Consider the following 573,199-nt stretch of genomic DNA (forward strand, 5'->3'; position numbering starts at 1 on the left):
ATCAGCAGCATGCTGGTTTAAATAAATATATAAATCAGCATGCTATGTTGCAGGTGTTCAATAACTACTTGGAGAATGGATACTCGAATTGGATCTAACCTTGGTAGGAGGCAAATATGCCAGCATTATGTTATCAACCAAAAGAGCGTTTTAAGGCTTCTCAATGATGGCGGAGGTCCAAAACTTTGAGTTGAAACAGACTGAATGGGAAGCCTGAAGAATCATGGGAGTTCTGTAATTCCAGAAACCTCACAAAGGTTTCAAGGCTAATCAGCAATCGATCACAGTTCGTCCCTTGACCTACTTTTTGCCGAAATCCTTCCTGAGACCATCTAACAATTATTGGATTAATAGACAAAGGATTAATGGGGCCTCTGGTTCAAATGGTTTGAAAAGCTGATGTAAGGCATTCATATTCTCTTAGTCTGTCCCTTGAAAGATTATCTTTTTTTTCTGTCCTTAAATTATTTGCTGTAACTCCTGTATATAACTGGAAAGATGATCACCTATTGATTTTTATTTTTCTTTCAGTATAGTTAAAAAACAGATGTGAGGTCTCTAGGTGAATCAAGAGGTGAGTGGAGAGAAGTACAAACTGGTATGATTAGGGAATGGAACTATGCATGATTTCAGAAAAGTTAAGTATATGGTTAGAGCTCCTAAAAATAACACTGAAGAAAATTAAAATAATTTTCTGCCATGGTTGTGCAAACGGCAAACAGGAGCACAGTGAAAAGTTTTATACAACATTCTCAGTCTCTCTTCTCAGAAGAAGGCTCTGTTAAGCTTAGACTATCCAACTTTTATTAAATCTAGGAAAAGCAAATAAGCTTCATGTAAAAGAATAAAACATATATGAATGCGGGGAAGTTTAACTATAAGAGGGAAGGAAGAGGAAAGTTATTCTTTGTGTGCAAAGCAAAAACCAAATTCTTTCCCTGAAGTGTGAAACCATTATATCTCCAAAAGTGCTTGGTAGAACTGAAGCCAAAAATGTGCATATGACTCAGCAATTCCACTCCCAGGATATAACCAATAGAAAGGCATACACATATTCACCAAAAAAACATGCACTTGAATGTATATAGAAACACTATTTATAATAGCCTCAAACTGGAAACTACCCAAATGTCCAACAAAAATAGAAAGGAAAAATAAATTGTGATATATTCACACAATGGAATACTATCTTGCCATGGAGAATTAAGATCTAAAACTGAACACAACAATATGAATAAACTTCACAAATGTAGCATTGAGCAAAAGAAAACAGTCACAAAGAATATATATGATATGATTCAAATGATATAAAATATGAATACAGGCAAATCTCTGCTATTAGAAAATAGGACAGCAGTAACCTTTGAAGAGGAAAGTAAGGACTAGAAGGGGCCTTGGGGTTTAGGGTTTCTGGAATGCTGCTAATATTCTGTTTCTTGATCAGAGTATTGGTTAAATGGCTGTATTCAATTTGTGAAAATTAATCAAGCTATATGCTTATCACATATGCATTTTTCTATAGGTATACATTACATATTAATTTTTAAAAAGATAGTTCTCCTTTGGGGCTAAGGATTTTTTTCTCCCCAACTATCAAATAGTTACACTTTCCCCCCTGCTTTCATCCTTTTTGGTTGGCATCTTGAAACTTTAAAAGAGGAACAAGAAGCAGTGATTTTTTTTTTAACATCTTTATTGGAGTATAATTGCTTTAAAATGGTGTGTTAGTTTCTGTCTTATAACAAAGTGAATCAGTTATACATATACATATGTTCCCATATCTCTTCCCTCTTGCATCTCCCTCCCAGAAGCAGTGATTTAAATGGCTAAGCCCAAGTGAAAGGAATGATAATCAGAGAAAGCTTTTTTAAAAAGGAGAAGGAAAGAAAGCAAGATTAAAAAAAGAAAGAAAAGCAATCCCATCACCTAGTGTCAGCCCTTATCACTCCCTTTTTGTGACTGGGCTACTAGATCTCCCTTAAACAGCTGCTATCTTCCCTCTCCATCACAGAGAAGCCAAGTCCTACACAGACTGGGGGCTTTGTCAGGAAGACATGGCTAATGGAGAAAGGAGAAAGAAAAAAAGGGGAGGAAAGGATAGAAAGAAAAGGAGTCACCATCTTCAGTGAGGCTCTTTATAAATCACTACCTGCACAATGTTTTGAAAATTTTACTTATTTTCTTGTCATTTAACTATCCAATGGACACTTTGGAAAATACACTCAATAAAAAACATTAGATTGTGGTTTTCAAATCAAACACATTTAAGCTAGATACAAATTCTCCACTTATTCCTAAATATAACAAAAATACAAAACTTACTTCTCCTTTCAATACCATAATCCAATTTTATTTTTTATCTATTTCAAACCATATTTCTGGAAGTAAATTGCTTTCATTCTCAAAAATTTCAATGGCCTACAGGAGATAAAACTAAAAATTACTTTCTGACAAGATCCTTTTGAGTGACTAAAACTTGATCTGGCTGAGGCTGAGTTAAGGAACAGAGTAAAAAGACAAGAGTCAGTTTGATCCCAGATATCACTGATGTATAGGGTGATTTGTGATGGCTCTTACCTGTTCCTGCATTGTTTACATATTAACTTCTATATGAAAAAGCCCAGTTGGCTCTTTTGTCTTCACAATACCGAAACTTCAGGAACATCTCAATGATCTCTTTTCCATCCAGAAATAAAACATTAACATAAACATTGTTACTGTTCTCCAATAAACTGGAAAACAAACTCTCAGAAGTCAAAAGAAGCTCCATGGCCTGTAGTCCTAGGTAAAGAAACTCCAGTGATTACCAGGTGCCAATTCCTCATTTTTATAGATGAGGAGGCAGAGGTGAAATAGCTCACTTAAGGTTAGACAGGAGTTGGTAACTGGAACCCAGGCCAATCCAGTCGTGGCGTCCCTGGATAATATGTGATGCATGCTATCATATATTGTTTTTCAGAATCTGGTTTCACTTCAGGGCACAGGAGAGAATTAAACTACTTTCAGTTTTTAAACTTTAGATACAATTATCATGGAACTAGGAGTATAGATTACAGAATAAATGCCCCCCGAAAACTTCTTCTTTAAAAAAATGTGTTCCTACAAGGATATTTTCTCTGTGTGTCATCTTTTCTTCCATAATATTTTTTCTGCCCTTTTCCCATATCACTCAGTCTTGCATTATCTGTTTTTATTCATTCATTCTTCTCATTTCTGGGTTCAACTGGGAGATGATTTAAAAATAAATATATGGATGAAATGTTTATGTATAGACCTTTCACTAATTTAAAGGGCCTACTTATAAGAATATTGAAGTAGAAATAAAAGTTTATCTTACATAAACTCTTACTCAAATTCTATTTCTTTTTGAAAAATATTTTGATACAGAACATCATTCTGAATTTTTTAAAATAAATTATTTTCTCCTCCTTAATCTAGAATAATTGTGGAAATTTAAAGAATATTAGGTAATAAATAAATACTTTGTTATGTAAGTAAGTTTTTTACAAAGGCTTTAAAAGAAGAAAGCATTTATTTTTCTCCTTTGGGGAAAAAAAGTTTAAAAGAGTTGTCTTAGACACTAGGGTATCATGAGATGAGGATGTAATCTTTTACAGTTTACAGAGTATTTTAACACATATTAAACTTGCTTGATCCTTGTTAAAGTATGAGAAATAAGCAAGAGAAACATTATTATTCCCGTTTCACAGATGAGGAAACTAAGACCAAGAGAAGTGAAGAGATTTTTGCACAGTCAACTAGCAATTTAGTGGCAAGAAACAACTTGAAACTAGATTTTTGATCTCTTAAGTTCTGTGTTCTGTGATACATGGCTGCTGCCCCTTTTCTCCCTCACCTCCCCCGTACCCCTCCACCTTGTCAACTGCCCTTCCCATAGTGCTTATAAGGTGGCCTGTTCAGAGAATATACTCAGGAAGATATATTGAATTAAGAATTCTGGCTGTACAAGCCTCCACCCTCCTACCCAAGTGAAAAAATTCTGGAAGGCCATCTGTTTAGTCAAGCATGTGCCTGATGGCTGTGGGAGGATCGACAACTGTACCACCATGGATTCAGGCCCCAGAGAGTAAATATTGAAACATGTGTTTGTTTCTGTACATGTGTCTCAGGGCTCAGTGATGGGCACATTTCAAAGATCTAAATAATAATAGTGATGGTGATGCTTCCAGCCCCAGTACTATTGCAGTACCTGAGTTTCACTTGAAGAAGAGCTGTGGCCATTTTGCTGATTACACAGTCTCTCTCCCTTTCATGCTATGTCTCCAAAAATCCCTGCTGTTCCCATACCTGCCTTGGTTCTCTTCTTCCTACTCTCACAGCCATATTTTCTCTTTTGAAGGGGCCACTGTGTATTCCCAAGGGTTCTTGACAATTGATTTCTTCCAAGGAGATGCCTAAATTCCCATTTTTTCTCCTCTATAGTTGGGCTACCTCACTCCATGTATCAGTTAGAATCAAATAACACATCATCAGGATTTTATGAGTATGGTATGTATCAGGTGTCATGGGAGTATGCAAAACAAATGGAAAGCTGTATCTGCCCTCATTACAACTGGTTTAGAAAGTAAAGGATGAGATCACCTAAGAAAAGCAACATTTAAATGGGTGCCAAGTGTTATATGTGATGGCACATGTAGGAGAATCAAGGGAATTCTGAGTAAAGGTATCAGGTGGGGTTACACAGGGGTAGTTTTAAGGAAGAAGAGAAAAGAGTGTCAAGTAGTGATTTAAGTGTGCTTAGACCCAATAATTTCCATGAGCACTCATTCCCAAACTACCCCAAATAAACATACTATCCAAGCTAAGAAAAGCAATTTTCCTATCCAATTTCAGCAGTAAAATAAGACCCCTAGCGACTCCCCTCAGATCAGGTTACCATATAACCTGAGTTCCTCAAATTTAAAAGTCCTGGAGGTACACTGAGAAGAAATGAGTTTCAAAGAAAATGATGCATGTAGAATTTTATTTATTTATTTATTATTTATTTAAGCAGCAAAAGGTAGTTTATTAAATTATGTAACTGAAAAGTCCAGGGGATGTTGTTGTTGTGTGTTTGTTTTTTTGTTTTTTGTTTTGATGCATGTAGAATTTTAGAAAAAAGGTTAAGGAAGATTTTTCCATTTGGAGATAGAGGTTTGTACAAAGCCAGTAACAAGCATGGAGAAAGGAGATATGGCTAAAGCAAAAAGAAAGCCATGTCAGGTTGTAGGGAGAAAAAAAAAATGGAGATTGGAAAAGAAGGGCAAACTGATGGAGGTTCCTGAAGGCCAGATAAATGATAACAAAGGCTAACACTTCTCAAGCCTCAGTTATATGCTGGGCTCCATGTTACGTATCACAATAAGATAGGGTACTATCTTAGTTCTACAACAATCCTACTGTTTTGCCGAAAGATTTATGTTCTGCTGAAAGACTTACTTTCGGTTTTAGGTTTAGAGGATTTACCGGCAAAATAACCACTCCACACTGCAATAAGCAAGAAATAAGGAAATTTATTATACTAGTAGTAGGTTACAGTATAAGGACAAGCAATATATATATATATACATACATACATCATCGATTTGGGAGCACTTACATCGCCACGTACGCTACTAGTTTGAGAGAACTTTCATCACCAAATTGAGAGAACAAGCATCATCATCAACCTGGGAGAATTTGCATCACCAGGTTGGGAGAACAAGCAATATATAAAGAGACAGAAGCGCATACATCAGCAATTTGGGAGAACTTCATCCAGATCCAAGCAATTCTGGGAAGTCCCTGGAATAGCAATCTGAAGTCCCAGTTGGGAAGGTCCTGGGCGGTGCATCCACCCAAAGGGTGAGACTTCAGAGTGTCGTCCAAAGGAATCCTGCTTTTATCACCAATCTGCAAACTGATAATCATCAGCTTACATGCAAATGTGTAGCTCTGGCTATTATGTTAAATGTTTGTATTTCTAATCATAAGTCTCAGAATGTTCAGTGATCCCCAGGAACTGGCCAGATTCCCAGGGCCCAGGAAGCTTTGTGACTTACTCCCTTTGCTGGTTCTCAAGACCTGCCGGACTTACTCCCTTCCCTATCTGTTGGTTCTCAAGACCTACTTTCGTGGCTTCTGCTGGTCAGCAGTTTGGCATGTAACTCTTTTAAGGTCTCTGTTCAGTCAAAGGCCTATTATTGCCTATGAAGCCTGAACAAGACTACTTTTATTAACTTCCCTTACACCTACCAGAAAGTATTATGAATCCTGTTTTAGATGATGCAATAAAAGGGTTAAAAAGGTTGACCAAAGTCACACAGCTAAAAAGTGACACATCTGTCTGAATCTGCAGTTCATGTTCTTTCCCCTTTTCAAAATTTGAGTGACAAGTAGTTTAGATTGACTATGCTAGGAAGCTGGGGATATTTACAGGTTTTATTTTTCAATTCAATTTTATTTTTGTCAGAATCATATGTGCAAATAGTTTTGAAAGTCAAATATAAGACATAACAAAATGTACCTGTTCCCTGTCCACTTCTCCCTCCCTACCTCTGGTACTGCTCCTCAAAGGCAACCATGCCCATTTCTTTTAGTTTTTTTTCATTCTATTCTGTTTCCTATATTTCAAAATGAAATACTTGACTGCTGTTTATTGTTTCATCATTTTAAAACATTATCTATTGATATCTTGTTTTTGTAGATGAGGATTTATCTTTTATATACCTCTACCTCTTCTTCCTCTGTCTACTCCATCCTCTCAACAATCATATAATTTGGGAGAGGTAAATTAATACTTAACGTTTACATTATGATGATGATATAAATAATGTTTACTGCTTAGCTAGGTATTGTACCCTGATTATGTTCCCTTCTTGTATACCTCTTTGCATTTTTTTTTTGAGTAAGAAATTTCCTTGGTTTTTTAATGACTTTGTTTCTTATCCACTTACTGCTAATTCTTTCTAAATGAACCATAGATTTTTAGAAACATCTCACAATACTATTTCTGTATGGTCAATTTCATCAGATAACCTAACAGTTCCCCCCGCCCTTTTTTGTGGTCTTTGAGAACCTTCTTTCTGCCCCTATCTCCTGCTCAAATCTGGACTTGTTACCCTACTGTCATCTTTCACTACTCTCCTGTGTTAGAGTTCATGTTTCCTGAATTATGTAACTCTTCATTTCTCAATTTACTCTGTTGCTTTTAGTGGTGCACATCTCCCAGAAGCATCCTAAGAAAGGGTACATGGAAGGTCCAGTTTTGAGTCCTTGAATGCCTAAAAACATCATTAGTCTGTTCTTATAATTGATTGATAATTTAATTTAGCATAGAATTAAGGTTAAAATTTCCCTTAGACTTCTGAAGGTATTTCTCCAGTATCTTACAGCTTTTGGTGTTGATGTTGAAAAGTCCAGTCATTTCCAATCCTTTTTTTGTGATTTGTTTTTTTCATCACAATTTTCTCTTTATCTCTTATGCTATCATTTTCTATGAGCCTTGGTACTTGGGTCTTTTCTTTTTAATCTTTTCCCTTCTATTATTCATCTCTTTGTCATTTATTCTATATTTGAGAGCTTTCCACATCTTTGTCTTCCAAGCCTTTTATTGCATTTTTATTTTTATCATATTTTTGTTTACCAAAAGTTCTTAGCCTCTAATTGTTCTTCCCCTCTAATTGTTCTTCCCTTCCCATTTTTGCTTCATAGATGCAATAACTTTTCCTTTTTTACCACAGATATTAAATTATGAGTATTTTGTTCTTGGAAATTGTTTTCTTTTCCCTGCATTTTCTTCTATGCTCTTTTTTTCCCTGTTTGTTTTGGTCTATTTTTCATGTTGAAGGCTTTCTTTACATGTCTGGTCACCCTAGCCTGACCATTCATATTTAAGAATGACATACTATAAAACTGGAAACTCCATGTGTGGGGGCAATGTAGGGTGATAGAGCAGTCAGATAGCTTCTTCATTGAGGACCTTCAAATGCCAGTATTGAGTAATTATGTCTTTTCTGAAGTTATTCAGTTTCTACAGAGAAAAATCCCCAATCTATTTTTTGGGGTCAACACTCCATCCTTTGTGAAGAGAACTTATAGGAGGAACCAGAGGGGAGGGGAGCAGTCTTCCTATTCAACATTCAGACTTTCATTTATTTCCAATATTTTCAGCTCCAAACCTCACTCCTCCTGTAGTGATCCTAGGATTCACAAATTCAGAGTCTCCCTACTCCATTTTTTCTAGGAAATAAATCTCTAGTCATAAGCAAAGATAAAAGAAGAAGCCTAGGAGCTGTAAGCATTTGGCATATTGATTTCAATCAGTCCCCTCTTATCAACTTCGTTTTTGCATCTACATCCTGTCCTTCCAAGTCCTGAAACTTTCAGAGGTCTTCTGGAAGAAATCGTCCACCTTCTCATTGGTATCCCACTCTACAAGCATTTTTATTGCTTCCTCTTTTCTGCTAAGACAACTGTTACCCCTTCATAGACAGAGTTTCTTTTCTTTTCACCTGAGTTAAAAACAAGACCAATATTACTTTACCTTCATTTTAATGGAGTTTCTGAGATATAGAATACATATGTGTATGCCTAATCTGCCATGTTTAACATAGTCACAGTTTGGTTTCCCTGGAAACAGATGCTGAGTTAGTTTGAGGTTCAAGGTTAGAGATCAATACGTGTGAAAGGAAAGAGGAGGAAGCAGGATTGAGCAGAGGGAGAAGTCAAACAATGATGCAGGTCTGACAAAGCCTCAGTCAACCCAGCAAGGAGCTCTGTAGTGAGCACTGCTAGTCAGAACTGTTCTTGATCCAGTGGAAATAGCTGGGTCTTTATACTCTTGCCTTACTGGAATGTGGGTTGTCCTGGGAAGGGTGTGACCTTGGATGTAAAGGAAAAACTCAGTTTTCCACCTGTGCTTTTCTCCTGTGAGTCTCCTTTACTACTCACACAGAACACTTCACTTGTGACACTTCTGGTCACCGAATGTGTGGAAGTTTACTCCCACAGCAAGCAAGTCTCTGCAACACCAGCTGGGCGTCCCACAATTTAACTCAATTATGACACTGTCTACCGAAGATAGTGCCAGATCCCACAGGATAAGGGCTCAGACCCACCACCTCCTACCCTACTTTAGATGCCTACTCACAGGGAGTAGGCCCCCAGGTTACCCACAGCTTCTGTCCAATTTGGCTACAAATCAGAAGTTCCCACGACCCCCTCCTCTGCTTCAATTAATTTGCTAGAGTGGCTTGCAGAACTCAGGGAAACATTTATATTTACCAGTTTATTAAAGGATATGATAAAGAACACAGATGTACAGCCAGATGAAGAGATATATAGGGTGAGGTCTGGGAAGGTCTGCAGCACAGGAGCTGTGGTCTCCATGGAGGTGGGGTGTGTCACCCTCTTAGTAGGTGGATGTGTTCACCAACCTGGAAGCTCTCCAAACCCGGTGCTATTGGGATTTTTATGGAGGTTTCCTCATGTACTCATGGTCAATTACTAACTCCATTTCCAGCCTTTCTCCTCTCTCTGGAGAAAGGGAGCAGAGGGGATGGGGCTGATAATTTCAAGCTTCTAATCGTGGCTTAGTTTTTCCGGTTACCAGCCCCCATCCAGGAGCCACCCAGAGTCACCTCATTAGAACAAAATATACTCCTAGCGCTCTAAGAACAAGAGGCACTCCAAGTGTTCTTATCACTTAAAAAATTACAAGGGTTTTAGGAGCTTTGTGCCAGGAACCAGGGGCAGAGACCAATGTATATATTTTCTATCATCTCACATTGGGCAAGGCAGCTCCCTAAATCTGAGGGTAACCCTGAAGGACCTGACAGCTGTAGGCTCTCTGCTGACTATGCCCCTCACAGCTGGGCAGCAAGTCCTTCCTTGAAGGGGGATGTGGGTAGTGTATCTCCACGTCTACGATAAACAGGAAGCCCACAATAGGTTTTCTTTTAAAACAGCTTTATAGAGGTATAATCCACATAACAAGTGATTCACCTAGGTAAAGTATACAATTCAATGGCTTTTAGTATATTCACAGAGTTGTGCATCCATTACCATAATTTTAGAACATTCTCTTTACTACAAAAAGAAACACTGCTCCCCTTATCTGTTACCCTTCAGTCCTCCCGTCATCTCCAGCCCTAGGCAACCACTAACCTACTTTCAATTTCTGTACATCTGCCTATACTGGACATTTCATATAAATGGAATCATACAATATGTAGTTCTTTGTGACTGGCTTCTTTCACACAACATAATGTTTTCAAGGTTCATCAATGTTGTAGCATACATCAGTTCTTCAGTTCTTTTTATTGCTGAAGAACATTCCATTGTATGGATATTATTTATCCATTTATCAGTTGATGGACATTTCACTTATTTTCACTTTTTGGCTATTGTGAATAATGCTGCTATAAATATTCATGTACAATTTTTGGTGTGGACATATGTTTTCATTTCTCTTAGATATATACCTAGGAGTAGAATTGCTGGATCATATGGTAACTCTATGTTTAACCGTTTGGGGACCTGCCAAACTGTTTTCCAAAGTGGCTACACCATTTTCATTCCCACCAGCAGTTTATGAGCGTTCCAACTTCTCTATATCATTGCTAACATTTGTTATTGTCTATCTTTTTAAAATTATAGTCATTCTAGCGGTGTGAAGTGGTATCTCCTTGTGGTTTTGTTTGGCATTTCCTTGATGGCTAATAATGTTGAGCTTCTTTTCATGTGCTTATGCGCCATTTATACAACTCTAGAGAAATGTCTATTCAAAATCTTTGCCCATTTTAAATTGAATTATTTGTCCTCCTGTTATTGAGTTGTAGTAGTTCTTTATAGACTCTAGATACAAGTCCTTTGTCAGATATATGACTAGCAAATATTTTCTCTCATTCCATAGTTGTCTTTTCATTTCCTTTATGATGTCCACTGAAGTACAAATGTTTTAAAATTTTGGTGATGTCCAGTTTAATGTATTTTTTCTTTTGTTGTTCATGCTTTTGGTGTCATATATAAGAAACCATTCTGTAATCCAAGGTCATGAACATTTACATCTTTGTTTTCTTCTATGAGTTTTATAGTTTTAGCTCTCACATGCAGGCCTTTGACCCATTTTGAGTAATTTTTGTATATTGTGTGAGATAGGGGGGCCAAATGTAGATATCTACTTGTCCCAACCACCATAAATGTTAAAGCTTGAGAATGGTATGATTAATAAAAAAAAAAGTTAAGAAAATAGCTATTGAACACCTGTTCTGTATGTAGCACTATAACAGGCATTATGAGATATAGGACCACAATCCTCTTTCTGGTTATAAGTTTCTGATTCTTATGCACTAGACCACTTGCCTTTAAAATTTTACTTGTTGATTGCTAGTATGAGAGTGTTGAAAAGGATAATGGTCATGTACAGGGCATTTAAAACATGTCACTTAATAATTCTGCTGTGGTTGACCTCTATCTGTTAAAAAGTTCATTTTGAGTAGACTTGTTTAAGTGCCTATGAATTCAGGAAAAATGGATTGGGTACTTAGTATTTGTCAAGCATTGAATTAAGTACCAGTGATACAAAGACATATGAAATATGTTCTATTCTGTCATTGCGCTCACAGTATAGTGGGAGAGAGTGACACATTCTGAAGAAACTTCAACCCACTCTAAACCATCATCTTATCTCACACCAAATCATCTTGTCCATGACAGTCTAAAAGACTTACTGAAATCATAATTTGTCTTCAGAATTTCTTTTATTTAGCAAACCTCTAACCTTAATGAAAGAAAATAATTTTTCTTTTTAAGATCCCATACTGGGTCCTGATGGTCACCACTTCTTTATCTATGTGCTTATTCACCATTGTAAATAAATCTGTTTGTAATTTTATACTTGTTTGTCCATAGTTCCAAGACATAGAAAAAGTTACTCTCTTTTACCTTGCCACTTTTGTTAATTAGGCAAAGTTATCTTTTTCTAATCTCTAGGCTTCTTTACTATTTTCTATGATTACTAAACATTAATCTGTAATGGTTCTGTAAAATTGACTTTTCCTGCGAATTTAGTTAGGAAAAAATTTCAACCTTACATATGACTTTTTACATAAGAGTCTTCTTTTCCATTTTAGTAAATGCAGTCACTTCGTAGTGGACCAAGTAGGGCAGGGAGATATAGTGCAAAATCAAGAGCTATAATGAACAAGAATTTACATTATATGAGGTAGGAAAAACAATTTAAAAAAATAATGGATGACGGTGACTCTGCAATTTAATGGAATGGAAAAATAAATAAGAATGAGTATAAAGACATTTACAATGTTCTAATTTTTAAAGCACAGCATATATTTTTGGTGCTAAGGATCTTAGTAAAGGTAGCAAAAAATTATCTGAGCCTCAAATCTCCTTATCCTAAAATAAACATACTTTGGTCTGAAGACATGGCGCAAATTCATTAGTGTCTTTCCTACCATTTCTCTCAAATTCCGGCCTCGCCTTGGCTATATGGATTCTGGGGGTCTGATTATATTCTGTTTCATAGGAACTGGGCTAACTGGCTTTCTCAATCCCTCTCAGAGCAAATTTCTTTTCTTCTGGCTCAAAAGTCCCAGAATTGTTTGAGTTCTTGCATTTAACTTGGATTTCTCATCCGAGAGATGTGCTTTATTTACAGGCATGGCAAAAGTAATTGACATGAGTTCCCCTCTTGAGCTCAGGTTATTGATTCTCACAACTCTGGGTAATTTGAAGACATGGAATTACCAGAGAACGTAATGTTTCTTCAAAGTTTGAGGATTTGGTAGAATGAGTGAATCTTCCTGACTGTCTGTCACCTATTATTGCAGATGATGTACCTAGCAGAGGTTTATAAGATTGCATCGATTCATTATGGACTTCCGAACATGCTTTAAAGTTAGTCTTATTAAAAAATTAAACCCATGATGTCTAATTTTTTCTTGTACTTGGTCTCCTTCTAAAAATATAAAGCTATAGAAAATATCTGCAAGTGAACTCAGTCTCAGTAGCTGGGTTCCTATTAACAAAGATTTTACTATAAGAAAACTCATGAAGTAGAAAATGTTATTTTTTTAAAAAAGTGATTATAAGCCAAACTCTACCAGTGCTCCCAACTCATGATCAGAAGTGAAATATCTTGTCTTTCCCCTGATTTTTACATGCAAACAAAGAATTGTATAAGCAGTATTTTCTGTTTATCCTTTTTATTATAATTTCACTGTCTATGCTGCACCATGTTGAGAGGAGCATTATATGTGAAATCACTATGAATTATTGTGGCAGAAAGAAGAACAGCCAGAATAAATGATTATAAAGAGAATGAGGCAAGGGTCTGGTGGAGATAGGGTGCAGTGCTGCAGCTGCTAGCTCAGCATGAGAACAGAGACCTGTTATGCACGTGGTGGGGAACACATGGTCTGCTTCCATCCTTGCAGAGCTCCTATTTCCGCTGAGTTCTCTGCTGGCTCTAGTTCTCAGTCCAGAAGGAACTGGCACAATGTTTACTGCCTGGAGGGATCAGAAATAAAGACCAAGGCCCCCATGGTGCCTCTGAATAAGTAAGCTTAGAAAGCCACAGAAGGGTGGACAGATTGCTAATAGCAGTGGGAGGTGGGTGTGCCTTCTCTAATATGGTCCTAAGTGAGTGCTATCTATGGGCAACCAGAAAGAAGAGTCAGATCTCTGCTAGAAAAAAAAATTTCATTGCCTGGGTAGGGACCGATCAGAGACACTGGCCCTCTGTATATATACTGTTGAGAGGACTGCTTAAGAAGAATGAGTACACATAAGCAGCCATTCCCCTGTTGGAAATTGCCTCTTGGCATGGTGAGCTCCCATTTTTCACATATAACATGCTGGCACCTAGACACAAAGCTCCTTGGAAATTCTCCAAGTGCACTTTCTGGGACATGCCAGGTTCATGGCAGTCACTTGGGATCACAGAATCTTAGAATTTAAAAGCCAGAAGGGACCTTAGAGGTCATCCAATTAGCTGTGTATGCCCAACAGACACGGAGTGAATCATGAGTTTTCATCAGGTTTGGCATCTGCTTGTGAATTTACATGATGTCACTTCAATGCTGACAAAAGAACAGCCCGGCTAGAGCCAACACTTGTGTGGGATGCTTCATCCACAGACGTTAGCTGGTTAATTTGATGAGAAATCAGTTCTTTTTGACTCAGTGGACTGCAGCATCAGGCTCTTGCCTGGTCTGGGCTTCATTTTCCTGTCACTGTCACCGTGATTGCTGGGGCTCTGATCCTATCCTTTCCCCACTCTCCTGCTGACTTTCTGGTGGGCTAGCTAATTGGCTCGCTCTTCTCTCCTCTGTCCAGCCCCCCTTGCACTCTGTATTATCAAATTTCTCCTCTCAAATCAGGGAGAAAGAGGGGCATAGATCAGGCCTCCTGTCTCAGGACGAAGGTTGATTGTCCATCTTCCCTCAACGTGAAGTTCCTCCCTTCTCTTCCCCTCATCCTCTCCGTCATCAGCACACTGGGAGGATTAGGCAATGGGAACACCTGCACTGATCCTGATTTCAGCCTGTGGGTCAGGGCCTGAGACCAGGCCAGACATGGAGAGGGAACTGCAGAGATTTAGTTCCAAAGAAGACCTTTGAGTTGGGTAAAGACACAGGAGTCTGCAACCTTAAATTAAGGGGACCTCCAGCTATAGCAGCAATGAACCAGAGGTGGGATAGGCTGCAGACCTTTCTTTTAAAACCACTTGGCCAAAACCTGTCTCCTCACCTGAGGCCATGAGCCTGAGAGAAAGATACATACACATCAGAGAGATGAACATTAAGGTCAACCAGAGAGACAATGTGACTGAGATAAACCAAAACAGGGAGACAAATTTTACCTTGGGGATGAATAAAAGCAATGTTTGTCCATTCCATTTCTAAACGAATAAGTAATCCTAATCTTGTTGGAGAAGCTTGAGAGTTATGATAGTTAAACATCTGTACTAAGGGGGAAAATCCCCATAAATTCTGAATCTGTGATTTTCAACCTTGGCTGCACATTGGAATCATCTGGGGAGCTTTAAAAATACTGATGCCTGGGTCCTATTCTCAGAAATTCTGATTTATTTGGTCTGGGGTGCTGCCTGGGCCTTGGAATCTTTAAAATCTGCCTAGGTAAATCTAACTTAACAGTCAGGGATGAGAATCAATGTTCTGAAAAGGAATGATAATAAGTAGCAGGGAAACTTTCCAGAGATTAAGTTTCTTTTTCTTTATTCTAGGAAGAGAGGTACCATGAAGCATCTTAGAAATTACTTCAGGACCCTCTTTTAGAAGGTAAATTACCTTGGAATCTGAAGTTGGTTCCTTTCAGACAGGCAGGTGTATAGGAGCCCTGGAGTCTGAACTCAGCAGTCACTGTCTAGAGAAAAGGGGATATGATATTAGATGCTTTAGGTTTTGAAAGTTCAAAAGAAAAGTCTATTCAATCCTTAGTTTCAGATCCTCAGAGAAAAGAGATAGTGGTTCAGGGTCGACTGATGTCCTGGCAGGTGTCTGTATATGATTTGCTTTTGCTGCTCTGTGCCTGAAATTCCATTCTCTCTCTTATCAAGTTCCCAGCTCAAATATCAACTCTCCTCCCTGTAGTTTTCCCTGACCACCTCAGGTAAAATTAATCTACCTTGCATTCCTAGAGTACCATATGCATATTTCTATTCACGTACTTGTCACATTGTATTACAGTTATTTGTTTACCTGCCTGTCCTCTTTCCCAGCTAGACTGTGAACTTCCTAAACTCAGTGACCTTTTCATCTTTATGTAATAAATGTTGAGAGTACCTAACATATGGTAGGTGCCTCACAAATATTTTAGAAACCAATCAGAACAGCAGATTAGGTTCCTAGACTAGTTCAAAATCCTGTTTCACTTACAATGTAATTGAAATAGATATACATTAACAATAGAATGGTAGAAAGCAATCATATGAAATCATCTCCATATTTAAAGTACTATGACATTGGTTTAAATACACAGAATAAATAAGAACATAAAATATAGAATATATAAATTTCTCAGCAGGTTACCAGTCAGTGGTCCAAGCATCATGTGGAGTGGCTGGAGGTGAGGCTGGGAAGACTGACTGCAGCTTACTGTGAGAAGCTGTGTGTGCTGTAGGAAGCGTTTGGACTTTACACCAAAGTGTTAAGGAGCCAGAGAAGTCCTCCAGGCAGGAAATAACAAAATCAGATTAGTAATTTAGAAAAGGATCAATGAGTTTAGAAAAGGGTCAGTCTCGTGGCTTTCTGACAGATTTAAAATAGTGCAGCAAAGTGTGATATCAGGTAGGAGGCTACTCTCCAAGTGAGAGATGGCAAAACGTGTCCTCTATTCTTAGTTCCAAATAATAGACTTACCAGTTGTTATGGGCTGAATTGTGTACACCCCAAAATTCATATGTTGAAGTCCTAACCACCCTCCTCTACTACTTCAGCATGTGATTACGTTAGGAGATAGTGTCTTCAAAGTGGTACCTAAATAAAAATGAGGTTATTAGGTTAGGCCTTAACCGTTGTGACTGGTGTCCTTATAAGAAGAGGACATAAAGACACAGACACACACTCAGAGGGAAGACCATGTGAAAATACAGGGAGAAAACAGCCATCTGCAGCCAAGGAGAAAGGCCATAAGAAACCAATTCTCATGATAGCTTGATCTCAGACTTCTAGCCTCTAAAATTGTGAGAAAATAAATTTCTGTAGTTTAAGCCCCCCAGTCTATGTTATGTGTTATGGCAGCCCTAGAAAACTAATATACCAATAAACTCTTAGGACATGACCTATTGGTAAGTTGTATACTGCTGTTATGTATTATTTTTCATGACTGGATGCTCTAGGGCTTGGTATAGTTTAGGGGCTGGAGAACAGATATTTTAACATACAGTGTGTGACTAAATTGTAAAATAAGGACATCCTAGAAACCTAGGGTTTGAAAGCACAATATGAACCTTTCAAAATCCTTGAATAAAGATATTTTTCATCCATTTTAGCTTTCCCTCAATGAATATATTAGAAATTGATATTTTTCACTTTCTCTCCCCCTCCCCTCCCATTCAACTTCAAACATGAACTCACATCCACTTAAATGTATAACCTATTGAAAGGATCTGCAGTATGGCTCTGCTGGTAGCAAGTAACCCTGTCCCACCGTGGCTACAGTGACCACAGGAGAAGTAGTCATCTGACTCAAAGAGAGCTAATGTATAGGTCGGGCTGACCAATCAGCCTCTCTGTCTCTCTCTGTCTCTCTCTCTCTCACACACACATGCATTAAGAACCAAGAAGCCTAGAAGTTGAGGGCATTGGCAGCTGAATACTGTTTATGGTGGAATCCTAGACTGAAAACTGAGAATGACTGTTGCTGAGGTTGATTTGACTTTTCTGAGGCGTCTAGGTTTGTAGGAGATCTGTATCATTATAATAAACTCCACATCCCCCCTATTTTTTTTAATTTAAGTATAGTTGATTTCTAACGTTTTGGGTGTACAGCAAAGTGATTCAGTAAGAATATATATATATATATATTCTTTTTCAGATTCTTTTCCATTATAGGTTATTACAAAATATTGAGTATAGTTCCCTGTGCTATACAGTAGGTCCTTGTTGTTTACCTGTTTTATATATAGTAGTGTGTATCTGTTAATCCCAAATTCCCGATTTATCCCTCCCCTCCCTTTCCCCTTTGGTAACCGTAAGTTTATTTTCTATGTCTGTGAGTCTATTTCTGTTTTGTAAATAAGTTCATTTGTATCATTTTTTTCAGATTCCACATATAAGTGATATCATATGATATTTGTCTTTCTCTGACTTACTTCATTTCATATGATAATCTCTATGTCCATCCATGTTACTGCAAATGGCATTATTTCATTCTTTTTATAGCTGAATAATATTCCACTGTGTGTGTGTTTGTGTATGTGTGTACATATACCTTATCTTCTTTATCCATTCATCTGTCAGTGGACATTTAGGTTGCTTCCATGTCTTGACTATTGTAAACAGTGCTGCTATGAATTGGGGTGCATGTACCTTTTCAAATTAGAGTTTTCGGCTTTTCCAGCTATATGCTCAGAAGTTTACTTGTTATTTTAAGTAGACTTCTCTTCCCTGAAACCAGATGTGTCCTAATACAAAGGATAAAATTACTTCTATGGATGAGATTAAGCTTTAGAGACTAAAACCATGAATAACTATTGATATATGCCAAAATGTGTGTAATTCCACATATCCTTTTATTCTTTAGAATAGAGGACAAAGTTCATACCATATAGAGGGGGCAGAGTAGAGAAAGAAAAACAAAGGTGGTTAAATAGCTGCTTCCATGATTCATGTAAACTTTCTTTTGAATCTTTTAAAAATAGTATTTCCATTTATACATGAAAGAGCACATATGTATGCATATATGCATATGCCAAATTTACCAGAATACTGGATAGAGTGTTACTTAGAAAAGAAAGAAGGCAGAAGATATGGAATTGAAGCATGAAGTTCCATGATATATATAGAAAGCAAACAATTTAAAATCTATTTCTATAAATACTAAAAAGTACATGTGAAACATGAACATAGTCTAAATTTTTTTTCAAGAAACTCTAAATAGATGCCTGAAGTTTTCATTTTCTTCAGCAATTTTAAGTATTATGACTAACCAATTGAATTGCTTTATCTAAACCCATGTATTTTTTTAATCAAGGAAAATTTAGTAGATTTCCAAATTATAATTGAATTCCTGTACATGAGTATTTAAGTCATCCTTAATTCTCTGAAAATACCTGGTGGGATGATTCTGGAGTGTGATTCATTTTCCTCTTCTCTCTGACTCAGTTCCGCCACAGGAGCATTGCTTTCTATGGGCATTGCCATAGATTCCGACTAATGGCCCAGCTTCCTTTTCCTTCTAAGAGGGTTTGGGGAACCTTTCTGGACTTAGTGGAACATTTCTGGCAGGGTTTTGCATTCAAGGTTAGGATCTGAAAATGGGATTCTAAGCTGATGAGGTGTGGCCCTCCAGGAAGAGGCCTGGGTGCTTCATCCCTCACTGACCCAGGACCCGCTGCCCCTCAGGGTGGCCCTCCAACTGGCTCTCATTATGAGCAGAGAGAAGCCAAGCGAGGTGAATCTGACCTTTCCTTCTCAGCGTCTGTGACAGAGGAAATAATTGGAAATCAAAGATTAAGTGATCAGTCCAGGGTCAGAAACATGGAGGCCAGGCTGGCTCAGAGAACAGAAGCAGCAAAGCAAATGTCCATGTAAGGACAAGATAGGATGGTCTAGCAGTTAAGTGCACAGATACTGAAATCAGGCTACTGAGGCTCGCACTCCAGCCTGCCATTTATTTACTGAGTCTCTTGACCTCCCCAAGTCCTAATGCCCCCATCTGAATAGACATATGGTAATCATAGAACCTACCTCATAATGTTACTTTGAGGACTAAATGTGATAATATATGTAAAATGAGTTGAGTCTATCTCATGTGTGACAAATGTTTTATGCTAGTAATATAAAGCTCACCAACTTGGAGGAGAGACACACAGTGAGGGGGAAGGGCCAGGGGCCGTAGCACAGAGGGGATACAGGATAGGTATAGGCTGCAGGTCATACCACCTTGCTCTCTACCTGTCATAGGTGTAACCTGTGCTCTTCTTGTCTGGGCAGCTGCACCAACACAGAATAAAATGAGATGTGTAAACTCAGAAAGGAAAGAACAGCTGTGATTTTCTCCTCAACTCAGCTTATTTTTGTTCCCATGAAGGCCATTATAGCTACTGAGATTAAAAACGACCCCCCTCCCCACAAAAAAGCCTCTCTCCAGTGAACCAAGAGATTTAAGTGGCAGTACCAATGACAGAATATTTGGCTGTCTGGTTCCTGTGCGCTGGCACCTCTCCACCCCACCCATCTTCATCCTAGTTTTGGCTTCCTTAGTCAGACTTCTCTGCATAGCAGCAGAGGGTGTGCGCAGCAGCTCTGCCCAATGACTGACGGACCTGCTGCAGCCCCCGCTGGGGAGGCCAGGCTGTGATTCAGACTTCAGAGCACATTTGGAGGGTATTGCTTCTCAGCTGCCAGTAACAGTATTAGATTTTGTGTTCTGTTTGTGATGGGCACTCTGTGGTCATTTTTCTTTTCTTTTCTTTTTTTAATATTTATTTATTTATTTTTGGCTGCGTTGGGTCTTCATTGCTGCATGCGGGCTTTTCTCTAGTTGCGGTGAGCGGGGGCTACTCTTTGCTGTGGTGCATGGGCTTCTCATTGTGGTGGCTTCTCTTGTTGTGGAGCACGGGCTCTAGGCACATGGGCTTCAGTAGTTGCGGCACACGGGCTCTAGAGTGCAGGCTCAGTAGTTGCCGTGCACGGGATTAGCTGCTCCATGGCATGTGGGATCTTCCGGGACCAGGGCTTGAACCTGTGTCCTCTGCATTGGCAGGTGGATTCTTAACCACCAGGGAAGCCCTGTGGTCATTTTTCTGATTAATCAGTTCTCTTGTCTACTTAACCCTCTTCCCAATGACCCTGTATCTTTACCCCTGTCTCCCCTCTCTTGCACCTCCTTATTTGTCCTTGTGAATAACTACGCATTTCAGTGTATTTGGATATAAAGTCCTCTCTCTAATCTGATGGACAATGAAACTTAAATGTGAATCACTTTGGAAGGGTTCTACTTAAAGACAAATGAGGCTACTCAAAAGAAGCCCCTTAGCCTACAAACCCAAAGCCTGTCCAGGGGTATATGAGTGTCTTCAGCTGGAGGACCTATAGACATTTCATTCAGCCCTCAGGTTCCCAGATTCATGGGCCCCTCAGAATGATCATGTGTGTAATCAGACTATTCTTTTCAGAGCCTGGGACCCTGAACCTTCAGAGACATGTGTGGTGCCCCTCATTGTCCTATGGTAAGTCCAAGTTATCTTATTCACATGCATATTGTATTTTTGCAAAGCACACAGACCTGTTGTTTATTGTGACTAAGATATTTATAACATAAGGAGTAGACCAGAGCACTGGGGTTTGACAAGGTGCCCTAGAGATTGCTGTGGTCACAATGAGCAAGATTAGAGAGAGGCAAGCTGGCAGACTCTGAACCACACCCCAACCCCCCCCCTCCAATTCAACAAGAGTAGCTCTGCTTTATGAGTTTTGCATATTTGGTTTTGCACTGGATATTCTCTGTTTGCCTGTTTAAATCCATTCTCTGCCCTTCTCCATCTTGCTCTTTGCCCCCAAGAAGCTGACTTCCATGGATTGCATCATCTGGGCTTCCTTGCCCTCTAGCTGGGTTCAGCCAATGGGAGGAGCAGTAGGAGACTGTAGGGCAGAGGAGAGAGAATCAGGGGTGTTTATTTCCCTGACTCCTTCCCTTCTAGGTTGTGGTTTGGCAATGGCTACATTCCTCTATAAAAGTCCACAGCTCCTATCTGCTGGTGCCTTCCTATAGCTACAGTTCTTGCCAGATTCTGGTAACCATTCTGTCTCCTCCTTTGCCCCTTCAAGCCTAGGGGTGGCCATTGCATCCCACTGTGGTTAGTCCTGTGTTATTTTTACCATCCCTTGCTGGTTTCTCTTTACCCTACCCAGTCTTTTGTGAATAGTCCATTCATTAAACCCTTTTCAGTCACCCTTTTTGAGTTTTCCATCTGTGTTTGAATTTACCATGCTAGGACTATGACTGATTCAGTCTTCTATTGTAAGATTTTGTTTAGTAGAGGATTCTACTGCCAAATAAAACCACAAAATTCTGCTGCAAAATAAAACCACATGGAGAACCACAACACTGGATCAATCAGAAGCATTGTAAGAACAAATGTCGTATTCTTTGTGAGTGTGAATTACCCAAGATGGCTGGAGCAATGTCTTCAAAAAACTGTTGAATTAGATAATCTTTACCATACATTTTAAAGTTTCTATTGAAGAATACATTTAATTCAGTACTAAACTTAGTTACTAAATAGAGGCTAAAATGACTCTGGAGTCAGACAGATTTGAATCCTGACTCTGGCACTTATCATCTGTGTGATTTTGAGTCAGTTATTTAACCTCGCTAAGCCTCCGCTTTCTCATCTTTAAAATGGAAGTAATAACATTCTCTATCTCATGGAATTGTTGTGAGAATTAAGCTAGATACTATATATACAGTGCTCAATACTAAGCTTGATACTTAGCTTGATACTCAATAAACTTTAACTCTTGCTACTATTATTTATAATAATAAAATGCAAAAGAATATATCAAACTAGTATAAGTTGACAGTTTGAAGAAACAATAGTTTGAAAATCTAAAAGTCTGGACGGGGAAGCAACAAGTGCTTCACTCACACAAACGCCAGACCTGTTTCTTCCTGGAGCTTGTAGGAGTTTAAATCAGTCTTCCTGTTCAAAGACCCATGGTGAACCAACATGCATTCTGGGCCAGCAGAGATTCACTGGTGCCATCAGTAAATTCAGCCAGGCGTACAAAAGGCAGTGAAAATAGAAGTTACCTGAGGAAGTTACCAGTGTTGGAGATCCTTCTTCAAATCTTCGCTCAAATGTTGCCAGTCTGTTTATTTATTACATTTTTGGCTTATTGTCTGTCTCTTCCAGTTGGAATATAAACTGTGTAAAGGCAGGGGGTTTTTTGTCGTATACACTGATGTTTGCCAGCTTGGTACTCGGTAAATATTTGTTGAATGTTGTTGAGTCATCTCTGCATTACACTGTGTGTGAGATTTGGCTAACGCAGTATGCTAAATGATAACCTCTGGGTAATTATTTAATTGTATTCAATAGATGTTTACACCAGTTTAACAGGTCAGTTGTCATTTATCATTTACGTCTGGCCTGTACTTGAACTGTTTCTGTTTAGCCATCTCACACAAAGTAGACACTCAGGCGTGTTAGTCCCCTTGTGTGTTTAACTTTTTGTTGGATATAGCTTTTTTTTTTTTAAAGATTATTCTTTGTGTACATGTATCATTGCACGTGGGTATACCTCAAGGCGCATCTGTGCTTGAGAGCAGTGTTAAAAGTCCTCAGCTATCTATTTGCAGCTTATCAGAGAGAAGACATTAACTACTTCTTTAGTATTCCCTCTAACTTTGAGTGTTCCCCCTCATTTCCTTCTTCCCCACAAGAGTGACACATTTAGTTTTCTAAGTTTTAACCATTTAGTTTTTTTTCCACATTGAATGCTTGATAGGACAGAAGCAAGCAAAGTCCAGCATAACTTTTCTTTGTCAGTCTGGGGACTGTTTGTACTGTCCCACCCCCTGTTAGAAAACCCTGTGGTTCCTGTCCAAATTATCTTCTAAGGGAAGAAGATACCCCTTCACTGCTTTCTTCTGATCAAAGGTGAGATTGGAAATTAACTTGATAGTTCACAGTATTCAGTCCAAAGGCATAGTACAAAAAGCTGGATCTAAGTCCAAGACAAAGGACATGTGATAGAGAATACATGATACTGATAGAAGCATCTTGGAAGGAGAAACCAGAAGTTTTGTGAATCAAAGGGAGGAGAGCTTTTATAGGATACCTGTAATATGAACTGTTAAGGGTTCTCATCTGCTCTGGAGAGCAGTTACCTGTTTTCTGAAGACCCATGGAGATAAGGTATCCTAACAAGTGATAGCAAATAGGGTCCATCTTAGGGCCAACTGTGTTCAGTTATGGTAGTAACTGACTGAAGTAGTGTTTCTCACAGTGTGGCCCACCAACCAATAACATTAGCATCACCTGGCAACTTGTTAGATATGCAAATACTTGGTCCTTACCCCAGACCTACTGCCTCAGAAACTCTGAGGTAATCTCTATTTTAATGTCATCCAGATGATTCTGATGCACATCAGTGTTTGAGAACAACTGGTCTGGAGTAGTGTGTTGAGCTCAGGGGAGAAAAAAATGCAGTAATCCACTGGTGATGTTACCATGAACATGGGTGGGAGGGGTGACAGTGAGTAGGCCATGTAATTTGTGATCTCACTTCTAGACAGAGTTTATAAATATAATGCAAATGAGTGATCTAAACAAGCCACCAAACTTTGGCTACCCAAACGTTCTGAAGAACTAAAAGAACAATTGGTCAAAGTAAATAACAAATGCAGATGGAATGGTGGCAGTGGACCGAAGGAGAGTCACATGACTCCTCATCTATGAACGTCTATAAACAGGTAAGAGAAGATGGTTATTGGAAGGATAACATAATAGGCCAGAAAGCGAAAGGAGTAAGAACCAGAATGGGCTGGTTTGGGGAAAAGATTTATTCTGAGTTTTTAAAGCAGTTTGGAGATAGAATTGAGGGAGGTGAAAAGTACATATAGAGAGAGATGGAGAGAGAAAACAAAGAAATTTTGCTATGCGTTAGGATAAAATTGATATTTTTGAGAGACCTCTGTAAAGATTTAAATTGTTTTTTAATTATCATTATCACAATAATTTCTATTTTGGTTGTTGAACTGTTGTTTCTTTCTGAGTGATGCCATACTAAAACTGAGCTTTATTGGATTAAGTATTTGTATATTTATTTGTTTCTTTGTTTTTCCTCTGTCTTCCTCTAAAAATACTTTATTTAAGGTGGCTCGCAGACAACAGTAGTGCTAATAACTTGCATTTGCTTAAAGTTTTGTAATTATAAAACTTTATCATCTTTTATTATCTTTTTTGTAGAACATTATGATGAGGCAGGTGGTGAGGGGACATTATTATCCCCATTCTCCAGATGAGGACACTGAAACTTAGTGAAGTTATGTACCTTGTTCTGAGTGAAACAACTAATAAATGATGGATTTGGGATTCAAACTTGGGTCTCCTAGCTCCAAATTTGGCATTCTGTTTATTACCTCAGATAGTAACAAAGAGTAGTGTAAAGAAACGTCTCCTGTTGGGAAGGGTGATTTGTTTTAAACTTTAAATTTACACCATGTCTTATAAAATATGGTTCTACTTTTAAAGCTTTTTTTTTTTTTTTTTTGGCCATGTCATTCGGCTTGTGGGATCTTAGTTCTCTGACCAGGGATCAAACCGGGGCCCTCGGCAGTGAAAGCATGGAGCCCTAATCACTGGACCGCCAGGGGATTCCCTTGGTTATACTTTTAGTCACACCTTGTAAGGAATTAGGATCTCATTTGAAAGGTGAGATTACTGCAGGTTTTTGTAATGGGAACAAGGAAAGTTTTTCATTACTAGAACTGGAGCAATGACAGTTTGAAAGCAGAAGGCACTCAGTCTAGCTTAGTCTAGTTTACAGAGGATTAAAATGACCTCTTGGTGAGAGTTATTAAGAGAGGGCTTTGAGGCTCAGTATATGTCTTAATAGAGAGGGTACAGATGGAATAGGATAGAAAGCGAGCTGGCTACAAGACTGTCAGAAACTGCTGCATTGTTTTGATCCTTTTGTACTCTGCTTATTTTCTTTTTCTTCTTCTCTTCCTATTTAATAGAGTTGTGTTGAAGGTTCCATCCTGCCTAGCCAAGCCAAAGGGAACCAAGGAAAGGGATTTGGTCTTATTGGGTTGGAGCTTTACCTGTAGACCTCTGAGAATTCAAAATGGTGGTGTGGATGGAAAGGTGAATTTCTAGGATTTAGATTTGGGGTGATGTGGTCAGTTGGCTCTTCTTACATATAGATACCCCTTCCTTGGATAAAATGTTGGAGGAATGTGGTCTTTTAATTTGTATTTGTTATTTCCCCCTTAAGAGAGAGAGAATCTTCACATGATTTGATGAGAATTGAAGCAGGGTAAAGGAGTGGGTGGGAGGAAAAATTAATAATTATCTTATAAACCCAGGAATTTTAAAAATGTCCTTTTAAAAGAAAACTGACACTAAAACTGTTTTAAAAAATGAATGTTTAGAATGAGGCTTTTTTCTATTGATGTCTGGTCTTTGTGCGTTCCAAATTCAAAAGGAATTTTTAAAAAATGTAAACCTCTGTACAGTGTCAGGTGACAAGCAACACAGCACAGCTCTCAAAAGCAAAAGTACAATAAATTTCAGAATATCTTTCTATTTTTCCAAGCTGAAGAGAACAAAGAATTAAGGGCTTTCTTTGCTTATAGACTTCTAATTTAAAAGTTGGGGAGTTTTCCTATTCTGCTGATTAGGCCTTGAAGTCTAGAGTGAAACAGTGATTACAACAAACATCTACCCGCTTAGAGACTGGAATCAAGAAGCATATTGCCCTAATTCTTCAAACACTATTGAGGAAGAGAGAAAGTGAAAAAGAGAGAGAGAGAGGGAGAGAGAGAAAGAAAGAGAGAAAGAGAGGAAGGAGAATAAATAAATCTAAAGATATAGTAATTGGAATATGGCTTTTCCTGATCCACCAAGGAGCTGAAAGATCACCACTGGCAAATAAGAGTTCAAATATACATGAATGGGAATACTAGACTATATTTTAACAACATTAGCATATTTTCCTAGCCTTATAAATTGTCATTGAAGTTCTGTTTACCAAGTGTTATTGCATAATCACCTGCTCAAGCTTGGCAGTGAAATGAAGCCTGTAGGACTAGAAATTTGTTTACATTTAACTTTGTGGGGACCCATCCCTATATTGGCACATGCTGTAGGTTGGCATTTACATGCAAATTAGCCAATTATTTATATATTTTTTTGTTACCCCCACAGCAGAATGGTGAAACCAATTCCTTGGATGTATAATTCTAAGAAGAAATGTAATTCTAATGAAAAAAAATTCACAAATGCTGTCCAATAAAATGTACAATTCCAATGCTACCAGGATGACCAAGCACATTTTTATATGTAGGAAGTGTACTGCAGTTTGTTTGTTTGGTTTTTTTTAAAGGAATCCTTCATGGATATAGGAGAGAAAGAGTCATAAAGAAGAGAGACAAGTTGCTTTGCCACCATTCTATCACCACATGTTCTGCTGCTACTTTTGCAAAATGAATAGAGAGGTACCCAATTAACTTCCTTGAGTAACCAAATATTTAAAACAAGTGAATACACAAAAACCTTTCAGTGACCTTCATTTGTAGGCAAGGTAACCACAGAGAATCAATAAATATATTGACCAAACACTTGTAAGAAGAATGAATTTGTCACAGAGCAGTGTTGTTTACTGACAGTACACCTGACTTTCTTCCTGTCCCCAGATTCCCCTCACCTAAATCTACCTGGAGGCTTTGCTTCCTCTCAGATCTTGGAATGAGTTTATCCAACTCATTGATTTGAGATCAAGTCAGGTTTGTTGATGGCCCCTCTCTAACCCTAGTGTCTGTTCTAACTGTTCTGGGTTGGGTTCATTTCCTATTTCCTAATTACACAAGTGACTGAGCTTCTTGTCAATTTCTCCATATCTCATGTTTTTCTGTTCTCTGAAGCTTATATATTAGTTTGCTAGGGCTGCTGTAACAAAGTACCACCGACTAGGTGGCTTAAACAACAGAAATTTATTCTCTCACAGTTTTCTGGAAGATAGAAGTCCAAGATCAAAGTGTCAGCAGGATTGGTTTCTTCTGAGGGCTGTGAGAGAGAATGTTCCATGCCTCCTAGCTTCTGGTGGGTTGTTAGAAATCTTTGGTGGTCCTTGGCTTGTGGAGACATCACCCCAATCTCTGCCTTTATGTTCACATGGTGTTCTCCTTGTGTGTGTATGTCTATCTCTTCATATGGCATTCTTTTTATAGGGACAACAGTCTTATTGGATTAGGGGCCCAACCTACTTCAGTATGACCTCATCTTAACTAGTTGTATCTGCTGTATCTTTCTGGGCTTCAACTACCTTTCCCTTATCTACAAAAGTGAGGTAAAAAGGCATACCTCTTACTATGAGGATTAGTAATAATATCTGTAAATGCAACTAACACAATGAATTGTACATTCACTGTACATTAGGTACTCAGATGTGGTAGTTATTATTATAGCATTTTAAATTCTGAAGACCACTCTTTCATTTTTCTACTGCATGCTATATTTAATCAAGGCTCATCTTAGAGTCAGAATATAAACAGGTCATGGGATCTTGAAAGGAAGAATCAGTGAGAAATTGTATCTTCTATGAATCCTAGCCTTTGAGAGTTTTAAAAATCTTCAAAAAATAGCAATAGTTATTAATAATCTTACTGTACTCATAAAAACAGGGGCAAATCACCTAAGGCAGTATTTTGAGTTTAACTACAAAATTTAGCTACGAACTACAGAATATTTTAAAACCATGGTATTTAGTAATCATTGCCTCTGAATCAAGTAGCAGTTTTAGGTACTTGTCAACTAAGTTATGGGTAAAGTCAACTTAAAATATATTTGAGATTCAAAATGTGTTTCTAATTTTAAGAAACAAAGAACATAAATAATAGACTTTTATTAAGAAACAGGAGTAATTGTTGTTAGTTAATTCCTGCTGCTGCAAGTTTCTTAAATCCCAAATTCAAAAAAGAAATATGGAGCCAGCTCTACGATCACATTTTACAAGACTAGAAAGCAAGTGGTATCACTCTTGGAGGAACAGATGGGATCCAATGGGTAATTCCAGTTGCAGAGAGCAACCGCGATGACTGGAGTGAAGCCAGAATAACAGTTGTAAGAAAGAGGCTCTCCAGAATTTAGGGGAAGCTCCAGGATGGAAGTGGAGTACCTGGAAGAAGTACACACCTTCCTCCTGGGGAGGAGCCAGATGCCCTGTTCAGACAGGTTGAAGATCAAAGTATGACACCAGAACGTGTGTAATGCACAAGGAAGTAAGTGGGATTTATGAGGAAGTAGGAAGGTGCTGGGTGTGTCTAGAGGAGAGAGGACTGAAGAAACAGAGTCAGGAACAGCATGACATCACTCAGGATCACTGATCAAGAGCAAAGTAGGGGATACACAAGGGGACTTCAGAATCCAGCAGGCAGTTACTTCTAACTATGAGCTTGTAGGCATGGCTTAATTTCCACACTGTCAACCAGGACCTTCTGCCCACTATTCTCAATTCTTAAAGTGGTCAGGCCTGGCCAGGTAGACAACAGTGTGAGTCTTGGCAAGCAGCATCCTTATGATTTGATATTGCAAAGACAGAATATCTTCAGATGGTAGGTCCCAGAACACAGGCTAGGATTCTGCTAAACCAATATGTCCTGAAATATGCTGAGAAGGCCTTTGCGCAGCAAGGCTACTGGCATCTCCTGCTTCTTGTCTGACTAAGATGTCCCTGACTTCTTCAGCCAGTGAAAAAATTAAATGTTCACTCCAAACCAAGCTATAACCTGACTTGCTATGAAGCAGAAAATTGTTTCAATTTGAGCAATCCTGTAATTTTTAGAAGTCTATAAAATGAGAAAAATGAGACATCAGATGACCAGAGTCAATTGGAAGCTTCCTAATTCATCTCAGTTATTGATTTATGTAATGATTTCAGGCAATTGGCCTTGCACGAGAAGTAAAGTCCTCAACTGCATTTATAATTCTAAATGTAACATATTGGTGTGATATCTTGCTCTTTGAGTTGGGAATACCCCAACCTCATTCCAGGGTTGATAAATGGTTGTGATATGAACTAGGAGTGTTTTCTCTATCTTACCTAGATGAATAAGTAAGTATACCTAGATAAAATACAGAAAAATATCTGAAACGTTGCAGGTTGATGCTACATGCAACCCACATTTAACTAGAAACCATATTATTTCAATTCTGCCTCCTAAATATCTCCCAAAACAATCCATATTTTTTCAAGGCCTTTAGTCACATTATCCTAGTTTAGAGTCCATCATCTGGATTATTGAAACAGCTTCTTAATTGGCCTCCAGTCTTGCTCTCTCTCATTTGTTCCAATTCTTTTCACACTATGGGAATTATGGTTTTTCTAAATATTTGATCTAGTCATTTCACTTCCTTGGGTAACACATTTAATGGAGCTTCACTTTTCTTGGGATAAAATATTCTTTTCTCCTATATTTCTTAAAGTGGTCTGCAAAGATGTTCATGACCTGCCCATCATTCACTTCACCAATTTGAATTCCATAATCCAGCCCTAATGGACAACTTTCAAGTCCCACATGCTATGCTCTCTCACCTCTGTGTTCTCTATTTTATGTTCTCTCATCCTGTAATGTGTTTCATTACCTCTCTCCCAGTCCTCTTCCCCTTCAACTTTCACAGCTACTGCTACTCTCCCTTCAGGTGTGGTAGGCACTACCTGTGCTCACCAGCATCGACCTTTCCCTCTTCATCCTTGGTTCATGGCTACACTACAATCCTAGCCTCCGTTGCAGTTAAGTGTGACCATGTAACTTAATAAAATGTGGTGGAAGTGATGTGCCACTGTCAGGACTGGTCCATAAAACCCTGCCACAAGCAAACCTTGTTCTATTTTGCCATCCACCATCTGACTGAAAAGGATTCAGAGAACTTGGAAGAGGACAGAGGCCAAAGATGAAGGTGCCTGGGACTTTCATTTGGCTGTAACATGAACAAGAGTAAATCACTAGTGTATTAAATTGCCCAGAAATTGGGGTTTGTTTCAGCAGCTGGCATTACTTAACTAAGCAATACAAGGTTTTAGCTTAGTTTTAAATTTCCTTGATAAACCTTCTTTGACTGACAATGTCTGTTTCTCCACTCTACTGTAAGCTCAGTAAGAGTAAGGGCAGAGTCCATTATTTTATTCACTATTGTAGCTTCAGTTCTTATTACAGTGTCTGTATATAATGCATGAACAAACAAAAATATCTGTTGAACGTTTAACGAATTGGCTTTATATTGAAGCTTAGAAAATACAAATTTGAGTTTTCAGAGGTTAAACATGTACGATTAAATTTGGAAAACTACATTTAATTTCTTTACAGAACAAAGAGAAAACTATGAAAAACTGGAAAATTCTTACATACTTGCAAACAAATAACTTAAAAGACCAAATCAGCATGTTGGGGACAAGAACTTTAATACAAAGTGCCTCACTTTGCCACTCTAGCTTGTCTGATTTTTTATTTTACTTAGAAGAGAAAACCATGATAAGGATATCTGTCACCTAGAGTGTAAGAAGCTTTTGAAAAGCTGAAATAAGCTCTGATTTTTATTATCAGTTTTTAGAGCTCCAGGCATTTCAAACCTGTTCAAACTGGCAGTTGACATGTCTGATAATGGTTGGAGCACTTTATTACAAGACCACAAAGTAATAGTCATCTACTTATGAGAAAAATGTTGCCAAGAGAAAGAAACTTGTTTTCTCTATAGCATTAATATGAAGCAATTTCTACTTGGACAAACCAAATCTCTAAATTTGGCCAAGATTTTTTTTGTGTGTTAAGTGATTGTTAGGCTCTCTCTTAATTAGGGTGTGCTGGGCTTAACAGTGGCATATAGAAAAGATTCTGGAATGACAGTGTGAATGATTTTCAGAGAGGAAAGAGAAGAGAGAGAGAGAGAGAGAACATACTAGAATATTCTCTGTGTGACTAGAAAGCCTAAGGTTTTCATGCTTCCTAGAACTCCTTCAGCTAATAGAAGTTATACAATTGAGCGTCAAGGGACATATGGCCAAGATGGCAGAGTAAGAAGACCCTGTGCTCACCTCCACCCACCGGCACACCAAAGTTACAACTATTTGCAGAGCAGCTACCTATGAGAACAACCTGAAGACTAACGGAAAAGTTTTTCCACAATTAAAGATGTAAGGAAGGAACCAAAAGATGGGTAGGAGGGGTGGAGATGCAGTACAGTAAAAACCACACCCTTAGCTAGATGACCTACAAACAGGAGGATAATCACAACTGCAGAGGTTCTCCCCAAGGAGTGAAGGGTTTGAGCCCCACATCGGGTTCCCCAGCCTGGGGGTCTTGCATTGGGAAGACAAGCCCCAGAACACCAGGCTTTGAAGGACAATGGAGCTTGTGTACAGGAGGACTGCAGGGCTGTTAGAAACAGAGATTCCACTCTTAAAGGGTTTGCACAAAATCTCACGTGCTCTGAGTATCAGCACAGAATTAGTAATTTGAAAGGAGACTGGGTCAGACCTACTTGCTGATTTTGGAGAGCCGCCTGGAGAGACAAGAGGCAACTGAGATCCACCTGGGGACATAAATGTTGGTGACAGCCATTTTGGGGAGCTTCTTCTACCAGGACACTGATGCTGGAAAGCACCTTTTAAAAAAAAAAGACTTTTATTTATTTAATTAATTTATTTATACATTTAATTAATTAATTAATTAATAATTAAAATAGTTTATTTACAATATTATATTAGTCTCAGGTGTACAACATAGTGATTCAATATTTTTATAGATTATACTCCATTTAAAGTTATAAAATATTGGCTATATTCCCTGTGTTGTACAATATATCTTTCTATCTTATTTATTTTATGCATAATAGTTTGTACCACTTAAACCCATACCCCTATCCTGCCCCTCCCCCATTCCTTTTCCCACTGGTAATCACTAGTTTGTTCTCTTTATATGTGGGTCTGTTTCTGTTTTGTTATATTAACTTGTTTTATTTTTTTAGATTCCACTCATAAGTGACAACACATGGTATTTATCTTTCTCTGTCTCACTTATTTTGCTAATTATAATGCCCTCCAGGACCATCATGTTGCTGCAAATGGCAAAATTTTGTTCATTTTTATGGCTGAGTAATATTCCATTGTGTATATATACCCCATCTCCTTTATCCATTCATCTGCTGATGGACGTTAATGTTGCTTCCATACCTTCACTATTGTAAATAATGCTGCTATAAACATTGGTGTGCATATATTTTTTCAAATCAGTGTTTTCATTTTCCTGGGATTTATTCCCAGAAATGGAATTGCTGGATCATATGGTAGTTCTATTTTTAGTTTTTTTGAGGAAACTCTGTACTGTTTTCCCTAAGGGCTGCACTAGTTTACATTCCCACCAACCGTGCACTAGTGTTCCCTTTTCTCCACATCTTTATCAACATTTGTTATTTGTGGTCTTTTTGACAATAGCCATTCTGACCAGTGTGAGGAGATATCACATTGTTGTTTTGATTTGTATTTCCCTGATGATTAGTGATGTTGAGCATCTTTTAATGTGCCTGTTGGCCAACTGTATGTCTTCTTTGGAAAAATATCTATTCAGGTTTTCTGCCCCTTGTTTAATTGGGTTGTTTGTTTTTTTAATATTGAGTGATACTGAGTTGTATGAGCTGTTTATGTATTTTGGATATTAACCCCTTGTCCATCATATCATTTCCAAATATTGATTTATTAGTTCTAATAATTTTTTGATGGTGACTTTAGGGTTTTCTATATATAGTATTATGTCATCTGCAGTTAGTGAGAGTTTTACTTCTTCCCTTTCAATTTTAATTCCTTTCATTTCTTTTTCTTGTCTGATTGGTGTAGGTAGGACTTCCAATACTATGTTAAATAGAAGTGATGAGAGTGGGCAACCTTGTTTTGTTCCTGATATTAGAGAAAAGCTTTCAGTTTCTCACCATTGAGTATGATGTTAACAGTAGGTTTGTCATAAATGGGCTTTATTATGTTGAGATGTGTTCCCTCTATACAAACTTTGATGAGAGTTTTTACCATGAATGGATGTTGAATTTTGTCAAATGCTTTTTCTGCATCTATGAGATAATCATTGATTTTTATCCTTCTTTTTGTTAATGTGGTGTATCACATTATTGATTTGAGGATATTGAACCATCCTTTCATTCCTGGAATAAAATACCAAGATACATTATAATTAAAAATGATAAAATTTAAAGATAGAGAATCTTAAAAGCAACAGGAGAAAAGTAACTGGTTACATACAAAGGAACTCCTATATGTATCTCTTCCGACTTTTCAGCAGAAATTTGCAAGATAGAAGGGAGTGGCAGGATATATTCAAAGTGATGAAAGGAAAAAACTTACAACCAAGAGTGTGCTACCCAGCTAGGCTATCATTCATATTTGAAGAAGAGAAAATCAAAAGCTAAGAGTTGGGCTTCCCTGGTGGCGCAGTGGTTGAGAGTCTGCCTGCCAATGCAGGGGACATGGGTTCGGGCCCTGCTCTGGGAAGATCCCACATGCCGCGGAGCGACTGGGCCTGTGAGCCACAACTGCTGAGCCTGCGCGTCTGGAGCCTGTGCTCCGCAGCAAGAGAGGCCACAATGGTGAGAGGCCCGTGCACCGCAATGAAGAGTGGCCCCCGCTTGCCGCAACTGGAGAAGGCCCTCGCACAGAAACGAAGACCCAACACATCCATAAATAAATAAATAAATAAGTAATTATTAGGGAAAAAAAAATCCACACTGCTAAATTAAAAAAAAAAAAAAAAAAAAAGCTAAGAGTTGGCAACACTAAACCAGCTTTACAAGAAGTCCCTTTAGGGACTTCTCTAAGAAGAAAAGATCACAACTAGAAATATGAAAATTATGAAAGGAAAAATCTCATTGGTGAAGGCAAACACACAGTAAAAGTGGTAGATTGTACAAAGAACTCATACAACTCAACATCAAAAAAACAAACAACCTGATTTTAAAAATGGGTAGAGGACCTGAACAGACATTTTTCTAAAGGAGACATACAGATGGTAAACAGACACATGAAAAGACGCTCAACATCATTAATCATCAGGGTAATGCAAATCAAAATCACAATGAGATATCACCTTACACTTGTTAGAATGACTTTTATAAAAAAGACCAAGAGATAAAAAATGTTGTCAAGGATGTAGAGAAAAGGGAACTTTTATACACTGTTGGTAGAAAAGTAAATTGGTATAGCCATTAAGGAAAACAGTATGGAGGCTATTCAAAAACTTAAAAATAGAACTGCCATATAATTCAGCAATTCTACTTCTGGGTATTTACCCAAAGATATCAAAAACACTATTTTGAAAAGAGATATGTACTTCAATGTTCATTGCAGCATTATTTACAATAGCCAAGATATAGAAGCAACATAAGTGTCTACTGGTAGATAAATGGATAAAGAGTATGTGGTATAAATATACAATGGAATATTGCTTAGCCATAAAAAAGAAAAAGCAAAAATAAATGAGTAGGAGTACATAAAATTAAAAAGCTTCTGTATAGCAAAAGAAATAATCAGCAAATTGAGAAAGCAACCTATGCAATGGGAGAAAATACTTGCAAATTGTCTATCTGATAAGGGGTTAATAACCAAAATATATAAGAAACTCATACAACTCAATAGCAAGAAAACAAACAATCTGATCAAAAAATGGGCAGAGGACTTGAATAGACTTTTTTCTATAGAAGACATACAAAGTGCCAACAGGTACATGAAAAGATGCTCAACATCAAGAAAATGCAAATCAAAACTACACTGAGATATCACCCCACACTTGTTAAAATGACTGTCATTAAGAAGATAAGAGATAACAATTGCTGGTGAGTATGTGGAGAAAAGGGAATACTTGTGCACTATTGGTGAGAATGTAAACTGGACAACAGTATAGAGGTTCCTCAAAAGATTAAAAATAGAACTACATATAATCCAGCAATACCACTTCTGGGTATTGATCTGGAGAAATTAAAATCACTATCTTGAAGAGATATCTGCACCCCTATGTTCATTGCAGGATTATTTACAATAGCCAAGGTATAGAAATAACCTAATTATACATTGATAAATCAATGAATAAAGAAGTTATGGTATATATATGGTATATGTATATTATATATATATGGCATATATATGATATATATATATATCATATATATATATGGTGGAATATTATTGAGTCATGAGAAAGAAGAGAATCCTGCCATTTGTGACAACATGGATGCACCTTGAGGGCGTTATGCTAAGTGAATAAGTCAGACAAAGACAGATACTCTATGTTCTCATTTATATGTGGAATCTGAAAATGCCAAACTCGTAGAAATAGAGGGTAGAATGGTGTTTGTCATGGGCTGGCGATTGGGGGTAATGGGGAGATGTTGGTCAAAGGGTACAAACTTCCAGCTATAAGATGAATAAGTCCTGGGGATATAATGTACAGCATGATGACTGTAATTCACAACACTGTATTATATACTTTAAAGTTGTTAAAAGAGTAGATCCTAAATGTTCTAACCACACACAAAAATAATGTGAGAGGATAGAAGTTATAACCTTATTGTGGTAATCATTTCACAACATATTCACATATCGAATCATCATGTTGTACACCTTAAACTTATATATGTTATATGTCAATAGTATCTCAAAAAACTACAAAACACGCACTCTCTCCCTCAGCGAGGAGGAGCAGGTACATACCTCCTCAAGCTGCTAGTGATGCTCCTCATCACACCAGAAGCATCTTTTTTTTTTTTTAATTTATTTATTTTATTTATTTATTTTTGGCAGCATTGGGTCTTCGTTGCTGCGCGGGGGCTTTCTCTAATTGCGGTGAGTGGGGGCTACTCTTTGTTGCAGTGTGCGGGCTTCTCATTGCGGTGGCTTCTCTTGTTGCGGAGCAGGGGCTCTAGGTGCGTGGGCTTCAGTGGTTGTGGCATGCAGGCTCAGTAGTTGTGGCTCGCGGGCTCCAGAGTGCATGCTCAGTAGTTGTGGCACACGGGCCTAGTTGCTCCGCGGCATGTGGGATCCTCCAGGAGCAGGGATTGAACCCGTGTCCCCTGCATTGGCAGGCAGACTCTTAACCACTGAGCCGCCAGGGAAGCCCCACACCAGAAGCATCTTAATGAGGATTCACTGAGGAACCCCTGCTAGTCAGGAACATGTCAAGGTTGCCCCCTGTTACCACTACTAGTTAATGTTTCACCGGAGGTATTACTCATTTCAACTATATGAGAGAAAAAAACTAGTGATGTAAAATCTGGAAAGAATATGTAAAATTATGACTATTTACAGAGGATATCATTGTATGATTGTAAAATACATGAGAATCAAATGACAAAAACCACTACAAATAAGAAGGTAAGTATGTTGCTGGGATATAGAATTAAAACATAAAAATAAATAATTTGTAAGAAAAACAAGTCTTATAGTTACAAGAACATGGGCACCGTATTAGATGGGACTAGCAGTCAGACAGATAATACTAGAATGGTGAGATATTATTCTCACATGTAAGATTTTTTTTTTAATTACCCATGATAAGAACAGGACTGGTCATCAAGTCTGGGGCATGGCCAAACCTTTGGTCCAAGCCAGGAAGGTAGACTCTAATTGTGGCATTAGGGAAAATGAGTCACTGGTAGATAATTGTGTAGAAAGAGTTTTGATAAAGTTATGGCTATAGATCTCTATTAACCTATTACGGGGATTAGAGATGTTTGATTAATTATGTTTTGAGGGTTGGAATCTCAGGACCTCCTTATCAAATACCTCTCAGTATTAGAAGTTGGGTGAGCTCAACCGTTCAGCTGACCCAGAGCATAGTAAGAAAAAATAAATGTTTGGAATCAGAAAACCTGGATTTGAGTTCAGTGTTCTGACACTGAATAGCTCATTGACCTTGGAAAAATTACTCTGTTACTCAGTTTTCTCCATGAATATAATACTCCTTTTCCTCAGTTCCTTCCAGCGTTTTTGCTAGGCTCAGATAAGATAATGTACATAAGATCTTTTTGTATACTTTTAAATGCTACATGAATGTTGCTTGTCATGATGATGGTGATGATGATAGCAATTCATATGCCCACTGTGGTGCCTGGATATTACTCAGGAATTACTAATCTCAATTACCTCCTTGTAAAAACCACAGCAGGCTCTTCAGCACTGTCATTCATAAACATCTCTGTCTGGATTCAGAGAACAAACAGATATCTAGGGTCTAATTGCTGGAGGCATGGCTGTGCTATCAGCTAGCACATTTCTGGTAAACTCTCAATGGTACTGCCAACCTGAGGTGTGTTTTTCAGCTCACAGACTCCTGTCATCTGTCAGAGGCTGAGAGATTTTTAGTGAGGGAAGAAAAGTCTAAGACCCATTTGCCTTCTTGCCCTTGAAAAGAAAATATAATGGTTTGGTAGAAAAACCATTCAGAGGTCTGACAAAGGCCTAACATTCTTTTAAAATGTGCTTATTATGAAATAGTTCAGACATATAGAAATTCATACCAATTTATAGTGGACATTCACATACTTACTGCCCATTTTAAGAAATAAAACACCAGCGATACAATTAAAGCCCTCTGGTACCCCTCTCAGATTGCATCTCAGGTAACTAGTATCTTGAATTATTTTGTTGTTTATCATACAGGGCATTTCTCTATATTTTTGCTACTAACCAACCTCAATTCTTTATAAGCACAGCTCTTACTAGATTTATCACAGTTCTATATCCCAGTATTCTTCTTTATCTTCTTTATCTCAAGAACTCAGTTTGGTGGACTATATATATTTTGGTAAAAAGTAAAGCATCAATACTTATTATCTTTATACATTGCAGAATGTCTCCCCCACTCACCCCCTCTTCCTGAACCTCTTCCCCCTTCTTTATTTGCATTGGCATGTGCACTTCTTGTTCCCACCAAATGAGTCAGTCAAGATAGAACGGATGTCAACGTCTCCTGAAAAAAAGATGCCATACTGTCTTGTAAAGTCACAAAAAAGCGTTAGTTTGAGCCAACACTGAAAACAATTGGGAGAGCTCACACAAAAGTCTGGATTTCTGGCTTCTTTTGAAAACTCGAAAAGACTGATAACATAGTGCCCATGTTCCTAAGTGGCAGTAATCCACCTGAACCAAATAGCAGCTGCCTCTTTTAGATGGGGTCCTCTTCATTTTGCCATATTCCTGTCACTCCCTTTTTATCCCTGAGACCAAGACCAATAACATTTGACATTTATTGTCCTACTTGGACTGCTGATGATCCACATGGTAGAGAAAAAATTTTTTCTTTACCCATATCAGTACTATCAAAAGTGGTGAAACAAAAAAATCTATCAAAAAGGCCACCTCTACTCTCACTCTACCCTCAAATAAACACAGGTGCCTAGAAAAAACAGTGTGTTCCTTTCACAATCACAATGTTAAGAGAAGTCCCCTTATCACTCAGATTGATGCCTCTAAGGTCCTCTGCTGTAAAAATGTACTCTGGTCATCCCCTTCCCCTGCCCTGCCCCTGCACGCACAATCACCAGCCTCTTCTCTTGTCTAGATTCATATATAGTTTTCATAGACTTGAGGCAATGGGTATGGAAAATGAGGCAAGAGAAATATAAGAAGAAGATAAATGTCAAAACACTCCCAATGTAAGCTAGAGCTTTAAATTTAGGAGTGAGACACAGGAGTCAACACTTGGTAGATAGCACTCTTTGCAAAACAATTTCACAGGGGAGACCCACTTTAAATATCATTTATAAAGTGTTGCTGGTGAGACTAAGGTGTCTGCTCTCCTAACATCTCATCAGGAAGCCAGTCTAAAATGTGATGATGAAGGCTAAGCTCTAACCTTGGAAATTATATTGAGAGGTAAGGCTGTAATGACTGAAGCACTTTGTGGACTAATAGGGAATATTAAAAAGGAAGAGAAGGAAAGTGAAAAAAAAAATGACGAGTCTTCAGCTAGTTGTGTCCAAGGGAAAAAAGCACTGTCTGTCTGGCAGGTAGACATAAGAATTCTAGTCTCGGGCTTCCTTGGTGGCACAGTTGTTGAGAATCTGCCCGCTAATGCGGGGGACACGGGTTCGAGCCCTGGTCTGGGAAGATCCCACATGCCGCGGAGCAACTAGGCCCGTGAGCCACAACTACTGAGCCTGCGCGTGTGGAGCCTGCGCTCCGCAACAAGAGAGGCCGCGATAGTGAGAGGCCCGCGCACCGCGATGAAGAGTGGCCCCCGCTTGCCGCAACTAGAGAAAGCCCTCACACAGAAACGAAGACCCAACACAGCCATAAATAAATAAATAAATAAATAAATAATTTTAAAAAAATCTTTAAAGAATTCTAGTCTCTAGCAAGGTTTTCTCTGGACAGAGCAGGTATAAATCTTTTGGCTTTTGCATAAATTATTCAGATACCTTCTCTCTGCCTTCAGGTTTAAGAAAAATCTTCTAATTATTATTTTGGGAAGAATATGTCTTAACTAATAGATATGAGGTCAAGTACTCCCAGATCTGAGAACATCTGATTTACAAACAACTGGAACCTTTGGGATATTTTCTCAATATTACTCACAACCCTGTTTCATATACCATTCTTCCCATCTGTGATACCCCTGCTATTTGTTCTCCTATTGCAGAGCACATGAGAAATGAGGTGTAGAGGTGGGAAATTAAATGTTATGTGTGTCTAGAAGTATCAACCTAGCATCGGGTGACTGCTCCTATGTCACTTCTCCTCTTTCCACTTCTTCCCTAGGTCCCTGTACCATCTCTGTCATGGGAGGGGGAGTGTCACGGGAAAGCTGCTGTCACAGGATAAATGTATTCTTGGTGTCTTTATGTAGAATTCAGAATGTCTTTTTGTCTATAAATAATATTATAAACTGTGGCTAAGTGTAGTCAAAATAATACGGAAAGCACCATACTCAAGCATGTTTTGGGGTGGATCAATCTTTTAAAATTAGCCTGGGACTTCAAGTATGATTGAAAAACATATCCCACACTTAAAAAAAATAGATCTATGTACACATGAGATTTGGGGAAAACCAGTTTCGGAATTTGGGAAATGTCTTTGCTCTATCACTATTATAAATTACTGCTCATCATTAATTTATAATAACCCTGTTTTCATTATTTTTGATTTTTTAAACAAATGAATGTAATTAGGAGACCTGACATCCTCCAGGAGTTAGGGAAGACTAAGGAAGGCTAATTGGGGGCCTGAAAGATGTGAGGAGTTAGCCACTTAACCAAATGGAGAACAAGTATCCCCATTAAAGGAGCAAGTATATGCAAAGAATCTGAGGTGAGGAGGAGCTTGAGGTACTGGAAGGACTGAAAGGAGGCCAGTGTGGCTAAAGCATATTTCATGAGCTAAGGCTGGAAGGTAGGCAAGGACTAGATCAGACAGGATGTTGCAGGCCTCGTCACAGATTTTAGACTTCACTCTAAGATCCATGGAAAATCACTGGAGTATGTTAGTCAGGAGAATGACACGACGACATGATTAGATTTAGGTTTAGATCCAGTATCAGGTCTACAGTGACCCCACGAAGGTTTAGCTGTCCTCCTAATTTAGCCTGTAGCAAATAGCTGCCTCAGTCCACTATACTGTGACCAGTAGCATTCTGTATAATGCATTTCTATAGTGTAACCAGTAGCATTGTATATAATGCATTTCTTAGTCCATTCTTGGAGTAAGTCCTTAAAATTTAAGATCACTGTGCCGCACATTGCCTCCTAGAAAAATTGACTTTAACTTCTTGGCCTAAGGCATGAATGCAGGGACTAATGTTTTCTTTATTTCATCTTTAGTCTTTTAAAATCTAAATAATTTATCATTTTTTTCCTACTAACCTCTAAGTTCCTTTCCGAGAAGTCTGACAGGGTTTAGAATCAATGGCAACTCTTTTAGGCCACTAGGAATTCATTTAGGGAACTGAAGAGGCAATTTATTAGCAAACTGGCCGGGAAGCCCGTTTCTTTACTTTGTATTTGTTTCTGCATTTGGGCCATTCTGCAAAGTAGCAGTTACTTAAGGTCTGAGACAGCACGTGCAGCAACCAGATTGCTTAATTTATGACTAGTGAGATATTCTACTGGGAGAATTTGGTTCATTATAAAATGCTTTATAAGCATATCTAGAGACTCTTTGGCATCAGTCTCCTTAAAAAAATTAAATAAATAAAAGTAACTAAATATAATACAAACCCACCCCAGACTTGTGCTATTGTCTTTTTCTCACATGTGCAGAACTATCTCTGATTATGCAGAGAGCTCAGCCTGCAGAAGCAGTGTTGGGGGGAGGCCGGGTGGACAGAATGAAGTCTTGGCCCTCCATTGCAAACTGCTGCCTTTCCAAATGATGCACACATGCTTGGTCCATCTGTCTTCAAGGACTCGGCAGAGTAGTCAGTAAAACTTTCTATTTAGTGTTTGAAGCTGCATTGCCAAATATTAATAACTCATTTTATTTATAACTGAGTCTCGAGAGTAGGAAAAACAGGTGGTACTCATGGAAAACTCAATAGTAGCCAAATTTCAAAGGTCAGATGCTGCAAGTGTGGAAATGATAGAAAGAATTTTGTGTTCATTCTCTTCCGGTAAAAATGTTTCCTGTGGTTCTTTTTCCCAGTCATAAAACTTGTACTTGAGACTGCCCAGGACCTCTCTCTAGAATTGCCCCCCACCCCCAAATCATCATTCTCAAGAAGTTTCCCAGAATGCAGACTTTTAAAAATGTCCCCATCGTCCTTCATTTCCTTCCCACATGGTCTTGCTCTGAAAAATTATGGCCATCTAATCTCACAAATTTATCCATAAATTGTTTTAGTGATGATTGATGTTAAACCCCTCCTGGAGATGATGACTGCACAACAAAATGTCTATAGTGGTGAAAGATTTCAGCTATATGGCATGTCAGTAGGAAAGATAATTGTGGGCAGACAGGATCTTTCTCTTAGTCTCCCATCCTATGACCATGAGAATATCAATAAACTTCTGAGGGATCAAGAATTGAAGGGATGCCAGGAGACAGCATAATGAAGTTCAGATTTTCAACAGGGAAAAAAGGTTACTTTTTGGCTTTCCAGTGTCCCTCTATCCTTCTTTTCATAAAAACACTGATACTTCTTTTGAGAAATTACCTCTTTCCCCACTGACATGGGATATTAGGGGTACTTGATGTCCCCTAGCCATGGGGTGGGCATGTAACTGATTATAACCAAGCTATTCCCAACTCCTGGATGAGCATCAAAGACACTGAATTTGTGTGGATTTCATTCGCCCTAATAGGGACACCTTGAAGAGGCCGTTGATTTATTTTTACTACTGAGACACCCAGAATGGCTCTGATTTTTTATCTTTCTGAACCTGGTTATTTAATCTTCTCTTTTTAGTCCTTCCTGTGAATTCCTTTTTGTTGCTTAAGATAGCTAGAGTCAATTTCTGTTGTTTGCAACTAAAGAACTCTGACACAAATGTTAATTCTAAACTGGTGAATATGGTATTCATCCTGTAAGACTCTAGGGATATGGACAGTCATTAGTATTATCTTTCCAATTCCCCTGCTACTTACTTGGTAGGACTGGCCTTCCTAGTCTCCTTAGAAGGAACAGTCATGTGACTTTTTTTTTCATTTTGGCCAACGAAACGTGATTGGAAACGATATGGAGCATTTCCAGGTGGAAATTTTAAAGAGCCTGTGTGCAATTTGCCACTGTTCTGGTGATCAGGGAAGCTCCTGTCCAGATGAAGTCTATTAGCTTGGGTGTCTGAGTGACTATGATGAGGAGAGCTTCTCTCCTGATCTACATGAGACTTGTAGTATGAGGTACATAGAAACTTTTATTATGTTAAGCTATTGAGATTAAGGAGTGGGGAGTGTTACTGACAGTACTATAAGAGTGACTTTATGGGACGTAGAAAAGTGGATAGTTTTCTGGTTGCCAGCATGGGGTCATAAAGGACATCTCTCTCACTTTTTTTTTTTTTTTTTTTTTTTTTTTTTTTTTTTAAACATCTTTATTGAAGTATAATTGCTTTACAATGGTGTGCTAGCTTCTGCTTTACAACAAAGTGAATCAGTTACACATATACATATGTTGCCATATCTCTTCCCTCTTGCATCTCCCTCCCTCCCACCCTCCCTATCCCACCCCTCTAGGTGGTCACAAAGCACCGAGCTGATCTCCCTGTGCTATGCGGCTGCTTCCCACTAGTTATCTATTTTACATTTGGTAGTGTATATATGTCCATGACACTCTCTCACCCTGTCACATCTCACCCCTCCCCCTCCCCATATCCTCAAGTCCATTCTCTAGTAGGTCTGTGTCTTTATTCCCATCTTGCCACTAGGTTCTTCATGACCTCTTTTTTTTTTTTTTTTTCCCTTAGATTCCATATATATGTGTTAGCATACTGTATTTGTTTTTCTCTTTCTGACTTACTTCACTCTGTATGACAGACTCTAACTCCATCCACCTCATTACAAACACCTCCATTTCATTTCTTTTTATGGCTGAGTAATATTCCATTGTATATATGTGCCACATCTTCTTTATCCATTCATCCGATGATGGACACCTAGGTTGCTTCCATGTCCTGGCTATTGTAAACAGAGCTGCAATGAATATTTTGGTACATGACTCTTTCTGAATTATGGTTTTCTCAGGGTATATGCCCAGTAGTGGGATTGCTGGGTCATATGGTAGTTCTATTTTTAGTTTTTTAAGGAACCTCCATACTGTTCTCCATAGTGGCTGTATCAATTTACATTCCCACCAACAGTGCAAGAGTGTTCCCTTTTCTCCACACCCTCTCCAGCATTTATTGTTTCTAGATTTTTTGATGATGGCCATTCTGACCGGTGTGAGATGATACCTCATTGTAGTTTTGATTTGCATTTCTCTAATGATTAGTGATGTTGAGCATTCTTTCATGTGTCTGTTGGCAATCTGTATCTCTTCTTTGGAGAAATGTCTATTTAGGTCTTCTGCCCATTTTTGGATTGGGTTGTTTGTTTTTTTGTTATTGAGCTGCATGAGCTGCTTGTAAATCTTGGAGATTAATCCTTTGTCAGTTGCTTCATTTGCAAATATTTTCTCCCATTCTGAGGGTTGTCTTTTGGTCTTGTTTATGGTTTCCTTTGCTGTGCAAAAGCTTTTAAGTTTCATTAGGTCCCATTTGTTTATTTGTGTTTTTATTTCCATTTCTCTAGGACCTGGGTCAAAAAGGATCTTGCTGTGACTTATGTCATACAGTGTTCTGCCTATGTTTTCCTCTAAGAGTTTGATAGTGTCTGGCCTTACACTTAGGTCTTTAATCCATTTTGAGTTTATTTTTGTGTATGGTGTTAGGGAGTGTTCTAATTTCATACTTTTACATGTACCTGTCCAATTTTCCCAGCACCACTTATTGAAGAGGCTGTCTTTTCTCCACTGTATATGCTTGCCTCCTTTATCAAAGATAAGGTGACCATATGTGCGTGGGCTTATCTCTGGGCTTTCTATCCTGTTCCATTGATCTATATTTCTGTTTTTGTGCCAGTACCAAACTGTCTTGATTACTGTAGCTTTGTAATATAGTCTGAAGTCAGGGAGCCTGATTCCTCCAGCTCCATTTTTCGTTCTCAAGATTGCTTTGGCTATTCGGGGTCTTTTGTGTTTCCATACAAATTGTGAAATTTTTTGTTCTAGTTCTGTGAAAAATGCCAGTGGTAGTTTGATAGGGATTGCATTGAATCTGTAGATTGCTTTGGGTAGCAGAGTCATTTTCACAATGTTGATTCTTCCAATCCAAGAACATGGTATATCTCTCCATCTGTTTGTATCATCTTTAATTTCTTTCATCAGTGTCCTATAATTTTCTGCATACAGGTCTTTTGTCTCCTTAGGTAGGTTTATTCCTAGGTATTTTATTCTTTTTGTTGCAATGGTAAACGGGAGTGTTTTCTTAATTTCACTTTCAGATTTTTCATCATTAGTATACAGGAATGCAAGAGATTTCTGTGCATTAATTTTGTATCCTGCTACTTTACCAAATTCATTGATTAGCTCTAGTAGTTTTCTGGTAGCATCTTTTGGATTCTCTATGTATAGTATCATGTCATCTGCAAACAGTGACAGCTTTACTTCTTCTTTTCCGATTTGGATTCCTTTTATTTCTTTTTCGTCTCTGATTGCTGTGGCTAACACTTCCAAAACTATGTTGAATAATAGTGGTGAGAGTGGGCAACCTTGTCTTGTTCCTGATCTTAGTGGAAATGGTTTCAGTTTTTCACCATTGAGGACAATGTTGGCTGTGGGTTTGTCATATACGGCCTTTATTATGTTGAGGAAAGTTCCCTCTATGCCTACTTTCTGCAGGACTTTTATCATAAATGGGTGTTGAATTTTGTCGAAAGCTTTCTCTGCATCTATTGAGATGATCATATGGTTTTTCTCCTTCAATTTGTTAATATGATGTATCACGTTGATTGATTTGCGTATATTGAAGAATCCTTGCATTCCTGGAATAAACCCCACTTGATCATGGTGTATGATCCTTTTAATGTGCTGTTGGATTCTGTTTGCTAGTATTTTGTTGAGGATTTTTGCATCTATGTTCATCAGTGATATTGGCCTGTAGTTTTCTTTCTTTGTGACATCTTTGCCTGGTTTTGGTATCAGGGTGATGGTGGCCTCGTAGAATGAGTTGGGGAGTGTTCCTCCCTCTGCAATATTTTGGAAGAGTTTGAGAAGGATAGGTGTTAGCTCTTCTCTAAATGTTTGATAGAATTCGCCTGTGAAGCCATCTGGTCCTGGGCTTTTGTGTGTTGGAAGATTTTTAATCACAGTTTCAATTTCAGTGCTTGTGATTGGTCTGTTCATATTTTCTATTTCTTCCTGGTTCAGTCTCGGCAGGTTGTGCATTTCTAAGAATCTGTCCATTTCTTCCAGGTTGTCCATTTTATTAGCATAGAGTTGCTTGTAGTAATCTCTTATGATCGTTTGTATTTCTGCAGTGTCAGTGGTTACTTCTCCTTTTTCATTTCTAATTCTATTAATTTGAGTCTTCTCCTTTTTTCTCTTGATGAGTTTGGCTAATGGTTTATCAATTTTGTTTATCTTCTCAAAGAACCAGCTTTTAGTTTCATTGATTTTTGCTATTGTTTCCTTCATTTCTTTTTCATTTATTTCTGATCTGATCTTTATGATTTCTTTCCTTCTGCTAGCTTTGGGGTTTTTTTGTTCTTCTTTCTCTAATTGCTTTAGGTGCAAGGTTAGGTTGTTTATTCGAGATGTTTCCTGTTTCTTGATGTAGGCTTGTATTGCTATAAACTTCCCTCTTAGAACTGCTTTTGCTGCATCCCATAGGTTTTGGATCGTTGTGTCTCCATTGTCATTTGTTTCTAGGTATTTTTTGATTTCCCCTTTGATTTCTTCAGTGATCACTTCGTTATTAAGTAGTGTATTGTGTAGCCTCCATGTGTTTGTATTTTTTACAGATCTTTTCCTGTAATTGATATCTAGTCTCATAGCGTTGTGGTCGGAAAAGATACTTGATACGATTTCAATTTTTTTAAATTTACCAAGGCTTGATTTGTGACCCAAGATATGATCTATCCTGGAGAATGTTCCATGAGCACTTGAGAAAAATGTGTATTCTGTTGTTTTTGGGTGGAATGTCCTATAAATATCAATTAAGTCCATCTTGTTTAATGTATCATTTAAAGCTTGTGTTTCCTTATTTATTTTCATTTTGGATGATCTGTCCATTGGTGAAAGTGGGGTGTTAAAGTCCCCTACTATGATTGTGTTACTGTCGATTTCCCCTTTTATGGCTGTTAGTATTTGCCTTATGTATTGAGGTGCTCCTATGTTGGGTGCATAAATATTTACAATTGTTATACCTTCCTCTTGGATCGATCCCTTGATCATTATATAGTGTCCGTCTTTGTCTCTTGTAATTGTCTTTATTTTAAAGTCTATTTTGTCTGATATGAGAATTGCTACTCCAGCTTTCTTTTGATTTCCATTTGCATGGAATATCTTTTTCCATCCCCTCACTTTCAGTCTGTATGTGTCTCTAGGTCTGAAGTGGGTCTCTTGTAGACAGCATATATATGGGTCTTGTTTTTGTATCCATTCAGCCAGTCTATGTCTTTTGGTGGGAGCATTTAATCCATTTACATTTAAGGTAATTATCGATATGTATGTTCCTATTCCCATTTTCTTAAATGTTTTGGGTTTGTTATTGTAGGTGTTTTCCTTCTCTTGTGTTTCTTGCCTAGAGAAGTTCCTTTAGCATTTGTTGTAAAGCTGGTTTGGTGGTGCTGAACTCTCTCAGCTTTTGCTTGTCTGTAAAGGTTTTAATTTCTCCATCAAATCTGAATGAGATCCTTGCTGGGTAGAGTAATCTTGGTTGTAGGTTTTTCTCCTTCATCACTTTAAGTATATCCTGCCACTCCCTTCTGGCTTGCAGCGTTTCTGCTGAAAGATCAGCTGTTAACCTTATGGGGATGCCCTTGTGTGTTATCTGTTGTTTTTCCCTTGCTGCTTTTAATATGTTTTCTTTATATTTAATTTTTGATAGTTTGATTAATATGTGTCTTGGTGTGTTTCTCCTTGGATTTATCCTGTATGGGACTCTCTGTGCTTCCAGGACTTGATTAACTATTTCCTTTCCCATATTAGGGAAGTTTTCAACTATAATCTCTTCAAATATTTTCTCAGTCCCTTTCTTTTTCTCTTCTTCTTCTGGGACCCCTATAATTCGAATGTTGGTGCGTTTAATGTTGTCCCAGAGGTCTCTGAGACTGTCCTCAGTTCTTTTCATTCTTTTTTCTTTATTCTGGTCTGCAGTAGTTATTTCCACCATTTTATCTTCCAGGTCACTTATCCGTTCTTCTGCCTCAGTTATTCTGCTATTGATCCCATCTAGAGTATTTTTAATTTCATTTATTGTGCTTGTCATCGTTTCTTGGTTCCTCTTTAGTTCTTCTACGTCCTTGTTAAATGTTTCTTGCATTTTGTCTATTCTATTTCCAAGACTTTGGATCATCCTTACTATCATTATTCTGAATTCTTTTTCAGGTAGACTACCTATTTCCTCTTCATTTGTTAGGTCTGGTGTGTTTTGACCCTGCTCCTTCATCTGCTGTGTGTTTTTCTGTCTTCTCATTTTGCTTATCTTACTGTGTTTGGGGTCTCCTTTTCACAGGCTGCAGGTTCGTAGTTCCCGTTGTTTTTGGTATCTGTCCCCAGTGGCTAAGGTTGGTTCAGTGGGTTGTGTAGGTTTCCTGGTGGAGGGAACTAGTGCCTGTGTTCTGGTGGATGAGGCTGGATGTTGTCTTTCTGGTGGGTTCGTCCACGTCTGGTGGTGTGTTTTGGGGTGTCTGTGGCCTTATTATGATTTTAGGCAGCCTCTCTGTTAATGGATGGGGCTGTGTTCCTCTCTTGCTAGTTGTTTGGCATAGGGTGTCCAGCACTGTAGCTTGCTGGTCGTTGAGTGAAGCTGGGTCTTGATGTTGAGATGGAGATCTGTGAGAGATTTTCGCCGTTTGGTATTACGTGGAGCTGGGAGGTCTCTTGTGGACCAGTGTCCTGAAGTTGGCTCTCCCACCTCAGAGGCACAGCCCTGATGCCTGGCTGGAGCACCAAGAGCCTTTCATCCACACGGCTCAGAATAAAAGGGAGAAAAAATGGAAAGAAAGAAAAAAAGAGGATAAAATAAAATAAAATAAAGCAATTATAATAAAAAATAAGAAAAAAAATTATTAAGAGTAAATTTATTAAGAAAAAAATTTTTTTTAATTTTTAAAAATAGATTTATTAATTTTTTATACTAAAAATAAGAAAAAAATTATTTAGAAAAAATTTATTAAGAAAAAATTTTTTTTAATTTTTTAAAATAAAAAATATGAAAAAACTTATTAAAAAATTTTTTAAAAATAGAAAATAAGGAAAAAATTATTAAGAAAACATTTATTAGGGAAAAAAAATTTTTAAGCCAAAAAAAAAAAAAAAAAAAAACGGACGGACCTAACCCTAGGACTAAGGGTGAGAGCAAAGCTATACAGACAAAATCTCACCCAGAAGCATACACATCTACACTCACAAAAAAAAGGAAAAGGGGAAAAGTTAATATATCCTGCTCCCAAAGTCCATCTCCTAAATTTGGGATGATTCGTTGTCTATTCAGGTATTCAACAGATGCAGGCACATCAAGTTGTTTGTGGAGCTTTCATCCGCTGCTTCTGAGGCTGCTGGGAGAGATTTCCCTTTCTCTTCTTTGTTCGTACAGCTCCCGGGGTTCAGCTTTGGATTTGGACCCGCCTCTGCATGTAGGTCCCCTGAGGGCGTCTGTTCCCCGCCCAGACAGAACGGGGTTAAAGGAGCAGCTGATTCGGGGGCTCTGGCTCAGTCAGGCCGGGGGGAGGGAGCGGTACGGAGGAGGCGGGGCGAGCCTGCGGCGGCAGAAGCCGGCGTGACGTTGCAGCAGCCTGAGGCGCGCCGTGCGCTCTCCCGGGGAAGTTGTCCCCGGATTACGGGAGCCTGGCCGTGGCGGGCTGCACAGGCTCCCGGGAGGGGCGGTGTGGAGAATGACCTGTGCTCGCCCACAGGCTGTTTGGTGGCGGCAGCAGCAGCCTTAGCGTCTCATGCCCGTCTCTGGGGTCCGCGCTGATAGCCGCGGCTCGCGCCCGTCTCTGGAGTTCGTTTAAGTGGCGCTCTGAATCCCCTCTCCTTGCACGCCGCGAAACAAAGAGGCAAGAAAAAGTCTCCTGCCTCTTCGGCAGCTGCAGACTTTTTCTCGTGCACCCTCCCGGCTAGTTGTGGTGCGCTAGACCCTTCAGGCTGTGTTCACGCAGCCAACCCCAGTCCTCTCCCTGGGATCCGACCGAAGCCCGCGCCTCAGCTCCCAGCCCCCGCCCGCCCCGGCGGGTGAGCAGACAAGCCTCTCGGGCTGGTGAGTGCTGCTCGGCGCCGAGCCTCTGTGCGGGAATCTCTCCGTTTTTCCCTCTGCGTCCCTGTTGCTGTGGGATCCGCGCTGATAGCCGCGGCTCGCGCCCGTCTCTGGAGCTCGTTTAGGCGGCGCTCTGAATCCCCTCTCCTTGCGCGCCGCGAAACAAAGAGGCAAGAAAAATTCTCTTGCCTCTTTGGCAGCTGCAGTCTTTTTCCCGGACTCCCTCCCGGCTAGCACCGAAGCCCGAGCCCCAGCTCCCAGGCCCCGCCCGCCCCGGCGGCTGAGCAGACAAGCCTCTCGGGCTGGTGAGTGCTGGTCGGCACCGCTCCTCTGTGCGGGAATCTCCGCTTTGCCCTCCGCACCAATGTGGGTGCGCTCTCCTCCGTGGCTCCGAAGCTTCCCCCCTCTGCTACCCGCAGTCTCTGCCCACGAAGGGGCTTCCTAGTGTGTGGAAACCTTTCCTCCTTCACAGCTCCCTCCCACTGGTGCAGGTCCCGTCCCTATTCTTTTGTCTCTGTTATTTCTTTTTTCTTTTGCCCTACCCAAGTACGTGGGGATTTTCTTGCCTTTTGGGAGGTCTGACGTCTTCTGCCAGCGTTCAGTGGGTGTTCTGTAGGAGCAGTTCCACGTGTAGATGTATTTCTCATGTATCTGTGGGGAGGAAGGTGATCTCCGCGTCTTACTCTTCCGCCATCTTGCCCCTCCCTCTCTCTCACTTTTTAAAATCAGAGTCATTAGACTAGAAATATAAGGAAAATGGAAAAGACTGGGTGTTTCACCAACTTTAGTAATAATTAAATCTAAATTATTTTTATTTTAATGATAATCAAATATAGATAAGACTATATACCAAGATCATCCAATATGAATCTAATAAAGCTACAAAACCAGAATTATTTAAATTCATCTCATTAATTTCATGTGACAGTTGGTATTGTTTAGATGAGCTAAAATCACTGTTTAGCAATGTGAATGTGGTACTAACTTCCATGGGTTTGATCTTCCAATCCTACCACATGCCATGTGATGATTCAGGTCACCCACGTCTTTTCTTTATTTGAAACACTGCAGAATCATCACTTACAGAGGACACAATGATGTCATTTGGCCTGCTTTTTGTGTGCATGCATCATTTAAGTATTAAGGCATCCTCTGTGTTTTTTTTTTTAAACTAACAATTAAAGTAGTACTTCTTGGTATCAATGTGAGGATAAATGCAGACCCAGAAACAGAAGTGTAGCAGTCTTAGCTTATAAAGATGTCATCCAAATTATATTGAATATGTCTATATTAATTTAAAAAATTTAAATAAAAGAACACTAGAATAGTTCTCATATGGAACTTGAGGACCTCTGAGGATGTATCTGTGGACTACTAGGGGCAGCATATGCTAAGCTGAGAAACACTGAACTTGATATAAAATATCAAAATTTCAATAAGGCATGACTTGTCTCACAATACTGGACATCCTTATGGATGCACAAGATAATTATATTATTAAACCAAAGCAATAATTAGTTGGATGTTTATTAATGGGTCAGTATCAACCTGGAGGGAGGTTTCTAGTGGCATGGTTTGGAGCTCTATCCTTAGATTTATTTTGTTCTATCATTTCATCTAAGTCACAAATAAAAATGTAGAATATGTGTTAAACAAATATCAATGATAATCTGGAGATGAAAACAAGTATGTTGCATACAGAAATATCCAAAACAACCTCTAAACCATCTCCTCTTAAGATTTGATTTTTATGTCATCAGATGTCTAGTCCACCCACTACCCCACCTGTTTGCAGTCATGTACTGACCCCCAGTAGATCACTCCTCCTCATTTTTGTCACTCTCTCCAGTAACACTGCTGTCTTGATTCTTCGTAATTTCTTTATATACATAGATGATCCTTCCAGTTGCCTGATTTTTCAGTTTCTCAACTTCCTCTCTTACAATGACCTTGTCTTTCACCTTACCTCACTCACCCTATAGGTCATAACTTAAACCTTGTGCTTTTCAATAACTGAAACCCCTGCATGATTTCAATGTCAAGCTTTACACACTGACTACCTCTTTCTCTAACCTTTCTAGTTCATTTCTTTTAGTACCTCAATTCCAACAATCCCTTGAACCCACCAAGAGCAATAAAGTATCTATCCTGTTTCCTTTTCACTATCTCATCATTTATGTCTTCACTTCCTTAGTTATTCAGCTTGAATTCTATAGTCAATCACTATACTAACTCCTTGCTTATACTCTCAGCCTCTTTCTACTTTCTCACTAAGTTGTTCTCACTTGTCTTCAATCCTAGTTAAAACCAATTTTATGCTTCTTGCATGCCTGTACTTGTTTAGTTGATATGACTAAAGAAAAACACACAACTAAGCTGGCTGTTCTCCATTTATATTCATTATCATTCATCTTAAATGGGCCCTTAATGCTGCCTAGCAATTATACTCCCACTCTGTTAGACTTAGATAATTATTTCATACCTTCTTTCTTGTTAAACCTCCAACACTTCTTCCTTCATCCTCACTTTTAGTTTATGATCTTTCTTCCTCTTTTCCTGAGAAAATAGAAGCAATAATTAAAGAACTTTCAAAAGCAACACCACCTTTTCTATCTACCCTAATGCGTCTGTAACGATATACTCTGCTTTCTCCCCTGTTATTATGGATAAATTCTATGTACTTCTAGATAAGATCAGGCCCTCAACCTGTGTTCTCAATGTTTTCCCTTCTCTCCCACTCAATGATATTCTCCAACTATTCTCCCCACTTTTCATGCATCATTGATTTCCTCCTCTCTAATGGATTTTTCCTAATGGTAAACAAACATGCTGTTTTTATTCTATCTCAAAAAAAATCACTCTTCTCTCGATCTCAGTTTCTTCCAGCTCCATGCTACTTCTCTTCTTCTTTTTGCAGAAAACCCAAAGAAAAAGTATTTATACACTTGATCTCCAATTCCTCTATTCCCATTCTTTGTTGAATCTGCTCTAAATAAGCTTTTGCTCTTGGCACTCCATCACAACCACCCTTGTCAATGTCATCCATGACCTCAAGTCTTCATCTTATAGACTTTCAGCAGTATTTGACATAGTTGAGCACACTGGCATGCAGAACACACTCTATCAGTTTTTCAACTATGTCACTGCTCATTTTCATTCTTGTTTCCTGGTTATTACTTACTCCTTTATGTCAGAATGCCCTAGGGCTCAGTCTTTGCGCCTCTTCTCTTTTCTATCTATACTCATTCCCTTAGTGGTCTCATCCAAAATCGTGTCTTGAAATACCATCTAAACACTGGTGACTCACAAATTTATATCTTTCTACTATTCATAGCTCAGACCTCTTCCTTGAATACCTGACTTAAATATCCAACTACTAACTAACAGGGACCAAAATAGTAACAGGTCCAAAATTAAGTCCTGATCTGCCCTTCCTTCAAAACTTTCTCCTTCCTAAGTTTTTCCTTGACTAGTTAATGGCAATTCTATTCTTTTAATTGTTTAGGCCTGAGACTACAGCCTTTCATTCATAGTGTACCATTATATACTAGAGGAGTATCACTTATTTAATGGTTCTTCATATTACTAAATTTTTTAAATTGTTGATCAACTACTTATCTTAATATTTTAAGTAAGATGACCTTTATTTTATGGTATCTAGGATCAAGAAGATAATCTTCATATTTCTGGGAACAATAATTTAAGAGGGCTACAGGTATTTGGAAAGTAATAGGAGTAAAATGACCAAGATATTGAAGGAAAGTAACATGTTTTATGAGGAATAGTTGAAGAATTTGAGGGTATATTTAACCTAGAAAAGAAATTGAATAAGAAGTGGTGTCTATTATTAAATATTTCTAGAGTCCTTCATGTGAAAAGGTGATTACCATACTTGGACTGTCCATTTTGGTTCACTTAGATCATTAAAGATGCGACATTTCTTTCTTCTTCTGAGAATGGATGGACTTGATGATCAGGAGAACACAATACTGTAAGACTTAGGTCATTTAGTTCCCAAGATATCTTTTATATATTTATAACAAAAAAGGAAGTAAACAACATCTTGAGATGTTTTACAGTCTTAATATCTTGCTGTATGTTCTAAGGATTTTTGTATGGTTGTTACTTTGCAATATCTCTGCTAGGTATAGAGGAAGCCCATCATTTGGTGTCCTAAAAGAAAATGTTTACTTGGATGTTATCACATCTCACATGAGAAAGAGATGGGCAGGCATCTCATGGGTAGAGAAGCAGTGACAGGATCATGTCCATAGACCCAGACTCTACATGAAACTTTTTCTGTCTAATCCTCTTTAGACAGGGGCTTCTCTTCCACTCAAATATGCAAAAGTTTAAGGAGATATTTCCTTCAAGGGCTAAAAACAAATGGGTGTCAATGTGATATCTTCACTTACAGTTTTGAAACTTTCACTCATGCTTATAAATGTAACCTATTATTTAATTTTTGATCTGACAAGGAGATGAGAGTCTTTCCCTGCACTTCAGCTGAGAATTCCCAAGAAGGCTGCTTTTAGGACTAATAGGGGAAAGTTGCAGCGTGACCAACTTTGGCTTCCAGTAAAAATCTTACCATTTTCAGGATGTATTGCCTCTAGAGAGGTGATTCTCAACCTTGGCTGCATTTGGAATCACTTGGGAAGTATTTAAAAATTCTGGGGCTTCCCTGGTGGCGCAGTGGTTGAGAATCTGCCTGCTAATGCAGGGGACACGGGTTCGCGCCCTGGTCTGGGAAGATCCCACATGCCACGGAGCAACTAGGCCCGTGAGCCACAACTACTGAGCCTGCGCGTCTGGAGCCTGTGCTCCGCAGCAAGAGAGGCCACTATAGTGAGAGGCCCGTGCACCACGATGAAGAGGGGCCCCCGCTTGCCGCAACTAGAGAAAGCCCTAGCACAGAAACGAAGACCCAACATAGCAATCAATCAATCAATAAATCTTTAAAAAAAAAAAATTCTGATTTCTGGGTCCCATCCCCAGAGGTTGATTTAGTTTACCTGGTCTGTAGCCTCAGTGTGGAGATTTTTAAAAGCTCCCATGGATGTTCCATTGTGCAGCCAAGGTTGGAAACCTCTTCTCTAGACGTGTTTTACTCCTTCTTGCTGTTGCAGGGGATAGGTAAGGGTAGGATATTGGGAAGAGGAGGGTAACGTTTCAGATACCTGCTGGAAGACAACTTGGAGCAAATATTGTTGAGATAGTTTAAATAATAAACAGTTGATTGCAGTAGATGACCTTTTATATCTTTCCCAACCTTGAGATTCTATTGTTTTATATCAACCCACCACAATGCATGTGTATGAAATCAAAGAATTATACACAAGGACACAAATTCCACTGAGCTATATTAATGAGGATGATTTTGCTAGTATAGCTGTGTTCCTAGTTGCTGCCTCTTTGGGTGGGTGAACTATTCTTTTATTCTGGCTGCTTTTCAGTGTACATGACACAGTTTTATTAGATTAGGTTATGCACAGCATCACTGAGTCAAATAGATGCTATTAGCGTGCTAGAAGAAGCTTCTTAACCATCTGTGAGGGCTTGTTAATATGCATTATGATGTTAATAGTGCACATGAATATATGTGAGTAGGTGGTAGGGGACAGAAATTTAAACCAAATTAAAAATGTGAGAGACTGCAGCACATGGGAAATAAACGCTCATTGCCATGAGTCTCAATTATTTTTCATTATTTTCAAGGTCAAGTTGGCAATTTTTCACAACTTCTACCCGCAAATGCCCTTCCCGATTGATTGACTCTTACAGCTAGAAGCTCTCCTTACACCCAGGAGGCAAGCCTGCTTTTTTATCGTATTAAAAGAATCTAAATGCCGAAGCAAAAAGAATACTGGGCTTCTGTTTATTTTTATCTGAATATCAAAACACCATGCAAATTCTAAAGCAATTAATTTAGTATTAATCTGGGATTTTAAAAAAAGTTTCAATGATTTAAAAAATAATATGCTGAGGAAATTGTTATTCTTACTGGGAAGCCGAATAAAGCCTATTATAATCCTCCTAGGTAGGAATCTTCTAAATCTTCCTTCCCACCTGATAAAGCATGCTCCCTGGCATGGCAAAAGAAAATCTTTCCTTCACCATTACTTCACCATTTCTATTGTAGAATGAAGAAATATCTTATGTTCACTTATAACTGTGTAGGACTTTTTCTCATGAATATTTTTGTCCTAAAAATCAACCATAACTTGGAGAATTAGGGTAAATGATCATACTTTTGCATGTAGAGAAGGTGAGAGGTTCCCAGGGATTCTTAATTGTCATACTGATAAACAAAGAGAAAGACATGTGTGAAGCTTGGTGGAAGCAGGAGAGTGTAGTTAAATGTGAGAAGGAGGGAATAAGGTGGGAGGTAGGGGCTGTTAGTAGGAGAGTTCCTTCTTCAATTACCAAAGGGGTGGGGTGAGAGTGCGAAGGCACAGAGGGTGCTGATGTTATTATCTATTATTGCCTTGAAGATGATGGTAGGAGGATGAGAATATTCTCATTTAATGGCTTCCATTTTCTCTATTAAGGGCAAAACCATCTCCTAGGGTTGTAATGAGAGGGGAGAAGTTGGAGGGTTGGGGAAAGTACAAAGATTATGAAATTGTTGTTATGGACTACCACCTTGTTTCATTGGTTATCTTATTTTACTCTTGAATCTTTAATATTTTTCTTTCTGGTTTTACCTCTCTGTCCAAGAATATTCTTCATTTCTATCCCCTCCAGCCCCTCTCTTTTCACTTTTAAATTTTCTCTACTTTCTTCTTTTCCTTTACTACCAAACTTCTTGAAATAGTAATTTATGATAACTACCAATTCTTGCTCATATTCCATTTGCTCCTTAAATCCTTAGGGGTTGGGAAAAGATGACTCAGTGAAGGAGGTGAAAAACACCTCAAAGAAGTAGAAGGAAAATCAACATAGACCTGTGTTGAGGAAGCTAAGTATACAGAAAGATTCAGGGAGAGCTAAAACCAACCTTCTCAATTCTTTCAGCTCTTCTTCACTGAGGCACCTGTAAGAAATAATTGTTTATTCTTTCAATGCAATCACAGGGCCCTGCTTATACCATTCACATTACTCTCAAAATTCTGTTTATAAGTAATTGTTTGCATGTCTGTCACTTTCCATACTCAATTATTATAGGTCTTTTGAGTCAGTATTACTCTTTCTCTTTCTCTTTCTTTTGTGCCCTATAACATCCAGCATTCTACCTAGCGCAAAATAGGCATGCGATACATACTTGTTAAATAACTGAAGCCTTTTATCTAATTTGTGGCTTAATTACATTTTCAAAAAATTCAGGCCTGAAATTCTTGCATGGAGCATGAATATCATACACTAGTATTCATTTGTTCAGCAAATCTGAACACCTACCACGTGCCAGACACTACTGTAAGTGCCAAGGATATAACCATGAACAAAATAGACAAAAATTGATGTTTGTAAGCCATTTTACAGATTATAAAACTGACATATCTATTCTTGGTATTTTTCCTCTTTTCTCATCCTGTACTATAAAAGGCTAAGGCCTTCAGTAGGCCTGGTATATATAATGGGAATTAAGCTCCTTCCTCATTCTCTGCTTTGCTTCTCACATCCTTTGGAACATATGCTTTTGTAGCTACCACCCTTGATTCCTTTAGCTTCTTCCTTTCTTGGATTGTGGAAATCTCTGTAAGAGGTGATGAATTATAAATATGGTAACCACATTTTAAGATTTATAAATCAGGGCATATATTCTTACAGAAGGTTTATTTTTTCTTATTTGTAAACAAATTGACATCAAAAGTCTTACAGTGGCATAAGTCTTTAAATCACATTAGATTATACATATAATGTATACATAAATGTATATATAAAAAGTATATAATTACGTGAAGAGAAATTTAAAAATTCAGCCAAGAGATATATTAGTTAATACTATATTTGCATTGTCAGTTTCATCATCTGCTGTTGAAATGATGGCACATTATTCTCCGCATACTTGTTTAAGGAACTCGGTTTGCTTAATAATTATTTATTCTTTCCAGTTTTTTTCCAGCATTTCTTGGCAAGTCTCTGAGTACTTCATGTGGATTATCAGGAAAGAGTTTATAATACCCAGTGGCTGCCAATGGTTATTCCAATTTCCAAAAGTTGTTAATGAGGAAAAAAAGACAAAACACAAAACAACAACAAAGAGTAAGCAAGTAAACAATAACAGCAACAACTTTTCTCCATCCGGAGTTTGGACAAAGAGAGACTGAGTTTATACATTTTCTTTCTGTTTGGAGGAACAATGTTTCCTTGTTGAAAACCTTTAAACATATTCAACCATCTTTGATCTATAGATACATTTTCCTTTGCCGTATTTCACTAGCAAGTTCTCATTAAGATATGACTTAAGGATACAGTGTTCATTAAAAAGATAATATGACTAAGTTAATTGTCTATTTTCCAAGATTTACCATTCTGGGCCTCCCCAACTGAACCCAGCCAAGCTTATAGTTTCTACGAAGATTTCCTTTCCAAAGTGCTAGTTAATTATTAACCTACAAATACCCAGCTGCCTACTTCCCAAGGTCCTAATCACAACAAACAGCATTTTAGTAGTTTTCATGTTAAGATATTTTACTTTAGCAGTAGAATTAAGTTTTTTTCTTACAATTCTTTTATGATCACCAATGTTCATATGAGACTTCTGGTGCTGAAAAAATAATAACTAACAGGTATAGAGGGTTTCCTATGTGCCAGGCAGTGTGCTGAGTGCCAGCATGAATTCTCTCACTTAATCTTTACAACCATCCTATGAGGTTGGTAATTTTATCTTCCTTTTATAGATAAGAAAATTGAAACACAGAAAAGATAAATAACTTGTCCAAGGTCTCATGCTGAATAAGTAGCAGACCTGATTTCAGGTCTGTCTGAAATCAGAGTTTCTGCTCTTAAAAATATATTATTGTGTATCCTCCTTCTCCATAGGTTTTGCCAAATTTTAAAATGGCATCATGGAAAACAGTGGTATTTGTTGAGTAGCTGGAAAGTTTTTTGAAGTGGTTTTAATGGTTTGTGAGAAGAGTGGCACAGAATATTTTAAATAGAAACTGTTCCAGAAAATCCAAGAAATTTAGTCTCCATAATTAAAGAACATTAGATAGACATAGACATGCTTGAAAAACTATGCAAAACCAAGTAATATTTGCATTAAATAAAGGATTATGGCTGAAGACAATAGAGAGTGTGATAATGGGGAGGAAGGAGTGACGCAGAGAAATAAAATTTGTTTTTCTAACTGAGGAGATCTAGAAGAAGCCATAAATCACTCTGGATGTTACTGAAAAAATACTTGTAAGGTTCTTCTACTTTGCAAAAGTTAAGAGAACAACAATGTTTTGTCAGCCCGAGCTAGCCAAGGAGCTGATTGAAAGGGAAAGCTTATCCTGCAGGGCCCGAGAGGACACATTTACAGGGTTTTCTCTTGTCTTAGAGTCTGTAACTGGGCAGACAAGAAGTCACTCATCCTTCTACTCTCCTCTCTTTGGGAACTTTTGTTTATGGGAAAGCAAAGTCATGCCGGCACCCTGGCTTATACTCTAAAATTATAGGGTGCCAATTTTTGCAGAGCTAATAACTAATATGGACATTTTATTGTCCATATTACAAAAACCTTATCTTAACCCTTTGTTAGCCGTTGTAAAAAATTAAGTAATGGCATTATTAAATTTTGTGATTGCCATCACAAAAACAAATGCATATTCCTACTTAAATTGGTCCAAGTATCACTAGTCATGGTGAATCAAAGCTTCAGGAAACAAGAGGCTGGTCATAAAAGAAACTGTTTCCACTTATCTCCATATTCCAAACCCAGGAAAGGCTGTCAATACTTTATAGTTGTTATCATCTACATTAGGGTCAGAGCATCTATGGTGTGTGGTCTGAATCTTTTTCTCCTGTTCAATTTGTATAACCAATTCCAAGAGTTCGCATCTCTGTTTAGTCTATAGTGGCAAAAATCCAAACTATTTTTAAAAGCCTTAAATATTCTTTTAAGATTTGGTTGTTTTCCTGTGAAATGATTCTGTAGGTCTATCTGTATTTCTTTTTTATCCTTTAAGCTCTCCCTGTGCTCATTTTCTCATTTTCCTCCTCAAATAACAATAGCATATGACAAAATTATAATTTTAATTTGTTGATATAATTGAATGGAGGTTTGTGGTATTTCTTTTTTTAAAGAAATTAATTAATTAATTAATTTTTGGCTGCATCGGGTCTTCACTGCTGCGTGCGGGCTTTCTTTAGTTGCGGCGAGCAGGGGCTACTTTTCATTGCGGTGCATGGGCTTCTCATTGCTGTGGCTTCTCTTGTTGCAGAGCATGGGCTCTAGGCGTGCAGGCTTCAGTAGTTGTGGTGCGTGGGTTGCAGTAGTTGTGGTACGTGGGTTGCAGTAGTTGTGGCTCAAGGGCTCTAGAGCGCAGGCTCGGTAGTTGTGGTGCGCAGGCTTAGTTGCTCCCCGGCATGTGGGATCTTCCCAGACCAGGGCTCGAACCTGTGTCCCGTGCATTGGCAAGTGGATTATTAACCACTGTGCCACCAGGGAAGCCCCTGTGTTATTATTTCTTAAATTTCAAAATCAAACATGTGAATTACTGTTTCTTTCTAAGCTTACAGTTCTATGAAAACTTTTATATTTTCTTCCTCCAAACTGAAATTACAAGCATTACTGAAATTATATGTTTTACCTTGTCATGTTTTTCTGCTCTGTTTAGTTGATTATGCTTACCAATTCTTATAATTTTAAAACCTTCTGAATTTTTTTCAACATCTAAACAAAAATGTCAATGTATGGGATATCACTTTACAAAAAGGTTTATTGTAACATGAGTTCTCCACAGGAACATAAGCTCATAATGAGGGTATAATGAGGGTGCAACCTTTTAAAAATAAAATGTAGAAATAAGTATGAAGACATATTATTTTGACACAGTAATGTCCCCTAAAAAAATCTGATTGAAGAGTTCCTGTCTGAGGAATTAATATCATGCAAAAATTTAATATACAAGGCACATTTATGAAACAAAGATCTGAAACTTTGCCAAAGATCTAGTATAAAAGTCTTCTCTCCATTATCATTTATAATAGTATAAAATTAGAAATAAATGAAATATCCAAGAATGTGTAAATGATTAAATACATTGTGTAAATATCTGTATGACTGAATATATACTGACATTCAAAACAGTATTTCTGAAGAATATTTAATGAAATGTGGAACACAAAATTTTGAGTTCACAACAAAATGTTCAGTTAAAAAAAAACAAAAATCAAAGTGGTATATACTGGACACTTCCAATTTGTTCAAAAATGTCCTGAAATGGACTAGAAATAAATGCTTAAATTTTCTAAAGTTTCTATAACAAGCACACCTTACTTTTATAATCAGATATATATGACATTCATATAAATAGAAATATTAATAAAAAATGTGATCTCCAAGTATGTCTAACTGGTAGACAGAAGGTTTTTAGGATTCCTGTGTTTTTTTGCCTACTGTAGGCTGCAGTTCAACTCTGTTGGCCTGTACCTAAATGGATATCTTTTTAATTACTTTTTCAATGATGCTTTATAGTATTTAGGAAGAGAATGCAGTGAACCTTGACTAAATAAATTATATAAAGACAGAATTCTGGATTGGAAAGAACCTCAAAGATCATCTAGTCCAAACCTCTCCTTCAATTTCAGCAACAGTAAATCCAGAGACGCAAGCATCTTTTATATTAATAATAATGGGAAAATAAATTCAACTCTAAAGTAAGTTCCTATAAACTGTTTCACTAAAGCAAAAGAATAATGAAAATAATAACAATATATTTGTATAGTGGTTTGCATTCTACAAATTCATACATAATCCCATTTTTTTCTTAAAATAACCTACATATATAAAGGAAAAACTGAGGGTAGGAGGCTGAAAGGACTTGTTAGTGCTTTAGTTAGAAAACTTAGTCCTGTCTCAAGACTAAATCCCTTTCTCCTACCACATCCCAACATGATGGATGGATATGTGAAAACCTATTTTTAAATATGCACGAAGAGCTGACTTTAATTACATGTTTAATGGCAAATATTTGCATTTTGCCCTAGAAGGCCTGAGTTCTGTTTGCAATTCTGTCATTGATTGTGTGCTGAGCCATACTTTGTATGTTTTGGGTCTATCCTAATGACACTTGCCTGTTTATCTAAAACCCATGAGGGCTATGACATTATTTAATTAACCCTGTGGTTTCTACCTTTGTGGGCTTGGAGTAGGCTGAATAAGGGATTTTAATGCTGGTTGCTATTTCCTGCCATATGACAGAAAGCTGACAATTACCAATCAGTACCCCTCCTGAAGGATGTATAATAAAGTCAGAAAAAAAGTCAGACGAAGATTTAGGAAGGAAATATAATTCCTAATCCTTTTGAAAGTTTTGCCAGAAAGGCTATAGGTGGAACCTGTTTTTCAACTGTGTTCTCTTAATGAAATTCTAATTCCTAGACTGGCAAATACTAAAGGATGGTGCTATAACTTGACTGAGGAGTCAGAAACGAGTGATAAGTTAGGTTGCTCAGTCCAAAAGCCAGTATCTCTAGTAAGCAGATTGGAAACGTTCACACTTGCTAATGTAAATAATTCCCAGCCTGGCCTTATGGTAAGTCTTGCGTCATCATCCAGCTGTTATGATATTTCTGAGACTACAGCCTCTCTGAGCAATGTCTAATTAGTTACGGAATAACTGATTTTCTTCTGTTTTGGTGGGAATACTCCCCTGGGACTCTTAATATACTTCAAATTATACTGAGATTTATTGTGAGATAAGACTTCCTATTATCTTGCCATCCCAAATGTTCTCTGCTGCTAGTTCTCACTCTCCCAACTCTCAAATGTCTTTTTAGGTCTAGTATCCAAACTCCTTAGCATATATTTTTCCTTTCATTTATCTCTTCTGTCTGTTTTATCCTAATATTTATATTCTATAATAATTTCCTTTTCTGATATCAAATATCTATATAATGGGATTTCTTTTTTTTCTCTAAAGAAAGCTAACAGCATGAGGAAAGAGCTTTGAGGTATGATTTATAGGAGTCCAAATTCCTATTTCACAACTTACTAAGTGTATGATATTGGGCATACTACTTAACCCTTCTTTGCTTCCATTTTCTCACCTGTAAAATAGAGTTATCAATAGTTACCATACATGACTGTTGTGAGAATTAAATAAGAAATGAAATGTAAAATTGTTTACACAGTCCCAGGTCATAATAGATGTCCTCCTCAAAGAACCTTAAATTTGATTGTCACATTATTATGGGCTGAATTGTGTCCCTCCTACCCCAAATTCTTATTTGAAGCCCTAACACCCAGTACCTCAGAATGTGACTGTATTTGGAGATAGGGCCTTTAAGAGAGTAAGTTAAAATGAGGCCATTAGGGTGGGCCTTAATCCAATCTGAATGGTGTCCTTATAGAAGAAAATTTGGACACACAGAGACACCAGTGATGCACACCACAGAAGAAAGACCATGTGAGGATACAGTAAGAAGGAAGTAATATACAAGCCAAGGACAGAGGCCTCAGAAGAAACCAACCCTGCTGACACTTTGATCTTGGACTTCTAGCCTCCAGAACTGTGAGATACTTAGTTTCTGTTCTTTAAGCCACTCAGTCTGTAGTATTTTGTTATGGCAGCCCTAGCAAACTAATACACATATATTCACTATTTCAGAGGAATTGACCCCTACACTTCTCCTGTTCCTGTTTCTATTTAATCCTCTACTTAGTGATAGGGCAGTGATTAAGAGCATAATCTTAGAAGTTAGCCTTGAATTTGAAGACTGGGTTATATACATAAGTGAACTTAGGTGAACTTCTCAAATGTTTTTGAGTCGCAAATTTCTTCACATGTGAAATGGGGATAATACCTACCTCATAGAGTTATAGTCAGGATGAAATTTAAAAAGATGCTTATAAATTTCATAGTATACTGTCTGGCATACAGGTGCTAAATAAGTGGTAGAATTTATCATCTTTATGTATGATGGACCATTTACCTGCGTTTTGTCAATTTGGCTTAGTTTTCTCCAAGCCTAGTCAGTTTAGTAAATCTTCTCTGTGTGAAGTGCCACACACATACATACTTTCTACAATTATTTGATTATTTTTGGGGTGTGGAAAAGCAGCATCTGTTAGCTTCATTGTTGGCTTGAAGCCAAGATCACAAACCCATAAATTGAGTTGTAATATATTTTAAACATATATCTGAAAATCCCTTCTAATGTATTAGATTTGTTTAAATGATCTGATAACTTTTCTCCAAGGACCAAGTTAGGCTATTTTTCTTTCTTGAAGTTCTTCAAACTTTTCATTTTAGGAAAACATCATGGCTTATCAGAAACTCCACTCCATGAGGTAGTCTAGTTTGCAGTAGAAAGAACAAAGTTCTACAATTTTAGTATCTGACTCAATTCTAAAGTTCTCTATATTATTTATAAGGTATATTTCATAGTCTGGTCTCATTCCCTTTACCAGATGGTTTATAGAATAACATCTTATTTCTCTTTAATTAATTAAGAATGGAATTTGCTTCCATAGATATTTCACTATGCTTCTCTTACCTAGTAAGATTTTTAGGCTATAAATGTTTATGCTTTCTCCTCATGTACATAATTCACCCTATCTCTTGCTCATTTCTATCTTTTGCTCACAGTTTGTAAACTGGGATCATAATATCCTTTGTCCCCAGTGTCTCTCTCTCTCTCTGTGAGACTGCAATTATGTGAAGATTTTTACTTGCTATAATTTATTCAAATTAATATTTACTGAGCACTTACTATGTATAAGACACTGTGCTACGTATCTACTGTGGAGGAAGAAGAATATTTAGAATAGCCTCAAAGAGTCCACAGTCTCATCATTCTAATCATATTTTTTTAGGCTTCCAATATTTGTTTGAAAACATTTATATATTCTGATGACTTTTCTTCCACTTCCCATTCCTATTTGTTGTCCCATCTGAAGAGATATCTACCCTGTCACCTCTTTTTAACTTAAGAAAGCCAATGAATTCCCTCCAGGTGCTCAAGCAGAGTCTTTGTCAATCTGTTTTGTGTGCTTTTTCATTCTCAGTTCTCTCATAATTTTTAGAATAAAACCATCACTTAGTTTGCTAAGATAGTATAGTGTTAGTGATTAGCGGCTTAGGGGGTTTTCTTGCAAACATTACCTCTCACTTTGCTGAATTAGGATATCTTCTTTCTTCATTCTCATCAAAAGACCAAACGATCACTTGCTATAGGTTTGTTTCCCTTTATTTGAAAATTAAGAAGTTGCCAATAGACTTTCTGATGAAGGAAAGGAGGGCATCTAAATCCATTATTTTAGACCACAATGCCTACTTCTCAAAGAGTTGAAGCAATTCCCCTCTCCCCTTTTTAAAAGAAAAGCAAGACATAAAAAAGAGGAAAGCAAACTCTTCAGCCTCAATGGGCACCCATGCTTAGAGGTGAAATGGGCCAGGAAGAAGAGAAGAAAAAGAAGAAAAAGAGAGTAAGGACAGATACACATTGCTAGGAATCCAATGTAAAATTTGGAACCCTACTAAAATGGGTTTACATCAGACATGGCATTTGCTTCATCCTTATTTTTACCCCTCCAAAACCAGACATAATTGGGTGCCATCTCATAAATCTTTTACTAATAACTGTCAATAACCCAATTGTTCAAAACCCTTTAAGTACCTCTTATGTGTGAAACATTGTGTCAGGTGCTGAGTAAGATAGGAGAAATATACAATACCATGTCTGACTACAAGAGCGTTACTTTCTAGCTGTGGCAATAAGAGACTACTAGGCAGTATTGGAGGGGTCCTTGGGAGGTCTCCAAAGGAGTAAAATAGTACTAAAAAAACAAAAAAGAGAACATGAGCATTGAGCTGAGGATCCAAAAAAACTGGGCTCTATTCCATCTCTGCCATTTCCTTGCTATGTGACCTTGGGCAACTCATTTCTCTTTCAGGTCTCCCCTTTCATCCCTCATCCCTTCCATTCCCTTCCTCCAAAGGAAAAAAAAAAGAGAGAAAAGAAAAGAAAGAAAAAGAAGAGGTTATCCTAGAAGATCTCTAAAATGTAAGAATATATGGGATGATTACTAATAAGCTCTGTTGCATTGCCCAGATTGTAGTCTACAGCTGGCTATGGTCCCCTGAGCTGCCCTTCATTTTCGGAGATGAAGAAATCGAGGTCCAAAATTCCCCAAATTCAGTAGCAAGTTAGGACTCAGAACCACATCTTCTCATGAATCTTTCAAAATGATTATTGTGACTCATAGAAAAAGCTTAAAAAATATTTTTGACATGGCTTACTAAGTGAGAGAGATGTTTCTTAAAATTTTTTTTTGCATATATGAAAATGGGGGGAAGGGACAAGTCTACGTATTGGAACAAGGTGAGCGATTCATTCCTCAGGATCTGAAAGGCTGTATATTCCAAAACTCTATTGCAATAACATTCCATTTGGCAGATGTGACCTGTTAAACAATTATACAAGTAGCACGGCAGTGAGGGGAGCCCATAGATGCACCTGGAGAGCGGGAAGAGGCTCAGAGGTGGTAAACTGCAAAATACTTGCCCAAATCACAATATTGTCCAGAGTCAGACCTAGGGAAACCCTTCCTGTAGCCTTGAAGGCGCCCAAGTTCTCACGCTTCCTGGCATTCTATTGATTCACACTTGCGTCCTTCAACAGGTAGCGCCAATTACAGCCCCCAAAGCACGGCCCCCCAGCATAGTGGCCAATACCGCTGTCAATCAAATACTTCACCTGCCTGTCTAAATTTTCCCCTCCCCCTTTCATTGGCTCTTCTTTCGACCTATCCACAAATTTCTTCCGCGCCTCGCACCGCGGAACTTGGCTCTTTGGAGCCTAGGATTGGAGCCGAGTCTACTCCCGCCCTTTGACGTACCGGAGCTCTCCGCCCCTTTCGCGGGCCCCTAGCAGCCAGGGGAGAAGGGGAGGGCGAGCGAGGGGTGGTTCGGAGGCGGGGCTTGCCTCCCACGGCGGGAGGGCGGAGCCTGCGGTGGAGACTGCCTGCTCCGGTAGGACCTCGGAGAGCGCCGGGCGCCGCTACCAGAGGGACTGGAGAATCTGCCGGAGCCGGGCCGGACAGACGCCTGCGAGCCCGCCTCCTTCCGCACCCTCAGCTTTCCGGGCTGGCAGGCGGATAGTGGCGGCTGGGGAAGGTGCCTAAGTCGGGAGTCAGTCATCCCTCTGGGACGCCGACGCCGCCGTCCAACCGCGGCTCCCTCACACCTGTGTGTGTGTCTGTGCGCGTGAGCGCCGGCGCGCGTATGTCTGCGTGAGGGTGTTTCCGTGTGCTCCGGCTGGGCGCGCGAATGTCTGTGTGAGGGTGTTTGCGTGTTAGCGCGCCCGCGAGCGAGAGCCCCGCGCCTAGGCGCTCGGCCCGGGGAGGGACCGCGGGAGCGGCGGCTCTCCTTGCCCAGCGGGCTGTGGCGGGACTCGGGCCGCAACCGTCGTCACCACTGCCTCATGTCCCCCAAGAGCCACCGCCGTGCTGCGGGGGGAGTGGACGGGCGGGCTAGCGAGGCGGCGGCTGCGGGCAGAGCGGGGCGGGGGTGGTGGTGGTGGTGGTGGTGGTGTGGAGGGTGAGAGCAGGGGGGTGGGGGCAGAGACGCGGGGAGGGAAGGGGGAGACGGAGGGAGAAGCGGAGGCAGTCGGCGCCGCTGCTGGCCCCTCCCGTCGGCTGTTGCTGTGGGTCACCTGCAGGTGTTTTGGGGTCCGGGCTGTTCCGGGTGGGAAATAGAAAAAGGCCCCCTCACCACCCCGCGTTTCCTGTTGAGAAAAAGGGAGCGTTGAAGATGATGAGGGAGAGCCCAGAAGGTGGTGGCAGAATAAATACGAGCTCTCCCCCACCACCATTTTTCTGAAAATAAAATACTCTGAGCTCAACCTTTAGGAGGAAAGCCCGCCTTTAAGAAAGAGAGTCTTGGTCTGATGGACTCTGGTTTGATTGTATAATAATGATGATATAATGCTAATGACGATGATGACACTGCCTTTTATTTTTACCCCGGTGCTGATAAAGCGTAGCTACAGCTGGGGATAAAGCCCTTGAAAATTTGGTGTCTGAGGAGGGAATACTGGTGCTTTTGGAGTTGTGTTTTCTTTTTCTTTTTGAAGGATATGCTTTTTAGAATTAAAATTTGACCAAGGGTTGATTTTTTTCCTTTTTTTTACTCATTTAAAGCCAATGCTCGTAAAATGGGGACTGGCTACTGCCATGCCTGATGAAAAGCTAAACACTTTTACCCACGTATAATTCCATGTGTTAAGTCACCCTTTCCTTTGAATTTCTCAACAGTTTTTAAAATGAAGAAGTTTAATTTCCGAAAAGTTTTGGATGGCTTAACTGCCTCTTACCCTGGCAGTAGTAGCAGCAGTGGCAGTAACAGTGGTGGTGGGGCTGGAAGTGGTTCCATGCATCCAGGAGGGACTGCAGGGATCCTCAGAGAGGAGATTCACGAAACCTTGACTTCAGACTATTTCCAGATTTGTAAGGTAAGTTTTGAATTGGCTTAAAGCTTATTATTTCTTTATTTTACTGCTGTGAGGAAAGAATGAAAACACACACTCTAGGGACTGGAAATTGTTGAGATGCCAGTATCAGAGAGTCTGGTGCAGATAATTTTGTGGGTAGGTCAGTTTGAATTAAGATATTCCAGGCATCAACTTAAAAAGCAATGATAGTTTAAGAGGGAAATAAGCAAACATAAAAAGTAGACTATGCAAGATAATATTAAGGCCCATTAATGGACTACTTTTTTAATTTAATATTTATGTATAAATAGTTAATCCCATGCTGTTATTCAGAGAAACTAATTTTATTTCACTGTTCAGTATAAAATGATTAAAGCTATTAAGATGTTGCTAGAATTAAGTAGATAAGAGCTAGATGAATATGTCCATTTTAAAAGATCTAATGGCAGTGTTTAAAATTCTGAATAAAAACACACCCAGCTTCTTAAATTCTTAATAAACAAACAAACAAATGCTATGGGCTTAATACTTGTAAGAACTCAAAAATAGCCTGTGTTCTGGTTTAGTGAGGAAGCATTTTCGGTAATTATACTTTAATATTGAACTTCTAATAAATAAGCAAAAGAAAGAGTTTCTGATGGGGAGAGATGAGAATTTACAAAACAAGGATTGTTTTAATATATAGAGATAATTGTTTTATTTTCTGACATCAAGTGATTTATAATTTTTATTGTCCCTTTTTGGGGGGTAGCCTAAGAATGTGCTTTTGACCTGTCATGTGCAGTAAGAAAGTTACCAAGTCATTCATATGATGCAGATGAATATAGTTTTATAAATGTGTTTGAATACATGAGAAGAAGTAGTAAATTTTTGAAATTAAGTATTAAATTTTTCAGTAATTCAACACAAATTTTTTTGAAATTATTAAAATTATTTTTGTAGTAAACATATTATGTGTAATGGGATAAGTTTCAATTATTCCCTTAATCTCTGACCCCAGTAGGGTCATTATAAAAACAAATTTATAATTATTAAAATATTATAAATTGGATTACATAAAAGCAAGTTTATTTAGAATTAGGTTAGATAAACAGATTTAATTCTAATCTACCCTGTGAAATTTGTATACAGTACAGTTTTGTATACAAAGTTGTATACAATTTTGTCCTCACTTTGAAATAATAGATATTTTGTCAGATTAGGGAGGAGCTTAATAGTGGTCATGAGGCAAATATGTGAAAGGGTCCTAAAGGCCAAATTTGAACTGCTAAGCAGGGGACTTAGGCCCTGATTCTCTAATCTTTGATGTATTACTATTACCATTCCAAGAATCTTAAAAAATTTCCAAAGTCTCTCAGTTCATTAATGTGATAGTAATGCAGGATAGTTTTAGTAGAGGTAAACTTGATATAGAAAAGATAAATTTCTGAAACAGAATGGCATTGGACTGTTGATGGTATAAACTGGTAGAGAAGGTTTTAAGTAAAACATTTCAGGGGAAATGGGTGAATGCAAGAGAGGAAAATGGGATAGATAATCACCTTCCTATTTATTTAGGCAAGACAGTCATGCAAAGCGACAGAAATTAAATATGTATTACTTCAGAAACATATAGGATGGTAGGAAGAGCACTGGCCTAGGAATCAGAAAGTTTATATTTTATTTAAAGCTCTGCCACTTGTCAGCCACATATTCTTTGGAAAGCCATTTATCTGCCTTGTGACTTGATTTTCTCATCTGTAGTATGGTAATAAGTATTTCTGCTCTTCTTACCTAAGAGGGTAGTTGGGAAGATCAAACAAGACAATTAGGTGAAGGCAATGTATAAGTTGGAAAAGGCAATGAAACGCATATTTATATGATTGTTAAAGTTTTAAAATTACCTTGTTCTTGGTGGAATGACTATAACCAGTGGGTTATAAAATATTAGGTAACAATATTCAAAGAAATTATAAGGATAGAAAGCTATGTGAGCTGAACACTAATAGTATTGAAATCTCACTAAATGGCAAAAGTTCTGTGACATCTTTAGATAGGAATATAGTTAATTTTAAAAAGTGGTTATATGACTTTAGGTTACCTGGACTGTAATAAAATATGTAAAGATGCATTAAGGAAACTCCAAAATTAAAACTGTTACTAAAATGGGGAATTAATTTGGACTCACTGATTAGATGTACAAAGAACATTCTATTCTGAGTACTAAGCAGTTGGTACCTTCTGAGTACTTCTACCTTTTCAATATGGCCAAAATTAAAGTACAAATCAAGAATCTGCTCTTTTGAAAACCATCTTCCTCTCTATTATTTGATTGGTTGTCAAATTCTATCCTATTTCCTTAGTATTTTTACAATTTATTCCCTTCTCACCATCTCCAGTACTTGTTCATTCCACCATATTTTCTTGCCTGGTCTCTTCCTTTTTTTGTGTGTGTGTGTAAAATTTATTTTGGATCTATAACATGTTTACTGATTTGAATAAGGCTTATTTCATTAACATGTAATTTTCCCCCTGTAACTGTTACTAACAGTGCACTCTGTTGAATCTCTCTCTGGTATCAGGTTCTCTTTAACAATTCAGTCCAGTTTCATAACCGTAAAAAACACCTTTATTGTGAAAAGGAGGGACAAAAAGTGTTTAAAAAGCTTCTCTGACTGTACCTTGTTTTATAGTTTTGATTTTGGAACCATGTGAACATTTCATATAATTAAAAAACTTGGATCAAAAAGGAAAAAACTCCTACAAATCTGAAACAAATGGATACAAATGAACCTAGGAGTATATAAAATTGATAGTATAAACCACACAGAAAAAAAAAATTATTTCAAATGACATTAAAACTCAGACTTTTAATGGACCTCCATGGTGAGGTATATCCTAAAGAGCAAAAAGAACCACAATGAAATATTCAGTTGCAATTCATAGTTCCTTTTATTTTTTGATCACACAGCTTGTGCAAGAGAAAGCACGCAAGTGAAAGCTTGGAGTCCTAACCACTGGACCACCAGGGAAGTCCCACAATTGATAGTTCTATTGTTAGTAGTAATACTAGTATTGTAGCTTTGAAACTATTTTATGCATAATATACATTATGTATATATATGTTATGTATATGCATAAGCAAATATGCAATCATGTTAATGTCATTAAAACCAAGATTTTCAGTGTGAAAGCAAAAGGATACAAATATAATAATTGCTGATTTAATTTTTCACTTAAATTGGAAATATCCATATGAATGCATGATTTAGTTTTCTTTCTGAAATTCACATATTTCCTAGCTTTATTTACTGAGAGGGCATAGAAATAATGACAGTCTGGTAGAAGTGAGCATCCCCAGTGCTGATCATAGTCTCTGAAAGCCATTTCCCAACAAAAGGAAGAAGGGCTCCTTGAAAAGAATGGCTGATTCTAGGTCTGGGGCAGGAAATGTACCAGATGAGCTTGATACCTCTTGCTATGCCAGAAAGCAGGAATGCTATCAATACCACTGGGATTGTGTGGATACAGGGGTCAACTTCAAGGAGTTCACATTGACCAAATTTGGGACAATTTGAGCCTTGAATACTGCAATGTATAAAGCATAACGTATACAGGCATAGCTCATTTTATTGTGCTTTGCTTAATTGCGCTTTGCAGATACTGTGCTTTTTACAAATTGAAGGTTTGTGGCAACCCTGCGTCAAGTAATTCTATTGGAACAATTTTTCCAACAGCATTTGCTCATTCCATGTCTCTGTGTCACGTTTAGGTAATTCTCACAATAATTCAAACTTCTTCATTATTATTATATTTGTTGTGATCTGTGATCCGTGATCTTTGATGTTACTATTGTAATTGTTTTGGGGCACCACGAACCTGTGCCCATTTTTTTTTTTTTTAACATCTTTATTGGAGTATAATTGCTTAATGGTGTGTTAGTTTCTGCTGTATAACAAAGTGAATCAGCTGTACATATACATATATCCCCATATCTCTTCCCTCTTGCGTCTCCCTCCCTCCCACCCTCCTTATCCCATCCCTCTAGGTGGTCACAAAGCACAGAGCTGATCTCCCTGTGCTATGCGACTGCTTCCCACTAGCTATCGATTTTACATTTGGTAGTGTATATATGTCCATGCCACTCTCTCGTTTTGTCCCAGCTTACCCTTCCCCCTCCCCGTGTCCTCAAGTCCATTCTCTAGTAGGTCTGCGTCTTTATTTCCGTCCTGCCTCTAGGTTCTTCAGGACCATTTTTTTTTTTGTTTTTAGAGTCCATATATATGTGTTAGCATATGGTATTTGTTTTTCTCTTTCTGACTTACTTCACTCTGTATGACAGACTCTAGGTCCATCCACCTCACTACAAATAACTCAGTTTCATTTCTTTTTATGGCTGAGTAATATTCCATTGTATATATGTGCCACATCTTTTTTATCCATTCATCTGTCAATGGACACTTAGGTTGCTTCCATGTCCTGGCTATTGTAAATAGAGCTGCAATGAACATTGTGGTACATGACTCTTTTTGAATTATGGTTTTCTCAGGGTATATGCCCAGTAGTGGGATTGCTGGGTCGTATGGTAGTTCTATTTTTAGTTTTTTAAGGAACCTCCATACTGTTCTCCATAGTGGCTGTATCAATTTACATTCCCACCAACAGTGCAAGAGGGTTCCCTTTTCTCCACACTCTCTCCAGCATTTATTGTTTGTAAATTTTTTGATGATGGCCATTCTGACCGGTGTGAGCTGATACCTCATTGTAGTTTTTATTTGCATTTTTCTAATTAATGATGTTGAGTATTCTTTCATGTGTTTGTTTTGCCTGGTCTCTTGAAATCACTTCCTAACTGATTTTCTCACCTCTTGTTTTACCCTATTCCAATTCATTTTGTTATAATAATGGTTATTTCTGAATTATAATGTTAATTATGTCATTCTTCCTGCTAAAAATTCTATGTTGGTTTCCCTAGAGCAGTGGTGATCTAGAAACAAAAGTCTTATGTAAAATCCCAGCAAAATAACACCTATTAAAACAAATAAATATGGTACTTTATTGGTGTACATTTAAAAAAATAAATTATAATAAATTATTCAGCCAAAAAACTTTTTTTTATATTTGGTTTTGTTGTATGATATTATCCATAGACAGGTCGTAGGACATTTGCTAACCTTAAAAAAGTAAAAGTACAACCTTTATAATCAGTGACACATCTATATGAAGTTCAAAAAGAGAAATGGTAGAAGAAATTTTTGTTCAAGGTCAGCAAAAAATAGGTTAATGGCATCGGTTTACTGCAATCTATTTTAAGTTCAGTATGTATGCATTTGAATGCCCATGTTGTTCAGATGTTTGTGCAATAATGAACTGCCTTTTCCAAACTTGAATTCCGTGAACACAATTTGAAACCACTGCTCTATACACTAAACTCCAAGCTGTTTAATTGATCTTTATATAGTTCCTTTCAGAAGGGGCTCGTGTTTACCTTTCCATCCTCATTTCCTTGATACCCTAAATATATTGTATTCCCTGAAAGCACCATATTTCCTCATATCTCAATGCCTTTTCTTAGCTTATTGCTACGGATTAGAATATCTCTTCCAGCTTTAATATAATTAGAGAATTCCAGTACTTTTCATTACTTTATAGTTGAAACACCATCTGTATGAAACCAGCTCTGACCACTGCCTTCCTCATCTACCCACCCCAGGCAGAGTTAGGGTTTTTTTCCCCCTCTTCTCTGTTTGCTTATAGCATCTGCTATAGTGTGAATTTAGCAACTTATTGTGGTTAAAAAATATGTTTTTGTCACTACTATTATACTCTGAACTCTGGGAGACAATTATATTTTATTTTCTTATTATTGTTAGGGTGCTCACTACCTATCAGGCCACTGGTTCTTAACTGTGTCTAAAAGAAAGATTTCTAACTCCACCCCAGTCTTAGAAAATTAGAGTTTCTAGGAATGGGGCCTAGGCACTTGCATTTTTAAAAAAGACCCCACAGGAGATTATGATGCACAGTCAATATTGAGAACCAGTATAGCAGGCACTTGATATACTTTATGAATGAAGTAGCATATACATGGTTGGTTGATTAATTGAAAAGTGATTAAAGCATAAAGTCATTAATAACGATATATGTCTTAAACATTTTATTTTAAATGAAAACATTTAAATATGCATCAATTTACAAATCACTTGGTAAATGACCAAGATTTTTTTGTTGCACACTGGTTCTCTGATTAGAGTTCTGTGTGAACTTCTCATCTATAAACCATCCCAAATTCATTACGTGCAATTTTCAGTTTTTGTTTGTTTAAAGTAGAATAAGGAGGAAACTTCAGTGTCAGATGAGATATATATTTCAACAAGCAAATAAATTCTATATATATATATACATATATATATCAGCTGACAGTTTATACACATGGGTGTATAATCTAGATGAATATATATATATATATATATATATATATATATATATACACACACACACACAGACCTATATACAGAGTGTAGATGAACATACATATGTGTGTGTGTGTGTATATATATATTTTTTTTTTCTGGATTTATTTTGCGTTCATCCCTATAGCTACCTGGCCCACACCTAGTTAGTCTGGGAGCAGGAGAGTGTGAGTATTCTAGCTACAAGTTTACTAGTTTCAAGCATTTAATGAACCATTAGTATCAATCTGTGTTTTACAAAGAGAATGGAGAGTTTTTGTTAATCTAGTAATTTGCTTAAGTTAAAATTAGAAAGCTTCATCTGTAAAATATCCCATTTGACCTTCGTAACAGTCCTATAAAGCAGTCAAGGATAGTGTTAATATTTTCCTTTTACTGAGAAGATATCTGAGACCAGAGAATTTAAGTGGTATCCTTACATCTCCAAGTTGGTAAGAGACATAGATAAGTTTAATGCTCTGGTTTTTGATTCTCAAATCCAGTACTTTTTCTGCTTCATTTTTCTTATTAGAAAAGGCAACATGATTAATTCCTTAGGAAACATAGAGACTTTGAGAAGATAAAGACTATTCTGTTGCCTCTTCCTTAAAAATACATCTCAAATCTGACCATGTCTCTTCCACCACATGTCTTGCCTGGGCTACTATTTTATGGCCTTTTTGGGTTTCCCCTGCTTTCACTCAGTCCTCACCACAGTCTCATCTCATAATAGGTAGAAGAATCCTTTTAAAATTTAAATCATATCATGTCATTCCTGCTCAAAATTCTTCAATGGCTTTTCATTTCTCTTAAAAATAAAATCAAAAGTCCTGTTGTGTCTTATAAAGCTCTAAATGATCTGGCCCCTGACAAGACATGATTTTCAACTGTTTTCTGTTACTTATCCTTCACCAGCTACACTTGCTTTCTTACTGTTTCTCAGACATGATTCCTGCCTCAGGGCTTTTTGCATTTGCTGTTTCCTTTACATGGAACATTTCCCCCCCAAATAATTATATTACTTGTTCCATTTACATCATTTAGTTCTTAGTTCAACTGTTAACTTCTCCGAGAGATCTTCATTGACCACTGCTCATCCTCTTTACTCTCTACCCTTATCCTGATATTTTTTCTTGATAACACTTATAACTACCTATTATTAAATTATATATTTATTTGCTTGGTTTTTTGCTTCTCCTATTATAATGTAACTCCATGAGGACAGGGCTTTATTTTGTTCACAACTATCTCTAATTCCTAGAGCAGAGCCTGCCACATAGAAGGCAGTCAAATATTTGCTGAATGAATAAATGAGAGCAAGGAATCTGATAGAGTGATGTATTAAGAGCAAACTAGATATATTTTGAACAATTTTTTGGAAAAGGCTTTTATTAAATACATTTTATATTACATAAACACAAGGAAACCGTTGAGCAAAAGCGTGACACCACTTTAGGAACATGGTATATATTTTTTAGAAAGATATGGAAAAGAAGATTGTAGAAAGATTCAGTTAAATTTATTTCAGTTTTTATTTTTGTTTCCAAATGATCTTTTTAGGGGAACAATTCAGAAATATTAGACTGACAGTGACAAACACACAGGATGTTCTAGACCTAATTAACAAAATAGACAAAATAAATACATCACTAGAACCAGATGGCATAATACCTAAAGTTTGAATAAACTCTTAAATTAGCCAACTCACTATTCATCAACATTTATAAGTTGAATTTATAAATGGTCATGGTGTCAGAGACAACATGTAGATAACTAGTGTAACTTCTTACATGGAAATGGATTTGTAATCATGATATTCATACCAAACATAATATCAGATCTTCCCAGATAAACTGGTGTAAGCTCAGAAACATAGTCGTGGATTATGGAGAGTTGGGCTTTCCAGGACCCTGGAAAGCTGAAAGGAGATTAATTGCCTAGATATCCCTTCTTCAGGTTTTTCATTGTCCCATATTCTTCCAATTTCGTATCATTTTACTTGGGAGATTCTGTACCTGAGATTGGCACAAGACCATGATCATAGTTCCACATTTCTGCAGTTTTCATTCATTAAAAGAACTATACAAGATTCCCTGAGATGTGTGGACTTGTCTCATTCTATACTTATAAATGGGTTGAATAAAACATAGTACAGTTGACACTGCAGGATAACTTATTATGGATAAAGCATCTGACAAAGACTTCATGCTCCCGTCACTAGAATGTACAGTAGCGAATAGACATCTTTACGAATAGTAATGGAGGCAAACCAGAAGAATTAAGCTCTCTTGTTAGGATTGAGGTGTTAACAAATTTAAGAACCAAAATGAATTAAAATAAAAATTTTTTAAGAGCTAGAAAAACCAAAGCCAAGTTATTCAGTACTCCAGGCTCTCTACTTTGCCTATCCTGAGAGCATAAGGGTGCAGGGGCAGGCTTGAGTAAGGGATTATAGATTTGTGGGAAGTATGATTACAAATTTTTTAGGTTACCATAGAGAACAATTATGTTTTCTCACAAAAGGTCCTTTGGTGCTAGTATATTGTCAGCAAATTGGGCTGTTGGTCTCAGTATGGCAGTTCTTATGTTCTTAAAAACAAACGGTGTCATGCTTTGTGTATGTCTCAATATAGAACTAATTTAAAATCTTACGTGATTTCTGACTTTGGTTATCTGTAGGATTATCAGTAATGTTAGAGTAGATTCCTATCTCTTGAAGTTTAGTGCATTTCTGTAGACCCCTTCCGACTTTACTTGAAGATGTGCCTGTGAAAAATCATAGTTAAGTTTCATAGTTTACTTGTAATGATAGAATGATTATATTGATTTCCTACATTATGGTTCCATGAACCATTTACATATTAGTTTAATAGCAATAACTTTGACTGTATCCATTAAAGGTTTCAAGTACAATAGAAGTCCTGTTTTAAGCTTTTAAATTGAGTTTTTCATCAGAGAAAATTGAGTTTTTGTTCCTACTTAATTGTCAAAATAATCATCTTTATAAAAGATCTTAGTTACAGCAAGAGTTCTTTTCTTTTTTAATTTAAAAAAGAAGATAACTTTTCTTACTTCTTTTTAATATTTGAAGGCTAATCTTTTGATATGTGTTAAACACAAGTGTTTTTATTTAAAAAAATATATTAAGCATACCGGGGAATCATTTCTACTTATCTAAGTAAAGCTAAAAGTTATTTATAAGGACTGGTAGAAAACCAGTGATTAAGTTTTAGAAAGAAAAAAATAGAAATTGTATTTAAAAGATTTATAGAAGGTAGTTGTAAACAATAGAATGTAAGACTTCCAAAAAGTGCATAATAGGCCTACTGTGATACATGTAGAGAGGCTTGGTTAAATGGAGCATTCATAGTCACTGAAGGAATACAAGAAGAAGATATTTTGACAAGTTTATTATTCAAAAAATATTTATTATACAGAGTTAAAAATGATTAGGACATAAACCATTCTCAGCCAACTGACTCTAATGAGTGAAATAATGTGTTTTGGTTGATTTATCAGAGAAATCACTTATGGTACTTTCTGGACTTATGTAAGATATTAGAAAGAAGAGTATGATTTTAGTTCTATTGGAGGCCCCAAATTACCAATTGTTGTCGATGGTGTAGAGAATGACTTTGAATATATTATGTAATGATGATACATAATCAATATAATGAATTTTAATTAAAATATATAATATTTAATGTATTAATTTTAGTTGTGTCTTATAATTGGATTATATATATACAGTAAGTATCTCTTGAATTGAAAATAGCATAAAAGCAACAAATAATGGTGGTTTTAGATGTAGGTTTAATACCTGGATTTAAAAGGTAGGGTAGCTAGAGAAAACTGTTATGTTTCTTCAGTTTTTCTCCTCTGTTAATCACCTATAGATTTCAGTCACATTAGAAATCTAGTACTTTACCTAAATGAACACAGTAAAGTTAGACTGTCATGAAAATTTATTGGATGGCTTAATGTTCAGTCTAATTTGTTCATTATAAATTGACTAAAGACCTGTCTATAAGTCTGCAAACCAAAAAAGTTTGAAAATAAATAGTACAGTAAATTGAGAAGTTAGGTTGAGTCTGGGGGAAATGCTTAGTTTGTCAACATTTGAGTAGATGGAAAATATAAAGCTAGCAAAGGAGACATAGGAGAACTGAGCAGAATGATATGAGGAAAACTCAAAAGTAGAAGCAGATAATCTGAAGCTTTCTTAAGAAAGATTATTAAGAGACAAATTCAAGAGTATCTCGGCATTGTAAAGAGATCAAGGATGGTGAAAACAAAACAAATGAAAAACAAGCAAACAAACCAGAACTACCAAGAGACAGCTGAATTAGACCAAGAGGAAGTTGATTAGGGTAAAAATATTTATGGTAAAATGATGGACAGAATTAAGGTCACACTATAATAGAGAGTAGAATTGATAGGATTAGTACTTTTAAGAGTAAGTGTGTAAGTTGATTTTAAATAAGAGAAAAGTGTTGGGAAAGTAGCAGAGATGGTAGATTCTGATAGCATTTTGGTATATTGTAGGGGGGTAATGCAGTCTATCCACAGAAGAGAAATTGAGGCTACCAGAAAAGGAAGAGTAGGGTGGGAAATAGAGGTATGATTTGCCCTTTAAAATAGTAAGGGTATCTTCCTAACAGAGTTTACTGTTGTTTAGAAATTTGCAAGGGCTTCTTTTCCACAAATGCCACCAGCAGATTATACTTTTGTCAACAATGCTCTGTTTTCTCCTTTTAGTACCACCAGACTTAGACCTGCATCATTCATGGTATAAATTTTACTCTTGCAAGATAATTCCCATCTCTCTCTTAAGACAAGACCAGGTTAGCATGATATAAAAGCTTTGTTATTTTGTTTTTCAAGACAAAGGCAAGCTTCCCTAATTGAATTTATAGTTATTAAAAAAGAAAACAAAAACAAACAAAATAAGACACAAGAAAAAGAAATATCCTGAGCAGTAAAAGATTATTTTAAACGGAAAAAAAAAAAAAAAAGTAAGGGTATCTGATTTGGAAATTTTTCTTTACTTGAGGAGAAAACATATTTCATTTGAATTCTCAGTAAACTCTGTGCTTTATCTCCTCCATATAAAAATACATGGTTCTACTAGAAGATTGTATTAGTTTCTATTTCTGCTGCAACAAATTACCAAAAACTTAGTGGCTTAAAACAACACAAATTTATTATCTTATAGTTCAGGAGGTAAGAAGTTTGAAATGGGCATCACTGGGCTAAAATCCAGGCATTGGTAGGACTGCATTCCTTTCTGGAGGGTCTAGGAGAGAGTGTTTTCCTTCCTTTTCCAGCTTTTATAGGCTGCTCACAATTCCTTGACTGGTGGCCCCCTTCTATCGTCAAAGCCAACAGTGGCCAGTTGAATCTTTCTCACTTTGCATCACTTTAACTCTCCTGCTTTCCTCTTCCTCATTTAAAGACACTCGTGATTACATTGGGCCCACCAGGATAATCCAGATTAATTTCCCCATCTCAAGGTCCATTGATTAGCAGTCTTCATTCCATCTGCAACCCTTAACTCCCCTTTGCCATATAACCTAACATATTCACAGGTTCTTTGGGGAGCCATTATTCTGCCTTTCACAAAGATGCTCATTACTTTCACCTGTCTTTTGTTTTTCAGTTACTTTATGGAAAACAAAATAATAACAGAGACAATAATATAATAAACTCTCAGCTTCAACGATTATCAACTTTGTAAATCTTCATCTCCCATTTCATTATTTTAATGCAAACCCCAGACATTATACCATTTCATCTGTAAAAACTTCAGAGATCAGATACGGACTCCCTCTCTCTTTTAAAAGCTATGAACCCCAAACCATTGTCACATCTAAAAACATTAACAAAATTTCTTTATATAATCTAATATGCAGTTAATGTTTAAATTTCCTAAATTGTTCCATAGTATCATTTTATAATTGAATTGTTTGGATTGGGATCCAAACAACGTCCACATTTCATTTTCATCTGACTTGAACTTATCTTTAGTTCAATTTGTGTGCTGTTACAGAGTCTGTTGGTTTGTTTTGAGATCAGCTATCCTGTGCTTTTGTGTGTGTTGTTGAGAACAAAGCTCTCTGATTCATTTCTGAACTGGACGAAAGTGGGTGGGCTGTGCAGTGTACCACAAGATGAAAAGTAGACTTAAAAGTTATTTTCTAGAGATGGTCACATCTTTTAAGGAATTGGAAAATAATATTTTAAGTCAGCCTGAGCTATTCCTACTTTTTGTTGCTACTGTGGGGTATATTTCCCTGAGAATATTAGAAAAGAGGAAAATATAAAAGACATAGGATATATCAAAGTGAATAACAGTGGAGTAGATTTTTTAGGTTGCACTCAACAGTATTAATTTTTATCTATGAAATAACTTACTGGAGGGATAGGATGGGATCCCATTGCACGTCTCTTTTTTTAAGTGAATATTTAAAAGACAGGTGAAAAAAGAAAACATTTGCAAGGACTCACGCTACTTAGAATTATATAGCAAGAAGCTGAAAGTGGATTGGTCAAGTCTATTAACATAGATTTCTTCTACATTATAGGATATCAGATTAATAGACTAAATATACTTGAAGAACTGAATTAGAGTGCATTAAGAGGAGGAGCAGAATACTGATGAGGAACGTACTTTGATTTATTGAGAAATCCATTTATAAATAATTTGTACACTATTTTTATTGGTTACTTATATAACTCAAAAGCCTCCTGGTAGTTTATTATTGGATCTTTCTTTGCTTTTTCCAGTTCTATCTTAACCAAAATTCCATTGCTATTTGAGGTAATATTCAATACTCTTTTTTTTTAAATTCTGGTTTTAATGAGATATAATTGACATACAGCACTGTATAAGTTTAAAGTGTACAACATAATGATGCGATTTACATCTATCATTGATTAGCACAATAAGTTTAGTGAATATCCATCGTCTCATATAGGTTCAAAATTAAAGAAATAAAAAATTTTTTCTTGTGATGACAACTTTTAGGATTTACTCTTAACAACTTTCACATATAATTAGCAGTGTTAATTATATTTATCACTTTGTACATTACATCACTGGTACTTAGTTATTTTATAACCAGAAGTTTGTACCTTTTGACTGCCTTCATCCAACGTTCACCCCCCACGCCACCTCTGGTAGCCACAAATCTGATCTCTTTTTCTATGAGTTTGTTTGTTGGTCTGTTTGTTTTTGAAGTATAACTGACCTACAACACTATGTTAGTTCCTGTTACACAACATAGTGATTCAATATTTCTCTACATTTCAAACTGATCAATATTCAGTACTCTTTTGTTCTGACACAGGTATTAGTATTAGCCTAGGCATTAGGTGAATCATTTACTTATTATGTATATTACTTATTATGTACTTGTTTATTAAAGACCTATATTATGTATAACTCTATATTAGGCACTTTTTAACTAGGCCATCATTTTTTTTTTTTTTTTAGATTGATTGATTGCTGTGTTGGGTCTTCGTTTCTGTGCTAGGGCTTTCTCTAGTTGCGGCAAGCGGGGGCCACTCTTCATCGCGGTGCGTGGGCCTCTCACTGTTGTGGCCTCTCTTGTTGCGGAGCACAGGCTCCAGACGCGCAGGCTCAGTAGTTGTGGCTCATGGGCCTAGTTGCTCCGCGGCATGTGGGATCTTCCCAGACCAGGGCGCGAACCCATGTCCCCTGCATTAGCAGGCAGATTCTCAACCACTGCGCCACCAGAGAAGCCCTAGGCCATCATTTTTTTGGAATGAGTTTGCAAGGCCAGCACACACTATATGAACCATTTATATTTTTATGGGATTAATGATTTGCATCATGTGTACTTCATTTTTTTGGCAACTTTTATGAAACTTCCTCTTTTATTTTTTTTAATGAAATTTTTTTTAAATGGCTTAAATTCTTTGCTTCTTCCCTCTTTATTTGTACTTCTGCTATTTTTGCGTCATTTTTAACGTGTTTATTGTCTTTCTCTTTCTATTTCTATTCTCTTGGCTAAAAGCTCTTTTATTCTAAACTGAAAGAACCTGGAAAATGTTTAAAACATATTTCTTTTGCCACAATTTTCATTCTCCTAACAAGTCTAATAGTTTTATTGGGACTATTAATATACCAAAATAGCTGTTTAAGTCACAGATTCTCTTTTATTTATCAGTATTCTCTTTAAAGGATTGAAAGGTGTTTAAACTTGGTATGCTCAGTGTAATCCTCAAAGAATTATCTTCAAATCATGCTATTTGATAACTAACCTAATTTCTGTCTTGATACAAAGCAGGATTATACATTTATGATAAAAAATTTTATTTAATTTAAACATTTTTCACATGCCCGTGTATTTTATTCTGAGGAGAGCTATAGGTTTAAGACGCTTGGAGTAAAAGATGAATATCGAGAGGATTGGATACTAGGAGCAGAACACTCGAGAGCTGACAGCTGAAAGCAACATAGGAAAGAGCAGGGAAGGAATAATTTGAGGTGTAATTTACACATCATAAAATTAACAGATTTTAAGTGCTCAATTCAATGAGTTTTCAGGTATAAACACTATGTAACCATCAGTCAAAATATGATATAGCATATCTTAAATTTTTAAAAAGTTTCTTCCTGCCCCTTTCCAGTCAGTTTCCACTTCCACCACTTTCCAGAGGCAATGAATTCTTAACTTTTATCACCATAGCTTAGTTTTGCCTGTTTTTGGACTTCATATAAATAGAATCACACAGTATGTATTGTGTGTATGTGTCTATGTGTGTGTGTATATCTTCTTTCATGCAACATAATGTTTTTGATATATGTCTGTGTTGTTGAATCTATCAGCAATTTGTCTCTTTTTTATTGCTGAGTAATAGTCCATCAGATATTTTTATTGAAAAATTACATTTCTATTACAAATATAAACATGCTCATAACAGAAAATACAACAGGTAGAGAGAAAAACACTCCTAAATTATTCAAATTTGTACTTTGAATACTCAGATACAGATAATGATTAGTGATTTTTTTGAGGTACATTTTATATCAGAATTTTTTGTTTAGTTTTTTGTTATGTGGAAATAAATGACCACCCAAATGAGAACAGATGCTGTTTTTTCAAAGCTTGCTATAGCAAGGGAGTCAGTGACCATTACTTGCTTTTGGCAAAGACTCAAAGACCAACAAAGGAGTGGGGAAAACTTTATAGTGAAAAAAAGGGTAGGCTTCAGGTATGCTCTTTTTTTTTTTTTAAATTGAAGTACAGTTGATTTACCACGTTGTGTTAGTTTCAGGTATACAACAAAGTGATTCAGTTATATATATATATATATATGTATATATATGTTCTTTTTTCAGATTCTTTTCCATTATAGGTTATTACAAGATACTGAGTATAGTTCCCTATGCTATACTTGTTTATATTATACATAGTGGTATGTATCTGTTGATCCCAAACTCCTAATTTATCCCTCCCCCCCTTCCCATTTGGTAAGCATAAGTTTGCTTTCTATGTCTGTGAGTCTATTTCTGATTTGTAAATATGTTCATTTGAATCATTTTTTTAGATTCCACATATAAGTGATATCATATGATATTTGTCTGTCTCTGTTTGAGCTACTTCACTTAGTATGATAACCTCTAGGTCCATCCGTGTTGCTGCAAATGGCATTATTTCACTCTTTTTTATGGCTGAGTAAGGTCTGCTCTTATTGGAGGTTGTTGGCATGAGAAGCTGGAGGCAGACTAACTATAAGTAGGGCATCCTATATGATTGGTTTGGGAATCATATTTGGCTTTCTTATTAGCACTGAGTTTGAAGTGTTGTGGAGGAGGGGTCTGCAAAAATTAGGGAGCCCAGCATCATTGACCAAATCTTAATGTTCTGGGCTGATAGCTGCAGAGGTTGTGGTTTGGCTTCCTGGAATGATTGCTGCAGGGATTGTGGTTTGGTTTTCTGAGCTTACTTGCTGCTGCAGAGTTTGTGGGCCAGAGTTCTGTTGTCATACCTGGTCCAGCATTATATATTGTATTGTATGTTCAGTCTCTCAGTTGTATTTTGGTTTGTGTTGTGGATCCTATATAGAATTCTACATTCTAGGACTTTTTTGCTTATTATTAAACATTAATGTTTTTTTCATGTTGTTAAGATTTTTTTTCTTCACATAAGTTTAATGGCTTTATAACAGTCCATCCTAGTGGATGCACTCTTCCTTTATTATTGGAAATTCAGGTTGTTTCAGTTTTCCATTCTTTTAATAATGCTGTTATGAATGTCTGTGAGCATTAAACCTTCAGCATATTTATTATTATTTCCTCAGACTAGATTCCTAGAGGTAAAATAGTTGGGTTATATAGACATATATATATATATATATATATGAGTTGGGTTATATATCTTGCTGAATTACTTTCCAAAAGGATTCACCAATTTAAACTCACTTTAGTAATATATAACTGCCAGTTAAATAATAGTCACCAGCTTTAGATATTTAAAAATATTTTTTCTAATTCAGTAGATGAAAAATAGAATTTATTTTAATTTGTATTTTTTGATTATTAGTGACCTTGATTATTTTTCCATATATTTATTAACCAGTTGAGTTTCTTCAACTGGTTGAAGAAATGAATTATTTTTTCATATCCTTTACCCTCTTATCTATTTGTTCTTAGTAATTTTCTATTAGTTTGTATAACATTTTTATATATTAAACGTATTAATCCGTTGTCTATTATATTTTTGTGAAAATATTCCCTAGTTCATGATTTTCATTTATATAAATGCATATATATATATTTACATTTATTTATTGATTTTTTTTTTGTATGGTTAAATCTATTGGTTCCTTTTTTTTTTTTAATCTCCTAAGCAAGGAAGTGCCTCTGAAATTCAGAGTTTTGGTTAAATACCTATTTCTATTTTTTTTCTGGTGCTTTGATATTCTATATTTTAACGTTTTTATCCAAACAGAATTTGGTTGCATAGTGTGACTCTAAAATGATTTTTCCTCCAAATAGACAATCAGTTTTAACATACCATTTATTAACTGATTCTTCCTTTTTCTACTGTTTGTGATACTCCTTTGTCATATATTAACATTTTTTTTTAAATTTATTAATTAATTAATTTATTTTTGGCTGTATTGGGTCTTCGTTTCTGTGCGAGGGCTTTCTCTAGTTGTGGCAAGTGGGGGCCATTCTTCATCGCGGTGCGCAGGCCTCTCACTATCGTGGCCTCTCTTGTTGCGGAGCACAGGCTCCAGATGCGCAGGCTCAGTAGTTGTGGCTCACGGGCCTAGTTGCTCCGCGGCATATGGGATCTTCCCAAACCAGGGCTCGAACCCGTGTCCCCTGCATTGGCAGGCAGATTCTCAACCACTGCGCCACCAGGGAAGCCCATATATTAACATTTGATATGTATTAGGATTTGTATCTGCGATTACAATGTTTTTACATCTTTCTGCCTGTTCTTATACCAATACCATACTGACAATTTTCAGGCTAAAGACTGGTCAAAATAATGTGTAGGCTGCGTTTTGGAATATTTGACAGGAAATGCAGTGTCTGTGCCCATCAACCAAAGACTGTATAAATATGGTCAAACAAATCTGGGTTTATTACAACAAAGGAGATTGCATACCATAGGGAACCATGAGACATCCCAGTAAGAGGATGTTAGGAAGGGCTTGTTATAGGATACGGGCTTGGGTTAGGTGATTTTAGCAAAGTTCAAAGAAGCATGAATTGAGTGTTGTTAGAAAGTTGGGGACATTTCTGTCATTTGGTATCCTAAGAATTTTTATCCAGGAAGCAAGAGGAATGGCATAAAACTATAATTGCTAAAGAGCAGCAGTTGCTTATGTTAGCTAGATGAGGGGAACGTTTAATCATTAGTGTGGTTTGCGCAATGTTCTTATATTTATCTGACCTAGACATGGTTCTGTAGTGGTCTTGTTTTTATCTTGCTTCATAGAGTGGCCTTGTTTGATATCTGTGTTCTGTGAAATTGTTCATGTTCAACAGAAGAACACCATGGCCTGCCTAGCTGTTAGTGCCAGGCAAGCTCCAGCTGACAGCTGTTAGAGGCTGCTTTTTTTCTCTTTTAGCAATTTATTACTTTTAAAGTAGCTTTTGTCGCTAAAGTTCCTACAATATGTTGTTAAGCAGGCCTGGTTCAATACTTAGACAAGAGAAATTTTTCTTATTGACAACCAATAATCCATGTTGGTTGATTTGAATTTGTTATATAATTGTTGGACAACAGCTATTGTTTAGTATAATTATATAGTTGAAATAGTGTACTTGAAAACAACTATCCTAAATAAGTATAATTTCTTGTTTTCATTTGCACTATTTCTCCATTTATTCACATTTTCTTTTCCTCTCCATTTTGAGAAAATAATGCAGATTTTATTTCCTCTGTAAAATACTCCCTGGCAGGCAGCCAGGTAACTCTCTTTTTAGGTTTTTAAAAATAATTAATTAATTAATTTATTTTTGGCTGTGTTGGGTCTTCGTTGCTGTGCATGGGCTTTCTCTAGTTGTGGTGAGCGGGGGCTACTCTTCATTGAGGTAGCTTCTCTAGTTGCAGAGCGCAGACTCTAGGCATGCGGGCTCCAGTAGTTGTGGCTTGCAGGCTCTAGAGCACAGGCTCAGTAGTTGTGGCGCACGGGCTTAGTTGATCTGTGGCATTTGGAATCTTCCCGGACCAGGGATTGAACCCATGTCCCCTGCATTGGCAGGTGATTCTTAACCACTGCGCCACCAGGGAAGTCCTCTTTTTAGTTTTTTAAGGAACTTCTATACTGTTCTCCATGGTGGCTGTACCAATTTACATTCCCACCAACAGTGTAGGAGGGTTCCTTTTTTTCCACACCCTCTTCGGCATTTATTATTTGTAGACTTTTTGATGATGGCCGTCCTGACCAGAGTGAGGTGGTACCACATTGTAGTTTTGATTTGCATTTCTCTAATAATTAGCGATGTTGAGCATTTTTTCATGTGCCTTTTGACCATCTGTATGTCTTCCTTGGAGAAATGTCTATGTAGGTCTTCTGCCCATTTTTTGATTGGATTGTTTGTTTTTTTGTTATTGAGTTGTATGGGCTGTTTGTATATTTTGGAGATTAAACCTCATTTGCAAATATTTTCTCCCATTTTAAGGGTTGTCTTTTCATCTTGTTTATGGTTTCCTTTGCTGTGCAAAGCTTTTGAGTTTAATTAGGTCCCATTTGTTTATTTTTGTTTTTATTTTCATTACTCTAGGAGATGGATCCAAAAAGATATTCCTGTGATTTATATAAAAGAGTGTTCTGCCTTTGTTTTCTTTTAGGACTTTTATAGTATCTGGTCTTACATTTAGGTCTTTAATCCATTTTGAGTTTATTTTGGTGTATGGTGTTGGAGAATGTTCTAATTTCATTCTTTTACATGTAGCTGTTCAGTTTTCCCAGCACCACTTATTGAAGAGACTGTCTTTTCTCCATTGTATATTCTTGCCTCCTTTGTCACAGATTAATTGACCATAGGTGCATGGGTTTATTTCTGGGCTTTCTGTCCTGTTCCATTGATCTCTAATTCTGTTTTTGTGCCAGTACCATAGTGTTTTGATGACTGTAGCTTTGTAGTGTAGTCTGAAGCTAGGGAGCCTGATTCCTCCAGCTCCATTTTTCTTTCTCAAGATTGCTTTGGCTATTCGGGGTCTTTGTGTTTCCATACGAATTAAATTTTTTTTGTTCTAGTTTTATGAAAAATGCCATTGATAATTTGATAGGGATTGCATTGAATCTGTAGATTGCCTTGGCTAGTATAGTCACTTTAACAATATTGATTCTTCCAATCCGAGAACACAGTATTTCTTTCCATCTGTTTGTGTCATTTTCAGTTTCTTTCATCAGTGTCTTATAGTTTTCCGAGTACAGGTCTTTTGCCTCCTTAGGTAGATTTATTCCTAGGTATTTTATTCTTTTTGATGTGATGGTTACTAGGATTATTTCCTTAATTTCTCTTTCTGATTTTTCATTGTTAGTGTTTATAAATGCGACACATTTCTGTGTATTAATTTTATATCCTGCAACTTTACCAGATTCACTGATGAGCTCTAGTAGTTTTCTGGTAGCATCTTTAGGATTTTCTATGTGGAGTATCATGTCATCTGCAGATAGTGGCAGTTTTACTTCTTTTCCAACTTGGGTTCCTTTTATTTCTTTTTCTTCTTACTAGCACTTCCAAAACTATGTTGAATAAAAACGGTAAGAATGGGCATCCTTGTCTTAGTTCTGATCTTAGAGGAAATGCTTTCAGCTTTCACTGTTGAATATGATATTAGCTGTATGTTTGTCATATATGGCTTTTATTATGTTGAGGTATGTTCCCTCTATGCCCAATTTCTGGAGAGTTTTTATCATAAATGGATGTTGAATTTTATCAAAAGCTTTTTCTGCATCTATTGAGATGCAGCCATTTTTAAATTCCAGCAGGTAAAAAGAAGATTTGAAGTAACTCTTGCTTTTCTGAGAGTTCAACCCAGCAAATTAATTTAGTATTTTTGTATAGCTGGGTGGATATACAAAATTCCATTTACTGTGGAAATAAAACTGATTTTTCAGAAATAAACTATTTATAGAAATAAAACTAATTTTTGAAAATCCTTTGGGAAGCTCTGTTGTGTATGAGTGAAGTAAGCTGTCTGTAATACTCTGATTTTTCTTCTGAACTCTGTGACATCAGCTAAACCAGTTATTTTAACTAAGTTCCAGAGAGAAATTATTATCTGTCCTACATCACTGCAAACATTTTACAATGCTGAAACAGTCTCTCTTCTATTTTTCGAGCCCTTTCTTTTTAGTCACTCCTATATTGGCAAACATAGATTATCTGATAAAAGAAAATTATGTGAGGTAAAATAATATCCTTAGCAATTATGTATTTTGAGGATAGAATTGTATTTGGGAACAGGATGGCCAGGCTGTTGAATGAATCATACTCAAAAACTTAACTTACTGAGTCTGGTGGAGATGCAGGCAAGGAAGTGCATAGGGCGTAGTCACAGAAAGCAATTAATTTGTCTAAAGATTGTATTTGCTTGCTTTAGTCTGATCATATATAGTTAGAGATTAAGATTCAAGATGAAGGCTTGGAGGGAAGAGTGATGCAGGAGAACTGTGATATCACTTGGTACCTTTCTCCATTCATTTATTTTTAATTGATCTGTGTCTTTACAAATAAAGTAGGTTTCTTGTGGAAAAAGTATAGTTGAGGTCTTATTTTTTTTTATCCACTTTGACAGTCTCTGTCTTTTAATTGGTGTATTTAGTCTATTGCTATTTAAAATTGTTATTAATGTAGTTGGATTAACATATATTGTACTTGTTACCATTTTCTATTTGTTGCTCTTGTTCTTTGGTCATTTTTTTTTTTTTTTTTGTCTTAGACTTTTTTCCTACCTTTCCTGGTTTTAACTGAGCATTTTGTATGATTCAATTTTCTCTCCTTAACTTATCAATTATACTTCTTTTTATGCTTCTGTAGTGATTGTCCTTGAGTTTGCAGTATACATTTACAACTAATCCAAGTCCACTTTTAAATAACACTCTGATTATTATTATAATAATCACCACTATTAATTATTTTGAACAAACTATCATCTGTTAGATTGATTAAGAATAAGAAAAATAAAAATTTTTTTCACCTCTATTTATTCCTTCTCTTACACATTACTTTTCTTTATGTAGATTTAAGTTTCTGACCTATATCATTTTCCTTCTTTCTGAAGAAATTCTTTTAACATTTCTTGTAAGGTGACAAATTCACTCAATTTTTGTTTGTCTGAGAAAATTTTTATTTCTCATTCACTTTTGAAGAATAATTTCACAGGATACAGAATTCCAGACTGGTGGTTTTTTTCTTTAAACACTTTAAATATTTTACTCCACTATCTTATTGCTTACATGGTTTCTGATGAGAAGTCTGATATAGTTTTTATCCTTGATTCTTTACAGGTAAGGTTTTGTTTCTCTGGCTTCTTTTAAGATTTTTCTCCTGGTCTTTGATTTTCCACAGTTTTAATATGATATGCCTATGTGTAGATTTTTTGGTATTTATCCTGCTTAGAATTCTCTAAGTTTCCTGGAACTATGATTTGGTGTCTGTCATTAATTTTTGGAAATTCTCAGTCATTGTTGTTTCAAGTATTTGTTCTGTTTCTTTCTCTCTTCTCTTTCTCATATTCTCATTACATGTATTACACCTTCTGTAATTGTTCCATAGTTCTTGGATATTCTATTCTGATTTCTTCATTCCTTTTTCTCTTTGCATTTCAGCTTTGGAAGTTTCTGTTGACATTTCTTCAAGCTCACTTATTCATTTCTCAGCTGTGTCCAGTTTATTGATGAACCCACAAAAAGTGTTCTTCCTTTCCATTTTATAGTGTGCTTTATTTCTAGCATTTTTTTTTTTATTCTTAGAGTTTCCATCGTTATACTTACATTACCCACCTATTCTTGTGTATTATCCACTTTTTCTTTTAGAGCCCTTAGCATATTATCATAGTTGTTTTACATTCCTGGACTGATAGTTACAAAATTTCTGCCATATCTGAAGCTGGTTCTGATGTTTGTTGTCTCTTCAAACTGTGTTTTTTTTGGTTTTTAAGTATGTCTTATAATTTTTTGTTAAGGGCCAGACATGATATACAGTGTATTTTTCCCATGATTAGGTAACCTCCTTATACAATACATTATGGAATATATGAATACACAGATTGAATTCAGGACTATTTTACTTGGCTCATGCAACTGGGATGCAGATTGAAGACTTCCAAATCTTGGGGAAACCATTGAATCCCTTGGAGATAATTTGAAATCATCACAAGATTTTAGACATGGAAGAGAATTTAGAGATAATAAAGTTGAATGTATGCCTTTTACAAGTGCAGAAATCAAGTTCAAAGATATTAAGATTACATTAAAGTAACATTAAGGTTAGACAGTGTTGACTATTGTTATATTTTTGCCAAGTTTTTTGCAAAGGAAAATAACCCATTCTGTGCTCTTGAACTAGAGATATAGTTCGAACTCTATTTAATGTTTTATTCAGTATAACAAATCTATTCCCATATTCCATTAATGTCTTTTTATTAATGTTAATCTCTTGAATGCCAGTTCTTATTCAAATAATGCTTTCATATGTCTCTTTGCCTTTAACAAGCTGTTCAATAAAGCTGTACTTTTATTATGCCATTTTTGTACTCAGCAACTTTATTTTGGAATAACTTTTTATTTTATTTTAGTTTTTAAAATAAACTGTGACATGTTTTTCAAAATTCTGTTGAAAGTATAAATAATTTTTTCATTTAAAATTATAGGATGGTGTGATGGGGTACTTATTATCTCATCACTTTGATAAAATGTCTGCTCCATACATATATGTCATTGTTTAGAGTAGAAGATATCAGATTTCACAGGAGAAAATTTTTTATTTGGAAAACTTAACTAGACGCTTAGTTTTTGACAGTTTGTATCAAATGCGCTGTTTGCTTTTGGTGGGTGGTTCAGGTAAATGGCACTTGAAATGCCTTTTGAGATATCTGAAGTTAAGTGAAAAGAGGAAAAATAAGTCAAAAGTTATCACAAGGTTTACTGTGAAAAGGTAAATCAGTTCAGTTTTCCTTTCTCTGCTGCCTACCTTAATTTTCGTAGTAAATTAGCAACGGATAACTACTTTGCAAACAACTCAATGTTTACTTCATTTTTATATTTGAAATTTGTTCTGAAAGGAAAACTAGATAGCCTCCTTAGTCTCCTTAACAAAAGAAATAAAAAGAATTTAAGTCTTAGGAATTAAGATTCTGTGCATATTTGGTGAATGAACTCCACCGCTTTTTATGAGATGGAAATAGTAAGAGAACTTTATGGGCAAACCCAGCCAGCCTACAAGGACTATGGGTGAGGAATTGGGTAACCTAAAGTTATATTTTGGGGAAATACAGATGTTTTTGAGCTCTTGATGTCAATTTTATTTTTGTTTTCTTTGAATTGTTCCTCATTGTCTCTGTGATAAAAGTGGTGCTCAAGAATATGAGCGGGTCTCTGTTTTGGATGAAGGGGACCTTGGTTACTATAGCACTGTTTGCTAATAGGAAACACTATAGATACATAATGTGGTAATTTACAAAGTGATTTGGGTGAGTTTTAGTTGTTTTTTATCTTGCTAAACCCACAATTGCTACCTTAAAGCTGGCCAATGCCACCTTCAGTTTTAGCTTTTGTTGGCATTGAGTTAAAACAATTTCTAAAAGCAAAATACCCTATATTAAACCGTAAGACATTGATTAAATAGTGTTGTGAAAAGTACGCAGGGGGGAATACACCCCTGCTGTAGGAACACCCCTTTCTACAATATCCTTCTTACCCCTACTTATTTGAAGATATGTGGTATATTTGATGTTTTCCTTATGGAAACCAATACTAATAAGAAGCATATGAATCTATTCTACATAGTATAGCACTGGACAACTATTTTTAGTGAGACTTTTGAAGTTTCTTTGAATTCTTAAAAGGTATTTCAATTTTTTTCAGATTTCTCTAAAGGACAGTACTAATCTGACTGGTTGAATAGTATATATGCCCAGGATCCTTGAGACAGATAAAGAAATTGAAAGACAAGGAAAGCTTATTTACCCTCTGATCTATCTCTTTGGCCAGCTGAGCATTCTTTAACAAAAATATTATAGGGAAGAATTTTAATATAGACAAAAATAGAAGAATATAAAAAACTATATGTATCCCTCACTCAGTTTCAATAGTTATCACATTTTGCTGTTATTATTTTGTCTATTACCCTTTCCTCAAACACACAACTTTTTTATTGGAATATTTTATTTTATTAAATTTCATTTAAGTATAATTTCAGATATACAGAAAGATTACAAAAGTAGTACAAAGAATTCCATATATCTTCACCCAGATTCCACAAATATTATTTTATCACATTTGAGTTACTATTCTTTCTCATTTTCTGTACTGTTTGAAAGTATGTTACAGACATGATACCCCTTTGTCCCTAAATACATAAGCTTTTATTTTCTTGAAATAAAGACTTAAAAAAAAAACACAGTACAATTATCAAAATCAGAACATCTACATTGGTATAATGTTACTATCTAATCTATAGACTTTATCCAAATTTTGCCAGTTGTCTCACTATTGTCTTTTATGGCAAGATAAAAATAAATTTATTTCTGAGCCAGGATCTAATCCAAGATCATATGTTATATTTAGCTGTCATGTCTTTTTAGTTTCCTTTAAAATGGGGCAATTACTCAGTCTTTCTTTGACTTCTCTCATCTTGATATTTTTGAAGAGATCAGGTCAGTTATTTTGTAGAATGTAGAAAAAATTTACTGGAGTTATTGGTTTACTGGAGTAATTTAAAACAAATCCTAGAGCCTTTGTGGAGCATCTGCCCTGCTCCTTCCCCATCTTCAGCAGTCAGAGCTCCCCACCCTTCACCCCTAGCAGCCTCCCAGAGAGAGGACTACAGAGGCAGAAGCCCTTCTGCATGTTTTTAGCCCCTGCCTTTCCCCTGGAATCTGAGGAGTCCTTTTGTTTTTACTTTTATAGGTCAGCATTGTATTCAAGAGAGAAGCTGTGACTGACTGTCAATGCCAAGGAAAGGGGTTTCCTGTGTGTCCCTGGGGTTTTGGGCTCTTCCCAGAGAGGGAGGCGTTCAGTGTCCCCCACTGTCACTGTCACACCCCACACAGCTCATGAGATGTGTGACCTGTGCTGGATGTTCAGTGTTTGGTAGCAAAGAGGTGGGGGATGGTGGCAAGCAGCTGGCACCCTCTTGGGAAGCCAGGCAGTGTCCCCTGTGGGTAACACCATGAGTCTGCCAGAGAAGCCCACCACGCTGGCATGTCGTATTTCTCATTGAAAGCTGTTTCTCAGGCATTCTTTCTAGCCCTTTTCCCCTTCAGTGTGCCTCAACTGTCTCCTTCACAGAGTGAGAGGGCTGTGACCCTCCCTCTACTGGACTAATTAAAGAAAGACACTTGTGTTCCCAAGTGGTGGTTTTATTTTTTTTAGTTCTTATGTTTGTATGGGAAATTGTGGATAAAGTGAAAGAATTGTAAATAAATAATGTATTTCCTCCTCCAAAAAGTAAAAATAAACCAAGTCCTAGATATTTATTATTTCACCCAATAATACTTAAGTATATATTACTAACATGTAAGGATTTAAAAGAAGCAACCATAGTGATACTATCTTAGCAAAATTAATTATAATTCCTTAATATTATTTAATATCTAATACTTGTTCAGTTTTTCCTGATTGTCTCAAAAATGTCTTTTTATAATAGATTTGTTAGTAACATGATACAAAGGCCATGCATCCTGTTTCTTTGCGTATGTCCCTTAAGATTATTTTAATTTATAATAGTTCCCCTTCCTTTTCTTCCGTGCTATTGATAGTTGAAGAAACTAGGTCATTTGTCTTAGAATTTCCCACATTCTGTATTTGGCTGGTTGCTCAACTGAGTGCTCTTAACCTCAGACTTTTTATAAAGGTGGGCAGTGGCTTAAGAAGGAAATATTGGTGCAAACCACTTCCCCTTGGTCTGCTCTCTTGGTTCCAGAGCATGTTGTTTTCATGGTGGAGGCATTCTTCTTTATAATTGTTATAATGTTGTTGATGACTCTTGAATCATGATTTGGCTCTGCTCTTCAGTGTCTGTCTAAAGTGCTCTTTTTAGAGTCAGGCATAGGGATCAAGTCCAGTCCAAAAGTATCAACTGAACTAGCACGATGGTCACTGTAACAATTTTAGTATATGATCAGGGCTTATTTTGTCTCATAATTCTGTTCCACTCCATCTAATACAAATATGACTTGCTTTGTTCCTAGTCCTAAAATTGTTACAACAAAAATGAAGGCTTATTTTTCATTAGCTTGTTCTACTTCTGAGACTAATTTATTTAGAAGCAGGGGCCTAATTCTTATCGACTCATCTGCTTTATCTTGCCTAGGGAAAGACAGTTGAATAAAGTAGAACATAAACTATTTTTGCCAGTACTGATCAGTTCAAGCTAATGCCTTTCTGCCACTCCATAGGATTTAGGTAACTTGGCATTTAAATATTTTTTCATCATTTTTTTTCATGTTTCATCACACACACACACATAAATATACCCACATTTTCCACTAACTAGACTAAATCATCAGCCTGTCAGGAGGAGAAGGTAACAGTAAATTGAGAGATGCTAAACATAGAGTAAGTGGATTTTAAGGACCTGACAAAGCCAAGGATAGTCAAAATGAATATCTGGTATCATTTTTTACATTAAATTTAAATTATAAAAGAAGGCAATGATAATAGTTAAAATTTATTCAGTGCCTACTTCTGGTCATGCACCAGAAATACAATAAGTATGCAGAAAGTATGAAGCACTTTGGAGGGATTACGTCTTTTGATTGTCATCATAACAACCCTATGAAGTAAAAACTGTTCTTATTCTCATGAATCAGATAAGAAAATTGAAGCTTAGAGAGGTTATATGAATTGTCTAAAGTCACATGACTAATAAGTGTAGGGCTATGATTCAAAATCCAGTCTGTTTAACCTGAGAGTTACACTCTAAGCCAGGTCAAATTTGCCAGTTTTTATGACTTGTTTCACTATTGCCAAGTCATTTATCACTAGTAGTTCTCTTAATTTCTGCTTATTTATCTGAAAATAACCTCCAACCACTTAAATACTTGAATACTATCTTGGGTCTTTTCAGACAGACCTGCCTAGTAACAAAGGCAGTCCTGTCTGTAAAATAGGCAGGTCTATCTACAAAATCTTGTTACTGCCAATCCAAAGGCTTTGTTTCCTTTTTTCTTTTCCTTTTCTGGCTTTACAAATGATCATTTATTTTGCTTATGATTCTGTGAGTTAGCTGGGCAGGTTTTCTGCTGTGGACCCACCAGCTAACCACAGACACAGGCTCAGCTCTCTCCCATGTTTGGGATCAGCTGTTGGGTTGGCTGGTGGATTAATGATCTAGCATGGCCTCACTCACATGTCTGGAGTTTGTGCTGGCTGTCAGCTATGATTGGTTTTCCTCCCTGTGGCTGCTCATTCTCCATTAAGCTAGCTTGGGCTGGATCACATGATGATCTTGAGGTTCTAAGATCAGCAAAAGACTAGTCCCCAGTGCACAACACTTTTCAAATGTTGAGTCATGTGTACTATTGTCCTATTGGTCAAAGCAAATCACATGACTAAGATAGAGAGGATGGGAGGATATAGGTTCTACTCGTTGATTGGAGGGAAAGAACTTTTGGTCATTTTTCCATCTATCAAAGAACTCCAGGGTGAGAAATACAGTGGCACTTTTGAAACATTTTAGCCAAGACTTAGAGTTCAATCAAACATCAAGACTTTGTGTGGTATGATGGAGAACCTAAAATTATTTTTCTGAGTAGTTATTTAATTTCCTGAATTCCAATTACTGAATAATTAATTCCTTTCCTAGTAATTCTTGATGTTTTCTTTATCATATGTTAAATTCAACCAAAAATCATGGTCTGCTTCTGAGATATCAATTCTATTTCATTCATTGGTATCTAGTCCTACCCTAGTAGCATACTGATTTAATCATTACACATTTAGAACATGTTTTATTAAGTGGTAGACCTAGTTTTTTCTTACTACATTTTTTAAAAGTATATATATTTCTTGCTAAACTTAAGAATCTTAATCTACCTCCTCCAGTACACGTAAAATGCATTGAGATTTTGATTTTAAAAATATATTAAATCCGTAAGTTAATTTGAGAGATAAGTAGTACCTTAATATTTTTCCTGTCCATGCAGGTATGTGGATCTCTTTCTGCATTTGTTCAAATCTTTTATCTTGGTCTTTTTATCCCATATATTTCTTGTTATAATGAATCCTGATTCCGATATCATGCATTGTTAGTTTTTGCTACTATGAATAAGCATATTTATCCTGAATCCAGATCCTTTAATGAAATTGATGAGTAGATTTTAAAATTTTCTTTCTTTCTTTCTTTTTGAAAAATAAAAATTGTATATAAGGTATACAGCATGATGTTTTGATATATGTATGCATTATGAAATGATTACTACAAACAAACTAATTCATCACTTCCCAAAGTTGCCATTTTGTATGTGAGTGTGGTGAGAATCCTTGAGATTTACTCCCTTAGCAAATTTCAGAGATACATATATTATCATTAGTTATAGTCACCATGCTGTACATTAGGTCTCCAGACCTTATTTGTCTTATAATTGAAAGTTTGTACCCTTTAATATCTCCCCTTTTTCCCCACCCCACCAGCCTCCTGTAACCACTGTTCTACTCTCTGTTTCTATGGGTTCGACTTCTGTTTTTTAGATTCCACATATACGTAAGATCATGTAATATTTGTCTTCTGTGTTTGGTTTATGTCACTTAGTATAATGTCCTCCAGGTTCATCCATGTTGTCACATATGGCAGAATTTCCTTCCTCTTAAAGGCCAAATAATATTCCACTGTGTGTGTGCACATGTGTGTGTGTGTACACAGTATTTTCTTTATCCATTCATCCATCAACAGACACTTAGGTTGCTTCTGTATCTCATGAATAATGCTGCAGTGAATATGGGAGTGTATATAACTCTTTGAGAGAATGTTTTTATTTTCTTTGGATGTATACCCAGAAGTATGATTGCTGAGTCATATCATAGTTCTATTTTTAATTTCTTGAGGAAGTTCCATACTGTTTCCTATAGAGGCTGCACCAATTTATAATTCCACCATTTGTATGTCTTCTTTGGAAAAAAATGTCTGTTCAGGTCCTTAGCCCATTTTTTAAGCTGGGTTATTTGTTTTGTTTTGTTTTTTGCTCTTGAGTTATATGAATTCCTTATATATTTTGGATATTAACCCCTTATCAGATAGATGGTTTGCAAATATTTTCTCCCATTTTGTAGATTGCCGGTCGATGGCTTTCTTTGCAGTGCAGAGGCTTTTTAGTTTGATATAGTCCCACTTGTTTATTTTTGTTTTTGTTGCCTGTGCTTTTGGTGTCAATTCCAAACAATTGTTGCCAAGTCTAATGTCAAGGAGCTTTTCCTGTATCTTTTCTTTTAGGAGTTTTATGGTTTCAGGTCTTACGTTTAAGCCTTTAATCCATTTTGAGTTGATTTTTGTGTATGGTATGAGATAAAGGTCTAGTTTCATACTTTTGCATGTGACTATCCAGTTTTCCCAATACCATTTATTGAAGAGACTATTCTTTCCCTATTGCACATTCTTGGCACCTATGTTGAAAATTGATTATATATGCATGGGTTTATTTTTGGACTCTCTAATCTGTTCCATTGGTCTATGTGTCTGTTTTTATGCCTGTACCATACTGTTTTGATTACTACAGACTTGTAATATAGTTTGAAATCAGGAATTGTGATACCTCCCACTTTGTTCTTCTCTCTCAAGATTGCTTTGGCTATTTGGAGTCTTTTGTGATTCCATATAAATTTTAGGATTTTTTTTTATTTTTGTGGAAAATGCAATTGGAATTTTGATGGGCAATTGACTTGAATCTGTAGATCATTTTGTGAAGAATGGACATTTTAACAATATTAATTATTCCAATCCATGAACACAGGATATCTTTCCATTTATTTGTGTCTTCTTTGATTTCTTTCACCAGTGTTTTAAGAGAATTATAAGCCAATATCCCTGATGAACATAGATGCAAAAATTCTCAACATAATAGAATCAAACAGAATTCAACAGTACGTTAAAAGGATTATATACCATGGTCAAGTCAGATGATAAATCCCTAGTAAGCAAAGATGCTCAACATACACAAAGCAATAAATGTGATACATCACATTAACAAAATGAAGGATATAAATCATATGTTCATTTCAATAGATGCAGAAAAAGCATTTGACAACATTTAATATACTCTCATGATAAAAACTCTCAACAAATTAGGTATAGAAGAATGTACCTCAGTGTAATAAAAGCCATATATGACAAGCCCACAGCTAACATTGTACTCAATGGTGAAAAGCTAAAATCTTTTCGTCTAAGATTAGAACAAGGCAAGGGTGCCCACTCCCACCTCTTCTCTTCAACATAATACTGGAAGTCCTGACCAGACTAATTAGGAAAGAAAAAGAAAGAAAAGGCATTCAAGTTGGAAAGGAGGAAGTAAAATTGTCTCTGTTTGTAGATGACATGATCTTATATATAGAAAACCCTGAAGACTCTACTAAAAATCCTGTTCAAACTAATAAATTCAGTGAAGTTGCAGCATAAAAAAAAAACAGCATATAAAAATCAGTTGCATTTCTATATGCTAACAATGAACTATCTGAAAAAGACATTAAGAAAACAATCCTGTTTAGAATAGCAAGACAAAGAATAAAATACTTAGGAATGAATTTGACCAAGGAAGTGAAAGATCTGTACACCAAAGGTGTTCATTCTTAAGGTTTCTTTTTCTTCATCTTTCTACTGCTACTACCCAAGGATCAGGGATTATAAATCTTTAAGTATTACCTTTGGGATTAATGTATTTCAACATGAAAAATACCTTCATTCATAGCTTCTATTTCAGTAGATGAGGTTGGTATTCAGCTTCCAGTCTTCTCTTTCTTAACTTTTTCCCTACTATTATCTTGACACCCCTCCCACACTTCAGGAGTAAAAACACTGCTATCATTATGATAGTCCCATTGTGAAAAGGTGTTTAGTCAATGTGTTGTTTTATAAATTGTGTCTCCCAGGTGTTGTCTTTACTAGGTATTTGTTTTTTGAGTTTTTGTTGCTGTGGTATTAAAAAATGTGTTGACCTTCTGAAAGTTGTATTTTGGGCAGCGGACTAAATTAATGGAAATTATGGGGGTATATGGAGCCAAAAAAGATTTACACTGCTTCTGAAATTCTGCTTTGGTGGGTAGAACTCTTAGAGTCAGCATAAATAGCTCACATTTTGCCCTCTCAAGCATCCACCTGTTTCTCAGTTTTTACCTAATGGACTGACTGTGCCACCTATAGTTGAGGCCTATTACCAGCAGCAACTTGAGGTGGAGGTTTGACAGAGTGCAGGGTCACTGGCCTATAGTTTTTCCCTTTGGTGATCTCTGCCAGCCTTTTTCTTTCCCCTTTGAGCGTGGACCTTGTTCTCCTATTCCTTCTTTTTTTTTCACCATTTTAAAAAAAATTTAAGTATAATTAATGTACAATGTTTTGTTAGTTTCAGGTGTACAGCAAAGTGATTCAATTATACATATACATATATATCTGTTTTTTCACATTCTTTTCCATTAGAGGTTATTGCAAGATATTGAATAGAGTTCCCTGTGCTATACAGTAGGTCCTTGTTGTTTATTTCATATATAGTAGTGTGTATATATTAATCCCAAACTCCTAATTTGTCTCTCCCCCTCTGCCCCTGCTATCCCTTTTTGTTCTCCCATTCTTAATTATAAATTTCTGAGTTCTTGTATCCATTTTTACTGTACCCTGAACCACCACACTTTTGCTATCACCCATGCTCTTGTTTTTTTCTGCCCTATTTTTTGCAAAATGAACTGTTTTTACACATTCCAGGAAAATTAATAAGCTAACACTTTAGATTTTTATAAGTACCTTGAGGTATAAAGCCATAAGAACTGTAAAGGTTGGCATGGATCAGTTTCTTCTTAACCTAACATGAAAGAGCTTATTCCAGAATGGCCCTGAGTAGTAGGAGATAAAAAAAGCATTTTTAGCATTTTGGGGACTTCCCTGGTGGCGCAGTGGTTAAGAATCCACCTGCCAATGCAGGGGACACGGGTTCTAGCCCTGGTCCGGGAAGATCCCACATGTCAGGGAGCAACTAAGCCCGTGCACCGCAACTACTGAGCCTGCGCTCTAGAGCTCGTGAGCCACAACTACTGAGCCCATGTGCCACAATTACTGAAGCCCAGACGCCTAGAGCCTGTGCTCCGCAACAAGAGAAGCATCACGCACCACAACAAAGAGTAGCCCCTGCTCGCTGCAACTAGAGAAAGCCCACGCGCAGCAACAAAGACGAAAACTAAATAACTAAATAAAAAGGGGGAAAAAAAGCATTTTGCTGGTTTGTAATGCCCCTTTTTCCATACCCTATGACTCAAAGATCAGGGATGACCACAGCTCCTCCTTTTTTTGATACAATCTTACTATTTTCTTGATTGAAGCATGAAGCATCCTTCACTTGATCTTATTTACACAACTTAGTGAAGTTAGGAGCAGAAGTGTTTGGTTATTGTCTTTGTGGTTTCCTTAATTCAATGGCTGATACTGATTCTACCCCAAGTGGAAGCTCTGATATTCCTTATGATCCTTTTGAAAGGCATTTCTTGTTCTGATTTTAAATTCTTATCATTCAAATCAGAAGGTTACATTCTTTCATCCTGAGACAAGATTAGAGTACCAAAAAGCTACATGGCTCTCATTTCCAACGCTATCAATCGAACTGTTTATCCATTAGCTTGGTGACTTTGGATAAGTTGATTAACTTTACTAAGCCTCAGTTTCTTCCTCTGTAATGACACCACCTACCTCATGGGGCTACAGAAATAAATGCAAATTAAATGAGATAAACCATGTAAAGTGTTCTTCACTGTACCCTGTACATAGTAAACAAATGGTGGTGACAGCGACCTTGGGGGCAAGGACTGTATGCATATAGTCTTCATTGTCTATTTCTAATGTAGCAAGAGGAAAATTTTCATTTTCACGTTCTTTGCAATTGACAGTAACTAGGCTGAGGAAAGAAAGACATCAGCTCTGCATTACTTCTTTGGTAGGGAGCAAAAAGCTGTTTCTGCAAGTAGATTGTAAATTTAGATCTTATTTTATTTGTAATGGAGGCTCAAAATGTCTACCCTTCCTATTATTGGAAATTTAAGAAGGTGCCATCTGAGGAAGAGAGGTGGCCCTCAAATACTTAAAGACTGTTTATACTAATAGAAATAACAATAGTATCAGCTATCTCAGTGGACTGTTTGAAATCCAAGTATGTAGCTCACAAGGGAATCAAACTAAATAAACAGCGAATCATTTTTAATAGTCTAACATGGTAACTAAGTAGGTAATTAGTCCTTTTGAATCATCAGGGAATATACCATTAAATATAAGCCCATTGTTTGTTTCTTTTAAGGAATACATTCTTTGTGAGAAATATCTATTGGTCTATCATGTGTCTCTAAGTCTGCCATTGTTTCTAGTACAAGTATTTGTATTAGGAGTATAGTATGGAATTGGAAAACACCTTGAAATAACTTAGCTCATTCTCTTTATTTTATAGATGAAGAAACTGAGAACTTAAGTAATGTGTCCAGGTTAGATAGTCAGGGACAGAGTTAGGACCTGGACTAGCTCTCCTAACTCCTAGTGCAATATTCTTCCACATCATCCTACCTGTAATTTTGCTTCACAAGATTTTTATTTTCTTTTCTTTTAAAAGTGATTTTTATTTTACCCCTAGTCTAGATTATTTTTCTATGACTACTGCTTTCCATTTTTCTTATTTATCAATGGGAAAAGATCTTTAAGTTCCCAGAAATTTGTTTGATAGCTATATAGACATATAAAATAGATTCAAAAAAGATGTATATATTTCTTTCAAGCATGATACAGAATTAAGTTGAAATGTTAAATAAGTTGGGAATAGACACTAGTGTAGCCAGAAAGAAAATAAGGGTATCAAATAAGTAGGAGGGTTTAAGTGGAAATACTAGGATAGTAAGAAAGATGGAATGGAAGTGATGACAGGAAAGGTACTGTGAGTGAATATAGAGAATGCCAAATCTGGGTTCTTGAAAGAGGTCTGGAAGTGTATGATGATGAGTCTGTGTTCATTTGAGGCTGGTGATATTAATTGTGATGCTCAGTTGAATTGAAAGGGAAGGAAGAATGATGTAGTCAAGGTGTATGATAGATTGAAGCAAGGATACTGAAGACATAAGGCTGTTAATAGGGCTCAGAGTAGAGAGAAAATATATAAGCCAGATGGTAAAATCATCTAGAAGATAAAAATGAGTCCTGTGGATGGAAAAAACAAAACAAAATACAAACAGTGGAAGTACTTTGGAGAGAACAATCTGGCCACATTGAAGACGTTCTATCCTTCAGTTGTGTCCTTTATTAAACAGTAAAGATGATAGAATTGGATACCTTTGGGTATACCCATGGTTACTTGTTATTAGTGTGCTCATATTCATATTACTTATGTCAATACATATTTGTATATATATCTCTATACGTTTCTGTAGTGAGAATTAGGCCTGTTCATATGTTACTTGGTGTGTTTTTTGAAGGTATGTTTTAGCATACCTACGTGATATTATGAGAGAACATGATAATATGAGAGATAATGAGATAGTATTAGAGAAGATAAATTCATTTAATTTGAACTTGATTCCCTCATGTTTTGAAAGGACACCTTTCTATTAAGTTTAAGTACTGTAAACATATATTTACATAGTATGCTCAATTTATAAAGCACATTTACATGCATTATCTCATTTATGAGTCAGATTTTTTTGGTAAGATTAACAGTGTGAACTGTAGAGTCTAAGTTGCTCACTATATGTGTTAAACTGTTGTAATAAAAATCAGTAGTTTTTTGAATGCCCGTAAGGCTCTTAAGCTTGAAACAACAGAATCTCTAACCTCAAGTAGTTTGTAATATAATGTGGTAGGAAGAAACACAATTAGGTAGTAAAGAATAGCCTACTTTTACATTAGATTTAATGATACATTAGTATCTATAACATATTCCCAATTAGATAACTGTATATATTAAATGTATTATCCAAGTGTGGGTTCTTTTTCTATTCTAACACCTTAGCATTATGTAATTGCATGTGGTTACAATAATTCACGAAGGTGCTCAGAGGGAAAAGGGTGAGAATGATAACTATTGAACATTTAAAATAAAATCTCAAGTATGCTTTCATTACTATGGAAAGTTGAGACAATAGCTCCAGATACAGAGATATTCTAGATAAAGAGTTTATTTCAATACTTATAAAATATTTGGTTGCAATTATTCATCTTTCTTAAAAATATAAGAGAATAGTTTTTGAAAGAACTACTGCTTACATGGACAAATCATATTGATGAACTTTAAAACACCTAACTATTTAATCATAGCACTAAGCTTAGTGAAGGGGACACCATTAAAGGCATGGTCCCTGCTCACAAAGGAGTTTAGAACTTATTTGGGGAGACCAAAGGGCAATAATCATTCTTCAATAATTTTGAATAAGTGCTACACTGTGGTGTTGGTTTAGAATTTTAGTAAATATTTCATGTAGGAGTGAGACCTTGACTTGGAATTTGAGAGATAAGTAGGTAAATATTTTATTTTTGAAAAACACTAATAATTAGGACCTCATTTGTTTATTACTATGTATAAATAAAATTTCCAGTTTTTCCTATGTGTAAATATGTTTTCCTACAGAAAACTAGGTTTTTGTAGATACTTTGGAAAGAGATGCTTTTAGCAGCTTAAATCACACAACAATAATGAAAAAGTTTTTGAAGTATATAAACAAATAATTGCTTCTTGAATACTAAATTCTGATGGGATTTTGTTGTCCTAGCTACAACAGAAACTACATCAGCTCTGCATTTCTAATAGAATTTTAACAGTTGTGTTGTAACTTCTGTAGTATTAAATGAACATTGGTACATATGAATATAATTCTATTATTAATCACTAAGTTCTAGTCTAGTGAAAAATATTTTGTCTCCCTAACCATTTTATATATTAGAAAATATATTATTCAATGCTACTGAATAAAACATTTTTGGACTTTTTAAAAATTTGACAGACTTCAAATTAACAACCAAAAATAAAAATGAGTATTTCCCCCCAGTTTTATTGGTAATTGATTACTTTTAGTGGAGGGAAAAGTTGCTGATTTTTGTCTGCTTACCTTGTATCTAGACGACTTACCAGATTCTTTTTCTTCCAAAAAATTTTAGTAATTTGTTTTTTACTTTCCTATATTTATGTATTTATTATTTCAATTTCTTATCTTACTAAATTAGCTTGAATCTCTAAAACAAAGCTGAACAATAATGGGAATAATGAGCATGTATTTCTTCTTCCTGACTTTAATGGGAATACTATACCTTTCTGCTGTTCAGTATTATATTTGTTATTTTTGTTATTGTTAATATTTATCATATATAAGTAGTTTTCCCCTAATCCTATTTTACATAAGATGTTTACTTGGATTGACTGCTGAATTTTATCAAATGTCTTTCCAGAACTTACTGATATAATCATGAGGTTTTATCTTTTTATTTGTTGATTTAATGAATGTCAGTACATATCCTGATATTGAGCTGTCTTTGTGTTAATTTAAATGAGATTAGGCAACCAAACTCTATCTAAACCCAACAGAGACATACTTTAAAATTTTATTTTCTCTTCCATCCTTATGAAAGAAAAAGTACTAATGATCTTCTTCTGGCTTTATAAAGAAAACTCACATGTATTTATATTTTTCTGAAAATGCTATGTCAATTTAAATATTATTGTCAGGGGAACACATTAATAAATAAAACAACCAATCAGAATTAGAGACTGCTTAAAAACTAAAGATTGTATTCACAAGAGGTAGCATCAATCTGTAAGGTATAGGCTCCTTTTTAGAAATGGCATTTGCAAAGACATTTATATGATGAAGAATATTATTTGCTTTTCTGTGTCTGTATCTTGTCAAGGTTTATTTTGTAAGCAGAAGTGCCCCCAGTTTCAAGGCTAAGGCCTCAAAAACTTAAAATTTAAATTAAGGAAAAGAAAAGGATGAAATATGTTAGTAACAAATGAAATATGAGGTATATGTACATACTTAAATTTTTGGGATAAACAATAATTTGGTCTTGGTTTATCATTGTTAGTATACATTACTGGATTGGATTTACTAGTATCTTGTTTAGTATTTTGTACCTATATTCATAATTATTTACTTTATAATGCTTAAAACAATCTGAAATTATGTATACTGTACTATGTGATGTGTTTCCTGTGAAATCACTAGGACAAACATTTTCATCACTTGTGGCCTTTGCAGCAGCCCATCCCTCTTTCTGTTCCTGGACCCAGGCAACAGCTGATTTGCTTTTAAGTCATTAAGGATTGTTTGAATTTTATGTAAATAGTCTGTCCCTTTCTCTCTCTTTCCCTCTCTGTCTCTTTCTCCTTCCTCTCTCTGAATCTATATACCTGTTGTGTTTAACATATTGAAAGATAATGTGGGCAATTGGGGAAAAGTTTGGGGTTGAATTAGTGACAAAAGCACATAAAAACTTAGCAAATGCAACTTAAAAAAATGTAACCTCAGGGAATAAAACATTTGTGAGGCAAAATAAGAGAGCAGTATTAATAGAGTGTTAACACTAACTGCTATGATTTATTGAGAAGATAGGGATATGGCAAGTGTGCTTGTATGTGTAATGAGGAGGTGGGAGAAAAAAGAGAATTTTTTGAAAAGTCAGTAAATAGCAATATAAAAATGTTATTTTCAGACACATTAGGTAAATGTCAAAACAAATAGCAACAAGATCCTCTAGAAAGCAGGAAATGGGCAAGGGAAGGGGACAGATTATTTCTAATTTTCGTGACATGTCCTATAGAATTATCTGACCTTTTAAATTATGTGGCATGATTGAGTTTGATAAAAATAAAACTAAAATGAAAAAAGAAAATAGGATATAAAATTTTTAAATATTAATCATAAAATCACATTTCTGTTATATCTACTTCCAAATATCTTATAAAATGGGGGTATATTTGGGCATTATTCTAATTTAATTTTTTGGCCACGCCACGCAGCATGTGGGATCTCAGTTCCCCAACCAGGGATAGAACCCGCGCCCCCTGCATTGGAAGGGCGGAGTCTTAACCACTGTACTGCCAGGGAAGTCCCTCTCCTTTAATTTTAATATCAACTGCCTTTTAGATCTTTGAGCATGGTGGTTTTCTCATTCTTTCAAGAGATTTAAAAGTCTTAATGAGAAACTGGTACTAATACATCAATCGCCAGTGGCATTTGCATGAGAAGGTATTTTGCCATACTTGTGCATATAGAACAATCTTACCTTTCTATCGCAAAGTGATGGGGTTTCATAGGGACTTGTTATTTTTGTTACCATTATGCCATTCCATGGTGTCATATGCCTATCATAGTTCTCTTAGTCTTATTCTTCATCCAAGGGAGCAGGAAATCATTCAGCAATATTTTCAGGGATCTAAGATGACATCACATCTAGAGAAGAGCTATGGACATACACACATATCCCTAAAAACCCTCAAAGTTCAAGTAATTTGGCTGTTATTGGAAACAAATATCATTGAAATTGAGGGAATTTTCCCATCAATGGGAGTTGCTCCACAGTTACAGTAATAATTGGTTTTTGCTTACCAAAATATGTGGGTCCATGTGAATGTTCTTTTCTGTAGTAGAATAGCCCAGATATTTTCTCTCAGATTATATGACTTTATGACTTACTGAACAAATTTTGAGACTGTGGTTAATTTCCAGTTTCTGGATCCAAGATCAGGAATGATTTACCCCACTCTACCCTTTCCCCAGAGTGTAACATTTGTAGACCTAACCAGGCAAGTGAACTTATATCAGAAAATGTACATATTATGTAATCATAAATATTTAGAGGCAAATCGTCTATCTAGAGGAATTTTAAATAGAATAAATTTATTTCATAATTGTAATATCCTATCTTCTGTAATCTATAGGTAGTTTTATTTTCTATATCTGGTAGTTTTCAATTGTTGCATTCATGTTATTAGATGAAAACTGGTATATGATATTAGGAGTTCTATGCTCAGATTATAGAAATGATAGCTTTGGCACATCAATAGTATAGAGATATGGTAAATATAAGCATGAATCACCAATACGGTAGCAAGTTGGAATCCTAGTAGTATAGAATCAAAAGCCATATTTGTATCTTTTTTAAAATTAATTAATTAATTTATTTTTGGCTGCATTGGGTCTTTATTGCTGTGCGCAGGCTTTCTCTAGTTGCGGCGAGCGGGGACTACTCTTTGTTGTGGTGCACGGGCTTCTCATTGAGGTGGCTTCTCTTGTTGCAGAGCACCGGCTCTAGGTGTAAGGGCTTCAGTAGTTGTGACACGTGGGCTCAGTAGTTGTGGCTCGCAAGCTCTAGAGCACAGGTTCAGTAGTTGTGGCACACGGGCTTAGTTGCTCCCTGGCATGTGGGATCTTCCCGGACCAGGGCTTGAACCCATGTCCCCTGCATTGGCAGGTGGATTCTTAACTACTGGGCCACCAGGGAAGTCCCATATTTGCTTCTTTCATTTTTCAGACTAATGAGCAATACTAGGGAACATTCCCCATAAACTAACTTGGTGGTCTAAATATTTACTTCTTTTTAGGAATGAATGGTTGGTATGGGTGTTAGGATGACAGTTAAGATGTTTTAACAAGCCATAATAACTGCAGCTTAAACAATGTAGAAGTTTATTTCTCTTTCATGAAATCTGTCTAAGATTAAGCAACCAAGGACTGATTCAATGGCTTTATGGTATCTGGAACCCAACAAGGTCTTTCTATCTTGGTGCTCTACTGTCCTTGATATATGGCTTTCATCTCATGTTCTAAGATGGCTGATCCAATTCCTGCCATTGAATCCATTTTCCAATTAGTAGAAAGGTGAGAAAAATAAGTTGTATTTGCCCTTATGTTTATGGGTTTATATCATTTCTGCTCTCATTCCTTTGTTTAGAATCTAATCTCAGCAGTGGAGGCTGGGAAATATAGTGTGAACTGGATTGCCATGTGCTGAACTCAAAATTTTAGTACTATAGAAAAAGGGGAGAAGAAGATAGTGGGGAGCAACAGACAGTCTCTGTCATAGGTGGTTTTGAGGCTGTTTTGAAATATTATGATAATATTAAGCCCAGTCAGCCAGGCCTAATATGAGTTCTTCTTTGTCCCATACTGCCCTTGTTTAAGCTATCCAGTATTTTGTTATAGCAGCCTGAGCAGACGAATACAGAGAGTAAAACAAAGCAAGAGAAACAAAATAATATTAGGAAAAATTAGATATTTAAGAACCTCATTTTATTTGTTGGTGATCAGCTTTGCTTATTTCACCAACTGAACATAAACTATAGTATTTCAACAACCCTTTCTGACTCTTGTCTAAAATTGAGAATATTTGACCTTGACAAGTTGTCTTCAGACTCAGTTGTCCAACATTTTTCTCTGCTTCAATTTTTTTTTTTTTACTGCATCTATGTCATTCCAGTTGATAGCCTTGATTCTTTTGAAATCAGCCAGGTATCCTAACTTCTTATTGTATACATTGTCTGATGATGCAATATCAGAATATTTGATATTCTTGAGGAGAACAGTATTTTTTCTTTCAAATTAAAATAAAATTCACCCAGTTAAAGCATACATTTCACTAGTTTTTAGTATAGTCACAGTTATGTAACAACCACCATAATCAGTTTTAGAACATTTCATCACCCCCAAAGCAACTCTGTACTCATTAGCAGTAAATGCCCATTATCCAGAGCCCCTCTCCCCCATTCCTAGGCAACCAGTAATATATTGGGTTGGCCAAAAAGTGCCTTCAGTTTTTAAGTAAAAATAAAAGGCACATTTTCATTTTCAACAAGTACTTTATTGAACAACGTATTCACCCTTTTGTTCCCCTACCTTCTGCCATTTTTCAGGCAACTTCATAATTCCATCTTCCCAAAACTTTTTATCTTTTTGAGCAAAGAACTTTTCCAGGTGCCTTTTACAGTCTTCCAGGGAATTGAAATTTCTTCCATTAAGAGAATTTTGTAAAGACCTAAATAAATAGAAATCTGAAGGTGCAATGTCTGGTGAATATGGTGGATGAATCAGAACTTCCCAGCCAAGCTGTAACATTTTTTGCCTAGTCGTCAAAGAAACATGCAGCCTTGCATTATCCTGATGAAAGATTGTGTGTTTTCTGTTGACTAATTCTGGATGCTTTTCATCAAGTGCTGCTTTCAGTTGGTCTAACTGGGAGCAGTACTTGTTGGAATTAATTGTTTCGTTTTCCAGAAGGAGCTCATAATAGAGGACTCCTTTCCAATCCCACCATATAAACAACATCACCTTCTTTGGATGAAGACTGGCCTTTGGTGTGGTTGGTGGTGGTTCATTTCATTTGCCCCAGGATCTGTTCCATTCCACATTATTGTACAGTATCCACTTTTCATCACCCGTCATAATTTGTTTTAAAAACGGAACGTTTTCATTACGTTTAAGTAGAGAATTGCATGCGGAAATATGGTCAAGAAGTTTTTTTTCACTTAACTTATGTGGAACCCAAACATCAAAGCAATTAACGTAACCAAGCTGGTGCAAATGATTTTCAACGCTTGATTTGGATATTTTGAGTATGTCGGCTATCTCCCGAGTGGTATAACGTTGATTGTTCTCAATTAATGTCTCGATTTGATTGCTGTCAACTTCAACTGGTCTGCCTGACCGTGGAGCATCGACCAGCAAGACATCTCCAGCATAAAACTTCGCAAACCACTTTTGACATGTTTGATCAGTCACAGCACCTTCTCCATACACTGCACAAATCTTTTTTGCGTTTCAGTTGCGTTTTTACCTTTCTTGAAATAATACAGCATAATATGCTGAAAATGTTGCTTTCTTTCTTCCATCTTCAATTTTAAAATGGCTACACAAAAATTCACCAATTTTGATGGCTTTTTTTAAATATACGCTGATATGACAGCTGTCACATACAAGCTAACAAAATTGTTTTGAATGGAGTTAAAGATGACTAAGAGCTACTAGAGCCATCTTACAGAAAAAACTGAATGAACCTTTTGGCCAACCCAATAATTTCTCTCTCTGTAGACTTTTCTATTCTGTACATTCCATATAAATGGAATTATACAATATATGACTGGCTTCTTTCATTTTCAAGGTACATCCCTGTTGTAGCATGTATCATACTTCAGTCTCTTTTACTGATGAATAATATTCCATTGTACGGACATACCAAATTTCATCTATCCATTCATCAGTTGATGAACGTTTGAGTTGTTTCTACTTTTTGAATATTTTGAGTCATGTTGCTATGAATATTTGTATAAAAGTTTTATATGGATTTCTTTTTTATTTTCCTTGGTTATATACCCAGGAGTGGAATCCCTGGGTTATAGGGTAACTCTATTTCACATTTTGAGGAAATGCCAAACTATTTTCCAAAGAAACTACATGATTTTACATTTCTACCAGCTGTATTAGGGCTCCAGTTTCTCTACATCTTAGTCAACCTGTATTAATACCTTTTTTTGTAGCCATCCTAGTGAGTATGCAGTTATAGCTCATTGTGGATATGATTTGCAGTTCCCTAATGGCTAATGATGTTGAGCATCTTACCATGTGCTTATTGGTCATTTATATATATATTTTTGGATAAGTGTCTATTAAGATCCTTTGCCCATTTTTTAAATTGAGTTATTTGTCTTTTTATTATTGAGTTGTAAGAGTTCTTTATTCTGGATATAAATTCCTTATCAGATATATGATTTGCAAATATTTTCTCCCATTCTGTGGGTTGTCTTTTTACTTTCTTGATAGTATCCTCTACAGCACAAAAGTTTTTAATTCTCACAACATTCAATTTATCTATTTTTAATTTTATTGCTTGTGCTTTTGGGGTCATATGTAAGAAACCATTGCCTAATCCTAAGTCACTAAGATTTAAGCATATGTTTTCTTCTAAAATTTTTATAGTTTTGGCCCTTACATTTAGGTCTATGATCCATTTTGAGTTAGTTTGTATATATAAGAGTCCAACTTGATTCTTTTGCATGTTGATATCCAGTTGTTGCAGTATCATTTGTTAAAAGACTGTTCATTTCTCATTGAATTGTCTTAGCACCCTTGACAGTAATCAACTGACTGAAAATGTGAACGTTTGTTTCTGGAATCTCAATGCTGTTCCATTGATCTAAACATTTATCCTATGCCAGTGCCTCATTGTCTTGATTACTGTAGATTTGTCTAAATTTTAAAAATGTGAGTGCTCCAATTTTGTTCTTCCTTTTCAAGATCATTTTGGTATTCTGGGCCTCTTGAATACCCATATGAATCTTAGGGTCGACTTGTCAATTTCTGCAAAAAAAAGCCAGCTGGGGTTTTGTTAGGGATTGCATTGATTCTGAAGATCAATCTGTGGAGTATTGTCACCTTAACAATAGTAAGTATTTTAATCCATGGGTATGAGAAGCATTTCCTTTTATTTAGGTTGTCTTAAATTTTTTTCAAAAGTGTTTTGTAGTTTTTAGCATGTAAGTTTTGTACTTCTTTTGTTCATTTTATTACTGAATATTTTATTCCTTTGGTTGCTATTGTAAATGAAATTTTTCTCTTAATTTCATTTTTGGATAGTGCATTGCTAGTATATAGAAATATAATTGATTTGTACATTAATTTTGTAATCTTGCTTAACTTCTTTATTAGTTCTAATAATTTTTCAGTGTATTTCTTAGGCTTATATACACAAGATCATGTCATCTGCATATAGTTTTAGTTCCTTTTTCAAAAAAATCTGATGTCTTTCTTTTTTTCTTGCCTAATTGCCCTGGATAGGATGTAGAAGTGGCAAGAGCGGACATACATGTTTCATTCCTGATCTTAGAGGGAAAGCATTTATTCTTTCACTAATTAGTATGATGTTAGCTGTAGGTTTTTTGTACATGCCATTTATCAGATTGAGGAAGCTCTCTACAGTTCTATTTATTCAGTGCTTTTTAACATGAATGGGTGTTGGATTTTCCGAAATAATTTTTCTGCATCTATTGAGGTGACCATGTGATTTTTGTCCTATGTTCTATTGAGATAGGATATTACATTAATTTTTTGATGTTAAACCAACCTTGCATTCCTGGGATAAATTCTCCCAAGTCATATTGTATTTCCTTTTTATATGTTGCTGGAATTGGTTTGCTAATATTTTATTGGGGATTTTTATACCTATGTTAATTAAGAATTAGTGATATTTAGTTTTCTTTTCTTGTGATGACTTTGTTTCTGGGATCAGGGTAATACTGGCCATAAAATGAGTTGGGAAGTGTTCCCACCTGTTCTAATTTTTTTTGAGAGAAACTATATTCTGATTATTGTTATCCACATTGATCTGCATGAAGATTATGAATATCTTCCTGTTGACAATTCTGTTTATAAGTCAAAATAAGAAGGACAGTTCAGAATCAAAAGGGAAACACCTCAGTTAAGGATCATGAATAGAAAATGTGTTTTCTTAGTAATAATTTTTTAACCAACTTAGTTGAGAATTCTTTAGAGGTTATAGAACAGTAGTTGGTTGGTTAAAGACATTGTGGTATATTCATACTATAATAAATTCTGCACCCTTTAAATAGGTTGAAGCATTATACATCTAAACATATTTTTTTGTGGAAATATTTCTATGATATACTGCTAAGTGAGAAAACCAGATTACAGATCTGGCTATATATTAGTTAATATGCATATGCATATATGTTTCTATATGCTTTAAAAGAAAATGAGGAGTTTATGCAATGAACTCCTTACTGTGTTTTCTCTGGGGAATGAGTTTTAGATAAACTACATGCTATAGTTAATCTTTTCATCTTCAAATATTTACAAAAGCCATATTTTATTATAAAGATATTTCCATTAAAAATAGTTTTTAGAGCACTAAATATGTGTCTGAACAAGATATAGAATCCCTTTTATCCTGACCTATGTGAGTCCTCTATTTTTTTTGAAAAGTTATAGCACATTTCACATTGAAATTAATTCCTGTCTAATATTGCATATTCCTTTTTTACATGTTAGTCTTATCTCTTTTGTGATATTATGAACTCTTTATATTTTTCTTTCCTTTCTTTCCCGCTGTGTTACTATGAAAGCTTTCAAACATACAGAGGAGTTGAAAGAATTATACTGGAACACTCATATATGTATTTATATGTTAAGTCACAAATTTTATTGTAATGTTTGATGAGTTTTGACTAAAGTATACACATGTGTAATTCAAACCTTGTCAAAATATAGAATATTACCTTCACTCAATAAAGTTCCTTCATACCCCTTCCAGTCAGTTCTCCTCAAGTCAACCACTGTTCTGATTTTTTTCACCATAGGTTAGTTTTACTTGTTTAGAATTTAATATAAATGTAATCATACTATATGTACTCTTTGTGTATTGCTTCTTTTACTTAGCATAATATATTTGAGAATCATCCATGTTTTTGCTTCTGTCATTAGTTTTTATCTTTTAATTGTTGAGTAGTATTCTACTGTATGCGTATACCACAGTTTTTGTTTTTTTTTTTTTTTAAAGTTTAATTTTTATTTATTTATTTTTGGCTATGTTGGGTTTTCGTTCCTGTGCGAGGGCCTTCTCCAGTTGTGGCAAGTGGGGGCCGCTCTTCATCGCGGTGCGCGGGCCTCTCACTATCGCGGCCTCTCTTGTTGTGGAGCACAGGCTCCAGAGGCGCAGGCTCAGTAATTGTGGCTCACGGGCCCAGCCGGTCCGCGGCATGTGGGATCCTCCCAGACCAGGACTCGAACCCATGTCCCCTGCATTGGCAGGGGAAGCCACCAGGGAAGCCCCACAGTTTTGTTTTTGAATTCTCTTGTTGATTGTCACCTGGGCTGTTTGTAGGTTGTTATGTATAAAGCTGTTAGGGGCATACTTATACAAATTATTATGTGGGCATATGCTCTTCATTTCCTTGGGTACATACATAGGAGTGGAATTTCTAGGTCATAGGACAGGTATATGTTTAGTTTTTAAAGAACTACAGCACATTTTTCTAAAGTGGTTGTGTCATTTTACACTCCTACCAACAATACTTGGTAGTAATTTTTTAAAAATTAAATAAATAATTATTTTAGTCATTCTGGTGGTTGGATAGTGGTATCTTGTTGTGATTATAATTTTTATTTCCCTGATGACTATTTTCACTGTTTTCTGTCTTTCAGACAGTTCGGCATGGTTTTCCTTATCAGCCCACAGCATTAGCCTTTGATCCAGTCCAGAAAATCTTGGCTATTGGGACGAGAACTGGTGCTATACGAATGTATCCTTAATTTTTGGTTCGTTATTTGCTATACTAATACCAATTACATTTCCTTAAATATTTAGGTAAGTGAAATATTTATGACCAAATAAAGTTTATTGTTTCTTTAGAAATGAGTAACCCACATCATCAAATTTATTGGCATATATTTAATGTCTGTGAGATAAGTATTGATGCTCCTTTTAAAATCCCTGATATTGGTGATTTGTGTCTTCTACTTTTTCCTGATTAGTCTGGCTAGAAGCTTATCAGCTGCACTGATTTTCATAAGAACCAACTTTTGGTTTCATTGCTTTTCTGTATTGTTTTCCTATATTTTATTTCATTGATTCCTGGTTTGATTTTTTTAATTTCCCTTCTTCTGATTAATCTTGGGTTTCATTTTATCTTTTTCTAGTGTTTTAAGGTGGAAACTGAGGACACAGATTTGAGAACTTTCTTCTTTTCTAATATATGCCTGTAGGGCTGTGAATTTCCTCCCAAATTTTGTTTTAGTGTCATCCCGTTTCTGTAAATGTTTTCCTCTAAGAGTTTTATAGTGTCTGGCCTTACATTTAGGTCTTTAATACATTTTGAGTTTATTTTGGTGTATGGTGTTAGGAAGTGTTCTAATTTCATTCTTTTACATGTAGCTGTCCAGTTTTCCCAGCACCACTTATTGAAGAGGCTGTCTTTTCTCCATTGTATATTCTTGCCTCCTTTATCAAAGATAAGGTGACCCTATGTGCATGGGTTTATCTCTGGGCTTTCTATCCTGTTCCATTGATCAATATTTCTGTTTTTGTGCCAGTACCATACTGTCTTGATTACTGTAGCTTTGTAGTATAGTCTGAAGTCCGGGAGCCTGATTCCTCCAGCTCCATTTTTCTTTCTCAAGATTGCTTTGGCTATTCGGAGTCTTTTGTGTTTCTATACAAATTGTGAAATTTTTTGTTCTAGTTCTGTGAAAAATGCCATTGGTAGTTTGATAGGGATTGCATTGAATCTGTAGATTGCTTTGGGTAGTATAGTCATTTTCACAATGTTGATTCTTACAATCCAAGAACATGGTATATCTCTCCATCTATTGGTATCATCTTTAATTTCTTTCATCAGTGTCTTATAGTTTTCTGCATACAGGTCTTTTGTCTCCTTAGGTAGGTTAATTCCTAGGTATTTTATTCTTTTTGTTGCAGTGGTAAGTGGGAGTGTTTCCTTAATTTCTCTTTCAGATTTTTCATCATTAGTGTATAGGAATGCAAGAGATTTCTGTGCATTAATTTTGTATCCTGCTACTTTACTAAATTCATTGATTAGCTCTAGTAGTTTTCTGGTAGCATCTTTAGGATTCTCTATGTATAGTATCATATCATCTGCAAACAGTGACAGTTTTACTTCTTCTTTTCCAATTTGTATTCCTTTTATTTCTTTTTCTTCTCTGATTACTGTGGCTAAAACTTCCAAAACTATGTTGAATAATAGTGGTGACAGTGGACATCCTTGTCTTGTTCCTGATTTTAGAGGAAATGGTTTCTGTTTTTCACCATTGAGAACGATGTTGGCTGTGGGTTTGTCATATATGGCCTTTATTATGTTGAGGTAAGTTCCCTCTATGCCTACTTTCTGGAGAGTTTTTATCATAAATGGGTGTTGAATTTTGTCGAAAGCTTTTTCTGCACCTATTGAGATAATCATATGGCTTTTATCCTTCAGTTTGTTATTATGGTGTATCACATTGATTGAATTGCGTATACTGAAGAATGCTTGCATTCCTGAGATAAACCCCACTTGATCATGGTGTATGATCCTTTTAATGTGCTGTTGGATTCTGTTTGCTAGTATTTTGTTGAGGATTTTTGCATCTATGTTCATTAGTGATATTGGTCTGTAGTTTTCTTTTTTTGTGACATCTTTGTCTGGTTTTGGTATCAGGGTGGTGCCCTCGTAGAATGAGTTTGGGAGTGTTCCTCCCTCTACTATTTTTTGGAAGAGTTTGAGAAGGATAGGTGTTAGCTCTTCTCTACATGTTTGATAGAATTTGCCTGTGAAGCCATCTGGTCCTGGGCTTTTGTTTGAAGATTTTTAATCACAGTTTCAATTGCAGTGCTTGTGATTGGTCTGTTTATATTTTCTATTTCTTCCTGGTTCAGTTTCGGAAGGGTGTGCTTTTCTACGAATTTGTCCATTTCTTCCAGGTTGTCCATTTTATTTGCATATAGTTGCTTGTAGTAATCTCTCATGATTCTATGTATTTCTTTTTTTTTTTAACATCATTATTGGAGTATAATTGCTCTACAATGGTGTGTTAGTTTCTGCTTTATAACAAAGTGAATCGGCCATACATATACATGTATCCCCATATCCCCTCCCTCTTGCATCTCCCTCCCACCCTCCCTATCCCACCCCTCTAGGTGGTCACAAACCTCTGTGTATTTCTGCAGTGTCAGTTTTTACTTCTTTTTCATTTCTAATTCTGTTGATTTGAGTCTTCTCCCTTTTTTCTTGATGAGTCTGGCTAATGGTTTATCAATTTTGTTTATCTTCTCAAAGAACCAGCTTTTGTCTTCTTGATCTTTGCTATTGTTTCCTTCATTTATTTTTTATTTTTTTCTGCTCTCATCTTTATGATTTCTTTCCTTCTGCCAACTTTGGGTTTTTTTTCATTCTTCTCTACTTGCTTTAGGAATAAGGTTAGGTTGTTTATTTGAGATTCCTCTTGTTTCTTGAGGTAGGATTGTATTGCTATAAACTTCCCTCTTAGAACTGCTTTTGCTGCATCCCATAGGTTTTGGGTCATCTTGTTTTCATTGTCATTTGTTTCTAGGTATTTTTTGATTTCCTCTTTGATTTCTTCAGTGATCTCTTGGTTATTTAGTAGCGTATTGTTTAGCCTCCATGTGTTTGTATTTTTTACAGTTTTTTTCCTGTAATTGATATCTAGTCTCATAGCATTGTGGTCAGGAAAGATACTTGATATGATACCAATTTTCTTAAATTTACAAATGCTTAATTTGTGACCCAAGATATGGTCTATCCTGGAGAATCTTCCATAAGCACTTGAGAAGAAAGTGTGTTCTGTTGTTTTTGGATGGAATGTCCTATAAATATCAATTAAGTCCATCTTCTTTAATGTGTCATTTAAAGCTTGTGTGTCCTTATTTATTTTTATTTTGGATGATCTGTCCATTGGTGAAAGTGGGGTGTTAAAGTCCCCTACTATGATTGTGTTACTGTCGATTTCCCCTTTTCTGGCAGTTAGCATTTGCCTTATGTACTGAGGTGCTCCTGTGTTGGGTGCATAAATATTTGCAATTGTTATATCTTCTTCTTTGATTGATCCCTTGATCATTATATAGTGTCCTTCTTTGTTTCTTGTAATAGTCTTTATTTTAAAGTCTATTTTGTCTGATATGAGAATTGCTACTCCAGCTTTCTTTTGATTTCCATTTGCATGGAATATCTTTTTCCATCCCCTCACTTTCAGTCTGTATGTGTCCCTAGGTCTGAAGTGGGTCCCTTGTAGACAACATATATACGGGTCTTGTTTTTGTATCCATTCAGCCTGTCTATGTCTTTTGGTTGGAGCATTTAATCCATTTACATTTTAGGTAATTATTGATATGTATGTTCCTATTACCAGTTTCTTAATTGTTTTGGCTTTGTTTTTGTAGGTCTTTTCCTTCTCTTGTGTTTCCTGCCTAGAGAAGTTCCTTTAGCATTTGTTGTAAAGCTGGTTTGGTGGTGCTGAATTCCCTTAACTTTTGCTTATTTGTGAAGGTTTTAATTTCTCCATCGGATCTGAATGACATCCTTGCTGGGTAGAGTAATCTTTGTTGTAGGTTTTTCCCTTTCATCACTTTAAATATCTCCTGCCACTTCCTCTGGCTTGCAGAGTTTCTGCTGAAAGATCAGCTGTTAACCTTATGGGGATTCCCTTGTATGTTATTTGTTGTTTTTCCCTTGCTGCTTTTAATATTCTTTCTTTGTATTTAATTTTGATAGTTTGATTAATATATGTCCTGGTGTGTTTCTCCTTGGATTTATCCTGTATGAGACTCTCTGTGCTTTCTGGACTTTATTGACTATTTCCTTTCCCATGTTAAGGAAATTTTCAACTATAATCTCTTCAAATATTTTCTCAGTCCCTTTCTTTTTCTCTTCTTCTTCTGGGACCCCTATAATTCAAATGTTGGTGCACTTAATGTTGTCCCAGAGGTCTTTGAGACTGTCCTCAATTCTTTTCCTTCTTTTTTCTTTATTCTGCTCTGCGGTAGTTATTTCCACTATTTTATCTTCCAGATTACTTATCCGTTCTTCTGCCTCAGTTATTCTGCTATTGATTCCTTCTAGAGAATTTTAAATTTCATTTATTGTGTTGTTCATCATTGTTTGTTTGCTCTTTAGTTCTTCTAGGTCCTTGTTAAACATTTCTTGTATTTTCTCCATTCTGTTTCCAAGATTTTGGATTACCTTTACTCTCATTACTCTGAATTCTTTTTCAGGTAGACTGCCTATTTCCTCTTCATTTGTTTGGTCTGGTTGGTTTTTACCTTGCTCCTTCATCTGCTGCATATTTGTCTGTCTTCTCATTTTGCTTAACTTACTGTGTTTGGGGTCTCCTTTTCACAGACTGCAGATTTGTAGTTCCTGTTGTTTTTGGTGTCTGCCCCCAGTGGCTAAGGTTGGTTCAGTGGCTTGTGTAGGCTTCCTCGTGGAGGAGACTGGTGACCGTGTCCTGGTGGCTGGGGCTGGATATTGTCTTTCTGGTGGGCAGGGCTGCATCCAGTGGTGTGTTTTGGGGTGTCTGTGAACTTAGTATTATTTTAGGCATCCTCTCTGCTAATGGGTGGGGTTGTGTTCCTGTCTTGCTAGTTGTTTGCCATGGGGCGTCCAGCACTGGAGCTTGCTCGCCATTGGGTGCAGCTGGGTCTTAGTGCTGAGATGGCGATCTCTGGGAGAGCTCTCGCCAGTTGATGTTATGTGGGGCTCGAGGTCTTTGGTGGTCTAATGTCCCGAACACGGCTCTCCCACCTCAGAGGCTCAGGCCTGACACCAGGCTGGAGTACCAAGATCCTGTCAGCCACACGGCTCAGAAGAAAAAAAGAAAAAAATAATAATTAAAAATAAATAAATAAAAGTAAATAATTAAAATTAAAAACTATTAAAATAAAAAAGTAAAAAAGTAATAAAAAAAAAAGAAGAGAGCAACCAAACCAATAAAAAAAATCCACCAATGGTAATAAGTGCTTAAAACTGTACTAAGATAAACATAAAAATCAGAAACAAGTCAGTCGCAGACAGCAAACCCCAAGTCTACAGTTGCTCCCAAAGTCCACTGTCTCAATTTTGGGTTGATTTGTTGTCTATTCAGGTATTCCACAGATACAGGGTACCTCAAGTTGACTGTGGAGATTTAATCTGCTGCTTCTGAGGCTGCATGGAGAAATTTCCCTTTCTCTTCTTTGTTCCCACAGCTCCTGGGGTTCAGCTTTGGTTTTGGCCCCACCTCTGCGTATAGGTTGCCCTCAGGTTTCTGTTCCCACCCAGACAGGACGGGGTTAAGGCACCAGCTGATTAGGGGGCTCTGACTCACTCATGCAGTGTGGAGGGAGGGGTACGGTCATTATAATTGGAATGCAGGGTGAGCCTGCGGCAGTAGAGGCCACTGTGACACTTCAACAGCCAGAGGCGTGCCGTGTGTTCTCCTGGGAAAGTTGTCCCTAGATCATGGGACCCTGGCAGTGGCAGGCTGCACAGGCTCCCGTGGAGTGGGTTGGGGGGAGGGTGTGTGGATAGTGATATGTGCTTGCACACAGGATTCGTGGTGGCTGCAGCAGCAGCGTTAGCGTTTCATGCCAGTCTCTGGTGTCTGAGCTGATAGCCACAGCTCGTGCCCATCTCTGGAGCTTGTTTAGGTGGTGCTCTGCCTTCTGTGGGCAGACAGGGAAGGAATCCCGTCTCCTCGCACACCCCGAAACAATGGTCTCTTGCCTCTTAGGCCGGCCCAGAGTTTTTCCTGGACTCCCTCCCGGCTAGCTGTGGTGCACTAGCCCCCTTCAGGCTGTGTTCACGCAGCCAACCCCAGTCCTATTCCTGGGGTCTGACTTCCAAAGCCCGAGCCTCAGCTCGCAGCCCCCACCCACCCCGGCGGGTGAGCAAAGCCTCTCAGGGTGGTGAGTGCTGGCCGGCACTGATCCTCTGTGTTGGAATCTCTCCGCTTCGCCCTCTGCACCCCTGTTGCTGTGCACTCCTCCGTGGCTCCGAAGCTTCCCCCGCCCACCCCCTGTCTCTGCCAGTGAAGGGGTTTCCTATTCAGTGGAAACTTTTCCTCCTTCACAGCTCCCTCCCAGAGGTGCAGGTCCCATCCCTATTCTTTTGTCTCTGTTACTTCTTTTTTTCTTTTGCCCTACCCAGGTACGTGGGGATTTTCTTGCCTTTTGGGAAGTCTGAGGTCTTCTGCCAGCGTTCAGTAGGTGTTCTACAGGAGTTGTTCCACATGTAGATATATTTCTGATATATTTGTGGGTAGGAAGGTGATCTTCACTTCTTACTCCTCCGCCATCTTGAAGGTCCCCTGTTTATCTATTTTATATATAGTAGTTTGTATCTGCTAATCCCAAACTCCTAATTTATCCCTCCCCCTCTTTTCCCCTTTGGTAACCATGTTTGTTTTCTATGTCTGTGAGTCTGTTTCTGTTTTGTAAATAAATTCATTTGTATCATATTTTAGATTCCACATATAAGTGGTATAATATGATATTTGTCTTCTTCCAGTCTTTAACTTGTCTTTTCACCTCTTAACAGGGCCTTTCAGAGTCCAGTTTATCAGTTTTTCCTTTATAGGTGCTGGGAGCTGAGGCTCGGGCTTCGGAGGTCAGACCCCAGGGAGAAGACTGGGGTTGGCTGCGTGAACACAGCCTGAACGGGGCTAGTGCACTACAGCTAGCTGGGAGGGAGTCCAGGAAAAACTCTGGACCTGCCTAAGAGGCAAGAGACCATTGTTTCAGGGTACGTGAGGAGAGGGGATTCCTTCCCTGTCTGCCCACAGAAGGCAGAGCACCGCCTAAATGAGCTCCAGAGATGGGTGTGAGCCACGGCTATCAGCTCGGACACCAGAGACTGGCATGTGCTCTTTTGGTATCACCTTTTAAAACTCTTTGTCTAACCTTGGATCTTAATTATTTTCTTTCATTTTTTTCTAAACATTTTATAGTTATACATTTTATATTTAAATACAGGTTCCATTTTGAGTTAACTTTTTATTTGTATTGTCTTTATCTGCTTTCGGTATTAGGGTAATACTGGGTTCATAAAATGAATTGAGAAGTGTTCCCTCTGCTTCTGTTTTCTGTAATAGTTTGTATAAAATTGGTATTAATTCTTTAAATGTTTGGAAGAATTTTCTAATGAGAGTACCTGGGCCTAGAGATTATGAGATTTTTTATTACAGATTCACTTTTAAAAATTAGTTTTAGGACTATTTTAGCTTTCTATTTTATCTTGTTAAATTTGCATAGTTTGTAGTCTTACTAGTGGTTTATAAATTTTACTGATTTTTTGTTTTTGAGCTAGCTTTTTGTTTAATTGATTTTCTCTGTTTTATTCTTTTCAATTTTTTTCTGAATTATCTTTATTATTTCCTTTCTTTACTTTTCTTTAGCTTATTTTGCTCTTTTTTCCTAGTTTTTTGCTCTTTTTTCCTACGTTATTGATTTGATTCCCTTTCTCTTTTCTAAGGTATACATTTAGTGTTATTAATTCTCCTCTCAGCATGGCTTTAACTGGATTCCACAAATTTTGATATGTGCATTTGAATTTTCATTCAATCATATGTAGTTTTAAAAATTGCCTTTGAGACTTCATTGAACCATCAGTTACTTAGAAGTATTTTAATTAATTGGCAACTGTTTGGAAGTTTTCTTGTTATTGATTTCTAGTTTTGATACCATTATGGTCAGAAAACACACTCTTTATGATTTCAGTTCTTTTAAATTTGTTAAGATTTGGTTTGTGGCCTAGGATATGATCTGTCTTGGTGGATACTCTATGGACTATGGAAAAACATGTGCATTCTTTTCTTGTTGAGTGGAATGTTTTATATTTGTCAACTAGATATTGTTGGTTGATTGTGTTGTTGAGTTCCATATTCTTGCTAATTTTTTGTCTGAAAATTCTTGTCAAATCCTGAAAGTAGAGTGAATTAGGTTCTCCAAACTCTAATTTTGGATATATTTATCTCTTTCTAACTTCATTAGTTTTTGCTTTCTGTATTTTGAGACTCTGTGGTTTGGTGTGCACACATTTAGGATTGTTATATCTTCCATGGATTGATCCCTTTACCATTATGTAATGTCTTTACTTATCTCCAGTAATTTTCTTTGCTCTATAATTGACTTTATGTGATCTTAGTATAACCACTCCTACTTTTTTAAAACAAATTAATGTTTACATGTTATATCTATTTCCATCCTTTTACTGTAAACTTACTTATGTCATTGTATTTGAAGTGAGTTTATTGTATACAGCATATTGTTGGATCATTTTTTCTTTTTTTATTGAGGTGTAATTGACATATAACATTATCTTAAGTGTGTACAACATAATGATTCAGTATCTGTATATATTGTGAAATGATCACCACAATAAGTCTAGTTAACATGCGTCACCACACATAGTTACAAAAATTTTTTTCTTCGGATGAGAACTTTAAAGATCTACTCTCTTAGTAACTTTCAAATATACAATAGAGTATTATTAACTATAATCACCAGGCTATGCATTACATCCTCAGATCTTATTTGTTTTATAATGGAAGTTTGACCTTTTGAGCACCTTCATTGATTCTGCCCACCCCACACCTCCCACCTTTGGCAACCACCCATCTGTTCTCTATGTCTATGTGTTCAGTATTTCTGTTTGTTTTTTAGATTCCACTACAAATGAGATTGTACAGTATTTGTCTTTCTCTGTCTGACTTATTTCAGTCAGCATATGCCTTTAGTGTCCATCCATGTTGTCACAAATGGCTAGATTTCATTCTTTTAATATGGCTGAATAACATTCTGTTCTCTCTCTATGTATACCACATTTCTTTGTCTATTCATCCATCATTGGACACTTAGGCTGTTTCCATATATTGGCTATTGTAAATAATGCTGCAATGAATATGGGAGTATAGATATCTTTTTAAGTTAGGTTTTCATTTCCTTCTGATAAATACCCAAAAGTGGAATTGCTGGATTGTATGGTAGTTCTATTTTATTGTATTCTTTAAAAAAATTATTTTATTTTATATTGGAGTATAGTTGATTAACAATGATGTGTTAGTTTCAGGTGTACAGCACAGTGATTCAGTTATACACATACAAGTATCCATTCTTTTTCAAATTCTTTTCCCATTTTGATTATTAAAGAATACTGAGCCAAGTTCGCTGTGCTATACAGTAGGTCCTTGTTGGTTAACTATTTTAAATATAGTAGTGTTTACATGTCAATCGCAAACTTCCATACTGTTTTTCATAGTGCCTGCACCAATTTACAGTCCCACTAACAATGCACAAGGGTTCCCTTTTCTCTACATCCTTGCTAACACTTGTTATTCCTTGTCTTTCTGGTAATAGCCATTTTAACAGGTGTGAGCTGGTTTCCCATTGTGGTTTTAAGTTGCGTTTCCCTGATGATTAGTGATGTTGAATACCTTTTCATGTACCTCTTGGCCATCTGTATATCTTCTTTGGAAAAATGTCCATTCAGCTCCTCTGCCAATTTTTTAATTGAATTATTTGGGTTTTTTTGCTATTGAGTCATATGAGTTCTTTATATATTTTGGATATTAATCCCTTATCAGACATGATTTGCAAATATTTTCTCCCATATGATAGGTTACTTTTTCATTTTGTTGACAGTTTCCTTTGCTGTACAGGAGCTTTTTAGTTTGATGTAGTCCCACTTAGTTTTGTATTTTGTTGTTGTTTTTTTGCTTTTGGTGTCAAGTCTAAAAAATCATTGCCAAGAATGATTTCCAGGAGCTTACTGCTTATATTTTCTTCTAGGAGTTTTATGGTTTCAGGTCTTTTGTTCAAGTTCTTAATCCATTTTGAGTTAGTTTTTGTGTATAGTGTAAGATAATGGTCCAGCTTCATTCTTTTGCATATGGCTGTCCAGTTTTCCCAGCATCATTTATTGAAGAGACTGTCTTTTCCCCATTAAGTATTCTTGGCTTCCTTGTCAAATATTAGTTGACCATATATGCATGGGTGTATTTCTGATATCTTGATTCTGTTCCATTGGTTTATGTGTCTGCTTTTATGCCAGTATCATATTGTTTTGATTACTTATAGCTTTGTAATATAGTCTAAAACCAGGGAGCATGACACCTCCAGCTTTGCTCTTCTTTCTCAAGATTGCTTTCACTGTTTGAGGTCTTTTGTGGTTCCGCACAAATTTTAGGATTATTTGTTCTAGTTCTGTGAAAAATGCCATGGGTATTTTGATAGGGATTGCATTGAATCTTTAGATTGCTTTGGATAGTATGGACATTTTAGCAGTATTAATTCTTCCACCCATGAGTACAGTATATCTATCCATTTATTTGTGTTTTCAGTTTCTTCCATCAATGTCTTATAGTTTCCAGTATATAAGTGTTTTACCTCCTTGGATAAATTTATTCCTAGGTCTTTTATTCTTTTTGATGCAATTGCAAATGAGATTGTCTTCTTAATTTCTCTTTCTGGTAGTGTATAGAGATGTAACAGATTTCTGTATATTAATTTTGTATCCTGCAACTTTACTGAATTTATTTATTAGTTCTAGTAGTTTTCTGATAGAGACTTTAGGATTTTCTATATATAGTATCATGTCATCTGCAAATAGTGACAGTTTTACTTCTTCATTTGCAGTTTGAGTGCCAGGTGGGTGTGCATGTTCAGTTTCTTGGTGAGCCCTGTCAACATACCCCCCAGAAAAAGAGGATAGTGACTGACACTGCCTCACTTCAAATGGATGGGGTGGAAGTTCATCTTCCCACTGTGCTCCAGTGACATCAGGAGATATAGGAAGCATAGTATCAATCACTTCTCCCTGCACCACCTTGTTTTGCCTCATCAATGTGACTAGAGGTTCAGCTCCTACTAGGATTCTGTGATACAGTGTGGTTGCTGACTAGCCCTGCTTCATCCACCTTGTTCAGTCTTGTTGCTGTCAGGTGGAAGTGAGGATTCTGGTTCCGAAAGACCACCTTGCTGACTTGGAGTGCTAGGAGGGTGTGAGTGAAGGCTAATGATGACTAGTCCCACCTTATACTACCTCATTCAATCTTGTTGCCCTTGGACTCCACTAAGGCTACCTTGGTGGGGGAATTAGAACAACTCTTCCTTATGCTTGTAAGGGGATGGAAGCTCAACTGCTAATTTAGACTCACTAATACTACTGCATCAGGATTGGATTGCTGCCACCTGCCTCCGCTTGTATGGAGATGGGTGATCAGCATCCTGCTGAGTGCACTGATACAACCTGGCAGTGGAACAAAGTGCTACCTGCTTCTTCCAGGCAGGGGATGGGTGATTAGCAACCTGCTTGTGCCCTTATATACTACCTGCTGGGGGAGTTGAAGTGTGCTCTCTGCAGGGTGGGAGTGAGATGAGGTAGAAGATCAGCTCTGCAGTCAGCTCTGTTGAACTCCCATGGAGTGGGAAGGAGGAGAGTATGGTTTTCTCATTGTTGTTTGGCTAGAGTATGGTTTTCTCATTGTTGTTTGGCTAGAATTGTGGGTAATGTCACAATTTGCTTTTAGCCTACCCTATTCTCTGTCCTTTGACTGGGAGAACAGCCTTTTCTTGGATTGTTTTTTGTTTTTGTCTTTATTTTTTGCTTGTGCTAGTTGGTGGTCCTGGGTTGGAAACTTCTGCAGTGTCCTGTCCAGGATATATGGGACACAATAAGGAAACTCAAGGAACTCACTGCTGTGTCACTCCCCATTTCCTGAGATGCCTGGGCATTTCTCCTTTCTACCTCAGAGTTCCCTTTCGCTTGTTTATAATGTTATCTCCAGGGCAGGGTTTTTGTTTTTGTTTTTGTTTTTGTTTTTGTTTTCAGTTGTGAAAGACAGAAACTGGGAGGAATAGGGCTCTTTCATCTTGGCAGAATTGTAATTCTCCATCCCCAAATTTTAACATGTTGTTTTTTCCTTCCATTTAGCTTAAAATATTTTCTAATTTCTGCTTGATTTCTTTTCTTTATGTGTAGGTTATTTATAAGTGTTTTATTTAGTTTCTAAACATTAGAGATTTTTCCAGAGATCTTTCTGTTATTGATTTCTAATTTAATTCAATTGTGGTCAGACAATATACTTTATATGACCTGAATCCTTTTAAATTAATTGAAGCTTGTTTTATGGCCCTGTCTGTGGTCTATTGTGATAAATGTTAAATATGCATTTGAAATGAATGTGTATTCTGCTATTGTTGGGTGGATTTATCTGTAAGTATTAATCAGGTAAAATTGATAGTGTTATTCAAATCTATATTTGTGCTGATTTTTTTATCTACTTCTATCTATTACTGAGACAGAGGTACTGAAATCTCCCACTATCATTTTAGAATGATCTATTTATCATTGAAGTTCTATCAGTTTTGTTTTGTTTTATTTCATGTATTTTGAAGCTCTGTTTTTAGCTGTATGAACAGTTAGGAGTATTAAGTTATTTTGTTGAGTTAACTCTTTTAACATTATGAAATGACCTTCTTTGTCTCTGGTAATATTCTTTGATCTGCAATTTACTTTGTCTGATATGGATATAGCCACTAAAGCTTTCTTTTGATTATTCTTAGCATGGTGCATCTTTTTCCATCTCTTTTACTTTAACCTATTTGTGTCTTCATATTTAGTGTGTTCTTGTAGGCAGCATATAGTTGGGTATTGCTTTTTTGCCTAATTTGACAATCTCTGTCCTTTATAATTTTTTGATTCATTTTTATATTAAAGATAGATTTATGTTTTAACATAATAGTTATTTTTAAGAGATGTTACTTTTCTTGTTAGAGAATACATTAATCAATTTAAATTTTATCTTTCAATATTATCATATAGTAAATTTGACTATTTTATTTTAATAATATACAGTTCTATGAATTAAATACAGGTATACCTCATTTTATTTTGCTTTGCAGATATTCATTTTTTATAAATTGAAGGTTGAAGACACAGTGGCAACCCTGTGTCTTCAGGTCTATCAGCACCATTTTTCCAACAGCATTTGCTCACTTAATGTCTCTGTGTCACTTTTTGGTAATTTTCGCAATATTTCAAGTCCTCCACCAGCAAAAAGAGTGCGACTCACTGAAGGGCTCAGATGATGGTTAGCACTTCTTAGCAATAAAGTATTTTTAATTAAGGTATGTACATTTTTTTTTAAGACATAATGCTATTGCACACTTAATAGACTATAGTATAGTGTAAACAACATTTATACACACTGGGAAATCAGAAAATTCGTGTGACTCCCTTTACTGTGACTGTTTTCCTCTATTAGTTTTATAGTTTTAGCTTTTTAATTTAAGCTGTGATTCATTTTGAGTTAATTTTTGTATATGGTGTTAGGATGGGATCTACATCCTTTTGCATGTGGATATTCAGTTGTTGTAGCACTATTTCCTAAAAAAAAAATCTATCTCCATAAAATTGTCTTGATATCCTTCTTGAGAATCAGTTGACTAAGTATGTGAGGGTTTATTTCTAGAATCTCAGTTCTGTTCCAATTAGCTATATGTCTACCCTATTCCAGTACCTCATTGTTTTGATTACTGTAGCTTTCTATACAATTTAAAGTTAGAATCTTCCAACTTTATTCTTGTTTTTTAAGATTATTTTTATATTCTGTGTCTCTTAAATATCCATATGAATCTTTGGATCATCTTGTCTATTGCTGCAAAAACGCAGCTGGAATTTTGATAGAGATTTTGATAGGGATTGAATTGATTCTGAATTTGGGGAGTATTACCACCTTAATATTGTCTTTTGATCTATGGGTATGAGATGTCTTTCCATTTATTAGGTCTTTAATTTTTTTCATCAATGTTTATAGTTTTTAGAATACAAGTTTTATACTTTTGTTCAATTTATTCCTATTTTATTACTTTGGATGCTACTGTAAATGGTATTATTTTCTTAATTTAATTTTTGGATAGTGCTTTGCTAGTATATAGAGAAACATAATTGATTTTTGTACATTGATTTTGTTACCTGCAGCCTTAGTGAACTCCTTTATTAGTTGTAATAATTTTTCAATATATTTCTTAGGATTGTGTACAGACATACCTTGGAGATATTGTGGGTTCAGTTCCAGACCATTGCAATAAAGCAAATATTGCAATAAAGTGTCACATGAATTTTTTGGTTTCCCAATGGATATAGAAGTTATGTTTACACTCTACTATTGCCTATGAAGTATGCAATAGCATTATGTCTAAAAAAATAATGTATATGCCTTAATTGAAAAACATGTGTACATGCCTTTATTGCTAAAAAGGCTAATCATCATCTGACAATGCAGGGTTGCCATAAACCTTACATTTGTTAAAAAACTCAGTATCTGAGAAGTGCAATAAAGCAAAGCACAATAAAAGAAGGTATTCCTGTGTGTACAAGATCATGTTACCTACAAGTAGTTTTAGTTCTTCCTTTCTAATCTGGGTGTCCTTTATTTCTCTTGTTTAATTACCCTTGATAAAACCTTTAGTACATATTTGTCTCATTTCTGATCTTAGAAGGAAAGCATTCATTGTTTCACTAGTATGGCGTTAGCTAGCAGTGGGTTTTTTGTACATGCCCTTTATCAGATTGAAGAAATTTCTTTCTATTGTTAATTCATTGAGAGTTTTTTATCATGAAGGTGTACAAAATTTTCTCAAATACTTTTTCTGCACCTACTGAGATGACCAAGTGACTTTTGTTCTTTATTCTATTGATATGGTATATTACATTAATTGATTTTTAAATGTTAAACCAGTGTTGCAATCCTGGAATAAATCTCACTGGGTCATGATAAATGACTCTTTTTAGATGTTGCTGTATTCAGTTTGCTTATATTTTGCTGAGAATTTTTGTGTCTATATTAATAAATTATTGGTCTTTAGTTTTCTTTCTTTGTAATATCTTTGTCTGTTTCTGATATCAGGGTAGTCTGGCCTAATAGAATAAGTTGGAAAGTTCTCTTCTGATTTTTAAGAGAGTTAATGGAGAATAGGTATTAATCTTAACTTTTGGGTAGAATTCACCAATGAAGCCATCTGGGCTTTTCATCCTGAGAAGTTATTTGATTACTAAATCAATCGCTTTAAAGGTCTATTCAGATTTTTAAATTTCTTTTCTAATCAATTTCAGTAGCTTATGTCTTTCTAGGAATTTTTTCATTTTATCTATATTATCTAATTTGTTGGCATATAATTGTTTATAGTATCCCCTTATAATCTTTATTTTTGTAAGATTTGTAGTCTGTCCCATTTTTTACTTCCTGATTTTAATTATTTGTGTGTTCTCTTTATGGTTGATCTAGCTGAATGTTTGTAAATTTTGATGTTTTTTTTTCTTTAAAGAACCAACTTTTGGTTTCATTGATTTTCTTTATTTTTGTTTTATACTCCATTTTAGTAATATCAACTCATCTTTTTCATTTCCTTTCTTCTGATTGCTTGGGTTTAGTTTACTCTGCTTTTGTTGTTTCTTATGGTACAATTTTAGGTTATTAAATTGAGATCTTTTTTTGTATAGATGCTTACAGCTCTTAATTTCCATCTAAGAACTTCTTTAGCTGTATCCCCTAAGTTTTATTATGTTGTGTTTTCATTTTTATTCATCTAAAATTATTTTAAAGTTTCCCTTGTGACTCCTTTGACCTGTTGGTTATTTAGGGATATGCTCTTTAATTTCCACATATTTGTGAATTTCCCAAATTTCTTTCTGTTACTGATTTCTAACTTCACTCCACTGTGGCCAGAGAACATAATTTGTATGATTTCAATCCTTTTAAATGTATTAAGGCTTGTTTTATGGCCTATCTGGTTTCAACTTCTACATGTGAAGAGCTTGGAAGTTGTCAAATGAAATAAAATGAAATAAAAATGTTGGTCAAACCTAAAATCAACAACTTTTCCTGAACCTATTAGAGAAATAAGGTTGCAGGGCATACTTCCACCCCAAAATCTGAAGAGAACAGCAAATCTAGAGAGTCACAGATATTTTAGAAGCCGCTGGAACCATAAGCTGGTAGGAACGCTCAAATAGTAATTTTTTTTTCAAATTGTTAGATGCTGAATGTGCGATTAGCATGAAAACATGAAACTCCTGGGGGCCGAATTGTTAGGGGAGCCCCCATACTTTCATGTCTGACTTTCAACAAAAAATTGTAGGCCATTCCAAAAACAATAAGACATGCCATCTAAACAGCAATAAGAAATGCAATCTAAATAGATAAAGCAAGCATCATAACCAGACTCAACTATGACACAGATTATGGAATTATTAGATAAGAAATTTAAAATAACTATGATTAATATGCTAAGAGCTCTAATGTAAACATTAGACAATATGTCTAAAAGTTAACCACATGTAAGATGGGTAATCTAAGCAGAGAGATGGAAACTCTAAGAAATAGTCCAAAGGAAATGCCAGAAATCAAAAACACTGTACAGAAATGAAGAATACCTTTGATGAACTTATCAATAGACAAGACTCAGGCAAGGAAAGAATCATTGAGTTTGAAGGTGGGTCAATAGAAATTAAAGAGTAAAGAGAGAAAATAATTGGAGAAAAAGCACAGTAGAATATCCAAGAGCTGTGTGACAATTTCAAAAGGTGTAAAGTAAATGTTCTTGGACTACCAGAAAGAGAAGAAAGAGTGAGAAGAACAGAAGAACTATATTTGAAGTAAACTATGGCTGAGAACTTTTCAGAATTAATAACATACACCAAATCACAGATCAAGGAATCTCAGGGAACAACAAACAGGATAAATACAAAAAAGAAAACTGCATGAGGCATGTAATATTCACTGTAGATAAGCAAATACAGAAAATCTTGAAGGAAGCCAGAGGAAGGAAACTGCCTTACTAGTAGAGGAACAAGGATAAGAGTGAAATATATAAAGTGTTGAAAGGAAAAGCCAACAACATATAATTCTGTATCTAGGAAATTATATTTCACAAGTGAAGTGGAAACCCTGAAAATTAAAAAGAAATGTTAGAACTAATAAATCCAGCAGAGCTTCAAGATACAAAATCAACACCAAAAAATCAGTTGTTTCTATATACTAACAATGAATAATCTGAAAAGGAAATTAAGAAAACAATTCCAATTACAGTAGCATCAAAAAGAATAAAATATTTGGGAATAAATTTAACCAAGGAGACAAAAGACTTGTACACAAAAAACTACAAAATGTTTCTGAAATAAGTTTAAGAAGACCTAAATAAATGGAAAGAAATCCTGTGTTCTTGGGTTAGAAGGCTTAATATTGTTAAGATGTCAGTACTACCCAAAGTGATCTACAGATTCAGTGTAATCCCTATCAACTCAATATGTTTTTCAGAAAGAGAAAAATTCATCCTAAATTTCATATGGAATTTCCAGGGACTCCAAATAGCTAAAACAATCTTGAAAGAGGACAAAGTTGGAGGTCTCAAACTTCCTGATTTTGAAACTTATTACGAAGCTATGGTCATCAAAGCAGTGTGGTAATAGCGCAAAGACAGACATATAGGCCAATGGAATAGAATAGAGAGCCCACAAATAAACCCTTGAATACATGGTCAAATGATTTTTGATAAGAGTGCCAATACCATTCAATTGGAAAAGGACAGTCCTCTCAACAAGTGGTTCTGGGAAAACTGGATATCCACATGCAAATAATAGAGTTGGAATCTTACCTTAAACCATATACAAAAATTAAGTCAATATGGATCAAAGACCTAAAAGCTAAACCTATAAAACTCTTAGAAAAAAATAAAGGAAAAGTTCATGACATTCGATTTAGCAATGATTTTTGCATATGGTGTCCAAAGCATAGGCAACCAAAGAAAAAAATAGATGTATTAGACTTCTTCAATATTAAAAACTTTTGTACATCAAAGGACACTATTAAGAGAGTGAAAAGGCAACCCATGGAATGGGAGAAAATATTGGCAAATCATATATTTGATAAGGGATTGATGTCAGAATATTGTAAAGAACTCTTACAACTTAACAGCAAGAAACCAAACCCAGCTAAAAATGGGCAAAGGACTGGAATAGACATTTCTCCAAAGAAGATACACAAATGGCCATTAAACATGAAAACATGCTCAATATTAGGGAAATGCAAATCAAAACCACAATGAAATACTTCACATTCACTAAGAAAGATATTATTTAAAAAAATTTAAAACGTGGATAGATGAACAGAAAGTAGTACATTACATGGTGGAATATTATTCAACCTTGAAAAGAAAGGAAATTTTGTTACATGCTACAACATGAATGGACCTTAAAGACATTATGTTAAGTGAAAGAAGCCAGTCACAAAAGGACATGTATTGTCATTATATGAAGTTCTTCGAGTAATGAAATTCATAAAGACAGAAACTAGAATGGTAACTTCCAAGGCTGGGAATGGAGAGCGTAATGGGGAGTTACTGTTTAATAGGTACAGAGTTTCAGTTGGGGAAGAACAAAAAAGTTCTGGAGATGGATGGTGGTAGTGGTTCCCAACAATGTGATTGTACTTAATGCCACAGAACTGTGTACTTGATAATGGTTAAAATGGTAAATTTTATGTTATATATATTTTATCACAATGAAAAAATAAAATAAGAAAATAATTAAAATTTTTCAAAAAGAAATAAAATTTGGGGAAAAAAGTAAGTAGAAATAAAGAGTTCCTCAGACAAACAAAAAATTAGAGAATTCACTGCCAGCAGAGCTGCACCTAAAAATGTTAAAAAGAAGTGTTTTAGGGAGAAAGAAAATGATATGTCAGAAATGTAAATCTGTGTAAAAAAAGAGTGTTGGGGAAGGAATAAATGAAGGTAAAGCAGAATCTCTTATTTTTTCTCTTGTTTTTTTATTGAGATATAATCAGCATATAACATTGTATAAATTTAAGGTATACAGTGTGTTTGATACATTTACATATTGTAATATGATTACAATGTAGTATTAGGTATTGTTCCCAACCTCAGGAGCTCCCCAGGTGAAATTCAAAACTGGGCTCCATACACGGAGGGCAAGGAGAGGCCAAAGAAAGAGGCAGACCAGTCCAGATTGGTAGGTGGCAGTTTTAATCAGCAAGGCAATTTGCATACAAGGCTTGTCTTGGAAGACTCAAGATGAATAGATGACCACTCTGGCCCACCAGAATCCCGAAAGTTTATATAGAGGCCTTAACTGGATTCAGCCATGTATTCAATCTGGATGGTCTCAATAATACATTACTCTCTCAAAGCTGCATCTTTGAAATGGCTACTAGTATGAGAATAGTAGGTGGATGGACCTTACATTCCAAGGACAAGGGAGGGTGTATGGAGCCTCTAATTGCCTGGATAGACCGGTGGTTTTATCTTCTTGATGACCTCCTCTAACATACCTTCATCATATCCCATAATTATCTTTTTATTTTTGTGATCTAGTTTCTTTATAACTTTGTAAAGAGTTTCTTTACAACTTTGAAGTATATAATGCAGTATTTTTAACTATAATGACAATGTTATACATTAGATCTCCAGAACTTATTCATCTTCTAACTGCAAGTTTGTACCTCTTGATCAACATCTCCCCAATTCCTCCACCTCCCCAGACCCTGGTAACGACCATTCTACTCTTAGTTTCTACAAGTTCAAGTTTATTAGAGTCTACATATAAGTGATAATATACAGTAGTTTTCTTTCTCTGTCTGACTTATTTCACTTAGCATAATGCCAACAAAGTCCATTCATGTTGTTGCAAATGGCAGGATTTCCTTCTTTCTCGTGGCTGAATGATATTCTATTGTGGTGTGTGTGTGTATGTGTATACATGCATTACATATATATACATATATATGTATATATGTACATATATTTATACACACACATATATAAAAAATGTTTTCTTTATCCATTCATCTGTTGATGGACACATAGTTTGTTTCCATGTCTTGGCTGTTGTGAATAATGCTGCAGAGCATGGGGATACAGATATCATTTTGAGAGAGTGATTTCATTTCCTTAGTATATGTACACCCAGAAGTGGAATTGCTGGATCATATGGTATCTCTATTTTTATCTTTTGAGGAACCTCCATACTGTTTTCCATAATAGCTGTACCAATTTACATTTCCAGCAACAGTGCACAAGGGTTCCCTTTTCTCCACATCCTCACCAATGCTTTTTATCTCTTGTCTTTTTGATGACAGTCATTCTGACAGATGTGAGATGATAGCTCATTGTGGTTTAGATTTGCATTTCCTTGATGATTAGTGATGTTGAGCATGTTTTCATGTACCTATTGGCCATTTGTATGTCTTTTTTGGAAAAATGTCTATTCAGGTCCTTTGCCCCTCCCCTCCTCTTGTGGCTATTGATTTCTATGAATATTTTGGTACATTTTGGATATTAACCTCTTACCTGATATATGGTTTGCAAGTATGTTCTCTAGCTCTGTAGGTTGCTTCTTCATTCTGTTAATTATATCTTTTGCTGTACAAAAGCTTTTTAGTTTGCTGTAGTGCCACTTGTTTTTTTTTTTGCTTTTGTTGCTTGTGCTTTTGGTGGCATATCCAAAAAATCATTGCCAAAACCAATGTCAAGGAGATTTTTGTGTATATTTTCTTCCAGGAGTTTTATAGTTCCAGGCCTTACGTTGAAATCATTAATTCATTTCAAGTTACTTTCTGTGAGTGATATAAGATAGGGGTCCATTTCATTCTTTTGCATCAGAATATTTATTTCTATGTATAGAAAACACCCAATGTCATTTTTTGAAAATACTATCCTTTCTTCATGGTGTATTCTAGGCTCCCTTGTCAAATATTAGTTGACTGTATATGTGTGGGCTTATTTCTAGGCTCTTGATTCTGTTTCGTTGGTCTCTGTGTCTGTTTCTGCACCAGTATCATACTGTTTTGGTTACTGTAGCTTTGTAATATAGTTTGAAATCAAGACGTGTGGTGGCTCCAGCTTTGTTCTTTTTTTTAGGGGGTTTGAAAAATGTAATAGTTAAAATAAAAATCTTTTTTTAATACATCTTTATTGGAGTGTAATTGCTTCACAGTGCTGTGCTGGTTTCTGTTGTACAACAAAGTGAATCAGCCATATGCATACATATATCCCCATATCCCCTCCCTCTTGAGCCTCCCTCCCACCCACCCTATCCCACCCCTCTAGGTTGTCGCAAAGCACTGAGCTGATCTCCCTGTACTCTGCTGCTTTCCACTAGCTATCTATTTTACATTTGGTAGTGTATATATGTTGATGCTTCTCTCACTTTGCCCCAGCTTCCCCCTCCCCACCATGTCCTCAAGTCCATTCTCTATATCTGCGTCTTTATTCCTGCTCTGCCACTAGGTTCATCGGTACCATTTTTTTAAGATTCCATTTATATGCATTAGCATACGGTATTTGTTCTCTCTTTCTGACTTACTTCACTCTATGACAGACTCTAGGTCCTTCCACCTCATTACAAATTACTCAATTTTGTTTCTTTTTATGGCTGAGTAATATTCCATTGTATATATGTACCACATCTTCTTTCTCCATTCATCTGTCGATAGACATTTTGATTGCTTCCATGTCCTGGCTATTGTAAATAGTGCTGCAGTGAACATTGTGGTGCATGTCCCTTTTTGAATTATGGTTTTCTCAGGGTATATGCCAAGTAGTGGGATTGCTGGGTCATATGGTAGTTCTATTTTGAGTTTTTTAAGGAACCTCCGTACTGTTCTCCATAGTGGTTGTATCACTTTACATTCCCACCAACAGTGCAGGAGGGTTCCCTTTTCACACACCCTCTCCAGCATTTATTGTTTCTAGATTTTTTGATAATGGCCTTTTTGACCAGTGTGAGGTGATACCTCATTGTAGTTTTGATATGCATTGCTCTAATAATTAGTGATGTTGAGCATCTGTTCATGTGCCTCTTGGCCATCTGTATGTCTTCTTTGGTGAAGTGTCTATTTAGGTCTTCTGCCCATTTTTTAATTGGGTTGTTTGTTTTTTTTGAGGTTGAGCTCCATGAGCTGTTTGTATATTTTGGAGGTTAATCCTTTGTCCGTTGGAGATTAATCCTTAGTCCGTTGTTTCATTTGCAAATATTTTCTCCCATTCTGAGGGTTTTCTTTTCGTCTTGTTTATGGTTTCCTTTGCTGTGCAAAAGCTTTTAAGTTTAATTAGGTCCCATTTGTTTATTTTTGTTTTTATTTTCATTACTCTAGGAGGTGGGTCAAAAAAGATCTTGCTGTGGTTTTATGTCAGAGTGTTTTTCCTATGTTTTCCTCTACGAGTTTTTTAGTGTCCAGTCTTACATTTAGGTCCTTAATCCATTTTGAGTTTATTTTTGTGTATGGTTTTAGGTAGTGTTCTAATTTCATTCTTGTACATGTAGCTGTCCAGTTTTCCCAGCACCACTTATTGAAGAGGCTGTCTTTTCTCCATTTTATGTTCTTGCTTCCTTTGTTGTAAATTAGGTGACCATATGTGCGTGGGTTTATCTCTGGGCTTTCTATCCTATACCATTGATCTATATTCCTGTTTTTGTGCCAGTACCATACTGTCTTGATTACTGTAGCTTTGTAGTATAGTCTGAAGTCAGGGAGCCTGATTCCTCTGGCTCCATTTTTCTTTCACAAGATTGCTTTGCCTATTCAGGGTCTTTTGTGTTTCCATACAAATTGTAAAATTTTTTGTTCTGATTCTGTGAAGAATGCCATTTTCTCCACATCCTTGCCAACACATTATTTGTGGTCTTTTTGAAGATAGCTATTCTGACAGGTGTGAGGTGATATCTCATTGTGGTTTTAATTTGCATTTCCCTGATGATTAGCAATGTTGAGCATCTTTTTATGTGCCTGTTGGCCATCTGTGTGTCCTCTTTGGAAAAATGTCTATTCAGGTCTTCTGCCATTTTTAATTGAGTTGTTTGTTCTTTTGATATTGAATTGTGTGAGCTTTTTATATATTTTGGATATTAACCCTTATTGGTCATATCATTTTTAATTTTTTCTCCCATTAAGTAGGTTGTCATTTCCTTTTGCCAATGGTTCCCTTTGCTATGCAAAAGCTCTGAAGTTTAATTAGGTCCCATTTGTTATTTTTCCTTTGTTTCCTTTGCCTGAGGAGATTGATCCAAAAAAATATTGCTATGACGTATGTCAAAGAATGTCCTGCCTGTCTTTTATACTAGGAATTTTATGGTTTCTGGTCTTATATTTATATATTTAATCCATTTTGAGTTTATTTTTGTATAAGGTGTGAGAAAATGTTCTGATTTATTTCTTTTACATGTAGCTATCCAGTTTTCCCAGCACCACTTATTGAAGGGACATTTTTCCTATTGCATATTTTTGCCATATTTGTCATAGATTAATTGATCATATGTGCATGGGTTTATTTCTGGGCTCTCTCTTCTGTTCCATTGATCTGTGCGCCTGTTTTTGTGCCAGTGCCATATTGTTTTGATGATTGTAGTTTTGTAGTGAGTCTAAAGTTAGGGGGTCTGATACCTCTAGCTTTGTTTTCTTTTTTTTTCCCTCAAGACTGCTTTAGCTATTTGGGGTCTTTAGTGGTTCCATATAAATTTTAAGATGATTTATTGTAGATCTGTGAAAAACTTCATGGGTATTTTGATAGGGATTGCATTAAATCTGTAGATTACTTTGAGTAGTATGGATACTTTATCAATATCAATTATTCCAGCCCATGAACACAGGATATCTTTCATTTTCTTTGTATCAGCTTCAACTTGCTTCGTGTTTTATAATTTTCAGAGTATAGGTCTTTTACCTCCTTGGTTAAGTTTATTCTAAGGTATTTTGTTTTTCTTGATATGATTTCAAATGGGATTGTTTTCTTACTTTCACTTTCTGTTATTTCATTCTTAGTGTATAGAAAAGCAACAGATTTCTGTATGTTAATCTTGTATTCTACAACTTAACTGAATTAATCTGTAAGTTCTAATAGTTCTTTTTTTTTTTTTTGGTGGGAGACACTTTAGGGTTTTCTTTATATCGTCTCATGTTTTCTGCAAATAGTGACAGTTTTGTTTCTTCGCTTCCAATTTGGATGCCTTTTTATTTCCTTTTTTTTTTTTTGTTTGATTGCTGTTGCTAAGAATTCCAATACTATGTTAAATAGAAGTGGTGAGAGTGCGCATCCTTGTCTTGTTCCTGATTTTAGAGGAAAAGCTTTCAGCTTTTCAACATTGAGTATGATGTTAGCTGTGGGTTTGTCATAAATGGACTTTATTATGTGGATATATCTTCCCTCCATACCAACTTTGAAGAGAGTTTTTATCATGAATGGATGTTGCATTTTGTCAAATGCTTTTCTGCACCTATTGAGATGATTATGTGATTTTTATTCTTTATTTTGTTAACATGATGTATTACATTGATTGATTTGTGGATATTGTAACCTTCCTTGCATCCCTGGAATAAATCCTATTGATCATAGTATATTGTCCTTTTTATATATTAAGTTTGGTTTGTTAATATTTTTGAGGATTTTTATATACACATTCATCAGAGATATTGGCCTATAATTTTCTTTTTTTATTTTATTTTAGAGTATACTTCTTTAACAATGTTGTGTTAGTTTTAGGTGTACGATGAACTGAAAGTGATTTAGTTATACACATACAAGTATCCATTCTTTTTCAAATTCTTTTCCCATTTAGGTTATTACAGAATATTGAGCCAAGTTCCCTGTGCTATACAGTAGGTCCTTGTTGGTTAACTATTTTAAATATAGTAGTGTGTACATGTCAATCCCAAACTACCAATCTATCCCTGCCACCACCACCTGTTCCCCCTGGTAACCATAAGTTCATTCTCTAAGTCTGTGAGTATTTCTGTTTCATAAATTAGTTCATTTGTATCATTTTTCTTATATTCCACATACAAGCAATATCATATGATACTTGTCTTTCTCTGTCTGACTTACTTCACTTAGTATGATAATCTCCAGGTCCATCCATGTTGCTGCAAATGGCAGTATTTCATTCTTTTTAATGGCTTAATCATATTCCATTGTATATATGTACCACATCTTCTTTATCCATTTTTCTGTCAGTGGACATTTAGGTCGCTTCCATGTCTTGGCTATTGTAAACAGTGCTGCAGTGAACATTGGGGTGCATGTATCCTTTCGAACCATGTTTTTCTCCAGGTATATGCCCAGGAGTGGGATTGCTGAATCATATGGTAGCTCTATTTGTAGTTTTTGGAGGAACCTTCATACTGTTCTCCATAGTGGCTGTACCAATTTACATTCCCAATGGTGTAGGAGGGTTCCTTTTTTCCCACACTCTCTCCAGCATTCATTGTTTGTAGACTTTTTGATGATGGCCATTCTGAGTGGAGTGAGCTGGTACCTCATTGTAGTTCTGATTTGCATTTCTCTAATAATTAGTGATGTTGAGCATCTTTTCATGTGCTTCTTGGCCATCTGTACGTCTTCTTTAGAGAAATGTCTATTTAGATCTTCTGCCCATTTTTTGATTGGGTTGTTTTTTTTTTTTTAATATATTGAGTTCATGAGCTGTTTGTAGATTTTGGAGATTAATTCCTTGTTGGTTGCATCGTTTGCAAATATTTTCTCCCATCCTGTGGGTTGTCTTTTTGTTTCGTTTATGGTTTCCTTTGCTGTGCAAAGGCTTTTGAGCTTAATTAGTCCCATTTGTTTATTTTTGTTTTTATTTCCATTACTCTAGGAGATGACTTGAAAAAGATATTGCTGTGATTTATGTCAAAGAGTGTTCTGCCTATGTTTTCCTCTAAGAGTTGTATAGTATCCGGTCTTACAATTAGGGCTTTAATCCATTTTATTTTTGTGTATCATCTTAAAGAATGTTCTAATTTCATTCTTTTACATGTAGCTGTCCAGTTTTCCCTGCACAATTTGTCGTAGAGACTGTCTTTTCTGCTTGTGTACTCTTGCGTCCTTTGTTGTGGATTAATTGACCATAGGTGCATGGGTTTATTTCTAGGCTTTCTATCCTGTTCTATTGATCTATATTTCAGTTTTGTGCCAGTACCATACTGTTGTGATGACTGTAGCTTTGTAGTGTAGTCTGAAGTCAGGGGAGCTGATTCCTCCAGCTCCGTTTTTCTTTCTCAAGTTTGCTTTGGTTATTTGGGCTCTTTTGTGTTTCCATACAAATTTTAAGATTTTTTGTTTCAGTTCTGTAAAAAATGTAACTGGTAATTAGATAGGGATTGCATTGATCTGTACATTGCCTTGGGTAGTGTAGTCATTTTCACAATGTTGATTCTTCCAATCCAAGAACATGGATATCTTTCCATCTGTTTGTGTCATCTTCGATTTCTTTCATCAGCATCTTATAGTTTTCAGTGTACAGGTCTTTTGCCTCCTTAGGTAAGTTTATTCCTAAGTATTTTATTCTTTTTTATGCAGTGGTAAATGGGAGTGTTTCTTTAATTTCTCTATCTGATCTTTTATTGTTAGTGTATAAAAATGCAACAGATTTCTGTGTATTAATTTTGTATCCTGCAACTTTACAGAATTCATTGATGATCTCTTAGTTTTCTGGTAGCTACTTTGGGATTTTCTATGTATAGGATCATGTCATCTGCAAACAGTGACAGTTTTACTTCTTCTTTTCCAATTTGTATTCCTTTTATTTCTTTTTCTTCTCTGATTGCCATGGCTAGGACTTCTAAAACTATGTTGAATAAAGGTGGCAAGAGTGGACATCCTTCTCTTGTTCCTGAACTTAGGTAAAATGCTTTTAGCTTTTTGCCTTTGACTGTCATGTTAGCTGTAGGTTTGTCGTATATGGCCTTTATTATGTTGAGATATGTTCCTCAGTGCCCACTTTCTGGAGAGTTTTTTATCATAAATGGGTGTTGGATTTTGTTAAAATCTTTTTCTGCATCTACTGAGATGATCATATGGTTTTTATTCTTTAATTTGTTGATGTGGTGTATCACACTAATGGCTTTGCAGATATTGAAAAACCCTTGTATCTCTGGGATAAATCCCACTTGATCATGGCGTATGATCCTTTTAATGTATTGTTAGATTGTTTGCTAGTATTTTGTTGAGGATTTTTGCATGTATGTTCATCAGTGATATTGGCCTATAGTTTTCTTTTTTTGTGACATCTTTGTCTGGTTTTGGTATCAGGCTGATGGTGACCTCATAGAATGAGTTTGGGAGTGTTCCTTCCTCTGCATTTTTTGGAAGAGTTTCAGAAGGATAGGTGTTAACTCTTCTCTAAATGTTTGATAGAATTCACCTGTGAAGTCATATGGTCCTGATCTTTTGTTTGCTAGGAGTTTTTAAATCACAGTTTCAATTTCAGTACTTGTGATTGGTCTGTTCATATTTTCTATTTCTTCCTGGTTCAGTCTTGGAAGGTTGTGGCTTTCTAAGAATTTGTCCATTTCTTCTAGGTTGTCCATTTTGTTGGCATATAGTTGCTTGTAGTAGTCTCTTAGGATGCTTTGTATTTCTGTGGTGTCCACTTTAACTTCTTTTTCATTTCTCATTTTATTGATTTGAGCCCTATCCCTTTTTATGTTCATGAGTCTGGCTAAAGGTTTATCAATTTTGTTTATCTTCTCGAAGAACCAGCTTTTAGTTTCATTGATCTTTTCTATTGTTTTCTTTGTCTCTATTTCATTTATTTCTCCTCTGATCCTTATGATTTCTTTCCTTGTACTAACTTTGGGTTTTGTTTGTTCTTCTTTCTCTAGTTGCTTCAGGTGTAAGGTTAGGTTGTTCATTTGAGATTTTCCTTGTTTCCTTAGGTAAGATTGTATTGCTATAAACTTCCCTCTTAGAACTGCTTTTGCTGTGTCCCTTAGGTGTTGGATCATCATGCTTTCATTTTCATTTGTCTCTAGGTATTTTTTGATTTCCTCTTTGATTTCTTCAGTGATCCATTGGTTTTTTAGTAGCATATTGTTCAGCCTCCAAGTGTTTTGTTTTTTACAATTTTTTTTATTGTAGTTGATATTTAATCTCATAGCATTGTGGTCAGTAAAAATGCCTGGTATGATTTCAATTTTCTTAAATTTTCCAAGGCTTGCTTTGTGGCCCAGCATGTGATCTATCCTGAACAACGTTCCATGTGCATTTGAAAAGAATGTGTATTCTGCTGCTTTTGGATGGAATGCTCTATAACTATCAGTTAAGTCCATCTGGTCTAACGTGTCATTTAAGGCCTGTGTTTCCTTATTGGTTTTCTTTCTGGATGATCTGTCCATTGATGAAAGTGGGGTGTTAAAGTCCCCCACTGTTATTGTGTTACTGTTGATTTCTCCTTTTATGACTGTTAGCATTTGCCTTATATATTGAGGTGCTCCTATGTTGGGTGCATATATATTTTCCACTGTTATATCTTCTTCTTGGATTGATCCCTTGTCCTTCTTTGTCTCTTGTTTCAGTCTTTATTTTAATGTCTTTTTGTCTTATATGAGTATTGCTACTCTGGCTTTCTTTTGATTTCCATTCTTATGGAATACCTTTCCATCCCCTCACTTTCAGTCTGTATGTGTCCCTAGATCTGAAGTTTGTCTCTTGTAGACAGCATATATACGGGTCTTGTTTTTGTATCCATTCAGCAAGTATATGTCTTTTGATTGGGGCATTTAATCCATTTACGTTTAAGGTAATTACTGATATGTATGTTCTTATTGCCATTTAGTTAATTGTTTAAGATTTGTTTTTGTAAGTCTTTTTTTTCCCCTTTCTCTTTTGTTCTCTTCTTTTGTGATTTGATGACTAACTTTAACATTGTATTTGGATTTCTTTTTCTTTTTTGCATGTGTCTCTATTGTAGATTTTTTGGTTTGGGGTTACCATGAGGTTTTTTTTTTTTTTTTTTTACCATGAGGTTTTGATATCAGTCTATATAGAAACAATATTGTTTTACGTTGCTGGTCTTTTGATTTCAAATGCATTTTCAATATCCTGCATTTGTGCTCTCCTCTTCTCACGAATGCTGGTTTTGATATCATATTTGTTTGTGGATGATTTCCTACCTTTACTGTGTGTTTTTCTTTACCAGAGAGGTTTTCCATTCGTAATTTTTTTGTGTCTAGTTTTGGTCTCTTCTTTTCCCTATAGAGAAGTTCCTTAAGCATCTGTTGCAGAGCTGTTCTGGTGATGCTGAGTTCTCTTAGCTTTTGCTTTTCTGTAAAGCTTTCATTTCACTGTCAAATCTGAATGAGAGCCTTGCTGGGTAGAGTATTCTTGGTTGTAGGTTCTTTCCTTTCATCACTTTAAATATATCATGGCACTCCCTTCTGGCCTGCAGAGCTTCTCCTGAGAAACAGCTGATAACCTTGTGGGGATTCCTTGTAAGTTATTTGTTTCTTTTCCCTTGTTGCTTTTAATATTTTTTCTTTGTCTTTTTTTTTTTTTTTTTTTGTCTTTAATTTTTGTAATTTGATTACTGTGTGTCTCGGCATGTTCCTCCTTGGGTTTATCCTGCCTGTGACTCACTGAGCTTCTTGGGCTTGGGTGACTGTTTCCTTTCCCATGTCAGGGAAGTTTTCATCTGTTATCTCTTTAAATATTTTCTGAGGGCCTTTTTCTCTCTCTTCTCCCTCTGGGACCCCTATCATGCAAATGTTGGTGCATTTTATGTTGTCCCAGAAGTCTCTTAGGTTGTCCTTGTTTCTTTTCATTCTTTTTTCTTTATTCTGTTCTGCAGCAGTGATTTCCACCACTCTGTCTTCCAGTTCACTTATCTTTTCTGCCTCAGTTATTCTGTTATTGATTCCTTCTAGTGTATTTTTCATTTCAGTTATCGTGTTGTTCATCTCTGTTTGTTTGTTCTTTAGTTCTTCTAGATCTTTTTTAAACATTTCTTGTGTCTTCTCGATCTGTGCCTCCACTGTTTCTGAGATCTTGGATCATCTTTACTGTTATTATTGTGAATTCTTTTTTGGGTAGATTGCCTATCTCCACCTTGCTTAGTTGTTGTTCTGGGGTTTTATCTTGTTCCTTCATCTGGGACTTATTCCTCTGCCATATATCATTTTGTCTAACTTTCTGTGATTGCGGTTTCCTTTACATTGGCTGCAGGGCTGTAGTTTTTCTTGCTTCTGCTGTCTGCTCCCTAGTGGATGAGGCTAAGAGGCTTGTGCAGGACACTGGTTCTTGCCCACTGGTGGGTGGAGCTGTGTCTTGTCCCTCTGGTGGGTAGGGCTGTGCCAAGGGGTGTGTCTAGAGGGCTGTGGGTTCAGGAAGACTTTATACACCCTGTCTGCTGATGGATGGAGCTGTTTTCCCATCTTGTTGGTTGTTTGGCCTGAGGCATCCCAGCACTGGAGCCTGCAGGCTGTAAGGTGGGGCCAGGTGTTAAGAAAATGACAGTCTCCAGGAGGGCTTACACCAATGAGTACTCTCAAGAACTGCCACCGTCAGTGTCTTTGTCCCTGTAATGAGCACAGCCTTCTCCCACCTCCACAGGAGACCCTACAATACCAGCAGATAGGTCTGGCGCAGTCTTTTATGAGATCACTGCTTTTTCCATGCGTTCTGATGCACACGAGACCTTGCGTGCCCCCTCCAAGAGTGGTGTTTGTGTTTCCCCTAGTTCTGGAATTCCTGTAATCAAACCCTGGTGGCCTTCAAAGCCAGATTCTCTGGGGGATCCTCCTCCCATTGCCACCATTGCCAGACCCCCAGGCTGGGGAGCCTGATGTGGGGCTCAGAACTTTCACTTCTGTGGTATAATTATTTTCCAGTTTGTGGGTTGCCCACCTGGTGGGTATGGGATTTGATTTTATAGCAGTTGCACCACTCTTACTGTCTCACTGTGGCTTCTTCTTTGTCTTTGGGTATAGGGGATTTTTTTAGTAGGTTCCAGCTTTTTTTGTTTATTTTGTTTTGTTTTTTGTCGATAGTTGTTTAGCAGTTAGTTGTGATTTTGGTGTTTTCATAAGAGCAGTGAGCTCACGTCCCTCTACTCCACCATCTTGTCTCTGTCCTTTGTAATTTTCTTTCTTTCTTTTTTTCTTTTTTTTTTTGCAGTGTCTTTGGTTTAGGTATTAGGATAACAATGGCCTCATAGAGTGAATTTGGAAGTGTTCCCTCTTCTTGACTATTTTGGAATAGTTTGTGAAGGACAGGTATTGATATTAGTTCTTCTTTTTATGTTTGGTAGAATTTCCTGGTGAAGCGGTTTGGTCGTGGACTCTTGTTTACTGGGAGCTTTTTAAAATTATAAATTCAGTTTCACTACTAGTGATAGTTTGTTCAGATTGTCTGTCTCTTCCTGAACCAGTCTTGGAAGAATATGGTTCTAAGAATTTGTTTATTTTATCTAGGTTGTTCAATCTATTGGCATATAACTGTTTGTAGTATTCTCTTATGATTTTTTTGTACCTTTGTGATATCGATTATAAATTCTCCTATTTCTTATGTTGTTAATTTGGATCTTGTCTTTTTTTTTCTTGATGAGCCTAGCTATAAACTTATCAATTTTGTTTATCTTTTCGAAAATTCAGTTCTTGGTTTTATTGATTTTTCTGGTTTTTTTGTGGGGGGTCACTATTTTATTTATTTCCTTTCTGATCTTTATTATTTCCTTCCTTCTCCTGACTTTGGGCTTTGTTTCTTCTTCTTCTTTTTTTTTTTTTAATTCTTTCAGATGGTAGGTTAGGTTGTTCATTTGAGATTTTTCTTATTTCTTGATGAAGGCCTATATCACTGTAAACTTCCCTCTTAAAACGGCTTTTTTTGTGTGTGTCCCATAGATTTTGGAAAGTTGCATTTTTAGTTTTATTTGTCTTGAGGTATTTTACGATTTCTTCATTGATCTATTGGCTTTTTAGTTGCATGTTGTTTAGTTCTCCATTTTTTTTTTTTTTTTACCCATTTTTCTGTCTGTGATTGATTTCTAGTTTTGTATTAGTTTCTAGTTTTTTTTTTTTCAGAAAAAATGCTTGATGTCTTTTTATCCTTTTAAATTTGTTTAAACATGTTTCGTGGCATAGCATGTAATATGTCCTGGAGAACATTCCATGCACCCTTGAAGAGAATGTGTAGTCTGCTATTTGGTGACATAAAGTCCTTTAGATACCTATTAAGTCCAGTTGGTCTAATGTATCATTTAAGACTACTGTTTCTTAATTTTTTTTCTGGATAATCTGTTTACTGATGTAAGAGGATGTTAAAGTACCCTACTATTATTGTATTATTGTCAATTTCTCCCTTTACGTCTGTTAATATTTGCTTCATTTACTTATGTGCTCCTATATTAGCTGTATATATGTTAACGAGTGTTATATCCTCTACTTGTATTGATCCCTTTATCATTATATAATGCCCTTCTTTTTCTTTTGTGGTTGATTTTGTCAGATGAGAGTATTGCTACTCCCATCTTTCCTGTCGTTTGCATTTGCATGAAATATCGTTTTCTATTCCCTCGCTTTTAGTCTGGGTGCCTTTAGCTTTGAAGTGAGTCTCTTATAGCCAGGATATAGGTGTGTCCTGGTTTTTTTGTAATATAATCAGCACCTTATATCTTTTGATTTGAGCATTTAATCCATTGACATATAAAGAGAGCATTGATTGGTATGTACTTATTTCCATTTTGTTACTTGTTTTTTGTTACTTGTTTGTTGTTGTTTTTGTTCTTCTCTGTTCTTTTCTTCTTATTTTAATTTCTTCCCCTGTGGTTTGATAGTTTTGTGTGTGTGTGTGTGTGTGTGTGTGTGTGTGTGTGTGGTATGCTTGTGTTCCTCTCTCTCTAGTTTTTGTGTACCTATTGCCTATTGTATGGTTTTGATTTGTGGTTAACATGGAGTTTATATATGTTGACCTATAACTATGTCTACTTCTTCCAAAGCAGTAGTCATTTAAGTTTAAACACATTCTAAAAGATCTACATTTTTTACTCCCCTCCCCCATGTTTTCTGTTTTTGATGTCATATTTTACATCTTCATATTTACCCCTTAACTGTTTATTGTAGTTATAGTTGATTTTACAATTTTTGTCTTTTAATCTTCACACTAGCTTATTTAAGTGGTTGATCCACAGTCTTTACTATATATTTGCCTTTACTAGCGGGGTTTTTCCTTTCCTATAAATTCTTACTTCTTGTTGTAGCCATTTCTTTTCCATTTAGGGAAGACGCTTTAACATTTCTTTTAGGGTCAATTTAGTTAGTATTGATGAACTCTTTTAGTTTTTGCTTGTCTGAGAAATTTTTTTCTCTCCTTCATTTATGAATGATAATCTTGTGGGACAGAGTATCCCAGGTTGTAGGTTTCCCCTTTCAGCACTTTAAATATATCATGCCACTCCCTTCTGGCCTGCAAAATCTGTAGAATAATCAGCTGATAGCCTTATGGACATTCCCTTGTATGTGACTCTTTGTTTTTCATTTGCTGCCTTTAGAATTCTCTCTTTATCTTTAACTTTTTCCATTTTAATTATGATATCTCTTGGTGTGGGTCTCTTCAGTTCATTTTGTTTGGGACCCTCTGTGCTTCCTATACCTGGATGTCTGTTTCCTTCTTCAGGCTTGAAAATTTTTTAGCCATAATTTCATCAAACACATTTTCAACCCCTTTCTCTATCGCTCCTTCTTGAACCCCTATAATGCAAATGTTAGTATGCTTGATGTTGCCCCAGTGATCCCTTAAACTATCCTTACCTTTTAAAATTTATTTTTCTTTTTGCTGTTATGATTGGGTGATTTCCATTATTCTATCTTACAGATTGCCTATGCATTCTTCTGCATCACCTAGTCTGCTGTTAAATCCTTCTAGTATGTTTTTCATTCCAGTTATTATATTCTTTTTCTCTGACTGGTTCTTTTTTATATTTTCTAGTTCCTTGTTAGAATTCTCACTGTGTTCATCTATTCTCTTTCCAAGTTCAGTTAGCATTCTTATTACTAATGCTTTGAACTCTTTATCTGGCAATTTATCTCTGTTTCATTAGTTGTTTTTTCAGGGCTTTGTTTCTTGTTCTTTTGCTTGAAACAAATTCCTTTGTCTTCTCATTTTGCTTAACTTTCTTTGTCTTTACAAAATTAGGTGAAACAGTTACCTATTTCAGTCTTGCAGGGGTGTCCTGTGTGACAGCATCCCCATGCAGTCTTCACATGCTCAGTGGCTTTCTTGGGATTGCTAATCTGAAGTGAGCACAGGTCACATCTTCCCTTTGGGTGTGCTAGCAGCTACCACCTTGCTGGGAGGCAGGGGTGGAGGTGGAGGGGCTAGAGCCAGAGCCAGGTGTGAGCCTGGTTTTCTTCTATGCTCAGTGACTATCACCACCCTATGGGAGTGGGTTTGGGGCCCAAGATGCTGGAGCTGAAGTCCCATGTGTCGATTGGAGCTGGTTCCATTCCCTCTAAGTGTGCACTCTCCCCTGCCCCTGGTGTTGGCATCTCCACCCCAGTGGAAGGGAACATAAGAGGAAAAGGGGCTTGAGCAGCCCCCAGTGGGGCTGGGGTATGCCCTGGTATGGTCCCAGCAAGCCAGTCAGAGCCCCAGGCCATTTCTGATCCGCTGCCTTCATGTGCTCACCAGAAACATCCTCCCTTGCCCTGTTTAGAAGCAGGGCCTGGCCCTAGCTGGCTCTGCTTCCTCCAAGTGTGTGTACCTTCACCCTAGCGGAGAGCAGTTCTGGAGCAAGAGGAGCTGGAGCAACTGCCTGCCGTGGGCCAGGGTGCCTACTGGGTTGGTTCCCATACAGGAGTCAGAGCCCCAGGCTGCTCCCAAACTGCTTCCTCCCCACACACCAGCAGTGGCCGCCCTCACCCTGTTCAGATTCAGGGCTGGTTGCACACCAGCTCCATCACCTCCAAGTATGTTATTCCTTAGCAGTGGCAGCCTTTGCCCTAGTGGAGAGATGTGCTGGAGCAAGAGGGGCTGCAGCAGTCTCCAGGTGCAGGCTGGGGTGCACTGGGGCAGTAGTGGGAAACTGGCCAGAGCCCTGGGGCGTTTTCAGCCTACTTTCTCCACCTTGTTCCTGGGAGTAAGCAAGCATGCGTGAGTGGAGTCTCAGTTTCTTCCAACTCTGGTATATCCCACTGGTTTTTAAACCTGCTCAGGGGACTCATCTACCTGATGTCCAACCCAATGGCTGGGGTGCCCAATATGTAGTTCAAACCCCTCAGTCCCCAGGGAGGATCTCCCAACCTGTGATAGCCCCTTCCTCTTCTCTGTTTCCTGCTACAAGAACTGGTCCCAGCCTGATCCCCTCTCCTCCCTTCTTACCCGACTCCATGTGGGTCTTTCTTTATAGCCTTGGTTGTAAAAGAGCCTTTCTGCCAGTCTCTAGTTTGTTTTCAGCTAGAGTTGCCCACGTGTAGATCTGTTTTTGATTCATTCATTGGGGGAGGTGAGCCCAATGTCCTTCTACTCCACCATCTTGATCTCTCTCCATTTCTTTATTAAATGCATTTTGTTCATAAATTGTTTTCCTGATTTTGCTCAGTTGTATATCTGTGTTTTCTTGCATTTCATACAGTTTAAGATGATTATTTTACATTCTTTGTCAGGGAAATCATAAATTTCTATTTCTTTGGGGTCAGTTGCTGGAGCTCTATTCCTTTCCTTTGGTGGTGTCATACTTGCATAATTCTTTGTTGTCTATGTAGACTTACATTGGTGTCTGTGCATTTGTGAAGCAAACACCTCTTCCAGTCTTTACAGACTGGTTGCAGAAGATAAAGACCTTCTGTTTGTTTCCGAAGCTGATATGATTACTTCCATAATTGCAGTTGTGCTGCATTGGAGCCAGTTTTGAGGCTTTTGCTGGGTCTGCAGTAGCATCTATGATTTGTGGGCTTGATACTGGGTCTTATGCTGGTGTGGATCCCTTCCAGTCCCCGGGTAGATGTGACTACCTGCAGTACCTTGTTCAGTAGGGTGGGACTGGGACAAGGGTCTGCTTTAGGGTCCATGTATGGGTCCCCAGATAGCAAGCCTATTACCAGGTAAATGGTGGGTGTGGCTCCTGCCAGATCTTGGGTGGACTGCTGCCTGGTCACTGGATGGGTCCCTGGATGGACAGGACTGACCCTGGACTGTGGCTGAGAGGTGCTGAAACTGAGCCTCAATGCTGTTTCAGATTCCACAGCCAAGATTTGCTCTGCAGTCATGGATGGGTATGTCTCCCTCCAGATCACTGGATGGGCTGAATTGGTCCCTGACTGTGGCCTGAGGTGCTGGAGTTGAGTGTAGGGCCCTTTCAGGATCTCTTGGAGTGCAGTTATGTCTTCTGACAGGTCCCTGTGCCAGGACTGCTTGTGGATTGTGGTTGGGAGTATTAGGCCCTTTCAGGATCTCTGGGAGTGCAGACAGGAGTGTGTCCTGTTGGGTACCTGTGGCAACAGAACTGTTCACAGCCTGCAGTTGGGAGGGGCTAGGACTCAGTGTAGGGCCCTTTCAGATCTCCAAGGTTGCAGCCAGGGGTGTTTCCTACTGAGACCTTGGACCCTCAGGACTGCCGTAGACTGGCAGACTGTAGTTATGAGGAAGCTGGAGTCACATACAGGGCCTTTTCAGGAACTCCAGGGGGCAGAGACAGGAGTGTCTCCTGCCTGGTCTTTGTGCAAGCAGAAATTCTAGAAGACTGTGGCAGTGAGGGGGCTTGAGCTGAGTATAAACCCCTTTTAGGATCTTAGAGGGTACAGACAAGCGTGTTTCCTATAGGGTTCCTTTGCCAGCATGATTGTTTCTAGACTGTGGCTGGGACTTGCTGGAGCTCTGTTACAGGCCGTTTCAGAATCCACAGTCTGACGGACTGTACCTTACTTCCAGGGGCTTACCTTCAGGGGTTCCCACACCGCAGCCTAGTGAGGCTGGAGCTGGTTCAAAGGTCACTTCCTGTTCTACAGCCAGGAACAAGTTCTTTAAGTTCTTTATTATGCCTATTACCTATACATGAATGAGTGTGACTCCTTTGGGTCCCTTGACATGTGGCATATGCTGGTGACAGACCCAGAGCCAAATGGAGCTGTAGCTAAGTTCTCAGGGGTACAGAGCTATTTCTGTTTCTATAGCTGAGACCACAGTCAGTGAGTCACCTGCCTAAGTGCAAGCCTGTCTCCTCAAAATGGCTCTCTTCATTCTTGGACTGCACCAGGGTTTCACAATCTCCAACCTGGATCCTGAAGCTCCTGTGAAGGCACTTTTGTCTGTGAGTGTAGATGCAAAATTATTGTTGTTGAGGAGGGTTGGTTATGTACGAGGGACATTTTATCCAGCCATTTTGCTGACAAACAATGCTATATAATGTAATTTCCATCAACTAAGACCAAGATTTTTCAACTCTTTATTTACAAAAATAAAGATAACTAGTAAGCCAAATATCAGTTGCTAAGTAAGTTAGTTTTTTCTTTACACATTAATATTAATGCTAATTAAAATGTTAGAATCCTTGACTTTAATTATTTTAGACTTGGGAGACCTGGCGTTGATTGTTATTGTCAACATGAAAGTGGTGCAGCTGTTCTGCAGCTCCAATTCTTGATCAATGAGGTAAGGATTTTCTTAGATATTTCTATCTCACACACACAAACACACACACATTGTGTAATCTTTTTAATATTATTTTTCTACATGCTTAAAGATTATACGTATGCAATATTGTTCATGGTTACATTTTTCATAGAAGACTGTACTCTTGTATTTGTCAGTTTATTAAATTTTAAAGGAAAAATTTTGTATGTACCAGAAGATCCTGTTATTGTGATTGCGTAGTATAATTTATAGATTAATTGTTTAAATGGTTTTTAAAAAATTACTAAAATCCTTTGATTGCTAGACTGACCATTAAACTCTCCCTCTACACACTCTCCTCCCACCAATTTGTTTTCTAATCCAGCGTTAATTTTCATGTTTTGTCTTTATCTTCCATTAAGTAATCTTTTCAGTTATTTACTTTGGGCTTCTTTGTCTGTATATATCTCCATATTCATTTGTTGGTATACATATGCATAGCTTTATAACAATTGGCTGCCTACCCTACTTCTATTTTTATAGACCTATGGTGATGAGGAACTCCCTAAAGACAAAGTTTGTAAAGCTCAGAAAGTTTGTAGGTCTTCCAGTAGTTGAAGGCTACTTAAGGCCTTCTTGACTCATATTTTTACAATGGATCCTTGAGTCTTTTGAACTCTTTTATGTTAAGTGATCCAGTCAATGCAAAAATGTTTTAAGAGTTTATGACATACCAAATTTGGGCACTTAGGAGATTGAACTCAGTGTGTCGAAAGAAAAAAAAAAGAGGTATCACTGGTTGTTTCTTGTGGCATGAATGATGATCTTTTATTCAGTATCTCTATATATTTGCATATATATATTCTAAGAATTTTTATTCATAAACATGGGTGAAATGTTTCATATAACTTTATACTAGAGATACCTGAGGCATGAAAAATTTGTGATATTGGGAAATGTCCACTTTTTACTTCTCTTAGCTCAAAAATCTTTCTCAGAAGGCTGTGAGATTCTCCTTGTTGACAAGCCTAGCATATTTCATGTTGTAGGCATACTTGCTGTGGGGTACCAAAACGAGAGAGGGAAATAAGGAAGAGCAGGGGAAACATTAAAAAAATGTTTTATCGTAATAACTAGTCTTTAGTATCTAGACTGACAACCTTTTTGAAGTCTCAGTGTTACTCTATAGCTCCTAGTTGAGAGATCTCAGCCTTTTGCCTTCTGCATGGATGTTTACTGGCAGGCATAAATTGTTTCCAGGTGATTTTCTCTGTGTCCTGTCCTCTGAGAATTGTCTTCAAGGCTGTAAGTTTGCCTCTGTGCTGTTACATAACTAAGAAGAGATAAAGGCAAGCCTTCAACGTCTTTCCAGTGTTTACATTGTCTATCCTAAACTGCTCACCTTGATCTGCCTTATACTCAACTTCTGTACCTTTTTCCAAACTTCCCAGCTTCTGACCTCTTGACCTGTGTTTTCATTCAGTTTTTAATCTTTTCACAGATCTTCATTATTAGTGCTTCTTATGGATTTGCTTTTGTAAATGAGCCCTAGACACCCTGCCGATGTGCTTACTTTCATGTGTCTTATATTTCTGTTGGCGCTGTTCAGTGGTTCTGTTCACTTCCCTCAAATGCTAAGTTATCTCCTAGTTCTATCATAGGATTATTAATACTGACTTCCTTCCTAGATTTATTCAGCTATTACACTGAGATATTATTGAACATCTGATTTATTTTACTTTCATTGCCTTTGGCATATTATATCTTTTGTATAACACATAACTATTTACTATAGAGAATGTTTTATTAATTTCATATATCATAGTCTATCTTCACCCTATCCCAAATGAGTTTCCACTTTCCTGAGACATGAGATCACTATTCTATATCTCAAAAAAAAATTGTAGTTCATCAAGTACTTCCAAGCAGTCCTAATAATTTTCTAATTTGAATATGTAGAACACTTGAGAACAGTTTACAAAAAAAGCAGACAAACACAAAAATTCTCAAGGCACGTGTAGGATACATTTTATTGCATGAATGTAATTATCTATGAGTTCATTTTAAAATGTATATATCAATGTATACCTCTTTGAATATGTGTATTTACATATTTATATACAAATATGCAAATTGTACACATTTTTAAACATTTTAATGGTTATACTCTCTGATTATGATTATTGTTTTAAAAGTTATTTTTCTTTGAGACTAAAATCATAGGTATATAATATCAAGAGAACCATCATAGGCTACATGAGCATATGTTTGTCATAGGAATTGTTATGGAAGGGCATTTAGATTCCTATATTCTTCTCTCCTCTAATTCCTAAAGAAGAAGTAAATTCTAGGAATTTCAATATAGTTCTTCCTAACATCTACATGGTTGATCATTTTTATATCTGTGATTGATTTAATAAACTGTGAAAGGTTACTTGTAACCGAGTACTTTGTAAAGTATGAAAAGAATTTTAGGTATCTCAGGACTACCATAATTGTGCAAGATCACTTTTACAGAACACATTCAATACTCTAGAGTAGCTTCAGGCTCTGACATAGGGCAAGCATTGATGTTTTTTTGCCGGGAAACTCATAATGGCAAAAGTTCTGACATAGTTTAAGATGATCTTACTTAACTCAGTAAAATAAATAGTTTAAAATATGTATATGAAGTCATACATGGCAGCTAATTTTCTGCCATATGGTGTCTGCCATACTAATAGGTAGAACCCATCCTATTGTATTTGAAGTAGGATTCATTTTTATTTGGAGGCTTTGTATAAAAAGGATCTTAGTATTATTTTTGTAGTTATACTGAATTCTAGTTGGAGAAATATTTTCTTTTATTACAGATGTTTTCTTTTGTCATAGATGAAGCTTCTTGAAGTAAGAAAACAAATTAAATTATATCAAATATACTATATAGGAAGACTATATACTTCTTAACTATATAGAAAATTTTTAGGAAGACTATATACTTCTAGGAAGACTATATACTTCTTAACTATACAGAAAATTTTTACAAACAGTGTATTTATATATGACCAGATTGCAATTTAAAACTGGGTTGGATATTTGCTTTTCTGTAGAGCTACATGGTATATGTGTAAATAGTAAAAACAACAAAAAAATTAAACTTAGTTTTTCCCAAAGAAAATATAAGAAATCTTTAATAGTCACAATGATTCTTATAATAATCCCTCTATTGATAAATGCATATTCCTTGAACTAATCATTCTCACCAATCCATATACAGTAGTTTACCTGCTTCTTCTACTGTTAGCATTCTTAGGCTTCCTGACTGAAGTATGTGCATTGTCCTTCCTTGTATTTCTACATTATATAAATACAAATAACATTAAAAGCAGTGAAAAATTCAGTAAATTAGCTTGTTTTTGCTTCACAAAAAAAAAACATAAATTAAGTAAATCACTCACTTTGTCTTCATTTTGTTCCAGGGTGCTTTGGTCAGTGCAGGTTCAGATGATACACTTCATTTGTGGAACCTTAGACAAAAAAGGCCAGCTATTCTTCATTCTCTTAAATTTAACAGAGAACGGTAAGAATGTAAGAGTTAAACAATTTCTTAATGTGTAAGAAAATTATTTCCCGAGCAAGTTTCAGGTTAATTTTTGAAAGAATTTAAAAAATAATATTAATAGCTAGAAATAATATTTATGCTTACTTTTATAATAGTTTATTTTCATAGAAAATTCATAATTGATATAGATTCAGTCCTTTTCTAATGGGGAACTCCTAGCATTCTTGTTCTCCTTGCTATAAACTAGGACTTCACCAATGATGTGTTCTTTTCCTTAGGTCAAGGTGCTGAAAACCCAGACCTAAAATTTAAAAGTCAAGTAAATACTAAATGTATTTCTACACCTTTTGATCATGGAAGTTACCTCCTACACTTTCAACCTTTTGCTTAAATATTTTTTACCTTAAAAAAATATGAGACAGAGGTTTTAGACATCCAAAAATATTGGTACTAAGTGTTGCGCAACATTGCACATCTAAGATTAATATTTTCAAAGATGGTGAATTGATCAGAATTCAAATTCTCTCATTTTAGAATGAAATAATAATTGGAAAAAGAAAATTTTATGAATGGATGTGGAAAATGTTATTAGATTTTATTTGTAACAAATTGTCCCAAATTGTAATGTTTCTAGTGTTGGTTTCAACCAGAGCTAGAATATAACAGACATCTACTTAGCTGATAATCCACCTTGAGATGAAGTAAAATTTGTATTTTATTATCTGTATCTGTTATTTAACTATTAAATAATCTGATATTTGTTTATTATTTGGGAAACAGTCAAACTTTTTGGTGTGATTGAGAAGGGCTATCACAGGAAAAATTGATATTAATGAAAGGAAAAGAAACCTCTGAGAAGTAAATTTACACAGATTAGCAAGTACTAGTCAAAACTGAGTTAGGTAGATAATAGAGACAGGCAGCCACTGCTGAGAGCTCAAGAAAGTGCTTATTTTATTTTGTTGAATGGTGGTAGTTCATAAGGAATCATCACTGTATGGGCAGAGCTTAATGAAGTAAACCTGTTTTTATAGGTTTGATGAGAAAAAAGGATGGCAGCTATACAGACATTCTTCCTTTTTCTATCTGGAGCTTTTTCTTTTTCTTCTTGTATGCATACTGTAATATTTGAATCATTAACCTTCAATATTCTGAGTAGTATTCATGAGTATTATGTCCACAGTATTTTGGGATTCAGCATCAATGGAAGTTTTTATTAATCCAGTATTTTTTTGAGAGGAGGAAATTTATATTTTAGCTATTTGCTAAAACTAGATAGGACTTCTTTCTTTATATTAGATCTAATTTTGGTTATTTTATTTTAAATTTTAAAATAAGTAATGTAGCAAACATTTCAGGATATGAAAAATTGAAAGGTCAGTCAAGAGTTGTTATACTGTTCCTTGTACCTTTACCACTGAAAATATTACCTACTCAGATATTGCCATATTGATTTTATCTCTTTCTCTGCTTGTAAGATTTTTTGTTTGTCAGTGTTTTGAGTAGATCTGGCCCTACCCTTTTGTGTAGATAGGCAGAGTGAGTTTTTTTCCCCTCACAATTGGAATGTTGAAGGAAATGTTCTGGCCTCTTTTATAGCCATTTTGGGGAGAAGAAATGATTGATGGTGATGATTTCCAATTATAATTTTATTAACTCATTTGAGGTATATTTAACTGGTAGGAACATAAAAGACCAAGCTCACAGATTTGGGACAAGTTTAAATCTTAGGAACTTTGCAGGCACTGCCTATTTTTTTAAATTAATTTTTATTGGAGTACAGTTGCTTTACAATGTTTTGTTAGTTTCTGCTGTACAGGAAAGTGAATCAGTTATACGTATACATATATCCCCTCTTTTTTAGATTTCTTTCCCATTTAGGTCACCACAGAGCATTGAGTAGAGTTCCCTGTGCTATACAGTAGGTTCTCATTAGTTATCTATTTTATACATAGTAGTGTATATATATCAATCCCAATCTCCTACTTAATCCCACCCACTCCCCTTGGTATCCATAAGTTTGTTCTCTACATCTGTGTCTCTATTTCTGCTTTGCAAATAAGTTCATCTATAACATTTTTCTAGACTCCACATATAAGTGATATTATACGATATTTGTTTTTCTCCTTCTGACTTATTTCACTTGTATGACAGTCTCTGGGTCTGTCCACGTCTCTGCAAATGGCACTATTTCGTTCCTTTTATGGCTGAGTAATATTCCACTGTATATATGTAACACATCTTCTTTATTCATTCTTCTGTTGATGGACATTTAGGTTGCTTTCATGTCCTGGCTATTGTAAATAGTGCTGTAATGAATATTGGGGTGCATGTATCTTTCTGAATTATGGTTTTCTCCGGGTATATGCCCAGGAGTGGGATTACTGAGTCATATGGTAGTTCCATTTTTAGTTTTTTGAGGAATCTCCATACTGTTCTCCATGGTGGTTGTGCCAATTTGCATTCCCACCAACAGTGTAGGAGGGTTACCTTTTCTCTACACACTCTCCAGCATTTATCGTTTGTAGGTTTTTTTGATGATGGCCATTCTGACCAGTGTGAGGTGATACCTCATTGTAGTTTTGATTTGCATTTTTCTAACAATTAGTGATGTTGAGCATCTTTTCATGTGCCTCTTGGCCATCTGTATGTCTTCTTTGGAGAAGTGTCTATCTAGGTCTTCCGCCCATTTTTTCTTTGGGCTGTTTGTTTTTTTGATATTGAGCTGAATGAGCTGTTTGTAGACTTTGGAGATTAACCCCTTGTCAGTTGCTTCGTTTGCAAATATTTTCTCCCATTCTGAGGGTTGTCTTTTCATTTTTTTTATGGTTTCCTTTGCTGTGCAAAAGCTTTTAAGTTTAGTTAGGTCCCATTTGTTTATTTTTTGTTTTATTTTCATTACTCTAGGAGGTGAGTCAAAAAAGATCTTGCTCTGATTTATATCAAAGAGTGTTCTGCCTATGTTTTCCTCTAAGAGTTTTATAGTGTCTGGTCTTACATTTAGGTCTTTAATCCATTTGGAGTCTATTTTTGTGTATGGTGTTAGGGAGTGTTCTATCTTCATTCTTTTACATGAAATTAAAAGACAATGCTGTCTGACATTACCTATTTTAATGCTTACAAAAATGTGATATTTATCTTTTTGTGAAAGATAAATTAATTATCTTGAACTTGAGAATAATCATTAATATCACAATTTATTGTGGAGGGGAAAATATCTTTAAATGTATCGTGAATGCAGGGCTTAAGTCAATGAAGGAGAATTTAACCAAGCATCTTTGGGAACTCTAAGCCCTCTTAAATCAGCCATTTAACTGTATACATTTCTATATACTTATAAACTGAAAGAAAGACACACAATATGAGAGTTGTGAGTGAAGTTTTATTGAGGGTCTTACTGAGGACTGTAGCTGGGAGATAGCCTCTCAGCTCTGAGGAACTGCTCCAAAACCATAGGGGAGGAGCCAGTATATATATTAATTTTTTGGCTGGGAAATACATGTAGTCAAGCATAAAAGATTACTGCTAATCACAAAGAACAGACATCTCAAGTTAATGATTTAAGTGCTTTTCTATGTATGGGAAGATGCAAGAATCTGGGGTCATTGAAATTCTTCCTTAGATATGAATCTTAACTGTCTAGGGACCATATATCTAAAACACAGAATGCTCCATCCTGTTTTTCTCTGTCCTGAATTCCCCTCTGGGGGCACTGTCAGTGGGTGATTGCAGTGGGTTGCAACTTAATCCTTGTAGAACTGGAATGTTGGGCAGTATTCTTTATGTATCTTTATGCTTATGCCATGTACATATATACATATTTAGTTTATATAGTTCGTAAATTTTAGTTTTTTTTAAATTAGGGCAACTTCAGTCTTTGGTTTTATAGTCTTTGAAGGTAGCAACCAGGCTTAGATTGTTGAGAAATAGGTTTAGATATTCCAGCTGCTTCTGGTGGATGATCTTTGGGTTCCTCTCATATCTGAGTTTATCAACCTAAATATGGAAGAAAAACTTTTGATTTCTGTGATGCATGATCTGAAAAATGAATAAAATCAAACATTTACATTTCAGGCATATTAACAGTCCTTGCTATCACTGATAATAAATCATGTAACGTTGGGGAAAGCCTAGAATTGTTTTATATGGTTTTCAAGTAAAATTCAACAGATAGGCTATAATATACAGATTATAAAGTATTTGTACTGATTATATCAGAGTTTATTTTTTCTATCTGTGGTGTTCTGCTAATTAATATTGTCAGAATACTTCTAAGGAATATTAGCTAAACCGCCAGGAAGGAATATGTTATTAAGAACCTTATTTCTGAAATCTCTAGCAAACTTGACCCATCAAAGTTGGCTTTTGGGGACACTATTTATAACCCCAATTTAAAATATTTTATTGCTTTGTAAAGATAATCTGAATTACTTTTCTTTTAAAATTTTCTTAAGTAATTAACATATTTGCCTGGTTTGACAGTCAAAAGATAAAAGTTGTATGTACAGTGAAGGATCTTTCTTCCACTCCTGTCCCCTGGACACTCAGTGTCTATCCGCAGAGCCAAGCAGTGCTATTAATTTCTTGTGTCTTTCTAGAGATTCATTCTGTACACATATAAGCAAATATTATATGTAACATAATTTTCTTCTTTATGTATTTATAGACAAATATGAAAGTATCATATATTTCTGTTACACAAGTTGTAGCACATTATACAGTTTTGTACCTTGTTTTTTTTCTCTTTATATGTTCTCAAGATCATTCCTTATCAGTACATAAAAAGTTTCCTTATTCTTTTTTTGGTGTGTGTGCAAATGTTACCGAACTATCAAGAAACTGTGTAAATATTAAGTGTATGCCTTGAAATAATTTTACATCCATGTAACAAATGTACAATTCAAGAAACAGAAAATTGCTAAAGCCACAGAAATCCCTCTGTGTTACCTTCTAATCACTACCTAACCCCCAAGTGTAGCACTATTCTGATTTGAAACATTATAGATTAGTTTTGCCTGTTGTTTTTGACAGTTATAGGAATGGAATTGTACATATCTGCTTGCTTGTATTTGGCTTCTTTTTTAAAAAAATTAATTAAATTAATTAATTAATTAATTTGGCTGCGTTGGGTCTTCGTTGCTGTGCACGGGCTTTCTCTAGTTGTGGCGAGTGGGGGCTACTCTTCATTGCTGTGTGTAGGCTTCTCATTGCAGTGGCTTCTCTTGTTGCGGAGCATGGGCTCTAGGCATGTGGGCTTCAGTAGTTGTGGCTCGTGGGCTCTAGAGCACAGGCTCAGTAGTTGTGGCGCATGGGCTTAGTTGCTCCATGGCATGTGGGATCTTCCCGGACCAGGGCTCGAACCTGTGTCCCCTGCATTGGCAGGTGGATTCTTAACCACTGTGCCATAAGGGAAGTCCCTATTTGGCTTCTTTTGCTCAACATTATATTTGTAAGTTTCATCCATGTTGCATGTAGCAGTAGTTTGTTATTTTCATTGTTATGTAGTATTCAATTTAATGGATATTCTTTAATTTGATTCTTTAATTTTAATTTTTTAAATTTAATTCTTTAATTTTAAAACTTTTAACATCGTGTAAATTTTAGAAATAGCTTGTCAAATTCCACAAACATATCTGCTGAGATTTTGATTAGAAATATCTTGAATCTGTAGATCAATTTGGGGAGAACTGACATTCCCCATGATGATGGGGAATGGCAATATCGATTGATTGTCATTAACAATGATGACATATTGATTCATTGTCTGAATCACACACAGTCAGGGAATCAAACATGGTATATATCCCACCACTTACTTAGGTATTCTTTGATTTCTCTAAATGACATTTATAGATTTCTCTGTAGAGGTCTTCTACATTTTTGTTATGTTTAGTCATAAATATTTGATAATTTTAAATGCTATTGAAAATTGTACATAATGATAAAAGGATAATATATTGTAAATTGTACATAATGATAATTAAATTATAATATATTATTTTTCATATTATTTTTGTTGGAATATGAAAATATAATTTATTTTTATATGTTGACTTTGTGTCCAATGACTTTACTTAAATTCAATTAATAATTCAAATTGTTTATCTATTGTAGATTTTCCTATGTACACAGTCATGCCGTCTTCAAATAATGACAGTTTTATTTCCTTCTTCAGTTATATATGTATTTATATTTATTTCTTTTTATTATTGCACTGGGGTTAGGACCTTGTATTAGTTTTTTTTTTTTCCACTGTTGGAGTACTGAAGCATTTATTTATTTATTTATTATTATTAATTATTTTTTTACATCTTTATTGGAGTATAATTGCTTTACAGTGTTGTTAGTTGCTGCTGTACAACAAAGTGAGTCAGCTACATGTATACATATATCCCCATATCCCCTCCCTCTTGTGCCTCCCTCCCACCCTCCCTATCCCACCTCTCTAGGTCGTCACAAAGCATTGAGCTCATCTCCCTGTGCTATGCAGCAGCTTCCCGCTAGCCTTCCATTTTACATTTGGTAGTGTATATATGGCAATGCTACTCTCTCACTTCGTCCCAGCTTCCCCTTCCCCCCCCGCTGTATTAGTTAGTTATTGCTGTGTGACAAAATTACACAAACTTAGTGGCTTAAAACAACATGCATTTCTTATCTCAGAGTTTGTAGGTCAGGAAACCAGGCGTGGCTTAGATGAGTTTCTGTTTCAGGATCTCACAAACTACAGTTAAGGTGACTGCCAGGGCTGTGACCTCATCTGAGGCTTGATTGGGAAGGGATCCATTTTCAAAACTTATTTGGTTGTTGGCAGCATTCTGTTCCCTAGCAAGTTGATGCATCGAGAGCCTTAGTTTTTACTGGCTGTTGACCAGAGACCACTGTCAGTTGCTTGCCATATGCCTTTCTCCATAGGCCATCTGACAACCTAGCAGCTTCCTTCTTCAGATCCAGTAAGGGAGAGAGTCTCCTCACAAGATGAATGTTACAATCACATGTAATTTAGTAATGAAAGTGGCATCTCATGACCCTTGCCATATTCCGTTGGTTATAAGCAAATCACAGGTCCTGTGCACACTGAAGGGGAAGGGGATTATGCAAGGGCAAGGATATCAAGAGGTGGTGATTGTGGGGACTACCTTGGAATCTGTCCATCATAGACTTCCAGTACAATATTGAATAAAAAGTTCAAGGACAGTGCTTTTCTTGTCTACTTACTGATCTTAGGGAAAATATTTTTATTATTTCACCTTTAAGTGTATGTTTGCTGCAGGTTTTTAAATAGATATTCTTTATTAGTTTAAGGAAGTTTCTTGTGCTCCTAATTTGTTATAAGCATATATATTTTAAAATCATGAATGGTGTTAAATTTTATTACATAGTTCTTATGCATCTTTTGTGATGATCATATTATTTTTTTCTTTTTTATCTATTAATGTGGTAAATGACATCACTTGATTTTTGCATGTTAAATGACCCTTGTATTCCCAGAATAAATACAACTTTTGTGATGTATTAACATTAATATATGTGCTGGATTTGCTAATATTTTGCTAATAAGTTGGTTAAGAGTTTTATATCTATGTTAATAAGAGCTTTGCATGTAAGTTTCCTTTCTTTTGAATTCTCTGCTAGGTTCTCATGCCATAGTTATTTTGACCTTATAAAATGAATGGGGGAATGTTTCCTCTTTTCTATACAAATACTTGTGAACGATTGGTGTTATTTCTTTCTTAAAATTTGAAAAAAAATTCACCACTAAAGCAATTTGGGCCTGGGTTTTTCTCTGTGGGAAGATTTTAAATGGCATATTCATTTCTTTAGTAGGTTTAGGAATTTTCAGATATTCTTTTTTTTCCTTGAGTCAGTTTTGGTAAGTTATGTTTTGGTAGAAATTTATCCTGTTCATCAAAATTTTTAAATTTATTGGCCTTAACAGTAGTGTCTGTAGTAATTTCCTGTTTTTCATTCTTTTTTTCTCTCTCTCTTTTATTTTTTTTTTAAACATCTTTATTGGAGTATAATTGCTTTACAATGGTGTGTTAGTTTCTGCTTTATAACAAAGTGAATCAGTTATACATATACATATGTTCCCATATCTCTTCCCTCTTGCATCTCCCTCCCTCCCACCCTCCCTATCCCACCCCTCTAGGTGGTCACAAAGCACCGAGCTGATCTCCCTGTGCTATGCGGCTGCTTCCCACTAGCTATCTATTTTACATTTGGTAGTGTATATATGTCCATGCCACTCTCTCACCCTGTCACATCTTACCCCTCCCCCTCCCCATATCCTCAAGTCCATTCTCTAGTAGGTCTGTGTCTTTATTCCCGTCTTGCCACTAGGTTCTTCATGACCTTTTTTTTTTTCCCCTTAGATTTCATATGTATGTGTTAGCATACTGTATTTGTTTTTCTCTTTATGACTTACTTCACTCTGTATGACAGACTCTAACTCCATCCACCTCACTACAAATACCTCCATTTCATTTCTTTTTATGGCTGAGTAATATTCCATTCTATATATGTGCCACATCTTCTTTATCCATTCATCCGATGATGGACACTTAGGTTGCTTCCATGTCCTGGCTATTGTAAATAGAGCTGCAATGAACATTTTGGTACATGACTTTTTGAATTATGGTTTTCTCAGGGTATATGCCCAGTAGTGGGATTGCTGGGTCGTATGGTAGTTCTATTTTTAGTTTTTTAAGGAACTTCCATACTGTTCTCCATAGTGGCTGTATCAATTTACATTCCCACCAACAGTGCAAGAGTGTTCCCTTTTCTCCACACCCTCTCCAGCATTTATTGTTTCTAGATTTTTTGATGATGGCCATTCTGACTGGTGTGAGATGATATCTCATTGTAGTTTTGATTTGCATTTCTCTAATGATTAATGATGTTGAGCATTCTTTCATGTGTCTGTTGGCAATCTGTATATCTTCTTTGGAGAAATGTCTATTTAGGTCTTCTGCCCATTTTTGGATTGGGTTGTTTGTTTTTTTGTTATTGAGCTGCATGAGCTGCTTGTAAATCTTGGAGATTAATCCTTTGTCAGTTGCTTCATTTGCAAATATTTTCTCCCATTCTGAGGGTTGTCTTTTGGTCTTGTTTATGGTTTCCTTTGCTGTGCAAAAGCTTTTAAGTTTCATTAGGTCCCATTTGTTTATTTGTGTTTTTATTTCCATTTCTCTAGGAGGTGGGTCAAAAAGGATCTTGCTGTGATTTATGTCATAGAGTGTTCTGCCTATGTTTTCCTCTAAGAGTTTGATAGTGTCTGGCCTTACACTTAGGTCTTTAATCCATTTTGAGTTTATTTTTGTGTATGGTGTCAGGGAGTGTTCTAATTTCATACTTTTACATGTACCTGTCCAATTTTCCCAGCACCACTTATTGAAGAGGCTGTCTTATCTCCACTGTATATGCTTGACTCCTTTATCAAACATAAGGTGACCATATGTGCGTGGGTTTATCTCTGGGCTTTCTATCCTGTTCCATTGATCTGTATTTCTGTTTTTGTGCCAGTACCAAACTGTCTTGATTACTGTAGCTTTGTAATATAGTCTGAAGTCAGGGAGCCTGATTCCTCCAGCTCCATTTTTCATTCTCAAGATTCCTTTGGCTGTTCGGGGTCTTTTGTGTTTCCATACAAATGGTGAAATTTTTTGTTCTAGTTCTGTGAAAAATGCCAGTGGTAGTTTGATAGGGATTGCATTGAATCTGTAGATTGCTTTGGGTAGTAGAGTCATTTTCACAGTGTTGCTTCTTCCAATCCAAGAACATGGTATATCTCTCCATCTATTTGTATCATCTTTAATTTCTTTCATCAGTGTCCTATAATTTTCTGCATACAGGTCTTTTGTCTCCTTAGGTAGGTTTATTCCTAGATATTTTATTCTTTTTGTTGCAATGGTAAACAGGAGTGTTTTCTTAATTTCACTTTCAGATTTTTCATCATTAGTATATAGGAATGCAAGAGATTTCTGAGCATTAATTTTGTATCCTGCTACTTTACCAGCTCTACTAGTAGTAGCTCTACTAGAGCTACTTTAGCTCTAGTAGTTTTCTGGTAGCATCTTTAGGATTCTCTATGTATAGTATCATATCATCTGCAAACAGTGACAGCTTTACTTCTTCTTTTCCAATTTGGATTCCTTTTATTTCTTTTTCTTCTCTGATTGCTGTGGCTAACACTTCCAAAACTATGTTGAATAATAGTGGTGAGAGTGGGCAACCTTGTCTTATTCCTGATCTTACTGGAAATGGTTTCAGTTTTTCACCATTGAGGACAATGTTGGCTGTGGGTTTGTCATATATGGCCTTTATTATGTTGAGGAAAGTTCCCTCTATGCCTACTTTCTGCAGGGCTTTTATCATAAATGGATGTTGAATTTTGTCGAAAGCTTTCTCTGCATCTATTGAGATGATCATATGGTTTTTCTCCTTCAATTTGTTAATATGATGTATCACATTGATTGATTTGCATATATTGAAGAATCCTTGCATTCCTGGAATAAACCCCACTTGATCATGGTGTATGATCCTTTTAATGTGCTGTTGGATTCTGTTTGCTAGTATTTTGTTGAGGATTTTTGCATCTGTGTTCATCAGTGATATTGGCCTGTAGTTTTCTTTCTTTGTGACATCTGTGTCTGGTTTTGGTATCAGGGTGATGGTGGCCTCGTAGAATGAGTTGAGGAGTGTTCCTCCCTCTGCAATATTTTGGAAGAGTTTGAGAAGGATAGGTGTTAGCTCTTCTCTAAATGTTTGATAGAATTCGCCTGTGAAGCCATCTGGTCCTAGGCTTTTGTTTGTTGGAAGATTTTTAATCACAGTTTCAATTTCAGTGCTTGTGATTGGTCTGTTCATATTTTCTATTTCTTCCTGGTTCAGTCTCGGCAGGTTGTGCATTTCTAAGAATCTGTCCATTTCTTCCAGGTTGTCCATTTTATTGGCATAGAGTTGCTTGTAGTAATCTCTCATGATCCTTTGTATTTCTGCAGTGTCAGTGGTTACTTCTCCTTTTTCATTTCTAATTCTATTGATTTGAGTCTTCTCCCTTTTTCTCTTGATGAGTCTGGCTAATGGTTTATCAATTTTGTTTATCTTCTCAAAGAACCAGCTTTTAGTTTCATTGATCTTTGCTATTGTTTCCTTCGTTTCTTTTTCATTTATTTCTTATCTGATCTTCATGATTTCTTTCCTTCTGCTAGCTTTGGGGTTTTTTTGTTCTTCTTTCTCTAATTGCTGTAGGTGCAAGGTTGGGTTGTTTATTCGAGATGTTTCCTGTTTCTTGATGTAGGCTTGTATTGCTATAAACTTCCCTCTTAGAACTGCTTTTGCTGCATCCCATAGGTTTTGGGTCGTCATGTCTCCATTGTCATTTGTTTCTAGGTATTTTTTGATTTCCCCTTTGATTTCTTCAGTGATCACTTCGTTATTAAGGAGTGTATTGTGTAGCCTCCATGTGTTTGTATTTTTTACAGATCTTTTCCTGTAATTGATATCTAGTCTCATAGCGTTATGGTCGGAAAAGATACTTGATATGATTTCAATTTTCTTAAATTTACCAAGGCTTGATTTGTGACCCAAGATATGATCTATCCTGGAGAATGTTCCATGAGCACTTGAGAAAAATGTGTATTCTGTTGTTTTTGGGCGGAATGTCCTATAAATATCAATTAAGTCCATCTTGTTTAATGTATCATTTAAAGCTTGTGTTTCCTTATTTATTTTCATTTTGGATGATCTGTTCATTGGTGAAAGTGCGGTGTTAAAGTCCCCTACTATGATTGTGTTACTGTCGATTTCCCCTTTTCTGGCTGTTAGTATTTGCCTTATGTATTGAGGTGCTCCTATGTTGGGTGCATAAATATTTACAATTGTTATATCTTCCTCTTGGATTGATCCCTTGATCATTATATAGTGTCCTTCTTTGTTTCTTGTAATAGTCTTTATTTTAAAGTCTATTTTGTCTGATATGAGAATTGCTACTCCAGCTTTCTTTTGATTTCCATTTGCATGGAATATCTTTTTCCATCCCCTCACTTTCAGTCTGTATGTGTCTCTAGGTCTGAAGTGGGTCTCTTGTAGACAGCATATATATGGGTCTTGTTTTTGTATCCATTCAGCCAGTCTGTGTCTTTTGGTGGGAGCATTTAATCCATTTACATTTAAGGTAATTATCGATATGTATGTTCCTATTCCCATTCTCTTAAATGTTTTGGGTTTGTTATTGTAGGTATTTTCCTCCTCTTGTGTTTCTTGCCTAGAGAAGTTCCTTTAGCATTTGTTGTAAAGCTGGTTTGGTGGTGCTGAACTCTCTCAGCTTTTGCTTGTCTGTAAAGTTTTTAATTTCTCCATCAAATCTGAATGAGATCCTTGCTGGGTAGAGTAATCTTGGTTGTAGGTTTTTCTCCTTCATCACTGTAAGTATATCCTGCCACTCCCTTCTGGCTTGCAGAGTTTCTGCTGAAAGATCAGCTATTAACCTTATGGGGATTCCCTTGTGTGTTATTTGTTGATTTTCCCTTGCTGCTTTTAATATGTTTTCTTTATATTTAATTTTTGATAGTTTGATTAATATGTGTCTTGTCATGTTTCTCCTTGGATTTATCCTGTATGGGACTCTCTGTGCTTCCAGGACTTGATTAACTATTTCCTTTCCCATATTAGGGAAGTTTTCAACTATAATCTCTTCAAATATTTTCTCAGTCCCTTTCTTTTTCTCTTCTTCTTCTGGGACCCCTATAATTCGAATGTTGGTGCGTTTAATGTTGTCCGAGAGGTCTCTGAGACTGTCCTCAGTTCTTTTCATTCTTTTTTCTTTATTCTGCTCTGCAGTAGTTATTTCCATCATTTTATCTTCCAGGTCACTCATCCGTTCTTCTGCCTCAGTTATTCTGCTATTGATCCCATCTAGAGTATTTTTAATTTCATTTATTGTGTTTTTCATCGTTGCTTGGTTCCTGTTTAGTTCTTCTACGTCCTTGTTAAATGTTTCTTGCATTTTGTCTATTCTATTTCCAAGATTTTGGATCATCTTTACTATCATTATTCTGAATTCTTTTTCAGGTAGACTGCCTATTTCCTCTTCATTTGTTAGGTCTGGTGTGTTTTGACCCTGCTCCTTCATCTGCTGTGTGTTTTTTTGTCTTCTCATTTTGCTTATCTTACTGTGTTTGGGGTTTCCTTTTCACAGGCTGCAGGTTCGTGGTTCCCGTTGCTTTTGGTATCTGTTCCCAGTGGCTAAGGTTGGTTCAGTGGGTTGTGTAGGCTTCCTGGTGGAGGGGACCAGTGCCTGTGTTCTGGTGGATGAGGCTGGATCTTGTCTTTCTGGTGGGCACATCCATGTCTGGTGGTGTATTTTGGGGTGTCTGTGGCCTTATTATGATTTTAGGCAGCCTCTCTGCTAATGGATGGGGCTGTGTTCCTGTCTTGCTAGTTGTTTGGCATAGGGTGTCCAGCACTGTAGCTTGCTGGTCGTTGAGTGAAGCTGGGTCTTGATGTTGAGATGGAGATCTCTGAGAGATTTTCGCCGTTTGGTATTACGTGGAGCTGGGAGGTCTCTTGTGGACCAGTGTCCTGAAGTTGGCTCTCCCACCTCAGAGGCACAGCCCTGATGCCTGGCTGGAGCACCAAGAGCCTTTCATCCACATGGCTCAGAATAGAAGGGAGAAAAAATAGAAAGAAAGAAAGAGGATAAAATAAAATAAAATAAAGCTATTATAATAAAAAATAAGAAAAAAATTATTAAGAAAAAAATTTTTTAATTAAAAAATAGATTTATTAGTTTTTTATAATAAAAAATAAGAAAAAAATTATTAAGAAAAAATTTATTAAGAAAAAAAATTTTTTTAAATAAATATGAAAAAACTTATTAAGAAAAAAATTTTTTTTAATTTTTAAAAATAGAAAATAAGGAAAAAATTATTAAGAAAACATTTATTAAGAAAAAAAAATTTTTTAAGTAAAAAAAAAAACAGACGTACCGAACCCTAGGACTAATAGTGAAAGCAAAGCTATACAGACAATATCTCACCCAGAAGCATACACATATACACTCACAAAAAAATGAAAAGGGGAAAAATTAATATATCCTGCTCCCAAAGTCCACCTCCTGAATTTGGGATGATTCGTTGTCTATTCAGGTATTCAACAGGTGCAAGCACATCAAGTTGTTTGTGGAGCTTTAATCCGCTGCTTCTGAGGCTGCTGGGAGATATTTCCCTTTCTCTTCTTTGTTCGCACAGCTCCTGGGGTTCAGCTTTGGATTTGGACCCGCCTCTGCGTGTAGGTCGCCTGAGGGCGTCTGTTCCCCACCCAGACAGAACGGGGTTAAAGGAGCAGCTGCTTCGGGGGCTCTGGCTCACTCAGGTCGGGGGGAGGGAGGGGTACGGATGCGGGGCGAGCCTGCGGCGGCAGAGGCTGGCGGGAAGTTGCAGCAGCCTGAGGCGCGCCCTGCGTTCTCCCGGGAAAGTTGTCCCTGGATCACGGGACCCTGGCAGTGGCGGGCTGCACAGGCTCCCGGGAGGGGCGATGTGGATAGTGACCTGTGCTCGCACACAGGCTTTTTGGTGGCAGCAGCAGCAGCCTTAGCGTCTCATGCCCGTCTCTGGGGTCTGCACTGATAGCCGTGGCTTGCTCCCCTCTCTGGAGTTCGTTTAGGCGGTGCTGTGAATCCCCTCTTCTCGCGCAGCAGGAAACAAAGAGGCAAGAAAAAGTCTCTTGCCTCTTCGGCAGCTGCAGACATTTCCCCGGACTCCCTCCCGGCTAGCTGTGGTGCGCTAACCCCTTCAGGCTGTGTTCTCGCCGCCAGCCCCAGTCCTCTCCCTGGGATCCAACTGAAGCCCGAGCCTCAGCTCCCAGCCCCCGCCCGCCCAGGCGGGTGAGCAGACAAGCCTCTTGGGCTGGTGAGTGCTGCTCGGCACCGAGCCTCCGTGCGGGAATCTCTCCGCTTTGCCCTCCGCACCCCTGTGGCTGCACTCTCCTCCGTGGCTCTGAAGCTTCCCCCCTCTGCCACCCCCAGTCTCCGCCTGCGAAGGGGGTTCCTAGTGTGTGGAAACCTTTCCTCCTTCACGGCTCCCTCCCACTGGTGCAGGTCCCGTCCCTATTCTTTTGTCTCTGTTATTTCTTTTTTCTTTTGCCCTACCCAAGTACGTGGGGAGTTTCTTGCCTTTTGGGAGGTCTGACGTCTTCTGCCAGCGTTCAGTGGGTGTTCTGTAGGAGCAGTTCCACGTGTAGATGTATTTCTAATGTATCTGTGGGAAGGAAGGTGATCTCCGCGTCTTACTCTTCCGCCATCTTGCCCAGACCCCCCCTCTCTCTCTTTTAAATTGAGGTATAGCTGATTTACAATATTGTGTTAGTTTCAGGTGTAAAGCAAAGTGATTCAGTTATATATATATATTTCAGATTATTTTCCATTATAGGTTATTATAAGATATTGAATATTGTTCCCTGAGTTATACAGTAAATTCTTATTGCTTATCTGTTTTATATATATCTTATAGTGTATATTCGTTAATCCCATACTCCTAATTTATCCCTCCCCTCTTCCCTTTCCCCTTTGGTAACCCATAAATTTGTTTTCTAAGTCTGTGAGTCTGTTTCTGTTTTGTAAATAAGTTCATTTATATCATTTTTTTTAGATTCCACATATAAGTGGTATCATATGATATTTTTCTTTCTCTGTCTGACCCACTTCACGTAGTATGATAATCTCCAGTCCATCCATGTTGCTGCAAATGGCATTATTTTATTCTTTTTAATTCCATTGTATATATGTACCACATCTTCTTTTTCCATTCCTGTCGATGGACATTTAGGTTGCTTCCATGTCTTGGCTATTGTAAACAGTGCTGCAGTGAACATTGGGGGTGCATGTATCCTTTCGAACTATGGTTTTCACTTTTCTCCACACCCTCTACAGCATTTATTGTTTGTAGACTTTTTGATGATGGCCATTCCGACCAGTGTGAGGTGATATCTCGTGGTTTTGATTTGAATTTCTCTGATAATTAGTGATGTTGAGCATCTTTTCATGTGCCTCTTGGTCATCTGTATGTCTTCTTTGGAGAAATGTCTATTTAGGTTTTCTGCCCATTTTTGCATTGGGTTGTTTGTGTTTTTTTTGATATTGAACTGCATGAGCTGTTTGTAGATTTTGGAGATTAATCCCTTGTCAGTTGCTTCATTTGCAAATATTTTCTCCCATTCTGTGGGTTGTCTTTTCATTTTGTTTATGATTTCCTTTGCTGTGCCAAAGTTTTTGAGTTTAATTAGGTCCCATTTGTTTACTTTTGCTTTTATTTCCATTACTCTAGGAGGTGGATCGAAAAAGATATTGATGATTTATGTAAAAGGGTGTTCTCCTTCTGTTTTCCTCTGAGAGTTTTATAGTATAAGGTCTTACATTAGGTCTTTAATCCATTTTTAGTTTATTTTTGTGTATGGTGTTAAAGAATGTTCTAATTTCATTCTTTTTTATGGCTGAGTAATATCCCATTGTATATATATATACACCACATGTTCTTTATAGATGGCCAACAGGCACATGAAAAGATGCTCAACATCGCTAATTATTAGAGAAAAGCAAGTCAAAACCACAATGAGGTATCACCTCACACTGGTCAGAATGCCATCATCAAAAAGTCTACAAATAATAAATGCTGCAGAGGGTATGGAGAAAAGCGAACCCTCCTATACTGTTGGTGGGACTGTAAATTGGTGCAGCCACTATGAAAAAACAGTATGGAGGTTCCTTAAAAAACTAAAAATAGAGCTACCATATGATCCAGCAATTCCACTCCTGGGCATATACCCAGAAAAGATGAAAACTTGATTCAAAAAGATACATGCACCCCAATGTTCATAGCAGCACTATTTACAATAGCAAAGACATGAAAACAACCTAAGTGTCCATCAACTGATGAATGGATAGAGAAGATCTGTTCTTCATTCTTGATATTGGTGATTTTTGAGTTATCATTTTTCATGATCAATCTGCATATTTATCATTTTTGTGATTTTGATAGATTTATCATTTTGATGGATTTGTTGACTTCCTCAGTTGAACAACATATGTCGCTCTAGTTCATTGATTACTACTCTTTGCAACTTTTGTTCTGTCTGATTAACTTTCTTTTAACTAGATTCTTGAGATGGAATCTCATGTAATTAATTTAATATTTCTTCATTATAACAGATGAATTTAAGGCTAAAATTTTTCCTGTAAATTATAGTGTTTTAGCTGTATTTGGAGATTGTAGGTATGTCTTATCCTTATTAAGGTGAAGCTAAAATCTTTTATAATTTCTCCATGATTTCTTGTGTTATTTATAAATGACTTAATTTCCAAGCAGTTGGAGGTTTTCTATTTATCTTTTTATTGTTAGTAAACAATGAAATACTACTGTGGAGAGATTATAGTCTATATGATTTTAGTTCTTTTTGCATTTGTTAAGACTTGTTTTATGATTCCAAATATGGACAATTTTGGTAAATGTGCACAAAAACTGAATTTTTACTCATCTGTTATTGGGTGCATGTTATATATGTAAATTAGACCAGGTTTGTTAATTGTGTTGTTTGGATTTTTAAATTATTACTGACTTCTATTTGTATTTGTTCTATGTAGTATTGAGGAGTGTTAAAATATCCCACTATGATTATAGATCTGACTACCTCTCTTTCTCTCTCTCTTTTTTATTGGGGTATGGTTGTTTACAATGTTGTTAGTTTCTGCTGCACAGCGAAGTGAAGTAGAGGGATACTTCTCTTTTTAATGCTAACAGTTTATATGTTTTGAAGCTAAATTGTTGGATGCATACAGATTTGGAATTGTTATATATATTTATTCATTCCTTTATCAGTATGAAATATCCCCTTTCTCTTTAGTAATGTATCTTGTTTTAAAATATACATTGTTGATATTTATATAGCTATACCAGCTTTCTTTGGTTAGTGTTTGCATGGTGTGTATTTTTCTATTGTTTTACTGTCAATTTCTCTATGTTCTTTTTTGTAAACATATACTTTAAAAAATTAGTCTGACAATCTTGGTCTTGTACTTGGTATATTTACATTTAATATAGTTTACTGATATATCTGGGTTTATATCTACTGTCTTAATGTTTTTTATTTCACTCTAATTTTTATGTTTCTTTTTAATTTTCCTTTCTTTTGATTTAAACTTTTGATTATCCTATTTTCTCTATGTGAAGTTAATATGTATTTTTCCCCTTTTGTTTGAGGGTTTAACTTAGAGATTTCAACATAGAAGCTTCACTTATTTCAGTCTAAAACAGTATTTCTTTTGTCACTTCTTTGGTAATGACAGTAACTTAACGTTTATCTCCATTTACCATCCCTCTTGCCTTTTGTATAATTGATACCATGTGTTTCATTTCTAGATTCACTTTAAACTCCATAATGTATTGCTAATATAGTTTATAATCTCAATATTCAGTTTATATTAATATATTTTTACCATTATATATTTATTCTTTCTTCTGATCCTTATCTCTTCCTGTAATTCTGTTTGGATTCATTTTCTTCTTCCTAAAGAATATTCTTTATTCTTTATTTTACTGTAGGTTTATTAGATGAATTCTCTCAGGCTTTGTTTGTTGTTATTTCACGTTTTAGAAAACTTCTTATTTTGAAATAATTTTATATTTGCAGGAAGTTGCAAAAATAGTACAGAGAGGTTCTGTGTTCCCTTCACCCAGTTTTCTCCAATTATAATATCTTATATAACTATAGTATAATATTAACCAAGAGATCAACATTGTACTATTCACAGTTTCAGATTTCACTAACTTTACATGTACTCATTTGTGTGTGTGTGTTTGTAGTTGAGTCTGCATAAATAATGCAATTTTATCATATGTGGACACTCATGTAAACACCACTACAATCAAAATAAGAAACTGTTCTATTATTACAGAGATCTTTTTTGTGCTGCACCTTTATAGTTACACTCACTCTCCTCCCTCCCTGTCCCATTACTAACCCATGGAAGTTTTCTGCATATAGATCTTGTACATATGTTGTTAGAATTATATCCATGCATCTCATTTTTTGGTGCTATTATAGATGGTATTGTGTTTTTAAATTTAAATTCCTATTGTTTATTTCTGGTACATAGTAAAGCAATTGACAGCAATTGTCCTGTATCCTGAAACCTTACTAAAATTGCTTATTAGTTTTAGGAGGTTGTTTTTGTCAGTTCTTTGGAATTTCCTACATAGACAATCATGTCTTCTATGAACATAGACATTTTTATTTCTTTTTTTCCCAATCTATATATCATTTATTTCTTTTTAATTTTCATATTGCATTAGCTAGGTCGTCTAATACAATGTTGAATAGGAGTGATGAGAGGGGACATCATTCCCTTGTTTCTGATCTTAGGGGACAAGCATCTATTCTCGCCATTAAGTGTGATGTTGTTGAAGCATTTTTGTAGCCATTCTTTATCAAGTTGAAGAAGTTCCTCTTTATTCCTAGTTTACTGAGAGTTTTTGTTATTGAGCAAGGGCTCGTGTGCTCATGGCACAGAAAGCCAAACTCTGACAGTGGTTGTTTGAAGCCAAGTTAGGGCTTATTTGTAGGGCGGCAGCAAGGGAGTGGGAGACGTGTCTCAGATTTACTCCAACTTGGTCTTTGAATTAGCGTTTTTTTATAAGGGGGAAGAACATAGAGGCTGGATTAATCATCATCTCGTGACATTCCTTAATCATTGTTTCGGGAGTCAGGATGTCTCTGGTTTATGATTCTCAGGCCAGGTGGTCCATGGCTCAGGGGTCTGTTAGCTCATCTTGCCCTGGAGAAACAACCTGAGTTTGTACGTTAATGATGATATCTATAGTAGCAATTTTAGTACATTAATGATGTCATCAACAGTAGCAATTTTAGTCATTTGACTCTGGTTGATTAGTTTTCAGTTAGCACAGAATTGACGTCAGACGGGACAAGAAAGGAAATAAAGTTTTTTATGGAGAGATTAATCATAAACTCAGTAAGGGAACTTGGATTTAACAGGAGTTGGTTTCATTTTTGTTATGAATGAGCGCTGGATTTTTTCAAATGTTTTTCCTGCATCTATTGACAATGATCCTTCTTCTTTAGACTGGTGATATAATTCATTACGTTAATTGATTTTCAAATACTGAACTAGCCTTGCATACCTAGAATAAATCACATTGAGTTGTAGTGTAGAATTATTTTTATACATTTAAAAAATTTGATTTGTTAATATTTTGTTGAAGATTTTTGCGGTTATGTTCATGAGAATCATTGGTCTATTGTTTTCCTTTCTTGTGATGTCTTTGTCTGGTTTTGGTATTAGGCTAATGTTAGCCTCATATCGTGAGTTAGAAAGTGTTGCCTATGCTTCTATTTTCTGGAAGAGATATGGATAATTGGTATTTTCTTTTCCTTAAATGTTTAGTGGAGTTCACTAATGAACCCATCTGGGCCTGTTGCTTTATTTCTTTTATTTTTTTTTAAAGGTTATTAATTCATTCAGTTTCTTTAATAGGTGTAGTCCTACCATGTGACTGAACCACACTGACTCCATTTTGTTAGGTCCATCTTAGGCCTGAAGTCCTAATCCCTCCTCTTTCTGTGGGACTGAGCTTTAGCCTACTCACAAGGAATATGCCCAAACCAGATAAGTCCCCAATCAACTTCTACCCTTGCCCTCATCTGTTATGAAAACTAGAAGAATGCCTTTTGCTGATACAGATGCTTAATGGTCATGAGACCCCTGGGGTGGGGGGAAACCCTTGTTCCTGTTGGTACGGACATGCTTCTCACTTGGTAGGCAGATTCTATTTTTACCTTTGGCCCTTTTTTTTTTTTTTTTATAAATTTATTTATTTATTTATTTTTGCTGTGTTGGGTCTTCGTTTCTGTGCGAGGGCTTTCTCTAGTTGCGGCGAGTGGGGGCCACTCTTCATCGCGGTGCGCGGGCCTCTCACTATCGTGGCCTCTGTTGTTGCGGAGCACAGGCTCCAGACGCGCAGGCTCAGTAGTTGTGGCTCACGGGCCCAGCTGCTCCGCGGCATGTGGGATCTTCCCAGCCAGGGCTTGAACCCGTGTCCCCTGCATTGGCAGGCAGATTCTCAACCACTGCGCCACCAGGGAAGCCCATGGCCCTTTTATATCTCTCTGCACCCCTTTCATCCTCTTGGAGTGTAGCTGCAAATGCCTCTGAATCATTGTCCACCCAGTCCTGCCTTTGTGTAAGATAACTACAGTAAACTTCATAATTGCACTTTATGGAGATGCCTGCTTCATTTTTTGATCTTAAAGTTCCCTCTCAATTCAAAGGATATTATTCAATATCTCCACCTCCCAACACCTATTCAGATTATCTACTTTTCTTTGTGTGAGTTTTAGTAGTTTGTGTCTTTCAAGGACTCAGACCATTTCTTACACGTTATCAAACTTATGGACATAGAATTTTTCATAGTATTCCTTAATGATCCTTTTAATGTCCATGAAATTAGCATGATGATCCTCCTTTGTTTCTGACATTGGCAATTTGTGTTTTCTCTCTTTTGCTCTTGATTAGCCTGGCTAGAGGTTTATCAATTTTATTAATCTTTTTAAAGAACAAGATTTTGGTTTTGTTGATTTTCTCTATTGTTTTTTTTTTTTTTTTACTTTTGCTCTAATTTTTTACTATTTCCTTTATTCTTCTTGATTTAGTATTAAATTGCTCTTCTTTCTCTAGTTTCCCAAGGTGTAATATTAGATTATTGGTTTTAAAACTCTTTTTTTTTAAGTTTTATTTTAAATTGAGGTATAGTTGATTTACAGCATATTATGTTGTGTTAGTTTCAGGTGTACAGCAAAGTGGTTCAGTTATATATATATACACATATATTCATCCTTTTTCAGATTCTTTTCCCATATACGTTATTACACAATATTGAGTATAGTTCCTTGTGCTATACAGTAGGTCCTTGTTGATTATCTATTTTGTATATAGTAGTGTGTATATGTTAATCCCAAATTCTTAATTTATCCCCCCCACCACCACCTTTCCCCTTTGGTAACCATGTGTTTGTTTTATTTTCTCAAATATTCACTTTGGTGCTATAAATTTTCCTCTTAGCCCTGCTTTCACTGTGTCCTGTAAATTTTGAGTAGTTCTGCTTTCGTTTAGTTAAAATATATAAAAATTTTTCTTGAGATGTCTTCTTTGAACCATGCTTTATTTAGATATGTATCTCTAAATGTGTGGGAATTTTCCAGCTATCTTTCTGTTTGATTTCTAGTTCAGTTCCATCATATTTTGAAAACACACTTTATGTAATTCCTACTTTTAGAATTTGTTAAGGTGTGTTTTATTTCAGAATGTGTTTGTCTTAGTGAATATTTCATGTCAGCCTAAACAGAATATAATTTTGCTGTTTTTATTTGGAGTAATCTATAAATGTCAATTACATCAAGTTGATTGATGCTGCTATTCTGGTCACCTGTATTCTGACTTTCTGCCTGGGTGTTAGAGTCTCCAGCTATATTAATAAATTCTTCTCTTCATACTTGCATTTCTATCAGTTTTTTTTCATGTATTTTAATGTCTGTTGTTACGTGCATATACATTAAGATGTTACATCTTCTTGAAGAATTGACCTTTTTATCATTATTTTATGCCCATCCTTATCCCTGATAATATTTATTGTTCTGATGTCTGCTTTGTCTAAAGTTACTATAGCTACTTTAGCTTTCTTTCGATTAGTGTTAGCATCATATGTATATCTTTCTCCTTTCACATATAAGTGAAAACATGCAGTATTTGTCTTTCTCTGTCTGACTTACTTCACTAAATATAGTACCCTCCAGGTCCATCCATGTTGTCACAAATGACAAAATTTCATTCTTTCTATGGCTGAGTAATATTCCATTGTATATATCTCCCACATCTTCTTTATTCACTCATCTGTTGTTGGACACTTAGGTTGCTTCCGTATCTTGGCGGTTGTAAGTAATGTTGCTATGAACCTTGAGGTGCATATATTTTTTGAATTAGTGTTTTCATTTTCTTTGGATAAATACCACAGAGTGGAACACTGTCAGTATTTTTAAGAGTTTTTGTTTCAATAACACATAGCTATTTTTCTTATCTACTTTGAAAATCTCTATCTTTTAATTTGTCAACAAAGACATTTACATGTAATTATTGAATAGTTGAATTAATATCTACCGTATTTGTAACTGTTTTCTAAACATTGCACTTATTCTTTAAATCTTTTCTTCCCCCTTTTCTACCTTCTCTGGTTTTAACTGGGCATTTTATATGATTTTGTTTTCTCTCTTCTCCTAGCATATCAGTTATACTTCTTTAGAAAGTTTGTAGTGGTTTTTCAATATGCATTTACAATGAATGTAAGTCTACTTTCCAATACCATACACTAAGGACACTAACAGGTTGTAAGTGAAGGGATGGAAAAAGATATGTCAAGAAAATGGAAACCAAAAAAGAGCAAGGGTAGCTATACCTGTATCAGCAAAATATACTTTAAGTCCAACACTAACAAAAGGCAAATAGTTCATTATATAATGATAAAGGGGTCAATTCATCAAGAGGATATAACAGTTATAAACATATACATATCGAATATTGGAGCAGTTAAGTATATTAAGCAATTGTTAACAGATATGAAGGGGAAAATAGCAATTCAATAATAGTAGGGGACTTCAATACCTACTTTTAGCAATGAGTAAATCATCCAGACAGAAAATCATTGCACAAATAATGGACCTGAATGACAGTTTAGACTAAATGGATCTAACAGACATACACAGAACATTCCACCCAACAGGAGCAGAATATACATTCTTCTCAAGTGCACATGGAACATACATACTTTAGGAGAGATGACATGATATGTCACAAAACATGTCTTAGCATTTAAGAAGATTGAAATCATGCCAAATATCTCCTGACCACAACAGTATGAAACTAAAAATCAATAACAGGAGGAAAGCTGGAAAATTCACAAATATGTGGAGATTAAACAACATGATCTTGAACAGCCAATGGGTTGAAGAAGAAATCAATAGAGAAATCAAGAAATATCTTGAAACAAATAAAATTAGAAACATATCAAAACCTATGAAAGTCTGCAAAAGCAGTTCTAAGAGGGAAGTTTGTAGTGATAAATGCCTACATTACAAAATGAGACAGACCTTAATAATTTCACTTTACACTTCAACGAACTAGAAATAGAAGAACAAACTAAGCCCAAAGTTAGCAGAAGGAAGGAAATAACAAAGAGAAGAGAAGAAATAAATGAAATAGAGACCAGAAAAACAATAGATAAGATCAATGAAACTAAGAGCTGGTTCTTTGAAAAGATAAACAAAATAGATAAATATTTAGCTAGATTAACTAAGATAAGAAGAGAGAGGACTCAAATAAAATCAGTATTGAAAGAGAAAACATTATAACTGATACCTCAGAAATAAAAAGGGTTATGAGAGACTACTACCAACAAGTATGTGCCAACAAACTGGATAATCTAGAAGAAATGGATATATTCCTCCAAACATGTGATCTACCAAGACCAAAAAATGAAGAAATAGAAAATATAAACAGATGAGTAAGGATACTGAATCAGTAATCAAAAACCTCCCAACACAGAAAAGACCAGATGGTTTAACTAGTGAATTCTACCAAACATTTAAATAATTAACACCAGTCCTCCTCAAACTCTTCCAAAAAAATTGAAGAGGGGGGAAATACCCCTAAACTCATTTTATGAGGCAGGCATTACTCTGATACAAAAGCCTATTAAAGACACTACAAGAAAAGAAAATTACAGACCAATATCCTTGTTGAATATAGATGGAAAAGTTCTCAACGTAATATTAGCAAACTGAATTCAACAGTACATTAAAAGGATCATTCACCATGATCAAGTGGGATTTATCCCCGGAATGCAAGAATGGTTCACCATACCCAAATCAATTCTGTGATACACCATAGAATGAAAGATAAAAAATTATAGAATTGTCTCAATAGCTACAGAAATGCGTTCAAGAAAATACAACATCCTTCCATGAGAAAAACACTTGACAAATTGGGTATAGAAGGAATGTTCCTCAGCATAAAAAAGGTCATATATGACAAGCCAACAGGTAGGTAACATCATACTCAATGGTGAAGTTAAAATCCTTTCCTATAAGATCAGGAAGAAGACAGGGATACCCACTCTTGCCATGTCTGTTCAACATAATTCTGGAAGTCCTAGCCAGAGAATTTAAACAAGAAAAAGAAATAAAAGGCATACATATTAGAAAGGAAGAAGTAAAATTATCTCTGTTAGCAGATGACATGATCTTATGCACAGAAAACCTTAAGACCCCACTAAAAATTTTTTAGAACTCATAAGTGAATTCAATAAAGTTGCAGAATACAAAATCAGCATACAGAAACCTTTTGTATTTCTATACATAAACAGTTATCTGAAAGAGAAATTAAGAAAGCAACCCCATTTATAGTAATATAATATTTAGAAATAAATTTAACCATGGTGCTGAAAAACCTGTACATCAAAAACTATAAAACATTGATTAAAAAGACTGAAGAAGACAAAAATAAATGGAAAGATATCCCGTGTTCTTGGATTGGAATAATTAATATTGTTTAAATGGCCATACTACCCAAAGCAATCTACAGAGTCAATGTAGTTCCAATCAAAATTCCAATGACTTTTTCTACCAAAATAGAAAAAACTATCAAATTTGTTTGGAACCACAAAAGACCCTGAATAGCCAAAACAATCCTGAGAAAGAAGAACAAAGCTGGAGGCATCACAATACCTGATTTCAAGCATTATTTCAGAGCTATATAAATCAAAACAGTATGGTACTGGCCTAAAAATAAGCATATAGATGTAACAGAATAAAGAGTTCAGACATAAACCCCAACAACTAATTTTTAACAAGGTCAACAAGAACACTCAATGAGGAAATGACACTCTCTTCAATAAATGGTGTTTGGAAAACTGGTATCCACATGCAAAAGAATGAAATTGGACCCCTGTCTTATTCCACTCACAATAATTAACTTGAAATGGATCAAAGATTTAAATGCAAGACCAAAAACTGTAAAACTGCTAGAAGAAAACATAAGGAAAAAGATCCTCGACAATGTAGAATAAACAAGTGGGGCTATATTAAATTAAGGAGCTTCTGCACAGCAAAGGAAATAGTAAATTGAAAAGGCAACCTAGGGAATGGGAGAAAATATCCACAAACCATATATCTGAAAAGGGACTAATATCCAAAATATATAAAGAATGTATACAACTCAATAGCAAAAAAAAGCAAATAATCCAATTTAAAAATGAGGAAAGAACATGAATAGACATTTTTTCAAAGAGGACATGCAAATGGCCAACAGATACATGAAAAGATGTTCAACATTACTAATCATCAGGGAAATGCAAATCAAAACCACAATGAGATATTACCTTACACCCGTTTTTATAAAAGGGACCAAGAGATAAAAAATGTTGTTTGGGATATGGATAAAAAGGAACATTTAAATACTGTTGGTGGGGAAGTAAATTGATATAGCCATTATGGAAAAGAGTATCGAGGCTTCTCAAAAAATTAAAAATTGAACTACCATATGATCCAGCAATCCCACTTTTGAGTATATATTTAAAGAATTGAAATCACTATCTCAAAGAGATATCTGTACACCCATGTTCATTGCAGCATTATTCACAGTAGCCAAGATATCAAAACAATCTGAGTCCATCCGTGGATAAAGAGGATGTAGTTTATATGTACAAAGAAATATTTCAGCCATAAGAAAGAAGGAAATCCTGCCATTTGCAAAAACATGGATGGACCTTGAGGGCATTATGCTAAGTGAGACGAGTGAGGCAGAGGAAGACAAATACTGTATGATATCCCTTATATGTGGAATCTTACCTGAACTTGTAAAAACAGAGTAAAATGGTGTTATGAGGAGCTAGGGTATGGGGGAATTGGGGAGACGTTTTTTATGGGTACAAACTTGAAACTAGTAGATAAATAAGTTCTGGAGATCTAATGCACATCGTAATGATTATAGTCAACAATACTGTATTATGAACTTCAAAGGTGCTAAGAGACTAGATCTTAACTATTCTCCACACAAAAAAGAAATGATAATTATGTGAAGTGATAAATTTGTTAGCTAACATTACTGTAGTAATCATATTATACTATATAAATGTATCAAACCAACACCTTGTACACCTCAATCTTACACAATGTTATATGTCAATTATGTCTCAAAAAAAATTTTAAAATAACATATATTACTTCAAATATAGCTTATAAGGGAATATTCCCAAATTTTTCTTCCTGTCCCTTATGACATTGTTGCCACTTAATTTATCTATTTACAATAATTACACAGTGCATTGTTACTATTACTACTTTGAATAGACATTTATCTTTTAGATCAATTAAGAAAAAGAAAATATGTTATTTTACCTTCATTTATTCCTTCTCCCAAGTTCTTCTTTTTTTTAATGTAGATTCCATCTCCCTGAAAAATTTTCAACATTTTCTTTTGCCATGCAGCTCTACTAGCAAAAAAATTCTTAATTTAAAAATTTTTTCTGAGAGTGTTTTTTTAAATTATAGTTGCTTTACGATATTATATTAGTTTCAGGTCTACAGTATAATGATTCAGTATTTTTTATAGATTATACTCCATCAAAAGTCCTTGCAAGATAATGGCTATAATTCCCTGTTCTATACAGTATATCCTTGTTGCTTATCTATTTTATACATAGTAATTTGTATCTCTTAATCCCATACCCCTAACTTGTCCCTCCCACGTTCCCTATCCCATCTGGTAATCACTAGTTTGTTTTCTATATCTGTGGGTCTGTTTCTGTTTTGCTGTATACATTAATTTGTATTATTTTTTAGATTCCATATATAAGTGATATCATACAGTATTTGTCTTTCTCTATCTGACTTACTTCACTTAGTATGATAATCTCTAGGTCCATCCACATTGCTGCAAACGGCAGAATTACATTCTTTTTATAGCTGAGTAATATTCCATTGTGTGTGTGTGTGTGTTTGTGTTTGTATCACATCTTCTTTATCCATTCATCTGTTGATGCATACTTGGGTTGCTTCCATTATCTTGGCTATTGTAAATAGTGCTGCTATGAAGATTGGGGTGTGTATGTATTTCCAAATTAGTGGTTTGGTTTTTGGTGTTTTTTTTTTGATTTATACCCAGGAGTGGAATTGCTGGGTCATATAGTAGTTCTATTCTTAATTTTTTGAGGAATCTATACTGTTTTCCATAGTGGCTGCACCACTGTGCTCACTCTGACAGTGTTTTTATTTCTTCACTCTTGGAGCATAATTTCTTTGGATATACAAATCTAGGTTGGTGAGGGTATTTTCCTCTCAGCACTTTGATTATTTCACTCCACTCTTATTCTTTCTTGCATGGTTTATGATGAGAAGTCCATCATAAACCTTATCCTTTTTTTCTCTATGGGTATTGTAGGTAAGGGGGCTTCCCCTCTACCCCTGGATTTATTCAAGATTTTCTCTTTGTTGTTGGTTTTCTGCAGTTTGAGTATGATAAAGCTAGGTGTCGATTTTGTATATTTCCCCCTCCTAGGTGTCTCTGAGCTTCCTGGATCTGTGGTTTGGTGTCTGTCATTAATTTTGGGAAGTTTTTAGCCATTATTGCTTCAAATACTTCTATTCAGTTCTCTCTTCTGGCATTCCACTTATAAGTATGTTACACCTTTTGAAACTATCCCACAGTCCTTGGATATTCTCCCCTGCCTCTTTTTTTTCTCGTTGTATGTAAGTTTGGCAAGTTTCTAGTAACTTATGTCCACGTTCGTTGATTGTTTACTTGGCCATATTGACTCTTGATGAACACATCAAATGCATTCTTCATTTTGTTTACAATGGTTTTAATATCTAACATTTCCATTTGAATCATTGTTAGTGTTTTCATCTCTTTGCTTACATTACCCATCTTGCATGTTGTTTACTATTTTCATTAGTGCACTTAAAATATTAATCATAGTTATTTAAAATTTCTTGTCTAATAAGCATATTATTTTTGTCACATCTGAGTCTGGTTCTAATGTTACTTTGTCTCTTCAGACGTTTTCCCTTGCTTTTTAGCATGCCTTATAAATTTTTTGTTGAAAGCTAGACATGTGTATGGGGTAATAGTACTTGAGGTAGATAGGACTTTAACATGAGGTTTTATGTTGATACAATAAGGAGTTAGGCTGTATCGACGTTTGCTGTGGCTGTAGGCACCAGAGGCTTCAAATTTTTGTAGTGTCCTTGATTTTGTCTCCCTTGCTTTTTGGATTCCCTAAGAACTTCTTATATAGAAATTTTGGAGTTGTAGTTCATTCCAAGATTTCAGTTCTCTTCTGGGTCCAATAGAGTAATTGATTTTCCATTTGTTAGCACTTTCTCATGTATTTTTTTTTTTTACCATTCAGTTTTGAGCATTTAAAAATTTATTCTAAAAACTAGTCCTTTGTTGGATATGTGGTTTGTAAATATTTTCTCCCAGTCTATAGCTTGTATTTCCATGCTTGAAAGAGAGTCTTTCATGTAGAAAATGGGTTATATTTTGATGAAGCACAATTTATTAGTTCTGTGATTACGGATCATACTTCTAAATTAAATCTAAGAACGTACTGCTTAGTCCCAGATCCCAAGGATTTTCTCCTTTTTTTGGTAAAGTTTTATATTTTACATGTAAATATAAATGTGTGATCTGTTTTGAGTTAGTTTTTGTATAAGGTTTGAAGTTTAGGTAAAGATTCAATATTGTCTCAGTAGATATCCAGTTCTCTAGTACTATTTGTTGACCTTCTTTCATTGAATTGCCTTACAAATTTGTCAAAAGTCAGTTGGACATATTAAAGGGTTTATTTTTCTGTGTTCTCTATTCTATTGCATTGATCTATATTTCCATCCCTCTGCAAATACCACATAGTCTTTACTATAGATATATATGGTCTTGAAATTGGGTAGGCTGGTTCCTCCCACTTCATTCTTCTTTTTCACAATTGCTTTAGCTATAAATCTACAAAAATATTTTGCCAGAGTTTTATAAAAAAGTGAATTGACATTTTTACAATGTTGGGTATTAAAATTCATGAACACAGGATGTCTGTTTACTTAGATCTTTTATTTCTTTCATCTGGATTTTGTAGTTTTTAGCATTCAAGTTCTATAATTGTTTTTTATATTTATACCTCAGTATATCATATTTTGAGTGATTTTAAATGGTGTTGCATTTTCAGCTTCCACATGCTCATTGCTACTGTGTAGAAATACAACTGAGTTTTGTATGCTTATCTTATATGCTGCAACATTACTGAACTTATTTATTAGTTCTGTGACTTTCTTTGCAGATTCCTTGGGATTTTCTATGTGGACCATCATGTTATCTGCAAACAAGGAAGTTTTATTTCTTCCTTTCTGATCTACATGCCTTTATTTCTTTTTCTTGCTTTTTTTGAACTGGCTGGAACTTCCAAAACTATGTTCATGAAGAGGGATGAGAGCAGCCATGCTTGCCTTGTTCTTGATCTTAGAGGGAAAGCATTCATTCTTTCACCATTAAGTATAATGTTCCTTGTAGGCTTTTTGTAGCTGATCTTTATGAAGTTGAGAGAATACTCTCTAATACTACTTTTGATAGCTTTTATCATGAGTGCATGTTGAATTTTGTCAAATGCTATTTCTGCATCAATTGATATGATCATGTTTTCTGTTTTAGCCTGTTACTATGGTGAATTACATTGACTGATTTCCAAATATTGAGCTAGCCTTGCATTCCTGGAATAAGCCTCTCTTGGTCTTTTATATATTGCTGAATTCTATTTGCTAATCTTTTGTTAAGGATTTTTACATCAATATTCATGAGGAGTATTGGTGCATACTTTTCTCTCCCTCCCAGCTTTATTAAGTTAAAATGACAAGTAAAAGTTATATATTTTTAAGGTATACACTTTGTGGGTTTCTTTATTGTATTGTCTTTATCTGATTTCGCTCTCAGGTAATCCTATCTTTATAGAATGAATTGGGAAGTTTTCCCTCTTGTATTTTCTGGAAGAGATTGTTAGAACTGGTGATAATTTTTCTTTAAATATTTGATAGAATTCTCTTGTGAAACCATATGGGCCTGAAGATTTCTTTTCTGGAAATTTTTAAATTACTAATTAAATTTTCTTAGTAGTTATAGGACTATTCAATCTACTTCAGATTTGGGGAATTGCTCTAATTTGTACTTTTTGAGGAATTAGTTCATTTCATAAGTTGTCAGAAATACTTGTGTAAAATTGTTACTGTCATATTTAAGTTTGCATGATCTGTAGTGATATTCCTTTTTAATTCCTAATATTGCTAAATTGTCTTTCCTGTCTTTTTTTTTTGTCAGTTTTGCTGGAGATTTTTCAGTTTTATTGAACTTTTCAAGGAACCTGCTTTTTGTTTCATTGATTATTTCCATTGCTTTACTGTTTTCAATTTCATTAATTTCTGCTCTTTATTATTATTATTATTTTGTCTACTTGGTTTGGATTTATTTTGCTCTTATTTTTCTAGTTTCTTGAGGGTGGGAACTTAGACATTGATTCGAAACTTTTCCTTTTTTCTAATGTAAGTATTTAGTACTATAAATTCCCTTTTGGCATTGCTTTAGGAAAAGTTTCAAATCAATGTCTAAGCTCCCACATATTTTGATTTATTGTATTTCCAGTGTCATTCAGTTCAGTGTATTTTTTGAATTCCCTTGTGATGACTTCTTAGGCCCATGGATTAGAAGTGTGTTGATTAATTCTAAGTATTTGGAGATTTTTTTCCTATTATCTTTCTTTTATTGATTTCTAGTTTGATTCCATTGTGTTTAGAGAACACATTGTATATGATCTGAATTATTTTAAATTTACTGAGGTTTGTTTTTTAGCCCAGGATGTCATCTATCTTAGTATATGTTTTATGGCTGCTAGGAAAGAATGTCTATTTTGTTGTTGTTTAGCAGGTTATTCTATAAATGTTGATTAGTTTCTGTTGGCTGATGGTTGTGTTGAGTTCTTCTGTATCCTTACTGATTTGCTAGAGACAGGTGTTGAAATCTACTAGCATCATGGAGTCTCTCTTTTTTTCTTTTCAGTTTTATCAGTTTTTGCTTCATGTATTTTGCAACCTGTTGTTTGGTGCATGCACATTTGGGATTGCTCTGTCTTCTTGGTGGACTGACCTTTTATCTTTACATAATGTCCTTCTCTGTCTCTGGTTATCTGAACTCTTTTTTATCTGAACTCTTTTTTATCTGATATTAATATAACCTCTTCTGCTTTCTTTTGATTAATGTTTGCATGATATATCTAGCCCTTCTTGTTACTTTCAGCTTTTCCACGTCAATATAATTGAAGTAAGTTTCTTGTAGACAGTGTATAGTTTGCTTATGTTTTTTAAATTCACTCTGTCAATCTGTGTATTTTAATTGGTGTTTACATTTTCTGTAATTATTGATATCTCAGGGCTTAAGATCTTATTTTATTTTTTGTTGTCTGCTTGATCTCTCTGTTCTTCACCTACTTGGTATTTTTTTTCTTGCCATCCTGTTTTTAATTGAACATTTTTTTAGAATTTCATTTTGATTTATCTTTATTTTTTAGTGTCTTTTTGTGTCACTTCACTTCTTTAGAGGTTGCTGTAGACATTTCATTATATATAAACAATTTACCACAGTCTTTTGCTATTGCATTTTCCCAGTTTGAATGAAGTATAAAGACCTTTTCTTTTTTATTTCCCTCATTTATAATACATTTTCCTCTCTCTATATTTAGAACCAAATCAGACTGTGTTATAATTTTTCCTTCAACTGTCAAACATAATTTAGGAAATTATGAGAAGGAAAATATATTGTATTTACCCATAGTTTTACTTTTTGTTGTTTTTTATTCACTCTTGATATTCAAATTTTCCTTTTTTTAAAAAAAATTATTCCTTTTTGTTTAGTAAACACCCTTTAACCATTCTCTTAGAGTTGACCTTTTAGTGACAAATTCTTGGTTTTCCTTCATCTAATAAAAGCAGAAATATATTTGGCATGTATAGAATTCTGGGTTGACAGTTCTTTTCTTTAAGCCGTTGAGTAATGTTCTACTTCCTTTTGGCCCCCTGTTTTCTGATGAGAAATCTGCTATCATCGGAATTTTTCTCCTGTAGTTAAAGTGTTGTTGCTCTCTTGCCACCTTCAAGATTTTTTTCTTTTCATTTTTAGTTTTCAGATATTTGGTTGTGATCTGTCTTGGTTTTATTTCTTTGGGTTTATCCTTTTGGTTTTTTTCAGCTTCTTGAATCCTTTGTTTTGCCTTTTACCAATTTTGGGAAGTTTTTAGACATTATTTTTTTGACTCCTTTTTCAGTCCCATCCTTTTCCTTCTGGGACCCTGATAACATGATTGTTATCAGATCTTTTGTTTTTGTCCCACAGGTTTCTGAGTCTCTGATTTTTTTTTTTTACATGTATTTTCTGTCTGTTTTACAGATTGGGTAATTTATATTGCTTTATATTTGAGTTCACTGACTCTTCTGTTTCCTCCATTATGCTATTCAGTTTATCCTTAGGTTTTAAAATTTTCTTTATTGTACTTTTCAGTAGTAAAATTTGCATTTGATTCTTCTTTTTATCTCCTGTTTCTTTGCTGAGACTTTCTGGTTTTTTTTTTTCATTTTATTCATAATTGCTTGTTCCATTTTATGATAGCTTCTTTCAAATATTTTTCAGTAAATTCTAACATCTGTATCATCTTGATATTGGTATCTATTTTTTTATTCATTCAAATTGTGATTTTTCTGTTTCTTGGTATGAGTGATTTTTTAATACAAACTGAACACTTTCAGTATAATGTTATGACACCCTAGGTCTTATTTAAACCTTCTGTTTTGGGTGGGTTGTTTTGACATTGTTCTGGCAACAGAAGGGCAGATGACCTCTTGTTGCTAACTGGTGGGAATAGAAGTTCAGGTTCCCTAGTTGGCCTTCAACTAACACCTGAGGTTGGGAGAGGCATCTTACTGGGGTGGGTTTATGGCTCCCCATCATACTTCTACTTTTATCACCCTGACCAGAAGACCTGTGACTCATTCCTGCTCCCCACGTGGCCTCCACTAATTCAGTTCTCCCGTTCAGAAATTGAAATATTCTATGAATTTAAATGATGATAGAAAATGTTATTTCTTTCACTGTAGGAGAATGAAAATAAGCTTCTCAGAATTGCATTTGCCAAAAATCATTATGTTATTCCCTATGCAAATGCAGATTTGACTTATTTTTCAAATTTGACTTACATTTGTTAGTTTTTCAACTAATTATGGACAATAAAATTCAGTGAATTTTTTACTGTCTGGTTAATTAAAGCCCATTAAGACAATGAATGAAATTTAACTAAAATTTCACTACCTATTTAATTTTATCTCTTGTATTATAATTCAGCTAGGTATAGGTTGTCTAAAATTATCAGATTCTTTTTCTTAAAGAAAATTTAATTCCTTATTTTTTCTTTTTATATGATTTGAGTTTTTCCACTAAAACTCCTAAATATCAGCCTTTGACTTAAGATGCTGAGGGAATCTTAGGGTAGCTATCTGTCCCTTTCCCTAGCTGTTGTTGTGCTTCACCTTATCATCATTATTATAACCATCATTAGCTGTTTGGGGGGTACTACATAGCATTATCCCTACTATTAACTTAGTAATTTAGGTTCTTATCCTAAAACTTGAAGAGTAAGTAAGCAGCAGTCATTCAGCCACAGAACTACATTTCTTAAAATGTAGTTCATGAATTATCTGTATCAGAATCACCTAGAGAAGTGCTTCCTAAACTTCCATGTGTGTGTGACTCACCTGGGGGTTCTTCATGTAATTCAATTTCTAATTCTGGGATTGGGCCTGAGATTCTGAATTTCTACTAAGCTTCCAGGTAACATCCATGCTGCTGGTCTATGGACTTCATTTTGAATAGCAAAATATTTGTTAAAATATCAGTCATATAATCCATCCCAAGTCCAAGGAGTCACAGTTTGTGTGACTAGAATCTGGGATATGCATTTTAATGAGATATTTATCTATACCAAAAATTTAAGGTTATTGTTATAATTTAGTAGTTCTTAACTGTGGTTGTGTATCAAAACCACTCAGAAAGAGTTTTAAAACAGTATTCCTAGATATTACTCCAGAACTACTGAATCGTCATCTCTGGTTTGTATTTTTAATATGCAGAATCATACACCTGATTCTGAGTATAACCAGGTTGTAAAGAATGATTATAAATATTATAGAAGGGACTGGAGCCAGAGTCATCATGCCCGGTACTAGAGGTTTCACCTGGAATCCAGACAAAAAATAAGATTAAAATTGAACTATGTTAGAACTTAGCGGTGGGGAAAGTTTCAAAACTGAAATCTTCCACTAAATTTTATACAGCATAATTTTTGTAATTTTAAGTCATTTTCCTTTTTACAGTATATTTTTGGCTTGTGTATTGACAGTGTTTCTCAAAATAGGATTTATGGGCATAGTCTTGGGGTTGTGAATTATCCACAGTAATTTATAGTCAGACTAATGGAAATATTCTGAATGATTTGAATAAACCCTCTTATGCAAAAATACTGCCATACAATTTCAATATGTGAAGTTATATATGCATTTATGGTTGTGTTGGCGCCAAGTAGTATTATTTTAATTGTTATGGGTTAATAAAAAATAGAAGTGGATTATGCACATGTATTATGTATTCATGCCAAATGATTATAAAATTATTTGATGGTATACTATGGAGCAGAATTCAAAGGTATTCAAGTAGAGGCAAGTGGTGAAAGAGAGACACAGAGTAAGTATAGACATAAAAGAACCTGTGGGGGCTTCCCTGGTGGCGCAGTGGTTGAGAGTCTGCCTGCCAATGCAGGGGACACGGGTTCGAGCCCTGGTCTGGGAAGATCCCACGTGCCGCGGAGCAACTGGGCCCGTGGGCCACAACTACTGAGCCTGTGCTTCTGGAGCCTGTGCTCCGCAACGGGAGAGGCCACGATAGTGAGAGGCCCGCGCACTGCGATGAAGAGTGGCCCCCACTTGCCGCAACTGGAGAGGGCCCTCGCACAGAGGCGAAGACCCAACACAGCCAAAAATATAAATAAATAAATAAATAAATTCAAAAGAAGAGGTCAATTCCAATATTTAATGCTCATCAATTAACACATTAAAAATTAGTTTAAAAAAAAAAAAAAAAAGAACCTGTGGAGTCAGAATCATATTCATATTGTGAGATTGTTTTATTTTTGTAAAAAAATTCATATGTCATGTAAATTAATTGTCATTTGAATTCTAGTTTTAGTTTTATTTAATTTTTTTTGTTTGTTTTATGTATATATGAGCCATAAGTATGAGGAATTTCTTATTTTTATGCATAAGTTAAAGAAGTTATAAAAGTAAGTCAAAGTGAGGATCAGCAAAACTTTTTTTAAAGATCTGTATATTATTCAAGCTTGAGAAACATGTATTTTGTTTATTTAATATGCCTATATAACAAATATATCAAATTACAGAGTCCTTTGGCCCAATTCAAATACTGTACAGTTTTCTACCTTAGCTTTCCTTGATTTCCCTTACTTGAATTAATCCCTCCCTCCTTTGAACTCTTTATAGCAATTAACACATTTTACTTTTATTTTTCTTACTTGTCAACTTGTCTTATCTCTCCTGTTAGATGTTATATTTTTTTAAGGAAAAAGATTAGGTATGTTGTAATCAAGGACAGTACTCTTTATAAAGAATTACTCAGTGAAGCTTGAATAAATGGATGAATGGAAGGAAGACTGACAATGTCTTAGATGATTTACTATGAAAGAATGATAGTGAATATGGATATAGGAACAATATTATTTTTCCAAGGCCCACATATAATAGAAAATCCTTCATCTTGCAGGTGGTGGTGGTAGAAATACATTATAAGTGAAAGTGTAGCTATTAAGTACAATAAATTAAGTTCTATAAGGATACTGATTAGTCACTTATTATGGTTATCAAACACACAGCACAAGTTTAATCATGCCCTCTCCTTCACCTATGTCAATCATCTTAAGTAAATCACATTACTTTTTTTTTTAATTTTAAGAGTTAATTTGAGCAAAAATCAATTTGAATTGGGCAGTGCCAACAGAAGTGGTTAAGAGTGCTCCACAGATAGCTAGGGGCAAGACTTTTATAGATAAGACATGAAAGCAAAGCAAAGAACTATTGGATTGGCTATAGCTTAAGTAGTTGCTTTATTTACGAAAGCATAGCTGGCTTTTTGCGAGTGGTTGTCCTTAGGTTTCAATTTCTTTTTTTTCCTTGCAGTTTTACTGAGATAAAATGGACATATGGCACTGTATAACTTTAAGGTATAGAGCGTAATGATTTGACTTACATCATGAAATGATTATGACAATAAGAAGACTGAACATCCATAATTTCGTATAGATCCTAAATAGAAGAAAAAGTATAATTGACCTACAACCCTATGTTAGTTCCAGGTGTACAACATAGTGATTTGATATTTCTATATATAATGATCGCCACAATAAGTTTAGGTATCATGTGTCACCATACAGAGATATTACATTGTTGATTATATTTCCTATGCTATACATTTCATCCCTATGACTCATTTGTTTTGTAACTAGAAGTTTGTACCTCTTAATTTTCTTCACCTATTTCACACATCCTCCCATCTCCCTCCCCTCTGGCAACCACCTGTTTGTTCTCTGTATCTATAACTCTGTTTCTGTTTTTTTATGTTCATTTGTTTTGTTTTTTAGATACCACATATAAGTGAAATCATATAATAGTTGTATTTCTGTCTGACTTATTTCACTTAGCAGAAGTCCATCCATGTTGTCACAAATGGCAAGATTTCATCCGTTTTATAGCTGAGTAATATTCCATTGTACATGTATATACCACATGTTCTTTATCCATTCATCTACTGATGGGCACTTACATTGCTCCTGTATCTTGGCTATTGTCAGTAATGCTGCAATGAACATAGGAGTGCATATATCTTTTCAAATTAGTGTTTTTATTGTTTTATTGTTTTACTTTTCAAATTGGGTTCAGATTAATTCTGGGAGTCTCTTACTTGTTTAACCACGACCCATCAGTTGGACTTTGGACATAAGGTGAAACCCTTTTGTCATAAAGGGTCTAGTTTCTTATCAATAAGAATGAGGAATACAGTAGTGTTGGTTCAAGGAATATTTATATTTCTGTTTGGATCTTCTTCATGTATTCCATTGTTCTTGTACATACTGTAAAGTCTGTCTATATTGGAATTTTGCTGCTTGCTTCAGGTCTCATTACTGAAACCTGGCAGTTCTTAGACTTTTTTCTTAACCTTATAAATGACCATGTAATATTTAAGTTTGCTCCTTTTCTACCTAAACTCCTGTATTTGTGTCTACTTTAATGGGATTAGTGTTTTTTCTACTCTCCCAGTATTCAGAAAGGGTGATCATAGATCCTTTTTAAAATGAGCTTCCTCTTTCTACATGGATTGAATTGAAAATTGATTGTTCATTGCCTAGAAACATGACTATCAAGTTATTTTCTGTGGAACATTATTGAGTATCTCTTGGCAACAGCAATTCTAGACTTCAGGTTTTAATCAAAATTGTCCACTGTCATATATGTTATACTTTAATTAGATTGTCAATTGACTCTGTAAATGTGTATATAATAACAAGGCTTCTAGTTTTTTGGATTGTAGTGTGCAAGGTGCCTTCAACAGAATACTTTTGAATAAAGTTTGGTGTAGAGAAAGTCAATGAACCAGATTGAAAATATAAATTTGACATACTGCATGTTCACTCTTATATAAAGAGGTACAAGATGGAATCCTTTTTGGAATTTACCATTCACTTTCCTTTTTTTTTCCCATAGTTGTGTGTCTGCTTGGCATCAGAATTCTGTTTTGCTCTTCTAACAATTTACCAGCTCCTTTTCTAAATAAATTCTAGGAAATATTATGATTTAATAACAAGTTCTGATAAGGAATAACTGTGAACTTTATCCCCCATGTCTTTTTAAGAGTGGTTAAGGAGCCTAAGTAGGCCCAACTAGAAAAAGTGATGATGCTGTGGATAGAAGACTCTGATAAATTCCCGAATTTCATATATAGGAGTCATGGTTGCTTTGGCTATGGAACAGTTTCCCAGAATTGGTCAGAAAGCCCATTGTGAAGATGAAGGCAGAACAAAAAAATAAGGGAATAGTATAATGGATCTCTGACCTTATAAGTTTTCTTTATACTACTTAGATGCCAAACATCAGAATAAAAAGTAAATAATTCATCGCCTCATGTAGACAAAGCTACAGACTCTCTGACCTCTGAAATTTATGTTTTATATATACCTAATTTTTATTTCAAGTGAAAAAAAGCAAACAGTGTAACGTTGTAGAAATATGGCAGTCTTTCAACCAAACAGGAATGGATTTGAATCCCAGTTTTGCCACTTATTAGCTGTCAGTCCTAGGCAAGTAAAAGCAAATATTTTTGTGAAACAGAAATATATATATGTCTTGAAGTGCTATTTTCAGTTAGAAATAATATATATCAATGCCCATGTTAGACACTTATTTAATAGTGGTTGTTTTATCATTATTATTTTTAATGACATACTATTGTTATTTGTCCTATAAACTCTAACTAATAACTAAGTGCTACTGAGTATATGGTAAATTTTATTGTTTATATAGGTATCACTATGTAATAAGCATAAGGAAAATATAATGCTGACCAGATATAAAATTTAGATATTTTAATTGTAATTTTCTTTCTTTCAGAATTACTTACTGTCATCTACCTTTCCAGAGTAAATGGCTCTATGTTGGAACAGAAAGAGGAAATACACATATTGTAAATATTGAATCTTTCATTCTTTCTGGATATGTTATCATGTGGAACAAGGCAATTGAACTGTAAGTTTGAACTTGAATACCACTTTATTTGGATTAAATATATCTTATGGTTATGCAGGATATATATCAAATTGCAGAGTTATTTGAAACATCAATAGCTAATTTATGATGAATTTGAGTGAAAAGTTCATTTAAAATAATTTAAAACTCTAAAGGCTTTTAAAAATAGATATTGTAGTATTAACATATGCTAATTTTAGACTTTCCAAATACTGTAAATAATTAAGGGTTATTATGTATGCAAAATTTGATGATAAAATATTAAAGCTTATTCTAAAACTTATACATGAAAATCCTCTCATTTCTTTATAGTCAACCTTAGTATAGCCACTTCCAGTGGGAGTGGCAAGTGGATTATGACCACATTTAGCTTTATGTAAAAATAATCATGACCAGTTCACATATTTTTAAATGCTGGTAGCTTATTCTTCACTTGCCTCATTAACATATTGTTCTGAGTTCCAAGAAGAATCAGTTCATCCGTATCTTTCATGTTGTGATGTATACAGCTCTTTGGGTATGTGGCTGATGGCAATTGCCACTTTCACTTTGGCACTGATATTTACGTTTCTACACATGTGAAATGTGAAATCCCTCAAATGTGAAACTTCACGGAATTCCAAGCCATCTTTTGTAGCATATACAGAGACAATTCTCCTGGTCAGTGTGTTAATTGGAAGAACAATTTTTCTTTAATAAATGTTTGTGCTCTGTACATATTAGGTCCTTAATAAGGTACGTTTGACTTGAGGTTGGGTCATTCTCTCTCTTACATATATATATATTCTAAGTTACATAATTGTTTTTCTCTAAAACTCTGATTAAAACAGCCTATTTTCATGAAACTTGACTGTGGTCTTTAAAATAAATCTACTATTCCCTATTCCCAATGTTTCAATGTACATGTATATTACTTGATAGGGAAGGTTGTTACTTGTTATATTCTTATTACAATATTCCTCTTGTATTATGTTCTAATGAGTTTTTTTAATTAATGATAACTCTTCCTCATTAAATTAAGAACTGCTCCAGGGCAGGATCCTTTGTTCATTGCTCTTTTTTTCTTCATATTTGGCTTATTTTGGTGCTTTCCACAGAGTGGCTACTAAATAACTAATGACAGTGAAAATTAGTATGATAAATAGATACAAGTGCTGTTGACTTACAGCTTTCATTTATAATTATAATTGGTATGAGCTATTTTGCTCATATATATTTTAATATTCTATGTGTATATTTTTAAAAACATTTGGCCGGTAGACAATTATGTGTCTCCCAAAAAGTTATCTATTTTTTCAGCTATTTGGGAAAGGCTTTTCCCCCTATAATCTTAGTTCTATAAAAACATTAAATAGGGCTGAACTTAATATTTGTTTTCATAATATTGTTTTGGGATATTGATAAAGTAAACTTGAGAGATCAAATATAGAGATTTTATATAAATTTAATATTAGTACAAATAGTAATAGGTGTATCATTTGTGGTCAGTTCAATGCTGATAAAGTAATTAAGAAGAGTTTTTTATCTAAACAGATCAAATATTTCACCACACTTGCAATGTTGTTTCTATATTCATTTACTTAACAGATCCTTTTCATAGTTCAGATTAATACTACCTGAACTATGACTTACACCCTATATGTATTTACATAGTCCATACTTTATGATTTCAGAACTAATGAAGATTTAAAAATGTATATTATAAAGGAGGGTAAAATTAGGAGAAATTAAAGAAATAAAATAAGGTATTTTATTTTTTCATAATATGTTCTTACGCATGTGATTCTGAATAGAATCTTCCATTTATATAAATCCGGTGTTTTATAGAGTTGTACGTGCCTCTGAAAATGACTTTGAAATATCCTCAAGAAATCATTAGTAGCCACCTTATCTCCTGACTGTTTCTTGCTTTATTTAGACCAGATTTCCAAAAATGTTTTCCATGAAATTATAGTCACACTGTGATAGGTATAATTTTAAATGCCAACTTCCAGTCTCCCTGAGCAGTCAGTCTTTTAATTGCTCTCTACCTCTTGAGATACATTAGAAAATGCATGCCACTTATTAATATGTGTTAAGGGTATAATAAAATACGTATTTAATTAAGAAGAATCATTTTATAATTAGAATTTTAAACAAATTTTAACAGTACATGTTTTAAGTGTGAGAAATACAGAATTATCTTTGAGCTATATGAGATTATTTCTATTTTAAGTTCTTACTTGAAATACTTTTCATTCAATGTTTGTTATTTTTTTAGCTTGTTTGTATTTTTAGTGAAGTCTCCTAATTGTAATTGTAGGCAGTTCCCATAATTATAAATAGTTTGTGTTCCCATAATGTGTATATTGGTTATTTGGAAACTGGAAGCCATTTTTGTGATGTTTGTAGAAACGGTAATGTTTATAGAATACCTTATAAAATAGTAGTATAGAACAAAACTGACATTAAAAAATTTTATATGGGAAAATATGTTCCAGGTTATAGCACAGAAATAGCTGTTTCTGAAGGACAGCCCTAGCTTTAAAAGAAAAAAAAATAACCAGTTTTTTCTACGTGTGATTAAAAATTTGAGCATGAAATTTAGAACTAAATCATAGATGTAAGACATACAGTCTTCAAATATATTTATTGAACACTATGATATGCTAGCTCCTGGAAACAAGTGTAAACTGGGAAGACATAGTTTCTCTCCTCTCGGGATTCCAGTGTAATAAAGGTGAGATTAAGTAAAAAGACAATTACAATATATTGGAAATATAAAGTGAAAATTCTATAAGAAGGAAACCTAAAATAGAGATGAAGTCTCAGAGAAGTATCTGTGAAGGAAGTTACATCCATGAGATCTGAAGGATGAGTTTCAGTTAGGTGAGTGGAGAATTGGAGGAGAGGGCTTCCAGGAAGAGGGAACAGAAGTTTTAAAGGATAGAATGTGAGAGTTTTTGTTCCATGCACAGAAATTTCAAGTAGTTTAGTTGGTTGGGAAGGCTGGGGGAAAGGATGGCAAGAGATAAAGTTGAGAAGATAATAAAAATATATAGTATGAAAGGCTTGTAAGCCAGTTTGAGCATTTAGACTTTATCTAAGGTCAGGAGCTAGATTTTGAAGAGTTTTAAGCAAAGAATTGACTTGACCAAATTTGCATTTAGGAAGTCCACTCTGAATGCAGGTATGGAGAAATCATTGAAAAGAGAAAAGACTGTATTCTTGGTAAAAATTAGGGTGGATTTAGGAGTGAAGATAAGCTGACATATTAAAGAAATAGAAGATAGAAGAGGCAATACTTGGGTATTGTGGGAAGATGTAAGAATAATATATTAAGAATTAAGAGTGACCCGAAGTGTTTGGCCTGAGTAACTGTGTTGATAAGGGTGCCATTTAGTGAAAGAATGCAGGAGATTGAGTAGGTTGGGAGTAAAATAATGAGTTCAATTTTAGGTAGGTTGGGTTGTATGTGTTTTTAAGTTATTCAAATGGAATTGGTATGGGAGAATGGTAAGACGTGGGATATATGGTTCTGAACCTAATGAGATCAGAATTTACATGGTCATTGAAACTATAAGAATATTTGAGATTGTGCATGAAAAGTGTATATAAATGAGGTAGCAAACTTGTAGACAGTGAACCAATTCTGACTCACAGATATGTTTTGTTTGCCCATCAGAGTATTTAAATATATTCTGAATTATTAGTTTCCAATATTTAAGAACTGGTAGAGTAGAGATAAAAATTTGGATTTCCAGCTTTTCATGAAAAAAATTCCTGATGAAACAATCCCAGTCCAGTATTCTTGCATGGCAGTCAGTAATCAACAGGAACTGACTAACGACTTTCCTTTTGTAGGTGGGTAATGTGCTATCCAGTTTGGCACAGTTCTTATTCAGCCTGTTGAACTTATTTGCATTACCTGCCTGGCTCCTGTGGGCTCTTGAATTCGTGACCATGTATAATATGGGAATACACTGCAGTCTAGGACAGAATACAAAGGAATACCAGTATTTAAGATAAAGGAAGAGAAAGTCCACAAAGAAAACTATCGAGAAGCCATTCTGGTGAATGGGAGGGAGAGAAATAAATAGGGATATTAGAAAAATTGTTTAGATGACTATCCCATGAATTTAATTTCATTGATAATTCTATCTAAAGTAATTTTTATGGGATTTATAGAATCCAGAGTACACAGTTGCTTTTTAAAGTCAATTTCTAATGGCCATAAATTTTGCAAGTAATGCTTGGTAGTTTTTGGAAATTTAATGTTAGGGAAAAAGTCAGAAAAAATATCAAAATGTTAACAGTCATATCTAGGCAGTGAAATAATATGAGAGATTTTTCCTCTTAACTTTTGTTATCTTCTGAGTTTCAGGGTTGTTTTTTTTTTTTTACAATTAAAAAAAAGTCTCTTCTATAGTCTGAAAAAGTTACTACAAGTAACCAAAGATTAATTGTAGATTTTTTTCCTGAACTTGAGTGTTTTATAGAGTCATAAGCTAAATGGAAGAGTCTTTCATATGGTCTAACTAGTGTTTCTCAAAGTGTATTTCAGTGATTCCCTCAATAGAGGATCAATGAAAAAGGATTCTATGGACCAAAATTTTGGAAAATATTGAAGATTTGCAATGGTGATTTGCATATTATGGCTCTAAGAAGTTCTGTAAAAGAACTTTAATTGAATATTATTAAATAAAAATATTTAATTTTAATTCAAGGTTTCCCAAACTTTTTTTTTTTTTGATATGGGACAGTCTTTATGTGAAACACCTTATATATATTCACTAGTTTATCACGGAGTACACTTTGGGTATTTGTTGTTCCAATCAAACCCAAAAGACAGAGTTTTTGGTTTGTTGGATACTATTAGTTACCAAAAGATAATTGAAGGACATTGTCTTTTATCAGAGGCATTTATACTGTAATAAAGCACTGCATTTATATGTGAATAATATATTACATATAAACATAAAAGAACTGCAAAAAACCCTGTAAACGTTTTATGAAGCCTTTTCTTCCTGCACATATCCTAGAATGCAAATAGTAACTCTAATTTCTAATTATTCCAATGATTTACAACAATCATAATACATACTATTTATTGAGTACTATGTTTTGGCATTATGTTAGATGCTATATGTATATTTTAACCCTCACAATTATTCAGTAGGTACACTGCTATCATCTCCATTTTTAAGTGAGAAAATTTAGGATAAAGCCACTAACAAAATATCTAATAAATATGTATTTATTTTTCTGAGTTACTCTGGGGAGTCAGTATCTAGGGGACCTGGAGTAACTTAATTTGTCACTTTTGTCTGAGTCCAAAGAGTTTCTAAAATTTAAATCTTCATTATTGTTTTGTGCAGAATATTTGATGATTTTCATGTGTGCTTAAGAAATAAATTATAAATATGTCAATATACTTATACTAGGGTTAATCTGGCACAATTAGGTCATTGAAGAAAGGATATGGAAAAATGAGCAATAATAAATCTATGTCATATCCGTTCATGTCATATTTAACCATGACATATTCATACTTAACGGTGATATCAGTTAAAGTAGAAAATATAAAAGAAACATGCCAGATATTAGAATAGAATAAATTTAAAGTCAGATTAACAGAGCAAAGATCCCTTTAACAATATGCTCTTACACTATTATTGATTACCCTAGTTAACCAGATAAATGAGACATAACCAGTGAACTAGGTTTCCCTAGTTGCTCAGTTTTCTGTAAGATGGCTATCACTAGAAAGAGTCTCTTTGTAAATAAAGGGAACCACTGTACTTTCCTTTAGGAGCAAAATCAGAGATTTCTTGTCAAAGGAAATTTTAAATTTGGTATGTAATTTGCAGTTTGGTTGAAACAGGTTTGCAGCATCAGTCTTGTGGCTGTATAAGTAAAACTCTTCATTCTCAAATTTTCAGAGAACCAGATCTGGCAACAAACATATAAGCATATAAGATAATAAAGAATCCCATTGTTATGTGGATCTATGTTCTTAAACCTGATTTTTTAAAAATAGACCTACTTTAATAGAGTTAGTAGGAGAAAGAAAAGTAGTCTTAAAGAAAAACAACCAAAGACTCAAATCAGTCTAAGCTAAACTCCAGAATATTGGGAGTGTATTCCAGTATAATCTTAATTTCTTTGTTTCAGTCTCTAACGGTAAGGTGTTTTAATGTTTTTTTTTTTTTTAATTACTCTTTTGAATTGATTTAACAGATCCACAAAGACTCATCCAGGTCCAGTTGTACATTTAAGTGATAGCCCAAGAGATGAAGGGAAAGTGAGTATTATAGTACCACTATTCTTGAATTTATTTTCCTTATTCTTGAATAAAGGTGTTTCTTACTATTATTTTATACCTAACATCTAGCACAGTGCATTCAGTGTAATCTAAAATTAAAATATGTTGAATGAATGGGCAAATAAATGAATGAACATATTATTTACACTAATAATGGTCCCAAATTGAGTCTTTAGTTTCACCTAAAGTTGATGTTTAATTCTTGAATTTTGAGGAAGGCATGTAACACGTAGAACAACTTTAATTTTCAAATATTCAGTGCCTGAAGTTAAAAATATTGTCAATATCATTAATCATTGGCCCCTGATATTCAGTAATGGTAATGATAAACGACCAATATTAAATAATCATAAATTAGCTAATCTTAATTTTATAAATAGGTAATAATATAGAAAATGTTCTAAGATTACAGAAATAATCCTTATTAATTTTGATTATTCATAATTTTCCTTTAATTACGAGAAACAAAGTTGATAACATGAAAATCTCTAGTGTCACTTTCATTATAAATATCATCTCTTCAAGTATATAATTTTTGCTAAGTACTATATAAAACACCTAAATAAATTATTTAGTATAGGTTTGGTTCTTTATTTTTAAATGATAGAAACTGAATTAGCCTAATAAATATTGCACCTGAAAGACAAGTCCCCTGATGGTAAGAGAAAGAACATTGAATTTCTTCAAAATGATTTATAAATACAGTATAATTCCAATCAGGTGTCATTAGAATTTACTTTTTTAATTGAAGTATAGTTGATTTACATTATTATATTAGTTTCAGGTGTACACCATAGTGATTAAGTATGTTTGCAGATTATACTCCATTCAAAGTTATTGAAAGATAATGGCTCTAATTCCCTGTGCTATACAATATATCCCTGTTGCTTATCTATTTTATACATAGCAGTTTGTATCTCTTAATCCCATACCCCTAACTTGCCCCTCTGCCCTTCCCGCCCCCATCTGGTAATCACTAGTTTATTCTCCATATCTGTGAATCTGTTTCTGTTTTGCTATATACACTCATTTGTATTATTTTTTAGATTCCAAATGTAAATGATATATATTTTTGTGTTTGTTTGAATAATTTCACTAAGCATAATATTCTCTAGGTCCATCCATGTTGCTGCAAATGGCAGGATTTCATTCCTTTTTATGGCTGAATAATATTTCATTGTGCATATATGTATATATACCACATCATTTTTATCTGTTCATCTGTTCATGGGCACTTGGGTTTCTTCCATATCTTAGCTATTGTAAATAACGCTGCTATGAAGATTGGGGTACATGTATTTTTTTGAATTAGTGTTTTCATTTTCTTAAGATATATACCCACGAGTGGAATTGCTGGATCATATGGTTGTTCTATTTTTAGTTTTTTGAGAAACCTCCTTACTGTTTTCCATAGTGGCTACACCAATTTACATTCCCACCAACAATGTACAAGAGTTCCATTTTTTCCACATCCTCTCCAACATTTGTTATTTATGGACTTTTTTTTAATAGCTTTTTAAAAAAATTTATTTAATATTTATTTATTTTTGGCTGCTTTGGGTCTTCATTGCTGCACGTGGGCTTTCTCTAGTCGCAGTGAGCAGGGGCGACTCTTGGTTGCGGTGCATGGGCTTCTCATTGTGGTGACTTCTCGTTGCAGGGCACAGGCTCTAGGCAATGGACTTCAGTAGTTGTGGTGCGTGGGCTCAGTAGTTGTGGCTCATGGGCTCAGTAGTTGTGGCTCACGGGCTCTAGAGCACAGGCTCAGTAGTTGTGGCGCACGGGCTTAGTTGCTCCACTGCATGTAGGATCTTCCTGGACCAGAGCTCGAACCCGCGTCCCCTGCATTGGCAGGCAGATTCTTAACCACTGTGCCACCTGGGAAGCCCTATTTATGGACTTTTTGATGACAGCCATTCTCACAGGTGTGAGGTGATATCTCATTGTGGTTTTGATTTGCATTTCTCTGATAATTAGCAATGTCATGTGCCTGTTGGCCATCTGTAAGTCATCTTTGGAAAAATGTCTATTCAGGTCTTCTACCCATTTTTTAATCACATTGTTTGTTTTTAAATATTGAGTTATATGAGCTGTTTATATATTTTGAATATCAGCCTCTTGTCAGCCATATCATTTACAAATATTTTCTCCCATACTGTAGGTTGTCTTTTCATTTTGTCAATGGTTTCCTTAGCTGTTCAAAAGCTTTTAAGTTTAATTAGGCCCCATTTGTTTATTTTTGCTTTGTTTCTTTTGCCTTAGGAGGCAGATCCAAAAAATATTGCTACAATTTATGTCAAGAGTGTTCTGCCTATGTTTTCTTCCAGGAGTTTTATGGTTTCAGGACTTACATTTAGGTCTTTAATCCATTTTGAGTTTATTTTTGTATATGGTGTGAGGAAATGTTCTAATCTCACTGTTCTACATGTAGCTCTCCAGTTTTCCCAGAACCACTTGTTGGAGAGACTGTCTTTTCTCCATTTTATATTTTTACCTTCTTTGCCATAGATTAATTGACCATAGGTACAAGGGTTTACTTCTGGAATCTCTATTCTGTTTCATTGATGTATGTGTCTTGTTTTGTGACAGTACCATACTTTTTCATTACTGTAGCATTGTAGTACAATCTGAAGTCTTGGAGCATGATACCTCCAGCTTTGTTCTTTTTTCTCAAGATTGCTTTGGCAATTTAGCATCTTTTGTGATTCTATATGAATTTTAGGATATTTGTTCTAGTTCTGTGAAAAATGTCTTGGGTATTTTGATAGGGATTGCATTAAATCTGTATATTGCTTTGGGTGTATAGACATTTTAACATAATTAATTTTTCCAATTCAAGAGCACAGGATATCTGTTTCTTTGTATCGTTCTCAGTTTCCTTTATCAATGTTTTAAATTTTTCAGAGTGTAGATATTTTATCTCCTTGATTGTTTATTTCTAGGTATTCTTTTTGATGAGATTTTAAATAGGATTGTGTTTTTACTTTCTCTTTCTGATAGTTCATTGTTAGTGTATAGAAAAGCAATAGATTTCTATATATTAATCTTGTATCCTACAATTTTGTTAAATTTGTTTATTCTAACAGTTTTGGGGTGGAGACTCTAGGATTTTCTATATAAAGTATCATGTCATCTGCAAATAGTGACAGTTACTATTTCTTCCCTTCCAATTTGAATTCCTTTTAATTCTTTTTCTTGTTTGATTCCTGTGGCTAGGGCTTCTAATACTATGTTAAATAGAAATGGCAAGAGTGGGTATCCTTGTCTTATTCCTGAATTTATAGGAAAGGCTTTCAGCTTTTCACTGTTGAGTATGATGTTAGCTGTGGGTTTGTTATAAAGGGCCTTTATTATGTTGATGATAGATCAAAAGCTAAGCCAGAAAACAAGTCTCAACAAATTTAAGAGGATGGAAATTATGCCGAATTCTTTCAAACCACAACAGTATGAAAGTAGAAATCAATTACAAAGAGAAAAATGGGAAAAGAACAAACATGTGGAGACTTAACAACATGCTACCAAAAAACCAGTGGGTCAATGAGTAAATCAGAAAATACCTTGAGACAAATGAAAATGGAAACACCACACTCCAAAATCAGTGGAATACACCATAGCAGTTCTAAGAGGGAAGTTTATAGTGATACAGCCTTTCATAAAGAAACAAGAAAAATCTCAAACAATCTAACCTACCACCTAAAGGAATTAGAAAAAGAAAAAGAAACAAAGTCCAAAGTTAGTAGAAGGAAGGAAATAATAAAGATCAGAGAGGAAATACATAAAATAGAGATTAAAAAAACAATAGAAAAGATCAGTGAAACCAAGAGCTGTTTTTTTGTAAAGATAAACAAAATTGATAATCCTTTAGCCAGACTCACCAAGAAGAAAAGAGAGATGACCCAAATAAACAAAATAAGAAATTAGAGAGGAGAAATAACAACCAATACCACAGAGATACAAAAAAATCATGAGAGAATACTACATACAGAATAATAAGATAATAATACAACAGTTATATGCCAAAAAATTGGACAACCTAGATGAAATGGACAAATTTCTAGAAACATACCAGCTACCAGGACCGAATCAAGAAGAAACATAATTTGAACAGACCAATCACTAGGAGTGAAGTTGAATTTGTAATTAAAAAAAAAGAAACCTTGCAGCAAAAAAGTCTAGGATTGGACAGCTTCATAGGAAAATTCTGACAAGCATATAAAGAAGAACTTATACCTATCATTCCCAAACTATCGCAAAAAAATTGAAGAGGACAGAACACTCCAAAAATCATTCTACTAGTCTAGCACTACCCTGATACCAAAAACCATAAAAAGACATTACAAAAAAAAGAAAATTACAAGCCAATATCTCTGATGGAAATACATGTAAAAATCCTCAACAAAATATTAGGAAACGGAATCCAACAGTGTGCAAAAAAGATCACACACTATGATCAAATGGGATTTATTCCAGGAATGCAAGGATGGTTCAACATTTGCAAATCAATTGATGTGATACACAACATTAACAAAAGGAAAAATAAAAATCACATGATCATCTCAATAGATGCAGAAAAAAGCATTTGGCAAAATTCAACATCCTTTCATGAAAAAAACTCTCATCAAAGTGGGTATAGAGAATTTACTTACATTTTTAAAGAATTTACAAGCTGATTTTAAAATTCATAAGAAAAATGAAATGTTTAAGAATAGGCAAAACATTTTTTCAAAATGAATAACATTGTGATATTGGTACAGGGGAATATAAGAAGACCAATAGATCGAAACAGATATTCCAGAAATGGTTCAGGTGTTTGGGAGAATTTTGTATGTTTTGAGAAGGTGTTTCAGGGTATGATAAACTATTGAATAAATGGCTTTGGCCAATTAGTATCCATTTTGAAAAAAAATGTAAGAACTCTACCTTATACCATTTACAGAAGTAAATTCCAGATGGAGAAAATACACAAATGTTCAAATAACAACCCAGAGAGTTTTAGAAGAAACAATAAGAAACAGGTTGTTACCATGGAGTAGGGACCTCCTTAGGAAAGCTTTAAGGAATATGCCATAACAAGACAATCATGATAAGAGACAGGCAACAAAGTGGGAGACAGTGTTTTCTAGATATATAGCAGACAAATAATGAATATGCAAAATATATAAAGATCTTTTGCTAAATCCTCATCTTTCATAATAGGAAATCAATAGATAATGTCTAATTAATCAAGAAATGGCATTATAAATATAATTAGAAATATGAAACTAAGTCTACTAGAAAAGATGATTTTAAGAGTTGAAGGTGTGGTTGCCTCTTACCTCTGAAGATAAGGGTTTGGCAGTGAGGAGGAACCAGCCTCATTAGTAATCACTAGGGAAATGCAGTATGCCCCTTGTCCCCCATTAGACTGGCAAAATATTAAAAATTAAAAATATTAATAATATCAGGTAATGGAAAAAGCATTGAAAAATGGGCATCTAGATACAGCAATCATAGGTATACATACCAGTATGGGCAATTTGTTATCAACATTTAAAACATGTTGATAGATAGAAAATCCATTTCAGATATCTATCCTACTTATATGACCAAAGGGCAAAATACTGAAAACAGCTTAAAGATCTGTTAATAGAAAATTGAATAAATGAATGATGATGTATACATACTGTGGAAGGCAGTGATGATAAGGAAAGTTCTTCAAGCCACATTTTTAAAAGAAAAGATGCAGAACACTAAGTGTAGTATAAAACCACTTGAATAATGAATTTGTGTTTTTACTTATATATTCAAATTACTCAAGGAAAAAAGCCTAAAAGGAAATGCATAAATCTGGGGAGGATACTAGTGATTAGAATTGCGGAAAATGGTCAAAGTTATTCTTATTTTACTTGTGTTGTTCAAATTTTTATGAAAGAATATAATGTGTGTTAATTGTGTAATTAAAAATTAAAAGGAATGCAAAATAAATTAGTATTACAGGCAGAAGACTGTGTTTGAATTGTGGCTCCACTGCTTATTAGCATATAACCTTGAATAAATCACTTGACTTCCTGTTGATTAGTTTTTCCATCAGTAGCCTTTTGTCACATACAAATTCTTGATTTGAATGTACTCAGCCTTTTCAGTCTTTTTATTTGACTCCTGCATTTTGTTTGTTACCCAGTAGATCTTTCCCTTCCTGAGGGAAAATATAATTCTATTTTTTCTATCAGTTTTAAGGTTTTCCATTTCACAATTCAATTTTAATCTATGTGTAATTTATTTTATGTTGGTTTGAAATAAGGGTATACTTTCATTTTTACATATAAATAATTCATTTATTGAATAGTCAGTTCAGTTTCCACTGATTTATAAGGACATCTCACTTATATATCAAGTTCCCATATTTGGGTGGGTCTTTTTCTGGATTTTTTTCTCTGTTGCATTGATATATTTATCTATTATTCTACTGGTAGCACCCTTTATTAATTATAATAACTTTACAAAATATCTTGCTGTTTGGTAGGTCTCCCCTTCTCCCTCTCTCATCTTGGCTTTTTATGACCATTTATTCTGCTATATGAATTTTAGGATTAGTTTATCAAGCTCTATGTAAATCCTTGTTGGGATTTTGTTTGAAACTTGAACATATTGATGAATTTAGAGAAGATTTACATAATTAAGACATGAGTGTTCCATCTTTCCATCTTATAAACACGATATATTTACTTTGGCTTTCTTTTATGTTTTTTATATGGCTTTATAACTTGTTCACAAAAGTCATACATATCTTTTGTTACCTTAAATTTAAGTATCTTATAGATTTTGTTGCTCCTATGAATTAGTTTTCTTAAGATCAGTTTCATAATTAATTGTTAGTGTATAATATATTGTTCATTTTTGTTATTTTATATTTGACTACATCACGGAATGTTTTGTTTTTAGTAGCTGTCTTTAGATTATCTGAAATATTTTGTGTATAAAAGCATAACAATTGTAGACAAATTTTGTTTCATATATATGTTGATGGAAAATTAACCAATAGTCAATTTTTGAAAGAGACGGAAAATATTATTCGAGCCAAATTGAAGATTATAACCTGGAAACAGCTTCTCAGAAAACTCTGAGAACTGTTCCACCCATTAGAGGTCAAAGCACAGTTATATAGGTTTTTGAGACAGAGGGCTATACATTTAATGATGTAGATAGTTTACACAATCCAGATCTGCAAGTACAAAGTGATGGGTCATTGTGACCCCTTACAAGATTAAAAAGGAATGTTATCTTTTAAGGAGTTGTCTAGTTGGTGCTAGGAGAATGTTACTCTTTTTGAGCAGGTATTTCTGCCGATGGGGGGGTTTGGTCAATGCTTAATGCAGATGCACAAAGCACAGTAGAGGGGAGAGAGGAGGCCAAAGGGCAGGAAAAATTTTTGTGTTTAAATTTTCCTTGACTTGCCTTAATATATATATATATATTATATATATATTTGTTTTGTTGGAAAGGAACCCAGTGTAGTGCTGAATATAAATTGTTTTAATGGGAACTTTCTTTTGTTTCTAACTGCAAAGCAAATGCCTCCAAGCTTTCAACTTTAAGATGTTTGCTGCAGGCCTTTGATTGATGAAGTTAGAAAGTTTCCACCTCTTTCCAGTATTCCAAGGGCTTTACATTATGAATGGTGTGGAATTTTTTTTAATGCTTTTCTATAGTATCAAGATGTGTTTTGTACCAGTCTCAGCCTATTGATAAAGATGGTATTGACAGTGATAGTAGAAATGCCTGGGGACACTCAGTTGGGTGAGTCCTCACAAATGTTAACCCTTTTGAAGCCAGTGTTGTGGCTGGAACGGCCCTTGTGATTCTTACTATGATTGCAAGACGCACCTCAGCAACAACCATCTGAGAACTTTGAAAAACATGGTTTATTACTCATAGCTCCTGGAGAGTACATGGCATGCCTGGGGCCACACAGGGATGTCGTGGTCAGGGGGAGAGGGAGAGACAGAGAGGGAGATAGGGAGGGGGAGACAGAGAGAGAGAGAGAGAGAGAGAGAGAGAGAGAGAGCACATGGACCTGGAGTTTTATTGAGATCGGGGTGGGATGCCTATGGTTTCGCAGGTTCACTTTATTGGTGAGTTTAAAACAAGAGGAGGAATTAAAGTCCAAGAAGGGAAATGCAAGCAGTCAGTCAAATGGCCAGTTTATCTAAGTCAACCAGAGCTTTCTTAAGAAAAAAAAAAGGAAACTTCCTGGGTGGGGCTTCCTGGCTCTTTATCTAGTTGTGTAGTTGGCAATGGGTTTATTTCAGATGGAGGTCTTTGCAATAGATGCCTTAGTAATCAAAAGCTTAGTGTCAGGCACTTACATTACAACTTAAAAAGCTAACTGTCAGGTACTTACACTACAAAATGACTATTCCTTAATTATTTGTTGAAATATGTAAATATATTTTCTAATGTAAACATTTTTGCATTTCTGGGATAAATTCAACCTGGAAGGGGAAAACTTTCATGGAGGCTTGTTGGTGAAGTGAAAGAAGGAACAAATTACTGATGTTAAGGTTCCTGCTGAAACAAAATAGTATCATAAAATCAGAAAATAGAACCCCCTGTCCCTGAGACACCATTTACTAAAGAAACTGCATATTAGCCTATCAAATACAGGAGGGTGCTCTTGGACTGAGAGGTGCCTGTATTGGGCATGTTACTGTGTACATCTCCTTGGATTCGCTCAGCTTTGCTTATCTCTCAAACCCTTGGCTGCTTGCTTCATCTCAGTTTTGGCAGGGTTAATCAGCTTCATGCAGTACTACTTTTTGAAGCTGACTGGCTATACCCAGAGTCTTTGGCTCCTCTCTTTAATTCTGGATTTAGATAATGTGCCATACTGTAAGGCATGAGATCTGGCTTCCCTAACAGATGCCAAAGGGGTCAAATGACACAGCCCTGGAGTGAAGGGGTGTTAATTTCCCATGGAGAAAACCTTGATCAATATTATTAGACAAGACACAAGAAATAAATTCTCCCTCCCTTCCTTCCTATGGTTGGGCTATTCTGAATCATGGTTTTTCCCTGTAAGCTGTTAGAGACATCCTGCAAGCCAAGTAAATACACCTGCTAGGTTATTGGCTGTGTCTCTTCTGCTTCTCCCCAAGAAATAGTGGTTAGTATGATAATGAATCATCTTTTACTTCTTTGCTTTACTTCACTTTTCCTTTATTATTGCAGCCCTGAGATTATACTTCTTAGTGAAACATTAGCACTTAGGCCTTGCCTCAGTCTATCTTCTGCAGAACCCCGGTTAAGACAATAGTATCAGAATTGTTCTAGATCAGGGATAGGAAACTATAGCCCATGGGACAAATCTGGTGTACTGCCTGTTTTTGTAAAATGATTTCTTGGAACACAGCCATGCTCATGCATTAACATGTTTTTCTGTGGTTGTTTTCTTACAAAAGCAAAGCTGAACAGTTGTGACAGAACTAAATGCCTGCAAAGCCTAACATATTTGCTCTTTATCCCTGCATAAAAAGTTTGTTGACCCCTGTTCTAGACTGTAGACCTTCAGGATGGGATTTTGGAGTTGGGTTATATCCTATCTAAAATCAAAGGACCCAGTGAAGGTGTCAAGTGAAGTATTAATACTCTATCATGTGGTGACATCAAAATTACTCAAACATTCTTCTTTGATTAATTAGGATGAGGGGCAGATAGAAAGGCAAACCAACAGGAGATCGAATATTTGTGGTGCTTAATTCATAAAGGGCAATGATAATTATAATGATGATGGAATAAAATACCTTGCTTTGATGCCACTTGTATTATTTTCTATTCCAATTTAAATTATGACAAATTTGCTGGTTTGAAACAACACAAATATATTGTGTTACAGTTCTGTAGGCCAGAAGTCCAACACAGGTCTCACTGGGATAAAATCAAAATACTACAGGGTTGCATTCCTTTCTGGTAGCTCTAGAGGAGAACCTTTTCTTGCCTTTTTCAGATTTTATAGGCTTTACACATTTCTAAGCTTGTAGCCATCTTCCTCCATCTATAAAGACAATAATTTAGCATCTCTTTGACTTCCTTCCATCATCAAACCTCTTTCTAACCACAGCTGGGAAAGGTTCATCACTCTTAAGGACTCGTATGTTCAGATTGGGCCCACTTGGATAATCCAGGATACTCTCTCCATCTCAACAAACCTTAATTACATCTAAAAAGTCTTTTTTGTCATTATCAGGTAATATATTTATGGGTTCTGAGGATTGAGGCATAGACAGCTTTGGAGGGAACATTATTTCACCTACCAAAACACAGGAGACTGTGTGAAAATAAAATGGTCAACTTAGAACAGTTCATTACTGATTTAAGGCATTCCAGAGGGCCTCTAAAACAACTTTAAAGGAACTCTTAACTTCTGCAGCTCTAGGGCAGACTGTGCACAAAATAGGCCCAGGATCTTTTTATAAGGAGACTAAACACATAGTTTGAAAGGTCTTATTTGTTAAAGTCAAAGCCCTGATAAGGAAAGAGTATGACCCTGACAACCTGGTATAGCTTTCTAGGGCTGCCATAACAATGTTGTATAAACTGGGTAGCTTAAAATAACAGAAATTTACTAATTCACAGTTTGCACACCAGAAGTCTGAAGTCACGGTCTTGGTTGGGCCACTCTCTCTCTGAAGGCTCTGGAAGAGAATCCTTCCTTGCCTTTTCCAGCTTCCGGTGCCTCCTAATGTTCCTTGATTTTTGGCAGGATAACTCCAATCTCTTCCTCTGTCTTTACATGGCCTTCTTCTCTGTGTCTCTGTATCCTCTCTTCTTCTTTTATAAGGACACCAGTCATTTGATTTTAGGGCCCACCCTAAATTAAGGATGATTTTGTGGCAAAATTCTTAACTAATTACATCTGCAAAGACCCTATTTCCAAGTAAGGACACTTTCTGAGGTCTTCCAACTCTCATCTGGTGAGCAGAAGTGGCAAGTAGCTATATAGCTCATAAGACTCATATGTCAGAGACTCATGTGTCATAAGGCTTTATCCCATAAATATCTAGGACCTGGCCCTATATGTGATGATTTTGAAGGTCTAATGGTCTGGGGATGGAGGGGCATCTCCTCTAAGGTAAAATGTAAGCTTTTGTATTTCTCCTTATTAAGAAAGTGTCATGTCACTTGGTGGGCGCTTTTGGATTTAGATAATAGTATATAAGGCCCTAGAAATTATTGTTCCAAATCAGTTTTTTAGGTTATCCAAAATTCTGCCACTTTTGAGTGGAGCCTAGAGAAAAAAAGGTCTCTTCCCTAAGTCCAAGTGCAGCCTACCCTACCATTTGGTATCTATGATCTGCTAGAGCTTAATGTATTTGGTAGTTAAGAACACTCTATTGGAAAGCCCCATAAGAGAGGAACAACAGCTGCTCTCCATTTTCAAAGTAACTTCTGGCATGCTAATGGGCCCTTGTGGAGACTGAACACCTAACAATGGGACACCAAGTGACTGTGACTTGACCTGTCCAGCATGAGTTGGATGTCATCATATTCATTGATTCCTAGGATTGGGTGAGGGATGTGACAGTCCATTTTACAATGGAAGAGGTATATTTGGGAAATCAGCCTTGAACTGTCCAAAAGGCCTAAGTAAATTGGATAAATGGGGAACCAACAATTCCTTTGTTGCAACAATGCCTTTCTCTCAACCCACATATATGGTCTTATGGAGTAGGAGGGGAATATCTAAAACCAACTAATGCCTGGTTCACAGACAGTGTCAGATGATTGGTTGGTACTATCTGGGCAAGGAGTACTGCTCAATTACGTCTCCACTTAGGGGGTGACATGGAGTGACCTGATGAAGAAAAATCCTCACAGTGCATAGATCCCCACGCAGTATACTTGATTGTGCATTTCGTATCGAGAATGAAACACAGTAATAAAAAAAATCCAGAAACAAAAATTTCTTTCCATTCAGTGGGAATGTACATTGATGCAGCCACTATGGAAAGCATAGTGGTTTTCCACTATGAAGGCACCTCAAAAAATTAAAAATAAATTGATCTTGTAATACCACTCCTGGATATTTATCCAAAGAAAACATAGACACTATTTAGAAAGGATATGTGCACCTCTATGTTTATTGCAGCATTATTTACAATAGGCAAGGTTTGGAAGCAACCCAAGTGCCCATTAATAGATGAAAGGATTAAGATGTGGTATAAACACACACACACACACACACACACACACACACACACACACACAGGAGTATTTCGCAGTCATAAAAAGAATGAAATCTTGTCATTTGCAACAACATGGGTAGACCTAGAGTGTATCATGCTAAGTGAAATAAGTCAGGCAGAGAAAGACAAATACTGTTTTGAATCACTTATATGTGGAATCTAAAATACAAAACAAATGAACAAATATAACAAAACAGAAACAGAGTTACAAATACAGAGAACAAACAAGTGGTTGCAAGAGAGGAGAGTGGCGTGAGGAAAGAAATAGGTGGGGGAGATTAAGATTAATAAAACTCCAGTTGCAAAATAAATGAGTCATGTGAGGAATACAGTCAATAACTATGACTCATTGTGGTGATCATTTTGAAATGTATAGAAATACCAAATCACTATGTTACGTAATAGGAACTAACAAAATGTGGTAGGTCAATTATACTTCAAAATAACAAAAAACTCATAGAAAAAATGATCAAATTTATGGTTACCAGAGACAGGGAGTGGAAGGAGGGGGAATTTGATGAAGGCTGTCAAAAGGTAGAACCATCCAGTTATAAGATAAATAAGTACTAGGGATGTAATGTACAACATGATAATATAATTAACACTGTTGTATGTTATATATGAAAGTTGTTAAAAAAGCAAAACCTAAGAGGTCTCATCAAAAGAAAAAAAATTTTCTATTTTATTTTGTATCTATATGAGATGATGGATGTTCACTAAACTTATTTGATTAACATTTCATGATGTATCTAAGTCAAGTCATTATGCGGTACACCTGAAACTTATACAGTGCTGTATGTCAATTATGTCTCAAAATTGGAAGAAAAAAATTAAATGTCATTACTAAAGAAAGACACAGCTTTAATTTGTGACTTTTCTATATGTATATTTCAATAAAAATATTAAAAAATTCAACACCTATTCCTGATAAAATAAATTTATAAAATATTGAATGAATTCATACTTCTTTAATGATATATGTTACATATATTATATATGTATGTATAATATATATAATAATAATATTATATATATATATAAAACCTGGGATTTTATTTAATAGGGAAACACCAGAGACATTGCCACTAAAGTTAGGAAGAAAGCAAGGATGCTCATCCCCTCCACTATTTTTAACACTATAAGATGTTTTAGTAATGCAGTTAGACAAGTACAAACAATTAGAGGCATAAAAATTGGAAAGGAAGAAGTAAAATAGTCTCTATTTTAGATTATATGATAATATAACCTGGAATGCCTAAGAAAATCAACATTAAAATTAATACAAAGAATAAAATAATTTAGAAGGTAGCATACTAAAATCCAACTATAGAAACTATACCCTCTTAGAAAAGATAATGAAGAGAAGATCCTGTACAAAATAGCAAAAAAAGTTTTAAAAATAATTTGCTATGAAATTAACAAGAAAATCTATACGTGGAAAACTCAAAATTCCTGAAAACTTGAATAAGTGAAAGTTATCCTTTGCTCTTGGATAAGATGACTCATTTTTTCTTCTATTTGTTGAACTTTATTCTCTTTTTCTTGACATTCTACAGTTAAATGCTTATATTTATTAAAAATTTATACTTTTCTCCTTTTAATATGTACAGGCACGCCTCGATTTATTGTGCTTCACTTAATTGCACTTCACAGATATTGCATTTTTTTTCAAATTGAAGATTTGTGGCAACCATGAGTCGAGCAAGTCTATTGGCACCATTTTTCCAACAGTATTTGCTCACTCTGTCTCTGTGTCACATTTTGGTAATTCTCACAGTATTTCAAACTTCTTCGTTATTATATTTCTTAAGGTGGTCTGTCATCAGTGATTATTTTTAATTGAAATATAGTTTACTTATAATATTATATTAGTTTCAGCTGTACAACATAGTGCTGATACTTTTATAGATTATGCACCATACAAAGTTACTATGATATTATTGACTGTGTTCCCTGTGCTGTACATCACATGCCTATGACTTATTTTAAAACTGGTAGTTTGTACCTCTTAATCCCCTTCACCTATTTTGCAGCCCTTCCCTCTGGCAACCACTAGTTTGTTCTCTGTATTGTGAGTCTGTTTCTGTTTTGTTGTATTTGTTTGTTTGTTTTGTTTTTTAGATTCCACATATATAAGTAAAAACATATACTATTTGTCTTTCTTAGTCTGACTTATTTCACTTAGCATACTACCCTCCAGGTCCATTCATGCTGTCACAAATGGCATTATTTCATTCCTTTCTATGGCTGAGAAATATTCCAGTGTGTGTGTGTGTGTGTGTGTGTGTGTGCGTGTGTACCGCATCTTTATCCATTCATCTGTTTATGGATATTTAAGTTGCTTCATATATTGGCTATTGTATATAATGCTACAGTGAACATTGGGGTGCATATATCTTTTTGAATTAGTGTTTTCCTTTTCTTTAAATAAATACCCAGGAGTGGAATTGCTGGATCGTATGGTAGTTCAATTTTTAATTTTTTTGAGGAACCTCCATACTGCTTTCCATAGTGGCTGCACCAGTTTACGTTCTCCCCAACAGTGCACAAGTGTTCCCTTTTCTCCACATCCTTGCCAACACTTGTTAATTATTTGCTGTCTTTTTGATGATAGCCATTTTGACAGGTGTGAGGTGATATCTCATTGTGGTTGTGATTTGCATTTTCCTGTTGATTAGTGATGTTGAGCATCTTTTCATGTGCCTGTTGGACATCTGTATAGCTTCTTTGGAAAAATGCCATTTTTTAATCGGATAGTTTGTTTTTTTGATATTGAATTGTATGAGTTCTTTATATATTTTGAATGTCAGTCACATCATTTGCAAATATTTTCTTCTATTCCATAGTTGTCTTTTCATTTTGTTGATGCTTTCCTTCACTGTGCAAAGGATTTTTAGTTTGATGTGGTCCCGTTTGCTTATTTTTGCTTTTGTTGTCCTTGCCTGAGGAGACAGATCCAAAAAAATATTGCTAAGACTGATTTCAAAGAACATACTGCCTATGTTTTCTTCTAGGAGTTTTGTTGTTTCAGGTCTTACATTTAAGTCTTTTGTACATTTATTTATTTATTTTTTAATGGTATGCCCATTGCTATGGCTTTTTAAAAAAAATATTTATTTATTGGGCTGCATCAGGTCGTTGTTGCGGCACATGGGATCTTCATTGTGGCATGTGGGATCTTTCGTTGCAGTGCTCATTGTGGTGCATGGGCTCTTTGTTGCAGCACGTGGGCTTCTCTCTAGTAGTGGCATGAGGGTTTTCTCTCTCTAGTTGTGGCACGCAGGCTCCAGGGTGAGGGGGCTCTGTAGTTGTGGTGCACGGGTTCCAGAGCATGTGGGCTCTGTAGTTTGCAGCATGCAGGCTCTCTAGTTGAGGTGTGTGAGCTCAGTAGTTGTGGCGTATGGGCTTAGTTGCCCCATGGCATGTGGGATCTTAGTTCCCCGACCAGAGATTGAACCCCCGCCCCCTGCATTGGAAGGCAGATTCTTTACCACTGGACCACCAGGGAAGTCCCCTTTTGTCCATTTAGAGTTTATTTTTTTATATGTTGTGAGAAAATGGTCTAGTTTCATTCTTTTACATGTAGCTGTCCAGTTTTCCCAAAACCACTTATGTGAAGAAACTGTCTTTTTCCCATTGTATATTGTTGCCTCCTTTGTTGTTGATTAATTGACCATATGTGTGTGAGTTTATTTCTAGGCTCTCTATTCTGTTCCATTGATCTCTGTGTCTGTTTTTGTGCAGTGTCATACTGTTTTGATTACTTTAGCTTTATAGTATATTTTGAAGTCAGGGAGTGTGTGTGATACCTCCAGCTTTGTTCTCCTTTCTCAAGATGGCTTTGATTATTCAAGGTCTTTTGTGGTTCATTGAAATTTTAGGATTATTCTAGTTCTGTGAAAAATGCCATCGGTATTTTGATAGGGATTGCATTGAATATGTAGATTGCTTTGGGTGGTATAGACTTTTTAACACTATTAATTCTTCCAATCCATGAACATAGAATATCTTTATGTTTATTTATGTTGTCTTCAATTTCTTTCATCAGTGTCATATAGTTTTCAGAGTGTAGGTCTTTCACCTCCTTGGTTAATTTTCTTCCTAAGTATTTTATATTTTTTGATGCAATTTTAAGTGGGATTGCTTTCTTGCTTTCTCTTTCTGATAGTTCATTTTTAATGTATAGAAATGCAGACTTATGTATATTAATTTTGTATCCTGCATCTTCACTGAATTTATTTATTAGTTCTAATAGTCTTGGCATGGAGTCTTTAGGGATTTTTATATAAAGTATCATGTCATCTGCAAATAGTTACAATTTTACTTCTTCCCTTCTAATTTGGATGACTTTCATTTCTTTTTCTTGTCTGATTCCTGGGGCTAGGACTTCCAATACTATGTTGAATAAGAGTGGACATCCTTGTGTTGTTCCTGATCTTAGAGGAAAAGCTTTTAGCTTGTCACCATTGAGTATGATGTTAGCTGTGGTTTTGTCACAAATGGCTTTTATTATGTTGAGATATATTCCCTCTATACCAACTTTGATGAGGATTTTTATCATGAATAGTTGTTGAATTTTGTCAAATGCTTTTTCTGCACCTATTGTAATGATCATGTGATTTTATCCTTCCTTTAGTTAATATGGTGTATCACATTGATTGATTTGCAGGTACTGAACCAAACTTGCACCCTTGGGATAAATCCCATTTGATCACGGTGTATGATCCTTTTTATATATTGTTGAATTTTGTTTGCTAATATTTTGTTGAGGATCTTTGCATCTATAATTTTCAGATTTATTGACATGTAATTTCCTTTTTTTTAGTGTCTTTGCCTGGCTTTGGTATCAGTGTAATGCTGGATTCAAAGAATGAGTTTGGAAGTGTTCCCTTCTCTTCAATTTGTAAAAGAGTTTGAAAAGGATAGATACTAAATCTTCTTTCAATGTTTGGTAGAATTCCAGTGTGAAGCTATGTGATACTGGACTTTTGTTTGTTGGGAGTTTTTTTTTTTTTTGATTACTGATTCAATTTCATTACTGGTAATTGGTCTGTTCATACTTTCTATTTTCTCCTGGGATATTGTACATTTATAGGAGTTTGTCCATTTCTTCTAGATTGTTCAAGTTGTTGTCATGTAAATGTTTGTAGTATTCTTCAATTATTGTATTCCTGTGATATCATGTATAACTTCATGTTCATTTTTGATTGTATTTACTTGGACCTTCTCTCTTTTTTCTTGATGAGTCTGGCTAAAGTTTCATCAATTTTCTTTATTTTAAAAAAAATAACCTCTTAGTTTCATTGATCTTATTCTCCATTTTTTTGTCTGTATTTAATTTATTTCTCCCCTGATCTTTATTATTTCCTTCCTTCTACTAACTCTGGGTTTTTTCTTTTTGTAATTCCTTTAGGTTTCAAGTCAGGTTTTTTGAGATTTTTTAAATTTCTTGAGATAGGCCTGTATTGCTATAAACTTCCCTCTTAGAACTGCATTTGCTGCATCCCATAGATTTTGAAAAGTTGTGTTTCAATTTTCATTCATCTCAAGACATTTAAAAAAAATTTTCTCTTTGATTTCTTCATTGACCCATTGTTTTTTTTAGCAGCCCATTGTTTAGCCTTCCTGTGTTTGTGTCTTTTCCACCTCTCATTCTGTAATTGATATCTAGTTTCATACCACTGTGGTCAGAAAAGATACTTTATATGATTTTACTTTTTAAATTATTGAGATTAGTTTTGTCGCCTACCATGTGATTTATCTTGGAGAATGTTCCATGTGCACTTGAAGAGAATGTGTATTCTATAGTTTTTGGATGGAATGCTCTGTAGATATCTATTAAGTCCAACTGCTCAAAGTATCATTGAAGGCCAACATTTTCTTATTGATTTTCTGTCTGGATGATTTATTCATTGATGTATGTGGGGTATTAAATCCCCTACTAATACTGTGTTACTGTCAATTTCTCCTTTTATGTCTGTTAATATTTGGTTTATATATTTAGTTGCTCCTATGTTAGGTGCATATATGTTATGAATATTAGTTCCTCTTTTTGGATTGACCCCCCCTTAACATTATGTAATGCCCTTCTTTGCCTTTTGTTACAATCTTTGTTTTAAAGTCTATTTTGTCTGGTATGAGTTATATTACCCCTGCTTTCTTTCCATTTCCATTTGCATGGAATACCTTTTCCCATCCTTTCACTTTCAGTCTATGTGTGTCTTTAGCTCAGAAGTGAGTCTCTTATAGGCAGCATATAGATGAGTCTTGTTTTTTTTTAATCCATTCAGCCACCCTATGTCTTTTGATTGGGGCATTTAGTTCATTTACACTTAAAGTGATTATTGATAGGCATGTACTTTTTGCCATTTTGTTATATGTTTTCTGGTTGTTTTTGTAGTTCTTCTCCATTCTTTTCTTCTTCTTTTAGTCTCTTCCCTGTGGTTTGATGATTTTCTTTAGTATTATGTTTGGGTTTCTTTCTGTTTGTATTTGTGTATCTATTTTAGGTTTTTGGTTACTGTGCAATAGATAGGTAGGTAGGTAGATAGATATTTGTTTTAAACTGATAGTCATTTAAATTCAAACACGTTCTTAAAGTTCTACAGTTTTTATAATCCCCTCACCATGTTTTATGTTTTTGACATTATATTTTACATCTTTTTGTGTATCCTTTAATTACTCATTGTAATTAGAATTGATTTTACAACTTTTGTCATCTAACCTCCATACCAGCTTTTTAAGCAGTTGATCCACTGCCTTTACTATTATATTTGCTTCTACCAATGAGATTTATTTTCGTCACGTATTTTCTCATTTCTTGTTATGGCCTTTTCTTTTTTGCTTAAAGAAGACCCTTTAACATTTCTTGTGTGGCCTGCTTAGTGGCGATGAACTCTTTTAGTTTTTGCTTATCTTGGGAACCCTTTATACTGCCTTCAATTCTGAATGCTAACCTTGCTGTGTAGAGTATCCTTGGTTTAGGTTTTTCCCTTTCAGCACTTTAAATATATCATGCCACTCTCTTCTGGCCTACAGTTTGTGCTGAAAAATCAATGAAAGCTTTATGGGGGTTCCCTTTTGTTTGACTCTTTGTTTTTCTCTTGCTGCCTTTAGAATTCTCTATCTTTAACTCTGGCTGTTTTACTTCTGATGTGTCTTGGTGTTGACTCTTTGGGTTCATCTTTTTAGGACTGTCTCTGATTCCTGGACCTGGATATCTATTTCATTCCCCAGGGTAGGGAATTTTTCAGCCATTATTTCATCAAATATATTTTCTGCCCCTTTTCCTTTCTTTTCTCCTCCTGGGACTAAATCCTATAACATGAATATTATGACACTCAATGTTGTCTCAGAGGTCCCTTAAACTATCCTCATTTTAAAAACTTTTTCTTTTTACTGTTCTGATTGGGTGATTTCCACTATTCTGTTTTCCAACTCATTTATTAATTCTTCTTTACCACTTAATCTGCTTTTTATTCTCTCTGGTATATTTTTCATTTCAGTTATTGTATTCTTCAGCTCTGATTGATTCTTTTTTAATATTTTCTAATTTTTTGTTGAAGTTCTCACTGTGATCCTCTATTCTTCTGAGTTTGGTGAGCATTTTTATGACATTGCTTTGAAATCTTTATCATGTAAATTACTTATCTTCATTTCATTAGGAGTTTTATCTTGTTATTTCATTTGGAGCATATTCCTCTGTCTTCTTATTTTGTTTCACTTTCAGTGTTTGTCTTTATTAATTAGGCAAAACATTTGCCTCACCTGGTGTGGAAAGTTTGTCATTGTATAGGAGTGTCCCTTTGCAGACTATGTGTGCTTGGTAGCTTTGGTGGGAGGGCTGGAGCTGGAGTGAGCATTGGCTGGGGCCTCTGAGTTTGTAATATCCCCTTTGTCTTTTGGGTCACCTGCTGGGGGTGTGGGTCCTGACTAGATCACTTCTTTCACCCTTGTACCTGTCTCTGTGTGATTTTTTAAAAAAGTATTGTTAATTGTAAAAAAGCTGTTCAGCCAGTCTTCAGGTTGTTCTGAGAGAGAGTTATTTTATATATAGTTGTAGTTTTGGTGTGTGCACAGGAGGAGGTGAGCTCAGGGTCTTCCTACTCTTCCATCTTGATCCCACCTCTACCCAGTGATCTTTGATGTTACTCTTGAAAAAATATTATGACTCACTGAAGGCTCAGATGATGGTTAGCATTTTTTAGCTATAAAGTACTTTAAATTAAGTTATGTGCATTGTTTTTTTAGACATAAAGCTATTGTATACTTAATAGATTGCAGTATAGAAGTCTACATGCACTGAGAAACCAAAAAAAAAAACCTGTATGACTCACTTTATTTTGATATTACATTCTGTTGAGGTGGTCTGGAACTGAACCCACAATATCTTCAAGGTATGCCTGTATTTATAAAACCATATAGTTCCCTCTTGATGAGGATTCATCTGTATCCCACAAGGTTCAATATGAGGAATTTTTGTTCTGTTCTGTTTTGTACTTTTCATTATGATTTCTTGTTTGGCCATAATTACTTAAATGCATATTTTTTAGTTTCCAAAATATTTTTGTCAATGAGTTCTAATTTTATTTCATGTTTGTTAGAGAATATATAGTATCTTTGATTTTGATTATTTGGTATTTACTAACTAATTTAACAGATATTTTTGCAGATACCTATTTTCTTCAGAAACTTTTCCAGGTCCTGATAATATGTATAATATGTAGTGAAGAAATCACCTACTTCTTTGCTTATATATATATATATATATATATATATATATATATATATATATATACACACACACACACACACACACACACACATACATATATGATATGTATTTGTGATGTGGGCAATATTCCTGTTTTGATGTGATCAGGCATGATTACAGAGGGATCTTATTTTTGTCTTGATTCATCATGGTCACAGAATGACTTTGTCTGGTGTCTCCTGGATGTCAGGGGCTGTTTTTCTCTTTCTCAATTCTTTAAGTGTTTCTAATGTATTTTCATATTTCCCATATCACAATCTTGTATAGTTATCTCAAATTTTTGATACTTTGAGGTTTATTATTTTATATTTTGTGATTTACTAGGACTGTTGCTTATAATGTTTTATAAACAAAATGACTTCTATCTTTCTTATGTTTATTATAAAAAATATAATAGCATTTTAGAATATCATTTCATTACATCTTGGGACTCAATTTCTGAAAGGTTATATTATTCATTTTCTCGCTTAGGTCAGATTTTCCAAACTTTTTAGACTTATAAATCTCCTTTCCATACATTTCATAGAAATTTTTATCATATACCTCATAGGATTTGGTTTTATTGTTTATCATTTTCTCTGGTATGTAAAAAAAGTTGAAGTTAATACATATCTTAGTACAGTATATATTACTTTATATAAATTTAATTTTAAGAAAGTCTTTGTTTACACTAATTTAGACTTTTTAAATTTATGAAGTCATTATGCCATTTACTTTAACTTAATATGTAAAGAGCTCAATTTTTTAAGTCAATTTTAAAATTTATTGTTTGCAGTTTAATAATAAAACATTTAAATATATGCTATACCTTCAAAAGTAATATGCATTGCTTTCATGATCTGATATTTGAAATTTTGTTTCCTGTTAAAACTACTAGCTGGTTTATTTTTGTTGTTTTTTTGTGTTCTGTTATAAAATTTCTAGGGAAGTGATTAGGTCTCAAGAAGCTATCTATGTAGGAGTAACTTATAACTACCATTATAGTTTCTGTTTTTACCACTGTGTTTTGGAGTTACTGAAACATCTTTATTAACAGTATAAGAATTTTCACCAGAGAAATACTACTAATGGATTTCAAGAAAATCATCTTAAGGCACATTCCTGCGAAATATCATTATTTGAACGTTGGCCTATTTTTATCCTTTCTGGGTTTTTTTTAACCAATGGTAGATTAAATTTAACAAAATATAACTACAAATAAAACTCAGAATCATATTATAGTAAAAACCATCAGCACAGCTAGCAGTATTTAGCTGAATGACTGAGTCTTGAATATGATCATCTAATAATCATTTTCTGTTCTCAAATCCTTTTCTTTTGAAATGCAGAATGTGTATTTTGTTAATTGTCTTATTTATTGATTTATAAGTCAGTATCAACTATATTTAATGATGTGAATCTCTAGAATACCTTTGTGAACTGCTGAGAGTTCCTAAATCACCAATTTAAAATACTGACATAAGTCAGAAAATTGGATTTGATAGAAAGAAATTTGAAGCCAAATTTGTGGCCACATTTTTCAAGTGCATAGGACTGAATGGCATATACACTGTTCGTTAAAGTTATCACATTTCATCCTTTATTTCATCTTCATTTTCTATCCCATTTTGCTTTTGTTCCAATGTTCTCATTTATTTTTATGTTGTTTCATATATACTTACATATTTTCTCAATTTCCTCTTTGGAATGAGGTAGATTTCATTGGTAAATGTTTATATTGAAGTAGAGTTCATTTGCCAATTTTTTTCAATGTAAAAAACCTATATTCAGGTTTGGAAAAATTGGTATTCTAAATAAAGTTGTATAATGTAGTATGATTATACTTTATTAACATTAATCTTTATTTGGAGCAAGGTAAAATTAATGTTAGAATTACAAAAATGATTGTTCTAATGTTTTCCAGCTGCTAATAGGTTATGAAAATGGTACTGTAGTATTCTGGGACTTGAAATCTAAAAGAGCAGAACTGAGAGTTTATTATGATGAGGTAAGTGATTTCTACTGGAATATTTGAAAAGAGTATTATGATTTTATGCCTGTTTTCTACATTTAAGCTTTGTATGTTACCAGTATTTTTATCATTGGAAAACCGCCTAGTTCTGATCCAGTGCCTCACACTGCCTGTTGGTATTTGCACGAGTTCCACCTCTGGGTTGTTCTCCTGAGTGGAAATTTTGCCTTGATGGATTATTTTTAAGACTTTTTTGGGCATTTACATATGTTGGCGTCTATTACCTATCTTTTTCTTTCCTTTAGGCTCTATGCTTATTTCTTAACCTCTTTGTCCTTAAGATCTCTAAAGATACTATTCACATCTTTAGAAAATTGTTTTTCTGTGACAGAAGGTTTAAGTAGTCAGTTTGAAAGGCCTTATCTTCTAATACTTGCCTTCTTACAGTAAAGAGAGATTTTTAAAATAGTAATACTTAATAATAAAAGTCAGATCTTGAAGTACGTTTTATCGTACAGAATTGAGATTTTAGGTTTTCATGTAGAGAAAGCAATGAACTCTTATCAAGGAATAGTCTCTTAATTGATACTTCAGTTGTTCGAAGATTGATTCTAGGCTATTATTTCCATCTTAAGAAGAAGCTAATGTGAAAAGAGTGAGGCTAGGGGCAAAAGGTGAGAAAGGGAAATTATGTCTTGCAGCTGTGGAAATAAAGGTGATCATCTAGGCTCTCAATTAAACTAAAAATTGTTACAGTGATGAGAGATAGGAAAATACAGGTCAAAAATCACTGTTTAGAATTACCCAGGCTTAAATGGGAAGAGTGCTAAAGAATTTAAGACAACACTAAGATAAATAGAGAAATAAATTTGAAAGGAAAACACATTTTTTTAGAACAGTTTCTTTTTGTGCCCTCTTCCATCCCCTTATAAAAGTAAAATTTAAATTTTGGTGCTTAAAGATACAAGCCTTCGGCTATCCCATAACCCCCACCCCCCATGCATTTCTTAGTGGTTCTGGCAAACTAAGATTTTATGATATATACAAGATTATTGTCATGGTGACAAAGAATTCAGAAGTAAATGATATAACAGCTGGGTAATTTGGTCATGATTAGTGAACAATACTCTGGCAAGCAACGTCATACAATTATGCTCTTTATGATCAACTTACGAGGCACCTTGAATCATAAGGCAAGAAGGTCCTGGAGAGCTAAGCTAGGGTTTTCCTTTCGTTAAATATATAAAATACAAAGATGAGTATGAAGATCACTTCCTCTCTTAAGACTAGCAGTTAGATAAGAGTCCAAATACCATCTGTGTATTTAGCCAGTTGGAACTAGAGTGGAGCAGCTGAAATGGAAATCCAGATGAGAATGCTCAATCAGCTACTTTTCCTGTGGCCTTAAAAAGTGTGGAAGGAAGGTTTCTAACTTTAAAAAGTAAGTGAAAGTAATTTTGCAATAAAATGTTTAAATAAAGATTAACAATGTTTTAGTCAGTAGAATACTACACTTTACACTTAGAATTATATGAATATATATAAAATTGATTTACTTTAATGCATAATTATATGTCCTATCATTTTAATAAAGATAGTTGTATACTTCATGTTACTACCAAACTTTTCTCATCACTTTACGTCTCATATTTTGAAATCATCTGTCCTGAAATGGTTTCTCATAAGTCATCAATGATCAGTGACCCCTTCCATAGTCTTTTAAGTTCCTTACTAAACCTGTGACTTTACATCAGTCCTTCCTTCTTAAAATGGTTTCTTCCCTTGTTTGTGTTTTTCCACCTCATTTTTCACCCCTCCTTTCTCCATCACTGGTTCTTTCCTTAACTCTCCTTTACATTATAGATACTCTTCAGGATTCTACGTCTTCACCCTCTCTTCATTTCTCCTTCAGTTTACATTTATGTTCATATCCCCTCCCACCATTTCAAATATTACCTATATTATGCTGATAAATTAAAAATTCATATATCTTTAACTCTTACCTCTCTCCTGAGATCTAGATCCAAATATCTAATATCTGTAAGTCCAGATGAATATTCCATTGGCACTGAATTTATATTTAAAGATCTGACCTCTTTCTGTGTTTTTTTTTTTCAGTTTTTCAATTTTGATTTAGTTATTTTAATTTATAACCCTCAGAGTCATATTTGACCCTTTTTTCTTCTTCATATATCATATGCAATCACTTTTGTAGTCTTCTTGATCCAATTTTTGTATTGTCTCTCATTTATTTCCTCTCTTTTTTCATTCCCACATTCAGCGACCTAGTTGAGGATGTTATCTTTTGCCTGGAAGATTATAATAGCCTTTTAACTAATCACATTTCCTCAGATATCTTACGTTTTCAATATATCTTTCACTAACAAGATTATCATTTTAAGACATAGCAGATCAGGTAATTCTCTACCTCAGAACCTTTGAATGGCTCCCAGTTGTCAACAGTACAAAGTCTTATTCCTTGACAGGAGGTTTAAGGTCCTGGTGCTATCTTTTTCCCTTGAATTTAATTTACTGCATCCTTCTACACACTTCTCACACTTCAGACATATTACTCACTATCTCCTCAACATACCATTTATTTCCTACCTCCAGGCCTTTGCTTCTGCTAATACCTTATCATGAACTCCCTTCTTTCCTCTTATGCATATCAAAATTCTACTAATTATTTAGCTACTGTAAAGCTATTTGGACTATCTAACTAGCCACTTGATAAATAACCACTGATGAATTCAGAGTTTTGTTTTGGAAATCCAGGATCATTTTCAGAAATAACCATATGAATCTTACTTCCACATTAGCTGTGAAATTTTTGTTTCATTACATCAGTATTTCTTAAATAATCTCTCACAGAGAAATCTCTCAGAGTCTGACATGAGGATAACCTTTTAATTCCTTACTAACTGCTGTTTTTCCTTTTTTCAGATTGTTATCTAGCTTTTTGGGTTTTCTTTGTCTTTTTTGTTTACAAGAAATTCAGTCACAGCCACTGAGTTTATTTTCCATATTGTTTTTCATTAAAAAAATTTTTTTTCTTTAATTAGTTGTATTATATTTGTTTTTTCAGCAAACGCTTAAGGTCCTTTTTAAAGAAAAGAGTGGGGTATAATCAAATAAATAGAAATTGAATATTTACCCATTAAGTCAGTTCAAATTCCAGCTCTTCAATCTCTTCAATGATGGACTATTTGACATCCTATTCTTTAATAACAAGTTGGTTTTACATGCCTACTCTTCTGTACAATAAGTGTACTTCTTTTATAGTACTTATCTTGGTTTTATGTTATATATATCATTTTTATATCTGTCTTCTCCAGTAGACAGAAATTCAGTGGGATAGAAAGAAAGGTTAGGGCTGGGGCTCTGCGCCTACCATTTAGAGCAAAGTAGTCTGAGAGAACTTTAAATTGACTGAGGTTCATCCAGGTTAACATGTAGAGGAGGCAAAAAGTGACATTTCCCTTTAGTCACATAAAAAATGAGAAGAAATAAGCAGAGGAGAAGACAAAGAAGAGCGTTTTTTCCCTCTCACTGCCTCTACTGAACCCTGGCAATAAAGAGGTCTTCTCTGCCCAGTAATAAAGACCAGGGTGAGAGAAAACATAAGTCCAGTGTGTCATGGTATCTTTTGCAATTAATCAAATCTTATTTATCTTGAGGTCCACTCATATGCTATTTCATTTCTGATATGTCTAATGATTGCTCTAGCCATCATTTATTTATAACTCTAACAATACTTATTGTTTGGAAATATGTGTGTGTGTGTGTACATATATGTATAAGTTTGGTATAAAATAAATATATACATAACTTAGTTTTATAAATATAGATTAAAAAACTAAATGTTAAAAGTTCCAAACAATAAGTATTATTAATATTGGTATAAATGTTTCCTATCTCGCAGTTGTTTAAGTTCTTTTAAGGAAAGGATCATGCTGTATATACATCTGTTCAACTTTTATGCTTACTAGAGTTTCTTTCATTGTGCTTGTTAGCACATTACCCAGGTTCCATATATACTTTATTAATTTTGAAAGAATACCAAGAGTGTGGAAATATTTGATAACATTAATTACTTATTCATTTAACAGATTTTTTGAGTACCTACTTTATGCAAGACACTGTGCAACCACTGGAAATAAAACAATTTAGGAAAATGTAATGATTACTTTTTAATTTTATTTAATTCACATCTACAGAATGAATCTGTAAATACAAAAATTTTAAACTCTTCTTGCTTTAAGTCAACTTAAATAGTGTATGTTAGAGTTAATATAGTCCAATGATTCCAAATATGGGTTTTGTAGTCAGACGCTGGCTTTGAGTGGTGTAACCTGAGCAAGTATCTCAATCTTTCTAGGCCTGTTTCACCACGTGTAATTTGGAAAAACATAATATCTGTTTTGTAGGATTAAATGAGATAATGTACATAAACTGCTTACCCTGGGGTCTGGCATGTAGTAAGCCCTCAAATTGCAACTCTTATGTAAACTACCTTTTAGGTTGGCTATTTTAAGTGGAACTAGGCTTCTACCTCACCAGAGATTATCTTCTGATAACCTTGCTTTTACTTCTGTGTAATAATTTTCAAAGAAGCATTAAAGGGTACGGGGAGGACCCAGGATTTACAACAAAAAGTTCTGGGATCTAAGGATATTATGAAATTTACTTAACTTTTCTTTATCTTAGGAGGTGAGTTTTTGTAGCCTTCTTATAAGCCTATAGAAGGTTGAAACCAAAGGTAGTATGACCTAGGTCAGAAAAATTACATATGTTTCTTAAGTGTTATTGCTATAATAATTCTGTGTTAAAATATTTTTCCTTTGGAATATAGAATGATATATCAACTTTTTTCCTCCTCTACTTGTTTTTAATTGTTATTTCATTAGGCTATTCATTCAATTGATTGGCATCATGAGGGCAAACAGTTCATGTGCAGCCATTCAGATGGTAGCTTGACTTTATGGAACCTGAAAAGCCCAAGTCGTCCTTTCCAGACCACAATTCCACATGGTAAGATGTATGCTTTCAAAAGAAATCAACTCCGGAGATTCAGTGCCGTTACTTGAAGTAGGAAAGTTGGTATCATTATCACTAGAAAGAGGTAATAGGACATAGCTTCTGATTCTAAATACCCCTTTATACCTCCTTCAGATCCCTACATTATGACCCAAAGTTTCTATACTTCCCTTCCTCCTATCTATCAACTTTCCTACATTGTAAGTGATACCTATTCAATTTTGATACCAAAAATTGAATAACTGATGGTTGATGTACCTGAAGCAGAGGAGATAATATAGGATATTTGATGAATTTTAAGGGGTAAGGAGCTAGTGAGAGAATGGCACTTTATAGATCTGACTCTTGGACCTAATTTCTGTACTGCTTTAGAGTCTGTTGTTTTCTAAAGTCTCCCATTTATTTCCATTTCTGCCATTTGATTCCACTAAATTATGACTACATGGTTTTTATCGTAGGTTGTATTTATCTTATTATATTCCTCATTGAAAGGAGATATTTAGGATTTATGTTGGATCTGTCTAACTAGGCAGAATAAAAATTTCTAATGTATGAATATCTTTTATTCAGAGGCCATATTATTTTCCATAATATTGGTGATGATCTGAGTTTCGTGTTTACCTCATACCATTGGTTGGTTGTAAGAATAAAAAGGTCAAAACCTAGAGGTTAATCAAATACATTCTATTTCATAGTTTCTGAGTGTTTATTATAGTTTCACATTGAGAAAATAGTGGTATGTTTTTATAGTGGGTGACCCATAAATCAAAAGATGGAATTATTCCAACTTGGGTTGGTTTGCCATTTTTTGTACCACAGTTGCATGTTCCACTGCAAAAGATTAAATTATTGCAACATTTACCTTAGCAGTTTACTTAGAGATTACCTTACATTTAAAAACTTACTTAGAGATGCTTTATTTATTTATTTATTTAAATAGAAGTACAGTTGATATATTATTTATATCAGTTTCAGGTGTACAACATAGTTTTTCAATATTTTTATAGATTACACTCCAGTTAAAGTTTTTACAAAATAATGGCTATAACTCCCTGTGCTGTACAATATCCCTTATTGCTTATTTATTTTATACATATAAAATAAATGAATATGTATCTCTTAATCTCATACCCCTAATTTTCCCCTCCCCCCTTCCTTCTCTACTCTTGTAACCACTAGTTTGTTCTCTATATCTGTGAGTCTGTTTCTGTTTTGGTTTTGTTTTATTTTTTGGTTCCACATATAAGTGACAACATAGAGTATTTGTCTTTCTTTGAATTATTTAACTTAGCGTAGTACTCTATGCTATTCTGCCATCCCTGTTGTTGCAAATGGCAGAATTTCATTCTTTTACATGGCTGAGTAATATCCATTATATAGATGTGAGATATATATATATACACACACACACACACACACACACACACACATATGTATGATCTGAGTCAAATTTGAAATTCTCATTTTTACTTTGTACTGTTTAAATCTTCACTGTTTTTTATTATTGGTTGATTTTTCAATTCTTAGAGAAGTAAGTTAAAATATCTGTTATGAATATTTTCCTTGTAATTCTATTCATTTTTGTTTTTATACTCTAAAAACCAAATAACTAAATGTGGCTGATATCGTTTATCAGATATTCTGTGGTTTAACTGGTGTTTGACTAGGAATCAATTTCTGAGAAAGTGGTATTAAAATTTAATGATTATAGAATTGTCTACTTCTCACTTTAATTCTGTCCTTTTTTGTTTCATGTATTTTAAGGTTTTATTGTTAGGTATCTGTCATGTCTCCTGTAGAGAACATATAGTTGGGTCTTGCTTTTTTATTCAGTCTTACATCATTTAGTTGGAGTGTTTAGTCCATTAATATTAAATATAATTACTGATGGGATTGGATTTAGGTATACCAGTTTATTATTTGTTTTTTGTTGGTCCTATCATATTTTGTTCCTTTTATCTCCCCTTTTTGCCTTCTTTTGGATTATTTGAAGGTTTTTATTATGATTCCATTTGAATTTACATATAGGCAATTTATCTTCACATATTCTTTTTAGTCTGTTGCTCTAGGGATTACAATATATTGTACTTCCTTAACTTTCCATATTCTATTAGGGTTAATTGTAACACTTTACATAAAATGTAGAAATTTCACAACCACATATATTTATTTATCTTCACCCATTGTCCTTCATGCAACAGTTATCATATGTATTACATCTAAACACAATGTTATAATTTTTGCTTTGAATACTCTTTAAGTATTTTTTTATTGATGTATAGTTAACTTACAATGTTTTGTTAGTTTCAGGTGTACAGCATAGTGATTCAGTTATTTTTTTTTCAGATTATATTCCAGCATAGGTTATTACAAGATACTGAATATAATTCACTGTTTGATACAGTAAATCCTTGTTGCTTGTCTATTTTATGTATAGTAGTTATATCTGTTAATCCAATACATGTAATTTGTCCCTCCCCACCTCCCTCCCCTTTGGTAACCATAAATTTGTTTTTTATATCTATAAGTCTGTTTCTGTTTTGTATATAGATTATTTTTTAGATTCCACATATAAGTGATATCATATAGCATTTGTCTTTCTCTGTCTGACTTACTTCACTAAATATAATATTCTCTAGGTCCATCCATGTTGCTGCAAATGACAATATTTCATTGTTTTTTATGGCTGAGTAATATTCCATTGTATTTATATACCACGTCTTCTTTATCGATTCATCTGTTGGTGGACATTTAGGTTGTTTCCATGTCTCGGCTATTGTAAATAGTGCTGCTATGAACATTGCGGCACATGTATCTTTTCAAATTAGAGTTTTCATTTTTTTCTGGATATATACCCAGGAGTGGGATTGTTGGATCATATGGGTAGAAGAACCTCCATACTATTTTCCATAATGGCTGCACCAATTTACATTCCTTCCAACAGTGTACAAGGGTTCCCTTTCCTCCACATCCTCTCCAGCATATATTATTTGTAGACATTTTGATGATAACCATTCTAACTAGTGTGAGGTGATAACTCATTGTGGTTTTGACTTGCATTTCTCTAATAATTAGCAGTGTTGAGCATCTTTTCATGTGCCTGTTAGCTATCTGTACGTCTTCTTTGGAAAAATGTCTGTTTAGGTTTTCTGCCCATGTTTTGATTGGGTTTTTTTTTGATATTGAGTTATATGAGCTGCTTGTATATATTGGATATTAACCCCTTGTCAGTTGCATCATTTACAAATATTTTCTCCCATTTTGTAGGTTGTCTTTTTATTTTGTTGATGGTTTCCTTTACTCTGTAAAAGCTTTTAAGTTTGATTAAGTGCCATTTGTTTGTTTTTGCTTGGATTTCTTTTGCCTTGGGAGACTGATCTAAGATAACATTGCTACAATTTATATCAGAGAATATTTTGCCTATGTTCTCTTCTGGGAGTTTTATGGTGTCAAGTCTTGTATTTAAGTCTTTAAACCATTTTGAGTTTATTTTTGTATCTGGTGTGAGGAAGTGTTCAAATTTCATTGATTTATATGTAGCTGTCCAGCTTTCCAAACACCCCTTGCTGAAGAGACTATTTTTTCTCCATTGTATATTCTTGCCTCCTGTCTCGTAGATTAATTGACTATAAGTTGTGGGTTTATTTCTGGGCTCTCTGTCCTGTTCCATTGATCTATGTGCCTTTTTGTGTGTGTGCAAGTACCACACTGTTTTGATGACTGTAGCTTTTTCTGAAGTCTGTAAGGGTTATACCTCCAGCTTTGTACTTTTTCCTCAGAATTGCTTTGGCAATTTTGGGCCTTTTGTGGTTCCATATAAATTTTAGGATTGATCTAGTTCTGTGAAAAATGTCATGGATATTTTGATAAAGATTGCATTAAATCTGTAGTTTGCTTTGGGTAGTATGGCCATTTTTAACAATATTAATTCTTCCAATCCAAGAGCATGGAATATATTTCCATTTTTTAAATCACTTTTAGTTTCCTTTATCAATGTTTTATAGTTTTCAGTGTAAGGTCTTTCACCTTCTTGGTTAAGTTTATCCCTAGGTATTTTATATTTTTGATGCAATTTTAAACAGGATTTTTCTTTTACTTTCTCTTTCTGACATTTCATTGTTAATGTAAAGAAATGCAACAGATTTATGTATATTAATCTTGTATTCTGCTACCTTGCTGACTTCTTTTATTAGTTCTGATAGTTTCTGTGTGGAAACTTTAGGGTTCTCTACATAGAGTACCATGTCATCTGCATAGAGTGACAGTTTTACCACTTCCTTTCCAGTTTCTTATTGCTGTGGTTAGGTTAGGACTTCCAATACTATGTTAAATAGAAGCGGTGAGAGTGAACATCCTTGTCTTGCTCCTGAGTTTAGCAGGAAGTCTGTCAGCTTTTCACTGTTGAGTATTATATTGGCTCTGTGTTTGGTGTAAATGGCCTTTATTATGTTGAGATATGTTCCTTATACCCACTTTGATGAGAGTTTTTATTATGAATGGATGTTGAATTTTGCCAAATGCTTTTTCTGTGTCTATTGAGACTATGATGTGATTTTTATTTTTTCTTTTGTTAATGTGGTATATCACATTGATTGGTTTGTGAATATTGAACAATCCTCATGACCCTGGAATAAAACAAACTTGATCATGGTGTATGATCCTTTTTATGTATTGTTGGATTTGATTTGCTAATATTTTGTTGGGTATTTTGCATCTATATTCATCAGAGATATTGGCCTGTAATTTTCTTTTCTTTTTTTTTAGTGTATTTGTTTGGTTTTGGTATCAGGGTGATGGTGGCCTTATAGAATGAATTAGAGAGTGTTCCATTCTCTTCAATTTTTTGGAATAGTTTGAAAAGGATAGGAATAAGTTCTTCTTTGTATGTTTGGTAGATTTCCCCAGTGAAGCTGTCCAGTACTGGACTTCTATTTGCAGGGAATTTTTTTTTTTTACGATTTATTTATTCTGTATTTATTTATTTTTGGTTGCATCGGGTCTTAGTTGCAGCACTCAGGACCTTCATTGAGGCATGTGGGCTCTTCATCATGGTGCATGGGCCTGTCTCTTGTTGCCGCACGCGGGCTTCTCTCTAGTTGTGGCATGCGGGTTTTCTCTCTCTAGTTGTGGTGCGCAGGCTCCAGGGCAAGTGGGCTCTGTAGTTTGCAGCACATGGGCTCTCTCATTGAGGTACATGAGCTCAGTAGTTGTGATGCGCAGGCTTAGTTGCCCCGTGGCATGTGGGATCTTAGTTCCCTGACCAGGGATCAAACCCCTGTCCCCTGCATTATAAGGTGGATTCTTTGCCACTGGACCACCAGGGAAGTCCCGAATTTTTTTTTTTTTAAATTACAGATTCTATTTTACTTCTAGTGATTGGTCTGTCCACATTATCTGTTTCTTCTTCACTCAGTTTTGGCAGGCTGTATGTTTCTAGAAACTTGTCCATTTTTTCTAAGTTGTCTAGTTTTTGGGCATATAATAGTTGTTCATAGTATTTTCTTATGATGTTTTGTATTTCTGTGCTATCAGTTATTATTTCTCCTCTTTCATTTCTTATTTTGTTTATTTGGGTCCTCTTTCTTTTCTTCTTTGTGACCTTGGCTAGTGAATTGTCAATTTTGTTTATCTTTTAAAAAAAACGGCTCTTGGTTTCATTGCTCTTTTCTGTTATTTTTTTAAATCTTTATTTCTTCTCTGATCTTTATTATTTCTTTCTTTCTGGTAACTTTAGGCTTTTTTTCTAATTCTTTTAGGTGGTCAGTTAGGCTGTTTATTTGAGATTTTTCTTGTTTCTTGAGGAAGAGCTGTATCAGTATGAACTGCCCTCTTAGAAATGCTTTTGCTGCATCCCATAGATTTTGTAAGGTTCTGTATTCATTGCTATTTGTCTTGAGGTATTTTCTGATTTCTTCTTTGATTTCATCATTGACCCACTGGTTTTTTTAGTAGCATGTTGTTTCATCTCCATATGTTTCTTATTTTTCCATTTTTCTTTGTGTTGTTTATTTCTAGTTTCATACTGTTGTGGTCAGAAAAGATGCTTGAAATAGTTTCTGTCCTCTTAAATTTGTTGAGACTTTGTTTTGTGAGCTAATATATGCTCTATCCTAGAGAGTGTTCCATAAACACTTGAAAATAATGTGTATTCTATTTTTTTTGAAGGTAGTGTCCTGTAGATATAAACTAAGTCCAACTGGTCTCTTGTGTCATTTAGGACCTATATTGCTTTATTGATTTTCTGTCTGCATGATCTGTCCATTGATGTCAGTGGGGTGTTAACTTCTCCTATTATTATTGTATTCCTGTAAATTTCTCCCTTTACGTCTCTTAGTATTTGTTTTATATATTTAGGTGTGTCTGTATTGTGTGCTTATATGTTGATGTGTGTAATATCCTCTTCTTATGTTGATTCTGTTATCATTATATAATTCCCTTCTTTGTCTTTGTTATAGACTTTGTTTTAAAGTCTATTTTGCCTGGTATGAGTATTGCTACCATCTCTTTCTTCTTATTTCCATTTGCATGAAATATCGTTTTCCATCCCCTCACTTTCAGTCTCTGTCTTTAGCCCGGAAGTGACTCTCTAGTCGGCAGCATATGGTAGGCTCTTGTGTTATTTATTTTTTATCAACTCTGCCACTCCATGTGTTTTGATCAGAGCATTTATTCCATGGACATTTAAAGTAATTATTGGTAGGTATGTATTTATTGCCATTTTATTCCTTGTTTTCAAGTTGATTTTGTAATTTTCTTTGTTTATTCTTTTTGTTTTTCCTTTTATGGTTTGATGATTTTTCTTTGTAATATACTTGCATTTCTTTCTTTTTGGTTTCTGTGAACCTGTTGTATATTTTTGATTTGTGGTTACCGTGGAGTTCAAGTATGTTGACCCATAACTATATCTACTTGCTTTACACTGATAGTCATTCGTGTTCAGACATGTTGTAAAAGATCTGCATTTTTTTTCCCCTTCCCCACATTTTTGGATTTTGATGTCATATTTTACATCTTCATGCTTATCCTTTTATTATGTATTGTAGTTATAATTGTTTTTACAATTTTTTTGGATTGTTTTTTAATCTGTGTACTGGCTTATTTAAGTGATCTTCAAACCTTACTATATATTTGCCTTTCCTGTTGGGATTTTCCCTTTCCTATAGATTCTTGCTTCTTTTCCATTTAGAGAAGACCATTCAATATTTCTTTTAGGGTAGCTTTAGTACTGCTGTATTCTTTCAGTTTTTGCTTGTCTGAGAAATTCTTTATGTCTCCTTCTATTGTAAATAATAATTTTGCTGGGTAGAGTATCCTAGGTTGCAGGGTTTTCCCTTTCAGGACTTTGAATCTATCATGCCACTCCCTTCTGGCCTGCAAAGTTTCTTCAGAGAAATCAGCTGATATTCTTATGGGGGTTCCCTCATAAGTGACTGTTTTTTTCTTTCTACCTTTAGAATCCTCTCCTTAACTTTAGCCATTTTAATTGTGATATGTCTTGGTGTGGATCTGTTTGGGTCATCTTGTTCAGAACCCTTTGTGCTTCCTGTACCCAATATCTGTTTCCTTCTTTAGGTTTGGGAAATTTTCAGCCATACTTTTCTCAAATACATTTTTGATCCCCTTCTCTCTCTCTTCTCTTTCTGGAACCCCTATTATGGTTGGCATGTTTTATATTATCCCATAGATCTTACATGTTGCTTTTTTTTTTTAATTTGTCTTTCTGCGTGATAGGGTGATTTACATTATTCTATCTTCCATATCACTTATTTGTTCTTCTGTGTCATTTAATCAGCTATTCATTGCTTCTAGATTGCTTTTAATCTCAGCAATCGAATTGTCTATTTTTGATTGGTTCATCTTTATAGCTTCTAGTTCCTTGTTACAGTGATCTGCATTTCTATCAATAATCTTTCTCACTCAGCATTTTTACTGCCACATTTTTGAGCTCAGGGTCTAGTAGACTGGTGAGATCTGTTTCATTATTTGTTTTTTCAGGGGATTTTTCTTGTTTTAATTGGGAGTAGTTCTTCTGCCTTTTCATTTTACTTAACTTTCTCTGTCTCTATGAATTTAGGGGAATCATATTTCAACTGGGTCTTGAAGGGGTGTTTTTATGTGGGATTGTTGCTTTGGAGACTGTGTGTGTCCAGTGTTTTTGGTGTGAGAGCTGGTTTCAGTATGGACACCAGCCCCATCTTTCCTCAGGGTGTGCTGGCTGTTATCCTTTTGATAGAGGGTGTGGTTGGTGTTATAGTATCTAGAGCCTGTGGAGGATGTGAGGTAGGGCTTCCTCTCTCCTCTGTGCCTGTCGCTGCCCCACAAGGGGCAGAGTTTGCTTCCCAGTAGTTGGAGTAGAAGCCCTAAGGTTTGGGTTCTGTCAGGCTCTGTTGCCCTTGAGTATTTGCCCTGCCCCAAAGAGGTGATCACTGAAAGCAAGTGAGGCCCATACAGTCACAGAGACCTATGTGCTGCCTGTGTAGACGTCTGCCCAGAAGCAGCACAAGGTTGCTTCCTTTTCTCTGTTGTGTACATCCCAGATCTAGTGCTAGGCTGTCATTTAGAGTAGGCTGAGTCTCAGGGTTGGCGCATTGTGGTGGCAGGAATTGAGGTGGCTCATGGGCCACCTGAGATCTGGGCTGCTACTGTGGCAGTCTTCTCCCAGAACTAGCACTAAGTTGTGGTATGGAGTGGGTGGAGCTGGGGTGCTCTCACTGGGAGAGGAACCACTGCATACTCCTGAGCCTGCTGACAATGGCTGTCTCTGCCCAACTCACACCCAAGGCCATCAGGGCTGTCTCTTAATTTCTGGATAAGTCCTCTCCCAGGGCCTGTCTACCCAAGATTCAGTGCTTAGCTGCAGTGCACTCCTGTGGTACTGCTCCATGCCTGCAATTACAGTGGCCTCCATGGCTCCACCCAGATATCACCCAGGCTTTCTGGGCTGTCTCTGCTTACCTAGACTGAGTCTTTGCCCAGATCTTTTGCCAGGCTGTGTTGTGGAGTGAACGGGGCTGGGGTGTTTGCCCCTTTGGATTGGGAAATGCAGCGAGGTGGCAGCCGCCAATGCAAGGCTGTCTCTGCGCTAATTGTTAGCAAGCCATCATCAGAGTCTAGACTTCTCTAGCCCTTCTGTTTGTCTCAGCAGGCAAGAGGGTTTTCTACTCCATGCGGACCCCAGGGCTGGGATGCTCAGATTGTGGCTCTACTTGCTAGCTCCCTAGGGTAAGGGTCTGCCCATGCAGACATTCTCTTCCTTACAGATTCCTCCCAAGGATGGAGGTCCTGACCCAAAGCCTTTTTTCTCCCAACCTACCTGGTTATGTGGAGATTTGTCTTGCAACTTTGGTTGTAAAGGAGTTCTTCTGCCAGCTTCCAGTTATCTTTGCATGAGTACTGTTCCATTTATAGATATATTTTGATGTGTTTATTGCGGGAGGTGAGCTCCATGTCTTCCTACTCTACCATCTTGATTCCCCCCAGCTATTTTTTTAGTTTATTAAAAAAATTTTTTTTAATGTTATATAATTTTTAAAGGTTATTTTCCATTTACAATTATTTATAAATATTGACTGTATTATTTGTGTTGTACAGTATATCCTTGAGCTATCTTATAGCCAATAGTTTGTGCCTCCCACTCCCCCATCCTTATATTGCCCCTCACCCTCTTCTCCCCGCCTGGAAACCACTAGTTTGTTCTCTATATCTGTGAGAGTGCTTCTTTTTTATTATATTCACTAGTTTATTGCATTGTTTAGATTTCACATATAAGTGATATCATACAATATTTGTCTTTCTCTGTCTGACTTATTTCACTTAGCACAATGCCCTCCAAGTCCATCCATGTTGCTGCAAATGGCAAAATTTAATTCTTTTTTTTATAGCTGAGTAGTATTCCATTGTGTATGTGTGTGTGTGTGTGTGTACACCACATCTTCTTTATTGATTCATCTGTTGATGGACACAGTTCACTTCCATATTTTGGCTATTGTGAATTATGCGGCTATGAACATTGGAGTGCATGTACCTTTTCAAATTAGTGTTTTTGTTTTTTTCAGATAAATACCCAGGAGTGGAATTGCTGGGTCATATGGTAGTTCTATTTTTAGTTTTTTAAGAAAACTCCATACTGTTCTCCACAGTGGCTACACCAATTTATATTCCCACCAAGAGTATACAAGGGTACCCTTTTTTCCACATCCTCATCAACATTTGTTATTTGTGTTCTTTTTGATGATAGCCATTCTGACAGGTGTGAGGTGATAATTCATTGTGGTTTCAATTTGCATTTCCCTGATGATTAGTGATGTTGAACTTTTCATATGCCTATTGGCCATCTGTATGTCTTCTTTGGATAAATGTCTATTCAGTTCTTCTGCCCAATTTTTAATCAGGTTGTTTGTTTTTTCAATGTTGAGTTGTATGAACGATTTATACATGTTGACTCTTAATCCCTTATCAGCCATGTAATTTGAAAATATTTTCTCCCCATTCAGTAGTTTGTCTTTTTGTTTTGTTGATGGTTTCCTTTGCTGTGCAGAAGCTTTTAAGTTTGATTAGGTCACAATTGTTTATTTTTTTGTTTTACTTACTTTAGGAGTTGTATTCAAAAAAAAAAAAAAGTGCTGCAATTTATGTCACAGAGTGTTCTATGTTTTTTTCTAGGAGTTTTATAGTATCTGGTCTTAAATTTAGGTCTTTAATTCATTTTGAGTTTATTTTTGTATATGGTGTTAGAGAATGTTCTAATTTCATTCTTTTACATGTGGCTGTCCAGTTTTCTCAGCACGACTTATTGAAGAGACTGTCTTTTCTTTATTGTATATTCTTGCCTCCTTGTCATAGATTAACTGACCATAAGTGCATCAGTTTATTTCTGGACTCTATCCTGTTCCATTGATCTATGTGTCTGTTTTTGTGACAGTACCATACTGTTTTAATTACTTTACCTTTGTAGTATAGTCTGAAGTCAGAGAGCCTGATTCCTCCAGCTCCATTTTTCTTTCTCAAGATTTCTTTGGCTATTCAGCGTGTTTTGTATTTCCATACAAATTTTAAAATTATTTGTTCCAGTTCTATGAAAAATGCCATTGGTAATTTGATAGAGATTGCATTGAATCTGTAGATTGCCTTGGGTATTATGGTCATTTTCACAATATTGGTTCTTCCAGTCCAAGAACACAGTATATCTTTCCATCTGTTTGTGTCTTCTTCAGTTTCTTTCATCAGAGTCTTATAGTTTTTGGCATACTGGTCTTTTGCCTCCCTAGGTAGGTTTATCCCTAGGTTTTTTATTCTTTTTGATTTCATGGTAAATGGGATTATTTCCTTAATTTCTCTTTCTGAAAGTCCATTGTTAGTGTACAGAAATGAAACAAATTTCTGTATATTGATTTTTCATCCTGCAACTTTACTGAATTCATTGATGAGCACTGATAATTTTTTTGGTGGCATCTTTTGAATTTTCTATGTATAGTATCATGTCATCTGCAAACAGTGACACTTTTACGTCTTCCTTTCCAATTTGGATTCCTCTGTTTCTTTTTCTTATGTGAGTGCCATGGCTAGGACTTCCACAACTATGTTGAGTAAAAGTGGCGAGAATGGGCATCCTTTTCTTGTTCCTATCTTAGAGGAAATGCTTTCAGCTTTTTACCATTGATTATGATGTTAACTGTGGGTTTCTCAAGTATGGCCTTTATTATGTTGAGGTGTGTTTCCTCTGTGTCCTCTTTCTAGAGAGTTTTTATAATAAATTGATGTTGAATTTTATCAAAAGCTTTCTGCATCTATTGAGATGATCATATGGTTTTTATTCTTCAATATGTTGATGTGGTGTATCACATTGATAGATTTGCAGATATTGAAAAATTTTTATCCCTGGGATAAATCCCATTTTTTATGGTGTGTGATTCTTTTAATGTATTGTTGGATTCAGTTTGCTAGTATTCTGTTGAGGATCTTTGCATCTATGTTCATCAGTGATATTGGCCTGTAATTTTCTTTTTTTGTGATATCTTGGTCTGGTTTTGGTATCAAGGTGATGGTGGCCTCATAGAATGAGTTCAGAAGTGTTCCTTCCTCTGCAATTTTTGGAACAGTTTGAGAAGGATATGTACTAACTCTTCTGTAAATGTTTGGTAGAATTCACTTGTGAAGTTAGTTTGTCCTGAACTTTTGTGTGTTGGGAATTTTTAATTAATGATTCAATTTCATTACTGGTCATTGGTCTGTTTATATTTTCTATTTCTTCCTGATTCAGTCTTGGGAGAGTGTGCCTTTCTAAGAATTTGTCTATTTCTCCTAGGTTGTCCATTTTATTGGCGTATGGTTGTTCATAGTAATCTCTTATGATCCCTGGTATGTCTGTGGTGTTGGTTATAACTTCTCCTTTTTCATTTCTGGTTTTATTGATTTGGGTTGGCCCTCTACCTTTTTTTCTGATGAGTCTGGCTAAGGATTTATCAATTTTGTTTATCTTTTCAAAGAACCAGCTTTTAGTTTCATTGATCTTTTCTATGTTTTTTTAGTCTCCATTTCATTTATTTCTGCTCTGATCTTTATGATTTCTTTTTTTTTATGATTTTTTTTCTTCTACTAAGTTTGGGTTTTGTTTGTTCTTCTTTTTCCAGTTGCTATAGGCATAAGGTTAGGTTGCTTATTTGAGATTTTTCTTGTTGCCTGAGGTAAACCTGTATCACTATAAACTTCCCTCTTAGAACTGCTTTTGCTGCATCCCATAGGTTTTGGATCATCACACTTTCATTTTCATTTGTCTCTCGGTTTTTTTTTATTTCCTCTTTGATTTATTCAATGATCCACTGCTTGTTTAGTAGCATATTGTTTAGCATCCACGTGTTTGTGTTTTTTGCATTTTTTTCTTGTAGTTGATTTCTAGTCTTTATAACATTGTGATTGGAAAAGATGCTAGATATGATTTCAGTTTTCTTACATTTACTGAAGGTGGTTTTGTGGCCTAGCATGTGATCTATCCTGGAGAATGTTCCATGTGCACTTGAAAGAATGTGTATTCTGCTGCTTTTGGATGGAATGCTCTGTAAATATCTAAGTTCATTTGGTCTAATGTGTTATTTATAGCCTGTGTTTCCTTACTAATTTCTTGTCTGGATGATCTGTCCATTGATGTAAGTCGGGAGTTAAAGTACCCTACTATATTTGTGTTACTGTCAGTTTCTCCTTTTATATCAATATCTGTTAATATTTGCCTTATATTTTGAGGTGCTCCTATGTTGGGTGCATATATATTTACAATTGTTATATCTTCTTCTTGGATTGATTCCTTGATCATTATGTAGCATGTTTCTTTGTCTCTTATAACAGTATTTATTTTAAAGTATATTTTATTGTACATAAGTATTGCTACTTCAGCATTCTTTTGATTACCATTGGTATAGAATACTTATTTCCATCCCCTCACTTTCTGTATGTGTCTCTAGAACTGGAGTGGGTCTCTCATAAGCAGCATATGTATGGGTCTTGTTTTTGTAACCATTCAGCCGTCTGGATTTTATTTTTTATTGAAGTATAATTGATTTATAATGTTGTGTTAATTTCTGTTGTCATCCTATGTCTTTTGGTTGGAGCATTTAGTCCATTTATGTTTAAGGTAATTATCAATTTTTATGTTCTTATTGCCATTCTGTAAATTGTTTTGGGTTTGTTTTTGTAGCTTTATTCCCCCTTTCTTCTTCTTTTCTCTTTTCTTGTGATTTGATGACTATCTTTAGTGTTATGTTTGGATTCTTTTTTCTTTCTTGTGTATATATCTATCATTGCTTTTTGATTTGTGGTTACCATGAAGTTTTTCTATAGCAATCTCTCTCTATATATATATTTACACATGATTGTTTTTAAGTTGCTGATCTCTTACTTTCAAATGCATTTTAAAAAACTTGCATTTGTACTCTCCTCCACTCATGATTACTGTTTTTGATATCATATTTTACATCTAATTGTTCTGTGTATCCCTTAACTCTTTATTGTGGATATAGGTAATTTAACTACTTTCATCTTTTAACCTCCCTACTAACTTTGTGTGTGAATGATTTCCTACCTTTACTGTATGTTTGCTTTTACTGGTGAGCTTTTTCATTTAGTAATTTTCTTGTTTCTAATTGTGGCCTTTTCTTTTTCACCTAGAGAAGGTGAAATGTTCCTTTAACATTTGTTGTAAAGCTGGTTTGGTGGAGCTGAACTCCTTTAGCTTTTGCTTGTCTGTAAAGCTTTTGATTTCTCCATCAAATCTGAATGAGATCCTTCCTGGGTAGAGTATTCTTGGTTGTAGTTTTTTTTGCTTTCATCACCTTAAATGTATCATGCCACTCCTTTCTGGTCTGCATATTTTCTCCTGAAAAATCAGCTGATATACTTATGGGAGTTCCCCTGTATGTTATTTGTTGCTTTTCCCTTGCTGCTTTTAATATTCCCTCTTTATCTTTAATTTTTGTCATTTTAATTACAGTATGTCTTGGTGTGTTCCTCTTTGGGTTCATCCTGTATGGGACTCTGTACTTCCTGGACTTAGGTGACTGTTTCTTTCCCCCAGGTTAGGGAAGTTTTCAGCTATTATGTCTTCAAATATGTTCTCAGCCACTTTCTCTCTCTCTTTTCCTTCTGGGGCCCATATAATGCAAATAATTGATGTGCTTGATGTTGTCCCAGAGGTCTCTTAAACTGTTCTCATTTCTTTTAATTATTTTTTCTTTTTTCGGTTCAGCAGCAGTGATTTCCACTACTCTGTCTTCCAGCTCAGTGATCCATTCCTCTATATCATTTAGTCTATTATTGATTCCTTCTAGTGTATTTTTCATTTTAGTTATTGTATTCTTCATCTCTGTTTGGGTGTTCTTTATATTTTCTAAGTCACTGTTAAAACTTCTAACTTCTTGCTCTGTGCATTCATTCTACTCTCGAGTTCTTTGATCATCTTTATTATTGTTACTCTGGACTCTTTCTTGGATAGATTGCCTCCTATCTCCACTTCACTTAGTTCTTCTTCTGGGGTTTTATCTTGTTCCTTTATCTGGAACATGTTCCTTTCCCATCTCATTTTTGTCTAAGTTGCTATTTTTATTTTTATGTATGTGGTAGGTTAGGTACATTTCTTGACCTTGGAGAAGTGACCTTCTGTAGAAGACACCCTATGCATCCCAGCAATGCACTCCCCTCTCATCACCCAAGGTGTATGCTCTATGGGTTCCCCCTAAGAGGGCTGCGTGGGTCCTTCTCTTATGGTGGGCTGACTGTGTGGGCACTCTGGTAGGCTTGTTTGTCCTCTGGTCCAGTTGGTTGCCAGGCCCTGCCTTGTGTGGATGCTGCTGGCTGGTGTTTAGCGGGGCCTGGTCATGAGGCAGCTGGTTGCAGAACGCTATGGGGCCCCAGGGCTAGTGCTGGCTCACGGGTGGGTGAAGCCAGGATCCCAGACACTGTGGGGTTGTTGACCACCAACTGTTGGATGAACCTGGTGCTGAAGTTAGTGCCGGACTGCTGGCAGGCAGAGCTGGTACCTAGAGTCTGGCTGCAAGGCTCATGGACCCCAGAGCTTGTTTCAGATCATTTTGAGGGGGCAGTTCCTGACACACTTGGGTATGGTATCTGAGGTGTCCCGAAGCTTGTATGACCTACTAGTGGTAGTACTGGTCCCAGGATAGAGTCTGTTGTGCTGCGGGTGGGCTGGGTCTGCAGGCAGTGGGATGGTAGTTTTCTTGCATCTGGTGTCAGCCTTCTGGTGGGTGAGGCTGGTCTAGAGGCTAGTGCAGGCTTCCTGAAGGGAAGGGCTGGTGCCTGTCCCCTGGTGGGTGGAGCTGGGTCTTGGCCCTCTGGTGGGCAGGCCTTGTCTATGGGCACATCTAGAGGCTGCTGTGGGCTCAGGAATTCTTTAGGCAGCCTGTCTGCTGGTGGGTGGGGCAGTGTCTCCACCCAGTTAGTTGTTTGGCCTGAGACATCACAGCACTGGTGCCTACAGGCTGTTAGGTGGGGCCTAGTCTTGGTGCTAATGAGCTAAGATGGCAGCTGCCAGCAGCAGTGTCCACATGGTAGAATGTTCCCAAATATGGCTTCCACCAGTGTCTATGTGCCCAGGGTGAGCTTCAGTCACACCCCACCTCTCTGGGAGACTCTCCAAGACCAAGAGGTGGGTTTGGCCTGGGCTCCTGTCAAATTACTGCTTTTTTTTTTTTTTTAGGCCCATCAGTGTTCGTAATTATTATTTATTATTTATTTATTTATTTTGGCTGTGTTGGGTCTTTGTTTTGGTGCGAGGGCTTCCTCTAGTTGCGGCAAGCGGGGGCCACTCTTCCTCGCGGTGTGCGGGCCTCTCACTATTGTGACCGCTCTCTTGTTGCGGAGCACAGGCTCCAGACGCGCAGGCTCAGTAGTTGTGGCTCACGGGCCTAGTTGCTCTGCAACATGTGGGATCTTCCCAGACCAGGGCTCGAACCCGTGTCCCCTGCATTAGCAGGCAGATTCTCAACCACTGCACCACCAGGGAAGCCCCAAATTACTGCTTTTGCCCTGGGTCCCATTGGGTATGAGATTTTGTGTGCACCCTTTAAAAATGACATCTCTATTTCCCCAATCCTGTGGGGCTACTGAAATTAAGCCCTGCTGGCCTTCAAAGCCAAATGCTCTGAGGCTCGTCTTCCTGATGCCAGAACCCCGGGCTGCGGAGCCTGACATGGGACTCAGAACTCTCAGTCCTGTGGGAGAACCTCTGTAATATAATTATTCTCCAGTTTGTGGGTCGAATGCCCACCTGGGGTGGGGGAAGGGATTTGATTGTAACACGAGTGTGCCCCTCCTACCCATCTCACTGTGGTTCCTTCTTTATGTCTTTAGTTGTAGAAGATCTTTTCTGATAGGTTCCAGTCTTTTTCATGGATGGTTTTTCTGCAGATTGATGTGATTTTGGTGTGCTCGTGAGAGGAGGTGAGTTCAGGGTCTTTCTACTCTGTCATCTTGGCCACTCCCCAAGTGTTTTTTTAATTCAAAAGAAAAGCATTCTTTTGTATTTTCTCTTATTTGTAATTTTTAATGCTTTTCATTTGTTCCTGAAGATATAAGTACATCAATTCACATTTCCTGTAGTACAGGTCTGGTAGAAATGAATTCACTTAGCTTTCCTATATCTGAAAATTTCTTTCTTCTGCTTTCATTCTTGAAGGAAACATTTTTGCTGGATGTGTATTTCTGGGTTAACTTTGTGTATTTTGTTTTTAAGGTTCTGAACACTTTAAAGATGTTGTTTCACTATCTTCTGGCTTACATTGTTTCTGATTGAGAATGTGCGATACTTTGAGTTTTGGTACCTCTGTATATAATGAGTCATTTTCCTCTGGCTGCTTTCAGATGTTTTTTATACCTTTTATTTTCAGCAATTTGACCATGATATACGTAGTCTTATTTTCTTCAAGTTTATTCTGTTTAGGGTTCTACTGAGCAGTGCAGCTTCTTAAATTTATAAATTTATATCTTTCACAAAATTTGGGGAAATTTTAGCCTTTTATTTTTTCAAATACATTTTTCTGCTCTCTTTCTAGGACACCAGTTACCTTTCTGGTAGAATTTTTGATATTGTCTCACATGTCTCTGAATCTCTATCTATTTTGTCAATCATTTTTATCTCTGAATTTCAAATTGGATAATTCTTATTGATCTAAAATTATTTTTGTATTTTTCTCTGTAATCTTAATTCAGCTATTAAGCCCATAAGTTATTTTTTTATTTTAGGTATTTCTTACACTTCCTACTTTTTAATATTTTCTATTTCTCTGCTGAGATTTCCTCTTTTCATTCATTATTAGCATTTTCCTTTCCTTTTCTTTAAATATTGACCTTAGTTATAATAACTGCTTTAAATCTTTGATAATACCAATATCTGCTTTACTTTGAAGTTGGCCTCTGTTCATAATAATGGCCCAGATTTTCCTACTTCTTCATATTTGGACTGTATCATGCATACTGTGGATGTTATGTTATATATACTATAGAATATAATTTTGTTGCCACCATACTTCCTAGCCACTGTCTCCTAAACTGGGAAATACTATCTAGAGTCATTATTTTTTACAAATCAAAATTTTTTATACTATAGAAGTAGACTTTGTCTGAAACTCAGATTATTGGACAATGATTTTACAAGAGGGAGGGTGGCTACAGCCAGTGAAGTTAGATTAGTACCTATTTCACTTGAGATTAGCACTGTAGTGACATTACCCTTGTAGTTGGTTTTCACTGGTGCTACAGTCGTTGATTACTTTCACAGTAAATTGCAATGGTTTCAAGTATTTATTCTTCAATCACAATGCCCTCAGCTAAACACACACACACACACACACACACACACACCCCTACATATATGATCTTAACCAAATCCTATCAAATACTTAATAATGACTTTGTTGCTCAGAAACAGGACAGAGGTATCCGCAAATACCACTGTTATTTAACATTTTTCTAAAAATACTATCCAATGTAATTAGACTTGAAGAAGAAATATATTTAAAAGTTTAGAAAGAGTTCAAAATTATAATTACTTTTTGATAATGTAATTGCACACCTAAAAAATAAGAACTTAATAGGAATACTATTTAGTATAACATGAGAATTCTGTATACAAAACAAAATACAGTGGGTGAATAGAACCATTTTAAATAACACACAAATACCTGGGAGTACACCTTAAAATTATAGTGAGGTATTATTTTTACTAAAGAACATAAAAGGAAAATAAACTCTATGCACGCATAGGTAGATTCAATATTATAAAGACATTAGCTCCCCACATATTAATTCAAAATTTAATTTGTTCCAAAGGAAAATATAACAGGGTTTTTAAAAGATAGACGAGCTTATATGTAGCAAAAATAAACGTGAAAATAGGAAAAATATTTAAATAAAGAGTAATGGTCAATTACAGGCAGTTTGGAAGGTCAGATGCCCTAAATAATTCTTACTGAAATAAGTACAATTCTGAATATATAAATATATATTTAAATTTTAAAAAATGTCATTGAACCAACAAGCATAAAAATAGGGTAAACTTAAAGATCCCCAAAGAAATTGTTAAACTAGAAACCCAGAGAGATAATTGGAAAAGACAGATTTTGTTCTGAGGTTTTCTGCTACACTTTGGAGAACTTAAACTTTAAAAAATACAGATTTACTAAGGCATAATTCACAATTTACTGAGTTAATGTGTACGATTCATTGATTTTTAGTATATTCAGAGTTGTGCAATCATCAACACAATCTAATTTTAGAAATTTTTGCCACCCACAGAAGAAACTCTATACCCATTACCAGTTATACTATCCCTATTCCTCTAGCCTTAGGCAACCACTGAGCTCCTTCTGTGTCTGTAGATTTTTCCTACTCTGGACATTTCATATAAATATACTCATACTATATGTGGTCTTTGATGACTGGCTTCTTTCACTTAGCATGTTTTCAAGGTTTATCCATGTTATAGCAGATCTAAGTATTTATTCCTTTTCATTGGTGAATAATGTTTCACTGTATATGCACCACTTTTATTTATTCATTTATCACTTGGTGGGCATTTGGGTTGTTTCCATATTTTGACTATTCTGAATAATTCTGCTATGAATGTTTATGTACAAGTTTTCATGTGGAAATATATTTTCATTTCTCTTGGGTATGTACCCAAGAATGGAATTGCTGGGTCATATGATCACTGTATATTTAACACTTTAAGGAACTGATAAATTGTGTTCTAAAAAGTCTTCATGCTTTTACATTCCCACCAGCAATGTATTAGGTTTCCAACTTCACTGTATCCTCATCAACAGTTGTTAAAATCTATCTTTTTCATTATAGCCATCCCAGTAGGTGTGCGGTGGTATCACTCTGTGGTTTTGATTGGCATTTCCCTAATGAGTAAAGATGTTGAGCATCTGTTCATGTGCTTATTATAAGCCTGTTTCTATGTATTCTTTGGAGAAATGTCTATTCAGTTGCTTTGCCCATTTACAAATTGAGGGTTTCTTTTTAAATTATGGAGTTGTAACAGTTCACTGTATATTCTGAATATACATCTCTTATTAAATATATGATTTGAAAATATTTTCTCCCATCCTGTATGTTGTCTTTTCACTTTCTTAATGGTGCCCTTTAAGCACAAAATTTTTAATTTTGATAAAGCTCATTTTATCTGCTTTTGATTTTATTGTTTATGCCTTTAGTATAGTATCTAAGAAATAATTGCCTAACCCAAGGTCACAAAGATTTATTCCTGTTTTCCTCTAACAATATATAATTTTAGCTCTTATATTTAGGTCTATGATCCATTTTGAGCTAGTTTTTATGAATGGTGTAAGGAAGGGGTTCAACATCATTCTTTTGCATGAGGATATTTTATTGTCCCAGCATCATTTGTTAAAAAGATTATTTACCCATTGAATTGTGTTGGCACCATTGTTGAAAATTAATTTATGAAAAATGTAAGAGTTTATTTTTGTATTCTCAATTCCATTCCATTAATCTATATGCCAGCACCACACTGTCTTGATTACTGTAGTTTTTTGGTAGGTTTTGGAATCAGCAAATACGAATACTCCAAATGCAAACTTGAACTTTTGCTCCAAAGGCTCCATGGAGTAGATTGGAGGGGAGTAGGTAAAACCTAGAGGCCTACTCGAGGTGAATAGTCTAATAAGAAACACTTGTGTAAAGCCTGTACTCAAAGTGGTTGTACAGTTAGTGCAACTAGTTAGCTAGAAGTTAAGTTCTACCTTTCAAAAATGCACAAAAGTAAAACTTGATTGCCTACATCAAAACTAGTGCTTAGTAGGAGGGGAGATAAAAGTAAGCTGAGAACTCCCAACCAGAAACCTGCTTTAAAAATGCTAGTGTGCACTGCAAATTTATATTACCTGTTCTCAGAAGGAGAATTTAATTTTATTAATTTATTCAAGTTTAGAATTTTTAGGATGTAAGAAACCATTGTAAATCATCTCTATGCCTAATAATGCTTGTTGTCTTAAAACATTTTGTCTGATAAGAAATATGGCTGTACTAGCTTTCCTTTGAACAGTAGTTGCCTGATATATATAGTTTTCTTTTTGTTATATGATTCTTTATTCATGTAGTCAACAAGCACAATAAAATTCCTTTTTTTTCACTTTCATGTATTATTTTTATTAATTTTCCTATTGAACAAACTATTTTTTTTAATTTTTATTTTATTTATTTTTTATACTGCAGGTTCTTATTAGTTATCTATTTTATACATATTAGTGTATATATGTCAATCCCAATCTCCCAATTCATCCCACCACCACCAACCCACTCCCGCTTTCCCTCCTTGGTGTCCATATGTTTGTTCTCTACATCTGTGTCTCTATTTCTGCCTTGCAAACCAGTTCATCTGTACCATTTCTCTAGATTCCACATATATGCATTAATATACATTTTTGTTTTACTCTTCCTGACTTACTTCATTTTGTATGACAGTCTCTAGGTCCATCCATGTCTCTACAAATGACCCAGTTTCGTTCCTTTTTATGGCTGAGTAATATTCCATTGTATATATGTACCACATCTTCTTTATCCATTCATCTGTTGATGGGCATCTAGGTTGCTTCCATGACCTGGCTATTGTAAATAGTGCTGCAGTGAACATTGGGGTTCATGTGTCTTTTTGAATTATAGTTTTCTCACGGTCTATGCCTAGTAGTGGGATTGCTGGGTCATATGGTAATTCTATTTTTAGTTTTTTAAGGAACCTCCATACTGTTCTCCATAGTGGCTGTATCAATTCACATTTCCACCAACAGTGCAAGAGGGCTCCCTTTTCTTCACACCCTCTCCAGCATTTGTTGTTTGTAGATTTTCTGATGATGCCAGTTCTAACTGGTGTGAGGTGGTACCTCATTGTAGTTTTGATTTGCATTTCTCTAATAATTAGTGATGTTGAGCAGCTTTTCGTGTGCCTCTTGGCCATCTGTATGTCTTCTTTGGAGAATGTCTATTTAGGTCTTCTGCCCATTTTTTGATTGGGTTGTTTGTTTTTTTAATATTGAGCTGCATGAGCTGTTTATATATTTTGGAGATCAATCCTTTGTCCATTGATTCATTTGCAAATATTTTCTCCCATTCTGAGGGTTGTCTTTTCGTCTTGTTTATGGTTTCCTTTGCTGTGCAAAAGCTTTTAAGTTTCATTAGGGCCCATTTGTTTATTTTTGTTTTTATTTCCAGTACTCTAGAAGGTGGGTCAAAAAGATCTTGCTGTGATTTATATCAAAGAGTGTTCTTCCTATGTTTTCCTCTAAGAGTTTTATAGTGTCTGGTCTTACATTTAGATCTTTAATCCACTTTGAGTTTATTTTTCTGTATGGTATTAGGCAGTGTTCTAATTTCATTCTTTTACATGCAGCTTTCCAGTTTTCCCAGCATCACTTATTGACGAGACTGTCTTTTCTCCATTGTATATCCTTGCCTTCTTTGTCATAGATTAGTTGACCATAGGGGTGTGGGCTTATCTCTGGGATTTCTATCCTGTTCCATTGATCTGTATTTCTGTTTTTGTGCCAGTACCATACTGTCTTGATTACTGTAGCTTTGTAGTATAGTCTGAAGTCTGGGAGCCTGATTTCTCCAGCTCCGTTTTTCTTTCTCAAGATTACTTTGGCTATTCGGGGTCTTTTGTGTTTCCATACAAATTGTGAAATTTTTTGTTCTAGTTCTGTGAAAAATGCCATTGGTAGTTTGATAGGGATTGCATTGAATCTGTAGATTGCTTTGGGTAGTATAGTCATTTTCACAATGTTGATTCTTCCAATCCAAGAACATGGTATATCTCTCCATCTGTTGGTATCATCTTTAATTTCTTTCATCAGTATCTTATAGTTTTCTGCATACAGGTCTTCTGTCTCTCTAGGTAGGTTTATTCCTAGGTATTTTATTCTTTTTGTTGCAATGGTAAATGGGAGTGTTTCCTTAATTTCTCTTTCAGATTTTCATCATTAGTGTATAGGCATGCCAGAGATTTCTGTGCATTAATTTTGTATCCTACAACTTTACGAAATGCATTGATTAGCTCTAGTAGTTTTCTGGTAGCGTCTTTAGGATTCTCTATGTATAGTATCATGTCATCTGCAAACAGTGACAGCTTTACTTCTTCTTTTCTGATTTGGATTCCTTTTATTTCTTTTTCTTCTCTGATTGCCATGGCTAGGACATCCAAAACTATGTTGAATCATAGTGGAGAGAGTGGACATCCTTGTCTTGTTCCTGATCTTAGAGGAAATGCTTTCAGTTTTTCACCATTGAGAATAATGTTTGCTGTGGGTTTGTCATATATGGCCTTTATTATGTTGAGGTAGGTACCTTCTGTGCCCACTTTCTGGAGAGTTTTTATATAAATAGTGGTGAATTTTGTCAAAAGCATTTTCTGCATCTATTGAGATGATCATATGGTTTTTATTCTTCAGTTTGTTAATATGATGTATCACACTGATTGATTTGCATATATTGAAGAATCCTTGCATCTGTGGGATAAATCCTACTTGATCATGGTGTATGATCCTTTTAATGTGTTGTTGGATTCTGTTTGCTAGTATTTTGTTGAGCATTTTTGCATCTATATTGCTCAGTGATATTGGTCTGTAATTTTCTTTTTTTGTAGTATCATTGTCTGGTTTTGGTGTCAGGGTGATGATGACGTTGTAGAATGAGTTTGGGATGTTCCTTCCTCTGCAATTTTTTGGAAGAGTTTGAGAAGGATGGGTGTTAGCTCTTCTCTAAATGTTTGATAGAATTCACCTGTGAAGCCATCTGGTCCTGGACTTTGTTTGTTGGAAGATTTTTAATCACAGTTTCATTTTCATTACTTGTGATTGGTCTGTTCATATTTTCTATTTCTTCCTGGTTCAGTCTTGGAAGGTTATACCTTTCTAAGAATTTGTCCATTTCTTCCAGGTTGTCCAATTTATTGGCATAGAGTTGCTTGTAGTAGTCTCTTATGATTCTTTTGTATTTCTGCAGTGTCCGTTGTAACTTCTCCTTTTTCCTAATTTTATTGATTTGAGTTCTCTCCCTCTTTTTCTTGATGAGTCTGGCTAAAGGTTTATCAATTTTATTTATCTTCTCAAGAATCAGCTTTTTGTTTTATTGATCTTTGCTATTGTTTTCCTTGTTTCTTTTTCATTTATTTCTGCTCTGATCTTTATGCTTTCTTTCCTTCTACTAACTTTGGGTTTTGTTTGTTCTTCTTTCTCTAGTTCCTTTAGGTGTAAGGTTAGATTGTTTATTTGAGATGTTTCTTGTTTCTTGAGGTAAGATTGTATTGTTATAAACTTCCCTCTTAGAACTGCTTTTGCTGCATTCCATAGGTTTTGGGTCATCGTGTTTTCATTGTCATTTGTTTCTAGGTATTTTTTGATTTCCTCTTTGATTTCTTCAGTGATCTCTCGGTTATTTAGTAGCATATTGTTTAGCCTCCATGTGTTTGTATTTTTTACAGTTTTTTTTTTTCCTGTAATTGATATCTAGTCTCATAGCGTTGTGGTTGGAAAAGATACTTGATACAATTTCAGTTTTCTGAAATTTACCAAGGCTTAATTTGTGACCCAAGATATGATCTATCCTGGAGAATGTTTAATGAACACTTGAGATGAAAGTGTATTCTGTTGTTTTTGGATGGAATGTCCTATAACTATCAATTAAGTCCATCTTGTTTAACGTGTCATTTAAAGCTTGTGTTTCCTTGTTTATTTTTATTTCAGATGATCTGTCCATTGGTGAAAGTGGGGTGTTAAAGTCCCCCAGTATTATTGTGTTACTGTTGATTTCCCCTTTTACAGCTGTTAACATTTGCCTTATGTATTGAGGTGCTCCTATGATGGGTGCATATATATTTATAATTGTTATATCTTCTTCTTGGCTTGATCCCTTGATCATTATGTAGTGTCCTTCCTTGTCTCTTGTAGCATTCTTTATTTAAAGTCTATTTTATTTGATATAAGTATTGCTACTCTAGCTTTCTTTTGATTTCCATTTGCATGGAATATCTTTTTCCATCCCCTCACTTTCAGTCTGAATGTGTCCCTAGGTCTGAAGTGGGTCTCTTGTAGACAGCATATGTATGGGTCTTGTTTTTGTATCCATTCAGCAAGTCTCTGTCTTTTCATTGGAGCATTTAATCCATTCACGTTTAAGGTAATTATCAATATGTGTGTTCCTATGACCATTTTCTTAATTGTTTTGGGTTTGTTTTTGTAGGTCCTTTTCTTGTGTTTCCCACTTAGAGAAGTTCCTTTAGCATTTGTTGTAGAGCTGGTTTGGTGGTGCTGGATTCTCTTAGCTTTTGCTTGTCTGTAAAGCTTTTGATTTCTCCATCGAATCTGAGTGAGATACTTTCCAGGTACAGTATTCTTGGTTGTAAGTTCTTCCCTTTCATCACTTTAAATATATTGTGCTACCACCTTCTGGCTTGTAGAGTTTCTGCTGAGAAATCAGCTGTTAACCTTATGGGAGTTCCCTTGTATGTTATTTGTCGTTTTTCCCTTGTTGCTTTTAACCGTTTTTTTTTTGTCTTTAGTTTTTGTCAATTTGATTACTATGTGTCTCGGCGTGTTTCTCCTTGGGTTTGTCCTGTATGGGACTCTCTGCGCTTCCCGGACTTGAGTGGCTATTTCCTTTCCCATGTTAGGGAAGTTTTTGACTCTAATCTCTTCAAATATTTTCTTGGGTCCTTTCTCTCTCTCTTCTCCTTCTGGGACCCCTATAATGCAAATGTTGCTGAGTTTAATGTTGTCCCAGAGGTCTCTTAGTCTGTCATCATTTCTTTTCATTCTTTTTTCTTTATTCTGTTCCACGGCAGTGAATTCCACCATTCTGTCTTCCAGGTCACTTATCCATTCTTTTGCCTCAATTATTCTGCTATTGATTCCTTCTAGTGTATTTTTCATTTCAGTTATTGTATTGTTCATCTCTGTTTGCTTGTTCTTTAATTCTTCTAGTCTTTGTTAACCATCTCTTGCATCTTCTCAATCTTTGCCTCCATTTTTTTCCAGGTCCTGGATCATCTTCACTATCATTATTCTGAATTCTTTTTCTGGAAGGTTGCCTATCTCCACTTCATTTAGTTGTTTTTTGGGGGCTTTATCTTGTTCCTTCATCTGGTATATAGTCCTCTACCTTTTCATTTTTTCTATCTTTCTGTGAATGTGGTTTTCATTCCACAGGCTGCAGGATTGTAGTTCTTGCTTCTGTTGTCTGCCTTCTGGTGAATGAGGCTATCTAACAGGCTTGTGCAAGCTTCCTGATGGGAGGGACTGGTGGTGGGTAGAGCTGGGTGTTGCTCTGGTGGACAGAGCTCATTAAAATTTTAATCTGCTTGTCTCCTGATGGGTTGGGCTTAGTTCCTTCCCTGGCGGTTGTTTGGCCTGAGGCGACCCAGCACTGGAGCCTACAGGCCCTTTAGTGGGGCTAATGGCAGACTCTGGCAGGGTTCACACCAAGGAGTACTTCCCAGAGCCTCTGCTGCCAGTGTCCTTGTCCCTGCGGTGAGCCACAGCCACCCCCTGCCTCTGCAGGAGACCCTCCAACACTAGCAGTAGGTCTGGTTCAGTCTCCTGTGGGTTCACTCCTTCATCCCCCTTGGCCCTGATGCACACACTACTTTGTGTGTGTCCTCCAAGAGTGAAGTCTCTGTTTCCCCCAGACCTGTAGAAGTTCTGCAATCAAATCCTGCTAGCCTTCGAAGTCTGATTCTCTGGGAATTCCTCCTCCAGTTGCCGGACCCCCAGGTTGGGAAGCCTGACATGGGGCTCAGAACCTTCACTCTAGTGGGTGGACTTCTCTGATATAATTGTTCTCCAGTTTGTGAGTCACCCACCCAGTGGTTATGGGATTTGATTTTATTGTGATTTCACCCCTCCTACGGTCTCATTGCAGCTTCTCCTTTGTCTTTGGATGTGGGGTATCTTTTTTGGTGGGTTCCAGTGTCTTCCTGTCAATGATTGTTCAGCAGTTATTTGTGATTACGGTGCTCTCGCAAGAGGGAGTGAGCACATGTCCTTCTACTGAAATATGTAGTTTTAAAGACAATTTTTAGAGCAGTTTTAGGTTCACAGCAAAATTGAGAAGGAGATACAGATATTTCCCATAAACCCCCTGCCCCACACACATGAGTAGCCTCTTCCATTATCAACATCCCCTAGCAAAGTGGTATATTTGTTATAACTGATGAACCTACATTTACACGTCATAATCACCCAAAGTCCATAGTTTACCTTAGGGTTCACTCTTGGTGTTGTGCATTTTGTGGATTTGGACAAATGTATAATGACTATATCCATCATTTTAGTATCATACAAAGTAGTCTTAATAACTTAAAAATCCTCATGCTCTGCCTATTCATCTCTCCCTCACCCTCTTCCCCCACAACCCCTGGCATTTTTACGTTCTCCATAGTTTTGCCTTTTCCAGAATATAGTTGGAATCATACAATATGTAGCCTTTTCAGATTGTCTTCTTTCACTTAGTAACATACATTTAAGGTTTCTCCATGTCTTTCATGGCTTGATAGCTGATTATTTTTAGTGCTGAATATTATTCCATTATCTGGTTGTACCACCATTGATTTATGCATTCACCTATTTAAGGACATCTTGGTTGCCTCCAAGTTTTGGCAGTTTTGAACAAAGTTGCTATATACATCCATGTTTGAGTTTTGTGTAGACATACGTTTTCAGCTTCTTTGGGTACATAGCAAGGCGTGCAATTGCTGGATCCTATGGTAACAGTATGTTTAGTTTTTTACAAAATTGCCAAATTGTCCAGTTTTCCAAGGTGGTGTACCATTTTGCATTCCCATCAGCAATGAAAGAGAGTTCCCGTTGTTGCACATCCTCTTCAGCATTTGATGTTGTCAGTATTCCAGATTTTGGCCATACTAATAAATGTGTCCTGGTATCTCATTGTTGTTTTAATTTGCATTTCTCTTGTAACATATGGTGTGGAGCACATTTTCATATGCTCACTTACCATCTGTATATCTTCTTTGGTGAGGTATCTGTTAAGACCTTTGGCTCATTTTTTGTTGGGTTGTTTGTCTTATTGTTGACTTTTAAGAGTTCTATGTAAATTTTGGATAACAATCCTTTATCAGCTGTGCCTTAGCAAATATTTTCTCCCAGTCTGTGGCTTGTCTTTAATTCTCTTATCTTCCACAGAGCAGAAGCTTTTAATTTTAATGAAGTCCAACTTACCCATTATTTCTTTCATAGATTATGTCTTTGGTGTTGTATCTAAAAAGTCATTGCCATACCAAAGGTCAGATAGGTTTTTTCCTATGTTATCTTCTAGGAGTTACGTAGTTTTGTGTTTACACAAATTGATCTACAACCCATTTTTAGTTAATTTTTGTAAAAAGTGTAACGTCTGTGTCTATATTCATTTTTTTGTGTGTAGATGTCTAGTTGTTCCAACATCATTTGTTGAAAAGACTGTCTTTGCTCCATTGTATTGCTTTTGTTCTTTTGTCAAAGATCAGTTGGCTATATTTATGAAGGTCTATTTCTGGGATCCCTATTCTGTTGCATTGATCTATTTGTCTATCTTTCTCCACATTGTTTTGATCATTTTAGCTTTATAGTAAATCTTGAAGTCCCGGTACTTTCAGCCCTCCCATTTTGTTCTTCAGTATTGTGTTGGCTATGCTAGATATTTTGCCTTTCCATATAAACTTTAAAAATCAGTTTGTTGGTATCCACAAAATCCCAAATTTGATTGGGATTGCATTGAATCTATAGACTACATTGGGAAAACTGACATCTTGACAATATTGAGTCTAACTATCCGTGAACATGAAACATCTCTCCATTTATTAATTCTTTGATTTCATTCATCAGAGTTTTTTAGTTTTACTCCTGTAGATCTCGTACATATTCAGTAGACTTATACCTAAGTATTTCATTTTTTTGGATGCTAATGTAAATGGTATTGGGTTTCAATTTCAAATTCCACTTAGTTTTTGCTGGTATATAGGAAATAAATTGACTTTTGTATATTAGCAATGTATCCTGCAACCTTGCTATAATCACTTCTTAGTTCCAGAAGATTTTTGTCAATGCTTTTGGATTTTCTACATAGGTGATTATGTTATCTATGGATGGATAGTTTTATTTCTTCCTTCCCAATCTGTATACCTTTTATTTCATATTTTTGTCTTATTTCATTAGCTAGAACTTCAGTACAGTGTTGAAAAACAGTAGTGAGAGGTGACAGCCTGGCCTTGTTCCTAATCTTAGTGGGAAAGATTTGAGTTTCTTACCATTAAGAACCGTATTACCTATAGGATTTTTGGTAGGTATTATCAAGTTAACAAAGTTCCCATCTATTTCTGTTATGAACCAAACTTGGGTACACTTGCCTGTGTGCAGTAAAGTCAATCTGCTGATACCAGGTTTTTGTGAAGAAAAGTACAGCATTTATTGCAAAGCACCCAATGTGGGGCCAAGCAAGGAGAATGGGCAGCTCATGCTCAAAAGACCTGAACTCCCCATTGGCTTTTAGGCCTTTTAAAGACAGTGTGAGGGAGAGGGTTGCAGAGTATGTGATCAGCTTGTGCTCAATTCTCTGGCTGGTTGACGGTGACATAACAGGGTGATGTTTCTAAAATCTCGATCATCAACTTTCTGGTTCCAACTAGTCTGGGGTCTACATGCTGGTTGTCAGCATGCAGTTAACTTCTTCCACCTGGTGGGGGTTTTTTAGTATCTGCAAAACAACTCAAGGATATGGCTCCAAATATTATCTATAGCTCTTGTGGAGGAGCTAAGTGTCCTCATGTTGTTTTATGGCTAACTAATATTATTTTGTCTTGCTTGGCTGTTTTCCTTTGTTCCTGTATTTTCTCACTTCTTTAATTAAAGTTGCTCTTTGGAACTCGGCAAAGGCCTAGGAGGCTAAACCTTCTTCTACAAACAAGAGGCAGGGGCACAGTGGGGTGTCTCTCTAAGAAGGCCTTTCAGGGTCCTGCTCAGTTTCATTCTAGTTTACTGAGAGTTTTTGTCATGAATGGGTGTTGGATTTTGTCACATGCTTTTTATGCATCTATTTATATGATGATGTGGTTTTTCTTTTTTAGCCTATTGATGTGATGGATTGTATCAATTGGTTTTTGAATGTTGAACCAACCTTGCACACTTGGGATAAATTGCACTTAGTCATGGTGTAGAATTGTTTTTACTACACTCTCTTTCTTCTTATATCCATTTTCATTAAATACCTTTTTCCATCGCTTCACTTTCGGTCTGTGTCTTTAGCCCTGAAATGAATCTCTTATAGACAGCGTATTGTGGGCTCTTGTTTTATTATCCAATCTGCCACTCTATGCCTTTTGATTGGAATGTTTAGTGCATTGACATTTAAGGTAATTTTTGATGATTGCCATTTTAAACCTTGTTTTCCAGTTGATTTTGTATTTCTTCTTTGTTCCTTTCTTTTAGTTTTTGTCTTTCCTTTTATGGTTTGATAATTTTCTTTTGTATTATGCTTGTGTTCTTTTTGGTTTTTGTGAATCTATTTTATGTTTTTGATTTGTGGTTACAGTGTTTTTCAAGTGTATTAACCCATTACTATATCTACTTGCTTTAGACTCGTAGTAATATAGGCTCAAACACATTTTTAAAATATCTCCATTTTCTTACACCCCTCCTCAACATTTTATGATTTTGATGTACTGTTTTACATCTTCATGTTTATCCTTTTGCTATTCATTGTAGTTATCATCACTTTCAAAAATTTTTTTTTTATTTTTAAAATTTATGTACTGGCTTTTTAAAGTGATTTGCTTTCCAACTGTGATTTTCTCTTTCCTATAGACTCTTGCTTCTTTTCTGTTTAGACAAGTCCTTTCAATAGTTCTTTTGGGTTAGATTTAGTATTGCTGTATTCCTTTAGTTTTTGCTTATCTGAGAAATTCTTTCTCTCTCCTTCTATTCTAAATGATAATCTTGCTGGATAGCATATCCTAGGTTGCAGGTTTTTCCCTTCTAGGGCTTTGAATATATCTTGCCACTCCCCTCTGGTCTGTGTTTCTGTAGAGAAATCAGATGATAGCCTTATGGGGGTTCCCTTGTAACTGACTCTTTGTTTTTCTCTTGCTGCCTTTGGAATCCTCTCTTTAACTATAACTTTTGCCATTTTAATTATAATATATCTTGGTGTAGGTCTATTTGGGTTCATCTTTTTTGGGACCCTCTGTACTTCTTGTACCTAGATATAATTTCCCTCTTTAGATTTGGGAAGTTTTCAGCCAATGTATTTGTAACTTCTTCAAATATATTTTCAATCCTCTTTTCTCTTTCTTCTCCTTCTGGGATCCCTATTATGTGTAAATTTGTTTGCTTTATATTTTCCCATAGGTCTTGTATGTTGCTTTCATTTTGTTTTTTTTTCATTTGTCTTTCTGTCTGTTGTTCTGACTGGGTGATTTCCATTCTAATCTTCCAGATCACTTATTCGTTCTTCTGAATTATGTAGTTTGGTATTTATTGCTTTAGCTCAGCAAATTAGTTTTCTAATTTTAATTGGCTCCTCTTTATAGTTTCTAGTTCCTTGTTACAGTGGTCTGCATTTCTATTAATAGCCTTTCTTAATTCCTTCAGTATTTTTATTATGTCCTTTTTGAACTCAGGATCTGGTAGACTGGAGAGATCTGTTTAATTGTTTTTTCATTCAGGGGATTTCTCTTGTTTTTTTAATTGGAAGTGGTTCCTCTGCTTCTTCATTTTATATTTCTGTGACTCTACGAATTTAGGAGAAACAGTTATCTACTGTGGTCTTGAAGGGCTGTTTTTATGTGGGACCGTCCCTGTGTAGCCTGTGTGAGTCTAATATTTTTGGTTAGAGGGCTGTTTTTAGTCTGGATGCCTTCCTTGGCTTTCCTCAGTGTGTGCTGCCTGTTATCCTCTTGATGTGGGGTGTGGCTGGTGTTGTGGTGATCAGAGCCTGCACTGGATGTTGAGCGGGGCCTCCTTTTTGCTCTGTGGTTTACACAGCCCTGTTGGGGGTAGGGTCTGCTCCCCAACTGTTGGAGTAGAAGCTCCCTGATCCGTTTCTAAGCTGTGGTGTGAGGTAGGTGGGACTGAAACACTTCCACTGGAAGAAGAGCCACTGAGTGTTCCTCCACAGGAGCTGTCTATTGGGAAGTACGCTCTGTGGTCTAGCCCATTACCTGTTGTGTGGGCTCACAAAGTATACTGTTGTTGGCACTGCCCTTGGCCCTGCCTCAGCCTTGAGAATGCAAGCAGTCAGCCCAGATGTCCCTCAGGCGCTGTGCTCACCAGTCCACCAGCATAGATATGCTGGCACAGATCCACTGAAATCAAGCACTGGGACCCGCTGAGACCTATGGAGTCAACCCACACCTTGACCCTGCCTCTGCGTGTTCTGGCAGCTGCTAATGCTGGATCCACCCAGCCACGGGAGTACCAGTAGTCTGCTCGAATGTTCCATAGGCACTGAGCTTACAAAGGAGATGATGGCATAAATCCTCAAAAGCCACCAGGACACTGCTCAAATTTCAGTCCTGCTTCCAAAGTTGTGCAGTTCCTGGGGATCAGCACAGATTTCAGCCTTGCCTCTGAGTGTGGACAGCCTATGGTGCTTGTGTACTCCCAGAGCTCACAGAGGCAGAACTGTGCCCACTGCAAGCATGTTTTGGTGGGGCTGCACCCTTCCCTTCTTGCACACACTAACAATGGGGCTTCAATGGCGGACTCAGGCTCTGTCCTGCGTACCCCCAGTTGCAGCCTAGGGCACATTCCAGCCCCTTCAGGCTGAAATAGGTAATTATGTTCCATCTTTTACACTTGATTTTAGTAATTTAAGTCTTTTATCTCTGTCTGTCTGTCTCTTTTCTGGTCAGTTTAGCTAAAGGATTGTCAATTTTCTTGATCTTTTTAGAGAATCAAATTTCAGTTTAGTTGATTTTCTATATTTTTCTCTTTTCTATGTCATTAATTTCTGCTCAAATCTTTATTATTTCCTGCTTTCTTTTTGCTTCAGGTTCAGGTTGTGCTTTTATTCTGTGACTTAAGGTGAATGGTTAGGTTAGTGATTTCATATATTCTTTTTTAATATAGCTGCTCGTAGGTATAAATTTCCCTCTCTGCTCTGCTTAGGCTTCATCTCAGAAGTTTTGATATGTTGTATCATACATTGTTCTACAATTGTTGAACAATGTTGTGAACATTGTTCATTGTATGAACAGTGTTGTAGCGTACATTGTTCTACAATATTTTTGGTATTTTTCTTTGACCCATTTGTTATTTAGTCAAGGGTATATATTATATATATATATACATATACATATACATATATATATATATGTATATATATATGTATATGTATATGTATATATATATACAAACTCACATATATATGTATAAAATTTGTTACATTAGCCTTTTGCTTCTTATTTGTGGTTCTCTTCCTTTGTTCTTGTGGACTCAGGTTACCATTTGGTGTCATTTTCTTCCTCCAGTGTAACCTTGTTCCCATACACCTTCTTTGTGTTATTATTTTCAAATATATTATATATCCCATATTACAATTATATACATATTACTTTTTACATTGCTTCTTAAACCAGTTAAGATTGGAGAGGAAATATACAATTATACTGTCTTTTATAATTATCTACATTAATTACTTCTCCTTGTACTCTTTTTTTGTGCATGTAGATTCGTATTACTCTCTTTCAGCCTGAAGAACTTAAGTATTTTTTTGAAAGGGAGCTCTGCTAGCAAAACATTCTGTCAGTTTTTGTTATCTGCAAACATCTTTATTTCATCTCCATTTTTGAAAGATAATTTTGATGAACTTTGATTCTTGGTTGACAGGGTTTTTTTTTTTCCCAGTACATTAAGTATGTCATTCCACTACCTTTTAGCTTCGTTGTTTTTGGTAAGAAAGTCAGCTATTAATCTTATTGGGGCTCCCTTGTATACAATGAATCATTTTCCTCTTGCTGCTTTCAATACTTTTTTTTTGCTTTTAGCATTTTTACCTTGATGTGTCTGGGAGTAGATTTCTTTGATTTTATCCTACATGGAGTTTATTGAGGTTCTTAGATGTATAAATAATGCTTTTCAAAAAATTTAGAACATTTTCAACCAATATTTTTGTGAACGTTTTTCTCCTCCTTTCTCTCCGCTCCTTCCAGTACTCTCAAGATGCACATGTTGGTGTGATTAATAGTATCCCACTTTTCTTTGAGACTGTTCACTTTTCTTCAGTTTTTCCTGCACAGTTGTGATTATCTTCTCCTTGTTTTCCATTATCAGTATCTTACATCCTCAAAATTTCTTTATTAAATAAATCCATATTAATATTTCTGAGACATTGCTTTACACATATTATTTCCCAACTTGAAAGCTTCCAGTGACTCTCCCTTGTCTATACTGCAAATCGGTTTTACAGATTGCTATTGTATGGCTCTTTTGTACCTCATCAGCCTTTTTGCACTCTTCTTCTACATTAATCTTTTAATCTGCCCAATTTGGCTTATCCATTATTCTCTCAACATACTAGGCACATTCTGCCTTCATGTCTTTTCTTATGCTCTCCTAGCCAACTTCTATCTTTTAATGCTTAATCTAGCTTCTAGGAAGTCTTCTGTGAAAATCTAGATAAGTCTTCTATTGTAAAAGGAAGCCACAGTTTTATTCTCAACTCCTACAACACTTCATGTCTATCACTTGTTTATGGTACCTCATGTTGTCATTTTCAAAAATTGTTTTGTTCAGTTTAGTAAATTTTAAGCTTTTTGGTAGTCAGTTATTTCTTTGCATCCTCCCACTTAATACAGTACTCTGAACATAAGGAAAAGCAATAAATGCAGTTGTTGATAATGTTGTTTTATGCAACATGACATTTAAGCATATTTCAATTACTGACAGGCAATGAATATAATCAAAACAGAAAGGCTGGGCTTCCCTGGTGGTGCAGTGGTTGAGAGTCTGCCTGCCAATGCAGGGGACACGGGTTCGAGCCCTGGTCTGGGAGGATCCCACATGCCACGGAGCAACTGGGCCCGTGGGCCACAACTACTGAGCCTGCGCGTCTGGAGCCCGTGCTCCGCAACAGGAGAGGCCGCGATAGTGAGAGGCCCACGCACCGCGATGAAGAGTGACCCCCGCTCACCGCAACTAGAGAAAGCCCTCGCACAGAAACGAAGACCCAACGTAGCCAAAAATAAATAAATAAATAAATAAAATTAAAAACAACAAAAAAACAGAAAGGCTTCACCCCCAAATTAATTATTAGAGTTGGAAATTGAAGTAAAACATTAATTAATTAAACAATTATTCTTTTCTACTAAAATCAGTGCATGATAGTGATGTTTATTGATTGAAAAATAGTAGTTGGTCCCATATATATAAACAACTGCAAATATACTCTTTTGGTCAACTAATGGTTTGGCAATTATTAGAGAAGCTCTGGATAGAAAAATCATCAACTGAGAAGAATGGGTCTCTTTGCTGACTCTGTCACTTTCTTCAGTTCTCTCTAGTTCCATTCATTATCAAAACTAGTAAGCACCAACCAGATGTTCCTCACCTCTAAGACCACTGTTCAGAGTGAGTCCCTGAGCCAAAGTTGTCTCTTTGTAATGATCTATATTTAATATCAGCAATTCTTTTTCATATATAATATATTTAATGTCAGCAGTTCTTTTTCACATATAATATAGATACTTCTAATCCTGTTTTACAATGTGAATGATATTGACCAATATTTTATTATTGGGTTGCTTCTTTAGTTGACATAAGATAAAAGAAAGAGAAGGCAATTTCAGAAAGCATGCCATGGAGCAGATAAGGTGTATTCTAAGCTGATAGCCCGTTAAGCAAATTGGATAAAATTGTCCTGACATCCTAGTTGGATTTGGCTTTGCCATTCTGAAGCTATTCTAAAGTTTTAACTTATATGCATGTAAACATCTCTCTACATAATAGGTTTCTGTGTCCATAGACAGCTGTGGCAATACAAGAATAAATAGGGTACTTATTAAAATAACAAACATATCTTGAAAAACAGATGAATTTTATCAAAATGAGACGTAGAATTATAAGTAAAATCATAACTAGAAAGATAAGTATGTTATAGGCAGAAGTAGCTTTATTTGCATTTTCAACTCTTCTTGATCTTTCATTCAGACTCTTATGGAGTCTAAACAACATAATCCTTCCCTTACAAGAAACTATTATTTTTGTTTTATGCAAATAGAGTACATCATTAAAATTTTTAAAAATCATGAAATATACCATCAGTGTTCATTGTCTAATGGACTTTCCTTTAAATAAATTTGATGAAAATGCAAAGATTTTCATAAGTTTTAAATGGCAAATCTTTCTGCATAAGAAAGGGATTTGCTTGTTTTATAGGTAAAATTTTCAGCCTAGTATGGATTTTCATTATACATTTCATTATGTAGATAAGTATGTATGTGTGTGTCTTCAATTCTGAAGTTGTTTATCTTGAAACTTAAATAATTAAAATAACTTTATATGATACTAGATTTATACATGGAGAATGTGAAGCAATACAAATATGATGTTTACAAATAGCTTTATTGTTTATATAACAGTCAATTATTAGGGCTCAACAAATTGTTTATAAATTTAACAAATATGTTAGGATGCGTAGAAATGTGTTTATCGTATTATGAAAAACACATAATTACGTTTAAAAAATATTCCTTTAATCTAGCTTTTAAAATTCTCATGGGTTAGTAGAATTTAAATCATATTTAATAAAATCCTTTTTCTTTCTTTAGGAAAAACTCAAAGAGAAGGAAGAAAATCTGAATCTTGCAAACCAATTCTTAAAGTAGAATACAAAACCTGTAGAAACAGGTATGCATTTTTACTTTGGGAGTTATGGGAAAATATGTAAGAAACAGAGACAAGAAATTCAGATAACCTTTAATGTTTATATATTGTTTAAAGTTTTACATAATTATATTAACTGGCTGAATCGTCTTCATTGATAATAACAGATTTCTTATTGTTCAATTGGCAAATGTATGATGTCAACGTTATAAATAGCAACTCTTAATTATTTTAAAATTTATATGAATATTCAGATGAGTATTATATACATTAATTTTAACAATGTAGGGCTTTTTGGCCATGCAATTACAAGCAGCAGTCATTCAACATTATTAAACAGCAGAAGCTATGTACCTGTTGGTATTACACATGAATTAAATACATAACCAAGTCTCTGTACTTTAGGATCTTACATTCTGAAGTTGGAAAGATTATAGTTAGTTGGGAAGGTAAACATTTATGTATATTGGCATAATACAATAGTGCTAAATTTTAAGATATAGAAAATTAAATAAAAAATAATATTTAATAGAAATTTATCTTGTATATACAGCAGCCATATCCTATGCATCAGCAATGTTCTTTATACTTACAGTAATTATTAGTGGCAATACTCTCATCTAGAATTACCATAATTACAAATCTTGCCTAGACCTTAGTTTTATTTTAAGTCTAAATTGGATAATTCTACTTTATATTACTTAAATGTTCACACTAGAATATTTTCCTGTTGTCACAGGTGCATTTAATGTTTGCTTATAGCTGCTCTTCTCAAGGTATAGTAGATAGATGGATCAATACCTCTTTAGCCCAGCCTAATGTTACTATGTATAACTAGTAAAAATGATCATGGTTTTATTACTATTGTAACTAAAGTATTAAAACACTTAAAATTTAATCATTATGGTTGAAAATTTTTACATATATTCTTTTCCTTCTTAAAACAGTGTTTATAACTTAAACTTTGCTTGAGTCTTCAGGCTCAATGTTATTTACATCCATTGTTATACAGTGTTGCACTTCAAGGACTATTGAAGCAGTTGAGCACTTCACACTTGTTAACTGTTCCTAGCAGCTTGTGGTTTCTTTTTTTTTTTTTTCTTTTTCTTTTCATTTATTTATTTGTTTTTGAAAGTTTTTCTCTATCCTTCGGTTTTGGGCTGTTGGGACTTCTAATTTCCATTGTGTTATCCACTAGTATCTAGCCTTTTATTTGCTATAGACTAAGAAATTTGAAACCCTAGTTTGTAAAATGAGAATAAAGAGGTTCATGTGAAGGCGTGAGAGGTTTTTCCCTGATAAAGTACATGATCCATGGACTTTATGACATTTATTTTGTTATATATAAATGTATTTTTTATGAGGTGCTCAACAATATGTAGCTTAATTCAATTAAAACAAAATGTATTAAGTTATTACTGCATAATATGCATTGTGCAATTTGTTTGGCACACTAAAATAGAAATTACTGCCTGCTTTTGAATCTGTTATGGTCTAGTGCCAGAAGTAAGTCCATGAACTCGTGGTTTCTATACAACATGTGAGGTGCTTTTATAGAGACATGCTATGAGAGCACAGCAAAAGGACAGCTAACCCTCCCTAAAGGGAGTAGGGAGGACAACAGTGAAGAGAGAAATCACTGAAATTCTTCTTAGGAAAGGAGATGCCTGAGATGGGATTTAAGAGATGGAAGATAGGATGGTGCCAGATGAAGGGAGAAAAGGGTAAACATGAAGAAAATGTACTTCAGAAATCAAGAATTCAAGGCAAGGCAGTTTAAAATAATGATTAAGATCATTGCGGCACTATTTACAATAGCCAGGACATGGAAGCAACCTAAATGTCCATCGACAGATGAATGGATAAAGAAGATATGGCACATAAATACAATGGAATATTACTCAGCCATAAAAAGGAACGAAATTGAGTTATTTGTAATGAGGTGGATGGACCTAGAGTCTGTCATACAGAGTGAAGTAAGTCAGAAAGAGAAAAACAAATACTATATGCTAACGCACATATATGGAATCTAAAAAAATGGTACCGATGAACCTAGTGGCAGGTCAGGAATAAAGATGCAGACGTAGAGAATGGACTTGAGGACACAGCAGGGAAAGGGGAAGCTGGGACGAAGTGAGAGAGTAGCACTGACATATATACACTGCCAAATGTAAAATGGAAGGCTAGTGGGAAGCTGCTGCATAGCACAGGGAGATCAGCTTGATGCTTTGTGACGACCTAGAGGGGTGGGATAGGAAGGGTGGGAGGGAAGCTCAAGAGGGAGGGTATATGGGGATATATGTATACATATAGTTGTTTCACTTTGTTGTACAGCAGAAACTAACACAACATTGTAAAGCAGTTATACTCCAATAAAAATATATATTAAAAAAAAAGATCATTGGCTTATGGAGTAAGACAGCTGTGTGACCTTGAAATTTTTAATTAGCTCTTTTAAAATTTAATTTTCTCATCAACAATACCTATCTCACTGTGATGATTGTGAGGATTAAATTGAATTATGCATAAAGTTTGTAACATCATAAATTTGATGAGAGGCACATAGTGGATTTCTTAATAAAAAAAAGTTATTACTATCATCAAAGCCATGTTATTTCACACTGTTAATATTTTTCAACTGATTCTAAATTGATTTGTTCTAGTAATTGGTAGCTCAACTTTGTATAGAAGTAATTCTTCAGATTTCTAATGTGAAATAATTATGTGTTACTAATCATAATTACTATCATCCCACTTACTATTCACTGTAGTACATTGTGTCAATTTGTTGTGATTACAACTGTATTAGAAAAGCCTCTTCTAGAAGCAGTGGATCCACAGCTCAGAGCAAAAGGAGACTACAAAAACAGAGGGGCACTGAAGTTGAGCCCCGAAAGGTGTTGCCACAGCAAAATGGGCCATAGTCTGGAAGTGGAAATAGCTATATTTCTGTTCCATCTAGTATACAGCAAATATTTTGTGAAGTCAAAAATTGGGATAGCTGTAGCAGGAGCAGGAACTTTAAGAAGAGCCTTACCATATATGGTGCAGCCTTACCTATGCTGCATAGGTAACAGATGTAAAGGGTATGTTTTCTGTTTAATTTTATCTTAAACTAGCCATTCACAAACTTGCTTTACATTTCTAGGGATAAACAACCATTCTGCTCAGGAATCATTGGTTCCCAGTCATCAGTTTGCATACTGAGACTCCAATCACAATGGCCTCAAGGCTTAATAATTTTATCCTTTAAAAAAAAAAAAGGAATAATGATCTCTTTACCTGCTATCACTAGCATTATCAGGTTCTCTGTAGTTAATAAAAATTACCTTCTGCTAGTTTTTTAATCCCTTCCTGTTGTGGTCACCTACAGATAAGACTTCATGGGTAGTTAAGTTCTCCAAGCTTTAGTATACCCATCTATAAAGTGGGAATAATAGTAGTAGTTCTCTCATTGGGAGGATTAAATACAATAATGCATGTAAAGTTCTTCACACAATACCTGGCACATCATAATACTCAACAAATGTTATTTTAACATGTATTACATTATGTTACACAATTTATTATTCAATCCTGTTGCTTTCATTGAGACAAAAATGCTCAGTGCTTTTTATTATATTTTATCTATTTTGCAAATTATACAATAAAGTAGACTTTTTTTCTTTTGGTGTACAGTTCTGTGGATTTGTAACACATGTATAGATTCCTGAAATTGACACCACAATAAGAATACAGAAAATTTCCATATCCACTAAATTCTCTCATACTATCCCCTTACAGTCACACCTTTCCCCACACCTAACCCCTGGCAACCAGTGGTCTATACTCTGTCACTATAGTTTTGCCTTTTTGAGATGTCGTATAAGTGTAATTACATATTATGTAACCTTTGATCCTAGCTTCTTTTCCTCAACGTAATGCCTTTGAGATTTATCTAAGTTGTTATCAATAATATTTAATTGTTATTAATGTTTTCTTTATGTATGAAGACATTATCAATTATATGGTTATTTATTTCTTAATCCATCTGATAAATCTCTCAAGACACACTTGTATTAATTAGTAAAGAAGGCAGTTTCATGTGTTATAGCATTTACCAAATTGTATCCCTTTAATCACTAATTGTATTCATGGAAAAAAGGAATCTGTAATCAAATAAATTTGAGAAATATGAAAAGTTCTGGGTTATTTAAATAAACTGGATTCTTTACTATACAATTTTTCAGAATATTTAATATATGGCATGAATTATAAAATTTCAGAAGGGAGATATATATACTTTGCAAGTGTTTGTCAAATTATTTATTTATTTATCTACTTATTTATTTATTTTTGTAGAACACCTATTAAGGTGTATTCCACAGTTTGAGAACTATTAGACTAGAAATGAAAAACACTAGCTGCTTGACCCTGAACAAGTTATTTAACCTGCATTAAGCCCAGACTCCTTATCTATGAAATTGAGCTAATAGTACTTTTCTCATCAGGATTGAGGATTACGAGATTTTGAGGATTACGTAAAACTTCTTTATATATACACAGAGCACAATATATGTCACATGGTAAAATAAACATTCAGTAAATTGTAACTATTTATTACTTCAGGCAGTATAGACCACAATTTAGGAGAATAGGCTTTGAAGGCTGATAGATCTCAGTTTTCTTTTGGGTTTTTCTGCTTAATTGTTATTTAACGTCATTAATAAAATGAGAACAATACTTCTGAGGATTTAATGTGATAATTAAATGTCTAATGCAATTATCCATGACTGGTTCCCTGAGCATTTTCCTGAGGAAATAGCTTTTTATTCAATCATTCAGTAATTTACAGAAAAGTGCATATATATCAACAGTTACTTCAGACCCAGGGTTTTGTGATGCAAAGTCATAATAAGAGCAGAAAAGATTGTGCCTCCTTTGAATACTAGAAAAGACATTTTCCAATGTACTTACAAATAAGGGAGAGTAAATTGCTTCTTATCCTATGTTTAGATTAGTACTAGGAGATGAGAGTAAATTCACCCACTTTTACATGGGAAAAATAGATATTTATGCCCTTTATTAATATTTGGAGCAGATAGTTAAGCTCAATATTTATGAAAAGATATTATGTTCTCCAAGTCATGAACTTTGTTGCAAAACAAAGCAGCAGAGGTGCAAAAGCCCATACTCATTTCATTAAAAATGATTTTTAAGTCTGGAGATGTCTTCTAAATAATCTAAGTACTATGTATTTCATAGAAAAAACAAACTTGCTTCTTAATACCACCATTGGTAGGTTGGTGCTAATTAATATGTCTAATTACTGGGGCAAAACTAATTCAAGTCAATTGATGCAAGACTCAAGGAAAATAAATCAGAGCATTTCCCCTTTTTTAGCTTACAACTCAAATATTTATGTGAAAATATTAAGACAGAACTTTAAATAAAAATTAGTGAAGGCATTTTATATGTAGGTTTTGATGGAAACTTTTTAAAAAGGTTTTTTGTTGTTATTACATAGCCAGCATAAGATTAGCAAATGTCCCTTTGATAATGTTTGGTACTATGTACGATACAAAATGGAAAAAAGAAAGGGAAATCTTATGGAGTGAGTTCTAGAAACAAGTAGATTCTTCAGTTTAGTAGATGGATAGAAGTGAATTATTTAGAGAAACATATGTTCTCAAGGAATTTGGTACAATTAAAGTGTCTAGTCCCTTTAAAAAATTTTTGGAGAATATTTTCAGTTTGGTCTTATTGAAAAATACTTCATATCAACACACATTTTCATTTATATACATATACTAGAGATACAGATATTTGAGAAAAGAAAAATGAAAAATTTTGAAGATATTTCATAACTTTCTGACAGCTATGATATTTTATGGTCATTTCAACCCCACTCTATTATCTAACTGTAACTTGCAGTTAACAGAAATGAAAAAATTTGTTCAAAGTTAGTTTTACAAGCTAAATAGAACTGGCTGACCCTAGGTAAAGTTGAGAAGAAGGTCACATTTACTTTTGGTGAATCATTTTCCCCTTACATATTAGTTTTCTCCATCTGTTTGTCATAACCCTTTCCCACAGAAACTCTATTATGTAGACTTTTCATGTTACCTTCTACCATTCTGGGCTTGCCACTGTCACATTTCATTTCATGTTGAAATTTGCCTGTATTTCTTAGTGATTTGGGGTCCCATATGCCTACTGGTTAATATGATAAAGTAACATAGCCTAATATTCTAATAGTAGTAATTTAGAGTTTGGTAACCAACTAATATATGTGAAGATGTTCTGTTGAGTCAGTGAGCATCTTCCCCTCTCACCAACCTCACTGCCTTTCCCCCATCTCACCTCAGCATCTTTAGATTGATTCATTAGTAATTTTAATGGTGAGAATATACATCCAGAAAAAAGGAAATGGTAGAATAGTAAACTGTTGGGTGAGATATTTGGGGCCAGGAAAGGCTTTTGCTCTCTGTCAAATTATTGTATATAATCCCTACTAAGCCCATTCCTTTTTGCCCCAATACTGTGAGATTGTGTCATCTTAAAGAACTCAGTCTCATTAACTTTTTTTCCTCTGTAGTGAACCATTCATAATATTTTCTGGTGGACTGTCCTATGACAAAGCTTGCAGAAGACCAAGTTTAACCATCATGCATGGAAAAGCAATTACAGTGCTTGAAATGGATCATCCTATCGTTGAATTTCTAACTTTATGTGAAACACCCTATCCAAATGGTAAGTAACTAAAATGAAACTATTAATGTTGAAAAATGATTTTTGAAATGATAAGTTCCTAACAAAATTAAGCTTAAATATTTTTAGTTTTAGCAGCTGATATCTACTGTGATGCAACACTGTGAGCTACAGGTGCTGGAGCAGGTTCTGCAGCTGTACCTACTTGAGAAAATGGAAGTAAGACAGATGTAGTGCAACAGTGCTGGAGTTTCAGGTTCTAATATCAGGTAAGTGCTTTAAACTTTGATAAGGATGGTGGAAGCTGAGCTGGGAGGGTCTGATCAGGGTCTGGGGTGAAACCACTTGGAGAAACTGAGGTCTCCTAATAGCCTTTCCTAGGCCAGCTCCACCCATCCCAATCCTGTGCCAATCAAAGTTAAAGCACTTACCTGATATCAGTGATCTGTAACTCTGGTGGTGCTGCATCTGTTTCACATCTGGCTTTGCTTCAGATGCAACTGCAGCACCTGTGATTACTCTAGGATTGCTGATGTGTGGTTAGTGATTTATTCCAATTTTGAAAATAATTAGAAGAGCCTTTGGGAGGAGAGGTGCTTATGTATTTTTATCATCCCAAATATAAAGACTTTTTATAAACATAAAAAACCAGTCTAAACTTATATGCAAGCTGTATAATGGAATCTAATGATGAAATATTTTAATAATGAAATCTAAAAATTGAGAAGGGTGAAATATAAAAAGGGAAATACGAGTTTATGATTAAAAAAGATAGTATGTGTATATATTACTACATTTTCAAGAGGGAACGTAGATGTAGGGAAAGGAACACTGTACTTGGAGACAGAGTATTTGGGCTTATGATTTAGCTCTGTCACTTACTAGCTATGTGACCTTGGACAAGTCACTTTATATTTATGAGTTTGATTTATCATTTGAAGAAAGAATATAATATTGATCCCACATGATTACTAGAAGGCCAAAGGGAATATACCTTGTAAACTATGAAGATAAATAGTTATTAGTTTTATTATAAATGTATTAATTTGTTTTAAATTATTGAGTTTCATATTTAAAAACAGAAATAAAGTGATATAAAATAACAATCAATGTGGCACTTTATTCCCAGAGTTGCCAGGGGCAGACAAATTACCTGTGTTGTAAATTAACCAACAAATATTTATTGGATGCTTCTATGGCCTCAGTATGACAAGAACTTGTTGAGAATATGGATGAAGTATGAAACTGATCTGTGATGTCAAATCAGAAAATCTGGCCACATGAGAAAGATAATTATGACTTAAGTTTAAAAAATATAACGCCTTAATTAAGCGCTGAGTTACACGAATCAGAGTTTAAATAATGTACCAATTTATAGGCTAGTCAGGTAGTCGATGACTGAAATATTCATACAAAGCTTCATGGAAAAAGTAGGATTTAGATAGTGCTTGAAGAATGACTTGGGCCTTGAAAATAATATTGAGTAAAGGTTTTAGAAATTGTGAGGTTTTGCTAGAGTGAGATCAATTCAGAGAAAAAGTTGAAAGCCTTTTGTAGGTATTTGGAAATAGGGAACTACAGAGGAATTTTGAGGAAATATTAAGTGAAAGAAAGCAATGTTTTAGTGTGGGGGTTTGAAGAGAGACCCTGAAATCTAAAACTTCAGATTCCAACTGGGAGGCTTTTGTGATAATGTACATTAAAATGGTCAAGATCTGAAACAGAGTGCTGCTTGTAGGAATGGAAGATGAAAACCCATTGAATTTGGTCAACAACTGGATTAGGGAGTGATATGAGAGATGAGTCAAAGACAACATTTTAGGAATAGTGGTTTCATATGCAGTAATAACAGTTCTTGGAAAGAGAGAAAAATAAGTTTGAGTCAGTAGAGTTGTTTAGAGAGCAGAAAAAGAGAGGGAAAAGGTCTTTAATATTTATTTTTGAGTCATCAGAATATAGATGCTCTTTGGAGTTGTGAGAATGAATGATAAAGGAACAAAGAAAGAAAGAAAGAACAGAGGACCAAAAGCTGAGCTTAGGAAAATGCCTTCTACTAAAGAGCCTCAAGAAAGAAGGTGTGCATACCAGTAATAGAAACTGAAAATGTGTGGTTGCAAGGATCACACCCTATAGGTATATGTGTATATACATTTCTGCACATCAGTAGAGATGTTAGGACAGTTTCTAATAATGTTAAACAAATTATAAATGTGCTGTAACCAAGTCTAATCACTTCCAAGCCACATATATTACTTTGCTTTTCTGAGAAGTCGTAATGAGGATGGAACTTTTTACTTACTAGAAGCTGGGAGAAATAGTTTAACTTTACTCAGTAAAATTTAAGTGTATTTTATTAACTATTTCTGATTAAAACAATAGTACATGAAAATGCCAGAAAAGAACCCTACAATACACAACAGTATATAGTGAAAACTTTCTCACTACCCTTCCAGAGGCAACCACTATTACTAAGTTTCTTATGTATTCTCCCCCAAATAATGTATGCATATATACATTATCTTTTTTATACAAATGACAGCATACTCTATATGTTGTTCTGTATCACACTTTTTTCACTTAACAGTATACAGTATTTTGATTATGATTCCGTATTAGTAAATATGGAACTTTAATCTCCTTTATAGCCACATAATGATAAGTGTTATGCATATGTTAAACAAAATACACTTATTAACAGTTTTTAATATTACTGAATCATTTGTGACATCTGACAATTCAGCCTATTTCTCAAAGAACACAAATGCCTAATCCTCTTATCTCAGGGGACATTGCCCAGAGTAACTAACCAACTATACTCCGAATTTGTCAGTTTTGCATCTATATTTAATTGTATCTGGTCTTCTACAAGTGTCATAAATAATGCATTTCTCTTCAGAGAAGTAGTATTTATGATAGAGCTTTTCCATCTTGTTGGGGGCTAGGGTTAAAAGGCTGAGCCTGCTCGAAAACAACCAATCTAATAAAAAAAAGTAATACAGTTGGCATCTATTGAGTACTTACTATAAGCCAGCCTTTGCATCAAACATCTTTATATACATCTAATCTTTATTAACAGTCTAAGGTAGTATTATCTTGCCATTTCAATGGGTAGAGAAATTGAAAATCAAAGAAGTTAACTAATTTGCCTAGGATCAAACTGTTAATAAATAATAGACACAAATTGAACCTAACACTGACTCCAAAGGAAATCTTTTTATTCAGTGGTTACCACAGCACACCGAGTACTTCTACAAACGCGAAACTTTTGCTACCAGTTTTTATTATTTGAAAAGAAACAATAATCTAAAACAGATGTAACTACCTAAAATAAAAATTTATTTAAGACTTTTGCTCATTCATGCCAATGTCTCAGCTGTTTTATTTTTGTAGCCATTGCTTCCCAACCAGTGATTTTCCTAGAGAGGGATGAGAAGACAAGGAGGAAACTAGTAATACTCTTCAAACTGAAAAACAAACAAAAAAAAACCCAAACCCCAAAACGTATTAAAATAATGTTGAAAACTTAAAACAGCTCTAAGAGATAAGGGAGAAGAGGGGAAATGCCTCAGTTTGAAAAAGTTTGAGTAGCAAATAGTTTGAGGACTGTATACTGTTGTATAAATATGCACCCAAACAAGGGCAGGCTCCTCAGTTTTTGTTTTTTTGTGTTTTTTTGATTCTAGTTTTTCTCTCATAGCTTGTGACTTAAAAAATAAATATGAATAGGTTCTGTAGCTTCTCAGGACTGGAAGGACTGTGAAGGCCATCTATTTTAGTTTACCATTCAAGACTTGAATACTCTTGAATACAAAATTCCTGCCAAGTGATTGTTGAGTTTAGGATTAAATACCTCTTAAACTAGCCAGTAGAAACTGCTGGTATAATGAAAACAGCATGCATTAAAGTTTCAGGTCTATAACTTACTAGTTTTGTAACCTTGTGCCAATCTCATAACCTCTTTGGACTCCAGTTTTCTCTATGAAATGAAAAAAATGATGATACATGCTCTAGCTACTGAGAATCAAATACCATGTATGTAAAATGTTTTTGTAAATACTTTTTTCCTTAAATTGAGCTAACACTGTAACTGTGGCTTTCCTTTATTAGTCCTTTATTACAGATGGAAAGCAATGTCTTCCTTGACCACTATAACTAAATTAGTGCTCCCCCACCAACCAAAAGTCATTTCTTATACTATTACCCTTTTTATTTTTTCACTTTACTTTCTGAATTAATCTTATTTGTTTACTTGTTCATTGTTTGTATGTATCCCTAGATTGTAAACTTTATTAGAACAAAGATCTTGTCAATCTTATTCCCCATACATCCTTTGTTCTTAGGACAGTTTCTGGAACATATTGAAGGAAGGAAGGGAGGATGGAGAAAGGGAGAAAGGAAGGGTTGAATTTTAAGAACTTGAAAATCCTAGGCTATCCTCAGACTCTGATTTTTTGAGATATATACTCTTGGGCATATAGTAGGCAGTCTTTAAGTACCTGTTAAATCACATTGAATTGAAAGTAATTTTTTTAGTATAAGGAGTGTTGCTCTCATAGGGAGGTGAATATGTATCACAACTGAGAGAAGCAGAACTATTTCCTTAGTATATCTCCTGTAGGCATGAAATCAGATCTGAAATGGAAGGTTATGGAAGACTAAGATAAATGTGAGATGGAGGTGGCAGACTCACTCTCTTCAAATAATCTACTACTATCATGATTATTGAGATATATTTAACTCTATGCTATGCAACTTCTCATTTTTTCCTTGTTCCCTATAATGGTCTTAAACATTGTTTGAGAAACACAACATATATATATTTTTTTTTTTTTTGAGTCCCACGTTTTTCTTTTTCTCTTTTTTTTTTAAACATCTTTATTGGAGTATAATTGCTTTACAGTGGACAACATACATTTTTTAAAAGTGCTCTTTTTTCTTCTTATTTTGGCTCATATTTTGGTCTTCTCAAATCATTTAAATAACATTTATACAGGAGATAAAGGAAATACAAGTTTGGTGATTTTATAAAATGTTAAATATGAAAACTTTTCCATTTTTCTTTTCTACTTGTAGAATTTCAAGAACCCTATGCCGTTGCTGTACTTCTGGAGAAAGATCTCATTGTAGTTGATCTGACACAAAGCAAGTAAGTTGTCCGTGTACGGATTAACACTATTTTAAACTCTATTTATTGCAATTAAAATATAGGAGGACGTTATAGATAATTGGCATTAGAATTCTTCAGATGGTAAATATTCTTTATGTGGAATATTGTTTTGCTAGAATTACAAAAATGTAATTTGGTTCAATAATGAAAACTAAACCAGGAGAGTTTAGGGGACACTGAGAATATTGTAAGATATTTTAAAGGCAACACCTAATGTTTAAAAAGATGCCTTTGGGGACTCCAAACACATAAAATGGATCACATTTCTGCTATTTCCCTAAGCAAAAACAATTGTTACAAAAATTACATAATGTACTGTTTGTCCATCTGCTCTATTGACTAAAGGAAAATGGCACATGATAAAAGTATTATTGAACTACTGTGGCAGACAATACAGAATATCAGGATCTCGAGGCAAGAGATGATGGATGCCTTCTTTTACTTTCTTTTCTTTTTCATTATGTTGTGGGCAGTAGAAACAAATATAAAATATTGCTGTTAGAGTGGTGCTTTCCACTACTTTACATGGACAGTAAAAGTAGACTTGAAACCGATGAACACTGTCTTCCTGCTACATATTTTCATTATCAATGATAGGCACGAAGCTCATTTTCCCTCATTCTTAGCTCTAGACTCACTGATCATTTTTTAGCCCGTTATATTTGCAGAGCTTTTGTACATTCTCTCTCCTCTGCATGGAATAATCTTCCATTCCTTTTTCTCCTTATTAACATCTTATAAGAATCTCAACTCAGATATCGTTTTCTCACTTAAAGAAAATCTTTCATTTTCTGTATAATTCGGTCAAATATCCTATTAAGGGCTGTCTTAGATCCATGTTCCTGTCCTTCATAGCTTTGACACAGATGAAATTTTCCATTTGTTATTGTTTTAAAGATCGTCTCCCTACTAGACTGTAGGCCTCATGAAGGACGGGGTTTGTCTCCACATGAAGTAGGTTCTTAATAAATTTTTGTTGGATGAAATACAGTCTGAGTTTTACTCTCAATGTAGTTTGTGAATGTAAGAGCCAAAGTTCTTCTTTGTGATAATTTGCAGCACATAGTATTTCAATATTTTGAAACGGAATATGGTTGGTCCATAATATCACCATAACTGAATTCTGCCTAGCTGCTCTATTTATCAACATAAAACCTGATTAAATTTTGTGTACAAGTGTGGATTTATGCCTCTTTCTCTAAGTTCTAATATAGGTTTTATTAAAATATACTTTTCTGATCTCACTGGTAGTCACCTCTTCCTTCTGTGCCATATTTGTTGGTTCCTCATACCTTGTCTAATTGTCTAACATCCTCCAAGGCCCACTATACTTTGTCTTTAATACTCACATTCTTTAGCATATACATTTATTCTTTTTAAAACTTTTTTATTGTGGTAAAATATATATAACGTAAAAGTTACTATTTTTATACATTAATTCTTATGCTTTTCATTACCTTATATAAGTATGTGAATTGACATTTTGTTTGCACGTTTTTATCTAATATTTTGCCTTCTTCAGCACCATGTTTTAAAATCTATGTGACATTCCCATTTTGTTGTCTATTACAAGAAGTTTAATGTGCAAAAACTGAACATGTTCTCTTTCCCTCCAAATAGTTACTTTTAGCCATGTTTAATGTTAACAATTAAATTGCAGCTTTGTACTCTTTTTTCAAATTAATTTATTCCTTCCTTCCTTCTTTTCCAGTTAATCCTCTACATGAAAGCAAGCATTAGGGCTTAAAAAATTTTCCTCTTCTTGGTTTCTTGGATTTACATCTTTGTTTACATTTCTACAACAACCAGTTCACACTTTCACATGTAAATTTTTGTAATACATTTTTAGTTATTTCTTTCTTAAATGTCATTTTTCTACTCTTTACCAATATAATAAAGTGATTTTCCCCAAACATTTTCATGATATTGTTCACCTTCTCAGGAGTCTATCATTGTAACCTCTTGCTATTATCAAATCCCAAGTTGTAGATCTGATCTTTAAGGTGATCCACTTATTTTACTTCTAATTCTTCAATATCAGAAATATTGATAATTTCTGCTCTGAAACAGGGAACCTCTGATCCATTCAGTTTAAACTACTTGACATTAAACACAACTTTCTCCTTTCCATGTGATTTTGCATATACTACTATTCTTATCTGGGAAACCATTAAGATTGGAGGGAAGAGAACCCCTGTCAACACACACATAGACACACACACACACACCATACTCTTTCTAGTGTTTGAACTAAGTTTCTGATTAAATTCCTATAATATGGGAAAATTATTTTTAATAGTCCTCCCCACCCCGCAAAAGCACGCTGTATCAGAAGTAACATGATCACACAGACCGAGAACAGATGCAGCATAGAATAATACTCAATTCCATCTACTACAGTACCTGGTACATCTGGTACATGAGAAGTGTACAATATATTGTGGTTCTAAGAATTCTTAATTTGGTTCTTACTGATACCCCTTTTTAAAATGATATATGGCTTGAGGATATGAAATTTACTACACCCATAGGTCTGCATTCCCACTGTTTTCTAGTTTACACAGGAAACAATCTTAAACATGTGTAATCACACACATACCTACATTGCACACACAACTTTCAGTTACTCCCTATAAAAATACAAAACCAAAATACTTGCCTACGTATTATGTCCCTTGGAAAGCATGTAAAATTTTCTAAGATATTTTAATACTTGTATTATATAAATATATAGATAAAATTGTATGTAGATAAAGTACCTAGTTGATACGTTTTAATAAACTGACAAGTTAACTTGCTGCATATTTTCAATTTAACATAATTTAGTCTATCCATTTTAGAAAGTGATATCACTGTGGAATTTTGGAATTACTGGAAAGAAAATGAGTTTATTCAAGTAAAATTCTACCAGTATTCATATTACATTTTATAGATATATATTTTTAAAAGAGAATTCTTGTTCAGATGATCATTGTTTTATGATGCTTAAGAAACAATTATGTGAAATATATTCAATATAATCAATATTTAGATTTTAGGGTTTGTTTTATAAAAGTTATTTCATTTTTATATCAGTGCAAAATGACACTAATATATTATCTTTATCTATTAGCTTTCCAATCTTTGAAAATCCATATCCTGTGGACATTCATGAATCACCAGTTACATGCACAGCATACTTTGCTGATTGCCCACCAGATTTGATTCTAGTGCTCTACTCTATAGGAGTCAAGCATAAAAAACAAGGATACAGTAATAAGGTAAAAGCAACAATTAGAAATAAATTTTCTTGTATTCATATCCATATCATATGATCATACTTTTTTCTGTTATTTTATTTTCTGACTTTCCATAGAAGAAGACTTGAACTAAATTCTTTTCAAGTCATAAGCTGGCACCTATAAAGGACATAATTTCTGAAATTCAAATTTCCTAAATGCTACATAGCTTTAAGTCTATGAGAATATAAATTTCTTATATAAAAAGTATACAATTATATACTAAGATATACTTACCTATCATGTATATTTATATACTAAGTATATGTTTAAACTAACATATGCTTGAATCATAAGATGTTACTTTTGATTATTTTAAGTGAAGGATTACGTTTTAAGAAATTCAAGAGTCAACTCTCTCTAATTATTTCTTATCAATCAATGGTTAATAAGACATAATTGTCAAAGACTTTCATTAAATAACTTTCTAGAATTCCATTTTGTTACATTTAACTACAGGATTCAAATACTTACAATTGTAATAGACCGCCCTATTATGATTTCTGTTATTTGAACAGGACTGTTGAGATGGACAACTCCAGGGGGCACAATTTACATAGTATTTTGTGTTAAATGGCACCACCACAGTTTGGAGGTACATAGACTACATGGAAAATGTAGCAACACCATATTTGTATGATTAAAGATACTTCTTTGCATTTTTAATATGAATGGTAATATTTGTTAAAATCTGTATTTTTAAAGGATATGAAATTTTGCATTTGGAATTGTTTGTTCAATGAAAGAGTTAAAAAATAGGTACACATTTCATTTTCATTACTTAACAGCTATTTGTTTTTAAGTGAAACTTTTACTGTTATTTTAAAATATTTTTATTTTAAATTTCTAAGTTATTTAAATTTAAAAAATAAAACTTATAAATTCTTCCCATATAATCTGTTTAGGAGTGGCCAATCAGTGGAGGAGTTTGGAACCTTGGCACACAGACATATCCAGAAATTATTATTACTGGGTAAGTGGGATGTGATTTATGAGTTTATCAATTTATCATCAAAAAGATTTCATTGAATTTTCACACTTTCCCATAATTGTGCTCTAGGAATGCTGACAGTTTAAATTAAAATATAAGACACAGCTTCTATCCAAAGATTATAACCTTTATAGAAGATAAAATCAAATCATTGAAAACATAGACATATAACAAAAATAAATAAGTGTAGATTATAAGACCAGAAGAAAGTCAAAGATAGAAAAATCATGAGAGATTAGTCAAGGAAGAATTTCTGTAGAAATCATAGATTATTAGCCTTAGAAAGGCCCTTACCAATATCTCTTGATTCCATCTAAATCCAGGAATCAGTGCTCTGTATCTCCATCAAGTGGCTATTTAAAGTATACTTCAAAACTTATAGCACCAGAGATGTTGTTACTTCCTATAGCAACCCACTTCATGCTCTAATATTAGGGATGAAAATGGAAACATAGCAACAGATAAAGATAAGACTTAAAAGATCATAAGGAGTTCTGCTTATGGGTTATGGAATAGATGTACTTTTCCCTATTCTTCCCACTAAGTACAATTAAAACCCCTGGATATTATTATAATATGACTGGAAAAGATGGAGAGAAGTCAGACTGGATAGGTCCCCGAAGACTCAAGGAATGACATGGAAGTGAGTTTCCTGGCTTTTCTTTTTGCCTCATATATCCCAGAATTGGAGCTGAAGAAGCTGGCAACCTGGAGCTGCAGGCACAAACCTAAAAAGCCCAACAAAAGCTAGCTCTCTCTAGCCAAAAGGTGAGGAAAGGGGCAGCCTATAAAGACAGTAAACTTTTAGAAAATAATCTTTCTCTTATAGCTAACCAACACAGAAAAAAACTATGGCCCCACCCCTACCCACTTCATCAGAGGTTGAGTGGAAAGCATGGACTTTCACCCTCATCAGGCCATAATAAGGTGCCTCAACTTACCCATGAAGGGGGTGTCAGTTTCTGACACTGAGCTAAGGCTGAGTAGGGTGCTGGGACTTTTAACCCTGCTGAATGGTAGTGAAACTCATTACCTGTGGTGACAGAGATCATGTGGGGAGAGAATTCCCAGCAATGCCTAGCAGTAATGAGGAGCCATATACCCTCCCCTTTTTTGTCCGTGGAAGTCCAGTGAGGAAGGAGGAAAGAAGAACAGAGCTTAAAAAGTTCATAAGGAAATAATGGTTGAAAACTTCCCAAATTTGGCAAAAAACATGAACCTAGAGATTGCAGAAGGTGAGCGAACCACAAGAAGTTCACAATAAGACACATCATAGTCAAACTTTTGAATACTAAACACCAAGGAAAACAATATGAAAACAGCAAAAGAGAAATCACACCTCACCAACAGGGCAAAACCAATTTGAATGATGGCATATTTCCATTAGAAACCATGGAGGCCAGAGGAAACCTGAATCTTTTTCAAGTGCTGAAAGAAAAGAACTGGCAACCTAGAATAATATACCCAGCAAAAATATCTTCCAGGAATTAATTAGAAATTAATACATTCTAAGATGAGGGAAACTAAGAATATGTCAACATCAGACTTACCCTGAAAGAATGGCTAAAGGAGATTCTCTAAACAGAAAGCAAATGATAAAAGAAGGAACCTTGGAATATGAGGAAGGAAGGAAGAACACAGTAAGCAAAAATATGGGTTAATACAATAGGCTTTCTTTCTCTTGAGTTGTTAAAATTATATTTGATGGTTGAAGAAAATATTATGGTTACATTGTTTGATGTGGTTCTACATATGTATAGAGGAAATATTTAAGGTAATTATAAATGGGTGAGGGTAAACTGGTATAAAGAAAGGTAAGGTTTTTATACTTCCCTTAAAATGGTAGTATGATAACACCAGTAGACTGTGACAAGTTAAATGAATATTACAATGCAGTACCTAAAGCAACGCTGTAAAAAGATCTGGGCTAAGAGATACACTGAAAAACATTATTGACACATAAAAATGGATGTACTAAAATAATTCAATTAACCTATAGGAAAGCGGGGGGAAAAAAACCAGTGACAATAAAAGAGGAAAAAACAGAAAAGAAAAAAAAAAGACGGACTTAATTAATCATGGAAGTGTTAAGGCTTAAATGTAAATGGTCTAAATACATTAATTCAAATGCATTGATTAGCAGAGTGGATTAAAAAACATAACCCAATGCTATACCATTAACAATACACTCACTTCAAATACCACAGTATAATCAGGTTTAGAGAAAAAGGACAGAAAAATACTTTATAAAAGAATCAATGGAGAGTGACATCAGCAAGATGTCAAAATAAGTAGCCCCAGACCTCGTTCTCCCACAGACACACTGATGCAACAATATATGGTCCAAAAACCTTTATGAAAACTCTAGAAACCAATTAGGAAATCATAGTACCCCAGGGGACCTCAAAGCCAAGAGTAGCCACACTGAAATGGGTAAAAACAGCCATTTTATTTCAACTATATCAGCTTCTCCCCCAAATTGGCACAGCTCATGTTCAGGAGGAATCTCCTCTCATGAGAGGGAAGTAGTGGAGTAGACTGTACATCCAATGTTCCTGCTTTTCAGGGGACTTCCAAAGAGACTAGTTTTTATCTCCCCTGAGTCAGAGTACCAATGGAACCTGGATGCCTGGGGGCTGCAGAGAACAAAAGAGAGCTCAGTGGCTTATTGAAGTGCCAAGAAACTTGCAGAACTACGTACAGATAATAGAAGGAGCAAAAGATGCAAGCTCCTGAAAAAGAAACCAGCAAACCTCTCTAATTGGGAAATTACACATACAGTCCCAGAGAAGTTGCATCCCCATTGAAGGTTTGAGAGACCCCAAGGATCTTGAGCTTGGAGAAGGTCTTCCCCTGTATAAAGCCAGTCCATAACAGGTGGCTGTTTTTCAAATGCTAAATTCACAGTAAAAAATAACAAGGTGCACGAAGAAACAGGCAAACACAACCCAATCAAAGGAACAAGATAATTATCTAGAAACTGACCCTAAAGAATTTGATATCTGTGAATTACCTGACAAGCAATTGAAAATAACTGTCTTAAAGAAGCTCAATGCATGACAAGAGAACACAGGTAGACAACTAAATGAAATCAGGAAAATGATGCATGAATGAAATGAAAATATCAACAAAGAGATAGAAACTATTAAAAAGAACCAGAAGGAAACTCTTAAAGAGAAGAATACAATAACTGAATTGAGGATTTTACTAGAAGGGATTAACAGCAGATTTACTCAGAAGAAAGAACCAGCAAACTTGAGGATAGGTAATAAGAAATCACTGAGTCAGAGGAACAAAAGGAAAAAGAATGAAGAAAAGTGGCGAATGCCTAAAGGACTTATGGGATACCATCAAACATACCAGTATAGCATTATGGAAGTCCCAGAAGACTAGAGAGAGAATGGGACAGAGAACTTATTTGAAGAAATCTTGGCTAAAAGCTTCTCAAATATGAGGAGGTAAATGGACTTCCATATTCATTGGATATGTATCAGAATATTCGAATGAAGATGAACCCAAAGAGGCCCACACTGAGACACATTATAATCGATTGTCAAAGACAAACAATCTTAAAAGCAGCAACAGAAAAGCTACTCATTATCTGTATGAAAACTGTCATGAGATTATCACTGGATTTCTCAGCAGAAATATTACAGGCTAGAAGGGAGAAGGATGATATATTTAAAGTGAATAAAGAAAAAAAGAAAAGCCAGCCATGGGACACTATATCTGGAAAACTGTACTTCAAAAATAAAGGAGCGATAAAGACCTTCCAAGATAAACAAAAACTGAAACCATTTATTACCACTATACCTGCCTCACAAGAATTGCTAAAGGGAGTCCTTTGAGTTGAAATGAATGAACACAAGACAACAAAATGAAAGCATATGAAAATATAAAGCTCTCTGGTAAAAGTAAATACATAGACAAAAACAGAATCCTATAACACTGTAGTGGTGGTGCATGAATCACTTTAAATTCAGGTGTAGAATTTAAAAGATAAAAGCATTTTTAAAAACTATAACTATAAAACTATGTTAATGGTTACAAAATATAAAGAGATATATTGATAATTTACAGCATCATTAACATAAAGTGAGGGGAGAGAGAAAGGAGTAGGGTTTGTTTTCAGTTATAATGTGCTGTATTACTTAACATAGATCACGACTTCCTTTGTTAATCCTCAAATATGCATTCATGGCATCATTTTCAAAGGCTTCTGTCCATTCCCAACACAAAATGTTAATCCACCCTCCACTGAAACCTTTGGTTTATTTTCAGACAGATCTGTGATGTAAACAGCTTCATGCTCTGGATCTTTTGGGGTATGGAGTCTCAGCTCACCTGAGGACAGGTGGTCATGCCTTGCCCCCAGGGATTCCTGTGGGTCAAGTGGGCCCTGAGAGGAGAGGGGGCTAAAGGCCCTGAGGACTAAGGGTATTTTTGGGTAGATTTCTAAGGGCGACCCCTCACACAACCCTAAACCCTAAATCCACCATGTGATTTCCACTAAACCCTAAATCCACCATGTAGATTTCTAAGGGCGACCCCTCACACAACCCTAAACCCTAAATCCACCATGTGATTTCCACTAACCCAGTGGCATCTACCTTAGGCAACAACAAGGCCACACCTATGCCAGGAGGAGCTCAGTTGCTAGGAAACAGGCCCAGGGAAACTGCACTTCTGGAAGTTCTTACCTGAAGTCTTCAAACTACTCAGTGGTCTCAGGTGTGCTATGCCTGATATCTCTAGCTCAGTGCTACTGAATACGGGCCTGAGGGAGTAATATCTGTACCAATAAGAAAACTTGTTAAAGGTGCCATTTCATGAGCCCAACAGGAGAATCATAACTTAGAGTGGGGCCCTGATTCCCTCCAAATTTGTATGCACTTTAAAGAATCAGAAGAAATGTTTGCTACGTGGTTCCCATGCAGTTTCCCATTAGTATTACATGATGAGTATTTAGAAATTACATCACTTGTGCCCTCCCCACAGAGTCTGTCTATTGATCTGGGTGGGAGCATCCATGTTGTTTTAACTCCAGGTGATTCTAAGTTTAGACCAGTTTTAAGCCCAAGGGCTGCTGGGTACATCGGTGAGAGTTGCTTCCTGTCTTTAGTCCCTTTGCCTTTGGGAAGACATCGGTGTCTGCTCTACATGGTATTGGCATGGGCAGGGCAGTGTAGCCCACTTAAGGAGTAGGGTTTTTGTATGCAATTAAAGTTAAATTGTCACTTTAAAATAGATCATAACTATAAGATGTTTTACGTAATACACAAGGTAACTGCAAAGAAAATACCTATAGAATATGAACAAAAGAAAGTGAGAAACAAATCAAAGCATGTCACTATAAAAAATCAATGAAACAAAAGGAGGGCAGCAAGAAAGGAAACAAGGGGCAAAATAAATACAATATAAGCATAAAACAACTTTTAAATGGTAGTGGTAAGTCCTATACTATCATTTCTTTAAAGATAAATGAATTAAACTCCAAAATCAAAAGACACAGAGTGGAAGAATGGAAAAAGAAACAAGATCCAACTATATGCTGTCTACAGGAGACTCACTTTAGATATAAGGGTGTACATAGCCTGAAATGAAAGGATGGGTAAGGATATTGCATGCCAATGCTAACAAAAAAAAGACATCAGGGGTGAGCATACTTTTATCAGACAAAATAGACTTTAAGCCAAAAACTGTCATAAAGACAAAGAAGGATAATATATGATGATAAAATAGTCTTCACCAGAAAGAAATAAAAATTATAAACGTATATTCACCTAACAACATAGCACCCAAATATATAAAGCAAACACTGACAGAATTGAAGGGAGAAATAGGAAATAGTGCAAAAATAGTAGGAGTTTTCAATACCCCACTTTCAATAATGAATAGAGCACCCAGACAGAAGTTCAATAAGGAACAGAAGACTTGAAAAACAGTATAGAACAATTGGACCTCATAGCCATGTACAGCACACTCTACCCAACAACAGCAGAATATACATTCTCCTCAAGTACACGTGAAACATTCTCCAGGATAGATCACATGTTAGGCCATAAAACAAGTCTTAAAATTTTTAAGAAGATTGAAATCATAAGTATTTTTTTACAACCACAATGAAATGAAATTAGAAATGAATAGCAAAAGGAAGACTGGAAAATCCACAAAATATGTGGAAATTAGGCAATACCCTCTTGAACAACCAATGGGTTAAAGAAATCACAAGGAAGTTGGAAAATGTCTTGAGAAAAATGATAAAGAAAAGACAACATAACAAACTTATGGGATGCAACAAAAGCACAACTAAGAGCTTTACAAGTAAACCTCTAAGAAGTTTATAGTAGTAAATGCCAACATTAAAAAAAAGATCTAAAATCGACAATTTAACTGTATACCTCAAGGGATTAGAAAAAACTAAACCCAAATTTAGCAGAAGGAAGGAAATAACAAAGATTCGAACAGAAATAAAAACAAAATAGAGGGTAGAAGAACAATAGAAAATATTAAAAACTGAGTTTTTTTAAAGATCAACAAAATTGACAAACTCTTAGCTAGACTAAGAAAAAAAGAAAAGACTCAACAAATATCAGAAATGAAAAAGGAGATATTGCAGTTGATGCCACAGAAATAAAAAAAGGTTCATAAGAGACTACTCTGAAAAATTATATGCCAACAAAATGGATAACCTAGAAGAAATGGATAAATTTCTGGAAACATACAACCGACCAAGACTGAATAATGAAGAAATTTAAAAATCTGACAGACCTATAATCAGTAAGAAGATTGAATCAGTAATAAAAAAATCTTCCAACAAAGAAAAGCCCAGAAGTAGAGGGCTTAACTGGAGAAGTCTACCTAACATTTAAAGAATTAACAGTAGTTCTTTTTAAACTCCTCAAAAAATTGGAGAGGGAACACTTCCAAACTCATTGTATGAGACCAGCATTACATGATGTCAAAATCAGACAAAGATACTACCAGAAAAGAAAACTATAGAGCAATATCCCCAGTGACTATTATTGCAAAAATCCTCAACAAAATATGAGCAAAACAAATTCAACTACACATTAAAATGATTATACATCATAACCAAGTGGGATATATCCTCAGGATGCAAGGATGGTTCAACATGAAAATCAATCAATGTGATATACCACACCAACAAAATGAAGGACAAAAACCACATGAACATCTCAGATGAAGCAGAAAAAGCATTTGACAAAATTCAACACTCTTTAATGATAAAAACATTCAACAATCTAGTAATAGAAGGAAATTACCACAACATAATAAAGGTCATGTGTGAAAAGCACATAGCTAACATCATACTCAATGGTGAATAACTAAAAGTTTTCCCTCTAAGATCAGAAACAAGGGAAGGATACTCACACAACTTGATTCAACATAAAGCTAGAGTCCTTACACTTCCTGATTTCAAAACATGATACAAAGCTAATCAAAAATATTACAAAGTAATCAAAACAGTATGGTACTCACATAAAGACAGAGATATTGACCACTGAAACAGAGTAAAGAACTTATAAATAAACCATCACCTATATTGTCAAATCTTTGATAAAGATACCAAGGCTATACAAAGGGGAAAGGATAGCCTCTTCAACAAATGATGTTGGTAAAACATTATTTGCACATGTGAAAGAATGAAATTGGACCTTTACCGTATACCATACACAAAATCAACTGAAAACAAAAACCCCTAAATCTAAGACCTGAAACTAAAGAACACCCAAAAGAAAATGGGAAATGCTTCATGACATTGGATTTGGCAATTATTCCCTAGTTGTGACACCAAAAACACAGGCAACAAAAGCAAAAATAGACAAATGGGACTACCTCAACTTAAAAACTTCTGTGAAACAAAAGGAACAATCAACAGAGTGAAAAGACATCCTACAGAGTCAGAGAAGTTATTTTCAAACCATATATCTGATAAGGGGTTAATATCCAAACTATATAAAGAACTCCTGTAACTCAACAACAAAAACATACAATTCAATTAAAATGGGCAAAGGACTTGACTTAGGTATTTCTCCAAAGATACACAATTGGCTTATAAGCATATGAAAAGATGTTCAACATCATTACTCATCAGGGAAATGCAAGTCAAATCCACAATGAGATATCACTTTACAACTATTAGGATAGCACTATGCAGCACCAACAAGAAAATAAGTGTTGGTGAAGATGTGGAGAAATTGAAACATTTGTGCACTGTTGGTTGAAATGTAAACTGAGGTAGCTGCTATGGAAAATGATATGGAGTTTCCTCAAAAAATTAAAATTAGAATTACCATATAATCCAGCAATCCCACTTCTAAGCACACATTCAAAAGAATTGAAAACAGGGTGTCAAAGGTGTTCCATGTTTATTGCACATCCATGTTTATTGCAGCATTTATTCACAGTATCCAAGAGGTGGAAGCAACATAAATGTCCATCAAAAAATGAATGGGTTTCTTAAATGCGTTGTATACAATGGAATACTATTTAGTTTAGCCTTAGAAGAGAAGGATCTTTCTATTACATGGATGAACCAGAGGAAATTATGCTAAGTGAAATAAGCCAGTCTCAAAAAGACAAATACTGCATGATTCCACTTATATCAGGTACTTAGAATAGACAAATTCATAAAGACAGAAGACAGAAAGGTTGGTGGTTGCTCAGGAGAGAGGGGAAAAGGGAGTTGTTGTTCAATGGATGTGGAGTTCAATTTTTCTAGATGAAAAATTTCTAGAGATTTGCTGCACAACAATGTGCATATCGTTAATACTATTGTATTATACACCTTTAAATGGTTAACATAGTAAATTTTATGTTATGTGTTTTTTACCACAATAAAAAAAATCAATGTATAACTAAAAGTTACTATAACTGAAAATAAGAACTAAATAAGTTGGCTTAACAGCCTGTAGTGACAGCTGAAAAAAGGATTAGTAAACTGGAAGATAGTGAGTAGAAAATATCCAGATGGAATCACAGAGAAAAAAGAAAAGCATAAGAGATATACGATACTTGGTGAAGAAGTTTGAACATATATATAACTGGAGACACAAACAGAAAGGAGAGAGAGAATAAAGCAGAATAAATTATTGAATGATAATGGCTCAGATTTTTTCCATTGAGAACACAAATTCAAAATGTGCTAAAAACTAAAAGCAGAGTAAATAAAAGGAAAACCATCTACACAGATTGTAGTAAAACTGATGAAAACAAAGGGTAATGAAAAAATTCTTGAAAGCAGCCAGAGGTGGACACTTTACAATAAAACAAACAATAATAAGATTGAGAGTTGATATTTTAACAGAAATGGTGAAAAGAGAAGGTATTGGTATAAAATCTCTATACTACTGGGAAAAATGCTAATATAGAATTTCATACTTAGCAAAAATATTCTTCAACTATGAAGGCAAATTTTTTTTCAAACAAATGTTGAGAGAATTAAAGTGAATGCTTTAAATAGAAGGAAAACAATACCAAATAGAATAATAGAAATGCAGAAATTAAATAATAACAACAGAAAAAGGTAAATGCAAGAATAAATCTAAATAAAAATAATATTGTGTTTGGGTATAAGTATTAAAATGTCAATAATTTTTAATAATATTGTGATGTAGAATGAAAATATATCATAATGCTAGCACAAAAGGTGGGAGAAAGGAAAATAGAGATAAAATATTTAACATTCTTGCTTTGTCTGGGTAGGTGTAAAATGAACAATTTAAGGATCAACAATTTAAGGGTCAGTTTTGTAATATCTGTGTTAGCCACTAAAATAATAGTACAAGAATATAATACTCAAAAACTAATAAAATAGAGTAATATTTTAAAATGTGATTAATCCTTAAAAGGACAGAAAAGAGAGAGAAAGAAGACAGAATTGGTTAGACAAATAGAATATAATTGTGAGGTTAGCAGATTTAAATTCCAGTGTATCAGTAATTACACTAAATATAATTTGACTGAATTCTGCAATCATAAGCAAAGACTGTCAGTCTAAATAAAAAAAAAAATTCTAAGTCACTTATGAGACACATTAAATATATGTATACTAAAAATTTGAAAGTAAATACATGAAAAATTGTAACATGAACAATTTAAAATTTTGGTACACCTCTACTTATATCAGTAAAGTAGTTTTCCATTGCTGCATAACAAATCACCACAAACTTAGCAGCTGAAAACTCATTTATTAACTCACAGCTCTATAGGTCAGACATCTGGCACTGTATGATTGAGATCTTTGCTCAGTGTACCATAAGACTGAAATCAAGGGGTCAACAAGGCTGAGTTGTCATCTGGAGGTTCTGAGGGAAAATCTGCTTCCAAACTCATTCTTTTTATTAGAAAAATTTAGTTCCTTGTGGTTGTGGGACTGAGCTCCCAATTTCCTTGCTAGGTGTCGTGGGGGGAGAGCATGTTAGCTACCTAAGGCTGCCTGCATTTCTTGCCACATGGCCCCTTCTTACTTCAAGCCACTAACAATGCAGCTAATACTTCTCATGCTTCAAATTTAAAAATTCTTTCGTCTTTTACCTCTAGATCTATATTTATAGGTTTCATGTGATAGGTCAGGTTCACCCAAATAGTATCCTTTTCTTAAAGTCAACATAATATAACTATCATGGGAGTGATATATTCTCTATTATATTCACAGTCCCAGAGAATATACAGGATTATCCACAAGGCAGGAATCCTGGGGAATATTTTAGAATTCTGCCTACCACAGTAAACTTTAAAGCAAGAAGCATTATCAAATGTAAAAGGGACTATTTTAAAATAATAAAAGGATGAATCCATAAGAATTTTGAGTTCAGGGCCCCAAAATATACAAAGAGATAGACAATTCTGCAATAAGCGGAAGAAAATATAACAAACCTCTCTCTGCAACTGATTTTAAAATTAAAGGAAAAATCGATAACAATAAAGAAAGTTTTGAACAGCATGATTAATAAGTCTGACTTAACTGACATATTTAAAACATTACACTCTACAATTCAAGAATGTACATTCTTTTCAAGTGCACATGAGACACAGACCAAAATTGACCATATGCAGGACCATAATAAAAGTGCCAATAAATGTCACAGGATTGTAATCCTATATAACATGTTCTCTGACCACAGGGGAATTAAACTAGGAACGAATGACAAAAATATATAAAGAACATTCACAAGTTTTCAAAATTAAGCAATCTATTCCCAGCTAGCTTACTGGTTAATAAACAAATCACAATAGAAAATTTTAATATATCACAAACAGAAAGATAGTGAAACTAAAATATATCATAACATGTGGATACATCTAAATCTATGTTTAGAGGTAAGCTTATACCCATGTTATATGTTTATATAAGTTAATATAAGCTTATACCCATGCATGTTAATAAGAAGACTAAAATTTAATGATCTAATTATCTATCTTAAGAAGTTAAAAAGGATAAAAAAATTATTCCCCCAAAAGTAAAAAGGAAAATAATACTGTTAACAAAAATTAATGAAATAGAAAGAAAATGTACAATAGCAAAGATTGACAAAGCCAAAGTTGGTTTATGGAAATAAATAATAAAGTTGCTAAAGGTGTGTGCAAGATTGTCAAGAAACACAGAAGAAACAAAATGGAACAATCATAAATATATGGAAATCAAGCAACACACTCTTAAACAACCAACAGACCAAATGAGAAATCACAAGGGAAATTAGAAAATATTTTGAGATAAATAAAAAGAAAAATAATAGCATGGAGATGTGGCAAAAACAGTACTCATAGGGGAATTTATAGCTGTAATCACCTACATTAAAGGAATAAGAAAGTTCAATAACCTATCTTTACAGCTTAAGGAACTAGAAGAAAAACTGATGCCAGCAGATATAAGAAATAATAAAAATTCGAGCAGAGATAAACAAAACAGAGAATAGAAAAACAATAAAGGAATTCAATGAAACCAAAAGTTTGTTCTTTGAAAAGTTCAACAGAATTGACAAAACTTTTGTTAGAGTGACTCAAGAAAAAAAAAAGGAGACAATTATTAAAATCACAATGAAAAGTGAGTATAATACTATCAATCTTACAAAAATAAGAAGGATTATAAGAGAATACTGTGAACAATTCTATGCCAACAAATTAAATAACCTAAATGAAATGAATAAATTCTGAGAAATGCACAAACTATCAAAACTGACTCAAAAAGAAATAGATAATCTGAACAGATTTATAACAAGTAAAGAGATTAAATCAGTAATTGAAACCTTCCATCAAAGGAAAGACCAGGACCACATGGCTTTGTGACGAATTCTACCAGTCATTTAAATAGATAACACCAAATGCTTTTCAAACTTTTCCAAAAAATAGAAGGGAAAGCGTCCTAACTCATTATCTGAGGCATCATTCTAATACCAAACTAGACAAAGACACTGAATGAAAAGAGAACTGCAACAGTATTCCTTATAAGTATAGATTCAAGTATACTAAACAAAATATTAGCAAACTGAATCTTACAGCATATTAAAAGGATTATAAACCATGATCAAGTGGGATTTATCCTAGGAATACAAGAGTGTTTCAACATACAAAAATCAGTGTAATACCCACACTAATAGAATAAAGGGGAAAAAACACATAGTCATCTCATGCATAAAAAAGCATTTGGCAAAATTAAACACCACTTTCACGATTTAAAACTGCAACAACAGCAACATGCAGAAAACTAGGAGCAGAATGGAACTTCCTTAACCTGGTAAAGGGCATTTTTGCAAAACCCACAGGTAACGTCATAGTCAATGGTGAAAGACTAAAAGCTTTCCCTCTGAGATCAGGAACAAGACAAAGATTTCTGCTTTTGCTACTTCTATTTCATATTGAACCAGAAATTCTAGCCAGAGGAGTGAGGCAAGAAAAATAAAAGGGCATCTGCAAAGAAAATTAAGAAAGCAATTTTATTTACAATAGCATCAAAAAATAAAATACTTATAAATAAATTTAACCAAGGAGATGAAAGGCTTGTGCACTAGAAACTATAAAACTTTGCTGAAAAAAATTAAATAATACACAAATAAATAGAATCATTCCATGTTTATGAATTAGAAGGCAATATTATTAAGATGGCAATATCTCAAAGTGATATACAGATTCACTACAGTTCATATCAAAATCCCAATGATCTTTTTGCAGAAATGAAAAAAGTTTATCCTAAAATTCGTATGAAATGGCAAGTGACCCAAAATAGTCAAAATCATCTTGAAATAGACCAAAGTTGAAGGACTTACACTTCTCAATTGTAAAATTTCCTACACAGCTACAGTAATCAAAACAGTGTGGTACTGACATAAGATTAGATTTATAATTTAATGGAATGGAATTGGGAGTCCAGAAATAAAACCATACATCTATGACTAATTGGTTTTTTACAATGGTGCCAAGCCTATTTAATGGGACAAACAATAATCTCATCAACAAATGGTGTTGGGAGAATTGAATATCCACATGCTAAAGAATAAAGTTGGACCCTTACCTCATGGCATGTACAAAAATTAACTCAAATATGGTCAAAGATGTAAATTTACAGCTAAGACTATAAAACTCAAGAAAACAAGGATAATCTTTCCTGAATATGATTGTGGCTGGGGCTCTTAGATATTACACCAAAACATAGAAATTATAGGAAATGGATGCTGAATCGCTGGCATGGCAGCTCAGGCAGCAGGAGAATTTTCAGGGAAAAAAAAAGGAAGCAGAAAAATGCTCCTAAACACAAAGGGGCTCCACTATGGAACCCATGACCAAGTCAATAAAAAGCAACTCCTGTCTCCCTTCCCCAGTCTCTCTGGCTTTCTTTTCTATTACCTACCTGCTTCATCCCAGCCAGAAGAGAGCCTGTAAGCTCCCCATCTGTCTTCAGAGCAAAAGAGCTTGGACACCAGGAAGAATAGGCTGTAAGAGCACTTCCCTGGGAGGCTGGCTCAGTGCCCTCACTCCTGGCTCCATTCCAGTTCAGCAGAATCTTGCTGTGGGATATTTACCCACTCCTTTGCAGGCCATAGAACTGGCCCAACTATGAGCAGTAGCTGCTCTGCCAACATGAGAAAGGGGCAGCAGTTTTCCTAGTTTTAGCTATGCACTCAACCCTTTAACAGCCCATACACAGCTCAGGCTTCATGCAATTATGCATTTAATAAATGTACTGAAGAAAAAGGGGAAAAAGCATAAGCAACAAAGAAAAAGATAAAATGGTCTTCACTATCAGGTGAAAAGGTAACAGTGAATGGAAGAAACTTTTAAAAATCATATATCTGATAAGGGTTTTAGTATTCAGGATATATAAAGAACCCTTACAGCTCAAAAACAAAAAGACAAATATACCAATTTTTTAAAAGTGGACAAAGGATTTGTATAGACTTTTTCAAAAAAAGATATACAAATGGCTAATGAAAAGATGCTCAACATCATTAGTCATTGGGGAAATGACGATTATTTGTAGACGATTTCTTATAGAATTACCATTATACCTATTACCAAATAATGATACAACTCTAGATAGGTTTAAGGATTTGCTTTTTATATTTTGATGCTCAACTTTAATTTCGCTATGATATTCATTTCAAAATTATTTTAATGTAATCTAACTCAGGTCTCTTTTTATTCAGTGTAAACAATTTTATATAAAATTATACTGTTCATTCTTCACAGATCAGTTTTCATTGTTATTACATATAAAATATTCTTACAATAAATCTAAGTAATTATTGTCTTTTTCTAAAATTTAGATTCTTATGTGGTATTTAAAAAATAAACCATTGTTTTAAGCTTAGAAATGGTTTAGCATACATTAGTTTTCATTGAAATGGTATTTTTAAATCAAATTTTAATAGTAATTCAAGTTTTTATACATTTAGAACAATTATGATTTTTTATTTACCATACTTAATGCTAATTTATTTCTTATCTAGTCATGCAGATGGATCGATAAAGTTTTGGGATGCTTCTGCAAGTAAGTTTTAAGTTTCTCCTTCTATTACAGGAACACTTGGTTAATATTTACTCATAGCCATTCACCACTTTTTAGTTTGGACAGTTAATATTTTTGATGCATATTTAGCATACACATACGGCTGTGTTACAAAAATGAATTTCCTATATTATTGAATCAGTTTAAAGTATTATCTCTACTGTACTTTTCTTCTATGATATAAACAGACACAACTGAAATCACTCTTTATCAGCAACCTATTATATTTATGAGGTAATGTACATTGGAAAAAGTACCAAACTTTGTCAGACTCACTCTTTTCAAGGAATTTCCTTCACCTCCTCACTCTTAGAAAAGTGCTTTTATCCCACTAGTCTTCACTTTTCTTTGCCACTTGTCTACCAAGTCCGTGAGAATCAAAAGAAATAATTTGATAAATGTAAAAATTCTTTTGAAATCTTGAGAATTACATAATTTAAGGACTACAGGTACTCTGCTCAATGTTGAAGGGCATGCAAAGATTTAAGACTTGATTATACCCATACATACCCTTCAGAAAACTTACAGGGCAAACAATATGATAAGAACTCTAAATGTAGTACAACCCAAATTCTATTTGTTATCGGAAATGGGAGATTTATTTGAACCAGGTAGATCCAGGAAGGGTATTTTGATGGGGTGACATTTAATGTGAGTTTTGGGAGATAGTTAAGATTTTGATAGTCAGGACTAGGAGGAGAAGAATAAGTGAGCAATGTCTCTAAGTTTCTGAGTAACCATCAAGATGGAGATAACTCTTTGGAAATAAGGATACAGAAGAGTTCTGGAAGTTTGGATTTTGTTGGAACACCAGGAAATTCAAGTAAAACTGTCTATGAGGTAGGGAGAACAGTCAAGAATGGTAACTAATGAAGAAACAGCATAGAAGTGATACCTGAAGCTATAGAAGTGAACTGAGAAAGACTATGATAAACAGAAAAGCAGAGGGAAGAAGGTTGAACATTAGTGATAATCTTCGTCTGCAATCTAGAGTCCTTTAGCAGTGGAGCAAAGCATCAGCAAGAGAATATGATTAAAAGATTTAAAGCCATGAAATCTGAGGCCCCTTTCTGACCTCACACAATAATGATCAATTGTTCAGGGGGAAATTCCAAAGGACAACAGATTTTTTATTTTTATGAACCTTTTCATGTAAATCTGAGTTTGTTCCACGTATACAGTTAATTGTATAGTGACATCTTTGCTCGTTTCCCACCACCTCAGAGTCACTCCTTAGCTTCTAAAATGTGAGAAGACACTTTAACACTCTAATGACTGAAGTGCATACCACCCTTAAGCATGCACGATAATATTTTAAGAAGTTAATTTTTAAATAAAATATTATTTTATTACATTCAGAACATATGTTGCAAAGGTTTGCAGCATGTTTAATATTTTTACTGTAATCAATTATAAGGGCAAATCTCCAAATCGATGGATGTCATTGGAGAAATATCACTTAATTTGCCAATTTTGTGGGATAAGGTCCAGTACAGGAAATGAGGTTAACTGAATTTGGAAGTTGAGTTTATGTTAATATGTGTACTGTTGACCTTGAACAACATGGGAGTCAGTCAGATTGACTGTGCCAACCCTCTACACAATCTGACCATAACTTATAGTTGGGGCATAATTTATAGTTGGCCCTCACTATACACTATTCCTCTATATCTGTGATTCAGCATCTGAGGATTCTATTAACCTCAGATTGTGTAGTACTGTAGTATTTACTACTGAAAATTATCTGAGAATAAGTGGACCCATGCAGTTCAAACCCATACTGTTCAAGGGTCAACTGTATTCATCTTCAGTTGCTGAGTATTAAATTACCACAATTTAGCAGTTTAAAACAAAACCCATATACTGTCTCAGTTTCTGTGTGTCATGAATCTGGTTCAGGTTAGCTGAGTTCTTTGCTCAGGGTCTCAGAGACTGCAGTTGAGGTGTTGGCTAGCACTGCAGTTTCACCTGCAGCTCAGAGTTCTGTTCCAAGCTTTTGTGGTTGTTGGCAGAATTCATTTTCTTGCAGCTTTAAAACTCGTGATTTGTTTCTTCAAGGCCAGCAAGGGAGTGTCTCTCTAACTTCAGGGAAGGCCCTGATCCCTCTTTTAAAGGGCTCACCTGATTCTGTCAGGCCTACTAAGGATAATCTCTGTTGATTAACTCAAAGTTAAATAATTATGTCTGCAATATTCTTTAATATTTCCATGTCACATCAGGCTTACAGAAAAATCATAAAAACATACTATGAAGTGTTGTATAGCCTTCAGCCAGATTCCCCAAATGTCAATGTATGCATGTGTTCCCTTCACCCGCCCTCCTACCCGCATGCATGCTCTCAATCTAGCACTCGCTTGCTCCCTCTCTCTCTCTCCCCTTCCCTCCCCGCTTCCTCCCTCCCCCTCCCTCCTGTCCTCCCCCACCCTTTTAGTCTTCCTCTCTTCCCTCCATTTTCACACACAAACACACACACACACACATAAATATATACATATATATATAGCTTTTTATAATCATTTGAGAGTAAGTTGCAAAAATCATGCTCCTCTAACAGTACATGCCCCCCTAAATACTTCAGTGTATACTTCCTAGAAACAAGGGCATTTTTTTATATAATCAAATTATAGTTATCAAAATCAGGGGCTTAATATTAATATAATACTATTATCTAACTTCCACATCTGACTCAGTTTTAGCCAGTTGTTCCAATAATATCTCTCATAATAAAAGAAAATCTAGGATTATTTGTTGGATTTAGTTATCATATCTTTTGAGTTTTCTTTAGTCTGGAATGGTTGCTGAGTATTTGAAATTGACATTTTTAGGAGTTCAGGCCAGTTATTTTGTAGAATCTCCTTCAATTTGTGTTTGACTAATGTTTCTCATGATTAGGTTCAGATTATGCACTTTTGGCAGGAACTCCTAGATTTTTAGAATGTTTCTCAAGGATCCTTTGTAGAATCAGAGCTTTTATATAGCGGAGTTATCATCAGATTCTAAAATGGAAATAATATTCCTCCAAATAAATATTCCCGAAAACAATTCACAAAACCAGACTTTTTAGAAATTACAACTGACCATTTCCTAACACAGAGCCACTCAGAAAAGATTCTTTCTAAAATAATCCAGATCATTGGACTCCCACTATTGCTAACTGGTACTGGTAAATTAAAAATGTTTCTCATCTGAAGGAGTGTCTAAAAATTTGTTGAGAGGAATGAACCCTCGAAGAATAGCATCAACCTCTCATCTAACAATCAAAGGAAAAAATGGTGAAATAGTATTGAGGGGTTTCCCTTAAGAGAGAAGTAGGCTCAGTAGTTTCATTTAAAAGTTTCTGAGCCCAAGTATTTTTATCAATAAACAAGGATAAAAATACTCACTTCGCTGGACTTTTCTGAGGAACTCATGAGACAATGCATACAAAGGTCCTACATGTCCTTTGGTATATAGTATATGTTCAATAAATGTTAATTTTTTCCCTATAGTCTTCCTCCAGCTAAATGGTACTGATATGAGAGCATGACATTGAATGATTCCTTGTTAAAATGTAGTTTATTTTGTTCGGTTGGGTTTTACTTCTGTGATTTAATACGTATATTTAAAAGGCTTCGACAACATCTAAGAATTAAGTTCAAATTAGAAGATAACTATGATTCAATATCTTATAGTAACTCTGCAGATGCTGTACAAGCTAAAAACTTCAAAAGTGTTTGAAAAACAGAAGGTAGGAGAAGGAAAACAAACATGTGAAATTGTAGAGGAAGATCCATATGCCATTCAGATGATCTACTGGTGTCCAGAGAGCAGAATATTCTGTGTATCAGGAGTCTCTGCATATGTCATAATTTATAAATTCAGCAGACATGAAATTACAACAGAAATAGTGGTAAGTCATTTAAAATTTAACTTTCACACTTAGAGTTATTAAAAGAAAACAGTTATCATAGATATTGACCAGTGCTTGGTATGGTTTTAAGCCATCAGGAGTACAGTATGTGGCCAGTAATCCAATTCATAGAACTTTTAATTGTTCTTGTTACTTAGTATAACATATTAAAAAAAAGTTTGGCTTAAAATGACAAAAACAGTTCTCTATCAAAATTTAGTATTATTAAATAGGATAGATTATACCTATAGGTTTTATATAGATAGTTACTGATTTATTTTATATATAAATGTCAAATTAATGTAAGCTTTGTTCTATATCTTTATTAAATTTTTTTAAAATTTATCTTTTTGCCAACTAATTGCCATAAATGATTATTCCTCAACTACAATAAGATTACTTTGAATGATTTTTTAAATAGCAACATATTTGTAGGGTGGAAATAATTATGGGGCTGCCTTACCTAATCTTAATTTTTAAACTGATGAAATAATTTAATTATTCAAAATAATGATGCTCTCATGGGATAAATTAAATCTGAATTAAGGCACCTATAGATAATGGGTCTTCTCTACCCAGTCCATTTTACCATTTTATCAGAAAATAAAGATTATCTATTAAAGGCCTATGTATAACTGTTTTTACCTCAATGGCTAAAATTAAACATTGCCCTTAAAGTGTATATTAGTTAAAACCCAGGCTTTGGAGTCAGATAAGCCTAGCTTTTAATTCTGGCTTTACCAATGAATACCTGTGTGATTCTGAACAAGTCACAAGGCCCATTAGTCAGTAGTACAGTCTGGGTAAGTCTCAACTTCATCACTCATATAACTTCCTGTGTAAATAAAATAGAAAAATAGAAAATAATAATAAACTAGAAATTGTAATGCCACTTTCATAGAGTTCTTGTGATGATTATATGAAGTCATTAGCAGAGTGTCTTAGTAAGCACTCAGTAATTGGTAATTGTTATTGTCACCAGAGGTTTTAAGTTTTAAGATAATTATGACAATCATTTTGATAATATTGCTGTATTCACTACTCCATAATTACACTTTTTGTAAGCAATTGTTTTCAATCTCAAAAATGCTTAGTTTTACATTGAAAAGTGAATGTTTATGTTATAAAATTGATTTTATTTAAGCATTGAATGCAGTCATAAAGTAATTTAAAAACATTTTCAGCTTTAAAAAAATGGGTTTGGATCACCTTTTTATTCCAGTATAAATTATCATATGTTTTTCATTAAGCAATTCTGACCAAGCTAATGAAATTATATAAGAGCTAAACTAATGAAACAAACAAAAATATGGAATTTATTTTGGAAAATTTATACTGAAGTAATTCAAAGTCAAGATTGAATGCAGGCTTTTTAAAGCTAAAAAGCTTTGTACAAATAACAATTTGTGCGTTGTGTGTGTGTGTGTGTTTTTACACACACACACATCCAATTTAGTTTCTTTCATTGGGATAACCATGACCGATTTCTCCTTTTATTTTATCATATATGGAATTGTAATTTATACTTTATCTTAAGGAATATTTATTATACAGAAAATTTATCTCCACTGGTAGGTATTTTCTTATAATTCTGAAGAATTAAAAAACATTTTAGGGACTTCCCTGGTGGCGCAGTGGTTAAGACTCTGCCTGCCGATGCAGGGGACATGGGTTCAATCCCTGGTCCAGGAAGATCCCACATGCCGCAGAGCAACTAAGCCCATGTGCCACAACTACTGAGCCCATGTGCCACACAGCTGCTGAAGCCCGCGTGCCTAGAGCCCGTGCTCTGCAACAAGAGAAGCCACCGCAGTGAGAAGCCCGCACACCACAACGAAGAGTAGCCCCTGCTCGCCACAACTAGAGAAAGCCCGTGCACAGTAACGAAGACCCAACACAGCCAAAAATAAATAAATAAATAAATTTATTTTTTAAAAAAATTTACATTTTTTTGTGAATGCCATTGAATATTCTATATAATTTATTATTTAATTCAGTTTGGGGTATCTCAACTTTACTATGAATTGAACTAATTAATCTGAAAAAAATAATGAATAATTACTGAAAGAGTTCCAGATATTTTAATGTGATTGTTATGAAAATCTAGGTTAAATCAAAACTTGATTTTTCTTTTTTTAAGTCATTAGAGGTACGACTTCAGTATGATATTGAAGATATTATTACCCCGGAACCAGAAACAAGTCCTCCATTTCCTGATCTCTCGTCCCAGCTTCCTTCTTCAAGGAGTCTTTCTGGGAGCACTAACACTGTGGCTAGTGAAGGAGTAACGAAGGATAGTATCCCATGCCTCAAGTAAGAGTTGCTACCAAATTTTAAAACAATTTTACATGTTAATTGTATAATTCTTTGAAACTGTGCCAAATAAAATCATCCTTCTCTTTTATTAAGTTGTTGTCAAGTGGTCTACAGTCCACCAAGGGGTACCTTTGTCTTCTTTTTTTTTTTTTTAATATCTATGAAGAGGGCACAATATTTCCATTCTTCATTACTAATTAATATATTTCCTTCCCTGACCAACCCTAAAGAAAATATAGCTTTGATAGAATGGAAGAACGTTTGGCAGAGCAGAAACTTGCCACTTGCCTGGTACTTCTCAATTGACAAAGTATTTTTAGGGAACGTCTTCAGCCTTCTTGGAATCAAAAAGAAAACCAAGTTTACTACAAGAATACTATGTCAGAAAAAAGGCTTTCTCTCATGGTTACTAGGATATTGCATAATATTTCTTTCTCTTTTTTCAACTGATACTATTTTGTAATAAACTACGTTGTCTCAGTATATCTAAACAAGGTTTAGTGTCATGCTCAAATAAAACTTAAAGTTAATCAAGCCTATAGTAATGTTTATCTTGTTTTTATGCTTTCTGGTAATAGGGTACAAAAGAATGCAGTTTCCTTAAGTTACCACTTACTGCTTCTACATCGTCAAACCAAATGTTTTTAGTATTAGCTGGTTGGAGAATTGAGCCTAATCAAGGAATTTCTCTGAGCCTCATATGAAACTATCTGAGTCTGCTACTCAAGGAACTGTGGATAACTGGTTTCCTCATTTCTTATAATAACACTTATGGAAAATTTAAAGATGAGGTTTCAGGAGAAAAATCAGCTTACCATACAATTAGCAGTTGCTGTACTTTTGTAATCATTGCTTCTGCCCCACACCCCAAATTTTTCTTGTGAAATTAAAAAAGGAAGTATAAGTAGGCATTACTGAGAGGAAAATCTATGAAGGGGAAACAAAATCATTAAACTTTAGCAAATGGAAAACTTGCATAATGTTATAATTTTACACATTTAAGTTTTCCTTCATATCACTTTGCTTCACTTAATTGATTTATATTAAAATGAAAGAGAGAAAGAGAACAAAAAATTAAACAAAGCTTAAGAAAGCACTGTAGATTGATTTATTAGCTAAGAAAACCCATCACTAAAGTGGGTCCTGCAATGACCTGAGTATTTTTCTATAAAATTAAAAAAATATAAAAGATAGGGATAAAAGAGAAAAACCAGTAAAATCAACAAAAATCTGGTAGTGGAGATGAAGTAAACAGTACCATGTGCTGTAGCATTTAATGCTGACTTGTAAAGTAGTAGTGACAATCTTAAGGATTATCAAGAGAACCAAAGGGATTCAGTATAATACTATATGTATATAAGCTCCAAAGGACCAAGCAGCAGAAGTATATTATTCTTTGAGTTACAGTATATTACAAGTGGTTCTTGAGTTGCATATAATCTATGCTTTACCAAATTATGTGTTGGCATCCATCCCTAAATGACTTTCCTTTGCTGGATTTAGATATCCATATACGTAAGCTAATAAATAAGCCTTTCAACACTGCCAGCTCTTCATTTTTAGCAATATTACAATTCTTATCAATATACACATGTTTGTGCAATTATCTGATTTTCTTTTGACTTTGTATGAGGTCATCATAGGCCTCATTAGGAGGATGAGACTTAAACCAAATGTAGATGAGGGAGTTTTCTGAAGAATATCTGGTGGAAGAGTATTCCAGGCAGCAGGAACAGCTAGAGCAAAGGCCTTAAAGTGCCTGGCATATAAGGAGGTCAGTGTAGCTAGAACAAAGAAAGGATGGTGGGCGGTAGAGGACAGGGTAGTAGGAGATGAAGTCAGATAGGTAATAGAGGGCAAATTATAGGCCATTGTAAGGACCTTGGCTTTTATTCCTAATTAAATGGGGATGATTATAGGGTTTTAAATACAGAAGTGATATGATCAGACTTAAATTTTAAACTGGTCACTTTGGTCACTATGGTGAAGGTAGATTTAGGGATGGAAGGGAAAGGTAAAAGATGGGAGACTAATAAGGAGGCTATTGCACCTACCTAGAGATAATTTTAAGGTCTGGCAGATTCAGCAAAACAGAACAAAACAAAACAGAACAGGATACACTAATTTGAATTTCAGAGAAACAATGAACATTTTTAGTATCAGTATATCCCAAATATTGCGTGGGAAATACAGTAAAAACAAACAAATAAACAAAATAAACCCATTATTTATTGTTTATTTGAAATTCAGATTTAAATGGATATCCCATATTTTTATTTGTCAACTGTAACTAGGATGGTAGCAGTACTAAAGTATTATAAAAAGTGGTCAGCTTCTGCATATATTTTGAAGGTAGCACCAATACATTTGATAATTGGTTGGATGTGAGATATGAGATGTAAGGTATAAGAATATTAGTCAAGGATTACTTTAAGGTTTTTTAACTCAATAACTAGAAGGATAAGAGTTGCTATCAGCTGGAATAGAGAAGGCTGCAAGTGGAGCAAATTTATAGAGAAAGCAGGAATTCAGGTTTTGAATATGTTGAGCTCTTAAGTTGGGTGGTAGATTAATGGTCATAGTTTTTATTGTTATGCATTATAACTTACATATATGTAACAAATATTATGTAAGAAAAATAATTAAAAATATTACTATCACAAGAGAAAAAGGAACTGATGAAAGCCAGGTGAAGTTGTGGATCTGACTGAAAAACTACTTAAAGGAAAGGCTAAGAAATCACAAGTGTCTTGGTTTATTTTGAGAAAGCTAGAGAAGATACTGCCTACCTGCATAATGTCCTCAATGCCTGGTGTTGTATATTTCTGTAGGAAGATTTGTTATAAATTCTGAAAATAAGCATGAGCATATATATTTGAACTGTATATGATGCAATTACTTTTTCTCTGTTTTCTAGTGTTAAGACACGACCAGTGCGGATGCCTCCAGGGTATCAAGCAGAACTTGTTATTCAGTTGGTCTGGGTGGATGGTGAACCTCCACAACAGATTACTAGCCTTGCTGTAAGCTCAGCATATGGAATGTAAGTAGCTAAACAGTCTTCTAATTTGTATTATTTATCTGATATGTTTGATATATTTAAATGTTTCTTTTAAAATACTTAAGTGAAATCCTAAAAATAGAAAGAAGCCCTTACCTGGATTTTGATTAGATTGAAAATGGTATTAAGAAAAATAATAATTTAAATATAAACTGTGATTCTGTGTTTTCTTGATGTCAAAATTTAATAGTATCCCTACTTTTAATGTTGTTGGGAGATTGTTAGGATGTTAATGTTTCATTTTGTTAGTGCTTCATTTTGGATACTTTCTTCTGACTTGTCTTTAAAAGTTCACTAATTCTTCAATGGTGTCTAATCTAATGGTAGATTGACCCATGGAGTTCAGTTTCAGTTATTTTTTATTTCTAGACCTTCCATTTGGCTCTTTTTAAAGGTTTCTGTTATCTTCTTAAATTATCGCTCTTGTCTTTTATTTCCTTGAACATGTTGAATATAGTTACTTTAAATATGTGTTTTATAACTCCATAACTGGTTTCTAGCTTAGCATTTGTCTTGGTTTTTGGTCACATTATATTGTCTTCATGTAACCTACGTTTGCTTTTTGATTTTGTTTCCATTTTGTTTTTTTTAATTCAACATTATATGAACATTATATACTCCCATATATATATATATATGAACATTATAGAGATAATTTGAGGTTCTAAATGATGTTATCATTCTCCAAAATGTATTTTTCATTTCCTCTGACAGGCTAAACTAAGAGTCAGTAGAAAGTGCAGAACAGCATAATCCAGTCAGACATCCTGTCTTTGAAAGTTGGACTGTATTCCCTTTAAAAGCTAATTTAGTTCTAATTAATCCTTATTCCTAGGTTGTTGCCCTGCATAGAAGTTGTACCAAATTCTACTCCCACCAACAATGTTTGAGAATACCTGATTCCCTACAACCTTTCTAACAATAGTATATAACCAAACTTTTAATCCCTGTCATTTTAAGTAAAAGGAAGTATATTATTATAATATTAACACTTTCCTTGTATCTTAAGTGAAATCGGACATCTTTTTCTCTACTGTGACATTTCTGTTTCTATTCTTTGTCCATTTTTTGGCAGAGTTGTTGTCTTTGTCTTTTGGATTTGTGAAAAATGTTTACATAGTAAGTAAGTTAGCTTTCTCTGTGATGTAACCTACAGATATTTTCCTTTCCTTTGTTTCTTTTATGACTTTGTTTAGGATGGTTTTTTCCATGCAAAAATTTAAAATTTTTTAATTCTATTTTTTTCTTTTATGGCTCTGGATTTTGTGTCATACTTAGAAAAGCCTTTTTCACTTCAAGATAATGAAGAATATTGTCTTATATCTATTGTTTCTTTAGTATATTTAAGTCTTTATCTGGAGTTTATTTAGGTATGAGGTATGAAATAGGGATTAAACTTTATTTCTTACCTGATGACTAAGAGTTATGCCAATACCACTTCCTGGATATTTCATCATTCCCCTCTAAATTTGGAATCATCTTTTATCAAATAATACATTAAAAAAATATATATTTGGCTCTATTTCTATACTTCCCAGTCTGCCCCTAAGCTAAGTCTCATGAGCTCCAAGAGAACTCCTTGAAGCCAGCTGAAAGGGTGAATACCTGAAAAAAACCTGTGTTCCTAGAATTTGGGGGGGTGGGGGTGGTAGAAGATGTATGTGAATATGATATTGGGAGCTTGCTTCTTGGCTGAAAAATTCTTTGGTAGGAAAGCTGGCAGGAACAGTCCATGGATGAGGGGAGGAAAGGAAGGGAGTGTGGGACAGCTGATAATCCCATTGTTTGATATGGCAAGAATATATGCTTATCTTTTAACCCGGGTAGTTACCATGGAAATTGGCTGAGCTCAAGCCATTTTCAGGGTTCCCTACTTAGAGACTGACCTGCAAAGGCAAGGCGATGCCAACATTAAGAGCTATGAAGGTGTATTGCCAGGTTCAGGAGCTGAAGGTTGTTGGAATAAGTAAGTCAGTTAGAGAGCATGTTTCCCTTGTAAAGTTACTGTGGGGGTGACAGTCATTACAAAGCCTCTAAAGAACCTACACTTGTATGAGAAAGCTTGGACACCTGCCTCATAGATACCCTCAACTGCCAAAAAACTCCACTTCAATTGGCTATCCATGTAAATTCCACCAAAGTTTTAGGAAATAAGTAACAACAGTACTTATTTTCTTTCTGAGAACTTATTTCTCTTTCTGAGAATTGTGAAAGGAAAAAATCATATTCATCTTATTTTGTGAGGCCAACATAACCTGATGTCAAAACTTGAAAAGGGATTGGATCAAGATGGCAGAGTAGGAGGATGTGGAACTCACCTCCCCCCACAAACAACTCAAAATTCACCTACATGTGGAACAAGTCTCATGGAACTGGAAACTCTCAGAAGAATTCCTATACAACTAAAGCTGCAAGAAAGATTTCCATGTAACTGGGTAGGATGGAAAAAAATCATAGGGTTGGGACCTCCACCCTGGGTAGGGATCTGAAAGGATGAGAAGGTCTGCACCCATGGACCCTTCCCCTGGGGAGTGAGTAGGTCAAGCCACAGACTGGAAGTCCCAGTCCTGGGGCTCTACACAGAGGAGACGAGCCCCTTTGGCTGCAGATAGAACTGACTGCCAAAACTGAATCAAGAAGAACAGATAATTTGAACAGACTGATCACTAGAAGTGAAGTAGAATCTGTAATTAAAAAAACAAAAACAAACAAACAAACAAAACAACTTCCCTGCAGCAGAAGTCAAGGACTGGATGGCTTCAGTGGGGAATTCTACCAAAATTACAAAGAAGAACTTATACCTATCCTTCTCAAACTATTCTAGAAAATGAAGAAGAGGGAACACTCCCAAATTCATTCTATGAAGCCACCATCACCCTGACACCAAAACCAGACAAAGACACTACAAGACAAGAAAATTATAGGCCAATATCACTGATGAACATAGATGCAAAAATCCTTGACAAAATATTAGCAAACCAAATCCAACAATACATAAAAAGGATCATACAACATGATCGAGTTGAATTCATTCCAGAGTCACAAGGATGGATGGTTCAACATACACAACTCAATCAATATGATACACCACATTAACAAAAGGAAAGACAAAAATCATGTGATCATCTCAGTAGACAAAGAAAAAGCATTTGACAAAATTCAATATCCATTTATGATAAAAACTCTCATCAAAGTGGGTATAGAGGGAACATATCTCAACATCATAAAGACCATTTATGACAAACCCACAACTCACATAATACTCAATGGTTAAAAGCTAAAAATTTTCCTATTAAATTCAGGAAGAAGACAAGGATACCCACTGTCACCACTTCTATTCAGCATAGTATTGGACGTCCTAGCCACAGCAATCAGGCAAGAAAAAGAAATAAAATGTATCCAAGTTGGAAGGGGAGAGGTAAAACTGTCACTATTTACAGATGACATGATACTCTGTATAGAGAACCCTAAAGTCTCCACCCCAAAACTATTAGAACTAATAAATGTATTCAGCAAGTTCGCAGGATACAAGATTAATATACAGAAATTTGCTGCATTTCTATACACTAATAATGAAATATCAGAAAGAGAAATTTTTTAAAATCCCATGTAAAATTGCATCAAAAAAAAAAAAAAACCTAGGAATAAACTTAACCGAAGAGGTGAAATACCTATATGCTGAAAGTATAAAACATCTATATAGGAAATTGAAGATTATTCAAAGAAACAGAAAGATATCCCATGCTCTTGGATTGGAAGAATTAATATTGTTAAAATGGCCATACTACCCAAAACAATCTACAGATTTATATGGAACCAGAAAAGACCCATAATTGCCAAAGCAATCCTGGGGGAAAAACCAAGGCATACCCTTCCAGATTCTATACTATAATACAAATCTACTGTGATCAAAACAGTGTGGTATTGGCACAAAAATAGACATATAGAACAATGGAACAGAATACAGAGCCCAGAAATAAACCTACATACCTATGGTCAATTAATCTATGACAAAGGAGGCAGGAATATACAATAGAGAAAAGACCATTTCTTCAACAAGTGGTGTTGGGAAAGCTGGACAACTGCATATAAAACAATGAAATTAGAACATTCCCTCACACCATATACAAAAATAAACTTTAAATAGTTTAAAAACCTGAATGTAAGACATGACACCAAAACTCCTAGAAGAGAACATAGGCAAAACATTCTTTGACATAAAATGTAGCAATATTTTCTTTGATTAGTCTCCCAAGGCAAAAGAAATCAAAGCAAATGTAAAAGCTTTTGCACAGCAAAGGAAACCATCAACAAAAGGAAAAAGACAACCTATGGAATGGGAGAAAATATTTGCAAACTATGCCTCCAACAAGGGGTTAATATCCAAAATATACAAACAGCTCATACAACTCAATATCAAACACACACACACACACACACACACACACACACAAAGAATCCAATTTAAAAAATGGGCAGAAGACCTAAATAAACATTTTTCTAAAGAAGACACACAGATAGCTAACAGGCATATGAAAAGATGCTCAACATCATTGATTATTAGAGAAATGCAAATCAAAACCACAATGAGGTATCACCTCTCACTAGTCAGAATGGCTATCATCAAAAGGTCTACAAATAATAAATGTTGGAGAGGATGTGGAGAAAAGAGAACCCTTTTACACTGTTGGAGAGAATGTAAATTGGTGCAGCTGCTATGGAAAATAGTATGGAGGTTTCTTAAAAAACTAAAAGTAGAACTACCATATGATAAGCAATTCTACTCCTGGGTATATATCCAGAAAAAATGAAAACTCTAATTTGAAAAGATATATGCACACCAATCAATGTTCATAGCAGCACTATTTACAATAGCCAAGACATGGAAGCAACACAAGTGCCCATCAATAGGTGATTGGCTTAAGAAGATGTGGTACATATATACCATGGAATATTACTCAGACATAAAAAAAGAATGAAATATTGCCATTTGCAGCAACATGGATGGGCCTGGAGAATATTATGCTTGGTGAAATGAGTCAGAGAAAGACAAATACTATATGATATCACTTGTATTGTAGAATCTAAAAAATATACACACGAATCTATATCCAAAACAGAAACAGACTCACATAGAAAACAAATGTGTGGTTGCCAAAGGGTAGAGGGAAGAGGGGAGGGACAAATTAGGAGAATGGGATTAACAAACACAACTACTATACATAAAATAGATAAGCACAAGGTTTTTACTGTATACCACATGGAATTATATGCAGTATCTTGTAATAACCTATAGTGGAATATAATCTACAAAAAACCCAAATTACCATGCTGAAACTAACACAATACTATAAATCAACTATAGTTGAATTTAAATTTTTTTTAAATTAAAAAATAAAAACTTGAAAAAAGCATTACAAAAAGTAAAAATTATAAGTCCATATCATGCATGAACATAGATACAAAAATCCCAGCCAAACTATAAATAAATATAGCAATAAAAATATCATAATCGAGTTTGGTTTATACCAGGAATGCAAGGTTTGTTCAACATTTGAAATGAATCAGTGTAAATCATCACATTAATAGGATAACGTAGAAAACCATAATGATTAAGCCATAGATGAGAAAAGCAAAAAAAACATTTACTAACAACTAACTAAAACAAGAAGGGAATTTCTTTAGTGTGATATATGGCAGCAAATATTATTCATACTTAAAAATGTTAAAAGCTCTACCTCTGGGATAAAAACAAGACAAGGATGACTGCTGTGACCACTTCTATTTTCATTGTACTGAGAGAGGTAAATAAATCAGTTGTATGGATTGGAAACAAAGGAAATATAAAAAAAATATCATTTAGCAGATAAATTATTAGAATTAGTAATTGAGTTTAACAAGGTTACTGGATACAGAGTCCAAGTAAAAATAGACTATATTTTCATATACTTACAAAATATTTAGAAACTAAAATTGTATAAAGATTTCATCTACAATAAAATAAAAATAATAAAAGATCTAGGAATAAATCTAATAAAAGATATTTAAGACTTCTACCCAGAAAACTATAAAACTTAAGATAAATTTAAGAACCTAAATCATGGAATGAAAAATTCAGTAGTGGTGTAAAGATGACAATTTTTCACAAATTGATCTATAGATATGCCAGAATACCAATATAAATTTCAGCTGATTTTTTCCCTTCTAAAATGTACAGAGAAATGCAAAGGGCCACAACTAGCTGAGAAGTATTAAAGAAAAACAGAATTAGAAGACCGCTCTACTTGAAAACAAGACTTACTAAATAAAGCTGTATTAGTCATGACAGTGTTCTTATTGGTGCAGGATAGACAAATAGACCAATGAACAGAATAAAGAGCTCAGAAATAGATCCAAGCATATTTAGCCAAATTGGTTCTGCAGAGCAATGGAGGAAATGACAGATTCCCCGCCACCCAATAAGTAGTACAAAGTCAATTGAATAATTATATAGAAAAAATGAAATTTGACTCTTCCACTGTACACAAAGATTCTAGAAAGTGTAATAGGAGAGTTTCTTCATAATACTTGGGTTAAGGAATTATTTCTTAAACAGTAATCAAAAAGTATAAACCATAGAGGAAAACATTAAGAATTTCTTGGAAAAAAATGGCACAATTAAGAGAGTGAAATGGCAGGACAAGGAAGAGATATTTGGATTAATTTTATCTGACAGTGGACTCCTATCCAGAGTGTAAACAGAATCATCAATAAGAAAAATATAAGTCGATAGCAAAAAATGCAGAAGAAATTTGAACAAACATGTCATAAAAGAGAGTATCTAAATGACAAATATATTTTCATATTTATATGAAAAGGTACACCATTACCATTGGTAATGTTGGTAGTGTTTGCAACGATATTGGGTATCAAGAACTCTCAAACGCTGCTGCTAAGAGGGTAAATTGGTGAATCTACTTTATAAAGTTGTTAACTTTATTTACTTCATTTTAGCATACCTATGTATGCATGCCCTACAACCCAGAAGTTTCATTTCTAGGTATATGCCCAATGAAATGCAAGCACGTATGCACCAAATGACAGTAGCATTATTTGCAATGGCAGTACTATAATAGTCCCAAACTACAAACAAATGACCATCAGAGTAGACTGAATAAATAAATTGTATTATACTAGTCCAATTGAATTCTACAGCAATGAAAATGAATTAACTTCATTTATGTGCAACAATATTTTAGAAAAAAGTGAAACATTTATCAACAGCAAGCAAAACTGATTTTTGGTGTAGGAAGTCAGATTTGGGGAGATGAGAGAGGAGCAAAAATCAGGAGATGCACAAGACAGCTGCTGGTAACATTCTATTTCTTGATGTAGTGGTAATTATTTAAGGTTGTTCACTTTGTGAAAATTCATTGAAGTGTACAATTTCATTTATGTGTCTTATACTTGAATTAAAGAGTAAAATATAAAGTTTTTTTCAAATAATTGAGTAATTTTATTTCTAGAAATTTATCCCATAAATATACTCAATATTTGAATGCAAAGTAATTTATAAAGGATATTCATTATTGTGTTGTTAATAGCAAAAGACTAGAAGCAACCTTGTTGTCTGTAACAAAATTTTAGGTAAATAAATTAGAGTACCCACAAATATTTTGAAGCCATTTAAAAAACTAGCTTCCTATGAATTTATATAAATAATTACCAAAATATATAGTAAACTTTATAAAATCAAGATTCATGATATTATTTGCACCAGGCAAAATTTGTTTATCTGTAATATGCTATAAACATCCAGATACATTTCTATATGCTATAAACTTCCAGAATACATTAAAAATTTCTGTAAATTGATATGAAAAATAACCCAATCAAAAGTAAGCAAGGTATGTAAACAAAAGAAATACAAATGGCTAACAAACCTGAAAAGATTTTCAACTTCACTAACAACAAGGAAAAAGAAAAATGAAATAACAAAATAGTGATTTTTGCTTATTATATGAGCAAATTTTTAAAGATAACTAGTATTTTCTGTTAACAGTGTCAGAAAGTGGATCCTCACATACACATATATTTTATTTTTTTAAATAAAACTAAGCATATCTTTTGACTCTAAAAATCTAATCTTACTGAAATTTTAATAATTTCTGGAGACTGTCACTTATGCACAAAGTTTGTTGAAGGATGTTCTTTGCATCATTATATATAATAGCAAAATATTTGAAACCCATGTAAAAGTCCATAAATAGGAAGACACTTTTTTTAATGTTACTTTTATACTATAGAATACAATGCAAAAGTTAAAAAACACAGCAAGGAAATACCTCTTAGACATATTTTAGTGAAAACAAGAAAGTTATAGAACAAATATCTACTTGTTAAAATATAGAAAAAGGCCAAGAGGATATAAACGAAACTGTTCATGGAAGTAATCTGAAAAGGGGATTGGCATACAGTGGGTTGATTTAAGGGAACTTTCATTTTATAGTTATTTTTTGAATTTTTTAAAGTAAGAATATTTTCAAGTGTAATTTTTAAAACTTAAAAAAAAACAAAGAAATAGCACTGTGCCTCTGAAAAGTACCTCCCTTTAGGAGTTGTGGGTGTGAGGTGGTGAGAATCATCAGATATCAAAAATGACTATAAAAGCTTGGACCTTTGAAAATAATTACTCCCTAGAATTCAGGGGGAAAAAAGCGCTACTCTCATTCAGTTTATATTCTAGTCAGGGTATTTAATAATGGAAGTATTCATATATTGTGACTTGAAAGTCATTTAAAAGAGTAAATATAGAAATTGATAGAATGCAGCAAAGTAACTGAGAGAACAAAATGAGTGTAAAAAAGAGCATGAGAAATCAAAGTCATTGAAGGAATCTTATGAGAAGCTAAAGTGTGACTACTTCACTTTTATTCCAAAGGTAAAAGGAATTATGTTGAGTCAGCTTTTCTATTATTACCAGCTCTTTTTCCTCCCATCATTTCCAGAGGATACAGAACCATGGAGCTTTGATAATTAGGCTTAGTGGAGAGCTCTGTTTTTTTGTTTGTTTTTACTTACTAAGATAGTCTAGTATAGAGTTAAAGAGCATTAACACTAGAGTTAGATTCTTTGAGACTCAAATCCTAATTCTGCTTCTTTCTAGCTGTTGGATCTTAGAAAAGTTACTTAAGCTTTTTGTGCTCAGTTTTTTTTTTTTCTGTAAAATGACAATAAAATGTTGAGAGGATTAAATAAATGTATTAATACATATAAAGTATAATCTGTTAGGCTTAGAGCAGGATACACATGACATATTCAAAATAGAATAATTTGAGGAGTTTTTATAAATTGATTATTTTCTAGGATGTAGAGAAACAACATGAGGTAATGTAGTGCTCCAGAGCTAGAAAGAACAGTACTTTATTACCACCTGTCAAAGAATAACTCAAAGACATACTTAATTGTTACCACATTATTTACTTGAATACAAAGTAAACCAATAGGTCGATTTTGTCTAATACATACAAAACAGAATTTATAGAAAGGAGAAAGCAGAGAAAGAAAAACCACAGACACTTTCTAAATAATGAACTTTGCGTTTTCCATTAAAATGGTAATGGGTTAGCAGCTAACAAAGAGACCAGTCAGGGTATTTGCTGTTGGGCAGCTGTATAAATCATCAACTAAACCAGTTTTAGTTATATATGGCTTCTCCAGAAGACCTTAGCTGTTTAATTTGTGACCTATATGTAAAAGACATTTTCTGCATTATGTTTGTCATCATTTAGGAATACTTCCATCTAAAATATGCCAGGTCTGTACCATTTTTCTTGTTAGAATTTCTCAATTCCACCCTTTTGGTCAAACTCAACCCCCTCAGCTGACTGACTATGAGGGCCTCAGCCTCTTTGTGAAGCAGATAATTTGTTGAATAGTGCCCCAGATCAGTGATTTTGTAGCAGCATTTAAGTACCTCGATATCAGACATCAAAGAAGGAGAAAAACATAAAGACAATCACAATTATTATAAAAAAGATTTGAAACCACTTGCTGTCCAATATCCTAGTTGGCCTAAGTCTAACCCAGAGAATAGGTCCCAAGGATTAGTGTAATCAAGTTTAGCTAACTGAGTAGCCCTATTTTCCCATTGATTATTGATTGTTCTACTCTTTTGAGGAATTTACCAAAGGTCAACTCTTAAGTCAGAAACTTAAATCTTAAGTCAAGATTAAGATTTTCCTCTCTTACAAGCTAGTTAATTAGCCTTGCCACACTTTTGTGTGTATATTGACAGAAGACAGGCATGTGTGTCAGGGACAAAGATATTTTATTACTGATAGCAAAACCAGCAGCTAGAGCAACATCTTGCATCAGTTCCTGACCCTCAGTCCCAACATGTTAACATGGTGAGGGACAGAAGGTTCCTTCATGTGCAGTGGTATAACAAGAGAAGAACGCAAGTTTTTAAAACTCAGATCTGAAAATAGTTCTGCTGGTGGTCTATCCATTCTCCCATCTGGAGAAAGAAGCCTTATCTTTACTCTGGAATGTAAGAAAATCTTCTCTGGGGAAGAAAGGGAGAGGTCTTTATCTTTACTCCCCTGGAATGTCTTCAGGGAGGGAGCTACCTTGAAGCCTGGGATGTCTGGGAACGTTATACAAACGTCCTTAACTTGGCTGTAAATGCCTTCACTATGAAGACCCGGAGGATTAACAGGGAAATATTCATGGAGAATGGTCTACACACAACAGTGTGATGTGGTACCTATTGTACATTGTTATTTAGGAATAATTTACTCAATTTGGTTATGTTAGTCTGTGAGGCCCTTAAAGCTTGAATTGTTTTACTTGCCATTTGAGTCTATGATCAGAGATAATTCGTAGATCTCTCTTTTTTCTTTAGGAATTTTTTTTTTTTTTTTTTTTTTGCTGTAATAGAGATTCTTGTAAGAACCTTTGAAATCTAGATTTGGGGGTATATTACCATATTGGACTTTTAATAAGATGTGAGTAACTGAGGGATTTTCTCTGAACTTGGAAAGATAACAAATTTAAGAGTTGAAAAATTATATCACTGTGTATTTCTTAAGAACAAGGACATTCTTTTACAGCATAAGTATAGTACATTCCCAGAACAGAATCAAATCCAGGCTCTTACATTTTAGTTTTCATTTCTTAATTTCCTTTAATCTGGGATAGTTCCTCAGCATTTGTTGTTTTTTGTTTTTTTTTTTTACTTTGATATTTTTCAAGAGTACAGACCAGTTATTTTGTTTAATGTGCTTCAATTGGAGTTTGTCTGATACTTTCTCGTGATTAGAATCAAATTAAGCATTTTGGCAGGTATAGCACAGAAGGCAGTGTCTTCCTTAGTTTGTCATATCAAAAGGCACTTGAAAATAGTTTATCCTAACATTAGTCATGATAATTTTGATTGTTTGGTGAAGATGATGCCCCCTAGGTTTCACCATTACAACGTTATTATTTTCCTTTGTAAATGGTAAGTAATTTATGGGGAGATTTGTGAAATTACGTAAAAATTTTATCCAAGTTTCACTCATTAGTTTTAGTATCCATTGGTGATTTTCTAACTCCATTATTTCCTCTACATTTATTCATAAGCATTTTACTGGTTAGAGAGCATAACCTCCTATCTTACATAAATATTTACTTATTCATTTGTTTATATCACTGTGGAATCATGAATTTCTATTTTATTCAATAAGATCTGTTATTATCATTTGTTATTGTGATGCTCAAATTGTTCCAGATTCAGCCCTATGGGATCCTATCAAGATGGCTTCTGTGTCCTTTTGATACATACCCATCATTTTTTGAGCAGGTTCTTATTTTCTCGTGCTCCATAATGTTTCATATTTATCTTTTTTTTTTTTTCTTTTTGTCACTGGTTTATTTTCACTTAGCATTATGTGCTCAAGGTTTATCCATGTTGTGGCATATTTCAGAATTTCCTTCCTTTTTATATTTTTATATTTATATATTTTTAATTGAAGTGTAGTTGATTTACAATGTTGTGCCAATCTCTGCTGTGCAGCAGTGACTCAGTTATACACATACAGACATTCTTTTTCTAATATTCTTTTTCATTATGGTTTATCACAGGATATTGAATATAGTTCCCTGTCCTATACAGTAGGACCTTGTTGTTTATCTGTCCTATATATAATAGTTTACATCTGCTAATCCCAAACTCCCAGTCCTTCGGACCCTCCTCCCCCTCCCGCTTGGCAACCACAAGTCCGTTCTCTATGTCTGTGAGTCTGTTTCTGTTTCCTAGGTAGGTTCATTTGTGTCCTATTTTATATTCCACATGTAAGTGATATCATATAGTATTTGTCTTTCTCTTTCTAACTTACTTCACTTAGTATGATAATCTCTAGTTGCATCCATGTTGCTGCAAATGGCATTATTTCATTTTTTTATGGCTGAGTAGTATCCCATAGTATATATGTACCACATCTTCTTTATCCATTCATCTGTCAATGGACATTTAGGTTGTTTCTTTGTTTTGGCTATTGTGAATAGTGCTGCTATGAACATAAGAGTGCATGTATCTTTTTGAATTATAGTTTTGTTCAGGTATATGCCCAGGAGTGGGATTGCTGGATCATATGGTAATTTTACTTTTAGTTTTCTGAGGAACCTCCACATTGTTTTCCATAGTGGCTGCACCAACTTACATTCCCACCAACAGTGTAGGAGGGTTCCCTTTTCTCCACACCCTCTCCAGCATTTGTTATTTGTAGACTTTTTAATGATGGCCATTCTGAATGGTGTGAGGTGGTACCTCATTGTAGTTTTGATTTGCATTTCTCTAATAATTAATGATGTTGAGCATCTTTTCGTGTGCCTACTGGCCATCTGTATGTCATCTTTGGAGAAATGTCTATTAAGGTCTTCTGCCCATTTTTTGATTCAGTTGTTTGTTTTGTTGTTGTTGAGTTGTATGAGCTGTTTGTATATTTTGGAGATTAAGCCCCTGTCTGTAGCATCATTTGCAAATATTTTCTCCCATTCTGTAGGTTGTCTTTTCTTTTCTTTTTTTTTTATGGTTTCCTTTGCTCTGCAAAAGCTTGTAAGTTTGATTAGGTCCCATTTGTTTATTTTTGTTTTTATTTCTATTGCCTTGGGAGACTGACCTAAAAAACATTGGTTCTATTTATGTCAGAGAATGTTTTGCCTATGCTGTCTTCTAGGAGTTTTATGGTGTCATGTCTTATGTTTAAGTCTTTACGCCATTTTGACTTTACTTTTGTGCATGGTGTGAGGGTGTATTCTAACTACATTGATTTACATGCAGCTGTCCAACTTTCCCAGCAGCACTTGCTGAAGAGACTGTCTTTTTCCCATTTTATATTCTTGCCTCCTTTGTCAAAGATTGACTGTAGGTGTGTGGGTTTATTTCTGGGCTCTCTATTCCGTTCCATTGATCCATATGTCTGCTTTTGTACCAATACCACACTGTTTTGATTACTTTAGCTTTGTAGTATTGTCTGAAGTATGGGAGAGTTATGCCTCCTGCTTTGTTTTTTTTTCCTCAGGATTGCTTTGGCAATTCTGGGTCTTCTATGGTTCTATATAAATATTTGGATTGTTTTATATTTATCTTATAGATTCCCTGCCCTAACCCAGGAATCAAATTTTTGCAAGGAACTCTGGTTCCTTTTATTAGAGAATTATAAACCAGTATGTATGTGGGTATATGTGTATGTGTATATATATATATGCACACACACACATACTCAAATATATATATATATACAGTTGACCCTTGAACAACATGGATTTGAACTGCACGGGTCCACTTATACATGGAATTTTTTCAATAAATACTACATTACTACACCATTGTGGTTTATTGAATCCGAGGATATGGAACCACAGATATAGAGGGCCAACTACAAAGTTGTATGGGAATTTCAATGCAGAGGGTTGGCACCCCTAACCCATCTTCCATGTTGTTCAAAGATCAACTGTATAAATATGTTTGTATGTGTATATACATATACATGTATATACACACACACACATATATGTATACACACAAGTTTGTGTCAGATACTGGTTTCTAAATATTCACCAATATATAAAAATATATACATATGTATGTATATGTGTGTGCATGAGTGTCCAATCCTTTTATTGCTTGGAAGTTTACCAATATATGAATACGTCACGATTTGTATATCCATTCTCCTGTTAATGGACATTTGGGCTATTTCCATTTGGAGGCTATTGTAAATGAAGCTTCTAAGAATATTCTTGTACACGTTTTAAGGGACTTGTACAGTGATCCCTTGGTATCCATGAGGGGGTTGGCTCCAGGACTCTACACAGATACCAAAATCTGCATATGCTTAAGTCCCATAGTCACCCCTCCATATATGTGGGTTCCACATCCATGGATTCAACCAGCTAAGGATCATGTATTAAAGTTTACAATCCACAGTTGGTTGAATCCACCAATGTGGAATCCACAGATACAGAGGGCTGACTGTATTTATTGAAAAAAATCTGCATATAAGTGGATTTGCACAATTCAAACCTGTGTTGTTCAAGGGTCAACTGTATTTTCATTTCTATCAGTAAATACCTAGGATTGGAATCACAGGGTGATAGGATAGGTGTATGTTTAATTTTTATAAAAAATACTTTAAAATTTTTCAAAGTGGTTGTACAATTTACATTACAGCCAGCAATATGTAAACATTCAGTTGTTCTATATCCTCAACAATAAATTTGGTGTTATAAGTCTTCTTAATTAACCTTTCCACACAGTCTAACTCATGATGTTGAGCACTTTTTTCACACGTCTGTTGATCATTTGTATATCTTCCCTTATGGACAGTGTGTTCAAAACTTTTACCCATTGTTTTTCTTTTTATTATTGAATGCAGAATGTTTTAAAAGTTAATTCTGTATTCAAGTCTCTTTGTTAAGTATATGTATTGCTAATATTCCCCCCCCCCCCCGATCTGTGGCTTACCTGTTTTTTTGTTTTTTGTTTTTTTTTATTTATGGCTGTATTGGGTCTTCGTTTTCTGCGCGAGGGCTTTCTCTAGTTGCGGCAAGTGGGGGCCACTCTTCATCGCGGTGCGCGGGCCTCTCAGTATCGCGGCCTCTCTTGTTGCGGAGCACAGGCTCCAGACGCGCAGGCTCAGTAATTGTGGCTCACGGGCCCAGCCGCTCCGCGGCATGTGGGATCTTCCCAGACAAGGGCTCGAACCCGTGTCCCCTGCATTGGCAGGCAGATTCCCAACCACTGCTCCACCAGGGAAGCCCTTACCTGTTTTTAATGGTGTCTTTTTATGAGCAGATTTTAATTTTGAAGTAGCTTAAGTTATCAATTTTTCTCTTTTATGTTTATTGCTTTTTGTGTTCTAAGAAATCTTTGCCTATCTCAGGAGTTTCTTTTTAACCAGAAGTTTTATAACCGTAGAATTTATGTTTAGGTGTATGAGCAATCTCAAATTAATTTTGAGTATGATGTGTAACAGTTGGTTTCTTTTCTGTTCCACATATATTCAGCTGTTCCAGTACCATTTGATAAAAAAGATCCTCTGTTCCCCATTGACTTCTTTTGGGATGGTTGTCAAAAAATCAACTGTGAATCTATTTCCAGAATCTCTACTCTGCTCCATTAATCTATTTTATTCCCTATGCCAGTATCACAATATCTTGATTAATGTAGCTTTGTAGTAAGTCTTGAAATCAGGTAGTATAAGGCCTTTGAATTTGTTCTACTTTTTCAGAATTGTTCTGGCTATTCCAGGTCTTCTGAATTTCTGTCAGAAACACAGCTGGGCTAGAGAGAGAGCTGAGCTCCTTAGGTATCAGAGTAGCTGATTAACACAATGAGCCAAAATGAAGCCTTCAATCACTTACTTTGATAGAGTAAGCAAGAAGTAAAACTGGAAAAAGCACCAACTGCCCCCTGTTCTATTTTCCCCCTATGGAACAGCACATCAGTTGAGGATCAAGTGAATCAGCACAGGAATAAGGGTCTCCTCACTGTTGGGATTGCCCCAAACAGAAGGCTCTGGCAGTGTTATGGATCTTGATGTCAGAGGAGAGGGCAAAGGGGGAGGGCTAGGAGTGGAAGAGTACTAGGTACAGAGTCAGAGTGGGGAAAAAGTATCTTCAGAGTACCCCCTCATCCCCAATGAGGAGGCATCAGCAGAGGTGCTTGAAGACTTCTGCAAAGGCCTCAGAAAAAAATACCTACCAATGAAGGCACTTGAGCTAGGAATGAAAATGGACATAAGAGCATAACCTGCTAGAGGGGCCTGGATCCTTGACCGCACCTCCCTTCAGAGACTGCAGTGCATTGGCTGTGCACTAAATCTGGTCTTGCGAGGGCAGCTTTCCCTTGAGAAGCCTACCAAGTAAAGCCTTTGTAATTGCCTATGGTCAGACTGAAAAATCACACAAAGGTTTTTAGCCCAGAACTGGACTCCTGAATTTCCATATACATTTTAGAATCAGCCTGTCAATTTCATCCAAAACAGCTTGCTGGGTTTATGATTCAGGTTATATTGATTCCATGGAAAAATTTGGGGAAAATTGGCATTTGATATTACTGTCTTCCCATCTATAAACATGGTGTAGCATTCTATTTATTTGGCATCTTTAATTTATCTCAGCAATGCTTCATAATTTTGCAAGTATACTGTTATTGCATATATTTTGTTAAATTTATTTCAAAGTATTTTGCATATGTTGATACTATTGCAAATGGTATTATTTTTAAATTCATTTTCTAATTGTTCACTGCTGGTATTTAGAAACACTAGTGTTTTTGTATACTTAACTTGTATCCTATAGCTTTGTTAGTTCACTTATTGGTCTTAGTACTTGCATGTGGTTTACTTAAGATTTTATACATAGACAATTATGTCTCTATGAATAGAAATCAGTTCTACTTTTGACTTTCTAGTTTTTATGTCTAGTACAGTGTTGAATAGACATGGTAAGAATGGACACTTTGCTTTATTACCAACCTTGGGGGAGAGTATTCAGTATTTCACCATTAAGAATATCATTAGCTGTAGATTTGTCAGAGATGCCTTTTAATCCTTATTTGCTGAAAAATTTTATCATGAGTGACTTGCACATTCACTCAAATTTGTTCACTGTATCAATTAAGATGGTTGTATTATTTTCTCCTTTATTTTGTTACTTTGGTGAATTACACTGATTAATTTTCAAATAGTATACTATTATTGCAGTCTTAGAATAAAATCCATTTGGTCATAATGTGTTATGCTTTTAATATATTACTCTGTCTGTTATGGCAGTGTTTTATTAGGGATTTCTTAGAGCTTTTTGATGAGGAATGTTAACCTTTAATTTTCTGTTTCTGTAACGTGTTTGTCAGGTTTTGGTATCAAGGTTTCTAGGCCTCATAAAATGAATTGAAAAGTGTTCTCACCTCCTCTGTTTTCAGAAAAATTTGTAAAAGATTTATATTATTTCTCTCCTAGATACTTGAACTAACCAGGAAAGCCATGTGGCCTAGAGTTTTCTTTGTGGGAAGGTTTTAAATTACAGATCAATTTTTAAAACAGATATAGGGCTATTCAGATTTTCTTATTTTTTTTCTAGTTGTAATACATAATTGTATTCGTGAAATCAATTTAACAATACTATAAAAATCCATTAAAATGTCCTTTTTTAATTTATTTTTTTATTGAATGGAAGATTCTTTAAGTTCTATAGTGCTTTACAATTTTCTTTTTTTTTTTTTTTTTCGGCTGCGTTGGGTCTTTGTTGCTGCGCACGGATGTTCTCTAGTTGCGGTGCACGGGCTTCTCATTTGCAGTGGCTTCTCTTGTTGCGGAGCACAGGCTCTAGATGCGCGGGCTTCAGTAGTTGCAGCACGCAGGCTCATTAGTTGTGGCACGTGGGCCCTAGAGCATGCGGGCTTCAGTAGTTGCAGCACGTGGGCCCTAGAGTGCGTGGGCTTCAGTAGTTGTGGCATGTGGGCTCAGTAGTTGTGGCTTGCGGGCTCTAGAGTGCAGGCTCAATAGTTGTGGCACACGGGGTAAGTTGCTCCGTGGCATGTGGGATCTTCCAGGACCAGGGATTGAACCCATGCCCCCTGCATTGGCAGGCAGATTCTTAACCGCTGTGCCACCAGGGAAGTCCCAGCTTTACAGTTTTCAAGTTTCACACACATGATTTCATATAATTCCATAATAACCCTTTTATTTATCACCTACCCCTATCTTGCCCTCTCCCCACTGGTAACAACTAATTTATTCTCTGTATCTGCGATTCTGCTTCTTTTTTGTCTTATTCACTAGTTTTTATATTTTTTAGATTCCACATATAAGTGATATCATACAGTATTTGTCTTTCTTTGTCTGACTTATTTCACTTAGCATAATGCCCTCCAAGTCCATCCATGTTGCTGCAAGTGGCAAAATTTCATTCTTTTTTATGGCTGAGTAGTATTCCATTGTATATATCTATCTACCAGATCTTTTTTTTTTAAATTAATTAATTAATGTATTTATTTTTGGCTGTGTTGGGTCTTTGTTTCTGTGCGAGGGCTTTCTCTAGTTGCGGCAAGCGGGGGCCACTCTTCATCGCGGTGTGCGGGCCTCTCACTATCGTGGCCTTTCTTGTTGCGGAGCACAGGCTCCAGACGCGCAGGCTCAGTAGTTGTGGCTCACGGGCCTAGTTGCTCTGTGGCGTGTGGGATCTTCCCAGACCAGGGCTCGAACCCATGTCCCCTGCATTGGCAGGCAGATTCTCAACCACTGCGCCACCAGGGAAGCCCCAGATCTTTTTTTATTCATCTGTTGTTGAACACTAAGGTTGCTTCCATACCTTGGCAGTTGTAAAGAATGCTGCTATGAACACTAGGGTGCCTTTATCTTTTCAAATTAGTGTTTTTGTTTTAGGTTGTTTTTTTTTTTTGTATTATATACCTAGGAGCAGAATTGCTGGGCACATGGTAGTTCTATTTTTAGTTTTTGAGAAACCTCCATACTGTTATCCACAGTGGCTGCACCAGGGGCTATTTAGGTTTTCTATTTCTCTTTGTGTCCATTTTAGTAATATGTGATTTTCAAGGGATTTGTCATACATGTGAGACATGAAAAAAGCAATAAACATAATGATAATTTGAAGTGGTTTTCAAAATTACTTTATTTTAATATAATTTATATAACTTAAAATTCACCCATTTGAATTTACAGTTCAGTTATTTTGCAGAGTTGTCAAAACCATAAACACAAGTTTTAGAACTTTTTAACCACTCCCCCAAAAGACCCTCACTTTAATTTGTCATCAATTCTTATTCCTACCACTAATTTCTTTTTCACCTCTATAGATTTGCCTTTTCTGAACATATGGCATATATGAAATCATTTAATATGTGGTCGTTTCATCCAGCTTCTTTAACTTAGCATAATGTTTCTGAGATTCATCTATGTTGTAGAATCTATCAGTATTTCATTTCCTATTATTGCTAAATAATATTTCATTTTATAGATATGCTAGATTTTATTTTTCTAGTCAAAGCTCGTGGACATTTAGATTGTTAATACTTTTTGGATATTATGAATAATGTTGCTGTGAACATTTATGAATAAGTCTTTGTGTAGACATATGTTTTCATTTCTCTTGGGGATTTACCTAGAAGTGGAACTGGTCTAGTTTTCTTGGGATATCTTTATCTAACTTTGATATGAGGGTAATACTGACTACGTAGAATGAATTCCATCTTGTATTTTCTGGTGAAGTTTGTAAAGGATTGGTCTTTTTCTTTAAGTGTTTGATAGAATTCAACACTAAAGACATCTGGGCTTGGGTTTGCTCTGGTAGAACCCGGGCCGTGAAACTGGGGAGGGAGGAATCAGAGCAGCCCCTGGCCAAAATTCCACAGACTTCCACTGTTTTTACTGAGTTTCAGTAGATTTTCTTCAACAAACAATTCTCAATTTGATGTATGCTTTGGGAAATTTCCAGAGGCCTGAATACTGGTTTATGTCAATTTTGTCCACTTTTATCATTGCTTTTTGAGGAAAGGATTTCTTGAGCTCCATATGCAGCCATTTCTGTAAGTCCTGCTGACATAAAATTTATATATAACATTTCCTCATTATCCTTTTTATGTCACTAGGATTCTCATTTCTGATGTTGGTAACTTACATCTTCTCTTTTTTTTTCTTGATCAATCTTATTAGAGACTGTCAATTTTATGAATATATTCAGAGAACCAACTTTTGGCTTCTGAATAGTCCCAATTGTTTTTCTGTTGTCTATTTCATTAATTTAACCTCTTATTTTTATTTTCTTCCTTCTACTTAGTTTGGATTTAATTTCCTCTTCTTTTTCTAGCTTCTTAAGCTGGAAGGTTGCATAATTGCTTTCAGGTCTTTCTTTTTCTTTTAAATTGGTGTATGGTTGTTTTCTTTCTTATATTACCATTTAGAGTAATACGTTTTTTCCTGCAAGCACTGCTTGAGCTACCTCCCATAAATATTGCCTTGTTATTTTCAATATCATTTAGTTTAAAATATTTTAAAATATTTCTTTCCTTTTTGCTCTTGGGTTATTTAGAACTGTGTTGTTTAATTTCCAAATATTTGGGACTTTTCTATATACCTAATGATTATTGATTACCAATTTAATTATGCGTTTGAAAGAACATATTTTGTCATTTTTCATTCCTTTAACATTTATTGAAAATTTTGTTATGACCCAGCATATGATTTATTTTGGTTAATGTTCTGTTCCTTGTTTAGCCCCCAATTCTGTAGTTTTAATCTGGTATCATTTCCTTTTAGCCTCAGTAACTTATTTAGTATTCTTGTAGTAGAGTCTGATGACAGTGAATCTTCTTTCTATTTAATGGTGTAAATGCATGTAGGACTACTTATTTGTAAATCAGCTAGAGAACTTTATTAATCTGGGCTTTATTCTTAATAATTGAGGGGATTTTTTTCCCCAGGTGTTAGATTACTTCCAATAGTCATAATTTCTTTTCCTTTTTTAAAAACTGGAATATCCAAATAAGATATTCCTTTTATTTTTACAGTGTATCAAAATATGTGCCTCCCTGAATGCACATCTACTATCAGTACATTAAAGTGGATCTGAATAAAATAAGTATAGGTAATAGAATATTTTATTTTAGATATTTTATATTAAAATTATAATATTTAACTATAAGATATATCTGATTTCTTAAGTATACAAACCACAATCAATTAATAGTATATTAGAGTTGAACATCAGTCAAGTCAGGATGAGACAAGTTAAAATTTTCAATAGCTATTAGATGATCATGTGATTCGCCTTCAGCAGGAAGGGAAGTAGTTTAGCTGGGTTTAGATTACAGCTATATTTAACAGTTATGTGGGGAACAAATATTAACAATTCCATCAGCACTACTGTGACCAGCTGACAAATATTGACTATTGTTTGGTCATCACTTTAAGCAGGTAAAAAATAAACTTTTGCTAAGTGTTAAGAGAAATATTAGGCGGAGCAGAAAACTTGCAATACGTTTCTCATTTTGAATTAGAAACCCTAAAACATAACCTTGTCTTTTATACATAGTGAAAAGTGTTTAACATAATTAGAAAGGTCCATCTGCTTAAGAAAAAAACAGATTTTATGATCTATATACCTATCTCTATGTCTTTTTCTTGTAAATTATCCAGGTATCCTAAATTATCAGTAAATTCAGTTTGACACTAAACTAAGTTCTTGAATATAATTAAAGATCTAGAAATTATAATTTGAGCCAATACATGAAGGCCTAATGATTTGTAGTGTTATAAGAATAAGTCCATTTTATTCAGGTATTGTCTTTTATAATTTCTTTAAACACAGAATTTTATAATATTAAAATAGTATTAGTTTCTTTGACCAAGACAATTGGTATTGGGAATTTAGGGAATTAAAATTAATTAGACTTTTTACGAGAAAATAAACCTAAGACTTACATAACTTACAGCTGTCCAATAGAACTTTCTGCAGTAAGGAAATGTTCTATAATCTGTGCAGTAAAATATGGTACTGCTAGCTACACTGAGCACTTGAAATAAAGCTACTAAAACTAAGGAACTGAGCTTTCAATTCTATTTGATTGGGCTTAAACGTTTAATTTTAATTTTAATTTAACTTAATGTTAGCACTATTTGTTTATTTTTACATGGTGGTAAAATCAGAAAGAAAACACGAAGCTGTTTTAAAGATGAAATTATTAAATCAGTCTAATTTTTCCAGAGTGTATCAACTACATATCACATGAGCATTTTTCCTAAGTGTATATCAATAACAAAAATGTTAAGGTACTTAAAAGCAAATTTTTGCTTATCATGTTGTGACCTAGTATCCAGTCATTAAAGAAACTCATATTTAAACCTGTTTTTGGTCAATATTTTGAGTTACAGCTTTAGAAAGAAAAGTAATTTCTTTTTTTTAATTTAATTTTAGTTATTTTGGGCTATATCGGGTCTTAGTTGTGGCACGTGGGATCTTCTTTGAGGCATGCGGGATCTTTCGCTGTGGTACGCGGGCTCTTCATTGTGGTGCAGGTGTCTCTCGTTGTGGCACAGAGGCTCCAGGGCACGTGGGCTCTGTAGTTGTGGTGCGTGGATTCCAGAGCACATGGGCTCTGTAGTTTATGGCACACAGGCTCTCTAGTTGAAGCACAGGAGCTCAGTAGTTGTGGTGCCCTGGCTTAGTTGCCCCATAGCATGTGGGATCTTAGTTCCCTGACCAGAGATCAAACCCGCATCCCCTGCATTGTAAGGTGGATTCTTTACCACTGGACCACCAGGGAAGTCCCAGGAAAGTAATTTCTTGAAGCACCAACATACATTTAAAGATATGAAATAGGAATATTTTTAAAATACTTGATTTTCACTTATGTAAGTGCTTATACATTAACGTTGTTTATAAATGGAAAATAGAACAGGATGCCCATAGGACTTGTAGAGAATTTATAATCTATACTTTTAATTCCCTTTCTAAGGTAGACAAATTATATTAATTTCTTTATTTAAAAATATTTTATACTAATAAAATAGAAAAGTTTATCAACCCATACAATTTAAAAGAGCTAATTTAATAAGACACAGACTTTAAGGTAGATGTTGATTAATTAAAGAAACAAAGAAGGGACTAATAAAATTAGTTATTTTTATTATAAATCCCAAATCTTGAAAATATCTCCCTGTTGATTAGTATTTTCTTTTGAATTTCCTCACCTACAAAATATTGGAAGAAAAAAATCACACACTTTTTTCTCAGTGAAATTACCTTTTGTGTAGGTTAACCAAAATATCCAATTAAAAGTATTTTTTTCTCTACCTATTGTTCTCTGTCCGTTTCTCTCCAGAACACTCTTAGGGACCACAATCCACAACTCTATAACTCTAGCTGTGATTCTTTCAGACTGCCATTTTGGTGGTATTTTTTTTTTAATTTAATGTTTTTTATATTGGGGTATAGTTGATTTACAATGCTCTGTTAGTTTCAGGTGTACAGCAAAGTGGTTCAGTTATACATATACATAGATCCATTCTTTTTCAGATTCTTTTCCAATATAGATTATTACAGAATATTGAGTAGAGTTCCCTGTGCTATACAGTAGGTCCTTGTTGATTATATATTTTATATATAGTAGTGTGTATATGTTAATCTCAACCTCCTAATTTATCCAACCCACACACCTTTCCCCTTTGAAAACCATAAGTTTGTTTTTGAAGTCTGTGAGTCTGTTTCTGTTTTGTAAATAAGTTCATTTGCATCATCTTTTTAGTTTCCACATATAAGTGATATCATATGATATATGTCTTTCTCTGTCTGACTTAGTATGATAATCTCTAGGTCCATCTGTGTTGCTGCAAATGGCATTATTTTGTTCTTTTTTATGGCTGAGTAATATTCCATTGTATATATGTACCATATCTTCTTTATCCATTCATCTGTCAATGGACATTTAGGTTGTTTCCAAGTCTTGGCTATTGTAAATAGTGCTGCAATGAACACTGGGGTGAATGTATCCTTTTGAACCATGGTTTTCTCCAGATATATGCCCAGGAGTGGGATTGCTGGATCATATGGAAGTATTATTTTTAATTTTTTTAGGAACCTCCATACTGTTCTCTATAGTGGTTATACCAATTTATCTATACATTACCACCAACACTGTTGAAGGGTCCCCTTTTCTCCACACCCTCTTCAGCATTTATTATTTGTAGACTTTTTGATAATGGCCATTCTGACAGGTGTGAGGTGATACCTCATTGTGCTTTAGATTTGCATTTCTCTAGTAATTAGGAATGTTGAGCATCTTTTCACGTGCTTTTTGGCCATTTCTCTGACTTCTTTGGAGAAATGTCTGTTTAGATCTTCTGCCCATTTTTTTGATTAGGTTATTTGTTTTTTTGATATTGAGTGGCATGAGCTGTTTGTAGATTTTGGAGATTAATCCCTTGTCAGTGGCTTCATTTCCAAATATTTTCTCCCATTCTGTGGGTTGTCTTTTCGTTTTGTTTATGGTTTCCTTTGCTGTGCAAAAGCTTTAACTTTAATGAGATCCAATTTGTTTATTTTAATTTTTATTACTGTAGGAGGTAGATCCTAAAAGATACTGCTGCCATTTATGTCAAAGAGTGTTCTGCCTATGTTTTCCTCTAAGAGTTCTATAGTATCCAGTCTTACATTTAGGTCTTTAATCCATATTTGTGTATGGAATTAGAGAATGTTCTAATTTCATTCTTTTACTTGTAGCTGTCCAGTTTTCCCAGCATCACTTATTGAGCAGGCTGTGTTTTCTCCATTGTATATTCTTGCCTTCTTTGTTGTAGATTAATTGACCACAGGTTCATGGGTTTATTTCTGGGCTTTCTGTCCAGTTCCATTAATCTGTATTTCTGTTTTTCTGCCAGTACCATACTGTTTTGATGACTGTAGCTTTGTAGTATAGCCTGAAGTCAGGGAGCCTGATTCATCCAGCTGTTTTTCTTTCTCAGGATTGCTTTGGCTATTTGGGGTCTTTCGTGTTTCCATACAAATTGTAAAATGTTTTGTTCTACTCCTGCGAAAAATGCCATTGGTAATTTGATAGGGATTGCATTAAATCTGTATATTGCCTTGGGTAGTATAGTCATTTTGACAATATTGATTCTTCCAGTCCAAGAACATGGCGTATCTTTCCAACTGTTTGTGTCATCTTCAAATTCTTTCATCAATGTCTTAAGAGTTTTCAGAGTACAGCTCTTTTGCCTCCTTAGATAGGTTTATTCCTAGGTCTTTTATTCTTTTTGATGCAATGGTAAATGGGATTGTTTCCTTAATGTCTCTTTCTGATCTTTCATTGTTAGTGTATAGAAATGCCACAGGTTTCTGTGTATTAATTTTGTATCCTGAAACTTTACTGAATTCATTGATGAGATCTAGTAGTTTTCTGGTAGCATCTTTAGGATTTTCTATGTATAGTATCATGTCATCTGCAAACAGTGACAGTTTTATTTCTTCTTTTCCAATTTGGAAATATATGGCATATATGGCCTTAATTATGTTGAGGTATGTTCCCTCTCTGTGCCCACTTGCTGGAGAGTTTTTATCATAAATGGGTGTTGAATTTTGTCAAAAGCTTTTTCTACATCTGTTGAGATCATATGGTTTTTATTCTTCAATTTGTTGATGAGGTGTATCACATTGATTGATTTGTGGATATTGAAGAATCTTTGCATCCCTGGAATAAATCCCACTTGATCATGGTGTATGATCGTCTTAATGTATTGTTGGATTCGGTTTACTAGCACTTTGTTGAGAATTTTTGTGTCTATGATCATCAGTGATATTTGCCTGTAATTTTCGTTTTTGTGATATCTTTGTCTGGATTTGGCATCAGGGTGATGGTAGCCTCATAGAATGAGTATGGGACTATTCCTTCTTCTGAAATTTTTTGAAAGAGTTTCAGAAGGATAGGTGTTAATTCTTCTCCAAATATTTGATGGAATTCCCCCCGTGAAGCCATCTGGTCCTGGACTTTTGTTTTTTGGAAGTTTTTAAATCACTGTTTCAATTTCAGTGCTGTGATTGGTCTGTTCGTATATTCTATTTCTTCCTGATTCAGTCTTTGAAGGTTGTACCTTGCTAAGAGTTTGTCCGTTTCTTCCAGGTTGTCCATTTTATTGACATACTGTTGTTTGTAGTAATCTCTTATGATCCTTTGTATTTCCGTGGTGTCAGTTGTAACTGCACCTTTTTCATTTCTACTTTTATTGATTTGAGCACTTTCCCCTTTTTTCCTTAATGAGTCTGGATAAAGGTTTATCAGTTTTATCTTTTCAAGAACCAGCTTTTAGTTTCATTGATCTTTTCTACTGTTTTCTTCATCTCTATTTCATTTATTTCTTCTCTGATCTGTATGATTTCTTTTCCTTCTACTAACTTTGGGTTTTGTTTTTTCTTCTTTCTCTAGTTGCTTAAGGTGTAAGGTTGTTTATTTGAGATTTTTCTTGTTTCCTGAGGTAAGATTGTATTTCTGTAAACTTCCCTCTTAGAACTGCTTTTGCTGCATCCCATAGGTTTTGGATCATTGTGTTTTTGTTTTCATTTGTCTCTAGGTATTTTTTTATTTCCTCTCTGATTTCTTTGGTGATCCATTGGTTTTTTAGTAACATATTGTTTAACCTCTACGTGTTTGTGATTTTTACAATTTTTTTCTTGTAGTTGATTTCTAATCTCATAGTGTTGTGGCTGGAAAATATGCTCGATATGATTTCAGTTTTCTTAAATTTACCAAGGCTCACTTTGTGGCCCAGCATGTGATCTATCCTTGAGAATGTTCCATGTGCACTTGAGAAGAATGTGTATTCTCCTGCTTTTGGATGGAATGTTCATCTGGTCTAATATGTCATTTAAGGCCCATGTTTCCTTACTGATTTTCTGTCTGGATGATCAGTCCATTGATGTAAGTGGGGTGTTAAAGTCCCCCACTATTATTTTTGTGTTACTGTTGATTTCTCCTTTTATGGCTGTTAGTATTAGCTTTACATATTGAGGTGCTCCTGTGTTGGATGTATATATATTTACAATTGTTATAATTTCTTCTTGGATTGATCCCTTGGTCATTATGTAGTGTCCTTCTTTGTCCCTTGTAATGGACTTTATTTTAAAGTCGATTTTGTCTGATGTGAGTATTGCTACTCCAGCTTTCTTTTGATTTCCATTTGCATGGAATACCTCTTTCCATCCTCTCACTTTCAGGCTGTATGTGTCCCTAGATCTGAAGTGGGTCTCTTATAGACAGCATATATATGGGTCTAGTTTTTGTATCCATTTGGCCAGTCTTTTGGTTGGAGCATTTACATTTAAGGTAATTATCAATATATATGTTCTTATTGCCATTCTGTTAATTGTTTAGGATTTGTTTCTGTAGTTCTTTTTTCTTCCCTTTCTCTTTTGTTCTTGTCTCTTGTGATTTGATGACTATCAAATCACAAGAGAAGAGAGTGGTGTTTGGATTGATTTTTCTCTTTTGTGTGTTTATCTATTGTAGGTTTTTCATTTGCAGTTACCATGAGGTTTTGATATAGCAGTCTGTATATATACAAGATTTTTTTAAGTTGCTGGTTTCTTACTTTCAAATGCCTTTCCAATATCCTGCATTTGTGCTCTCCTCACAATTTTTGCGATCATATTTGTGTGTGTATATTTTCCTACCTTTACTATATGTTTGCCTTTACTGATGTACTTTCCCATTTGTAATGTTCTTGTTTCTAGTTGTGGCCTTTTCTTTTCTGCCTAGAGAAGTTCCTTTAGCATTTGTTGTAAAGCTGGTTTGGTGGTACTGAATTCTCTTAGCTTCTGCTTGTCTGTAAAGCTTTTGATTTCTCCACTGAATCTGAATGAGAGCCTTGCTGGGTAGAGTATTCTTGGTTATAGGTTTTCCCCTTTCATCACTTTAAATATATCATGCCACCGCCTTCTGGCCTGCAGAGTTTCTGCTGAAAAATCAGCTGATAACCATGTGGGGCATTCCTTTGTATGTTATTTGTTGCTTTTCCCTTTTGCTTTTAATATTTTCTCTGTCTTTATTTTTTGTCAACTTGATTAATATGTGTCTTGGGGTGTTCCTCCTTGGTTTTATCCTGTATGGGACTATCTGTGCTTCCTGGACTTGAGTAGTTCCTTTCCCATGTTAGGGAATTTTTTGGCTATTATGTCTGCAAATATTTTCTCAGGGCCTTTCTCTCCTCTCCTTCTGGGATACATATAATGTGAATGTTGGTACATTTAATGTTATCGCAGAGGTCTTTGAGACTGTGCTCATTTCTTTTCATTCTTTTTTTTTTATTCTGTTCCATGGCCATTATTTCCACCAATCTGTCTTCCAGCTCACTTATCCGTTCTTCTGCCTCATTTATTCTGCTATTGATTCCTTCCAGTGTATTTTTCATTTGTATTTTCTTGAGTAAATAAGAGCAGAATTACTGAGTCATATGGTAAGTATATGTTTATGAGACAGGATAAACTATTTTATAAAGAGGTTATATCATTTTGCATTCCAACCAGCAATGTATGAGGGTTTTGGTTTTTCCACATTCTTTTCAACACTTCATATTGTCGATCTTTTCAATTTTATCTACTCTGATGGGTTCACTGGTATCTAATAGTGATTTTAATTTACATATTCCTAGTAACTAATGATGTTCAGCATCTTTCAAGTGCTTATTTCACATTTGTGCATCTTGTTGGGTGAAATGTCTGTTCAAATCTTTTACCTACTTTTTAAATCAAGTTGTCTTATTATTACTGGGAGTTCTGTAAATATTTTGAATAAGATATGTATTTTCCAAATGTCTTCTCTCAGTCTGTGGCTAATCTTTTCATTTTGTTAATGGTATCTTTTGTAGAGCAAAATGATTTAATTTTGATGTCATGCAGGTTATCAATTTTTTATTTTATGGTTTGTGCTTTTCATGCCCTTTTAAACTGTTGTCTAAACCAAGATTACTATGATTTTCTTCTGATCCATTTTAAGTTAATTTTTGCGTTTTATGAAAGGTGAAAGTTAAGGCTCCATTTTTAATTTACGGGTATCTAATTGTTTTATCATTTATTGAAAATATTATCTTTCCTCTGAGTTGCCATAGCACTTTTGCCAAATATTGTCATTTATGTGTGAGTTTGTTTGTGGATATTGTTCCATTCCACTAATATTTATGTTTATTTTTTCAATACTTTTTCAATACCAGCCTATCGTGATTCCTGTAGCTTTAGAGTATGTCTTGAAATTTTATAGTGTAGCTCCTTAAACTTTTTTATTTTTCAAAACCGTTTGGGCTATTCTAGATCACTGCATTTTCATACATAGTTTAGAATCGTGTTTCAATTTCTTAAACAAAAAAAGTCTGCTGGGATTTTGTTTGGAATTGCTTTCACTTTGTAGATCAATTTGGGGAAAATTAACAATATTGAGTTTTCTGACCATTGATCAAGGTACATCTCTTTATTTAGGTCTTCTTTCATTTCCCTCAGCAATGGTTTATAATTTTCAGTGTACATGTTTTCTACATGTGTTGTTAAATTTATACCTATTTTATAATTTTGATGCTATTATGAGTATTGGATGGAGAGTTCTATAAACTTCAGTTTAGTCAAGGATGTCAATAGTGTTGTTCAGAACTTCTGTATTCTAATTATTTTTTGCCTAATAATTCTATCGATTATTGAAAGAAGAACGTTTGCATCCTCAGCCTTAATTGTAGATATGTCTGTTTTTCCTTCTAACTCTCAGTATTTCTCCATGTATTTTGAAGGTCTATTACCAGATGAATCCACATATAGGGTTGCTATATCTTCTTGATGAATTGACTTCATAATCATTCTCCCTATTTATCTCTCAAAATATTTCTTGTTCTGAAATATACTTTGTCTATATTAATGATCCATTAATATAGCCACTTCAGCCTTCATTTAATTAGTGTTTTCATGGTATACGTTTTCCATTCTTTTAATTTATTTTTAAACTGGATTTGTTGTAGGCAACATATATTGGATCTGAATTTTTTTTTCCACTCAGGCAATCTCTGCCCTTAATTGGAGTGTATAGACCATTTATTGACTTTAATGTGATTATCCCTATTGCCTTGAATGAAAAGATTTTTCTATTTTCTATTTGTCCCATTTGTTCTCGCATTTTTTCCTTTTTTATGGTATCTTTTAATGATTTTATTTTATCTCCTATTGTCCTAAGTACTTAAGTTTTAAATTTTAATTAAAAAACTTTTTTTTAATTTACATTTTGCTCTTTGGTTTATTATGTATATTATATATATATCTTTAATTTCAAATAAATAAACAGCATTATACCACTTCACATATAAGAATCCTTTAACAGTATGCTTCTATCTCTCTTCCTGTTCTTAGTACTACTGTTGCCATATATTTTATTTCTGTCATGTTATAAGTCCCACAGTACACTGTTATTTGCATTTTAAGTGATCAATGATTTTTTGAAGAAATGAGTCTTTAATATTAATCCACATATTTAACCACTTATGGTGTTCTTCATTACTTAGTGTAGATCCATATTTTAATCTGGAATCATTTTTCTTCTGCCTAAAGGACTTCCTTTATTATTTCTTTTTTTTTTTTAATACTTCAGCTATTTTATTTAAAGATAAGTTATCAATACTGACAGGCCAAAAAATTCTAGAATAAGATAATGCTATGGAGAATAGGGTAGCTATTTTACATACAAGGGATTAGAAGGCATATTGTGTTCCTACAGTACAGTTGCTCTAGATTTTATATACAATGTTTAAAGGTTACTTTCCATTTACAGTTATTACAAAATATTGGCTGCATTCCCCATGTTGTACAATACATCCTGGAGCCTATCTTACACACAATAGTTTATACTTCCTACTCCCCCACCCCTCCCCTTCTCTCCCCACTGGTAACCACTAGTTTGTTCTCCTTATCTGTTGAGTCTGCTTCTTTTTTGTTATATTCACTAGTTGTATTTTTTTTTGATTCCACATATAAGTGATAACACGCAGTATTTGTCTTTCTCTGTCTGACTTATTTCACTTAGCATAATGCCATCCGAGTCCACCCATGCTGCTGCAAATGGCACCATTTCATTCCCTTTTTTGCTCTATTTTATATTGGAAATGCTTTTTTAAATTTTAATGTTTATTTTCTTATTAGTCATCCTTTTTTTTTTAAGAACATTAAAATGTGAAAAGTGTATATTTAGGAGTTGAGCAAATAGTACATATTTATGTGTGTGTGTATATATATATATATATATATATATATATATATATATATATATATATATATATTCAAACAGAAAGTCAAAAGAATTATAATCATCCTCAGCAGTTCACTCAGTCCCGTGTAATTAATTTTTTTTTCATCTTGATCTTTTGTTAGCACTTTTATGAGTTCATCAGTTTTCCATCAGAGTTCTGAAAATGCTTATTCATTCAGTTCATCAGTATAGTCAGTTACCAGAAACCTGTACTTGTCAGAGTCTTTTCCATGAATTCCTTGAAGATGAAACCCTTTTATAGGAACATATTTGCAAAAGCATCAGAATACACCCAGAACTGTCTGTAAATGACAAAAGACTTAAAAATGACCACGGGTAAAGATTTGATGAAAGTTCATAATAATGCAATTGACAAGGAAATTTGGTTATTTCTGAGATATACATTTTAAAGTAATAACTAGAATTATGACTTATAACATTATACCAGAACATATAAGATTTTTAGAAATTTCATGTAATGTCTGAAACATTTATATTAACATATTTCCATACAAATAACCCAAAGAAAGTTTAGTATTAGTTGTTTGTTTGTTTATATTAGAGGTTATTAGTCATCCATTTTATGCACATCAGTGTATACATGTCAATCCCAATCTCCCAATTCAGCACACCACCACCCCCACCCCCTGCCACTTTCCCTCCTTGGTGTCCACACGTCTTGTTCTCTACATCTGTGTCTCAATTTCTGCTCTGCAAACCAGTTCATCTGTACCATTTTCTAGGTTCCACATATATGCGTTAATATACGATATTTGTTTTTCTCTTTCTGACTTACTTCACTCTGTATGACAGTCTCTAGATGCATCCACGTCTCTACAAATGACCCAATTTCGTTCCTTTTTATGGCTGAGTAATATTCCATTGTATATATGTACCACATCTTCTTTATCCATTCGTCTGTCGATGGGCATTTAGGTTGCTTCCATGATCTGGCTATTGTAAATAGTGCTGCAAAATGAACATTGGGGCGCATGTGTCTTTTTGAATTATGGTTTTCTCTGGGTATATGCCCAGTAGTGGGATTGCTGGGTCATATGGTAATTCTATTTTTAGTTCTTTAAGGAACCTCCATACTGTTCTCCATAGTGGCTGTATCAATTTACATTCCCACCAACAGTGCAAGAGGATTCCCTTTTCTCCACACCCTCTCCAGCATTTGTTGTTTGTAGATTTTCTGATGATGCCCATTCTAACTGGCATGGGGAAATACCTCATTGTAGTTTTGATTTGCATTTCTCTAATGATTAGTGATGTTGAGCAGCTTTTCATGTGTTAGTTGGCCATCTGTATGTCTTCTTTGGAGAAATGTCTATTTAGGTCTTCTGCCCATTTTTGGATTGGGTTTTTTGTTTTTTTAATATTGAGCTGCATGAGCTGTTTATATATTTTGGAGATTAATCCCTTGTCAGTTGCTTCATTTGCAAATATTTTCTCCCATTCTGAGGGTTGCCTTTTCGTCTTGTTTATGGTTTCCTTTGCTGTGCTTTTAAGTTTCATTAGGTCCCATTTGTTTATTTTTGTTTTTATTTCCATTACTCTAGGAGGTGGATCAAAAAATATCTTGGGTTTATTTTTGTAGGTCCTTTTCTTCTCTTGTGTTTCCCACTTAGAGAAGTTCCTTTAGTATTTGTTGTAGAGCTGGTTTGGTGGGCTGAATTCTCTTAGCTTTTGCTTGTCTGTAAAGCTTTTGATTTCTCCCTTGAATCTGAATGAGATCCTTGCTGGGTAGAGTAATCTTGGTTGTAGGTTCTTCCCTTTCATCACTTTAAGTATATCATGCCACTCCCTTCTGGCTTGTAGAGTTTCTGCTGAGAAATCAGCTGTTAACCTTATAGGAGTTCCCTTGTATGTTATTTGTCATTTTTCCCTTGCTGCTTTCAATAATTTTTCTTTGTCTTTAATTTTTGCCAATTTGATTACTATGTGTCTTGGCATGTTTCTCCTTGGGTTTGTCCTGTATGGGACTCTCTGCACTTCCTGGATTTGGGTGGCTATTTCCTTTCCCATGTTAGGGAAGTTTTCGACTCTAATCTCTTCAAATATTTTCTTGGGTCCTTTCTCTCTCTCTTCTCCTTCTGGGACCCCTATAATGTGAATGTTGTTGCATTTGATGCCGTCCCAGAGGTCTCTTAGGCTGTCTTCATTTCTTTTCATTCTTTTTTCTTTATTCTGTTCTGCAGCAGTGAATTCCACTATTCTGTCTTCCAGGTCACTTATCTGTTCTTCTGCCTCAGTTATTCTGCTATTGATTCCTTCTAGTGGATTTTTCATTTCAGTTAGTTATTGTATTGTTCATCTCTGTTTGTTCTTTAATTCTTCTAGGTCTTTATTAAACATTTCTTGCATCTTCTCGATCTTTGCCTCCGTTCTTCTTCCGAGGTCCTGGATCATCTTCGCTATCATTATTCTGAATTCTTTTTCTGGAAGGTTGCCTATCTCCACTTCATTTGGTTGTTTTTCTGGGTTTTTATCTTGTTCCTTCATCTGGTGTATAGCCCTCTGCCTTTTCATCTTGTCTATCGTTCTGTGAATGTGGTTTTTATTCCACAGGCTGCAGGATTGTAGTTCTTCTTGCTTCTGCTGTCTGCCCTCTGGTGGATGAGGCTATCTAAGAGGCTTGTGGAAGTTTCCTGATGGGAGGGACTGGTGGTGGGTAGAGCTGGCTGTTGCTCTGGTGGGCAGAGCTCAGTAAAACTTTAATCCACTTGTCTGCTGATGGGTGGGGCTGGCTTCCCTCCCTGTTGGTTGTTTGGCCTGAGGTGACCCAACACTGGAGCCTACCCCGGCTCTTTGGTGGGGCTAATGGCAGACTCTGGGAGGGCTCATGCCAAGGAGTACTTCCCAGAACTTCTGCTGCCAGTGTCCTTGTCCCTTGGTGAGCCACAGCTGCCCCCCACCTCTGCAGGAGACCCTCCAACACTAGCAGGTAGGTCTGGTTCAGTCTCCTATGGGGTCACTGCTCCTTCCCCTGGGTCCCGATGTGCATACTACTCTGTGTGTGCCCTCCAAGAGTGGAGTCTCTGTTTCCCCGAGTCCTGCCAAAGTCCTGCAATCAAATCCCACTAGCCTTCAAAGTCTGATTCTCTAGGAATTGCTCCTCCCATTGCCGGACCCCCAGGTTGGGAAGCCTGACGTGGGGCTCAGAACCTTCACTCCAGTGGGTGGACTTCTGTGATATAAGTGTTCTCCAGTTTGTGAGTCACCCACCCAGCAGTTATGGGGTTTGATTTTATTGTGATAGCGCCCCTCCTATCATCTCATTGCAGCTTCTCCTTTGTCTTTGCATGTGGGGTATCTTTTTTGGTGAGCTCCAGTGTCTTCCTGTCGATGATTGGACAGGAAGCAGTTAGTTGTGATTCCAGTGTTCTCAAAAGAGCAAGTGAGAGTGTGTCCTTCTACTCCGCCATCTTGAACCAATCTCCTCCTTTATTATTTCTTATAGTACATGTCTCCTAGTGATGAATGAATTCCCTCAGATTTTTATTCATGAGTAAAAATCTGTATTTCACCATTTGGAAGATATGTGCTGAGTATAGAATTTTATTTTGACCCATTATTATCATTTGTTGCTTTCAAGATGTCATGTCATTTTGGACTGTGTAGTTTCCAAAGAGTAGATTTCATCATTCTTATCTTTGCCTCTGTGTAGGAAATATATCTTTTCTCTCTGGCTGCTTTTAACACTTTTTCTCTTTTCTCTCTGGCTGCTTTTAACATTTTTTCTCTATCACTAGTTTTCAACAATGTGATGATGTATTTTTCTTTATGTTTATTCTGCTTAGGATCCTTTGAGTTTCTTGGATCTTTAGGTTTACTGTTACCAAGTTTGGCTATCATTTTGCTATTTGGCTTCATTGCTTTAAATATGTTTTCTGCTGATCTTCCTTTCTGAGGCTCCAATTACATTTATTCTAGACTGCTCAATTTTGTCCCAGGGGTCAGTGATGCTTTGGGGTTTTCTTCTCTCTCTTGTTTCTTTTTGGAAATTTTCTGTTCCTATTTATTCAAGTTCACTATTCTTCTCTGCTATGATGTCTAATATTCAGATAAAAATATATCTGAAATGATAAAATTATCTCTCAAAATTTAAGTCTTTTTAATATCTTCTAATTCTCACTTTATCACATTCATATTTTTCTCAGCCTTCTTGAATATCTGGAATATATTTTCCAAAGCATTTTTAATATCCTTCTTTTCTGATAATTTTATCATCTGTTTTATTTCTAGGTATGTTTCTGGTGATTTACTTTTTTCCTCTGGTTATCAGTCTTTTTCTTGATACCTACTACTTTTCATATAGTTAACATTGTGAATTTTACATTTATGGTGATATTTTGTTGGATTCTTTTCAATAGATAGTTATCTGGAAGGAAGTTATGTTACTTAGAATCATTGTTTTTAAGCTTTTTTGGGGTGGGTCTAGAAAAGCCTTTAGTTTATGGCTAATTTGTTCCTACTACTGAAGTGACACCCCTATATCTGTTTTCCCATGTAGTTGGAGATCTCAGCAGTTTGGCTGGTAGTGACATGAAATATTCTCAGCCTTGTATGAGCTTTGTGAATTGTTCTGCTTTATCCTTTGGTGGTTTGTTCCCAAACCTGGGGTAGTTTATTCACATGGATGCACAGATCAGTACCCAGACAAAATTTCAAGAGAACCGTTCTATAAATCTCTGGTGTATTCTATCTATGCAGCTCTCTTCTCTCTACTATTTTGCCTCATAAATTCTGTTTTTGCCACATCAGACTCTGATTTCTGTCTCCTCGGTTTGGTGAGACTTCTGATCTCTCCTTGAGTTTCGGTTTCCTGTGCTCTAGCCTGGGAAATCTCTCCATTCAGTAAGCTAGAACACTTAGTTTAAACTAAAGTTTACTTCGATTGTTATCCTTCTCTCATCTTATTCTATGTTGCCTGTTGACCAATATGTGAAAACTGCCGTTTAATATATTTTGTTCAGCTTCCTAGTTAAGGTAGGAGATTAAATCCAGTATCCATATTGACTTTTCAACAATTGCCTAACCTCCCCAAACCTAAGGTATAACTTTCCAGGATTCTTACTTACTTACTTATTTATTTATGGCTGCGTTGGGTCTTTGTTGCTGCATGCAGGCTTTCTCTAGTTGCATCGAGTGGGGGCTACTCTTCGTTGTGGTGCACAGGCTTCTCATTGCAGTGGCTTTTGTTGCAGAGCATGGGCTTTAGGCACATGGGCTTCAGTAGTTGTGGCTCACAGGCTTAGTTGCTCCCCGGCACATGGGATCTTCCCGGACCAGGGATCGAACCCGTGTCCCCTACATTGGCATGTGGATTCTTAAGCACTGCACCACGAGGGAAGTCCCCAGTATTCTTATTTTTAATTCAAAAAGAAAAATATTTTTGTTGGTATCATACATTCTAGTTGCCTTTTTTTCTCTTCTCAGTACTGCATTTGGGAATTCTCTCATACCTGTAAGCAGAAGTAATTAACTATATTTTAACATTAAAAGTTTAGAGATATTAATTTGCTACAATATATAGTATGTATAATATTGCACTTCTTATAATAATATTAAGATCAATTCTACTTTTGTGTGGAAAATTTTCAAAGTACTTTAATAACATTTCTGAATTGATGCTCATGAAAGCTCTGTGAACTAGATAAATCTAGCGTTATAATTCTCATTACAAAGTAAAGAAACTAAGGCCTCACAAGATTCACTAATTTTTCTCAGTCGCATAACCTATAAATGATGAGATAGGATCTTCTGACTTCTTTTATAACAATGTTTTTTCCAATGTTCCAGAGTCTGTCTTCCTGGAAGATGTAGAACTTTATGTAAAATAGCAAATACTTTAGTATGGTAGCAAAACTTTTCACTTTTTGTGAGGAAGGCAATATGGTGGAATAGAAATAACTAGGTTTAGAGTAAGCAGATGATTTGTCAATCATATTCAATCTAAGTAATAAAACAACGTGGAATTATATAAAATGAGCAAACCAACTTTTATACAACTATTTTATATTTAGTTTAGGAAACAAAAAGCAGATTTACAATTGTTCAGCTAGAGGGCATGTAAATGGAGAAAAAAGAGAGTCTAGTGTATGCCAATTGTTAAGGTGACCAAAATGCCTGCTTAGGAGATCCATTTTAATTTTTCAGGAGATTTAGTTACGAAATTAATCAAATGGCCTTTGTATTTTAATAAATGGGACAAAATAAAGAACAAAAGATTGAGAAATTTTTAAATTTTTGTGAATGAGTTAGATCTCTGTTCATATCTACTATGGTGTCAAAACCTTTGATATATGAAATTAATCTTTATGTAAAATCTTGTGTTAAATATACACTCTGTTTAAGAAGAGAATTAATTTGGAACCTAATAATTATGATTTTATTTGAAAAAGTCACTTAATTGCATACCTAAGCAGCTGTAGCTATTGAAGTGCGACATTTCTTGATCTATTCCCCCCTTCATAGCAAAAAGATTTTATATGATTTGTCTGTAAAAACATAAAATCAAGTTAAAGAGCAGGTTGAGTAATCACTACTTACATGATAAAATATATGAGAAAATATGATTGCAGGTCATTCCTATTTTTTGCAGTGGTCATGGCTATTATATAAGGTTAACCTATCCTATGTAAAGGCACCATATCCTTCCTGACTTTAACCAGTCACTGCCTGACTTACCCAACCCCAAAGCATTACTTTCCAATAATCTTATTTATTTTTAAATTCAGAGATAAAAATAATGATGGTTGATGTAATACATTCTAGTTGCATTTTTTTTTTTTCTCTCAGAGTTGCATTTGGGAACTGCAATGGGTTGGCTGTGGTGGATTTTATACAGAAGACAGTACTGTTAAGCATGGGGACCATTGACCTATATAGATCAAGTGACCTATACCAACGACAACCACGGTCTCCGCGAAAAAACAAGCAGTTCATTGCAGGTAGGAGATAAGATCATTATGAACTTGATTAGTTCACCTGTTTTCTTACCTTTAGATTTCTTGTCTTTCTTCTGTGATGCTATTCAAATGCACAGCAATATAAAGTCAACATAATTTACAATACCACGTAAGTAAAATTGGTCAGAAACATAGTAAGAATCTTTGAAAGGGTAAAGGAGGTGTTTAAACTTCAATTTGTTGTTAACGTTAGGAAGGATCTCAAGTTTCTTAAGTTGAATTCCTAAGAAATAACAAAAAATAAGGTATTAAATATAAAAATGCTAAGAAAATCAGGCTCTCTAGTCGAAAAAGCTGCTTGCAATGGTTGTGTTAACTGGGATAGTTTTCTTCTAATATATGATAGCTTTAAAAATACAACTTAAGGTCATTCACTAGTTTTAATTTTTTAAATTAACTCCATTTTTTGGCTGTCACCTTTCCTTGTTGGATGGTGACTTTCTTGGAGGTATTTTCACAAATGCAGTAAACATTATTAACATTTTAAAATGCTATGAAAGATGATATTTTTCTTGACAGGACAAATTATAAAAGAAAAATATATAAAGTTACTAAAATACAAGCCAAAATACTTTCTACATATAATGCCAAACCTTGATATGTCAAATTATCCAAAGTTGTACTAAAATTTCAGTATATATCCAAATAGTTGGCTTTGCAAACATTGCCAACATTTTGTATATTTTCTGTCCACTGACATAGTTTAATTGGTAAAAACTTGGCTGAGCTAAAAGGTTTGCAGGTGGAAATGCATCTATAGTATTATGTGTTTGTTATTTTATAGTTTTTAAAATTTTCTACTGTTTTTTAAAATAATCAGTTGAATATTGACACTTCTACTAAATATACGTACGTAAAGACTATTTTAAAGTAAAAAGAGTACATTATGGTAGGTGTTATTTTCTAAATAGCAAATGTGCCAAATTTAACATCTGAATGTGGTAATAAATGAAGTTTCCTTTTGGACTAATGAAAAATTACTTGATATACTGAAATTCTCCTTCTTTGTTAATCTTTCTTTTGTAAACCTAAACCCTTTCCAAATTGCTAATTTAGACCCTTTTCAGGAGCACAAAAGTTCTCCTTCAGAACCTGGAGTTTCTTTGTTTTTTTTTAGGGATCTCAACTTTTAGCAATATTTTATGAGTGCTAGCAGTGTAAAATTAGACAGGTTCTGCTTCTACCACTACTGGCTTTTGAAAGAAAGGCAGAATAAGAAAATTTGTGCATGAATGTACCATGAGATTCCCTCACGATTGAGAAAGAGAAAGTTGACTTTTGAAAGTTCATGGACTCTTGATAGAAAGATGTTACGGGATAGTAGGCACTGTTTGCATGCTGAAACACTAATTCAATCCGAAAAGCTGTGAATCCTAAGACAGCATCTAAATTACTTGCTGGATATACACAGTGGGATGACAAAGTGTATATTTTGACAGAGGTAATACAATTATTATTTAATTTAAACTTACTGAGCCTCAAAAATTATGATTAGAGCTCAGAATTTTAATGACTTTAAAATTAGGAAAAACTGTGATGAAGTTGTAAACTCTGCTTGTATTTAGTATATATAATGAGTACTCACTTTGTTATTTAAAAAAAAGACTAAAATCCCTAAGTTTTCTTGTTAATACTGAAAATTAAAGACAATCATTTTTATATTTATGAGGTAACATACATATTATTTATAAGCTAAATAAGTTTACTATGTAAAAAGCATAAAGAGAAATATGCCATTTATTTTTATAAGATATTTGATTGAATAAAATTACTACAGCATTCTCATCATTCATCTATCACCTCACTTTCTAATTGATTTATTTTTTTAATATCTCCTTTCTAATTTGATTACCTAAACTTGCTGCAATTTCTTCATCTTGGCTGTTCTAGATTCTGGTATGATATCACTTCCTTTCACTTTAGACTATTTTTCTCTCTTTCTTCTGCCTGCTGCTGATGCTGGTGTTCTGGCATGTTCCAAAGACAACTTTTGCATGCGTGGCCTGTCTAACTTTTATCCTGATTTAACGAAACGGATCCGTACTTCCTATCAGAGTAAGTTCTATAAAGGTTAGGCAAATAGCTTTTTTTTAAGTCATAATGCTTGAGTTAAATCCATATATCTGTGCTCAGTAATGTGTTTTTAAAAACACATTCAGCATGCATGCAAATTTTTGTTTTGTTATGGAAATGCAACCTGATAATTTTAATAAAAATTATATAAATATTTCAAATAGTTATATCATATACCCATTTACCCATATTCATTGTTTCAGTGTTTATTTCAAACCATATGTACCATGTGCTATTAGTCCAAGAGCCATTGTCTTTTGTTTTGAGGAGGAAGAGCCATGGTGTCCTTGTAAATAATAAACCTGATATTCTAGCATCAATAATAATTGAATGCTTATTTTGGAAACCTTATGCCTTTGGCCATTTTATAAAATTATTGTAACCAAGGCCACAATACTTGCTTTTTCTAATGTAATTAGATTTCTTAGAGGTAGCATTTCTGATGCTTTTCATTAAAATAGAATATACAAACACACATTTCTATAGTGATTTTAGGAAACAAACACTGTGAAGCTGGGGAATTAAGGTCACAAATAAAAGTCACTAATATTAACATTTACCATGGTAGCAAATGCAAATCTGAAGATGGTGTGTCAGATATTCTATTAAATGGTGCAGAAAGAGTGGGGAGTGAGGGTATGATTGGAGGTGCACATGATACTAGTGATATTATGGGTGAATATTTATTGACATGAGAAGATGTATATAATATGTTAATCAATATGTTTGTTTAAAAAGAACTTTACTTAATACATATAAGATGATCTCATATTTGTATAAAATATATATATGGACACATGTTTGTTGCTTGTATCCTGAATTTCTTCAGACCTCACCTCACCAGCTTGTACATACTTAATGGAATTACATCACTTATAAAAACCTAAAATTTTGTGTTCCATTAGCTACAGGAAGTCAATACCTGTGAAAGCCTTAAAATTTTTCTGGGGTGCAGAGGGTGACTTATTTTTGCTCGGAACTATTCTCTAGTTTTCTACTCTGAGCACCCCCTTTTTGAGTGCTTCCCACCACCTCTACTCCTGGTGCCTTGTGATAGAACACATATCTGTGTTGGCTTCTGCTGTTACTGAAACAGAAACTTATTAGGTATTATGATAACATTTCTTGACACCTGAAAATTATATGAAATTTTAGTTTCCATAATTAAAATTTCCATAAAAGTTGTACTGGAACACAGCCAAACTCATTCATTTACATATTGTTTCTGGCTGCTTCTAAACTACAATGGCAGAGTTGAGTAGTTGCAACAGAAACCATATGGCCCCTAGAGAATGGACTTTAGGATACGGAGAGGGGGGAAGGGTAAGCTGGGACAAAGTGAGAGAGTGGCATGGACATATATACACTACCAAACGTAAAATAGCTAGCTAGTGGGAAGCAACCACATAGCACAGGGAGATCAGCTCTTGCTTTGTGACCACCTAGAGGGGTGGGATAGGGAGAGTGGGAGGGAGGGAGATGCAAGAGGGAAGAGATATGGGGACATATGTATATGTATAACTGATTCACTTTGTTATAAAGCAGAAACTGACACACCATTGTAAAGCAATTATACTCTAATAAAGATGTTAAAAAAAAAAAATTGCCCACCTGAAAAAAAAAAAAAAAGAAACCATATGGCCCATGAGACCTAAATATTTACTGTCTTCCTCCTCACATAAATTTGTTGACCTCTCCCCTATACTATTCTTCATTACCCATCCCCTACCACCTAAACGGTATCAGCCAAAACCTTTCCTGAAAATAGTTTCCAGGTGGTTTAACACACATACTCAGACTTCAGAATCCTAGTTTAGCCTTCTCAAGGTAGAATCCCCCTACTGTGTGTGTGTGTGAGAATGCATCCATCTGTACAGATAGAAAAAGTTTCTGGAACATGAGATTGTAGATTTTATAAATTTCTTTTAATGTATTTTATGGTATTTCTATAATAAACACGTAATGCTTTTATAGTAAAAAGAAGTTGGATACTGAGGATAAGAAGCAGGCTCTTAGTTAATCTGAATTCTACAATACCAACCATGATATTAAGGTTAAAGGTCATTACTTCAATAATCTTATGTTGCCTTCAGAAAAAAAAGCCAAGATTTTAAACCTTCATTCAGGGTACTCTAAAATATAATTCTTATCTGCATCTTCAAATGAATTTTCTACTACTCCTATAAAAACACTCCTCTTAAGCCAGTGTATGTATCTTACTACACTTATAATTTACTTATAAGTGAAACTCTCCTGGCAACTCTCTGGAAACTTTCCTTAGATTTCACTCCCTATAGTAAACCTTTCCTGCTGCCATTAGAGCCCTTTGCACCAATTCCTTAATTTAAATGTCTATAGTGCCTATGGTGTACAGGCTTCTACACAGTAGTGTCTGAACCATTTAATTGGTATTTAGATTTGTTTGTATTTTTATGCATATGCTCTACCTTTATAAATGCATGATAAGAACCTGAAGACCATATCTAAAATTGTTATTATCCTCTACACCCAGTACAAGTATGAGCTCAGCAAGTCGATGATGGTAGTGAGATAGAGCATGACAGGAGACTCTTTTTGCTCACATGAATAGCCAGCGGACTTTTCAAATTTGATAAATGAGAGTAGACGTGGCTTCTGGGTTCACTGGAATTTTGCAAAAGAAACCATAGTTTCTTCTAAACAAAGAATTAAAGTGTCAAGACAGACAGGAGTAAAATCAAGTCCTCAGAAGGCCATAAAAGATGTTCTGTGTCTTCCACAGGACTATGATTGATTTGCGGATGCAAAGAAATGCTTTGGAAAGAGCAAGAGACATAGGGTGAGAAGGTTTATATCAAGTTCTGCCTTTTCTTCTTATTGACTACTCATTACATTTATAATCTTAAGCAAGTCATTTAACTGCTCTGAGTTCCTTTTTTCTCATATATAAAGTAAAAATCATAATCCCTACTTTCCCCTTAGAGACTTTTGGAACTTTTCTAGATTAGTGTTTGTAATTGCACTTCTATAAATATTAGACATTATTATTATTATAATAGAAGATGAAACCACGTCACAGGTTGAATAACCTTTCCAGAATATAACAAATCTATGGAAGAATTTAGGGCTAACATCCAGTCAGCTGCCTCATCACCTAGTGCTCTTTCTACTTGTTATAATGACAAATTCTGCTAGTTAAAAATTGATAATATACCATTTGAAACAAAGGAGGTTTGAAAGGTATGCTTAAGGTAGAACATTGTCAGAAAAGGTGCTTATGCATCAATTTCTAGTTATGCATTGGGGAATCCTTTGGAAAGTTTCCGTCCTATCTACAGACATTTTCTCTCTTTCACTGCATAGTTTGTTCAGAGTGTGGGGAGTCATAACAGATCCTGGAAACACAAATCAGAAACATAAAGAAAAATTGAAAGAAAAGGGGAAAATAAAACTAGCAAAGAGAGGCAAATATACACTTTCAAAAATGAATGGAGCGGGCTTCCCTGGTGGCGCAGTGGTTAAGAATCTGCCTGCCAATGCAGGGGATACAGGTTCGAGCCCTGGTCCGGGAAGATCTCACATGCCACGGAGCAACTAAACCCGTGAGCCACAACTATTGAGCCCACATGCCACAACTGAAGCCCACGAGCCTAGAGCCCATGCTCCACAACAAGAGAAGCCACCGTGATGAGAAGCCTGCGCACCGCAACGAAGAGTAGCCCCCACTTGCCGCAACTAGAGAAAGCCTGCGCGCAGCAACAAAGACCCAACGCAGCCAAAAATAAATAAATAAAATAAATTTATTAAAAAAAAATGAATGGAGAAAGTCAAGAATGGAGGAGGGGTAAAACAAAGAATAAGAGGAATGCCTCAAGGAATGAAAACTGGCAAAAATTATGGTAAACAATAAATGGGAAAAGTCCATTTATTTAAAAAATATTTTATTAAGCATATTGTTTGAACATTTTTTAGGCAGTAGATATATAATGATGAATGAAATAATTATAGTCTCTTCCCTCAATTTATAATAGAAAACATATAAAGAAATTCACAGATATACAATTATAGTTGAAAAAAGAAAGCAATCCTATGAAAGAAAAAAATTAGACGTGGAAAAGTTGGACCTATTTTTGAGAGTGTTGTTAGGGAAGGGCCTATCTGAGGAGGAAATATTTAAGTGAATCCTTACAAGATAAGAAGGAATCAGACAAAGCTTTGAACTTACACTTCCGACCAAGGTAGAGTAACAGGGACAAGATTTAACATCCTGCCTCAAATAGAAACAGCCATAATAAATGAAGCTGTGGTTTTTAAGATATGGGACATCAGACAATGAAGAACAGTAATTTCTGACAGATAAGAAACAAAAGAAGTGAACCCTATAACCATACCTCTTTACTGCCGTGAGAGAGTTTCTAGACTGCAGCAAAGGGAGAAGGGGAAACCCAAGAGGAAACCAGTCAACTCCTTATGCTGAGAAGATGGAGATGAGAAACTGGGGAAACCAAAGCAGCTACAGCTCCTGAAGAGAGGATCCCAGAGATCTACAGTTTCCTCCTCCAACAGATCAACACATACCTATGATGTAGCTACCCAGGGATAGGTAAAGAACCATCTGAAAGGATTAAAGGAAATGGTACCCAACACTCAAACAAAGGGAATAGTGCCTATTTTTTCCCACCAGGCAGACTAAAAAAAAAAAAAATATATATATATATATATATATATAAAATTCACATCCGCTTCTAATTAACATTGTACTGGGGATTCTAGCCAGTATAGTCAGGCAAGAAAAAGAAATAAAAGTTATCCAGATTGGAAAAGAAGTTCAATCATCCTTTTTTCATAGACAACATGATCATCTATGAAGAAAATCTAATGAAGTCTACGAAAGAGCTACTAGAACTAGTAAGTGAATTTAACAAAGTACAGGATATAAGGTCAGTATACAAAAATCAATTTTATTTCTGTCAACCTGCAACACTTAGCCATAAGTTAAACAACAGATGTGAAAGACCCATGCATTGAAAACCAGAAAACATTTCTGAGAGAAGTTAAAGAAGACCTTAAAAAATGAAAAATTACATGTCTCAATATTATTAAGATATCAGTTCTCTCCCAATTGATCTGTAGTTCAACACAATCCCAATAAATATCGAGCAGACTTTTTAATAGAAATTGACAAACTGATTCTAAAGTCCATATAGATATGCAAAGGATTTAGAGTAGCCAAAACAGCTTTTAAAAAGAACAATCTTGGAGAACCAACACTACCTAATTTCAAGACTTTTTTAAAAATTAGTGTGTTATTGATTCAGGTTGATATTGGTCCAAAGACAAATATGTCAATGGAACTCAACAGACTCCAGAAATACATCTACACATATATGGACAACCGATTTTTTACAAAGGTGCAAAGGTGGTTAAGCAGAGAAAGCATTGTCTTTTCTACAAATGATATTTAAACAATTGAATGTCCTTTTGTAAAAAAAATAACTTTGATCCATACTTTGTACTATATTTTTAACAGTTAACTTACAATGGATCATAAGCTTTAATATAAAACCTAAAACCATAAATCTAGGAAGAAAGGAGAAAAATTTTGTTACCTTAGGTTAGGCAAAAGTGTTTTAGATAATATACCAATGACATGCTCCATGAAAGAACAAACGTATGGATAAATTGGATTTTTTCAAAAGTAAAAATTTCTGCTCTTTAAAAGACACTGTTTTGAGAGTGAAAAGTTAAGCCATGGACTAGGAGAAAATATTTGCAAAGCATATATCTGATAAAGGACTTGTATCTAGAATACATTTTTAATTTCTCAGAACTCAATAATAAGAAAGCAAGCAACCCAATAAAAATACAGGCCAAAGATTTGAATAAATAATTCACAAATGAAAATATAGTGATAAAAATAAGCATACGAAAAGATACTCAAAAACATTCGTTATTAAGAAAATCAAATTAAAAGTACAATGAGATATAATAATACATCTATTATCATGACTATAATTTAAAAGACTGATCATACCAAGTACTGGCAAGAAGGTAGAAGAAATAGAATCTCTTACACACTACTGGTGGGAATGTACAATGGTATAACCATTTGGCAGGTTCTAAAGATTTAAACATACACTTATAATATGACCTAGCCACTTTACATCTAGTTATTTACCCTAGATAAATGAAAGCATATATCCATACAAAGACATTCATAGCAGCCAAAAATTCAAATATCTTTAGTAATCAAAAACTAAAACAACTAAAGTCTCTGTCGAAAACTAAGTGAATAAACAAATCTCGTATGTTTGTTCAACGGTTTACTATGCAGTAATAAAAAGGTATGCACTATTGATATGTGCTATACCATGGATGAATCTCAAAATAATGAATCTTACATTGAGTTAGAGAAACCAGACAAAAAAGGGCAGATACTGTATGATTCCATTTATATAAAATTCTAGGAAATGAAAACTAATGCAGAGTGTCAGAAAGCAGACCCATGGTTGCCAGGGGATGGGGAAGGGGCTGATATGGAGAGGGCTGGAAGGCAGGGTTACAAGAGGACACAAAGAAACTCTTGGATACATTTATTATCTTGATTGTAGAGATGGTTTCACAAGGGTATACATATTTCAAGATTTATCAAACTAAATACTTTATAAATATGTCAGTTGATCCTCAAAGAGTTATTTTTTAAAAGAGAACTAGGCACATGAAGGGCAGGGAGCAGTGTATTCCAGGCAGAATGAACAGCTTATAATGAAGGTTCTAAGGTGGTTAAGGACTTTAACTATCTTCTAGAAATAGAAGGTCAAGGAGGCTTGGGGTGTAGTGATTGAGAGGGAAAGTGGGTTAAGATTTTGATGTCTAGATGAGCAGGGACAAGATCATACAAACTTCTAAAGCAATTATAAGAAATTCTGTTTTGAGCAAGAAAATGATACGCTTTGATTTATATCTTAAAAATGTTATCCACACTGCTGAATGAAGAAAATATTGTGAGGCCAAAAAGAATGAAAGCCAGTATACCAGTTGGGAGGCCAATATTATACTCCAGGCAGGAAGCGAAGGTAGCTTTGGCCAGGGTGATAGCACTGTTGTGGAGAAAAAAGATAGGTGCAAGAATCACTTACAGAGCTACTAATTATAATTCAATTTGGGAGATCAGAAAGTGGAATCAAAGATTATTTCCAAATTTGGGCTTGAGCCAATGACTGTCATGATATTATTTACAAAGATGAAGAAGCTAGGGTTGGGGCACAGTATGTTGGTAGGGAATAGAGTTCGGTTTTAGACATGTTAAATTTTGGTGCGTATTGTTTATCCAAGTGAAGACGATAAGTGGACAGGTAAACAAATCTGAATATCAGGGCTGTAATTTAGTATGTAATGGCATGGGAATGAAGTTATGTAGGCGTGGAGGTAGCAGAAGAAGGGAAGAGGGGGCTTGTGGATAAAGAAACAGGAATTTCAACATTTAATTTCCAAAGGAAGAAGAGTAGCTGGCAGAGAGGACTTGCCAGAGAGAAGAGGAGAAATGAGGAGACTATTGCAGAAGCCAAATTAAAGGGGAGTGTTTCAAGAAGTGGTCAGCCACATCAAATGCTACAGATAGGATAAGTAGGGTAAGCTTAGAAAAGGGTCTAGTGGGTGTTGTGCTGTGAAGGTTATTAGTGACTCTCTAAAAAGTAGTTTTGGAAAAATATTGGGATAGAAGCCACAATTATATTAGACTAAGGAGTGGCAAGTGAGGAAACAGCACAAGTAAATAACTTTTTTGAGATGTTTGGTTATGAAGGGGTGCCAAAAAATAGGTCAGTACCTGCATTGGAATAAAGTGTTAAAAGAAGGATTTTTTTCATTTTAGGTAAAGAGCATATTTTAAAGTTGATGTGAATATTGAATGATCCGTAGAGAAAGAGAGATTGGTAGTAGGGGACAGAGGAAATAATAACTAAAGAAGCAAAATCCTTCAGAAAGTTATGGGAGAGGAAATCAGAGCATATGTACAAAGATTAGTATTTAATAGGAAGTTTTCTCTATTGTAATAGAGAGGTACATAAAAGAAAAGGAGAAAGCTACAGAATCAGAGGGATAAGTTACAAAATGTATGATTTGGTTGAGAAATGAAACAAGTGATTTTTACATCTCTGTTTTTCAGTTCTGTATTTTAATAGGTTTCCTTTCTTTTTGAAATCAGTTTTACAGTGTTTTCTTACTCCAAACTTTGTATTGAAAAGCACACTGATCTGTAATTAGTAGGTAAAATATAAGGTTCCATCTTTGAATTCTAAAAAAATGAACAAAGAAACTAAAAATAGGGGAGATATTACTTAGTAATATATGTGAGTTTTCTAGAGTTTAGTTTAACAGTAATTTCAATGTGACTCGAACAAATAAAACAGCTAATATAACTTAGGGCAGTGGTTCTCAACCCGGCATGATTTTGTCCCCCAGAGGATATTTGGCAATGTCTGGAAACATTTTTTGTTGTCACAACTCGGGGGAGGAGTGCTCTACTGGCATCTAGTGGGTAGAAGCCATAGATGCTGATAAACATCCTACAATATATCACCCCACAACAAAAAATTTATCTGGCTAAAATGTCAATCAAATTTGAAAGCATTGAGACCAGAGAAGTTTATATGGTAAATGGTAATTTGGTAAGAACATTCCCAAAGTGTAGACTATTTATATATGTGAAGACATTTGTACACTGGGTATTAGTCTCCTAAAGAATATTGGTATTTTATTTAACATTCACAAGTTGCTACTTCAAATACGATATTGATTAAATTATCCAGTAAGACACATTATAGGTATATATTCTTAGAAATCTTTAAATAAATGTTGATATAATTCATTGCACCCAAGGGGGTTTTGTCTTCTGATATTCAATTATTTATTTACCATAAAATATCTCTATCTGAGCTTAACTGGGATTTACTATTTTCTAATGAATCACTGTACAAATCTTCCAAATTTAGTTGTCAATTTGCTTTACTTTATCCATATATCAGACATAACTTTCTCTACGTAATCTTTGGGAAATCTCACCATTGAGTGTTCAATATATTATGAGGAAAAGCACAATTATTTGGCATTACCCTGAGCACTTCAGTGAATACCTACTAGTGTCAGTAATGGATTAACCAGTTTACCTGGTTTCCATTCCTTTGTTCCACATGCCTTCAATACAGCTTTAACAGTATTTCCAAGAGAGTAGATTTAAGTGGAGGGGCTTTCCGTTTCCAGATAGGATGTTGAAAGATATAAAAATTCTTCATCCCCATGGTAACAATGACGACAACAATAATAATAAAATCCTGTGACAATAACAATGATAAAATTAAAATTATACTTTTCTACGAGGCTTCTGAAGAGTGGTGGATTCAAAGAAGCCTTGATTAACTGAATTCCAGAGAGATAAGAGCCATTCATAGATAAGCAGAAAACTGCAGCTGCTTTTATACCTGGGGCAAGTGACTGAGCTGGACACAGGTCAGGAAAGGAATGGGCCTTCTATAGATGGACAGACTGCAAAGAATAGGAACAACTATAGGTTTAATGACTATCTGGACTGAACTTTTGAATGGGAATCTGAAATAGCTCTAAACACAAAATTATTCAGTTTGGCAATTCTCTGCCAACTAACCCCACCACTCTCAGAATTTTTCTGAGAGAGTGGCAGCAAATGAGAAAGCACAGAGAATTTATGCAGTCTCAAAGTGCTTGCATTCAGGGGTTATTATAGAATTTGACCCAAGCTGAATTAAACTATCTGAAACTGCATCTCAACCCTCTTTCTGCACAAATACTGGGAAAATTAGGAATCAGCCCCTTGAGGAAGGGTTAGGGAAGTTTGAGTGTTGGATTGAGGAGCAAAGAGATTTTGAAGGGAAACCTAATCTAATTAAAGCTGCAGACCAGCCCTAGTTCAATTCAGTACTGTGTAGAATCTGATTGATTAGCACTTCACTTGAGTTGTCTAAGGACAAAAATTGGTAAGGCTATAAAAAACTTAAGCAACTCTCTTAACCAAATTGGCCTAACTGACATAAATAGACACCTACATCACACTAATGAAAATGTGCATTTTTTTCATTAGATGTGGAATATTCACAAATATAGACTGAGTCATGAAACAATAAAGAATTAAAATCAAGCAGAGTAAGTTCTCTGATCATAAAAGAAATTAAATTAGAAATCAGTAACAGAAATATGTCTTAAAATCCCCAAATATTTGAAAATTAAGAATAGCTCATGTCTCTTTAAAAAGAAATCACAAGGGAATTTTAAAAATATTTTTAACTTAGTGAAAGTGTAAGCACAAAATATCAAAATTTGTGATATTGAGATGTTACTAAAGTAGTGCCTAATGGAAAATTTAGAACATTAGAAGCTTAAATTAGAAAAAAGAAAGATCTCAGATCAGTAATCTAATAGCTCTACTAATATCAGACAAAATAGATTTTAAATCAAAAAATTTCACGAAAGAGGGACAATTTAAAATGATAAAATGGTCAATATATCAAAAAGATATAACAATTATAAATATATGCACCTGACAACAGAGCTACAAAGTACATGAAGCAATATCTGACAGAATCAAAGGGATAAATAGACAATTTGACAATAATTATTGGTAATTTTAATACTCTACTTTTAAATATAATACGAGAACTAGGCAGAAGGCCAAAGAGGAAGTAGAAGGCTTGAAAAATGCCATGTATAAGACCTGTACACTCAAATCTACAGAAAGAAAATGTTTATACATTATTTAAATGGAGGAGATACCATCTTTATGGGTTGGAAGACTCAGTATTTTTAAGATATTTATTCTACCAAATTATCTATAGATTTATCACAACTCAATAATAATCTAGCATATCTTTTTTATAGAAATTGACAAACTGATTTTAAAATGTATGTAGAAATGCAAAGAATCTAGAATAACTAAAACACTTTTGCAAAAGAACAAAGTTGGAAGATTTCACTTCCTGATTACAGGATGTAATATAAACCTGCATTAATTAGATAGTGTGGTAGTCAAAAAAAAAAAAAAAAAGACAAATAGACCAATGATTACAGAATAGAGAATCCAGAAATTGACCCACACATACATGGTCAATTTATTTTTGACTAAGGCACTAACACAGATCAATGAGGAAGGAAAATCTTTTTAACAAATAATCATGAACAACTGGGCAAATAGATAGGGGGAAAATGGACCTTAATCCCTACCTCACACCATAATCAAAATTAACTTGAGATGAATTATAGTCCTGTAAATGAAAGCTAAAAATTAAAAAAGTTTCTTGAGAAAACAAAGAGTGATATTTTCATTACCATGGGGTAGGCAATGATTACTTATACAGGAATCAAAAAAAAATTCAAAATAAAAGAAAAAATCAATAAATTGCCTTTAAGGTAAATTAATCTTTTGCTCATCAAAAGACATCTTATTGTCACCAAGAAAATGGAAAGATAAGTCACAAATGGAAGAAAATATTCACAATACCTACTTCCAACAAAAGACTCTTAAGCAAAATATGTAAAGAATTCTATTGAAGATTTGGCACTACTCAGTTCTGTAACCTTAAATAGTTTAAACTCTCCGAACTTACAGTTTCTTATTTATAAAACGTAAGGGTTGTGATAGAGTGTGACAATGGACACTTTCTAAAATTCTATGATTTTTTGAACCTACAGAAAGTTTATTGGTACAAATTATATAAAGAAGAGGGTGGTGGAAAGGAATATGAATAAAGATGGTTTGGGTAATTGACAATGGCTCTTAAGTACCCTTGGGTATGGGGATTTACATTAAAGTAGAAACTCTGAATATTTATTTACAAAGAAAAAATATGAAACTCTCCAATAAGGGTAGGAAAACCCTAAGGATATTTTGTGAATGCCACAGGAATGCAGACTGGCAGATAGTGGGAATTACAAAATGTTTATTAATCTATTGTGCCTATCCTTATATTTTTCAGGAAAGTGACAATATAAGAAATATTAGAAATGAGGAAAATATAGTGCTTATTATAAGAAGGAATTTGATACCATTGAACAAATCATTTAGTATTTACTGTACAATACTGCATTTTTATAAACAGGTATAATATTCAAAATTTGTTATACCTCCTTGCAGGTCTTTTAAAAAGCCAATAACCGTTTCTCTTGGAAGTGGAAGATTTGATTAGATCTTTTTAAAAACCCCTTCTACTTCATGTTTTTCTTGGTCTATTTTCAGATGAAACTACATCATTTACTAAAATAGTTACTTCATATGAAAAAATAAGAAAAGGAATTTTATATCTTTCCACCATCATATTCAATTACCCTTTATATATCAGTTAGTTATTGCTTATTTTTTCCTATGTCATTGTTAAAATTTTGCAAAATAATTGTCATAACATAAGCATAGATAAGTTCTCACGGGGAAAAATAAAACCTTTTAAAACTTACAGGAATTAATAAGAATTATCTACAAAATTTTAGCAAATTTTCTCATTTTTTGTCATTTCATTTTCAGGTTTAACTGAGCTGAATGACAGTCCAGTTCCCCTGGAACTTGAGCGTTGCAAGTCTCCCACTCCAGGTAAACATGAGTGGTATTTTTCAATCTTCTGAAGATTACTTCACTGCAGTAATCTACTGCTTTATCTTCATAATTCTTGAGAAATTCATAATTTTGGTAATTAGGTGTAATTTCATTTTGAAATTTAACCATAAGCAAATTCTATTCCAAAATAAAATAGAAATAAATGTCTTAAAATATTTATTGCTTCCCAAAAAATTAAGATTAGAGGTATGAGTGTAATACTTTTAAAGACATTTTAAAGGAAGTTATTTTGCAGATATATTAATAATGCTAAGTAAAAACTGTAATATTATACAGAAACTCTCTCATAGCTAGAGCTGAATTAGTGGGAAATATATACTGTAGGTGCAGTAACATATGAAACCATCCCTCTGGATCATAGTTTTGAAACATGTATATTCATTGGCAAAAGAAAAATGATAATATATGTTGTGAGCCCATTATATTAAAAATATGAGTATAAAGGTTCTTAGGAATAAGTTTTTAAGGTCTGTGAAAAAAAAGGGTATAGTACAAATTGTTGGGTGTTAGCATTGTGAATAATTTGCTTTTAAAAAATTTTTTATTTACCTGATTTTTCTATAATATACACATAGTAATGTGTAAATTTTAAGCACCAAAAAATTAGGTATATCTTTGACATTGAATTGTAGATCTGTTTTCAGAGAGTATCAAAAAATTATTTTTTTATTTAAATTATTTTATTTAAATATTTTATTTTTAACTTCATGCAAATTTATAAACATTTAGTTATCTCTTTATAAAGCAATGAATTTTGACTTTTAGAAATTCAGCTGGAATTGTGACATTCTTCTGTCTACTTCCTTAAGAGTTGTTAGTTGTTTATTGTTATTCTTCAGGAATGTAGGCTGAATAGAATCTAGTTGTGTCCTGTGTAAATTTCTGTTTTAATCATATCCATTTAATCCTTATTTTACTGCTTTCATGTTAAGCATGGTCTCATACATTTACCCTTTCTTTTGCATTCCCATTGGCACCATCCTAATATAGGTATTTATTACACCATACCTAGAATATTACAAAATTATTCTAACAGGTGTCTCTATTTTCCATCTCTCCCTCTTAGAATTCATTTTGCATATCATGTTGCAAAATTAATCTCCTTAAAATATTACTTTGATATTTTCCCGTCAGAAATCTTCAATTAAAATATAATTTAATATCCTATATCAAATTCAATTAATTTTACCTCACTTTAAATTCTCATCCATAATCTGAATTTGAATAGTAATACATTTATTAGGTTCTAATATCAAAAAGAAATGGAATAAAAAAAATTTCCCTCCCATCCTTCCCCATACATTGTTTCTACTCTCTTGAAAAAATAAACATTATTGGTAGTTTCTTATTTATCCTTCCAGGCAATTTGTGTTTGTAAACAAACCAAAAAGAAACAGACTTTTGCCTTCTGTTTTGTACAAAAGTAGTATATTATGCACTTCGTTGTACTTTGCTTGTTTCACTTTACAGTGTACCTTGCTTTCCATTTCATTACATAAAGTATTTTCTTATTCTTATTTACATTTATATGATATTGAATTACATGTGTGTACTATAATTTATTTAATCATTTTACCAATTAAAGGACACTTAGTTTAGTACCAGTCTATTGCTATGTCAAACAATGCCACAGTGACTAACCTTGGTACATTCCTCACTTTAAATGTGTGCAGATACATCTATCAGATAAATTCCTAAAATTTTTTTTGCTAGGGCAAAGAGTATACACCTGTTTAATCTTTATAGATATTCCCCAACTTCTCTTCTTGGGGTTTGCAACAGTTCTCTCTCCTTCTAGCAATAACATGAAAATATTGGTTATCAAATTTTTTTATCTTTGCAAGTCTATTTGGTAAAAAGAATATGTCAATGCAGTTTCAATTTACCTCTCACATATTATAAGTGATGTTGAACACCCTTTTATATATTTAAGAGTTCTTTAAATATTTTTTGTAAATTATCTATTCATATACTTTGCCCATTTTCTACAGGGTTGTTCATTCTTTTTAAATTAATTAGTCCTCTTCATAAGTTAAGAAGATTTTCCCTTTATGACATGGGATCCAAATATTTTTCTCAATTTTAACTTTTAACTTTGCTTGTGGTATAGCTTGCCTTAAAGCAGTTTTTTTCTAATCATTGATCTTTTAAGGACTTCTTTATGCCCAACAATTTAAATACTATTGGTTATCTACTTTTTAACATTTTAGTAGAATTCCCCTGTCATTTACCCTTTATAGTTACTTATCTTGTATATTTGTACTTTCTCTGAAAAGAAAAATTTTTTCCTTATGGAACATTTCTAAAAATATACAATACACATATGAAAAGATTGAGAGCCTTTCTTTAATTAGGGTAACTAAGTTGATCTATTTTGCTGTTTAAACCCAAACAGTGGTTTTACTGTTTTTTTTTAATTTGTTTTTTTAGCTTACTGATTTCTGCTTTATCTTTATTAATCTCCTCTGTTTTCCTTCATTTTACTTTTTCCTTTTTCACCTTTTTGTGGTAGATGCTTAATTCATTTATATTTACTGTTTCTTACATATTGATAAAACAAGGCTAAATTTCTCTTTGAACTCTGTTTTAACATGTAATAATAGCTTTTGATATATTATGATTGCATTAAGAGTATTTTCTATATAGTAAACAGTTTGTTTATATTTCTTTGACCCAAGAGTTATTTAATGTAAATGTGTGGCATTAGGTAGCCATAAGTTTTACCTTATTAATCATGTTATTTAAGTCTCTCATGTCATTACTTATATTTTGATTACTTGACTTGTCAAAGATGGGGAAAAGGTGAATTAAAATATTGTATTAGTCATGTGTTTCTGTCTATTTTTCCTTGTATCTGCTGTTTATTTTTTAAAATATTCATGTGTAAATATTCGAAGATATATCTACAAAAAAATACATTCTTTACCATTAATCACCATTGTTCATTTCATATTGTGTCCTTCACCTGAATTCACCTTGTTTGCTATTAATACCACAACTCTTGCTTTTATTTTTAATTTCTTTTTGTATTCCTTGGCCTTACCTCTTTTGAGGTAAACTTTTTTTAAACTGAGGTGCAATATGTAAACCTCAAAGTGCATAATTGTTAACAGTTCAGGTAGACTAGTTTTTACAAATGAATACACCAAGTAAACTTACCCAGATCAAGATTTGGAATGTTACTAGAACCCCAGACACCTCCCTTATGCCCCTCTCAGCCACTAACCCCCACAAAGTTACCTGCTATTCTGACTTTTATCATCATAGATTAGTTTTGTGGGTTTTGGACTCTCAGATGAATGGAATCATTCAGTATTTACTTTTATTTTTTGCTTATTTTGTTCAACATTATGTGTATGATATTCATCTATGTTGCTGAATGATTTTTATTGATGTGTAATGTTCCATTATATGAATATATCTCAGTTTATTTATGCAGTTTATTATTGCTGAACATTTAGGTGGTTTTCAGTTGGGGGCTATTATAAGTAAAGCTGTTATGACCAATCTTGTCTAATTTTTAATACAAATATAACTCATTTCTGTGTTACATGTATCTGGGAGTGAGTTTTGAGGTCATAGGGTATGCGTATGTTCAGCTGTTCAGCTTCAGGAAATACTACCAAGTTTTCTAAAGTGGTTGCACCAATTTTACTTCCATTAATGGTGTATAAAAGTTCTATTTGTTCCACATACTTGCCGATTTTCTTTTTTCAGTTTCAGTCATTCTGGAGTGTATATAGTGCTGTCTTGTTGTAGAATTAAATTGCAATGCATATCCCTGATGTCTAATGATTTTGATGAACTTTTACATTTATTGACTATTTTTAATATCCTTTTATAAGATATTCAAGTATTTTACTCATTGTTATTATGTTGCCAACTTTCTTTGATATATAAGAAATTCTGCGTATGTATGTAGATAGGTAGATGCATACATACAAAGAAGTACTTTTGTTGGATGTATATAGTGCAAAATATCTTTTCCCATTCTGTGCCTTGCCTTTTACTCTCTTAAAGGTGGTCTTTTGATGAGCAGAAGTTTTTAATGCTAATGTTATTCAATTGATCAATACTTTCTTTCATTGTTAGTGCTTTATGTGCTTTGTTTTATTTTTAAGAAAATCTTTGCCCACCCCAAGTTCATAAAACTATTTCCCTATCTTCTAGGAGGCTTACTGTTTTACCTTCACTTTTAAGTTCAAGTTCCATTTGAAATGTATTTCTGTGTCTAATGTGAGGAAAGAGTCAAGGTTTATTACTTTCATTTAGGTATCCAGTTGACAAGGACCATTTATGAGAAAACTATCATTTCCCCCACTACACTAAAATGGTACTTTTGCCACAAATTAGTGTACTCTACCATGTATGTGCATGTTTCTAGACTTTATGTTCTATTTCATTTGCATGTTTACCGTTAATCCAATTCCACACTGTTTTAATTGCTGTAGCTTTATAGTATTGCTGGTAGTATAGGTCCTTCAATTTTGTTTTTGTAATTCTTTTTCAAGAATGCTATAGCTATTTTAGGTCTTTTGTTTTCATATAACTTTTAGAAAAAACTAGTCAGTTTGCACACAAACAAATATGCTTGGATAGTGATTGCAATTTCATTTCATCTATAGATCAGTTGGTCAGAAATGACATTCAACAATGAATTTTCCACTTGGTATCTCTCCATTTATGTGTCTTCTTTACTTTCAGTAATATTTTTAGTTTTCTTTGTAGAGGTCTTACACATCTTTCATTAGCTTTATTACTCAGTATTTGATATTTTTATGTTGTAAATTTTTAAATATCTTTTTATTATTTTTTATGGCTAGAATATAAAAATAATTAATTTTTGTATATTGACCTCATGTCTGGAAAATTTGATAAACTTATTTCAGTAATTTGTCAATTCTTTTAGATTATCTATGTATCCAATTGTGCTCCCCCCTGTTAAAATGACAGTTCCATTTCTTCTTTCTAAAGGAAGAAATTAGCTAGGACCTCCAAAACAATGCTGAATAGATGTGGTGTTAGCAGATATCTTTTCTTTTTTCCAGTCTCAGGTATGAGTCTTCCAAGATTTCTGAGTTAATTACAAGGAATATCTCTGAGTAAGAGAGGTCAGAAATTAGGAAAGCCAGAAACCAATAATCATTTTATAACTCTGCTTTCCTACATGGATCTTAAACTCCCTTTTAGCCCAATAAACCACAAGTAATATAGGGTGAAGTTTAATATTTTATTAAATTAAATATTAATAGAACAATAATTCTAATTAATAGAATGACTATTAAATATTTCCTTTAGGATGATGAGAGAGACAAGAGTAGGGATTGGGAGCTGAAAGGGTCCCAGTAAGCCAACCAGAATGCTGATGTTCTCAGCTTCCAGGATAACAATCATTTCATATTACTCATTCACCCAACTATTTAACAAGTAATTTACAATATCTACAGTTAGAGTGATATTATGATATCCACTGAGAATAAACTAATGAACAAAATTAACATACCCCATGCCAAATGGAACTGACAGTCTATCTGCAGAAACCAACATTAAAGCAATAGGTATACAAATTGTTATTATTTTTCCTTAAAGCTGTGTAACCATTTTTCACTCACCAGGTAAGCTTGTGCAGTTTGTGCACTGCATAAACATACATCCCAAGGGAGTGAGCAGAAGCTAACATGAGCCCCAGCTCCACTTACCTGGAACAGAACTGCAGTCCCCTAAAGGAAGCAGCCCCTTTATCTTTGGCCCAAGAAACTAACCAAGCCTTCAACTGTAGAGTTATGTCTGCCCACAAGGTGTGCATTTTTCTAATTTGTCCTACTTGAAGGTTTGCCTTTAAAAATCATTTTCCCAGTTTAACATCATTTTCTAGGTTAGCATTAGGTCCTAATACTGCTGCTACCTATGCAGCTATCCATCCTCATGATTCTCACTGTCCACAATATACAATAGACTTATAATGCTACCAAATTCAAGTGAAGACTAGGGTGATAGAAATATTTATCCTTAAAAATATCTTTATTAAAAATATCACAGAAACTAATGTCACAAAATACTAAAAAAGAAGTAATCAACTCTGTTGTTCTCAAACCTGAGTTAGAACTAGGTCTCATAGCCTAGTTTGAATGCTGCTTCTGTGTGATTCTACATGTCTAGAACCCCATCACATCCTCCAAAGAAGAATGCTTCTTGCTTCCAAAGAGTCCTCTGTTGAGGCAGTACCAAAATACTCAGGTAAAGGCACAAAACAGACACCCTTCCAAATAGTTATCATGAAATTCACCTCTAAGGTAAAAATACTTGGTTTACTTGGGCTAAAAATTACATGCCAATAGTTTTTTATTCCCTTCCTTTAGGACTTGCTACCAGAACTCCCGAGGCAGCACCAGGCTTTTATAGGAATGAAATACCAGCTGTGAGACAGAGGAATCAAGTACATCACTTGCCAGGTGAAAGTGAAAATCTCTTTTATGAACAAAGAAGTTATTCATATCTCCATAATTTTCTAGACTTCACAATTTGTCTCAAAACCTTTATTCTTACTTGTTGTGCTGAAAACACAGGTCCCTCACGGTGAATGAAGACTAATTTCCCTAAAGCAATGGTTAAAACTATAGACACCAACTTCATGAGATATAAAGCAGGAATTCCTAAGGCTTTTGACATTTGCCATAGAATTTAGATAGTGGTGGGTTTTTTTTTTTACTGTAAACCTGGATAATTTCATCAGGCCTATAAGAAAATAATGGAGTGGCCAACAGATAATTCAGGGAAAACCTAAGAGCCAAAAAGTAGTTTTGTAAAAATTCTCCTTAACTCTTCATGATACAATTAAATATTTTCTGTGATCAGAAACAACCATGATTATCATGGAAATTCCAAAGAATCACCTCAAAGGGACAATGCTCTCTCAAAAATAGTGAGCAGAAAAAAGGTCCTGTAAATTTTATGCAGATTCATTGAATATTTGATGCTGCTCATAGGGACCAAATCAGAATCAAACACAAGTTGTACAGCTTTCTTAAATTAGGCATTCATTACAAAATAGTTGTGACTAGATTTACAACTTTAACAAGCATGAATTACCAATGTTCTAGACCCCAAGTAAAGTCAGTGACTAAGGAACCTAAAAATAATTGTAACCCACAATTTTCCAAGACAGCAGTTTCTTTTTTTTTTCCTTGTGTAATACAACACCCCTGTGATATGCCTTTTTTCTGATGAGAAAACTGAAGCTCAGAGTGTTTAAATAAGTGGAGCTAGAATCCCAACTCAGTTATATTTGGTTGTAAAGCCTAAGCTTTCCCCCTGATTTTCATTAATAAATTGAGAACAAAAATATGGGAATTACAAAAAATAATCACAATTGGAATTATATGACATCCGGTCAGTGGAGACAAGATGGTGGAGTAGAAGGATGTGAGCACATCCCTTCTTACAAAAACACCAAAATAATAACTGCTGAACAGTGAACAACAAAAAATGGTGGAAAATACCAAAAAAGATCCCCTACATCCAAAGACAAAGAAGCCACAGTGAGACAGTAGGAGGGGCACAATCGTGATAAATCCCATACCCACCAGGTGGTCAGTCCACAAACTGGAAAACAATTATACCACAGAAGTTCTCCCACAGGAGTGAAAGTCTGAGCCCCACATCAGGCTCCCCAGCCTGGGGTTCTGGCAATGGAAGGAAGAGCCTACAGAGAATCTGGCTTTGAAGGGCAGTGGAGTTTGATCGCAGGAATTCCACAGGACTGGGGGAAACAAAAACTCCACTCTTGGAGGCACACACAAGGGCTCGTGTGCACCAGGACCAGGAAAAAAAGAAGTTGCCTCATAAAAGCCTGGGGCAGACTTACCTGCTAGTATTGGGGGTTCTCCTGTGGAAGTGGGGGGAGGGCAGCTGTGGCTCACTGCAAGGACAAAAACTGGTGGGAACTCATTGGTGTGATCCCTCCTGGAGGCCATCATTTCCTCTCCAAGATCTGGCCCCACCCAACACCCTGTAGGCTCCAGTGCGGGGACACCTCAGGCCAAACAACCTACAGGGCAGGAACTCAGCCCCACGCATCAGCCAACAGGCTACTTAAAGTCTTCTGAGCACACAGTTGCCCGTTAAACACATCCCCTGACATGGCCCTGCCCTCCAGAGGGACAAGACCCAGCTCCAGCCACCAGTGGGCAGGAAGCAGTCCCTCCCATCATGAAGCCTTCATAAGCCTCTTAGACAGCCTCAACCACCAGGGGGCAGACAACAGAAGCAAAAAGAAATACAATGCCACAGCCCGTGGAATGGAAACCACAATCACAGAAAATTAGACAACATGAGACATCAGAGGAATATGTCCCAGATGAAGGAAGAAGATAAAACCCCAGAAGAACAACTAAATGAAGTGGAGATAGGCAATCTACCTGAAAAACAATTGAGAGTAATGATAGTAAAGATGATCCAAGATCTCAGAAAAAGAATGGAGGCACAGATCAAAAAGATACAAGAAATGTTTAACAAAGACCTAGAAGAACTAAAGAACAAACAAACAGATGAACAATATGATAAGTGAAATACAAAATACACTGGAAGGAATCAATAGCAGAATAAGTGAGGCAGAAGAATGGATAAGTGAACTGGAAGACAGAATGGTGGAAATCACTGCTACAGAACAGAATAAAGAAAAAAGAATGAAAAGAAATGAAGACAGTCTAAGAGTCCTCTGGGACAATATAAAATGCACCAACATTCACATTATAGGGGTCCCAGAAGGAGGAGAGAGAGAGAAAGGACCTGAGAAAACATTTGAAGAGATAATAGCTGAAAACTTCCCTAACATGGGAAAAGAAACAGTCACCCAAGTCTAGGAAGCACAGAGTCCCAGGCAGGATAAACCCAAGAAGGAACATGCAGAGACACACAGTAATCAAATTGAAAAAATTAAAGACAAAGAAAAAATATTAAAAGCAACAAGAGAAAAATCAACAAATAATATACAAGGGAACTCCCATAAGGTTATTAGCTGATTTTTCAGCAGAAATTCTGCAGGCCAGAAGGGGTTGGCAAGATACATTTAAAGTGATGAAAGGGAAGAACCTACAACCAAGAATACTCTACCCAGCAAGGTTCTCATTCAGATTTGATGGAGAAGTCAAAAGCTTTACAGACAAGCAAAAGCTAAGAGAATTCAGCACTACCAGACCAGCTTTACAAAAAATGCTAAAGGAACTTCTCTAGGTGGAAAAGAAAAGGCCACAACTAAAAACAAGAAAATTACAAAGGGAAAAGCTCTCTGGTAAAGGCCAACACACAGTAAAGGTAGGAAATCATCCACATACAAATATGAATTCAAAACCAGCAATTGTGAGAAGAGGAGAGTACAAATGCAGGATATTGGAAATGCATTTGAAATGAAAAGATCATCAACTTAAAACAATCTTCTTTATATATAGAGTGCTACATCAAAACCTCATGGTAACCACAAATCGAAAATCTACAAAGATACACAAAAAAGAAAAAGCAATCCAAACACAACATGAAAGTTATTCATCAAATCACAAGAGAACAAAACAGGAAGAAAAAAGACCTTCAAAAACAAATCCAAAACAATTAACAAAATGGCAATAAGAATATGTATATCAATAATTACCTTAAACATAAACAGATTAAATGCCCCAACCAAAAGACAGAGTGGCTGAATGGATAGAAAAACAAGACCCATATATGTGCTGTCTACAAGAGACCCACTTCAGATCTAGGGACACATACAGCCTGAAAGTGAGGGGATGGAAAAAGGTATTCCATGCAAATGGAAATCAAAGAAAGCTGGAGTAGGAATACTCATATCAGAGAAAATAGACTTTGAAGTAAAGACTGTTACAAGAGACAAAGACAGTACATAATGATCAAGGAATCAATCCAAGAAGAAGATACAATTGTAAAGATTTATGCACCCAACATAGGAGCACCTCAATATATAAGGCAAACACTAACAGCCATAAAAGGAGAAATTGACAATAACACAATAACAATGGGGGACTTTAACACCCCACTTTCCTCAATGGAAAGATCATCCAGACAGAAGATCAGTAAGGAAACACAGGCCTTAAATGACACATTAGACCAGATGGACTTAATTGATATTTATAGACCATTCCATCCAAAAGCAAGAGAATACACATTCTTCTCAAGCGCACATGGAGCATTCTGCAGGATAGATCACGTGCTGGGCCACAAAGTGAGCCTCGGAAAATTTAAGAAAATTGAAATCATATCAAGCATATTTTCCAAACACAACACTATGAGATTAGAAATCAACTACAAGAAAAAAAAACTGTAAAAAAAACACAAACACTTGGAGGATAAACAATATGCTATTAAACAACCAATGGCTCACTGAAGAAATCAAAAAGGAAATAAAAAATACCTAAAAAAATAAAAAATAAAAAACAAAAGCACAATGATCCAAAACCTATGGGATGCAGCAAAAGCAGTTCTAAGAGGAAAGTTTATAAAAATACAGTCTTACCACAGGAAACAAGAAAATGTCAAATAAACAAGTTAACCTTACAACTAAAGCAACTAGAGAAAGAAGAAACAACAAAACCCAAAGTTAGTAGAAGGAAAGAAATCATAAAGCTCAGAGAGGAAATAAATGAAATAGAGACAAAGAAAACAATAGCAAAGATCAATGAAACTAAAATCTGGTTCTTTGAAAAGATAAACAATATTGATAAACCTTTAGCCAGAATCATCAAGAAAAAAAGGGAGAGGGCTCAAATCAATAAAATTAGGAATGAAAAAGGAGAAGTTACAATGGACACCACAGAAATACAAAGCATCATAAGAGACTACTACAATCAACTCTATGCCAATAAAATGGACAACCTAGAAGAAATGGACAAATTCTTAGAAAGGTACAACCTTCCAAGACTGAACCAGGAAGAAATAGAAAATATGAACAGACCAATCACAATTACTGAAATTGAAACCGTGATTTAAAAACTCCCAGCAAAAGTCCACAACCAGATGGCTTCACAGGCAAATTCTATCAAACATTTAGAGAAGAGGTAACACCTATCCTTCTGAAACTCTTCCAAAAAATTGCAGAGGAAGGAACGCTACCAAACTCATTCTATGAGGCCACTATCACCCTAATACCAAAACCAGACAAAGATATCACAAAAAAAGAAAACTACAGGCCAATATCGCTGATGAACATAGATGCAAAAATTCTCAACAAAGTACTAGCAAACCGAATCCAACAATACAATAAAAGGATCATACACCATGATCAAGTGGGATTTATCCCAGGGATGCAAGGATTCTTTAATATCTGCAAATCAATCAATGTGATACACCACATCAACAAATTGAAGAATAAAAACCATATGGTTATCTCAATAGATGCAGAAAAAGCTTTTGACAAAATTCAACACCAATTTATGGTAAAAGCTCTCCAGAAAGTGGGCACATAGGGAACATACCTCAACATAATAAAGGCCATATATGACAAACCTACAGATAACATCATACTCAATGGTGAAAAGCTGAAAGCACTTCCTCTAAGATCAGGAACAAGACAAGGATGTCCACTGTTGCCACTTTTATTCAATATAGTTTTGGAAGTCCTAGCCATGGCAGTCAGAGAAGAAAAAGAAATAAAAGGAATACAAATTGGAAAAGAAGTAAAACTGTCATTGTTTGCAGATGACATGATAGTATACATAGAAAATCCTAAAGATGCTACCAGAAAACTACTAGATCTCATCAATGAATTCGGTAGTTGCAGGATACAAAACTAATACACAGAAATCTGTTGCATTTCTATACACTAACAACGGAAGATCAGAAAGAGAAATTAAGGAAACAATCCCATTTACCATTGCATCAAAAAGAATAAAATAACTAGGAATAACCTACCTAAGGAAGCAAAAGACCTGTACTCTGACAACTATAAGATGCTAATGAAAGAAATCAAAGATGACACAAACAGGATGAAAAGATATACCATGTTCTTGGATTGGAAGAATCAATACTGTCAAAATGACCATACTACAGATTCAATGCAATCCCTATCAAATTACCAATGGCATTTTTCACAGAACTAGAATTAAAAATTTCACAATTTGTATGGAGACACAAAAGACCACGAATAGCCAAAGCAATCTTGAGAAAGAAAAATGGAGCTGGAAGAATCAGGCTCCCTGACTTCAGACTATACTACAAAGCTACAGCCATCAAAACAGTATGGAACTGGCACAAAAACAGAAATATAGATCAGTGGAACAGATAGAAAGCCTAGAAATAAACCCAGCACCTATGGTCAATTAATCTATGACAAAGAGGCAAGACTATACAATGGAGAAAAGACAGTCTCTTCAATAAATTGTGCTGGGAAAACTGGACAGCTACATGTACAAGAATGAAATTAGAACATTCTTTAACACCATACACAAAAATAAACTCAAAATGGATTAAAGACCTATATATAAGGCCTGATACTATAAAACTCTTAGAGGAAAACAATTGAAGAACACTCTTTGACATAAATCACAGCAATATATTTTCAATCCATCTCCTAGCATAATGGAAATAAAAACAAAAATAAACAAATGGGAACTAATTAAACTCAAAAGCTTTTGCACAGCAAAGGAAACCATAAACAAGACGAAAAGACAACCCTCAGAATGGGAGAAAATATTTGCAAATGAAGCAACTGACAAGGGATTAATCTCCAAAATCTAAAAACAGCTCATGCAGCTCAATATCAAAAAAACACAGCCCAATAAAAAAATCGGCATAAGACCTAAATAGACATTTCTCCAAAGAAGACATTCAGATGGCCAAGAGGCACATGAAAAGATGCTCAACACTGCTAATTATGAGAGAAATGCAAATCAAACTACAATGAGATATTACTGCACACCAGTCAGAGCAGCCATCATTAAAAAGTCTACAAACAATAAATGCTGGAGAGGGTGTGGAGAAAAGGGAACCCTCCTACACTGTTGGTGGGAATGTAAATTGGTACAGCGACTATGGAGGACAGTATGGAGGTTCCTTTACAAACTAAAAATAGAGCTACCATATGACCCAGCAACCCCACTCCTGGGCATATATCTGGAGAAAACCATGGTTCAAAAGGATACATGCACCCCAATGTTCATTGCAGCGCTGTTTACAATAGCCAAGACATGGAAGCAACCTAAATGTCCATTGACAGATAAATGGATAAAGAAGCTGTGATACATTTATACAATGGAATGTTACTCAGCCATTAAAAAGAATGAAACAATGCCCTTTGCAGCAACATGGATGGACCTGGAGCTTATCATACTAAGTGAAGTAAGTCATACAAAGACAATTATTATATGATACCACTTTTATGTGGAATCTAAAAAAATGATATAAATGAACTTATTTACAAAACAGAAACAGACTCACAGACTTGGAGGATGGACTTGTGGTTGCCAGTGGGGGGAGGAATGGGAGGGTATGGATTGGGAGTTTGGGATTGACATATACACACTACTATGTGTTGAACAGATGGCCAACGGGGACCTGCTATGTAGTGAAGGGAGCTCTGCTCAGTATTCTGTGGTGGCCTAGATGGGAAAGGAATTTGAAAAAGAATAAATACACGTACATGTATGGCTGAGTCACTTTGCTGTACACTGAGGCTGATGCATCGTTAATCAACTATACCCCAATATAAAATACAAATTTTTGAAAAGAGTGAGCTGGAAAAAAAAAAAAAACCCAAGCAATTATGACATCCAAGCAGAGAGAAGTTGCTAAATTATAAAGAGACAATGTTTTAACAAAAAAATTAAAAAGAACTTAGATATATTTTTCATGAAACATCAGAAACACAGTTTACGATTTAACTTCCAGGAAAAACTGGTTTTGAAAGTAATTTTTACTTTTTATAATTTATATAATCAAATTATCACATTCTGAATTTATTAAACCTGTTTGCTAAAAACAGTAATCAACATTGGTATAGTACTTTAAAGTACTCAAGGTATTTTTCATGGGTATTATCATATTTAGTCCTACAGCAGTCCTGTAAGGTTGGTATAGTTCTCATTTTATATGAGTGGAGAATTATGGCTAAGAAAAATAATTCTATAACTTGCCCAAGTTTATCCTGCTAGTACATGGCTTAGCTGGAACCAACCTAATCTTTAGACCTCATGTTCCTCTCACTCCACAAATTATTTGACCTCCTTTTTTATGCTTTCAAAAAGGTGTGTTGAAGAACCTAGTTCTCTCTAGGAGTTTATAATTCAAGATAGACAAGAACAGAAATAAAGTTTCATAATCAGTTAACATTTGCTCATATGACACTAACAAAAAGTCACTGATTCACTAACATCATTTAGATAGAAATGTAATACATATTTTTAGGTGGCAAGAAAATTAGAGTCATGACATTAAAATTTTGTATGCTGGGGCAAATTCTAATAAATATACCTCTTTGCCTGGCTATATCTTAACCACGTATGAAAAAACGGGGGGTGGGAAATGGCAACAAAATTAGAGGTGTGTAGGTCTTTCAGGACTCCACCATGGCACGGTAACTCCAAAATATTTTTGTGTGTGTGTTTTTTAACTACACTTGCACATATATATATGTATATATGCATATATATGTATATATATGTGTATTTATGTGTAAAAATATTTTTGTGTGTGTTTTTTAACTACACTTGCACATATACATATGTATATGTATATATGCATATATATGTATATTTATATATGTATATGTATATGCACATATATAAATATATATGTATATTTGTATATGTGTGTATATATGTATATGCACATATATAAATATATGTATATTTATATACACATATATATACACACATATATGTATATATATTTATATACACATATATATACACACATAGATGTATATATATGTATATATACACATACATATATACACACACACACACCAGGTGTTTTTGTCCTATCTTCGTTTCTAGCATAGGGAAGATAGAGACAAATGAAATTAATTAACTGGTTGGAATATAGTAATGAATCAATAGGTAGGTAAACTTTACAAACATTTTAATCTAAACAACTTTTTATTTTAATTTAGTGTTAGGTTTATTTATTTTATAGAAGATGTCTAGGATACACAGGTGGTATCTTCTATGTCAGGAAGATTGTATTGCTTAGTGCAAAGGGCATAGCTTTGGAGTCTTAGAAATTTGACCTTACCCTACCTCTTTCTACCATTATAACTTTAGCCAAGTTTCTTAATCTTAACTGTGTGCTAGTGCCCAGAACATAGATTCTCAATAATACACAATAGTGGTTATATTATAAAAGCAATGATGAACTCCCATGGCCTAAAGAGACTGAACTTGTTCTCCTTGACCATTCTAAATTTCCAATTAATAGTTGTAGCTTAGCCTTAAAGTAGATCCTTCATGGGAAATCAAAGTCAATCCAGTTGTTTCTAATCAACAAACAGCTTATCAAAGATTTGAGTTAGAAACTTCTAACCTAGCTTTTTATGTTATTTCCCATTAAAGTAGTAGCCATATTCAGACTGATTCAGGGTTCATCTCTGTTCCTAAAATTTTGATTCAAATGTGGAACCAAGGATCTGAATAAAAACTTATTTGAAGCCAATACAACATTCCTCTGATAAGCCAGGCTGCACTATTTATTTACTTTCAATTGAGTCAGGACTTAGGAAAAAGGCATATGAATATACAGGTAATGATACAGTCAAGATATACTGAAGCCTCCTAGGCAAAACCCTGTTGTAATACCTGAACTTCTGTTTATACTTAGGGCTGAGCATATGACCTCATTCTGGCATAAGCTATGGTAAACCATCAGACTACCATGCCTCATTACTGTAAATGAACCTGAATTTGGGAGGCAGATAATCTAGGAGTAGAGATGAATAGTTTTGCAAAGGTTTATAATCTGGTGCTATTGTAGGGCTTGGCCATCACCAAATCTTTAGGCCTGAATTTATAAATATTAATATGTATTTTGCCATCAGCTAATCCTTTTACTCATTTGCATCATCTTTGGTCTCTTATGACATCCTACCTAACAATTTCTAGGTGATTCATAAGGTGATAGATGTGGTTAGGTAAGTGAATAACACTATCTGTGGGGATGCTTTCCTTCAAATTTTTTAAAACTCAGATTTAGTGGCATGTAATTTACATTAGAATAAAATTCACCTTTTTAAATGTACAGTTATTCATTTTCTTTGTTTTTAATTTTGTTTTTATTTTCAAAAATGTAAGCCACAACATGTTAAAGTAGCAAGAATTTCCTGACAATTTTCCCAGAATCTAACAGGACTAGGATAATAAGAAGTCAAACTGTTCTAATACTTGCTGCAGCAATATTCCCTGCCCCGCAGCTGGATTACAGTATGGTACTGTTTTCTGTATTACTGTCTGTGAGCCAAGACAGGCAGCTTTTCAAGGTGTTGAGGGATTGTGCAGAGGAAAGAAATAATGGTACCATATGCAACTGGAGGCATTATCAAACGTGCTGTATTTAATACTAGACACTAGATTGCAAAAAGGACATGTTGTCCAGGTAAGTCATTTTTGACACAGAATACCACAGAATGACAAGCTTTCTGCCAACTAAGTTTAATAATGAATATAGTACCTAATATTATTTACCACACCATGTTAAGTACTTTACACATATTTCTTTAATACTGACAAGATCCCTTTGAAGTAGGGACTAATTATCAAACCCATTCTACAAAGGAAGAGAAACAATCATCCTGAGATTTAAGTAACTACCAGACCAGGGTCACTCAGCTGGCAAATGTTTGAGTTATGGTTTGACTTCAGCTGTGGTTTTGATCACTGGGCTTCATTTTGCCAGACCCTAGGAAACTTACCTTGGAGAAAAGCAGAAGTCTTTGTGGAGCTTTACAGAAGGGAAAAAACATATCTATTCTCTTCTAATAGGAGCATTACTATCCTTGTAACTATCAACTTCTCTTCCTCATTAGAAAATGGAAGATCAAAGACAGATATGAAAAAAAATTGCTCAAAAGGAACCAAAAAAGTACCTGTTAACATATATATATATATATATATATATAAAATCATAATCACCTTAAAATGCTCAGCAACATAATATCTATATCAAACTTAACAACTAAGGACAACATGGCGTCTCTTTCATGGAAAATCTGAGATGCATCGCAGGACGTACTTTTTTGTGGAAGGGTCTTGAGTGAAAGTCCCATAGGTTGGTTAAAGTTTATAAAACAGTAAAACATTACTTCTCAAAATGTGATCTATCTGCCAACCTCTTTTATTAGTATTGCCTGCAACACTTATTAAAATACAGATTCCTGCTGACCAAATGAGAGTACCTAGAGATGGCCCATAATGCTTTAAGAACTGGCATGTGAGAGCAAAAATGAGTTACTTTTTTTTTCTTATTGTGCCAGAGGTTAGAACTGGAACAAACTAGTAAATGGTAAAGGAAAGTAGTTTGAGCTCAAATGGAAGGAAATTTTGTAGCAATTATAGCAACCCAAAATTGGATTTTTTTATACTTTGAAGGTTTCTATCACAAACAGGTATGATGTCAAGAATGTTGTAAGAGAATACTTGCATTGAGTAGGATATTGGACTATGTGACCTTAAAGATTCCTTTGAGCCAGGATTCTCCACCTCTCTTAGTACAGTGTGCTAAGACAATGAGTAATGTGAAGTTTCTATTTCCCATTTTCTCCTCTTTGGCTAACAATATGAAATGATAGTGGTATGTATGCTTTTGCTAGGTAACAGTAAAAATGAAGAAATTCAGAGAGCTGCATTCCCAAGGGCACATTGCAAAGGTTAATATGTACTGTTTTCATTCAGTTTATTTCCAGGACTACTTGCCTCTTATTCCCTCTTGCCTTACTCATCTTCCAACCCAAATTCCTCAAATGTTAATGTGTAACATATTCTTCTACCACTTGAAACATGCTTTCTGTTTAGCCCTCTTCAGAATAACCCTTCACCCCTACCTTCCGACTTTACTGTTTTTTTTAAACTTCCATTCAGCAAACACTTATTGTGCATCTATTCTATGCCAATAATTAATTAGGTATTGGGAATACAATCCCCATCCCTAGAGAACTCAAAGTTTCAGGATTTTAGTCGATAGTAGACAGAGTAAAAAAAAATCAAGTATAATAAAATGTGTTATAAAAGATGTGTACAAGGTGCTATGAAAGTTAAGATAATGGCACCAAATGAAGCCTTAAGTCTGAGGCTGCCTTCCAGGAGGTGGTGATTTTTCAGCTGTCTTAAAGGATGAGTAGGAGTTTACTAGTAGCTGGACAAGTGAAGATTTTTCTGTGCATAAATAACAGACACCTGTTATTAACATTGTTATTAAAGAAGTTTGCCAATCAATCCCACCATCTAATTGCTCCCTTTTCCTCCCCCAGTTACACATTTGAGGATGGGGTTTGTGACGGGCCCCCAATTTTTAGGTAGGAAGCAGTCTACAGGAAGCCAAGAGGGTTGGTGGTGAAGTGGAGGGGGTATCCCAAAAAGTGGAGCAGATATGAGAGCCAGAGTAAATTAGATACTAGACTAATAGAAAGGAACTGTTTGACCTCTTTCTGAAAGCATCTTTGTAATCCATTTTTGAATTTATACTATATAGATATGTTGAAATACCCTATTTAAAAACAAAATAGAAACAATTAAAAAGATAAATTCTGAAACAAATCCTTACATTATAAAGAATTAGTTCCTATTTTAAAGATTAAGTGAAAGATTTAAAGTAGTAACATCCCACTTCCTCAGTCTGTCTGAATTGTGAATCAATTTACAAAATATACTTTATTTGCAACCTGTTCTGGCATAATTATTACATATATTTATTTAGTTTGCCATATTTTTATATAAATACAATCTTTTTGTTGTACTGCTGATTCTAAACCCAAATTGCTCAAATTTGATTTGATTTCTCCTTAATAGAATTATTTAATGTCTTTTTCATAGAGACAACTGCCTGTTGCTATTATTTTTATTAGAATGATAATGCTTAGATTTCCTTTAATAAGTAGTTTAGCATGGCATATTGTAGTCAGCAAGCTACAGCCCACAGGCCAAATCCAGCTTGCAACCTATTTTGGTATGACTTGTGAATTAAGAATGGGTTTTTAATTTTTAAATGGTTGGAAAAAAATCAAAAGATGAGTAATATTTCATGACACACAAAAAGTATATTTAGGTTTCTATTGTATTTAGGTTTTATAAAATGTATTCCAATAATTCCAGCTGAAGTATTAGAGATAGTATCAAAGATGTTATTTGACAGATGGAAGATTAAGCTGCAAATTGATGAAGGGATTTTTATAAAACTTTTTCAAAGTTTTATAATTAGGTGGTAACAATTCAGAAATTTGTGACTCATGTTTTCTGATTTTAAATTAAGTATTCTTTCTACTATATCATACTGCATCTTTATTTTAAAATAACTTTCCTAATTGTAAAGAAAATCACTCATTAGAAGGCATAAATTAATTGATAGTATCAATTTGAGTCTTAATAAAGTATTGACAGAAAATATTTCTAACATGATTTCCCCTAATGCAATTTCTTTCTATTATAACATTCCAGTTAAATATTTTATGAGATGCCCAATGTAAAATTTTTATTAACAGATAATGAGGCAAATTTTCAATAAATTGTAGGAGTTTTCTTGGTTTATTCAAACATTTTATGACAGCTTGATTTATAATAATATAATTAAATTTATTTTCAAATATTTTTTATTTAAGATTTTTTTATCTACTGAATTTAACATTGTAGTATTCAATATATAAGTCATTTCATCTGCCATAGGTATGGTAAAGTTTCCTTCACTATATCATGCACATCTATAATAGAATTTTCTTTCTATTTCAAAATATGTTTACAGAGTTAATCAGTTTTCCCCCTTACCATTGTTATTTATGATCTGAACTTATACATTTGTTGCAGTATTTCTTTATCTATCAGATTTATCTGGAATTGATTTTTGGTTCTTTCCAAAATAAGAAATCACTTCTCATGCTACATGTGAAAAAAACTATGCAAAGATGCACTTAATTATTTACTGTAATAACAATTGCTTTTCTCATGTTTCTGTTTGCATATTATTTATTCCTGAATGACAACAAACTAACACTGAACAATATTTCTGCTTCCATAATGCTCACTAAATGTAATGTTCATTAGGATTTCAATAATTATACTGTAAAACATACTGTTCCCTCACACTCCTCTTTAATTTTATATAATTAACAACTGCCTTTTTCCTTTTTCTGTTGTTTCAGTTAAAGGATCAAGAAAGTTAAGTCTGCCAACAGATCTTAAGGCTGATCTTGGTACGGTAGGCAAAAGCCAACAATTTTAAGTTTTCTTACATTCATTTGGCTGAACATTTTAACCAACCAGTCCATGAATAACAAGTTTCCTAGATGGCAGGGTTTAATGGCTTTACAAAAAGCCTTTCTTAAAAATCACCATACAGTTCTGTTGGCAGCATTCAACATTTTGTTTGTTAACAATCATTTTACAAAATTATGTTTCATAAATCATTACACACCAAGGTATATAATGTTTTGGGTTTTGTTTTTTTTTGATCATGAGAATGGTTTTAAACATTAACTAGTCATGCATATGGACCCTTGTGACTGTAACCATGTAAATGAACATCACTTTTTCTGGAACTATTTTTCCCATTTTGTATATTAATATCATTTAGAATTAATGCGATTTAATGTTGTTAATGCTATTTAACAACAGCAACAACAAAGTCCGATACATAAAAGAATAGAGTTCTCGCCATTTAAGAAAGTTATAGAAGATTTTATTCACTTTTAGTTTATTTTTTGTGGTGGTTAAGAGCTTATTCATAATTCTAGCTCTGAAATAAATTAAATAGGCTTTAATAAATTTTTCTTTCAGAACTTTTATCTGCTTGTTCCAAGATAGTTTTTTTCTTTTTTGAAATTTAATTGAATTACCTTTATTTTCATCTCCTTTATTCTGACTTAAGGTCATAGCATTAAATCCTACTAATGTCATGGTTGAAATAAGAAAAATACAATAATTAGTCTTTGCATTATTTTTTAGTGTACAAAGCTGTTTCACACACATTATTTTATTTGACTTTCTTAGCAACTCTTTAAGATAGTTATCACTGTTCCCAATCTTTTTTTTCAGAGCAGAAACTGAGGTTATATTGTTAATAAATTGTAGAATTAAGATTTTAACCTAGATCACAGAACATAATACCCAAAGTTTATGGAGCATATTCACATACCTCATCTCATTGTATCTAAATTAAATAACTCTCAGTCAAATAGTTTGTTACATTTAAAATCTGATTACATATCATCTTAGATGAATTTGATTAAATTGGACAATTATGTTATTGTATTTTTAAATGCAAAGCACTAACATATTCAGTATTATTATTAGTTTAATATTAACAAAATTGTTATGAAGTTAATTAGTATTTTGCCAATGTAATTGATGTCAAAGGAAGAATCAACATTCTAGTTCCATTTATTGACCTCCTACTACATGTCAGACATTATGCTATATAATTTGTACAAATTATCCGAGATAGATCAGTAATATTTTGTATAGCATGTACTGTGACAAATGTCAAATGAAGACTAAAGAATGAGAATGCTTTTCTCTAGAAAAATATGCATTCTGATATTTATTCACTTAATTTCCACATATCATAATTTCTTTCCTAGAATGTTGAAAAGGAATAATAAAAAAAAAATAGAAAGAAGATTCTCAGCCCACTTCCATATTTATTGGAAGTAGCAAAGAAAGCTCTTAGTTTTAATTCTAATCTGGAGGTCAGTTAGGCATGATTGTTATTAATAAACATATTAATAAACAATTTCTAAAACTGTCAGTCTTTCAGTCTCCAGTTATCTCCTTCCCAGTTGCTTCATTCTTACTATTTTTACGCATACTTTAGACAAAGATGATTATGAAAACTCACATATATAAAAGATAAAATAGTCAAGTGCTTATCACTTTACTAAAGGATTTTTTGCAATTAAAAGGATTCACAATAAAATTTCATTAAATCCCTATTTCTAAGTATGTTGTCAATGTAATTTCATTTTTAAAACTTGTTTCCCACAAATCTCCAGAAAAAAAATTATAAGGATTCTGAAAGAGGATAAATGTCTTTATGTATGTAAATTCTTCCAACGTAAAACCTTGGTGTAAAATATATCCTGGGTTGCTTGTAACATGGTTTTAGGAAGAATATTCTGCAGTGGTGTATAATCCTTTAGTGAAGGAGGAAAATGTGTAAGAAGCTATTGTAGTACACCAAATAAGGACCAAAGTAGGATAACAACAGTGAAAATGAAGAGCTGTTACCATGGGAGACTTTACAACTGATGGGATTGGGAACAGTGAGGGAATAGGGCTGGTAAGGCATAGCTAATAGGGGGAGTCAAGGATGACTACAGAGTGCAGAAAATGGAGAATACCATTCTCATGGAGAATACCTGGTTTGAGAGGAAAGGAAAATGAGTTTGAGTTGCTCAGGGACATTCATGTTAACCACTCAGTGAGCAATTAGAAATGTAGGACTGTTTACCATATAGCACAGGGAACAATATTCAATATCTTATAATAACCTATAATGAAAAATAATCTGAAAAAAATATATGTATATATCATTTTGCTGTACACCTAAAACTAACACAATATTGTAAGTCAACTATACTTCAATTAAAAGAATAAAGAAAAAAAAGAAATGTAGGGCTAGAGTGTAGAGGGGAAATCTCAAGCCCAAAGTAATAGGTAACACTCATCTGTGTAAAGGTGTTAGTGACTGTGTATATGAGCTGTTCACTGAAGACAAAGGAAAGACGACAACGTGTTGGAGAGCTTTGGGTACTAATGTAATAACTTCTTTGTTACAAAAATCCTTATCTGGAGTAGCAGTATAACAGTAAAAGTAAAATAATAGTAATAACAGTAAAAACCTCATACATTGGACAGTTACGCAATTAGAACCCTCAAGTTGTTAGCCTTCTATGAAGTAGTTACCAGAATCATGGGAAATTGCTTTATTCCCTAACATTTTAACATTCAGTGAAAAACTATCTTGTTTCTCAATTTATAACAAAAAATACAGACATTTCTCTTTCTTAATAAAGATTTTGAATTAATAGCCTAAAAATGAATTGATTTTATAGAATTCAAACCTTGAATGCACATAATCCAGGGGCTGGCACACATTATGAATATAGTTTATATATGCATCTTAGAATACTGTAAATGAAACACAGGCCCCCGTGAACCCTTAAAAAAAATCTACTACAGGATGGCCTCCAGCCAATGAAAAGATGCATGGAGAGGCCATGGTCAAAGGACAAGTAGTGATTATTTAATTTATTTAATTGTAAAACTAAAGTTAAATGACAGTGGCAAATATGATTATAAAATAAAATGTAAACATAAAATCCATAATGACATAGAAATACTTTAACTTTTAATTTTCGAGAGGGTAAAGAAAGGTTAAAGTTGCTAACAAGAGTTAATATGTCTATAGCTAAGTGTGGTGGTTAATCGGTGGTGAACTGAGAGCAAAGATAAGCAGAGGAAGAGGAATTATACTTAATTTCACCTTTCACAAGGGGAAATAAATTGATATTATGCACATATAGCAATTCAAGAAGAATTAAAAATATATCTTCAAGGTAACCACTAAAAAAAATTAATACCCCAAAACGTCAAAAAATCAGGCAAAGGATAATACAATAAAAAAGAAAATAAGAAAATACAGGCCACATAGTGAAAGAAACTACAGAAACTAGAGAAGGAAAAAGAAGAAGAAGGAAGAGGAAGAACGGGGGAAAAGGAGGAGGAGAAGGAAGAGGAAGATGAAATAATCTACATAAAACTTGCAGAATGGAACACAGCCTGTTCCTGTTGACTGACCAGAGTCTTCAAGTTCTACACTCTGAGCCTGTCAGGACTGCCCTGACCCCAGCTTTCTAACCTTTAAAAACACCAAAAATATTGTCCCTGCAACAATTTTTACTGGAGCCAATCAGTTGCCATGCCATACTCAGATTGCCCTTAGCCACAATAACCACAAAGTTCCCACCTATAAGAAGAATGGGAGCCAGTGGGTGAAACCTCATGCACTCCAGAGCACAGTGGAGACATCACAGGTAGGGATAGGGCTCTCGAGCATGATCACACTGTCCTTTGCAGGAGTTGGAAAGATGGGGTTTGGACGCTAACCCTCGTGACCTTGAGAATTAATCATGCAGCCGCTTTTGTGAAGTGGTCCCCTCTAAAGAACAAATTTGCTGTAGAGAGTGAAAAACAATTCATTTCTGTCTGTCACTTGGCTATAAAAATGACGAGTGGGTAAGCAAGCACATTAAAAAGCCAATTCATTCAACTGTCCTTAGTTTGGATCTGTATCTCCATGTTTTGCTGACAGCAGGATCATGTGACTTCAAATGCAGAGTGATTCTACATACAATTAAAAAGTGGACGAAAAGCCAACCAGTATGCCATGGAGCAGCAAGATGCATTTTGGTTAACTGACAGAGTTTGGTGGCACTGGAGGCTGGGTCCCTGGTTCAACTTCTCTACCACTGGGAGCCTGAGTAAGCACCACGTGCAGTCCTGATGTCTCAAATAGCGTTCAGGTTGCAATCTGAAAACAGAGTTCCTGCCACTCCTGAGTGTATTATTTGTCTCAGAGAACAGTGTTGTTGTAGCTGCTAGCCAAGAATGCTGCCCAGTGCTTTTTAACTAAGATGACCATGGCTGCTTGACCTTAGTCTCCAAACTAGACATTCCAAAACACAGCATCCAGCACAACATGTTAGCCATGGAACACTTCCACAACATAGACAAGAGTCACAATCAAGGACCATAATACAGCCTCAGAGATGCTACACCAGAATAGCATCACTCAAGTACCTATTTGCAAGGTAGACAAGCAAGATGATCAGAAATTTTGCCCTATAGGAATCAATGGAGCCATGATGATTTGGGATTTCAAGACCTTAGAGTCCTCCACCCAGGGCCTTCAACTAATATGAAGCTGAGTGAACCTCTATGATCTAGCATGACAGACTACAACTGACTGCAGCTCTGTTTGTAACTTGCAAGATGGTGAGGAAAGCCAACCACAAGGAAACACTAAAAATGCATATGCCAATATCATTTGGGTGTTGTTTGAATATAATTGGTGAAAATGTTGGATTTTTAAACAGTCTTTTAAAGTTTTTAATCTATTTTTTTGTACGTTTGGTTTTGATTCCATTCTAGACCAAAGCTTCTCTTTAAGCAGTTCATTATGGAAAATTGTCACATTAACTTAAGAAGGGGGTTAGTGTGTAAATTGTCTCCCAGAAAATTGAGTAAAAATACTAAATGTGTTTTTTTAAATGACAGAACTATGATGAAATGTCTCTGTCAATAGACATAAAAAGTGAATTACTTTACTTACAAGAAAAAGGCTTTCAGCATGTATAGCAAAACAAAATTCACAAGAGAGATCTAAAGCAAAGTGATTCAAAGGCTAGTAGTAGGACATATAAGACAACTACTAGCAAAAATAAAACAGGAGTTATGATGTTAATATCAGTTGAGTTCAAGGCAAAATACATTAAATTAGAAAAGTGCTGATATTTATAGTGCTGAAATGTACCATCTACAATGAAACTGTTTACAAATTTTAATAAACCAAATAATGTAGGATAATAATTACATTTCTTACAGTTCTTGATGTACAAGAAACATTAAGAATAAACAGAAATGCGATAACCATAAGAGATTCTAACATAATTTACTGACAATTCAAGGAGACAAAAAGTAAGAAAAACCATATGGGAACAAAGAAACATAATTTACTTGGAAGATTTATTTACTATATCCTGAACTTTATACCTTGAAAATGTGTTGTAATTTCAAGTGCCCATTGAAAAACTTATAAAAGTTAAACCAATGTTAAAACCACAAAGAAAACCTCAATACGTAAGAGTAGAATCTTACAAACCACATTTTTAAATCAAATTAATGACCTAAGAAATTAAAACAAAAAAATAGAAAAAACAACAACAACCACCCCTACCACCTGCAAGATTTTAAAACCCTCAAACAATTCTTGGGCCTGGTTTCTGACTTACTAGATGAGTAGCTAGCTCTTTTTTCTTTTTTTTTTTTGGCCGTGCCGTGCATTTTACAGGATCTCAGTTCCCTGACCAAGGATCGAACCCAGGCCCACAGCAGTGAAAGCACCAAGTCATGACCACTGGACCGACAGGAAATTTCCCACTAGCTTTTTTTTCATAGCTCCTGCAATATCATGGATCAAGAACTCTGAAAATTATAGACTAGGGATCTAGAAACTAGTGGAAAGCAACTATAAAACTAATTATCCAGAGTAGAGAACAAAGAAGGGGGAGCTGGAGAAAAAATTCCAGACGACATAAAAAAAATCTTGTGCTAAAAAAGACAAAAGTTAAGTACTACAACAGTTCATTCTATATGAAATTAATTTTATGAAAAGAATAACAAAGACTTATTTTAAAGACTTTTAGGATACTCAAAGGGAGCAATGAAACAATTTTTTAAAAGATCAAGAGATTATGAAGCTAAAACAAGCACAAATGAAAAAGCCAATTAAGAATTGGATAACAATGGATGAACAAATAGAGACTATTAATAAAGAAATAGAAATTATAAAAAGGAACTAAGTAGAAATTCTGGAGCTAAAAATTACAAAGGCTAAAGTGAAAAATTCACCAGAAAGGTTTAACAGCAGATTTGAGCTGGCAGAAGAAAGTGGCCAATTGAAATTATCAACTCAGAGGAGCAAAAATATATGAAAGAAAATGAACAAAGGTTAAGTGACTTGTGAGACACCACTGAGTATACCAGTATATTATGGGAGTACCAGAAGAAGAGAAGAAGAAAAAAGGGAAGAAAGAATGTTTGAGGAAATGGCTGAAAACATCCCAAACTTGAGGAAAGATGTGAATCTCTACAGCCAAGAAAGTCAATGAGCTCCAAATATGAAAAACTCAAAGAGACCCACACTGGGACACATTACAATCAAACTTTACACAAAGAGAGAATCTTAAAAGCAGCAAGAGAGAAGCGACTCATCATGTATAAGGGCTCCTCAATAAGATTAATAGCCAGTTGCACATCAGAAACCATAAAAGCCAAAATGCAGTAGAATGACATATTTAAAGTGCTGAAAGAAAAGGAAAATGTCGACAAAGAATTCTATATCTGGCAAAATTTTCCTTCAAAAATGAAAGAAATTAAGACATTCCCAGATAAACAAAAGCAAAGACAGTTTATCACTAGTAGACCCCCCCACACACACACAAGAAATACCAACGGGAGTCTGCCGGCTGAAGTGAAAGGATACTAGACAGTAACTTGAAGCCATTTAAAGAAATAAAGAACACTGGTAAAGGTAACTAAATAGGCAGATATAAAAGCCAGTATTATTATATTTTTCTTAACCCCTCTATTTTGTTTCCTACATGACTTAAGAGACAAATGTATAAAACAGTTATAAATCTTTTTTAATGGGCATGCAATGTATAAAGATATTAAGGCAACAACAACATAAGGGGAGGTGAGGGAGCTCTATAAGAGCTGAGTTTTGTATGCTATTGAAGCTAAGTTGGTATCAATTCAAAATAGATTGTTATAAATTTATGATGTTAATTGTAATCACCAGGATAACCATTTGAAAATAACTAAAAAATACACAGAAAAGGAAATGTGGAGGGATAAAAAAGGTATATTAGAAAAAAATGAATCAAACAAAAAAGAAGGCAGTATTGGAGCAATTCAGAAAGATATTTTTTGAAAACAAATATAAAAATGGCAGAAGTGCTTCTTTATTAGTAATTATTTTTTAAAGTAATTATTATTTTTTTCACACACACTGTATTTTATTTTTACAAGAGATAAATAGACTGACACCAAAAGTAATTACTTTAAATGGATTAAACTCACCAATTAAAAGACAAATTGGCAGACTAAAAAATATATAAGACCCAACTATACAAGAGACTCATTTTAGATTAAAAAACCAAATATATTAAAATTAAAATGATAGAAAAAGATATTCCATGCAAATAGTAAACGAAACTTGGGTGGCAATATTAATACTAACAGACAAAGTAGACTTTAAGTCAAAAGCTAACAAAGAAGGACATTATATATTGATAAAAGCATCAATTCAGTGAGAAGATAAAACAATTGTAAATAAATATACACCAAAGAGCAGAGTCCCAAATATATGAATCAAACATTAACAGAATTGAAGGGAGAATTAGACAATTCTACAATAATAGTTGGAGAATTCAATAGGCTGCTTTCAATAAGGATAGAAAATTTACACAGGTGATCAAAAAAGAAAGAGTATATGAATAACACTGTAAACCAATTAGTCCTAATAGACATATATAAAGTACTCTATGCAATAATAGTAGAAGACATATTCTTCTCAAGGGCTCATGGAACACTGTCCAGGATAGGACATATTTTAGGCCACAAAACAAGTCTCAGTAAATTTAAAAAGATTAAAATCATACAAAGTTTTCTCTTTAACCACAATGGAAAGAAACTAGAAGTCAGAAATAAAGCTGGAAAATTCATAAAACTTGGAAATTAAATAGAACACTCTTAAACAACTAATGGATCAAAGAGGAAATTACAAGGGTAATTGGAGATACTTTGAGACGAATGAAAACAAACAACTAAATCTATAGGTTACACCATAGACACATCTCAGAGGAAAATTATAGGTATAAATGCCCACATTAAAAAGAAGAAGGCTCCTATTTACAATAGCCAGGACATGGAAACAACCTCAGTGTCCATCGACAGATGAATGGATAAAGATGTGACACATATATACAATGGAATATTACTTAGCCATAAAAAGAAACAAAATTGAGTTATTTGTAGTGAGGTGGATAGACCTAGAGTCTGTCATACAGAGTGAAGTAAGTCAGAAAGAGAAAAACAAATACCGTATGCTAACACATATACATGGAATCTAAAAAATAAATAAATAAATAAATAAAAAATTAAAAAATGGTTATGAAGGACCTAGGGGCAGGACAGGAATAAAGATGCAGACGTAGAGAATGGACTTGAGGACATGGGGAGGGGGAAGGGTAAGCTGGGATGAAGTGAGAGAGTGGCATGGACTTATATATACTACTAAATGTAAAATAGATAGCTAGGGGGAAGCAGCTGTATAGCACAGGGAGATCAGCTCAGTGCTTTGTGACCACCTAGAGGGGTGGGATAGGGAGGGTGGGAGGGAGACGCAAGAGGGAGGAGATATGGGGGTATATGTATATGTATAGCTGATTCACTTTGTTATAAAGTAGAAACTAACACACCATTGTAAAGCAATTTTACTCCAATAAAGATGTTAAAAAAAAAAAAGAAGAAAGCTCTCAGAACAATAATCCAACTCTACACCTTAACAAACTAGAAAAGAGCAGCCAATTAAACCCAAAGCTAGCAGAGTAAGAAAAAAAATAAAGATGAAAGAAAATAAAATAATGGAAAATCAATAATCAAGCCATAAGTTGACTCTGAAAAGATCAACAAATTGACAAACCCTCACCTAGACTAAGAAAAAAGAATATACAAACAGTTATAATCAGGAATAAAAGTGGGTACATTACTATCAACCTTACAGAAGTTAGAGGATTATAAGAGAATACTATGAACAATTGTATGCCAACATTAGATAATCTAGATGAAATAGGCAAATTCCTAGAGATACATGAATTACCAAAACTGACTTAAGAAGAAAGAAAATCTGAGCTTAGCTATTCAATGTCAAGTAAGGACATTGAATCAGTACTCAAAAACCTCCTGACAAAGAAAAGTCCAGGATGAGATGGCTTCACTGGTGAATTCTACCAAATATGTAAAGAAGAATTAACACATATCCTTATCAAACTCTTCCAAAAAATAGAAGAGGGAACCTTTCCTAATGCATCCTATGAACCAGCATTACTCTGATTTCAAACCTAGACAACACCACAAGAAAATAAAATTAGAGACCAATATCCCTTATGAATATACATGCAAATATTCTCAAAGTATTAGCAAACAAAATCCAACAGCATATTAAAAGGATTATATACCATAATCAAGTGAGATTTATCTCAGAAATACAAGAGTGGTTCAACAGAAGAAAATTAAAAAGGTAAAAAACCACACTAACAGAATGAAGGAAAAATCCCACACATGATCATCTGAATTGGTGCAGAAAAAGGATTTGACAAAATTGAATACCCTTTCATGATAAAAAACAAACAAACACACAAAACAAACAAAAAAATTCAGAAAACTAGAAATAGAAGGGAATGTCCTCAAACTGATAAAAGGCATTCATGAAAAGCCCGCAGTCATTCTACTCAAGGATGAAAGACTGAAAACTTTCTTCATTAAGATCAAGAACAAGACAAGGATGCCTTTGTTTACCACTTCTATTTTGTACTGGAAGTTCTAGCCAGAGATATTAAGCAAAATAAATAAATAAAGAGCATCCAAATTAGTAAAGAAGTAAAACTGTCCCTGTGGCAGATGGCATGATCCTCTATACAGAAAATCCCAAAGAATCCACACAAGAACTAGAACTAATAATTTAGCAAAGTTACAGGGTATAAGATAAACACACAGAAATCAGCTGCATTTCTATACACCAGCAATGAAAATTTTGAAAAAGAAATTTTAAAAAAATTCCATTTGTAAGTCTTCCAAAGAATAAAATACCTAGAAATAAATTTAACCAAGGAGATGTAAAACTTGTACACTGAAAACTACAAAACATTGCTAAAAGAAATTAAGACCTATGTAAGTGAAAATACATCCCTTGTTCATGAATTGAAATGCTTAATATTGTTTAATACCCAAAACAATCTAACAGATTTAATGCAGTCCCAGCCAAAATACCAATAGCCATTTTAAATAATGGAAAAGCTTATCCTAAAATTCATGTGGAAATGCCAAAGCAAAAATAGACAAAACAATACTGAAAAAAGGAGAAAGTTGGACGACTCACACTTCCCAATTTCAAAACTTCCTGCATGGGTACACATATCAAAACAGTGTGATATTGGCATAAAGACAGACATATAGATCAATGATAGAACTGAGAGTCCAGAAATAAAACCATACATCTATGACCAATTGATTTTTCAACAAGTTACCAGGACAATTCAATGAGGTTTTGAGGGGGCAGGGAATAGTCACTTCAACAAATGATACTGAGACAACTGGAAATCCACATGTAAAATATTGGAGATGGACCACTACCTCATACCACATACAAAAAATAAAAAATGGATCAATGACTTAACTTTAAGAGATAAAGCTAAAAAACTCTTAGAAGAAAACATAAGGGAAAATGTTCATGACACTGAATTTGGCGATGGATTCTCAAATATGACACCAAAAACACAAGCAACAAAAGAAAAAATGGTAAATTGGACTTCAAAATTAAAAATTTTTGCACAAAGGACATTATCAAGAAAGTGAAAAGACCACCTACAGAGAAAATATTTACAAATCGTATGTCTGAAAAGGTTCTACTATCCAGAATATTCAGAGAACTCCTAAAGTTCCATAACAAACAACTCAATTTAAAAATGGGAAAAAGAGTTATATAGATATTTCTCCAAAGAACATATACAGATGGCCAATAAGCACATGAAAAGATCTTCAAAATCACTAATCATCGGGGAAATGCAAATCAAAACCACAATGAAATATCACCTCATATCCAATAGGTGGTGGCTACCATTAAAAAAAAAAAAAACAGAAAATAATGTGTTGACGAGGATGTGGAGAAGTTAGAACCCTTGTGTATTGTTGGTGGGAATGTGAAATTGTACAGCTGCCATGGAAAACACACATTATTGACGATAGCTAAAATGTGGAAGCAACCCAATCCACAGTCCATCAGTGGATGAATGGATAAACAAAATATGTGTAAAACATACAGTGGAATTTGTTCAGCCTTAGAAAGGAAGGAAATTCTGACATACACTACAACATGAATGAACCTTGAGGATACTATGCTAAGTAAACTAAGCCAGTCACAAAAAGAGAAAAATTGTATGATTCCAATTATATGAGGTACCTAGAGTAGTCATATGTATAGATAAAGAAAGTAGAATGGTGGTTGCCAGGAGCTGGGGGAGAGGGAAATGGGGAGTTATGTTTTAATGGGTAATGTGTTTCATTTTTACAAGGTGAAAAGAGTTCTGGAGATGGCTGGTGCACAGTACAAATGTGCTTAATACCACTGAGCTGTACACTTAAAATTGGTTAAGATGGTAAATTTTATGTGTATTTTACCACAATCTTAAAATATTTTATCTTAAAAAGGCAGTACTGATACATGCTACATGGATGAACCTCAAAAACATTACATGAAGTGAAAGAAGCCAGACAAAAGGCCACATATTGTATGATTCCATTTATATGAAATAACCGGAATAAGTAAATCCCTAGAAACAGAGAGCAGATTGATGGTCACCAGTGGCGAGGGAAGAGTAGAGTGGGCAGTGACTGCTTAATGGGTCAGTGCTGTTTTTTGTGGTGATGAAAATGTTTTGGAGCTATATAGTGGTAGTTGTTGCACAACATTGTGAATGTACTAAATGCCACTGAACTGTACATTTTAAAATGGTTTTATATGAATTTCACCTCAATAAAAACTGTAGGAAAAAAATTTTTTAAACTGGTGAAATATGAATGAAGTCTAGAGTTCAGCCAATAGTAGTGCACCAAGGTGACACTGGGGAAGGAGAATGAGAAATTTATGTATTCTATTTGCTACTTTCCTCTAAATGTAAAATTATTCCAAAATGAAATATTTCCTTTAAAAAAAATGGGCAAACTACTTGTAAAGACTCTTTGCCAAAGAAGATAGATGGCAAATAAGCACATGAAAAGATATTCAACATCATTAGCCACTAGATGAATGCAAATTTAAACAAGAATGGAATGCCACTAAATACGCATTAGAATAGCTAAAATTAAGCATACTGGCAAAACGAAGTGATGATGAGGATAACATAGATCAGCTGTAACTCTCATACTCTGCTGGTGGAAATGCAAAATGGTATAAGCATTGTAGAAAATAGATTGGCATTTTCTTATAAAGTTAAAACACAATTACTGTATTATCTAACAATCCCATTCCTGGGTACTTACTCTAGAGCAGCGGTCCCCAACCTTTTTAGCATCAGGGACCGGTTCGTGGAAGACAATTTTTCCACGGATGAGGGGAGGGGATAGTTCAGGCAGTAATGCGAGGGATGGGGAGCAATGGGGAGTGGCAGATGAAGCTTCACTGGCTCGCCTGCCGCTCACCTACTGCTGTGTGGCCTGGTTCCTAACAGGCCGTGGACTGGTACCTGGGGGTTGGGGACCCCTGTTCTACACAGTGAAAAGTGATCTTCACTCAAAAATTTATATATAGAGTTCATAGCAGCTTTAATTGTTAATAGCCAAAAACTAGAAACAATCCAGATGTCCTTCAACAGGTGAATGGTTAAACAAAATGTGGCACCTTATACCATTAAATGCTATTCAGCAATAAAAGAGAACAAACTGTTGATATTCACAACTTGTATGGATCTCAAGATAATTGCACTGAGTGAAATAAAGCTGATCTTAAAAGGTTAAGTACTATATGAATCCATTTATATAGCAGTCTTGAAATAAAATTATAGAGCTGGAAAACTGATTAGTGTTTGCCAAAAGTTAGGAATGGGTGAGGGAAGGACTAGTGTGGCTATAAAGAAGTAACACGGGAGATCCTGTTGATGATGGAACAGTTCTGAATCTTGATTATAGTGGTAGTTCCCCAAATTGACACATGTGACAAAATTATATGGAATTACACATACAAACAAATAAGTACATCTAAAACTGACAAATCTGAGTAAGCTCTGTGAATTGTACAAATGTCATCTTGGTTTTGATTTTAAACTATAGTTATGCAAGATATTAGTGATGGGGAAATGGGTGAAGAGTACATGGAAACTCCCTGTACACTTTTAAAAATAATATATATATATATTTTTTACTTTTTATACAATTTTTAAAGGTTATACTCCATTTAGTTATTACAAAATATTGGTTATATCCTCTGTGTTGTACAATACATCCTTGTAGCCTATCTTACACCCAATAGTTTGTAACACCCACTCCCCCACCCCTGTGTTGCCCCTCCCACCTCCCCACTGGTAACCACTAGATTGTTCTCTGTATCTGAGTCTGCTTCCTTTTTGTTATATTCACTAGTTGTATTTTTTAGATGCCACATATAAGTGATATCATACAGTATTTGTCTTTCTCTGTCTGACTGACTTCATTTAGCATAATGCCCTCCAAGACCAACCATGTTGCAGCAAATGGCAAAATTTTTTTTATGGCTGTGTAGTATTCCACTCTGTGTGCATGGGTGTGTGTTTTATATATATATATATATAATATATATATTATATATATATATATTATACATATAATATATATATAAAAAACATCTTCCTTATCCATTCATCTGTTGATGGACACTTAAGTTGCTTCCATATCTTAGCAATTGTAAATAATGCTGCTATGAACACTGGGGTGCATGTATCTTTTCAACTTAGTGTTTTGGGGTTTTTTTGGATATATACCTAGGAATGGAATTGCTGGTTCATATGGTAGTTCTATTTTTAGTTTTTTGAGAAACCTTCATGCCATTTTCCACAGTGGCTGCACCAATTTACATTCCCACTCACAGTGTATGAGGGTTCCCTTTTCATATTTTTAATATAATTAATGTTTTAAAGCAATTTTACATATTGCATATTCCCCTCCTCCCCCCCACCCTGAGAGCCTTCCCCACCCTTAACATCCTCCACCAGAATGGTACGTTTGTTATAACTGATGAACCTATATGAATACATCATCATCTCCCCAAATCCATAGTTTGCATTAGGGCATATACTTGATGTTTTAACATATGTATAATGACATGTATCCATCATTATAATACATTACAGTGTAATACAGAGTAGTTTTACTGCTCTGAAAATCTTGCGTCACCCTACTCATCCCTCCTTCCCCCTTAACTGCTAGCAACCACAGATCTTTTTACTGTCTCCATAATTTTGCCTTTTTGAGACTGTCATACAGTTGGAATCACACAATATGCAGTCTGTTCAGATTGACTTCCTTCCTTTAATTATATGTATTTAAATTTCCTTTATGTTTTTTTCATGGCTTGATAGCTCATTTCTTTTCAGCACTGAATAATATTCTATTGTCTGGATGTACCACAGTTTATTTATCCATTCAGGTTTTTGTATGGACATAAGTTTATCCTCTTTGGGTAACTACCAAGGAGTATGATTGCTGATCATATGGTAAAATTATGTTTAGCTTTTTAAGAAACTAGCATACTGTCTTTCCACGATCAGTTTTGCATTCCCACCATCAATGAGAGTTCCTGTTGTTACACATCCATTCTAGCATTTGGTGTCGACAGTGTCTTAGATTTTTGCCATTCTAATAGCTGTGTAGTGGTTTCTCATTCTTGTTTTGATTTGAAATTTAAAATATTTTTATGTGCTCATTTGCCTTCTATCTTCTGGTGTGGTATCTGTTTAGATCTTTTGCCCATTTTTTAGTCAGTTTGTTTTCTTTTTGTTCAGTTTTAAGAGTTCTTTGTGTATTTTGGTTAACAGTCCTTTATCAGATATATATTTTGCAACTATTTTCTTCTAGTCTGTGGCTTGCCTTCTCATTCTCTTGATAATGTCTTTTACAAAGTAGAAGTTTTCAATTTTAATGAAGTCAAACTTACCAATCTTTCTTTCATGGATTGTGCCTTTGTGTTTGATGATGTCTTTTTAGATATAACACCAAAGTCATCTACATTTTCTCCTATGTTCTCTTCTAGTAGTTTTACAATTTTGTATTTAACATTTAGGAGTATGATCAATTTTGAGTTAACTTTTGTGAAGGGTGTAAAGTCTGTCTAGATTTGTTTTTTGTATATGTATATGTCCAGTTGTTCCAGTACCATTTGTTGAGAAGACTATCTTTTCTCCATTGTATTGCTTTTGCTCCTTTGTCAAGGATCAGTTAACTATATTTGTTGAATCTATTTCTAGGCTCTCTATTTTGTTCCAATGATATATTTATCTTTTTACCAATATCATCTGTGTTCACTACTTTAGGTTTATAATAAGTCTTGAAGTCAAGTAGCATCAGTCCTAAGACTTTGTTCTTCTCCTTTAGTATCCTATTGGGTATTCTGGGTCTTTCTCCTCTCCATATAAACTTTAGAATCAGTTTGTCAACATCCACAAAGTAACTTGCTGGAATTTTGATTGGGATTGTGTTGAATCTATAGATCAAGTTGGGAAGAAGTGATGTCTTGACAGTATTGAGCCCTCCTATCCATGAACATGGAATCTCTCTCCATTTATTTGTTCTTCAGTTTCTTTCATCAGTAAGGAATTTTTGTAATTTTGTAGTTTTCCTCATATAGATCATGCACATATTTTGTTAGATTTATATAACATGCTTTGTTAGATTTATACCTAAGTATTTTATTTTTCAGGGTACTAGTGTAAATGTTAATTGCTTTTAATTTCAAATTCTGTTGCTAGTATATAGGAAAGTTTTTGTCCCATGTGAATGCTCACCAAAGGGTGACCTCAGCTGGGGAGAATTTTAACACTCAAGTAAATAGAACGACCCATTCTGTGGATACCAGTCAGCTTCTTTCCCAGCCACTCTGTCATCACCAAATGGGCTCATGAACAGAGTAACCATGGTGGCAGGGATGCAGGTTATGCATGGGCTCAGCAACATGGACTTTCACTCACCAAGGTCATCTTGACTACAACCACTGTTGAGTGACCATTATGACAACAGCAAAAATTAACACTATCTCCAATATGGCACCATGTCTCAGGTGATCAGTTACCTGGTGGCAGGTTGATGACACTGAACAACTTTCATCATGGAAGGAACAGCATGTTGTTCTTACTAGAATAGACACTTACTCTGGATAGGGATCTTCCTTCCCTGAATGGAATGCTTCTACCAGAACTATTATCCATGGGCTTACAGAATGCCTTATTATGATATTCTGCATAGCATTACTTTTCATCAAGGAACTCATTTCACAACAAATGAAGTATGGCATTGGGCCAATGCTTATGGGGTCACTGGTCTAACAATGTTCCTCACCATCCTGAAGCAAATGGCTATATATATATATATATAGCTATTAATCTATTGATTAATGTTAGGGTGGTATATCTTTCTCTATCTGTTTACTTTTTATATATGTATCCTTAAATTTCTTGTAGACAACATATAGTTGGGTCCCATTTTGTGAATCACTTTGATAGTCTGTCTTTTGATATATTTAGACAATTGACATTTAAAGTGGTTATATAGTTGGAATAATGTCTACCATAGTTGTTTCTTTCTATTCATTGCCCTTCTTCTTTGTTTCTATTTTCTTCTTCCACTTATTTCTTCTTTTTGTGGTTTGAATTGGGCATTTTATATGATTCCTTTTCCTCTCCTTTCTTAGCTTATCAATTATACTTCTGTTTTTTACTTTTTTTTTTTAGCAGTTGCCCTAAAGTTTGCAATATACATTTACAACAGATACAAGTCCACTTTTAAATAATACTGTACTGCTTCATGGATAGTGAAAGTACCTTATAATAGCAAAATATTCCTAATTTCTCCCTCCTGTTACTTGTATTACTACTGCCATTCATTTCACTTATCCACAAGCTATACTGCTATCCTGTATACTTTTGGGGAACTTGGTGTGGTTATATATTTATTTCAAAGTAAAAAGCAAAAAAACTGTACCATTTCTAAAAAACATTGTGCCCTGGAACAAAAATCAATATCTAAAGAATAGAAAACAGATAGCACTTAATAACACAGGCATCCAGGCAATGATACCATGTCAACAGGAAAATACAATCCATGATAAATGGAAAATACAATTGATAAAGAAAAAATATCAGTCAGTAGAAACTGACCCAGAAATGACACATAGGATAAAATTAGTGGACAAGGACATTAAATCAGCTATTGTAAATATACAGATGATCCTTGACTTACAATGGTTCAACTTACAATTTTTCAACTTTATGATGATGCAAAAGCAATACACATTCAGTAGAAACCATACTTCAAATTTTGAATTTTGATCTCTTCCCAGGCTAGCAATGTGCAGTACAATACTCTCTTGTCATGCTGGGCAGCAACAGTGAGCCACAGCTCCCAGTCAACCACATGATCATGAGGGTTAACAACTGATACACTTCTAATCATTCAGTGCCCATACAAACATTTTGTTTTTCACTGCCAGCATAGTATTCAATAAATTACATGAGATATTCAACACTTTATTATAAAATAGGCTTCGTGTTAAATTATTTTGCCCAACTGTAGGCTAATATAAGTGTTCTGAGCATATTTAAGGTAGGCTAGGCTAAGCTATGATGTTTGGTAGGTTAGGTATATTAAATGCATTTTCGACATAGGATATATTCAATTTATGATGGCTTTATTGGGACTTAACCCCCTCATAACTCGAAGATCTGTACCTCATATATTCAAGGAGATAGAGGAAAGCACCAGCATGTTAAGAAGAGACATTAAACAGTAATTTAATACTGTATTTAACTATCTGGTGGTGCTAGACCAGATAGTTATGACTTGTTTTTCAGAATTGTCCTGGCTATCTTACATGTTGACATTTTCAGATGAATTTTAAAATCACCTTTTACTCCTCTGAAAAATCAGTAGATTTTTCTACTGTTATTTTCAGTAGAATTATTTATTTCTAAAGTATAAAATGTACACCAATTTCAAGTCTTTATGCTAAAGATGGCTAAAATTCAATACCCATGTAAAAAAAAAAAAAAGTTGATAAATTTGATTTTATAAAAATGTAGAAAAAATACAAATAACAGTCTGCAATAATTTGACAGATAAGACTAGTCTCTATAATGTGCAAAGTGCTCATACATAAAAACAAGAAATGGAAGAAAAGACTAGACAAATTTACAAAGGTTAAGTACTGGTAGTTCATAAAGAAATATGTGTCTTTAGAATAAAAAGGTGTCCAACACTCATTATTAAAGAAATGAATATTAAAACAGTATTTTTCCTATTAGATCAACAAATATCAAAGAACTGTATAAAGCAAAATGTTAGTGAAGATGTTGGGAGACTGGAGTTCTCATATACTGTTGGTGTGAATGTAAACTGGTAAACCATTTGCAATCAAAATTTAAAATGCATATTCTTTTGCCAAGCAATTTCAATTCTGAGAATTCATTCTACAGATATAATCATGCACGTGTACAAAGAAGTATTACTACGGTCACTAAAGTTTGTTTTGAAATAGTAAAGGCTGAAAGCCTAATGTTCATTAATAAGAAAATAGTCAAATTAATTGTTATATAGCCCTAAAAATGGATACTTTGTCCCTATGTAAACTATTATACTATACTAAAAACAATTATGTATATCTATGTAGAATGGTCTCCAAGGCACAGTGTGAAATAGAAAAAATATTAAGGTACAAAATATTGTGAAATGTGCTTCCACTTCTTTTGAAAAATGATTAGATTAATTCTGGAAGGATACTCAAAGAAAATGTTAACACTCTGTCTAAATGGGAGGTGGGACTCTGAGGGAATTAAGCTAAAATTTTAAAATTAAAAGTTATTTTAAAGAACAGTAAATTGGAGGTGGATACTACAGTATCCAGAGAACACTGTTAGAGCATAACATTGCACAGTATATACAATAATAAAACTCAGTCTTAATCTTTTTAACCAAACAATTTAAACTCAATATATTAGGAGATTTCCTCCCTCAAAAGGAATAGATTCAAATTATTCATTATAAGTTTTCACATGACTTAGAAAATATATACTGTATGTACAGTTCATTGTGAAAGGAATATTCAGACACAAAAACATTAAGTGATTATTGGTTTGCAAGTGTTTTACAAGGAAGCTCAGAATTTGAAGAACTGGCTCACTGAATGTAAATTACAGCAGGTGTTTCAAAGAAACAAAAAACTCATAAGCTTTTTCAAAGTTGAGGTAAATTTGTTCATACTAGGAGAGGGGGGATGATTTTAGCCACATGATTATTATATCTTTAGATACTAGTTTTGCAAATTTCAGGAATTACAACATTTTGTTAAGAAATGAGTAATTTAGCAACTCAAGATTTCATCTATTTGGAGACTATTTAGACAGACTAACTTCTTTCTTATTTGTTTCTCAGCATACACTGTGGGTTCACCCCCCCCCCAACTCTTCCCACTCTTAACGTGGGACTTGAAGTGAACACTTACTTATATGGTGCCGGTTAAGGTGTCAGTTTGCTTCTTCAGCATCAATCAGGATATACTGGCATTTTAATGTTACAATTTTTTGTTATTTCAAGTTATGGTCCAAGATGACAACATAGGAGACTTTTGAACTCACCTCCTCCCACTGATACACCAAATCTAAAGCTCTAAATGGAGCAATTCCCTCTGAAAGATGTCCAGAAGTAGCTGATTAACTTCTAAACATTGGATGAATGAGAAAATACCCACGCAAAAACAGGTCTTGGCATACTCTCAAATACTGGGAGCCACTAAGAACAAAAATGAGCTTGGACAATCACAAAGGATTTAGAGACCGCCAAGAGCTCATGCCAGGCTGAATGCTAAGGGTCACCTCCTATAAAAGGCCACTCCATCAAGCCTGGGGGAGGCCACAGCTTTGTCTATTGTGTAGAAACCAACACCGAGAGTCAAGGAAAACAAAGAAACAGGAACATAATCCAAACAAAAGAAAAAGGTAAACTCCAGAAACAGAACTTAGTGAAACAGAGATAAGTGACTTACCTGATAAAGTGTTCAAAATAAGAACAATGCATTGAACAATGAATTTAAACAAAGAGATAGAAAATATATGAAAGTACCAAAAAGAAATCACAGACCTGAAGAATACAATAACTGCACAGAAAAATAGAGGCATTCAACAGTAGACTGGATGGTGCAGAAAAAGGATCAGTGAACTCTAAGACAGGACAGTGGATTCATACAATCAGAAAAAAAAAAAAAGAGTGAAGATTACTTAAGGGACTTATAGGACAACATCCAGTGGACCAGCATTTGCATTATAGGGATCCCAGATGGAGAAGAAAGAGAAAAGGAAGAAACTTATTTGAAGAAATACTGGCTGAAAATGTCCCTAATCTGGGGAAGGAAACAGACATCCAGATCCAGGAAGCCCAGAAAGTTCAAAATAAGATAAATCCAAAGAGACCTATATCAAGACACATAATTGTCCAGAGTTAAAGACAAGGACAGAATCTTAAAAGTAACAAGAGAAAAACAACTTGTTATATACAGTGGAATTTCCCATAAGACTATTAGCAGATTTATTAGCAGAAAATTTGTAGGCCATCATGGAGTGGCATGATATATTCAAAGTGCTGAAAGAAGAAAAAAAAAACTGCCAACTAAGTAACCTCTACCCAGAAAAGTTGTTCTTCAGAATTGAAGTAGAGGTAAAGAGTTTTCCAAACAAGCAAAAGCAGAAAGAGTTCATCACCATTAGACTGGCCTTGAAAAAATTATTAAAGGGATTTCTTTAATTTGAAACAAAAGGGTGTTAATTAGTAACAAGAAAACATATGAAAGTATAAATCTCACTGATAAAAGTAAATATATAGTAAAATTAAGAATAACCTAATGTTGTAATGGAGGTGGGTAAATCAGTTATAAATCTAGTATGAAGGCTAAAAGACAAAAGTAGTAAAAATAACTATAGCTAAAATAATTTCTTAAAGGATACACAAGATAAAAAGATGTAAACTGTGATGCCAAAAATACAAAATGTGGGAGGGAGGGTAAAAATGTACAGCTTCAGAATGCATTTGAACTAAGTTGTTATGAACTTAAAATAGACTGTTATAAATATGTTTGTATACCTAAAACTAATACAGTTGTTCCTTGGTATCCTTGGGGGATTGGTTCTAGGCCTCCATGCTGATACCAGAATCTGCAGATGCTCAAGTCCTTTCTATAAAATGTCATAGTATGGTTGGCCCTCCATACCTGAGGGTTCCGTGGTTGGTTGAATCCATGGATGTGGAACCCATGGACACAGAGGTACAATGTTATGTGTCAAAAAATACATCAAGTTTTAAGGAATTAAAACAATGGTTTATATAAGCCTCATGGTAACCACAAAGCAAAAAGTTATATACATAAAAGAGAAAGGAAATCTAATCATACCACTACAGAAAAGTATCCAATCACAAAGGAAGAGAGCAAGAGAAGAAACAGCACTTATAAACAGCCAAAAAACAATTAACAAAATGGCAGTAAGTTCATACCTATCAATAGTTCCTCTAAATATAAATGGACTAAATTATTCAATCAAAAGACAAAGAGTGGCTGAATGGATTTATTGGGTTGGCCAAATAGTTCATTTGGGTTTTTCCATAACAGCTTATGGAAAAACTTGAATGAACTTTTTGGCCAGCCCACCTTAAAAATAAATAAATAAATATTAAGAGTTATAGAGGCAGAAATAGACAACAGTAGAAATAGTAGGGGAATATCACAATTTCATCAAAGGACAGTTCATCCAGACAGAAAATCAACTAATGTGTCAAATAAGAAATCATAAGAAAAAATTAAAAATCTCTTGACACAAATGAAAATGGAAATACAACATAACAAAATTTATGGTATGCAGCAAAAGCAGTTCTAAGAGGGAAGTTCATAGTGATAAATGCCTACATTAAGAAACAAAATCTCAAACAACCCAATATACCTCAGGAACTGGAAAAAAGAAGGACAAATGAAGCCCAAAATTAGTAGAAGGAAGGAAATAAAGATCAGAACAGAAATAAATGAAATAGAGACTAAAAAGACTGTAGAAAAGATCAAAGAGCTGGTTTTTGAAAATACAAAATATACAAACCTTTAGCCAGATTCAAAGAAGAGAGGACTAAAATAAATAAAGTCAGAAATGAAAGAGGAGACGTTACAACTGGTACCACAAAAATAGAAAGGATCGTAACATTCTACTATGAAAAATTGTATGCCAACAAATTGGAGAACCTAGAAGAAATAGATCAATTCTTAGAAAGATACAACCTCCTGGGACCAAGTCATGAAGAAATACAAAATCTGAACAGACCAGTTACTAGCAAAGAGGTTAAATTAGTAATCAAACACCTCTTGACTGGTGAACTCTACCAAAACATTAAAAGAATTAATAACACTCCTTCTCAAATTCTTCCAAAAAATAGAAGAGTAGGGAACACTTCCAAACTCATTTTACAAGGCCAATATTACCCTGATACCAAAACCAGAAAAGGACACTACAAGAGAAGAAAATAACAGGCTAATATCATGTTCAGAAAATAACAGGCTAATATCATGTTCATCTATGATGAACATAGATACAAAATCCTCAACAAAATATTATCAAACCAAATTCAGCAGTACATTAAGAGGATCTTATGATCAAGTAGAATTTATTCCAGGGATGAAAGGATGTTTCAACATATGCAAATTAATGTGATATATCATGTTAACAAAATGAAGAATAAAAATTATATGATCATCTTGATAGATGCAGGAAAAGCGTTTGACAAAATTCAGTATCTGTTTCTAATAAAAATTCACAACAAAGAGAGCATAGAGGGAATGTGCCTCAACACGTACTGAAGACCATAAATTGACAAGGCCACAACTAACATCATACTTAGAAGTGAAAAGCTGAAAGCTTTTCCTCCAAGATCAGGAATAAGACAAGGATGCCCATTCTCGCCACTTTCATTTAACATAGTACTGGAAGTTCTAGCCAGAGCAATAAGGCAAGAAATATAAAGGGCATCCAAATCAGAATGGAAGAAGTAAAACTTTCTCTATTTGCAGATGACATAATCTTTATAGAAAACCACAAAGACTCCACCAAAAACTGTTAGAACTAATCAACAAATTCAGCAAAATTCCAAGATAGAAAATCAATATATAAAAGTCAATTGCCTTTCTATACACCAACAACAAATTATCAGAGAAATTAAGAAAAGAATAAAATATCCAGGAATAGATTTTACTGGGGAGTTGAAAGATCTAGACACTGAAAATAAGATGTTAATGAAAGAAATTGAATAAAACACAAATAAGTGGAAAGATATTCCATGCTCATGGATTGGAAGAATTAATATTTTTTAAATGTCCATACAGATTTACTGCAACCCCCTATGAAAATTCCAGTGGTATTTTCCACAGAAATAGAACAATCCTAAAATTTGTATGGAACCACGAAGGACCCCAAAGAGCCAAAGCAATCTTGAGAAAGAAGAACAAAGCTAGAGGCATCATATTTTTTGGTTTCAAACTATTACAAAGTTATAGCAATCAAAACAATATGGTATTGGCACAAAAACAGACACAGATCAATGGAACAGAAGAGAGATCCCAGAAATAAATTCATGCATATATGGTCAATTGATTTACAACAAAGAAGCCAAGAGTATACAATAGGGAAAGTATTCTCTTTCAAAATATTCTGGTGCTGGGAAAACTGGACAGCCACATGCAAAAGAATGAAACTTAACCTCTGTTTTACACCATACAGAAAAGCAACTCAAAATGGATTAAAGACTTGAACATAAGACCTGAAACCTTAAAACTTCTAGAAGAAAACAAAGGCAATATGCTCTTTGACATCAGTCTTAGCATTATTTTTTTTGAATTTGACACTAAAAGCAAAGGCAACAAAAGCAAAAATAAACTACATCAAACTAAAAAAGCTTCTGCACAACAAATGAAACCATCAACAAATGAAAAGTCACCCTACAGAATGGGAGAAAATATTTGCAAATCATATATCTTATAAGGGATAATATTCAAACTATATAAAGAGGTCATACAACTCAGTAACAAAAATCAAACAATCTGATTTAAAAAATGGGCAGAGGTATTGGGGTGGTGGTGTGATGAATTGGGAGATTGGGTTTGACATATATACACTAATATGTATAAAATAGATAACTAATAAGAACCTGCTGTATAAAAAAATAAAATAAAATTCAAATCAAAAAAAAATAATAAGGGAGGGAGGGAAAGAAGAGTTACCTCTTAATTATAAAAGTAAGCAAGGGTAAAGTTATGTGGGTTTTCATATATTTTAACTAACTGTTTGATACTGGCTACATTTTATATAATTCAAAGCAAAGTCTTTTTATTTCATTTGTTTTCATGAATTTTAAAATCCAATACTTATTTTGATTTAGTATTATGTTCAACATTTATCTCACCATAGAATCACCCTCTGTGGCATAGGCATAATACTAATTTTCATTTTCTAGGAATCGTATGGTATATTAAAAAGTTTAACAAGACTAGTGTACCAAGTATTAAATTAAATCTTCATTTACATACTTCTATAAAGCTTTGGCAAGGACTACGTTAAAAATAATTTCAACTGGAGTCAATAAGCCATTTTTCAGTAAATCACTATTGTACCTTGCTCTGTATAATATATACACTAAATCAAATACTGATTTAAAGATACAAGAGAATCAGCTAATTTAAAGAAACTTGTAATTTTTTTAGATTTGGGAATCTTTCTGTAAAATAAAGAATAACAATTTCCCATTTGCTTTAATCTACTTATTGTTTTAAGGTTGAATTTTTTAGAATATTGAATTTTCTCTAAATGGCATAGAGCACTACAGCTGAGATAAAACATCATTGTAATCAGGAAGCAGTAGTAGGAAACAAACCATTCCATTTATATTATGCAGAAAGTGACTTAATACAAGAAACTAGGTGCTTATCAAGTCACTGAAAGATGGAGACGTAAACTCTAAGCTTGGCCTACAGGTATGATTTTCAGAATAAGGCCACCAAACAGACATACCAGGGAAGCAGACAACTTTGCTACTGTTAGAAACAGAATCAGAAGACTACTGCCAATCAATTGTTGAACTGAAGAGCACATTGTTATAAGATCAGCATTCTACTACAACTGCCTCTTGACATACAGAAAGCTTGTGACTGGACACTGGAATGTTGCTTTCAAAAACAAAACAAAATAAAGTAAAATCTCCATTGCAATAACACCAAAGCAGCATAAGTATTGCTTCCATCCCATTTTCAAAATCACTTGCCAGACATTTTGAAGCCCTGAGCCACTATGTAAAAAAGGCCACCATGCTATGAGGAAGCCCAAGCCTTCTAAAGAAGCCACCATTGACAGTCCCAACTGAGCTCAACCTTTGCATCATTCTAGCCCAGGCCATGTGAGTAAAGAAGCCTCCAAAAGATTCCAAGCCCTCAGCCATTCAAGCATTCCTGACTAATGCCACAGACATCATGGATATAATATCCCCACCTTGCCTTAGTCTAAGTCCTTGCCCACAGAATCTGTAAGCATAATAAAATGATTGTTATTTTACATTATTAACATTTGGAGTGGTTTTTATGCAACAAGAGCTCAGCGATACACATCATAGATATTTTATAAGTTTCAACAAGCATTTCAGAAACATTTTTAAAGATTATAATACTCTATTATGTGATATATACCACATTGTACCTAAAAGTTTATGCTGAATTGTAAAGGAGAGCTGGTTTCCAATTTTTATCTATAACTTAAACTATACTGAATAATTTTATCAATAGAGGTTTTTGTTTCTCTTTTGTATTTAGCATTATTTCTTTATCATAAATTTCCAGAATGACTGTGTCCGGGCTATAACCAAATTTCTTCATAAGTGTTTTGTATCTATTCATATCTATCTTGAATATTTACTGTGGTTAAAAAAAAATTAAAGCAGATTAACTTCCATATATTAAAAAATTTTTAGCAACAACAAAAAAAATCCTTTAAGTCAATCAGCCCTAGTGAAAACAGAAGAATATGGCCAAAAACTCTGGGCTACCCATGTATAGTAATGTCAGCCAGACCTTATGAGTCAATCATGAGAAGCTGGGGAACATGTGGCCATACAGTGGGTAGGGGGAAAAAAAGACCAGCATATTGAGTAATCTAATAATTGATACTGCCCTATTATGAGCTCAAATGAAACAATATTCACATGAAACAGCCACCAAAAGATGGTAATAGAGAGGCAGCGACCTTGGCTTAGCAAGTCCAGAGTCCTGGCTAAGTGAACAAATTTTACTGTTCTCAGAGCTCTGCTATATACTTTTGTACCTAGATAAGAGGGCATGAAGAGGACTGTAATCCATCCCACATTACTCTGGATAAGCCCTAGAACAAGGCTTCACACCTGTGGAAGGGGCAACTTTTCCTAACTGGTATGCCCAGAGGGGGGCAATTTGTACCCCCAAAGTAGTCACTCTAAGTCTTTGTTAGTGGCAGCTATTGCCCTCAGTGTTCTTCCTATTTATAAGACTAGATTTGTTAATGAAGGAGGGCTAGCGCTCTTGACTTCTGCTTCCCCATAGCTAACTCATCGTGTGATATTTGTGCCTTTCCATTCAGGAAATCTGATTTCAGAGATCTATGTTAATATGGAAGATGACTGGTCCCAAAGAGCTTGGATCTCAATGTACATTATACAAGCTACTCCTAAACCCTACTAAATATGCCATCAAAATTGCTACTCCTTACCAAATATTTTAGCTGACCCTGTGGCCTAGTTTTTAAGCATACAGACACTAAGTGAGAAAAATCTGGATTAGAATCCTGCCTCCATGAATACTACTTATGTAATATTAGATGATTTTCTGAACCCTTTTTTCTGACCTTCATTTTCCTCATCTGCAAAAATCAGGATAATAAAGCACCTACCTTGCATAGTTGTTGTGAAGATTAAATGAGTAATGTGTATAAAATACCTAGCATTTAAGTATTCAATAAATGCTAACTCATTTTTAAAAAACAGTAAAACACACTAGAGCATTTAAATACTGAAACCTAATTCTCATCTTTGCACTAGCTGCAAGGGGATCCAGGGAATGTATAATTTTAAGTTTTCAAATTGTTCAATACAGAAAGGCTATAATGGAGTGGACACTGAGCGCCAGTTCCCCATGTCCAATATGGACATTAAACACGATTCTTCTCTATTTATTGTCCTTTGAGTAACCAAAGAAGCACATTTTAAAATGCATTCTGAATACTGTAGAACTATGAGATTATGTTTCAAATACTGTGTGTTAGCATTAAGAACATTTTAGTGCAATTATTTCCAAGTTTTTAAATTATACCAGAACTGAGCTAAACTCACAGGCTCTAAATAAACAGTACTATTTTGTCTTAGACCTGAGCAGTTTTAATACTCTGGAACAAGAATGACAGTAATAATTTTTGTTCAGAGTTTACCACATACCAGGAAATACTCTGGCATGTGACATGTGTTATCACAAAAAATCCCTGAGCTAGATAATAATAGTCCCAATTTACAGAAGAAACTAAAATGTGAAGTCTTCAATAATTTGTACAACTAGTAGGTGGTAGAACTGGGATTTGAGCCCAGGCAGTCTGGCTGTAGAGTCAATATTCTTATGTACCATTCTCAACTTCACAGTAAAATGCTTCCATTCTATATTTTAAACTCTAAGCACTTGAAGTTCTTCCAAAATTTATATAAACAGGTATATATTTAAATTATGCAAAAGAAAGTCTAATACTATAACCTATTTTGTATTGCTATTAAATGGCAGAATACATAATGAGGACATAGAATAAATTTTAAACTATGTTAACTAGTCAAATTTTAAAAACAAATCTTATATTTAATAAATATCATGAAAAATTTGGCTAAATACTTTGGCAAAATTGAAATTGTGACTAAATACTAAAATAGCAAGGATTTAGCCATCTTTATATGTTTTGAAAAAAGGAATTCTCACTCTTCATTTATTAATCTACACACTTAGATTCCTTTATATTAAAATTTAATTATGATATTTATGCTGCCTTCTTCCTCTTGGTACAGATCATGTAAATGGACACTGCACAAGTCCAACTTCTCAGAGTTGCAGTTCTGGAAAACGTCTTTCCAGTGCTGATGTTTCAAAAGTAAATCGCTGGGGTCCCGGAAGACCACCATTTCGAAAAGCACAGTCAGCTGCTTGCATGGAGATTTCTTTGCCAGTTACAACAGAAGGTAGGTTAAGCATACAAATTTTTGTGGATACAATTAAAATTTGACATACCACAGTAACAGGAGCTGGAGGATAAGGGATGGTGGTCAGGTGTGAAAGATCTGAAAAACTATGGTCAACTAGACAATGAGCAACTGAGAACCTGGTCGAGCTGTGGCCATGACTCCAAATCCATTCCTCACTACACCTCTTTCATCTCTAAAACCAGAATGGCTGTTTATGGGTAGGCTTTCACCTCCTCTGTACAAAATGAGACCTATGCCTTAATCTGTTCTCTGCACTCCCAATTTCTTTCCATCTCAATGGTAAGCCTCTTAGTGTCTCTATCTGTAGATAGTTATTTAATGTCTTATAACCTTAGTTTCCTCAACTGTTAAGTGAATGTGACCAAGAAAAAGGGAAGACATTAAATTCTAAAGTTTGCAATCTCATCTTCATATGTTTGAAAAAGGGAGGATTATTTGCTTACTTATGGAATTACTGTTAGGGGCAGGGAGTAAAGTACAAGAGCCAGAAGGCCTAAAATTAAGACACACACACACACACACACACAAAAGGGAGTCCTGTAACTGCTGCTATTGTCTTGCTGATAAAAAGCTTTGGGACTAGAAATAGGAAAAAATAATCTTAGGAATGTGCTATGGTAATTCTATGCTATAAAGTAATTCACCATTACCACCCCTCAAAAAACTTGATAGTAATGATCTATATTATTCTTCAAATTTTTAAAATAAAATTTTTAGGGACTTCCCTGGTGGTCCAGTGGTTAAGCCTCTGCACTTCCACTGGAGGGAGCGTGGGTTCAATCCCTGGTCGGGGAACTAAGATCCCACATGCCATGCGGCTTAGCCAAGTAAAAAAAGAAAATTTTTAGTTTTTTCCTTTAACACTATGCCATACTAAATTTGGTCCAGATGATCTTCTCTCACAGGTGTCTATGAATAGCAACCTAGAAACATTAGCTAGGAATGTTATAATGGAAGCAAAATATAAAGGTTATAAAGGAAGTAGTACTTTTAATCACTGGATTGAATTGGGAATTTTGAGTTTTAGACATTTCTGCCTCTAACTTGTTGATTCTGGGAAAATTACTTAACTCTATGTCTCTGTCTCCAAATCTGTAAAATATATAGATTATATCCAAGCTCCCTCTCAGATCTAAATTCTATTACAAACAATTATTTTTATAAACTTGCTGAGGGATACAAAGGGGAAATTAGGAATACTATATATTGGTTTGTAGAAAAAGGGATAGTCTGAGGAACTTAATATTTGGTTTTATTGTACATTATTTTATTTATATATTATATTATTATCTCTTTTTATAAAAATGAGTCACACTTATACCTATCAAAAATGAAAGGAGAGGGAAGGCAGTAGAAAGAGGAATATGAGGAACTTGTACTCTGGAGTGATTATATGAACAATACAACCTTCCTAATATTTACCTGAGGTGGTGAGTTTCTGCTTGTTGGAGTGTACACATGTGTAAGAGTTGATGAGCAGGAGAACCTGAAACCATCTTGTTTCCTTTAAGTGGGCTGAAGCCCTTTCAGAAAGATTATGGGTGGCGTGGCATTGTCTACAACTCTGTATTTGGCCCTAGGCAAAGCCAAGACTGTATTTGGATTCAAGGTAGGCAGCTTGTAACTAGTTCAGGGAGATAACATTTGCTCTTTAGTCTTGGTGTAAATATAAATAGTTCAATTTTTACAATTTTAATTACTCCAAATATAACAAAATTAGAGGAATGTATTTACCACAGAACATTTGTGACCCTTCAGGTAAGTAGCCACAATGTTGTAAGTGGGAATTGTCAAGAAATCATTAGAAGTACTTCCAACAATTGAGAGATAGGAGGGAAGCATAATTAACTGCACCAGAAGTTCTTGTAACCTTAACTATTTAGACTAAACATCTTTTTTTTCTAGATTAGAGAATCTCAACTAACTTGTGAGGTGAGGTAGAGAGAAAAACACAGTGGACTGGAACTCTGGAGACTCAAGGTCTAGTCCCAGCTCTGCCTAAGTTTATGATTTACACTTCTGGACTTGTCTCTTCATCTTCAAAATAAGCTGGTGAACTGGATAAACTGCCTTCCAGATCAGTTAACAACGAATCAAATTCTACTTCCCCCCCCCATAATTTTGGTTTTCACGTACTAAGTCTGACTTTACTTGTTCTGGAAACACACTAAAACTAAATTTTTGGTTTTTAACTTTCCATAGAAAGTCGAGAAAATTCCTATAATCGCTCTAGAAGCTCTAGCATCTCCAGTATTGACAAAGATTCTAAAGAAGCAATTACAGCACTATACTTCATGGAGTCCTTTGTTCGGAAAAATGACTCTACTATCTCCCCTTGTTTGTTTGTTGGAACTAGTCTGGGAATGGTGTTAATCATCTCCCTAAACTTACCTTCAGAAGATGAACAAAGATTTACAGAGCCAGTCATGGTATTGCCAAGTGGTAAGAGTTTTTATTTATTCCTTCATTGCTACTTTTTCAAATTTAAATATATGGTATTTTAAAACATTTAATTTGTATTGATCTGGAGCAAAGATTTAAGTATTCTATATAATAGGAACTATTGAGAATTTTATAAATCATATACTATCCCAAGTATTGCAGCTTACTTGCAGGGTGAAATAGTCAACCATTTCTATGGTAATAAATTGTGGAACTCCCAACCTAAACAATGCCTTGGGAAATAAGTTTCTGAAAAGCATTTAGGAAAGCCTTAAAGCGAAAGTTTAAAATTTTTAATGAATTGAAGCATTTCTCCAAAGTTCCATGCCAGATCAGAGCCTATGAGTGTTTTACATCATCCTTAAAGAACTCAGATGATTAAGTTGGAAGCAGTCTGACTTGAGGTGGCTTTCTGAATTCTTTGATAACCTGCCCATCTTGTTTTGAAGCCATGCCACACAATTTCTTCCCTTTTTATCCTAGTACCTAGAGAATTTGACCCACGTTATGAGTATTGTTGCTAAAGTATATGTTGTATTCTCTTCCTACTTGACTTGTCTTTTTCCTTTTGAAGAAGAGATATATGATTCCTTCTGTTATTCCTTTGAGTATTCTTAAATTTATTCTTATCGATAGTTTTTTCATATATAGAAAAGAGAGTAAAAGTTATCTGAAAAACATTTCTTAAGTAAAAATAATTTTATTAATATATAGGATAAGGGATTTTATGTTAAAAGAACACATATATGGCATGGTAGGTTAGATAGAGTTGTGTTTTCTTTGTTAACTGGTCTGCTAAATTCATATAGATGGATTGTAACTTACTGTAGGTAGAACAGTCAGCTCTCTACTAGTGAGGCAAATTAAGATAAACATATTGTATTTTGTGTGTGTGTATGGCTTAAAAAACAGAAGTTTATTTTCTCACACTTCTGGAGGCTGGAGGCCCAAGATTAAGGTGTTGGCAGGGCTGGTTTCTTCTGAGGCTTCTCTACTTGGCTTGCAGTTGGCCACCCTCTCACCATATTCTCACGTGGCTGTCCCTCTGTGTGCTTGTACCCCTGGTGTCTCCCCGTGTTTCTCTTAATCTCTTCTTAGAAAGGCATTCGACGGTTTGGATGAGGGCCCACCCTATCAGCCTCATTTTAACTTAATCACCTCTTTAAAGGCTCTGTCTCAAATATGGTCACATTCTGAGGCAATGGAGTTTAGGCCTTCAACATATGAATTTGGCGTCGGGGGGGACAAAATGCAGCCCATAACATGCACCGTATTTTAAAAGTTAATCTGTTAGGATCACTATATTTTAATTGTAAGCATATTTCACAATAAGAAAATATCTTTTATTATAGTTCTAATTTTAAGGAAATATGTATAATTCTCTTATACTGGTTGAGAGAGAGCCAGATCAGTAAGGTCAAAATGAATTTTTAAGTATTAATTCAATCCATTATTTAACTCAATAAATTTTTATACAGATTGGATACCTAATATGTGCCATGTATTCTTCACAAATTTAAAGGTAAAAATCAAACTCCTGTATACACAAGTTTACAACTGTAAGTTTAAGACAGTTTTCTAATAAGAGATTTTCTAACGAATGTGGTTTTCTATGCCACAAGCATAGAAATAAACAAGTGTCTGGAACTAATTTAATGGATCTCTCAGTACTATAAGAAAGTTCTTCAACATTCTTAGCAGATAGACTTAGACTTAAAATGATGGCAAAATACAAAATAAGTATAGATTTAACTTAATATTCTGGCATCTGGTTCATAAATATTTGCGCACTCTTTCCTTATCCATTTAAAGAGAGATAATGAGAAGCTGTCTTCTCCAAGTTTCTCTGTCAGTATTCCATTCTTTCAAGATGTTAGTTAATATATCAGTATCACTTCATCAGTTGTAACAAATGTACCACACTAATACAAGATGTTAATAACAGAGGAAAGGACGAAGGGGGCATATGGGAACTCTCTGTACTATCTGCTCAATTTTCTGTAAACCTAAGATTGCTCTAAAAAAATTAAGTCTATTAAGCAGTACCTGTAAGGGAGGAAACTATGAGTCTAGGTTCAGATCTGTTTTATAATTAACCACTGAAAGAGAAATAGCCTAATTGGAAGCCATAATTTATGACAATAAAAAGAAAAAAGGAAGGTAGAGTTTCATAAAGAAATACAGAGGGACTTCCCTGGTGGTCCAGTGGTTAAGAATCCGTCTTGCAATGCAGGGGACACCAGTTCGATCCCTGGTTGGGGAACTAAGATCCCACGTGCTGCGGGGAACTAAGCCCGCACGCCGCAACTACTGAGCCCATGTGCCACAACTAGAGAGCCTGAGTGCCACACCTAGAGAGCCCACGTGCTCTGGAGCCTGTGCACCACAACTAGAGAGAGAAGCCAGCACGCCCGCGCACTGCAACAAGATCCCGGGTGCCACAACTAAGACCCGACGCAGCAATCAATCAATCAATCAATACATACATACATACTACAACAAGAAAGGGTTGCAAGTGGAATAGTCTGATAGAATTAAAAAAAGAAAGAAAAAGAAAAGAAAATATAGAGATAACAGAAAGCCAATTCAAATTTAAAGTAGAAAACTTGTCCCCTCTTCCTCACATCTCACTTCCTGACTCCTTCACCTTCTTTCCAGTATCTACTCTCCACTAGTCTCCACTGTTCCACTAGTCCCTGCCCTATTGGTACTGCTCTAGATTATGGGAACCATTTTTAAAGGTTTGGAATCGGAGGCATTTCCCTCTTCTGTTGCCAGTGCTAAAGTGGATGACATGTTCTCAGGCTCTGAAGGCATTTTTCCCGTCAAAACATTGTTAAATTACCTTTTATCAGTTGGCCTAGCAAAATTTATCTGAGTCTAGCAATTTCCTCAAAGTTGAATATAATCTATTTTGAAATTTATTCATCCATTCATTCAACATACATTTCCCAAGCTCATACTAATTAATTAGTCACTGGGGATACAATGGTGATCAGGACACAGAATGATCTTTATTCCCAGATTATTTGTAGGGAAGAACAAAAGTAAACAGAAAATTACAATAAGGGACGTAAAGAATACTGGGCAGCATAGGAGGGGGGGTTTGGCGAAGACCTCTCTAACACAGCAGCCATCTGAAGTGGGACCGGTTTGGAAGGGAGCTGTGCACAGTACTGATGTTTAAGAGTAATTTAAAGCAGCATGAGTAAAAACCTAGAGGTAAAAAGCATGGCACAGCCAAAGCCTAGAGATAGAATGGTGCTAGTTGAGGCTGGAAAAGCAGGCAGGGGAAGATTAGAGGGCCTTAAAACCATGTTAAGGAGCTGGAAAAGACTTCCTAGATCTGTGGGTTTTTTGTTTGTACAAAAAAAAAAATTGTGACGTGCTATGCTTTTTTCTCTCAAACGCTGGTGCTTAAATTTTCTAATTGTAAAAACATCCAAATACAGAGGAAGATAAATGAAAATTCTGCCACCAGCAAACATTCCCCCTTCTCTGTCCCATCTCCCCCTCCACACTTCTGCCCCTAGGAATTTTACTCTTCAACAGTAATTCTTTGAGAAATTTGCTGAGATTTTAATTTTAAAGCCACTTTATTGAAGTATGATTGACATATAAAAAGCTGTACTATTTAACGTAAACACCTTGATGAGTTTGGAGACAAGTATACATCCATGAAACCATGACCAAAATCTATGCCATAAACATATTTATAACCTCCAAAAGTTTCCTACCCCTCTAATTTTTTGAGACTCACTTTAAATTGTATTTCATTTCTACGTACTGCTTTGTGCTACCAGCTACAAATTATTCTGTAATTACCAATCCTGCCACATGGAGTGCCTATCACTGCTTTGTAAAAAAAAATTATTTCATGCTTCATGATCAAACTAGAGATTTAAACTCATGATTAAACTAAAGATTTTCCATAATAAATTCATTCTCTTTACCCCCGAACTATTTCTTCTTGCTCTTCTCCCCATTTCTGTTAATAGTGCCATGATACTACCTAGATAACTTCCATCACTTCCGTTTCTTTTCTGATCCCTTTTACTTACTGCCTCTGTACTGGTCTTATTACAATATTGTCTTCATCACCTAATTTCTATACACCATATTCTCTGATACCTTTCACTTACCCATAGAAGCAATTTCTTGAAAATCTTGGAAATCAGTGATCTCTATAAGCTCAGCTTTGTTCTACCTTTCTAATCTGATTTCCTGCTACTTCCCAGCACCAGCTGTCTGGTCCAGCCAGTCTTATTTCCTCACTTCCCTTTTCTCTTTGCTACCTGTCAATCATCTATCATTGGTGGATATCATATGAACTTTTATGTTTGTTGCCAAAATTTTGGAAAACCTGTATCAAGTTTCTTGGGAGCTGTAAGATTTGGAAGAATTTTCTACAGACTAGCTCTTGGATCCAGACATTTCAAATTTCAAATCTTGTTTCTTCTACATTATCTATATATTTCTAATATTGACATAATATATAATTTGTAATACGATCTTCAGCCCTGCACTTCCATGTCAGATTAATGCTGAGTTGCATCAGGGTGGTGGGAGTTTTCCTGGGAGCCATTCCTATACCTAGAAGGCTTTCAATAACCTAGACATGGTAGTGATCGTGAATCACGTACATAAGTCTACTAAATTCTAGATGTACCCACATCTTAATTTCCCTTGTCCAGATTCCTGAAATGCCTATTCACTACAATGTCACTTAACTGGAAGAAAATTACAGTGGAAAGAGAAACGAGTTTAACTTGATTGTGGTTAAAATATTTTAGTTTCACAAACTTAAAACCCATGAACACGTGCCTCACTTAAAGAAGGGCTGATAAAGAAAACTTAAAAATGTAAGAGATAAAGATTTGTGTAGATGGACTTACCTCATTTTCTCTAGATTTTCCTTTTTGTATACTAAGGATATGATTTTAACTTACTAATTCAGTTTTTTATTACATATTATCTAAGCTTAGATATATTTGTTTTCATATGCAAAAGTATATCAGAGATGATCTTCTTGCCTTTATTCTTTTTCTTACAGTATTCTTGTGTTGTCCTTTGCCTGCTGACAGAAATATCTCCTAGACTTACCCTCTACTCTAGACTTTTCCCAGCCCACTCCCTGTGTCAGACTTACTTGCTAGCATTTAATTCCTTTAAAATCCAGCTCTCTGATGAAGAACAATTAACTTATGCAAATGTATAGATGAGTGAATGTGCTATCTCACAGATATAATATGAAACTAGTTAACAGGTTTTGTCTGGTGATCAAATGAGAAGGATGTAGTTTTTAATCTTAAGTCTAAACCTTGATGAGAAATTTCACTCTATGCAAGTATTTAGTTAGGGCCTTTCCATATAAGATGTGTATATTTCAAACATATTTGTGAAATTCATGCATTATATCTTAAAAACTAATACAATAAGAATATAGTTCAAGCATAATGATTGTTTTTGACTGAAGTATAATCACAGCTTAATACAGGAAAACAAACATACACACTCTCCACTTATAGGTAGCAGCTCTATTAGTTGTTTACAGTTCTTATTACTAGTTGTATTGAATGTGTTTGTAGCAATTCTATTTTCCCCAAAGTAGATATACTGTCACTTGAAACTGCTGAGTAAAGCATGGAATCTGTCTAAGCCCTTAATAGCTAGACACGTGGGAAGCTATTAAGATTTTTAGATATTTTAAATTCATTGAATTAAAAAAGCAAAATAAAATTCTCTACAGGTACTATCAAAAAACGAATGAAATTTCACGTACCCTTTTGTCACATGCTATTGTCATGAATTCAAACTCTTGCCAGACTCCCTTCTTTTATGGAGAGATTAAAAGAATGTACTTCTTTGGGAAAATCCAATGATTAGATATATAGTTCTTAATATAGTAGGATAACCTAGAAGAAATGGATAAACTCCTAGAAACATACAGCCGACCAAGACTGAATCATGAAGAAATAGAAGGTCTCAACAGACCTGTAACTAATAAGGAGATTTAATCAGTAATCAAAAATCTCTCAACAAAGAAAAGCCCACTTCTCTTTTTTTAATTTAATTTCACATTAACTTATCTTGGTTGTCTTGACAACAAATTCTCATCAATGATACGGAAATTTGAACTAAAGCACTAAATCACTGAATTTTAGAGTGAAAAAACACCTAAAGATTATCCATCCCAGTAGCCATCACTTTAGTCTGTATCAGAATCACTTGGAGGGTTTGTTACAACCATTCTCAGAGTTTCTAATTCAGTAGGTCTGGGGTGGAGTCTGAGAATTTGTTTTTAAACAAGCCGCAGGTGATAATAGTACAAATGCAATTTTGCATGCTGGGATGGAAAAAACAATGTTCTTTCTTCCTGTATAGGGAAAAAGCCAGTCCTTCCTCCTTCCATGTTTCTCCTGTGTGTTTCCTTTACTTTCACACGACTACCACACTCACAACACTTCTGACACCAGATGAGTAGAGGTTTTCTCCACAAACAAGCAAGTCTCTGAGACACCAGCTGCGTGTTCCACAATTTAACTCAATTCGGACACTATCTACATGGAGATAGTGTCAGATCCCACAGGGTGAGTTCTCAGTCCAATGAGACTGTCCCCTCCCCTTCTTTCAGATGCCAATCCCAAGTCACCTGTTCTTCTGACCTGAGGTTTCCACAACCTCCTCCTCGGGTTCAATTAATTTGCTACAGCAGCTCACAAAACTCAAAAAAAACTGTTTACTTACTGCTTAGCAGTTTCCTATGAAAGGATATAGCTGAACATCCGATGGAAGAGATGCCTAGGGCAAGGAATGTAGGATGGGAAGTGGAGTTTCCATGCCTTCTCCAAGAGCTCTCTCCCACAGCTCTACCTGCTCAACCCGGAAGCTCTCCAAACCCCCGCCTTTTGGGTTTTTAATGGCGGTTTCCTTACACAGGTGTGATTAATTAAACCATTGCCCATTGGTGATTGAACTCAATCTCCTGCTTCTTTCTTCACCCCAGAAGTAGGGGGGTGGGGCTGAAAGTGTTAACCCTCTAATCACCTGGTTGGTTCCCCTGGCAAGAAGCCCCTATCCTTAGGTGAGGCCCCCAAATCACCTCATTAACAAAATGAAAGACACCTGTGTTGCTCTTGTCAGGAAATTCCAAGGATTTTAGAGCACTGTGCCAGAAACAGGAATAAAGACCAAATAGATATTTATCATAAATCATAACATCACACATACATAATATGGTTAATCACAATCCTGGTTAAATTTAATTCTACCTACTTTATTTCTGTATCTGTGTAGCTGAATATGGCTGGAGAATATATAACCAGACTAAAAAGTCTCATTTTGAAATAATCATCATTAACCTCAAGTGGGTTCCTGTGCTGCTGGGTAGTCCTCTGTCCACCCTCTTGAACAATAATTACATATTTTCTCCACTCTCCTCAGAGCTCCAATACCTCCTCCACTGTTTTCAGTCTCAGCTAATGACCACGTGTCCTCTTTCACTGAGAAAACTGGAACGATCAGATAAGAACTTCAGCAGCTGCCACCACCATGTCTACCAACCTGTCTGTCTGTGTCTGCATGGTCTCTACCTTTTCTCCTGTTGTGACTAAACTGTGTAAGCTCCTGACTTGGTGAATGTCTCCAGTTGTACACTAGATTCTACTCCCTTTCACCTACACAAGAAAGTCAATCCAGCAATTTTTCCTGTTTCCTTTATATAATTATAATAAATATTCATCTTTTTACTAGATCAGCATACAAACATGCTGTTATTTCTCCCATTAAAAGAGAAAAACCCTCCTTGAATCTATTCTCCTACAATGCCCCATTTCACTTCTTTTTATTTAGAGCAAAATTCCTTGAAATAGTTATGTTATATTCACTATTTCCAGTTTTATTCTCCCATTCTCTCTTGAGTGCATTCTAATCAAACTTTCTCCCACACCAATCAACAAAAAGCTCTATATAGGTCATCACTGACCTCACTGCTAAATCCAATGGTCAATTCTCAAGTCACATCTTACCTGACACATCAGCAACATATTGCAGTTTACCATTTTCCCTACCTTATAACATTGCACTTTTCGCTTAGATTCCAGGATACTTTATTTACCTAGTTTTCTTCCACCTTTATAGACATTCTTTTTCAGTCCCCTTTGCTCGCTCCTCTACATTTCACTGGACTTAAAACACCAGCATGCTCAAAGACAGACTCCTTGAACCTTTTCTGTTTTCTATTTATATTCAAGCCCTACATGAAATCAGCCAGCCTCATTACCTTAAATGCCTTTTGTAATCTAATGGGTCATATATTTATATTTATAATCTGGCCTATCCCCAAATTCCTGACATAGGTATCCAGTTATAGGGATGTGACATACACTTGGATGTCTAATAAGTATCTCAAACTTATGTCCCAAACGGAGTTCCTAATATTCCTTTCCTTTCTCCCACAGTCTTTCCCATATCTATTAATGGCAATTCCATCCTTCCAGTTTCTCAGGTCAAAAGCATTAGAATCAATCTTGACCACTGTATCTCTTTCACACTCTAACTCCAACTTATTAGCATATTCTGTTGGCTTGACCTTTGTAATATACTCAGATTCTGACCATTTCTCACCCTTTATACTATTACCACCTGGTTTGAGCAAGCCTCCATCCATTTCTCACCTGAATTACTGTACTAACCTTTTAACTGCTCTCCTTTCTTCCAACCTTGACTCCCTTTAGGATACACCCAGCACAAAGAGTGGTCCTGTTAAATGGAAATTAGATTATATTACTCTATTCTCAAAATCTTCCCATCTCATACCAAGTAAAAGTCTAAGTCTTTACTGTGTCCTACAAGAACCTACATGACTTAGCTCCGTATTATCTCTGATCTCATCTCCTATAAGTCTGCCCGTAACTGCTCTAGAAGGTCAAGATCTGTGAATAGTTTGAGATTTTACTTTACTTGCAAGCTAATAAATTTAAGTTGCCAGTTTCATGGATGCTGATAGAAGACATGAGACTCTTGGATCAGAGATAAAGGATAATCACAGTAGCCAGAATATTTTGTGCTGGTTTCCTGAGCCTTAATTCCACAGTACAATGCAAAGAAGCCTCCTCTTCTGTATAAATCTGCTCAGGCTGCCTTAACAAAATACCACAAACTGGGTGACTTCAACAACAGAATTTTATTTTCTCACACTTCTGGAGACTGGAAGTCTCAAATCAACATACCAGCAGTGTTGGTATCTGGTGAGAGCTCTCTCCCTGAGTTGCAGACAGCTGCCTTCTCACTGTGTACTCATGTGACCTTTCCTATGTGTGGGGGAGGGGAGGGGAGGTGGGGGAGAGAGAGAGAGAGGGAGAGAGAGAAAGAGCTAGGTCTCTGGGTGTCTCTTCTTATAAGGACACCAGTTCTATCAGATCAGGGCCCTACCCTTATGACCTCCTTTAAACTTAAATATTCCCATAGAGGGCCCATCTCCAAATATCAATACATCCACACTGGGGGAGGGGGGGAGGGCTTTAATGTATGAATTTGGGGAGGGGAAACGAACAAACCTTAGTCCTTAACATCTTCTACTCTATTTAAAATTTAATCACACCCTTTTCCAAGAATTTCTATCCCCTTTTCTGCTTTATTTTTTCCTTAGTACTTATTGCTATCTAATCTCATATATATACTTATCGTATATATTGTCTGTCTCTATCATAGAAAGTAAGTTCTGTGAAGGTAGGGATTTTTATCTGTTTTATTCACTATTTTATTCCCCTGTGCCTAAAACAGAGCCTAGAACACATAGTAAACCCTCAATAAATATTTGTTGATTGAATGAATTAAGATTTTAGTGGGGAAGACTGGTAATTTGGAAAGCTGGAGTAAGGTACACTTCTAGCCAGTAAGACCTCTTTGAGGAGGAAAATCCTCATTAATTGTCTGGTGAATTATTTACTGTAGACCGAATTGTTAATATCTTATTATAGAAGTCCTTAAATTTAAGCTTCCTTTGTAATGTGTATCTCTGAAATAGTAGAGGCTATATTTTGGACTTACTGAGCTTTTTTTTAAAAAATCATGTTACATCATCTAAACATGTTATTTTTAATTTTAAATACTTTATAAAGTACTTTCTAAATGGAATGTATTTTTATAACACCCTTCCTAAGTCTCTGGTACATGTACACTCCTGAGGTATATCAGCCTGGGATAACTTCCTTACTCTCTCTACATGATGTCAAAGGAGAAAGGAAAGAAAAGGCTGCTAGGGCGCTGCTTAGGGGAGAATCTGGAAATGTCCAAAGGTCAGTCTACCCCAAGTTACTTCCAAAGCTTCATAGTATCTTGTCTCTGGGACTGGTAAAAATCACCCATAGGTAATAATCTGGCATGGATATTCAACCTTGGAGATTCCAGGTGAGTAAACCATATTTCTGTATAAAAGATGCATAAGCCTGCCTAAACACCAAAGCTAGTTTGGATTTTTTTTAATACAATCAAAATTGCTAGCATGAACTCTAGATATTTAAAGTTCATGAAATATCCTGAGTGTTCATTTTCAGAAGAAGAAAAATAGCATTTTCTAGTGAATGAGTCTATAAAATAAAGAAGTGGAATCAGTTGGCTTTTTTTTTTTTCAGCTGGTTATTCAATAAATTAAAATTATAGATTTTCTAAAATTTGCTCTTTAAAAAAGTATGTTAATGAATACTATATAGTATAATGAAAGGATACTGGATTAGGAATTAGGAAGCCTGAGTTCTAGTCCAGGCTCAGCCACTAACTTGCTATGTGACCTGGCCCAAGTCTCATCATCTTTCTGGGTCTCTGTTTTCTCATTAATATAATGAGAGGATTTGACAAGTTGATGTCTTAGACTCTTTTTAGACCCTACCTTTTATGATTCCAAGTTATTGCAACTGATGAACTCACAAATCTACTGATTTATGTATAATACTGCAATATTATGACACTATAGATATGAATTATCATAATATAAAACATTTATCACCCATAGATGAATAGCAGCTGTTTTAGAAAGAATTTCATGTGCCAGTGATATGAAATTGTTTTTATAGGTACATTCCTCTCATTGAAAGGAGCTGTCCTAACATTCTCCTGTATGGACCGAACTGGCAGATTAATGCAACCACCATATGAAGTCTGGAGGGATCCAAACAACATAGATGAAAATGAGAAATCTTGGAGAAGAAAGCTGGTCATGAACTGCCCCTCTGCATCCCAAGAAATAGGAGATCATCAGTATACAATAATCTGCTCAGAAAAACAAGCCAAAGTCTTCTCACTGCCTTCTCAGACTTGCCTCTATGTTCATAACATCACCGAGACATCTTTTATACTGCAAGCAGATGTGGTGGTCATGTGTAACAGTGCCTGCTTGGCATGCTTTTGTGCCAATGGGCATATCATGATAATGAGGTACTTGCCTTCTTTATAAATTATCTGGTAATCATAACAGTGCAAACAAGGTACAATTATGAAAAGTATATGTGTAATGTGCAAGATGTTATCAAGAAGCAAACTGAGATCATTGTTTCATTATATTTGTGAATGTTTTATTGCTCAAAACTTTGAGGAGCCTGAGTTTTTGTTTTTGTTTGTTTTTTGTTTTTGCTAAAAATGCTTTGCATTGTGAATGAAATATGTTAATTGACATCAAGGAATCTAAGGAAAGAGTGATTCTCCAGTCATTCACACATTCATTCAACATTTATTGAGCACATGTTATCTCCCAGATGCCATGCTAGGCACAGGATATATGAAGATGAATAAACTACAAGGAAAGAAATGAACTGTTACCTTTACTATGTTTCATAGTACACACAAGAATTTTCCATACAGAATTTAATTTTATCCTTATAACTTCTCTAGGACATAGGAAAATAAAGTGTTATTTGCATCCTCCATTTTACATATGTTAACAAATTTGCCTGAGGTTGCAAGTCTAGGAAAAAGTGAGATCAACACTGAACAGTATACTAAAAGTCATCACTTTATTTTAACCTGCTCTAGCTATGCATTAAGAAATATACATGGAGGGAGAGCTTGGATGGGCTTTTGAACTGAAGTCCTAACTATATTGAAGGCTAGGTGGAAACAGATGTGAGGGATAATTGAGGGAAATTTGCTGAATGTAAAACCAATTGGTTGTGAAAGGTAATGGAGGTCTTTAAATCTCAGGGTTAGAAGTGAACTTAAAGGTTAAAAAGTTTTATCATGAACTTGGATAATAGTGAGGTCATTAGCAGATAAGAAAGTCAGAATTTAGAAAGACTGATAATGAGAGGTTTGGGAATGAATTGAGAATGAATGCTTGGAATGTGAGGTGCTTATATGCCAGCCTGCAGAAGTTTAGCCAGCAATTTAAGGTCTGGACTCTTAAAAAAATAGGGGTGGAAGATACAGCTCTGGAAATCATTTACGTAAATGCATTAGTGAAAGTTGTAGCAGTGAATGAAATCGTCAAAGAAGACAGTATAAAAAAAGAGGAGAAATAGACTGGTCTTAGGACAAAAATTGGGGGGGGAGGGGTGCATATGTCTACATTTAGGTAGTGGAGAAAAACGAAACTCCAGCAAAGGAGATTGAGAAGTCATCAGAGAGCTAGGAAAAGGATCAGAGTAGCAGAACTTCATGAAATGAAAACAACAGCAGAGTATCAAAACAAAGGATAGAAGACTACCAAAACGATGGTCAAGAGGTAGAGCAGAAAGGTCAAAGAGTTTGGGTACAAAAAAAAACCCTAGATCTGGCACCTAGATATTAGTGATCTTTGAGAAAGCAAATCTTAGGAGCACAGTGGAGGTAAGACTAAATTTCAAGGGGGCAAGAATAGAGGCAGTGGGATAGATCAGGGGTTGACAGACTACAGCCCCAGGCCATATCTACCCTGCCCTCCCCCCAATCTGATATTGTACAGCTTGCAAGCTAAGAATGGTTTTTACATTTTCAAATTGTTGAAAAAAATCAGAGAAGAATATTTCATGATATGTGAAAAGTATATGAAATTCAAATTTTCAATGGCCATAAACAAAGGTTCGGGAACACAACCACACCCATTTGCTTACATACTGCCCGGAGGGGCTTGTGCACAATAGGGCAGAGTCGAGTAGTTGCACCGGAGGCCTAAAATATTTACTATCTGGCTCTTTAAAAAAAAGTTTGCCAACCCCTGAGACAGTATTCTTTGGGAAAATTTTGGTAAAAAGAGAGATGAGAGACAGGAAAGTAGTTCGAGAGCAAAACTGGGTGTTTGAGAGTGTTTTTATTATATTTTCTTTAATAGGGGAGACATGAGTAGATTTGTAAGCCAAGAAGTAGTTAATGAAGGAGAAAGTTTTGAAAACATAAAAACCATCATTTATGGCCTGCTCATTCTCTTACATATTTCTTACTCTTTCTCTCTTTATCTGGTTTCTCTTTCTCAAGCTCTTTTTAGAGATTTCTGAAGAAGGCCATTCCAGTCTTGTTTGAAAATAACGACTTAACTCCTAGACATGCCTTAGTTTAGAAGGAAAAAAAAAAATGTGTGTATACTCCCCTAAGCTCACGTTTAGTCACTCAAAAATGTTATTTCGCAATTGAGTTTTTAGCTTGATAGTGACTACTTACCCTGTTTTTGCAAAATTTTAGTATGTCTTCTTTTCTTAAATGGTATATCTGAAAATTAATTTCTACTTAAATGAATACATGCTACATCTACATTTATGAGGAGAGGAATTTCTTGAGAAATGAAAAGCAAGAGTTTAAAAAGCAACAGGAGTCATAGCAATAGGAAAGATAAAAATGATCTCTCTGTCTCTGCCCTTTGTAAAAGCTGTTTTACATGATAATGACTACTTTAATATTATGTCCTAGTGGAAACTCTTTAGATGTTCATGAGGATCTCAAAAATATTTGAAAAGGAAGTGATTTTGACATGATTTTAGTAATGTGTAAAGGTGTGGCTAGGAAACATGTGGCTTCAGTAACTGGAGTCTACAAATTGGCATGTTCCTGACCTTGCTAAGCATATTCCCAGATCTTTCCAGACCCTATCAGAACGTAACTACAGGACTTTCCTGGCGGTCCAATGGTTAGGACTCCGTACTTCCAATGCAGAACTTAACTACACTGAGCCCAATCTCCTCAAGTCCTAGTTTTCAGATAGTTGCTAGGTAGGTATGATTGCTTATGTGCCAATGTACCCAGACCTAGAAAAGAGTAGAGAGAGATGCAAGAGGCTTATCTATGTATAAAGTTCTCAAACTGGGCTGAGAGAGCCATTTTTAGTGGGAACCATCTTTAGTTACTTGACACTATTTCCTTATAAAAATGTTCTTGCACAGAAAAAAACTATTTTTTTTCATCTTTAAGAGTACTTGTTTCCTAGCCCTTAGCAATTGACTTACTCTTTTCCTTTTCCTACCAAAAGTGATTACACCTGTTGTATTTTGTTGGCTTACTTTTATTATGCTACATAGACAACACAACTTATCAGGAAAGTCCATAGGAACCTCTTCCCCACCACAACCCATTAATCTGAATGAATGGAAGTCTGTTTAACTGGGTTTGTTTTGGACTCATATCCTAAGGATTTTTGTTACTTCAAATGCCATCACATGTATTTTTAATATACTTTTTTCATACTAAATCTTTGAAATTCAGTATATAATTTACACTTACAGAATATCTCAAATCAGACAAGCCATATATCAACTGCTCAATAGCCACACGTGGCTAGTGGCTACCATATTGGACAGCACAGCGCTAGGACCTCATGAAAAACTTATTCCTGTAGCACAGATTTCAGGTCCCATTTTACATGGTAAGATTCTAGGGCTTAAGTTGTAATTACAAACTACTTTGATAAGAGAAATAAGTACTTTTTTTTTCAAGGTGCTGGTTTTATGATCTGGGTTAATTTAAAATCATTGTGCACACTACAATCAGTAGAATGATTTCAAAGCTTGAGATTTATCTACAAGTTTATTTTTCTCTTTTTGGCATTAGAGATGTGCTTTCAAAGCATTGAGATTGGTTTTCTTTAGTAGTTTGTAAATCTGGCTCTAGTGACAGTATCCAAAAGTACATTTTTATAAATATGTAAGCAAAATCATTTGACTACAACATTAGGATAAGCATAGAGCCAATCAGTAAGACACTTGAGATGTGGTATTAGCTTGGATGTGCAAATTCTGATCTATTATTTGTAACTAATTCTGTTACAGCCCCCAGCCATGCTTGTTTATTAATCATGTCTTCAGTGCAGGTACCTTAAGTCATAGGTGATTTTCACTTTCTGTGTATAGAGGAAGTAAAGGAATGGGGAGCAAAGCCACTCCATTCCCAGGCACAGTGAACTAGACCCACTTCATCAGTGTATAACCTCCTCAGACCCAGGAGTTCTGCCTTAAAAAGAGACAATAGACCAAGTATGCAGGCAGCCACTTTCTAGCTGTGGTGTTTCTGCCATAATCAAAGATTATAACTGTACTGTAGGAACCTGTGAAATGCTCCAAAAAGCATTTTGAAATTGCTGGCCACTGCATTTAATCCATCCTTCAAGGACATTTGCTAAGTATCTGTGTGGATTAAGATAGAACTGTGCCCATACTTTTTTGTGAATATGATTTTATGTGAAAGTCTAGTTTACTACCATTGAGAATTCAAGAGGATAAAGAAACAACCGTAAAATAGTGGTATAAAAAGTATTGTTTTATGTAAGGATCTGCACATTGTATACGAAGAAATTAAAAGCTTCTAACAACTTGAATATGAAATGTGGATTTGTTTTTTTCCATTCAGCCTACCTAGTCTTCGCCCAATGTTGGATGTTAATTATTTGCCACTGACAGACATGAGGATAGCACGGACGTTTTGTTTTACCAATGAAGGACAGGCATTATACCTTGTCTCTCCTACTGAAATTCAGCGGTTAACATACAGCCAAGAGATGTGTGATAATCTACAGGTAGGTCAGGCAGATTTATGAATAAACATCGGACACAGTTGTAAAAAGAGAAAAAATTAGATGTCTAAAAGCTAAAATATTATTGAGCCAGACAATAAATATGCCTGCCCTAGAACATGTTTTGAATATATGTTCATCATTGTGATGCTACCAAGTTCTAGTGTGGTTCCAGATATACACAGAAAAAAATAAGAAAAAATGGGATGTGCGAAGAATGTGGAGATCATACATATCAATGGTTGTTTTGTGTGTTTTATTGTTTGTTTTGCCTATGGAGAATCCTCTGAAAGATTATAAAAATCTTCCTCCAGGGTGGGGAATATGTATGTACACACAAAAATTTTGCATACAATTCAGGGAGTTAACGAACTTTTTTTAAAGAAATCTTAATTGTGATTAAGAGCCATACAAAATAAATACATATCCTATAGGTTAGAATTGGGCATTTGTCTTTGATCATAGCGGTAAGCAGAACCTAGAAACAAAATAAATATAAAAGCCTATCTAGCCTTGGATAAGTAAATGTGGTCACAAAATGTTAAAAGGCATCTTAGGGATTTAATTGGTTTCTCCTCCTTATTTTAGAAATAAGAAAACTAAACCCATTCATTACAATATAGAGGTTCAGAGTATAAGCTCTGAACTATTTAAGTTGCATTTTGCTCACTTATATAACTTTGGCCATTTTACTTAATCTACTACCTTGAAGCACTGCTGTGAGAATTAAGAAAGAATTCATATAAAGCACTGAGCACAGTGCTTGGAACATAATAAGCTTTAAAAATAAATAATAATAAATGTTATTCAACAAATACTTAGAGTTTTTTATATGCCTGGTACTTGGCTGGGCTCTAGGAACACAATCATAAACAAGATACAAGTCCCTACCTGCTAGTGTGGAGGGAGAGATAAGTAAACAGACAACCACAGTACTCTGGAAAATGCTGTTATATGGCTATGCCGGTGCTGGGGAGACATGTGAGAGGGGCACCTGGGTTGATGGAACAAAAGGGAAGGGGTAGTTAGAAAAAGGTTGTGAAGGATGAATAGGAGTTATCCATAGGAATGGATGGCTGGAGATGGAAAAGGTAATGATATTCTTGACAGAGCAGAGGCATGCGACAGCCCCAAGGTTCAGGCAACTTCCAACAAAGTGCTGAGTTGGGAAGTGGAGAGAGTGAAGGGGTGATGCTGGAGAGTTAGTCAAGAACAGAGCTTGGAACACCTTGTAAGCTCCTTAAGGAATCTGGCATTTATCCTCAGGGCAATAGCAAGTCATTGAAAAGGTTTAACAAATTTGTTTATTAAAGCTAATATTCTGGTTGCAGTATGGCAATTAATTTTGAGGAATTAAGACTAAAAGTAGGGAGAAAAATTTGGAGGCTTTTTAAAATAATTAAGGCCAAAAATAATAGTGGTTTGAAATAAGGCAGCCAACAGTGAGGAGAGAGAAAAGTTAGCAGATTCAATGGCTATGAAATGTAATCAGTCGGATTGGAGGGTTATTAGATGTAGGAGTGAAGGAAAGGAAGGAATTAATAATTATTCCTGTATTTCTGGGTTGGGGAACTAAGTAGATGGTGCAGCCATTTCCAAAGAGAAGGGATTCGGAGGAAGAGCACAGGTCTGGGGAGTAGAGGTGAAAGGGGATGATGATGACAGTCATGCTGCAAGTTCACAGACAAACTGACATTAGGTCAAAGGTCTGACTTTGGGTTGAAGTTCCTTCCTCCAAACCAATGGTTCTCAAATTTTGGTCTGCTTTAGAAAGACCAAAGCAAGTTAAAACTTTTTAGGGCAAGTTAAAAGTTAGAAAAAGTTAGAGCAAGTTAAAAATACAGATAACCAGAACACATCTATGCAAATTTTGATTTAGCACGTGTGGAATAAAGCCTGTGCATCTGTGTTTCTAACAAGATATCTCCCCAGTCATTCTAAATCACATCAAATATTAAGAACAATTTTACCTCACCATGCAGTAGCTGCCTACTTTGACTCATTTAAATTATCTTGAGCTATTTCATAATTTTGTACGTGATATAAAAATAAATCCAGCCTTTCTCTACACACCACCAAAGGCTTCCCATTTCATAGGGCAGTCCATGCTCGGTTCCAGAAAGGGAACTAGGACAGGAAAGACGCTATGGTAATTGAAAAAGAATCAGAAGTCTAGATTGGCAGTCACTGATCAAGTGTAAATTAATCCTAGGGTGAATATTAGCTTCCCATGCTTTCTAATTGTAGAAGGAAGAAATGAAGAGGGCAGAAAAGTGAAAATTTTAGGATGTCAGTTCTTGGAGAAGGGAAGGGAAAGGAAGGAGGTGGAGAAAGAAATGCCAGAGAGAACTGGGAGCAAAGCAAAAATCACCAGGAAAATATATGGAGAACAGACTGCCTTTTCATGACGTGCTCTAACCTGCCACCATGTTATCTTTTGATCTGTTACTTTATTCTTAGTCAGTCTAATGCTATTTTCTTTTGATCTGATATAGGACATGCTAGGAGATTTGTTTACTCCCATAGAGACACCAGAAGCTCAAAACAGAGGCTTTCTCAAGGGACTGTTTGGTGGAAGTGGACAAACATTTGACAGAGAAGAGCTCTGTGAGTAACAGAAGACCTGTTTCTAGACTAGCGTTTTGCTTCTATACCATGAAAACTATTTGTTTACCAAACATGAATAAAATTGGTCACTTTATATTAGATGCAATTCTAATAGTACATGCAATTCATAGTACATGCAATTCATACAAAAAATGAGTAAGCTAATAAACGTGTCATTTGCAGGTAGATCATAACTGCAAGGCAGGGTGAAGACATTTGGTTACTAAAATCTGAAAAAATGTTTTTGAATCTGCCTGCCTTTACTTCTAGGAAACAGATTCTTTATTCAGAATTCAAGATTTACCAATGGTACAGAATAAATTACTTAAAAAAATCTACCTGCGAAACTCTGATGAACAATAATCAAAATGCAGTAGAAAGATACTAGGGAACATTTTCAGAGAGAAATTAAGAATACATTTTCCAGAATATCTCACCCACCATTTGGTCTTACAGATCAAAACTCCTTTTTTCTTGAATTTTTAACTATGCAAAAGATCTAGGTGCCTCCATACAATGGAATAGTATTCAGCCATAAAAGGGAATGACGTTTGATACATACTACAACATGGATGAACCTTGAAAACATCATGCTAAATTAAAGAAGGAAGACAAAAACGGCCACATATTGTATGATTCCTTTTATACAAAATGTTCTGAATAGACAAATCCATAGAGACAGAAAGTAAATTAATAGTTGCCAGGGACTGAGGCAAGGAGGGACTAGAAAGGGACTGCTAATGGGTACAGAGTTTTCTTTTTGGGGTGATGAAAATGTTCTAAAATTAGATAGTGGTGATAGTTGCACAAATCTGTGAATATGCTAAAAACCACTGAATTGTACACTTAAAAAGGGTGAGTTTTGGGAATCCCCGGGCAGTCCAGTGGTTAGGACTTGGAGCTTTCACTGCCGGGGCCAGGAGTTCGATCCCTGGTCTGGGAACTAAGATCCCGCAAGCTGTGCAGCATGGCCAAAAATTAAAAAAAAAAGGGGGGGGGGGTGAATTTTATGATATTTGAATTTTATCTCAATAAGGCTCTTATTTTTTTAAAAATTGATCTAGATTCCATTCCTAATGTTATATCCTTGGGAATTCTCACTAAATTTTTACTAAGATAGCTGTTTTTCAATATTTAAAAGTTACTTCATTAAAATTAAGTGAAACTGTGCTTTGTAAATGATGGGAAAATTTTTAGTCTTTTATAAAGTAATAAAGTTCCTACAAATGTTTATTAATGCCCATCATGCATATACCCCATTCTCTAGTATTTACATACACACACACACACACACACACACACAGATTTTTGAAAAACGACAACTGAGGCCTACAAAGACTGATAGCAAGATGAATACAGAAGATTGGAATGCCAACTTGGGCAGAAATTTAAATAAATCATCAGGCCTGAGATTAGAACAGACACTAATATGGGTTAAATATGAGGTCACAATAAAATTGTGAGCATCCCAACTCAGCAATGTCAAGAAATGCAATTATGCCAAATTGTATGGAACACCCCCTCACACACACACACACACACACACACACACACACACACACACACACACACAATAAGGCATATTATGGTACCAATATCTCCCTCAGTCTCTTTCATAGGCACTTCTCTTGGGTAAATGCTAACATCTGCAAATACAGATCTATGATAGGAACAAATATGTCTCTTCATGAGAATTATGACAGTAGAATTCAATGTAAGTACTTTGGTGATAAACTTGACTATAATTACTTGAATTACTGACAGAATGTTTTAAATTGCTATGGCTTGAACTCCCAGTTGGGGAAGCTTCAGCAGGAAGAGCATCACGCAGCCTCGCACAGCACATTCCTGGACCAGGTGGTATAGAAGGGATGAAAGGTGCTGCCGGAGGGGTGATGGGAGAGCTGACTCGTGCACGGATCGCACTTGATGAGAGAGGACAGAGGCTAGGAGAGCTGGAAGAGAAAACTGCAGGCATGATGACCAGTGCAGAAGCATTTTCCAAACATGCACATGAGGTAAACTGCCTAAGTAAATAAAGGCATCTTCATACAGTAATAACTTTAAACATTTAGGTCCTGCAAAAGAAAGCCTAACCAGTGATGCCACTGAAAGTAATCCTGTGTGAGAGCCAAGGTAACTGGGATCTCATTATAAGTATTATAACTCCCCTCATACTGGGGAGAGAAAAGTGTTTTTTTAATACTATATTGATACTTCTTTACCTTAGAGGATGACTTAAAGGAAAATTATCCACTGGTTCTGGTACACTGGGTCTATATTGTGCATCAGCTGCTAAAAAGGTACTTAGGTTGATTACATGATCTCCCCCAACAAGGTGTGAGGGGGCAGTAGAGGCTGGGATCCACACACCCCTTTTTGTCTCAATCATTAAAAATCATTTCCTGTCAGGCAACTCTTTAGAGCTTGATTGGTTTTTTAAAAAAATCTTTCTATATGCACTTTATTTCAAAAAATAAAAGAAGTCTTATAAGTTTTGAGATTTTGATATGCATGATTAGCTCAATATGAGCTTGCTTTGATTAGCACTTTTAAATAATTTTTAACATCTTATGGTGACTATTTTTTCTTTGCAGTTAATGCTGAAATATAAGGATAAGAAATGGTACCAATTCTAAACTTCTAAAGAAGCTATGACTGCTTTAAGAAACCATTATTCAGGGAAACCAAATTTATTCCCAGCATCACTATTCAACTGCTAGAAGTTTCTTCCACAAAATGTTCCATTACAGTCCATCTGAAGTTATCATAAGGGAGACTTATCAGAGACACTGTACAACCCAAAGGCTGGAACCCTGGTTAAAACCCCAAGATATGGCTGAATTTGCCTCTTCCCACGTGGAATGGAGCTATCATCTTGGTATGTCGTTTGCTAAGGATTTACATTTAGGAACTACGGGGAGTCCTGATTTGAAAAAATCCTGTACAAACAAAAAGCATTAATGCACTTAATGAAAAAAATTTTTGCATGATAAATTAACATCTTAAGAGGAAAAGAAAAAAAAAAGCATGTTGTGACAGAAGAAAAAAAGATTTATGGTAAACTATTTTTATAAATTGGACCGCACCTGACAATTTAAAAAAATCTGTGTTAGAAGATATCAGTGCATTTCAAGTACATTTGAATACCCAACTGAAAAAAAAAACAAAACCAGAGTTTTCTTTTCATCTATAACTTTCATTATACTAGGACATTACTGAATTCTTATGGCAAGAGTCTGATTAACGTTCTTCTCTCTCCATAATATTTTACATTATTTGCAGTTCTTGGTCATAATCAAATATTGCCAGTACAGTAAATTATTCCTAACACAATTATATCCATTTCTATCACCTTCAGAACAAGTTGCTATTTTTAGTCACAAACCGTGCAGGGTTGGGTCACCTCGAAGCATTTTTTCAGCCTGGCTTATACTCTGCAGGGGCGTTGACAATAGGTTTGGGGAAACTAGACTTACAGGAACAATGCAGTTAGCTTTGAGAACTGATTTCACACACTCTGGTTTCAGTTTCTAAAGTGATATATTTTTAATGCTCCATTTGTATCCTTGTCTGCCAATTACACAGTATATTACTGTTCAGTCCCAGTGGGGTCTTCAATTCAAAGGTGCTCTAGCAGCCTGACACTCACAGACCAAACTGGTCATTCTCTTTAGTCTGATTCAGTAAAACCTCAGTTAATGTTTTAGGAAAGGGATTCTGACATTTCTGATTAACAAGGGCTTTCATTAGAAATTACTTTTTGGTTCAATACTTACTACTGAAAATTGTTATGAAGTGGTGGTGTTTTTGCTATCTTGGCTTTAGTCACCATTATGGACAACAGAAATTTTGTCACTCAACAGGCTAAATAACATAAGCCACAGGATTATGTCAACAGATACCAAATACCTATTCCTTATTAAAAGCTCCTTTAAAAATGGAATAAAGAATATCCTTAACATGATAAAAGATGATTTATTATAACTCAACAGAGAGCTAGTAGAGGCAAACAAAATAAAGATGTCTGCTACCATCATTTAATATGATTCTGGAAGTCAAAAGTCTTAGGAAATGAACATATGCAGATTCTGGGACCCATCCTATAATATGTATGTTGTTCTTTCAAAAAGAATCTTTTTTAAGAAAATTAATGGGTTTGGCTCATTGAATTTTGATTAATCAAGGTCTTATCAGACTCACATTGTGTTTCTTAAGAAGTCACCATTTTCCTGAAGTCCAGGCTATTTGAGTAGTCAAAAATAGTATTTCTGCTTGTTTTTTGTTTTTAAATTTTTAGTGAATTTGTTTAAAGTGGCACTTCCTTCAAATGTTCTCAGTAATTTTGAGAAGAACAAATTAATCTTTGAGAAGAGTAATCTTTGAAAAGAGATGGAAGAAAGAGTCAGAAAATGTATACCAGGATAGCATTTCTCAGAGTCCTTGAATTCTCCTGATTTCTCAAAAAAGCCTTTCTATGAATCTCTCCAGACTCCTGTGAACAGCCTTAGGGTAACAGAACCTGACTTGGAAATACAAACATGATACATAAAATTATATAGTAAAACTACTGAAGAAACTTGAGACCAGGATTTGGAAAACACTGGTAGCCAAATTGCAGTACACTATTTGTACCATCAGTTTCAAGGACCCAGTTTTCTGATTTTCTGAACAAATACTTTATCATTTCTATAGTTAAAAAAAACTAAAAGAGTAAAATATTGGTTTATTTTAGAAACAATGAAATAAAGTCCAAAGTGGCATTAAATTCAATGACTATCTCTAAAGCCCCAATAAGATGTGACTTAACTTGTTCTACATCAGGGTATCTCAACAATGGCACCATTAACAGGAAATTCTTTGTTATGTGGCACTGTCCTTTGCACTGCAGATGTTTAGCAGCACCCCTGGCCTCTCTCCACTAGATGCCAGTAGCGACCCCCACTTCCACCCGCCCCAAAATGACAATCAAAAATATCTCCAGCCATTGACAAAATTACCCCCAGTTGAGAGCCACTGTTCTACATCATTTGGAGACAGATTAAATGTGAATATGTAATATGTCTTGTATAAAATTAAACATCGTTAGTACACAGTAACAAATTATTATACCCAAAATTACATGTGTGGTTCGTATGCAATAAAATACTATTTTGGGGAAAGCTTACATGAATCACTGAAAGATAACAATTACAGAATATTTTAAAGCATACAGAAAAAATACCAGAAAGGACAAAATAGCATTTCACAGAAGTGCTTAAAACTGGCTTTAATGAATAGATCAAAAGTTTATAATTGGCACGTCAATTGGAAGTAAGGTGCTTCTGAAATGCTTGAAAAGAATAGGTTCTTTTTGTCTTTCAATATTGTTTTTATAAACCCTTTCTTAATGTAAGGGTAACTTCATCCCACAAACTCCTGATTAGTGGAATACAAATTAATGAGGTTTTACTGTATCAAAATTATTTTTCTAATTCAAAGAGATAGCAATAACAAGAATCTAATATGGACATGATTTTTCTCTTTGAACATTTCTGTTCTGTTGCACTGACCTTAGCATGCACACACACACACACACACACACACACACACCCCACCATCTTACCATCATCATCATCTTTGGAAAATGAGTACTGTTGATCCATGTAATACTTTACATCCCTCTTCTCTACTATTTAAATGTCTTGCCTCTATCTTGGAACATAAGAAAAATACTCCTAGTAACTTGAACAATGATAGAGAAAATGACTCTGAGCCTTAGTTGTCATCAAAATTACATTTTGTCTGCTTAAGGTGACATCAGAAGATAAGGCTTGCAAACCACAGTCTCTCTACAAGTTGACCATATCTCATTATGACTCCCTGAAGAGATAAGCCCTTCTTAGTGTCCCAGGAGAAAATGGGCCTTTAGCATTATAATTCATCATGAGGCTAGAGATATTTTTTTTTCCTGGTTCTAATAAAGCGAGCAATAATCCCTACTAAGAAATCATCCATTAACCTTGGAGTTTGGAGGGATGGATGATTGATTTATCATTTATTTTAATCCCCTGCAAAAGCAGTACTACCAGCTCTGCTCTCTACACTTCATTGAGACCCAGACTTAGTGCCCGTCATCATCACAGTCATTATCTGACTAACTTTGGAAGGATGGTGACAGAACTGAGATGTTTTCTGATAATTCAGTCATAAAGATAATTTTTCAAATCTCATATAGCATTTGAATGATTCTCCAGTTAATAAATCAGAATCCAGGTCTCTAGTACTCAAAGATCTTAAGGGATTGTAAAGGAAAAAGTTTACTGTTGGAGTCCTTTTTTAAAATGTGAACCATGTGTCTGTTATCTGCATTAAGGGATCACCATGGCTTTGAGGAAGGAAGAGGAAAATCAAGATTATGCCCAAGGTTGGTTGAAGAAGATTAAGATTAGCTCTTTGAGATACTTGGTTTTAAAATGTTTGGCAGAAGGGAAAAATGAAGCAGATTTAGAAGAGTAAGCTAAAAGCCGTCTCATTGGTTTAGGGTCATTGGGACAACCCAGGAGTATCTGTGTGATTATAGCCTGTCTCCATGGGAAGGCATTGTAACTTGACCACTTTTGTTCTGAGAGGGCAATGCCAAAAGGAGTCAGACGTTTCCGCGAGGCCTGCTCTTTGCATCAGGAGAAACGTGGTAGCCTTCGCAGCTTCTTCACCTATGTCCTCTGTAGCCCCAACCCCATTTGTGACCAGTTACTGTTTCACAGACACACTGCTCCAGGGGCCAGAAATACTTGCCTGTAAGTCATGTATTTGGATTGCACCATTCCAGGGAGCATGGCTGTAGAAGTTTATTGTATATATGTGCAGACAACATAGCCCTGAAAGGACAAAATTCAAAATAGGAAAGGTCTGACTTAGGAAAGAAGAGGAAATGCAATTTGGTACAAGCGGGCTGGGGTAAAGAGGGACATGGGAGCCAGAGTGAAGCATAAGAAGCTTTGATGAGGAACCGAGGCACAATTGGTCTATTTATACATTTATGTAGGGAAGTGATTCTCAACTTTGGCTGTGCATAAGCATCACCTAAGGCGCTTCTAATATTCCCAGTTACACCAAAATCTTTCAGAGTGGGAACCAAACATCAGTATTTTTGAAAGCCTCCAAGATAGGTCCGATGTCCAGCCAAGGTTGATAACTACTACTAAGGAAGACACATTTGTCTACCCTGACCGGTGTCTAAGCCCCACTTCTGAGGGGTCAAGGAAAGCAAGATATTGGAGATATTGGCCAGATTGATATTTATTCTGTGTCGCAACCCAAAACAAATGTTTTGTATAAATTTCTGACCAGGCAGTGCCCCATTAATTCTTAATATCTCTTTGTGATTTTCTCCTATATGACTGGCCACTAATTATTCCAATTCAAACATCTAGGTTTCAATTGCCTTATACATGTGACATCACCAGACACCAAAGATATCATAAGAAATTCAATACCATGCAACGCGAAGTGGAAAACTAATTCTCAATAGTTGGATAGTAGAAATTCTCAAAACAATCATTTACCAAATCAGGTCCAAATTTATTACTCATTCTTCATTTGGAGGAGACATGGGTACCAGGTACCTGTTCTGCCATAGCTATATTTTATTGGACTTGATCTTAGCAAGAAGGGAGAGCAACTCTCCCTTTTTGATTGTTGTCTTTGCTCTCAGGGCAAAGGAGTTTGGATTTATTTTCTTAGTTACTGGACATGTGTTTAAAGGGAGAAGAATGCCTGCAGCTGACTACGTGGCCTCCAGTGCCCTGAAAGAGTGATTTCACCTTCAAAAAAGGGAGAGTCCGCCTATCCAAGGCAATACTAGTCAATGAGAAAACAGGAGAGTTCTCTCCTCTCACACTGCTCCCCTCTGGTATTGGCCCATCCTTCTCAACTGCAAAGCCAGAAAATAAACTAGGTGGTAGTTATGGACAAGTGTGCACAGGATCAAAATCTCTAATAACCTATAATTTTTAGTACTTAATTATGTGATGTTTTATTCTAGGAAATAAGAAACAGATGACATCATTGATGTATCTTTCTTTCATCTTCAGAATTTTTGCATCTTTTCAGAAAATGACAAATTACTATTTTTCTGTTGCACTCAGCAATTGTGACTATACTTAAAATTCTTGTAGTCTGTAGAGATATCAATAAAATTGTATATGTTTGTACATAGATGCTCTCTTATGTTATATCATACACCACTAATGATTGTTGCCAAGATTAAATATGGACAGAGGTAAGACCCTCATTTGCAACAGTGTGAACTATGGTTTTGCAAACTAAAATTGTTTTAAAAAGGGGAGGTGGGTGGGGGAGCGATGTACAGCGTATGTATTTGAACTAAAATAGAGAAAGGGAAAAAAAAAACTAAACACAAGTTCCCCAAACTGAAAGATTTTACTAGTTTATTAATCTAAAATGGTAGAAATAAATAAGATGTACTTACAAATTCAACATTCATACCTACTTCCTCACTTTTTTAAAGTTCAGACTTTAATCCCATGCAGGCAAAAAAATAAGCTATTATGGGCTTACACCACCACCTACTGGTTATTACGAACATATATTAACCAGCACCTGCAAAAGTCCCCCAGAAAGCCTGCGCTCTTCTGCTCCTCTGGCTTTCGGCTGCATGGTTAATTCCTCTTCACGCACTTTCTTTATATTTACCTCCACTGTGGCCTTGGCCAACTACTCTTACTCTTCCAAATGCTGTCTAAGTATTTCAGAAAAAATTTCCCACCACCACCATTTCCCTCCTAGTTTCGGTTCGATATAAAAATGGGAAAAAAACCGAACCAACCCTAGGCTAAAGAATGTTTTCTGATTTAAAGTAAAACTATTAAGATAGACTCTTTAAAAATCCAAATACCCAGTCTCCCCTTCGGAATTTTCTCAAAAGGATCCATTTACTTCCTCACCCTCTTTGAATTACAATCACTCAGGCTTCACATATCTGTAATTCAGTGTTTAAAATACTGATTTGACTTTTTTCCTTCCTTCTCTCCCTCCCTCTTTTCTTTTTCCATTCATTCAGTCCAAAAGTCAACCAACCTGAGCAAGTTCTGACCACAGCCCCATGTAGGGACTGCACTGGAGCAGGGTGAGAGGGACAGCCCCTAGGAGGACAGAGCTGGAGCGAAGGGCTGGGTCAGCCCTCAGGTGGTCAGTAGTGGTGCCTGTGTGAGGGAGGTGGTGGAACAGGGCAGAAGCCAGCCCAGCAGGTCAGGAGATTAGGGACTGAGCAATTGGGTGAATACACTGAGGAGGCAGGAGGCAGGTTTCTCGCTGACGGAGAAGAACAAGTAAAAGGGAAAGTGAGAATAACCTCTGTAGCACTGGACTAGAATTTGAACTGTCAGTATGAGTTTTCTATATACACATACACACACATATATATGACGTAACAAAGTGTGTGTGTGTGTTGTACACATGCATATTCCTAATTCCAAACACCAAGAGGACTAGGAGCAACACCCGAGAAAAAAGGAGCATACCTAGTGCCTAGATTTTTATTTCTAAACACTCTTCTCTGCTAAAAGGAACTGGGGCTCCTTGAAGAAATAGCTGATTTCAAGGGTGAAGCATGTTTTTGTGCCAGAAAATATTCAAAGAATCATGGGGATGTGTCAAAAGGACACAGAAGTCAGCTTGAAAAGGAATATACAGGCCAAATCAGGGATAATTTGGATCAAAAAGTAATGATAGGAATTGAATAAAATAGGAACTCATGAGTCCACATTGACGTTAACTGATTAATTAGGAAAAGAGAAAGCTCTTCTTTACTGCAGAATGTCAACCAACAAATGTGGATGGAATTTTCAAATTTCTCTTTGGCAACCACTGTAGTGATAATATGGGCAACAAATACCAGTGGATGCTAAAACTAGTGGGTTAAAGTGGGATAGAGGAATAGGATATTTACATAGTCTCAAAGTATCTTCACAAAAAGTACTTATTAATCACCATATATACCCACACACACACACATATATATGTAAATAATTTTACACTGGAGAAACCCGGCAGACACTATTTTAATCAGGTGATCAATGTTACCATCACCAGTAGGGGAACAATCATGTGCCATCTGACAGCATGTAATGAAAAGAACACAGCATCACCTCTGTGATAATTCTGCCAAAAATGAACAATATGGAAATACTGGATAAAACCAAACTGAGAGACATTCTATAAAATGACTACCTTGTATTCCAACTTTCCAAGGTCATGAAAGTAGAGGAAAGATGGATGTTCCAGATTTAAGGAGACGTGACAAGTGGGTGCAACACATGATCTGGAATTGGACCCGTTTGCTATATAAGACATAATTGGCCCAAATCACAAAACTTAAGTGTGGTTTCCCACTTAAGTGGGAATGTTTGTGCTATTCTTGAAACTTTTATTTAGGTTTGAAAATATTTCAAAATAAAATTATAAAAATAAAAAGTACTTTCAATTTTGTTGATTTACTTGCATTTCAAAAACATTGTCTTCTACCTTTCACAGCAAATGAACAGCTGTTTTATGGATTAAAGAGTAGTCTTCTGAGCTGGTCTGGGAATCCAAACATTATTTAAAATTTTTCTTTCAAAAATGTGTTTTAATTACACATATAATACATGAATACATATTTGTAGTGACACCAAATAATAAACTTAGACAAGATAAAAGTGCAATTTCCCTTGGTCACCTCCTTATCTGTACTAGTTATTGGTTTGTTTCCTTCCAAACATTTTTCCATGCTGCAACTTGCTTATTCAAATACTTACTGTGTCTTAGATACCTTTCCAGGTCAGTACTTCAAACATCATTCATTCTTTTTAACTTACTTATATTATTGCATGGTGTCAATAAAGCATAATTTGTTACTATTACTCTACTAGTAAACATTTAGATATTTCCCAATCCCTCGATATTACAAACAAGACTGCAGTGAATGAACATTGTTGTACATGCATTTAGCATATCTGCAAGTGTTTCTCCAGGGAAGATACTGTGGAATTCAGTCAAAGGGTGTGCTGGTTTAAACCTCTTAAATAGATGTTGCCAATTAAACTATTCTTCACCAGTGTATGAGAACTACTGTTGCCCTACATCTTTGCCCATTCTCAATATTAATTTTTTCTCAATCTGAAAGGTGAAAATGGCATCTTGTTTTTATTTTTCCTGATTAGTGAAATTGAACACCTTTTTATGTTTACGTTCTTACCGCCTTTTGTGACTTGTCTGTTCGTAATTTTTTATTATGTTCTCTTAATAGTTCTGTTGTGGTAATCCTACAGAAGTAGACTAGACACCCTACCCAAAATTTGGTTTGGATATTAAGACTAATGACACATACACACACCCTAGGAGGACACAAAAAAGATTTACTATTGACATAAAGAGGCTTTCTGGGGAGAGGAGAGTAGCACTCAAAGTGGTCTAAAATGGCTTGAGAGCACAGGTAAAGAGACTGGCTCAGGGTTTTTATTGTGATTGGGGGTGGGACCAGCATTTGCAGAGAGAGGCTGCACTGGAAAGAGGGGAGCACTCAGGCTTTCTTCTCAGTTCACCCAGACATGGGGCTGAAGGGGAAAAGAGAGGGTGAGGCTTGAAACTTGTCAGCAAACATCAAGAGATGGAGTCAGACTCTTTAACACAGGTTATCTATTATTGATTTTTAGTATAACTCTGGAAATTAGTGTAGTTATTTTTTATAACTGCTTTTTCCTTATTTTTGAGTCTTCCTAAAGATGATTGGTTTCTGGGTTTAGAGGAAGGCTTATATGACCTCGGTGTAAAGGAAGAAGGGTCCTAGTCCTTGTGCTTCACTCTGAGTCCTCTGTGATTCCCTCTATAACAGTGGCGGGTCTGTTCGAGACACTTGAGCACCTTTCACTGATTTGTGCTAAAGTACACTTAGTGAATGTGTGCCTTGCTCTCTTGTTTGGGGCAGGGCCCTGTGGTCTCACTTGCTAACTCAGTCTCATCTAGGCTATGGATCCCTCTGGGGTTATCTATGCCCTTCTCCTGGATTAGGCTGTTCAGTATCTTGATGTCATCACTTTTTCATATTGAGGATTTTTTTCTTTTAATGTAGTCAAATTTTATCATCTTTTAGCTTTATGATTTTTGAACTTTGTTTTAAAGGCCTTTACATCTATAAAATAATAAACTCTCATATCTTCTTTACTTTCACAGTTTTATTTTTTATATTTAAGCCTTTAATCCATCTGGAGTCTTCATATTTTGACAAATGGAAAACATATCATTACATCCCTATTTTTAAATGACTTATCCTTTCACCTCTAATTTGAAGTGACATTTAAATCATTTCCCATATACACCTAAGTCTGTTTTCTAAATTTTTAGTCTGCCCAAGTAATCTATTTGTCTATTTCTAGGTCCTTCTCAAATAATTAAATTACTACAATCTTTATAATATGTCCTAATATTGTTCTTTTTTAGTTTAGCTTAATAGGTATTGAGTTTTTTTCTCTAGGTGAATTTTAGTATATTATCTATCTCAAAAAAAAAAAAATTCCTGTTGAGACTTTGATTGGAATTACAGTAAATTTGGAGGTTAATAAATAACAAAGATTTTTGCTGGAATCGCTTCCCCTAGGATATCTTCATCCTCTTTGTCACAACCATTTCCCTCATTTATGTTGATAATTTTGCCTTCTAGGTTTTTCAAGTTGCATATCTAGAGTATCTAGAATGGCATCAGTGTCAATACTTCGACAGTCAACTATTTCTTATATAACTCTACATCCAATTTGAATTTCACTTTATACTGCTGTCATTTTTCATTTCTCTGGTGCACCTGCATCTTAATTAGCCAATTTCCTCTTCTGGTTAACCATTTTTATAAAATGTCACATGGATTTAACACTGGGAGACCAGGAGTCAACACTGCTACATGCTTTATTGTCTGTATGTAAAGTGAATGACAGATGTACAGTGACCAGTCATGGACAGACTTGGAAAGAAATGATGCAATTGGTAACTCACCATGTGTATTAGTTTCCTATTACTGCTATAACAAATGACTACAAACTTACTGGCTTAAAACAACACAAATTTAGGGGTGACATCACCAAGATTGTGACATAGGTCATTCCCAACTTCACTCCTCCTCACAAGAACAACTAACAACTATTCATGGACAAGACACCACTGAGAAAATCCTAGAATGCGGGGTGAGACTGAAGCATCCCCTGCACCACAGAGACTGAGACAGACCACGTTAGAAGGATGAGAGGAGCTGCTACATGCTGACCACACTGCCTCTCCCCCAGGCCAGCACAGCATGGGTCTCCCCTGAACTTACAGTTCTTCCAGTGGGAAAAGAGATCCCAGTGGACATCCAGCTCTTCCAGTGTTTTGGGTCCCTTCTTGGGAGTCCCACTGGGGTCTTGCCTTATGAGGATAACAAGGGAATCTGCAGGGCTTGACCTCTGAGAATCAGATTGTGATGAAGAAGGGGTGAGAGGCCTGCAACAACCAGCACTCAGATCTTGCAGACCCAGGTCCTACTTACAACGCCCAGGTAGTAGTCCCAACTAGTGGCTTTGCTCATCAGCATAGCCAAGACAGTGCTGCAGTCTGACCAGGGAACTCAGCAAGGTGCAGGTCTGCCTGACTTGGGACCTCAAACAAAAACCCCTACCCACCCTGGACCCTGGTCTGCCTCCCCTCACCCTCCACCCTCCCCATCCAGGCAAGGGAGCAGAATCATAGCTCCACTCACTGTTCAGTATAGCTCCCAGTCCTGCCCAACCAGAAAGCATCTGGGTGCAATAATTACTTTGATGGATTAAATTATCCAATCAAAACATGAATGGATTAAAAAAAAAAAGAGCACGACATGACCCTCACTTTAGCCTTAAAGACACACATAGACTAACAGTAAAGGGATGAAAAAAGATACGTCAAGCAAATGATAAATGCTACCCCCCCCCAAAAAAAGCAGGGGGTATCTACACTTATATCAGACAAAATAGACTTTAACGTAAAAATGACAAAAAAATGATTATTATATAATGATAAAGAGGTCAGTTCATCAAGAGGATATAACAATTGTAAATATTTATGCATCCAGTATTGGAGCACCTATATATGTTAGCAGAAACTAACAGAACTGAATGGAGAAATAAACAGTAATACAAATATAGTTGGGGACATTAATACCCCACTCTCAACAATGGATTCTCATCCAAAAAGAGAATCATTAAAGAAAGAGCGAATTTGAACAATACTATTGATCAAATGGCTCTAACAGCCATATACAGGACTTTCTATCCAACAACAGCAAAATATACACACTTCTCAAGCACAAATGGAACATTTTCTAGGATAGACCATAGGTTGGGCCACAAAACAAGTCTTAGCAAATTCAACAAGACTGAAATTATACCAAATACCTTCTATGACCACAATGGTATAGAAACTAGAAATCAGCAACAGGAGAAAAACTGGAAAACTCACAATTACAAGGAAATTAAACAATACTTTCCTGAACAACCAATGGATCAAAGAAGAAATTAAAGGGGAAATAAAAGAGAAGCTTGAGAAAAATGAAAAAGGAAACACAATTTATCAAGATGTATGAGATGCAGTAAAAGCAGTTCTAAGAGAGAAGTTCACAGCAAAAAAATGCCTACATTAAGAAACAAGACAAACTCACAAATATTGTGTATTTTACAAATTAAAGGTTTGTGGCAACCCTGTGTCAAGCAAGTCTATCGACACCATTTATCCAATAGCATTTACTCATTTTGTGTCTCTGTGTCACATTTTGGTAATTCTCCCAATATTTCCAACTTTTTCATTATGATTATATTTGTTATGGTGATCTGTGATCAATGATCTTTGATATTACCATTGCAAAAAGATTACAGTTCGCTGAAGGCTCAGATGATGGTCAGCATTTTTTAGCAATAAAGTATTTTTTAATTAAAGAAAAAAACCCCAAGATCTCAAATAATCAACCTAACTCTACAGCTCAAGAAACTAGAAAAGGAAGCGCAAACTAAGCCCAAATTTAGCAGAAGAAAGTAAATAATAAAGACTAGAGCAGAAATAAATGAAATAGAAAACAGGAACAATAGAAAAGATTAACAAAACTAAGAATTGGTTCCTTAAAAAGATAAACAAAACTGACAAATCTTCAGTTACACTAACCAAGGAAAAAAGAGGACCCAAATCAACAAAATTATAAATGAAAGAGGAGACATTACAAATGATACCACAGAAACACAAAGGATCATAAGAGGCTACTATGAACGACTATATTCCAACAAACTGGGCAATCTAAAGAAATGGAAAAACTACTAGAAACATAAAACCTACCAAGACTGAATCATGAAAATTAGAAAATTTGGACAGAGAAATTACTAGTAAGGATACTGATTCAGTAATAAAAAAAAACCTCCCAACAAACAAAAGCCCAGAACCAGATGACTTCACTGGTGAATTTTACCAAACATTTAGGGAAAAATTAATGCCAATCCCTCTCAAAGTCTTCGAAAAAAATCAAAGAGAAGGGAACACTTCCAAACTCATTTTATGAGGTCAGCATTACCCTGATACCAAAGCCAGAAAAGGACACTACAAGAGAAGAAAATTACAAGCCAATATCACTGATATACCCAGATGCAAATATCCTCAACAAAATACTAGCAGACTGAATTCAACAGCACATTAAAGGGATTATACTCCATTATCAACTGAAATTTATACCTGGGATGCAAGGATGTTTCAACATATGCAAATCAATAAGTGTGATACACCAAGTTAACAGAATGAAGGATAAAAATCATACAATCATCTCAATAGATGCAGAAAAAGCATTTGACAATATTCAACATCTATTCATAATAAAAACTCTTAATAAATTAGGTATAGAAGGAATGTACCTCAACAGAATAAAGGCCATATATGACAAGCCCAAATCTAACATCATGCTCAATGGCGAAAGGTTAAAAGCTTTTCCTCTAAGATTTGGAATAAGACAAGTGTGCCAACTCTCAACCACTCCTGTTAAAAACAGTACTGGAGGGGCTTCCCTGGTGGCACAGTGGTTGAGAATCTGCCTGCCAATGCAGGGGACACGGGTTCGAGCCCTGGTCTGGGAAGATCCCACATGCCGCAGAGCAACTAGGCCCATGAGCCACAATTACTGAGCCGGCGCGTCTGGAGCCTGTGCTCCGCAACAAGAGAGGCCACGATAGTGAGAGGCCCGTGCACCGCGATGAAGAGTGGCCCCCGCTTGCTGCAACTAGAGAAAGCCCTCGCACAGAAACGAAGACCCAACACAGTCAAAAATAAATTAATTAATTAAAAAAACAAACAAACAAACAAAAAACCAGTACTGGAAGGGGGCTTCCCTGGTGGCACAGTGGTTAAGAATCCACCTGCCAATGCAGGGGACACGGGTCAAAGCCCTGGTCCAGGAAGATCCCACATGCCACGGAGCAACTAAGCCCATGCCCCACAACTACTGAGCCTGCATGCCACAACTACTGAAGCCCACACACCTAGAGCCTGTGCTCCGTAGTAAGAGAAGCCACCGCAATGAGAAGCCCACACAGCACAATGAAGAGTAGCCCCCGTTCACCGCAACTAGAGAAAGCCTGCGCACAGCAACAAAGATGCAACAGCCAAAAATAAATAGATAAATAAATAAATAAATTTATAAAAAAAAAATAGTACTGGAAGTCCTATACTAGAAATCAGCCAAGAAAAAGAAATAAACAGCTTCTAAATTGGAAAGGAAGAAGCAAAATTGTCTCTATTTGCAGATCACATGATTTTATATATAGAAAATAGGGATGTAATGCACAGCACAAAGACTATAGTTAACACTACTGGACGGTATATTTGAAAGTTGCTAAGAGAGTAGATCCTAAAAGTTCTCATCACAAGGAAAAAAAACGTTTTTGTATCTAATGAGATGATGGATGCTAACTAAACTTATAGTAGAAATCATTTCACAATGTATGTCATTATGTTGTACACAAACTTATACAGTGCTGTATGTCAATTATATCTCAATAAAACTGAAAAACAAACAAAAACACAAATTATTGTCTTACAGTTCTGAAGGTCAGAAGTCCAATATGATCTTATTGGGCTAAAATCAAGGTGCTGCCAGGGCTGTGTCCCTTGTGGAGGCTGTACATTCCATTGCCTTTTCCAGTTTTTAGAGGCTGTCTGTATTCCTTGGCTCATGGCTCCTTCTTCCATCTTTAAAGTCAGCAGTGCAGCATCTTCAAACCTCAATCTCACTCTTGCCATCGTCACATTTCCTCCTCCGACTCTGACCATCTGCCTGCCTCTCATAAGGACCCTTGTGTTCATATTGGAACCACCCAGATAATCTCCCCATTTCATGATCTCTAACTTAATCACATCAGCAATGTTCCTTTTGCCATGTGACGAAAATGTTCACAGGTTTTGGGGATTAGGATGTGAACATTTGGGGAGGGCAGGTGCATTATTCTGCCTACAACAAAGGGCATCTGTTACTAACATAGTGATTTGTAGACTGAAGAGCTACCATTGAAGTTTGAACTTTATGCGATTATTAAGTTAATATACCATGTTGACTGAAATTTGAATTGTGTTGTATGGACACTAGTGTTATTTAAGTAAACCATGGTAACTGGAATTTTTTCATAACTGAATCATGCAAAGCAAGGAGTGCCTGTTTTAAGCCCAGCTGATAGGTCAAAAAGGATGAGAAAATGCATGTAACCACACATGCAGAGCCATGGCTGCAGAAGATGAGGTGGAAGCGATCTATATGTCTGCGCTCATATTTGGAGAACACTCATGTAAATAGGTTGAGGTTTCTCTTGTGCTGGATTCTCAAGGCCACCAGAATACTAACAGCACTGCAACTTTTCTGAGAAACGTTGTACCGGTGAATATGGAAAAAATCCGAGAAATAATGATATAACTTCCCTCTTACCTCTGTCGTCTTCTGCCACTTCCCCCAAGCACCAAAATATCTGAGGATCTTGTGCACTAATATCCAACTACTAATAGTGTATTACACTTTGTTTATAAAGCAACTGTCTTTTAAAATTCTGATGAATAAACATAAAAGAGCTCTTTGATCATTGATTAAGAATATAATAAACACTTCCTATGTGTACATTGTTGAGCAAACTATAGAATAAGTAAATGGATACACAGGCTTCTGATACTTAGACCAAACACAATTTTAAAAACTGAACTGCTGGTATAAAGTTTCTCATAAATTAATTTTATTAAAACAGCAAAAAAAAGTCAGTTATTCACCTCTGACTGGGATTATAAAGTACAATCTTTCAGCATGAGTATTCTCACCATGCCACAGAGAAAGAGGCACTGAGGGACTGGTGAGGGGGTGTTTTCCTTCTCTGGCAGTGCTATATTAAACTGCAGTATAAACATCTGATCTTAAGATCAGAATACCTCTTGAAGAGGTGTAGCTTGTTTTATAATACCTAAGTATTGGAAATATATTCATTGCATGAATTGGGAGAGGGAAAGGAAGAAGAAATGGCAATTCATGAAAATCCATTCCTAGACTACATCCATACCAAGTCTTACCACTTTATAGAATTCTTAATTTACTAGCCAGTGCTATTTAAAAATACCACTTCAGAAGTCTTACACCGATACTGGATGAAAATCACACACAACACCTAACCCTGGTGGTTTATGTGAAACCAAATCCTTATCTGCCTCTGGCTCCTTCAGGGGTCTGTATCACCAGTGTCTGAATCCTGGTTGGGATGAAAATGACCCTGAGACAGCAGTTTCATTTTCTTCATGCTCAACCAGACAGATGAAGATCCAAAGTGCTAAGTATGTAGTTCAAGCATGTGTTCTGAAACTGTTTAGAGCCACAGTAAACTATAAAAGGCAATTTCATAGATACTCTTTGAGAGCGAATTAAACTTGATATTAAACATTAAACTTGATATTTTGCCTCAAAAAGTTTTTTCATACTACAGAAAATAAACTCATATATGTTTTGAAACTCTCACTATAAAATTACTATAAGTTCATCAAAACTTGAGGGTTTCTGTTTTCATGAAGTAGGTGAAAGGGTAATCTCTATTCTTTCCATGTGATTGTACCTACACCAGGCTTCCCTACAATCACACATCAAAGTCCTTCAGCTCTCCCCAGCTGGCACCTATTTTCACTTTCACTTTCAGTTTCACAGAGAGTTTTATGGCACTTTCCATTTCATTCTTGACAATCTGAGCTACCTACAAAGAAAAAAAAAAAAAAGAGGTTAACAAACTCTGCCCAATCAAAGAATGTCTGCCAGCCCACCCACTGAGGCGATAAACCAGACTGGAGCTCTTTACCTCATGGCGCTTAAAACTCTAAATTGGAAAAGAGCCAGGCATCCCACACTAGTCTGCACTGACAAGCAGAAGCTCTGCCAGGTTCACTAGAATGCTCAGAGCTCCGAAATCCTCAGGGCAAGACTCCAAATTCTCCTCTAACTTCTCGCAGACAAAAATATCCCTGCATCAGGGATTTCTTTTAAAATGAGTTTAAAGCTGAGCACTCTTAGCTCTTTCTCTACCCTTAAGGATTCTACTTTTCTATAGCCATCCTGGGGCTAGGGAAGGGTTCCAGAAATCTCATGCATCTTAGCCCGACCTACAGTGTCTTAGCTTTCTATAGAATGGACATGAACCCTACAAAAATACCTGAACAACATCCTCTTCTGCCACTTCATATAAGAGTTCATCATGGAGTTGAAGGATGAAGAAGCCTCCTCTGATGGGACAGAACATCCCTTGCAGTCTTCTCTTTGGTAACAATCCTACCCCATGAAAAAAGGAGCAAAACTGATCAGCATGTCACTGTGCTATGGGAGTATTTTTTTTTTTTTTTAAGAGAGATTTTGGGAAATTATAATTAAGAGATTAAAACACACAAAATTTGGAGCTATCAAGAAAATAACTAATTGCTGGTTGCCACCTAGCCCATCTATCAGGTAAACTCAAATCTCCACCTACCTCCTCCCAGAAATGAGGAGTCCAACAAAGACATCAGTAAATGGAGTTGACTGACACTCCTTGATGTCTTTTTCTGGCCAGAAGTGTCACCATGGTAGAACTGGTGATTCCCCAGTTGGACCACACACTCTAGACAAGTAATTCTAAACCTAGGGTCCAAATGTAGACTTCAGAGGATATACAGATTCCTTGAAGATATATGTAAGGGTCTATGTCTGTACATTTTTCTGTGGAGATGATGTATACCTTTTCAGAAGATTCTCAAAAGAACTCATGAATCCAAAAATGGTTAAAAAAAACCACTGTATTATAGTTAGTCACTATTTCCTAACTAGTGGGCCTAGTGGTACAGATTATGCCCCTCTGATCACTAAAATAAGGTTCAACATTAATACTTTTAGAGTAACTGCCTTCCATTGTTTGCCCGTTTCTCAGAGCAGTCCTTCCTTTTCGCCATTCAAATTTCCTATACTTATTCTTCAGGACAGCACAAATACCGTCTCCCTCAATATCTGGTGCTTCCCTCAGAGAGAGTCCTTTAGCTGTCACTACCTGCAGCCCAAGTTTTCTCAGAGGTGGCTCTCACAGGGTAAGAGAACAAAGGCAGATGAGGCATGGCAAGTTGCTTCCATACCAGGGCTGCAAAGGCTGTGCATCTGTTTGCCAGTTTGGCTAAAATCTGATCTGACCCATTGGGCCCCACTTATCTTGCATCATTGGCTGTCTGGATGCGCTAGTTTTTCTGCTTTCTGATCATTATACATTTGTCCTCTTGATTTCCCTTGGTTACTTGGCTTCTGACCCAGAATGCCATGATCCTCCTGTTCCCTGTGTGGTCTGCTTCCTCAGGCTGAGCTCCCTTTGATCCCACTGACCTACTACTGCCTTTAACTCAACATGACACAATCAAGTCATCCTCAGTGACATACCCACATTGTCTTCCACTCACTCTGAAGAGTGATACCACCTATATCTTCATTTTGACACTGCATCATTCTGCTGTGAAGAGTCAGGTAAATATTTCACAGTCAGGTATCATATCTTCCTTCCCTTAGCAGATTTAAAATTCAAACATAGGTTGACAACTTTTACTTCTAAATCCTCCAAAGCACACAGTACAATGTTATTCCCCAAATAAGTTTGACCATACATCCTCTTTCTACAAATATAAGAGTGTGAATGTGTGCATGTGTTCATGGAAAGTCACGAACAGGAAAATCAACATCTTCTTAAGGTGTGGTCTGAAGACTGAAAAGGATCCCAGAGATTCTTTCAAAGCATCTGCAAAGTCAACTTATTTTCCCAATAACACCCACAGGTTATTTTCCTTTTTCAGTCTCCTTCTTTCATAAGCGTACAGCAAGGTGACCAATTATCTTGGTTTTAGCAATGAAAGTCCCACATCCTGGGAAACCATCAGTCTCCCACAAACTGGGACATTCATCATCCTCTACAGAGGATTTTCCAGAGATTATAGAACAGGTAATATTGCAACAAACTGAATGCAGAAAAATATATGAGATTCCAACTGTCATCTCTTAAGCCAGACATTAAAGAGGTTTTCAGAAAAAATAAAACCACTCATCACGAATTTTTTTGTTGTTCTGAAAAAAATGTAGTTATTTTCATGAAAATATGTTACTTATGTCAACACATGGTGGGTTTATTATTATTATCTGTAAATGTTAATAAATGTTTTTAAATTCCCAGTTTTAATTTCTAATATGGTAAATATTAGTAGATATAACACACATAAACAAAAGCTCTTTGGGATCCTTTCTAAGAGTGTAAAGACATCATGAGACCAAAATGTTTGAGAACTGCTGAGAAATAAATATAAATCATTTCCCCTTTTCTTTTCTGATGTAATTAATCTCACCATGTTATAGCAAGGGCCTCATTTATGAACAAACCTGTTCTGTCATTTTGGAGCATACTCTCCCGATGACCATGGGATTTGAAGGTTGAGTAGAAGGTTTCTAATTGCTTCTGAATATTAACTGTGGCTATTTTGACAATATCAGCCGCTGAACCTTGGACTCTTGTGTTGATAGCCTGACGCTCAGCCTATGAAAAACAGCAATAACAGATGCTCCAGCATCAGACACGCCAGCATGGTTTCATACCTGCCCTTAGCGTCCACAGATTAGTGCTCACATGTGCAACCAGACTGGAAATCTGGAACCGAGATGTGACCCAGGGAATCCACTATAAGCTGTATCTTAAGAATAACAACCAGAATGATCCAGGGCTCTAGATTCTGGGCTATCATTCACATGACGATAGACTAAACAGAAGAAGGTCAGATTGCTTCAGTTTAGAAATCTTCGACAGTTAGTTAGGAACCAAAAACTACATTACACTTAAAATGTATCTAGAAGCTCCAAATTCTTTTTAAAAAGATATTATCAGTGTTCTAAACTTCACTTTAAAGGATCTATTCCTCAAAATACAATTCCTCTTAATCCTAAATAGATATAATTAGAATACCATTCTTTGTGATGTGGGTTGGAATGTTTCAAGCACATCCCCCATACCAGTGGCCTCTCAGTCCTGTGTAGAGTTTGGCCACAGCAAGTCTGCAGCCTTCTGGTATGAATCAGAGCTTTTTATGGGCCTAATCGTTAGCTGCTGGTGAAAATGCAGATCCTAGATCCCCAGGTATTAGATTAGAACTTCCCTGAAACTACTGCTGCCATGAGCTTCTTGGCAGGCAACCACAGCTGCTAAAAGTGAACATCCTGGGGCAGTAGGAATAGGGGTCTAGGTTAATATCCAAGGTGTAATCTATCCATGAATATGACTCCTGTTGTTCCAAAAGGGCTCAGAAAATGGGAAGGGTCTACTCACTGGAGGGATCTATGTAACCTGAGAGGTATTCTCTAGTTCCCTGTCACCTGGGCCATATCCAACTCCTAGTATATTAAATACTGGTTAAAGAGATAGACTTTTTACCTATTGTTTTGTCAAATGCTGATGAATCCATTCTAAACTCACTCAGTTGTCACTGTTTAAAGAGTGACTGAATTTCAAAGTTCTGACTGCTCCCCTTCTTGAAACTATATGCCTCTGTGCAGTGGATTATGTTATTGTTGCTATTACTTGCTGCCTTTCTCTGTGAAGTCCCATGGCCCCCACCCATTGCCATGTGATTCAAAGTGGTTTTCACTCTAAAAAAATGGCCTTGACTTGTTTTGGCCAATAAAATGTGAGTAAAACTGACATACAGCACATGCAAGGAGTTTTAAAAGCTATCTAACACTGTCACAAAAAAGGGCTTATCCCAGGTGGGTACTTTTCTTTATTCTGAATTTTAGAATGAAGAAAATACAGAGCAGAGGCAGAGTCAACCCAGAGCCAAACTATAACATGAATTAAAAATAAATAGTCTTATTATAAGTCACTGAAATATGGGAGTTGCTTTTACTGTGACACAAGCAAATATAACTAAAATATATAATTCATTCTCATGATACTGTACTTCCCTGATTCTATTCCAACATAAGAAAACTTGGCAGTCTCAGCTTTGTGTCCCACAATCTCAGTCCCTTCCCATCACTAGAGTGTTTTCATATGCATAAAAATATATAGGTTTCTGGTAATAGGAGATTATGCCATTAGGACTAACCCTTCCACTGATAACCAGAAAAGGTGGTCAGAAAATGCCTCTTTGAATGAATCAGACAGGAAAAGGGAAGTGAAGAATTATAGAACCTAGAGAACTGGGAGAGAAAGGAAACCAAGGAGGTGATCCTGGCATTGGAGGCCATCCTTTCTCCCAGGGAAATCAACAGATTCCAGAAGAGGCAGCTGAGAGGCTAAGAAGCTGAGCAGAACTTGATGGTCTTGAAATATTTGGGTTCACAGCCCAACAAGTAGGAGGCCTGGTAAGGAGGTGAGATAATACAACTATTTTTATAGAAAACTAAGAAAAACAAAAGGCAATAGGAACAGACTACAGGGATTCAAGTATGAGCCATATTTGACTACAGACTATTATCAAACCTATTAGACTATAAAATGATCATGTTATCAAGAAAATAAAAGACAAAATTGAATATTTCGGCAGAGAACAAAATACCATAAGAACCAAATAGAAACTCTATAACCAAAAAAATTAAAACAACAGAACTTAAAGCATTTAAACAGTGCTTTCCCTATAGTTTGGTGTATGTGTGCAGTGGGGAGATAGTATTGACTTGGAGAGAAGATAAAAAGGCCTTGTGGGGTGCTGGAAAAGTTCTATATCATTTAGAACCTAAAAGCTCAATAGTTGCTCAACAGAAAATTGAAGAGCAAATCAGCCAACTGAAAGATAAGTTAGAAGAAAATATCCAGAATTAAGCATGATGAAATATAAACATGGAACAGAGGATACGAAAAGTGAGGAATTAAAGAGAAAAGTTTTAAAAGTTTATAATAGAAGTTCCAGAAAGAGAGGAGAGATTTCGATGAAGCAATGACTGAAGAAGAAATGACTAAGAATTTTCCAAAATCAACAAAAGATCTCAAGGTGCAGATTCAAGAAGTCCTAACACCCTCAAAAACAGATCAGTTAAACACACACACACACACACACACACACACACACACAGGCACATGAAGTTAAAAAAAAACCCAAAAACTTAAGCACATCACAGAAAATCTGCTGGAAACCACAAGGAAAGAAAAATACTGTATTAAAAGCAACCTAGAGAAAAAAGGCAGATTGCATTTAAAGAAGAAACAGACCAGGGACGGGCAAACTACAGCCTACAGGCCAAGTCTGGCCCATCTCTTGTTTCTGTAAATACAGCTCTACTGGAACACAGCCACACTCACTCATTTATGTAGGGTCTATGGCTGCATCTGCACTAGAACAGCAGGCCTGAGTAGTTGTGATGGAGACTCTGCGGCCTACAAGCACATATTTAAGGGAGCTTACTTTTTCTGACACAGACACTATTAAAAACCTAAAAGAAAGTTCTACTTATTGGTAAAATGTTTAAAATTTCCCTCTGAGACCTGAAAAGTGGCAAAGATACTCACTATCACTAACTCTATTCAACACTGTCCTAGCTAGTAAGTCAAGCAAAAGTAAAAAAAAAAAAAGAATAAGACTTGGAAAGACAGTTATAAAACTACTTTTTTTTTCCAGATAATAATTGTGTAGATAGAATACCTAAAAGTATCTGCAGATAAAATTTTGGAATTAGTAAGTAATATTTGCAAGGTTTCTAGACAAAAGAACAACAATAAAGGCAATTATCTTTCTATACCAGCAGTAAAGGGTTAGAAAACATAAAAAGGGAAGGAAAAGCATTAAAAATTTAAAAAGATGCCATTCCCAACAGCATGAAACTTTTCCAATATCTAGCTATAAATTTAATAAAAACCTTGTAAGATCTCTTCCCCAAAACTATACATCATTAGTGAGAGAATTTTAAAAGACCTGAAGACCTAAATAAATGGACATATATAACATGTTTATCGACTGGAAAACTCAAATTTATAAATACGTCATTAATCCCATCTTGATCTATGAACTCAAGGCAACTGCAATTAAAAAATCCCAACAGGATTTTGTGTTTGTATGGAAATTCACAAGCTGCTTCTACAATTTATATGGAAATGCAGAGAACCAAGAATAGGTAAATATTCTTGGGGGAGAGAAAAAAAGCAAGTTGGGAAAACTTACTTTACCATATATCAAAACATAGTATTCAAGAAAAAGCAAATTAAAACTGCAAGACACTACTTTACACCCACCAGAAAAGCCAAAATTATGTTAACTTAACAGCAAATGTTGGCAAGGATGCAGAGCAATGAGAACTCAAGCTTATATGGGAGGACAAATTGCTACAACCACCATAAAACACAACGTGGCTTTATCTACTGAATTTGAAGATGAGAGCAATTCTAGGTCTACCGCTTTACCAAACATTAACGGAAACATATGTGCACCAGGAACCTTGAACAAGAATAATCAAATCATCAAGATCCATAATAGAAACCCATCCAAATAGAAAGTTCTCCAAACTAGAAACCCATCAACAGAAAAATGGATAAATTGTGGTATATTCATATAACAGAGCTATATACCTACCCCAACATGAAACAACATAAATGACTTGCCTAATGTAATTTTGAGTGACAGAAGCTAAACACAGAATACATATATTTGATATATAGAGAGGTCAAAACAAAACCAGAGGGTTAGAGGTTATAGTGGTTATTTCTGGGAAGGCAGTGGATGGTGATTAGGAGAGGCATGAGGGGAGCTTCTGGGGTGCTGACAATATTCTATTTTTTGGTTTGTATGGTAGTTACATAGGTATAGCTCTATGATAATTTACTGAAATTTACATTTGTTTCTTGTGCTTTCTCTATGTATATTTTTCAGTACAGTAAAAGTTGAAATAAAATGTAAAACCAAACTAAACGAAAACCAAACAATAAATCTGGCTATATTTATTCCATTTCTGATTCAGAAGGGCACAATTTTTATTTTCCTCAGCAACAACATAATGAATCAGTTAGAACTCTGACTCCTAAGGATTTGGTATAAAAAGTCTTACTCTCACATTTTTAACTTCAAAAATATTAGTTTTTTAAAAATTATATGGTTCATTAACATTAATCATTCTAGCCTCCATTTTTCATTGTGTAAATACCAAAAAACATAATCAATCCCTATTAGATCAAGCCCAAATTTCTCAGCCTGCCATTAAAAGCCTTCCAATAGCTGATTCCATCTGACCGGTAGAAAATTATCTATTCCTAAGTGACAACTCAAACTTTCCACTCCTATCAGATTGGCTTCTAGCCAATCCTTACTCAAACTCTTAGTCACTTGTGATTATCTTTTTCTCATGCCCATCAATTAAATTTTAAATAGTCTTCAAGAATCTGTTTAAGTCCTACCTCCTCTAGAAGCCTAAATAACTGAGTATACATGCTACTTTTATATTTTTTTAGTTTGCTTTATCTCTTCCAATACATTTTAAGACTTACTTTTCCTAGTGCATCAACTACAGTGCCTACTTCACTTGGAGATATGGTAAAAGGCTGATAAATATCTGATGTCTGTATGTGGATATATGGGAGGCGAGAGAGTGAAGAAGTAACAAAACCCCAACTATTCCTCCATGGTCCCTAAGAGCATTATTGCTCTGAGAGATTCTAGCTCAAGACAGTAGTTTAGCAATTTGGGGGCTGGATATTTTCATTACATACAATGTGTAGTGGGCACTGACACACCAAAGTATGGGGTAAGGGCAAAATACAACCAGTTAAAATAGGAAGGTTTGGACTATAACAGAAACTTAAATGCTCAGATACACAAAATATTTTTATGGATCCCAATGAAAGAGATTTCAATCATAATTTGAGTAAATACCATCAATACATCTTTTGAATGATATTAAAAATAGCCTTCTTTAATATTTTGGGTATCCTAATAAGCTCTGATGAGCCAGTGCTTTTAAAATAAATAAACAAAAGGAATGAACCAAAAAATACCACAATTCAATGACTGGCTAATCTCTGAAGACAGTGGCAATCTGGTGTAATATGACAAATTAGTATATGATATCTGAAACAAAGAACAATTAGCAAATGTAAGAATTAAGTTTATATATAACTTATTACCAAAGCTAATAAATAACTGGCTTACTAAAACAGAACATTTTTAACTGAAATATTATTAAGTGAACCCATGTTTACATTAGTCTCCTAAAGAGACTGTGTTCAGCAAATACTGGCATGTACCATCACTTCAGAAGTCCTTAATAAAACAGAAGATCCAATTAATATGCTAGTGATCTCTAAAAGGGACATTAGCAGGGTTCAGTCTTTGTTGAAAAAGTACATGTCATTAAAGTTAAAAATTTAAGTTAAAATATTAAGTTAAAAATCCAGAGAAATTTCAACATACGTGAGCTTTGTGATAAGGGTTGTTGTCTTTGATTCCTGGTAAATATCTATGCCTTCCCAAAATGGTCTGAACAAATCCATCTCTTTTACAATTCTTCACTGTCTCTCTCATGAAATGATTAATCCCTACAAAGAAAATGAAGAAATAATTGCAACCAATGTCCATCCTTAATCTCACTCACTAGTTTCAATATAGTGAAATATACCAAAACTTCACCATGATTAACATTAATATCACATCATCAAAATTTTGCATATAAACTTTCATTCACTTTTTCTTCCAGTTTTATTGAGAAATAACTGACACACATCACTGTACAGCATGACAGTTTGCTTTACATATATTGCGAAACAGTGCTCGCTTAGGCAGCACATATACATATATTGTGAAATGATTACCACAATAGATTTAATTAACACTCATCACCTCATATAGCCATGAAAGTTAGAAACAAAAGGGACTTTAGAAATGACATAATCTCTGTTTTTCAACCACCACCACCAACAACAAAAAATACAAAACTAAACTCCAGAACAACAGAGCAGGTACTAAAACCTAGATGGTTTTATTACAGGATCTTAAGACTATTCCATGCTACTTTTCACAGGGTTCTGTTCTTTGATCACACTAACCCTCTTTTACTCTTTGAGCTTATCTTTTCCAGGCTTAATACATTCCAACAGCTCCTTGTTACCATCTATGCTATGATTCAAATAGGACCTAACTGAAACTAATGCATGAAGTTGTAATATTTTATTAGAAACTTACACAACTCACTTCTTAAAATTCAAAAAGACTACATATAGTATATTACTCAAACACATTCATATTCCCTATACCAGCATTCATCCCTTGCTATATAGGTCCGTTATTAGGTCTTATGACTCTCCAGGATGAACTCTTTGCTTCAGATGGGCCAGTCTCTTCATTGCTCATTCCTGTCTCTGAGCTAGAGAGGTTCTTCTCTCCTGGAACATTCTTTTTCTATACTCTTTAAAACACATTCAAGTACAGAGACTGCTAATCTATCTTTATTCTTTTGTGCAATTTCTGCTTTCTCACAGCTCTGCTCATCCTAAGTAATAAACACTAATGCCTCCCAATTAAAACCCCTCATTTGAGGATTTCTATTGTGTGGCTGGCACAGATTGTGGGTGAAAGGAAGGGGAGAAACCCTGCCAAGTGCAGCTGTTGGTGATATCTGACTACTAGCATAGGAATTTCAGAAAGCAATCAGGCTCTCATCTTCTTCTCTTCAAGAATTACTGTGATACTGCTGAGTAAAGAGCAAAGAAAAGGATGAGATTTAAGAGACTACACCTCTATGAATTCTCTTACCTGACTCCTGTAGGAAGCCTTCAAATATTCAGAGATTGCAAGAACTACTTTAAAAAAACAATCAATGCTGAGGTATAATTTACGTACAATAAACAATGCTGAGATATAATTTACATACAATAAAAGGCACCCACCTCCGGTGAACAGTTTGATGCATTTTAACAAACGTATACACCCCTCTAACAACCACTACAAGATACAAAACATTTTAATCACCTTCACAGTCAGCTCCCCATTATCAGCCTCAAACACTAATGGATCTACTTTATTACACTGTATCTTTTTCATGTTCTTGAATTTCATAAATTACACTGTATGTTCTCACTTGTGTCTGCCATCTCTTGCTAAGTAGCATTCCATTGAAGAGATATACCAAAATCTGTTTATCCATAATCCTGTTGACAGATATTTGTTCCTGTTAAAAAGGAGACAGCAGGGCCAAAATGGAGTCACTTGTGCTAAACCCTATGTCAGCAAACTAAGACTTAATACCTAACCAAATTGCAGCCTCAACACCCCCAGGAATGTAACCTTTAACCAGTCAACCTGGTATTACATGGTCAGCACTAGTGAGGTTATCTGCCCAATAGGCCCTTCCATTCCCCTTAGGAGAGTGACCTTGCCTGAAACAATGCATTCTTTGCTAATATTTCCTTATCCACCTACCCCCTTCTGCTTTTAAAAAACTTTCCTCTTCTACAGTTCAGTGGAGCTCCTTTCTAGTGCTAGATGGGATGTTGCCCGACTCATGAATCATTGAATAAAGCCAATTTGATCTTTAATAAATTTACTCAGTTGATAAAGAAATGGAGTAATAGATACAGAGAACAAACAGATGGTTGCCAGAGGGGAGGGAGTTGGGGGGAGGAGAAAAATAGGTGAGGGAGACTAAGAGGCACAAACTTTCAGTTACAAAACACATGAGTCACAAGAATGAAATATACAGTGTGGGGAATATAGTCAATAACTATGTAATATCTTTGTATGGTGACAGATAACAACTAGACTTACCATGGTGACCATTTTGAAATGTATAGAAATATCAAATCACTGTGCTGTATACCAGGAATTAACATAGTTTGTAGTTCAAATATACTTCAAAAACAAACTCATAGAAAAAGAGATTAGATTTGTGGCTACCAGAGGTGGGGAGTGGGAGGAGAGGGAATGGGTGATGGTGGTCAAAAGGTACAAACTTCCAGTTATAAGATAAATAAGTACTAGGAATGAAATGTACAACACGATAAAGCTAATTAACACTGTTGAATGTTATATATGAAAACTGTTAAGAGAGCAAATCCTAAGAGTTCTCATCACAAGGAAACAATCTTTTTTTCTATTTCTTTAATGTTGTATCAATATGAGATGACGGATGCTCACTAAATCTATGTGGTAATCATTTCATGATGTATGTAAGTCAAATGATTATGCTGTACACCTTAAATTTATAAAGTGCTGTGTGTCAATTATAACTCAATAAAACTGGGGAAAATTTTTTTTTAATTTACTCACTAGGAGTTTTGTTGTTTAACATTTCCAGTCTTTGGCTGTTATGAATAAAACTGCTTTAACATTCACATACAAGTCTTTCTTTGGAAATATGTTTTCATTTTTCTTGGGCAACCATCCAATAGTAGAATTGCAGAATCATACAGTTGAGTGTATGTTTTACTTTATATGAAAGAGCCATATTGTCTTCCGAAGTGGTCGTACCATTTTACAACCAATCAGCAATGTAAAAGAGACACAGTGTTTTTAAATTTTAGCATTCTAGTGTTTCTATAATGGTATCTCTTTGTGGTTTTAACTTGCTTTTCCCTGAGAACAAATGATGATAACACTTGATATAGTTATTCACATATTTTCTTTTGTGAAGTGTCTGTTCAAATTTTTGAACTTTATTTTATTGCATGATTTACTTTCTAAGTATTGAGTTGTAAGAGTTCTTTATATATTCTGGATGCAAGTCCTTTGTTAGATAACAGGAACTATAAATATTTCCTCTCAGTCTGTGGCTTGACTTTATATTTTCTTAATGGTGTCTTTTATCAAAATTTATTTTTTATGATTAATTCAGTGTTATTATCACCTAAGAAATTGTTGCCTACCTCAATGTCATAAAGCTCCTCTCCCTTTTCTTCTGCAAGATTGATAGTTCTAGTTTTTACTTTTAGGTCCGTGCTTCATATCAAGTTAATTTTTGAATACAGTATGAGATAAAAGTAGAAGTTCATTTTTTTACCATACTGGTATCCAGTTGTTCTAGCACCAGTTGTTGACATGACCATCTTTCCTCCATTGAATTACCATGGCAACTTTTTTGAAAATCAATTCACCATATACGTATAGGTCTATTTCCTGATGCTCTATTGTGTTTCATTGTCCCCTGCGTCTACCCTTATACCTATCTTGATTATTGTAGTTTTATAATAAATTTTGAAACCAAGGAGTGTAAGTAATCAACATTGTATTTTTCCCCAAAAAATTATTCTAGTTATTCCAGGCCCTTTGAATTTCCATATAAATTTAGAATCAGCTTGTCAAATTTGACACAAAAGTCTAATGATATTTTGATTGGAAATGCACTGAATCTATAGAACAATTTACAGAGAACCGTGATCATAACAATACTGTGCCTTCTAATAAATTAACATGGTAAACCTCACATTTACTTAAGTGTTCTTCAATTTCTCTCAGGATTGCTTTGGAGTTTTCAATAAAGTCTTGCACATACTCTGTTAAATTTATCCCAAGTATTTCATGTTTTTTGATGTTATTGTAAATGGTTTTATTTTTACTTCATTCACTAATTGTTTATTGCTAGTATATAAAAATACAACTGATTCAGGGACTTCCCTGGTGGTCCAGTGGTTAAGACACCACACTTCCATTGCAGGGGGCATGGGTTTCATCCCTGGTCGGGAACTATGATCCCGCATGCCATGCTGGCATGGCCAAAAAAAGGAAAAAAAAAAAAAAAACAACAACTGATTTTTACAAACTGACCTTGTATGGTGGGAACCTGTACCAAATTTAGTTATTTGTTCTAGTAGTTGTTTTTGTTGAATTCACATGATTTTCTATGTACAAGACCATGTCATGTGTGAATAAAAGTTTTTCTTTTTGGGGACTGGGGACAGGGTTGATTACAAAGGGGCATAAAGGAACTCTTTGAGATGATGAGGTGATGGTTCCATACCTCAGCTGTAATGTAGACAGTATGATTGCGTGCATTTGTCAAAATTCATAGAACTATACAACTAAAAAAGGTGAATTTTATTGTGTGCAAATTACCTCAATAAACTGCCAAAAGAAGAGAGAATTTAAAATGGTGATATTCGAACTGCTCTATAAAAGCAATTTTTCTCTCACAGTTTCTGGTACATTTACTCAATGGTTTACTGTTTCAAGATAAAGCTATGTAAACCTAAAGCACAGGACAATTCCTAGATTTTATAAGATTTTCACAACGACACAGTAGCATATACATCAACTTCATTTTGCTATTCCATTTCTGTCCCTTTTATGAAAAAAGCACATCTCTAAGTAAGGTTGACGTTATTTAATCAACAATGCTTGATGAAAACTTCTGTTAATAGAAAATTCTGTAACACAAATTTTTAAAAATATAATATGGAAAGAGAGTTGAGAAGAATAGTATCTAGAAGATAATTAACATTCAATGCTTCCTTACCGGTATATCTGGATTTGAAGGAGTCAATGTAAAAAGCAGCATCATTTTCTTTAATACCCATCTGCTCTCCCAAAGATTTAGCTCCCATTCCATAAATGATTCCATAGCAAATCTGAAAGGGACTCATCACACTCAGTAAGTAAATTATAGGTCATAACTACATAAAATGCAAACATAAAAAGTTCATTAGGATTGAGATTTGGTAAACTTTTCATAGTGAGTCAAAGAAATGATTAGATTTGCTTTGGTGGGTTAGATCCATAGAAGCTGATATCCAGTGAGTGCCTTTACTGCCTTTTAGCAATACTTTTTGAGGTGTGGGGAGAAAGAGAAGAAGGGGCAGAATATGAATGAATATGAGTGTGTGTGTGTTAAGAAAATAACCCTAGTGGTTTAAAAGGAAATATTTCTGACTGTCATTTATCCAGAAGTCTTCAGAGAAGCTTTCTACTCCTAATACTTCATTAACTGCTGCTTAAAGAAGTGCCTAGGAGTCAGGAAAGAGAACCATTACAAACATTCCTCTCCTCACCTTTGAATAGCACTAAAAAAGCAGGAAGAGTAGACTACATGGCTTCATAATAGGGAGGACGTCATTGGAAATAAATATCCTCTTCATCTCACAGCCACCTGAAATCCCACAATTGCAGAATTCATTTGGGTTAAACACAAACTTTTGAGAAAATTTTGGGAGTAGTGGAGGAAAATGGTCTAAATAGGTCAATAAAGAAACTGATTTAGTAATAAGTATTGCCTGGGTTCAAATCCTAGTTCCACCATTTACAAGAGGTATTATCTTGCACAATCTACCTTGTATCTCAGTTTCTTCAACTATAAAATGAGGACAGTAATACCTACATCATGAGTTTGTTAGGATTAGATGAGTTATTTTATATACGTGTGTATGTGCACACGCGTGTGTGTGTGTGTGTGTCTGTGTGGTGTAGGATACCACCTGACATAAAGCAAGATCTATATAAATATTGTTAAATAAAATTTAAAAAGATAACTTGCAAAAAATGATTATCAAAATCCAAAATACTTTCCAAAATAATTTTTTTTTTTTAATTACATTGAGAGGGATTTTTTTCACTCCTGTTTTCTTTTCCTTTTTGGTCTTTTTACACTTTTTTTTCTTAATTCAGATATTACTTAGTGCTAGCTGATATCTCAGCAAGACTGAGATCTAGATTAGATGGCTCAGTGCATGGCAATTCAAGAAAAAAAAACTGGTATAGCATAAACACTATTAAATCATGCAAGAACTTATTAAATAGAGGCAGCTATCATCAGTGTATAAACGTTTAGATTATGGAGTCAGAATGTCTAAGTTCTGTCATTCTGAACTTATCCTGGCTCCACCACTTACAGCTATATGACTTTAAGCAAACTACTAACTTTCTGTGCCTTGGTTTCCTCCTATGTAAAATGGGAATAATAATAATAAAACCTATTTCGTGTATTTACTACGAGGATTAAATATTGGAATATTACCTATTTAACTTAGGGTTTGATTCTTGCTAAATGCAGGATTTAATCTGAGAGGATTAAATAGAGAGGACAAAGCTGGCTTTCTAAATAGTGGAAGAAACAAGTGTTGGTGCTAAACAGGCAGTGGTGAGAGGAAGTGTTTCATGCCTAATGAGCCAGTCAAGAATCACAGCTGTGAGTAACAAGAAGTGTAGATGTAAAACTAGTAAAGCAGGATCTTAGAGGTGGTGTGCCTTTACCTCAGCCAACAATCCTGCTCTCTTGAAAAGGGCATCAGATTTCCCACAGGTCATGTGATAAGCAAGTATCAGTGTTAATTTAGGCCAGGGAACAGTGTGAATGTGGCCTTTGATTTTCCCTGTGCCCAACAGTCATCCAGAAGTAGGAACTAATATGGGCCCATGTGAAAAGTCCAAGGGCAGTATGAAGTTTCAGAGGCAGAGTAGCTAACCAATGGCCTCAAAAAACTAAAAAGCTGTGTTTCCCTGGTGGCGCAGTGGTTAAGAATCTGCCTGCCAATACAGGGGACACGGGTTCAATCACCAGTCCGTGAAGATCCCACATGCCGCGGAGCAGCTAAGCCCGTGCGCCACAACTACCGAGCCTGCGCTCTAGAGCCCGTGAGCCACAACTACAGAGCCCGTGTGCCGCAACTACTGAAGCCCACGAGCCTAGAGCCCGTGCTCCGCAACAAGAGAAGCCACTGCAATGAGAAGCCCGCGCACCGCAACGAAGAGTAGCCCCTGCTCACCGCAACTAGAGAAAGCCCGTGAGCAGCAACGAAGCCCCAACACAGCCAAAAATAAATAAATAAAATAAATTTATTTAAAAAAATAATAATAAATAAATCTTAAAATAACTAAAAAGCTAATAGTTATTGACTATAATCCGCAGCTCAGCAATATTTATTTTTCAACAAACATTCAGGGAGCACCCGTCTATGAAAGGCACCGTGGCTCAATGTGTGTGAATATAAAAAGATAAATATATGTGTGCTTACAGGCTAGAGATTTTAAAAATACACACACACACACAATATCTACCACCACCACCACAATATCTACCACTAATGCACATAGATTTCCCAGAACTAAGTAGGCTCGGACTAAGTCTACCTGATTCTTTCTATTGACTCTACAAAGGAAAATATGAATACCATGAGACAGGCTCAGATGAATGTTGTGAAAAATCCAAAGAGGGAGAAATCACTCCTCAACCACAAATGACTGAGATAGTTAAAAAAATTTTTTTTGAATCGTAAAAATTCTCCTCATTTATGTTAAACATGTTCAGTAAAGACCACCTGTTTTGCTTGTTGCCTCAGATCATCCCCAACAGACTCTGGCTCAATCATCTTCCATTCAGCTGCAATATTCCTGAAAACATCAGCTCCAGTGTTTAGTACTTGAATGAGACGATGATCATGGGATAAATGAGCCAAGATCCTCAGCTCAAGTTGAGAGTAATCAGCAGCTAATATTAAACCACCTGAAATAGAAATGATTTTAGAAAAGTCGGTACAAAGACAAAACCAAGTTTTATAACACTAAGCAGGATGACAGAAATTTAGTTCCAACATACAACCGTGAGATCATGTAAAAAAGCTCAAATCAGAAAAAGCTAAAACCTTGCTCTTAATATGATGCAATTCAGCTCTGTAACATGTAAAAATTTTTTGCTTAGCTTTTAAGGATATGTAATGTATGTAAATCCACCCTTGACCTCTGCCCGTTACCACTGTGGTAGTGCTTTCCTCAGTGTTCCTATAGCACTGACACATAATCTAAAATGGTTCTTTCATGCCTCTCCCATGTAACACTGAGCCATTAGGGATGGGAGACAATCCTCCTTTGCATTCTACAGAAATACCCAGTTCCTGGTACCTAATAGGTCCTTAACAAATGGTTGTTGAAGGAATGAATGAATGAGTGAATAAAGAAACTGGTTTCTAATGTGTGTTGACATTTTAAGGGGGCTGGAGAGAAATGTGTGCTCTGCTTTGAAAATAAACTTGTTCAACAAAAAACGGTCAAGTGGCCTGTATGTGAAAAAGAGTATTCAAATAATTAAGAGGATTCAAATAATTTATCTATGGACTAGAAATGACTGGATATGCATGGCAAAAACAAAATAAAACAAGCAAAAACATGGTTAAAGAAAAAGTAGAAAAATATTTGCAACTGATATCACAAAGGACTCATTGTTATATTGTATAAAAGAGGTGCTATAAATCAAGAACAAAATATAAACAAGCAATTCACAGAACTAATAAAAACAAAAGAACCTTAAACCTATTAAAGAATGCTTAACTTCATTCACAATAAAAGAAATGCAAATTAACTCTATAACAAGAAACAATTCTTTTCTACTTGTAAAAATCCAGAGGCTGGATGGCACATTCTGTGGCAAGGTTGTGGAGAAAGAAACACTCATACATTGTTACTTGGAAGTAAATGGTAACTGTGTCCCATTAGATGGCAATTTGACAATATCTATCAAAATTAAACAGGTTTTTTTACTCTGTGACTCAGTAAACAAGCCCACAGGCTGCTGCAAAGATTATCTGCACACAGATTAAACTGGTTTACATTCAAATTTCTTTACTGATAATCACAAGTCTTCAGCATAAAAATATTAAACAAAGCAAACAACAGTGTATATGGAATGCTTATGCTTGTGTAAGAACAGAGGAAGAAAATAGTACATATTCATATTTGCTTGTATCTGCATAAAGAAATACTGGAAGGATATATAAGAAGCTCAAATATGTGATTAACTATAAGAGTTGTACATAACAGGGTAGCTAGGACAGGGAAGGAAGCAAAGTTTCTCAATATATACCTTTTATATATTTTGATTTCTGAACTATGTGAATGAATAACCAATTCAAAAATATATAAATACTGATTTGAAACAAATGACCACAACTTTTATGGCCTTTCTGCCCTAAACAAAATAAAACTGGACAAACCATATGAAATAACAGTTTTCAGATGTTGGACAATAGGCAATGCAGGACTACAATCCCTGAGAAAGGGGAAGGAGAGGGGAGATAAGAGGAGCCATGCAACTGTCTCAAGTTTATGAATGGAGGCAGAGCAGGGAAAGAGATGAAACAAAGCACTGTGGTCTCTGAGCTGGAAGAAGAAAGTGTAATTTGGGCCTGCTGAGGCTGCTAGAACTTGCGAAATTTGGAGAGAAAGGAACTGTGCATAAAAGGATCACCAGAAATATGCACAGTAATCCCTTTGGATTTTTGACCAAATACTAAACTGTGCAGGGAGAAAGTTCAGAGAACCAGGCAAAGAACAAACACTAAAGAAATAGCTATTATCAAAGTTCAGCTATCAGCTGAACTACTTGAACAACATACTCTTGAATGTTGAAAGATGTTCAAGCTCTGACCAGACTGAGTGGAGAAACCCTGCTGAACAACTTGAGCACAAAGTAGAGACCGCAGTAAGGCCAAACCTTACAATGAAGGTTAATCTAGCCCTAGAGTAAAGGCTACTCTAAACGTCTGCTCACAAAGCTTTAAAAGTCTCAAAATGATCAAGCTGATGTGAAAGTAAATTAACTGCCTGCCAGAAGAAAATGCTATAAATGAAGACTACAAAATCCAAAGAGTTAACAATGTAGTAATCATAATGTTCAGCATACAATAAAAAAATACTAGACATATGAAGAACCAGGAAAATCTAACTCTGACTAGGAGAAAATTCAGTCAATAGAAAAATGACTCAGAAATTACAGAGATGATGGAATTTTAATATGTTCAGGAATTTAAAGAAATATAAAAATGATGATGGAACAAATAGTGAATTACAATAAAGTAATGAAAACTATATAAAAAATTAAAATTCTAAAACTGAAAATACAATATCTGAAATGTAAAATTCACTAAAAGGATATGACAGCAATTAGACACTATAGAAGAAAAGATCAGTGAACATTAAAACAGTCAATAGAAAATATCCATTGCAGTACAGGGTTTAAAAAAATGAAGAGAGGGGAATAAAGAAGAAAAGAAAAAAAGGTTCAGTGATCTGTGGGACTATACTAAGTGGTATTACACATGTATATTTGGAGTAATAGGAAAAAAGGGCAAAATAGGGACAAAAATATTATAAGAAATAATGGTTGAAAATGTTCCAAATTTAATGAAAAATATAAGCACATAGATTAAGAAGAAGAAAAAAAAAACCTAAGTGAACTCAGGAAATTCGGCAAACTCAAAAGCCCAAATAGTAAAGCATAAAAAACCACCCAGAGACTCACACCCAAATCGAGTTGCTAAAACTGAATAACGAATTTAAAAAATCAAAAAAGCATCCTGTTAAAAAATATATTATGCTTGGAGGAATAGCAAGAAAAATAGTGGTGTACTTCTCATCAGAAATAATGCAAACCATAAGCTAATGGAAATATATATTTAAAGTGCTAAAAGAGAAGGACTATAAACCCATAAATCTATGTCAAATAAAAAAATCTTACAAAAGTGAGGATAAAATGGAGAAATTTAGACATGGAAATGCTAAGAGAAATCACTGTCAGTAGAACTGCACTACAAAAAAAAACCTTAAAGAAGTACTCTGGGTGAAGAAAATTGATAATAGATGGAAACTTGAGTCTACTTCAAAGAACAAAGAGTGCCAGGAAGGGTAAAAAAGTGAACAGATAGAAAAGACACTTTTGTTTCTTGATTTCTTTGAAAGGTCATAACTGTTTACAGCAAAAAAAAACTACATAGCAAAGTTTATAATAGTCATAGAAGTTAAACGTATTACAAAAAATGGGAAATGGAAAAACACTCCTTACGTTATGGATGAAGTGGTACAAAATTATTTGAAGCTAGACTGTGATGTGATGCATATTGTAAACTCTAAACTGTCTAAGATATAGAGTTAAAAAGATAATAGAGGAAATAAAACAATAACAAAAATAGTCATTTACAGTTTTTAAAAAAGAATAAAGAACAGATAGAACAAAATACAAATGACAAGACTTAAATCCAACCATATATCAAGAATTATTTTATTTTTATTTTTTTTAACATCTTTATTGGAGTATAATTGCTTTACAATGATGTGTTAGTTTCTGCTTTATAACAAAGTGAATCAGCTATACATATACATATAGCCCCATATCTCCTCCCTCTTGCATCTCCCTCCCACCCTCCCTATCCCACCCCTCTAGGTGGTCACAAAGCACTGAGCTGATCTCCCTGTGCTATGCGGCTGCTTCCCCCTAGTATCTATTTTACGTTTAGTAGCATATATAAGTCCAGGCCACTCTCTCACTTCATCCCAGCTTACACTTCCCCCTCCCCGTGTCCTCAAGTCCATTCTCTATGTCTGCGTCTTTATTCCTGTCCTAGGTTCATCAGAACCACTTTTTTTTTTTACATTCCATATATATGTGTTAGCATACGGTATTTGTTTTTCTCTTTCTGACTTACTTCACTCTGTATGACAGACTCTAAGTCCATCCACCTCACTACAAATAACTCAATTTCGTTTCTTTTTATGGCTGAATAATATTCCATTGTATATATGTGCCACATCTTCTTTATCCATTCATCTGTCGATGGACACTTAGGTTGCTTCCATGTCCTGGCTACTGTAAATACAGCTGCAATGAACATTGTGGTACATGACTCTTTTTGAATTATGGTTTTCTCAGGGTATATGCCCAGTAGTGGGATTGCTGGGTCATATGGTAGTTCTATTTTTAGTTTTTTAAGGACCCTCCATACTGTTCTCCATAGTGGCTGTATCAGTTTACATTCCCACCAACAGTGCAAGAGGGTTACCTTTTCTCCAGCATTTATTGTTTGCAGATTTCTTGATGATGGCCATTCTGACCAGTGTGAGGTGATACCTCATTGTAGTTTTGATTTGCATTTCTCTAATGATTAATGATATCGAGCATCCTTTCATGTGTTTGTTGGCAATCTGTATATCTTCTTTGGAGAAATGTCTATTTAGGTCTTCTGCCCATTTTTAGATTGGGTTGTTTGTTTTTTTGATATTGAGCTAAATGAGCTGCTTGTAAATTTTGGAGATTAATCCGTTGTCAGTTGCTTCATTTGCAAATATTTCCTCCCATTCTGAGGGTTCTCTTTTCATGTTGTTTATGCTTTCCTTTGCTGTGCAAAAGCTTTTAATTTTCATTAGGCCCCATTTGTTTATTTTTATTTTTACTTCCATTTCTCTAGGAGGTGGGTCAAAAAGGATCTTGCTGTGATTTATGTTATAGAGTGTTCTGCCTATGTTTTCCTCTAAGAGTTTTATAGTGTCTGGCCTTACACTTAGGTCTTTAATCCATTATGAGTTTGTTTTTGTGTATGGTATTAGGGAGTGTTCTAATTTCATTCTTTTACATGTAGCTGTCCAGTTTTCCCAGCACCACTTGTTGAAGAGGCTGTCTTTTCTCCATTGTATATTCTTGCCTCCTTTATCAAAGATAAGGTGACCATATGTGCGTGGGTTTATCTCTGGGCTTTCTATCCTGTTCCATTGATCTATATTTCTGTTTTTGTGCCAGTACCATACTGTCTTGATTACTGTAGCTTTGTAGTATAGTCTGAAGTCAGGGAGCCTGATTCCCCCAGCTCCGTTTTTCTTTCTCAAGATTGCTTTGGCTATTCGGGGTCTTTTGTGTTTTCATACAAATTGTGAAATTTTTTGTTCTAGTTCTGTGAAAAACGTCATTGGTAGTTTGATAGGGATTGCACTGAATCTGTAGATTGTTTTGGGTAGTATAGTCATTTTCACAATGTTGATTCTTCCAATCCAAGAACATGGTATATCTCTCCATCTGTATCATCTTTAATTTCTTTCATCAGTGTCTTATAGTTTACTGTATACAGGTCTTTTGTCTCCTTAGGTAGGTTTATTCCTAGGTATTTTATTCTTTTTGTTGCAATGGTAAATGGGAGTGTTTCCTTAATTTCTCTTTCAGATTTTTCATCATTAGTGTATAGGAATGTAAGAGATTTCTGAGCATTAATGTTGTATCCTACTACTTTACCAAATTCATTGATTAGCTCTAGTAGTTTTCTGGTGGCATCTTTAGGATTCTCTATGTATAGTATCATGTCATCTGCAAACAGTGACAGCTTTACTTCTTCTTTTCCGATTTGGATTCCTTTTATTTCTTTTTCTTCTCTGATTGCTGTGGCTAAAACTTCCAAAACTATGTTGAATAATAGTGGTGAGAGTGGACAACCTTGTCTTGTTCCTGATCTTAGTGGAAATGGTTTCAGTTTTTCATCACTGAGAACGATGTTGGCTGTGGGTTTGTCATATATGGCCTTTATTATGTTGAGGTAAGTTCCCTCTATGCCTACTTTCTGGAGGGTTTTTATCATAAATGGGTGTTGAATTTTGTCGAAAGCTTTTTCTGCATCTATTGAGATGATCATATGGTTTTTCTCCTTCCATTTGTTAATATGGTTTACCACATTGATTGATTTGCATATATTGAAGAATCCTTGCATTCCTGGGATAAACCCCATCAAGAATTATTTTAGATAGTTAACTAAACACTACATTTAAATGGCAGAAATTTTCAGGTTAAATCCATATACATTGAATTTAAATTAATTTTAAAATTTTAAACAGAATCAGTATAAAATATTGTTGTGTTAAACACAATTTTATTATTTAGGTAAGAATAAATAAATATCATGAAATATTATTTGGCCTTAAAAAAGAAAGAAATTCTGACACGATTGCTACAACATGAATAAACCTTGAAGACATTATGCTACGTTAAATAAGCCAGGCACAAAAGTACAAATATTATATGATCTCGAGTGGTCACATTCATAGGGACAGAAAATAGAATGGTGGTTGCCAGGGGCTGTGGGAGTCCGGGGGGAAAGTTATATTTAATGGGTACAGAGTTTCAGGTGGGGATGATGAAAAGTTCTGGAGATGGATGGTGGTAATGGCTGCACCACAATGTGAATGTACTTAATGCCACAGAACTGAATACTTATAGTTACAATGGTAAAATGCTGGTAGTTCATATTTAAAAAGCAAAGCTGAAAACTGCCAAATGGGTTACACTATCATAGACCTGAATTCACCCTTGGAATATAAATTTCTGACAGAATTCAAATAAATTCAGCTGGTTAACTGCACTCACCCAGAGCTGCCAGGTGGCAAAAGGTAAAAGAGCAAATATGTATACAAATAATAGGGATGATCTGGGAGATAGATCATGACTTCCAAATGTTTTGATGATGAGTACTGAGGAGAGGTCAGACAGAAGTAAGATAGCCTTGAGGGTTACCCCCTGCAATAGGAAGCAGCAGTGGGGAGAACTGGAGAAGAAACAAAAGAGCAAAACAAGTTAGAAAGAGACCAAAAAAAAAAAAAAAATTGTGCCCTTAGAGATCGGGGGGGAGAGAAATTGAGGAAAGAGAGGGTTGACAGAGTGACAAATGCTGTAGAGAAGTCAAAGAGGATGACAACTAACAAAATTCACTGGATTTTGCAAAAAGGTTTACAATGACCCAGGATTACATGACTTCAGCAGGATGCTGAGCAAACAGCACAGAGGTTTCCCACAGAGCAGATCATGAAGACAATAATGACTGACTGTTATAAACCTGGCAACATGAAGGGGAAAAACAGGCTCCACCAAAGAGAGGAATATGGACGAACTAATGTATTCTTCTGAGTCTTATTCATAATTCAGGCTTTATCAGTGCTTCGAAAACCATTCCCACAGCAAAAAGAAGCTCAAAAAACATCGTCGGTCACCTTACCTGGGAAAGGCACAAAGGCATGTCTCATGCTAACTGAAAATGGCATTCCTTTGTCTGAGGCTCTCTCCTCCATCTTTGCCTGATGCCTGGGGTTCAGGCCACAACCCTTCTTTTTTCCTCCTCTGTTGTGCGAAAAACATCATCAGCTGGACATGAAGTAGTCTTAAACATATGAAAATGGTCTGAGTTTTTCAGTAAGTCAATATTTCCATCTAAGAAATTTAAAAACCTTATTTGAAACACACTTTAAAGCTTAACAAATATACTAGACCTCGTTCAGCAAACATTCAATTAAACAGGAAGTAAGGTATTTCTGTAATAACCTTTCCAACAAACTGCTTCACTCAATTCAGTAAATCTCATTGACCATATCTAATATAAATGATCTGTGCTTTTTCTTCCTTTTGTGAGCATATGGAGAGGGCAGGAAGGGGGATGTCCCAGACACTGCTAAACATGTCCCTTTAGTATTTGACTTAAACAAGCATATAGTGCTGGTTGATTTAATTAGTGACCCAGATTTTCAGCTTTTTGTCATCAACTAGCTTCTTTATAGACAGACTCAGGATTTGAAATAGAATAGAAATGTGTATGCCTGGAACAGAAAATTAAACTGATTTCATTATTTGTCCAATAGGCTATTTCTGAGCCATTCATACTCCCAAAAGTATATTAACCCAAATAAAGAGAAATAGAGTCTACCTGCCAGTAGGAAGTAGGCCTTTGCCTAGGGCTTGGGAAGGTGGGCTTTCCTCTACTAGTGTTGGCATTTTGATCTCAAAATCTCTTGGTACATTCTGAATATTTGGTTCTATAAAGGTTATTCGTCCTAAAATCAAGCAGAATGAAGACATAAAATTAGGGGGGGGAAGGGAAGAGGGGAAATCTGACATTAACACGAATACCATTTCTGAATTATCCTAAAAATGAATGCTCTGTTATTGTTAAACTAAATTTAAATGAAATACACTTCATTATGTTCATGTGTCTAACAATAATAAGTACAAGACCAATCGTGATATAAGTGAATATATGAATTAGCTACAATACAGTGTTTTATAATTAACCTCATTCTACAGAAACAATCCCATGATAAGAATATGATAAATCATAGTATTTCTACGCTAAAATGAGTACCAGAAGTTAGCACTATAAAATGCTAGCAGTTATACTAATGAGTAAAAGACAAATCAAATGGATTTTAGGAGAAATGACTGTCGAAGCCTTTAAAAGCCAGGAACAAACAAGATACAGAGAAGAGGATCTGAAGCAGAAGAGCAACTGAGTGCTGAACAGGGACAACTGGGGCCACAGGAGTTAGGCCACAGGATGCAGGAGATGGAGTAGTAGTGAGAGATGGTGACTAGAACATTACTTTCTAGATATCACCTGGCCAGTTTTCCTCCTCCTCCTCATCACTTATCACAAGAATCAATGGTAGGTAGCACTGACATGACTAGAAACTAGAATCAGATGGCTAGTACATTTTCTAGGAAACAGAAAGCTATTTGTTTTAATGCTTATGGCCTTTACTTTCCCCCAAATATTTTACATTTTATTTACTTATTGGATGAATTTTTCAAAAACACACAGGTGTTGTTCAAAAAGTTTGGGTAACCGACTGCTACTGCAGTTTTTATAATACACATATAGTGACACAAAAATCCTGTTTATGATACTCTTCATTCTAACAGGCTCTCTACTAGCTACTGTATGTAATTCCATCTTCTTTAGATGAATCAGAGATCTTAAGTATCTCAGATACTGTTTTTCTGAATAAACTCCTGATACTATATCCTCGTTATTTCAATTTTAGCAAAAATTAGTGTTCAATTAATGGTAGATATTAATACACTTATTAGCATTAAATGGCCTAATCAATTTTATAAAGCTAACAAATAGCACAGGAAAGAATCCAAGTCTCTTTCTGCCTCAGCACACTGTCTTCTCTTCTATGATAATATCAATACTTAATATTCAGGTCTAGTGTTTGAATTAATGAGGTAATACTGGTAGACAAATAAAATGGCAAAAGTAAATTACAAAACATGAATATAGCTTCATGAAGATGAATTCTAATAATGAAAGGGCTTTACTATACTTAGGTAAGCTTGTATTTCTAAAATATTCTTTAAATGTAGGCATAGTATAATGAAAAACAATCAGGAAAACAACAAGGAATTGATGACTTTCTGCTTTATAAGCAACAAATAAATGTGCAAAAGCTTTGAAAACTCTAGGTTGATTGTTTTTTCACCAACAAGAATTTATTTTACGTAAGTTTACAGCATTAGCATATGTTTCAAAATGAAACTTAAAACAGGGCAAGAAATAGGCAAGAAGCACCAAGAGGTTAGCTAAATAGGGAGAAGGAAAAGAGGAATTGTTTAGAACAGAGACTAAGCAAGCAAAGAGAAAAGCAGCTCCTCACGGTGCCCCCATCCTCAATAACAGCAACAACTGATAATGTACCACGCATTATTCTAAACACTTTACATGTATTGACTTATTTAATCCTCAGGATGACCCAGTGAGGTAGGACTGTTATTATCTTGTTTTATACATGAGGAAACTTGGGCACTGAATGGTTAAGTACCTTGTCTAAAGATTCTTAGCACCAAGATTCAAACCTTGTGAAAATGTGATATCAAAGTCCACATTCTATACCACCAAACTAAAATGCCTCCTCTATGAAGGAGTTAATGCTGCCCTTTCTTCCACTGCACATTGCATTTGACAAATATGTGGAGTTGTGCACTCCCTAGAAAAAGAATGCTTTTTTTTCTTCATGAGATTACATGCATACTTATCCCAAGAGGGCCATAAGACATGCAAAGGACTCTACAGCTTTCTTTTCTGATTGAGTAAAGTAAGACACTCCCTTATTACCGCACAGGCCTACTTAGATTCAACTTGGAGAGACTCTTAAGAGATTCAGAATAGGGCTGGGACTGAAATTAGATAAGATCACTGACTCAAATAAATATTTAATTCTTCACCATACTCTCATCCAATCTCAGACATCCAAGTTACTCTATACAGTACTTGAAAGCAGGAACTGTATCTTACTAAATTTCATCTCTTTATCTACCTGATATTCACCTATGCTTTGGATGTAGTATGCGTTTCATAAATGTTTATAGAACTTCACTGAACCCAATGATCAACACTTGAATTCCTTGGTCGTCATAAGCAAATATTACATATGAATTTTTTTTTGCAAAACAGGATATTATCCATATTTAAGATTTCTCATTACCTGTAGCAGTGTGTGATTGTGATACAGGATAGATTCTTTCCATTCCAAGGAAAGGATTCAGACGTTTTTCCCGCTGCAGGGGAAAGACCACTTTGGTAATAGCATTAGTGATTCTTCTCCACTCTAATATCAAGCCTGGTAAAGGATGTAATGCCCTTAATTTATTTAAAGCATCCTGCCAAAGAATTATAATAAAGTAGGATCAGATTCTTGTCCAAATTCCATAGCAAACTAGAATCTCTTTTAAGTAAACAATATAATCTCAAAATTAAATTTGATAACTCCTGTATCTAAACTCAACTTTACTATTATAAAATTACTATTTGGGTATTTTGGAAATCACCATAATGATAAATCTATAATAACTATAGATTATAAAATGTAAACATGTTAATGTTGAGTAATGTCAATTTACATCTACTATTAAAAAAAAAATCAATGAGATGTCAACTTAGTAAAACACCTGCTTCCCCACACCCCACCCAATTGTTTACATCATCTCTTTTCTTTATATTTTCCTCCTCCATTGCTCATGTGATTGTAAGTTTCCCAGTCTTTTTTTTTTTTCTTCTTTTTGCCATAATACTTTCATGGTTTTTGTATCAAGGAAATTTATTTTTAAAACTTTGAATTTTCCATGCTACAGACATTCAATGAACCGTTAAGGAACAAAAACTTGTGAGGTAAAAAGGCCAATGCGATTAAATAAAAAGTTTTGCTACAGAATGAAGCTGTGGAAACTTCCCCAGGGCAGGCAAGTCATAATTAATAATATTATGGTCAAAATTCTACAGAATGGCAACTTGGACTGCTCTCTCCATGGCTGTTGTGGCTGTACTTTCTATCCTTATTTTCCATTGATAATTCATTCAGTAAAAATGTAAAATTAAGCCTTTCTCTCTTTTGTCCCATGCATACAGTTTCCATGGGTTGTGATTCAATTTTACTTTGAAACTAACAGATTAGATTCTCAAAACAAATGCATGGAAAACTTACTATTTTGCTCTGGAATTGAAAAAAACAAAATTTTATTTATATTGACTGTCTTTTTATTTTTTTAATTCTTCCATACCTTTTTGTTCATGCTCATATAACGACAGAAATTATATTATACTAGAAGTCCAAGAGTAGTGCATGTCAATTATTAATGTCTATATAGGTCTGAATTTACAAACCTTTACACTGTTTTAATGCTAGGAAGGACACAACTGCTAACTCAGATTATGATCCAGATTTTCCATGCTGGAATGTTTCCACAGTGCTTGTGGGCAGCTGAACCAAAAACCAATTTGTTTTTGTCTGGATAAGTTCAAATGGTGGACTACATTGGATCTTGATTTCATCAGCAATCTTTCAAGACACCAAAATGTTAAAAGTAGTTCAGATTCTGCCCTGTGACTGCCCCAAAGAGCACCTTACTAGTGCTGAACTGTTTTCCCAGCCTTAGCTTCCATCCATCGTCATTCCCTCTTCTGGTAGAACCCAAAGTTTTCTTGCTGCCTTGGTGTTTTCTCTCTCCATTTGGTGGCAACTTCAATTCCAAAAATAAAACCTGCAAGAAATTAATGCTTCTTTAGTCAAGAATCAAATCACAAGTATTATTATTCAGAAAACATTTTAAAAAGTTATTCGAGAAAAGATTCTATACATTTCAACATGGATTGTAAGAATTTTTTTGGACAATTTGGAATTATCACATTTAATAAATAATGGCAATAAAATCTTATGTCAAGTAGGCTGTCCATACCCTAATTTAGTCAGTATTAGATTAATAGTAACACCAGGCTCTTAAACAGTCAAGAACACAAGAATGTATATTCTGTGCTGAACGACTGACAAACTATTGGCATTGCGACTTAAGTTGCTCTGATTATAAGCTCACCTAAATACCCCTTGATGTGGTAACCAATGCGGCTGCTTGATCATTTAAGCCCCATAGAGGATAAACATGGGAGCCTTCGTGGCTATTGTGTGATCACAAAACTCAGAGAACACTAAAGTAGGAAGGGGCCCAAAAAGCCATCTAATTCCACTACCACAAGGCTAGACCCTGAGAGGCCCCGGGCAAAAAGCCAGGAGAAGGTGGTTGATCCAATGCAGCAATAATGAAAGTTAGAGAGTGGCCAGTAAGCACCCACTGAGGACACTAGGCTTACACGGAACAGGGATCCAGGCTGTGGGTCAGAGGGAAGATCCCATGTATACCTTAAACTCACTAGTTCATGTTAGAGGGGTTCCAATTTAGGCAATTCAGAACACTATCTACTCTTTCTACTCATTCATTTATATACTTTCAGTAAGATTTAATGAACCTTGGATTATTTTCCGAGTAATAATTCTAAAAATTGAAACCCTTTGCATGAGAATTTTTTCTACAAGTTGGGCCAGGGGTGGAAGTAAAGATATACCTGTTTCCCTAGAACAGTGGTGATGACAGAAACAAAAATCTGGTTTTAGTTTTAAGTAGTGGGAATAACTGGGGTCCTAGGCATGAAAATTACTGAAGCTTACTATGGATGTTAATAACTAACTTGCCCAAAGACTGTGTTATATAGATATGAGCATATGCACACATAAGGATTGGGGTTGTTATATTTAGCAAATACAATTACATGATGCCCAGTCAAATTTGAATGACATGGAGCATACTTATACTAAAATATTGTCCACTGTTCATCTGAAATTCAAATTTAACCAAGTGCTTGTATTTAATCAGGCAACTCTAATATAGATATCAAAGAGTATATAAATGAATGGCAGCAGAGAGAAGAAAATAACTGAATAGGAAAAATGAAACATTATTACAGTAACAATAAATCAACAACCCCAGGAAGGAAGACCTATCATAATTAAGACAATTTAAAGATCTCGAGTTATGTATTTAAAAGTTCTTTATCTTAAGCTTCCATTTTTGGTGAATCCTTCAGAATTAATTATAAAAACTTCACACATAAATTCTCTCTTCAGGTCTTAATTAACACATCTGTGACTGAGGGAGTTGAACTGGATGGGAGCAAGAGACACTAATATTTATTGAGCACTTACTATGTGCCAGCCATCAGGCTAGGTGCTTTAACATGCAATCCTTATAACAACTCTATGACAAATCTGCAAAGTTTAGACAGTTGGAGGAACTTGCTCAAAGTTGCATGCCCAAAATGTAGTAGAATTAAGAATTAGAAACCAGAGTCTTCTAACTCTAAAGTCCTTTTTCTTTCTACTAACCCATGCTTCCCTCTAGACCAGGAGTCAGAAACTTTTTCTACAAAGGGCCAGACAGTAAATATTTTTAGCTTTGTAGGTTTTACTGTCTGTCACACCTTTTCAACTGTGCCATTATAGAATGAAAACAGCCACAGGCAATAAGTACATGAACAGCTATAGCTGTGTTCCAATAAAACTTTATATACAAAAACAGGTGGCAGGCCAGATCTGGCCTGCAAGTCATATTTTGCTGATACCTTCTCAAGACCAGTGCCATCCAAGAACTTTCTGCAATAATAAAACTGTTCTATATTTGTATTGTCCAATATAGTGGCCACTAGCCACATGTGGCTATTGAACAGTTGAAATGTGGTTAGCATGACTAAGGAACTTAAATGATATATTTTATTTAATTTCAATTAATTTAAACTGAAACAGTGATAAGTGGCTAGTGACTCCTTTATTGAACACTGCAGCTCTATATGATTAGTAACATCTTGCCTATTTGAAAGATTCAACTTAAAATCACCAAGGATAAAATAATCAATGTATGAAAATGTTAGATTACCTTTAATATAACTTCCATTTTAACATGAAGACCTAAGAACAAGCCAATAATATCAAAGGACTTTTATTCTAGGCCAGAGTTTGGTCTAGGCCTAAGGCCCACATGCCTTTGCACCCATCTGAATCACAAGAGTACTGGTTCTTGCCTTTGCCCCAAGCCTACTTGTGCTGAATCCAGAGATTCTATATTTTTGACAAGTTCCCCATGTAATTTTAGGTGCAGCCAGCTAGGTTCTGGCTTGGGGACTTCTGGACTAAAGAAATCAAAAGAAAGTATTTTAAAACACCCCAAAAAACACCACTGAATTCAATACAAATGCACCACGCGATTAGGAGAAACAAAGTTCCCCATTTTTTAAAAACACATAACTGTGGCTTAAAGTGGGGGGGGGCATTTGTAAGCCCTTTATATAATATTTATACAACACTTACTATGAGATAGGCACTGTTCTAAGTGTTTTACATTTATTGCTTATTCCTCACAACTCTATGAGGTATTTCTAACATGAGGTATTTTACTGATGAAGAAACTGAGATATAGAGTTAATGAAGTGGTCCAAGGTCATGGAGTTAGTTAATAAATAGAGCAGGTAGCATTCAAACCCAAGAAGTCTGGCTTTAAAGTCTATAATACTTACCAATATGCTATAATACTGAATCACATCTAGATAACAATAGAACTTCAAAGCTATCAAGAGTAAGCACCCACCCTGTATCAGTAACTCCTCTAAAACAACCCAACCACCCTTTATGGAGTGTGGGGAGGGAAGAGAACACCAACCTTTGGGGGGAAAAAAAAGAAAAAAAGAGTAAACTATGTCAAAATTTATCTAAGATGATAAAAATATTAGTAGGTTTAAAAAAGCAGAGCGTCCCCAAAATCCCTTTTTCACTAACATCTAAGAAAAATATCTAATTTTGCAGTGAAGAAGGAGTGAGAGTTCATGAAATGACTAACTTCATGGAGAAACACCTACACTGTTATACAACTACCACTATGGATCTCATTCACACAAAAAATATTTACTGGGTGCCCCTTCTGTTCCAGGCAAATCTCCTTATGGAATACACATTCTAGGATACTTCTTTACTACCTTCCTATTCATAAGTATAGGTATAAACTTACAAAGGAGATGTTAGAATACTCTATCTCCAAAGTATTCTGGTTAACTGATTGTCTTATTTTACTGATCTTTGGTATTTAGGTAAACACATTTACAAAACACACACACACACACACACACATACACATTCTTTGCTCTAAAAATGACTTTTCTAAATTTTTTATTCCCATCATACAACCTCAGCGATGTCATCCGAACTGGTGAAAGAAAAACTATGGCCAGCTAGTTGATAGGCCTGAGTCTCAATTGCATCCAGTTTGGCTTGCATTATGTGTTTCTGACTTTCACATTCTGCGGTACTAAAGCCGATTCCATTTAGTTCTAGCAAGGCCAAGCAGTACTGGGAGGGCATTTCCACTTTACAGAAGACATCTGGAAGGAAAAAAGAAAGCAAAAAACATTAATTCACCAGCTAAGTGACTAGATCAGCATGATTACCTAAACATACATAGAATTTTTCTGGGAGAATCAGAGATGCTACTAAGCTATCCTTCAAGATCCAGTCTCCTGAGCAGCATTCTCAAACCATCAGTGAAAGGTATTAAAGTACTTTCCACTTTTCCACTTGAGTATTGGATTACTATCTGTGTCTATGCAGAGTAAAACAGGCAATCTTATGAATAGTCTGAATTATAAGAGACTGCATTTCTCCCAAGATGATGTTTCTGCTTCTACTCTTAGCAAGAACAAGGTAGCCAATCTTATTTGTTAAGCTGACTGCAAAAGGTTAATTCACCAAAATAATTTCCAGAATTCCTGGTCCCATGGTATGCAGGCGTGCACAAAGATAAACATGAAGGTTTTGTATTTTCCAATGCTCTAAGAGTAAAGAATAAGATTCCTGAAGTAAGAATCAGAGTATTTTTCTATCTGCTGACATTTCTCAACAGAATAGTCACTCTAAATCAGTTTTCCCAGTACGTTCTTTAGAATATTAGTCTCAAAAATACTCTATAAAAGGCTGGGATTGAGAGACACTGTATACTATGAGTTTCAGCATTTATAAATTACTCTTAGATGTTCATGATGCCTGTTAATATATTAAAGGCTCTGAGTAGAAATGAACAAAGACAACTATTTAATTTCGTTTTAACCAAAAGTCTGAAATCATTTGACCATAAAACCCTTTATCTGTATAATATTTATTAACATAGTGAAAAGTAAGTGTCCATAGAACACTCTGTGGGAAATGCTATCCTAAAATTATTAAGAAAAAATCCATAACAAAGATTTCTGCTCCAGTACTATGGGTCACTAGGACTCTGTGTAACCCTGGCCTGCCCTCCCCAGCTCCACATACACACATTCTTTAAGGCACTCTTGGTCTCAAGCAGCAGGCGAAATCCCAAAGGACACCTGTAACCACCCCCAAAAGCAAACAAGTGAGAGCTACTGGCCTCTAATAGTCAGAACATACTGGGCAGTCAGAGCCTGGCTTTGGAGACTTGGAATCAGAGCAGAAATTCATGGGATGTGGGACCAGAGAAATAAGGAACTAGGGTCAGAAAAAGAAGAGTCAAGAGTGGTAGGAAGCCAGCCTGGATTCATAGACAGTAGGAAGAAACAGGGTTGCAATGGGAATGGAGTCCTACTGCAAAAAGGTTGAGGGAATAATAGATTTTTGGAGGAGAAGCTGATTCTCAGACTTCTGTTCTGAACCAAAACTCTCAAGAAAAGCTAATGGAGGCCTTGGATGCAGTTTAGTTTAGTAACAAGCAGAAGCCAGAGCAAAGCCTTTCTAGAGGAAGGCTTCCCCCACATAAGCCCTGCAGGGCTCTACTGATCAAATCTTGTGTGATTTCATAAAGAGTATAAAAAATATAAGATAGCAAAGAAGTATGAATTGGGCTCAGCAGAAACAACAAATGACAGATTTAGATCCCTAAGAATTGCAGCTATGGAATCATTAGAACAGAGCACAGCTACGAATAAACTATATATAAAATCAAACAAGACGAATAGAAACAAAACAGCAGGAAAGTGTAAATATGTCAATAATCACAATGAATAGAAACACATCAGTAATCATAATAAATTGCTAAATTTGTAAAAAAAAAAAAAAAAACTGGTAGTTTGAAAAAGAAATAAGCTATACTTTGGTTTATAAGACATCTAAAAAGTAAGGATCTAGAAGGTTTAAAGGGATAGAAAAAAGATATATGAGGCAAGTATTAATCAAAAGGAAGTTGATGCTGCCATATTCATTCCAAAAAATAGATTAAGCGTAAAAATCATATTAGTGGAAAAGCTAGTCACAACATAATGATAGGTTTAATGCACCAGGAAAATACACCAATTTTAAACCTGTATGCACCTAATAAAATAGTCTCAAAACATATAAAATTAAAATTACCTGAACTACAGGGAAAATTAGATATAGAAGATTTAAACAACAACATTGAATTAACAGACATTTATAAAATTCTGCATCCAGAATTAGAATACATATTATTTTATATGTGCACAGAACGTTTACACAATAGTTCAAGTTTTAGGTTACAAAACAATTCTCAAAAGACTTCAAAGAATGGGTATTATACAAACATGTTCTCTAGCTACAACACAATAAAGATTGAAGGTAATAATAAAAATATAAAATAAAAGTTTCCAACTATTTGAGAATTAAAAACAATCTGCTTATAATTTATGAGTCTAAGAGGCATACCAGAAAATTTTAAATATTTAGGATAAAACAATGAAAACAATATATGTCAAAACTTGCAAGATATAATGAAAGTAGAACTTTGAGGAAAATTTATAGCCTTAAGTACTTAAATTAGAAAAGAAAAACATGATTTTAAAAGTAATGAGTTTAGTGTTAAACTTAAGAATTTAGAAAAAGGACTGCAAATAAAGTCAGGGGAACTAGAAGAAAAGAGATTACATAAATGTTCACAGAAATCAATGAAATAGAAAACAAGAACAACAAGAAAGATCAAAGGCAAAAGCTGGTTCTTTAAAAAGACTGAAAAACTGGATAAACTTCTAGTGAGATTAAACAATAATATTATGAAAGAAAAAGAGGACATAACAGATAAACCAGAGATATATAAAAAAAAAATCAGCAATACCTTTAGATAAATTCTTAAAAATATATATAGCTTACCAAAACATAATCAAAAGATATAACTGAATAATCTTACAGTTATTAAAGAAGTCAAAGTAGTAGTTAAAAATATTTCCATAAAGAGAGTTTACAGGCAAATTCTACCAAACTTTTAAAGAACACATCATTCCTACGATACATAAGCTCCTCCAGAACAAAAAGAGGCTATATTCATCAACTCATTCCATGAAACTAGAGTAACTCTCTTACCAAAAACAAAGCACAAGAAAGAAAAATTACAGTCATTTTACAACCAATGACTTGGCAAAGTAGAGACAACGTAATCAGCAAGATTTCTTTCACATTGCTGTTTAAAGAACAAACTTTATACAACCATTCTGGAAAACAATTTAACATAATCTTGTACAGTTGAATATTCCCATTTCCAAGACAGAGCAATTCTACATGCAAAAGAAATTCTTGCCCAGTGTAGCAGGAGACATGTAAATTTATAAGAATATTTACACAGAAATACCTGTTATAGCAGAACAAAGAACCAAAATAAAACAAAACTAGAAACAACCTGAGCATTCACCAAGAGGAAAATGGATAAATACATTTTGGCACACACACACACACACACACACACACAGTGATATATTACAGAGCAGTGAAAATCAATAAACTACACAAACTTGCAACAATATGCAGGAATCTTACTAACATGATGCAGAGCAAGTAAAACAAGATATAGTGTGACAGATGCTTTATAAAGTTCAAAAACAAGCAAAACCAAATAATATATTGTTTGGACTTAGACATATATATGCTAAAATTTTTAATTAAAAATAAAATTTAAATAAGAAAATAAGGGAATGATAATAAAACTTGGGATGTACAAGGAAGGAGGAGCACAAAGGTAGACAAATGTCTAAGTTATGAATGTGAGTTAATAGTTATCATTATATTATTAAAATAATGGTGAATAATAAGAGGACCATACATGGACCAATGATGATAGTGTTCATGAAAGAAAGATTATGACTAATATAAATCTGTGCAGCTGAGGTCCTTTGAAAAAGAGAGAAACCAACTCACTCCATACCTAGAAAATCATCTCATCTATGTTCAAACTATCTAGAAAGGACCTAATTGATCAATGTGAAGAGGACAGGATACTTTGTCCTGGGTCAAATTAAGCAAAGACACATTGTGCTATTAGTATTAATTCATACCCAAACAAAAATCAGCTCTCTATGGGGAGAAAGTCAGCTAGAACACACCTCTCCAACAGGTAAGAGGATGAGAAAAGAAAAAGATGAAGATTCTGGAGGCCCATTAAAATTAACAAGCACATCCTGAAATAATTATTTTCAAATAAAATTTGATAGATGTCCACATTCTCTCCAAAAACCTCCCTTATCTCAATGTACTTCAGTTCTATGGATTCTGTGAATAAGAAATATTTAACACTGTACAAGAATGCATTTAACACCTCCTGGTCACCCACTTTTGAAAATCTGCAGGAAAAAAAGAAGCTTTCAAGGCACATAGAAAGAAATTGTGAAAGTTAAAAATTACAAATCTAGAGGGTTTCTTGTACTTTTCTGGAAAGGAAAGTCAGTCTTCTTTTTTTTATAGGTGAAAAACTGTCTTTAAATAGTGGAACCATCCCCTCCCAATCAGACTGAAAACTTACAAATCTGATAATGGGCAACAAATATCTAAAAAGTTACAGACTAATTCATATCACCATCATCAAATGTCAGTGTCTAGAAACTATACAGACTACCCAGGATGCCTATCCTAGGGGCAGACTAGTCAGACTAAGAGGGAATGAGCTATGTTCATTCAGCATTATTGTAAAGTAGCCTGAGGTATGTGTGCTGCATACTCCCACTCCTTGGCCTGCCTAGATTGGCTTAGAGAAGCTGTCTGAAATACTACAATGCCTGTTGAAGAGCTACTAATTAACATCACTTAAGCAAGTCTCCTGTGAGCAAATAAGTCAGTCTGGTCTTCTGTATTATTCTACCCCAGTGATGTTGGGGAGAACTTTATTACCAGCACAGAGGGTTTGTGCTAGCAGTAATAATAATCATCAAGGAATACAATAATGAGCGCCTGCTCTGTGGCAAACACTGCACTAAGTTCTCTGTCTCATTTAATACTTACAAAATAAGAACCAGACTTAGAGAGTTAACATAGCTTGCCCAAGGTCCCTCACAAATAAATAATACAGATTCAAGCCCTGGTCTCTGTGAATTCATCAGTCTGCTGTTTGTAGTATTTATTAATCAGCCACTAAATCCATGGTTTATATCTCCTCACAATGAAGCCAACTTTGTTCCACTTCATCATTTTCACCATAAGCATATATTATGCTCTCCAAAGTCAAGGTACTCAATCTGGGCCAGCAGCCTGCACAATAAATCCACGCTATTTGTCACAATGGAAAAAAAAGATTCACATAAACACCCTTGGCTGAAAAAAAAACTGTTAATAGTTCTAAAAAGAAAACAGTTGATTTTTTTAAATCCATAAAAGATATATTCTAAGTGTGAATAAAAACCATTTGATAACATTCAAATATAAAATTAGGAATAAATGAATAAGATGCCACTAATTCACCTCATTACAATAGAGCCAAAGGTCAGCAAACTACGGCCAAACTAGGGCCAGATGCCTGTTTTTGTAAATAAAGATTTACTGGAACACTCATTTTCATATTGTCTATAGCTGCTTTCGTGCTGTGACGGCAGAGTTAAATACTTGTGACTGAGACCGTCTAGGTTGCAAAACCAAAAATATTCATCATCTGGCCTTTTACAGAAAAATTTTGTTGATTCCTGCACTAGACAATCAAAAGAAAGGGTCTGCATAAAAAGTATAATTTATCCACCTGTGATAGAGTGGCTAAATACATAACTATCCCCAGTCTTATAACATCGTAAAAATGCCAGGAACTGTGTTTTTACCTTGAAGGTTTTCCTTCTTCAACAAAGAATTAAGTTGACTCATAGAGCTGAAGATGAGAATGGACTCTACAGATGCTCTGTATCGCCCAGAATGCTCAGTGGTGACATTCAGCCCTAGGCTTTGAGTTCCTTGGCCAGTCTCTATCTCTTCCAGGAGTGGAAGCTCATGAGGAAGAAAACGGGAAACTATGCCATGAAGAGTCGGCTCCTTGGAATCTGGATCTAGTAACCAGCATGCCACCTGAATGGGATAACAATCAGAATATTTTCTTGATTTTTCAAAGATATTTCTGTACCCTTAAATTAAAAGGGGAAAAAAGAAAGCTCATTTCTAATCTCACTCGTTTTCACTTAATACTTATTCAGTGGTCTTCCCAGGAGAGGAGAAGGAAAGGATAATTGTACCAGGATAAGGAAAGGATAATTGGTATAAAAAATAACTCATTTTTTACCAATAAGAGCGGTGGCCTTCAAAGAAGGAAAATTTATACTTTTCCACTACTGCAATGCTCCTGCTGACCTACTTCAGAAGTAGGCTTGAAAACCAAGTGTCTTTCAGCTAACAAAAGTCATGTTTCTGAAAATGCAGCTGGATTCTTCTCCACTAAGGCTAATTTTGGCTTTCCTACTACTATAATAAAGATGGGCCTATATAGTTTTAGGTTTCTTTAATTAAAAAAAAAATTTTTATTGCGGTAAAAGTCACATAATATAAAACATACTATTTTAAGCATATTTAATTGTACAGTTGAGTGGCTTATTCAATATTGGAAGAAGTGAGACATAAATATTTCACCATTACAAGTTCATATCCAGTGTTTTAGAATGCCTACAGAATTTCTCTCAAGGATGAGGACCTGTCACCATGACCATCCAACTAGTGATCTGACTGCTATTGTTAGCTTCCCTATGAGACTAGAAGACCTGTATTTTCTAATACTTGATTCTAGCAGAGCGAAATTGGATTTAGAATAAGGAAATCTAAGCCTTGTTCATAATTTCAATAATTACTAAATGACTCGGTTACTTCTTTTATAGGTTTAGAATGTAGTTTTACGGGGCGGGGAGGGGCGATCTTGTAAATTATAATAAGAAATATAAATTGGGTCTTCCCAACAGAGATAAAGGTGTCTTTAATTATGCTAATGCAGTGACTTGGAGTGCCCCTAGGTCACCTAGGAATGGCGGCTGGTTGCCACCAGTAATCAACCCTGTGATAGGAGGGCTGGAACTTTCAGTTCCACCCCCTTAAACTCCTGGGACGGGGAAGGGGCCAGAGGATAATTGATCACCAATGGCCAATGGTTTGATCAATTATGCCTATGTAATGAAGCCTCCATAAAAACCCAAAAGGACAGGGTTCAGAGAGCTTCTGGGTTGGTAACCACATGAAGATGCAGGGAGAGTGGCAAGCCTAGAAAGAACAGAAGCTCCACGCCTCTTCTTACAAACTTCACCCTATGTATCTCTTCATCTGGCTGTTGACTTGTATCCTTTAATATCCTTTAATATCCTTTGTAATAAGCCAGTAATCTAGTGAGTAAACTGGTTTCCTGAGTTCTGTTAGCCGCTCTAGTAAATTAATCAAACTCAAGGAGGGGGTTGTGGGAATCTGATTTAATTATAGCTGGTTGACCAGAAGCACAGGTAACAAGCTGGGCTTGCAACTGGTGTCTGAAGTTGGGGGCTTGTGGGACTGAGCCCTTAACCTATGGGATTTGATGCTCATTCCAGGTAGAGAGTAACAGAATTGAGCTGAATTGTAGGACACCCAGCTGGTACCCAGAGAACTGTTGGAGATACAGTGAAACCCCCTCCCCCCCACCATTAGAAATTGGTGATCAGAACCCTTTCGGGGTGTTGAATAAGATAGTCTGATGTAAAAGTTGGCAAACGTCTCTTATAAAAGTGAAATTTTATAAATTAATAGCTTCTCTTCTTACACCAAAAATGTTATGATTAACAAAACCAAGTATGGAATATTTCAAATAGTTTATGCCAAAGGTGCTATATAAATCTGGGATACTACTATAGTTTTAATAAGCTCACATTACCCATATTCTCATTTTGGGCTCTGGAACATCAAAATTAGGTGATAACCTTTTATATCCAGTAAAGGTCAGTTTACAAACTATATGAAATTTATCACATATAAACCAAGGCTTGTTTGAAGTATAGGAAAGAATAGTATCATTAGTTTACCTGATACTGCCTTCAAAAATCTTTGCCAAAAAAGCTAAAGAAACTAAAATATTATCCTATTATCATTGATTATATTGATAATACGAACCAATTAGTATCATATCTCAATTCAGAATTAATATTCCACACACCTCATGTATCCAGTCTCAACAGGAGGGAAAAAATGATATCCCTTTTCAGGGCTATGATCCTGTAAATAAATGTCTTCTGAAAGTGCATTATACTGTTAAGTGTATATTACAACAACATAAGTTACTCTTTCCTTAATAACTCAGAGTCATCATTATGAAGAGTGCATCATAGTTTGCTATTATATGGAAAAGTTCTCAGGGGCTAGTAAGGTCATTTGTCCCTATGCTAATGGCCTCTAACTACTATGCTTTGTGATCTCTTATATCTATATGCTTTTGCTACTTTCTGCCTCTATCCTCATGGATATTTGAAACACCCTGCTATCATATATCTAAATCTGACAGTTCTCCTTTCATTTCTAATTTACTATGAGACAGAAAATTTAGAACTTATGACCAAAATGAAAATTGTTTAAGTCTCTGAAGAAAGATGTGAACTTTAGTGCTTGGAATGTGTGACATCTCTGTTTTCATCTACACAGAGGCATTTGGTGCATAATAATCTGTTCTGGGTGGATGAAGTTATTGGACAAAGGAGTGACTACTCTAAAATACTTAAGCTGTATTGTTGAAGCTAAATAAATACCAAGTCATTTAAGAATTAACCCTAAACATTAAAATTAAATATTTTTTGAAGTATGTAAAATTTTTTTAGATAAGACAGAGAACCTTAGGATCTTCAAAACTTTGTTCCAGGGAGATGCCACAAGACAGAAGAAGAATTTTATAGCTCTGGATGAAGTCATAGATGATAACAGAACGTTCTTTATCAGATTCCTTTTGAAAGCAAGATTGAAGGTGCCGCATTCTGTCTTTCACAGTCAGGCTTGGATCCAGAGAAGGTGGGGCCAAACTGGCACTAATTTCTTAAAAAAAAAAAAAAAAAAACTCTTAAGGCAAAAAGTACATGCATTCATTTGAAGCAGCAATCTTTAGTGTCAAGACTGAAAAAGACTCAAAAGCCTCAGTTTAGTTCAGCAAGACCTTATCCAGGTCATGTTGGCTATATAGATGAAGTGCTCTGTAATCTAAAAATTAAGGGTTGGGCTACGTGATTTATAATGCTCTATTTAATCAGGTGGGAGAAAATTCTAAACATTAAGATTCCTAAAAATAAATTTACACTTCTCAGAATGTGGAATTAAAGAGAGAAAAGTTATTTTGAAATGAATTTTAAAGGAACTCATTTCAGAGGGAATTTTAGAATGAATGTATAAAATTACATCTAAAATAAAAGAAGTTCAAGTAATTACTTATCCTAAGATGTTTTCCTACGAAACAACTGAAAATATTTCATGCTTACTCCGAACAGACATTACACGGCATCTTTTAAAATGCTTCCTTATTAATTTTGCTTCTGTCTAAAAGCAAACAATCAACTAGGTATCCAACAACCATAATCAGATCACAATTTATACCTAGGTCCTATCCTTTTAATTCCAAGACTTCTCCAAAGGCTGTGTGATTCAACTACTGTAGATGTCTAGCTCATCACTGCCTCTAAATGAGTTCCAGATACAGTCGATAGGAGAAAAAAAGCCTGGAAAGAAACTGCCATGATCCAGTCTTCAGAAGCAAATCCTCAAGGTGGCCAGTGAGTCCTTAAGGATCCACTACCCCGAAGAAGAAAACACAGTATTAACAGCCACATGTGACAAGCAGAAGAGAGTAAGGGGGGTGGCTTCTTAAAACATCATTCTAGTTAATATATGAAATAATGTACACAATAGCCACTATTTTTTTAAAGGTTGTTTTTTTAATCCTAAAAAATAAATTCTAGGTAAGTATCAGGAAACTATTCTCAACAAACAAGTCACTATCCTCATAGAGGTTACATTAAAATTATATGGTAACTTAACCAAATAGTGATTACTTACCAGAATGCTTTTGTTCCTTCTGCAATGAAAAATAGTAAGCATCTCTTCCACCCCAGCATACTGCCAGTCCAACCACCAAGATGCCATCACAACCTTTAACAGGAATTCCATCATCTCCAATAGGGCTTTCCTGAGAGGGACTAACTATGTAAAACCAAAGTGAAATAGTTAAAAATCTCTAAAAATGAAACCACTAAATTGAATACTAAAAAAAATGATATAATAAAAAATTATTTGATAAGCAAATTTTTCAGATCCCTACAATATGCATTATGTGGATAGTCATTTTTAGGTGTAAGATCTTTCTAGGCTTCCCATCATTTAAGATAACTGTCACTATGAAAAATCTACCAAAGATTTCTTAAAAGAGATCTGTAATAATGACTAAGATAGTTTAAAATTAACTTTTTAAAGTTTTCCAAAAGCTGCATTTTGAATTTCTATAACTCAAAAATAAAGACCACTTGCACACTACAAAAATTTTGTAGCAAATTTAGCAATTCTTAATACTTAGAAACTCCAGAAAAATCAAGATTCTTACTTCTTAGTGAAGAATTAGGTATGATTTTGTATTTGAGTCAATATTTTTCCTAAAATAATACACCTTTCAATTTCACAAAGACATAGGTCAAAAACTAATCCATCTTATTTACAATTATATCCCCAATACCTGGAAAATAACTGTCACATATTTGTTAAATTTAAGTGAATGTTTTTATCCCTCTAACCTCTAGCACAGAAAATGTACTCAATTTTATGTTTGTTGAATGAAAAATGGAAAGAGCTAGTCAACAATGAAAGTACATAAAACTTGTCGTTAACACATATGCTTCCTGAATTGAAGATCAAATACTCAGAACTTTATGAACAAACTCTTTCATAAATATAGAGATTTAAGAAATTTGAACAAATCTTTGATTTCCACAACAGGTTGTCAAGCTGACTACAGCTATCCCCCATAATACTGAATCATTATTTCCATGAAATAAGACAGGAATACATGGCATTATTTAACCAAAAGTTTCAATTCTCTGAAAACCTGAAAGAGTTCTATGAGGCTTTCATGACTATCAGTAGAGGTACAAGTTCTACTTGAGATAAGTCTTGGAAAACATAGCTAATATACACTGTGAAAAATATAGTGCCTGTTTGCTATGTACTTCTGTTATTACATAAGTGAATATGAATATTACAGTTTAAGAGAAAATAATTCATGAGCAATGATGATTAATAAAAACCATCAAGTCTGCCATTTGCAACAACATGGATGGACCTAAGTGAAATAAGTCAGACAGAAAGACAAATACTGTATATTATCATTTATATGTGGAACCTAAGAATTAAAGACGAATGAATATAACAAAAGATAAACAGACACAGATATAGAAAACGAACCAGTGGTTACCAGTGGGGAGAGGAGGGGGGAGAGGAAAGATATCAGTAGGGGATTAAGAGGTACAACCTACTATGTACAAAATAAATCAGCTACAAGAATATATTGTACAGCAAAGGGAAATATAGCCATTATTTTACAATAACATTACATGGAGTATAATCTATAAAAATACTGAATCACTATGTTGTATACCTGAAACTAATTTACTATTTTAAATCAGCTATACTTTAATTAATTAATTAAATTCAAACCATGTCACACCATTAAGGTACCATAAAAAGTCTGATCCATTTTCAAAATATACATCTTAAATTTTACAAAATTATATTCTAACTAATATACATATTATATAATATATGCACATTATGATTATATATATATATATATACATAGATGCATATATATATGATTTCTTAGAGAAATGCTGTGTTTAATGGTAAGCTTGGCACGCTCTAACACCAGGCATGACCAGGAGCTAAAGCAGCAGGGATGTACAGGAAACCTCCAGAGACTCACAAAGTAAAGAGGATGAGGAAGATAACCAAACAGAAGGGCCCTATGGCCTCAGACAAGGCAGAGCCCACAATGGCATAGAAGAAAGAGGTGTTGTTTGAGAGACAGATTCCTGGCACACCCAAGCATCAATCTGTCAAACACTGTTCTAATGCTGGCCCCTGAACCAGCCATACCAACTGTGGTGTCCCCACCAGCAATAAGATTGGCTGCTGGGTCAATGTCCTGGGAGACAACACTGGTATGGAACTCCTGTGGGGAGCTGCTATAGAAAGGCTGTTTAGATGGGATTTCTGGCCTGCTTGGAAGGAGGCAGACACAGGCCTGATTGTGCCTGATCCAGGCACAACAATGGATCAGAGCCAGAGGAACGAACAGTCTCCTAGTGGTCTGCACGTTTTCAGTCTACCAGCTTAAGCTCTTGGCCTCACTGCTCAGCTCTCCTACCCATGTGTCCAGAGGTCCCCCATCTCTTATACCAGAGGGTAACTATTTTTAATCTAGTTGTGCTGAACAATAAGGCTGTTCCACATGTAAATGCACATAGGAGAAACTTATTAAACTTTGAACACATTTATTACATTTAATATCCAATACTGAAAAGTCTCAGTCCCACCTCAGTCCACTATTTTACATACAAATGTAAAAGATTTTTAAAAAAATCTTACCTTGCTTAAACCTACCACCAATAGTAGCGCTTTTAGAAGATGTCAAATTACCGATCTTTTCACAAGCCAATGAGATGGAAAATCGAGTTTTGTTTTGCCACTCCTTCACGAATGTTTGAAAGAGAGTTTGGTCACTCGCTACGTCAATTATGGCCAAACTTTCTGGACTGCATGAGGCTAGAGTTAACTGCGATCCATCCTGTGGTAACTGCGATGAAAAACTTGTGTCTCTAATAGGACTGTCATCTTTGAAACCATTTCTAGTCTCTGGACTTAAATCGCGGTTTTTATTATCTGAAGGTGAGCCAAATGAATAACTTTCACCAAGTTGTAAACCACTACTAATTTTCTTAAGTTTTACAGAAGATGTTCCAAGAAAACCTGGAAATGACAACTTAGAAGCAGATGGTATAGGAGGAATGAGTCCATTATCATCAACTATACAGTTTTCTTTACAAGGCAAGAGGGAGGAGGTTTCACCATGAATGACATTGTTCTCTAGTGCGTCAATATTGCCTTTTAACACATTAGGGGAAAATGGAATTCCTTGCACTTGATTTGTCTCCAAATTTGAAATCATTTCTTGTTTGTCATTTACCTCTGTATTTTTTCCTTTCAAACTGAGCAAGTCTGTAATGGTTAATTTTAGCTTTTCATTTTCTAGAGGACTGGACACATTATCTAAAATCCTTTGCAGTCCTGGACTTAAATCAAATGATGCCCCTGACCATATGAATGAATTATCTTGCCTTGTCCCAGTTAATTTGGATTTTTGAGACCTTTTATCTTTATCTCCTCCAATTACTTCTGTTTGGGAATAATCATTACCCACAATCACTGGATCACTCAGTTCTAATACTCTAAGAGATCCTGCAGTATTATGTTTCTCTTGGACAGGAAATACGTCTAAACTGTCCAAAGCTTCAACCATCTGAGCAGAATCCATTTCTGAAAATACAGTAGACTCATCACTGAAACAAGACAATGGCTGCTGATTATCTTGATTCTCATTCACATCTGATTTTTTAATTGGGCCCTCTGGTTGTAGACACGGAGAATCACCAAAATGGACTGAAGTTATTTCAGAAGGAAGGCGTTCTTTTGCTTGTACATCAGGTGGTTGCTCTTCTACGAGGTACTCTTCACTGAAACTGTCAAACAGTAAACTACCACTCAAATTCAAACTTGTTTCAGGAACTGGCAGACGTTCTACTTCTATATCAGTAGGAGTTCTCATTTTAGGAACCAGAGGTATAACTGGTTTCATAGCTTCTTGTGTTTGATAACCTTGAAGAAAACTATTTAATTGGGAGTCAGTAACAGAAAGTTCATTGCCTTTAAAACATGGGTCATTTTCCCCTATTAATATTGGAGAATAAAAAATTGGGCTTTCTGGAGTCAGGTTATCAACCCCATGTGAATCAGTGTTTTGTTTCATAGCATCTACAGTCTTAAGTTTCAAATGATTTGTCATTCCTGGTGAATGTTGTTCACCTGGAAAAGTAATGTGGATCTCTTTCTGAAAGGAGCTCACTGAGCTCTGTTTGTCTAGGCTCTTCTGCATCATCCCTGTTGCCAGGCTGGTATCCTTTGCTCCTTCTTGCCTGCCATTTTCAGTTGCTATCTGTTGAATTATTTTCTCTGACTGAGTATCCAGGTAGAAACTATCTTCAAAATCACAGAGATCTAAACCTAAGTCAGAAACATGATTATTTTTAGTTCTGTCTGCTGCATAAGCATCTGTTTTTACCTGTACTCTAAGGGTATTTAGAATATTCTCACACTGGCCTCCTGATTTACCAAATGCTCCACTTAGTAGATGTACTCCACTGGGTATCTCAGTGCTGCTTATGTTATCTCCTGATACCTGAAGATTACTTGATTTATTTTCCTCAGCATTAAACTTTGTACTTTCACATTTCATAACAACATTTGAGTCCCTATTCATATAACTGCTATCTGTCTCATAGGGCATTTGTCTTGCTATTGGTTTTTTCAGTTTGGTGTAAGTATTTGTCTGTTTATCAAACTGCTTTTCCAGGCACTGGTTAATTGGATGGGTGTCATGGTGTTTCACATTAACATGCTGGTTTTTTGAATCATTTTGTATCAGCGCTTCATTTTTTTTTTCTGATTCAACAGCTAATACTCTTCCATTTTCACTAACCACACTAGTGGCTTGATGAGTCACATTTTTATTCTGGGATCCTGTGATAAAATATTCCACAAGAACATCATTAGATATTTTATTGTTCCTTGAACAACTCTGTTCTGTTTGTGATGGGAATGATACTTTGCTATATCTTCCCTCAGCACAGAAAGATATGTTTTTAGCAAATGGCTCTGGACTTCTAAATTCCATATTCTTCTCATCTGAAGTAAATGGCTCTTCACAATGAATAGGATTAGACAGAGTCTGTTCTTGTAAATTGATTCTACACATCCTAGTGTCTTTCACAGGGCTACTGTCTCTAGATCGTTTTAGATGCTTACTATGTTTCCAAGATTGAGAGGTTGTACTCATCTCTTCTGAACTGAAATTCAAAGCTTCTTTTTTTGTTTTCTCAGATGAGAGAGTCTGAACAACTTTCGTAGTGCTTGCTTTCCCCTCATTCACAGAGGTTCCTAGCTTTTCTTTATTTATACTCAAAGAAGCCCGTTTTTTTGCTCTGGAAGTGGAATGCACCTGACGTTCTTGATGCCCATCCTGAAATTTATAATGAAAGGAATCTGTATGCTCTCTACTTTTATCTAAATCTTGCACTGTATTTGGTAAATGAGTAACAAAAGAACCACTAAATACTGTGTTACTTTTTTTCTTTGAAGTTAATCTTTTATAAGAACTCTTAGTTTGGGGTATAAATTTGTGTTCTTTTACTTCTGATTCACTGCAGGTCAATGAGTGTGTATCAGAATTTAAAAGGGAATATGGACTCCACTGCACTCCTATTTCAACTAAGTCCTGCTGCAGAATCATCCTGGCTTCTTCTACTATAAGAGTTGCCGCTTCCCTTTCAGTTAAATCTTTTCTGCCAGTCACCCAAATAGTTCGCATATTCCGACGTTCTTCAACTGCTTCCTCTTCCTCATCCACTGCCTTTCGGGTACTATACAAGAGGTAGGAAAAGAAATAAATTAATGCATTGATTCATTTATTAATACAAGTATTTATTAAGCATCAATCTGAGCTTTTCTAGGAACTGAAGAAATAGCACTGAACAAGAGGGAAATGTATCTACTCTCATACAGCTTACATTATAGTTGGGGAAATCAGAAAGTAAACAAATGTTAAAATGCATTCTGTGTCAACTGGTAATAGATAAGAGCTGTGCAAAAAATTGAAGTGCCATTGTGACCACCTAGAGGGGTGGGATAGGGAGGATGGGAGGGAGATGCAAGAGGGAGGAGATATGGGGATATATGTATATGTATAGCTGATTCACTTTGTTATAAAGCAGAAACGAACACACCATTGTAAAGCAATTATACTCCAATAAAGATGTTAAAAAAAAAAAAAAATGAAGCACCAGAAAGGGATAGGTGGTTGTGCAATTTTTAAATAGCATCATTAGGGAAGGCCTCACTAAGACAGAGTCTTTAAATGGAGACCTGGAGTTTATTGATTGACAGAATTTGAAAGACAGTTCAGAGTAACTACAAGAGATTCAAAATGAAGAGAGAAAGTTCAGAATTGAGAGATCCAGGGAAGGAGAACCCCATATTTTTCATACAAATTCTGCCCAAATATCTGGCTGACCTCAAAACTATGCAAGTGTGGAGAGACTCCAAGCAGCTAGGTGAAAGTCTAAACAACTGAACAGAGATTTGAGCTATTGCCTACGATAGGAAAAGTTTGAGCTTAGCCAAGCTGACTGATAAAATATCAGTGCTCTTCATAGTAAAATAATAGATTCTACACCCTAAAAGGTCAAACATACGTAACTAAAGTACCATGAAGAGAAGAAAAACAGGATGAGGCATAAAAATTATGGAAGCTGGGAAACTTCTGTTTCCAACCAAGATAAAATAACAGGGACCAATTTAGCCTCTCACCCAAAACAACTAAAAACTGAGGTTAGGTCATAAAAGACATTGCAGTTTCCATTTTGCTCTCTTTTGGGTCATTCACTCTGGGGGAAGCCAACCATCATGGCATAAGGGTCTCAAGCAGCTCTATGGAGAAGTTCATGTAGAGAAATGAACACCAACCTGCCAGCATGTGTGTGAGGCATCTTAAAAGCAGATCTAAGTCAGCCCTTCAGATGACTACAGTTCTGGCCAACAACTTAACTACAACCTCCTGAGGAGCTCAAACCAGAACTACGAGGAAAGGTACTCCCAAATTCATGACTTGCAGAAACTTTGAGTTAATATATATTTACTAGTTGCTTTTAAGACACTAAGTTCTTAAGTAATTTCTTCCATAGCAAGAGTTAACTAAAATGCCTAGTAAAACTATCGAACTTCAAAGATATAGAAAATAAATCTCGGGACTTCCTTGGTGGCGTAGTGGTTAAGAATCTGCCTGCCAATGTAGGGGACACGGGTTTGAGCCCTGGTTCAGGAAGATCCCACATGCTGTGGAGCAACTAAGACCGTGCACCACAACTACTGAGCCTGTGCTCTAGAGCCCGCGACCCACAACTACTTAGCCCACGTGCCACAACTACGGAAGCCCGCGCGCCCTAGAGCCTGTGCTCCGCAACAAGAGTAGCCACTGCAATAAGCCCATGCACCCCAATGAAGAGTAGCCCCTGCTCACCACAACTAGAGAGAGCCCACACACAGCAATGAAGACCCAACGCGCCAAAAATAAATAAATAAACAAATAAATGTTAAAAAAAAAAAGAAAAGAAAAGAACTCTCAAGGCCTACATATTTGGAAGGGCAAAAGAATCACACTCCCATAAGAATTCTCGAAAACAGCATACAAAGCAAAGAAACAACATTTTCAAAAGACTCAGTAAAAGAAAGTATAGACCAAGGATTTCTATCCAGCCAAGGTGTGCTTCAAATATCAAGGTTATGGAAAAACTGTCTGAAACATACAAGAACTTGAGGAATTCTATACTATATAAGCCCTCCTCAAGGAACCTAAAGCTACTAGAGGATAAGTTTCATCCACTCAAGAGAGGAAGGAATACTTCAGCAATAACAACGATGGTAATCTGAATAACTAAAAATGTAGATTATATTAGTCTTCCATCCCTACCCCCCACAAGGGTGGAGGCAAAGGTGGAAAATTAATGTACGCAAGTTTTATATTGAGATAAAGTAGAAATAATGCACTTTGAAAAAGGGAGAGGGAAAAAGAAAGTTAAAGTAAGCTCAATGTCAGTGACTGTTGTTCCGGCAATAGGTAGGAATTACAGGATACAATTAAAATTTTGACAAACCAGATAATAAAAAGTACAAAAGCACCCATTAAAACAAAAATATACACCTTTCTAAATTTAAAAATAAAATACCAAAGAATACCCTTGGGTGGAGAAAGAAACAGCAAATATCACATAATACACATAATTATAAAATAATTTGAGACAATTGAAACGAAACATGTTATTCATATTGATAAATGTGAATGGGATTAAATCATCTATTAAAAAGATCTTCAATTTGTTTCAGAAAGCAAAACACAACTACAACTCAATGTGGTATAAAAAAGCATATCTAAAACAAAGTAATTCAAAAAGGCTAAAAATAAAGGGATGGGCAAAGGAATTCCCAGGCAAAGGGAAACAAGAAGAAAGCAGTGAGGGATATTCCAAGAAGGGTATAATTTAATGCTCAAAACCAAAAGCACAACAAAGATAACTAGCAATCAGTCATATTTACTATGAACATTTACACTCTAAATAACAAGCAACCACATTTGTGAAGCAAACACTATAAGAGATACAAGGAGACAAAGAGAGAAGTGTACTAACAATTAGTAGACTTTAATAAACCATTCTTATTAAAAGACAGATGAAGTACTGGCAGGGGGGAATAAGTAGGAATGAATAAGACTTAATTAACATAATCAAAAAGGTAGACTTTGTGACAATATCTCAAATATTTTACTTTTATAATAGAGAATACAACTATCTAGTTTGTATTGATCATATATTAGTAAACAAAGAAATCGTCAGTGAATTCCATAAAGTAGAAATGTTATAAACAACATGCTTAGATTGCAATGCAATAAAACTAAAAATTATTAACAACAACAACAAAAAAGAACTTCTACCCAGGCAAAAAAGGGAAAACATGCAAATTCCATAATTCCTAAAAAAATATAACGAAAGCCCTAAATATCAGAATCTATGGTTACATTTAAAATAAGACACCACAGGAAAATTCACAGTACTAAATTCATAGTATTAAAATAAAAACAAACAGTATTTTATCAATAAAAATATGAATGTCAACAAATTAAACTAGTTCAACAAAAAGAACTAGAAAAAGTATGACAAAGTAAAACAAAAGAAAGCAGTAGGAAGTAGTAATAAAATTCAAAAAATAGGATTTAATGAGGTAGATTTTTTTTAATAGACCTAACTAGTAAAAGAAAATACTTGATTTTTTAAAATTTACAAAATAGACCACTAGTTAATCTGATCAAGAAGAAAACAGAAAGTAGAAATTTACAAAATAATAAATCAAAAAAGAGGCATAGCCAATGAAATAGAAGAAATATTTAAAATTCCTAACAGACTAATTTACAGATCGCTATGAAAATATATTTGAAAATCCAGATGAAATAGATAATTTCATTGGGAAAGAAAGGTTACCAAAATTGACCCCACTAGACATAGAAAGCTTAAAGAGATTAAGTTCTGAAAAAATAAAATAGAGAAGGTGATCAGAGAATTAACCCCATAAAAAGGCACCATCCAAGATTGTTTCATAGGGTAATCATATCAAACCTTTAACCAGTCCCAAAGTACTGAAAATAAGGGAAAATCTTCCTTTTTGTTTTTCATGAAGAAAGTCTGATATCAAAACTTGAGTAAAGATAGTGCAAAACACACATGTGAACATACGTACAAAAACTGTAGACTAATATTATTTATGGATAACAATGCAAAAGTATACTATATTAAATATTAGCAGATAGACTCCAACATCATGTAAAAAAAATAATATAACACGACCCAGTGAAATTTATTCTGGAACATAAAACTGATTCAACAGTAGGAAATCTATTAATATAACATGCTAAGAGATGTAAAGGGGGAGAAACCTATGACTATCTCCATAGATACTGAAAAAGCCTTTAACAAAATTTAATAAAAAATTTTCCTGATAAAAAATATACGAGAAAATTGCAATTAATGGACATTTTCTTAAAATGATTACACACACACACACACAGACACACACACACACACACACACACACACACACACCATAGTCCTGAAGTCAGTATCTTACTAGGGTAGCAGAGGCATTTCCACTAGGATCACAAAGCAAAAATGTCCACTATCTCTATTACTACTGTCTACTACCACTACCTATTAGAGCTATTAGCTAATTCAATTAGACCAAAGAAATCAGTTAGATGCACAAGAATTGTTAGGGAAAAAGTAAAATAACTCTATTTACAAATGATATGACAATATACCTGGAAAATCCTTGAGAATCAATGATAAAAGTAATTTAAACAACAAAAGTATTCAGAAAATAGCACGATAAAAAAAATATAAAACTCAACAGCCTTTACATATTCAAATAATAACCATGTAGAAGACAGAGAAGAGAGCCACTAATTAAAAGCAGAATAATGATTAAATAGGAATAAATTTAACAAGAAATGTACAAAATTTGTATGAGGAAAACTAAAACTCCTGAAAACCTATATGAGGAAAATATTTTAAAACTCCTGAAAAATCAAAAAGACTAGATCCAATGCAAAGATATTACCTATCCTTGGGTAGGTTCACTCAACATTATAAAGATTTCAGTTCTATTAAATTTCAATCGAATTCTAATACAATATCAAAAAGCACTTTAAGTTTCATATGGGCAAACATGCAAGAATAGCCAAGAAAATACTGAAAAACCATAAGGTAGAATTTACCCTACCAGACATTAAAACACACTATAAAGCCCTTATAATTAAAAGCATGGTACTGGCTCATTAATTGACAGAAAGAATAGCAAATTGAGAATAGAAAGTCCAGAAATAGACTTAATTACATATGGATATTTAATATATGATGATGGCATCTCAAATCACTGGGACAAAGATAAACTTTTTTATAAATGGGAACCATTGAGAAATAAAATTGGATCCAGACTTAACACCATACACAAAATTAAATTCTAAATGCATCAGGAATCCAAATGCAAACTTACAAATACTAGAAGAAAATGTGTGAATTCCTCTTTCATCTCAATATATGAAAAACCTTTCTAACTATGACAATTTAGAAGCAAAAAAAAAAAAAAGATTGCTAAAAAATAAATGAAAAGAAAAATAAAAATTCTGCATGGTGAAAACAATGCAATAAAGTCAAAAGACAATTGATAAGTTTTGAGAAAAATTTATGAAATATACATGTGAAACAAATGGCTAAGAACCCTAATCAGTTTTAAAAAGAAAAGATTCTAAGACTCTTTAAAAATGAGAGGGTAAAAACCAAAACCTAGTAGAAACATAAGGAAAAGATATAACCAGATAAATTCACAAAGATATATTTCTTTAAGTAATCTGGAAAATAAGAAAAAATATTCACCATCACGCACATTTAGAGAAATGCACATTAAAACCATACTGAGATACAACTTCTCATCTATCCGACTAGTAAAAATGAAAACCGTTTTGTCAAAGAGAAAAACCAGAGGCTCCAAGTGGCATCACTTGTGCTAAAGCCCATGATACCAAGCCTAGATTTAATACATAACCTAAATACAATTTAAACCTTCATCAGACATGTAATCTTTTTTTTTTTTTGAAATATAGTTGATCTACAATAAGAGCTGTATTTTTTTTTTTTTTTTTTTTTTGGTTTAAAGACAAGCTTGTAAGGATTGGCTATTCCAAAGTTCTAAGGAATATAGCTAACTCAAATGATTTTCAAGATCAGGTTATCCAAGATAATCTTTAGGAAGTAAAAGCTAGTTTAAGTTTGTCGCTTTAATTAAAACAGACATGTCTTAATAGTTGTCAGCATTAATTATAATATTTTTACTCTACCTAAGCTAACAAATTTGTCAGCAAGAAAAATAACTTGGTATGATGAAATTTTCATTAGTAACCTAAATATAATTGTTTAGAGCAAGTAAATTAAATAAATAAAAGTAGAATAAAAAGATTTTCTAGGTGAACTTTTGAAGTAAGTTTTCCAAATCTTTAGCCTGAAACCCTAAAGTTTTGCTAAGTTTAGGTTAAGTAATGGAAATTTATTGAACATTTAGATCATTCCAAATAAGATAAAATAGGTGAAAGATTAATTACTGAACATAGCTTTATCTACTTTTGGCTTTCTATTGTTGAAAAACTAAAGATAAAATTTGGGATTATTAGTGAGCATGTTTGGTGCTGCCAACTATTGGCACTTGCCATCTACCTCTACAAGGATTAAATCATGAGCTGCTGCAGCTGCTGACCTTCAACACCCCCTGAAAGGAGTTCAGGGTGGAGATCAGGAATGAGGCACTTCGTGCTCTGGGAAAAACTGGCAGAACAGGTCTTCAGGTAGATATTTTCAGGAGATTTTATGAGCCCAATTCTTACATTCCTCATATCTAGAAAAGCACTAAAATCATTAACAGTGACACCTGCTCCTCATGACTAGCAGCAACCCTCTGCCAAAATGTGTGCTTGGCTGCTCACACCCCCTTCACTAAAGTCATATAACACTGACCTTCCCCGCTACCTCTTTGGAGCGGCTTCTCAGAGCTACCTGAAATGCTGTCTCCCGGGCTATAGTTCTCATTTTGCCCCAAATAAAACTTAACTCACAACTCTCACATTGTGCTTTTTTTTTTTTCAGTCAACAGTGCCATGCTAAGAAAGTTTCTATGAGAAAGCACATGTTTCTAGAAGTTATAGAGTACTTATAATTTTGCCAAGCTTCGGAATGCTAGTGTAAGAGTCCACAACTGTTTAGTTCCTAAATTTTAGCCAGAAATTAAGGTTTTCAAAAGATTAAAAATTCTAATATATGTAATTAAAGCTACAAGAAACAACAAAGGAAACATCTCCATATGCAAGGAAAGTAGGATGTGTTTTTGGCTAGAAAAGGCATGAGGGACTTCCCTGGCGGCACAGTGGTTAAGAATCTGCCTGCCAATGCAGGGGACACAAGTTCGAGCCCTGGTCCAGGAAGATCCCACATGCCACGGAGCAACTAAGTCCATGTGCCACAACTACTGAGCCTGTGTTCAAGAGCCCACGAGCCACAACTACTGAAGCCCGCAGGCCTAGAGCCCGTGCTCAGCAACATGAGAAGCCACTGCAATGAGAAGCCTGCACACCGCAACGAAGAGTAGCCCCCTCTCACCGCAACTAGAGAAAGTCCACGTGCAGCAACGAAGACCCAACGCAGCCAAAAAAAATAATAATAATTGATTTAAAAAAAAACAAAGAAAAGAAAAGGCATGAGGAATGAAGATGCATTTTGTTAAGGGAAATGAGAGTAATTTTGTCTGAACTAGAGCTTCTGGTTATAAAGGGTAAAGGCATACACTGAAGAGAGAAAAGATTTTACCTTGTGTAATCAAGCTGGCTAAAACTGAATTATTATAAGCATTTTAAAAATTAAGTTTTAATATCAATAGTGTACTTATATAAAACTAGAACTTAATTTTCCTTCATCTGCTAAATAGACAATCGAGTATTGTTTCATATGGACCTGTGATCCTATTTAGTCAAGTGTCCAAACCATTTGATATCTTTGACAAACTTCCCCAAATCAAATTCTGAATGAAGTCTTTTGACCACAAACTAACTGAAATTTTTCAGAGGCCCCTGGAACATTTCAAAAGATGTTAGGCTTATTTGGTATGTTAAATTACATGGGAAGCATTACCAAACAAGAAGTAACATTAAGCCTTCTTTATGTTGTACTTGATTAGGTGTATAAGTGTTCTAGAAATTGTGTGAAATTCCTAGAAACTTGATATATCCTGGTGTAATCTTAACTTATAATTCTAGTCATTATCTTAAAATGGTGTATGACATCCTCTGGGACCCCAATCAGAAATGGGTAACAAGTAAACAATCCTTTTACTGCTATTCACTTACTTTCTGAAATTACTCATCAAAATTGAGGCTCACACTAAAAATATTGAACCTGAGTAACAGGGAAATGACCTAGCTGACTTTCATGTAAAGGCAACAGAATCTATATAAAGATTGTGGCAAGTGTTGATGAGATTCATTCTACTTCTCCAAAAACGACCCGCTTACTGCCAGACCTGATGTCCTTATAACAGATGACAGTATGCTCCTGAATCAGAGAAACTAAGATGGGTAAACAATGGCTGTAAATTAAACAAACAGTTGGAGATGTGGGAAAACCAAGATGACCTCATGGTTCTTCCTGGCTCCCTGACAAATCTCATTTTTCTGTTTTCCCATTCCTTCACCCACCACAGTATATGTAAGAACAACTATTTGTGTCCCTAAAGGCCTCAGGCTTCCTCCCTCTGGACCCTTGAAAAACTGTATTCAAGCAGAAAAAGAATTAATTACATAGGACTACATGACCTGAGGAGGATACTCTAATGTTTTTGTTTTTCCAGATTTAAGGAGACGTTTTCTTAAGCTATCTATGACTTACAACAATTTGGTAAAGTATACCTTTGTGAACAAAGATGAAACTTTTTCTCCCCACCTGATCCCTCCAGAATTCAGGAACTCTCAGTGAATATTCTTACTCTCTTAACAATTTATTTGCTTGCATAAGTTCAATAACAATCTTTTCTCCTTGTAACAGGATACAATTAGAAACACTGGCTATATTACCAAGGCTTTGACTGGAATGTCATATTTGAGAAAGGCGTGCACAGACTCAGATATGACCAGATAGCTTCAAAGAACTGCTTCAAAAAAAATCGACCTGGTACCTTGCTTACAAGGTTTCAGCAAAGCAGTCTTGAAAAAGGACTTATATGGTCAATCATTATTCCTGCTGTACTTATATAAATAATCAGGCCAAGTTTAATGCAAGCAAATTAGTTTTACTATGATTATCTTTGGTTAAAAAAAAATAGGGGTAATTAAAGAGAGAAAAATTATCTTTGCACCTTTGTAGATAGAATTAGATTCTAGTCCTGTTAATTGTCTTTGAGGTTTTATTACATACCTGTAAACTGGACTGGATCCTGAATTCTTCTAGTGTCCTTAAATATCTGGCTACAACTCACCAAACTAATATTTCCAATTTTTTCCCACCCTTCTGATTTGACATCACTAAGAACAAAGGCAGCCTTCGAGTCCTGTCAGAAGGGAGCTTACCAAGTGCTCCTGACCACTGACACTGATGCAGAACTATAGAAAGTATTGAGCCTTGGGTACATGTCTCACAGCTAAGGAGGACCACCTGACGTCTGGTCCTACACAACACTGGAGACCCCTGAATCAAAATGATGAGTAAGAAAAGTCGCTGATATCGATGTCTACTGCTTTCGCCCAAGACACCAGATTCAAGTCTTCTTGCTTTAGTTAAACATGAAACCCTTTCTCCTTTTCTTTCTTAATTTCACTCTGGCATTGGCCTGGAAAGATAACACCCTCATCTGTATCTCCCAGGCCATTACTAAGAAGGGATAACCTTCAGTATTTAGGATAACTCTATTTTAGGATGGGAGATTCTCTTTCCACATGCACTAAAAACCTGACTGACTCCTGGCTTGAACACGTAAATGCAGCAGTCCCTGTGAATAAATCTTTTATCAGTATCCCTTAACAGGAATGGTTTGCATCCCGACAGGTCTTGTCTTTGTCTGTGGTGGTTATCATTCTCCTTGGGCCTATGAATGCCCATATGGCTGGCACACAACTGTACTAGGCGTCTTAGGTTATCTAACTGTGTCCCTAACTGTTCTAGAAAAGGCCTAACAGGAGGATTCATGATTCAAGAACTGTTTCCTTTGGCAGGGCCTACTTCCCTGATTAGGAGTTAAAACAAAGAAGAATATGATCAGGAACCTTTCCTCAACTCTTAGAGAACATTGCAGATTCCACTGCTAGGGCACTAGTTGCCCAACAAAAATACTTAGACTCTCTGGCCATAGTTGCTCTTGATAATAAGATAGCCCTTGATAATCTTTTAGCTGAACAGGGAAGTGTCTGTGCTATGACCAATACCATCTGTTGTACCTGGATTGACACTTCTGGTGAAGTTGAAACTTAATTATGTAAGATCACTGAGTAAGCCACTTGGCTTAAAAGGGTGACTCCTTCAACAGTGTCTTTGACTGGTTTGGGTCTTGGGGACTATGGCTCTGAAGCACACTCCAAATACTGGGAGTTATCCTATTTATAGTTATCATAAACATCAGCGCATTGGATCCTCTCAAAAGTTTTAAATGCATGTTCACAGCCACCGACCAGCAGAGAAATGATCTCCCTAAGAGTGGAACATCAGAAAAGAAACGAGGAGAACAGCCACCTTAGAAATTGTGAACCTGTAACAGGGAAGAGCAAAATCTGACTCCATGTTGGATCTGTTTCTTTTACTTTAACCTTTGCTTCCCGTTGCTTTTGTGACTATAATCACTAAAAGGATGCTGTTTATAGCTATAAGCATACATAATGGCCTCCCTTGGGGAACCCTGCCCCTCTGCCTCAATGTTAAACCAAAGTGCCTTCGTTCAGCTCACAGGGAAACACCCTGCCCCTGCCCACCCTTGAATGACTGCAAGAAAGAAGAAATTAACACATCCCCTCCCAGAGGCTGGCCAAACCAGAGGATATTTTGCAAGACTTAGAGCCTTTTTACTTTACTTCCTCACCTCCTCCCCATCTCTGTTCTATAAAAGAAACTAGCATCAGACCCAGATAAGATGGTACTCTAGGACTCTAGTCTGCCATCTTCTCGGATGCCCAGCTTTTCAAACAAAGTCGCTATTCCTTGCCTCAACACCTCGTCTCCTGATTTATTGGTCTGTTGTGCAGCAGAACAAGCTTGGACTCGGTAACAAACCTGAAGTCATGGCCTGTGAATATCATAGGAGTTCATCAAAGACGTCATGACCTATGGATAGCACAACAAAGATCAACAAAGCTGCAGAGCAGTAGTTGAGAGCGAAGCTAATGCCTTAAATTTTGATCACATCTCTCAGGCTGAGAGTATGATGAAAAGGAGGGAATTATTAAAGAGAAAAGCCACAGGCCCCAAATGGCTAAAGCCCATGATACCAAACCTAGATTTAATACCTAACCTAATTGCAGTTTTGATCTTCACCAGAAATGTAATCTTAATCAACCAGTCTAGAATTTCCTGGTCAGCACCAAGAGGTAATCTGTCCATCCTCCCTCCCCACCCGCAAGATACAATCTGCATGATAAAACCCCCTTGCCTTTCCCTTTTACCCCCAAAAAGCTGCCCTGGTATAAAAATAATCCTTTCTTTTATTTTGCTAATAGCTCCTTTGCCCTATCCTTCTTCCTATAAAAACCTTCCATCTTTTAGTAAAACCCCTTCTAGTTCCTAGATTGGATGCTGCAATTCATGAATCGCCAAATAAAGCTAGTTGGATCTTCAAATTTACTCAGCTGAATTTTGTTTTTTAACAACCTCTAACAATGGATTCTACTGGTGAGCTGAGGGGTAATAGACTAGTGAGAGTGCAACTTGGCTAGACCCTTCTGCAGAGCAATTTGGAATCTAATAAATCTATATATATGCACTTACCTTCTGAAATCTCATGTCTAGGAATTTACTCTGAAGAAACATCACCAACAATATGAAAATACATATGCACAAGGTAATTCATTACAGATTGTTGGTAATGGCAAGCTATTTGAGACAATCTGAATGTTGGATGGGTTTTCTGGCTTTTACATACCGGGCACTGAAAGGGTGGCCAGTCTCCAAATACATCAGTTTCTATTCAGAAAATTAACATTAATACAATACTGTATCTAACCTACATACCTTACGCAAAATTTACCAATTGTTCCAAGTATGTCCTTTTTCTAATCCAATCTAGAGTAAGGTGGTACATTTAGTTGTCATGTCTCTTTAGCCTGCTTTAATTGGAATTAGCTCCTCAGTCTTTGTTTCCACGACCTTGATATTTTTGAAAAGTACTGGCCAATTATTTTGTAGAATGTCTCTCAATTTAGGTTTGTCTGATGTTTCTCTACAGTTAAATTCACATTAGACATTTTTGATAAAAATATTCCAGGAGTAATGTTGTGTCTTTCTCAGTATGTCACATGAGGAGGCAGATAATGTTGATTTCTCATATTACTATGTTTCATTAATTTTGATCAGTGAAGGTTCTGGGCTTTCAGAAGAATCACAGTCATGGCAATAATGGCCTTAGAATCACACAGAAGAGATTCCAAAATGTGTTTACAAATTTTTTCCAATTAACTTTTTTAAAATGTGTACTGACTTCAGATGACTCCCTGGAAGGGTTAAGTATGATATATGGTATGCTGTTTCCACAGAGATACTCCCACATCTGAATTTTTTCACCTCAGGTCTTTTATTACATATTTCTAAGCAAGTATGAATATATCCAAAGATTCTGTGAAAATCACAGGCTCCAGAGGAGATCAACACCTTTATAAGTAGGTTTTAAAGCATACTCTATGTAGGTTTCAGCCAGAGGCACACCCAAAAGTGACAAAATCGCCCACCAGTGGATCTTCCAATCTGGGGTCACAGGGGATGACCCTGCCCCCACAGCTCCACATTCTCTGCTTGGGTTGCATATGCTTAAGACTCCAAGCAATTTCATCCTTCAAAATCTAGGTAAAGGTAGCTATACAGCTATAGCTATGCTGGCTGTAGTGCATGCTGTACCAGGGCCCACTACCAGGAATCACACCTGCATTGCTGCCGAAATACACGGAGTAGAGCCCATGATGTGAGGTGGCAATGCGCAGTGAGGCCCTTTCTTTGACTATGCCCCCATCCCTTCCCACATGTTTCAAGTTTCAGAGCGTGTGTCAAACCAAAGAGGAAAGAAGCACTGAACTGGAAATGAGATTAATGCTCTAATTTAGAACAAATTTTTAAAAACTGAAAATAAAACTGTTAATACTTGAAACTGCCTAAACAGCTATAGAATCTGGCTGAGATTCCATACAACAGTGAGTTCAAAGAATAATGGCTGAGAAAATAATTAAGCTATTCCTTGATAATATGCTGAGTCCAGCCCATTCAATGAATTGGTTACACACACACACACACACACACACACACACACACATATCAAGAAGTCCTCTTCTCATAAACTGTTTTTGAGGGACTAGTGTTCCAAAGAATATTCAAGAAGAGTATATTTTAAAGTTTTCTTGCCTGAAGAAAATCTAAGATGAGCCCTGGATATATACTGAGAACTAAAATCCATCAATGCAGAAACATTAGTAACTTAACTTTACTCAAACTTTCTAGGAGAGAGTTATGATACATTTAGAAGTGTCTTTAAAGTCATAAAATATATTTTAAATATACAAAAAAAGAAAAAAGTAATCCTCAAAGGGGAAAAGGAGCCACATTTTCTTCCACTTATACCAAATATGGCATGATATTATCTAAGGGAAAAATATTTTCATATATTATCTATTATTTACAAATTGACCTGTTTTCATTTAATAACATATGTAGGCAAGGGGATTTTTCTTACCTTTTAAAAGGCACAGCATTTTTCAGAACACTTTCCACCTCAGCAACATCTGCTCTGGCAAGATCGGCCACAGTAAGAAAGCCAGAAGCATAGAGGAATCTGGCTCTCTGTGCATTAAGTAAGGATACCCGGACCAGGTCACACAGCTCCCTCTGGATGCCAAATGTAAGACGCTTCTGAAATTGGGACAGTAGTAGTTCCATGTTGTGCCAGCCCAGGCGGTTGGAAAACACTGTAATCATCCCTAGAATATTCATATAATATTTATTGAATTAAAAATTCTTTCTAGACCAATTCTCCATTTCTTGAGATGTATTTTTGTTTCACTGTTGTTTTTTCTGCAGAATTATAAAGTTTAACAGGCCCAAGGTATAAAATAATAGGAGAGCAGACATCTTTAAGGGCCTAGCTAATTGGCTAGACACATTAAATATCATCTCATTTTTTCTTAATCATGAACTTGCATTTGAAAAAATTGAGGCAGAGCACATAAACACAAAACAAACAAAAAGCCCTCACTAGTTCCCCTCTCACTCTCTCTCTCTCTCTCTCTCTCAATTTTTTTCCTTACTTTCTTTAAGGAAGAAAGAACTCTTAAAAGAGGTAAAGAACTCTTTTCACCTAGAGGAAAACAAGAGAGCTAATTTAAATTGTCAAGTGCTGAGAGGATTATTTACAAAGAGTGAAAGTCCCATTGATAATTTCTTAAAAAAAAAAAAAAAAAAAGATTGCCCAGCTTGATAGCTATACCCTCTTGAAATAAAGAGGCCAGAGTAGCCAAGTGTCAAGTCATTAAGAAAATCACTTCCCTACAAGAACATTAACCCTAGAGGTAATCTGAGATCTTTGATGCCAGTGAGTTGAAGGGTAAGTCTCTCCCTTCTTACTACCCTCTCCTGGCATCTTTCCCTCAGTAATCTCTCATGCACACAATTTCACAATGAAACTTCTTACACATGTAAACACACTCTCCAGCAGCCCAGGATTTCCCTCCTAAGGGCTTAAGGATTTGTTGGTAAAATCAGACCTAGAGCTTCCCTTGTTTGCCTAGCTTAGAAGATAAGAGTTTAATTTTATTAAGAAAGACCAGTATTTCCTTAGAGAAGAGATATTTAGAACAGTGAGAAAGAAGTCCAGAAATCCCTCTCCACTTGCCATCTTCCACAATAACAAGTATTAATCAATAACTTGATGAGAAAATGAAGACCAGTGAGAACTGTGTCTGTTTCTTCTTACAATACACCCCCGCCCCCCAAAAAAAGACAGAAAAACAGAAAGAGCAATGGTCAGCAGGTTGCTAGGGAATGGAAGGGGACCAAGATCCAGACACTCAGCCAGCTGCTATTCTTCTGTAGCAGGGTAACTGAGCCCACAGGAGTCATAGTTTTGGGTGTTCTGATGATGACAGGAACTATACAAAATTATGGCTTAACATGATCCCCTCACTTTTAGAGAAACCTACAGTAAAATGGAATTTGAAAAAAAGTAATCTTAACTTGGCCTCAAACCACAGAGTCTTAAATAAATGTGGGAACACTTGTTTAACTGACCTGCATAAACAGCAGCTGACTGTTGTAACGATTGAATCTGTCCACGACTGCATCCATATTTCTGATTAATTTCCTTTAAGGGAACTTCACTGATTAAATCTAATAGCACAAGACTGGTAAAAAACCTGGAAAGTAAATTACCAAAAGTATGGTAAGAGGTCACTTATGTCTACTATGAAAGTACAACGTATGTTGAGAAACAAGAAAGAACCAAAAAAGGTAAGAGGGTGAGAAGGTGAGAAGATTCCTAATAGGATATAGGATTAGTGGACAAAGAGCTCAATGTTTGTAAATTCTAACATACGTTAGTACTATAGCAAAAAACTAATATCCGTATAACAAAACGATTTTGTCCATGTTTCAATAATGCTAACTAATTTTAAGAAATGAGACTTGGTTCAAGAAATATGATGGCCCAAAAATTTTAAAGAACACTTGATACACAATTATATCACCTAATCATATTTCAATCAAAATTTGGTTACAAAAAAGTTTTGATGTGAAAGGCAATTGTGCCACAAATAATCCAAGTCTATAATCCTTACAAAATTTACACTTGACTATGATGTAAATAATATGAGACTAATGTTTTAAGAAAAATAATTTTATTATATTTCAAAGAAGCTAAAGCCTGTACAATTTCCCCACCTGAATCTTTTAATTGGCTCTTCCCTACTGGTAACAAATCACTTCAAAGGATGATACAAACCATATCCTCAAATGGAGCCACACTAAGTTGGCAGTTCTGATCATATAGTCTTTAAGGGAAGAAAGTAATTAAATGTTCTACTTTAAAAAGTCTTGATATATAGTGGTTTCTTATAAGCTACAAAGAAGAAAAATATCAATAAATTCAGTAAATACAAGAAGTTGAAAATTTTTACTATATTCAGCCAAAACTTTGATTTTAATGACAATGAAAGTGATTACAATAAACTGGACATCTACCGTATATCCAATACTGTGTTAAAAACTGGATAGTCCAGGCTCCTTGATATTTACCTTTTATGGATGGCCATTTGTCGGTGCTGTTTCTCAGTTCTGGCTACTACTTTTCCTTTCACACAGCGAGCCAAGAACCCTTCTTCAACTCCCACTAGCTCTGCCACCCGTTTCATAGAAGCTGGTAACTTCTCCCATAAACAGAAAAATCGATACCAATCAATAGTAGTCCAATCCTCAAACACAGGTGTAACCTAAAGGGAAGAAGCATCATTCATTACCTAAAACTATTGCATTACGAAAGGGACAAAATTGTAAATGTAAACTTCATATTAAAAACAAAGGCTTCAGTATTTGGAAAAATTTCTAAATGTGATAATGCCTCACTTATATGGAAACTTCATTTAATCACAAACAACTCAATGACAAGAGAAAAGAAGAGACCACTAAGCATACAAGCTGGATTTCACAGAATCCAAGAACTTTAATCATAGACACTTTTAATCTCGGTATTCTGATGTTAAATACAATCTTAAGTATTTTGTATGATTTCTGAGAAAATACAGGGAGGGGGAAGAGGAATCAATATTCACAATTGCTATAATATATTATCTGAAGTGTCCAGGATTCAACAACAAAAAAAAAACAATGAGACATGCAAAGAAACAGAAACATGTGTCCCAAACACAGGGGAAAAAGCAGGCAAAAGAAACACCTTTGAGGGGTTCCAGATGTCAGAAATATCTGCAAAGACTTCAAAACAGACATTATAAGTATGGTCAAAGAACAACAACAACAACAAAAAACATGCTTAATAATGTAAAGGAAAGTATGATGACAATGTCTCATCAAGTAGGGAATATGAGTAAAGAGAAATGATAAAAAAAAGAGCCAAATGGCAATTCTAGAGTTAAAAAATACAACTGAAATGAACTATTAACTATAGAGCTCAACAGTAGATGCAAGCTGGCAGAATAAAGAATCAGCAAACATGAAGATAGATCAATCAACATTATGCAATCTGAGAGGTGAGAAAAAAGGAAAAAAAAATGAACAGAGCCTCAGAGAAATGTGGGAAGCATTAAAGTGTACCAACATATGCATAATGAGAGTACCAGAAGAAGACAGAAAGGAACAGAAAGAACATTTGAAGAAATTATGGCTAAAACCTTCCCAAATTTAATGGAAAACTTTACATATGCAAGAGACTAAAAGTGAACTCCAACTAGGAAAGCTCAAAAAGATCCACACCCTGATGCATCAGAGTCAAAATGTAAAATACCAAGAGAAAATCATGAAAGCAGCAAAAGAAAAACAATGCATCATATACAAGGGAAACCAAAAAAAATTAAGAGCTGACTTCTCATCAAAAACAATGGAGGACAGAATGCTGTGAAACAACGTGTTCAAACTGCTGAAAGAAAAAAAAGTCAACCAAGAATCTTATATAAAGGAAAACTAACTTTATAAAATAAAGGCATAACAAAGACATTCCCAGATAAACAGAAAATTTGTTGCTAGCAGAATTGCCTTACAAGAACTACTAAAGAAAAGCTCTTCTGGTTGAAAGAGAGTGACCCAAAACAGAAATTCCACACAGAAAAACAAAGAGTGCCAACAAAGGTAATTGCGTGGGTACTTGTAAAGATAGTATTATTGTATATTTCCCCTCCTTTCTTCTCTTGACTGACTTTAAAAAGCAACAGTACAAAACAGTATGTATAAAACATATAAAAATACAAAATGTTTGACAATAACGGCCCAAAGGAGGCAGGTGGGAGCAAAGCTATATTGAAGTAGGAAATAACAAGAGATAGCAACTAAATCCATAGAAACAAATAAAGGGAAGCACAAATCTTAAATAAAAATGTAAATATAACAAATTTTATAAGTATACATTTGCTCTCCTTTCTACTCTCAGCTTCTTTAAAGACATAAAATTGTATAAAATAACAATTATAACAATGTACTGTTGGGTTTGTAACACATGTAGATTAGATGTAACATGTATAACACTAATAGCACCAAAAAGAAAAAAAAAATGGAATAGGAATACAGCTATACAAGAATAATGTTTCTATATCTCAATGGGCTCAATGGGATTAAGTAAGTATAAATTTTAAGCTGTATATGCTAACCCCCTGAGTAATTACTGGGAAAATAACTTCAAAAAATATAGAGAAAAATTAAAGAAATTTAAAAGTTATACTAGAAAGTTTTGCTTAATTCAAAAGAAATCAGTAAAAGTACAAGAGAACAAAAGAAGACGTGAGATATATAGAAAATAGACAAAATGTGGAAGATGTAAATCCAACTACATCAACAGTAACATGAAATGCAAATGGGCTAAATAATCTATCAAAGACAAGAGATTGACAGATTGGATTAAAAAAAAACCAGAATCCAACTATATGCTGTCTATAAGAGACACTTTACAGATTCAAAAATACAAACAGGTCAAAAGTAAAAGGAAGGGAAAATATGTAAACCACAACTATAACAAAGCCAGAGTAACTAGACTAATATCAGATAAAATAGACTTTTAAAAAAAAGTTCACAGAAGAGGAATATTTTATAATGACAACAGGACCCATCCATCAAAGAAACATAACAACTGTAAATATATACAGGGTTCCGAAACACATGAACAAAACTTGACAGAAATGAAGAAACAGACAATTCAAAAATAAGAGTTGAAGATTTAAATACCCTCACTTTCAACAGTGGAAAGAAGAACTAAGAAAATCAACAGGAAATAGAAGGTGAAAACTATACAGTAAATCAACTAGACCTAACAGATATCTGTAGAACTTCAACCAGCAACAGCAGAATGCACATTCTTCTTGAAGCCACATAGAACATTCTCCAGGACAGACCATCTACTAGGCAATAAAACAAGCCTCAATAAATGTAAAAGGATTGAAATCATGTGAAATACGTTTTCTGACAATGGAATGAAATTAAAAATAAATTTTAAAAAATTTTGGAAATTCACAATGTGGAAATTAAACAAGATGCTACTAAATAACAATGGGTCAGAGAAGAAATCACAATTGAAATTACAAACTACCTTGAAACAGATGAAGATAAAAAATGAAAACATAAAATACCAAAACTTATGGGATACACTGAAAGTAGTGCTTTGAAAGAAATTTATAGTTATAAATGCCTATACTAAAAAAGAATAAAGATCTAAAATCAATATCCTAATCTTCCACCTTAAGACACTGCAAATTGAAGGGCAAAGGAAACTCAAAGCAAGAAGAAAAAAAAAAAAAAAACAACTATAAAGAGCAGAAATTAATGAAACAGAGAGTAAAAAATAATAGAGAAAATCAACCTAACCAAAATAGGTTCTGTTAAAAGGTAAACTGAAACACATTAAAATTTTCAAGAGTTTATTTGAGCATGCACCAATTAGAATTGGGCAGCGCCAAACCAAAGGCAGTTAGGAGCCCTCTAATGACAGGAGCTAGGGGCAAAGTTTTTATAGAGAAGATGCTGAAGAAAAGCAAAGCAATTACAGGACTGGTTATAGCTTCAGCAGTTGCCTTATTTGGGAAAACCTAGTTGGCTTTTTGTGATTGGTTGTTCTCAAGTTTCACTTTCTTGGATTCAAGTGCATTGACTAAGGCTTAAGTTTTGGTTTGCTTACATAAGCTGCTAAGACATTAAAGCTGCCTCAGTCTAACAGCTTCCTTGTTTAAGTATTGTTAACAGTTCTTTGAAACAATACTGAAACCTTTAGTTAGACTGATCAAGAAAAAGAGAGAATACTCAAATTACTAAAATCAGGAATGGAAGAGGGGACACTACTGCTGCCTTATAGAAATAAAAAGAATCATAAAAAAATACTATGAACAATTGAATACCAATTAACAATTTGTTAATTGAACAAATTAGATAACCTAGATGAAATGGACAAATTCCTGGAAACATACCAACTACCAAAACTGATTCAAGAAAAAATAGAAAATCTAAATAGACCTACAACAAGAATAGAGACTGAATTAGTAATCAAAAAATGTACTCCAAAGAAATGTCTAAGCCCAAATGGCTTGACTGGTGAAATCTATTACCAAATGTTTAAATAATTAACAGCAATCCTTCACAATTTCTTCCAAAAAGAGAGAGGAACACTTCCTAATTCATTCTACTACCTCAAAACCACACAAAATCATCATGAGAATAAAGAACTACAGACCAATGTGTCTTACGAATGTAGATGCAACAATCCTCAACAAAATACCAGCAAACCAAATCTAGCAACATATAAATAGTACTATACAACATGACCAAGTGAGATTTACCCAGAAAATTCAAGATTAATATATCTGAAAATCAAATAATGTAATATCAATAGAATAATGGACAAAAATCCCATGATGATCTCAATAGATGCAGAAAAAGCACGTCACAAAATCTAATACCTTTTTGTGATTAAAAAAATTCAACAATCTAGGAATAGAAGGTAAATTCCTCAACCTGATAAAGGCTATGTGCAAAAAATCCACAGCTAACATCATACTTGATGGTGAAAGCCTGAACACTTTCCCTCTAAGATCAGAAACAAGACAAAGATGTCTGCTCTCACTATCTCTATTCGTATTTAACTGGAGATTCTAGACAGGTCAAGAAAAAGAAATAAAATTCATCCACAGTGGAAAGGAAGAAGCAAAACTACCTCTATTTGCAGATGATATGAACTTGTATATAGAAAATCCTAAGGAATCCACCAAAATACTATTAAAATTAATGAACAAGTTTAATAGGCTGCAGCATACAAGATCAAAATATTAAAAAATTGTTCATACATTTCAATAAACAATCTGAAAAGAAAATTAATAAAGGAATTCCATTTACAATAGCATTAAAAACAATAAAATGTTTAAGAATAAGTAACAAAAGACATATAAAACTTGTACTGTGAAAACTATAAAAATTGTTGAAAGAAATTAAAGACCTACACAAATGTGAAGACAGCCATGTACACTAACTGGAAGACTTAACATTGTTAATTGTCATCAAAATTAAAAATCTTTGTGCTTCAAAAGACATAATCGAAAACCTGAAAAGACAACCCACAGAATGCAAGAAAATATTTCCATATCATATATCTCATAAGAGACTTGTATCCAGAATATATAAAGAACTCTTACAACTCAATAATAAAATGATAAATAACCCAGTTTAAAAATGGGCAAAGGATCTGAGTAGATATTTTTCTAAGGAAGATATTCATGTGGTCAAGAAACAGATGGAAAGGTGTTCAACATCACTACCCATTAGGGAAATACAAATTCAAGCTATAATGAGATAGCACTTCAAGCCCATAAGGGTATACTTAAAAAGACAGATAAAAACAAGCATTGGAGAGATGTGGAGAAATGTGAACCCTTGTACACTGCTTGTGGTAATGTAAAATTATGCAGCTGCTTTTTAGGACTTTGGAAGCTCCTCAAAATGTTAAAATTAGTTACCATATGATCCAGCAGTTCTACTCCTAGATATATACCTAAGAGAATTCAAAACATATGTCCACGAAAACTTGAATATGAATGTTAACAGCAGCATTACTCATAATAGTCAAAAAGTAAAAACATATCAAATGTCCATCATTTTGATGAATGGATAAAGATGTAGTACATCTCTACAATGAAATATTATTCTGCAATATAAAGGACTTAAGAATTGATACATGATAAAACATGGATGAACCTTGAAAACATTATGCTAAGTGAAAGAAACCAGCCATGAAAGACCACATATTATATAATTCCATTTATAGGAATAAGAATAGAATAGAAAGTCTATAGAAAAACAGAAAGCACACTGGTGGTTGCTCAGGGGTAGAGGAGGATGAGGAGGTTGAAGGAAAATGGGGAGTGACTGCTAATGAGTACAGGGTTTCTTTCTGGGGTGATGAAAATGTTCTGAAATTAGATGTTGATGACTGCACAACTCTGTGAACATACTAAAAATCATTGACTTGTACACTTTAAATTATATACTATGTGAATTGTATTGCAACAAAGCTATTTAAAAAAAACTCAAATTCCCTATGAGAAAATTTTCAGAACACTCTTGAAAGCCCCAAAATAGACTCAAAGAAATAGAGAAACATCTCTTTTCATGAATAAGACCAATCAAATTAAAAAGGATGTCAGTCAGTTCTCCTCCATGTTAATGTATAAATTTAACAATACCAATGAAAATACCAAGTTAATTCTAAGCGATATATGAAAAGGTAGGTAAGCAAGAATACCTATGAACACTAAAAAAGGAGAGCAATGAAACTAACCCTACTAGATACTACAATAAAAGCTTTTAATTAAAACAGAGGTAGTAGTGTACATATTGGTAAAATTGGTCTGTTGTCAGGTCAACAAATGAAATAGAAATATACCCAACAACAAATGGAAATTAGAAATGCATCTAAACACAAATGCAATTTAGTACATAAAAATTGGAGAAAAAAGTTAAATGAAAGCTGAAGAAAATTTTTCAGTCACTGTGTGTAAACAAATCTTTTTAATAAATAAAGATGCGACTACAGATAGCCATTATGAAAAAAGATAAAATTGAAGAACCATATATTAGAATAAACTCTAAATGGAATGGAGCACAAAAGAGAGGGACTACAATCATATAATTACTTGAAGAAAATGTGAGAGAATTTATAATCTCAGAGCAAGAAAAGCATTTCTCACTGATTCTAAAGTTCAAAATTCAACTACATTTTTTTAAAATGCTATACAAAACACACAATAAACAAAGTCAAAAGCCAAGTGAAAAACTAAGAGAAAAATATTTATACCACAAAGAACTACTCTCCCTAATATATATAAAAGAATTGTTAAGGGCTTTCCTGGTGGCGCAGTGGTTGAGAATCTGCCTGCCAATGCAGGGGACACGGGTTCGAGCCCTGGTCTGGAACGATCCCACATGCCGCGGAGCAACTGGGCCCGTGAGCCACAACTACGGAGCCTGTGCGTCTGGAGCCTGTGCTCCGCAACAAGAGAGGCCGCGATAGTGAGAGGCCCACACACCGCAATGAAGAGTGGCCCCCGCTCTCCACAACTAGAGAAAGCCCTCGCACAGAAACGAAGACCCAACACAGCTAAAAATTAATTAATTAATTAATTAAAAAAAAAAAAAGAATTGTTAAAACTTAAGAAAAAGACCAAAAATACAACAGAAAAATGTGCAAAAGACATGGACAACTCATAGAAAATAAAATACTACCTTAAACATATAGAAAAAATGTTCAAATTTATTCATAATAAAAAGTGTAAATTAAAAGTACACTCAAAAATATAAAAGCTTGACAATATAACTTTATTTATGAGGTTGTGGGAAAATAACCACTCTCATATAGCACTGGTAAAACTGGAAAATGATACAAACACTACAGAGGGCAATTTTGCAAAACCAAAATCACATATGTCTTTACACTTGACCCAGCAATCATACTTCTAGGATTCTTTCCTAAAGATACCCCTCCATCAAAACTAAACTAAACAATAATATATGCCAAAGTTACTCACTGCAGCATCATTTGCCATACCAAAATATTGGGAACAACTCAAATATCCATCAGAGAACTGACTGAATAAACAATGGTATATCCACATACACAATGGGGTTATACAGCTACAAAAAGAATAAAAATCTCCATGAACTGACAAAGAGTGATTTCCAAGATATATTAGATATATTGTTAACGGGGAAAAAGAGGTACAAAGTAATGTATATAGAATACTATCCTCTGAATAAGAAAGGTAAAGTGAGACTGTATCTAAGCACTTGCTAATATTTATACAATGAAAAAGAAAAGACATACATCAGAAACTAATGAAAACAGTTATCTATGAAGGTGACAGGAAACGGCATGCAGGGCATTGACATATAGCTGCCAGACTTCACTGGGTATTCCTTTTTATATAGTTCTGACTTTTGAATCACATAAATGTTTTAAATATTCAAAAAACAAAATAGTACATGCAAACTTAAATGTTTTATTTAAAATATAAATGTACATTAACTTGCCAGTTTTTTGAGATAGGGTTAAGGTCTTTTGAGTATGAGTCTATTGATTAGAATTTACCATGGCTTTCTTATGTAAACCATACCCACAATACATTGTCTCATAAATCCAGTTTCTCTTTTGGTCAAGTGAAGTTAGACATTAAAGAAAATTGCAAAATAATCTGTGAACAGTATCCTTCTAGTTGTTTTCCAATATAGATTATAACTTTTTTTCAGAGCTTTACAGAAGTCTCACTCACATATTTTATCAGCAATTATTTTAGTAACTTGCATTAAATCTAATTTTCATAGAAGTAAACTGGCAGTCTGACTCTAGAGCCCATAATCATAACCACTGTACAATAAATGAGACTTATTTTTAAGGCCATGCCAGATAACTGGTAAGACCAGCTTTGAGATTCTCCTTAGACACATTCTCAAGCACAGAACTTTGAACACATTATCACCCACGTAGTACACATGTTCACTAGAAGGGGGTGGGAAGAAGGCCCTGTACAGAAATTTCTCCTCTGCTCTCCTCTGTATAGTGTTTTTATTGAAATATATTTCTTGATAAGCCTTCCTAATTCTTATGATAATTTCAAATTTACCCCCCACTCTCTTGCCTATCAAAACACATGTATTTGCTCTTTCCCCCTTCCCAACTTTATTGAGGTATAATTGACAAATGAAATTGTATATATTTAAGGTGTACAATATAATGATTTGACATATGTATTCACTGTGAAATGATTACCACAATCAAGTTAATTAGCACATCTATCACCTCACATAGTTACCATTGTGTGCATGTGTGTGGTGAGATTCTCTCTGTAAGCAAATTCCAAGTATACAATACAGTATTATTAGCTATAATCACTATGCTGTACATTAAATTCCCAGAACTTATTCATCTTACACAGGCATACCTTGGGGATATTGTGGGTTCAGTTCCAAAACATTACAATAAAGCGATTATCACAATAAAGTGAGCCACACAAGTTTTTTGGTTTCCCAGTGCATATAAAAGTTATGTTTTGGTTTAACAGTGCATATAAAAGTAGTCTCTTAAGTATGCAATAGCATTATGTCTAAAAAAAACCATGCACACACCTTAATCTAAAAATAATGCTGTTAGGGAATTCCCTGGCGGTCCAGTGGTTGGGACTCCACGCTCTCACTGCTAAGGGCCGGGATTCGGTCCCTGGTGGGGGAACTACGATCCACAAGCCGCAAGGTAAGATCCCTCAAGCCGCAAGGCACAGCCAAAAATAAATAAATAAAAATAAAAATTTCTAGTTAAAAAAAATAAAAATAATGCTGTTAGAAAAATGGCACCAAAAGACTTGTTCAACGTGGGGTTACCATAAAACTTCAATTTCTAAAAAACAGATGCAGTATCTACAAAGCGCAATGAAGCAGAGCAAAGCGCAATGAAATGAGGAGGTATGCCTCTAACTGAAAGTTTGTACCCTTTGACCAACACCTCCCCATGTCCCCCATACCCCAGCCCCTGGCAACCACCATTCTCCTTTGTTTCTGAGTTCAACTTTTCCGATTCCACATTAGCGAGACCATACAAAATTTGTCTTTCTCTGTCTGGCTTATTACACTTAGCACAACACCCTCCAGGTTAATCCATGTTGTCACAAATGGCAAGGTTTCCTTCTTTTTTATGGCTGAATGATGTTCCATTGTATACATAGTTATAAAATCCTATTTTAAGCTAATAACAACTTAACTTCAATGCTATACAAAAACTCTATGCTTTTACTTCTCCACCCCCTATTTTATGCCATTAATATTACAATTTACATTTTATCTTATGTATCTATTAACAAATTATTGTAATTATAGTTATTTTCAATGTTTGTCTTTAACTTTTGTATAAAAGTGATTTGCATACCACCATTACATTCAGAATTCTGAATCTGATTATAAATTTACCTTTACCAGTGAGTTTTATACATTCATATGTTTTTACACTGTTAATTAGCATCCTTTTATTTCAGCTTGAAGAACTCCTTTTAACATTTATTATAATGCACGTCCAGTGGTGATGAATTTCCTCACCTTTTGTTTGTTTGGGAAAGTCTTTATCTTACCTTCATTTCTGAAGGACAGCACTACTTGGTAGAGCATTCTTAGCTGGCAGTTTTCTTCTTTAAATATTTTGAATATATCATACCATTCTCTCTGCAAAGTTTTTGCTGAGAAATCCACTAATGGCCTTTTGAGGTTTCCTTGTACATGACAAGAGTCTTTTCTCTTGTTGCTTTCAAAATTCTGATTCTTGGACTTTTGACAGTTTGATGTGTCTAGATGAAGTCATTTTGGGGTTGTACCTGTTTGGGGTCCTTTTAGCTTCATGTCCATATCTCTCGCCATATTTGGCATGTTTTTAGCCATTATTTCTTTAAATAAACTTTCTGCCATTTTCTCTCTCTCTTCTCCATCTTGGACTTCAATAATGTATATGATGGCGTCCCATAAGTCTTGCAGGGTTTTTTCACTCTTCATTCTTTCCATCCCCCCAACCCCCACCCCCCACCCCCCCCTCCTCTGGATGTATAACTTCAAATGACCTGTCTTTTTTTTTTTTTTTATTAATTTATTTATTTATTTTTGGCTGTGTTGGGTCTTCGTTTCTGTGCGAGGGCTTTCTCTAGTTGTGGCAAGCGGGGGCCACTCTTCATCACGGTGCGCAGGCCTCTCACTATCGCGGCCTCTCTTGTTGCGGAGCACAGGCTCCAGACGCGCAGGCTCAGTAGTTGTGGCTCACGGGCCTAGTTGCTCCGCGGCATGTGGGATCTCCCCAGACCAGGGCTCGAACCCATGTCCCCTGCATTGGCAGGCAGATTCTCAACCACTGCGCCACCAGGGAAGCCCCAAATGACCTATCTTTGAGTTCACTGATTCCCTCTTCTGCTTGATCAAGTCTGCTTTTGAAGCGCTCTGTTGAATTTTACAGATCACTCATTGTATTCTTCAGCTCTGGGATTTCTGGGTTTTAGGGGGCTTGGGGGTCTTTTTAAAAATGGTTTCTGTTTCTTTGTTAAACTTCTCATTATGTTCATGTATTGTTTTCTTTATTTTGTTGTTGCCTATCTGTGTTTTCTTGTAGTTAACTGAACTTCATTAAAAGGATTAGTCTGAATTCTTGGTCAGTCAGTTCATAGATCTCTATTTCTTTAAGTTTGGTTATTGGAGCTTTATTAGTTTCTTTGGTGGTGTCATGTTTCCCTGATTCTTCATTATTCTTGCATACTGGTGTTGGTGTCTGTGCATTTGAGGAAGCAGTCACCTCTTCCAATCCTCACATTTGCTTTGGCAGAGAAAGACCTTCACTAGTCAGGCTAGCTTGGGGTTCTAGAAAGGGCCAGCTGGTAGAGTCCACAGGAGGGCAGGCAGGGCCTCTGGTTGGGTGGGGCCACTGGCTCAGCTCTGCATTCAGGCAGGACCACTGCCTGAGCTGCCTGGTCAGGTGGAACTGCTAGCTGGGGTCCATGGATAGGCATGACCACTGGCTGAGCTCTGAGGTTGGGCAGGGCTGCTGCTTGGGTTCTCCGGTCAGGCAGGAACAAACTGTACTCCCTGGCTGGTTGGTGCCATTAGCTGGATTCCATGTTCAGGTGTAGACAGAGACTGTGCTCCACAGTTGGGTGTGCCCACAGGATGAACTCTGTGTTCATGCAGGACTCCAGGCTATGTTCCACAGTCAGGCTCCCTGGTCAGGTAAGACTGCAAGCAAGCTCTGCAGTTTGGTGGGGCTGCTGGCTTGGCTCTCTTTTTTTTTTTTTTAATTAAAAGGTTTTTATTATGACCTTTATTAAGAGCTCATAAATCACATTCTTAATCTGGCTCTGTTACTACTTTTTCCCTCCATGAGTTCTCCCAAAGTTATAAAAAATAAAAATCTATAAATATACATTGAGGATTATGCACAGGCCACTAGCCAGGGATGCCAGCTGGGCAGAACTGCTCACCCTGCTTCCTGGCCAGATGGGGACGTCATTCTGATGTCACAGTGAGTGGAATCACTTACTGGCCTCTCTGATTGGGCGAGGTGGCCAGGGGAGATGCAGAGCCACTGCCATGGTCCACATACTGGTCACTGTGAGCCCCGCCCACTTTTTTGTTACTAGCTGACCCTTGGTGGTCTAGCCTTGCCAATATTCCCAGGGTTCTCCATGAGGCGAGACAGAAGTGACCTTCCCAGGGAATACTCCAGAATGCTGAGGAAACTGGATGACTACCTTGACTCTCTTCTCCCCACTAGAGAAAGTGGATGCCTCAGTGTGGCACTGTGCTTGCTTGAAGGAGCGGCAACAGAGTCAAAGTGAAACCACTGCTCTTAGTGTTCTAATGTGGCCTCTCTCAGTTTTTGTGCTCTAAGAGTGTTTTAACCTCACCACCAGGTTCTGGGATTTTCAGAAAGGCATTCTTGACTGTGAATAGTTGCTAATCTGTATTTTTGATGAGGACTAGAGCCAGGGATCTCCTATACCACCATCTTGCTTACACCACTCCCCACATCTGCTCTTAATTGCAAAATTAAGTATTTATTTCCAGTCAGGTTCTTCCCAGAGAATATGATCTCAAACTTTATTTTACTCAATTCTTATCAAAAATCTTTGTTATAAGAAATAATATTTATAAAAGATTATCTAATATAAACAAACTTTAAAAATTCCTAATTGCATTTACTCTAAATATTTTATCAAGAATCTAAGTCCCATAGTGTCTTTTTAGGACATTTCTCTTAGGCAATAAAATGCAATGCTTCTCCTAAATTTTTTTGTTTTTTATCTTATGAATATTGAGACTAACAAAGCTTCCCTCTTTGCTACAGCTGCTAGACAGCCCAGAACCAATGTTGGGCACAACAACTGTACATGACTTAATGGTGTTCTTGTTTATGTACCAACCTTTGCTTGAGTTTTACATTATGATCTTATCTTTAATTTCCAGATATCTCATTGTCCTTTGCTGTGTTCTTACATACTATATAATACACATTTTTTAATAAATCACCTCAAATACTTTTTGAAAGAAAGTTGGAGAAAAAAGACAAGTAGGGAAGTAGATTGAAAAGGTCACTAGAACATTTAGCTTATTACTTTACAACAATTGTTCTTACTTCTTCTCTATTCCCACCAGTACTACCCTAGTCAAGGAAAGCAGACAAGATATTCCCTTAGGGTATCTTTGATGTTCAGGATTCTTATAGGTATTTTATCCCCATTTTCACAAATATAATAATGAAGAAAACAGAACTTACCAGATAAACAATATGCAGATCATTTTCTAAAACAAAGCCCTTCATTGCTCTTTGGAGGTCAGCAAAAATATCTAAAGTATCAACTGGAGAAAGTGAAGAAGAAAGAGTTGCCGAACCAAGATGTGTTGGATGATACACACTTCCTGATTTGGGATTGGGGGTGGAGAAATAAAGGACCAAATGTTAAAAATAAAATAAAACAAATGCTGTCTTTTGGCATTCTATAATTAACATTTTAAGCCTCTGATAAATTTTACAAACAGAATCCAATGCATGGATATTTATTAGCAGGCTCTATGCTAATTGTCTGATGTTGCTGAACACAGCACTGATTTACTAAAAATGAGTTGAAAAGTCAGTTTCCTTTTATACTGCTGGAAAAGTCAATTTCCTTTTACTAAGCAGTCTTAGATACTCTAAATCACTAAAGGTGAAAAAGTGAGTAAGTTGCAATTAAGAATAATTTACCTTCTGTTCCATCACTAGCTTCAGTAATCTGGATGAATTCATTTTCTAGTAGCCACATTACACAGGCCTCAATTGCTCCAAGTTGAACAGAATCTTTATTTTTCTGAATTCCCTGCTTCCCTTCTTTCATACTTGCAGCCAAAAATGTGCAAGAAGCATAAGTTTGTATGTCCTGTGATGTACTTGCCACGCCACCGACTATTATCTGAGACAAGAGGTTTGAAATATTCTGTAACATTTTAATAAGACACATAGGTCCTCAAAATATAAAAGAAATTATTTGTTCTCTTAAAATATTATCAGCATCTTAATGTAGAGACTCTTTATTAACTCTTCCACCATCATTCATTACAAAGGTAGGTAACACCTACTGACAACATGAAAAGTTTTCCTTAAAAGTAGATATAGCATGTTCTCATAAATGAAAATAAATGAATCATTATCTATCTGAAATGTGGGAATTAACAACATAATTAAATAATATACATATATAAGTATATAACATATATAAAGGAGGTGTTGATGGTTCATGGCCATGAACCAAATCAATTCTTCTCATCCTTCCTTTTTTAAATATGTGGGCATATAAGAATGCAAGTATTGAATATTCCCCACCTAGAAGAGGGGTGAGAATCGGTGTAGAAAAAGATGAAAGTGGCATCTTATAGATATCATTTTCCTGAAACTATTCTATTACATATACTAATCTGCCCCTTGTCTTCTTTCATTTAATGTATACTGGAAACATACCAAATCATGCTAAACAGAGCTATTTCATTCTTTTTAATGAGAGCAAAGCATAGTTTTACCAAGATTTGTTTAGTTGTAATGGTATTTTAGATGTTTCCAGTTTCTTCTTATTACCAATAGAGCTAAAATAAACATTCTTGTATCTTTAATTTGATGAAATTTCACAAATACATCTCTAGGTAAAATTCCTAGATGTGAATCTGCTGGATAAATGGCTTTGTGCATTTTTTAAAAAATTCTTAGTAGGTATGGCCACGTTGCTCTCCAAAAGAGTTTCAGCACTGTATGAGCACCTACTTTCTACAGTCTTACCTATCCTGTGCTATCAATTACTTTCTTTTTTTTTTTTCAAACAGAGCTAAAGGGGAAAAAAAGAGAATGAGTACAATACCAGTCCTCCAGCACCAGCAATGAAACCAACAGCAAGGCATGCTGGTATAGGAATAGAAACTTTTTTGGCTGAATACATGAAACAGTTAAAAGGGGTTACCTTTGAGGACTCTGAGCAAAAGGTTTTATTTTTCACTTTAGATACTTCCGTATTTAGAAGTTTGCAACTTCTAATTGTGTATTTGTAATTTAATTTTATTTTAATATCAACAGGTATTATCTGGATGGAGGAACTAAGGTCCATTTTTGTCATCTTTTTTTAAAATTCAGAAAATAATAAAGAATATCTAAAAAATAACCATCTGGCATTTGTGATTTAATCCACTGTTTTGAAGTAGATTCATATGGCACTAGCTGTATTAAACTCCAGGAAATAACTATATAAAGTAGAAGAGGTTCAGACTTGGGAAGGCTATAAATAATCTCATACAGAAACACAAAGCTAAGATTTTTCACATACTAAAGTTCTATCATTGTACTATAGGAACAAAAAAGCAAATGGTAATTTAGTGAACTCTCTCTTACCTCCAGAATAGCTCTTATCATGCTCGAAGTTACTTCTTCTCCTTCTTGTCTTTGCAAACAGCTGCGAACAGGTTTTAGAGATCCCTGAAGTAGAGCTATACCTTTTGATTTCTCAGAGTTTTTACAAACTAAGATACTCTCACCTATAATCAAAAAAAACTATATATTTGCAGAATCCCAACACATCTACATAAAATACCTGCTAAAGAGAATTTAAACTGGTTTACTTGTTTAAAAGGAGACAAGAGATGATAGTGGTTGTTATAATCATATAATTATCACTAATGTTTTTATTTTCTGAATTTTGGATTGAAGGGGATCAGAATATGCTACACCAAAATATGCCACTTTAGCATAAGGATTATTTTGACCTGAAGCCAATTGGGAAGCAGCAAACATAGAAAGAGCTCTTTGCTTTCTCCTTATTTGCTTAGAAGCAGGACATAAATTTCTCTGTGAAAGTGTTCCCCTTCCTGTCTCTCACAGCAGGAGGACAATTCTTATCACTGGAGACAAAAAGTCAGTATTGAGATGGGTGTGCACAAACCTCACTAAAGAAACCTTAACTTGCATTAATCTCCAGCATATATCTACCTTCCCACAATGTACCACCCCCTAGAAGCCCAAACCCCTATTCCTTTGTCTTGTCACTTCTCTACAATTCATCACCCTTTGTTAAAAGGGTATATAAGCCCCCAGCATCTAACTGCTTCTTTAGATTTCTACTTTTCTATTAGGGACTCTGTGTATGTAAAAAATTAAATATTAACATCAAGTCAAATATGTATGGCTTTTTTCCTGTTAATCTGTAATTTGTCAGTTTCATTTGCAGGCACTAGGCATAGAACCTAAGAGGGTAGAGGAAAAGTTTTTTCCTTCCCTACAGGATTAACTATTGTTATTGAATAATTAAGTATATAATAGCAATAGATATTTTGAAAACTATAAAGGAAAATGCAGATGCAAATTATTACTGGTTATGAAACTGCATACCAGTCCCTGTGTCCCTGTCCCTTGAAGTAAAAAGCTCCCAGGCCTCCCCTCAGTCTCAAAAGGCTGGCTCAAGTGTTAATGATTAGGAAATGAGAAGGTGTAGAAACAAAGAATAGCTGTTGGGCCAGGAAACTGGTAACAATTTAGACTATAAACCAGCCACAAAGCAGAGTCACCGAACTCTCAGTTCCCTGAAAGATATTGATAAAAGATCTAACACACGTTCCTAAGTTGTTCTATAGGAAGCAGACCCCCAGATGAAAACTGCTGACTGCAAGCATGTAGACCCCAGACCAGCTGAACCCAGAAAACTGGTGATGCTTGAAACTTCACCTTGATGCCAACCAATCCGAGAATTGTGCACAAGCTGCTCATGCACCTGGAAGCACCCCCCCTCACACTGCCTTTAAAAGCCCTTTGCCTGCACCAAGATGTTAAGATAATTTTTAAGGACGCTAGTCCACCATCTTCTCCTTCTCGGTTAGCTGGCTTTTTCTAATAAAGTCACTTTCCTTGACTCAACACCTTGTCACTTAACTTACTGGCCTATCGTGTAGTGAGTAGCCAAACCTGAGTTCAATATCAGTTATACATGATGATAATATAAAGTCAAAAATATTAACAGATACCTAGAAATCATATTATAACACTCACTAATTTAAATGCTTTAGGCTATTGAAACAATCAAGTGAACAAAAATATGTGAAAGCACTTATTAATTAAAAACATATATAGGACTTCCCTGGTGGCACAGTGGATAAGAATCCGCCTGCCAATGCAGGGGACACGGGTTCCATCCCTGGTCCGGGAAGATCCCACATGCCATGGAGCAACTAAGCCCGTGCTCCACAACTACTGAACCTGTGCTCTAGAGCCCGCGTGGCACAACTACTGAGCCAACGTGCTGCAACTACTGAAGCCCACACACCTAGAGCCCATGCTCCGCAACAAGAGAAGCTACCGCAATGAGAAGACTGCGCACTGCAACGAAGAGTAGCCCCCACTCACCGCAACTAGAGAAAGTCCGCGTGCAGCAACAAAGACCCAACGCAGCCACAAGAATAAATAAATAAATAAATAAATCTTAAAAAAAAAAGTCACTAAGAAAAAAATACACAAATATACAATTTATACAAACATAAACACTTATTACAACAAGTAAGACTAGAGAAAACTAATTTTTTTTCCAAAATGAATCCAATAGTAAGGGAAAGGAAGTGGTAAATAAGATATTCAACAGGCAAAATGAAAGCCATTTGCATTAGAGAAAAATAAAAATAAAAGTAGCATTGTGGTGGACTATACTAACCACCCAGGCAGAGAGAAAATACAGATGATGCTTTCTTAACACTGCCAAATTGAGACAAGATAGGAAAAATATAAGGAACTATAAACTTGATAACCATTGGTTAGTTATCCCAAATATAATTACAAAAAACATAGGTACCATCAAAACAAACAAACAAACAAAAGCCAGGTGAATAAAATATACCACCTGGCTCTTGTGATAACTATAAAACAACCCAGCTTAAAACAAAAAAACTACCTAGAAAATGGATCAACTAGCATTAGCAACAAGGTAAAAAGCCACTTTGAGCAGTGTAAAGCTCTTCCAGGCTTTGATTCTTCAACAAAATAGACAATCCTTTTTCAGGATGAGCAAGATTCATGAAAATGCCCAAAATAATGCCAGTATATATGTCCAGATCCCATTCCCACCTGCCTAGTGAGGCTGTATCCATATTATAATTGAGAAGTCAATTAGAATCAAATCATTCATAGATTTGAAATAGATAGATCTGCAAACTTTTTAACTTGCAAGTCACTGTTTTGGCACAAAGCACCATCATCCTACACTGGAAGGTTCCAAGAAATCCAAAGAGAGATTAAAGAGTCATCTAAATAAAACTCCATGAACTATCCAGGAAATATTAACATCATTTATAAAATGCAGAGAAGTTACAAACATGCTACACAGTCCAAAAAGAATGACCAAGTATTTAAATCTTCATAGTTGATATGAAACCCTTTATTTGCACATTCCCCACTTAAAGAAATTCTGAGCAAGCCATATGCCATCCTAAAATGGAACATTATGCAAAGCCAAAATCTCAGAAGTTTCCAAGACCTCAGAAACAAAGTTGTTGTGGTATATTTTAGTATTGTTTGAATGTTATCTGATTTAAGGCTTGATATTAGTCCAGGGTGCCAACCTTCCTATTATTCTTCCCCATGAGAAAGATAAGCACAAGCTAAGAATGTAGCAAGGCAAATAAAACCTCCTTATCTTTACATTACCTTGAAGACCCTCTGGCCTTGAAAGAAGAGCATCTGTGTAAAATGAACTTACACTCCACTCTCCAGAGTTGTGAGTCTACTGAGAAATGAAAATTGGAGGAAGGACAGAAGGAGGCAGTTAGGAATGAGAAGGGAGTGTCTTAGCTCTTCCTCCCGCCCTTTTAAAACACATAAATGTAATCTGCATATTTCGTAGATAAAGTAAGAGACAGAAGCAGGATAAACTTCTTTGATTCCTATAGTAAGAGAAATCCAATGAGTTGGAAGGTTTGTTTAGTCAACAAACTTCTTAGGGCTTAAAAGTGAGGCAGACCAGTGGCCCTTCAGGGATTACACACAGACGAATCATTTGCTACTAGGGCTGAGACTAATACTTGCCCCTAATAGCCATTCTCTCATTCTTTCTTTAATAAAACCCCTAAATGTTAGATGAACACAGGGCTACTCAGCTAGATTATATTCACCAGCTTCCCTGTAGTCGGGGAATATAAACATGTGACTTAGTTCTGGCCAATTGTGTGTAAGGAGAAATACTATGTGCAACTTCTGGGAAGTGCCCTTAAAGGGTAGGATGGGCCCTTTACTTCCTCATCTCTCCTTCCTGATGACTGAAATGCAGATGTGATAACAGAGGCTGGAATAGCCATCTTATACCACAAGATAGAAACTATATTGCTGAACACGGAAAAACAAACTAGAAGAAAGAAAGTGTGACAGAGAATGTTCCTCTCAAAGTTCTTTAATGTTAGAAGACTCAACAATTTAGTCATACCCAGAATAATGTAGCAGGCAAGAAATAATATTTGCTATCTTCATATTTAATTCAAACAAGCCTCTTCCCTATTGCTTAAGACAAAACTTTTGTTTGCATTGCTGGTAATATTATCATTACTTGCTGATACAAGACAAGAAACTGAAAAAGTGTTTTCAGAGCCAGCACCAATTTAGAAAGAGAAAGAGGGTACATGAAGTTCCTATTCCAAAAGTGTGAGAGTACTTCCCGGCTCTCAGCATCCCTATTTGAACTCTTACAGCAGGCACATAAACAGAATTAATACCCATAAAAATTAATCCCTTCACTAGCACAAAATAGTAGATGATACTGGAAATTAAAAGTCATCTTACAGCCAATGTGATGTCATCTGATTAACATAATACTGAATCATTTCACTGTATATAATACAAAAGAAAATCTTGATTCTACATTACTAGAAAATCAATAGTTGATGATATGAAAATTTTAAGTTATACTCATATAAATATTAAGTAAATCCAAAAGGATGACATTAGTGTTTTGGATAACAAAGAAATACAGCATGATAAGAAACGGGTTGCCATTCAATTTCAGGTAGATTGACACTGTCCTTCAGCAACACTATTACAAAATTCAAATTCACTTACCTACTGTGTCTACTCCTTTCCTGCCGGCACGACCAACCATCTGCTTGTAAGTAAGAATATCTAGAGGTCGACCACTGAAAATAGGAGTCCGGATGATTACACGACGTGCAGGTAAATTCACCCCAGATGAAAGAGTAGAAGTTGCTGCCAAGACCCGAATCTGACCTTGACGGAAGGCTCCTTCAAGGATATCCCTCTCCTCAAAAGTAAGACCTAAAAAAAGAAATTACAATAGCATATATTTATTAACATATAATGAAAATATTGTACTTGATCACTTACAAATGGATCTGAGAATCTGTTACAAGCATGTAAAGATTTTTTTCACGCTATTGTTATGACTGTAAACAAAGACGTAATCACAGTCTACCAATTTAAGAGTATAATCTGCCAACCCTTGTACTGTATACTGTACTTCTATCTCATCTTCTAGACCAGGGGTTGTCAACTTTATCTGTAAATATTTTAGGTTTTGCAGGACAGATGGTCTCTGCTGCAACTACTCAACTCTACCATTGTCACATGAAAGCAGCCGCAAAACAAATGGGCAAGACTGTGTTCCAATAAAACTTTATTTATAAAAACAGCTGGATTTGACCAGCAGACTGTAGTTTGCTGACCCCTGCTCTAGACAAGAACTCCTTGAAGGTAGAGACATGCCTTATAACAGTATCCGCAGGGTCTATCCAACACCATGGTGAGACACATAAATAAATGTCTGAAGAATAAATACATGAGTAAATGAAAAGCAGCATATAGAATACACAATTATGTGGCTCATTTTTTATTTTCTTTTATTTTAAAAAAATCAAAAGGATTGGGGTTCTAGTTTGTAAATAAATTGTGGGTCCACCGGTATTCATTTTATTAGTATGCATTATAAGTTATATACAATGAAAATATTCTTTTATGTGTTTGTGTGTGTGGGTATATATATATTTTTTAAAAATTTATTTATATATAGCATGATAAAAATTTTAAATAAATTGAAAAGGCTAAGTTCCTAATCATAGAAACTATATATTCTTAATCATATCCTCAACACGTATCATCAGGGACAGATCATACCCTGAAAGACATTATTTAATTCGGTGACTGTCATAACCCTTGCAATTTTGACAACCTAGGTATTTGGTTTTTAAACACTTGTAGCCCTCTCAAAATATAATATGACAAATTCTAAAATTAATTTGATTTTGATATACTCGTGAGAATATTTCCAATACCCCTTGAGATAAAAGGAAACAGAGTGGCATAAAATTAGGATAGCAAGTACCACTCTAAACTAATTTTTAAGGAAACAAAGTATAGAAAGGTAATAATTTTAGAATTCACTTCCCCAATGGTACAAAAAAGCTTATATCTAGTATTTATATACCATACAGATAAGTAAACCTACATGTTTGTTTTATTCTTGTTTAACGTTAATCACACAATTTCTTAAAATGAAATCTAAGAGTATTAAGTGTGGTTAACAAGAAATCAAATGCAAATCAAATATAAAAATAAAAATGAAGAAATTATAAGGATTTTTGGAGGGGGCTTCTTAAAACATATTATAAATACGGATACCTGCATGATGAAACGCTACTCCCCATGGCACAGTTTTTTGTAATACAGAGTCCAGTCCTGAAGGCAAATGTTTTAACTGATCCATCACTTCTAGGAGGCCCTTTTGTTCCAGTATCACTGGTGGAAGTTCAGATGATCTTACCAATCCTGTCACAAAAAAATCATCAACACTGTCACCTCCCCTTGGACCTCTTTAACTGCTATCTGCCTGAGTCATGACAGAGGGCAATGGTTCTGAAACTACTACATATAATAATCACCTGGACATCTTTTAAAAATACTGATGCCTGGCATTCACCTCTGGACTTTGCGATGCGATGCAACCTGGACATAACGATTTTTAAATCTCCCCAGGCAATTCTAATGTGTACCAAAGTTTAGGAAACACTATATTAGGGTGAGATCAAGCCCACAGGAGGAGATCAAAAGAAACAGCTGAAGGAAGGAGAAAATTACAGATACTACCACTCAGAGCTTAAAAATCAAAATCCTTGCTCAAAGTGTGCCCCACCCCCCAAACCAGCAGTGTCAGAATCACATAGGAGCTTAGTTCTAAATGACAATTCTTCTAGCCTTTTTGGCACCAATGTGGTAATTAATCATACATTACCCTCTGTTTTTGCCTCTATGTGTAACTTCCCCCAGAAGACTTTCTTAGATGCAAGAACTATGTTTGCTTAAAGAATTTCCTAGACTTTTGGATTTCTGAACTAGTAAACCTTCTCATAGAATGTATCTTATATTTTATATATTTTTAAGTCTTTTAGGTAAACTTTTCCTAAAATTTTGAGGATCCACAGAGGGTTGCCAAAGTTTTATTTCTCTAAGGACAATTTAAAATTTTTTTTAAATTATCATTGATTCCTTATTTCAAAAGAAAAGTTATTTTAACATAAAAAAATTAGTAGGGATAATTTCAAAATTTAAACTTCATCTTTATGAAAAATGTGCTGCCTTGTCTTTACTCTTCTGGTGAAAAGTTCATCATAGCCCAGGCTCCAGTCTAAGCACTAGGATTTGGGAACCACTGCTATAAATCAAAATAACAGAGCCTCAAGCAAAGAAAATACTAATAATGTTTCTGGTTATTAAGGAATATAAGTTATCATGGTTCACATAAAAAATATAAGTTGGCATAATAAGAAAGTATCAATTAAGAGGGAACTAGAAGAGAGATTATAACGTTGGATCAGAGTCTACCCAATATAACTTCAGGCAAAGTTTACTTATTGGAGCTAGGCTTGAGATATCCATCATCTGTCCTCAAGATGCCACTGTCATAACAAAGTCATAAAATATCGTAGTATTCTGTAACTAGAACTGGTCTGTCTTCCCTACACTTATCTTTGACCCCAAGGGACCATAAGCTAGTACTCACCCTAGAATCAGTAAAAATATATACTAATGGTTATAGCAATATACTAGATCAATACTCAGCAATAAAAAAGAAACAAATTGATAAAAGTAACAATCTGGATGAATCTTAAAAATATTATGCTGAGTGAAAGAAGCCAGGCACAAAAGACACATACACACAATATGACTTCATTTACAATATGAAATTCTTAGAAAAGGCACAACTAATCTAGAGTGACAGAAAATATATGAGTGGTTGCCTGAAGCTGGGGATAGAGGGAGGAGATTGACAGCAAAAGAGAACATTTTAGAGTGACAGAAATGTTCTACATGTTGATCACAGTGGGGGAGTTAAACAGGTGAACACATTTGTTAAAATTCATGAAGTTACACACTTCAAGTGGGTACATTTTATTCCACATAAATTCCACCTCAGTAAAGCCGATTTTAAAATATTGGGTTGGCCAAAAAGTTCATTAGGCTTTTTCCGTAAGATGTTATGAACAAACTTTTTGGCCAACCCAATACATGTGTATATGTGTATATGTACATATACGTGTGTGTGTGTGTGTGTGTGTGTATGATTCTTTTTAGCATTACAGTTTGGAAATATAAAAAAGATATGACTGCTTTCCCCAAAAAAATGTGTATATGTGAAGTTTTTTATACAATTTAGGGGCTTCGAGGTCAACCTCTCAAAGCCCATGGATCCTAGATGAAGAACCTCAGTATATACCTGTAGAAATCCAACATTCTAAAACTCTGAAGATTAGTCTGAATGTGTGTACACATTGTCTGTAAGGAGGATAAGGAGATGATTAGTCACAAAAGCATAGTTTTACAAAGGAGTATCCAGTAGGCAGGTGGTGGCAACGATGAAAGAGAGCCATGCTTTGCTAATATAATTATTAACATTACTTTCAAGCAAATGTCCTAAGTATGGAGGCTTTCACTGCCATCAGTAACTTACCCTCAGCTTGATGGTGTAGACTGTAAAACGCATGGGCAATGATATCTGCCAACTTCTCACACCATTTCTTTGATGGACAGAAAAGTAATACTGAATGGTTATCACGAATGGTCTCATAACATAAACTAACAACATGGTCCTCATCTCCCTAAAAAAGAAAGAGAAGTTGCCACTGTAGTAGTACTTTCAAAACATTTTCATATCATTTTAAAGTCATTCATTTTGCTTCAAGGGAAAGGTTTTTCTACGCAAAGGCATGATAAAAATCAGTTACACAAAGTCAGTAATAAAACAAAGAAAAAACAGAAAGAGAAAAGAAGAAAATAAACTTCCTTATGATGCAAGGTGAGTAGGAAATATCTTATATTCATTCAACTAATATTGACAGACCTCCAACCCTCAGGTAATAGGGATATAATGGTGAGTAAAAGAAAGTCAAGGTACTATCTTTAAAGGGTTTAGGTCTCACTGGGGAAACATATTAAAGTACTAAACAAACAAATGTAAAATACAATCATAGTATGTACTATAAAAGAGAGTTTTATGGTGTTTTGAAGCCTCATGTTTGACATAAATTTGACAGAAAGATCTGAAAGAAAGGTTTCCCTGAGAAACTGATGATTTAGCTGAGACGTGAAGAATGGGAAGCATTATCTTAATGAAGGTAACTGGGGGACAGGGAACACATCTCAAGCAGAACAAAGAGCATTTGTAAACACCCAGTGGGGCCCAGGGAGTTCTCAAAACTGGAAGGTCAGTGTGTGTAACTGGATCAATTCATTAATCCATTCACTCATTAAGCAAATATTTACTATGTGCCATATATTGTTCTAGGCACTGGGGATGGAGAATAAAGCAGAAAAACAGCTCTGCCCTCAGAGTTCTTCTACTCCAGTAAGAAAAGATAGATAAAAACAACAAGATAAGTAAAACACGTAGTATGTTCAATTTTGAAAAGGGCAAAGGAGAAAAATAAAACAGGGAAAATAGGAGGAATGGGAGAACACAGCAATTTAAATAAGGTGGCCAAGGAAGGTCTGAGAAATTGACATTTGAGTAAAGGTCCAAAGGTGAAAGGGTAAACCCTACTGAAGCCTGGGGGAGAAAGCATTCCAGATAAAGAGAACCTGAGGTGGGAGATTCTTGGCATATTATGGAATAGCAAAAAGGCTATGGAGGAAGTAAGAAGGAATATAGAAACTGAAGTCAGAGCACTAAGGGAGTGGGGCAGATCATGCAGGGGCTTGTAGGCTACTTTAAAGATGTTGGCTTTCATTCTAAATGAAACAGGGAACCATCACAAGTTTTTGAGCAGAATGTGATATTCATTTTAAATAGGTCACTAGCTCTTGATTTAAGCACAGACTGAAGGGGACAAAGTAGGAAGCAAAGAGATCAATTATGAGGCTATTTCAAAAATCCAGGTAAGAGTTGTAACATTTAAATGAGATGGAGGCATACGCATGATAATAGAAGAAGATTAACAGGAGAGTAGATGAATGTGCTTACTTATATATTTGAGGTAACCAAGGCACAGTCAGGTGAAATTTGGGGTACAGATCGAAGCAACTAAATAAGATTCCATACCAGGCATACAGAAGCTACAAATGCATACCTATGAGGGTACTAAAACACATGAATTTAGTCCTATTCCTAGTTCTAAACTTACCCTTAACTTTTTCAGTACTCAGAGGCACTGCTCAGCATAAAAACAGATCCCTCGCAGCACAGATCATGAGTCAGTCCTTTAACCTCAGGACTGAAGAATCAGGCTTAGAAAAATACTGTCAACTAAACGTTTTAAAGTGTATTTAGGGGTGTGGGGAGGGGATATTTCTCAGGCCCTTTCTAGGTGCTAGGCAATTTTTTTAAATCAAATTTCATTCTTACAATACTAAAGACAAGTATTATATCCCATTTTATAGATGAAGACACTACATTCAGAGAAGTTATGTGATTCAACTAATATCATAGCCATATCAAGTATCCCTATGAAGTATCAGAAGTAGGTCTTTCTGACTCCAAAAAATGATTTTTCCACTCTACTATATTATACCTATATCATTAAACAAAAGGTCAATTTTCCACATTAGTGTTTAGTGTAAACAAAGCCATAAGAAAATCTTTTTCCTAGTTAAAAAGAAAAATCTACAAAATTTTATACTTACACTTATAGGAAATGATAATATTTAAATTTAAGACACAGCTACATTTCCTCTCTCACCAACACCACCAATTCTTTAATATGAAACCAATTAGCTTAACATTAGGAATCCTTCTAATGCATATATAATGCATATTCAACTACTTTGCAACCCCCTACTTTACTTAACTCAAAAACTGTTAACTTGTGAGAAAATGCAATCAAACACAAAAGTACTGGTGGTAATTATATAAAAATAATGACTTACCTTTACTTGCAGCATGGGTTGAAATTCCCTCACAGGCTTCAATGAAGAGTCATAAATAGAATTTCCAATTTTTACTGATTCCAGCAGTGGTACAGGGCGAAAGTCAGTGTGGTAGAGTTCAGCATTCAACCAGGAAGCCACAAGCTCCAAATTTGGGAGAGTAGCACTCATGCCAACAATCTGCACAGCATTAGACAGAGGACTGGCTAAATATGCCTGGCTGTGAAAAACAAATGAAAATGATGCTAAAAGACACATAGTACTAATTACAAATAGTGCTAACAATATTCTTGGTCATGTCCTTTGGTATATACGTGTATAAATTTCTTTAGGTATATACCTAGGAGTAAAATTGCTGGGTCTTATATTATCTTCAATTTTATTAGATAATGTCCAACTGTTTTCCAAAGAGACTGTACCAGAGTTACAGCCCTGCAATCCATGTGTGTTTTTTCCCAGTTTTATTGAGATATAATTGACACACAGCACTGTATAAGTTTAAGGTGTACGGCATAATGATTTGACTTACATCATGAAAAGATTATCACAATAAGTTTTGGGAACATCCATTATCTCATATAGATACAACATTAAAAAAGCAGAAAAATGTTTTTTCCTTGTGATGAGAATTCTTAGGATTTACTCTCAATGACTTTTATATAGAACATACATCAGTGTTAATTATATTTATCATGTTGTACATTACATCCCTAGTACTTAGTTATCTTATAACAGGAAGTTTGTTCCTTTGTCTACCTTCATTCAGCTCCTTCTCTCCCCAACTCTGCCTCTGGTAACCCACAAATCTGATCTCTTTTTCTACGAGTTTGTTCATTTTTGAAGTATAGTTGACCTACAACACTGTTAGTTTCTGTTACAACAACACAGTGATTCAATATTTCTATACATTTCAAAATGATCAGCATGACAAGTCTTGTTACAATATGTCATCATACAAAGCTATTAGTTATTAACTATATTCCCCACATTGTACACTTCATATCCATGACTCATTTATTTTACAACTGAAGTTTATACCTCAATCTTCCTCACCTATTTCTTTCCTCCCCACAATCCCCATCCTTCTAGCAACCATCTGTTCTGTATTTTTAGATTCCACATGTAAGTGAAATCATAAAGTATTTGTCTTTCTCTGTCTCTGTTATTTCACTTAGCATAATACCCTCTAAATCCATCCATGTTGTTGCAAACAGCAGGATTTCCTTCTTTCTTATGGTTGAATAATATTCCATTGTATATAAGTACACCATGTTTTCTTTATCCATTCATCTATTGATGGGCACTTGGTTGCTTCCATATCTTAGCTATTGTAAATAATGCTGCATTAAACCTAGGGGTGCATATATCTTTTTCAAATTAGTGTTTTTGTTTTACTTCAGATAAATACCCAGGGGTAGAATTGCTGGATCATATGGCAGTTCTACTTTTAATTTTTTGAGGAATTGCCATACTGTTTTCCATATTGGCTGCAGCAATTTATATTCCCACCGAAAGTGCACAAGGGTTCTCTTTTCTCCACATCCTTGCCAACACTTGTTATTTGCTGTCTTTTTTGATAACAGCCATTCTGACAAGTGTGAGGTGATATCTCATTGTGGTTTTGATTTGTATTTCACTGATGATTAGTGACGTTGAGTATCTTTTCATATGCCTGTTGGCCATCTGTATGTCTTCTTTGGAAAAATGTCTATTCAGATCCTCTGCCCATTTCTTAATTGGATTTTTTTTTTGATGTTGAGTTATATGAAATCTTCATATATTTTAGATATTAACCCCTTACTGAATACATCATTTGCAAAGATCTTCTCCCATTCAGTACGCAGCCTTTTCATTTTGTTGAAAGTTTCCTTTGCTGTGCAGAAACCTTTTAGTTTGATATAGTCCCATTTGTTTATTTTTACTTTTGTTTCCCTTGCCTGAGGAGATATATCCTAAAAATATTACTAAGAGCAACATCAAAGAGCATACTACCTATGCTTTCTTCTAGAAGTTTTATGGTTTTAGGTCTTGATTTAAATCTTTAATCCATTTTGAATTTATTTTTGTGCATACTGTGAGACAGTAGTCCAGTTTTACCAACACCATTTATTGAAAAGGCTGTCTTTTCACCATTGTTGTATATTCTTGCCTCCTTTGTCATAGATTAATTGCCCATAAAGGTGTGGGCTCATTTCTGGGCTTTCTAATCTGTTTCATTGATTTATGTGTCTGTTTTTATGCCAGTACCATAATGTTTTGATTACTGTAGCTTTGCAGTATAGTCTGAAGTCACGGAGTGTGATGTCTCCAGCTTTGTTATTCTTTCTCCAACTGTTTTGGCTATTCAGGATCTTATGTGTTTCCATACAAATTTTAGAATTTTTCATTCTAGTTCTGTGAAAAATGCCATTGGTATTTTGGAAGGGATTGCACTGAATGTGTAACTTGCCTCGTGTAGTATGGTCATTTTAACAATATTTATTCTTCCAATCCATGAACATAGTATAGCTTTCCATCTGTTTGTGTTGTCTTCAATTTCTTTCATCAGTGTCTTATAGTTTTCTGAGTACAGGTCTTCTACCTCCTTAGTTAGACTTATTCCTAGGATTTTTTTTTTTTTTTTAATATTGGAGTATAGTTGATTTACAATGTTGTTTTAGTTTCAGGTGTACAGCAAAGTGATTCAGTTATACATATACATTTATCTATTCTTTTTCAGATTCTTTTCCAGTATAGGTAATTACAGAGTACTGAGTAGAGTTCCCTGTGCTATACAGTACAGCCTTGTTAGTCACCTATTTTATATATGGTAGTATGTATAGGTCAATCCCAATCTCCTAATTTATCACTTCCCCCCACATTTCCCCTATGGTAACCATAAGTTTGATTTCAAGATCTGTGAGTCTGTTTCTGTTTTGTAAGTAAGTTCATTTATATCATTTTTATTAGATTCCACATATAAGTGATATCATATGATACCTGTCTTTCTGTGTCTGACTTACTTCACTCCTTATGACAATCTCTAGGTCCATCCATGTTGCTGCAAATGGCATTATTTTGTTCTTTTTTATGGCTGAGTAATATTCCATTGTATATATGTACCACATCTTCTTTATCCATTCCTCTGTTGATGGACATTTAGGTTGCTTCCATGTCCTGGCTATTGTAATTAGTGCTGCAGTGAACACTGGGGTGCATGTATCTTTTCAAATTATGGTTTTCTCCGGGTATATGGCCAGGGATTGCTGGGTCATATGATAGTTCTATTTTTAGTTTTTTAAGGAACCTCCATACTGTTCACATAGAGGCTGTACCAATATACATTCCCACCAACAGTGTAGGAGGGTTCCCTTTTCTCCACACCCTCTCCAGCATTTATAGTTTGTAGACTTTTTAATGATGGTGATTCTGTGTGAAGTGATACATCGTTGTAGTTTTGATTTGCATTTCTCTAATAATTACCGACGTTGAGCATCTTTTCATGTGTTTTTTGGCCATGTGTATTCTTCTTTGGAGAAATGTCTATTTAGATCTTCTGCTCATTTTTTATTGGGTTGTTTGTTTTTATGATATTGGGCTGCATGAGCTGTTTGTCTATTTTGGAGATTAAACCCATGTCAGTCACTTTGTTTGCAAATATTTTCTCCTATTCTATGAGTTGTCTTTTCATTTTGTTTATGGTTTCCTTTGCTATGCAAAAGCTTTTAAGTTTAATTAGGTCCCACTTGTTAATTTTTGTTTTCATTTTAATTACTCTGGGAGGTGGATCCAAAAAGATCTTGCTGCAATTTATGTCAAAGACTGTTCTGCCTATGTTTTCCCCTAGGAAGTCTATAGCATCTGGTCTTACATTTAGGTCTTTAATCCATTTTGAGTTTATTTTTGTGTATGGTGTTACGGAGTATTCTCATTTCATTCTTTTACATGTAGCTGTCCAGTTTTCTCAGTGCCACTTATTAAAGAAACAGTCTTTTCTCCATTGTATACTCTTGCTGCCTTTGTCGTAGATTAATTGACCATAGGTGCATGGGTTTATTTTTGGGCTTTCTATACTGTTCCATTGATCTATAAGTCTGTCTTTGTGCCAGTACCATACTGCTTTGATTTCAGTATGGTATTGGAACAAAGCTTTATAGTATACTCTGAAGTCAGGGAGCCTGATTCCTCCAGCTCCATTTTTCTTTCTCAAGATTGCTTTGGCTATTCAGGGTCTTTTGTGTTTCCATACAAATTTTAAGATTTTTTGCTCTAGGTCTGCAAAAAATGCCATTGGTAATTTGATAGGGATTGCATTGGTCTTCTACCTCCTTAGTTAGACTTATTCCTAGGATTTTTATTCTTTTTGATGCAATTATAAATAGGATTGTTTTCTTAATTTCTCTGATAATTCATGTTAGTGTACAGAAATACAACAGATTTCTATATATTAATTTTGTATCCTACAACTTTACATAGTTCATTGATGAGTTCTAGTATTTTGGTGGTGTCTTTAGGATTTTCTGTGTATAGTTATCATGTCACCTGCAAACAGCGGCAGATTTACTTCTTCCTTTCCAATTTGGATTCCTTTTATTTTTTTTTTTCTTGTCTGATTGTTGTGGCTAGGACTTCCTTACTGTTCCACATCTTTGTCACCACTTAGTATTGTCAATCTGTTAGGTATTTTGGACAGTGTGTGGTAATATCTCTTTGAAGAGGTAATTTACATTTCCTTGATTATTAATGAGATTAAGCACCATTTCATGTTTAGACACCATTTGGATACCCTCTTATAAATGTCTGTTCAAGTCCCTTATCCATTGATATATTAGATTGTATTTTTCCTCATTGACTTGTAGAATTTTTTTTAATGTTCAGGATGATGACTTTCCTCTTTCATTAATTTTTGTTCTTGTCTTTATTATTTTTCCTTCCACTCTCTGTGGCATTATTTTACTATTCTTTTTCTAAGTTCTACAGATGAATAAGTCATTAATTTTCCAGTCTCTCCTCTTTAATAATATACACACTGTATACTATCAATTTCCCTTTAAAAACAACTCTAGCTGCATTTCATAATTTCATTAGGAAATATTTTTATTATACTTTCATTCCAAACTATCTTCCTATTTCTACTGTGATTATTTTTTTCACCCCAAAAGGGGTCAAAATTATTTATTAATTTCTAAACATGTGGGCATCTTTTAGTTATGTTTTTCTTATACTTATTTCTCGCTTAATTCCACTGCTGTCAAAGAATATATTTTAAATGAGTTAAATCCTTTAAATATGTTGTTTTATGGCCTAGCATATGGTAGGGGGTTTTTTTTGTAAATGTTTCATATGTAACTGAAAAGAATATATATACTGCTCTTATTTGGTAAATATTCTACATACATCCATTAGGTCAAATTTGCTAATTGTATTAGTCATATCTTCTACATCCCTACTAATTTGGGATATAGATGATTATCTGCATGTTTTCCCACATACTGCAAGAGATGTGTTAAAATCTCCCTAAACTGAAAGACAAGAGCTCTTAGATTGAAAGCAACTACTGAGTACCCAGCACAATGTTAGAAAATAGACCAACACCAAGACACATCAGTGAAATTTCACAATACTAAGGAAGAAAAGGATCTCTTAAAAACTCTCAGAGAAAAATTTTAAAATTTATATAGGGCTTCCCTGGTGGCCCAGTGGTTCAGAATCTGCCTGCCAATGCAGGGGACACAGGTTCGAGCCCTGGTCCAGGAAGATCCCACATGCCGGGGAGCAACTAAGCCCGTGAGCCACAACTACTGAGCCTGCGCTCTAGAGCCCACGAGCCACAACTACTGAAGCCCACGCACCTAGAGCCCGTGCTCCCCGACAAGAGAAGCCACCATAATGAGAAGCCCGCACACCGCAAGTAAGAGTAGCCCCCGCTCACCGCAACTAGAGAAAGCCCGCGCGCAGCAACGAAGACCCAACGCAGCCAAAAATAAATAAATAAATTTATAAAATTTATACAAAGGATGAAGGATCAGCATGGTACTGGATTTCTCAATAGTAATGAGAAAAATGAAGTACTATCTTAAAAACTCTAAAAGTATTTAAAATCTTGACTTTTGTACCTGGAAAATCTATGAAATAATTGTAAGGCATTTTCAGACATGCTAATTTTTGCAAAATTTATACCCATAATAGCCTGTACACTGAAATAAAGTGGAACTTCCTAGAAGATATCCCCACTAAAATGAGAAAGTGAATCAAGAGAAATACATATGATCACGAAAAAAGAAGGCTCTGACTCGAGCAAACAGCAATGGGAATGAATGATAATGATAAAAAGAGATCTCAAGATAACTGTTGTACAGCACATATATAGATTAACCAACTATCTAAATTGGAACAACTCAGGAGGCTTTAGGAGAAACTTCTTCAAGAAAACAAATTGGGCAGAATAACAAATGTATTGGAACATACTGGGTGGAGCTTTATATAAGTGGGGAAGAGGCTGGAGATAAATCAATGATAAGTTCATAGAAAACCAACTCATCAAACAAAAGACATTTAATAATTTCAGAGAAAACAAAAAGTTATTTAGAAAGTAAAAATAATCATAATATACCACATGGCTCAGTTGACAACGACACTTATATAGTCATAATAGTGTAATATTGAATACTGAACTAAGCAAAACTAGAACATAAGTATATTTGAAGAATGGGAATATAATGAGAGGATAAAGAGAGACTAAGGGGCTGGAGGAGGAGATCGGGCAGAGTGAGTAAAGAATATAAAAAAGAGCTAGATCTTCATCTTCCGTAGTAAAAAGTGTATAATGTATAAAACGTACAAGTGTATAATGTGTAAACCTAAAAACTCAAGTACCTATATTTAGAGATATCCGTGTAAACAGAATTTTTAAAAAGCTGTAAGAGTTGAAAATAGTTACCTCTGGAAAGTAGGGGATAAAGAAATGCTATTTTTCATAATTAGCCTTGACTACTTAAAAAGGATGTGTGTACAGATAACAAATACAAAAACTGGATTTTAAAAATTCTATCATAAAAGTGGTGAGCAGTCAGAAATTTAAGAATGTTTTCAAAATAATCTAAAATCACTCTTAGTCTTAAGTACTTCTTTTGGAACAAAAATGAAATGCTGTACATGAGTTTGTTCTAAATAAGTACTACCCTCCTCTGATGTATTTAACTTCTAGTTATTATGCACTTTTGCAAACACATTCTCAACATTCTTTGGAATCTCAGGAACTTAGTTATTTCAGGTACTTACCAAGATGCTGATTTCTGAGTAATATAGGAAATCTTGGTCAGCAGAAGTTCCAGCAGATACCCTCGGGGAGAGTCTCCCAGCATATGCAATTCATCCACAACCACCATTCCTAAAGAGATTTTCCAGATACTAGTTTTTACAGAATTTCACAATTCCAAGAATTTTAAAAGACTCAATATCTTGTATCTTGTACCATAAATAGCTGTCATTATAATACACTGCAGGTAATACAAATTTCTAACCATAAAACAAAAATCAGATTCCACATAGCAGACAATTCTTTTCCAAGATATTTCAAGTATAATAAGTGGTCTTACCACAATGTATTCTGGATCTAAAAATCAATGATTAGCTAACTCAGGTCTAACTCAAGGAAAACTTCGTCGTGTTACTCAGACAATTCTTAATTGGCAACCTTGTAGAAATACATGTACAATGAAAATCAAGGACATCCACGACAATTATTCAGTGGGTTGACTTTTCTATGGGGAAAACAGCCAGGGCAACCATACTGATGTTAGCAAGTGCTTAGAAAAACAGAATCAGATCAAGAAGAAATAAATGATTTTAAGGGGATGTTTTTGTTTGATTATGGTAGACTAGTGACTCACCCTAGTATAAAACATAAATATGATCATAATTCCCTCCTCCCCTACTTGGAGAATCAAACCAGTCTATGCACTTGGAATAATGCTCAAGAAGTACTGAAATTAGTATCAACGAATGCCTCCTTTAAACATTTTCATAACATCATAGTTTGCATGGGCACTGGTGTCTCCCCCACAAATCCCCCTACAAAAATAAAGACCTTTCAGACTATTTCCTAATGACACATGATGATCCTTTTCCTCATCAATTACCTATTCCCAAATCATATTGTATGATGACTTATTTCAGCATTCATTCATCCACCCAAAAAATATTTATTCTACCTAGTGTGCCAGGCACTGTGCTAGGTATAGTAGATATAACACTTAATCTGATACAACACAATCTGACAATTCTGATACAAACTGATGAATGTGATTTCTCTCTCCAAGCTTTATAGAGCGGAGCCTGTGTCTCATTAATCTTTGATTTTACTCCCCACCCCTAGCCTACCCTAACTTTACCATTTAAGTTCACAAGGAAAACAATGAGTAGCTAACTGATATTCTTGCAGCTTCTATTGCTGCTATAACCATTCTCTTCCTGTTGCTACCTCTACATAGTGGGCTTTCCCAAGTGGTTGGAAAAGAAAAAAAAAAAGGATTAAGGTAGAAAAGTTCCAAGCTCAAATACAGTGCCAGTTTCTATAGCTCCCTACCATTTGCCTGCTAAATGGTAGCCTCTGGGTCCAGGCCTAATCTAGATACCACAGTACCAGAATATGATAATGAATACATATATACACTAATTGCAGAGGATTAACCAAGATGGCAGAGTAGAAGGACGTGCTCTCACCCCCTCTTGCGAGAGCACCAGAATCACAACTGGCTGCTGGACAATCATCGACAGGAAGACACTGGACTTCACCAAGGAGGATACCCCACGTCCAAGGACAGAGGAGAAGCCACAGTGAGATGGTAGGAGGGGCGCAATCAGAGTAAAATCAAATCCCATAACTGCTGGGTGGGTGACTCACAGACTGGCGAACACTTATACCACAGAAGTCCACCCACTGGAGTGAAGGTTCTGAGCCCCACGTCAGGCTTCCCAACCTGGGGGTCCGGCAACAGGAGGAGGAATTCCTAGAGAATCAGACTTTGAAGCCTAGTGGGAATTGATTGCAGGACTTCGACAGGACTGGGGGAAACAGAGACCCCACTCTTGGAGGGCACACACAAAGTAGTGTGCGCATCGGGACCCAGGGGAAGGAGCAGTGACCCCGGGGGAGACTGAACCAGACCTACCTGCTGGTGTTGGGGGGTCTCCTGCAGAGGCGGGGGCTGGCTCTGTTTCACCGTGGGGACAAGGACACTGGCAGCGGAGGTTCTGGGAAGTACTCCTTGGCGTGAGCCCTCCCAGAGTCTGCCATTAACCCCACCAAAGGGCCCAGGTAGTCTCCAGTGTTGGGTTGCCTCAGGCAAAACAACCAACAGGGAGGGAACCCAGCCCCACCCATCAACAGTCAAGTGGATTAAAGTTTTACGGAGCTCTGACCGCCACAGCAACAGTCAGCTCTACCCACCTCCAGAGCCTCCCATCAAGCCTCTTAGATAGCCTCAACCACCAGAGGGCAGACAGCAGAAGCAAGAAAAACTACAATCCTGCAGCCTGTGGACCAAAAACCACAGTTACAGAAAGATAGACAAGATGAAAAGGCAGAGGGCTATATACCAGATGAAGGAACAAGAAAAAACCCCAGAAAAACAACTAAATGAAGTGGAGATAGGCAACCTTCCAGAAAAAGAATTCAGAATAATGATAGTGAAGATGATCCAGGACCTCGGAATAAGAATGGAGGCAAAGATTGAGAAGATGTAAGAAATGATTAACAAAGACCTAGAAGAACTAAAGAACAAACAAACAGAGATGACTAATATAATAACTGAAATGAAAACTACACTAGAAGGAATCAATAGCAGAATAACTGAGGCAGAAGAACGGATAAGTGACCTGGAAGACAGAATGGTGGAATTCACTGCTGCGGAACAGAATAAAGAAAAAAGAATGAAAAGAACTGAAGACAGCCTAAGAGACCTCTGGGACAACATTAAACGCAACAACATTCACATTATAGGGGTCCCAGAAGGAGAAGAGAGAGAGAAAGGACCCGAGAAAATATTTGAAGAGATTATAGTCGAAAACTTCCCTAACATGGGAAAGGAAATAGCCACCCAAGTCCAGGAAGCGCAGAGAGTCCCATACAGGATAAACCCAAGGAGAAACACGCCGAGACACATAGTAATCAAAGTGGCAAAAATTAAAGACAAAGAAAAATTGTTGAAAGCAGCAAGGGAAAAACGACAAATAACATACAAGGGAACTCCCATAAGGTTAACAGCTGATTTGTCAGCAGAAACTCTACAAGCCAGAAGGGAGTGGCATGATATACTTCAAGTGATGAAAGGGAAGAACCTACAACCAAGATTACTCTACCCGGCAAGGATCTCATTTAGATTTGATGGAGAAATCAAAAGCTTTACAGACAAGCAAAAGCTAAGAGAATTCAGCACCACCAAACCAGCTCTACAACAAATGCTAAAGGAACTTCTCTAAGTGGGAAACACAAGAGAAGAAAAGGACCTACAAAAACAAACCCAAAACAATTAAGAAAATGGTAATAGGAACATACATATCGATAATTACCTTAAACATGAATGGATTAAATGCTCCAACCAAAAGACACAGGCTTGCTGAATGGATACAAAAACAAGACCCATATATATGCTGTCTACAAGAGACCCACTTTAGACCTAGGGACACATACAGACTGAAAGTGAGGGGATGGAAAAAGATATTCCATGCAAATGGAAATCAAAAGAAAGCTGGAGTAGCTATACTCATATCAGATAAAATAGACTTTAAAATAAACAATGTTACAAGAGACAAGGAAGGACACTACATAATGATCAAGGGATCAATCCAAGAAGAAGATATAACAATTATAAATATATATGCACCCAACATAGGAGCACCTCAATACATAAGGCAACTGCTAACAGCTATAAAAGAGGAAATTGACAGTAACACAATAATAGTGGGGGACTTTAACACCTCACTTACACCAATGGACAGATCATCCAAAATGAAAATAAATAAGGAAACAGAAGCTTTAAATGACACAATAGACCAGATAGATTTAATTGATATTTATAGGACATTCCATCCAATAACAGCAGATTACACGTTCTTCTCAAGTGCGCACAGAACATTCTCCAGGATAGATCACATCTTGGGTCACAAATCAAGCCTCAGTAAACTTAAGAAAATTGAAATCATATCAAGCATCTTTTCTGACCACAACGCTATGAGATTAGAAATGAATTACAGGGGAAAAAGCATAAAAAACACAAACACATGGAGGCTAAACAATACGTTACTAAATAACCAAGAGATTACTGAAGAAATCAAAGAGGAAATCAAAAAATACCTAGAGACAAATGACAATGAAAACACGACGACCCAAAACCTATGGGATGCAGCAAAAGCAGTTCTAAGAGGGAAGTTTATAGCTATACAAGCCTACCTCAAGAAACAAGAAAAATCTCAAGTAAACAATCTAACCTCACACCTAAAGAAACTAGAGAAAGAAGAACAAACAAAACCCAAAGTTAGCAGAAGGAAAGAAATCATAAAGATCAGAGCGGAAATAAATGAAATAGAAACAAAGAAAACAATAGCAAAGATCAATAAAACTAAAATCTGGTTCTTTGAGAAGGTAAACAAAATTGATAAGCCATTAGCCAGACTCATCAAGAAAAAGAGGGAGAGGACTCAAATCAATAAAATCAGAAATGAAAAAGGAGAAGTTACAACAGACACCGCAGAAATACAAAGCATCCTAAGAGACTACTACAAGCAACTTTATGCCAATAAAATGGACAACCTGGAAGAAATGGACAAATTCTTAGAAAGGTATAACCTTCCAAGACTGAACCAGGAAGAAACAGAAAATATGAACAGACCAATCACAAGTAATGAAATTGAAACTGTCATTAAAAATCTTCCAACAAACAAAAGTCCAGGACCAGATGGCTTCACAGGTGAATTCTATCAAACATTTAGAGAAGAGCTAACACCTATCCTTCTCAAACTCTTCCAAAAAACTGCAGAGGAAGGAACACTCCCAAACTCATTCTATGAGGCCACCATCACCCTGATACCAAAACCAGACAAAGACACTACAAAAAAAGAAAATTACAGACCAATATCACTGATGAATATAGATGCAAAAATCGTCAACAAAATACTAGCAAACAGAATCCAACAACACATTAAAAGGATCATACACCACGATCAAGTGGGATTTATCCCAGGGATGCAAGGATTCTTCAATATACGCAAATCAATCAATGTGATATACCATATTAACAAACTGAAGAATATATACACTAATTGCAGAGATGACAGATGCCTCCTTCTATTCCTGGCAAACTTTAGATAGGAAAGAAGCAATGAGAAATGACTTGAGGGTTCAAGGATACCCTCTATGCTTTGTAAAGTGCAAAAATACAAGGAAGTAGAGTCAATAACATCAGTAGGATGCAAAACTTTTTTTTTTTTTTACAGAGTTCCTAACATTACAGATGCCAATTCTCACCTCCAGAAGTAGATGACAGACAATAGAATAAAACATAAGACATACAGAAATCACAACAGCTTCACTCCATTCTATCAAAAATAGCAAGAGAAAGTATATACTTATTTCCTTAGTTGCTTACCTAATAGATCCATCTTATTCTCCTCTATGAGGCGATTGATCAGACCATTGGCTCTCTCAATTGTGCAGACAGCAATATCCAAAGAAGAGAAATGCCCTGTTGGAGAGGTACTGCCCATATAACCATCTACTTTTATTCCTACTTCCTGAAACAGACTCTAAATTGAGTAAAAAGGAAAAATACAGGGGAAAATATTTGAAATTCATGAATCTTAAATTGGTTCTGTCCCAAAACATAGACATAAGTATTCAAATACATTTATCAGATTACTGTTAGTTATTCCTGGTCGGGGCACACTGGTTCTTTTTAGAATCATATACTAAAAATAAGAAGTTCAGAACTGACAAAACTCAGTACAGAGATTTTCTGTTAAGACAGAGTCAAATAAAATGGCATACTTAATCAAATAAGTTCTAAGAGCTCTTTATAGAAATTAAAATTAAAGAAAAACTACCTTAAGCATTAACATTTTTAATCTAATAAACAAGCAAGAAACTCACTCTTTCTTTAACACTAATGTAATATTTTCAGAAACAAATTTATACTTCATGAGGAAAATATTCTCATTATCCCACTAAAGATTAGTTTTTTATATAACGGAAGAAAAGGTTTCAAAAGTCAAATGCAATGGGACTTTGATGTTAATTTTTTTTAGTTTAACTTTTAACTAACATACCTTCTCAATAAAAAGGATCATTATTTTGTTACTTTGGTCTAAGTTGAAAGGATGTTACCATGTAGAACCAGCTTTGTTGGCTATTTGACCTCTGAAATAACTGTTAAAAAAGATTTATAGAACCACTGAATTTTAGAGCTGTTCATTCAATAAAATGTTTCTGAGTGTTTACTAAGTTAACCCATAGTTAACCCCATAGTTTCATTTTACCAGAGAAAAAACTGAGGCCCAGCAGATTATGTACCTGGCCTGAAGACACAGGAAGTGGCAAAACTGGGAAGAGAACTCAGATTTTTTGTATTACCACTGCAATAATCTTGGCATTCCAAAATCACATTTTTTCACTGCAGAAATCAGAATAAATTTATTCTATTTAATGAAATATTGTATTTGTAAAAATACCTTAAAGACCAGTGAGCATCACACAAATGTATACTGTTGTCATTCATTTTTGCAGGAGAACAGAAGAAGAAAACACAGGTCTGGAGCTTTACATAAGCACCAATGGATCTTGTTCTTCATCCTCTAACGTTCCCAAATGGCACTGCATTAGGATGGGATATGCTTCCTCAAACACACTTCCTTTCCATGCTTCAGTCTAGTCCTACTATTCACTTAAGAGGTTGATTCTTAATTTGCACTTTTATATGCTAATTAAAGTACTCTGCCTATTTCCTAAGGAAAAGTTTATAAATTTTTACACAATTTTCACCAATTGCTCTTTGATTTAATGGCCCTTTCTCCTTTATGCAGTAATTTAAAAGTTTCCCCTCATAAATGGTCAACTTTTTTTTTTTTTTTTTTTAATGGTCAACTTTTAAAGCTACAATGGGATGTAATAAAAGAAATTTTATTTTCCAATTGCTTTTATAATTCTATTTCAAATGAGTAAAGCCGAAGCTGCCAATAATAGGCCTTTCACTATTTCAAACTTAGTAAAAGAACATTACCTGGAAATAGTATTTCTTCTCTTTAGCCACAGAGACAAAGGGCAGAATAAATAGAGCTTTCTTCCGCGTTTCCAAGACCCGCTTCAAAATAAGTAGTTCAGCAACAAGAGTCTTCCCAGCACTTGTAGGAGCTAAAACAAGTTATTCGGCAAGGTTATCACAAAAAGAAGTAATATTTGATACACTGCATTAATAAATGTTTTAAACCATATCCAGTAACTAAATAGCCCAAGGCTAAACTATCATTAAGGCCCCAGCTAGCATTTGAAACCTTTATACCCTGAAATGCCCCTGACTTTAAACCAGGTTTCTAAATACTCTCACAGTGAAAATAGAGACAAATAAACCTTTACATCAAATAAATGATGAATATTACTGAGTACCTAGCTTATACCTAAAGATCCTTTCCTTTAAGTACTGAATAGTTAAAAGCCCTGCTTTGGGGAAGTAGATAAAAAGCTTTAATACACTGTAATAGGAGCTATGATAGAAGTTGAGGGAGAAGAGCTGTAAGGAAGTTTATGGAAACAGAACTTATGAGAGCAAAGAAGGCAAGAAGAAAGGAATGCCAAGCAGAAAAAAACAGCATGTGTAAAGGTCTAGAGGAAAGCCTGGTATGTTCAGATGATAGTAGGTAATTTAGTAAGTCTGAAGTATAAAGTACAAGTAGGGGAGTGAAAAAAGAGATATGAAAGTGCCACATGGAGAAGACTTTTATAATCCTACCACGTAAGGAATTTATCCTGAAAGCAATGCAGAGTGACTAGTGAGTTTGATGAAAAGGAATGACAAAATCATATTTGTACTTTATAGAGATCACTTTGGCTGCAGGAGCAAAGCAAGAGCAGAAAGAAAAGATTAACTAGTTAGAGAACTATTGCATAATCTAGAAGATGATAGTAAACTAGGTAATGGACCTAAGAACAGAGAGTAGTAGCCAGAATCAAGACATTTGAGGTAATAGACACTACACTTGGTGATTAATTAATGTGAGTTGGTGAGCAGAGTTATGAATGACACCCAAGTTCTTGTTTAAGCAACTGAAACGGTCAGGCCATTCTACCACTGCCACCAACTGCCACTAGTTAGCATTAACTGAGTATTTCTTACATGCCAAAAACTCTTCTAAGCCCACACCCTGGCACTCATGCTCTCTGTGCGCGCACGCGCTCACTCCCTCCCTCCCTCCACTTCTCTCTCTCAACTAATTTGCAAGGTTACACAGTCAGTAAACAGCCTGAACTTATATCTATTGACAGTTAACTCTCTAATTATTTTTGGCAGCCATAATGAAAATCTGGATGACTCACAATTTCAGAGAAAACTGATACAAAGGACGTACATCTTACCAAGTGATTAGATTCTAAAGTCAGTATACTAAGCACAGATGGTTAAAAATTATGTAAGTCAAAGTTGCTCTTGAAAGCCCATATAAACCTTTCATAAAGTATATTACATAGGGTTTTGTATATACACTCCTGTATAAGCAGGTCAACTTATAAACATATAACGTAAAATGTTCACACACTGAAAAGCAACTGAGATCAACTGTGGGAAGAGCACATTTACATCTCATACTGCACACTCACTCTGGGACATATGTTTTTTGAGAGGAATGGTAGGCAGATAATTCTGTTTAAATTGTTGGGTTTTTGCCTTCCCCCACCCTACCATCTAATGCAATTTTCATAATTTAAGTATGAATACGATGAAACTCTGCTTTTCAAATATTTTAAGCCTTTCTCTAGTTATACAGCACTTTCTCACCCACCTTACCTCAATAGAGTGTCCTTTACATTAATAACGTCTTAAAAATAGTAGAGAAATTAACTTGCACAAATTTGAATACCTGAATAGACTAAATTCTTTCCTTCCAGGACTTGTCCAAGCAAAAGGCACTCTGCTTGCCATTCAAACATCTTTTTTACACCAAAACTGTGATATTTCTCCAGAACCGCTGTAGGAAGCCCCCAATTTGCCAATAGCAGCTTGTCTACTTTGTCGTCAGGAAACGTCTGCTTGCATTCCCCTTTTAAGAAAAAAAAGAAAAAAAGGAAATAGTTGAATTTAGTTCTAACATAAGACTTCAGTAATTAGCCTTCCACTGTGTTTTGGGATTCCTATGTGTTGTAAAGAGGCTATTTAAAGTACATCCTGACACAAAACACATACAATATAAGGATCTGTAAGGAGCACTGGGCACTATTAGGAGTGAATTCCCTACAGGTGATGAGATTTGGCCAACTAGTAAGTTGTTTCTGTAAATAAAGGTCGAAAAGACCCAGAAACCACTTGAAGATTATTACCAGACAGTCGCTGAATATGGACTGAAAGCTCTTCCACGTCAATAGAAAGTGACGTGCCGCACCAGGTCCTAGTCACAAACTGAGAAAGGGGAGTAGAAGCCTAGCAGGCCGTGCAAACGCGCGAGCTCCGCGCGGTGAGGACACCTCCCGACGAGTGCCCGGGTGAGCTGCCCACCTCGCCCGCTGCCCACGGAGTGCCTGGGAGTACCTGCAGCTCTGGCCGGCGGGCGGCCGCGGTCCTTCAGGCTGCGTCTCAGGCCCGGGGGCGGGCTCAGCACCGGCCCCGAGAGGAGCAGGGGGCTGTCACTGCTGTCACCGCCACTTCCCGAAAAGGAGTCTGAGCCTGATGCTGAACGTCGTCGTTTCCCACTCCAGCGCGTCAGATTCATCGCGAAATATTCTCGGCCATTCAGGGAAAGGCACAGTCCCAGCGTCCTCCCGCTCGGAAGAAACAGAGGCTGGCGACAGATGCGGCCACCATCTTCCCGCCACGGCTTTCAAACTCAGGCCTCCCAGCCCGCCCCGGAACCATAGAGTTCTCAGTGACGAGAGTAACCTGAGGACCATAGAATCGTGGGGAAGGAGGGGCTGTCGCTGGTGTCCTAGGCCTCCGGCTGCTCACCTCGGTTGTCGGATAGTGAAAGAGAACCAGAGTTGGACCTAGATTAAACGGGGGGAAAAACCAGACTCAGTATATATAATCTCCAATTATAATCATACTGGCTTAAAGTTTTTCCTTTTCTTTTTGTCCATGTCTGGTTTAAATAGCAAGTTTATGTTAACTTCATAAAATGAACTGCCCATAATAGGTAGAGAAGTAGCTCGATTTAACATATTGTATTTTTAAAACAATTATTACAAATTATATGTGCAAAACATTATACAAGTAAAATTTAGGATTTAGAATGGAGTGCAATTTACTCTCTCCTGGTATGTGATAGTAGGGCAGAGGTTATTTCTGTACACAATTTCTACTTTAGCCATCATACGCTGTGAGGAATATGTGATGGAGAGATAGGGACTGCGGCCGATAGACCTCTTAGGTAGTAGAACGCTGCATGGAAGGGGCTCTGGATGTGCCCGAGTGATCATTCGGAGCCAAGAGCTTGTTAATGGATCTGTGCTCTACCTTTGGCAAGGTAGAATCAAACGAGTTCTGGACTTAAATTGATGCCAGTTAATTACCCAGTTGCACAGTTCGTTTCACCAAGCAAATCTAGTAAGGGAAAGGCCTGCCTTGAAGGGGCGGTGCTTTTCTACAGCTCTAAAAGTCTCAAAAGGACCAGTCCAATGACAACAACAAAAATTCTCCTATTTCCCGGACTTGTAGTCTGGGAAATAGGAGAATCAATTCTCCTGTGAAACCTTCCTTGTTAAAAGAAAATTTTGTGGGACAGTATTCTAAAATTCCACAAGATGGAGACATTACTCCATGAAGGAAGCATTTTTCTTAGTCACCTTTCGTGCAATCATTCACTCAACTAGTTATTGAGCGTCTACTACGTGCTAGGCATTGGGTATACGGCAGGGAAATGGAAGAAATGGCTCCTGCTCTCAAAGTGAAAGAGACTAGAGGAGACAGACATTAAACTAATTAATTATTGATAATTTTAAATTGTACTAATGCTCAGGCAAAAAAGAATAGAGTGCTATCAAAGAAATAAAAGGACCCTAATTTAGATTGTAGTCATGGAAGATCTTTCAGAGATGCAGTGTAGCATAGGGGTCAAGAGTGCAGCAACTCTGTAGCCAGTCAGTCTGTGTTTGAAGACTTAGTAGCTGTGTGATTTTGCTTAACCCCCTGAGCTTCCTTTTCCTCATCTATATGATGGAGATAATAAGAGTAACAACTATTTGGTTATTACTAGCACTAAGTTAGTCATAGGTGTAAAGTGCTTAGAACAGTGCCCAACACATAGTAAGTGCTCTTCAGAGAAAGTGCTATATAAATATTGTAAGATTGCTCCCAATATAAATCCAGCACTTCGATGGGAAAAGAATAAACCAAAGAAATTTCTGTCACAAAGTTATTCTATTTTTATTAGGTGAACTATGATCAAGTGGGAAAAATAATTAGGAAGAAATTGAAAGGCATAGTTTGTGTCATCCTTCTAAAAAGCCTAGAGAATATTTTTAAATTTACAATGTATTTCAAGCATTCAACATAAATTTCTAATTTAAAAAAAAAACTCTTAGAAAATAGAAAGGAGAAGATTACTTCTCAAAAATGTTAAACATTTTTGGTGCTAATAGTTACCATAATAATTAAAGCTAATACACCTGAAGTATTTCCCACCTATCTTTTATTTATTTTTTTTTTAAACATCTTTATTGAAGTATAATTGCTTTACAATGGTGTGTTAGTTTCTGCTTTATAACAAAGTGAATCAGTTATACATATACATATGTTCCCATATCTCTTCCCTCTTGCATCTCCCTCCCTCCCACCCTCCCCATCCCACCCCTCTAGGTGGTCACAAAGCACCGAGCTGATCTCCCTGTGCTATGCGGCTGCTTCCCACTAGCTATCTATTGTACATTTGGTAGTGTATATATGTCCATGACACTCTCTCACCCTGTCACATCTCACCCTTCCCCCTCCCCATATCCTCAAGTCCATTCTCTAGTAGGTCTGTGTCTTTATTCCCGTCTTGCCACTAGGTTCTTCATGGCCTTTTTTTTTTTTCCTTAGATTCCATATATATGTGTTAGCATACTGTATTTGTTTTTCTCTTTCTGACTTACTTCACTCTGTATGACAGACTCTAACTCCATCCACCTCATTACAAATACCTCCATTTCATTTCTTTTTATGGCTGAGTAATATTCCATTGTATATATGTGTGCCACATCTTTTAACTGTGAGCTTGGATTCCTTGGAATTTTATCTGTGGTAATTCCTTAAGGTCTGCATTAAACCTTGAAATTTTTTTTGAATATATTTCTGCCAGCTACCTGGGAGACATATCAGTTCTGGCCCATTTTAAATGTAATCTCTGGGTTGGCATTTTTTAAGATATGGAAGTAGTAATGTTAGACACCAGAGCCAGGTTTGGACAGCTTCCACACTCACCATCTCAATGTTCAGAAGAGATATTTCTCTGCTTTACTTTCTGAGGGGGTTGTCGTTTTGGGGTTTTGGTTTTATACAGGGGATTTTAGATCTTACCACCCACCCTGCTAGGAACCCCAGATTCCTATCCCCCAGAACACATAATCCATTAAAATGCACACTCTAGACCACCAGGTATCAGCAGACATCACTACGGAAAATTTTGGTTCTAATGCTTCACTTCTCTACTTACTCCGTTTATTAAGGAGTCAAATGTCAAATTATTTGACTGACAAGGAATTCTTTGGTTTTACCAGTGTAGTCATGAATTTTAAAGGAAGTATTTTTTATATAACATCCAGAATTTTAAGGAAAGTGTGCTGTTCTAGAAGTGGTTTCTTGTTTGGCCTAATATTGCTAAACACAGAAGTAAAGGAAACTCAATAACAATTGATGTACCTTCAAAGATGTCATCTGATTATTTTAGTAAGTTGCACAAATAATGAAGAGTGGTTTATCCATTTAAATTGCAGAGGTTAGATGAAAAAATGAAATTTACACAAACTAAATTGTGAATTGACTAAAACAGAAACATCTAACCAGACTAAATAAATTCTGTGCTTCTCAGGGATATAACGTACAACATGATAAATATAATTAACACTGCTGTATGTTACATATGAAAGTTGTTAAAAGAGTAAATCCTAAGAATTCTCATCACAAGAAAAAACTTTTTTTCTATTTCTCTGTTTGTATCTATATGAGATGATGGATATTTACTAACTTACTGTGATAATCTTTTCATGATGTATGTAAGTCAAATCATTATGCTGTACACCTTATACAGTACTGTATGTCAATTATATCTCAATAAAACTGGAAGAAAAAAGCAATAAACAAAAAAACTATGTGCTTCTCACATAAGTGGAAGTGATTGCCAAAAAAAGAAACAGCTGGAAAATACACTCCATCAGAAATGTCGGATGCAGGATAGCCTCATCCACCAGAGGGCAGACAGCAGAAGCAAGAACTACAATCCTGCACCCTGTGGAACAAAAACCACACTCACAGAAAGATACACAAGATGAAAACGCAGAGGGCTATGCGCCAGATGAAGGAACAAGATAAAAACCCAGGAAAACAACTAAATGAAGTGGAGATAGGAAACCTTCCAGAAAAAGAATTCAGAATAATGATAGTGAAGATGATCCAGGACCTTGGAAACAGAATGGAGGCAAAGACCGAGAAGATGCAAGAAATGTTTAACAAAGATCTACAAGAATTAAAGAACAAACAAACAGAGATGAACAACACAGTAACTGAAATGAAAAATACACTAGAAGGAATGAATGGCAGAATAACTGAGGCAGAAGAACGGATAAGTGACCTGGAAGACAGAATGGCGGAATTCACTGCTGTGGAACAGAATAAAGAAAAAAGAATGAAAAGAACTGAAGACAGCCTAAGAGAGCTCTGGGATGACATTAAACGCAGCAACATTCACATTATAGGGGTCCCAGAAGGAGAAGAGAGAGAGAAAGGACCCGAGAAAATATTTGAAGAGATTATAGTCAAAAAGTTCTCTAACATGGGAAAGGAAATAGCCACTCAAGTCCAGGAACTGCAGAGAGTCCCATACAGGATAAACCCAAGGAGAAACACGCCAAGACACATAGTAATCAAATTGGCAAAAATTAAAGACAAAGAAAAATTATTGAAAGCAGCAAGGGAAAAATGACAAATAACATTCAAGGGAACTCCCATAGGGTTAATAGCTGATTTCTCAGCAGAAACTCTACAAGCCAGAAAGGAGTGGCATGATATACTTAAAGTGATGAAAGGGAAGAACCTACAACCAAGATTACACTACCTGGCAAGGATCTCATTCAGATTCGATGGAGAAATCAAAAGCTTTACAGACAAGCAAAAGCTAAGAGAATTCAGCACCACCAAACCAGCTCTACAACAAATGCTAAAGGAACTTCTCTAAGTGGGAAACACAAGAGAAGAAAAGGACCTACAAAAACAAACCCAAGACAATTAAGAAAATGGTCATAGGGACATACATATCGATAATTACCTTAAATCTGAATGGATTAAATGCTCCTACCAAAGGACACAGGCTTGCTGAATGGATACAAAAACAAGACCCATATATATGCTGTCTACAAGAGACCCACTTCAGACCTAGGGACACATACAGACTGAAAGTGAGGGGATGGAAAAAGATATTCAGGCAAATGGAAATCAAAAGAAAGCTGGAGTAGCAATACTCATATCAGATAAAATAGACTTAAAAATAAAGAATGTTACAAGAGATAAGGAAGGACAATACATAATGATCAAGGGATCAATCCAAGAAGATGATATAACAATTGTAAATACATATACTCCCAACATAGGAGCACCTCAATACATAAGGCAACTGCTAGCAGCTATAAAAGAGGAAATCGACAATAAAACAAGAATAGTGGGGGACTTTAACACCTCACTTACACCAATGGACAGATCCTCCAGACAGAAAATTAATAAGGAAACACAAGCTTTAAATGACACAATAGACCAGATAGATTTAATTGATATTTGTAGGACATTCCATCCAAAAACAGCAGAATAAACTTTTTTCTCAAATGCACACGGAACATCCTCCAGGAGAGATCACATCTTGGGTCACAAATAAAGCCTCAGTAAATTTAAGAAAATTGAAATCACATCAAGCATCTTTTCTGATCACAACGCTATGAGATTAGAAATCAATTACAGGGAAGGAAACGTAAAAAACACAAACACATGGAAGATAAATGATACGTTCTAAATAATCAAGAGATCACTGAAGAAATCAAAGAGGAAATCAAAAAATACCTAGAAACAAATGACAATGAAAACACGACGATCCAAAACCATGCGATGCAGCAAAAGCAGTTCTAAGAGGGAAGTTTATAGCTACACAAGCCTACCTCAAGAAAGAAGAAAAATCTCAAATAAACAATCTAACCTTACACCTAAAGGAACTAGAGAAAGAAGAACAAACAAAACCCAAAGTTAGCAGGAGGAAAGAAATCATAAAGATCAGAGCGGAAATAAATGAAATAGAAACAAAGAAAACAATAGCAAAGATCAATAAAACTAAAAGCTGGTTCTTTGAGAAGATAAACAAAGTTGATAAGCCATTAGCCAGACTCATCAAGAGAAAGGGGGAGAGGAATCAAATCAATAAAATTAGAAATGAAAAAGGAGAAGTTACAATGGACACTGCAGAAATACAAAGCATCCTAAGAGACTACTACAAGCAATTCTATGCCAATAAAATGGAACACCTGGAAGAAGTGGACAAATTCTTAGAAAGGTATAACCTTTTAAGACTGAACCAGGAAGAAATAGAAACTATGAACAAACCAATCACAGGTAATGAAATTGAAACTGTGATTAAAAATCTTCCAACAAACAAAAGTCCAGGACCAGATGGCTTCACAGGTGAATTCTATCAAACATTTAGAGAAGAGCTAACACCCATCCTTCTCAAACTCTTCCAAACAATTGCAGAGGAAGGAACACTCCCAAACTCATTCTATGAGGCCACCATCACCCTGATACCAAAACCAGAGAAAGATACTACAAAAAAGGAAAATTACAGACCAATATCACTGATGAATATAGATGCAAAAATCCTCAACAAAGTACTAACAAATGCAATCTAACAATACATTAAAAGGATCGTACACCATGATCAAGTGGGATTTATCCCAGGGATGCAAGGATTCTTCAATATATGCAAATCAATCAATGTGATACACCATATTAACAAACTGAAGAATAAAAACCATATGATCATCTCAATAGATGCAGAAAAAGCTTTTGACAAAATTTGACACCCATTTATGATAAAAACTCTCCAGAAAGTGGGCATAGAGGGAACCTACCTCAACATAATAAAGGCCATAGATGACAAACCCACAGCAAACATCATTCTCAATGGTGAAAAACTGAAATCATTTCCTCTAAGATCAGGAACAAGACAAGGATGTCCACTTTCACCACTATTATTCAACATAGTTTTGGAAGTCCTAGCCATGGCAATCAGAGAAGAAAAAGAAATAAAAGGAATCCAAATCGGAAAAGAAGAAGTAAAACTGTCACTGTTTGCAGATGACATGATACTATACATAGAGAATCCTAAAGATGCCACCAGAAAACTACTAGAGCTAATCAATGAATTTGGTAAAGTTGCAGGATACAAAATTAATGCACAGAAATCTCTTGCATTCCTATACACTAATGATGAAAAACTGAAAGAAAAATTAAGGAAACACTCCCATTTACCATTGCAACAAAAAGAATAAAACACCTAGGAATAAACCTACCTAGGGAGACAAAAGACCTGTATGCAGAAAACTATAAGACACTGTTGAAAGAAATTAAAGATGATACTAACAGATGGAGAGATATACCATGTTCTTGGATTGGAAGAATCAACATTGTGAAAATGACTATACTACCCACAGCAATCTACAGATTCAATGCAATCCCTATCAAATTACCAATGGCATTTTTTACAGAAGTAAAACAAAAAATCTTAAAATTTATATGGAGACACAGAAGACCGTGAATAGCCAAAGCAGTCTTGAGGGAAAAAAACGGAGCTGGAGGAATCAGACTCCCAGACTTCAGACTATACTACAAAGCTACAGTAATCAAGACAATATGGTACTGGCACAAAAACAGAAATATAGACCAATGGAACAAGATAGAAAGCCCAGAGATAAACCCACGAACCTATGGTCACCTAATCTATGACAAAGGAGGCAAGGATATACAATGGAAAAAAGACAGTCTCTTCAATAAGTGGTGCTGGGAAAAGTGGACAGCTACATGTAAAAGAATGAAATTAGGACACTCCCTAACACCATACACAAAAATAAACTCAAAATGGATTAGAAACCTAAATGTAAGACCAGACACTATAAAACTCTTGGAGGAAAACATAGGAAGAACACTCTTTGACATAAATCACAGCAAGATCCTTTTTGACCCAGGTCCTAGAGAAATGGAAATAAAAACACAAATAAACAAATGGGACCTAATGAAACTTAAAAGCTTTTGCAAAGCAAAGGAAACTACAAACAAGACGAAAAGACAACCCTCAGAATGGGAAAGAATATTTGCAAATGAATCAACGGACAAAGGATTAATCTCCAAAATATATAAACAGCTCATACAGCTCAATATTAAAAAAACAAACAACCCAATCCAAAAATGGGCAGAAGACCTAAACAGACATTTCTCCAAAGAGGACATACAGATGGCCAAGAAGCACATGAAAAGCTGTTGAACATCACTAATTATTAGAGAAATGCAAATCAAAACTACAATGAGGTATTACCTCACACCAGTTAGAATGGGCATCATCAGAAAATCTACAAACAACAAATGCTGAGAGGGTGTGGAGAAAAGGGAATCCTCTTGCACTGTTGGTGGGAATGTAAATTGATACGGCCACTATGGAGAACAGTATGGAGGTTCCTTAAAAACTAAAAATAGAATTACCATATGACCCAGCAATCCCACTACTGGGCATATACTCAGAGAAAACCATAATTCAAAAAGACACATGCACCCCAATGTTCATTGCAGCACTCTTTACAATAGCCAGATCATGGAAGCGACCTAAATGCCCATCGACAGACGAATGGATAAAGAAGATGTGGTACATATATACAATGGAATATTACTCAGCCATAAAAAGGAACAAAATTGGGTCATTTGTAGAGACGTGGATGAATCTAGAGACTGTCATAGAGTGAAGTAAGTGAGAAAGAGAAAAACAAATATCACATATTAACCCATATATGTGGAACCTAGAAACATCGTACAGATGAACCATTTTGCATGGCAGAAATTGAGACACAGATGTAGAGAACAAACGTATGAATGCCAAGGGGGGAAAGCAGCGGTGGGTGGGGCTGGCGGTGTGATGAATTGGGAGGTTGGGATTGACATGTATACGCTGATGTGTATAAAATGGATGACTTATAAGAACCTGCTGTATAAAGAAATAAATAAAATAAAATCCAAAAAAAAAAAAAAAGAAGCCCTTTTGACTCCCGTAGGAGCCTGAATTTCCACTACTCCATTTACCCACACATGAACATGGCTGTTTAATTGTCTGTCTTCCCCACTAGACATAATCTCCATAAAGTCAGAGATCATGTCTATTATGGTTGACTTTGTATATCCTGCTGATGAGTATTGAAGGTCTCAGGTGTTTGTTCCATAAATCTTTACTACAATCCTTTGAGGGAATTAATTATTGCATCTGGTTGTTCTGTCAGTTATTGAGAGAGAGATGTTGGAGTCTCCAATTATGATTCTGGTTTTGTTTATTTTTCCTTTCAGCTCTATCAGTTTTTGCTTCACATTTGTTGTTTCATATGTACACATTTAGGATTGCTACATCTTCTTGGTATATTGATCCTTTTATCATTATGTAATGTCCCTCTCTGTCCTTGATAATTTATTTGCTTTGCTCTGTACTTCATCTGATATTAAGATAGTCACTCCAGCTTTCTTTTGATTAATGTTTGCATTTTATCTTTTCTATCCTTTTATTTTTAACCAACTTATGTAATTATATTTGAACTTAGTTTATTGTAGAGAATATACAGTTGACTCTTTTCCTCCCCACCTACTCTGCCACTCGCTGTCTCTAAATTTTCATATTTAAACCATGTATATTTAATGTAATTATTGATATTAGGGCTTAGGTTTCTTATTTTATTTTTTGTTTTACGTTTATGTTTGTTTTTTCTGTTTTCTTTTTCTTGCCTATGTATGGGTCGCTAGAACATTTTTCAGAATTCTGTTTTATTTTGTCTACAATTTTTGAGAACATCTCTTTGCATAGCTTTTTAAAGTTATTGCTCCAGATAGTATATATATAGTAATAATATATGATATATGTAATAATAATGTCCAAAGTCAATGGATTTTGAAATTGTGAGTGAACGATAGAAGTCGTATCTCCCTTTATGTCCCTTTACCCTCCTCCATTTATAATATGTGTGTTATTGTGTTAAATATTTTCTCTATATTCATTGAGAACCACCCTGAAAGGTATTATAATTTTGGCTTTAACCATTGAACAGTTTAGGAAACTCAAGAGGAAAATGAAAATGTATTGTGTTTACCCATATTTTTATCTATGTTCTTTCTTCCTTCTTGTTGTTCCAAAAATCCTTCTATTATCATTTCCTTTCTTTTTAGAGAACTTCCTTTAGCCATTCTTTTAGGGTAGGTCTGCTGGTGACAAATTCTCTTAGTTTTCTTTCATCTGAGAATCTCATAAATTCCCCTTCGTTCCTGAAATAGTTTTTCACTGGAATAAAATTCTGGGTTAACAGTTCTTTTAGCACTTGAACAATGCTTTTTTACTTCCTTCTAGTCTTCATGGTTTCTGATGCTGTCATCTGAATTATGCTGTCATTTGAATTGTGCTGTCATTTGAATTCTGTTTCCCCTGTCGATAATATGTCATTTCTCTTCGACTGCTTTTAGGACTTTGTCTTTAGTTTTCAGAAGATTGATTATCATATGTCTTGGTATTAATTTCTCTGGTTTTAACACATTGCAGGCTAGCTCAGCTTTTTCAATCTGCAAGTTTATGATTTTTGCAAAATTTTGGAAATTTTTAGTCATTTTTTAAAATAGTTTTCAGCCCTCCCTCTTACTCTGTTTCTGGGACTCCGATGATACAAATATTAGACCTCTTTTTGTCCACAGGTCCCTAAGGTTCTGTCCATTTTTTCCCAGACTATTTTCTCTTTGTTTTTTAGATTGGGTAGTTTCTGTATTTCAGATTCACTGATCCTTCCTTCTGTCCTCTCAGTTTTGCTATTGAGCCTATTCATTGAGTTTTTCCTTTTGGTTATATTTTTTAGTTCTAAATTTTTCATTTGGTTCTTCTTTATATCTTTATTTCTTTTTGAGGCTTCCTATTTCTTTACTGAACTTTAAGTTTTTTATTTGTGTCAAGAGTATTTGTTATTGCTTGTTCAAAAAATTTTATGATGATTCCTTTAAAGTTCTTGTCAGACAACTTGACATGTGTGTCATCTCATCATTGGCATTTGTTGATTGTCTCACTTAGTGTGAGATCTCCCTGGTTCCTAGTATAACAAATGATTTTCACTGGAAACCTGGACATTTTGTACATTATACGACTCAGGATATTATTTAAATCTTGTGTTTTATCAGGCCTCCTCTGATACCAACCTGGTGGATGGAGGGGGCACCACCTTATTACCGTCAGGTCGAGGTGGAAGTTCAAGTTCTACGCTCAGCCTCCCTTGACACTGTGTGTGTGGGGAGGGGTTGGGGGGGAGTGGGTAGGGTGTAGGGGGAGAAGGGAGGGAAGGATCTCATTACAGCTGGGCCAGGGTGGAAATTTAGTTTCCCTACTAGGCCTCTCTTGATTCCACCCTGGTTAGGAAGGGGAGGGACACGTCGTTACTGCTCTCCACATGGCTTCCACTGATACCTTTTGAGGGGGCCAGGGGTTGGGGGGCTTGTTACTACTGAGAAGTCATGAAAGTCCTCATTCTCAACTAAGCCTCATCTGATACTACTCCCGCGAAGATGGGGAAGAATACCTCATTATTACCAGATGGGGATGGAACTCTAGGTTTCCCACTTGGTCTTAACTGAAGCTTGTGGACAGAAAGATGTTCATTACCACCCAACAGGAAGTCCTGGCTCCCCACTCAGCCTTCTATGACATCTCCCAGGTGCAAAGAAGCTGGGAAGGGAATGCCTCCTTACAGTGGCAAAGGTGTAAGCCTAGGCTTTTCACTCAGTTTTGCTGGCCAGGGTAGAAGTGGAGCTCTAATGTTTTTGTAGAGTTCATATTTTCTAAAAGTCTCCTGTCTTTCTTGGCTGCCCCTTTCCTGGTCCTTTGAGAGGAAGAGTAGGCTTTTCTTGGTACTTTTTTTTGTCTGTGCCCATTGGCATTTCCAGGTTGCTGGCTTTTCTAGTGTCCAGTCTGGGATATACATGGCAAGACAAACCCAAAAAAACAACAAAACAAAACAGGAAACTCACAATATCATCTTATGTTTGTTTATATGTAATATTCAGGACTTTGGGTTGTACTTAGTAAAAGGAATAGGGAAAAGTACCTCTACTTCATCTTCCCAGAAGCAGGTCTCACTTTGCGTTCTTTTAATCATCTGTTTTTACAAACAGATATTTATAGTGTATACTGTTGATGCCCTGCCCAGATCCCTTTAACTGCACGTGGTTTACCCAGTCCTCAGCTTTTCTAACTGTTGGCTAATAACCCATAGCTGCCCCTTTCTCTGAGGCATTGCCCTGGGGTCAATGGGAGCTGTCTAAGTCTTCCCTTAGTCATCACCACCCACCCTTCCTGCCAGGACCAGACCTCTCGGCCAATGCTGCAAATTTGTGCTCTAGAGCTTCCCCTTGAGATGAGACTACAGCTAGTCTGTAGCTGAGACCACACTTGATATATTTATGTTGCCTGATTTATCAGTATTTTCTTTTGTGGTTAATGCTGTTTGAGCATTTATCTCCCACCCCTCCTCCCTACTACCTTTTTCTCTTTGACGGTCTCTGATTCCCATTTCTCTAAATTTGTTTCTGGAATGGCAAAGTAAAGAGAGCTAGTCCCAACTCAATTCAGCTCTCTGAGATTCAATGATCTCATCAGCAAAGTGGGGCTAATGCACCTATCTCACATATTAGCGGGGGTTCCATGAGAGCATGCACTTACACACACTGGTACAGGGTTTGAAACCTAATGAGAAGCAATAAATGGGAGCAAATTTTTTTTATCTGTAATTCAGTTGTCCCAGGCTCTTGTGTGTTACCTACTCTCCCTCTCTATTTTATGTTTCAGGTTTTTTAAATTACACCTTTCTCTGTCTAAATGCTATTAACAGCACAGCCAAGAACTGCCTGCCCTCCTTTCATCCCTCAGCCTCTCCATCTTGTTTCACTTCTCTCCTCTTGGTCTGTCTCAGGTCAGAGCACATCTCACTCCTTTCAACTACCCTCTCCATATCTCTCCCTCACCTTTCTCTGCCACACCTGTGGTTCCTCTTGCATCAGAGTCTCTGCCCCTGTCCTGGTCTCCTGTGGAAAAATGCTCAGATCTTCTTAGGCAAGAGCACTCTCACAGACCAAGTATGAGAGAAGGTTGAGGGGGACATGCAGAGAAATAATGAAAGTCCCTCTCATGGACTATCTTGATACACAAGCAGCCTATGAGACTTGGAGAGAAAGAAAGGGAGGCTGAGAACTATTTTTATTAATTTCTAGAAAATATAAGCTTCTAAACAAAGATTCAAAATATGTAAAACAAAATTAGACAATTAAAAGGAGAAACAAAAACACCTACCGACATAAGAGACTTTAATACAGCTCTCTAAGGACCTGATAGATCAAGCAGACAAAATATCAGGATGTAAAAGTTTTGAGTAATACAGTGAACAAGCTGTATATATGTAACATTTATATATAATTCTGTACCCAAATAATAAAGAAAACACTTTCATTTCAAACATGCATGTAACATTGTAACATTTATAAAAATGAACTGTAAAGTAAGCCAAACAGGAAAGACAACAAATACCAAAGAAAATGTGTACTGTGTTCATTCTCTCACTGCAAGGCAAGAAATTTACAAATTAAAAAAATTTTTTTCTTTCCCCTTCCAAAAAACTCATATATTTGGAAAGTAAAACTATACTTCTAAGCAATTCATAGCCTGAAGAAAAGGCCACGTTGGAAAAGTACAAAACACATTTAGAAGTGATCTATACTGAAAGCAATATGTGTGGGATGAGGCTAAAATGGTGCCTAAGCTAAAGATCTAGC

The 573,199-nt window shown here is 35.3% G+C and overlaps 2 protein-coding genes and 2 pseudogenes across 4 annotated transcripts; 2 read left to right on the forward strand and 2 right to left on the reverse strand.

The window, feature by feature from the left end:
• Positions 1 to 68,827: 68,827 nt before the first annotated feature.
• STXBP5L (syntaxin binding protein 5L) lies at positions 68,828 to 435,376 on the forward strand. Of its 3 annotated transcripts, none has more exons than XM_061193153.1 (27): positions 68,828 to 69,016; positions 116,512 to 116,609; positions 154,201 to 154,282; positions 157,702 to 157,802; positions 197,709 to 197,843; positions 204,063 to 204,126; positions 227,045 to 227,128; positions 232,000 to 232,123; positions 268,959 to 269,037; positions 275,591 to 275,745; positions 280,777 to 280,849; positions 283,983 to 284,130; positions 285,054 to 285,121; positions 300,109 to 300,149; positions 303,839 to 304,056; positions 305,838 to 305,840; positions 306,197 to 306,369; positions 309,290 to 309,415; positions 347,544 to 347,695; positions 362,310 to 362,375; positions 382,738 to 382,788; positions 413,927 to 414,166; positions 425,239 to 425,599; positions 429,968 to 430,133; positions 432,626 to 432,737; positions 434,535 to 434,755; positions 435,335 to 435,376. In XM_061193153.1, the coding sequence occupies exons 1-27, from the start codon at positions 68,828 to 68,830 to the stop codon at positions 435,374 to 435,376; spliced, it is 3,372 nt and encodes a 1,123-aa protein (XP_061049136.1). The 3 variants fall into 3 exon arrangements, with proteins under 3 accessions (XP_061049136.1, XP_061049134.1, XP_061049135.1); XM_061193151.1 differs by lacking the exons at positions 305,838 to 305,840; positions 382,738 to 382,788 and adding exons at positions 349,697 to 349,768; positions 411,530 to 411,700; XM_061193152.1 differs by lacking the exons at positions 305,838 to 305,840; positions 382,738 to 382,788 and adding an exon at positions 411,530 to 411,700.
• On the forward strand, positions 386,363 to 387,516 carry LOC133093766 (actin-related protein 2/3 complex subunit 1A-like; annotated as a pseudogene).
• Positions 435,377 to 451,906: 16,530 nt separating the features above from the next.
• Positions 451,907 to 559,646, reverse strand: POLQ (DNA polymerase theta). Its single transcript, XM_061193154.1, has 30 exons — positions 559,466 to 559,646; positions 558,801 to 558,980; positions 556,952 to 557,082; positions 555,326 to 555,482; positions 549,960 to 550,068; positions 542,700 to 542,919; positions 540,289 to 540,436; positions 537,963 to 538,109; positions 536,391 to 536,603; positions 531,699 to 531,841; positions 530,034 to 530,238; positions 529,566 to 529,708; positions 516,317 to 516,510; positions 515,315 to 515,439; positions 513,765 to 514,008; positions 496,968 to 500,074; positions 494,391 to 494,534; positions 493,183 to 493,379; positions 490,181 to 490,421; positions 484,335 to 484,528; positions 480,676 to 480,813; positions 479,262 to 479,436; positions 476,705 to 476,831; positions 476,003 to 476,124; positions 468,527 to 468,711; positions 465,733 to 465,844; positions 460,701 to 460,825; positions 454,699 to 454,852; positions 452,474 to 452,589; positions 451,907 to 452,020 (listed from the first exon to the last, which is right to left on the reverse strand). The coding sequence occupies exons 1-30, from the start codon at positions 559,644 to 559,646 to the stop codon at positions 451,907 to 451,909; spliced, it is 7,791 nt and encodes a 2,596-aa protein (XP_061049137.1).
• On the reverse strand, positions 496,299 to 496,832 carry LOC133093767 (ATP synthase F(0) complex subunit C1, mitochondrial-like; annotated as a pseudogene).
• Positions 559,647 to 573,199: the final 13,553 nt, after the last annotated feature.

The sequence above is a fragment of the Eubalaena glacialis genome, chromosome 6 (genome assembly GCF_028564815.1).
Source record: "Eubalaena glacialis isolate mEubGla1 chromosome 6, mEubGla1.1.hap2.+ XY, whole genome shotgun sequence".
Lineage (NCBI taxonomy): Eukaryota > Metazoa > Chordata > Mammalia > Artiodactyla > Balaenidae > Eubalaena > Eubalaena glacialis.

Bases quoted from the DNA above. Each gene is read 5' to 3' on its own strand.
- STXBP5L (XM_061193151.1), top strand. From the start codon at position 68,828: ATGAAGAAGTTTAATTTCCGAAAAGTTTTGGATGGCTTAACTGCCTCT. The intron at 232,124-268,958 runs GTAAGATGTATG...TTCTTTCTTTAG, and splicing joins CCAGACCACAATTCCACATG to GAAAAACTCAAAGAGAAGGA. The intron at 285,122-300,108 runs GTAAGTGGGATG...TTTCTTATCTAG, and splicing joins CCAGAAATTATTATTACTGG to TCATGCAGATGGATCGATAA.
- POLQ (XM_061193154.1), bottom strand. From the start codon at position 559,646: ATGAATCTGACGCGCTGGAGTGGGAAACGACGACGTTCAGCATCAGGC. The intron at 558,981-559,465 runs GTACTCCCAGGC...TTTTCTTAAAAG, and splicing joins CCCGCCGGCCAGAGCTGCAG to GGGAATGCAAGCAGACGTTT. The intron at 452,021-452,473 runs GTATTTTTGTAG...TTTTCTTTGTAG, and splicing joins CAGAAGAGGATGTTGTTCAG to GTAGCTCAGATTGTCAAGAA.